The sequence below is a fragment of the Corvus hawaiiensis genome, chromosome 6 (assembly GCF_020740725.1).
Source record: "Corvus hawaiiensis isolate bCorHaw1 chromosome 6, bCorHaw1.pri.cur, whole genome shotgun sequence".
Classification (NCBI taxonomy): domain Eukaryota; kingdom Metazoa; phylum Chordata; class Aves; order Passeriformes; family Corvidae; genus Corvus; species Corvus hawaiiensis.
Window position 1 is genome coordinate 32,279,333 of NC_063218.1, and position 576,716 is coordinate 32,856,048.

Below are 576,716 nucleotides of genomic sequence, written 5' to 3' on the forward strand. Positions count from 1 at the left end.
TGGCTAAAAACTTTAATCTTCTATAAAAATAAGTTTGAAATTCTCATGCAATATAAATCTAGAAACAGGGATATTAATTTAGAAATGGGGAAATGAAAGAAAAATTAATCTTAGGCCCTCGACTAAAGAAACATGATCATGCTAAGACTGAAATAGGTATAAATCTAGCATGAGGGTAATAAAAAAACCCAGCAAATACTAAAATTTTGATGTATTAGAAAAAGACATAGAGATCTTCATGCCCAAATTCACAGGGTCAGGTATACGTGAGCTCACATATTTAACTATGAGAATGTGCCAAAAAATCCTAGATGTTTGTAAATGTAAAGATATATGCATATTCAGGTCAAGAAGCAATTAGTGTCCACATTTTTGTGACTACAACTCTTTTGAACATATATTTTTGTAAAAGGAAAAATTAAAAACATTAGGACCAATACTGTGTGGCACTTTCTTTGAGTGCAAGTTGAAGTAAATCCAACATGACAGTTCACAGTATTTAGCCATTACTTTCATTAACTCAAGAACAATTACTGTGTAACATCTATGTGAAGCATTATCCTTATTTATTATTTGTTTTATTTTTGCTCATGAAGAAAACTGCTGATTCTCCTTTCTCAACTCTTACTGCTCTTTCACAGCACGTTTTTAAACACTGACCATACTTTAAATAGTAACCCAAAATAATTCATTTAATTTCATTTTTTTAAGAGTTTGCTAGGACAGTTGGACACAATAGGGTTTTTTTTGAAAAGGCATTAATAACATTAATCAAAGGTTTCTTGAATTTCATTGTAACTCCCTTCCTTTGTGAAGCCATATTTAGTTTACACTTGGGATACATTATTTTTTTGTATTTCTATTAGAAGTATTTGTTGGAAACACTCTCTAGGGAAGAAAAGATATTCTGCCCACACTATACAGCATAATGACTCACACATAATTAATGAAAACCACAAAATTAACTCCATAGTGGTTTTCAGAACTACATGAAGCTTCAGTACCTGCTAGTTTAAGTACTGAGGAGCTATAAAGGTAAACACAAAGCTATAAAATTAATTCCTCAATCCAAGTCACTCAGTTACTCAAATACTACATGAAAATATGGTAAGGCTTGTTATAATTTAAATTGAGGGGCGAGAAGATTCTAAATTTTGATTGAACATTCTTTGCATTTTTTAAAGCTGTTTGGACAGATCTTCAGAAGTAATAACTTTCCATTGCTATACACTGTATGCTGACAGAAAAAAATACATACAATTAATTGCTATAGGGAGATAAAGGCAAGTCCTGCATCCCTAGTAGGTGATCAGCTTTATCTTTTCAGCCTCTTACAGTTGTTACAGATTGCAGCAGCTGCCTTCATTTCATCTGCCAAAGCCATAAACTTTCTTTGGCTGCAGAGCTGATTCATTTGAGTTTAGGTAAAAGTTTGTGGCATTTCAAAGATTAAATATTATTTGCCATCAATTTCTCATTTCAGCCTGCAGTGTTTTTGAACTTGTCAATGCAGGGCTCAGGAGACTGAAGCAAGTTTGAGAGAAGGGAGGCAGCACTCACTGCCACTGAGGGCAATACAGTATCCGCTACTCCAGATTTGCTTCCTCTGTTCCCTTAGGCAACTCAGTGGGGCAGGTGGCATTTAACTATGCTTACAAAAGTTAAGTAACAAAGAATTCATTGGTTTTTTGGGGTTGTTTTATTTATTAAGCATTTGTAGATGGCAGGTCAAGCTACCTCCTGTGCAGTCACAGTGCCCCAGAGCAGCCTGGCCCTCAGCAGCTGCAGGGCTGCCTGACTCCTCATCCCGGGACCGCCCGCAGAACGGCACCGCCGGCACTGCTGCTGGACCTCTGACCGCCCAGGACAGCGGCATTGTGAACAGCAGGATTTCTCTGTGCAGTCAGGACTAAGTCGCCAAGACCAACGCTGTAACAACACAGAGACGTGGCAAACCTAAGCAAATCTGTTCGAGCACGTGCTTCTCGAGCATTCCTTGGCGGACCCGTTCGGACCCGCCCGTGGCCAGGGCAGTCCCCACTCGCAGCCTTGGCTCCGCTGGGTAGATCGAGGCGCTCTGTGCCTCCCAAGTCCTCCCGGGCCGACGCCTCCCGGTGGCGGGGGAGCCAGGAGCGAGCGAGACTCGGGGCTCCCCCGGCTTCCCCGCCGCCTGGCCCGGGAAAGGGCTGCGCTCTCGCTCCGAGCCCGGCCATGGTGGCGTAGAGGTGACCGCTGCATGCTCGATCCGGGAACTGGGATGATTCCGCTTTCCTGGAAGGAAGGGGAAGACAGGATGTCCCCAAATCTCGTTGCCCTTCAGTTAACAGGAGTACCAGGGTCCCCTCTGCACGACCACTGCAAAACCAGTTTAGGTTTGCTCGTAACTCAGCACACGATCTGCTGGTGGTGAGAGGGGTCTTAAAAAAGCAGAACAAGGTTCAGCCATTGAAGCTTAAAAACGAGCAAAAGCTTGCATATATAAACTTCTTAAAACTGGCTTCCTCGAGGGTTATGTAAGAGCACTATGTGGTATAATGAAGAGAAATAGAAATGAACAGGAAAAGGTAGCAGAGGGAAGGTGCATGCCGTCCTGAAACAAAAGCTGCAGTCGAGCAGAGCTCGGGGTCTCCAGAAATGCAACGATTAGAAGGTGGGGTGGAAAGCAAAGTTTGTCTGTACTATGTAGAAAACAGCTTCTTGGTTGTTTTGGGGTTTTATTCTTTCATTCGCCAGATTTAGCTACTAGTATTGTAAAGTTAGGTAAGAATATTTCATTCCTAAGTAATTATTAAATTATTTTAAAATAGTTTTTTGGTATATCCACTTACACTAAGAATTAAGAAATAGGAATAAACTTTGGAGATATTTTAAATATTTTGAATGATTGAATTAATCACTGACTGCGGAATTTTGTGGAACCTTATATGAAACTGGATAGTATTGGGAGCATGATCCAAAACAACATTAAGGTGTTTCAACATTCTGGTTTAAAATTAAATGGGGATCAGACTGTGAATTTTGCTAGGGATGACATAATGATAGATGTCACTCTGAGAAAATAGACTGATTTCATTCTAGCTATTGAGCAATAAAAGGATTTGGAGATCTCTTTCTTTCCTTTGCCTAAATCTTTAGATTGTTTAATCTAGAAAATCCAGTTCTGGCATTGGTTTTGACCTCTTTGTTTGACCTTTTTTTTTAAAATGCAATCCAGTATAGTGGATCTGAAAACATTCTGTGGTCAAGTTGAGAACAGCACACTAATTGAACCAGCACTGAAAAACATATCCTTGCCCTATTTTTTAATTTTACGTCTTTATAAAATGACTTGCCATAATTTTGGAACAGTTTTCTTTGTTAAAACTAGTTAGACCATCTAAGTGATCACAATTTTCTCTATCTCTGTCTGGGCCAATACCTGTTCTTACTTAAGCTTGGGGGCTTCTAGGACTGCTTTATCTAGAGAGCAATAGCTCTTTGATCAAAGTAAATATATTCCTTTTCTCACATCCAGTAGATGAAAACAAATAATTAAATGACACATTTCTAGAAGAGCTCTTGAGCCTAAATTAATCCAAAGTAGAATCTGAAAGCAGATTTTTAAAATTGCATTTTTATTGGGTTTTTTTCAGATTTAGGCTCCTTTATCTTGGGAATATTTGGAAGAGTTAGTCCCATAATTGGTTTCTACCTTTTCCTAAGAGATCATACCTAATTCTTTCAGAATCTTGTTACAAAAGTTAATTAAAGCATCTCCAGCACATTTTCATTGGCTGCAACACAGGTAAGATTAATACATTCATGATGTCTATGCTACAGTTGAGAAAAAACGTTTGATTAACAAGTGTGACAAAAGTCTTATATTTGGATATTAAATTGCCTATTTAAAGCTGTATAAAATTGACAAAAAAACTTGAAAGTAAAACTGAGTAAACAAAGAGGTAAATAAATAAGAATATGCATAAAGAAGAAGTGAGAATGGCTACTTCTAAAGCAAAGAGCAATACGTATCAGTAAGTTTGTACTACACCAAGGGGCACTCAGTACAGCACAAGTCATTTTATGGGAGAAACTTTTTAGGCTTCTTGGTTTTTAGTCATTGAGAAGTTAGGAAAAATATGTCGGTTTTTTAAAATTTAATGTCTTAAAAAGTAGAAGTTGGAATTCTTTATTGAATGAAATATAAATTCGGTTCAATTTTTACTTTTTTTACATCTTTATCTTATAAGTTATGCCAAATTAATTTTTTAAAAGGCTGTTTTCTACAACTGATTTGCAGTTACTACATTCAACTGTTCAAATACAATGGGATTTTGAAATCCCATATTTGTAGTTTTGCAGAAAGTAGAAGATTTTTTTACACTATTACAGCAGATTTGCTCTATTACTTACATGTTGCTGAACTATTCACAAATGGACAATGCCAGAAAAGGGCTGGAATGCCTCTTTACATAGACTTGGCAGTCCTTATGTAACTTTCTAATTTTATTTGCAAGTCTAATATAAATGTTTATATAAATTTTGAATTAACTTGGCTGTCCAATTTAACTTAGGTCTAACTAGAACTGATAAGATGAAGGTCATTATGGTTTGAATAGGTATGGTTGTGTACTTGGTATCCCTAGAAATGATACCTGTTTATGTGATACACAGTCTAATTACTGCATGTGTAATAAGCTAGAGTAAGTTTATGGACATTTATACTCCGTAAAACTGTAATATCAGCATGATATATAAGGCAATTTTGATTGTGTAGTAATATTCAGAATGGAGTTTAATATACAGTGTAGTCAAAATTGGTTTTGACTGTTAATCCCTTTCTGTGACACTCCTAAAGAACCATTTAGCCAAGTTTGTAAAGTGTCATTTGCAGACATTTTTTACTTTAAAATTACATATGAGTGATTCTAATTCACTTTGGGACCTGATTATAGAAAAGTGAATTGATCAGACTCTGTAATAATGGAATTTGGTATGTCACTGTGGCCTGCCTTTCAATATTGATTTTAGTATCTGCTGTATGTGAATTAACACTGGGAAGGCACTCTTGCAAGTTGTTTCTTTCTCAAATATGCTAATTATTAATTTTTTTAGTTGCTGACAATTTTTTCATATAATCTCCTTTAATATTTTATCCATCAGTTGCCATGGTCAGTAGTCATGATCCGTCAGTACTAGTTTATTATCACCCAAATCCATAAATTCACAGAATATAAATATAATCTAAACAGTAAGAATTCTATTATCACATTTATTGAATTTTAAATTTTACTAATGATATCAAGGTTGTCATTTGTTACAGGAGATGCTGTGCTTACTGAGTGTATCTGTATATCTATATGTATATATAGAGAGAGATGTTATTTTGGGCTTGTGTATCTGTTGCATGATTGTTTGCAATTATGGTGGACTTAGAAACATAAGAGGTCACCTCTCTAAATTTAAAACAATTTATCGAGTATGGCTTGTGTTAATGTAACTGTAGTGGGTTGACCGTGGCTGCATGCCAGACACCCACCAAAGCATCTCTATCCATACCTTGCTCAGGGGAGAGAAAGTATAGCAAAAGTTTTCTGAGTTGAGACACAGACAGAGAGAGATCACTCATCAAATACTGTCATGGGCAAAAGATGCTACAATTAGAGATATTAATTGAATTTATTACTAAAAAATCAGAGCAGGATAATAAGAAGTAAAAAAAGACCTTATAAACACCTTCCCCTCAGCCCTCCCTCCTTCCCGGCTCTACCTCCTCCACCAGTGATGCAGGGAGAGAGGGAATGGAGGTTCTGGTGAGTTCATCACCTGTTGTTTCTGCCACTGCCCAGGGAGAGGAGTCCTTCCCCTGCTGCAGCGTGGGGTGCCCCCACAGGAGACAGTCCTCCATGAACTCCTCCAACATTGCTCCCACAGGAAGCAGTTCTTCACAAATTGCTTCAATGGGGCTCACTTTTCCATGGGGTGCAGTCCCTCAGGCACAGCCTGCCCCAGCCTGGGTCCCTCACAGGGTCACAAGTCCTACCAGGGAACCTGCTCCCTGTGGAGGAGTGTGGACTCCTCCCTCCATGGGTCTGCAGGTCCCTGCCAGGAACCTGTTCCAGCACTCCAGGCCTCCCATGGGATCACAGCCTCCTCTCAGGCATCCACCTGCTCCAATGTGGGTCTCCTCCAGTGTAAGTGTTAATGTTGGGAAGTAGGATGCTATCAACTTACACTGCAAGTTTCTCTGATTCCAGTCACAATTGTCCTTTCTTCTGAGCACTTTTTCTGGAACTGTATTTGACTGGGATTAATTTGTGATATACTAAAAATTACTTGCAATAGAAAGTACACTTTTCTTAGGCTCTATTTCTTTCTATGCTACTATAAGATCTCAAACTGAACTGGCTTTATGTAGAGTCATATCAGTAGAAAATATGAAACGATTAAAGAAGTTAAATATTTTCAATAAATTACCATAAGTAATTTTCTCTAAGGCAGAGTGTGTATTGACATGCTTTTAATTCTATTTAGAAGAGGAATGAATATAGGAATAGTCCATGGAGTTTAAAAACGTGGATTAATTTTATATAACAATTTTATATAAAGTAATTAAATATTTATGCATAAAAGTTCTGAGAAAAGAAAGGTAAATCATAAACTAAAGTAAATCTAATGAAAAGTGCTTGAACAATTTTCTCAGAGACAATCCAAAACCAGTGTAGGGAGATGTATTTTACCAATCACAATGGAACAACCTACCTGAATACAAAACACTGCATATATGCAATCTGTTAATATTCAGCTGTTCGGATTAGAAAAGCTATAGTAATTTTATTGACAGCTATTACAATGGTCTTGAAGGAAGTTAACATTTAGAAAGCCTTTAGATTTGTACAGAAATTAATACTATTTTTATAGTTGCAGCTCTATAATTAGCTGAAACAATCATGGCATTTTCTGGTGATAATTCTTGAATTACATAGTAGATGCAAGAGAAACACTAACTCCATGGTAAGTTTTAATTCTGTCGTATTATTGTTTGAGAATTTATCACTTGGCTTATGTCAGTACTCTATATCACTCTATATTAGGGGAGGCAGCTACTCAGCACTTCTAGTACAGAATTTTTTCCATCTCAGTTCTTTGGAAATGGCTGGTCACGCTTTTATCAAATACAAACTGAATTAATGCAGTTCTCTGTTGGCAGATGGGCTGAAATTTTCTTTGTACAAACTCCAGCTTCTTCATAGTATGTTGCCTTAGGCACTTCTGTGAAATTATAATTTAGTTTCAGTGAACTTTGTTCAAAACCTTGAAAATCACTCATTAAAATTTCCTAACTGGTCATCAAAACAATCTATGCTCATGTGCTTATAGAAAATTATGCTGAAACGGTTATGCTTCATCTGTGACAGATGGATAAGATTTGGGAATATATGACAGATATTTCAAGAATAAAGCAAGCTTAAAAATACAAGTGTGTCCATATCATATGTAATAATATGAAGCAGAAACATGAAATTTGGTATTGGTGTCATTTTAAAACCAGGAATGGTTTTGGTTTCCCAGAGATAATCTCCCTATATCATGCAACTGTTATAAGACACAAAGCCAGCATTTCTTATTACTCTAATCAGTTAAATTCTTACTCTGCTTAACCAAAATGCCTAACCTCAGTTAGAAGGAGGAAGTGGATGACACATTCTACAGGGAGCCAGAAGCAGCCTCAAAGTCACAGGCATTGATTCTTGTGGGGGTCTTTGCCTACTCTTACATCTGCTGGAGAAGCAACACAGTGAGGCACAGTCCAGGAGGTTCATGAAAAGTACTGGTGACAACTTCCTGTCTCAGGTAGTGGAGGATCCCACAAGGAATGGTGTGCTTATGCTAACAACCAGAGAAGGCCTCTTTGGAGATGGGAAGGTTGAGGACAGTCTTGGCTGAAGCGGCCATGAGTCTGTGGAGTTCGGTGTTGGGTGAGGAGGCAGCAGGGCAACAAGTAAGGTTGCAACCACAGATTTCAGGAGAGCTAACTTTAACTTTAGTGCCTCTTCAGGGATCTTGTTGGTAGAATCCCATAGGAACAGGCTCTGCAGGGAAGAGGGGTCCAAGAGACCTGGTTGATATTTGAGGATCACTTCTGCCAGGCTCAAGAGTGATGCATCCCAATGGGCAAAAAATGGGGCAAAGGGAGCAAAAGACCTGTGTGGAAGAATAAAGAATGAAGTCCTGTCATTACTCAAGTGTAAGCAGGAAATACATAGGAGATGGAAGCAGGGTCAGGCCGCTTGGAATGCGTGCAGAAAGGTTGTCAGAGTAAGCTAAAATGACAAAGGAAAGACAAAGGCCCATCTGGAATTAAGTCTGGCCAAGGATGTCAATGACAACAAGAAGAAATATATCAGTAACAAAAGGAAAACTAAGGATAATGTGGAGGATGCTGGTAACAGGGCACAGAAAAGGCATAGTTACTGAATGCCTTCTTTGCATTGGTCTTTACTAACAAGGCCAACCCTCAGGAATCTCTGGCCCAGGAGAGCAGGGTAAAGGAATGCTGGAAGGAAGACTCCCATGGCCAAGAAAGACACCTAGACAAAATTGACATCCACAAGTCCTGATGGGATGTATCCACAAGTGCTGAGAGAGCTGGCAGATACAATAGCTAGCTGCTCATGATCATCTTTGAAAGGCTGTATTGATTAGTAGAGGTTCCTGAGGATTGTAAGACAGCAAATTTCACCCCAGTCTTCAGAAAGGCAAGAAAGATGACCCAGAGAATTATCGGAAAGTCCACCTCACCTCAGTCCCTGGAAACATGACGGAGCACCTCATTCTGGAGGCCATCTCTATCCATGTGGATGACAAATAGGTGATCAGAAATACTCAGCATGGTTTCACTAAAGATTCACGCTTGACCAATCTGATTGCCTTCTATGATGAAACAACTGCCTGGATGGATGAGGGAAGAGCAGTGAATGTTGTCTACTTCGACTTCAGCAAGGCTTTCGACACTGTCCCTCACAGGCAAGCTCAGAAAATGTGTACTGGATGAGTGGACAGTGAGGTGGATTGAGAACTGGATGAACAGCAGATCCCAGAGGGTTATAATGAGTGGCAGAGGCTCTTTTTGTGAACTTGTCACTAGTGGTGTTCCCCAAGGTTCACTATTAGGTCCAGAATTCTTTACCTTAATTCATTGATTTCTTGGATGAAGGGGAGATGCCTCCTCAGCAAGTTCACTGATGACACAAAGCTAGGAGGAGTGGCTGGTACCCCAGAGTGCTGTGCAGCCCTGCAGAAGGGCCTCAGCAGGCTGGAGAGATGGGCAGAGAAGAACTGCCTGAAATCCAACAAAGCCAAGTGCAGGGTCCTGCACCTGGGGAGGAATAACCCCATGGACCACCACAGACTGGGGGCTGACCTGCTGGGAAGCAGCTCTGTGGAGAAGGGCCTGGGGCTGCTGGTGGACAACAAACTGTCCATGAGCCAGCAGTGCCCTTGTGGCCAAGAAGGGCAATGGGATCCTGAGCTGCATTAGGAAGGGCATGGCCAGCAGGTTAAGGCAGGCGATCCTGTCCCTCTACTCAGCCCTGGTGAGGCCTGACCTGGAGTGCTGTGTCCAGTTCTGGGCTCCAAGAGAGGCATGGAGTTCCTGGAACAGGTCCAGTGAAGGACTGTGAAGATGATGAGGGGACTGGAACATCTCTCTTACAAGGAAAGGCTGAGGGAGCTGGGCCTGTTCAGCCTCAAGAAGAGGCAACAGAGAGGGGCTCTTCTTGGTGGTGCCAAGCAGTAGGACAAGAGGCAGTGGGCAGAAACTGATGCACAGGAAGTTACACCTGAACACGAGGAAGAACTTCTTTACTGTTCAGGTGACTGAGCACTGGACAGATTGCCCAGAGAGGCTGTGGAGTCTCCCTCACTGAAGATATTCAAGAACTGTCTGGACACAATCTCGTGCCATGTGCTCTAGGATGGCCCTGCTTGAGAAGGGAAGTTGGTCCACTGTGGACAAATGTATTGCGTAATCTATAGTAAAATTGGAAATAAGACTCCCAATATCTTAGGCTAAAATAATATGAACTGTTACGCTTACCTAGTCCCAGACGTTTTTAAGCTTTTACCACCAGATGGCAATCTAACATAAAGGTTTGATCATTGGTGAATGAGGTTTTGAGCCTCTGTTCTGAGGTACTGTTCTTTCCTCACTAGTGTTAAGTAGTGCTGAATTTGCTTAGAAAGCCACTGAATAAAGCGTTATAAGCAGTACTGACACTATGCTATGATTTCTGAAACATTATTTAATGTAATGTATTTAGTACACTTTATGCTTTCATGTAGAAATGGCATCAAAGATTTCCTCAACTTTTAAAAACAAAATACAACTTTATGAAATATAACAAAGCAGTGACATAGGATGAGCATAAAACACAGAAAAACAAATTTTTAAAATACAGGAAGAAAAAAATATGGAAATATGTGTAAATAAAATCACTGTCTTTCTAAATTCTCAAAGTGGTAATCTTCTGATGAGGGTTTTCCTCAACTTGACCAAGATCCTACATTTTTAACATGAAAATTAAATGCAATTCCTCTAGACTAAATTAAAAAGAAAACCCAAACAGCCACAACAAAAAAATCCCAGAAAAACCCAAATAACAAAACAAAATGACAACAAATACGCCCAGAAACAAACAAAGAACTTTTTCACTGGATATTCACAGAAGTAGTTTCTCTTCACTGAATGAAATGTTCACCTGTTTAAGTGCCTAACATTCATGAACTGATCAAGGAGCTGGCTGCTGAAGGTAGCCAACATAATGAATTTGAATACTTTTGTGAAGTTTTTGTAAAGAAAACAATTTGTTTCTTTTAATGGCATTTTAAAACCTGTATTTGTGCATGCTCTTAGTACTTAAGAGGCACATAAAGAATGCAGAGATAGGACAGTCTTTTAAGCAGCACCTAACTATTAGCACTAAGGCCTTTAATTTTCAGTGGAGAATAAAATTTTGATTCCTCATCTAACAGACTCTTTGGTAACTGGTATTACCTGTGCTTTTTAAAACGTCAGCATGCATGTATTACCACTGCAGGTTTTGTAAATACCTTCTACTTGGTATTTGATTGATCTTTGATTGGAGGTGTTAAGCCAATCTTCATAAAGGTAAAATACACACAACAAAATTTGTTTACAGATTGTTCAGATACTCATTTTTTACAGCATGATGATTGTTTATTCTATTTCGTGATATCCATCTTATTATTTTATTGCCAGGCTACTGCTACTATAAAAATTCTATCCTACAATCAAGGACTCATGTGAAGAGCCAATCAGTCTTTATCGCTTATTGAGAGGGGAGAGTTTATGTTGAAAACTAACCAGGCTGTATGCTTGTAATGAAAACTGAAAGGAAGTTTTCCTTCAATTGTATTTGTAGACAAGCTCTTGTGATAGCTTTAAAATACCATGAGCTCTGTCCAGAGTGTGTTTAGCAGCAAAAGCACTAAATTACAGATTGAGGATTGATTGGGATGAATAGAATATCATAAAACACAAGAGTGGTCCCAGTTCAGATTATTTGACCTGTGTGACTTTCACAGTGGAATGCTGCACTTTACAATCATATCCAGTAAAGATGAGTGACTGTAATACATGTATACACCTCTATATACATCTACACTTAGATCTATATACATATATACACTGTGTGTGAAATGTGATCATTACAGCCAAATCTCAAACTTGGAGCAATGGGGAAGTCCTAGACAGAAAACATGTCTTTAGGAGATGTGGATCTCATTATGGTGTAGTAGGTGAATAATTTTCTCCTTAAACATACAGCAGAAAAAATCTCTAGGGAACTAAAGTGCTATGCAATGGTTTTGCTTTACACTTGACAATTTTAAAAAGAGGCAGTCTAATGAAAATATTTTGCTTATCATGGCAGGATATTGTTTTCCAAAACAATGCATGGTATACTTTGTAAAGCTGAGTATTAAACAATAGAGGAACTTACAAACAAAAGCCCAAACCTACTGGTTTGACATGAATCAGAATTTTATTTAATCTCTGTTATAATGTTCAAGGTATTCCCAATATTCCTTTTTTTCATATGCTTTGTCAGTTTTTTAAAAAATGTAAAGAAATATCCTAGCATGTTGATGTCTGCTTAAAGGAAGAAAAACTACTAACCTCTCCATCTGCCTTAATAGGAGTTGCAGACATAGATATTTATAGCTATCTATATTAACTGATATATTATTTTACTCTAGATTTTCTCCATTTCATAGGAAGCATTTTAATGGAATACTCCAATATATGAGGAAAACACTTGAAAAGGTATATTTTTTTCCCCTTTTCATTTGATTCAGATGGATTAACCTCAGCTTTGCATGTTCAGAACTTATTTTCTGGAAATCTTATTGCATAACTGAAATAAAATTTGGCCAGCATATATACTAAATGACATTTCTATTTGTGAAGGAAATACAGCACTTGTGCTTATTTTCTCAGTTTTTTAGGCATTTCTTGCTTATAATCTTTCAAAGTAAAGTAGTATGCTTGAAAGGTTGTTTCATTTAAGATGCTACAGAAGAGCTGTCCTTAGATGTGTAAGTTTTGGCATGCAGTATCTGTATCAAATCCATTGTGAGTGTAATGGAATCATAGAATGGTTTGGGTTGAAAGGGTCCTTAAAAATCATCTAGTTCCAACACCCCTGTCTTCCCCTACTCCAGCCAAGGAAACCTTCCACTAGAATGCAAAACAAGAAAAGAGTATAAATGTATGGATAGGCATGTGTGATAGTAGGCCTCACTGCCTACTCTTTTTAGTAAAATCACTGAGTGGCATGCTTTGTCTTTGGGGAAATTTTCCCCACTTCTCAGGTTTTATTTTTTTTCTGGAATAACAATATTCCATAAGGAAGATCTGTTATGGTATGTTCTTTTTATTGATGAGGAAAGAGATAAAACGTCTGTCCAAAAATGACTGGAGTTAAAATAAACACCCACAAAAACACCCAAACACAAAAATGGATGTTCAAATGCCAACCATTATCAGTTTTCTGGCACTTCAGAGAAGTATTTTTCTGCCACATTGCCTTTGCCTTGCACACAGCTCTTTTGCTTCCTCACAGCAACCAACAAAAACTGCGAGGTGGGGAAAAGGGAGTGGATGGACTGGCAAGGAGAGGCTGTATGACTATATCAGCTAAGGCTTCTGAGTTGCTTTTGACCTGAAATTGCCTGTTGCTGAGTAATGTGATTGGCGTTATTTTTTGGAAGGATTTTCTCAGAGTAATAAGAGAGAGTGTAATAAAACATTTTTCAAAGAGTTCTGCATATCGAGGAGAGAAAATCTTGGGCATCTCATTGTCTGGCTTGTCACTATGCTTATTTTAATTAGTGCAAAATCAGAATATTATTAATTTGGGGGGTGGAAGGGCAGTGTGCATTGGGTTCCATGTCCAGAGGACAATTGTTTAGAAATTATTAACTTGTGGGCACAGAGTATCTAGTTTCAGTTTTCAGTGTGCTACACTTGTCCTTGTGACCCCAGGAAAGATATTCTTCCCTTATTATGCCTATGTAAATAGTATGTGTTCTTATTGAGAAAAAGACTGTATGCATGTGGTAGTCTGTGAGGGAATGTATCAAGTTAAATAGGGACTGCGCAAAGTTTGGGTAATTCTTCTCAGGGGTTGAATGTAGGGGTAAGCTGTGGTTGCAATCTTATCACAAGATTCACGATCATGCAGTGAATTGGCTGGCTAGAGTCTCCTTGGTGCTTTCATCTGTTTCCTTGTGCCCTTTTTGTTTTTCTCCCTTCACTTAATTAAATTTTATTCTAGTGTTGATCTATTTTTTCCCTTGCTTGTTTGCTCATATTGGAGTAATAAATAGCAATTTTCATTAATTACAAATTTCTTCAATAGTGAACTAGAATTTAAAGTTATTTTAGGTTTTATTTTAACATAACTGTGTTTTATGGATTCTGAAGTAAATATGTACCATCTTCTATAAATATTCAGGTGCAGTTCTGAAAAGGTACATATAAAGCCCTTGAAGTCCTTGGGATATAGGTATAAATACCATGTAAAGGGATAGCACAAATAACTACACATAGTTGGTTCAGATCATGAAGTCATCTTGGAAATCAGATTTGCAGCTGCTTATGCAGAGAAGCAAGAAATGGAAATTATTGTAAGCAAGCTGAAAATACCTGCTGTCAAAATCACCTTGTCCTGTGATCATCAGATTTACATCTTTCTGCTGCATAATCAGTAGGTTCGGAATTGCTGAATTTGATACATTTCAGTGCAAAATTGGCTATCCTGATCTGTGAAAATGGAAGCACAGGCTCTGCTTTTATTAACACTTCACCATTATTGCTGTTCTGCCCAGACAGTATCTGGAGGGAAAAAAATCAACACCTAGTGATGCATATAATGCTTCCTGCAATACCTTAACAGTAGGGGGTTTTGCCTCCAGGGTAGAGAGAAAAGGGAGAGAATTGCTTGCTATGAGCTGGAAAAGCAGCGCAGTTGGCTCTGGCAGTGAGGGGGTTGACTGACAGTCTGCAGTGCAGTGGAGTTAGCTGAGCTCCCTATATGGCTGTGGATTAGCTATATGCTAATACTGATAGGAGAGGAGCAGTACAGAGCGCAGTGAGCTGACGGTGGAGGCGATCAGCCTCAGCAGAGCTGACTCCTCAAGAGCCATGGCTGAAGGGGGTGAAGGAGGGGAAGATGAAATACAGTTCCTACGAACTGTAAGTATCTGCTTTTTATAGGTCATGTAGTACATGATTTTGTGTCTCACATCTATTTCTTATCTGTTGTATTAAAAATAAAGTGTTATTTCTGTGCTGGGCTTTGCCAAATGGCAGAATTGATTTAGTCAGTGGATAAAATAAAGCAAGAATAAGAGCTTTAATAGCATCATGCAGTCTCAGTGTGTTCTTCCCTGAATCTGCTCAATAGCCAGTTTTGTATAAGGAGACCTATTTCCGCTGTAATCCCCTGTGTTTGAAGCGTCCTCATCAACTTTGTACTTGGGTTTCTAAATGTAGCATGCCAAATATGTGACCTCTGAAACTTCTGTCTGGGTTAGATTTCACTGACATTAACAGAAGCTTTGCAAATAGGAGTGCCTTAAAATGATGAATAAACCAAGCAAGCCCCTGATGACCTCTTCTGATAAACATGCACACAGAAGCACACTTGTGTGTGGGAAATACCAACAGATGTTGAAGTCAGGGCTCTGCAAACGTTTGGGGTCTTTTCTCTACTTAAAAGAAGCTTATCTTTAAAGGAGATAAGCATTTCTTTGGGAAGGGGTGTTAATTAGTGAAATATCCTCCACTTGGTGTAATTTTCTATAAAAAGCCTTCACACCATTCTTTCCTAAAGGTTTACACAAATCTAGTATGACAACTAATTTGGACTTTTAAGCAAGTAGTGTACATGCATTAATTTTTGGGAAGAGGATAACATCCTTTTCATGTCTCATCTTGTGTCTCCTTATTTTTACCCTGCATGACTAAGAGTGTGTTGTTGTGTAACTAGCATGGAAAAACTGCTATTAAATGTGTGTATTCCCTCCTCTTTCCGTGCTGTCTTTACTTTGCATTTATCACAAATAATGTTCCATAAACATACTCCTCTAGAATTGATTCAACTTTAAAAGGAAAAGTCACTAAAATAAAACATGCTAAGTTCCCAAAGTAAGAAATTACAAGATTGATTTGTGAGAGGCTGGGGTAATTTATTGATGGGAAATAAAGGTTGGAGTAAGGTGATGGCTGCTGCTGTAAATTGTTCAGGTGTGATGAAGTGTCATTAGTACTTTTAAGCCTCAGAGAATTTAATGGAGGGGGGGATGGATAATGACAAGGAAAAATCTTTTCCAACATTCCTTCCCTCCACTACACTTTTTAGAGGTACATAATTTAGCAGATTACCCGGCCTTTAGGGAAAGGTGCTTTAATCCAAGACTGGAGCTTTCAATGAGTATCCTTCATCCTTTCACTTTTTAGGATGTTGCCTTGACTGAACAGTCACCCCCAGTGATGGAGTAAGAAGCTTTGCCCTTTCATAGGTAGCCTGTGTGTGCTACATGAGATGGCAATTTCTGCTGCTGTGATACATTCTCGTGCTAGAGTACCTCTATTGCACTTCTTTCCAATGATTACAATGAAGTGCTCAATAGAGGTGTGGGCCAAAAATGGAAATAGCAAAAGGGAGGCTATGCAGAAGCGTTCCTTCCATGTAGTGCTAGGAAATCTTTTACAGGGGAAAGAATGGACGGGATTTGTGTCTTGGAAGTTCTAGCTACTTCTGCTCTAAACAATCATATCTGTTACTGCTGTCTCCTCTCCATCATAAAACTTCCTTCACCTTCGTGGGGAAGGGATGAATTGTGGTTTCTTAATATACTGAGAAAGGAAATATTTATTAGATACTGAGCGCTACAGTAAGACACACCTTCAGCACTGATTTCTTACAGCTTTTATTGCTGCCTAAACACTGTTTATGCTTACAAACATAAAGTACAGTAGTCCTTAACAACTCTTACAGTGAAATTGTTAATCAATTAGGATCTTCTCCAAACCAAAATATTTTCTGGGAATTTGGATTGTTACTTAATATTTCCAAGGCTTGTGCAGCTGAATCTTCCTTTGAAAATGTTGATATCCGTACTTTTATTTTTGAGTCTTTAGAGAGAAGTTGTCTGGGATATTTTAGGGTCTTGGGGATAACTCTTGGTTAGGTATAAAATAAGATCAGGTGTCTTTTGATTCAAAGATATCATACAGTATTTTTTGAAAGAGCAAGAGAATAAATTCTTAGAAGTCTGCTTAAATTATTGTTTGCTACCTTAAAGACAAATGTCTGTCTGTCTTCGATATTTTGTTGGTTATGATTTTTTTGTCTTATAGATCTAAGTCATTGTTCAGTTTTGTGCCTCACTTCTAGGTTCTCTCCTGACATAACAGGTCAAGAAGCTTCTTAATGCATGATGATGAAATCTGTATTTGTTTCTCTGGAGCAGCAACTTATGGGCACAATTACAAGATTTGATGGAAAACTTTTTACTATCACCTTCTTCCAAAACATTCCTTATATTTGATTAGTTTGGCAGCAATGGGAATGACAAAGACCTAAAGAAAGATTCCAGAGAGGATAACAACACTATCATTGTTCTTGTAGTATTATGTCTTCAGTACTCATTTCAAGTATGTCCTAATGCTTGTGTGAAGCCTTTACATGCAATGACAGCATTTCAAGGAAGGTGTTATTTATACAGCGTAATTTCTGTTCTGAATTTTTCCCTGACTTGTAAGTTCAGTATGAACAAAAATAAATATATAAACACACTTTTTTTTTTTTCTTACACTGCTACCCTGTTGTTAGTCTTTGTTATGAAGTCTTTGGTGTTTTCTTTCTTGTAACAATGCTTGGAATTGTTTATCTGTTTTTCTAGTTGGTGGCTTCCTTCTGGATTTGGCTCTGGATATTCAGCGTGTTAGGTATGGAAGGGAGAAGCAAAGCACTTGTTGCATATGTGTAACATTCAATACTGCTGTGTCTTAGTTTCCTGTTTGTTTAGATGGTTTTCCCCTATTGGTTATTTGTTACCCCTTCCTAAAGTATGAATATGCGAGAAATCAATGTAGCTGACATTATACAGCATTAGGTGAGAATACATACGCTAACCTGTCCTGTTTTGAGATAACATACTGTGGGATATAGAAAGAACCCTCTGGCCCTTAATGAGTGAGTGTAAAGCATTCTCATTTGAGCCTTTCCTAGCTACTGGGAATTTACTGCTATGATAAATTGATGAAGTCCTCTCCTCTCTGGAAATTATTCACAAGTTCCCACTGCTGCTGAATTAGTCAAATACGAGGTGGTCTCGGTCTTGGAGCAGAGAGCTTTTGCCTTCTTCCATTAGAAATATTTAAATAGTCACTTGCTAACAGAAACTGAGAACGTGGTTGAGGATGGGGGGGGGGGAAGTCCCACACCTGCCCAAAGCAGTTCAAATGTAATGAAGCATATCAAAGTTGTTTGCCATATTAGAGCCCAGGTAATGGCGGTAACATTAGTTAATAGGTCTATTGCTTCGCTATTTTTCCTGAAAGTAATAATATTAATGAAAGAGTTTCCCCTTATTTTAATAGAAATACCTTTTTTTTATTTTTGAGGTTGTTCATTAGTCAAGAAAGTTCTGCCTTGTATTCTGTACATCTAAATAGTGTTTGTGCTGGTGTGTCTGGGCATAAGTGTATATGTGCCTTTGTGTACATGTACATATGTCTGTGTATGTGTGGTTCTTTCTCCAGATAGTTGCAAGTCCTTCATTTCTGTGAGTGACAAAGGCCTTACCTACTGAGTCTTCCTTAACTTTTGTTCTGATAAACCTCTCCAATCATTATCTAAAAATTTCCACATAGGACTGGGAAACTGTTTTCTTCCATAGATTGGGTGTAGTTCTCCCTGTTATACTTAAATAGCAAAATACTGTTACAAAGACCCAGAAGAGAGTATTTGCTTTTTTTTTTTTTCAAGATCTAGTACATGTATGTAAATTTACACAATGAGTTTACAGATATTTTTGGGTTTATTTTTGTATTGAGTTGCTGCTCAAAATCAAGATAATTGAGTGGCTCATACACATATTTATTTGTGGATACGCATTCTTGTCTATATTTCTTGAAAATGAGGTCTTCTACTGTTCAGATGTTAAAAATGAGATGGGAAGTAATCTCAGTTTTACAGTATGAACTGTCAGGTATAGCGTGAATTAGATTTTTTTTTTTTCCCCAATTAATTACACTGTTGCCAAATATAAATATAAAAAGTGCTTTTTAAAAACTATTTTAAGAGTTGTATTAATCATTTCAGTTTATCAGGGATTAATGTGGCATAAAACCAGTTCTCCTTTAGATGCTTCTAATACATGTTGTTTTATCGAATCTCTGTTCCTGGTTATCCTGTGTTTCTAGTGACATAACAAAGAGCATATGAAGTGGAGATATAAAAATAATTTTTCCTTAATAGTCCAACTTTATATATGATAGTTATGCTGCTAACTGCATGCTGGTATTCTGTATCACAGATCTCTGTCTCTTGATTCAGTACAGTACAGATATATCCTATAAAATACTCACCAGACCAATACTTGTAAACAAACATATTGGACAAATGTCCAAATACGAGACAGTAATGGAAGATATTTCTAGGGAGAAGTCTTTAGCAGTGGTTAATTAAAAACTGAGTAAATGTAGAAATTGATCTCAGTGAGTTGTGCATTAATTTGTAGAAAAGTATAGAAAGGATAAGAAATGCCTTAAGATCACGTCAGTGGAATTCCTTAAGAATGCCTTAAGATCAAATAAGTGAAAGCCTTTTTTAAGGGAGCTGGCACAGATTCTGTGTGCTTTTTGAACAGCTGTGTGTATTCCATTGCATTGTTTTCAAATTAATTAGAACATTTTGTCTATTGTCACTGAAATGTACTGCAATTCATGATACAGCAGTTCTTTAGTCAGTCAAGTCCTTTCAAAAAAAAGCGTAAAAATAAAGAATAATGTTATATAAAACTTGAATTGCTTCCGCGAGTTGGTGTGTATTAGGAGTTCAGGTATTTCTGAGTTAAATATTTCTGTATCTGTTAATCTATTTATCTCTGTGCTTTAAATCTCCCCCTTCTGATCCTATTGCTACAGTTGTACAGTTGTATAGCAGTCCATACTTCTAAGTCTTTTAAGTTGTACAGCAAAAATTGTGCAACAAAAAAAACAAAAACGACATCATGTTTCTTTCTCTCCCTCTAAAAAGGGTCTTTTAAATAGATTTGGTTTTGCTTCTTAAACTTCAGGCTGTCGCCAGTACAACTACTTGCAACCACTCTTCTTGTCTTATTTTCCTTCATTTTCTACTATGGAAATCTTACTTAATGTTGTAAATTTATCCTGAGTTATGTTTCTAAGAATTTGTAGTGTTTTTCTTTGTAAATAATGTTGCTCCATTTATTTTCACTCATTTAACTCCTTCTTTTACTACCTGCATGTGTTCTCAGCTTTATGAATATTTTTGCCCAGTTTGTCACTATAGGCAAAACTGTTCATGCTCATTCTTTGCTTAGGACTATTTTCCTGCTGAAAGTAGGATCATATTATAGGACAGATTTAGAATATGACAAAGTTTCCAGTGCTGTGTTTATTTTTCATTAAATTAATAGTAAATCTTGTGCAATTAGTTGCAATCTCTTTTCAAGGCAGAATTTAAAGCAAATGCTCTACCGTAGTATAAAGACAACATTCATGGCTTCAGACTGTAGTGTGTGTCTTTTTTTTAACCCCCAAACATGTTGGAATAGTTGCTTGATATCTATATCATCCTTTCAGTTAATTTGTAATAATTTCTCTTTTGGAGTGAAATAAATTTAAATGTGTGTTTTAGGCTCCTGGCATGAAATAGTTCTTTGCACCATGTTTAGATGGAAAGGGAAACACTTCAGTAATTTGGTATGTTTAATTTAATGAAAGTGGTTTGAAGTTTATAAAAAACCCAACTCTAATAAATACTCTGGGGAAAATGCATTTTCTGTGTGATGGTGTATTAGAAGACTACATCAGGTAAAGGAGAGCAGAAAGATGAAAAGGCAAGTAGAGCTTTTACAGATAAAACAGTGAACAATGAAGACTTGCGTCATGATTAATCAAAGGTGAAGGCTGACTTCTTTCTATCAAATTGAAGGTAGTTGAGGTAGGAGCACGCTTCCAAAAGGTCCTGACATTGCTCTTGAAATGGTACATGGTTTGGTTGGTTTCCTTGAGACATTTCTTATGTTTTGTTTAGCATGGATCTATAGACTAGACTGTTTTTCTCCACAAGGATGTAGATCAGTAAAGTTCAGATGAACAGTAAAGTTCATCATAGTACATGTATATATGATATATGTATGTATATATCGTATCGTATCATATAATATCATATAATATCATATCATCATATCCTATCAGATCTATGTGATATATGTAATTATATGTAATGAGTTGTACTTTAACAAGCTGCTTCATATTGGACCAGTGTACATCAGTAAAAATCAAAACAACATTATACTACATGAACTCAGCATCGTGGTTTTCTACTGTTTCATTCTACAGAAAAAATTTTTAAAATGCCATTTCAAAAATAAATCAGTGCATATACTACAATATTACAAATCCAGTGTATTGTTAGAAAATACTTGGGAGATTGAACATAGTCATGATAGATTTAGTTTTAAGGATAGAGCTAACTAACTCCTTGTTAGTTTCTTTTCCTTTTTCTTTTTTTCCTTTTTTCCGGTTACATTTCTGGGGGTATTTGGTGTTGATGCAGTTCTGCTGAAATAACATCAAATTTGTTACAGTCAAGAAAAACTCTTCAATCTTGCCTTAGAATTTTAGTGAGTGTAAAGCCTTTTGATAGGACTTGTGACCATGCAATAATCCTAAATTAATAGCCAAACATATATTTCCCTATTTCCTCCTAGCCACACTGGTGGTTGTTGTAGGGATTTGTCTTCTGCTCATGCTCTGCTTTTCGATGTCTAAATGGGAATTAATATCTTCAGTAATAAAGAGTGAATTTTTTAGTGATGTTATGCATTTTTATAGAATGCAGCAAGTCGGTTTTCTGATCTCTAGTCCCATGCCATACTAACTGGGTATCGAAATCCAGCAGTGAATATTGCCTCTTCTCAGTTCCCATGGCAGTGCTGTGACCACATAGCCAAATGCTGCCAGGTGCATTAGCTACACATTCCAAAAATTAAAACAGATTTGCACGCATGGAGGAGATGAAAAATAAAATTGGCATGCAGTTATTTTGAAGATATGGAATTCAATAACAGGACACTAGCTAAAAGTTGTGTGTTTCTTGGCTTCATACACAATGCAGTAATCTTCTGAAGTGGAATTGGCAAATATGTGACACCTCAGGGTGCACCTAAAGTAGTTCAAAATTGGGATATGCATTGGAATTATAACAGCCTACAGGGAAGTTGATTTCATTCCCCACCCCCCCGATCTGCTTTTGGTAGTGTCTCGGTATGATGCACACAGAGCTGCTGATTGCCAGTCATTGCACACCTGCTGTCAGTCGACTCTCAGTCTCCACAGACGTGGTTCAGCTGTAAATAGGAGCTGATGACCAGTCTGTAACCACCCTTTTCCAGTTCCCTCTTCTGGCACATTGCATCCATGGGGATGAGTGTCAGCTACTGTCAGCAGAAGTAACAGCAGAGACATCAGCAACATAAAGTGAAAGATTCAGTAGTAAAATCAGGTTTGTTCCTTCTACTGGGCTTTTATCCAAATAAGCAAGTGCTAGTTCCTCAGTGAGCTGAGTAGTCAGCACACGCCTGAGCTGTTTTTAGTCCACAGCAAACATCTCTGTCAATCCTGAATATTTCAGCTACTTCAGCACTCAATCATGTTCGCTAATACCTTATACTAGAAAACCAACTTCCCTTGACAAAATTGCAACAATCTGAAATCTCTTCAATAACTAATACAGAAGAACTGCAACTTAAATAAAATCTTATAAAATTACTTGTACAAAAAATAGAATTTCAACTTGCAAATTGAAGCACCTTTTTAAAAGAGGATGCAGAATTAATTTACAGCACTGGAAGTTTAACATGCTTTCAAACTACATCAGCAGTACCATGTACAAATAGGAGTACAAGGATCATCAAGCTTAGAATATATACTAGTACTAAAGCCACAGGTGATTCACTAGAATGCTCAAGGCCAAATGACTCCCATTTCCCAAGACTCTGATGTTCATTGTCATCACTGCCTCATCTTTTCTGTATATGGAAAATTCTCAGAAGACCTATACACCTGATACATATTAAAGATACTTAATGTCATCAGTTTGTATAATTCAGAAGCTGTTAAAGAATGTATGGAAATGTCAATACAATTGGTTAACATTTTGACTAAAAAAAAAAAAAATTACCTCCCCAGCTGTCAGTATTAAACTCCAATTTAACATCATAACTGTCTTCTCAAGTGCATATCCATTTCTGTTGCGCTTTTCAAGAGACCAAAATCAATAGACCTTATAGTTTCCTTGTGGCCAAAGCTGGGAAAGGTAGAGTTTAGAATTTGGAATATCTCAGTCTGATCATATAGATCATGATTGCATTTGTAGTTACAAGGTAACCTCTTTGTGAAGAACATTCATGGGACAAAAGATTTTTTGCTGCATTCATATTGACCATTACAGGACTAAATGCTAATAGGGATTAATAAGATCTGATTTTCTGATTTGTCTGTGGAAAGTTAATACTGATTGTGTGCCAAACCTTCGCTTAAATTTTTTGCATTTTTCTTTTATTTTATGAGCTACTTTGTTATATTAGAGTTAATAGAGTGAGTTTTTTTAAATCCGTAGGAAAACATTAACATTCTAATTTGCAGACACTAAAGCTTTTCTTTAAGAGTTGTGAGTTGCTCCTTCCTTGCTTTCCTAGTAAAGTTTTGCAGATCTCTTGGAAATCTTTGTTTATTTTAATTACTTTGTTACCATTTCCTAAGTTTTTAGACAGTAACAAATTTCCTCAAAGAAGAAAAAAAGAAGGATATCACCTGCATATAAAATATATTGATATGAATATATACTGATAATGTTAAAAAAATTCTTTATTAAGGAAAAGAACTTTATCAGAAGGGAAAATGATTTTCTTACTAAGGTCTTTGTTCATTTTTTGATTTGAAAAGCTGCAATTTGATGACTCATTGTGAATGGCCTAGCTAGCCAAACTGCAGATAAGTTACAGAAGCTGTTGTTAATGACCTTTTACTGCAAACCAGAGTATAGTTGCTATTTCTTGTCATAGATGAGATTTGCTTGTCACAAGCAATAAGCTGTAATGTTGTATCCACTAGTGCCTTGCTATTGGAAAACACCAACTTTGAGAGAAGCTGAACAAGGCAGTATGACATTTCTGTGATTTATTTGAAATTCAGGAAGCTTGGTGGTATGTGGAAGACTCTAGATTCATTCACAGCATGTAAATTGAATTTCATGACAGAAGTTTGTTTTTGTTAGAAAGACCCACTTTGTTCTACCAGGGATCTTCCTAAGCCAGCTTCTCTCAAGGTTGACCTTAGGCTTAAATAACATCACTGACGAAATAAGGGCCTGTTTATAAAGCTTAACTTGCCAATTAGAGCAGTAATATGAACTTTCTTGCCCTTGCCAATATGAAGACCATTTAGAATCATAAATCACAACATTCTAAAGGGTGAAATGTGTTCACCACAATGCAAAAAATGGAGGGGGAGGAGAAATCTGCAAGGGAAAAAAAAAGATGAAAGAGGTGATATTCTGTTAAAGATAATCCATGGCATCTGCAGAATATTTCTAGTGCTATTTAGAAAATTAATCACATTATTACAAGGTTCTATAATGTGTTCATGCAATTTAACTATATCCTGATTAATTTACTACTTTTACATCTGTGTCTCTTTTTTTGTTTTTCTAAAACAAACTAGACAGAGAGCCAATGATAACATGGGAGTTGATGGAAGATTATCCTGACCTTAGGCTACTTCCAGGCAACATCAGTTAACAATATCCAGTCTCTTTACTTCTGTGCATCCCTTAAATCTCCAGCACTACTGCTGTAGGTAAACACCCTATCAGCTAGCTGTGTAATGTAGGTATACTGGAACACCAGAAACAGATACCAGCTTCTGTGTACTCTGGTTTCTCTTTCTATCATTTCTTAAGCCAGCAAAATGATGCTTGCAGTTGTTACAATAGAAGTCACAGAGCTATTCCTCTTAAGTGCAGCTGCAGAGGACAGAGGCAAAGGCACAGTTACTATTTTCTGGAAACCAGGAATAGGACATTAGGAAGAAGTTCTTCACAGAAGGGGTGATGAGGCATTGGAATGGGCTGCCCAGGGATGTGGTAGAGTCACCACCCCTGGAGGTGTTTAAGGAAAGACTGGATGTGGCACTTGTTACCGGGATCTAGTTGACAAGGTGGTGTTTGGTCATAGTTGGGCTCAATGATCTCAAAGGTCTCTTTCAACCTAGTTGATTCTGTGATTCTGTAATATCGTATAAGCATTACAAAAAATAGTGAGCTTTTAGCAGTGCTGAGTTAGCTCCCATCTGACCATGTCACCAGGGAGGTGTAGTCTTCCTGGATTGAGGTGGCATCTCAAAAATAACTTATACCTCCTTTTGTTCAAGCAGAGATTTATGTAGTCAGGATTCTTGGTACACATGACCATTGTCTGGGATTTTTAAGGTTGTTGGTTTGATTATAGGATAATTGCATATTGATTTGTAAGCATTTGGGGGTGGGGGATGTGCAAGGTGAAGAGTTACAGTATTTGCAGAAATGCACAAATGATGCAGACAATGTTGGGCAATGTGCTTGTGTCCTAAAATAGAGGTCTGAAGCAATGGCAGCACCTGCTTCTTCCCAAGTACTTCTTCTCCTGTTACAATATTCTATATGCATATTCAGTCTGGTTACTTTCTGTCTAGTACATACATAGTTTGCATAGCTCTTGTGACTATTAGTTGTGCTTGAATCATTGGCCACAGGTCTTGTCTTCAGCTATTTACAAGTAAGTGTAATGTCCATATGTAGAACTTGATAAAATGTTATAGCTATACGTCAGTCATTGGTAGCCATATGTGGTGAGAGCGTACTGTTGCTAAATCATAATTGGGAGGTAAATGTTCTAAATGTGAGAGCCTGTAGATGCACAAAGGGAGATTTACTGCATCTGTGGTTCAATTTAAAAAAAACAATTAGACATTTAATTTCTATGCCTTTTATATTATGACTTGACTCAGCATTATAGAAGTAGAACAATCACTCCTTATGTTGCAATGAGAAGTAGTAGTTTCAGTCCAGTGATCTAATGATGGCCAAATTTGAAAGACTTATCTTAAACCACCTCAAGTGATCCATGATTAAAACCCATATTTTAGCGTAATTAATGTGCTCTGAAGGAGTCTCTTAATGTTTGCAGCTGTAATTCAAACTGTGGTGTTAATCTAAGTAAGCAAAATAGTACCTGTGAGTTAACACAAATATATAGACTATCTGGGCAAGAAACTTTTTGTTTTGGTTTTTTTTTTAATATTTGACTTGTTTTGATTTTGATTCTGTTGCACCTAGAAAAAGGCTAGAATCTACTTGTGTACAAACACGAGAAAACAGGGCATTCTCTGACAAAAAGAGCTTGCCTTAATGTGTGGATGGACAGGCTGCAGATGAGTACACAAGGAAAGTATGGTCAGTATGAATAGGAGTCATAACACATTTGAAATGTTACTCTACAAAATGAAGGATTAAATAAAAGTTAAATTAAACAGGTGAAACCACAAGAATAAACAAACAAATAAAAACCCAAACAAATCAGAAAATCCTAGTGGGTTACCTCTGCAGGGAATTACCCTCTGGGAGATGATTGATGATTGCCCAACCAAAATCAAAACCCAACCCTAACTTGAATGTTTTGTAGATGGGCATTTGTGATTGGTACCACAAACTTAACAGAAATGGAATTGGCTTGATTGAAGGGATGGCAACTAAAGGAAGCATTGCAAAATGTAGAATATTCCCTTAAGAAAGGATGTTCTCTGATGTTTGATCTTTGTATACTTTCAAGCCTAATCAACAAGAAGGGAGATTTAATCCATGAAACAGAGAGCAGCTAACAACCAAGTTCTAAGTGATGCCCATGAGTTAGAAACACAAATTACTTGTTGGTAGAATTGCCTTGTTAAGGTATAGAGCTGGACATGCTTCAGCAATCTCAGACCTAGTGGGAGGTTAACAAGGCTTGGGAAGTAGGATGCCCACTGAAAGTCGACACAAAGAATGCAGAATTTATAGACCGTCTGGCAGAGCTCCCAAGATAAGGAAGAAACCAATAAACACAACTCAGCAACTGTGCTGAAATCAGCTCCAACTGCCTAAAAGGTAATTCTGGCAGGGGGAGACTGTGACCACTGGAACAAGAAACCCACCAACTCAAAAGAAGAGAAAGCTTGAGCATGTGGAGCAATCAGCATGGGAAATGAGAGAATCATTAACCAATAGAAGATAGAATACTAATTAATAAGAGAACTATGCAACTTGCAGCAAACTAATTCCTTAGTTTGCTAATATGTACAAATAGTAAAAATTTTTGATGGTTGCTGTGCTTGATTTGTGGAATACCACCAGACACCCAGGCTTGCACAGCTCTGAAATAAATAATCAATGTCTCTCTCAAGTGTGTCATTATTGGCTTGCTGTGTATTGGGAAATGAATTTGATTTTTGTGGACAACAGAAAGATGAGTTGTAAAAGATATAATTATTTAATGGGATAGGAAGGAAAAGACTAAGATAAAATTATCCCACAGAGATAGATTTTTTTTTGTTTTTTATCACAAAATAAAAAAAAGGAAGTATGTGGATAGAGTTCACTAGGGAGAAAGAGAACCTTTATATTCAGTCACTGTGAGTACTCATTAGTAGTGAATATTCTCAAGGAGAGACTGACACACCAGTTCATATCCATTTCCCCTTTAGCTCTGCCTGAGGGTATAAAAAACAGAGTGAGAACAACTGCCCTTCTGTCTCTTGTTGTTTGAGGTCATAAAAAAAAATTAAGGAATTATAAGAAATGGCAGGCTTTTCATTAATTTTGATATGTATGACGTGTCAGAATTGTGGGACTTACCAGGAATTTGCTTGGTCTTAATGGAAAATTGCAAATAGGTATTTTTCTTCTTCAGCTTCAAAGGAGAATCTACATTCAGTAATAAGCAAGGCTGCATTTTCTTAAATATAGAAGGAATACAACAAACAGATAAAGATACTTTGCTGATAACACCGAAATTCCTCTGTCATTACTCCTCAAAGGCCATCTTCATATGTTCTTCTTCAGATTTGTTAAGTGACTGAGACTTTCCAGTCTTTTTGTTCGCCTTATTTTTACTACATAGCATCCATCTGAACTATCTTTTCTCAGATAAGTCTTGCATTTGCTTTCAGTTAATGTGGAGACATTTTTTTATGCATCACAAGAACAGAGGACTGGGAAGAACTTTTTGAGTCATGGAATCCATTTTGAACTGAAGTTCAATTTTAGAGCTAATTATAGCTTTTCTCCAGCTGCTTTTATCAAGGTACCAATTCACTGATCTAGTAATTTTCCTTCAGTTTTTCAGCTTAAATATTTTTATATATTTACAGATATTTTTCACGTGTCCAAACTGTAATTTATCAATATATTTATAAAGAAGAATTCTACTCCCTCTCCAGTTTGTCTTTTCTGGAATAAGTAGACAGAGTTTGTTTAGCTTACTGTCATATGATATGACTGAATGTTTGGTTTCCTTACAATTTTGTTTTCTCTTGTTTCTACTCTTGCTGTCTCACTCTCACTCTCCTTTAAACATTGGTGACAACCACTTCTTGGACACTGACATAGTAAATTCCTCTTTTTTGGCCAGGACTTGCTCACCTGCATAGCAAGGCCATATTGACATATATTAAAGAATATAAATTCAACGTAGACAGCAACCTAAAAAAAAAGACAAGCTATGTATCTAAACCTCTTCTGAAGGCTGCAAGTTCTGTGATTATATTAGTAAATCAAATAGCCAGAGTCAATTCTCTAGCCTTGAGACTAAGTGGAAGTATATAGCCTACATGCATGCAGCTAAACCAATTCTCCAGGATATTAGCTGGAACTGGCTTATTGGAAACAGTCCCTGACCTGCCAAGGTATTTTCTGGCAAGATTCTGGTCAGTACAGGGCAGTATATTTCCTAGGTTCATGCTGAGTATGGTCTTCTGTCAGTGCAATCTCTCTGCACTAAGAGAAACTGATGAAATGTCAGGTGCTTGGGTAGTCACTAGCTCTTATTTACATTGGCATCAGTTAAAGAGGACTGTAATACTGCTTTTGATGCCCTTAAGAGCATTTTTTTTCAGTATTGCATTTTAGTTTTGAGGGAAATTTAATTTTAATTCAGAAAGAAGTAGTTCCAGAAATATGCTTTCTCCTTATAGCACCATAGGAAAGAATATAGAATCATCAAGGTTGGAAAAGACCCTTAAGATTGAGTCTAGATGTTAAGCTAGAACAGATGTGTTCATCACTAAACCATGTTCCATCTATGAATCTTTTAAATACATCCAGGGATGGTGTCACAACCACTTCCACGGGCAGTGTATCTCAATGCTTGACAAACCTTTCAGTGAAGAAATTCTTCCTAATATACAATCTAAACCTGTATTGGTGCATTTGAGGCCACTTCCTCTTGCCCTATTGCTTGCTGCTTGGGAGAAGAGACTGATTCCCCCCCCAACCTCCTTTCAAGGAGCTGCAGAGGGTAATAAGGTCTCCCCTGAACCTCCTTTTCTACAGGCTAAACAACCCCAGCTCCCTCAGCCACACCTGTAGTCCTTTCACCACCTTTTTGCCCTTCTCTGGACATGCTCCAGCACTTCAGTATCTTTCTTGTAGTGAGAGGCTCAAAACTGAGCACAGTATTCAAGGTGCAGCCTCACCAGTGCCAAGTACAGGGGGATGATCCTGCTGGCCACACTATTTCTGATACAAGTCAGGATGCCATTGACTGTCTTGGCTGTCTGCGCACACTGTCAGATCATGTTCAGACAGCTGCTGCCCAACTCCCCCAGGTTCTTTTCCACAGGCAGCTTTCCAGCCACTCTTTCCCAAGCAGTTTGTTAACAGATTATGTGTTACCATTGACTGACTTAGCTGTTCTAATAGTATTTACTCACCCAGCTTAATATTGTATGAGGCACAGGACTTTATCAGAAGTGCGCCCTCTGAGACATAATCAGCCAGAGAAAGAGTCCTTAGTGCTGAGTCAGAAGGAAAAATTTAGGAATAGCACTGTAGTTGTCTATAAGCCAAAATTCTCTAAATCAGGCTTACAGTCATAACTGGATTTCTCTTCACTGAGAGAACTATCCTTGAGTAGCAGGAATGGCATTCCTGATCATTGAGTTTATGAAGAATAAAGTGTGATAGCCCTAATGTGAATTGACTTGTGCTCAAGAAACCCATGGTGAAAACTTGTATCCAAGCTAGAACATGCAATCAGTGTGCACTAGAGTAGAACTAGAGCTAACTGTTATTCTTCAACAGATAATAGAATAGTTTATTTTAAAAATTCCGTTAAAAACTTGACTATGTCTTCATTACCATGGCTTTAGAGCTGGAAAATCCTCTTTTCTTGGAGTATGCATTAATTAGGTTTGAGAAAAAATACTAGCATATTCACAAAAGTCAGTGTCATGCCTAGCTACTGAGAGGTAATTTTTATAGCAGTAATACTCTCAGGCATGGGATCCCTTTTAGATTTTCAAGTTCAAGAGTAGAAATGCAGTTCCTATAAAGAAGGGGAAAGATTGAAGTCAGCATTCTTTTGTATTTTTTATTGTTTGGTTGCTGTTGGGGTTTTTTTACATTCACAGTTAAACCAAGCCCCTCAATTCATTTGGAACCATTGTTGATAATAAGGAAGTGCATTAATATGGTGAAGTCTCCCATTGTCCAAGAAACTTATCTGCAGTTCTCAGTCAAACATTTCTATATTAGAAAGGCTGTGGCTGAAATATTCAGTAAAAGCCTATAAAAATCCCTCCCTTGAGCTTACATTTGCAGGTAGAATTTAAGTGACCTAATAAAGCCTGAAAGTGGTGCAGTGTCATTTATTTGTCTGCCTGTGTGCTTCCAACAAATGTTTCAAAATGCTGTAATTTTTTTCTGTGGGAGTCTTAGCTCCATGGTAACCATATCCAGTTTAACTCTTTAGGAATCTTGTCACTGTAGAGAAATCTTCTTATCTAATGATTAAATCTACTCCAGTCTCCTTTTGACGGTCTTCTTTTCCTTCCTAACTTCCCCAAACAAGGCTTTGTTAAGTGTGGATGCAACTGATCCTCTGGTGTAGGATGACGTCACTTCAGAGTAATTGTTCATGTTTTCTTCACGAACAAGAGTAATACAAGGTTAGGACAAAGTAAGACTAAGATGATGAGTCAGACTGTAGTCTCACAATTTGCAGGTACAGTACCATTGCCACATTTGAAGTTCAGGACGTGGGAAACAAAGTATTATGAGTATGGAAATATTCTTGCATGAATTGATGATGAAAAAACTGTGACCTTTAGAAAAGAAACAGTGCTGTGACAGAGATGCTCTGTAAGTTACATAGGAGTGCCCGTTCTCTTTATTAGCATAAGATAAATCTTGAAGGGAAAAGGTGACAAACTCTTATGAATCGTTTTGAAGTAAAAGTCTCACATTCAGAAAGAATAAAACACACTCGGGAATACGGGTTTTCTAATAAGAAATGTACAACGGTTTTGCCAGGAATTCTGCACTCCACCCTAGTAAAAGAGTTATAAAGTAACCTCTGTACGTTTGAAGATTTAGGAGGAAGTTTCCAGAACAGTTTTAAGATAACTGACTTATTCAGATTTGCATGGTAATTTGTGGAGTGTACAAGGAGGGGGAAATTTGTAAATATTTACCGCTTTCTTCAGAGCAATACTGTTCATTTTAAACCACAGTGACATATCAGAAGCTAGACCACTGATTTGACTGCTTTTGAAATAATTTGATCCAAAACCCAATGATATATATTTTTGTGGATATCAGTTATTTGCAGTCAGCTGTCTGTGTATAACCAGGGAAACACATCTCATGATGAAGTCTAATGTCTGGTGCATGCTGAATGTAGATTTTATTGCTTTTCTTTCTATATATCTGTTCTCTCTTAAGCAGAAATCAAGTGTTGGCAGTCTAAGAGGACATTAAATTAATGTCATATTAGTCCTTCTGGTTACACTTCCATTTGACTTTCACTGTATTATTACTTAGTCATTATAATGAAGCCACACTGAAATCCTGGCGACTTGCCTGAGACCTTAACATCCCTCTGTGTTGAAATGAACCATATGCTACTATTCTATAAGAGTCACAATAGATGGTATATTTTTTTGTTGTACTTGTTATTCAGAATTAGTTTTTTCTTCTTAGTCAAAGACGTAGCTATAAAAATGGGCACAGCTTGAAAACTGCACACATTTTATTATAGCTGAAATTTTTTTGTTTTTTGCTTGCATCACCAGTCTTTAATGGTACTACGTGTAGTACTCTCGATACTGCATCCTTAAAATATGTCCCACTTCTGTTTACCTGGGTCTTACTATTTACACAGAAAACTATTTCTCTGAATTATTGGTTGCCTTTGCCTCATGTTGCTTAGAAAATACTCAGAGAGTATGAATCTCCCTCCTAGTTAAAACTCTAAGATAGGAAAACATAAGATTCAATGCCCCCTAGAACTGTGGCACCAACCATTTGCTAGTGAAGTCAATTACAAGTCTGACCAGACCAGCTGCATGGACTGGTGGGCAGAATAGAGTCTCCACTCCTGTTTTTCAGGAACAGCACATTTGAGGGAAGTTGTGGTGCAGTCCCAGGATCAGGGATATATATATTTAACACTTAAAATGTAAATACTATGTATATTATACTCTCTGTTGCCATCACTGGCCAAAAAAGTGCAGGTTAATTTCACAGAATCAAGCCATACTTCTATTTAGTTCAGGATCTTGCACTTCAGAGTTATACTTTGTTAAATTAACTAAAATATCTTTGTGCTAAATACTAAAAGTAGGCTTTCCTTTCTAAAATGAAGATATACATATTTGAATTTGATTTTTTAATTTCTTTTATATTTTTAGTAAAAGATTTCACTAAGCAGATCTCATTGGTTAAAAAATGAACATAATCAGAAATTGCTTCTCTGCCACTGTGATTAGTCTTTATCCAGGCTTATAACACTGTGAGAAGTTCATGTCTTAACGTGTGTGACAACAGATAACTGCTACTCTTCAGTGGGACAAAATATCTTTTGTAAATATTTTCAGGCATACAGGGAGAAAATTGGGACCAGCTGTTTTATTACCTCCCTTTTTTGTGGTACTAACAAACTGACTTGTTCTTTGTATCCCCCAAATTTGGTATCTCTTACATTGACATACTAGAATTAATGATAATTGAACATGTGATTTATTGCAGTATTTTTTATGTTTGGTGTTTATGTTAAATAAAGAATTTTATTTAAAGTTGAGATTATTAGAACCTCAAGGAAGAGGAGGGAAGAAAAGTAGAATATGAAATGTTCTGAATATTAATTTTGGAATTCCCTTTAAAAAACCCCCAAACATCTTTAAGATATTTTAGAGATTCTGCCTAAATAAGAGAGTTTTGGTCTTTTTTTTTTTTCTTTAATGATTGAAGCACAAAATTTATATTCAATTTAGATACATGTCTATTTCTATAGAAAGGAGTAGAACTGGATGATCCTTCTCCTATCTCAGATAACACATAATCCACAATAGATTTGCAAGTCATATCACTTCCTCTCTCCAATTCACCAACTTCCTAATTTAGAACAGAAAATTCCGTTCACTTATCCATATGTATTTTGTTAGCTGGTTTTTTTTTGTTGGCAGTGGTGATGGTGTTTGGGTTTTGTTTTTCTTTGTGATGCTATCAAGTAGTTATAACCTCAGAACAACATTTGATTATGTTTGGTGTGCTTGAATCCCAGACTACAGGTGGTCTTTATTCTAAAATTCAGTCTTTCACATCTGGCTGGTAAATAGCTCTTGTGACATTAATCAAACTTTATATGATAAAATTTAATATAATGCAAATATCATAATCATCTTGTTTATTAAATTCACTGTCTTGAATATTTATTATCCATTTATTTATTTATTTGACTGTGTCTTTTTCAAAATTGTCTGTGAAAGCCAAGAGAAGACTGAAGTCTGAAATATATTACATGGAAGATAGGAAGCAGAAAAGAGAACATTAGCATGCTTGACCAATTTCAATATAGAAAAGAGATATAGTAATAAAAAACATTGACTAAAATAATATGCTTACTCAGGCAAAAGCACTGGCATTAAAATATGAGATTAGCTCTTTATCTGCAGAGACACATAAAATTATGTACATTTGATACAAAAAGCAGAAAAGTGCCAATCAAGCCACTGAATTTGTGCTCTTAGGCAAATAAAAGAAATCTAAGTAAGATGTATTGTGAAATCTCTGCAAGGGAGACAAAGAGAAACAGGTGGTTGTAGGAACAAGAGAGGAAGGAATCTCTTCAAATGCAAAGCAGTACAGACCTCTATCATTGCCAAGTTGTTTCATCATATTCAGAACAGCCAGTTCAGTTCTCTGGTGCTGAGGTTGAAATGTTTAATAAAAACTCTAAGGGGAAGCACTTATTTCAGTAGATGGCCTTTATTTTAAGTTCTCAGTGTATGTTATCCAGTGCAGAGTGAAATCTATCTTGGGACAAAGTGTTTTGTACTTTTATTTTTAAATGAAGAAAGATTAACAAGAAGGCTATCCCATGAAGGCTGCTGAAGTCACGAATGACTGGTTGCTCTGAATGTGTTAAAGTTTGTGGAATATAAGTTTTTTCCAGATGTGAGGTTTAGAATAAGCCTGTGTGAAAAATTTATCTGTGAATGTTTATCTTAAAAATCATATAATGTTCACACATGTAGAATAATGGAATTGTAGATTGTACTTTTACTAATGGTGTAGTCTCCCTGAAGAATGATACACTAAAAATATAGTGAAGTATTTTAAGTACCTTCAGGCTTAGGAACTTGGATGCCAGCTTTTCATTATGTCTTAAATGATTTCCAGTTAATGCAATACATTTAAAAGTAAGTGCTATTTTAGAAATTTGAGTCAGTTATTTCTATAAATGACATATAATCACCATGAGATTTTAGTGCTAGCTATAGTGGATGATTCTGTAGTTACTTAAATATTTTGTCTTTTGTCAATGAAGAGTGTTATGCCTTTAATATAAAATTAGTTTTGCTTGGAGTCATTAAACAATTCTCAAACTATTATATCCAGAAAACTTTTTCTCAGAACTCTTCTAGCATGCACTAGAACCATCAGAGACTTTTTTACATTTGATTTTAAACCAGTGACAAAACAGTCATGCGACAAAAAGTCTGTCGTCCCAAATACCGTGATACAGAGTTGGAAAGTTAGGGAGTCTCTGTTAGGGGGTCTCTGTTAAGGAGTTATATCAGGCTTGCATTACAAGCTTAGTGCATGTCTTTCCAATATTCACAGCTGCACTTTATTTATATTGATTTTACATATAAATCCATGTCCACACTTCATAGAACTTTACAGGAGCATTTATTGTCTATAAAGGTTATGTAAGCCTTTTTGAAGTTTTCTGTATATAAAACACAGCTTTTCTAATTCAGTCAGTAAAAGCTGCAAAACTTTGGCAACAATTTTATGATAACGCTTATTTTCTGCAGAAAAAAAACGTTTTTCATGTTTTACTATATAAATTACTATATAATTTGGAGTTTCATGCACAAAACTACTGCTTTCTCAGCTTTGTTCTGATTTCTCTTATAAAAAATATTGATAATAAGATTAGTTTTATATGCAAATAATGTAGCAATGTATTGGCTAGTGGATACACCAGCTATTCTTGAAGTATAACCAGAAATGCTTAGAGGTTTTGCACAGATATGCTGCACAGGAGTTCCTCTAAGGGCAGGGAAAAGGCTCAGTTTTGCACCACATGATAATCACCAAACCTGTGACTGGTTTCACTATGAGTCAGCAAAACCTGTCCTTCATCACATGATGAAGATATTTGATGTCATGTCATCACACACCATAGTGTCTCATAGTGTCCCAACTCAGTTGTCGTGAAAATATTAAGAACTAGGAAGTTATAATATAACAACCTCTTAAAAGTATTCCTAATTTCTTTTGGTGTCTACAAATCAACTCTGATTTTTTTGACAGATGGATTTTTAATTTATTTTATTTATTATTTATTACTATGCCAGTGCAGGCTATTTGTATGCTTTTGTATAATCTAAAGTGTATTATAATACTATGTATAGCAACCTCCTGCAGTTATTATTTAAATTAATTTCAAATGAGCCTACCCATAAAAAGCAGAAAACACTGATACCATATCAGAGAATCAGAGAATCACAGAATATTCTGAGTTGGAAGGCACCCACAAGGATCACCAAAGTCCAACTCCTGGCCCTGCACAGGACACTCCAAGAATCACACCATGTGCCTAAGAGTGTTGATGAAATGTTTCTTGAACTCTGTCAGGCTGGTGCTGTGACCACTTCCCTGGGGAGCCTGTTCCAGTGCCCAACACCCCCTCTGGGTGAAGAACCTTTTCCTAATATCCAACCTAAACCTCCCCTGACACAGCTTCAGGCCATTCCCTTGGATCCTGTCACTGGTTACCCCAGACAAGAGATCAGTGCCTGCCCCTCCTCTTCCCCTCACGAGGCAGCTGTAGACTGCAATGAGGTCTCCCCTCAGTCTCCTTTTCTCCAGGCTGAACAGACCAACAGACCTCAGCTGCTCCTCATACAGTTGCGCCTCAAGGCCCATCACCATCCTTGTTGCTCTCCTCTGGATGCTCTCTAATGCTTTTTATCTTTTTCCCACTGTGGCTCTCAGAACTGCCCCCAGCACTCAAGGTGAGGCTGCCCCAGTGCAGAGCAGAGAGGGGCAATCCCCTCCCTTGCCCGGCTGGCAATGCTGGGCTTGACACCCCCAAGGACACACTTGGCCCTCCTGGCTGCCAGGGCACTGCTGACTGCCATTCAACTTGCCATCGACCAGGGCCCCCAGGTTCCTTTCTGTAGCACTACACTCCAGCCTCTCATACCCCAGTCTACATACAGAACCAGGGTTACCCTGTTCCAGCTCAGAATCCAGCACTTCCTATTGTTAAACTTCATACACTTGCCAGTTGTCCAGCCCTATATGTAAGCTCTACTCTTCATTATTCAATGGGATTTGAGGAAATAAGTAAACGATATTTTAGGGTTTTAATTCAGATTATTCAATAAGTTGATCTGATGCTTTTGAGGTAGAATTTTGATACTGCCCCTATAATAGTTTTCTTTCATATATCAGTAGTTATTTCAGTTAGCAAAATACTGCACGTGGTACTCTGTAAGAATTTTATACTCAGTGGGCAAGATATTAGGAAAGGATAGTACTTACTTCTGTAATTAATATGCAGTATCTCACAAATATGTTAGAAGCTTTCTCAGGCTTAAGATTTCACATATTGAGAAAATAAAGTAACCTATCTGGCTTGTTGTATAGGTGCTGTGAGTGCTCACTTTTTTCTGAAGTACTTCTTAAACTCAATTATTTGTGTGCTGGAAATGCATAGAGCGAAACAGCTTGGCAATACAAGCCCTTCAAATTTAATTGAATCCATGGCTTGTGCTATATATTTCTGAAATAACTGCTAACGAATATTTTTTTTTTAATCTCACTGTGCTTTGCTGCCGTCAGGTTCTCTTACCTACTTTTCTGTTTCTATTTTATTTCTGATAAATTGAGATGGAATTTCATATTTTTCTTCAATTCTCTTTAGATGGAAAAAAATTAGTATCACGGAATTGATGCAGAATCCTCAATCTGAAGATCTTGGTAAAGAAGGAGAAGGAAAGCTAGGGTAGAAAGTTCCAGTATGGAAAATGACTTGATGACGAAGGAGATAGATATGTAGCTTTTGAGATTAAAAATAAAATGGTGCTGCTCTTTTGCAAATAGATCATATTTAACCGTTTGTGCTTCCCATGCAAAATAAGAGATAAAAGAGATGAGACAGGTGGAAATAAAGATCCTGCTAAATATTAAGGGGCTATATAATAAGGTAGAAGGAAGCACAGTGGAAGAGAAGTAGAGAAAACGGAACATTTTGTCCCTTTTGACATTTGGGCTGGAGAAGGAGGCAGAGAAGAGGTGGTAAAAGTCATCATTCCTGACCTTCTTTGTCACTGGTGACCATGACAGGCTGTTTTGGTTTGGATATGTTTGTATGCCATGGAGGTCTTTTATTGGTGTCTGCCTCTTAAACAGGTGCTCCTAGACTCTTGTAGACAAGCTGAGATAAGCTTGTGGGAGACAAGTCTCTAACCTGCTGCATTTCCAGACAACCTGTGATCAAACAAGTATCTTTCACATATGTGAAGTGAGTTCTGAACAGAATATATGTGATAGTACACCTTGAAAAACAGACCTAATGTATAGGTAAAGGGATCTTTGTCTTACATTTTGATCACAAATAAGGAACAGATTAATTAAATTGATCAAGCCCTGTTAGCACCTACCTGGTATGGAACACAGTTATATGTTTTTCAGTAGAGACTCAGGTTAGTAACAGACAGATCAACATTTTGTCATGCTTAAGAGAAGTGTTTATAGATCTATTGTATATTAAATCTTGCACATTTGTTTGTAAGCGGCACTGGGTCTTGGCTGGGAGATTCGACAACTATCAAACCACAAAACTGACACTGATTTAAACTTTACATTGGCTTCTTTCATTATATTCTTAAAAAAAAAAAATGTTTACATTAGTGTTTTTTAAGCTGGGTATGAAATTTTCATGCAAGATGTGTCTGCATCAAGAAAGAGAGTTTACATCTTAAAAACAGTATCTGGGAATTTGGTATGCCCACACATATCAGAAGTAGCCAGAACTCTCCTTCAGCTGAATTAGACACATTGGGTATGGGGTGGAGAAGGCAGATAGAGTACACAAACAGAGAGAAGTGGTTCTAAGATTGATGTGCTAAATGAAGAGTGAAGAAAATCAATATATGACAAAGACTGTCGTGGGAAATGATGCAAGGAATGGACATGAGAAATGTGCAAAATTGAAAAAGGTGAACTGATAGCTGGGCTAGGGAGGTTCAACTTAGTGAAAGTGTTCTTTTAGGATTTTCATGTTGAAATACAATGATGAGAAACATTTTATTCACTAAGATTTTGCTGATTCTGTATAGGAATTCTGTCAGGTAGGTTGCAGTGAATCTTCAGAGACACCTTTTGACTTCCCATTAAAACAAAGACCATTAAAAAATTATTGGTATAGGCTTAAAGTTGATGTTCTCTGAACTTCGCTACTAGTGATGCAATGTTTTGAAAGAGATAAAAATGACTGAAGTTAGTAGTGATGCAGAAAACTTTATCTAGAAATAGAAGGATACTTCAGGAGTGTTATTCTTCACATAAAGATATTTTCCTTTAATGGACATGGATCAAAATACAACAAGAAAATGATTATGTCCGAGCTTCAGATGTCTTTGAGTCCTGTACTAATGAATACAGATTGGATACAGAAAACACAGAAGCAAGATTGTAGAACTGAAGCTTTTGCTAACTTTGAGGGTAGTAGATTGTAGGTTTCCTATTATTCTAGCCAGTTTTAGTTTGAACTAAGATAGCTACTCTGTTAAAGATGAAGGAGAGAGTGCGAGACACTTGAATGTGGCAGAGAGCCCTTTTAAAGTCTGATGACAGTATACAACACTTGATAGTTAACGTCATTATTTTCATACCTGCCTTTCTCCAAGTATATAACTCTTCTCAAAGTTTAGCATATAACCTTTCTAGGAGACTAAAACAATTGATCTGCAAAGAGGTCTGAAATATTTGTATGTGGAAAAATATCATTTGAAATAGCTTTTTCTCTCTTGTCAGCATTCTCATTTGAACATTTTAAAAAAAGAATAGTGAGTGGTGCCTTTGAAGTGCAGCTGCCTTTTCTGCAGTGTAAGAGTATATAATTTGTTTACTGTATATATAAAAATAATATGTTATCTGAATGCATTAGTAACCTATAGATGCCTGAAAAGTATGTCATCTGCCTCACTGTAAAATGTGATTCTATAGGTAACAATATTTGGAAAGTATTTAGTAATAATTATCAGATAAAGATTTAAGTCTCTTTTTTTGAGTTCTCTTACAGAACTACAGAAAGGTAAACATTAAATATGATCAGGATTTTCCAATCTTTTTTGAACAAAAGCGCAGAAATATGTTTCTAATATGTTTCATTCACCTAATTATCAAAAGTGTCTGTATTCTAATTAGGGGTTTCATGATTTTAACATTCAGCCTGATATATTTGTTTAGCATTTGTCTGCTGTGTTTCTGTTTCAATTATTTGGCTCTTATCTCTGTGAAGGAAATGTTACTCCGAGCAATTAACTTGGGTTTATCCTTAAGGTTTTATTGTAACAACCACCACACTCGAGAGATGTCGGCTGCTGAAGGTGACTAAAGATACTATGTAGCCTAGGTTCAATTTCATTGGTAGCTTTTTCTCCTTTGAAATGTACCAGCTGCTAGCATGAACAGTCAGCATTTAGTAGAAAACTGGAAAGTGAAAAGGCTCTTTGTTATTGTAGGCTCAGTCAAAACACGGTTAAGCACTGTATACTTGCATTGTATACTTAGACAACTTGATGAAAGCTGTGTATGTGGGGGCTAAACTGCCCAAAGCATGCCTGTAATTTTCTTGGTGCATTTAATTATCTTGGTGGAATCATTTAAAGAGAATGTATCTTTACATGCTCATTTAGTTACTAAGTGGTCAAGTAAGAGTGGAAGTTTTTCTGTGCTAGGTACCCTACTGTTCCCTATTTTGGCCTAAAAATCTGGTCTGAGGAGAAAGAGATGTTCCAAAAGATCTCCAATAGACATCCAGTTTTTACCACCATGTATACAGGTATACGTGTAAAATTTAATTAGAATTTGCATCATGGCAAATAGGTTCAATTTTATCCTTTTATTGTGGCTCTGCAATAGTCTCTTGTGGATGTTGAAAAATAATTTACAAGGCAGAGTGCATTATTGACTACAGAGAAGAAAGGATAATGTAAAGGTAATGGGGCTTGCTGAATCAAATAATTTCTATCTGATTAATATCACAGTAATAACTCCTGTGACTGTAGACAGATTATGCTGTTAGAATTTTGGAGCGTGTATGGGGTTTGGGTTTTTTTGTGTTTTTGGTTTTTTTCTTTTTTTAGTATTTTAATATACATTCATTGTTGTGTCACAGGTTAATTTTGGCTGCCAAGAATGAATACTTTGTATTCGTGTTAGATTGAATGCCAATGTTAACCAACTAACATGGCATTCTGAATCTGGTTCAAGATCAAATCAGAGCCCCCTGGGTCCCAAAATAATTTGAAGTAAAATATTCAACCAACCTTATTCTCTGATTAAAAAGCACTTTAGAGATTTCACTACGTCAACAGAACTTTATAAAAAACTTTAAGTGTTTTCTGTCCAGAATATTTCCACCAATTCCCCAAATAACAGGAATAAAAAGTATCATGGCTCCCATTTTTCTCACAAATAGTCTAGAGGCAGGAAATTTAGATCCAGGTTCAGATTTTCAGGAACTTTTTCTAAGGGATCCAAGTTAAGTGGACCTAAACAAGAGTGTTCAGGAAAAAAATCTGTCTTTTCTGTATCTGACACACATAGTGTGTACCATCAAGCCTTCATTTTTGAAACTTGAATGAATGAAATCAAGTCCAGTAAAGAGTTTTTTATGTAATATCTTAGTTTTCAAAAGACAAACGTGACTGCTCAATGAGTGATAATTTTCTGAAAGTTTCTTGTGACTTCCAGGTCAAACCACTTGTATTTTTTAGACAAAAGCTACCAAGATGACAGTGTCAGAGACCATGTCAGGAGTAACTGCTGGAACCTCTCTTTATTATCTTATTTAAGAATTCAAATTTCTGTGCCCTAGCACCAAAGAAAAAATTAGTATACTCATTTGAGTTTGAGATAGTGTGGGACTTGAAATTAACAAATACATTGGCCTATATTGTTTATTTAATCTCAAATGAGCCTCTAAAAACCAAAAAATTCCATGAGTGCAAAAATTTGGTGGTGGCAAAGTGTAGGTCAGGATGGAAACAGTAGAACTGATAACAGAATGTGGATGTAGACAGCTTATTTAAAAAAAAAAAAAAAAAAAAGGAACAAATCTGATAAACTAACTTTAAAGATCTATGCTTTGGACTTCATCCTAATGGTTACTGAACTTCTACAGAAATTACAGGTATTCTTTTCTGCTGCATTCTGTGATACAGTTTATAGTAATATTCAGTATCCTGAATTTTTTATGGATCCAAGGTGATAATTTGAGATTATGTTTATATGGAGACAATAAGAAGTTTGTAGCAGAGGGAATATTTATTAACCCAGGATAAGCTATGAAGGAAGCAAGTACCAGATTTTACAGAAGGTTTTGCCAGGTGCATTAGTTTGAAGAGATTTTTCTCTGTGCTAATGTTTTGTAACTCCGTCTTCATTGTTTAGGACCTGCACTAATTGCTCTAGTCATTTATTACCAAGTTTTTGGTCTTGTCTGGGCACAGCTATTCAAAATTTCATCCACTCTCTAACTTCAGACACCTGATTTGTCGCTGAATTAATTTTCAATCTGATCTAATAAAATTAGTCTATTAAAATCTGAACATTTATTTATCTTTCTGTATTTTGTTTTAAAGCCTCTCTGTTTTTCTTATGTAACTCATTATGAAGAGAAGATCTAGCAGATGCACTCAAATCTCTGCCTATCTCACTGATACTTCTGTTTGAATTATGAGTGGAATTGATGTAATTTAGATCACTGATCTACCCAGTGGTAATAAAAATAGAATGAGAGGTTTACTGGTTATACTTTGCAGGTTTAGATTAACAGAAAGTTGTACGTTCTGTGTGAAGAAAAATGTTGTTCTAGATTTGGAAAGCAAAAAAAAAAACCAAGAAAAAAACCCCCCAATCATGGAATACTTGAATATTCATATCTGTAGTAATTTTCTTTCCCCAGATGAGTTTTGTAGACAGGAACATTTTGAAATCATGGATGTCAGGCAGTAATTTCTATGGCAGAAACTCACAGTGGGAATATAACAGTTTCCCTGTAAGACAGGTTGAAGTGGTGATAGATTTTGTAACTTTGTAATTTCCTTTTTCTTCATGTGTCAAGAGAGAGTTGAATCCAACTTAGCATCTGTGCAAGCGTAAAATTGGCCTAGTATTCATGATTAGAAAATCTAATTTAACTCTTGGTAATAACTAAGATTTCATGGAAGCAGGCAGTATGATCATGAATTTTGAAAGTTCAGACTCACAGTAACTTGTAAAGTTAAGGAAGAAATTTTTTTACTCTGCAAGAGAAGAGTGTCTGCTTTTGAAATAGGATACCAGAAATAAGAATTTCTTGTTTCCTTTTTTACACCTATGGCTGTATTTGCATCAGCAATCAGTTGAACCAATGGTGTTTATGGTGGTGTAGCATTAAAAAATCCCATGAGTGTTCTATACATCTAGAGACATATGCCAACCTAACATACTGTGAAGCCTTTACCTTTTTCTGCTGTGTAAAGTGTTCAGAAAGCAGTGCTCTTTTTGTTGCTGGTTTTGAAGTTACAAACTTCAAGCATTCCTTGGGGCTTTTTCCCCAATACTTTCCTTCCCCAAGCAGCACTAAATCTTTGCTGAATGTTTTTCCTTAAAACAAGGACTAAGTGGAGAAGGAAGGATGAAGTGGGGGGGATTGCTAGATTAACAAAACCACACAGAGATACAAACTGTAGTAGACATGGGAAAATGGAGACAATGGCAAAGACCAGAGCTCTTCAGCTGTTAATTGAAGGCCCATTAAGAACATACAGGCAGCATTTGGAGAGGACCCATCTGGACTTTGTAACTGATAAGGCAGCAAATATGAAGATTTTGAATATTTGAAGGTGATCTCTAAGACTGCAAAATTTAGGAAGAGCTGTTTAGTGGAAGGGGAGTGGGGAATACTAAGATGATGCTAGGAGATAGGTGAAGTTATAAAAGGGCTGGTTTTGCATAAACAGTGCCCAGTCAGTATTCTTGTCTGGCAGCCCTATGCCTGATCACAGCAGTTTATCTTCCTATTTATTACTCACTATTTTCCCTGTGCATGAGTGCTGTAAGGAATGATGCTAACAACTGGGGAAACCAGAAGTGAACTTGGAGCCAGCAACTGGAATCAGACCTCAGATGAAGTCCCTGTGTATGTGACGCCAGCAACCAGAGCAAGTAAGAGCATCTTCATCAGTGTAGCTCTGTGCTCCATGGATCTTAGAAGGATTGACAGCTACTGAGTGATCTGGGGTGAGTGAATTTGAGGCAGGAACTGGAACCAGACTTTGGGTGAAGTGACACACGGTTTCTGTGCCAGCACCTGGAGCAACCAAGTGTAGGAACCCAGAGTGCAGAGAATATTTCTCTGCCTGTTTTGAAGGCTTTTACCCCCTTGAACAACACTGTTTTTGACCTCCGTCCTTGGAAAATACTGCCTACGCTTATAGAACTAGAAACTACACTGGTGTAAACTAGGTGATAGAATACTACATAAGATTGTCGCAGGGTGAAAAATTTAGAGGTTTTGGGTTTGTTACTGTAGTAAATAGATAAAAGCAAAAAACATCAAAATGGAGGATTGTTGTTGTTCACTAAACCTTCTTCTTCTTCTTCTACTACTCCATATTCTGCAGTAAAAGTAGTTTGGGATGATTGGACAAAGAATTCCGCAGTTCCTGGCTGTGTTACTAAATAATTGGCAGAAAAGTAAAAATAATATACGTTTTTAGTAACCATTGGTTAATTTACCTTTAAAAAGGCTGTGTAATCTTGGTAATTCAGCTTTCTCCTGCATTACCTGCTTTGTGCTATGTCTGGATCATGCTAGTGACTCTGTTTCTCTGATAAGACTTAATAAACAGCTACCGAGAAGCAGCGAAGGCTGAGAGTCCTGTTTGTCTCTTAAACTCCTGGCAAGGACTTTCCAAGATCTCTCCCATCAGGAGAGGCTTAATTATGGCATGGTCAGTGTCAGCAAGAGTTTCAGCGCCAACTGCTGGTGAAGGACCGTGGGTCATTGGTCCTAGGTGCAAGCTGTAGGGATCTGGGTGAAATGAAGTGAGGGTCTTAGTGTGAGTAGCTGGAGTGGGAACTAGCGTTCATAGGGCCCATGTGCTGGGGGGGACACTGGAGTTTAAATTTTCCTATAACCTGGAGTGTGAGGGCAATGTGTGTCTAATTTGCAGAGCAAACTTCAAACTGGCAAGTAAAAGGCCCAAGTATGAGGCAGAGGGCCTGGGCTGATAATTGAGGGAACTGCAAATTTTTGTGTGCCTGTGAGTCTAGAGAGTTTCACTAACAAACTTCAGTCATGGTCCTGAAAATAAATTAGTTTTCCCTATTGTGGGGACAGTCAAACACTGGAACAGGTAGTCCAGAAAGGCTGTGGAGTCTCTGTCTCAGGACATATTTAAACATAATTGGATATGGTCCTGAGCACCTCCTTGACGTTGACTCTACTTTAGGCATAGAGGTAGAACTAGGCAGTCTCTAAAGGTCACTTCCAACTCAAGATAGAGTTTGCAAGGTTAGAAAAAAATCTAAAATCACTGAGTTCAACTGTTAACCTAGCACCACTGTGTTCACCACTAAACCCCAAGTCTCCAAGTGCCACACTCAATCCAGAGATGGTGATTCCACCACTTCTCTGGGCAGCATGTTCCAATGCCTGATCACCCTTTTAGTGAAGATTTTCCTAAAATCCAATCTAAACCTCCTCTGTTGCAACTTCAGACCATTTCCTTTCATCCTGTCACTTGTTATCTGTGAGAAGACACTGACACCCACCAGCCTGTAATCTCCTTTCAGGTAGTTGTAGAAAGTGAAAAGGTCCCTGATATGCTACCCTCAGGCTTATCTCTAGCAAGCCTGGTTTTATCCCTTTCCCCCTTCAAATCTAATTTAAAGCTCTTTCAGTGCTTCAGAGCCCTGCTAAACTCTGTGTGAAGATCCTTTTTCTGCTTTGGGACAGGTGTGCCCCATCTGTTGTCAGCAGGCTTGGTGTTTTGTAAACCGATCTGTGATGAAAAACCACAAAATCCTGCTGGTAACACCAGGCTCAGAGCAGTTATTCATCTGTGTGATCTTCCTACTCCCACCTTTCCCTGCAACTGCCAGGACAGAGAACATTACTTATGCTCCAGATCCCTCAACGAGTTATCCCAAAGCTGTGAGGTCCCTCTTAATATTCCTCATGCTTCTTCTTGGGACTTCATTGCTGCCCACCTGAAAACCCAGTAATGGATAATAATCAGAGGGCTGTACCAGGCTGCAGAATTTCTTGGTTACATCCCTAACCTGGACCCCAAAGAGACAGCAGACTTCCCTGTGGTTTGGGTCTGGTATCATCATATTGATCCCTCTGTTTCTCTCAGAAGGGAGTCATGGATGACTTCTTTTTCATGACTGAGGCAGTCATGGTGTGTCAGGTAGACTAATTTGCCCTGGACAATTCCCTGACCTGTGAACCTTTGTCCATGTTGCCGTGTGCCTGACCCTCACTTCCAGAGCCTCACACCTATTGTATGAGGGCACCTGGGAAGGTGAGGTAGGCCAGGAGGGGATTCACCTCTTGTCTTGGGCAGAGACCTGGTTCCATTCCCCTCATCTCTTAGGTCTCCTCCTGCTGCCTGGTGACAAGATGGTTGGGTATCCTTTGCTTCTTGTGATGTGGCTGGCTGGTGAGTATAATTTGATGTAAATTTGTAAAGTGCAAAGTATGTAAGTGATTACTAAACATTTAAATTTCACTAACTTCTCTGCTGAAAACGTATCGCTGTTTGGCTCTCTAATTTTCTAGTGAATGTTTTGGCTGATTTTTGGTAGAACAGGTGTTACGGACTTCTTGAGTGAACCTTATGAAGTGATTTGCAAGTAAGCAAGCACTGCTAACATCTTATCTGTGACAGGAGCAGTGGGGAATACAGTGATACTGACTTTTCTATAGAAGTTAGCTTGATTGCAGCATGAAGTGCATTTTGACACCATCTATTTTATGAAAAAAACCCACAAAGCAAACTAAAGTGTCTTTGTTATGCTTTGTAACATCAATTAGTAGGCACCGAGAAGTATTTTCCCTAATTTTATAGAAATCATTCTATTTCCAGTAATTGTGCTTGCCCTCAATTATAGATCCAATGTAATGACAACAGTGACTGAACATGTAGTTAGCTCACATATTCCCACTCAGTTTGCTAGAGGATAGTGACTGATCTGTCACTTTTAAAAGACATTGCTGTACTTGCAGATTTGTAGGTATCTCCTGCTGCAGTAGCGATAATTGTACGACATAAACCACTGTGCAGGGAAAACTGCCATGCAGCTGCTTGTTGGTGGTTTGAATATTTTATTTTGGAGGGTATAGTTGATGGATATGATCCATTTATGCTCTTTCTATATCCTGTCCCTGTTAGTTCTTGTCTAAACCTAGAGTATTTCACTTTCTATAGCCCAGCTTTTTTAATATGTGTAAATGCTTGACATAGAATGGACGGCAGTTGAATGTACTTAAATTTTCACATTTTACTTCTGTGCTAGCTCTTCTATGTTATTCAGTCCTTTTTATTTCATGTATTTTGTATGAAGGTTGTTAAAGTATCTGCTGTGTTTTTCAAACTGTGTTTGAAACATTTCTGTTGTAATTTTCCCTGCATCTGATGCCTTTTCTCTTTTCAACTGTAGCAGATGTGGATAATTACTGAATATTAGTGAGGTTTTTGTTTAAAAGAATTTCCAAAAATATCAGAGAGCACACTTCTGAAATAAATTTCAGAAGTCATAATTCAGGATTGTAACGGATAGTTAAGTCCAAATATACATGACAGTAATTTACGGTTTTCAGAACTTGCTGTTGAAATAGGAGTGCAATTCATCTTAGCAGACTTCTTTAAAAAGTTTTACTGGGAGAAAAAACACAACAAACTAGCAGGTATGTGCATATACCTAGTGCAGTATCAGCATAATGGAGTATGGATTAAGAAATGGAAGATGCACTGGATTTCAAAGGCATTATATTTGCATATTAAGCATATTTTAAAATAATTTGTAGGCACCACAGCCCTATAAACTATAAAGTTTCTTTAATTTTGTGGTTTAACATTGGAGAAGCAATTGTGGCTGATGCTGATTCATGTATATATGTGTCTATCTATCTATCTATCTATCTATTCTATATATATATATCTAGGTCTACAGAATGGAATTTATCATTGAAATGTATCAATTTTCTAATAAATTTTAAAAGCTATGCCCAGAATTTTTTTTATCTAGGTAATCTATACCACCACATATGTGATGGCACACCGTTCTGACATTCTCTCAATAAGAATATTATCAGAGAAGTTTAGTTAATTGTTTGAGGAAGAGCACTGCATGTAAAAGCTCCTCAATGTCCTCTACACCCTCTTAATATATCTGTATATTGACCGAATGCTCAAATATACATTAATATATCTGTATTTGCTAGTACACAGTAACTACAGGTGTTGTAGTTCCTTTAGAATTCCTCCTCTGTCTAATTTGTGATCCCCCATGTATACACGTAAATTTGAACCTGTTTCATAGCTCTCCCATTCTTACCAATCCACGTTTGCCTGGCAGCTCATGAGCTGCACGTTCACAGCTGTGTTTATGTCTTGTCTGTAGAAGGTTTGGGAAAGAAGCCCCAGATTTAATCTAAAACTCTGCTTTCTTGATTGAAATCTCTTTAAAACCTATTGTTGTTTCCCCCAAGATATAAAACAGTTACAAAGAGACATTAAACAATTCTAGACCTTCTGGTACCTTGCATTTATGCTTCAGACCTCTTTTATCTCATAGCTGATGTCATCTTTGAGTCATCGTCAAAAAAAAAAAAATTATACAGTAACATTCCAGCTCTCACGTCTTTTATTTTTTTCCTTCCTCCTAAAATCTGGGTAAGTAGCATGTAAATATTTATTGGCTGTTCACAGGCTCACTCTGGTTCTGAGATCTGGTGCAAAGTCCTGGGTCTTGCAAACTCTCTGTATGTGTTTAAATGCTACTGCCTGTTTATCTGTGGTTCTGCTGCCTACACTTGACAAGAATAAGACTTAAATTCAGGTTGCTGTGACATTGTGAAATCTTCTCTGAGATTTACTATTTTAAAAAAACCAAAGTGTCTGCAGAGGTTTCTTCTATCTTCATGTAGAAAGCAGCTAGCCTACAACTTCTTATACTGACTGAGCAAATTCTGCTTTATTTTTTTTGTAGGACCTTTTCCAATTTGTTTCGAGTTCCTAAAATTTAAGGTAGATAATTGTTTGTCTCCTTGTATGTCCCTCATTTTCAAAGCTGTACACTAAGTATCCCTTTTGTCAACAATTGATATAGACAATGTGTAAAATCCTGAATGGTATTGGGTTCTTTTAAAAAATCCATAGGATTTTTGCCTTAAAGTCAGCATTTAAGTTTCCTAGCAAAAACTGTTAGTCCAAAAGGGAAATCTTACATTTTTAACAAATGTGGTTTTGAATGCATATCTGAAATATTTACAGTTGATAGTTTAGAGAGAACAGTCATAGATAGAATAGATTTAAATAGAATAATAGGTTTAAAGAATATGCTAAATACAGTGCACACCCATTCTCATTTTGAAATAGACATGATCTAAATGTTTATTGCTGTTGGTATCTTTACTAATCTGGTAGTGGTCATGCACTAAGATTCCAAAAGGCTGACAGCTTCTATTTGGATTCCTTCTGCTGTCAGGTGTCAAGTTTTTTAAATTGGTTCATCTGTAATTGAGACAAGACACTGGCTATTCCATTAGTATTTATGATACCTTTTCGAACAGTTAAAATTTCTAAGCTAAACCCTACAGGCTGGGTTATTATGCCAAAATATCTTACATTTGTGAACTTCAGTAACCAGTTAATTTCTGAAATGAAAATAAATTTGTTATAAATTTGTCTTTATGGATGTTCTATGTTATATCTTCCTGTTGCTAACTGGTTAGCCTGCTTTACTTGCACCAGATGTAAAATAAATGGGTAAAACAAACAAAATATGTGCAAGTCTGTACATACACAATAATGTATCTTACATTCATTTCTCTCTCCAAAAGGATGTTCCATTAAAATGAACTATAATACCTTCCTTTCCTAATATATCTAGTATATTTCTTCATTTGCTTATATAACCTTTGTCAGGGGTTATGAATGTGAGAGTTGCAAAGCATGCCAGTACTGACACCACAACTCATAGAATCATAGAATGGTTTGGGTCAGAAGGGAACTTTAAAGATCATCTAGTCCAGCCCACTGCTGTGGGCAGGGACGTTTTTCACTGGATCAGGTTGCTCAGAGACCTGTTCCAGTGATGGGACAACCACAGCTTTTCTGGACAACATGTTGTGGTGTCCTATCACCTTCCTTCTAAAATAGTTCTTTCTTGAGTCCAATCTGAATCAACCCTCCTTTAGTTTAAAACTGTTGTCCCTTACCCTGTCCTTACAAGCCCCGGTAAAAAGTCTCTCTTCATCTTTCTTATAAGTCCCTTTAAGTATTGAAATGCTTCATTGAGATCTCCCTGAAGCCTTCTCTTCTCCGGGACAAACAACTCCAGCTCTCTCAGCCTTCTCGATGAGAGAATTGTTCCCACTCTCTCAGCCTTTCTTGACAAGAGAGCTGCTCCAAACCTCTGACTGTTTCCGCAGCCCTCCTTGGGACCTGCTCTAACATGTCCATTTAGTAAGCAATGATAGGGTACTTAGGCAGGGTACACCTTTCTTGGGTAATTCCACTTCTTGATCAGCATGGCGTATATCTTGATGCTTTTAGTCAATCTGCCATTCTGTTAATTAACATGTATACTTAATGTCACTTCCTTTCTGTTGTGCTTTAACCCCAGCCGGCAGCCAAGCCCCACGCGGCCGCTCACTCAGTCCCCCACCAGGATCAGGGAGAGAATCAGAAGGGTAAAAGTTGGAAAACTCATGGGCTGAGATAAAGGGAAAACAAAAGCCATGCACACCAGCAAAGCAAAACAAGGAATGAACGCAGGGCTTCCCACAGGTGTTCATTATCTCCAGGAGAGCAGGGCCCCATCGCCTGTAATGGTGACTTGGGAAGACAAAGACCATCACTCCAAATGTCCCCCCTTCTTCCTTCTTCCACCCTCTGTATATACTGAGCATGATGCCATATGGTCTGGAATATCTCTTTGGCCAGTTGGGGTCACCTGCTCTGGCTGTGTCACCTCCCAACCTCCCATGCACCCCCAGCTTCCTCACCAGTGTGGCCATAGGAAAAGCAGAAAAGGCCTTGGCTCTGTGTAAGCCCTGCTCAGCAATAACAAAAACATCTCTATGTTATTAACTCTGTTCAGCACAAATCCAAAACATAGTCCTGTACCAGCCACTGTGAAGAAACCCTTTCAGTACCCCTGCTGAAACCAGAACACTTTTGTAAAGAAAGACAGGGCTCTGCCTGATAGGAGAGGACATATTTAATTTGCCTGAGGTGCACCAACCTGGTCTGCATAACTAGTTTACACCAGCTCTATTAATAAGTCTTTTTCTCATGCATTACAGTTTGAAGTCAAAGGGGTGATTTTTAAAGAATATTTGGTACAGCTTTAATGACAGATGATAGATAAATATTTTGGATATTACACTTGGTCTTGGTATTTGGGGTGGATATCCGTTTCTGGTCACAATCTCATGCTATCTCATTCCCATGAAGAACTGTGTAAAGGGAGAGGTAGAGAAAGCTGTGATACGAAGGGCAGCAAACTATCTGAGTGCTTCAATATCAAGTATACAACCTGGAATTTGAATTGAAAAAAAAAAGCAGCAAAATGGTCAATATTACACTGCTTGACTTTCTGAAGCAATATTTTATTCAAAGGTTTTTCTGGTTTTGTTTTTGTTTGGGTTTGTTGGTTTTTTTTGTGAAAAGGACTGACTATGTTTTATTGCTGTATATTTGCTTATTCTGCCTTGCTGATGGCTTGATATAAGATACGAGAGTATGTTCCAGAGTTATGATTAGGCTTTGGTCCAACCACTGTTGAAGGAATAGACTGACAACGGAAACCCCAACTCTATTTTTAAAGTCTTCTGAGAATGGTCAGAGGGTGCTATTTCCATCAAAGAACTCTGCTGTCATCATAAGGATCCATTTGCAGTCAACAGGCTGTGGTTACTGGGAGAAATTTGTATGCTTACTGGGGGAAGACAGGCCTTGGTATGTTACTATGAAGAAATAAAGGCTTTCAATTTATAAAAAGATGTTAAAAACAACCAATAGCAAGTACTGGAAGTAAAGCTAAATCTCCTGAGAATCCACCTCCCCATGACCACCACTAATTTAAGATCTGCTCTGGGTATTGGTTTCCTTCATTTGTTTATGGGTTTTGTGGTGATTTACAATATGAAGTCTCTCAGCACACCTTTGTTTTAGATGTTAACACATACTGCTTACCAGAAGATTTATTTATAGACGTTGAAAGCAAAGGAAAGCCTAAGATGATATATTCATGTGACCTCTTCCTGATTCAATTACATGACTGTGATGTCTGTATTTTGGGACCAAAATATTCATGCAGTATGCACTTCTGTGTGGACGTACTAATAAATTCTATCATATTGCAGTAGACCTGTATAAGCTTTTCTAATTACAGAAATGAAAAATAGAACTTGAATCTTTTATGAACCTTTTTTGGTTCATAAGCTGACTCTGATATTGAACCTTGCCTTAGTCCTTGAATACATACTTTAGTTAACAATATTTCTAGTATTAATTTATGGAACAAGTATATTAGTATTTATTGAAAAATTTTGTCTTCACTATTATGAGTGGATAGTGTGGGGAAAAGAAGTGCTCTCAAGAGATATACGGAAGATTCACTTCTCTTTGGCAGAATGGCAGAATGTAACGGCTGTGAGACAAAATTGGTAGTTCTGTAAACAGGAAACATCTGCTTTGCTGGCATGTATGTAAGAGAAAAAACAATACAAATGGTTTAATGACTGGAAATACGGTTTGGGTGTTTTTTTAAAGAAAGGTAATAATTAAATTTGTCCTGTTAACTTATCTGTCTTAGCAGTTTACAGTTTAATTTTATTCCCATTATTATAATTTCAGATTTATGTCTTTTTAGATGAGCAGGCACAGGTTTTTTTCTTGTGCTGCCTGACAATATGACTGAAATGCTTAAACATGGAAATACTGAATAGAATATGGCAATGTGAGTACCTTTCAAGTTGAATAGAAGTATAAAGTTACCTATAAGAACATTTGAATTAGGACAAATAAGTATGTCCAAACTTAAGTTTGAAAATAAGTATTTAAATTCCACAACTTTTTATATGTTCACACAGCTTCAGCATGGATCATATGCATTGCATATTGCCTCTTTGCTCTTTGTTCTGTTCATTTCTAATTTGATAAGGAAGCATATGATTAAAGTGCATATTACTCAACTTAAAGAGAGGGATTTGAGTTGTTGAAGAACTGGGTGACTTGTCATTGTTTTGATCTGAAGAAGAAAAGAGAATAAAAGAATACACAACAAAACTCTCCTGGAAGAAACAGTACACTTTCTTTCTCTATGTACATTCTTAATTTATCTCCAAAGAGGAGGTTCACACACTGTCCTCCCTTTCCAAGTTTACAGACCAAGGGTAATTGCTCCTGCTCCTTCACATGACAACTTCTGTCGTGTACCTTTCCCCATGTGCTTGGTAAGGCAAAGCTGCTTCTAGTAGCTAGTCACTATTCCCTTAATCTCAGGACTCCACAGACATCTGTAGTAGTTTTTGGAGACTGCTGATCAATGTTGAGCCATTAGTAAAGACCTGCTAGGATGCATTGATAGAAACTACAGGTAAGAGTGTAAGCCTAGTAGGGTCTAGTTAATTTTTGTCTGTTTCTTTGTTTCTATGTGTTTTGGATTTGGGGTTTTTTGAGGCTTATAAACATTTTTTGAGATTTTACTTTGTTTCCTGTTTCATTTTCTCAGGACTAGTCAAAAAAAGAAAGAAGTTGCTTTTTGTCTTGACAAAGAGTAGGCAAAATGAAAAATCCATGTCATCCACTAGCTTTGTAACTGTAATAAAAATTTCTTTTCAAGTGAGAAATCTGTTCTGTCTTCCAACAAAAAAAAAAATCCAAAATATTCAAAACTTCAATTAGTCAAATGTGTACTGCATATTATACACAAGTGTCAGTCATTGTGTAACAATGAACAATGATTTTGTTTATTAAGAATTGAATTGCCTTAGCAAATAAAGATTAATATAGAGGAGCTTTTGGAAATTTCCCCTAAGGAATTTTGTTGTTGAGGGTTATACCTCAGTTATTTGTCAGAGAAAAAGTGATATGATCATGAAGCAAGACTTCTGATGTAGTTATGTACTTTTGCTCTGAATCTGACTTCTGCATGGACATGTGATACAGAATTACCAAACTTCTGTTCTTAATTGCAGGAAAATGACTCTATTTTTGCAGTACAGGAACCTAAACCAGCTGAATTGTTCTAGCTAGATGGCAAATGAATACATTAAGTTATTTTTCTGGATCATAGCCTCAAACCCAAAACAACCCAAGCATGATTTAATCAAAGAACCTTTTAATTTTTATGAACTTAATTAGGAAGTCTAAATAGTTAAGACTGTGTTGCCTTGGTAAATAATAAATTCAACAGCCAGAATTTTTCCACATCCTTTATCATAAGGAGAAAAGCAGTAGCAGAAATAATAAGCCATACTAAAACTGTTTTCTGTATCAGTTTTACGAAATTAATTTTTCACAATATAAGAGAAAGAAAAAATTCAAATTTTCCAAGTGTTGCAGTAACAATAACTGAAGCAATTAATCCCAATAATAGAGTATGAGTTCATAGGTTTGAAAAGTTCTGTTCTTTTCAGATGTGGAAGTAGTGGAATCCTTTAAAGTGGTGTTCTATGAAGCTTCTGTTTTAGAATTAGTGGAATAATTGACTATATCTACTAAGAAGTTGGAAGCTAGGTAAATTGTGGACTCTTTTTTAATGGATCCTTTAAATGGATTTATACAACAGAAACATATAGTTAACACACTTTATTTTTATACAGATATTTAGGAAGTCTTGGTACGCTTCATCAGCTTGCTAACTTGAGTCACCTTTCTTCAATTATCTTCTTTAATGCAGCAAACCAAGGAATGGGTGTGACAAGTGTTTCATATACATCATTAGCCTATAGCAGCTGTGAAATTTGACTACAGAAAAGTGATTTATCACTCTACCAAAAAAAAAAAAATAGATCAAGTGAAAAAGCACTTTGACTACTCACTTAATTCTGTATTTTCACTGTTGTCTGGTGATTTAGACTCACTTCCCACAAAACACTGTCTAGAAATTCAAAGACCAAACCTACAGCTTTTATTAAAGCTGCTGTATTATCCATGATGTAGGTGGATATTGACTATATGATTTTCCACTTTTGTAAAAACTGACTATGATGCACTGAGTATTTTTTTGAGAATAAGATTAAACTATTTACATAATTATAATGGACATAAATAACACAATTTAAAAACAATTATTTCCTCTATCTAAGTGAATTTTATCAAGCTTTCTGAAAGAATAGTTCTGTATCCTCACTTGATTTTTAGCATTTGTTATTCTACAGATTAAAGAGTGCTACATAGTTTGCAGTACTAAATTTTGGGGAATCCATTCAGTGAAAGTATCTCAGAGAGCAGCTGCAGTGAGAGCTGCAGGTTGGGCTCTGGGAGACCCTTTGCATAAAGAAGGACACAGGACCTGTGGCCCAGCCAGGGGACCAGACACTCGGAGGCCCAGCAGGAGCTCACAGCCCCCAGAGTCTCCTGTGCTCAGACTGTGGTGGTACAAAAGCCATGGGGTTCCTGTGTTCAGGGTCCCTCATGGGGGGCACCAGCTCGAGCTTTATTTTGTTACTTCGTTATTGCACCATGATTAAATTATTTGAAGGATCTGGACATCTGAGACTGCAATGGGAACCCTGTGGTCAAGCAGGTGAGGGAACCTGGTGTGAGTGTGGGGGTGTAGCTGCTAAAAGGTCTCAGTCCCAGCTCAGGTGGTGCAAGAGTGACTGTGCCAGAGGGCCCCTGGGTGGTTGGACAGGGAAGTTTCATTAATGGAAAAACGAGAATAGAATTAGATGCAATTTCTGTTTTCCCAAATTCTGGGGGTCATACTAAACCCATTTGGAATAAATTTTTTTTTTAAATCACAGTTTTAACTTGTTATATAGCCCTTTGGTATAGGTGAAAAGCACTGGACAAAAAGTATATGTTTTTCCCTATATATCTTGGCATAGAATCAGGAACAGAATTGCAAAAGTGCAAGTACAAAATATTTGCACGTGGGAGCATCAGAATTCAGTTATCAGCAAATGTTTTAACAGAGAATATGTCTATGAATATCCAGTGTTTTTAAAAGTATATTGGGTTTACTTTAATTGTGGTGTTGCATTTCATTCCCTTGTTTAGAAAAATATTTGTCCTGGTTTATTTTGCCAGCCTGTCTTGTTTTTTTCCTCATCAAAGAAAAGTCACTGTCAAATTAGAATGACATTTTGCTGGGAGAACTACCCTATGACTAAAAAACAAGAATAAAAAAAGAGAGGAGTTTTATTATCAAGATATTCAAACAGTAGTGTGCACAAAGTTTAAAAGTCAAAACTTTATATGCACATTTTGTAATGGAATATATAAAGCTGGAATTTTACAGTATGAAATTAGTGGAATTTCTGTTTGCTATCATTCTGACTGATGGCACATTTGGTAGAGAAGCTAATTGTAAGATATAGTAATCTTTAGTAATCTTTTTGAGAATATTTATTGCAATTTGTCAAGTGAGAGACTGTGAATACCCATGAAGAAATAAAGCAGGTTGTGTCTTGTTTCTTGTGCGCTCAAGAATTGTGCAGAAAAAAAACTGTATAACTAAAACATAGTTGGAATAAGATAAAGAGAAGACAGCAGAATAATGTCTATTTCTAATTCTAAAGCCTCACTTCAGGTTGTTCATTGCTTTTCACGAGAAGAGATGAAAACATAAATATGTAGAAAACAGAGGGAAAATATATATTTTTGCATTGGGATCAACCCAACTGATGGTCCGTAGTGGATTATAAATCATGTTCTAGCGTTCAGTAACCATGAAGGATTATTTGTCAGTTAGGGGATCTTGAAAAACAAGGATTTTAAGAGACCTCAGGGTATGTATATTTCCTTGTCTCAGAAAAGACTGACTATACCCCTGCAACAGCATACTCACAGATGTTAACATAAATTGCTTTTAAATACCTGTGGTGATAACATGTTCTATAACCAACCCAGTTTTAGAGCCTTACTAGTCTTATCATTAGGAAAGGAAAAGGAAATATTTTTTCCAATACCCAGCCTGAATCTTGCTGCAGTTAAAGATTTATATTACTAGTTCTATGTGTTACACATGGGAAATATAATATTCCTTTCCATTTTGGAGCAGACTCTTATACATATTTTAAAACTATTACTCATGGCCCTAATTAGTTTGTTGGATTTATTTATTTATTTCACTAAACATCAGAGTTTCTGAGATTGTAAGTGCTCTCTGGAGCAGGTTGCTTATGATATTATTCAGCTTGAGGTGTTAAAGATGGATGCTGATCAGTTCGTTTGACTGCCTTCGCCAGGGAAGGGGAGGAGTTGGAGGATCTGGGAAGGGGGATAAGTAGGTACAGCACTCATGGTAGGAAGTTATTTAGAGTAGTGGGAATGTGATCAAACCATGAACCATTCTAGAAAGACCTTCAGAAATTAAGTAACAGTTGAAATTCAGGCTAAATGTTAATTTGTAAATATGAGGGGAAACAAAATCAATCCAGCTTCATGTTTAAAATAATTGGCTCAGAAATTAAAAGTAAGATCTTGGTGTTATAGTATTTCAGCTAATGAACCAGCTTAATACTCATTAATGGCCAAAAAGGGCAATTAAATATTAGAAATTACTTAGAACAGACTAAAGAACACAATAGAGAACATCTTTTTGCTATTCCAGAAACATGGGATTTTTTCCATACCTTTAATAATAAATGGAATTGTGATTATCTTATTTTAAAAAGAAAACATTAGAACTGGAAAATGTTGAGGGAAAGGTCAAATGAGGAACAGGATGACAATCAGATGAGGAACCAATTATTTGAGGTTAGGACATTTTAGACTGGAAAAGACAGGCTGGAAGTGACATGGACAACAAACTTCACTGAAACGTGTGATGTGGGAACTTGGTAATATGAAATGCAACTTGTGGACCCCAGACTGAAAACCAACACAAGAATTTGATTTTCCTGTAGCTGAACTGCATTACTTCAGTGCACAGGAGGTTGCAAATTAGAATTTCACATGAATTCAAGAGCAGGCTGAAGGCTGGACAGGCAGAGGATGGAAGGGAGGCATGTCCCTTTCATGCTCAAGTACAAAAACTGCTTGCCTGGATCTGAAAATATCTTGACCTGAAAACAATGGTGAATCCTGGGTAACTGAGAAGAAATCATAAGCAGCATAAGAAGTTCACTTCTGTACTCTGTCATCAAGATCTTTGCAAAACTAAGTTGCCAAACTCTAGAAAATGGAGAATTCTATAAAGGATTCGTGTATTCATTGATTGTGACTGCTGCCATACCTCCTCCCCCTTTCTTCCCTCCACTTCAAATGCTTATAATGGGGTTAGATTTAGGAGAGATTTTTTGCTGTAGGAAGAGGAAAATCCAGTTCCATATCCTAGGGTAACACTGCTAAAGCTTAAACTTGCAAGTAGAAATACTTTTCTATTTCTTAATTAAGACTGTAAGATTGTTTTTTAAATGGGACAAAGATAATGTTTCCTGTACTTGTTTTAAGAAATGTCTGAACTTATTTTGTGATGTTAGCCATGCACTGATGCTGTGCATTTTGGACAAAGTTCTGCAAAAAATAGAACCTCATGGAGGTAGCTTTTCATTGAGACCATTCCCCTTGGGAAAGGAAGTGGTGGGCTCAAACAAATTTTGGTGGGCACAAACAAATCCATCTTGGGTTAGAGCATTGTCAACTCTGCATGTAGTTACTTATTTTGTGAAAAAAAATGCAGCCACTGTAGACTGCAATTTCGGGTGAACTTTACTTGTTTTCCAAGATTATTCCAGAAAACTCTAAAGAAATGCAGTCCTGTAGAAGAATCAGTTTAGAGCTAGTGTTCAAATGCTAGCAAGATATTTATTTACATCCTGTGCTTAGTGATAGAGTAAGAGATGTGAGTAGAATGTTGTCTATCAAAGAGTGAAGGCAGCTGTGGATTTTTACTTAGTTCATTTTTTCACAGCACTGATCCATAATCAGCAAGTGTCTCACATTAATCAGGCCTGTATAGAGCATCAACTTGATATGCCTGCTTGTTTTACCATAATAACCCAGGAATTCTGGGTTTCCTTGTTTAATAGACATTTATTGGCTTTTTAAAAAATAATATGTATTTCTTGATGGAAAGGATGTATTATCAAATAAAATTTTTCCATGGTTTTACAGAAGAATGTACTTTCAAACAATTCTGTATCACTTTGCATTTAAGTTAGTAATTCCTGTGCAAGTTTGAAGGTTTATTGCAGCTGTGAGTAAATGATAGGCAAAATATGCTTTTCTGAGAAAACTTTCTTCTTGAACTATTATAACAAAGCTGATTCATTATCTAGAACTGATTAATTTTCAGTGTCATGTCAATTTTATTTTATCAGTTCATTTTCAGCTCTGAATAGAATAGAGATTAGCTGGATGTTGACTCAGAAGGTAATAAACTAAATCTAGGGTATAATTTTCCCGCAAAATTTGTATGTATATATTTAGTGTATTCATGGTTCTGTGTTTGATAATATAAAATATATTGAATTGTGTCTATTTCTGGATACAATTTATGTGCATTGTATAAGTCACTACAACTCTTAATTAGGGAATATATATGCAACATAAATGAAAAAGTTTAATTAACTTTTCAAATTTCTTTATTATCCAATTCTGTGTTGATAAACTAGTGAATTGTGAAGGAGCAAGGTCATGTCAACAATATATTAATTTACCTCGACCATTGAATCCCTTTGCAGCAAGTCAAGTAATTGAGTAATAAAAGATCAATTTTGTTTATGTTTTGACTTATTATTTTGTCACAGGAAGCTCAGTTTAAGTTCACCATCACTTTATATTGAAACCTGAGGAAGAAGACAGCCTGAACATCAAGACAAAATAGTGTTTGGTAATGAACTACTGGACTGTGGTTCTTTAAAAATTAATTTTTAAAGCTATATAGTATACTGTTTGATTCTGTATTGCTGAAGGCTAGGAATAAAAGTTTTCAGTTAAAAAAAATTTAAATATTTAATGTATTCACAAAAGACATACTTTTGTGTAGAGTCAAGTTCTATTTTGGTAACTTGTTCATTCTTAAAATTAGAACATATTGAATTTGTAACTGTTTTAGAAATACCTTTGTTTATCAGTGTACATTGACATTACTACATAGTCAAATTCGGAATACAGCTTCAGCTCTAGCCAAAGCAAATAGAAATTTACTTTTGCAGTACACGAAGTTATGTGGTTACCTACTTTCAAAAAACCCCCAAATGTTCAAAACTGTCCTTTTCCTTTTTGCGAAAGTTATGCATTTGTGTGAATACATGAATGGACAATGGACAGTATTGTGACACATTAGCTACATGACACTAGGTAAATTCTGCAGGATTTCAGACCATCTGAAATACATTTTAGCAATTTCAATGTTTCTATATATAAACCTTCTTAGAATTGGGATGGAGTTACTCTGTCTGTGTCCTTTTGCTAAAGGGATGAGAGATTAATCCTAATCAGGTATGAGATTTCTGGACAGAAGGGGAGAACTTTCACTTCCTCTTCATTAAGGAAAAAAACCAGTTAAAAGTTGCTATGCATCTGTATTTGTGCATAGATAGAATTATGGTAGTACAAAATGTATCTCATGGTTAACTTTACATAATTCTTGATGATGCCACTGGTGGAAAGCAGTTATTAGTAACTGATGCTTAGAATGTGTGTACTTTTTGAGGAGCAATAGCAAAAGCAGTTTCTTGAGCAAATGACCACCGTTTATGGATATCCTTTCCTGCCTGTGATTCCACGCACTCTAAGCCTGTTTTATTAAAAACCAACCGACCAACCAACCAACCAGCCAACCAAAACAAACAAACCAACCAACCAACCAAACAACAACAACCCCCCCAACCCCCTCCAAATAACAACAACAACAAAAAACCCAACAAAAAACAAAACCAAGACCCCACCCCCAAAAGTAAATGGACTAGAACATGGAAATGTCAGAGCAGCTAGATGAGAAAAATTGCATTTTAAACACTTACTGAATCAAAACCACTTAAATATGTTGAATTCATGGTTCACAAACTAGGTACCGCAAACAGGGTACTGCTTTTTCATGATAGCATAGCAACTCCATAAAACTCATTTCTATTAGCATCTTCAGGCCAGAAAAGCAATTACAGACCTCAGCCAGAACGATGTTTCTTCAGTGAGAACACTTTAACGCTAAATCATCTTAACAGGGCATAATTGTCTCATTTGCAGATTGTATAGGTTCTGCTAATCCATTATGCTCAGTCCTGAATGAATACTTTTAAAAACTTTACTGCAAAACATTCTGAAATACCGTATAATATCATATTCTTGCCACTTTAAAAAAATAGTTAAAAAAAAAAGTTTAAAAACTACTGAAGTTTTTTTACCCTACATAGCAAATGTCCAGCTTGTTAAGTGTTGTAGCACAAAGGAAAGGGCACACTGGCCATTTAGGTGAATAACAAAAAACCTCGGTGTTGAATGCTGCATACATTTCTTAAAACATTCTGTGCTTGTATTTTGGGATTACTGAACTTAATGATCGATAAGGTTTTTGTGATGCCAGTGTAAATGCTAAGTGCTTATTTTTCTGAATTCTAGAATATTAAAATACTAATTTCATTATGTTAGAAACTCTTGCCCTTTTATGCATGTGGATTTAAAAAGAAAGTAGTAATTTATTTGATTAATTCTCATTTTAAGTAAGTTTTATGTATGTTCATAGAATCATAGAGCAGTCTGGGTTGGAAGAGATGTTTAAACTCATCCAGTTCCAACCCCCCTGCCATGGGCAGGGACACCTTCCACTAGACCAGGTTTCTCAGGGTCCCATCCAACCTGGCCTTGAACAGTTCCAGTGCTGGGGTATCCGCAGTTTCTCTGGGCAACCTGTTCCAGTGTATGCCTAATCTAATCCTACATTCTTTCAGCTTGAAGCTGTGACCCCTTGCCCTATAAAAGATAGGATGTGCCCTTGTAAAATGACCGAAGGCATAACTTTATTTTTTAGGGAAATACGAATTACAATAGAGACTATGCATATACCTCTGTGGAATGAAGAATACTTTAATATAGTAGGGAGAATAAATACAATTTGAGTTATATGGAAGTAATGTAATGTAATGATAAGTGCAAGCTAAGTTGCAAATCTCAATTTTATTCTAAATCTTGGTATTTATAAATTCATGTTTTAGTATTGTACTATTTTTAGCTCTAAAATATGTATGTTCAAATATTGATATGGGAACCAGATGATGAAAAATGTTTTAAACATCTTTATTTTTATCTTACATATGTTCTAATTTTTCCCCACCAAATAGATAATTTTTTAATATTCATTAAGGGAGGCATGTAGTAATGAGTGTTTAATTGTATTGTTAATATTTTGCAACCTATTTCACTGAAGATTAAAAAGCAGAAAATTATTTTATTAATGAACTTGGAAGCTAAAAATTTCAGAGAGCATTTTATAGAAATGGAAGCAGAAGCAAAAGGAAGAAAGATAGATTTTTTGAATTAATTAATTCTTTCTGACTCCTACATCTTAGAATTGTTTGCAAAAATATCTTTAAATCCTTTTCTGTACTGTTGAAACCACTATTGATTGTCATGCAAAGCTAGATAAGAAAAACACTGTCTGTAACTGCTGATTAGTCTGAAATGTAATAGTTGCCCATTTCAGTAGTAGTAGTAATAAGTAGGCAGTGAAGGATCTCTTAAAAGAAAGCCCTGTAACTTGCACACGTGTAAAATCACACAAGTGGAAAACACGCTTTTGATTTCCTTATTTAAAGGGTGTGTCACTTAGCTCCTTTGGTGAAAATGACTTTGTCTCTCCCAGCTTTTATTTCAAGTGGCCAAAGCCATGGTAGTGTCATAGCATTGCAGTTGCATAAGGGGACTGTAAATAGCAGTTCTGCTTTTAGAACATAATTGTTCAAGTGATCTCAGAGTTCAGTACAGGCGGCTGTTGTGTATCTGCTTTGATAATAATAATTAACACCAGTATAAATTTGTAGCTGGAGGGGACAGTGACATATCATATCACTCTTGTTTTATCAGCTTCCGCCCCCTTAAAAACTTGTAAGGCAGTGTCTTTTGGTAAACAGTTACATGCCTGTATAAAAATAAGTGCTTCTACTGCTGCTCTCTCAGAGGTGATTTTCTTAGTAAGTGGACAAGTTTTGGAAAATAAAATTATTTTTAGTTCTATGACACAGTGAAACACTAAATATAATCTGTTTTGGCTTGCTTATATCAGCTTTAGTGTCACATATTAAGAGGTGAAAAAGAGCTTGGCACTTTATGCGTCTGGCATTATATTATGCAATAACTTATAAAAGCGCTTTTCCAGAGTGCTCTTACTCTTGGGGTATGTCTTTTGAGGATCAAGTTCTTATGACTTACTTGAGCTTTCACTTGAAAAATGCCTCCTGGATCTTTGGTTGTGCACAGAGATTTCTATACTACATGAAAATTTAAAAGTTAAAATTCGGCATTCTGAGGAATAGTGTTGATAGTTTACTGTGCTGACAAAGAGCACTGTTGTTTGCAAAATTGCACTAAAGGTTTTTTACTGTAAACGTTAAAAATATTTTGCTAAGTAAAACTTAGTAACAGTGTGCTTACAGTTTGTTTTATATTGCTAAAGAAACAAAAGGACACAACGCTTGTAAAAGTCGTGAAGATAGTGTGCAGTCTGTGTCACTTTGATAAAGTCTTGAATATAAATCTATATGGAAATCTTTACATTTATAGTTGATATAGATATACATCAAAAGAATCTCTGCATATGTACATTATATCAGTCATAGAAGTATAATGTCTTAATTTGCAACAGATGTTGCAGGATTTCTTAACATTATAGTGTGTATATAACTTCTAAATAATTACTTTTTTTTCTTGTACTTCATATTGTGACAGGATGATGAAGTAGTACTTCAGTGTGTTGCCAGTATTCATAAAGAACAAAAGAAGTTTTGCTTGGCAGCTGAGGGACTTGGGAATCGCCTGTGCTTTTTGGAGCCAACATCAGAAGCTAAAGTAAGAAGCTGATACTCTCAACTGGTGTAACTGATCAGTGAATGTTAACCTACTTATTCACAAGCACATTTAATTATGGTTTCTTAAATGTGATGCTAGAGGGACCTTATGTATGTTTTTCTTCCTGACTTCATCTTAGAATTGTTTGCAAAAATTTCCTAGAGATTCCAAATAAATTTTGAGGCACACTTGTGAACAGTTGAAAGCTGCTATTCTTTAACTAAGAAAATTGCTGTAACTGAAATACTTCCTATTTTCAAGATAAGTCTCCAGACTGTTACTAAGATTTAAGTTCACTAAACACATGTATTTCTATTACTGCTGCAGGTTGAAATCTATTGATACACTGGATTGATAATTTTAGAAGCATAGTCACCTGTTAGTTACTGGTGTTAAGCATTGCTCCTGACTTCATTATCAATCAGGACCTTAAATGTACAGGGACAAAAATGATTAAGTAAAAGAAAATTTTAAAAGATTAAAAATGACAAATTGAAAATAGAAGCTAGAGAAATGGGAAAAAAAAAAAAGCAAAAAATCCCCAAGTAATAAGCAGAGCTTGAGAGGAGAAAGGAGAGAAAAGATGAAACTGTAAACCTCTACTAGAACAGAATGTTAAGAATAAATCAAATGGAGGAGGACCTCCTCTCTCTTTTGTTCTCTCTGCATCTTTTTCTTAAATTGTTTTTATTTCTTCACTTTTCACGACCTTAAAATGCAATGTTATCAAGAATTTTGTTCTCTCTTGTGACTCCTATGTAAACAAGAAGTCCATATCCACTTTAAGGCTCATCCACAGCCATGATATTTATCATGAATCACGGAATATGGAATTGTTACTGTTGGAAAGAGTCTGTGGAGGTCATCAAGTCCAAACTCTCTACTTAGAATAGGTTCAGACAGAACAGATTGCTTAGGACACCCGGGTCAGAGTTTGAGTATCTCCAAGGGTGGAGACTCTACAACCCCTCTGGGCAACCTGTTCTACTGTTTACCATGCTCACAGTAAAAATAGGGGGTTTTGTCTTGTTTAAAAAGTATTTGCTGTATTTCACTTTGTGTCAATTGCCTCTTGTCCTTTCCCTGGGTACTACTGTGTAGTCTCTGGATCTGTCTTCTTTGTACTTTTCTGCCATGTATTTGTATACATTGATGGTTCCTCTTGAGACTTTTTTCCCTTGGACATATCTTTCTTTGGATATATCAGTGCCAAGAAATTGGAAAAAAAAAAGTCTTCTTTGAATGTAAGTTTCATGTTTCAAAACCAGCAGACATTGATTCAAAAATTGAGATTTCCTAAAAGAGTTCATATTATTATGTCATAAGATTCTGAATCTTATCTATCTAGTTACTGCTGTAAATATCTTCTATAAACCTCATACATCAAATAAGATCACGTACCTTCTCTTCTGTTCGTCAGTGAGATTAGAGAACTACAATATTTGTGGTGTCATTCTAAAAGACAGGAAAGCAGTAATATGTAGGGGAAATGTTTTTTCTTTTGAACCTGAAGAATTTTCATTTTACTGTGAGGAATACAGCTCAAGGAATGTAAAATTGCTGTGTTGTCAAGTTATGAAGAATGGATTTATATTGTTTTCATACAGGAAAATAGTATGTACCTCAAAACCACACAAGTAGACATTAAGTATAGATCAAAAAATTAAAATAAACGTGTTCAACCCCACTTTTCATCCTACTTCACCTGTTCTGCTGATCTGTTCTTGTACTGTTTAATTACTTTTACAGTATGTCCCCCCAGACCTTTGCATCTGTAATTTCGTCCTTGAGCAGTCACTATCTGTCAGAGCCCTTCAAGAAATGCTGGCCAGCACAGGGGATAATGCTAGTGAAGGGGTAAGTAAATTTACCTCAAAGAAAATGAAATCTGAATATAGATTTTCCTCATTTTTTTCCTTGTCCAGGATTTTCTAGAAGAGGGTCCTGATGCCAGAGTTTTCTTGCGACATTATAGCGCCACTACTGTATTCATATTAATTTCTCTTTGACAGTGAGGAGCTGGTGCAACTGTCTTTTGAATATTTGCAATCCACAAATCCAGAAACATCATCAATTTGATTGCTTTGACCCCAGTTCTCCAATTTCAGCTGAATCGAGCTGAATTGAACTTTTATTCTCTTACAAAGTGAGCGTGATAAAACTCTATGGCTTTACTTATTCTACACCCTAATGGTTTTTCCTGCACTTCAGCTCTTTAACTGGCACATATTATTGCACAGATGAGAAAGATGGAGATCTGTCACCTCTGATCTTGCACTGTCAACCTTTGCATACATGGTTTTCAGACTTATTAATACTGATCTTTTGTTTTCCACTACATAAAAAATGATGATTTTTTATTTTTGCAATTACATTGCATTCTATAAAACACAGGCTTAGGAAATCAAAAGATTGATTTAAACATTTCTAGTATTCCTAAGAAATTACATAATTTTTAATATTTCCAAAATATTCACCCCAAACCTCAGCTGAAAGATTTAATCTGAGGTTAATAAAGATATATGAATATTTTATTTGGGATTGGAAGTAGAGGAAATGTCTGGTGAAAATGATCACACTCTTGCTTAAGGAGCAATAGACAATAAAAAAGACAATGTAATCTGTTGTGCTGTATTTATTTTGAAAGTATCTCTTCCTGCATTTATTTTGAAGTTAGGTACAATCCGTTGGGGAAACTGCAGTAGGAATACAGCAGTTCATTCTAATAGCAAGGCTGAAATAAAAAGTGGTTTGTTTTTCATATTAAATTTAGATTGGAACAGAGTTCTGCTGTTAGTTTTAGATTTTTCTACAGGAAGAATGTAGCTTATTCAATTTGGAGGTTTTGTTTTTTTGGTTTGGTTGTGTTGTTTTCTTCTTTTGTTTTTTTTTAGTAAGTCAGCCTTAAAGTTACAAGCCATTCACTTAAAAAACTCTCAGTAATAAAATAGCACGAATTGTTTCATTGCTTGTTGTCAGTATTCATATATTTGTTGCAAACTGAATACTGAAGACATGTAATTTTCTTCTGATGACCTGTTTGTAATTACAGTTGACTTTGCTGTTAAGACTTTCCTTTTTCATTAAAATAAAGAAAGTTTTAATGTATAAAAAACGTATTATATTCACTGCTACATGTTTTTCCAGTTTTCTTCACCAAACAGTGAAGTTCCTGCAGGATTAAAACCTTCTTTTTACGAATGACATATTTTGAAGAAGCTTGGTGGTAGTTTAACTTATGTGTGGTTCACAGCGTGTAAAACCATTTGCCTACAGGTGTATAACCATTATTTGAGTTCTTAGAGTATCCTTTAATTATCTTTGTCCCTTCCAAATGAATCCAAGGATGAGAACTGACCTTAAATACCATCCAAAAGGAGTTCAAAAGACGAGTGTTAAATCCTCTAAAGGAAGCATATGGTTGCCACTCCCTGATCTTGTCACAGTTTTACATATTCAAAATTAACAACTGTACTTGGTTGAAACTATGGATGCAGTTCCTTTAATGAATCTGAAACATGTTTAAGATTAACATTAGCAAGTAGATATTCCTAGTATACCCTTAAACTGTTCTGGGCAGTAGGTATGCTATTTTCTCTTTCAGATTTCAGTTTCTGTATGTATATATACATATTTATGTTGTCATTTTTTTTAATGCCTGCGTGAAGTTTATAAGAAAGGTAAGTAGTATCTTATTTAACTTAAAATATGTTCTTGCAAATGCTGTGTTTTACTAAATCATAATGAAAATTAGGTAACAATAAAAGCCTTTGACGAAAAAACCCCATTTGCTCCTTTGGCAGATATTTGGCTATTGCTGTAGCAACTTCATTATTATGATTTTTTCCTCACTGTGTACATTTCATAATCTGTTGCAATATTTGCACTTATTCTTTGAACTGTCATAGCTCTTCATGTTGTTGCATAGTTCTGATCATGGTCCATGATCAGTGGAGTTCTGACTTTGTCCATCCTGTTCTGCAGGCAGCCCAAGGGGGTGGCCACAGAACCCTGCTGTATGGCCACGCTATACTACTTCGACATTCGTTCAGTGAAATGGTAAGTGAGGGAGCACTTGCACTGAATGAATAGCATGAATAATAAATGTATTTTTACCAAAATAAATACCACGTAAATTTGGAATTTTTTCCAAGCTATTGTCTGCACTAGATGAAAAAGAAGTTAATAACTTATGGTGTCTAAACACAACAGGATTGTTCAGATTCTTTATCTAACTCAGAATCATAGTGGAAAAGCTCCTTTGGCCATGGATTATTGCTGTGTCCTTAAGGAATTCATTTTAATGATACTTCCACTAGCAAGTACTTCTACAGCTAGAATTTGTTGTGATATATGTTATTTTTTTCCCCATATTTTATGAGATAAGGTGTTCCATTTGACATCCCATAGTTCCCAGGGATTATGCCCACAAAGGTGCTGTCTTCAGGCTGCCTTGTATAGATTTCATCGTACTATATTCTACAACTGGAAAATTTCAGCTGTTTTGAATCTTTGACCTACTAGGGCCCATGTAAATACACCTAATAGAAGGCTGAAGAAATGAGAAGTTAGGAAAATATTTCCCTTCCTTTTTCCTGTACTAGAAAATGCTACATTAATCTTCAAACTTCATTGCTTATGTTTATAAACCATAAAAATTGTAGTTGCCTTGATATACCTTAGTTGCAAGTATGATTACTGCCTTTTGGTATGTTTTTTAATGTTTTCATGAATCAAATTTGTTATGATAGGGCTGTAATTGGATGTTTTCCTGTTCCTATCTGATGAGCTATATGAAACTTCAGAAGGTAGAAGCTAAATTGCACAGCTGAAGTAGAAATGTGCTGCAGTGGAAAATAATTTAGATGTTTTAAGTTCAGGAAGAGCTTCTGTACAAATATCTTCATGTTTAACTAATTAAAAATATGATAGTAAGATGATGTAATGTGAATGTATTCATTTGGCATGTGTGTTAATGGATACTGTCGGGTTTTTGTTTTCAATAACTTCACTGTTTTGCAGTATTTGACATGTTTAACATCATCGAGATCCCAGACAGATAAACTTGCCTTTGATGTGGGACTACGAGAAAATGCAGCAGGTATGGCAAGTTATTTTTGAAGGAAAATGAGTCACTCATTTCTGGTTTTAGAAGAGGCATTGAGTTTAATGTAACTGTAAGCTTATGAATGGGGTCCTTATGTTTTCATCAGGAATAAGATGACTGAAAGAAATGACTGTCAGTACTAATGACTTTCAGCAAATTAAATGACTTTGTGTAAGAATGTGAGAGAGTCTTGCAATTAAACTGACTTAACACAACTGCAATAAAATGAGGGATAATGGTCAAAGTAAAAAATTTCTGTCAAATAAAATAAATATGATGCATTTGTTTTGGTTTTGTGTTCTGACACTATGGAAAAGCCATATATTGGTGCATTCACAATATACATTGTAACCAAGAATCAAAAGAAGTTTGCAACTTGTAGTGCAGGAAACCAGAAAATGTGTAATGAGCACACTGCTAAAAGAGCTGGATAGAAATACACACATAAAATGGACAAAACAATAATGGGACGAAGTGGAAGAGATACAACACAAATGTGACATTACTAGAAAGATTTAAAATCTAATTAGTGTATTTCTGGGAGTACTGCCATTAACATTATTGCTGACAGAAATACAGTAAAAAAAATTCTGTGCTTCCATGAAAACACATATAAATTATGAGTTGCAACTGGGAGCTATATTACATGAGTGCAAAGGTAACTTAGCCATAAAGAGCCACAAATAGATTTACATGCTGCTGTGTGCATAGTGGTCATGGTTACTGAAAGTGATGAGTACTCCTCAGAATATAACAGGTGACTGTAGTACTCAGGCCCAGATGTATATCTCAAAGGGAAAATCTAAGTATCTGTATACACAACTCATTAATATAGAGCTTCAAATAAAGAAATACCAGTTGTGATAACATAAACCTGTGCTTTCTATTGCTTTTTCATTATTTTGAAAATAAAATCAAATAGACTAATTGATGATGGAGAGGCACTGGCAGTGTAGGTGTTAAAATTTTTGTAAATCATAATCTTTGAATCTTTCTTTTCAGGGGACTCTCTACAAAAGTTTCTCTTTTTAATGAGTGAAGTTTGTCTTTCAGTTGTTTATAACCATACAGAAGATGTCTTTAGACAGATATTAGCAGCCTGTTATTTGGCTATCTTTGATGGCTGCCTTAGTTGGAGAACATTTTCTATAGGCATGTTGAGAAAAGGAATGTATGTCATAAAAGGAATATGTATGTTTAATCTCTAAGAAAATAGTGTCAGTGGAATCTGTTTTTATAATTTTATAGCTTTTTTCAGAATTATTGTACATTTTTCTGCGTCTATCAATGAGGTTTTATAACAAGTATCTGTAGTTGTTTCATTGGTATTTCCTTAACTGTACATACTCAAGAAAACCCTTGTACACATAGGTAAGATTCAAAAAAGCAACACATAAAAAGAATGCTTTGTTGCATTTCTGCACAGAGGGTTTTGGTAACTACTGCATGCCTGGAAAGCTCATAAACTGACTACCATAGAATCACTTCCCCTTGCCCTACTTCCTCACCTATGAAACTATCCTAATGAATCAGTTTGAGCTGCAGGATGTATTCTTCATGTAGCAGAGGGAAAAGCCATTGGCTATTAAAAACTATTCCCTTTGAAGATTTAGCATTTTACATTTGTATGGATGTAACTAGTAATTTTGTTTTAAGGAGGTTTTACATGAAATATCTTAATCAATCAAACGCATATCTGTGCTTTGTCTGATTCTACCAAATTTGCCATTGCATTTTTTTTCCCCTTCGCATTGTCTGGTGAGAAATTTGAATTCAACTTGTTTTCTTCAAGGTCCTATCTTTCACACTCTGAAGAGTGTGAAATTGTGAAATGAATTAGGTAATCTTCCCAGAATCAGTGTGTGTGTGTGCAGAGTAACTTGGAACATTTAACATGTAGTGTTTAATGTGTAGGAAACGTTCTATGGTTGTCACCCTTAAGTTTGGCTATTTTGTAATCGTATGGTTTGTAGTGCTAGTCGAACTGCTTCCAGATCTGATATGCTACATGGTACAGAAGGTTGTGAATTAAATATGACCATTAAACAAAAGAAGACACAAAAGATGATATATAAGATGAAGGTAGCTGTCAGCAAGTTACTGGCAAGGAGAACCTCCAAGGGAGAGCAGTATTGAGCAGTATTTTGTAAACAGTGTCTTTGAAAGTACTTGAAAAGGGAAATATCAGATATGACAAAGATTGGTTGACAAAAAGTTTCAAGGAAAAACAAAAGGACTGAAAATCATTGAAAAGAGTAATGATGTGGTCTTATAAGGTGAATGTCCTGTAAGACCATTTTTATAATGATATTTCAATGTTGAATAAAGATATCCTTAGATCTCTTGGGAGTTGTCTGTTTTGTAGAACCTTGATTAGTGCCTCTGTCCTATAGGTGAGGCATGCTGGTGGACAATACACCCTGCTTCTAAGCAAAGGTCAGAAGGAGAAAAAGTTCGAATAGGTGATGACCTTATCCTGGTCAGTGTGTCCTCTGAAAGATACCTGGTAAGTTTGTTTCTTTAGACAGCGGTCAAATGATGGGAAAATACAAAGTTCTGTGAGGATATGGCGAGATTGGTTGGGATTCTTATGAATTATTTTTTTCTGATCTAGGGAATAATGTCTGGTTGTAATGCATTTTTATTTTTCCTCACAGAACGGGGTGCATGTGTGTGAGTCCCTCCTCCAAAACAAGACCGCTTCCATGCCTTTTTCCCAAATTTGAGAGTACTAATTCTAGAAGAATATTTATATGTTTACTTTATAATGCATTCTGGTTTGTTGATAAATTGATATACTAAATATTTTAGGTGTATAATTTTCACTCTTTCCTGTTACCATCGTCTTATTTCAGCATCTCTCCGTGTCAAATGGAAATATTCAGGTGGATGCCTCCTTTATGCAGACATTATGGAATGTACATCCTATATGCTCAGGAAGCAATATTACAGAAGGTTTGCGATTTTATTTATTTAGAATTGTATATAAATTAGATTAATTTGTATGCTTTTGATAAAGAGTGAAAATTAAAAAAACAATTCACCTTCAGAACATCAACCAAAAAGTTTAATGAAAATAAAGAAAAGGAGCTTAGGAGAGAAGAATACTTGAAGAGAAAGCAGGGAAACACAGATACATCAGTATCTGGATTAACTGAAGGAAAGCTAAATGAGTGCTGTAACTTCAGAATAACAAAAAAACTGCATGAGAAATGAAGACTCGGTTTAATTTGGGGGAGTAGGAGCTGCAGTATAAAGCCAGAAAACTTAGGTTTTTGCATACAATTTTCCTAAATTCTGTTCTCCAACTACAGATAAAGCAGAAGAGAGATAAAGGTACAGGCAAATGGAAAGCAGTTTTCTCAAAGTTCCTATTTCAGTCTCTTAGTTCTGTTTTTTAAGGGCATTTCCTCAATATCCTTTCTGGATGTTACAGCCATGCATCCTTATTGTCTTCTCTTATTCAGCCTAAATCAAAGGATTTCTTTCTAGAAATTTTACAGCACTTTATGGTCATGTTTGAAAAGCATCACCTTCTTCTGTGAAATGTCTTGTTCTGTACTGAAAATCTGATCCACGCAGTATCTCTGCTTATTTCAGTGCCATACTTTGTCATTAACATAGCAAACACTGTAGTTCACCTCTCCTGTTCTCTGTTCAAAGTATCAGCACTTGACATTCACAAATGACCTAAATGTCTTTAAGTCAGGATCATTTTGTATCCTTTGTTTGTAAAATTAATCATTTATTATATAATAATATACAATATCATAGGACAAAATGGAGCTCTAAGGGAACTGAGAGAAATACAGCACTTCCCTGGGATCAGCCATAGTAAGTCTTGATAGAAGATGACTACCCTGGAGTTAGACTTAATTTAGTAGTCTTACTTGAGCTATGGTTGGGCTCTTCTAGCCCCAAGTGGTTTAAATCAGCATCCCACAGTGTTTCTGCGCACTAGCCCATAAGGAACTTGTCTCAGAGTCTTAGGTTTTCATTTTAAGAGCATATGGGATATGGATCTTGCTTGTAATACTGTCTGATTGCTTTGACATGCTAGAGCTGGATATTTAAAAATGGCTTTCTGGGAACCTGCCCTTAAAGGTCATAAATAGAATAGGGGTCAACCCTGGAAAAGGCTGTGTTTTCTCAGGTTTCACAGGTAAAACAAAAACAAGCAAATGGAAAAACCATCCTACAGCAAAGTTTAAAACTTTTAACAGATGAAAAACATAATGAGCTATGCAGAGAGATCATGGAAGACCGGTGGTATATTTTAGATTTCTGTATCTGAAGGGATTTGGCAGCTAAACTTCCTGAGCTTACAGAATTACAGAGTCATTGAGGTGGAAAGGATCTGGTCCAATCTACTGTCCAAGATGATCCACCTGGAACAGTTTGCCTAGGAATATATCAAGACAGGTTTAGACTGTCTCCAGGGATGGAAACTCCACAATATGCCTGGGCAACCTGTGCCAGTGCTCAGGCACCTTCACAATGAAAAAGTGTTTCCTGATGTTCAAACAGACCCTGTCATGTTTCAGGGTGGGCTCATTGCCTCTGGTTCTGTCACTGGGCACAACTGAAGAGACCTTGATCCTATACTCTTTACATTGATAAGTTCCCCCCAGAGCCTCACCTCGCCTCTCCTCGCCTCTCCTCGCCTCTCCTCTCCTCTCCTCTCCTCTCCTCTCCTCTCCTCTCCTCTCCTCTCCTCTCCTCTCCTCTCCTCTCCTCTCCTCTCCTCTCCTCTCCTCTCCTCTCCTCTCCTCTCCTCTCCTCTCCTCTCCTCTCCTCTCCTCTCCTCTCCTCTCCTCTCCTCTCCTCTCCTCTCCTCTCCTCTCCTCTCCTCTCCTCTCCTCTCCTCTCCTCTCCGACAACAGTCCCAGTTGTCTCAGCCTTTCCTCATGTGTCACATATACTGATTTCTTAATCATCTCAGTGGCCTTCTGCTGTACTTGGAGCCCTTATACTGTGTAGCCCAGAATGGGTTGCATAATTCAAAATACTGTAATCAAAAAAAATTAGGTGTTGGGTAAGCAGAGAAGTAGGTTTTCTGTGTGTCAATCATTTTTTTTCTCAACTATTTAGGCTTTGGTTCAATTTTATATAGGTTCTCAGAATGGTTTATGTGAGAGGTGATCATATGTCAAAATATAGCAGTCTAGCTCAAGTGGAATGAACAGAGAGAGAGAGTGGGATTTCCTGAGTCTAAAACTGGATTGGGAATTAGACAATGCCCTTTTTGCAGTATTTGTAAAACTCCTGAGAAAACATAAATAACAGAAAAGTATATTTTTTCCACATTATGTCTTTGCTTTTACTTTTACATTAGTTGGCAGCAGGATTATTGTCAGTTACAATTTTCCTAAATTACAAATTTATATTGAATCAGCTGGATAGTATGACAGTTTCCTTCTATACTTCCTCCTTCATGTGTGTTCTTTTAAAAGGCAATAATTTCACTTACAAGGTCAGAACAGTTTGGACTAGGGTGTGATGAATCATTCTTCTCCTACACCATCTTTATCTTTTCTTTTTAATGTGAGGCAGAGTGCCTGGTTTTGACCTGTACTCTTTGTGTTAAATGGGTTGGAAAGCTAACTTCCATTAAACTTAATCTTCAGAGCTGCAAAGTGTTCTTCTGCCCTCAGTCTCCTGCTGCTGCTGTGCACTTTTGATTTTGACACAAATTATAAATGTCAGAACAAACTGATGAACTCATGAAACTATTTTATTTTGAGAACAATTAAACTGTATTAAGGGGGAGGAAACTATAGTATTACCTATTTGATTTGGCTTTTACCTAAAGCACTCAATTTTCAAAACAATAATTGTTTTTGTTGTTTTAAAGAAGTTTTTAATCTGCTTTTCTGTCTCAGAATCCTAATTTGAGTTTTAAATGTTGAAAGTTTGCCTTTTTTGTTTTGTTTTTTTCTTTTTTTTTTTATTTTCAGAAGAAATAATTTTAAGTAAAAAAGATATTATAAAATAGTATGTTGTCACATTAAATTTGTTCTTGTTTAGTTTCAGTTATGAGTGAAAATTTGGAAAATATATCTTATCTAGGTATTTTTTATTTTTTAAACTTTTATGAGGGTGTTATTTTCATAGTCAGTGTTTTAGCTAACGAGTAAATGAACTTCTTCAGGATATCTTCTTGGTGGGCATGTAGTACGTTTTTTCCATGGCCATGATGAGTGCTTGACAATTCCATCTACAGATCAGAATGATTCACAGCACAAGTAAGTGATGGTGCATTTTTGTATATTTCCTTCTTTCAAAAATGAAACAGATTGCAATTGAATTTGAGGTTAGGTAGAATAAACACTCTTTACAGCAGTTTTTAATTAGGCAGTGACATTGTACAAGAAATTGAGACAACTAAGCAGAAAATCAGTCATGAGTTCTTTCATAGTTGAATTTCAAGTAGTTGATTTCACTGAGATTTCATCCTGTTATGTTGCTTGTCCCTAGTGCATACTGCTGTAAGTAGAGGTAAGAAAGTGTTAGCAGGAGGATGGTAATGTGAAAAAAAAAAAAATCCCTAAAAAATCTCTGTAAGTTTGGCCTCTAACAATGACTTTCATATTTTATATATTTTGCACTTTTTTTTGCAGGTTTTTAGCTTTCTCAAATTTGAGTAATATATTAGGAAAATCATATCATATTAGACTAAACCACTTTTGTATTAAACCTATATCTACAGTTTTAATCTATTATATTGATTTATTATTAGAATTTTTCTGTATTTTTTGATGTTTTTGTTAATCAGAAGCAAAGCTAATAATTTTGCTATTTTAAAGCTGCTAGCTTTAAAAATCATATTTAAAAATTAAGTCCTTTATATCCATTGTGGCAAATAAGTTGTTCTTTAGGTAATTTGATACCACAAGTAACATTCAATTATGTCAGTAAACTTGTCAGCTCTAAATTTTCCATGTTTATGTTTCTGTGGAGTAAAAATGTCTCCAAATCTTAAAAAGAACCCAAAACCCAGAAAAATTCACTTGGTGATTTTTTTATTGCTGTTTTCTTCATATATGTAAAGAAAAAAAGTTTTGACTGTGTATGAGAAGGTACACACCTAGTATAAAAATACTGGCAATAGTATAAGGATCTAGATACTTTGTGTTGAACAAATGTTGTATTCAGGCTTCTTTTGTAAGGGACCTGTTTTTGCAAGGTTAAAATAGACGCTGAGCTGTTTCAGTGTGTTCAGAAATGCTGGTTTTTGCTACTTCCGTTACTTATTTAGAAGTCAGATATAGCTAATAGCAAAACTAATTGTAGAGTCCTATTCACCAGTATGATGTTATTTTTTATACAGGGTTGATGTTTACTGTTATTGCCTTAAGATTTGTTTCCATGTTTTCTTATGTTAAGTAAATAAAAGGGTAAAATTAAAATGTATATTCATCTGAATGAAATATATATATTTATAATCCTAAAATTGGAAAAAAAGTGAATGCTATATTGAACATTTTCAAATGTGTAATAGTGAGAGATGATTTGAAGTTGTCCTGTCTTTTGGATTTATGAACTGAATAACAGACATAAGGCCAAGTTTGTCTGGTGTCATAGTTGTAGGAGTCACATTTACATTGTCAAACAAAATGAAAATACAAAAAAACCCCAATTAGTAATAAGAACAGGACAAAGAGATGTAGAAAATGTTTGTATTTATTTCCATTGTGTTTATTTCTCTTTATTTAATCAGTTCTATGCATTTCATCAGGAATGATGAAGAGAAATCTTATTTTTGAACATTTCTGCAGACGATGCTCTTTAACAATTCACACAGAGTCCATTCTCTAACAAGAATTCGAAGGTCTTTTGTAATAGGCCAAATGGAAATACTTGGGGTGGAGATATTGAGCATCAAAAAGGCTAGCTTGGCAAGAGAAAAAAGAGATGGATAGATGGAATCAAGTAGATGAAAAAAAAGTTATGTGGATGCTGTTGTGAAAAAGCAGCAATTCTTTTTTATGTGCAGCTTTGTTACTGAAGGAGAAGGTCACTAATGCTAGTCTGGTGTTGTATGTACAAAAAGCTGGAAAAATATTTTAAATTTTAAGATGTATTGGAATTAGAAGTATAAGACGTGAACAGAGACTATATCTATGACTATATCAGTTGAACTGAACTGTATTTATGATACTGAAATATACCTACGATAGTCCTTTAGAGATAGAATGGCTGTGTTGGGCCAAGGAGAAATTAAGGAGGTCAGAGAGAGTGGGAATGAATACTTAGGTTTGAGCTTAGCTAGGATTTAGAGTCTGCCAAAAGTAAAATCAGTAAGGTCAGTGGGACCAAAGACATAGAATGAAAATGAAGAACTCCAGATAGTTATTTTGCATTCAGTATATTCATAGAATTATGTAACAACTCAGGTTGGAAGTGACCTTGAAAGATCAAATTCATGGAGTCTGGAAATGAAGATGAATTGACAGCTACGGGTTTTTTGGCTTATTTTTATTCTAGAGTACCAAAATATTTTCATGCAAGATAAGATGTGTAGAGAATAATACTACCTTTACTATGAGGAATATGTATTCTTACTCTTCTGGTGGACTAACATTTCAAAATATTTGATATCCCATGTGTGCCATTAAATGTGACTCCTAAAGTAGAGGTGTAAATATAAGTCCAACATCTTATAAAGCAGCTGGGTGCTGCCATGCCTCAGTATATTTCATGATTCTTCCAGGATTGTATTGGTGTTGCTCAAGAAAGACTCTTAAGTGTTCTCAGTAGAAGAAAAGGTTTAGAAATACTTGCTCAGATATGAAACCCACAACTTTCATTTTACAAGTTAATTTTCAGGTCTCATAGTTGCATAAGAACAATACAAAACAGCTTTTTAATTTTTTGCCTGCTAACTGTTGAAAATAGGAAAAGAATTTGACAATTTGAAAACCAGTTAAAATTCTGCATTTCAAAATGCTACTTTAGTTCAGCTATATAACAGCTAGATTGTGACATCTTTATGCATGCATTTGCAGTATTCAGTCAAGTTTGCCAGAGCAGGAAGGCAGATTTTAAATTCCCTTGCTGCACATTTTTTCAGACACTTAAGTACAATAGAAGGTCCAGCTTCTGTTCATGCTAGCATGAATTAGTCCTTCTCAGAGGAGTAACATGTAAAAAAGTTTTTCATCTTTTGGTAGGCATTCAGACCTTTCCTTTTATCCATTGTATTTCCTATACTCATTATAAATGAGAAAGTTTATACAAATTCTGGTGATTAGATGACAAGACATGAATGATTATTAAAACATTAAAAACTTCCTGTGAACAGGGCTAATCCATCCTAGATTGTTTTTATTTGATTATTGAGTAGAATATTAGTTTCTGCACTAGAACATATTACTAACCCTCAGCCAATAGTTCAAGAAAACTAAATTATAGTAAAGCCTTAATCTTTTCACTTCCTGTTTTTTATTTCTCTGAATGTATTATCTGTTTTGTGAGGATTACAATTCAGAATTTTTTTTATCACCACCATTTTTGCCTTTTAATAAGAATCATAGAAGTAATTTTAGGAATGAAGTCTCTGACGTTGTGTTCATGTTGTTTTCATCTGAAAATGTTTACCTTTATTTTAAATAATGGTATGTATTTAAAACCATTAGTAATGTAGATTAATATCTTGGGAACTGTAGGAATTACATATATTTATGGCAGGTTAAATGACAGGAAAAGCTTCCCAGCCACTTTCAAGGCTAAGCTTTTTATCAGCTCCTGAGAGAGACTACCTTAATGGAAATAATCTAATTTACCTGGGACAATGGGATTGTTTATCATAGACTCACTGATGAGTAGGAATCTTCTGTCCATTCAATGACATTTGTTTACTGGGAGAAAAGTAGTGAATCATGTACAGTCTACAGAAAAGTAAGTTATAAATACTGTGTAAGCACAAATAAACACAAGAGGATGGTCGTCTTAATCTTTTCTGTAGGAAAGTGTTTTATGAAACTGGAGGAGCTGGCATTCGAGCAAGGTCGCTGTGGAGAGTAGAACCTCTCCGAATAAGGTACCAGTATTTTTAATTTTTTTCTTTTGTTAGCAGCTTTTATTATATTAATAGAAATTTGATTGTTACAGACTCTTAAGGCAGAATACATATTTGCCACGCATTATGGTATGTGTTAGTAGGCTCTCTGTTGATGACAAAAAGCAATGTACTGTGATAGAATAGATTTTTTTCTGTCTCCCATATCAAAAGCAGCATTGCCTATGAGATACGTCTACTAAAGCACTGCTTCTTTCCAAAAGTAAAATGCATTCCTAGTTTTACTTGGAGTTTTATAAGCGTGAGTGGAAATAAAAGCAGTAATATCCCTTCTGTGTTTCTTGTTTTTTGGGGTTTTTTTTAAGATTATCTCCTTCCGATGTGATTATCTGCCTGTTATTTCCCTGCAAGTGACATTTCAATGCATATCATAAGAGCATGTATGGCCTTTGATGGCCTTCTGGACCCTATGTTTGTTTCACCCTTGGTGTGTTTGTGATTGTAAGGGAAATACCCTCATAACTAAGACAGATGTAGGATAAGTCTGTGGAATGTTGAGTCCCCACTTAGGTTTAATTTGTTTATTTAGTCAGTCAACTAAAATACAGTAGTTAATTTACACATGTAGGATTTTTTTATGGACACCATATGTAACACCCTGATAAGATGGAAAGAGGGTGTAGAAACAAGAAGATGGAAGCCATACTCCTTACCAGGATTCCCTTTGCAAATGAATTAACAGTTTTGCATCTGTTTTATGCAAGTATTGAAATCAGAACCAAAAAGGAATATAGCACATTCTATCTTCTGAACATCCTTTAAAACCCAAAGTAGAAATACTAGTTTTACTTACTGAAACTATTTTTGGATGTCTTTTATGTTTAGCTGGAGTGGAAGTAACATCAGATGGGGGCAGCCTTTCCGTCTTCGACATATTACGACAGGAAAGTACTTGGCTCTGAATGAAGATGAAGGAGTAGTAATATTAGACAGAGAAAAGTCGGACACAACATCTACTGCCTTTTGTTTTAGAGCATCAAAGGTAAATAAAAACAATGCAAATTTTTTCTGAATGTGGAGCACTCAAATACCAAGTCTGAATTATTTCAACAACTGTATACTTGTAATTTCTAAATTGAAGCAAATGCCAGGGATTGTGCGTTTAAATACAAATGTAAACAACCTGAGTCAAGAATAACAAAGGTCTCATGGAGGAAAAATAAGGCTGATTAATAAACTTTAGAATAAACTAAACTGCTACCAGTTTCAAAAAGCAAGATTGAAACTAAATACAGTGCAAGATACAGTGGTTTAATATGAATAGTTTAATAATTATAGACTTATTTTAGTTGGACAGAATCTCATTAGAGTGTTACACATTCCAGCTCTATCTGTCATAATTGAATTAAATTGCATTCAGTTCAGTTGCTATTCTTTATGCAGTGTGCTGATAAGAACTGAACTTAATCAAATTTTTCCTAAATGTAAGGCAAATGTAGTCAGTGATTTCTAAACCATATGTTTTCAAATTGTGCTCTTTAGTGAGCTGCTAATTGCATGTTATTAGCTTTTGCATTGTTCCAGCTGGGAAAAACATTACAAGAGAGAGACAATGAAGAATGATTATGGAGGTACACAAAATTAATCACTTTTTTTTCCAGAAAGTGAAAGGTTTTATAATCAAAGATGACTAAAAGTTTTTATGTTCTTTCATTATTTCACTTATAAATAATTGCCATAGCTGTTACAATAGAATTTTTATTAACTACAAAAAGCTAAATTTTCCACAAAATTCTGAGTGCTATATGATCATTAAGAAAAAAGAAATCTGAAAGTGAAAAAGAATCGTTAAAATTAATTATACACTAGATGAAATCTAAGAGTCTTGACAAATGCTAGACTTTTTTTAGTATAATAAACCAAATACTTCTTTTTAGCATGTTTAAAATAATATTAGTGTGAATGCATTTGAAATTTCAAGAATTTTTATTTTAGCCTATCAAAATAATTGAAAATGTTAAAAAAAAAAAAAAAAAATTGTTGTGTCAGGGCATTTATTACAGCTGTAATTTTTTTCCATTATTGGCAAATCATGGCACCCTGGAAAGAATGATGAGTATCCCAGGAGTGCCACAGTTACTGGTTAAACATTGAGTTAAAATTCCTTTGATGTACTCACTGCCTGTGGCGATCTGTGGCTGAAAACTCCTCCAGAGATCTGTTCACCCACTGCTTTTCCTATTCCGCGTACCTAGCGACTACAACAACTGCCTAATTGGACACCAGCTGTCCTGCTGTTTTTCAAGATTTTAACCCATGCATATATATGTATGAATTTTGAGTATTTAAATTTAGTGTTTATGTATGCACATTCATAAAATAATTTCTGTACATTGAGTAAACAAGCCCAATTTTCTTACTCTTTTTGTTGAGGTGTGCCTCAAAGGCACACTAGTGAAATTTATTGCAGTGCACAAAATGACTAAGCTGAAGTACCGTAGTAATTAATTATGCAGAAGTCATTCATGCCTACTGTGTTAATACATAATATGGTTGTTAATGTACATTTTTATATTAAATTCAAGCTCAGTGTCTCATCATCCTGTCCCATTAGTGCTGTCCTAGATAGAAAAGAATATTTTTACCTCATGATAGGTTATGAATTTGGTGCCAAGGAAAAGAATTGTTATTTATTTGCTGGACAGGTAAGAGCTGCACTGTCCCATAGGCAGAGACATTAGTGTTTCCAAAGGTGAGGGGTACAATCAATGATAACTCTTCCTGAAGAAAGAAAGGCAATGTTTGGGAAGAGAATAAGCCCTAAAGATTGACCTAGACTGTAAGAAGAAAAGGGCTCTTAAAGCCAAGTGCTGCTTTCACACAAATTGAGAGAAAAAAGGACTGTAGAAGTTAATAGTTAGACTAGATATACACAGGTGGTTTTATCCAAATTTCTGCATATATGTATTTGCAAACCTTTTATTGGTTCATTTTCCTGATGAAGAAACCTTTTCAATTGCATGTACCTTTACAAGGCATAAATTCAGGGAAATTTCAAGATATCTGTCTAATGTCTTCATGTCCAGCTGTGTACAGATTCTCAAAATAGGGTGCTGGATACCTGTCTGTTTATAGCACTCCCACCCCTTGGACTAATAGAATAATTCTGATTGAAAAGGACTCTGGGAAGCCATCTAGTCCAGCCTTTTGCTCCAGGTAGGGTCAACACCAGTTCAGACCAGGTTGCTTACAATAAGCATTGCTGCAGAGTATCCAAAAGGAAATTAAACTTTTCTCCATTGCGGTGTTCTTTCTGGCTTGGAAGCCAGCAAAAGGGTTTTGTAGAAAAAACATATTAGCTTTGCCAGAAAGAAGAGCTATGTGAATATGCAAATCCCCAAGGCTTCCCAGTAGCCTGTAACACATGACTTAAATAAAGTCTTACTTTTCCAGCAGTTGTTACACAGACCTTCTTGTTGAAAATGCACCTTCTTCCTCAATATTGTTATATTCCACTTTAGCAATATTTTTCTTGCTTTTCAATACCTGTGGTTGCATTCAAAGTGTATTTACTTTCACTCTTTTTTCTCTTTTGATGGATAACACTGGAAATTGAAACTAATTTAAAATTATAAAATTCAAATCAGAGTTTTCCTTAACATGTTCTTACATAAATAAGAACAGAAGGAAACTTTAAAAAAAGTTAAGCTATATGCTAAAGAACACTATGGTGCTGATTTCAATGAAAATAACATATGCAATACATGCCTGCTTACTGCTAATTGCTGCAAACTAATTTTACAAGCTTCAGAAATTGATGGACCACTTCCCACTCCAAATTACATCTTTTGTTGGTTTTAATATAGAGCTTACTTTTGACCAAGTTTTAAAATGTCAACAGTTCTGTAATGCCTTGTGACAACAGAGACAGCAGTTCCTCTACACCAGATGGAATCCTGTTTTGAAATGGGATGTTCTCATTCCAGCACAGTACTTGGCTCAGTATACACTGCTGAGTAGAATCTTGGGTCTGCTTACAAATTTCCTTGAGACTAAACACAGTGGAAACAGGAGCATATTTAAAAATAATTGTTTATATTAATTTGTGTAGGCCAGAATTAATATTTGAGATTTCATGTTTAATTTTTGTGGTGGTATGTACAAGTGACAATGAAGACGTTATTGGTATAGTCTTGGTAAGTAACATTCTGATACATTCAAAAGTCACAGATGACTCATGCAGAAGGATTTGATATCATTTTAATATTACTGCCAGCATGTAGCTGTCTGAGGGACTCAAAATGGCATTAGGATGTCGTAATAGTATGGTAGTAATCATAAAGTTTAATTTGGTTTTGGAATAAGATCATAGGTATTGCAGAGCCTTTATCTACATTTGTCTCTGAAAGTTCAAATACTTATTTTTAAGTTAGTATTTTATAATTTCCCAGTAAGCACTGCATTTCAAATACAGTATTAAGCTATTTTTTCTACTTATTTTCTATGAGAACAGAAAATAGAAGGTGAAATGAAAGTAACTTTCTTTTCCCTTGTCTACTGGGATGTACAAATATATAAAGCAAAATATGCAGAGTACAATAAGACCAGTAGCAAGATAGCTCTTAAATCTGTAGACCTTTTCTCTTTTTCTTTTGCTGAATTAGAGTATCTATGGCAATACTTTTAAAGCAATAACAGTGTGCAGTACTAAAAGATAAAATTTTAATTGGCTCATGCAAGTTAGATTTAGAAAGAGTTCAGCAGACAGGTTGTTTTGCCATTCTTAGCACTGTCTTAACAAGCACTTAAGCTGGCAAAAATGTAACCCCTACTGTGTTTTTACTATTGTAAAGTCTTTGTAAAGAAAGTTGAGTTTATTTGTCCTGTTCACTTTACCATTCCTTATATTCCTTTTGACAGGTAGAAATCTATGATTCTTTCTCACTTTCTAATTCTTGTGCTTCCTCTTGTATATTAAATATCTTCTGAAAATATCATATTTGACAGCTTTGCCCTCAAATTCTTTTTTTCATTCCATCTTTTTTGTTTGTTTGGGGTATTTTTTTTTTGTTGTTGTTATTATTTTTCCTTTGCCACCTTCCAGGCCCATGATGTGATTTTCTTTCTCTGATTTGATTAATTCAGAGCCTCAGGGAGTTAAACTGAGACTAGGTTGTGAAGAGAGGGTTTTAAAACCAGAAGTGTTTGGATACTTCACTGTTAAGATATGTACAAATATCTAAATAAGAGAAGTTTTTTATTCCCCTTCTCCCCCAGTAATCTTTATCTGCCTAGACTTTTCAGCTGTTATAAAATACACCGTGTCTTTGCACACTGCGATCAAATTTCTTGGCTGAAATCCTAGAGAAGCTGGACAGAGTGCAAAGAGCAAAACATGATGAAGAGGAAGTTATGCTGTATTTCTCAAAGTGAAAACAGCTTTCAGGCCCCTGAAATAATTCTAAAGATTTATTTCTGAAATTTTAAAAAATTGGGGTTTTTCACTATGTCTAGTGTTGTCAACAGGCATCAGTATCACTCCATGTTTTAAAAAAAAAAATTTAATTAGGATTGTTTCTTACCACATTATGATTTCTCTCTGAAATTTTCATTGATACTTGAATATAGATGTGGACACAATATTTGAGAAAAAAAGTTTTAATCTTCAGGATACTTCGTAAAGACAAATAATAAATTGCTGAAAGTCAGTGAATTTGTTCTATTTTATTGTATTTTTCACTTAATCTCCCCACTGCAAAAGTGTATTGAAATAGTTAATCTTTTTCTGTACGTGATAGCTCAGTCCACACAAATATGATGTGACATGTTTTCCCCATAGCCTTGAAATTGCAATGGTATCTCCAAGGAATATCTTGTAATTTCATTCAACTTCATCTTGGCATTATAATGCTACCTGTTTCAACTGAAATTATTGTTCAAATTTGACAGTTAAATTACAAATAAATGAAAGCAGATTAGCATGGATAAAATAAAACTCCTGTTTACTCCACAGATGTTGAACACTATGTAATCTGAAATGAAATAAAAAAACCTTGTTACACATATAGAAATTTAGACTGCACATTAATTTCTAACATTTTATTTACTTAGCAAAAAATTAACAACTATCTACACTTAAATCCATCAGCCATTGCAATCATAGAAAAATGATGTTATTTAATTACTCTATTTACTTTTTTTGTTGTTGAGTCACGTGTATCCATAACTTGCCATTACAAAGTTTGCAGCATAATTCTGTTCTTATTCCTGAATTAATGTTTTAAAGGACAAATACTTTATTTTAAAGTGCTGAAGTCTTAAAAGCCCCCAGTTTTAAATGAAAAATAATGGCATTAATAAATAAATTTGGCTTAAAAAATGGGTGTTCCAGCAAAGCATTGAGCAATGTCTATAAAAGAGGTTTGAAAGAATCCAAGTCTTCTTACAAAGTGGATATAGAAAAACATCATTTATTTATTTACTGATATAAATATATGTAAAAAATTGAGAAATGCAAAAGTAAATATAAAAGACAAATTGTACTTTTAAAATAATGAATATTTTTTTTGCTCGTTGTTCAATACAGAGGCATTATTTTAAGCAAAGTGTGTATCTGTATATACAAATTATAAACAAAAAATATTTGGCATAAAAATATTTTAACTACATTACAAAATTTTTATTGTCTAGGCTAAAATTCAAAAATGTTGGCTACATAGACTTTACTTACATCAGTAACTCCATTATTGAATAGGTTATGATAAAAATCTGAAGGTTTTTTTTGTATGAATCCACTGTAATGGATTTTACTTGACTTTTCTTGCTTCAGTGAAAATGATGCTTCAGATTTGAAATTATTTTTAATCACAGTCTGAAAGAGTAATTGGATAGAAGCAGAAATTATGTGAATTGAAATCTAGATGCATCTTAACAGCATAAGTAGCATAAATATTGTTCAGTATTGGAATATATATCAGTGTAGAATTCAATGCTTTACCCTATTCCAATACAGAGATTAAATACCAACTTTATTTTATCTCCTTAGGAGCTGAAAGAAAAGCAGGAATCTAGTCTCAAACGTGACATTGATGGAATGGGAATCCCAGAAATAAAGTACGGAGATTCAATCTGTTTTGTCCAACATGTGGCCACTGCCTTATGGTTGACTTACAAAGCACAGGATGCTAAATCAGCACGTTTAGGTCCCTTGAAAAGAAAGGTAATGTTTGATTTTTTTTTTTTTTTTTAAACTTGTGAAATCAGTCTTTGTGGGTTTAATTGTTTGTGCTCTTCTACTGAACATGTGAATATTTCACTCTGAAAATGAAAAGAGTGACAGATATTAATGTAAATATGTAATTGAAAAAACCCCTTGTTACTAAGAAATGACATTTTTTTCTCAGAAGAAATTATTATTATGCTCAATTTTTATTTTTTTGCACCAGTAAAAAAAGGAAATTCCTGATTTGCATAATTATTTAAAATCTAATTTTAACTGTTGTAACTGGTGAAAACTAATAAGTCATCTTACAATCAATGGTGTTTTAGATTTTTTTAATTAAGTATGTTATGTGAAATGGCAATTAAATTTGTCACTTCAGAAAAGGCCTTAGAAAATAATCAAGTTTCTTAAGGGACATTAGAGAATTATTTCCTCCCAAAATGTTAGATGTATTTGTGATTGTACTAGTTTGAAAACAAACCAGTGGGAGGCACCAAGTCAGAATAACAATTTAATGGAAATTAAAGAAAAGGGGAAAAAAAAAAAAGGTAAAAGAAAACACTGTCAAACTGACAGAGTCAAGGTACAACCTGACACCCTGTTAGGCAGGGTGGTGGTAGCAGTCTGGTAGAATGGTGGCTGCAGTCCTCTGAAGCAGTGATCCTGTAGTAAAACAGTCTGCTCTTCCTCAGGAAGTCCAATGGTGGCTGTGTAGCTCCTGTCCTCTGGAAATCCAGTGGGAAGCCAGTGTCTCTGGTGTTCAGCCTCAGATTATATCCACGATGGGATGCTTGGTTCCTCCCTCTGGGTGGAGCATCTCACAATGGGGTAATGAGTGGAGTCATGAGGCAAAGTGTTGATTAGGCTCATTAACAGAAGATGGTCCGGAGGGAGTTCTCTCTGAGTCAGGCAGCAGGACAATGATGGGCAATTAACAGAAAGATAGTCTGGGCGGAGGAGGCAAGGAAACACTGCCCCACCTGATTTCAACAGCTGATGGGGATGGTAATAGAATACACTGCAACCCAGGACAGTGATGTGACATCAAGGTCCTTCTCTCAGTCTTTTGATTTTAAGGTACAATTATATTCTTAATTACAGGCAAATGACCTGTTATTTCTTCAAATTTTATGCTCATATTTCATTCAGTGTCAAGGGGTTTAGTACTAGCTTCACATAACTGCATCATTACCAAAGGATTCCTTGATTCTCTATTTGTAGGTTTTTACAACTTGAACCCATCATTAGAACATGAAAAAAGAAAAAATAAAAAAGTTCAATACTGAAAAGAAGTTGGAATTCTTCTTTAGTTACTTGTACACATGTACATTCATAAGAGAATACCCATACACAAGCACCATAGTATAAAACAAGAAGGTTGTCATCACACTCCCTTGGTATAATCACATTTATTCATATGCAGCACACATGGTCATCATCAATGGGCAGTGAGTGCCCAATGCCTTCACTTCTCAGCAACCTGGCTGATCAGAGAAATTCTTTAAATGCCAGTGATTCAGTATTTTCTTGATAAAAAATTAAACCACACAATGATGGCCTCTTCCTTTCCTATGCCAGAACTGGCTATGTCATTCTGTTTCCTCAGAGAGTCCAATTTTACTTCTTGAAAAGGTAATGTGTAGATTCTTCCTCTGTATTCAAGAAAGAATTTTACAATAGATTCCCGTGGCGTTTAGTATTTTGTTTCTCCAGTTTTCTGCTCAGCAGCAAGGGACTAAAAGAACCTCCATAATTGCCTGTCAGTTTTATTCTCCTTTGAAACTGTTTCATTCATGTTCAAAGACTTCAAATCTTTTGTTGCCCTCTCACCTGGAGAATTCTGTCTTGTTAAGTGCCTTCAAACAGAAGAAAATCCAAAACCTCTAGCTTCAAGCAATTGATATTCATGTGGAGGCGAGAAACAGTTTTTCATACCCTGCAATATTGGATTTTAGGCTATAATCTTATAAGCAACTTTAGATGTATATATCCCTTTAATTTTCATATAAAATTAGTTTTTCTGCATTAGAACTGAAGTAATTGCTTTGTATTCATCCTCTCCCACCATTGCGTTAGGCAATTTTCACTTTCAGTCACTGTATTCCTTCAGAAGCTGGCCTGCACTTTCTGTAACATGACTCATTAGCCCAGGAGGATTGAGAAATACCTTGTTTTTGCAAGAGGCAAAGGATGCTTTTCTGACACAACCTGACTGTTATCACTGTCAGCTTCTGTAAGGATATAGAGAGGAGAAAACAACTATGAGATTAGTTCTGTTATAAAATACTAAAAATTCCAAGTGAAAATTTATGTTATTTGGGTTTGGTGTAGTTTCATGTACTGAATTTTTAAACTAACAAATATAAAGGAAATTCTGGCATCATTTATGAGGATTTTTTTTCATTATTTCTGCCAGAATTTTAATGTTTTCTCACTCTGCGATTGTGGTAACCAATGATTCAAGATTTTGCCAGGTAATGTTAATGTTTACGTCAATATTCTAGTCAATATCCTGCCACCATCCAGTGAGTGATGGATGTCTGTCTTTTCAGTTTGAGAGCTTGCTTTTGTGCAAGCAATGAACTCCTGCAGAGCTCTGAATTGCCAGAGCTCAGGGAACAGAAAAACATATGCTACATGATTTGGATTCATGTTCTAGAGGCCATTACTCACAGTGCTGGTCAATGCCTTGCTGTATTTCAACAAGCAAGGCAGTGCCAAATGCCCCTTTTTATAAGCAGAGAAGTGTTTTATCTGAGGAATTGATGTAGTGCTGGATGCTTCTGCCTGTGATGTACTTACTGGAATTCTAAATAGCACTTTTCTGTCATTGCCATGTTTCTGAATGATTTAGTTGAGGTTTGGGCAGTTTGTTGATTTTCTGGTTTGGTTTATTTTTTTTGGTCAGAGAAATAGGAAAGATGAGGTCCTTCTAAAAGACTTTTCCCTCATCCACTGCATACTTAGGGAGAAGAGTCCTTATCTGCTCTACAGTAATGAAAATGCAATCATTTTACAAGGCATGACAGCTCTAATACCCCATCTGTCAAATGTTTTCATTCCTGTAGCTCCAAAATCTGGAGCTACATGCAATGGCCTGAGGAAATATTATTTGATTGTCAAATGTTTTCTTACTAGTTTTGTGATGGGAAGAGCAGATCTTCACTTACTCCTCAGTTTAGAGACCTCAGGACCTTCTCTATGGAAACAGTGATATTTAAGCTAGCAAAATCAACCACAATGTGATTCTATATAAAGAAATATCTGAAAAAATAGGAAAGATGACTAAATTTTAAACTAGTCTCCCTTAAGAAAATATTATTAATAATAATTCAAAAATATCTTCCCAATCTTCTCCATCGTATTTCCCTGGATTCTGCTGTCCAGATAAACACAGCAGGTGATGTTTGTCTCTTTTAAAAGCTCTTCCTCAGCATGAAGGAAGAGAGCACATGTGTAGAGTAGTTTCTGCCAAGCATAGAAAAACATCACTTCCCAGTGCTTTGATGTACCTATATACTAGTATGTACAAAAGCTGTTGGTAAATAACTTTCCCATTTGTATAACATTTGTATAACATTCCTAGTTTCTTTGTTAACTATTCATGCCCTCAGAATTACTCTGCTAATTGGGAAGGTGGGTTGCAAATTTTTACTAATTCAGAGGTAAAAAGATACATTTTTGGTGGAGAATTCAGTAGACAAAGAAGCAGGATAACTCACATTTACTTCTTACAAAATTGCTGTAGGATTTTAAGGACTCAAAATGGCCAAGACTTGTTTTTGTGATACCTAAAAGTGATGCTGGCGTTCTGTGACATGTGTTTATTCAACGTGAAAGATTAAAACCCCACCAAAGGATCTCTGTTATTGCTTGAAATTCATATGATGTTCATATCTGGTTCTGATAAGAATCCAAAATATTGTGTAGAAATAGTTAAACGAATCAGAAGTTGCTCATAAACACTGTTGCTCCTTTAGCTGCATTGTAATTTTTGTCACTCCAGCTTGATTTTTCTTGTCAATAGTCTTAACACAAGAATCCTTTCATAAATGATGCTTAAGAAAACGAAGTTCCTCTTTCCCTGAGAGCTAGAATATAGAAAGAATGAAATTTTTTGTTAAAATTTTGAAGTATTTTTTAGGAGTATCTTTTTAAGGAATTGTGGAAGAATAAAAATAAATTACATTGTCTTCTCTGAATAACTTATGTGAGACTGAAAAACTTGTAGCTATTGAATAGATGTCCAGATAAAGTGCTTAACACATTTGTATTTATATAAATGACTTTTTTCAGCGCAGTATTGGAATGAGTTGAAAAAGATTTAAAAGCAAAAATGTTTTTAAGTAATTATCATGATAATTTCTGACTTTCAATAGGTTATATTACACCAAGAAGGTCATATGGATGATGGTCTCACATTACAAAGATGCCAGCGTGAGGAATCCCAGGCTGCTCGAATCATTCGCAATACTACAAGCTTATTCAGCCACTTTTTAAGGTAGTTGTTATCCCGTTTTTAAAGTATTCTGAAATATAAGTATTTCTCTAAAAGAATCCTTATGTCCTGCTTTCAAGTGTTTGAATTTAGAAGCTATTAGAAATACACTTTTATGGATTTAAATTTGCAATTTTGATTAGTAATGCCATTAAATAGATAGAACAATTTATTTGAGATTATTTGAGATTATTAAATCAAATACCTTGAAGCCAGAAACAAGCTGAATCATAATCCAGGTTGAAGAAAACATGCTAACTGATCTTAGTCCAACTCTGTTAGTGAGTATTCAATGGTATCTAGAACTTTGTGTAATTAAATCTGTAAGAATGTATTTTGTACTGAAGAAATTATTTTTTTGTACTGCTTTGCAGAAGTTTTAATTATTATGATGAAGTGTTGACCCTTGTAATACCTGATGCAATATTTGATAAAAAAATAAAGAAAAAGGAGTTTGTAATTAATTATTTGCCCACCATATGAGCCTGTGTTTAAAACATTACCTCAGTATCTCAAGAACCTGCACCACTCCTTTGTATTTCTTAGGCTGAGGATATAAAAAAGAGCCACCTTTGCCAGCAGTCAGTGCTTGCTAGATGATACTATTTATAGCAGTCAGGCTGTGGAAAACTGGGTTATCACACAAGATTGAGAAAATACTTGAACAGAAAAAGACATTATTTTACTGGCAACAGAGATTCCTTGAAAAGCTTTATATTTTTAAATCACGCCCTTCTTTGTTTCCTATACGGAATAGATACAGAAGATGTTATTCATGGTTAGGATTACCTACTACTTTTGTGCTCTTTTTCCAGAGTGGGTGTTATTGAACATTACACCTATAACTTTAATGGGATTTAAATTATCTAAACAAAATCAATTACCATAGAAAAGGACTTTGGTACAGCTTTCATCTTGTTTTCTTTTTGCTAAATTATGTTTCTTCTATTTTTTTCATTTTTTTTAAACATTCTCTCTGTTTATATCAGTGCAGAAAGGGAAACATGATTCCACTTCAGGAAGCTCTAAGTGCTAGACACCCAAATAATAGATGTTTGAATGATGTGCAATTCAGATCATCTGTTGCTCATGTTCATATGTGTAACAAGAGTTGATTTAGATACCAAAAGAGAATAGGCTACTACATAATGCTGTAAATTACAGTGGGAAAATGATGAATGCTGCCAGTCTTGTTTTCCATAGTGGAAACAACAGAGCACTATCACCCACTGCCCTGCATGTTGAGGAGATGGCTCAGACTCTGCAAGACCTGATCACTTACTTCCAGCTTCCCGAAGAATACCTGCAACATGAAGATAAGCAAAACAAACTTCGCTCACTCAAAAACAGACAAAATCTATTCAAAGAAGAGGTATATGGAGAGGGATTTTGACATTATTTTAATTTTAAGTGTATTTTCTCACGAACATTGAGAAGAATTTAGATGTATGCTTGTTGTCATCTAGATATATGCATATGATCTATAATGCAATGTTCCCAGCTGAGACAGATATACATATATATAAAAGTATATTAAACTTGTCACAAACCACACACTCTGTCACAAAATTTGACCTTAATTCTTCTGAGCACCTTTAAAAAGTTCTCACTTTACAAGAAACAATTTTTACAAGAAATTTCTTTTTCTCTCAGTGAAGTAATACAACCTGGACACTCCAATCAAATAATAAAACCTGGGTCAATAATGGATGTTGTTTCTGATGTCTCTTCTGCCCTGTGAATCTGCCTGTAACTGTTTATCTCTAGAAACTCTAAGAATGCCAGTTTTAGAGAAGGATATGTATTACACAATTATTGGAGTGCTCCTCTCTGAAAATGAAATAACTACATTTTTGTAGAAATACTAAACATATTTTATGATGCTTTTAGACATGTTTGAATTGCTTCAATTCAATTTCAATACCATTTGATTCTGCAATCAAACTGAAGTTACAAATCTCTTCTAGTATTTAAAATTCTTTGGTTTACAGGTATTTTATTGGATAGTAAAAGTTCCACCTTTTTTAATCAATGAAAATTCATTTTTATCTAAATTTAAAGCATTTTTTCCTTTTGCAAGGAAGATTTTATGTAAAAAAGAGTGTTAAAAATTGTAAAAGCCTTTATTTTCAGATTTTTATTCCTTATTTTTTGTAATACCTAGTTGTATAAGGAACAGTATAGAATCTTTCTCTAAAATTAATTCTTTTTATACAGGAAAATACATATTCAGATCTTCTAAGCACAGTTGGTTTGTTGCTTGGGATTTTCTTTATTTAAGATAATGTAACATTCCAATTCATACAGGAAAAAGTCTTTAAAAAACCAACAACCAATGCTTTTTCATGTACAGTTCACTTTCCTCTCTGTCATATATGTTTAGGGAATGCTGGCACTAGTTCTAAATTGCATTGATCGCTTAAACGACTACAACAGCGCAGCTCATTTTGCAGGAATTACAAGAGAAGAACATGGTACATCATGGAAAGAAATTTTGAATCTTCTTTACAAATTGTTAGGTAAGTTCTTCAAAAACCTACTAATGTAAAAAAACCCCAGAATATGTACTCTTGGTATCCTTCTTACTGCTTCACTGCCAAAGAATACTCTGTGTATTATGCAGTTTATTATGCAAATTACAGAATTTCTTCCATATAGTTACTGCTATTTATTACAGAGAACAGAGTTTATTGAGCAATGATACATCGGAAAATTAGATCTCAGCTAGGAAAAAGTTCTGTGAAGCATACCAAAACATTTTTTTAAAAAAATTAAAATGTACCTGTGATGTGCAAATAGATGTGAATTGTTATTTTAAAAATTAGAAAAATTGGAAACCAACCTTTTTATATGAAGCTGAAGAAAAGTCTAAAAGTAGTAGTCAGGTCTGCTCAATCCATGTTTGTCACTTAAGGCTTAGATTTAAATGTTAATAAAAATAATTACATAAAACAAAAGTAGAAATATTTTTTCAATATCAATGCCAGAGTTTCTAGACCACTGATAGTCAAGAGCAAGCTGCTTCTGTGTTGTAGAATGGTCAAAATCATAGAGCAGGAAAAGTATGTATGTGTGTATTTCTTTAAATTTCGTACTTGATACCTGATTTATTTCTCATTTAAAAGACTCTTGTCTTCTGATGGAGACTAAATACGTTCTAATCTCATTACAAAGGAAGATAGTTCTGATCCATAGTGAAATAAGGATGTTTAAGAGTCAGGACAAGAATAAAAGAAACCAGGGGAAGTGCTTTGAAGCATGAGGCTATTCACACAGAACACACATGCAGGTGCTTCTGATGAAATCTCATTGCCTTAGAAAGTAAATGTTACCATCGCCTGCATTTTACTACAGTCTTAGGAGTTTAAAGAAAAGTAGGATGAAAAGAAAATCGCTCTAGTGTTATTTGGACTTTTTTCAGATTTTATCTTGATTTTCATCTGCAGGTACATTTTGAACACAGTTGTTCTGATGTAATATTTATTATGCTTCATAATAAAAATCACTGACAATTGTATACAAAAGGTAGTTTTTTGTTGCTTTTTTCCCCTATGATCTATGACTTCTAGAAGGGAAAAAACCAACAGTATTGGTTGAAAGACTTGAATGTTGATGAACTTTCAAAGTGCAGTCTGCACTACTGAAAGACTAAATGCTATGCATTCTACAACATTGTAATCAGAAAGTAGAACTAAACACCAGTATGCCCAATTTGCACTTGATCTTAAACTTCTGCATATGATCTTCCCACACTTGGTAGGAAGAAATAGAAAAAGAAATATTTCATCCCCACGATCATGAGAGTGCTTGACATCAAGGAAGGGTGCTGGATAACTTCTATTTAAATTTAGCAACACAATGAGACATTAACAAAACATATTTTTGACTGAGATTCTTGTTTATCCAGTAGAACCCCACCAGCTTCAAAAACTATGTGGTCCTTAGAAATTACATCATTGTTGATATTCAAAGTAATGAAAATCTCAATTCTTTATTATGGTAACATATATGGACTTGTCTGTTCATTGTTTTATGGAGCTACCCAAAAAATTGTTTAAAAATACATATGATAAACATTGGTGATTTAAAATTGAAATCTCCTGTTATAAAATTATACCCTGTGGTTTTTTTCCAGCTGCTCTCATTCGTGGCAACAGAAACAACTGTGCTCAATTTTCCAGTAACCTTGATTGGCTGATCAGTAAATTGGACAGATTAGAATCTTCCTCAGGTGAGACTCACTTTTACAACGTAAATTAACTATCAGTTAGAAAACAAATACACTGGTGGGGTTTGGGGTTTTTTGTTTTGGGGGGTTTTTTTTGGTGGTTGGGGTTTTTTGTTTTGTTTTTTTGTGGGGTTTTTTTTGGTAGTTTGGTGTTTTGGTGGGTTTTTTTGTTTGTTTTTTGTTTTTTTTGTTTTAATTGAGAAAATAATACATTTAAAGAGACATTTTTGTGGCTTTTTTTTTGGTTCAATACATTTGTTATGTGCAATACTACATCCAGTCAATGTTGAACATGACTCTGATGAATTAAGGGATTGGGTCAAACAGTATCAACAGTAGTGTACCGTGAAATAACACCGATTTGTGAGCATGCATACAAACCCCATATAGATATAGATTATAGGTGGTTTTTTACAGTGGAATATTCAACAAAATATGTATATACTATACGGTGCTCCCTATTAAAACCTTTACCTCTTCCATTGAAAAGAAGGAACTAAACTTGCAGATTTCCCAAGTGGTTTTAAAATTGTGACTATTTTCAAAAGAAAATAGAAATTAACGTTTTCATTATGCATTTATTCGTAATGTACCATATTCTTATAAATATTCCTTAGAAGTGTTTTCATTCTCTTTTTACACCAGAGACAACACAGCATCTTGTAAGATACTCATTTACTGAGCTTTTAGATTGTGTTCAGTGGTGCAGGTGATTTAATGGCAGCATTATTTCTCTGGCCTTCATACAGGTATTTTGGAAGTGTTGCACTGCATCTTGATTGAAAGCCCAGAAGCTTTAAATCTAATATCTGAGGAACACATAAAATCCATTATTTCACTGTTGGATAAACATGGGCGCAATTACAAGGTATGTTTGGAAAAACTAAGGATGTAATGTTATTCTTACAATAATTTGTGGGGGAAAAAAAGTGAGAAATGTCTACATGAAAAAATGTGATTGTAGTACCTTTAAAAGAATAAAATAACCTTAAAGTACATATGCAAAATTTCTTTGTTGAGATTAAAAGAATGTTTAATATATAATTGCTTTTCAGCAATTTTCAAATACCAAAAATACGTATGAGAAGTAAACAGTTAAGAAATATTGGTAACCAGTCAGAACATTGGATTTGACGAGAAATGAAGTATTCTGATGGCTGTAAGAAAGTGGGCAGAGTAGCTTGCTTTGTGGTTCAGGGCTCTGCAGAAGCAGTGGACTACCATTGTATCCACAGGTATAGAGAACTATATCCTGCAAAGTCATTCCTAATTTGAGTAATAATAATAGTAGCAGAAAAGAAAAAAATAAATTGAGAAATCAGAAAAATAATCCAAATATCTGAAAACACAGGTGTTCTGAAGAAAGAAAAAACCCCTGAGTTTCCAGAAGAAATACTGGATGAAATTAATTTAGACATCAATATGCAAATTATTATGATAGAAGAAGGTGAACAGAGTTACTGGCTGCAACCAGGATGACATCACAACACAGACGAAGATATAGGTTTTTGTGTGATTTTCTGATGTGAGTTTCCTTCCTCAATTAAAATTTTATTTGAAAGACTGATAACCTCGAGGAAGAACAGAAAAAGTTTTAGTGAGCTGAAATTACCTTCTCTTGTAAATCACTAGTACAGAGAACCTAAACAACTATAGATACATTAAAGGAGAAAAGTATTTTTAAGCATGGTTAAGGAGTATGAACTGATACAAGCAAGCATAAGAAAAAAGTTGAAATTTCAGAAGTAAGTTCAGCTTACTATTTATAGCTCTTAGCAAGATTACTGAGTTATGCCAGTCACCTACAAAGAACCTTTTGTCTGAAACATCTTAATATACATCTTAGAGTGAGTGCTTAGAGCAGAAAAAGAAAATGTACACAGGAGAAGAATTATATGGATTTGTGCATTTCCACTTTTAGTGTCTTTGAAAGTAATGAAGAGTGGGAAGAAATTAATTTATCTGTTATTCCACAGTGTATCTTGTTCTCCTCCTAGATTAGAAAGTCTGTTGAGATTTAGAAAATAAGAAACACTAATATTAATAAGCAATATAGTCCTAGAAATTATTGATTTGAAGGACTTTTTAAATTAAAAGCCTTCTGTCAGAAATAGATAATTTAAACAGTTTACATGTAAGGTCTGAGTTGCTGGTAGTCATTAATGTTACTAAGATGCTTTACAGCTGAGTGCTGGTCAGAGTTTATGTGTTTTTTTAAATAATTACCTCTATCCTTCTTCTAGATGGTTTCTGCCCAATAGCAGAGATGGTAGAAAAGAAACTGCATGGGCTGGGACATAGAACAGTGTTTAAGCTAATATATTAGCTTAAACAGCGTAAGCTGTTGATGGTGGATTTGTGCTAAATTCACTAGTCAGATGACAGGAGTAGCTAAAATGAAAGTTATATTCTGCTGTTTCTGGTGTTGTACAATAGTAATAACACAGTCAATGATGTCTTTGTCTTGGAGATGATGTGTAGAAGTTTAGATCATTTGGGCTCATTGCTCAAAGACTGTCAGAGGTCAAGTACATATTTAAGCTTCTCTGGTTTTTTGCGAAAGTGTGCAGCTTTGTTACTCAGCATTAACCAACACTGTGTTACTGTTCTCTCTTCCAAAATCTCCTGCTCCAGTACTCTGGAAGAATGATACCAGTCTCTTTCAATTGTCAGACTCAAGCGCAAAATAAAAAGGAAATCTGAAGTTTTAGAATAACATCTTTCTGAAATTCTGTTTCACTTTATAGTGAAATTTTAAAGCATTTTTCATTTTATAATTAATAAATTTATAATAATTTATTTATAATGGATAAATAAATGGATTATTTATCAAATTGAAAACATTCTTTCCAGAAGAGATTCATAAGCAATCAGATAATTGCCATTGAGAATTTTCCAGTAATTTTGCACATGAAGTTTTTTGGGTGGCAGAAAATCTATCAAAGAATTACATTTTCTATTTCTAATTTTTAACGAGATTTAATTTAAAGTTGTAAGGAGCTGACATACAGCTGTTTCAGCTTTTTATTTTTGATCAAAATGAGAATAAGGAATCTTAAAGGAAATTTTTTTAGGCATTCTCAAACCGTGTGTTCTGAATTTATGTTCCACAAATGTTTGATATCCTCTATCAGTAGTACGGACTACACTCAGTCCATATATATGGAAAGTATGCAGAAAACGATAATGTATATTATATTCCTTGCTCTAGGCCTATTCTTAATGTAAATTAAGCTGACAACTGGATAATAGTGTATGCTGCTAGCTGCCTTTATCTGACTTCCTTCTGATTTTTCTTTTAAGGTTCTCGATGTACTTTGCTCTCTGTGTGTCTGTAATGGAGTTGCAGTCCGTGCCAATCAAAATTTGATCTGTGACAATTTACTGCCTAGAAGAGACTTACTTTTGCAAACACGTTTGATTAATGATGTGACAAGGTATAGTGATATGTTTTACTATTATATCAGAAAAAATTGAACTTCCATATCTTGGATAATTAATTGAATAAAATACTGTAACCTAAGAAATATCCCAAAGCTTTCAATATTGAGAAACACACTTTAGGAAGTGATAATGTCTTATGTAATAACTTCTGAAAAAAACCCATTTTTACTAACTATATGGCATTTGTATGGAACCTGTGCTCAACTAGAAATTGCTAATTTATAATCAGGTCTGTTCTAAAATGGGAACATGAAAGCTGCTTGTTTCTGAGTCAAAACAGGGCACAGACTATGTGAACATACTGTGAAGTACTTGTGTGTTTTAAGAGGGTCTTGATTTCCTGGCAACCTCACTCCTGGCTTTTTGACTTTAGGAAATGATCTTGTCATTTCTCTTTTGACTGTAAGTTTTTCAAAGCATGGAACCTCAACCTTAGAAGATGATTCTACAGCAGCTTTATTAAGTTATACAAAATGGGTCACTTTTTAAAGTATTATAAGCAAAATGTGGGTATCTACACTTGTACTTGAAAAGTGAATTTGACAATTATACAGCAATATAATTCATATGTCACACTTTATGTTTACACTAACTGGCTTACATTTTCTTTCTTAGCATAAGACCAAACATATTTTTGGGTGTTGCTGAGGGCTCTGCACAGTACAAGAAGTGGTACTTTGAGTTAATAATTGATCAGGTTGATCCATTCTTGACGGCAGAACCCACCCACTTACGAGTTGGATGGGCCTCTACTTCAGGTTATGCCCCCTATCCTGGAGGTGGAGAAGGATGGGGAGGCAATGGTGTTGGTGATGACCTCTACTCTTTTGGGTTTGATGGCCTTCATCTGTGGTCTGGTAAGTGCTTTGTGAGCTATCACTTATTCTTACATTTAGCATTTACCTACTTTTACCTTCCATTCCTTTGTATACATCACATGCTATTTTATAGTGAGCTACATTCAGAATTCCAGGTTCTCATGAAGTTATTTAGGAGTTCAGATCAGACTCCTTGTCTGAGATGCTAGCCAATATTGAATTATACCAATTAGACTTTTTAGCAGATTACTTCTATTTTCATGATTTTGATCACAGAATGGCGTTTTCCAGATCTAGATCAATACTGACTTAATTCTGTCTGTTCAAATTCAATGGATGTATTGATCTCAGATAAATTAATTCTGTATGAATCTACATTTGCATTATTCTTTTACTTTTAATCTACAGTTGAAGGAAAATGACAGTTATTCTTAAATCTGTTGATAGAGCTGATAAATTGAATTAGAATTTTGATAAATAGTTTCATAAAAGACAGTTTTGCCAATTAAAAATTATAATTGCTACACTACTGCCAACTTCCTCATTTTAGTCCTTGTGTATAGAGCCTTTAATTACGAACCAGCACATTATTTTTTCTTCCAGATTTCTCTTGCATGCAAAGTAAACAATGGTTATTTTTTAGCTTGTTCAATTTATGGCTTATGTTTAATGTGCAATTTTCAAGGCACGTAGGCAAAATCCTTAGTTTCCACACATTTCTCAGTGCCTTTAAATGCCATATGTGTCTAGGCATTCTTCAACGGCTCTGAAAATAATAGAGTGGGGCCATGCAAATAAAAGGTGTCTTTTAAGGAGAGCATACATGAATACACTGAAGTAAATTTTATGACATTAATTCTAACAATTCATAATCTGAGAGTTTCATTTATCAATTATATTAGCATTGTTCTAGCATAGGGTTTTGTGTATAAAATACGTGTGTGCAGACACATGTAATTCAATATTTTATTTCAACACTATTGAACAATTATCCAATGTCAGAAATTATCTGTTTCTGGAGATGACTGGGAGGCATCTGTAACATACTCCATTAGAAATGGCCAAAAAAAAATTTAAAAAAATTAAGCCTGCTTAAATCTTATGATTACTAAATGCCTTTATCCTAGGTCGGGTACCCAGAGCGGTAGCATCTGTCAATCAGCATTTATTAGCATCTGATGATGTGGTTAGCTGCTGCTTGGATTTAGGTGTCCCCAGCATTTCATTCCGCATTAATGGACAGCCTGTACAGGGAATGTTTGAGAACTTCAGTACAGAAGGGTTTTTCTTCCCTGTTGTAAGCTTATCAGCAGGCGTAAAGTAAGTACAACTTAATTTTAATTGTTTTCTTTGCTGTCTTATCACACAAAATATTGTCTAAATTCTAGTATGATTTATTCTGCTTTGTTGCTTCAGTTCTGTCCAAATAGCAGCTGGAAGAAGGCAGAAAACTACTGATTTGTTCAGCGATGATTTCGCTTAAAAGTGAAATGTGAGCCTGTAAACAATTTGACTAAGTGGCAGTGTCTGGAAAGTATTATTTTATGGGCAGTTGGTGACCTAGGGGAAATTAATTCTGTTTCATTCCAATTATCAGTGGAAAAAACATGTTAGAAACACAGCACCATATTTGGCCCTAATTAAAATTCTCACTGGCTTTCTCAGAAGGGAGTAAAAAAATCCAAATCATCATGAAAACTGATACTGTGTTCACAGTAGAAAACAGAACTGATGAGAAGCAGCTTTGGAATCTCTTTACTAATATTGCCCATTTCTTACCTCTTCTATAGCTAAAATACTGAGATTCAAACTTACTGCATTCAATTTATATTGTTGTCTATGTTCAGTGAATTCAGAAAATCTCCTGTAGAATCAAACAGAATAAAGGAGGGTTGGGAAAGGTTTAGTAAATCAATTTCATTTATTCCCCTGGAGTGGCCATACTATATGTAGCTGCATTAATACTTTTTACTGTAAGAAATCTGCCAAAACTGGTGTGATTATTTTCTTTTTTTTTCATTCTTATTTGATGTTGCTTTTATATTTTGTGAGAGCATTTTCCTCTGTAGTTTGCAGTAGCTGATGTTAATAGCAAGTATATGTTGTCATCTGTGTCTGTTACTACCACAGAAAATGTTTTTCCATGAGAATCCTGAGTTCATGAGTTAAGGAGGGTGTTCTGGGGGCTTAATTTTTCTCCTCTTTTTAAAAACATAAACAAGATATGTTGATCTGGTAGTTCTAATATTCATATAGGTTTCTGGTCACACCATCACAAGACATGTAGGGACTAATTCCTAGAGATAACAGGCTCTGTTATGCATTTCTGTGTTTATTTACCTCTAGAGTTTGCCCTCTTGAGGACCAAAGTATGCAGCTTTTGTCTTTGTTGTTTTTCCTGGTATACTCTTAAATTTATATGAAAAATCTATATCTGCGGAGAAAAAGAACAATTTAATGGTTTACAAGGAATCTTAGTTATGTTCTGGAACTCATTCCCAATTGTAATATTCAGTATAATACAGTTTGCTTTCTTAAAGTATTATAATTTTAGTGTTTTGTTGGTATTTCTCACATGTGCCAACTGTCTGCATGTGTGGACTGAGAAGTAACTTTAAAATTTTCAAGTTAGGTTTCAATAGTATTTTTAGAGTAATAGTCCAATTTAAATTAGATTTGTGTTTTCAAATCCCTTAAATCCATTAAAAAATTCACAACTTACAACCGTTTGATTTTAAGTGAGAAATATTTAAATATGCTACCACATTAAATAATTATTTTTGCTTTGTTCAAAACAAATTTTCAAAGAATAGTGGGTAGGTGATGGTTTTACTGATAGTATTGCTAGTATGAATGCTTGGTAACCCTTTGGTGTTTACCAAAACATGAAGCGCACCTGCATTTTTGTAAATGGCAATATAATAAATGTTTACATTTCTAAAATATTTATACATAATGATAGTATATACTGACTATTAAAGAGTCTAATTGCTTCATTGAAAATTGTACAGAGTTCGTTTCTTGTTGGGTGGACGTCATGGAGAGTTTAAATTTCTGCCTCCTGCTGGCTATGCTCCCTGTTATGAAGCATTGCTTCCAAAAGAGAAGATGAAACTGGAACCAGTCAAAGAATATAAAAGAGATTTTGAAGGTGTGAGGGATTTGTTGGGTACAACACAATTTCTCTCACAAGCTTCTTTTATCCCTTGTCCAATAGACACCAGTCAGGTATGTGAAGTTTGCAATAATGGGACCCATAATATATATCTGTTCAGAATTTAAATTCACAATATAAAAACTAAGGCAGCTTCCCTCTTTCTTAGTAGTTCTTCAATTGTGTGTTGTGATGTACTAACTGATCTAGATGATCTTGGACATACAAATGTGGTGACTGGAACCTCTTCTTAGTTCTGAAATTGTTATGCTCTTTTCTCAGATTGCCCTTCCTTTTCATCTTGAAAAGATCAGGGACAAACTAGCTGAAAATATCCATGAACTGTGGGGAATGAATAAAATAGAACTGGGCTGGACATATGGCAAGGTATGTTTTGAATGACCTGTCTGGGTACAGTCACCTGTATTAGGTTAAGTCTCCCACCAGCCCAAGCCTGGACTTGGAAATTGAACAGGGTATGTAAGGTGGTCTATACATTACCAACAACAGGTGACCATGTAAATTGGAAGGAGACAGTGGTATTAACTTTTGGGTGGCTTTTGTAAACATTCAAATTCCTCAAATTCCTTGGTTTTGTTATTTCATTAGTTATGGAGGAGTACTTATAGTGTGCATTATAAATGAATCATGGGAAAAGTAGCTTTATATAGTTATGAGTAGCTGTCATTGAACAAAGATAAATGGTATTGCTTATATTGTCTTTACTACTGCAAAGAATTTACTGGGTTTTTACTGTAATTCTTGATTCTGTCAGGAAAGTACCCTTTTCTGTTACTTTGTTGCAGATACGGGATGACAATAAAAGGCATCATCCTTGTCTCGTGGAATTCTCAAAATTGCCTGAGACAGAGAAGAATTATAATCTACAAATGTCAACTGAAACCCTCAAGTGAGATTTAAATATCAAAGAAAATAAACTTTTTAAATTTTATTTTTATTCAAGCACATCATATTATTTGTAAGATTGAAAAACCATTCAAATATCTCATTCTGCTAGCTTTGCTAGAAGTCCCAGGAACCCAATCATACTGATTTCGAAAAACTTTGTCTCTAGAAATACAAAGAAAAAAACACCACCAGATCCTGTTGGTTTTAATAAAGTGGTAGGAATCTCAAGTCATAGATTCATGCCTTTTTAGTGTTTACATGACTTATTTATGATTTCTGATAAATCAAATATTTGGGTTTTAAAATACCATTATTTTGGGTTACTTCCATGTTTTTAAAATGTAATTTTTTCTGTGTATTTATACAATGCGTGACAACTATAATGTGTTTCAATAATGCCATTTTTATGCCAGAACCCTTTTGGCCCTTGGATGTCACATTGTTCATGCTCATCCAGCAGCTGAGGAAGATCTTAAAAAAGTCAAACTTCCTAAAAAGTATGTACCTTATGATAACAGTTGCATATTATAATATTTATTATAACTATAAAATGTTTTAATTTCATTTAAAGAATACTTGATGTGAACCCCATACCTGATAAGGTCTTACAGATCTCTGGTTAGGCCACTGCCTTGCCTGTGGTGATTGTGGAATGTGAAAACTGCTGTGAACCCCCTCCTGAAATTATTCAGAGACACAAACAGTCACATACTTAAACCAGGCAATTGTAGCAGTGTTACATCACCCTAGAACATAGATTCCAAAGTTAAACACAACTTTGCAGTGCTTTTCTGCCTCATGGTACAGGACAGTCTATTCATACGATGGTAAATGTATCTACTTCAAAGAGGGTTGACCATTTTACTGTAGAAGACAGAAACAGCAAGTTGGATACTCACCATTTCACATCAGTTTGTTAACCCACCAGATGTCTTTTTTTCCTGAATGAAATTTATCCATGAGAAACAAAGGTAGTTGTTTTAAGTGAGCAATAAAATATATGGTTTTATGACATGAAGATGGTATTCTTGATCCAGGTGATGGCATTAATTAAAAAAAGGAAAAAAGATCTTTTCTCAAGGTTCCTACTGCAAACAGTCTGTGTAAATGTAAAATACCTATTGCCTATATGAAACATCCTAATGAATTGAAATTATTTGATTTGAGCAAAAGAGAGTCTGCATATGTCTAAAAGGGCAGGTAGTCCTTATGTAATATGGAAGGGTTGGAGAAGATAATAGCTACTGCTGAAAAATTACTAAACTTTATTCAGTGAAAAAGTGGTAAGAACAATAGTTAAAATGTTTTCTTCTGTTGGAAAAAAATGGTAATGCAGTCCTTACAGAACAGTGAACTAAAATACCATGCTTAATAATGCATAAAAGAGTTTCATAAGAATTCGTCATACAGATCTCTAAAATAGAAATTACTTGAAATGTTTAAATGAAAAATATAAAAAAGATATTACAAGTACTCATTCAATAACAATTTTGTTGCTTTGTAACAACCATTTAGGCATGCATATATGGACCTGAGTCACATTTAATTAGCTATTGTGCAAGTAGGTGGAAAATGAGACTGTCTGCTAGAATGCAATTTATATCCTAGTGAATGACCAAATACAATGCAAGGTTTTTGCAAAGGAATGGGAGACTAGGAGATTGAAAAGTGGAGAAAGTGACTTCTACCCTATGTCTGCCTCATAGAAAGATTTAAATACCATACCTGGGATATCCTGACTCTCTATTTTGCTTTGTTGACTTACAGTTATATGATGTCAAATGGATATAAACCTGCCCCTCTTGATCTTTCTGAAGTGAAATTGTTACCTTCTCAAGAATTTCTAGTTGACAAACTAGCAGAAAATGCACATAATGTCTGGGCAAAAGACAGAATAAAGCAAGGATGGACCTATGGCATTCAGCAGGTAGGAACTTTTTTACATGCATTTGGAATAAGTAAAGAATGTAATATTTTGTATTCTAGAACATCATTTGGGAGGGAGTGTTAGTTAAGATGATAAATACTGAATGTCTTGAAATATCTGGAAAAGCCAGAGGGGGTGGGGAGCAGGAAAAGAAGCCCTGCCAACTTTGAGAGGATTATCAGACTTGGACGGTTCATAGAACTCTTCTTCATCAATGCTGTTTCTCTTCTGTAATGTTTACAGGATTCCAAAGTACACTCTGTCTCATTAGGCAAAGTCTTTGTGGTGTCTAAACAGACTTTGCTTCTCATTGTCTTTTATAATCTCTTTCAGGATCTTAAGAACAAACGTAATCCTCGGCTAGTGCCATATGCATTATTAGATGAACGTACTAAAAAATCAAACAGAGATAGCCTCCGTGAAGCTATTAGAACATTTGCAGGCTATGGTTATAGTATTGAGCCATCTGACCAAGAGATAGGTATGTATTTTCAGTAAGAATCATGGCCTTTTTTAGTGACATTTATAGTCTCATTCTATTATTAAAAGTGGTATTTTTCTCTGTTTATTTTTACAGCTGACCAGACAGTGGAAAAAGTCAGCATCGACAAGATACGATTTTTCAGAGTAGAACAATCCTATGCAGTGAAGTCTGGAAAGTGGTACTTTGAGTTTGAAGCTGTGACAGGTGGAGATATGCGTGTTGGCTGGGCCAGACCAGGCTGTCGACCTGACGTAGAGCTGGGAGCTGATGACCAAGCATTTGTATTTGAAGGAAGCAAAGTCAGTACACCTTTACCTCTTTTGATCTATGAACAGGATAGACAGGGAACTACAAGATAGGTTTCCTCTGTGTACTCCACATCAACTACTGGAATATTTTTGATTCATATAAAGATATCTCTGAGCTCTGTTTAATGCTGTATAGTACCTCCATTTTGGTTCTGGTAATGAGATTATGATAAAAAAGAAGTGTTGATGTATATGTATCTTCCTAGGCTATACCCAACTAAGTACAGAAGTCTGTCGTAACTATAGAGATACAGCATTCACTTCCATTTTTTTATAAGTTGTGTTTTACAAAAATCAAAGAAAGGTTCTTCATTAACTGAGAGAACCACAGTTGTGTTTTTCTTTTTCTGTCTTTTCTGCTTTTTGCACATCCTTTCCTCCCAAGCTTGACTCCTAAAGGACCAGAAGGATAATAATGACCCTGCATGTAAGAAGTTCAATCCGGTGAACAGTAGTTACCAGGTTGCAAATAGCTGAAGTTAGGGTGCATTATTTGCTCTATGTCTCTGTTATCGCTAAGGCAAAAGTCATAATAAGAACTGCTTGCAAATTACTTTGAGATCCTAGAAAATAAAATATTTGGGTTTCTTTATTTATTTTGTATTTAACTTTTAATTTTAGCACTGTGTTTATTTACTTGGTTTTCTATTTAGGGCCAGTGTTGGCATCAAGGCAGTGGATTCTTTGGACGAAGCTGGCAACCAGGAGACGTGGTTGGTTGTATGATAAACCTGGATGACAAGTCAATCATCTTTACTCTGAATGGAGAGTTGCTTATAACCAGTAAAGGTTCAGAACTTGCATTTGCTGACTTTGGAATAGAAAATGGTAATTTCCCTTTTAAAGTCACATGGTTATTAGAAGACAAAACAATACAACAAGCAGAAAAACTAGACTGTCATAATGACTCAGAGAGCTGAGAAATCATATTTCACTGATGTGAGCCTTCAGACTGTGCTGTACACTAACTTCATAAAAATTTATTTTGAGAGTGCTTATGTGGCACAAATTTAATTTCTTTTTTCCTTTAACCACATTAATGGGGTTTCAGCAGTCCGAGTGGATAAATTTTCTCACTGTTGCTAGGCTTTCTCTCTGGACTTCAGTGCAAAGAAGAAGTGGTAATAATAAGCACCCTGAAAAATTTCCAAAACCTGAAAATGTAGGCTCTGATAATCTCACTGGAGCATAAATGTACTATGTTCATGTCTGTGAAGGACAAATTGAGTACTGTATGGTGAGAGTCTGCATCAAAAGAACAGATCTTTGCAGCATAACTTGAATCTAATTTGTTGTTTTTTCCTCTGTCCCATTCATAACCTAGCCAAATTTCTCATTTTTTTCTGGGATATTTTTCCTCTTCTGTTTTTTGCCTTTGCTTTTTCAAAACGTAGTATCTACATGACTGTAGTAAAGGAGATTTGGAATATTTTAAAACTGTTTTGCTTTATGTTTTCATTGGTATTTTCTTTGTAAGTGTATCTCCTCCAACCAGTAATGGCTTCACACCTGTTAGTAATTGCCGGAAAACTTAGCAGTTGCTCACTGCCCTTCTTTGATCTTATCATTAATAGAGTTTTTCTGAAGGTAGAGAATGCAGGACAGCCTTAACAAAGCTGTTCTGAAGTCTTGAAGTTTAGGAGAAAAAATTTCTCCTTTAGAGGTTGTACTGTTGGCTTTTCCCTAATCTTGCTCCAAATTCTGTTTCTTGGGAAATGGTGAAATAAGTCAACAGCCTTTCACCCCTGTCTAAAGGTATCTGGAGATCAAAAAGTTGAGTCATAAAGAATGCTAGTGTTAAAAGAGTATGTATTTGTCCATTGTGAATGATGGAGAAATGAAGGCTGGCAAAAAAAATTGTAGCTACCGATGATAAAGTAAATTTTAAGCAAGTGTACCTGAACCTCATCTCAAAGTCCTTATGGAAACTTGGTGCTCTCAGAGACCATACTTACCTTTTGTTAATAACTTTGATGTAGACAAGGTTGGCTTCCAGTGTCCAGCTCATTGCATAAAGCCATGTTTATTAGTCTAAAATGAGAAAGATAACAAATGGGATAGTGCCTAAGTCCTCAGGGGTTTCGGTAGCAATTACATTGAACTTGGACACTAGTATTTAAGGCAGCTTTAAATCCTTGCTACTGTCATCACTTCATGTGCATTACTTGTAGGAGCTAAAGTTTAGCTCACAATAGATGGATTGAAAATAAACAATGCCTGGTTTTAAACGAAATGGTTTTAAACTAAGTTACTGTTGAGTTGAGTTTGGTTTTTTGTTTTTTTAGGTTTTGTTCCAGTTTGTGCACTGGGCCTATCTCAGATTGGTCGCATGAACCTTGGAATGGATGCCAGTACATTCAAGTATTACACAATGTGTGGCCTTCAAGAAGGTTTTGAACCTTTTGCTGTTAACATGAACCGAGATGTTGCTATGTGGTTTAGTAAACGGTTACCAACATTTGTCAATGTGCCAAAAAATCATCCTCACATTAAGGTAACATTACATATTAGGGAGACACCTGCTCAATGACTGTTTGTTTAGCAAGCTGAGACATTAAACCCTTACTAATACTTACTGTCATCAGATAGTTTGTCATATAACTCTATTAAGTCACTCTTAGATAATTCCAGATGATCTTGTCTATCTTCAGTTTCATTTATGGCAGTATGGATTCCTATGGATATACCTATGTAGTTTATTATATGGCTTACTAATTTATGTTGTGGTCAGCTACTGGAAACATGTTAGTTATGTTGGGGTTTTTTTTATTGTATCTTGCATGTACTTTCACTTTTTAAACCTTCTCTACTATACATTTTTCTGTATTGTTCAGCTGAAGCCTGAGGATATCTAAGAGTACCTGTGGTGTCGCAGATTGTTCCTTTCATTATGACGCACCAGTGATAGGAATTCAAAAACTCCCTAACTTATGTATCCTAGAGCAGAATAATACAGCCTTTTTTAAATATAAAATGTTCCATATTCATATAGTCCAAAATGATATGTTTGAATTCCTGAGATTTTTTACTATAATCTCTCTAGGCCATTTACTTTAATTTAGGTGTAGTCAATTATTCTCTAGTACTTGTCTCTGAATATTTCCTTCTTAAGCAAAATAAATTTCACTGAATTCCAGCTAAATGATCTCAGCATTTTTTTCATTTTATCAGAATTTTTTCATCACTATTCCTGTCTTTTTGAAGTTTTTGAAATGTTCTTATCTCTGACTTTGAAAGCTTACTCACTTTTTCAGCACAAGGGAAAGTAATATCAGACTCAGAGTGCATAATGATCATATGAACAAACTGAATTGATATTTCTTATCATCAGTGGTAGAAAACTACTGATTCTTGTGACGCAGTTTTTCAGTGACTTGTGTAATCAAAGTGAATTAGTTTAATAAAATATAAACTTTTATTTTTTACTCCTGTATGGAACATCTTGAAAATACTTACTGTGGTCAGGATATATTGAATCTGTTGCTTCCCTTGCTCTTCAGGTTAAATTCAATGTCAGAGAACAAAGTGTATAGTTTTGAAGATAATTAATCATGAAAAATTTAAGTTGGCTCTTTCAATCTTCTCATCCTCTAGTCGCTTAATGGAAGTTTTTGGCATTTTTTGGATAGTATTATTTTAAAATATTTCTGTTATTTCTAGATATGGAGAATTGATGGAACCATTGAGAGTCCACCTCGGTTAAAAGTTACTCACAAAACATTTGGCACACAGAACAGCAATTCAGACATGATATATTGTCGTTTGAGTATGCCCGTTGAGTTCCACTCATCATTCAACTTCGGCATGGGTGTGGAAAATGCCTCATCTGATGTTTTCCAAAAACGGTTGGACTTGGGTTTAGTTATCCTATTTCATAATTTCAGTGTAAATGTATTATGTTCCATTACTCTTTATTATAGTACACTAAAATTTTCATACTTTTTCTTGGTCTAAGCACAGATTACCATAAAAGGCATGTTACTGTGATTTTTTTTTTTTTTTTGATGGTTTTAGAGTCTTTTCTAAAGACGTGCATCAGGATTTATGGATCTTCATTGCTAAGCAGCTCCGTTCTTTCTGAATTGTTGGGCTTTGCAAAAGCTAGGCTAGAAAACCAGCTCAGAGTCTTTTGCCCACTGGGCTATTGCTCATCAACATTATTGTTCCAATAGTTCATTGTTGGAAAAGTCCCTAATTCATTAAAAGAAAAAAGATTGTGGGACAGGTTTTTAAAGACACCAGGTATTACTGAGTCTAGCACCTTTCAGAGTTATCGCCATCTTTATTTGACAGCTGTAAATCTGCCTCTTCTCCCACTCTACCTTTACTGCAATCAACTATTTTACTTGTATATTTGTATCCTGTACAGTCTTTGCTAATGCATACTCAGTACCAAGCAAACATTATTTAGCTTGTATGTATACTTAGCCTAATAATGACTAAATTTTTTACTACTCTTTTTTTTTTTTTAACTTATTTACTGATTTTCCTTTATCTCTAGAAAGCATAGCCAAGAAGTTGCTCCTCTTTCTACTACGGTAAGTAAATATGTTGAGATGCTTAGTTCTTTGACCGCTGTGAAGTAGATTTAGTTGTGGCAGCATGTTCATTAGAAATTGATCCATTGAAAGAAACCTTTTAAATAACTTTCTATGATATAACATTGTTTATAAATAATGATGTCCAGAGTTGCATGACTTGCAACTTGTGTAAACACAAACCTCACCATCTTAAAACACTAGTCTGTTTTTTTAATTTTAGAGTATTTTAAATGACCTATTAAAAGAATATGAACTACTATTATTAAAGTTTGACATATAGGAGAGGGTTTTTTCAATCACTATTTGAGTATTCCTTGATAAAATACTTTAGAATTTTATTACTAATATGCTCTTTTCCTCCTTTCAGTATTTTTACTCACTACGGATATTTGCTGGCCAAGACCCATCCTGTGTTTGGGTTGGCTGGGTAACACCCGACTATCATTTTTACAGTGAGAATTTTGACCTAAATAAAAATTGTACAGTGACAGTTACTCTAGGTGATGAGAGAGGCAGAGTTCATGAAAGGTATGGAATTATTTATCACTTATGAAAGTTTTTATTTTAATACTGTTTTTTAAAAGTCAGATATTTGCAAGCTTGATGATATTTTAAATATTAATTTAAACTAATAAGAAAATTGATTAGGGAGTATGAGTTTTCTGTGCACATTTTTATATGAAAGTGTTTTACGTAGACACGTTAAAGTGAATTTATCATTAATGTTCTGTTGGAAAGAATGTTTACTTTGGAAAGAATTTTAAGTGAAAGAAGCTTCTTTCATTTAGAATCTATATTTACTCCTGGTTGACGAACTTGTTTGTTTTACTGTAACTTTTAAGTGCACACAGAAACCTGTGAAATTCTTTAGTAACTATAAAAAAGGAAAAAAAAAGTCTGATTTAGTCTGATCCCTTACCCGAGATGATAATGAAAGATTACAAAAAAAAAGATTTGTTAATGAGCAAACAAACTAATAGCATAACAAGTACCTTTGAGGATCTCTAAGTATTCTTCCATTGAAAAGTGTATCTCTACCAAGTTCAATGTGACCTGTACTTTGCTCTTGCTGTCCTTTCAGTGTGAAGCGCAGCAACTGCTACATGGTTTGGGGAGGAGACATAATTGCTAATTCCCAGAGATCAGGTCGCAGTAATGTTGATATAGAAATTGGATGCTTTGTTGACCTGGCTACTGGAATGGTGTCATTCACAGCCAATGGAAGAGAGCTTGGCACTTGTTATCAGGTATTATCAGATTTTCAGGAAGCTGTCTAGTAAGCTGCTTGTTTTGATGTTATTTCTCTTTTTCAGAAATCTAACCAAACGCCATTTGGGGGATGATAACATGCTTTCCTATATCATTCTGGTTTATCCCTCTTTTTCTCACGCTTTTGTAAGGGTGTGTTTTTTGAGTTGTTTCAAATGTTTAGGAAGGACAGCTGGCAGATATGTTTAGATAAATATTTTTTTACATCTCCGTTTGTGTGGTTAGGACTCTTGATTTATGATGTTAATGCTTTAATTTTTTTTCAACTGAATCTGTTATGCAATACAGGGGAAATAAATATTCAAACTAGCAGAAGGTCAAAAGTAGACTTTAGATATAGTAATTTTTGATACGAACTGAGAAGAAAAATTTAGTTCGTTATTATCAGGGTTTGTGTCTTCTGCAGATAGCTCTGATTTGGAGAACTTGTGATTTGATAAGTTTAAAAACCTAAAATTCAAATATGCATTAATACACAAAGCCGAAGTAAGTAGGGTGGGCTCTAATCACTATTAATATCCTCAAAACATGGGGTTGTTATGCAAATGGATCGGTAGTTGACAGAAGTTTTCATCACCAGATTGTTGAGATTTCCTCTTAGTAAGATCAGTTGAACATACTAAAGCACCCACTGTGGAAGAGGCTGTCCAGAGTTAGCAACAATTCATTGCTTTCTTCTATGTCAACCCTCCCAAAATCTGTAGTACAGACAAAACTGAAATGTTATTTAACTGAATTTAATGAAACTTTTATATTGACTCCATTGAAAATGGATTTTGCAGGGTTGCACACAGCCTGTGAATGGGGGTGGTAGGTTATTTAGTAATTGCAAATTTGGAATATTTTGTAATAGTGGTTAATAACTTCAGTGCCATGCTGGGCCAATGCTGATTGTCAACACCCTGGGAAAAGAGAACAGGCGATTAAAGTGCTTAGGCCCTGCTTTGTTGTTTTCGTAACTAGATACAAATCAATATGAAAGCTCCTGAGCAAGCCCATGAAACTTTGGTGTGTTTCTTTGTGCTGGATTTTTGTGGTTTTTTTCATGGACAGCTATGGAAGGAGGGCTCTGGTGGGTCGGTGCCGCGTTTGTCCCCGCTGGGTCCCTCATGCACCGCTCAGGCGGCGCTCTGCCAGCGCCCACGCGTGCCCCCGGTCTCACCTTCGCAGTGGCTGCGAACAGCCGCTCACACCCACGGTCTGTGCATCAGCTGGAGACAGCGAGGCGAGAGGGGTTCTCTGCCTGCAGTTCCGAGATGCTTAATGGCAACACCCCTAAGGGAACAGAGGCAAGAAGAACCCAAAACTGAACGCCCACGCCGTTTTATCGAAAACTCCCAAAGGCGGGCAGAGCATCCAAAACCGATAGTCTGAGGACTAGGGGGCAGAGGCAAGCTTGAGTGACATAACAGGGGCCAATGGGAAAAGGGATGGGAGAGGGGAGAGGGCCAGTGACCAGCAGACTCTAGACAAAGGGAGAACTTTCTAGCGCAGTGTTGTAGGGAGAGACCACTTTTGAGGCAACTTGGGGGGTGGAAAGTGGACTTAGCCACTGCAACAGACAGCCTTTAGCTGTTCTTACCTTGCAAGGAGATATATGAAAAGATAGATGTAAAAGATGGATGTTACTGAATTTGGTGTAAAAAACACTTTCAGGTTTTTCTTGTATGACTTGCAATTAATATAACCATTTTCCTGGTACTAAATTTAAAATTATCTCAGAATATACCATATTTTCTTCTCTCTTTCTTCTCTTTTTCATGGAAAAATACCTGAAGTTGTTTTAGGAAATACTTTTCCAATAAACCTGTTAGCACCTGCTCTGCTGAAAAATGGGAATACCCAGCACTTTCTATAGATATAAAACAGCATATTCCAACAAGATTGTTATAATTAAGGGTGAAATATTTTTCAATTTTTGCTTATTTTGAGTAATTTAAATATTCTCTCCTTTTTTGACAGTAATGAAAATTGTATTATGTAGTTTTCATTTCCATGTCTTGAATATTTTTACAATAAAATAAGACCTTTAAAATATTATAATAAATCAAATCTTTCACTCAAATTGCCACAAATGATTGATATTTTTCTTATCTAGGTAATTATTCTAGTCTTATGACAGTTTGCATGCACTTTTCAATTTACTTAACTGAAATAGAAGGACAATATTTGTATGCTGTTTTCATTTTAAAAGGCCTACAGTTCAACATATTTAAGAGAGGAAATGAATTTTTCTGTAGTTCTTGATCTAACTATTGAATGCCATGGTGATATTCAGAAGAAAACCTAATACATCAAGAGGAACAGAATGACTTTTTTTCTGGATTTGGGATTGTGGTTTTTTTACTTATCAAAAAGTTTGGAATGTACATACCCAGCCCTATATTATTTTGTCTATGCCCATAGTCATAGTTCTGAGAAAACTGTTTTTGATAGATTGTTGTCCTCAAAATTAGGAGTTGTATTCCTTCACAGGACAAGCACTGTAGTTGTGCTTAGGTTGTACAATGTATGTACATGATACACAAAATGCACAATGGTGTGATTGATATATTTAACTGAACTTCTGAAACTTTGACTTAATTGACTTGATGTACTTTTTTTTCAGCCACCCTGGAGCAATGAATTTTTGAAACAGTTATACTATTCTATAATTATGTTTTTAATTCTTTATTTCATGGCAGTGGTGGTGGGTAATCTTGTAGAGTGTTATTCAGAATAAACTGTCTTCTTACACTGACATGCACTTTGAGTCCTATATGGGTATTGAGCTATAATGGGTAAAAAAGATAACGTAGCTGTCATAAAAATCCCAAACACAACCAGAAACTTTAAAACTGCAGCACTGTGATTCACTATGATTTTATAAGACTGAAGACAAATGGTAAGCCTGAAAATAAAGAGTTCTTTAAAAAAATTATATTATTCTACTTTTAGAGTATGGGTTAGAAAATCACTGATCTTAACAGGAAATAGGATTTGCACTATTCTTGTCACATATTGTGTTCTCACCCTCTAGAACAAGTTGTTGAATTTGGATGTTTTTGAGAAGACACTATTCTGTGTTACCAAAGTTCTTGCTATAGGTGTTGAGAGCACATAGGACTACAGACACACCTGTCTGAAAACCTATAATATAATAATATTATAGGTAGACACTATTCAACACTTTATTTAGTAAAGTATCTAAAGTTATTTGATAATGAAGTGTAAGGTATACAGTGTTTATTTTATATCATATTCAGGTAGGAGATTATTTTTCCATTTTTAATTTTTTAAAAATTTTAATCTCATTTCACTACTAGGTTGAACCAAACACGAAGCTTTTTCCAGCAACTTTTTTACAGCCCACGAGCACTAACTTGATTCAGTTTGAACTTGGTAAATTAAAGGTAGGAAGTATTTCTATATTTTATAGAAAGAAAATCTTTATGTAAATGTGCTCTTTTAAATCTGTTTATTTCCATGCAAATTCCTGAACAGTTAAATTTGTTTAGGAAGGTTGAATCAATGGTATGACTTGTAATTTGACTTCTATGTTTACTTCTGTAAATGTTGTTATTATATGCAGTTAATTGATTATCTGCATTTGTCAAAATAAACAAATATTATTTGAGGATAACACCATGAATGTTGGGGGGTTTTAATGGAATTTTTTGTTGCAATAACTTCTACCTTTCTATGGTTTCCACTACTTACAAATTATGCTTCCTTCTGGTTTTATGGGTTTATTCATAATTACATGTTACAAAAATAATTAATACACTTATTTGTTTCAGAATACCATGCCTTTATCAGCAGCAATTTTTAAAAGTGAAGAAAGAAATCCTGTTCCTCAATGTCCCCCTCGCCTTGATGTGCAAACAATTACACCTGTTTTATGGAGCCGGATGCCAAACAGCTTTCTAAGAGTAGAAACTGAGCGTGTCAGTGAACGTCATGGCTGGGTTGTGCAGTGTTTGGAACCTCTGCAGATGATGGCACTTCATATCCCAGAAGAAAACAGGTACATTTATAATGAAATAAAATGACTTCATGTGGACAAAATATACTGACAACAGATGTCTGAGTATGGATCGAACCTGCCTTATTGAATATTTAACCTATAGTTGTTGAGAATTTCTGATCTTATCTGGTATCATATCAGATACTATCCTATTTGTGAAATTTAAGTAAATACAAGAGACTGAACTTTAATGCCGTGTACCAACTTTTGCATACATAAAAGAAAGCATGACTATTTGATTTTATTTAAATTTAAATTATGAAATAGCATCTCTTAAATCTGTAGGTCTTTAAACACAGAGGTTTTTCTCAGCTTGAGGTAAACAAGTACAAAGAACATGCAAGTACTATTTTGCTAATTGTTTTTCTATAATAAAAACCTGTAATCTCTTCCTGCTTCATATGGACTGAATTTACACGAATTAAGTTCTTATGTTCTTATTGACAAGATCGTGCCTTTCTTTGATTTTCATTATGTTTTATCTTCAGAGTGAGGATAATAAAGATATATCCAAATATCAGATGTCATAACTAGCGAAAAACCAAACTATCAGCAAAAGTATAGAAGAAAGATCATTTAACAGTTGTACTTTTATTAGAAATTTTAAAATTTCTTTTAATGATTCAAAACTTAATTGTATTTATTGTTAATAAAACTGAATTCAAGAAAAGAGTGAAAAACAAAGGGTCTTGTGGAAAAAATGAAACAGTGATCCTGAGTAAACCAGGCACTATTGAGTGACCGTAGTAATGCAAACTTTCAGCGTGCTCAATATACCTATTTTAAAAACAAGTTCCAATTTATGATAGATTCCAAAGAAGCATCTCCATCTCACATTTTGGCTTTTTTTTTTCCTATGGAGTACTAATTTTAAACAGTCTCAACAAATTATTTCTGCCATTTACTGTGTTTTAATGATGCAGATACTAAGATCAGTTAGTATCAACTTTTATATTTTATATGGTTTAAAGAGGAACTGACTGAAACGTTCAGAGATTACAAAACTTTCCTTTTCAAAGTCTTTTTTCATGGAATTGACTGGTGTTCTCTTTCTTTATTTCATAACAGATGTGTTGATATCTTGGAACTATGTGAGCAAGAAGATTTGATGATGTTTCACTACCACACTTTAAAACTCTATAGCTCAGTTAGTGCTCTAGGTAACACTAGAGTTGCTTATGCACTTTGTAGCCACGTGGATGTATCTCAGCTATTTTATACAATAGATAATCAATACTTACCTGGGCTTCTACGTTCTGGATTCTACGACTTGCTCATTAGTATTCACTTGGAGCACGCCAAGCAAGCCAAGCTCATGATGAGCAATGAATTTATCATTCCAGTTACAGATGAAACTCGAAATATTAAATTATACCCCAATGAAACAAAGAAGCATGGTTTACCTGGAGTAGGGCTTAGCACTTGTCTTAAGCCAGCCTTTAATTTTTCTACTCCATGCTTTATTGCAACCAGTGAAGATCATCAGACATCCACCCCAGAGATACCCCTGGAGATACTTAAATCCAAGGCCATAAGTATGTTAACGGAGGCAGTACAGTGTAGTGGTAGTCATATACGAGACCCTGTTGGAGGACAGGTTGCATTCCAGTTTGTTCCTGTTCTTAAACTGATAGCAACATTGCTCATAATGGGTGTTTTTGATGATGACGATGTGAAGCAGGTGTTACTCCTCATCGATCCCACTGTGTTTGGAGATCACAAGGAAGAAACAGAAGAGAGGACAGAGAAGGAAGAAGTGACACAAGTTGAAGAAAAAGCTGTAGAAGCTGGGGAGAAAGCAATCAAACAAGCAAAAGTTCCTGCAAAGGGCTTGTTGCAGACAAGATTACCAGAATCTGTTAAGCTTCAGGTGAACATTTATTATAAGTGTGTTATTTACATTCTACTCTTGATGAAAAAAAAAAAGTGTTTTTTGTCTATTCTCTACTAAAAAAGATTTGAAATTCTGAAGGTCTTTAATTCCACTTTGCCTTAAAACCTCAAAATTCATTAAAAAAATTGATGATGATGCCATTCTTTCTACATGTATCTACACTCAAAATAGATATGTGAATACATACTTATTTCATAAAAACTGAAGGGTTAGACCATGTGATCTTTAAAGGACCCTTCCAGCCAAACTAATGTCATTTCTAGATATTTTGAGTGCATGGAGTAAAAGATTGTGAGTGCAATATAGTATTATCAATCAGATAATGAAACTGTACAATTTTGTCACCTTTACAGTGTTAAAAATATGGGACAAATGTCTCTCATTTTTACAGTCTGATGCAGTGTATATTATGTACTCAAGTTCTTCCCCAAAATTTCTAAAACTGTTGAGATTAAGTCTATTTTCTCTATCCTAGATGTGTCATTTACTCAATTATTTTTGTGACTGTGAACTGCAACATAGAGTGGAAGCAATTGTATCATTTGCAGACCGTTATGTATCAAAATTGCAGTATAACCAGAAATACAGGTACAATGAACTCATGCAAGCCTTAAACATGTCTGCTGCATTGACTGCCAAGAAGACTAAAGAATTTCGGTCTCCTCCACAAGAACAGGTAATATTAAAAAAAGAGAGATTGAATTAAACGTTAAAAAACTCTTTATGATGACAAAATAAAGTCCTGACTTCTAAACTACCATTGGCATTGCTGGAGAACCAAAATGAATTTGAAATTAAATTTATTCCATACCGCAAAATACTGAATGTCAGAATGACTGAAACTTATGTTCTAGAACTTAACCTGTGAACCAAAGTTATAAACAGGTAAAGTATGGCTATATACTAGAATATGTCTTAGGCTATTTCAGTGTTTTAACTATATTTTAAATCCCCTAAAGATTAATATGTTGCTGAATTTTCAACTGGGAGAGGATTGTCCCTGTCCAGAGGAGATTCGGGAGGAATTATATGAATTTCATGATGATCTTCTAATTCACTGTGGTGAGTGGGAAGGTTGTGATACGAGTTTTGTTTGTCTTTTTTTGGCACTTGACAGATCAGTTGAAAAATATACTAGCATGAGGGGGTTTTTTTGTTAGATGTATTACTGCCTACAAGGTGACATTACTGACAGACTTTGGTATATATTACAAAAATATGGGAAACCTGTGAGTGGAGTGGTTTTAAGTTTCACTGTTAAATCTCTATTAAATATTATCCAATAGTATTCTGTTTATATACCAGTTTTATAATTATTGGGGGGGAAAAAAAATCCAAAGAAGGTTGGCTTACCTTAAAAGATTTATATAAGCACATGTATGAGTACAAGCAGATAAAATGTATTGAGGGAACACCGTTGCTGTGAAGCTGAGCCGCAGAAATTTAATAAAAACTACCAGATGTGGGGTTCTCTGCCTGCTTTAGCTTAGTTTCCTGGTGTACTGTGAGAATCAGTCATTACAAAACTCTGTTGTACTGCAAATTACAGCTTGAATTGCCCCCACTCATTGAATTTAGATTTCCTGTGCAATTTTATGTGGGTTTTTTGATGTCTATTTTTCATTAGTTTATTGACTTTATTGAGATCTTAGTCTAATTCAGACAAACATGGAATTATTAACATTAATAATCTGAGTCATCTAATTATTACCGTTCATTCCCACTAATTATGCAGTTTAAAACAGAAATAAAAAAACTTTTCCCATCTACCTACTTGGTAGCTATATTCATAGTTACTCTTCCAGGATATTGCTTAGTCCTATGGTTGTTGACATCCATCTTATCCAAGAAGAAGGGGCCAACATCATTACAGTGAGTTGACAACATCTGTCTCTTCCCCAGGAAGAGCAAAATATTCCTAATGGTTAGTTCTTTCTTGTCCGCCTTTTTGCTTGAGGTCATTATCAAATGTTTACCAATACAGTCTGATAAATCTTTCTTTGCTGGTAATCCGTAAATCCAGTGTTACCTGGTTCATGGAATTGTACTGTTTTAATGACCTGTAATTAAGTTACTGTTTTCTGTTTGTAGGCATGGTGCCTCATAAACCATTCTGTGCTTGTATTGTTAAGGCTTCTGCTGTTGTTTTGCACTGCTATATCTGAGTACCCTCTTAGAATCTCCAGCAAGCTGTGATTTCATGATAAGCCAGTTATAATTTTTCAACTACCTTGGTCTTAGCTTCAGCTAAAGATGCGTAGGTATGCAGGTATCTAAGTTGGGCTCCATCAATTTACTTCTGAGGTTGTTGTATAAGACAGTATTAGAAGTTCTTAAAATCAAAACTTGTATCTGTAAGGCAGAAATTTAGTTGGTTTAACATTATTTAGTTTTCACAATCCTCTGTTAATTGTTATCATCCTTGCTTTTAAGTGCTTACCAAAAACTCTTTTCTTTCATTCATCAATTTTCTTCCAAGTGTTTAAGTGAATGGTTAGTATCCTCCTATTTACTCCTCTTTATTACATCTATTATAATAAGTGATTGCAGCCATCTTGATTGTTCAGTCGCTTAGCCCTTGATCTGACCTCTGGTTTTCAAAGATAATGCCCATTTGTCAGCACAGAGTACTCTGAGACTCCAGAATAGAGATTATGAAAGACCTAAAACTTACTTGGAAATGTCTTAACTCCACAATCAATTAAGTTTAGCTTGAAATCTTGTGGCTGGTATGATCATTGAGTTAGTTTAGCTCCTGATCACTCTTCATATTTCATGAGGTGAAACACTAGTTATTGTATGCGTTGAGATTTTTCTTTTCAGGGATGTACTTTTATTATTTGTTTACTACATTACAAATGTGTATTTTGAACGAGAGTTCAAGATAGAGAAAGTGCTGTCTCATGATTAAAATAGTTGAAAGATCCTCTGGATTCTAAGCAAAACCATGTTCATTACTTTGTACAGATTTATCAGAGGTGGTCGCTGTGGATAAATGCTCCTCATTATGTGTGTCCTGACTTGGTCCTGAAAATCAGTACTAAGCAATCACAGCTGCAGATTAAATGAATAGGAGTTCTCCTTGGAATGTTTAATCAGCTTTTTAGTACTAAGTATACTTTGCCTTCTAAGTGGAAAACTATGTATGCAATCAAGTAATTAAAGGCTTCTTCATAATGAATATAAGCAAATAGTTACTCAGGCAGTCTTAATCCTAGCACATCCTAACTGTGAGCAGTTAATTTTGCTGGCATAATAATGGTCCTCTATCATATTTTTTTATGTACAATTTATTAGTTATAAAAAAACCAAACAAATTTACAACACATTTTGTAGTGTATTATCAAATTGACACTTATCTGGGTTGAAACCATCTGTACCTGTGCACAGACCTCTGCCACTTGAAGGAAGCAATTAGCCAGTAGCAACATGAGGTGGTCAGCTTCTAGATGGATTGCAACTGTAAGAGGATGCAGAATGAACAATTAATGATATGGAGCAGTGAATGAGACCCCATCTTCAGGAGTCACAGACCTCATGTACGCCAGTCCAACACTGTCTTAACTCATCATTCCAGGGCATTTCTTCTTGTCTGTCCATTTCAGCTTCTCAAGAGTTCTCCTCCTAGTCTGTCTCCCATGTGTCCAGGGCCTAGCTTTTATTTCTGTGCCAGATAGTTTCTTCCTTTAATCTCCTTATCTGCTTTCTCTTTCATTACTAGTGATATGTTCTTACTTTTTTCCTTTCTTATTTCTTAGCTTTACATTTTGCCAAGCCAGTCTCACTTACCCAATTTCTTAAATTCCATATTTACTCTCCAATTTCAATTTTTACTTCGTTCATTCCCTCCCACTGCCTTTGAATTTTATCCCTTAGTCACTCCTAGTCATAATTTCCACTCACCCTTTGTAGCTGCCAGCAGCAAAGTTTCTCCAACTTGATACCATGACTGTTCTATTTTCTTTCTTAGTTAATTTTTTAATACCAGTTTTAGCCACCGCAGTTTATTCTTTTCCCCTCTGCTTCAGGTTGTGGCTCTAGTATCCTGTCTGAAAAACTTTTCCTTTTCTCAATTTCTCTTTGACAAGCAAAGTGCAAAAGCTTACATTTCAGCTTGGCAGAATTAGCTCTGATCTGAAGGAAGTCTGCTTAGCTGTTCTTTGCTTCTGCACGTAACACGTGTTGTCTGATGATCACTAAGAGGTGGGAGAGACTTTGAATGGTTGTGAAGCAGCGTAGTGAACTGAACTATATTAAACTACCTGGTAAAACAACACCCCATCTTATTGTATACATTTTCATGAAAAGCATGTATTATCCACATAATCTCTGAACGAGATCTCTTACAGCTTTAAATTCAGTTAATATATTTGTTTAGGGTGGCTAAATATCTCAACTGAAAAATTGTACTGTATTGTAAGATACAACCATACACTTCTTTCTTTAGCTTATATTCTGCAATATGAAACAAAGGATCACATATTTAATCAAATATGACTGTGAGTCATATTTAATTGCCATAGTAGACTCTTAGAAAAGTACCACCTCTTTGGTCGTAATAGTGAAAAATGAATACTACAAATCTGGATATAAGAAGTATGTGTACTGAAATGAACATCATTTGAGGGGTGCTACTGGTCCTACATGTTAAAGCTGCTGGCCTTACTACTTCTTTTTTCCTATATGAAATTTGCTGGTTAAAAAAAATATTTCTACAGATATTTTAATATTTAAATATTGAGGGACTTCACAGATAGAGTTTTGTTTATAATCAGTTTTATTTTCCGCTAAGGTATTCCACTAGAAGAAGAGGAAGAGGAAGAGGAAGATTCTTCCTTGACTGGCAAACTCCGTTCATTAATGTACAAAATCAAAGGTCCACCAAAAGCAGAAAAATTGGAACCTAAGGAAGAAGAAGAGAAAGCTCCTAGTAAGTTTTCTTTCCAGATAAATACTTTAATGATGCAAGCGTTAAAGTTTTACAGTCAACAGGAATGTATTTTCTCAAAAAATTTTATAAGGGACTAAAGAAGGAGACTACCAGTTTGATATTCTTCTGCCTCTTAGAACTATTATTCTGCATACTGAACACCTCAGATGCACTTTTAAACAAGAAGCTAAAATGAGTGGAAGATTTTGGATCCAAATCATTAACTCTGGGGTTGAAAATTTACATATGCTTTATAAAGAACTTTAAAAGGCTGATTATGGTACAATAACCTAGACTCAAGCATTCTAAACTTGGGAAGATTTCATTTTTGTGGTCTGTTTTTTTGATGTAAAATTATTCTTTAGAGCTTATGTCCACTTCCATCTATTAACTGTTCTTAGGCTACATATACACACAAATATAGACATGCACATAACCCCCCCAAAACACTTGTAATCACAGACTTCTTATTCTGAGCGGTATTCCTGTACATATACCTTCCCATACTCTCTTCCATAGCACGCAAGGGGTGTTCATGGTCTATACAGGTGAGATTGGTTCTGCCCTTGCAATTCCTCAACCATCTGCATAAGCTTTTTGTTGAGCTCCTTTGAACAACTCACCTGACTTTCACTGCTGCTGTGCTCACATGCCACGTGAGAACTCACCCCAGTGGGGCTGATATGGGGTATGAATCTCACAAACTTTGTCTTTGCTATTTTAGGGTTAACCCATGTTTATGGGTTTTCAAACCTTAGAAGTGACTAGGGATAAGGGTGAGGAATAAGCAAGGTGCAAAGCTGAATTCCTCCAGGTCTTCCTTTAGAATATGTTTTGTCTGAGGTTTCTTACCGCCTTACTGAAACAAGATTGGGATTATAGCTCTAAATTTCTGTGACACCATCCAGATATCATGTGCAGGATTCTCCAAGGGACTTGAGGTTGGTCTTCCAACCAATGATGGAGTCTCCTCTTTTTTTCCCTAGTTGCTCAGTTTGGCAATAGGCCCATGTACAGACGTGGAATGCTTAATTTATTTCAGGCTTAACAATTTCATCAGCAGTTGTGTTGAGATTAGACAGTGAAGTTATTTTATAACTCATGACACCTCTTACATGATCTGCTTGCTCTGGAAAGCACCTTAGAGTGTTTGTCCTGGTCTGAAAGCATCTTTCGGTCTGTTAAGCTCAGTACTGTGTTGTAAGTACATTAAATCTTACAACAATCTGATATGCTGCATGATACAGGGCTTCATTCTTCAGTGACTCATCTGTTAGCATCTGCTCTCTCTTTAATGGTAGCAGGACCTACTCAGCATCTGGAAGTATCATTTCTTCTCCAGGTATCATGTGGATTCTATTGTCATGAATCAGGAAATATTCACTCCTAAAGCCTCAGGGCACATGGTGTTAGGTCCTTGGAAGAGAGCAGTTCATTTATTTCATGTACCAGAGCTTAGAGTCATGAGAAATGTTGATTGGACAAACAATCCTTCAGTGTCTATTTTTCTAGAAATTTCAGATGACTCCTCCTTGGAGTGATGCATATTACAAATATGCACATGGATTAAGTCACTCAAAGCATGATGAAAAATTATATAAATATATACTTGACTGTAGCCGGAGACTGTGAGATTTTTAGTCAATATGTGCACTTCCCCTTTACACATCAAGAAATTTGGAATTTGGAGATTAAAGGAAATGAGTGTCTGAGGTACCCCCAATCCTCTTATGTCCATGAAGAGGCGTGGTGGTGGGCATGATGTGTACCTCCTTCCAAGGTTAAAATCTCTGGCCTTGAGTGTCTTGGCCTTGGTCGTACATACTCAGAGTGTGAATATTCGTAAGAAGGAACTACTTACTACAGATAAATCTTCCTTTCCTCTAAGTATATGTTCATTTCTAATCACAAACAAACTTTTACCCAAGGGAGGAATGCCACCAATTTCAACCTAGTATTAATGATTAATCAGTAAATTTTGAATTTAAAACCAAATTAAAACTCTGAAAATAAACACATAGAAGCAATGAATTATTGTTAATAATGATTGTAGGACTTTTGTTACTATCAAGTCAAAATTGAAATGAGGCATGACATGCTACTAAGAGTAGGGCTATCTCTGTGACGTACAGAATTTGTTACCACAGATTGAAAGCCTAATTATTGAACAGAACCTCAGAATTAGTGATGGGTTTGCATAAATACAACATTAAGTAAACTAAGAAAGTGTTAGCAAGGGAAGGAATAGTGTAGACACAAACCCCAATGCATCTACATTTAGTGGATAAACACTTCAGTGATCAAAAGTCGGAGGGAGCTGGTTTTGCCATTGGAAGAACTTTGGGGAAGTCAGGGGGTATGTTTACTGGTAATAGAAGAAAGAAACTTGTCTAGTTTTAAGAGGGAAGATGATTTTTCCTGTTTTACCTGTTATCAAGCATGAACATTTGTTGGAACAAGGAGTGGAACATGTGTCTAATTTTCAGGTAAATTTCCTAAACTTTGGGCTCAGCAAAATTGTTTTCAGCATCACTGAATGTGCAATGTCTACAATAGAAGTGCTTCAATCAATATTTATTGTGTAGTTCCAAACAATACAATGTTTTTAGAAAGAGCATTCCCAAGTGACAGTGACTTGATATAGAAATGGGGGATAAATTAAAAGTCTAATGCAAGATTTAATTTACAAGGGTGCTTCTCAGAGTCATGGTCAACTAAAAGATGTTCATTGTCAACAGTGCTGATATGGACTTGAACCCTAAGTAGATGTTTATTGTTTTCTATCTCTCAAGAACATTGCACTTATCTTGAAAGATCTGAAAGTTGCTTTTCCAATTTAAAAATCCTATTCAGTCTGCTTGTGGTTTTTTGCAACTGCCTTGTTGTCTACTCTTACGTATTTTATTATATTACATGTTTTTGACATTTTCTGTTGGAAGAGCTAGTAACATTTAATGTATTTTGTTTTTAGCTACACTGAAAGAGCTCATATCACAGACAATGGTGCGCTGGTCCCAGGAAGATCAGATCCAAGATCCTGAATTAGTTCGGATTATGTACAGCCTCCTTCGTAGGCAATATGACAGCATTGGTGAGCTACTGCAAGCCCTGAGGAAAGCATACACTATTAGTGCTACCTCTGTGAAGGATACCATTAATCTGCTTGCAGCACTGGGCCAGATTCGCTCACTTCTCAGTGTGAGGATGGGAAAAGAGGAGGAATTGCTAATGATTAATGGATTAGGGTATGGAATTAACAGAATTTTATTTTTAAGTTGGTGTGAAGCTTTTGGTTTATATTAGTAAATCCTATAATTTTTGATCCTAAATTAAAATTAATGCTGTACTGAAGTGTAAGTATGTACCAGAGATTTACACTTTCACATATATTTCCAAGGCGGCTCCAAATGATCTCTGTAACAGTATCAAAAGGGTCAAAGTTTCTGTGCGCTAAGGTATTATCTACAGAAAATAGACTTATTTTACTGCAGTTAAGCCTGATGCTTAAACCCTCATCAAAGTACATGTTTTAGCAGCTCTGGAGAAAAAGATCACTAAAATTTTTGCTGGTGTCTATCTATACTGCATTTTTCCCAAAATTAAAGCCCATCTTATATTTCACACATGAGTGAATAAACTTTCTGGTGTCTTTTCAATTGGGAATTCGGAAGAAATTTCCTTTATATAGCACATGATGATGTGAGAATATTTTCTGCATCTTTGCTATAAAATTACCTCTGTAAGCAGCAGTATTATGGTGCATGCCTGAATGTCTTTTACTCCTCTCATGTGACTGAATGCTGGTCAGACCATTTAATGTTAGAAGGAAAAAAAATGACAGAAAATTAATTACTTCAGTTAAAATGGTGCATTTAGAAAGAGAGAAAACTATAGTATTGTTACCTGAGAACTGTATTTATTTTTATTTCTTCAGTAATATTAAGCAATTTCTCTCCTTTTCAACAATTGTAAGAAAGTTCCATTATTCTTACTATTTCAATGTAAAAATTGTACTGCTTTTTGTAAAAATTGCGAAGACTAATCTGTTCATTTGAATTGATCAAGTCATAGCAAAGACTCATTAGGCAGTGTGTGACAGTATTACCCAATTTGTCCCTGATGCTGAGTTTGTAAATTGGCTGAGAATTATATGAGGGATAAAGGATAAATTTTGCCTAAACATGGTATGTATATAAGCACCTTCCAAGAAGTGCTGTATTGAGAGTCATCCATTCTCAGTTTTCTGTGTTTCTTTAGAGCAGGCATGATGCCTGTTACTTGCCATGTTTTTTTAAACAGGTTGTCCTAAAATGTTAGAAATCCCTGGCTTCTACTGACATCTGATGCCTGGATTATTTTGAAACCCACAAATTGTGTTCTGGATTATGAAACCAATACAGCAGATTCTAGAAAATGTTGAAAGAATGGTGGGGAGAATGAAAAAGTTAAAATAGTCCTTCATAATGGACCCGTATGCCACTTCTGACAGAATTTGGAGATATTGATGAAATGCATGTAACAGATAGCCTTAAATATTAAGTCTATTTATTGTCTTTACTTTGTGAACTGAGGAAATTAAGGGGTTACTGCAGAAATATAATTGATTATATATCAAGCAGATTCTTGATCCCTGTTCTCAATTTAAAAGCTAACAAAACATATTCTTTTCCACTTAGATCACCACAGAATAATTTTTTTTATTTAAACAGAACAGATGGTAGGAGCAATTTTGAGATGAAGAATTGCCATCTCTAAATAATTTGGAGGTTAATATTCTTATTATGAAGAATCAATTAGAGAAATGACTGCATATTGAAATGTGACGCATATTGTTTTCAGGTGTTTTTGTATTATGCTGAATTCTAAGAATTTAAAATTATGTTAATACAATGAATGCATACTTCTGAAATCTCAGTGCATTGACTTAAGTGAATTTGAGGTTTCTTAAAAACAAATTGTTGTCTTTTCTTCCATTTTAGGGATATAATGAACAATAAGGTGTTTTATCAGCATCCTAACTTAATGAGAGTCTTAGGCATGCATGAGACTGTTATGGATGTGATGGTAAATGTGCTTGGAGGAGATCAATCTCAGGTAATTTCATCACAACTTGTTATATGTTTTGCATTTTGAACCTCTCCAAAAATATATTAGGATGTTTAAGAAGTGAACAAAAATATATCCCATGTAAGCTAGATTTTGCTCGTCCAAATTAAAATATTCATTAATGAAAAAAGTAGAATTTTTTTTATAGTACTAGGGGGGAAAGCCCAGTAGTCTAGGACATGATTTTTAAAACTTGAGATGTTATAGGCGTTTTATTTCTCTTTTAATAGCATTGTAAAATGTTTTGTTCTTAAATTAAATACATCCTTTAACTGCCTTTATTGGAGGTGTAGCTCTGCTAGGAAAATTTACCTCTTCATTTTAGATGAAGTGTTACTACCAATAAATTATAACAAGAGACTAACAACAGTTTAAATTTTAATGCTCAAATTCATGTACTTGAATTGAGCAAAAAATTTTCTTGCAGTGTTGTGTTCTCCCTTTTCTTAGTGTTATGCTTGAATATATATGTGTTATTTTAAAGGCAGAGTGGTATAAATTTTGAGAAGCCTAACTGAAAATTTTCGCTCCTGAAGAAAGTGAGAAGTGAAGCGCACGTATTTTCTTTCTTCCCTTTGCTTGTGCCTGATATTTTTATCCTATTGCCTCCATCCCAAAAAGAGGCATCTCTTCTGATCCCAGTAGTGCTTATCTAAATTCCTTTTGCCTGGCAACTCATTCTTCTTATGTATTTGGAAGAATTTTTAGCCCAACATACTACCTTTTGCTTATCTTTTCTCTGTCCTTCAATTTTTCATAACTTGATTGTCTTCTATGTGAAGCTGCACCACTCTTTCTTTGCCTCTATGGTCATTTAACTCATATAATTCTCTTAAATCCTTATACATTGAATCTGCCTATACCATTGCAGTTTTACCAAGTATTCACATACCAGTTTTAGTTTTTCTGTTGCATTTCAGGGCAAGTTACAATCAATTATAAAATGATTATTACTTTGATAATTTATAGGTGTTACAACACCCTGGTTTTGCTACAGCTTTTACATAGAGCCAAAAGTGATAGAAAACCCATGAAACCCAAAACCACAACAGCCCAGCAATGTCTTCTAATTCTATTAAAATTTTTTTCATATAAAATTTTAATAACACAGATCTACAAAATGCTTTACAGAAATTACCATTATATCCTTCAAAAGAAATGCAGACTTAGAAAACTGCTTAGTAACCTGGTGTTGTGCCATTAAATGTGTCTGGCCACCCAAAATAACCTATTTTACGTCTCTGTCTTTATGAATTTCATGTAGTCAGTAGGTACCTAGTGAACATTTCTTTCTGTTCAGTGTTTCAGCTTCAAGAGATAGGATGAGCAGTCATGAAGTGTAGTCTCTGGTTTAGGGATTGGGCATTTTTCTAGGTTGTGGCAGCAGATTGTTTAAGCTAGATCTCCAGCTTCTTGGAATAAATGGTTTAATCATGAGGCTGTATTGAGGCATGTATTGTCTCTGAAGGAATGGTGGGAAGGTAAAAACTTGTCAGTTCAAACTGATATGTCTCCTATAGTCCTCTGCAAAATGATTTTTCAACACTTTAATGGCCTAATGAATGTGAAAGTTAAAAGGAAATGTGGGTCCTTTCTCAAGTTAGAACCAAAGCAACTGTCAGTTGCTTATCACCTTGGTAACTTCACTATACTTCCCTTGTTAGGAGTGCAGGAAGAAGAACTGGAACAGATTGGTAATTAACATATTTCACTGCTTTGTCAACTTTTTTCTTCAGCAGATCGTTTTTCCTAAGATGGTGGCAAGCTGTTGTCGATTCCTGTGCTACTTCTGTCGCATTAGTCGTCAGAACCAAAAGGCCATGTTTGAGCATCTCAGCTACTTACTGGAAAACAGCAGTGTTGGACTGGGTATGCCACATAGCTGCAACACCTAAAAGCAAGAGTAGGAGCAACTGTGATATCACAAGACTAGTGTCTAATTTGTATCGCAAGCTGAAACATGCTTAAACCACCTTGTGATTTCACCTTTAACTCTTTTTTTTTCCCACTTTTGTTTCATGCTTATGTGTCTATGAATTGTATTAGAAACAGAATAGTCTGAATCTGTGTTTTTAAACACCTTTAAAAAATTAATGTTCAACATACAGTTTGACATTTTTTCCATTCAAAATAGCTGTGGTTTGAAATCTAAGGTTAAATTGACCCTTTACGGTGCTTGCCTGTTTCATCTGGTTTAATTTTTCTTGCCTCTACAGTTTAGGCTACTGGAGTAAATTTCATATTTTTTTCTTTTGAACACTGAATGTATGTTTTTTAATGCATGTGCATTAGATTTTGTAACACAAGGGAAATTTGATTGGCTGATAGATGGCTATAATAATAAAATATGTCAAGGCGAGATAGCGTGTGATTTCACAGTGATTTAGCTATTCATGCCTGCATTTGGCCATAAAAAACACAGAAAATTGGAAAATATTAAAGAAAGAAAACAGGTAACTGAAGCTTGAATGTCTCTTTTTGCTAAACATAGGCATATTTTAAAATAATGAATTGATAAGGCTGTGCAGAATTACATAGTTAACATGTTGCTCTCTTAAGGAAATAGTATTCCTCTGATTTGCTGTATTGTTAATACTGATTTTTTAAATTTGTATTTAAAACCACTGTGGTTGAGTTGAGTATGCTTACACACATGGATGTGAAGTCCGAAAAAATTTCAGCATTTTCACATAATTGAAAACAGTTGACCGTGTTCTTGAAAAAACTGCCCTAAAATGTACTATGAATATATTTGCGTTCTAGATTCCAGCGTGATTGCTGCCCTCTGCTGCACGAATGTGATTACTGCAAACTCCATTTAATTACTGTGTATTAACTTTCTTCTTCAGCGTTTCCTTCAATGAGAGGTTCGACACCACTCGATGTGGCCGCAGCCTCTGTAATGGACAACAATGAGCTTGCACTCGCATTGGAGGAGCCAGATCTTGATAAGGTAGGTGACCACTCTGACCTATTTACCCATTTAATAAATTGTGTACTTGTGCTAGAAGGGTTTAAAAGGGCAAGTTTGGTCATAGTAGTTTTTGGATACGATGTCCTCAGAAATAACCAATTTATGTATCTGTTTCAAGGTAAGGTTGACTAAGCAGTAGTCCTTGATTTTGCTTTATGCTTATTCAGAATCACAGCAAAAGAGATTTGTTTCTGTCTTTTGCATGCTTTCACTATTGTTATCAGGTAGAAAGGATGACAACAAGAAAGACATGCAGCAGGAATATCAAGAAGTGTTGTTTGGGGAGGAAAAAACTGAGAATTAAGAGGAGAATAGTAAAAAAGGACACAGGTCTTTTGGCTTAAATCATAGAGGTTTGTGGGGATGGAAGTTAGAGTTAAGAGAATAGAAAGGCAGGTTATTTGAAGATGAAAGATGGAACAGGATTTTAAGGGTAGTTGCAATGGGAAACTGAATCCAGAATTCAAGTCATTGGCAAAGGTTAGGAATAAAGGGGAATCTGAGGAGAGGCAGGATGAACTGGAAATGTGGTAAAATATTGTTAAAAATGGCATGAAAGTTATTTGTATATCACAGGAGGAAAGCAGATTAAGAGATCGAAGTGCATGGTCAGAAGAGGAGGAAAGCAGGGAAAGGAAGTCATATATGTTAGCAGAGCACTGGGGTACAGAAAACAGAAGGCAGGGTTTAATATAAATGGAGGGAAGAATTAAACACCTAAATGATAGCTTAGCACAAGGGAAAATCTCTGTGCAGAGAATCCTGGGATAAGAGTGGAACTGGTTGTGGGACTGTTTGTGATCAGCATATGGTGTGGGAGAGGAAAAGCTATGAAATTGAAATAAATGGGCATATTACAGTGATAGCTTGGGGAAGACAGGAATATGAGCAGAAAGGGTGTGAGACATCGCAACAATATACTTACTAGGCAATATACTGTTGAGCAGAATTTGCAATTCTGTATCACCTGCAAAATTGCTGAGTGCACTCTGTCCTGTCATTAATAAAACATTGAGTGGTATTGGTATCAATCCTTGGGATACAACATTAGTGACTGGAACACTACCAGTGACTGTCTTGTATTTTCGTGGAAACTACTGTAGAGCAAGTCACTTAAACTAAATTTCACTGTTGACCATGTTTCTCATTTACTGATTGCTTACCTTGAAATACTTAGCACTTTGCTTACTGAAATACTTGGCACTGTACATGTGCTGAATGTTCAAACAGTAACAGATATCAGCTGTAACATAAGCACTTCATAAGCACTATTTTATGCTGAAAATATCAGGCTGTATGTGGCTCAGACTTGGGCTTCTCAAATTCATTAGTCATTTTAGCTGTAAGAATCATGCTGTATTGGCTTTGGTGAGTCAATAACTTTATCTAGTGCAGTATGTGGAGGTTATTCAGTAAATAAATCTATATACTAAATAACTAGAAAAAACTGATAATGTCTGGATATTAGTTGATGGATGTGACAGACACCATGTTCACAGAATGATACAGCATTTCTTTGTGACTAAAGTTTATACTGTAAAAACTGTGTGCAACATAAATAAATTACATGTAGACAACTTTTGAATTTTTGCCATTGCAAATTTAAACTCTTTATTCTGTATGTTTTTGAAATTCAGTTTACTATAATTAAAGAAATTTGTTGTAATTTCTCAAAGATTTCCCTTAGTTAAAGGTACTCCTCTTGATAAGAAACGTTATGTTAGGAATTCTTGTATTACCAAAATTTTTAATCTTTCTGGGTTCATACTTAAAACTGCTCATTGATATGTATCAGTCTTCTGAAAAATGTAATGGTTTTCATATCTATTAAAATTAGAATTACAATATATAAAATTTTGATGCAATGTTTATTTTGCTGTTGTAGCAAATAAACCACACATGGTTGTTGATGTGATTTTTAAAGTTGTTCAATAGTATTTTAGTTGTTGTATATGTATTGTCAAAAAGATTTGGATTCCAGAAGATTTATTCTACTTTTCACATTCCACATTTTTTCACGTTGTTGTATTTTTATGTCATCATATAATTGGGTAGCTTCAGAAATAAAGAGTGCTAGCCTTTTTTCATTAAAAAAACACCCCTATGACTGATAAAATAATGAGCTATGTTGTTAAATTCTTAGGTAAAGTGTCCAGTATATAAAAAACCTTGTGACTGAAAAAAAAATACTACACTCATTCTGGGTTATAGCTATTTTTAGAAATTTATTTCTAAGCATATGAATAAATGATTGCTTCTGTATTGCAGGTTGTTACCTACCTGGCAGGTTGTGGCCTGCAGAGTTGTCCAGTACTGCTGGCTAAAGGATATCCAGACATTGGATGGAACCCAATAGAGGGGGAGCGTTACCTGTCATTCTTACGATTTGCAGTTTTTGCTAACAGTAAGTCTAATTTCTTGGCATCCAAATTTCATCGACAGGTTTTCTTTAAATTGATTTCCTAACCATAAAAATATGTTAAATCTGAAGAGAGGTTAATGCATACTCTTCTCATTGCAAACATGAGACTATTGGTGTATGCTTATTATTATAATTTTTTTTGAACCTTCGTCGTTATTTTTTTTTCTTAATTTTTTTTGCAAATCACATAATTGAGTAGATTAACCTGTAGCCATGGTAGCAAATCATGTTAGGAATTCCTTGGCACAGGAAGACCAGGAATGGGGGTTGCATCAATATGTCCCTGCCACTGCTCAGGGAGAAGAGTCTTTTCTGTGCATTAGCATGGGGTCCCTCCCATGTGAGACAGTCCTCCACAAACTTCTCCAATGTGAGTCCATTCCACAGGCAAAAAATTCTCCACAAACTGCTGCAATGTGGGGCACTTTTCCATGGGCTGCAGTCCTTCCAGGCTGCTCCAGTGTGAGTTCCCCACAAGTCCTTCCAGAAAACCTGCCCCAGTGTGGGCTCTACTCTCCATGGGTCTTCAGGTCCCTGCCAGGAGCCTGTTGCAGCACAGGCCTCCCACAGGTTCAGAGCCTCCTCTCAGGCATCCCCCTGCTCCAGTGTGGGTCTCCTCCACGGGCCGCAGGTGGATCTCTGCTGCACCACAGACCTCCATGGGCTGCCGATGGATCTTTGCATTCCTCTGGACCTCCATGGGCTGCAGGGGCACAGCTGCCTCATCATGGTCTTCACCATGGGCTGCAGGGGAGTCTCAGCTCCAGTGCCTTAGGATGAGGATTTGTTTTATATTTTGTAACAATTAGGAGAAAATGAAGTTTTCTTCTGACTTAAGAATACCTTTCAGGAGAAAATACATGTAGTGCTTTTTGGTCCTTAGGTGAAAGTGTTGAGGAAAATGCAAGTGTTGTTGTCAAGCTCCTTATCCGACGGCCAGAGTGCTTTGGGCCAGACCTTAGGGGAGAAGGAGGAAATGGTTTGCTGGCTGCTATGCAGGAAGCTATCAGGATCTCAGAGAATCCTAGTCGTGACCTTCCTTCCCAGGCATATAAAAGGGAAGGGTAAGTAAATGTGAATGCTTGTTTGGCAAATGAGGATTTAATAGCTGGTTCAATCATGCTTGCACTATGTGGATAATAGACCCTGTTGTGTAAGGCATTATACAAACAGAGAGAATTAGAGATTCACATCCACGAGCAGTTGTCATATGGTATTCAGAAAGCATTAGCTAGATAAAAGTGGAATAAGAGTTACAGAGAGAAAAAGCCTGAAGGACAAAACAAATGAGAACACTGCTGTGGAATGAAGCTAAAGTTAAGATAAAGTAAAAGAGGGAGGTAGAAAGCTCATGCGAAGTCAGCGATTACAGTTCAACTGCAAGCTTACCCTAGGGACAAAATCCCTTTAGTCCGGAGCCAAAGGGATGAGTATGTCTGATGAATAGTCTCTGGATCATGTCTCTAGCTCCAGAGTAGAGCTGTAAACCTAGATTAGCAAAAATGTTCACTGTTATTGTTTACTTTTTAGTGATGAGGAGGAGGAGGAAGAGGAGACTGTGCACATGGGAAATGCAATCATGTCATTTTACTCAGCTCTCATAGATTTACTTGGACGCTGTGCACCAGAAATGCATGTAAGTTCATTTTACCACTCACTCAGAAAATGTAGGAGATTTGTAAACATAACTGTACATGTTTAACGAAACCTTTCTCTACTCAAAGGCTTCACTTCAGAAGGTAGACTTTATGGCTTCTTGCTATATCTAGGTAGGTGTATTCCCTGCAAGCTGTTTATAAAGAACCATGGTCTTTTGATTCCTTTATGCTTTTTTACTTATCTAAAATTTTGATAATTTTTACATGACTATGGAATCAAAGCAAATATGAACTAGAAGTGTTGCACAATTAAGAGACCAGTATAATAACTTCTGAAACTGACCCTTTACTATTCTCTAGAAAGCCATAAAAATCAATTTTATAAGAATGTGATACAGGGCTGCTTTTAGTGTTCATTGATGAAATACAGTGCCCACATCATATGAATACACTGAAAAATATGTAAAATAGCTGTTTCAGCTGTAATGCCTGTAACAGCCACATGCAAGATTGGTTTTAATTAGACTGACTGTTGCTTGGTGCTTAAAATTCTTTAGTAGCTTAAACTCAGCTGAAAATGCTCTATGTATCTCAATCCAATAAGAAAAATAAGTTTGGCTTTCAGCCTCCCTACTTACTATTACAAAAGCTGTTAAGTTTATTAGCTATATGTAGCACTCTATTGCCAGAGACAGTAGTTTCGTGTTATGAAAGTTACTAGTAGAGATTTCCAGACATAGGTTATGAGTATCTGATTTCTGCTAGAAGTTGAAAGGAATTGCTCACCTCATTGTTGTAAATGCTTCTCAAAGTTTTTACAGCATAGAAATAGTAGAAAAATGCATAGATACATCACACAGATCTGCCTCCATTTGTAGTGTAAAAAACCAAGCTCAAAACCTGTCACCATGGGTTCTCTAGGTAGCATGAACATTTCATAAGTTTTGAGTTCATCACCATATCCGGTTGGTTTAGGAATCTTATCAACGTGGAGTTTTTTGAGTTATTGGGAATTTATAATATTGTGAAATAATAATTGTTGTAAAAATAAGAACAGATACAGAAGTAGTAACAGCTGAACTTGGCAACTTCATTCACTCTCAGATAAATTGAATTTCAGTGCATTTTCTTTCAGTGTTTAAAAAATTAATATTGATAGAAATATTTTGAGGAAAATTTTCTTAATTTCTTAATTGATATATTTCTTAATTGAAAAATTTTTCTAACAGCTTATTCAAAGTGGAAAAGGGGAAGCTATTCGAATCAGGTCAATTCTTCGATCCCTAGTGCCAACTGAAGATTTGGTGGGTATTATAAGTATACCACTAAAGTTGTCAACAGTTAACAAAGGTAATTCAATACTTTCATTCTGCTATTTATCATTTACAAAAGTCTTTTGCCACATCAGCCTTCAGGTGTAAATTAGAGCGGTTTTGTTAGATTTCAAGGCAAGCAGAGAACTGTTCTTCAAATTTTACTTAGATCTGTATTGATTAGAGCTGCTCCAGTAACACAGATATTTGTTCCTGTGGAGAAGAGAATGTAAGAGCATAAGAAATACTTTAAAGGGTCACACTAATGGGCCAGTACTTTGTCTCCAGCAGTGGCTCTAGAGAGACCACCTCTTTAGTTAAAATATGTAAACTTGCGCTCAGTCCCTTTGTATTTCCACATTATCCAGTCATTTGTGGAATATTTTACCATTCATTTCTAAGCTTTCATTTAAGAGTGAAAGACAATTAAATTGCAAAATAATAGGGGTTTTGAAATAATAAAAACTTAATATTCTAAACTATTCTTTTTCAGCATAGGACAAAACTGAACAAGAATATAATTTTCTTTGAGTATGTGATTTTACACATTAAATGTAATTATAATGTCTTTCATTGTTTTGGTGTTTCTCGTTTTATCACTTATCTACTCTTAAAAATTATATTGTATATTTGTGTAGATGGCACTGTAAATGAGCCCGACATGTCTGCCAGTTTCTGTCCTGATCACAAAGCACCCATGGTACTCTTCTTGGACCGTGTCTATGGTATTAAGGACCAAAGCTTCCTCCTTCACCTATTGGAAGTTGGATTTCTACCAGATTTAAGAGCCTCTGCCTCTCTGGATACAGTACGTATTTCACTATTGAGTTTAGGTGCAGTGGCTGGATGTAGTGGCTCTGTAAATGTAAAAAAATGGAATTTCAAGTCAAAACAGCTTTTTAAAAAGAGGTATTATAGGCTCACTGTAAAAAAATCAATATTAATTCACTTACTATTAATTTATAGTGCATAATTCTGATTATAAGCATTCAGTAACCTTCTGAAGTGTAAAAGTAGTTTAAAATCATTTGATACAGGCTGTAAAATAATACAGTAAGTACATTGAGTATACTGCAATAGGCCTAATGATTGCTTTTATTTAATGTTTGTTTCCAATAATTATACTAAAATCCAGGTGTATGAAGAAATTGAGATGAAAAGTGTTATTTAATGCTTAGTGGAGTTTTCTAACCTGTTTAAAGACAGAAGCTGCATTTTCTTTTCTGCGGCTATTGGTTCAGAGTGCAATGGCGCAAGAGACAGGATGTACATGGATGGCTTGGATTTTCTCCAGTTGAAAAAGAAATTAGTTTAGTCCTCATGTGTACACTGGGAATATCATGTTAGCACCCAGCCACTTAGGGAACGTAAGGACTATTACATTACTATGTTTATAGCATTCATATTCATTAACCTTTACCCAGTGTGAAACTAACAATCATTTATTACTTCATACAGGTTTCTCTAAGTACCACAGAGGCTGCTCTCGCACTAAATAGATATATTTGCTCAGCTGTGTTTCCATTACTCAAAAGATGTGCTCCCCTCTTTTCTGGAACAGAGCATCATGCTTCTCTGGTTGACTCCATGCTTCACACAATATATAGGTTATCCAAGGGACGGTCCCTTACGAAAGCCCAAAGAGATGCTATTGAGGAATGCCTGCTTGCTATTTGCCAGTATGTATGACACCTGTTTAGAAGTTAATTTATTTTGTGTTGAATACGTATTTCAACCACTTCTTTCTTGGCTTATAGTGTAGACCTAAGGCTGTTTTATTCTTGCACAAAATAAATGACTAGTGTTATCTCAAGAACTGAAAAGTAGATTTGTCTGTTCGCTTAAGAGGGTCCAGAAGTAGCACAACTTTCTGTGCTATATTCTTCTATAGGTAGCTGAGGCATAGTGAGATTCCTTAAGTCCCTAGCAATGTTTTTTTCAAAATACTTCTGAGTGTTTTGTATTCCATTATGTAAATTGACTTCAATTTTTTATTTCATTTACACTGAACTGTATGAATGTTGCTAATAGCATCTGCTTTTTAAAATTACAGCCATTTGCGTCCCTCTATGCTACAACAGCTGCTGAGAAGGCTAGTTTTTGATGTGCCCTTGCTCAACGAATACTGTAAAATGCCTCTCAAGGTAAATACTTTACTTTCTGTACACTCATCTGGCATAAAACTTTAAAATAAACTGCCGTTGTCTTTTTATTAAAAACTGAATGGGAAGGGTAAAGCAGCGTAAAATTACTTCTGAGCTGATAATAATGTTACTGTTTTGTAAAGTCTTTCAAATTAAATGTAATATTTGAAAAATTTTTGAAATTATGCCTAATGCAAACAGTAAACTGATTATGCGAATTTTTATAATGAACTGTTGACTTTCCCTTTGCTCCAGCAGAAGAGTATTTGAATGTATCAGTTTAAATGTCAGTGTTATCTTGATATTTATTCTTCTGCTATATGAACTATAATAACTCTTGGTGGGATGCACAGTTCAGGAATGAATTTTGAGTGAAATCTAAGAGACAGGTTACAGGGAAGAAAATTCACCTTTTATTTTTGAGTATTATATAACTGAACTCTTATCTATCCTCTTGTTCTGTAAATGAAGATTTACAATTTTTAGATGACAAATAAATCTTATTTAGAACTATTCTGTCCGGTTTGTTTCACTTTTCTGTTGGGATAAAAGAGCCTGATCTTAGGTCTGTGTCTTCTTGTGAAAGAATTGAAACTCTATCATACTTTAAAGCAGAGTTGCCATATTCACAAACATACTCTGGAACATCACTAATTTTTGACTACAAGTGTGGTGTAGAGGGAGTGTTTGTTCCAGTTTTTTAATTTTTATTTTTCCTTCTTATAGAGAATTTCAGTAAAAACTAAAACATCAAGATTCTAGTCTGATACTACAAGAAATTTTGAAGTTTTCCTTGAAATAGGAATTTTTAGTTCTACAGAAGAAACTGGTAGAAATTTGAAATTATGTGGAAAATGTACCAATAATCATATATACTAGCTCTTTAACTTTACAGATTTCCTGTATGATAGTCCTTTCCATCAGTTTTTCCAGAGCTGCGCAATCACAGCCGAGAGGGTGAACTGCAGGTCTCTTTTGCAGTGTTTTGAATAATACTAAAACCATCAGCTGCAAAGGACAGTAAAAGGGAGTAAAATCAATTTGAATCTGTAAAACTTTTCATCAGAATCTATCATGTCCTGCCTTACACCCATTTCATTGTCTCTACTTTTATCCTGTGAGCTAGTCTGTACTCAAATGGTGACAATCCTGAAATTTTTCTACTCCTTGTAATCATTGAGAATCCCACAGCAGGAGCTGGAGATAATACAGGCTTTATACTGTCACAATATGGGCTCTGCTGCTCTTCCAAAAAAGAAAAAGAAGAAAAAGACACCATTATTATGAGCCACAGAATATGAAGAGACAGATACAAATAATACTACTCCTGTAACTGTTTAATATAACAGTTTTTTATTTTGTTAAATACCAATGTTTCACATGCATTTTTATTTCTTGAAAATCTAGCTTCTGACAAATCACTATGAGCAGTGCTGGAAATACTACTGTCTGCCTTCAGGAATGGGAAGCTATGGAATTGCAGCAGAAGAGGAGTTACATTTAACTGAAAAACTTTTCTGGGGAATATTTGATTCCTTGTCTCATAAGGTAATGGCTGCAATTCACATTACATTATGGGGAGGATATAAAAGCATTACAGTGATACTTTGCTGTGCCAAGATCAGAAAGTTCCTGTTTTAACAGTTGTTTCATCTAATATGGGAGATACAGCAATGAATGCTTTTAATGAACTGAAAAATTGAATACTGAATCTTGAAAGATTCTCTCCAAATGGATGAAATGTCAAATCTTTGCCTGATATACCCATAAGCTTTACACTAGTAATGAAGATGTATATACACACACGTAATGTTTAGTTCTCACTGCACTAACATGTCAGTGTTGTCTGCTCTCCTACCTTGGCTCTACTAAACATTTTAAATTACTTTTTACTGACATAAAATTAATTTTAATAAATATATGCATGTGCTTATCAAATTGTTGGTATAGGCAGAATAAATTGTCTGTCTTCAAATATATATTTGTATTTTTTTAGTTTTCTGGCTATTGCCCAGCTGAAGAGATATGATGCAACATACTATGAAATAAACACTTTTCCATTTTTCTCTTACAAAGTGTGATATTGGGACTTTTACTCAGTTTTTCTCTCAGTAAGAATAAGTTGCATTTCTGATAGGAGAAATGTCTTACTGAGTAAACACTTTTTTGGGCTTGCTTGGGATCAAAATTTAGCCCAATCAAAAAATCAGTTTTTACTTTAGGATAATAAAGAATCATATTCATTGTGTCTCACTGAATTTATGTACTCTTTCTAAACAACAGATTTAGATGATTGCTACTCTAGGCATTCTGATTTATAACACGGAAATAAAAATGGTCTCTGTATTATTCTGAAATGACTTTTTAAGGTTTATTTGTATTTGATTTTAGTAACATTTATCCCTCTCTTACTTCTTTCACAAGTGTGAAGAGTATCAGGAGTGCCTGATGCAATCAAATGTTTCCAATTAGTGCATCTTAGATTTTAAGAGATAAATTAACATGGTACATTTGTGCCGATACTGGTGGCTCTCTATAATAGCATTTTCAATTTTCTGTAAATGATTGTTAGCGCAGTGAAAGAAGAGTTGTGTAAATCTGATCTGCTGACCTACAGTATTCTCCACCACTCTTTTTCATTCTAATTTATATTTACAGGTTTGGTGTTATTAAAAATAATGAAATGACTTTGCTACAGTAAATCTCAATTTCCTATAATGAGCATATTTTTTAAATGAAATAGTGCTGAGTGAAAGAAAGGCAAAATGACAATGGCTTCTGCAGTTAAGAAGCTAATTCTGCAGGAACTAGTAATTTTAGAACTAAGGCAGTATTTTAGAGGTGATTATACTCTGTAACTAGGCAAATAAGCCTTGATCCTTACTTTATAGGCCTTCATGGCCCAAAGAAAGCTCAAGTTGAACTCATATTGCATGTACCTACACAGTGTCAGCATACTCTTATGTCAATCTGAGTAGTGTTAAGAATATATCATGTTGATATAATGGAAAATAGATGTCACACAGCAATAATTTTGCTCTATGTTTGAACTTTAAATGTGCCTTACTGTTTGTTTGCATCTTCTCATATTTGTACATGGCTATGGCTGCTTGGATTTCACTAACATTTTGCATGTTTTTCTGTTGGATTTTCCAACCAGTTCCTATCTCTCCTGCAGAAGTATGATCCAGAGCTCTTTCGAATGGCTTTGCCTTGTCTAAGTGCTATAGCTGGAGCCTTGCCCCCTGATTATTTAGACACACGAATTATGTCAACCTTGGAAAAGCAGACTTCAGTGGATCCAGAAGGAAATTTCGATCCCAAACCTGTCAGCACATCAAAGTAAGTAATATAATTCATAGTGATTTCCTTCCCTTAAATATTTTTATACTATTCCTTATTAACATTTTTTCATCTTCTGTAGGGAGGGTTGGCTGGTGACTGACTTGTTAGTGGTATTAGGACTTTCAGAAGTAGTACAGGGATTTTTGCTTCCTTCTGCCAAATACTTCACTGCAGTGTGTCCTGTTTACCAGAGATAAACCATATTCTTCTCAAACCTGAACAGATGTTAAATATTTCCATCTTATGTCTGCAGAGAAAATAGTAAATTCTATATTTATTATGTACCCTATTGCCTAATAGTTCAAATGTTTGGGATATATGAATTAGAAACAATCATTATTTAGATTGTGCTTTTGACAATTTGTACAAGATCACAAAAATCTGGTGATTCAATTGGCCTGTAGTCCAATTTTTGTAAAATCTTCACTTAATTTTGAGCATTGATCTGTAGAAACATGATATGGTAAATTAAGCAGATCATGTAGGATTATTAGAGATTTGGCCTTCCTAGTAATCTTGTGCTTTTAAAATACAGACTTTATATTCAAGAACTTGAATATTCAAGAACTGAGGATCACTAGCTCAGTCTTGCTATTAAAGTCTTGTCCTTCCATCATTGTGCATTGTGAAACACCCATGTTAATGTTATTCTGTATTAAGAACTAGCAACAAAATTTTCTGTAGTTTATGGTGAAGCAAGTTTTTGTTTCTTCACGACTTTCAGTTGTAAAAAGTGTGACTTTTATGTTCTTATAGGTTCTCTGCAAATGCCGTTGTAGGTATGCCTTTTTTGTGGCATTTCTTTTAAAGAATAGGGAATTGCCAAGCCAAATTCCTTGCCTTCATTTGGAGGTGAAGCATTTTGATTAGTGCCATATTATGCTGACATTTTTTTCATAAATCAGACTGCAGTAACTTATGATTGAATGACCATAACCCTCTTTGCTTACAGCCTTGTACTTCCTGAGAAACTGGAGTATATTGTAAGCAAGTATGCTGAGCATTCCCACGATAAATGGGCCTTTGAAAAGGTAGGAGTTATTTTAAGACTGGCAACTGTCCAGGGCTAGTAAATAATTCCTAGGGTGAATATTGAAATTGAAATTGGATGGTTTGACTGTTAGACCCTTGTTCAGAGTGTATGGATGTCCACATGTTTATTTAGGGATATGTGGAAGAAATCTTTTGCTTAAGAAAATGCATTGCAATTTGTCACTTTTTCAAAGAATTTATTAGGACAGAGACTTGAGGGGACTGAACAAGGGGTGTTTGGTTTGGGAGGCGGGTTTTGTTGGTTTGGTATTTTGGTGTTTTGTTTTCAGGTCTTTTTGTTTGTTTTGATTTTTTGGGGGTTTTTTTGGTTGTTTTTTTTTTAATTTTGTTTGTTTGTACAAATAAAACAATTCTCTTGTTTGGAGGGCCTATAAATGCAAATTTGTAGAGAAAGGTACACATACATATAAATATGTAAATATACACAGTTTAATTTGAAACCATAAATTTCAGTTACTATTATTTAAGGTAAAAGATTCATTACAGTTATGTTCTTCAGCTCTTGATCTGTTAATGTTACATACTCTTCTCTGTGTTTCTGACTTCAGCCCCCCCAGAGAATTGAGGCAATCTTTTTTGCCTCAGTCTGTCCTGTTTCAATGCATGAGTCCACTTGAAAGGGGCCAATGTAAGTTAGGCACAGAATTGGTATTGTGAGACCTCCTACTCATAGGTGGCATCCGTTCTGTCTCAGACATGTTTTGTTCCAGTGTGTCCACAGATGGATGCACTTCTCCTGTGGCACTGAGCAGCTCTTGCAGTGGGTTAGCAGTTTGGTATGACGAAAGAAACAGGCTAATTTGCTCTCACTTGTCTATGTTGTTCTTATTTCATTGGGTTTTTTGGTTATGTTTTTTTCTTTTTCAGACTAATAGTGGATGGAAATATGGTGTTTCACTGGATGAAAATATGAAGACTCACCCATTAATAAGGCCCTTCAAAACTTTAGCTGAAAAGGTAATAGAGGAAATTTCAACTGCAGCAATATGAAGTAGATTGATTCGTGTGCTTCTAAAAATAAATTCCAAATATATTCTGTTAAATGTCAGGCAGAGGCACAAACTAGAATTTTTACAGTTAAGAATAGGTACATCTTTATGCTGAAGTGGTTTTTCAGTTAATCTTACACTGAGTCTTGTATAATTTGCTTCCATTAGGCATAATGTTCAGTGTTTCTTCATAGGCATGGGCAAATCTGTATTCAAAAGTATCAGTAGCACAGTTTTTTAATGCTTCCACAGATGAGAAATGACTGGCAGAAACTCCTGGGGCTTAATGAAAGTGTAATTTAACATATCTGAAGGCAATTTTGTCTTCCAGAAAGATGGTAGAAAAATGTAAAAAAATGCGTAGGAGATGATTCAGTTGAAAATGCGGAAAAGCATTTAAAGCATTTGAATTTCTTGACTAGGCACAAATGTCTTCTAATTGTCAGAACAGTGAAGTGAATTTGAATTCTGTTACTTATTTTTGTAATGATTCACTGGGAGACACAAAATTACATTTGTCCCTCTTTGCCATATTTTCCCTGTTCAGAAAATAGACATGACAAGAATCAAGAGTGATTAAAGATGTTGAGTTTCCTAAGATTTGTAAATTGCTTTGGAATCTTTGGAGAGGAGCCAAAGCATTGTTGGTTGTTATTTAAGCAATTCAAAGAGAGTTTTCTGAATTGTCTGAAATTAGAACTTTTGAACATAAAAATCAGGTTCTATCCCTAAAAGCTGTCATTTTGAGCAACTGTCAGAAAAATTCTGGTTTATGCTACAACCTGAAATACTTTTATTAAATTGATTTGAAAAGTCTTAATATGGCATACTCAGAATTTTGCCACAAATTTTCAGAATTTCTCTAACACTTTCACTTTCCAAAGGAGTCTTGGAATACAGGCTGTTGCTTATTCTTTTATTGGTAGCTGTGTTTATATGAAGAGGTGTATAGTTCAGTAACCTTCTGTATCTGTGAGTGGATATAAGTATAGGAAGACTAAAAAAAGGCCTTGAGTGATGCATTTGAAGGCACATACTTGCTTAACTACTTCATAGTACTCATAGTACCATCATTTTTTTATTTTTTTATGCTGGTGGAATTAATGAGTAAGTTTCCACATCCAATTACATTATTGCTCCAGAGTTCATTGCAGTGCCATTCATTTCTAGCATGAATCCTAGCAATAAATGCCACTAAGAATAAATTTTTAAAAAAAACTTTAAGTATTTCAAAGCTTTTCTCTTGTGTAAAAAGAACTTTATTTTGTCTTCTCATATAATATACAAATATTCTGTAGTTTTGTGGTACGTGGGACTTAACAGAGAAGGACAGAATATTTCTATTGTACTTTTGCTACTTAATAAATACAGAGAAATTTTGCATTCTTTTCTTCAAAGGAAAAGGAAATTTATCGTTGGCCTGCCAGAGAATCACTGAAAACCATGTTGGCCTTGGGATGGAGCCTAGAAAGGACCAAGGAGGGAGGAGAAGCAATAATACATCAGCGTGAAAATGAAAAGCTCCGTAGCATATCTCAGTCTAGTCAGGTAAGGTATAATGCCTTAAGTTTAGAAAACAAAAGGCCTGTTCATTAATTTATTAATAAGTTAGAAACAATTATGTCAATTTTATGTTCTTTTAGTGAACAGAAACTTTTTATGGTAGAGTTCTGAGATTGGAAGTCATGTCACTTTAATAAACACTAAGCAACACTAAAGAGGGGATTCCAAAAGGCTTTTAAGACCTTGAGGCTATAAGAGACCATAGATATTAATTTTTTAGAAGAACTGAAGAGCTTTTTAATATAGTCATTCAAAGAAAACAGACAAAGAATTTAAAGTCTTTTATTTTATAATAAATAAAACTAGCAGTTCTCTTTTTTTTTTTTTTTTGGTCAAACAGAAGAGCCTAACATGGGCTTTTGTTAAGATTATAATTATGACTGACAAATGAGATTGTACATTTGATGCATTTTTTTTTTTTAAATCTATAGGCAAAATTTTCCATAATTATATATTACCTAGCATTTTGATGTGAGGATAGATTTTTCTCCATTTGTAGATTTCTATAATCCCATGTTGAGATTGGTGTTCCATTTGTCTTGGAGGAGGAAAGCTGTTTGAAATTATAACAGTTGTTGAAGAATTGTTATTGTACCCCTTGAGGTGAATTACACACATTTGTACATAAATATAGTGAGAGTTAATAAGCAGTGCATTGGGCACAAGTCCTGGAAGGAGTGTGCAAAGGTGTGTCACAAACTAACTCCTTATGTACACTTGCACCAGCACTGATCCTGCGAGCATCAGTACCTGGCACCATAAGTCTGTGTTGGGTTCCTTCCCCAGGACCAGTTTTTGCTTACGAAAAGCAGCCCCTGAGCACTCCATTACAAGACAGTACTTCACCATTTCTTACCTCTTCAGCAGTCCTCACTCCCTTACAGGAAATTCTTCTGTCTCTGGACTCTCTGCTTCCAGCCAGTTGAATTGCAGTTGTTCTGCAGTTGGGCCTTCTTTCCCAAGAACATGCATGATAAAGACATGATTGAGTAGAAGTTTTCAGCACATATCTAACTTGAGTACAAGTTTGAAACCACTGATTTACATGTAACCATTCATATTTAACATGCACCTCTAACAGGTTTTTTGAACTGGAGCTTTCTCACTTAAACCAGTTGAAGATTGTGTTAGTATATTATACTCCTGCTTTTTCTTAGTCTGTAAATTCCCCAAGAAAATAATTTATCTTTTTGATGAATTGTCTCATCTTTAGCGCAGGGTTCCTTCAGGCTGTTCCCACATGGTTCTGCCATGTTTTGAAGGCACATCTTTTGTGTCTCATGACTGGTCTCCTCTCTTAGGCTAAAAGCTTAGATCTTAGCAGCCTGCCACTTGTTGTTTATAGAGAGATCTAAGTATCTGCAACGACCTGCATGCTTCCACACCAGCAAACATACTCTCAATCATCCTGAGCCTTCAGTACATTGCCAAAACAATAGGCAAACACAGTTTCTACAAGAAAGTATTAAATTGGGAGTGGTGTTACTCTAATCAGATCAATGACAGAGATGTTGTAGTTGAATATTTGGTTCTTTTATCTGAAATTATTTTATCTGAAAATATTTTTTTCCTGCTGCAGGGAAACGGGTATAGCCCAACACCACTTGATCTCTCAAATGTGGCACTTTCTAGGGAGCTTCAGGTTCGTATTTTGCCTATATTATGCTGAAATGAATGAATGTATTTGGTTTTATTATTACCAACAAGTTGAATTTTGTTAGATTTTATGAGTGTATTTGTGACTGTAGTTATGATATGCTGTTAAAGAAAGGTGCATGCTATTTACATACTGAAAGACAAAATTTCTACTGTTCATGCCATTGGTGCTTCCTGAGTTCCCAGAAAAAATTAAACATGAATCTAGGGAAGGGGCAACAGCATGTTATAATGTGTGTTATAATACGTGCTTGTGCTGACTTCAAAGAACAGCTGAATACAGAAATCCCACTTAACTATGATGTTTCTTTATCACAAGAGAGTAGACTTTACTCAAGACTGTAAATGATGTAGAATTACAGAATTTTTAGTTGTCCCCTAATCTTGCATCTTGTTTTTTCTGATGGTAATGTAGGGAATGGTTGAGGTAATGGCAGAAAACTACCATAATATATGGGCCAAAAAGAAGAAAATGGAGTTGGAAAGCAAAGGTAAGCCACAATCCTGTAAACTACACAAAAAAAAGACAAAGAGAATGAGGGAGAAGAAGCAATCTGAAAGATGACAGTGTAAGACAATCAAAAATTAATAGTTCCTTTTGTACGTGAAGCAGAATAAATCTTACAGTAGAAAAACTTACAGTTCTTTCAACTTACTAAAGGTGGAGGTAGTCATCCTTTATTGGTACCTTATGACACATTGACAGCCAAGGAGAAATCACGGGACCGTGAAAAGGCACAAGAGCTGTTTAAGTTCCTTCAAGTCAATGGTATAATCATATCTCGGTAAGTTGCACTTTTTTTCAGATGCTTGCTTGCATTCAGTGCACAAACCAGCACGTTAATCTTATCTCACTGCAGACTGGCAGTTATTAACATAATTACCATTTGGCATATCTTCTATGAATCAGAGTTATTTTTATGTTCAGAAAGACTCTTCTAAAACAGCATATTCAGGGAACATTTTTAATAAGTGTGTGATCATAGTAAATACAAAATGCAACAGTAGTGTAATTAAAAAGAAAATAATTTAAAATGTCTAAATTAGCAGCCAGCTGTGTCAGTAAGGATCATGGAAAAATTAATTCGAGGTCTGATACTGAAACATATCTATGTAAAACTGCTTTTTAATCCAGTTTTTGAAAAAAATACTGCTTTGAGTTATGTAAAGTAATAAGACAAAGTGGCTATTTTCTATTTCGTGGGCATTAACTTCTACTCAAGCAAAAGCACAGACTTCCTTAGTTTTTCTGTAACTTGAATGCTGTGTCTCAAAGTGAGGACTACTTACTGTAGTATGTGGATTTATATGACAGAACTGTGAATTACTATACTATAACTCTCCTGTTTTCCTGTATGTGAAACACCTGAGCACATAGGAAACCTCAATTTGCTGGCATTAAGCATTTTTGTAAACTACATTTTATTAATGAACAAATTTTTCTGTACATGCATAGAATCAGATCTTACCTGTTTTCATTTATTTCTACTTTTCAAGTCTCTGTCCCTACTGAAAGCATACTCAGAAATTTATAAAAATAAATTTTTAGGATCTGCAAAAGGTAACTTTGTTGGCTTCAACAATTAATAACATTTCTAAGAGATGAGAAAACAGTTCTAAGTATACATTTCTGTATTACTACAGAGTAAAATTCTCTCCTGCCATATATGTAGGCTCTCAGCCTGAACCCAAAATGTAGGTATGCCACCAAATATATTTATAATCTCCATAGTTGCTTTAGAGCCATTGAATAAGAAAACCTGGTTTACTTAGTGCAAATGAATGATCTTCTGAAACACCAATAGAATTTGTCAAATTTTGCAGCTGTGTGTGTTTGGGTTAGGAAGTCAGTATTTCAGTGTTTACACACGGGACAAGTCAACTTGAAAAAGCATGTTCAAACTCTCTATTGAGATGGGCAGAGAGTCAGCAGGGATTGTCTGTATAAGGATGAATCAAGATTATCCTCTTTTCAGTGTTTTCTTCAGATGAATATATGCATATATATATATAAACCTTTTGAAGTACTCATTGCAATTATCACATTTCAAGATGTCATTCTTGAAAATATTGGACTATTCGTTAAAACATAGGAATTGTTTATAATTGGAAACATATAGGCAGAACAGCATGTGTACATTACATATACCATCTGCCTCTGTTTTTGGGTTTTGCTCTTTGTTGAGAACATTTTTGAAACACTTTGTGTGTTTATGACATACAGATGAATCTCAGACCTTACTTAACTACATATTAGAAACAGTATGGTATTTCGTTAAGCACCTTTAAATCTCTGCAAGATCTTTGGATGTTGTCTTTTTAACTTCACAGACCTACCAACATCTTTCAATATTTAGGAAAGTGCGTGTAATCTCTTAGGAACCATGACTTCTTATAAACTCAAGAAGAAAATATTTAGTGACTTCACTGAGTATGCAGATAAATTCTTAGTCTCCTTTGTGAGAGTGGGGCAGCAGAAGATGCCTCTCAAGTGTACATAGCTGTTAATTCATACTAAATATTTTGATTGTACAGGTGATAAATTAATAGGGGGTCATCAAAGTATATAAACTAGAACTCTTGAAATAGAATTTTTTTTTTTCTCCAAATTAAACTATAAGATGGGAGGTTCGAATCCTACCAAATTTGTGTTTTAAAATGGAATTGGAACACCTTCCTCGGTTCTCTGATGGTGTTCCCCCAGACTATAATGGTTCCTTTCCTCTTAACTGTGTCCTGACATGGTCAAGAACATATATTTTATTATTAGATTTTTTTATTGTTAAAATTTCTGCTGCATCAACCTTCTCCCAGAATTACTTTTTTTTTTGCTTGGATTTCTCTCATAGCTGTTTTTAAACTGTTAGTCTAATCTTCCATTTTTTCTCCCTGATTTACTCCCACACTAGTGGTAAGGGCTCTCAGTACAAATGATCATTTTCTTATACCACAGCAGTGAGTTCAACAACTTCCCCTTTTTGTTGTTCCTTTCTTGCTTTTGCCTCAGTGCCACAAACAACCAGTTCCTTCCTTCTTCCCTACTTCTGACACACTGTTCAGCTCCTCTGTAGTCTCTGCATGTCCTTTGGCCAGGTTATTTTCTCTAACTGATAAGGGCTACTATTTGAAGAGTCTGTATAGAAGCAGATGAAGTAGCCATTATGGTTAAGCAGAGGTTTTCCTTAATGTCACTCTGTTACTTCCTCACTTGATAAAGCAGTTAGATGTCCCGGGTAACTGACCATCTATCAATGGAAAATCTCAAGCAGAGTTTAGTCTTTTTAATATTGTAATAAAGAGACTATGAAGAAGTTGCAAACTAAACAAATGTATAAGAGAATTTCAAGGAAATGAAGATGAAAGAATTAATGACTTGTGAAAGCAAGTATGTTTGAAAACAAAATAAATTTAAAAACGCATAAAATTAAGTGACTTCAAATGGATAATTAAAAAAAAATCCCTGTTCTTGTCCTGGATGCCAAGACAGAAGGCATCATTTGCAGTTTTGTGGAATGAACCCTTCCTTAGCAATGAATTGGAGAGTTTGGCTACCCTTCAGAGAAGCTTTGATGGTCTGGAGAAATGGGCTGACAGAAGTCTTATAAGGTTGAGCAAAGGTAAATGTGAAGTCCTATACCTGGGATGGAATAATCCCAGGAACAGGGAAGCTGAGCTTGAGAGCACATGTGCAGAAAAGCTCTTTGAATTGTGCAAGCTGAACACGAATCAGGAATGCATCCCTGTGGTGATAAGAGCTGTGTACTAGGCTTAATCAGCGAGTGTGTTCTGCAGGTTGATGGATCAAGAGATTCTATCAGGAGTATGTTGTCCCATTTTTGATTCTGCAGTGCTAAGGAAGACATTGAGAACAAAGTTGCTCAAGTGGGAGGCCACTGAGGTGCTCTGTGGATGGATGCCAATGTCATGCCAGGAGAGGCTCTGAGGCGTGCTTGGAATTTTTTCAGTTTAAAAACAGAAGGCTACAATAGGATTTGCAACTGTCTTCAACTGCTTCCTGCTAGGTTATAGAGAAAATGAGGTCAAACACTAACCCCTCAAAAGTAATAAGTTGTAAAAGGAAATTTCAGTTAGATATATGAAAATATTTCACCATTACTTTTTCATGGTAAGGGTGTTCAAATATTATAGGGTCACCAGAGTAATTTTGAAATTTTGATGTTTGAACCTACTCAATACATTATCATACAAGGTTCTGAGCGACCTGATCTTTAATATCTTGTATGTACCAGCCATGATTTAGGTCATGAATTTATCTTAAAGAATGAATAATACATGCCTCCTTAGAAATTATTGTATACTGTTGAAATCTTTCAGATACTTCAGTAATATAATAGTTTGTAACTTAACATTTAAGTTTTCATTTAGTAGTTGAAGTCATTTTGGCTTCTTTCCTTCATAAAATTAAAGGACAAATGAAGTTTAACAGTGATTAATAAAATGAAGGGTAGTACTTGGGGTGATTTTATAAAGATGCAACTGCTGACTTCCCAAACACTTGGCACTTAAATGTGCCAGCAGCAGAAATTGAGTGACCAGTGCATTACTTTGTTGGATTCAGATGCACCCTAGCTTTTTTGTGCGATAAGATAGTACTCTAAAGTTCTTATCCTCAAATACATATATTTTGGATACTTTAATCATAAGCTATTATACCTCTTATTAAAGTCAGTTAGTGTTTCTCTATTTCTTCTTAGGTAGTTGATAACTAAGAGTTACCATGGTAATTTTCTCCTTCTTATGACAATTTACAATAATAAAAAGATAAGGCATGAAATGCTTCAGAGCACTGCCATCATTTGTACTGCTGCCATCATCAATGCTACTTCTCTTAATCCTTTCTAAAACAGGGGCATGAATGACACAGAGTTGGATGCTTCATCCATGGAAAAGAGGTTTGCCTTTAAGTTTCTGAAGAAAATTTTAAAATATGTTGATTCTGCTCAAGAGTTTATTGCGCATTTGGGTAGGTTGCAGATTTTATTTTAAAAATATAATTATTGATATTTGGATTAATAGGTTTACATTTGTAGTGATCACTGGTTTTATTGCATTTAAGAAACTTAAATCATATCCTTTAATTTGCAGATTAAATTATTGTTTGTAACTAGCTAAACTAGTTTGTAACTATTATTATTTGTAACTAGTTAAACAGCTTCTGGTCTTTTATTTTTATTTGCGCAAAACAAATTTTGCGAGTCTATCTGAAAGATCTATTGTGTTATTTATTATTAGACAGCTTCTTATTTGTGTCTGCCTTTATTGTATCCTTGCAGAAGCTATTGTAACCAGTGGAAAAACTGAAAAATCTCCACATGACCAAGAAATAAAATTCTTTGCTAAAGTGAGTGATTATTTCAAGTAATGTTCATATACATTCCACTACACAGAATATGTAAATTTGTAATGTTAGACTTCTTTTCATATAATAGAAATAGATCTTTTCTGTTTTTTAATGATAACTAATCAAACTGTTACCAAATATTTTGAAATATCTTCAAAAATATGTCAGTATATTTGTTGGATTCAGATATTTCAAAACACTTCAATGTATCTGTTTCTGTATGAGAAGGAACATAAAAATTAAAAGGCGCCTTATTCATTACGTGATATTAAATGTTCTCACTGAATATATAAATTTTATCTGATTTTTTTTTACTACAAGATAGCACTGAAGTGCATATCATCTAATTAGCAGAAAGAAATATTCCTATGCAGTATTAGATCCAAAGCAGATATCTGTGTAACTCTGTTTATTATTTATGCAATTTTGAATAAAATTGTAAGAATTTAGGTTTTAATTTGCATGAGTTTGTGTCTGAAAAAAAAAATACAATTTTTACAGAACTAAAATTCTTTTAATGAGCGTTGAGCAATCAGAGCATTACTGCTACATTTACCATTGTTCTCTGTAAAAAATGCATTTTGTATCTGTATTTCTTAGGTTCTTTTACCATTAGTTGATCAGTACTTTACAAATCACTGCCTCTACTTCCTGTCTTCTCCATCAAAAACCCTCAGTAGCAGTGGATATGCATCAAATAAGGAAAAGGAAATGGTAGCAAGGTAAGTAAAAAATTAAGATGTCCACAGCAGGGTTTTATACAGATAACTAAAGGTCTCTTAGGTTAAAGAGAAAGAGATAGTTCAAAAGCACACTTTCCTCAGCTGGAAAATGAATATTTTATTCTGTATGAGAATGGTAGTGAGTGAATAGAATTCCTCATTTTATTATTCCTTATTACATATATATATATATATACACATACACATAATTAGAGTTAAGTATATATCATAACTATTTATTTTAAAATATATAATTATAGATGATAACATTGAAATACCAATCAACTATTCTGTGAGCAATGGAATTACTTAGTGTCTGATGGGGTTCTGTTTCATTGTTGGTGGCAGTTTCTGGTTGAAGCTTTTTTCACAGTTGGTTCATTTAAATGGTCTCACATTTATTTAAATTTTCAGCTATAAAAAAATGTTAAAAATACCACGAGGCAGATTTTTAGGTGGAATTGTGGACTCTATACAAAATCACTTCTGCCCCTGCACAAGTATTACTGGAATTTAATAATTATTGCATGTCTGTTCTGTTGGGATGGAATCAGCCATTTGACACAAAGTTATTCTAGAAAACTCCATTAAAAATAATTGCCTTTTAAGTTATAACGTGCTACCTATATGAAAATATTAATTTCTCTTTTCTGCAATTAAAATGTAAAAATAATATTAAATTATATTTAATTGTGTTTTAACTATGACTGTAATTTATTAATTTGCCAGGATTTTTTCTTGCCCTTGAGGTGTGCTGCTGGTTATTTTCTTTTGGAAATTTTGTACTGTAGTATTTCAAACTGGTTTACTCTCCTGCTTTCTTAGCTTAGCTGTCAGTTTCTCAGATTTCTTTTACTTTCCTTCACTGCATTGACCAGAGTTAACTGCTTTTTCCAGTGGAAAGTAGATATAAAAATTGAAAGTAAAGGTTACTTACGTGTTATTACATAAGATCCTATTACATAAGGCCTAGGACTCAACTTCCTAGATTCCATTCTTCAGTTTATCTCTCAACACATTTTTGCACTTCTCTAAATTATTATCACCCTTTGCTTCCATCTTTGTGGGTGGTAGTCCTTGTGTAGCAGTTGTGTGTAAGAGTGGTAAATCCCCAAGATTCTGCTTTACTCAGCTCTCAGATATAGACAAATGGGCAAGATAGTCCTCCAGGAGCTGGGAAAGTCAGCTCAGCTTCAGGAGGATGGAAGTGTTCAGTTTCATGCTTCCTCTCTGAATACTCCTGTTGCTTCCCTAAAGTCAGTCAGGTTAGCTTAATGAAGGTATAAGGATGCGTTCTAGGGCTGTACAAAGTGGCTTTACAAAGGCACATGAAGAAGTTAGATGTCTAGCACACATATCTGCTAGTATAACTGCAGAAATATCTTATAATTCTTTGTGCATCCTTCATTGAGAGATGTGGCTATCTGCCATTTTCATCTTATAGGAAGTATAGTATCTCCTTACCATTGTGAAGGTAACAATAAAAATCTGTGGTTAGTATGAGACCATACCAAGTCGTAAGGTATATGCTTCATTTTCTTAAGTCCTAATTCCATTTGCAAAGTATGGCCCAAATTATATGCAAGCCTGTCTAGCTGTCTTTGTTAAAATAGCCCCTTTAATCTATTCTATGCTATATTCTCTTAATTATCCTACTGTTTAGACAGGTAGGTTAGATATGCAAGTTTCTGAAATACTTGCCAGAAGCTCTTCTAATCTATATTATATTTAGGATTCGTATTATCATCATCAGAGGGTAAACACAGATTTATTTATTTACAAAGGATGTCCTTGAACATTATTTTAAATAGTATGAAGATTTTTTAACATTCATTTCCTGCAGAATGCCAAGTAAAACACTAAAATATTTCTCATTTTTTCTTGTTCTTACCAAAAAATTTTCTTATTCAGAAATAATAGCCATAAGGAATGACTCAGCCCTATAGTATGCAATTGTTGAAAACCACTGTCAAAAGAAAGCTTTAGATTTCAAGACACCTCTGAAGTGGTGAAGTATAGAAGATGAGAGATCTCAGCACCTTCAAAATGTCACTCTGCTTAATGCAGTTGACTGTTATCATCATGTATCACTCAAAGTATGCTTTCCAGGAACTTTGTTGTGTTTTCTTTTCATATTCCTACTATTCTTTACCTCACATTCCAAATAAATCTTTCATCTTTGTCTTATCTCTTATCTTGTTTTGCTCTCTCTGTTCTTCTCTACTTTAGCCTGTTCTGCAAACTAGCTGCTCTTGTTAGACATAGGATCTCACTTTTTGGTAAGTTGTTAAGAAAGAGCTTGGTAAAAAATTAAAGAATGCATAACCATTGTTTCTATCTTACCTAAAGATTTTCACAAGTATAGACAGAATTCTATTAAATGCTCCATAAGCTCCTAGTGAAATTAGTGAGGGCACTGAACATGGCTCTGAAGCCAACACCTAATAGAATGTGTAAAGTTTTGAAGCAGGAAGAAATAGCACATTCTAGTATCTCCAGACACCTTGAAAAAAATCAATGCTCTGCAGTTACTTTTAGTTTTTCAAAGGTAATCTTATGGTAATTATTTTGATTTCTGTCATCCAACTGTTGAATACAATAGACTAATTTCTCAATAGATAAAGGGGATGTAGGGAAAAATAATATACCTCCTACAAAGGTATTGGTAAAAAAAATGTAAAAGAAGTATAAGTACTGCAAGATACAGAGTTCAGAATGTTGCTAGATTAGGTGGTGAAAATGTGCCCTAAGTAGGCATTAGTTATTCTGTTATTTCTTATATGGAAATTGACTTAAGAAATTGCAAGTTAGTCCCAGAACCAGACTTAACTCTTTCTCCAGTGACCCAAGGTGGGAGACTTTTGTAATGTTTTGTTTAAACTGTGCCTCTCCAATAATGACATTTTGGATCATTAGATGATGCTATGTTTTCTGTGGTATTGTGCTCTCATAGTATCTCTTTCTAACCAGGCAGTGATTCTGCTACAATGGTGAACTGCCTGCACATCTTAGCTCAGTCTCTTGACACACGGTAAGTTTGCAACTTTTGTACTAACTGCAAACTACGAATGTTTCACAGAGCTTTTCAGAAGCAATTGGATTGTTTCTGTATTTTTTTATTCTTTATTTGTAATCAATGATCTTAACAGCATCAACAATTCTGATATTGCCTTCTGTATTAGCAAATTTTGTCTAAAGTTTTTCATCTACATTTGTCTGCTCAATGTCTGTCATTCAAACACTGAAAACACTTGTCATCCTTTCCAAGCATATTTGAAGACTTTATGGGGAGATGTAAATGACACAACCATGGGAACTAAAAGTAGTGATACCTGCAGATATAAAGAAATTTTAGTGCATAGTGGAAAATTTGTAATTAGAATTATGCAGAGTATATTAATATGTGGGCATAGTTATATTTGCTAACTTTTAGAGCTTATCATTGAAATTATTATGTAGATTAAAACAGAGGCCAGAATTGTTTTCTAATTTGAGCTGTTTTCTGGCCTGGCTAAGTTACACAGCAGCCTGACAATGAATTTACTGTGAACTGGTGAACAACCCTGGAACCTTCATTAAGGTGTTGGAGAAATGTGCAAAAAATCTGTGATTCCAGTATTGCAGTTGTATTTTCTAGATTTATGGTGCTCTGAAGTATCCTGACTTACACACCTAGTAACTGTGGCTCCTGTAAGACTACAGGGATTATGAGTTGGGGGTTTTTGAGCATATTTTATGGAGGAGCTTTCTCACGACTTACGACATTTACTGAGAAGGCGTTATCTTATTTGAAAGCAGATCACAAAATTCTGAAAAGGCAAGACTATGGATCAAGATCTTTATTTTTGTTATTTTGTATTAAATGCTCAAAGATAATTGTTGCTTATACTGCTAGGCAGATGTAAGTGGCCTTTTCTCTTCTTAATGTGATATTCCCTGATAGGTGTGGGTATCTTCAAAGACTGACAGAATGTAACTAACATGTACATGTATCTCTATACAACTACTAAATATCAATACAAAGTTGATATATTTTACCTTATTATTTTTCAGAACTGTTATGAAATCAGGATCTGAGCTTGTTAAAGCGGGATTGCGTGCCTTTTTTGAAAATGCAGCTGAAGACTTGGAAAAAACTTCAGAAAATCTTAAACTGGGAAAATTTACTCATTCACGAACACAAATCAAGGGTGTTTCACAGAATATAAATTATACTACAGTAGCATTGTTACCAATCTTAACATCAATTTTTGAACATATTTCACAATATCACTTTGGAATAGATTTACTTTGTAAGTATTTTATTTTATTTTTAAATTTTATTGTGTTTTACTGCTGCAAGTGCTTTTTAGTAATGACTGCATGGATTCAAAGGATGAAATTCTGTTTTCAGTAACATTCACATTTCCAGCATTAGTTCTGAAATTAGCAGCATAGTACCTTTTTCTAGTACATGTTTAAAAATAATATTCAATAAGCTTAAAGTTAATTATGTACAATATTTCTCCAAACATTGAGAGAGAAATTAAAATAGCCCTTTAAGTGGTCTCTTAACAAATGTGTGGATGAGACTAGTTTTCTGTGCAAAATTTGTATTTCATTATATTAATGGAGACAACTTGCTATAAGTTCCCTGTGGATATTCCTTTACATGGGAAAACCACTGTAGGTCTCTGAATTTAAACTTTCCCTATTTTTAGCATCAGTTAGTTTAAAAATACTGAAATGACTCCTTAAGATTCAGCAATATGCTGAATGGTCTTTTGATGTTCTAATGTTTCTAATGGGTGTAATTGTGTTCCAAATTTTTGTATATATTTGGGTCATAATTAAAAAATGGATAACCATGAAAATACTTTCTTTAAAAATACTTTCTTTAAAAAGATCATGTACCTAAAGGTTAGACACACAGAGTGATGTCATTTAGCTTAAAATTGTACTCTGTGAGTGTGATAACCTGGAATATTTTATTAGCAAGTATCTGCTGTCCTCTTGGAATGTCTAATGATTTGGTAGGCTTTGGAATGAATGTAGATGATAGACCAGGTATTAGAGACACTGAAGGTAAACACCATGTGGAGTACAGACAGTCAGAATGTTCAGTGATACACGTGCTAAAAGTTTTAGACACCATTTAACAGATTGCATAAAAAAGATGTTTGATATTTGAAAAGTAATCCTTAGCTGAAGAAATACTGATAATGTATTTTTATTTTCCTCTAGTGGGTGATGTACAAGTTTCATGTTACAGAATTCTTTGTAGCCTCTATTCTCTTGGAACTGGAAAGAACATCTATGTTGAAAGGTATTAAGTGTAAAACTCAGCATGCAAAATTTTCTCTTCTTTAGGAGTCTGTTGCTTAGGTAATAAAGCAGTTTGGATGAAAAGTGAATTTGAAAGAGTGAGAGATGTTTAAAATACATGTTCCCTTAAAAGTAGTTGCCGATACTTTAGCATTCAATTCCACAGGGGAAAAAAGCCCTCAATAAAAGTAAATAACTCATCCTGCATATGGCATTGTATCTGCAGGGAGTTTATTTTTCCCATAGAAAAAGCTAAATTTTTCTTTGGGTTGCTATTAGGTTTTCAAAGCTTTTCTACCACATATTGCTGTGGTAAGTAGACTAAGTACTAAGTAGGAAGCATGTGTTTCACACCTAAGTCTGCACAGAGTTCTCAAAAGAGTTACCCTGAGCATAAAATCCTGAGGATATGTAGAGTATTCTGACAACCCTTAACTCTACTAAGAAACCACTAGTTACTTTTATTTTAAAAAGGATAAGGTCTGTAATTCCTTTAAGCATCTAGTTGCTATGCTATGTTTCAAGCCCTTTCTTCCAATAAAAGGGGATCAAATCTGTATCTGTTAGCTCAGAAAAGAGAACACTAATTGCTGGTCTGTCTATCACAAGACAGGAAACAAGATAAGGATAACCCATCCTTATACTTCTGAAAGTTTTAGGTTAGGCAATTTTCCTTGCCTTTCTTATGATAAAAAGTTTAAGATCCATAGGGAGAGAGACTAAACTGGAGGAAATGCAAGTCTTAGTAGATGCTTTGCCTAGTGTGAGGAATGCTGGTCTCCAATTCCTTCCTTCCTTCCAGAGTTTTTTCAGAACTCTTTCATACAAAATGCAGGAGCTGTCTGGTGAACAGCTCTTTCGTCCCACTCTGCATGCATGCACGTGTGTGCACAAGTTGTATGCTCTCATTCAGGCATTTATGCATCCATCGCTAATCACAAAGCTATACTCTCCTTCTTCTCTTTCTGGGCTTCAAAATCTTAAATGCTACTTTACATAGATATGATAGGAAAAATAGAAAGTGCCTTAACCCTTATCTAACTAGCAATCAGGTCTCCTCACAGGAAATGAAACATGATTGTGTTTGAGCTGCCTTTGAATAAGAAGAGCTCACAGCACAGGCCTCCACTTGATTGGCAAAACATGTAAGCACTGGACAATGTCCTTAAACATTGATGCTAGCAGCATCACCTTTGCCTACTGCAATCGTCTCCTTAGAATGAAGGAAGAGGGATCAGATTAGATATATCCAAGGAAACTAATTCGTCTCCTAAGGCTGTGTGAGAGGTTCTCAACTGTGGATTTAATTTTGTTTGTTTTTAACTGGGCTCAGGCTCCTAAATTACAGTTGTAGGCAGACATCAGTGTCTAGGTGGGAAGTAGGATTTCAAACACAGTGCTCAATGTTTCAGCAAAACTTAGAAGTGAGTGATTGAGCTGACTTGAACAGTTATTCAAGTTAAGCAATGTTCAGTTTCAGGATCAAATTGCAGGTTTTTCTCCTGGTGAACTTTGGCAGGGACATTAAGAAATTTTAACTTTCATTGCAGAATGAGTCATAGTTCACTTTTCATAGATAAATATCTCTTTTTGTGGCTAAAATAGCTCTGCTGATTCTACAACACTGCTGGCTGCAGGGGCTCAGGATTACTTAGGTGGATTGCTGCTGCTGCCCTTTTCAGACAAACTTCCATTGTCAAGTGTTTTATCCTTTTCCCAATCCCTTTTGCAATGCCCACATCCCAGGACAGGGATCCCAGTTGCTTGGCTTCACTACCATCTAATTTCATATCATGGGACATGGTATCCCAGCACTGGAGCAGTCAGGTCATGAGGGGCTCACCTGCCTGGTGGATGAAATCTATTCACGCATCTCACAGCTCACCCAGGGATAGGGATCAGGTGATTATCTCTCACCCTGAGTGTTCCTCCTGTTGTGAGGGCCCTACTTCCTCTTCGTCCCTCATTAAGCAAACTGATTTTATCTTGGATTTTTTCTTCTGTATAGGGGTTACTGCTACTGGCACAGATTGTTCCTCTGGTTCAAATACAGTTTGAATGGCCAAAACTTGTTGATCTGCTTTCCTTCTCCTCCCCCCAAGGGTGCTGTCTAGTATCAACCAGTGCCCAAAAATAGTAGCTGGAGCCTAGCAGGTTGCATAACTTTGCACCTCCCTGAAACTGCCACAGCAGTTTTCTTTCAAGTATTCTGCCACTTTATCCAATACTGTAGTTGCTTGGGGGTGAATTTAAAAACCATTGGAGCAGAATCATCCTCCAAAAGCTGGCCCATTTTCTTCCACCTTCCATGCCTATCCACCCTTGGGGCTGATCTCTGAAATACTCTCCTAAAAATCTCTTTTGTAACTCCATGGTGCAGACTGAAGTGAGGGAACCCAGCAGACCAAGCAACAAGAGCATGCTTTCTTTAGCATCCAAGGGAAGTTCAAAATCCTCAAAAGCTGTTGTAACAGGCCTGAAGGAGGAAAAGGGGGTGAAAAGCTGAGGAAAATTATCCACCATCTTCTTCCTACAGGCTGGGGATTAATAATGGGCTCCCTGAGGTAGTCCCCAAGGTGAGGGCAGGAGAGCAGCACTGAATACACATCCCAAATGATCCTCATTGTCCTTGTTGTTGTCATGTCATAGGCTGATATGACACAGTGCAGCAACAAAGCAATCCTGATCCCTTTCCCTACTCTGAAATATATCATCATGAGGAGCACATATTGCATTATACAGGAATATATACAGGGTTAGGTACCACAACCATGTGAACAGACCGAGCAACATTGTGACCAGTAGCTCTCGACCTAATACAACAAGTGCTTAGATCACATTTTTTTCCTACCCACTCTGGTCAGATCTGTTGTTACCTCAACCCTTCCTGCCCTATGCTGGGTGCCAAATAAGGATGTTGCTTTTAAAATGGTATTCCCTCAGTGCTCCCACTGAAACACTCCAAACCTTGTGCCGCTTGCTCAGTCCCTCCTCCCCCCGTCCCTTCGGTGGATGGAGAGAAGAATTGGAGGCAGTAAAGGTAAATATCATGGGTTGAGATAAGAGCAATTTACTGGAAACAGCAACAAAATAAGGCAATCAACAGTAACACAGTACTAATGACAGTGTACAAGAAAGAGGCAAACAATTCACATGTGCTTGCTCACCATCACACAGGACCTCAGACATTGTTCCTGGCAATGACAAGAGGTGGTGTAGAATAACCTTTGGGTCCTGGCCATGCCAAAAATTAACCATGTCCTGATCAGAACCAGAACATTGGTGGAGGTGGGGTTTTTTTAACTGTCTTTCTTACACCACTGTGATCTCCAGTAGTTCTTTTCATGTGAGAAATTAATTTTTTCTAAGTTGTCAGATAGTTCCTAATGTTTAAAAAAGATAAAATAAATCAGCAATAAATGTTAATACTTCTTTTTATTGTGTATGCTAGAGACTGAAATCCTGGTGAAATGCTTTTCCTCTCCCATGACTTTTAGTGTCTCTCATATACAGGCAGCGTCCTGCGCTTGGTGAGTGTTTAGCATCTCTTGCGGCAGCCATTCCAGTGGCATTCCTTGAACCTTCTCTCAACCATTACAATCCGCTGTCAGTTTTCAACACAAAAAGTGCAAGAGAAAGAGCAAGTAAGTACTCCAACTAAGTAATAGAAGTTGTATCATGAAATATACGTATAGCTCAGCAGAGATCTTCTGCTACTGATGTCTCATTACTTGCCATTTTAGCCTTGCTTTACTTCATTGAGACTGTGGCAACCCTGTTCTCTTTCTCCTGATATTTTTGGGTTTTTTTCTGAACATGATGTTTGAACATTTTTCTAAAGGTGCATACTGTAATACTTAAAGTTTAGTTGAAGATCATATCTACATTACAAATATTTATGGCAAAATACAGTTGTTTACATGTAGCAAAATGCAAGAGGTATAATATCTGATTTAAGTGAACAGGAAAGTAATTTCTATGTTTTTGTTGTCCAACCAGTGATCCAAAGCAGTTTGGTATAGGGAACTCCTGGCAGAATATGATTAATTCCATGAAACCTTGATCAAAGAGAGGGTTGGAAAAACGGGCAGAGAAGAGCTGCCTGAAATTCAACAAAGGCAAATACAGGGTCCTGCCTCTGGGGAAGAAAAACCCCATGGATCAGTCCAGGCTGGGAGCTGACCTGCTGGGAAGCAGCTCTGTAGAGAAGGACCTGGGGGTGCTGGTGGGCAACAAACTGTCCATGAGCCAGGATTGCCCTTGTGGCCAAGAAGGGCAATGGGATCCTGAGCTGCATTAGGAAGGGCATGGCCAGCAGGTTAAGGGAGGCGATCCTGTCCCTCTACTCAGCCCTGGTGAGGCCTGACCTGGAGTGCTGTGTCCAGTTCTGGGCTCCTCAGGACAAGAGAGACAGGGAGATCCTGGAGCAGGTCCAGTGAAGGGCAACAAAGCGGACTGGAGCTTCTCTCTTACAAGGAAAGACTGTGGGAGCTGGGCCTGTTCAGTCTCAGGAAGAGACATCTGAGATGGGACCTCATCAATGTATACAAAATATCTAAAGGGAGGACATGAAGAGGATGGAGCCAGGTTCTCCTTAGTGGTGCCTAGCAATAAGAAAACAGGCGACAGGGAATTGATGCACAGGAAGTTTCACCTAAAATGAGGAAGAGCTTCTTTCCTATGTGGGTGATTGTGCATTGGACCAGATTGTCCAAAGAGGTTGTAGAGTCTCCCTCACAGGAGACATTCAAGAACCATCTGGACACAAACCTGTGCAAAGTGCTCTAGGATGACCCTGCTTGAGCAGGGAGGTTGGACCAGGTCATAGAATCACAGAATAACCTGAGCTGGAAAGGACTCACAAGGATCATTGAGGCAAACTCCTGTCCCTGCACAGGACACCCCAAGAGTCACACCATGTGCCTGAGAGCATTGTCCAAATGCTTCTTGAACTCTGTCAGGCTCAGTGCTGGGACCACTTCCCAAGTGACTAGACCAAGCTCCTCATAAATCTTTCCCTTCAGAGCCTTTCCCATCCTTGTGGCTCTCCTTTGGATGCTCTCTAAAAGCTTAATGTCTTTTTTATATTCCATGCCCAAAACTGCACACAGGAGGTAAGGCCTCACCTCAAGGTGAGGCTGCCCCAGTGCAGAGCAGGACAATCCCCTCCCTTGCCCGGCTGGCGATGCTGTGCCTCATGCCTGCCAGGACACGATTGGCCCTCCTGCCAGGGCACTGCTGGCTCACTATAAACTTTCTTCCAGCCAGGGTCCTCAGGTTCCTTTCCACAACACTTTTCCAGCAGCTCATTCCCTAGACTATACACACAACCCCAAAATGTGCCTTACCCATTCTGTGATTCTGTTGAAAGGAACATGAGTCCTTCTACACTGAATTTCTTTGCTTGCTTCTCTCCCAACTTACTTTTGATGGACTCATATCTTAAAGTATGTCAGTATTTTCCTCACTGATCCATGCAAGAGTCACTACCTGCCAAAATCATTGTACCTTTAAACAAACAAGCAAAACAAAATGCAGGTTAATGCAGGTGGATTACACATGCTCCATATAAAAGCAGTTATGGAAAAACTTCCTCTAGCCCTTCCCCCTGTCAACTCTGCTTTATAAAAACAGCACTAGTGGAAGAATTTTGATTGAGTGACCGGCACTAGATTGCAATAGGTTGTTAATTGCCGAATAAGCATCCTTCAGTTTCTGATACAAGCATATGATAACTGGAATTCTTTCCTGGCATTTTTGTTGGGGAATAGATGTGCAGGATTCACGAATTAAGTACAGTTTCATTTTAACCCCACCCATAATTTTAAGCTGTTTGTTTCCTTTTCCCCAAGATAGATTTAATCTTTGGCAAATCAGTGTAAAAATTGTGAATGATTATGGATACAATGTCCAGAGTATATCCAATTTTAATATAAGCTTTCTGTTCTGCACTTTTACATAGCTGCACTGCTCACCAGACAATTGCAGGACACTTTATGATAAAGCCATAGCTTTATGGCAGCTACTGTTTACATCATTGCTATATGCATATCATCTGAAAGACATAACTTATGAAAGGAGATACCCATGCATACCCCAAAGTGTGACTATAGTTCTGTCTGTCCAAGATGCTGAAGGAAAAAAATCGGAGTAATTTGTATTTAGGGTTTAAACATAGATGTTCTCTTTCATTTTGCTAATTAATCTTTTGGTTTTCTACTATTACTTGCAGTTTTAGGCATGCCTGATACAGTAGAAGAAATGTGTCCAGAGATCCCTCAGCTGGATAGACTGATAAAGGAAATAAATGATTTAGCAGAGTCTGGAGCAAGGTATACTGAAATGCCTCATGTAATTGAGGTGATCTTACCCATGCTATGCAACTATTTATCCTACTGGTGGGAAAAAGGGTCCGAGAGTGTTCCTCAAAGTGCTGGGCCTTGCTGTACAATGATAACATCTGAGCATCTGAGCTTCGTTCTTGGAAACATTCTGAAAATCATTAACAACAATTTGGGAATAGATGAAGCATCTTGGATGAAAAGAATTGCAGGTATTGTAAATATTTTTGAACACTAATTGTACTAATAATATTTAATTGCTTTGCTATATTTTACCTTATTGCCCAGTGATATAAGAGCAAAAAATTATAACTAGAACCATCATGAAAGAAAGATAAGTAATAGATAAGTAACAATAAGAGAAATATGGGATTTTTTTATTATTAGTTCTATGCATGCATTGTAGCATCACTGTAAGTAGAGAGCTTTCTATTCAATATAAGGGATTTTGAAAATCACCTTCTCTATGCACTGCATAAGAGCCTTAGCACTTAATTTGGAGTTGTGAATTCCATTGATTTTTCAAGACACCTGAGTTTTACAGTAGAGGGTATAATTGCTGTGAACTCTGTTTATGAAATATTGGGACAAAACGGAAAGAAAATGTAAATGGTGAAATAATCTCAGGAGTTACCCAAATTCAAAATGAGTTGGTTTGTCTGAGTAAATGTGTGAGCTATTAAATAAGCTGAAAGGTTTTTTTAAATATCCCATAAGATATAGTACCTATCCTGCTAAAGAAGTTTACCATATCCAAATTTTATCATTCTTGTTATACAGTGTATGAATGTAATGTGCATAACATGGTTCAAGAAAATCTCTGTAAAGGTAATAATTTCCTGCTAAATTTGAATAATCAGTACCCATTAGTACTGTGGTTTTGATATTATTTTAAATGCTGGAAATTCTTTAATAATAACAAGGATTCCGTTAAAATTTAGTAAGAAATTTGCTGCTTATTTGTAAACAGCATTTCTTGCAGTTTTGTAGCGATTGTTCATCTACATAAGGTGCTAATATACTCATGTTGTTCTTGCAAGGATTTTTGACTCAGGTAGTTTACATTTCATTGCTAGCACTTGTACAAAATTGATCTATGACCTTTAATTACTCATTCATTCCATGCATTTTGCCCGAGGCAAAATAGGTAAAGGAATTCTTCCAGAACACTATCTTCTGGAGGTTTTCTGACATTGGATACCAAAAAACCCATCCCAGGCACAAAAAAACCCAAACAAAACAAAAAGTAATTTTGTGAGAACTTTGTGTCTCAGTCCTTACTTTGCTTAGGTTCTTAGTTAGACACATGGGACTTGCCAAAACCATGATAGTTTAATTTACATAAGACTGAAATACTTATAATCCAAATCCATAGTCTTTTAATCTCTCAATATGCAGTTTTTATAAAGCTACATTCACAGTTTTTAAAATAATTTTATGATGCAGAAATATATGAAACCCAATAACCTTTACTATTTCTAGAATATTAGCATTAATATTAATTCACCAGTTATGCATTAATCATAGAATTATCTATATTTTCATGTATAGTTTATGCTCAACCCATCATCAGCAAAGCCAGACCTGATCTCCTCAGATCTCACTTTATTCCAACACTGGATAAATTGAAGAAAAAAGCTATGAAGATAGTAATGGAAGAGGAACAACTGAAAGCAGACAGTAAAAATGACACCCAAGAAGCTGAGCTACTCATTCTTGATGAGTTTGCTGTACTTTGTAGAGACCTTTATGCCTTCTATCCAATGTTGATACGTTATGTAGACAACAACAGGTAAAAAAACCTAATAATTAAACTCGTATTTATTGCTTATAAATATACTAGAATCTATGATCAGACAAAATTCACTTAATATTATTGTGAGAATCAGATCTTTAGTATTTTACGATTCTTAAATCTTAATCCTGAGTAATTTAAGATTCTTAAAGAATGCTGTACCTTGAATTCACACGTTTTGCTCAGGTGCAAATTCCTAGATTAACTACACTAATGTTACCTGATCTATTAAATAGAGATTATTATGTTAAACTGTCTTTTTTAAAATATCTTATTTTAAATTTCTCTTATTTTTGTAATTAGAGCTAATTGGCTAAAGAAACCAGATGCGGATTCTGATGAACTCTTTCGAATGGTAGCTGAAGTTTTTATCCTGTGGTGTAAATCACATGTAAGATAAAATGTACACTTTTTCTTCAATTTCATTCTATCTTTAAATAGAAATGTGGTACATGCAGATGAGTTAAACTTCTGGTGATTTATTTTTTTTCTTTAGAATTTTAAAAGAGAAGAACAAAATTTTGTGATTCAGAATGAAATCAACAATTTGGCATTTTTAACAGGAGACACCAAGAGCAAGATGTCTAAAGTAAGTTAATAAAAATTTGTGGATTAGGTAACTCTACACTGTGTGTTTAGTATGCTGAAAGAAGGCTCTGAAAATCTACCCAGATTGCAGCTGCTCTGCTATTAGAAGAAAAGAAAAATAGTTTTGCTTTTTGATGACAGATGTGACAACATGCAAAATATAGTCTATGTACCTTAGAGTTACATTCTAAATGTCTGCTAATACTCAAAGACACAAGATTAAAATAAAAGTATTGATTTGAAAAAGTTGCACATATAAGAGAATATGGGCTGTATTATAAAACATGGGTTATTGAACATTCAAGAAAGAAAAAAGTAGACTATTTTATAAAAGCAAGTGAAGAAACGTTGATTGCCTCATCATTTTTATGTGAATGTCAGTCTGTATTGTTCTGTCAACTCTGATGGAGCACTGCTGTCTTTGCATATACCTCTTTATTTATACATATAATGTGCCACAGGTACACCATTTTTCTTGTTTCTTGTTAATTAACACATTCATTTCTTTTTTGCTAATTTTAAATATGACAAGATGCTGATATATGATGGCTTCAAAGTACATTTGTTACCTGTATAATAGAGAAATTGTCAAGGTAAAAATGCTGCTTTGACATTAGCTGAGGACATTGCCTTACTCAGCTAAAGCCAGATGAAGTCTAACTCCAAATTAGTATTCACAAATATAGTGAAGAAACCCTTTCTTTTATTCATATTTATAATGTGTTTGAAATAATCCTATTTTGAAGGTGTAGCAGAGAAGTAGCATTTAAAGTTTTGTATTTCACTGTATTTTGGTTACCCATAACCTAGCTGCTGTAAGTCCAGTTTCAAACAATAGAGGGGTAGATAAAATGTGCAGTTGCATTTCTTAATTATCTATAAAATGTTTGGGGTTTTTGTCTTTTTTTCCTGTGATTTTTTTTAAGTTTTGAAACCTGACTAAGCCAAACCCTGATATTGGAATTTTTACAAGCAAAAATAGTGTAATATCTGCTCATCATTACTGTTCATGACTGGCACTGAAAAACAAGTCCAACTTTATAAAAAGCTCTGCATTCAGAGATAAGGAAATTTTTAACCTGTTTTCTTGTTGTCAAGATGCAGCTTATCAAAATTGTTTGATAGAACTGGAATGTTTGTATAATCCCTATTAACAAGATCAGCAGTGGGCACAGTCCAGGCTATTTGAGGAGCAATTGCACAATATAACAGAGTCTAATATGTGGCTCTGTACTTTTATCATATGGCAATCATTGAACACACATTTATTATGTGTATTTTAACATTTATACATTAGAAATGGTCTGAGGAGACAAAAAATAGACGTCATAGATTAGAAATGGGTGATTAATGAATATTTAATCTAAATTGTGTCCCATTACAGTACTGATAACAGGATAATATGAAGTAAAGCATTAGTGTCATATTTTTGTCAGTCTGGCATGACAGGAATGAAAGACAAATCTTTACAAAATAAGAAATAGGTAGGTCTCATACTGCTCTGATTTTGATAAAATCACAGGAATTTAACATCAAGAATCTGTAGTACCCAAATATGATTTTGAGATTATAATTTCAAATTCCTTTTGTATATATTTAAGTATACAGATATACTATGTGTGAATAATTGTATGAATATATTTGTAACAGAGATGTAGATGTATATGTAAATACATTTTCATTCTGATGGGTATGCAGTACAGACAGATTCTGGAGTTTTTTGTATGCATATTAATGTCAACTTATGGCATTCCAGGAAACTGTGCATGGTTATTGCTAATAAAGGAAGAAATAAAATACTGTTCATGACTGAGTATTTTATTAATATGGTACTATAACTACAGGCACGATTGCAGAACAGCTGATAATTTAGACATTTTTTTCATGATGACTTAAATACCATGATGAAATATGAGTTGAGTTTTAGAAGATTTGTATTGGTTTTCTACATATGGTTTCTAAGCAGGAAATTGCTAGTATTTCATAATATAAAATGTAAGTGGTCTAAACATTCAACAAATGATAGAATTAAATCTGATTTTTTTTTTTTTTAAGACTGCATAGGTTAAAATAAACAAGAAATTATCTAAGTAACTGAATTTCAGGTATTCTTACAAGTTTGATGTTTATTTCTATCTGCAGACATTAATCAGTAGAGGACATTACATTAGGGAACATAATTTTTATTATCTCTTGCTTTAATATTAATATTTAGCTCAAAAAGTAGCATGTTAACAGACTAATTAGCCTTTTCCTCTCTATCACTTATTCCTCTTTATTCACATTACTTCTAGTGGAAGAAATTTTATTCAATGTTTATAGAGCATGAGAAAGTGTAGAAAACTGAATATGGACATTGGTTATTGAAAGTGAGCCCAGGGCAGAACAGTTTGGGGTCTCTTAAAGGAGTAAGGCCCCAGGCTGATCTCAGACTGCCTTAGGTGGCAGAGACAGAGGCTCAGTATTTTTCCTGACACAAAATACTGGAATGCTGTCAGAGTAAGGTGTAGTGTATCATGTACAGAAGGTTGTATAACCTTACATACTGTATGGAAGAAAAAAAAGAAAGCAGAGGATGAAGGAGTAGCATTACGTTACTTATTGGTAGCTAATTGCAGTGGTAACAAGAGATTCATCATTACAAGCAATAAATTGATTAAGTACCCATTGTACTTTTATTATACCATATTAAATTTGTTAATAGTTTTTCAAATAAATGTGTTAACAGCTGAGAATTTAATTTTTCTTTTCTAAAAATATGGCAGCAGAATGCTCGGAGGGGAATGGTAAGTTAGAGAACTTCCAGTCTGAGACAGACTGGTAACTTAGATTATGTGGAAATAACAGATTTGTGATAAAACTGTTGAAATGGAGAATTTAAACACATTCAACTCCAGTAATCTGTAATTTTTGACCCCTTCATGGATTTCTTGATAAAATAGCCTTTTGGTTAAGAGGAAACAATGTCCTATTGTGTTATTCAGTTAAATGGAATGGAAGACTAAATGTATATATTCACATGTACATAATAATTGCCTAATATATATGTGGGAAATTTTTCTGTGTAAGTTTTGAAATCTAAATGAATGTGTGGCTGGATATACACCCTCAGTTGCTAAACACTTGCATATCCTACTGAAATTTTATTTGACTTGTTCTCATTAATTTTTTTAATCTATTTTTAAGAAGGTTTGAATAGACCTATTATAGAGGCAGTCATAAAACCCAAGTTCATATTATGAAACAATATTTTTTTGTTTGTGCCCATCTGTAATATGTAGTACATATTGTTTGCAGATTTACAACAATTAGAGGATTTCATGTTCGTATTTTCTGCAGGAATTTTAGATCTTTTAGATGTTTTAGAATTTTAGAATTTTAGATACTTTCAGAGTATTTCAATTGCATAGAATACATTTTCTTTGGATATACTGAGTTAAATCATGAGTGGATTATTTTTATGGTCAGCCAAAATAAATTAAATACAATTAACATCTTGTCTTTAGTTACCTTTAGTGTGTATATACACCTGTATATACCTGATGAGCCTTGTCTATGCAGCATCTACATAGTTCACACAATTGAAATTTTAAATTAAAATTTGGTATTTGTCTAAGGTATTGAAGGTTCTAAGATGCTAAGATTCTAACACTTAGTTTGAAGATTAGTCTTTTGCTTTTCTTGACTTCTACCTGTTTTTCTTACTGTGTGATATAAATAGAGCAGACCATAAAAAGATTTTAATAATAGCTTGGCATCAACATTTTGAAGCTTATTCAAGTATCTCAAGGAAACAAAGTTACTATTAGCACTAAGACAGAAGTGGGGGCTTGTGGGTTTTTTCTGCTTTCCATAGTTTTCTATAGTATCTTCCTATGCCTGGTCAAGCATTCTCTTGAGTAACAGTTTATTTTATCTTACCATAAATAAATGGTTCTGTTGTTATTTTCTTAAGATTTCGTGACACAATGATAATCTAATACTGACTATGGAATACATATTTATTTAAGTGTATTTATGGTATTGATGTAATAAATGGGAATAAATCCTCTGTATGTATGAGAGTTACAGCTGAGTTTATAATATTGTTTTCAAAATGGGTACTGCTGAGAGATGCAAGCTCAAGTTTTCTCTCAGGCTGTCTTCAAAAGAGTAATAAGATATGCAATGGGAAAATAGATATGTAAATTTAGTGCTACACCTTGCCAGTGATACTTTAATTTCTACACATATTTCTTTTCTCAAACATATTTTGATGGGGAAAAGAGAGAGAAAGAGTTATTTTGGTGAAAATGTGAATATTTTTCATTATTGGACTATCCAGAGTTCCAGACACCTTTCTTCTTTTAACAGAATTGGGAAAAGATGCAGTAATCAGTGTATTGATAGGTTTACTTACTGGATGTGCTTATATGCACAAGCAACAAATGGAAGTGTGTGGTAGAACAGCAACAGAAATTCAGAAGTTCAATCATTTAATAAAATTAAGCTGATTTCACTAAGATCTCATTTGGTTATGCATTTAGAGTCTATTATTTTAGCTACAAGTTTATTACATTTTTACTGTCCTCATAAAACTGAGTAAGTTTATAAATAACTTGTAAAATTATCAACTTTTCATCTCTTTTACTTATTTTTTTTCCCCTTTATTTTTCTTTCATACAGGCCATGCAAGTAAAGGTACAGGTCAAAGTGCATGATGTGTCTTTGTTTTAGATTTAGAGATGATCAGGCTCCAAGCACTCTTTCCATTGATCATAGCAGTGGCGTCACAAAGTAAATGACCAGCTTCCACCTACTACAAATTTTGTCCCAGCTAAAGTGGCAGTCTTTCACCAGAACAGATGAAATTCCCTTTGGCACTCCTAAATATTGCTTAAAGCAAAAATGTACTAAAGCTACCTTTTTAAACTATTTTAGATGTACGTTCTGCCTCTGCTGTCTTTCTGCATTTTATTTTTTTGCTAAAATTTTGAAGTAGACATTGTAAAAAAAATGTCTAAGTAGCGTCATTAGAAAGATGTATTTGGCTTAGGCTATTCAAGAATATTTGGGAGAAATGTGCTATAACCTATACCCCATCTGTAGAGGAATAGAAGATTTTATTAAATCAAGTAAGTTTAAATAAGATATATAGTTCAAATCCTACCTTTCTCCAAAAGTAAAATGATCTTTACTAAAGTTTTGAGATGTGACAAAGGTTTTGAATAATCCTTGTTTCTTTTATGTATTCAATGTATTTGAAGATTTCTTTTCCTCCAGTGAACTATAGGTCACTTTCCTTTTGCATCATTCATATCCTCTTTTTTTTTTTTTTTTTTTATGAATTTCTAATATAGATGAGTACTTTCTGACCTATGGTGCTTTCTTCATTGGTGAAGCAGAATGAACAGATGGAGCCATAAACCCTTTCATCCTTCCCTTCACCCTGTGTGCTGAGAAGCACACATGATGCTGTGAAGAGCTTTTAATCAATTAAACCGGAGACATGAGTTAAAAATGGGAGAAGCTCTGTTAAACTAATAAGCTGATTTCATGCTTTGCTATTGTCAAACTTCTCCAGGTATACAGAGTAGGATTTAATGACTGCCCTCATAGTAACCTCAAAGAATTAAAGCTTAAAGAGGGATGGAAATACAAAAAATGTTATTAATAATTAATATTTAGCAATGATTATATGATTATTATGAATATTAATAATTAATATTTTAATAATTACTATTCCATAATCTTAACCAGATTTAGCTGTTTTTTTTAGTGTAAATAAATTATTTCTTCATTTTCATTGTGTATTTAGTTATTATTAATCTACTGAAGAATCTGCAATTGGATTTTAGTATTTTTTTTTTCGGAAATATCAATTTTTGTGTTTAAATCCTCAGACAAGTAAGATCATTATATGCTGTTAGGCAAACAAATTATATCATTCATCCTTTTAGCACAGGTAATTATTTAGGAAAAATATATCCTATTTAATGCTCTTTATGTATGTAATGCAGGTATTGTGTGTACTCATATAGGTGCATATTAGAGCTGAAAGAGACATAATTCCATTGTCATTTAGGTTTCAGTCTGGGACTCTACTTATACATTTACCAGCTGGAGAAGTGAATGCACAGACAGCAGAATTTATGGCAAAGGCAGAATGGATCTTCTTTTCACATTTTAAAAATTCTCAAGTTTTAAGGTTCACCTATCTTATAAACCTCATATGAACATAAATAAAATTGGATGTACAAAATGTCCACAGGCATAAAAGATGCAGAAACCAGTATCCCTCATTTTCCTTTTCTCCTTTTTAAAATATACCTGTTACATATTTTGTTATTCCTTATTTAAGATGCATAGTGACGCCACTGGAATACAGTGATTCATTGTGGGATTTGTTTGTCTGCTCTCAATGTAGAGTACAAATGATGTCATTATTATAGCCATTGCATCACTAGTTCTAAGGCATTTTGAAAAGCAAAGCTTTGAGGCAAAGAACTCTCTTGCAATTGTTAGTTCCTTAAGAAAGGAAGCCACATCCATTGCGTGTTCCCTCAAACCTGCAAAATATTTAATGCAAGCTGCCTACACAGAGATTCACCATCTTGAAGACAGAATTTGCCAAAATTTATCACCAAGTAGAATGTGTATTGCTGCCTTTTTTCTTCAAGTTATTACTGTGATAATAGTGAGGCATTAATTGGGAAATAGTGAATTGCAATGGATTCTGCTGTATTCTTATGTGGAACTACACAATATATTATAAGAACAGTAGTTAGTAAATCTTAATTGAAGGAAAAGGATGTGGAGAGTTAAATGCAAGCATTTGTTATTTTGTAGTGTTGTATAAGCCTGGAGGCCTAGTCCTGAAATCTTATCTTAAGCAAAACTCCCCTTGAGTATAGTAGGAGTTTAATCTGGGTACAGAATTCAGAACTGGGCTCTTTGATGTTGTTGCTGTTTACTATGTGTTCATTAAATATATGGGTCTGTTTGAAAGATTTTGGTTCTCTGTCTCATAAAGGAAAAGTTGGGTATGAAATATATTGTACAGTGTCTGTCATAAGAAGATAGGGCAGATGTTATTTTCTTGTGCTGTTTACTTCTGTCTCTTTTGTTTTCCTTTTCCTATTACTGATGATCTCCAGAGATGCAAAATTTTTAAGTTTTTGTCCTAAATTTACTAATAGCCAAAGCTGAAGGGCAGTACTTTCCCAGAGGCACTAATTCATTGGCATTTTATTACATAGAATCAAAGCTTTTTAAATAATACTGTTTTTCAGATGAGACAAGTCAGGCAATATTCATTCATTCAGACCCTGGATAACTATATTTATATAAATCTCTTACAAAAGCGTAAACATCCTGAATTTGTCTCTGTAACATTCGACAAATAATAGTGTCCCCTGAGAATGATTCAGCTTTTAATTTTAGGGTTGTTTCTGATTTGAAAGGTAAGATCCAGAAAGTATTGTCAGAGTCATATTTATGAATGCACACAAAAGTGTGTGACTCCTATTACAACATTACAGCTCTTACTGCATTTTCTGCATTGGTGCACACCAAAGGTATTCCTTTACATTTCTTGCCCAAGATTGTACACTCTTCCTCTAGTGTAGCATTTTTAATTGTTTGTACTACATCAGGAACATATTTCCCTTGGACCATTAGGGGAAGAGCATGTTGGAGAAGCGTGTGGTCAGAGAATTACAGTAATTCTTTTTCTCTTTTCTTTTTTTCTTTTTCCTTTTTTTTTTTTTTTTTTTTTTAATGATAGTCTGGAGGACAAGATCAAGAGAGGAAGAAATCAAAACGTAGAGGGGATTTGTACTCCATACAAACATCCTTGATTGTGGCTGCACTTAAAAAGATGCTTCCTATTGGTTTGAATATGTGTACTCCTGGAGACCAAGAACTCATCTCTTTGGCTAAGACTAGATACAGCCATGTAAGTGTGTGCTTTGTAATAGTTTTTAATGCAAAATAAGCAGAACTTTCTAAACTGAGTTTTGAAGTATAGACTAAGCAGTCAATGTTATTAAATATCTGTATGTACTGTAAGCAATTATAGCTGCTAATTATTGTCCTTTTTTTAAAAAAAGTGTATATAGAGCTGCCATAATTTCCTTGTTATTTTCCATTTGTATACAACGTCCATTATATATACATGTTCTTTTGGACCAAATATTGAACTACAATTAGTTAGCTTTAATTCCCTTCAAAGTTCAACCCTTGTTTTATGGTTAAAGAAAGCCTTTCTTCCTTCTGGTATCTAACATACTTTGAAAGCAAAAGAGGTTAAATCTCAAAATTGAAATATATGTTGTTCTGTGTTGTAAAAGCTCTTATTAAATGAACCATAATCTGAATTGAAAAAGACTTCTACCTTTCTACAGAGGGACACAGATGAGGAAGTCAAAGAACACTTACGCAACAACTTACACTTGCAGGAAAAGGTAATATAAAAAAATCTGTCTTATAGATGCTGATGTGCACTTTAAAAACACAGAAGATGAATTGTTTTGTATGACACATTAAAAGAGATAATCCAAGAAGTAATTAGAAAGGTTTCCATTTTAACGTTATTCTTTATGATTTTTTCATTGCAATAAATGTCTTATTTGTAGTTTTGTCTGGTATATTCAAGTTTCTGGAAGATCTATAGAATGGAACAAGTGTGAAGAATAGAGATACTGGTCATCTTAAAGCTATAATTACTTATAATCAGCCTGATCCAAGAAGAAAATAAAATTGACACTCTACTACTTCAGCTTTTCTTCTTGAATTTAACTTTCGCTAAAGATTAAATTAGGTATTTCTAAGAATATACACATTTTAAAGTGAGTATAGTAAAATAAGAAAAGCTTGTGTCATCATAGCACTTGTGAGTTTTACAAGTACCTTTATTTTCCTACAATTCATGTGCTGAATACACTGTCAAAGGTAATACGAATATTGAGTTCCCAACATTCTGTAAATTAAAAATAATTTAGGTAACTGCCTACAGTGTTTGAACACAATAGGAGTAACTTATCTGTCATGGTAGATGACTGCCTGTTTGCTATAAATTTATGCATTTAAAATGAACACAATAAGTAATTTAATGTGGTTTTCCTATTTCTGTCTTGTAAGAAAAAAACCCCAAAAACTTTGGCTGTAACTCTTCACCTACTGAAATTCCAGCTGTCTTTTCCAGACTCCAAAAAACAGCTTTACACGCTCAGTACAGAGGTCCTGCAATTTAAACTCAATCTCAGTACTAAGTGTGCTTCCTTATTTTAATGCAGTTAAGTGGAACAAATAAGTTCCAGGGTGCTTACTTGGTTTCATTAAATAAAAATTACTTGGTTTCATTAAATAAAAGAACTTTGCTAAAGAATTGAGTTATATTGCCCAATAGTACATAGAATCAATGCCAATTTTTTTGAGCAGCTAGCAGATGTTAATCTGATCTGAAAGGGGACAGGAATTGTGAGTATTTATAACCTTCTTTATTATATTATGGGAGTAGAAGTGGTGTTGGTCAAATTCAGTGCCTTCATTCAGCAGCTTACAAATGAAATATGTTGGGTTTCAGTCTGATGATCCAGCTGTGAAATGGCAGCTAAATCTGTACAAAGACATTTTAAAGAGTGATGGACCTACTGACCCTGAGAAAAATGTGGAACGTGTGCAGAGGATATCAGCTGCTCTGTATCATCTGGAGCAGGTAAAAAGCCAAATGTCTATATCGCGTTTGTTTTAAAATAACCTGAGATTTTTCCTTGCAGAGATTATTTCAGCTACAGTTGCTGTCATCATTAAAGTGTCCAGATAAAACTTAGGCTTTTGTACATGCATGCATGCAAGCACACATGCATATACAGACGTATGTATGCAAAGTTTTCAATGTAGTCCGTTTGAAGTGCCTCCATTTAGCTGCAAGGAAAACTCAGGATGTATTTCTGCAAAACTGCATGAACAGTCACAAGAAGTATCATATACAAATTATCTCCACGCAGTAGCTGAAAACCCTGTGATTTTAGGAAGAGATGTTTGCTTGGGCACTTCTTTTTAATATACTGGGTTTAGCCCGTCTCCTATTTCTGCACCACAGGATGCTGTAGCAACTTTTGAATTGCCATTTAAATACAGAAAGGCATTTGTACTCTTCCTACATAAAGTTAATCCATTTCATTCACAAATGATACAGCACAGAAATACATTCACATGAACAACTGAATATGCATTGTTAGAAACAGACAAAATAACAATTTTTGGAATTTACCATATAGTCCCACATGTGAAGTATTCTAGCATCTTGAGCTTGTCTGAATAAACTGAGAGATTACTATATAGAAGGTCCCCAGTATTTTTACTTATTAATTAAAAATAAAGCCCCAAAAGAACATTTTTTTCAGATGATGCAGAGAATTGGTAATACTTTCTTCTTTGCTAACGAGCTAACCACTAGCTAAAAAGAAAATTTTGGATGAAAGTTGAAAAGTTTCCATTGTATATACTAGAAGATATTTTCCCATAGGTTGAACAACCACTGAGATCAAAAAAAGCTGTTTGGCACAAACTCTTGTCAAAACAACGCAAAAGGGCAGTTGTTGCATGTTTCAGAATGGCACCGTTATATAACCTGCCAAGGTAAGTGGCTGAAAGGTTTATTTCTTCATAAATTTTGTTTGCATTGTTTACTGAGTGCAAATACTGCTTGTGTGTTTGACTTCGTTTGTTGGTTGTTAGGTGTATGTAATTTTAAGAGACAAGAATTGATTAGTCATCAGCCAATTCCTCACAGCAGCAAAATACTCATCTCATGACAAATAACCAGAGTGGGAAAACACCATAAGAATTACATGCTTCATTTTTGTCAGTTATTTGGTATAGTTCCTCAACTTACCTGTGAAAATCGTTACGATGTTGCTGTTTCTGTCCATTTTTTGTCTCTGATTGGTTGCTCTTTTTATTCTTCTGTGTTTTTATTCTTTTCTTTTCTTTTTTTTTTTTTTTTTTAAATTTTGTATGGCTCTTCCTCTCCTCTTGCATGAACACTTCATGCTCTGTAGCTTGTCTGGGCCAATCTTAAGCAGCTACATCAGAATGTTATATGAATTAAAGTGACTATTGGGGCAGAGCAGTGCAGAATGATATTTTAGACTTGTATGTTGCTCTGCTTCTTATTCCAGTTGAATGTAGATACCACAAAGTCCAAGATAAAATGCATCCCGTGCCTGGATCCATCTACTGCTTTAAGCATAATATTAAGATCATATGGCACTGGAGTAACCTCCTTTACTCCGTTTCTTCTCAAAAAAATCTGAGTTTTATTCAGGTAAAGGTTAAGCACATCTTTAATTAGGTTTGCTTCTCACTTTCTGCAATTTTTCACTTTTTGTGTTTAATATTTTTATTCAAAGATTTTTGGCAAAGTATTTTACTGAAGAGTTGTGTTGGATTTTTAAATGCCTTTATTAAAGCCAATTTACACACTTGGTGTAAAGATCTTTAGCTAAAGGTCTGTAGCTGTGCCACTAACATACTGGCAGAATATTACATTTGCACAGGACAAATAAAAAGCCAGTTATACTGTAAAAAGCACACAACCATCCTTTACAAAAATGAGTAGTTCTAGACTATAGTAACTTCTCCAAATTGTCATGCTACCACCAGGCCATCTTTAAAGAACCAGAGAGATGGAGAGGATTAAATACAACATAACAAACCAGGCAGTATTAACCCTTCCATCTTCAAGAGCTGTGTTTGGCAGAACAAGAAGTGGTATGAAGAGATACCACTTCAGTACAACCTTTTCATGAGCAAGTATTTTTTACAACCATACTCTGGCTTTATAAATTCTTAAAATGTTTAGAATAAATACATGAGCACCCAAATGTTAAAATGGCTCATCCTTTTTTTGCCTTACAAAGCGCCCCCTTTTCTTTTTTTTCATTTGAGGTTGATGGAACACTTGCCAAGAGGCAAAGTGGGTTATGAATCTTTAAATTTTTGAATTTTTTATTTCCAATAAAATATGGAATAATACTCATTTAAATGGAAAGTTTAAATTATCTGTAATTTTTTAGAAAAAAATTTTGTTTTAAAAACTTTTCTCAAACTTTTTCTTCTAAACTTTATGGTAGATTTTGTGGTGCATTCCTAATTTGAATATGAATATGAGGAAAATCTATCAAGCTATTTCATTTTGTAATTGCTAAAAATGAACTCTCATAAAACTATTTTTGCTAATTGATTGTGCTCTCTTCACTTCAAAATAGACAAGAGTGAAAACACAGTTTGAACTTAAAATCCTAAAATTGTGGAACAGTTTGGGTTGGAATGGTCCTTTAAACATCATCTAGTCCGACCCTGCTGCCATGAGCAAACTTCTAGGTGTATTGCTCAATTGATAGGTGCAAATCACAGTTTTAATATTCAGTAGCTTATAGACACTTATTTTTTTCTAGATAAATCATAGGATTCTGGCAGGAAAATAAGGCTATCACACTATTATAACAACCTCCATCATCTAAATTGACAATGTTGTTAAGACATGTCTGAACCCTAGGGAGATCATTTGAAGTGGGGTATGATTAATTCTAGGAGCTATTTAAATCTCTTTGATCCAGAGTTTAAAATGCAGCTCTCTATCTTGTCTATTTATTCATTTTAGTTGCAGCTTTGTATTGGGAGTGTTAGTTCTAACTTTGATGCTAGAATCAAGTGATTTAAAGGGCAGTAAACAAACATTATGGTAGTACCTTTTCATTTCTCCTAGAAAATATTAATATCTTCAGTAAATAATAACCTTGCTCGTTTGAAAATTTTCTGGATATTTAGGTGGCTTTCAGTATAGTTTAATTTTAATCTCAGATTGTAAGGTAATTTTTTGCTACACTCACTCTTATGTCTATCAGGTTTTAGGAATTTCAGTAATATATTTCCAAAATGGACATGTCTATTGATATGAAGATGTTTGTTAAATCACAGAAAAATTACTTTAACTTCTACTGTAAATATTCTAAGAACTCCTTTTGATGAAAAGTGCCTGTAGATGCAAAACAAATAGCTATATTTAAAAAATATTTTTATTTTTCAAAGAATTAAACATCAGTTAAGTTAGGAAGTACTAATTCTTCATGTTCTGTGTTAATTGAATATATATGGCTTTGAAAAAGTGTCTTATGTGATAAGTGTTTTCTCTGAGATGTGTCTATTTATGTTTGATGTTTTAAGGAAATTAATTTGAAAAAAGTTGTCATGTTGTCTGTCATCTATGTATGCACATAGATACAGCAAAGTTGTACGTGGCAATTTTGCAAACACGGTTTACGAATACATTCTTTCTGACTACTTTATTGAATTTAACTTGTGCCTTTCTTCAATGAAAACCTATATGCTTTTCTTCAGACACAAAATTAGCAATTTCTTCCTGAGCACCTTTCAACGTGTTTGGCTGGAAAAAGTACATGAAAAAACTCAGTATGACAGGCTTATACTCAAGTTAACGGTAATGTAACTTGTGGAGAGCCTCTTGCTTATGCGCCCACTTCTTCCTTCCCAGCCATGATTTGATATTGTCATAAAAACATGAATTTGTACAATTTTCAGAGGGGATTCTGATTGGTCAGTTTTTGAAATTTGATAATAAAATGGCACTAGTGTCAGCAAGTGAGCCTAAAGGATTGACTCGATAGCTATTCCATTATAAGATACTGATTCATGTGCACAGTGTATTTAAAAGGTATTAAATGGTGTATATGCAGCCCATTTTTATAGCTTTTTTTGATGGCACAGGATAAAAGTAAACAAAAAGGCTGCATGGAACAGCCTTTCTAACCTCATGTAGTGCAGCTCAAAACAAAATTTTCCCCCAAAATAATGTAAAGATGGAATTTTTTCACCATTATTATGTAGTCGTATTGCTATGAGCTGTATTTTCTGTGGAAAGTTAAATTAATGAATGGTATACACTAGCAATTAGTATGCCGTAGAATTTTCTAAAACTGGTCATTTTATAGAGCAGGTTTTGTATATTTCTAATGCAACTTCTTTGAGGACATGCTAATACTGCCCTGATTTGGAACTGAAATGCTGCAAGCTGAGGTTAGGCTTTCTGTGAAAGAGGCAACGATTGTCTGCAGATAATATGCTGGAAAGTACTTGATAATTATTTTGGTGTTGATGGCCAGTGCTGTTTTGATGTCCTAAATCTAGTAATTTAGATTTACACCTTGCAATGTAAATCCCACTCACTCAGTCTGTCCAAGTGTGTGTTTTTCTCATGCTTGCATTATCAGTCCTGCAGTCTCATGTATAATGCATTTTAGGCCTCTCTTAGCCTTCAAAATAAAAGTAATGTATCCATATGTTTATAAAAACGGTAAGAATGTTCAAAAGTACCTGCAGATTTGTCACTGAATGTTAGTTATGTTTTGCATTTTGTTTCACTGACCAATCAGAGGATCAGAATTGTACAAATATGTATCCTTACTAACCATTAACCATCTGAGCTGTTATACTCTGTTCCGTTACCCCTCTTGATCTCACTTTCACAACCCCCCCAGGCACCGTTCTATTAACCTCTTCCTCAATGGCTATCAGAACTTTTGGATAGAAACAGAGGAATATTCCTTTGAGGAGAAACTAGTTCAGGATTTGGCTGTAAGTACTGACATAATTGGGCATATATTTCAGTGCCCACTTCAGTGTGTATTCTATGTATCTATTATAAACTATATTTAATTTTTGTGTACTGTATGCATATCCATAAACTTATAAAATATTAATCATTATGCTTCAGAGCATAAGGTCATTTTCTGCTGTCGTCAAAAAGACATTTGTCCTGTGATGCACACTGAAGTGCATTAAGGTGATTTATGCCCCAGACGAGCTATGTGGTACTCATTCTTGGGAAGAGAAATGGATTAGATGAACAGTCGATAGAATGACTATTTTTGTTATTATGGTAATTCCTGTGTTCGTATATATTACTTACTGGGGTTTTTTAAAGCTTGACGCTATTGATCCTTTTCCCTTTTAAATTTTTTTTTTTGATGCATAATATTTAATTTTAACATTTTCAGCTTTGATACAAATTAATTTTGCTGTTTTCCTTTTTGGTGCACCATAAGGAGAAGTAAATATATGCAACCATATTCAGCAAAAATGTAGTTTACCTGTGTACTTGATAAAAGTGATGGGTAAACTTCAGGATTTTGGTAATGAATGAATTCAGAATGCCTACTGCTCTTTCTCTTCCCTCTGTGTAATTAGCTTGTCTAAAATACCTCCAAGGAGCTTATCTCCACAGTATCTAAACACCATGAAAGTTAATATATAGCTTCAGGGATCACATGCAGATATATCAGGAAGCGCTTCAGTGTTAACAAAAACAATCCCGTTGTGCCTTTTTAAAGGCCCCTTATGCCTGATATTGTAGAGACATAGGATGGTTCGGGTTGGAAGGGACCATAGAGATCATCTAGTTCCAACCCCCTGCCATGGGTAGGGACATTCTTCACATGCTCTGGACAGTTATATGGTCAGTCTTTCTTTGACTTTGTTGCTTCTTGCTAAAGGAAAGAATGACACCATTAATTAAAGCAGTGACCATAATTCTTTCATATTTCCTAGAGAAGTAAATTGAACTTCTGTAATTACAATTATTACTGTAATTACAATAACTCTACAATAACTACAAACACTACAAAGGTGTGATAACACAAGTAAGATAGAGGCAATACCCTGATCTTTGGCAAGTTCTGACTATGTTATATTTTTAACTGCCAAAAAATGTTTGACGTTTAGAATAACGAGCATTCATTGAATCAAGGTTACTTAGAAATGATGGATGAAAATATTGTAGCAGACACTCAGTCTGAATAGGATGTATCTGATTATGTTATTAAAAATTACTCCAGTAATTCCAATACTAAATAATTGAGCTAGAATTTCCTTTCAATTCTGGTCAAGTGGAGACGCATAAGTTCAGTTGAATAAGGCTTCCCCAAGATTTTCCCTGTCTCATTCTCAATACCTTGCAAATGAGAAACTTGGAAAGTTAGATAAAATATGAATAAAAATTATATATTCTAACCTCTTCTGAGTCATATATGCACTTAATATTGCAGGTTATGCTGTAAACTGCTGAATAAGATTAATACAGGCAGTCAATACAAACTGGACAGAAAAAAATTACTGACTCCCTTCGTAAGCTTAATTACTCAATTTTTTTCTTACTTATGAAGCTTAACTTTTATATTCTAAATCTTGAGACAGACATCTCCAAAAAAAGATGAAGAGGAAGAAGAAGAGACTGAGAAAAAACATCCTGATCCACTTCATCAGATTATCCTCTATTTTAGTCGCAGTGCTCTTATAGAAAGAAGGTAAAAGAGCTGTGTGGAAAAGCCCATTGAGTAAAAGCACACAGTAACTGAATTTTTAGTAACATTACTGAAGTGATTTAACACAAGTGTAGTTCATTACTGTAAATGGTGAATACCTTTTTCCCTCTCAGTTTAATTAGAGTTTTCTTGTATTTAAACTCAGTATAACCTTTACATTGAGATAAATATTGACTATTTTTGACATTTTAAAAGCTTGGTAAATACCCAATGCAGAAATAATTGAGCATGACTTCTCATAGAATCACAAAGTCTACAGGAACTGCAGGTTTAACCAGGGTACCCTGCCCTGGTCTCTCCTGGTAATAGATCTATGTTCTTGGTTTTAGTATTCATTACATTTCACTCTGTACGTCAGAAAAGGTTTTGTTGATGTTTATCATGAATCTTGGTGCCAGTTTCTGTTTTGACTTTAGACTATTGATTAGAATGATTAGATTTTTATGAGTACTCCAGTGCTTCATATACTTTTTCTGTATGACTAATAAAATCTTGCCATCTGACAGTTATAATTATTCCAACTTATAGCTCCATATTAATTTTATGCACCTTCAACAGCCACAAATATACCTCTAAATTGTTTGAGTAAAAACTTTGAGACTTGGATTTAGATAAGAGAACTCATTTATGACACAATTTTCAAGTTTAATTGGTTTTCAAGTAGACTAATTTAATAAACTACCCTTTACTAAACAAGGTAGGCATATGACATCTTTATATTACTATATCATAAAATAATTTAAAATATTTTTTACTCTTCACAGCAAACTAGAACATGATCCTCTATATATTGCCTATTCTGCTATGATGGCAAAAGTAAGTATATAACTTCAAGCTCCATCCCTCACTGCACTTAGGTACTTCCCATTAATTTTAGATGCTTCTTAAATATTGTCTTTCTGTTTCTTACATGGACTGCCTGATACTAGTAATTTCTGTATTTTTAGTGAAGCAAATGCTGTTCAGAGTTACATGTACGTATAATGAGAAATTTCCTACATTAAAGGAATGCTATAAAATTCCAGTAGGTGCAGTCCTGTTGCTTTCACTTGGCACTTTTTTTTTGTACATGATTAACTCATGGGCAGTTTTAACACATTAGTTATCTTTGTTCTTTGGGTAATTATTTTTGAGTTAATATTTGAAGTCTGTCAAAGATAAGTCAGTTTTTGCAACATATTGATTACAGCTGACTCATGAGGAGAGATTGACTGTGAAGAGAAATATTATGGATGTAGAGATATGGCAGAAGACTATATAGCCTGCAATTCAGGGTGTGTATGTAGTTGGATGAATACCCTGAAATACTCATGCATTAGGGAATATCAGTTTCTTCGTGTGGATGAGCACAAATATTTAAAATTACAGGGTTTTAAAATCTTTGTAATACCTTCAGTAATTGCTTGAAAAAAATTATTTGTCCATTTTTGTAGTATTATGTTTCTTAATAAGCAAGATCTTGTGATTTCTGTTTTTAACATAAAAAGAGCTGTCAGGAAGAAGAAGAGGGAGACGAAGAAAAAGAAAAGACATTTGAGGTGAGAGTTTAAATAACATTTCTTTCTCATCATCTAATGTGGAAGCATTTCAAATGTGTCCACTAGAATAAATGCAAGAATAACACAACTCTGTGTGTATGGGTATGTGTGTGTGTGTGTGTGGAGCTGGTTTACTAGGTTATTTGTATAAAAGATGAGGTGTTCTGAAGTTTTGGAGTCAAACAACCCATGGATTATGGAGGCAGATGGTCTTCAACAATTTCAGATTTCTCATCTTCCTATTTTTCCTGGATCCATTCCAATCGGTAGTTTGTTCTCATTTGTGTTCCCAAACCCAGGAGAAAGAAATGGAAAAACAGAGAACTCTCTATCAGCAAGCTCGCTTACATGATCGTGGAGCTGCTGAGATGGTCCTTCAGATGATTAGTGCAAGTAAAGGTAATGTTCTGAGGCATCTTTAAAGTATACATGATATGCATGTCACAGGTGTGCTATATTGTTATACCCATGATGTAGATACTATGCACAACTTCTCTATGACAGATAACCAGGTAAAATAAATGTCAGTTACAACTGCACTAAGTAAAAGTTCCAGACTGCATTTCTGATTGAATAGTTCATAACTGCAAGTTCTAATGAGTGTATCCTTGTTTTACAGGTCATACAGGACCCATGGTTGTTGAAACACTAAAACTTGGTATTGCTATTCTAAATGGTGGAAATACCATAGTTCAACAGGTAATGCTTTTCTAACTACTGTGAGCCTTGCTTGCATAAATGAGGCAAGTAATTTTGAGAATTTCAGTGTCCTGTTGTATATGTTAGTGTACTTAATTTTAAGCTAAACACTGAAGAAATATCAGTGTATTTTTGGTGCAATAGTAACTATATTATTGCTTGCCAGTGATTTGCATTACAAGGAATTAATTCAGGAAGTTTTGAATTAATATAATTTCAGTATTATTAATTATAAGTGTAATTATTATTTTTACTATTTTAATTTGTTTTATAAATATCAATAATAAATTTTTAATTGTTATTTATTGTATATAACATCAATATTATATTTTTCCCTTCAAAAATATACAACGTTTAGAAAATGCTAGACTACCTGAAGGAGAAAAAGGATGCTGGATTTTTTCAGAGCCTCTCTGGCTTGATGCAGTCCTGCAGGTAAAACCATAAATTGCATTATTACAGGTTCAGTTTTATTCGTGTTGGTAGCTTATTGCTCAGTGCAGGTGGATGTGTTAGATTTAAATTACAGGAGTCACAAGTTGTAGAACTCTTGTGGGAAAGTTTTGTGAATCGCAGGAATAGTCTGTTAATATTTTTGAGTATTCTTCCAGAGGAGAAAATAAAGCAAAAGACTGCAAAAGGCTAAGAAGGCTTAGTTTGAAGAAGCAGAAAAGTAAAATGTAACCGCTCCTTTAGTGATCCTATATCCCTCAAGGTTTTTTTCTGGTTGGTTCCAAGGATGCAGAAAAACCATCACTAAGGGAGAGACAGGCCAGTGGAGCTTTACTAAGCTTTCGCTTTCTGCACATTTGTGGTGAGGTGCATAATCTCTGTCTCTTTTGATCCTCTGCATGTGTATCAGGTTTGTTAGAGATAACATGAGACCAGTGAGACTTGGGTCCATTCCCTTTGATAAAACAGCTCAAATTAGTTAAGGTAAAGGACTCCTGCACAGAAGAAGGAAAATTGCTGGTATTTCTGATTACTCTTATGATAGACAACCTGCTTTTCTCAGCCTTTTAAAGAACCAGGTTCTGAAGGGTTCTGAAGGAGTAGACTGGGAATTAGAAGTGGAGCGGCTGTTGAATAGAGGATAAAATGTGGAAGGAATGGTGACCTGCATTGCAGATATGACTACTGAATAATTGCAGCCTAATTAAATAACATCTGCCTTGTAACTTTTTCATTTATGTAGAACAATTTAGCAGGCACTTGCTCAAACAGGCTGTACTGGGATATTATTACCAGTTGTGTATATGTATCATTCAGGACTTTGTTAAAAGAGGTATTGATAAAATTACTTGAACATGATAAGAGAATGAAAATGATGCTTTAATAAATGCTTTCGGTTTTAACGATGTCACTAGATTTAATATGTGACTGCACTGCTTTTTAACTGAACTAAAATTAGATAATGAATGATAGAATTATATTTGAATGGTTTGAATGAAAGTATTCTGAGTGGTGAGAAGAATCATGATTTGCTATTCCATGTGCTGAGGTATGTCAAGTTAGCACAATAAAATTCAGATATCAGTGTCTTTTGACCTTGGAAGGTATGGAACCTCTGATTACGTTTCTGTCTTCTGCATATCGAATCAGAAATTCCATAAATCTTCTGAATAACATAACTATGCATAATAGATACAGTAACAATACAATAGAAGTAATAGTGAAGACCTGGTGGAAAGCAGTGTGATTGGGAAAAAATTGCAGTAATGTCCTTTTGGAGGTAATTTTAAATCAACATAAAGAGTAATATTTCAGGCTCCTTTTCCACTCCTCATTTGTACATGAAGCCATGAATGACATTATCAGGAGTGAAATTAGGTATATAAAGCCATATAAAGTAAGTTAGGTTACATACTCATTTCTTTTCAGAATTGGACACTGGACCCTTAGTTTCATCCAAAGCTCATTTATTTAATATGAGTATTAAATAAAATATGAGGCAATGCATGTCATACTGGGTCAAGAGTAGCTGTTGAAAGCCTCCAGAAATTTTGTAGAAGGAAATGATTTTCCATTGTGTATTATAGTCCTTTTACCTGTTTCTGTTTGTTTTTTCTTCAAATATAAGTGTTCTTGACCTGAATGCGTTTGAGAGACAGAATAAAGCGGAAGGCCTGGGGATGGTTACTGAAGAAGGAACTCGTAAGTAGAATGAAATTGATTCCAGTAGTGCTTCAAACATTATTTGTGCTTCCTTCTTTAACAAGAACTGTTATTTACTGTGGCTCGAGGTTTCTGTTGTTAAACTTATAAGTAATTCTAGGCTTTGAGATCTGATTATGCTTTTTTTTACAATATCTTTAGCAATAATTTTTAAGAAAAATATTGTAACTTGCAATATTCTTATCTTGTATTCTTGTTATTTTTCTTTGATCCACAGTCATCGTTCGTGAGCGTGGTATGTTTGGGTTTACAGTTTTTGATACTATTGTTGCAAAAGTGTGTTGCAAATGCAGAGAGAAATCTCTCATTGCATCTTCTCAGATATCTTTAGGTTTAGCTTTATGGTCTGCAGCAGGTTGTGTGTTTAGCTTGAATAAAGAGTTTGATGCTTATTAAAGAAGTGTCACTCATATTTAAGGCATGATTTTAGTTATGACTAACAATTTACTTACTAGATATATATCCTGTTGCCTTTTTTTTTTTTTTCAAATTAGTGTTGTTTTTTTAACCATGGATGCATTGGAGTGCTAAATACTTTGGCTCTGCTTTTTCTGTCTCAGTTTTTCTTTTTATTATTATCAGTCTCTTTCTTTTAAATTGCTTTAATGCTTTTAAATACTGTTTTTTTAATTAAAATTCCAGTTTAAAAGGTTACTGTAAGATTATGTGTTCTGCATAATTAATCATACCAATTGTCACATAATCATTGTATTTATATGTTTTAAAGGTGAAAAAGTCTTGCAGCATGATGAATTTACTCGAGATCTATTTAGATTTTTGCAACTGCTCTGTGAAGGGCATAACAATGGTAAGAGAACAGAATTAATTTTGTAGAAAACGTGTGGTGAGTCTGTTCCTAAACAGAGTGCAATAGAATCAATTCTGATTTTTTCCTCTAATGTATTTAGTTTTCTGAGGGAAAACTAGAATGATAACAATTTGAATTGCAGAGTTCGATTTGATTTTTTAAGTCTTAATTTAGTTTTGGTGTTTAGCACATTACTACTAAAGCCTGTTCCAAGTCACCTGGATAACAATTCTTCAGTTATATTTACAGCGAGGTCTAAAGTAGTTCAATTTCCATCACATAAGCATCTGTATCCAAGAAGATACTTAAAAAGAAGGTATTCTCCATGAAAATAGAAAAATAATGTTGGGGCTTTTTTGGCTCTATATACTAACCAAGCACAAATCACTTCTTATTTCAGACTTTCAAAATTACTTACGTACTCAGATGGGAAACACCACAACAGTGAATATTATCATTAGTACTGTGGACTATCTCTTGCGTCTTCAGGTGAGGAAAAAACAGATGAAAATGGAGTATAACATATTTGCGTTTCCTTCACTTCTGTAGATTCACATTTTATTGGAATCAAATGTGAAAATTCTCTCTAAAGGAATATCTAAAATAAAGAATCTTGGTTTATTAAGTATCTTTTTTCCTTTGAAAACAGATGACATATCAGAATTCTGTGTGAAACCAGATGTTTGATAATTAATTTCTTTGTTCACTTCTGAAGAGAGTGAAAAATATTATTGTAATGAGGAATAGATTGACACAGATATGCTAAATTTCATCTGAATTACTGATTCGACTTCTGGTGATACAAATGCAGGCAGTAAATACTGCATAGAGAATTCAAAACTAGAAAATGTAACATTGTTTTTTTTTCTTAGGAATCCATCAGTGACTTCTATTGGTACTATTCAGGAAAGGATGTCATTGATGAATCAGGACAACGTAACTTTTCTAAAGCTTTGGCTGTCACCAAACAAATATTCAATTCCCTTACAGAATATATCCAGGTAAACAGAATGTTTTTCTTGAGGTACTAACAGAGAAGTTCCATGCTCACACAGCATGATCATGTTATTTCGTGAATTTGTAAATACTTTGCACTTATTTTTTTTTATTTTACTAAAGTTACATGAAATCACTGGACTAGTGTAAAGTGAAAACTAAAACATGTGAACATCTATGTATTTAACAAGATACAATTTGGTATTTATGCACTAGATACTCAGAGGTCTTGGAAAACCTTCTCATGTATCTTCATGGCAGCCTGAAACTTCTTTCTGATTTGTTTTGGTTTATTTGACATAAATAAAAAATGTATTTTTCTTAATTTTTTAGGGCCCTTGCATAGGTAATCAACAGAGTCTGGCTCATAGCAGGCTGTGGGATGCAGTTGTTGGCTTTCTCCATGTGTTCGCCAATATGCAAATGAAACTTTCACAGGTATTTTCAACATTAATTGTCATGGTGCACTCACCTTTACTAAAATCAAACTTGACATTTACAGCTCAGTTATACCTTTCTGATAACGAACGTGGCAGTTTGGTCCCTTCCTCCCTGTTGCCAAAACTGGAGGATCTGTCAGAGCAGAAGCACCATTGAAAGCATGCATCCCATGCTAAAAATAAGCAGGCCAAGAGAAAAGAGGAGGAAGATCCAAAGAGGGAGGGAGTGTGACATTTGGTCCACTTATCCAGTTAATTAATCAAAGACACTGAGCGGGGGGGCACAGGCAGTGTTCATTTCACTGTACAGAGCACAATGGAGTCCCCCTCCCCAGTGTCAGGGTTCTGCGTTCTTCTGTGACTTCTGCTTAATGTATCCACACACTCAAACTCTGCACTGAATGCAACAGTGCAGAGGGCAATTTCCTTTCTTACTCAGTGCCTCTGCTATCCTCTGATTTATAAGATTTCTTCCCACCCTGTAGAATTATACCAGAATTTTGAGAATACTATTTAGGGCCTTAATGTCAAACACAAATCCATATTAGACTTACCATGTTCTGTAATTAAATTACGAGTTCTAGTCCTCTTTGAGTGGTAATGCATTATGCCATTAAATATTGCTGGTGTAGTGAAAAGGGATGGATTCTTTCTGAGACAGATACTTTCAGAACTGTGTAGCAACCATTTTTTTGTTGTTTCTGCTGTCTGTTACCTGCACTTTGGTACTCCTTAATGTTTTATTAAAGCTTATCTTTATGGTATTAATACCTCTGCTGTAGGAAGTTACATATTGTATTAAACTTCTGATAGTAATCATAATAAAATGACAATTAAATGTTGCTGAATAATGTGAACAAAATTCAGCTGATCATCTTTAATACCATTTTTCTCTAAATTTATTTAGTTTTCCAGATAAATACAAATGAAAAACAATATTACAGTCTTTTTTTTTTTTTTTACAGGACTCTGCTCAGATTGAATTGCTTAAGGAGCTGCTAGATCTACTAAAGGATATGGTAGTGATGCTCTTGTCACTGCTTGAAGGTTGGACCCATTTTTCTTTATGGTCAAATATAATTATCTCACCTTCCCATTGTAAAGCACAGTTACGTTAATCTTTCTAAACTGCTTTTTAATTGCTTTTATGTAATTTTGGGGGAAAAAGACGTACTTCATATTTATTTAAGAATTATTCTGGAATATACGTAGTTGTGAAATAGAGGGCTTCTAGAGAAAAGCATGTTGGAAGAAAAAATACTAAGATTTAAGAACATTTTTGTTCTGTTTTCAGCACAAATATGAAATCTCTTTATTTAAAATGTAGCTGTCAAATAACTTCCTGTTATAACACACTACTTAGGTAACGTTGTAAATGGAACTATTGGAAAACAAATGGTGGACACGCTTGTAGAATCATCTAGCAATGTAGAAATGATTTTGAAGTTCTTTGACATGTTCCTGAAGTTAAAAGATCTGACTAATTCAGATGCTTTCAAAGAGTATGATCCAGATGGTAAAGGAATCATTTCCAAGAAAGAATTTCAGAAATCAATGGAGGCTCAAAAACAATACATACAGTCAGAGATTGAATTCCTGCTGTCCTGTACAGAAGCTGATGAAAACGATATGTTCAATTACGTTGACTTTGTGGAAAGATTCCATGAACCAGCCAAGGACATTGGATTTAATGTAGTAGTATTGTTAACAAACCTTTCAGAGCACATGCCTAATGATCCACGCCTTCAGAGCTTACTTGAGCCTGCAGAAAGTGTTCTTAATTACTTTGAACCCTACCTTGGCCGTATTGAAATAATGGGTGGGGCCAAGAAAATAGAAAGAGTTTACTTTGAAATCAGTGAATCCAGTAGAATGCAGTGGGAGAAGCCACAGGTGAAGGAATCTAAAAGACAGTTCATATTTGATGTTGTAAACGAAGGTGGAGAGCAAGAAAAAATGGAGCTCTTTGTGAATTTCTGTGAAGACACAATTTTTGAAATGCAGTTAGCATCCCAGATTTCTGAAACAGATTCATCTGAGAGGCCTGAGGAGGAGGAAGAGGCAGAGCCTGCTTATGTAGTGGATATTGGGGATGATGAGGAAGAAGAAAAGTCCCTGGAACCTGCTTCAGCTTTTGCAGTGGCCTGTGTTGCAGTAAAGAAGAACGTTGCCAACTTTTTTAAAATGGTCACTGTGAAGAACCTTAGGAAACAATACAGGAAAGTTAAAAAGATGACCATAAAAGAGATGGTGAAAGTATTTTTCTCCTTTTTCTGGATACTATTTGTAGGGACATTCCAGTTGTTCTTTTCCATAGTGTGGGGGATATTCCAGATTCTTTGGAGCACTGTATTTGGGGGTGGCCTGGTTGAAGGAGCCAAAAACATAAAAGTTACTAAAATATTAGGGGATATGCCTGATCCAACACAGTTTGGAATCCATGATGATGTTATGGAAGCAGAAAAAGCTGAAGGTGCTGAGCATGGCATAAGAGCTGAACTTGGGGAGTTTGTGAAGAGTGAAAAGGGAGAAACTGACATAATTGCAGACATTTTTGGCATTCCTACAAAGAAAGAAGGATCAAAACATGGTCATGATGCTGGACTTGGAGATATTGCAGAAATCCTTGGTACTGAGATCCAGACACCTTTGGAAAACACAGTTCATAAGAAAAAAAGACTACAGGTAAATTAAAGAGATTTTGTATTTCTTTTAAGATATTATTCATAACAATTATTATAATAATAAGAAACTAATGAAAGTTAATAACAGGTTTATTTGATATTTAACTGATTAATATGTATTATCAGTAAGTACTTTATAATCTCTATTCATTTAAAAACCAACAGAAAAGTTTTTCACAGAAAAATTCAGCCCAGTGTTTAGATTTCAGTGCAGTAAATTGTTCTTACTGTTTATTTGGACTTTATTCAAAACATAAACTGCTAACAAATTTCTAGTCACAGTTTCTGCTTTAAATGATTTATGGTCTTGTTTATTTTGCATATTCCATTTTTTCACAGTACACTTCAAGTACTTTTGCAACTTATTTTCTCCATAATAATGCCTTATCATTAATATCTCTCTTCTACTTGGTTTACATGAAATACAGTATCCTTTTTTCCTATTATTTGAAATAAATTTGCCTGAATTTATTGTTAGTTTAATGTTTATCATATAATTATTCTTCACTTTTATTCTGGTTTATGAACAATATATTTTGTTCCACTCAGCTGGAGTAGAGAGTATTTTTCTGTGTAAAAATGGATTGAACTAAATATCAAACCCAAAATTTATTTATCATATTTGGAAGGCATTATGTTTCACTTTACACCTCAGGTGGGTTTCTACTTGTTATTCAAAAATATCTTTTCTCTCATTATTAATCCACCTCTTTATGATACACTTTCCAGATATTTTCAAGATAAATCTAAACTGCAACTTCTTGGTACATTATTTTCTATTAATTTGTATGTTTTTCTCCAGATTTTGGTTCTTGCCTAGACTGAAGTAAATTTTTGCATTTATTTTTCTTGTTCGTGTATTTATTAAATCATTTTTATTTGTGTACTTAAAAATTACAGTCTATTAAAATCTTGTCTCATTTAGCATAAACGTAATGTGGTAGATATTTAAAAATAATATTTTAATTCAAGAATCTTGGCAGGTATAAGTAAACACTTTAGAATTTTACTAAACAATAGTTGAAGTAAATATTTTAATTCAGTTCTGAATAAACACTTTAGAATATTCTTTGCTTTACTTTGATTTCTCACAGATGTGTTTGATACTACTGATAAAAATGCTCAGTAATTTTTGCAGATAGTTTGAGTCATTAATGGGAAGTCAGTTATGCAATTTATCCAGCTTTTACCTTTAATATGTAATCTAGTGAAACTTACCAAAGCAATGCTTGCACTAATTCTATATCATGGGAATTGCAGTTCATTTCACAGTGTATATAAATGGCTCAAGTAATCTAGTTAGAGGACTGAATATAATGATTATGTGGAGTTCAAAGCAGAAACAGCAATGTAAGAATCAAAAATTCCCTTCCGGAAGTCACAATGTCTTTCTTAGGCACCTGCAATGGTAAAACACAAATGGATAGAAATAAAAATTTAGGTCTATATACTGAAAAGTATACTGGTAAGGTCAATGACATTTACCATATAGCCAGAGAAACTGCAAAATAACCTATGGAAATGTATAAGATGCAGCCTGTTAGGACTTTGTTTTAACTGAGGTTCTACAGGAATTTGTGCTGAGAGTTTTGTGGGTTCACAGATTAGAAAAAAAAATAGTAGTAGTGAGATAAAAGTTTGCTGTTAAATCTAATTATTGGTAGCAGTAAAATCAAGAGATAACTGCAAAGTTGCCTTAAAATAGCAGATAAAAATCAGTGAAGCGATGAATACAGGAGGAAAAGTTATAATTTCACCTGTAAAATGCTGCATTTTTATCTCATTGTTACTGTTTGAGTATGAAATCTTGGGAATACAATTGAGGTGTACAACAATATCAGTTCAATGATAATGTCAGTCAAGCAAACTGAAATTTTGAATTGTTGAGAAAGGAAGAGAGAGAGGAAACCCCCATATTAATTCGCTCCATAAACCTTAATTTATCTGTGTCTTGAAGACCAGGTTCCCTCATTTCAAAAAGAATGTGATAAAACTGGTAAAGGTTTGGTGAAGATCAATGAGCTGTTAAAACTTTGATATGGAACAAATCTTGTGTATGGAATTAAGTAGGTTAAGGCTCTTCAGCCTGGAAAAGAGAAAACTGAGATAGCATACACCAGAGGGATGGATAAAATGGATCAGGATTTATTCATTCTTCTACCAGCCTACCACTTAGAAGAACCAGATCATCAAATGATCTCTCGATTACCCTCCACCAGCCTGAGATCTTAGGCGAGACTCTTTGTGAAAGAGTTACACATGCATCGTTTACTGGGTGAGGTTCCACAAATAAGAGGTGAGATATGCAAGGCAAGATCAACTCAATAAATTCTTTCCTACATCCTTTTCCCACGTACTTGCAAGAGAGAGTGATCCAGATGAGTAGAGGTGGGAACTTTAGATAACTATATACATGTATTAACCAGAAGTGTAGGACCAATAGACAATTGCTGTCTAAGCACGTCACGAGAATACAGAAGAGGATTAAGAGTTAAGACAGGTTTTTGCAAAAGGGAATGGAAACAAATTTCAGCCCTTTGGATTTCTTCGTGAGTCTAGGACATCAGGGCTTGCACCTCTTGGATTTCCATTGAGGCTTAGATACTCAAAAGGCATTTGAAATGAGTTTACTTTGATCTTGTAACACCAAGCCTAAAGGTGTTTGACATGCAGGCCCCAGCTTCTTTGCTGCAGTTAGCCATCTGTAAAATTGTATATTGGTTTTTCCTGATCTCAAGGGAAAGTTGTAAACACACATTTAAGAGGGTTGTGTGGTGCGCCAGTAAAGGTTTAATGAACCATCAGCCCAGCTAAGATAAACACCTGAAAGAAAACATTGTGTAAGTAGAAGTTGTTTAAGTATTTCTCTGTTTTCAGTTGCATTACTTGATCATGGCCAAGTAATTGGGTTTTGTAATATCTGATAGTTACATAGAAATTTTTCAGATTTTTTATGATAACATTAATATATTGTTTCTTGTTTCATATTTGCAAAGAGGCAAACCGATGCTCATTTTGCACATAGTCAGCAACTCCACTGAATCTTTGTGGATGAATTTAGTATCAGGATATGATCTGGATGTAGTTACCTTCATCCTCAGCTGGTCACATAATTTTCCTGATGACCAGGTATAATTAAGTTGTTCAGTCAACTGGACTAGTTAGAGTATTAATAATAGTATACAGAAAAAGCTATCAGAATAATTTCTGCCATTTTCATTGTTAAAATATAGCCTGAGCTCTCTCTTTTTAAAAATCTAACACTTTAAAACTGCAAATTGCTCTAAAAATATTATTAATTATTTTGTTTGTTTCTTAGAAGACTGTAACTAAAGTTACCAGAATTTTATTTGAATGGATCCATTTGACAGTTAAAATACTTTTTGCAGATATCTGAAATTGCAAAAGAAGCTGGAACACAAAGAAAAACAGAAGCTGAGAAGGCTGAGTAAGTTAGTTTTACGAAATTCCTGCTCCACTCCTTGGTACTTCCTAATGCTAAATAATTTGGCCACAAAGAATGCAAGCAATGTTCAGTATTCAAAGAACTTTGTGTACAATTTGTCTCATCAGTGTTTTTAAAATATACTAAGTATTTTGCAAATATACTAAAAGATGGCAGACCATCTCAGTAGGCAACACAATGGCAAGCTGATTTTTGTGGCCTTTGACAATTATGCATATACAGATCTGTGGCCATTGCCTCTTTAAGAAATCGCGTAAAAATTCCCGTAACGTCCTTTAAAAATGAGCGCCAGTCTTAAAAACCTTTGCAACTTATCATTACTGCTTTCTGCTTTCCCTACTACCCACCACAATTTTCATGCAACAATATTGGATCATTAAAACACAAGATTTAACTAAACCAATCATTTTTATTTATTGCTGTTTTATCAGTTCTTGAGTTGTGAACTTGACAGCAGATACATTCCTTTGTCCAGTCACCCTGTATATGACTGCCTAAAGAATATTTAAAATACTTGCCTTGCTTTAGCAGCATCCTACTAAGGAGCATCCCGTCTGCCTGGACCTGCAGTCACATTGTAGTAACAGATTACAATATTTGTAGAGACACACACAAGGCGTCCTAGAGATTCTTACAGCTTCAAAAGCTATACATAATTTTCTTTTTTTTTCAATTTTGCTTCATGTTTAAAATATTTACTTCAGAGTCATTTATCTTTCTCCTCTTATCTGCCAAAGTTAATTTTTTTTAAGTGTGCCATTGGGGTCAGTACTTTAGGACTGGATACACTTTGTATAGCTGGTCTGAAAACGATCCTTTTTTCCCCCTCTGTATATATGTTTATATGTGTGTGTAGGAGTGCATATACATAGATATATGTGTAAACACATATATCTGTATCTAGGGATGTCTTACATGGACATGAATATGCACATATATATGTACTCACATGAATGAAGTTAAATTGATTCTTGGTTTCTGTTTTGAATTATCTCATTACAGTATGCCTTCAACACCACCTATGATGGTTCAACACATTTTCATTTACTATCTCTTACCTTTCAGGCCATTTATATCATATTTCTTCAATTAAAAAGTCCCCTTCTTACATTTTATTGTCACAAAATTGTTCTGATATGATTTGTCTCTAATTTTCTTGTTTTAGGCTTTTCCACCACTTATTTTTCATAAGAATGACCACTTTCTACCTCTTTTATTTTATTGGGCTTAATTTCCCAATTCCTTGTTGTCTTCTCTTGTCTGACAGGCTTAATTCTTTTCTCAAATACTTTCATAACATATTCAAATTGCCTTCAGCTTAAAAATTTGAGTTTAAATGGCTTATATTTCTGAGACTGCAATAGGGACTCTGTTAGAAGATAAGACTCATTCATAGACACTCATTATATGATTCCTACTGCAGAAGTAGTGATAAAGTGAACCACAAACTGTATTCCTTTATCTTCATTCCTAAAACTTTCAATCATACTGATGCCTCAACATTATTTCACACATATGACAATCCAGCTTGTTGTTGTTGTTGTTGTTGTTGTTAGTAACTAAATTCCTCTATTGCTACATAGAGAATAAAAACTAAATTTCAAAACCAAAGTTTATGAATTGAAATTAATTTAAAATGAATGCATTTACAATACAGAAGTTTGGTGCCGTATTTTTGTTTAGTTAACCTTTCTTCTAGCATGGAAGATGGTGAGAAACAAGATAAAGCAAAGGAAGTACAATCTGAGCAGCTAGAAGAGGGAAAAATGAAGAAAAAAAAGAGGAGGCATGGACAAAAAATTGAGAAACCAGAGGCTGTTATGGCTAACTTCTTCAAGGCTTTGGAAATTTATCAAACAAAGATACTTGTAAGTTTTTCTTAAATTCTTTAGTCATTGAATTTTTATTTACAGAACCCTTTTTTGATATTTAAAGGAAAAATGTCATCATAAGCGGAACGTTGGCATGAGTTTTCAGATGATTGTCTGTAGTCAGTCTCTTGTGATTTTATAATACTTTGTAGAGTTATGTAATTAAGTGTTTCTGTGTGTAATTTCTAACAGGACAGATTAGCCTCCTGAGCTCCTTTTTAGGAGCTCCTTATTTTCTATAATCTAACTTTTAGAATCTTTAACTCTACTTTCTATTTTTCTTAAAACCATGAAATGTTGAATTCTCTGAAAACTCTCAAGTAGTTTTTTTCCAGTATTCTAACATTTCTTTCCACACTTCTTTCTACTTCAGTCTTCTCTGACTTATAATTTTAAGGCTATTATTTTTAATTCCATTTATCATAAAATGGGAGAATAGGCTGCCAAGAAATGCCCTTGCTTATTATAACTGGTGTATGAAGGAAACACAATTATGTATTTACTGTTTTAAAAATCTTGCTACCTATTTTTCTTATTTTGATATTGCTCACAGGCTACCTTTAATTCCTTTTTTTTTTTTTTTTTTACTTTCAGCACTGCTTGGCAAGAAATTTTTATAACTTAAGGTTTCTTGCTCTATTTGTTGCATTTGCCATCAATTTTATTCTTCTATTTTACAAGGTAAGGTTATGCATTGTTCTTTAAATATTTTTGTTAGTACCAGAGGTTACAGTAATTTAATGTTCGTAACTATTCTGTTTTTATTTTATTCAGGCTGAATGAAAAGAGATTCATTTAATTTCTCCTTGATAGTTGAGTTTCTAGGCACTTTTTCATTTAGTCACCTAAGTGTGTTATTGTTCGGATTGTTAATCTTCTTCTGGGAAAATTGAAATCGACTACAACAATTCAAGTGTCAAAACTGTTGAATTATTTTTTTTGCATTTGTTCTCAAGATATTAAGAGACTTCATCTGGCTATTCTCAGTTACTTCTCTTTTTTCATAGTAGGCTACAGTTGTTTTTGTTTAGCTCACTGATAAAGAAGGCTATACATTCATACTTTAAACCTAATCTTGAAGGTTCACCTGAACCTAGAGTTGTTTCAGGTTCTGGTGTATAACACGAGATGATACAAAGTAGAACGTCTTCAGCAGCCTCCACCATTTTTTTTCATGAATTTTCACAACCTCTATCCATGAAACAGATCAGAATTCAGTAACGAGAACTCCCATCCATAAAAGACTTATTTTTTTTTTCCTTTCCATACAAATCTGAAGTCTGGGAGAAGAGTTCTGATTTATCTATATCCTAAAATCTGGTCCTTTTGATTTTCCCTTCCTAGATAAAGAATGAAAGTTTTAATAAACTGATGAATCTTGTGTTTTTCAATATTACATATTCTAGTTCTGTTGCTTACAACCAAAAACTTCAACAAAAACAGCTGGATGAACATTCAGTCTAGAAATAATTGAGTCCTGATCTCAAATACCTTGAAATGCAACTCCTATAACACAGTTGCTGTCCCAGAGGCAGGGCAGGTAAAGATGCAAAAAACTCTTGGAAACTGGGCAGAATGTACTGCACATTCCAGGAGAAAGATGTCATGGCTATTTAGAGCTTCCTTCTTGTTTCTTTCTTTCCTTCCCTTCCCATAGGGTTAGAGAAGATGGACTTCAAATATACGTGTAGAATTCTGCTTTTGTCTATGACAGTCTCCTTTTCTCCCCATTCTCTTCTGCTTCTCTTTGAGTGTGGTGGGTGACAACCGTTCTGTTGCAGAGCAAGGACAAAAGTTCGTGTCTATCAGTACAAGTCCATCTGTCATGCATAGCAAAGAGTCAGTGGGAGTCAAACAGGACTGAGCAGGACTTTAGCTTTGAGATAAAGTTGTCAAAAAAGGGCCCCTAGGGCTTTTATTTTAAAGGCCGGGTTTTTAAAGTCACTGGAAGAATTTAGGGCAGTGTGTCAGCTGATGAAATACTGTATATAATTTGTAAGCTCTAAAGGGAGTAATGAAATAAAAAGTTATGAACAGTGTACAAGTTGATTATATGAAAACTTTGCTTCTTTTTAGACTTGAGTAATCAGGAACAATGTAGATTATAAAAAACTCCTGAATTCAGTCATAATAGATAATCCTGTGATTCCTTGGTTCTTCCAAGAAATCATTTTTGCAGAGCTTGTTCATTTGTTTTAGTTTCGCTACAGCACTTTTAGAAAGATTTGTAAGCTGCGTGTATTTGCTTTTTCCAGATTTTCTTTTCAGTGACATGACATGATGTGGAGACTTCTGCTGTGCAAATGAAGGACTTTTAAAGCTACTGACTATCATCCTCCTCTGAGCAGGCTTTGCAAACACTATGCATCATTAAAGGGAAAGCTTGCACGTTTATTTTGTTTTCAATGTGCTTGAATTTTTCTCAGGTGACAGAAGAGCCCCTTGATGAAGTAGAGGAAGACTCTAATCTCTGGAACTCCTTTGCTGAAGAGGAAGAGGAGGAGGGCATGGTGTTTTTTGTTTTAGAAGAAAGTACCGGCTACATGGCACCTGCTCTAAGAGCACTGGCGGTTATTCATACTATCATCTCCTTTGTCTGTGTGATTGGATACTACTGCTTAAAGGCAAGTTCTTAATCTTACTACTAATCTATTATTTGTTAAACATTTGCTATGTCCCAAGGTGGCTGTTGGTGCTAATACTGGAATACCTATTTGTACCTAGCTGTTTAAAAATTCTCACTGTTCAATATGTAGATGTTTTGCTCCTGTATTCTGTCCAGCAGAAATTAGTTAACTTTGTCCATAGTGGTGTGTGTGTGCTTTGGATTTGTGGTTAAAACAGTGCAGGTGACACAGCCACATTTGGTTATTGCTGGACAGTGTTTGCGTAGTGTGAGGGCTCTCTCTTTGCTTTACCCACTCTGTGCATCCCTCAGCAGGCATGTTGGGAGGGGTCACAGCCAGGACAGCTGGCCTGAACAAGCCAGAATGATATTCCATCATGCTCAGCAATAAAAAGAGGTGTGTGTGGGAGGGTTGGGGCTTGACTGTCTAGGTGGCCATTGCTCAGAGGCTGCCTAGGCATTGATCTGCCTGTGGGAGAGTCTAGTGTGATGTTGGGTCTTACATTTTTAGTGTTATAAAGAGTACTATAGGTACCAAAAATACGTAAACCGTGACAAAGATGTCCACTGTCATTTCCACAGGTCCCTCTGGTTGTATTTAAGAGGGAAAAGGAGGTAGCTAGAAAGCTGGAATTTGATGGACTATACATAACTGAACAGCCAACTGAAGATGATATTAAAGGACAATGGGATCGCCTCGTTATAAATACTCCGTAAGTAAAATTAAGTGACTCTATGTAAACTGCTTATAATATTATAGCTCATTAAGCCACTGATCTAGAACCTTTCCTGTCCACCTTCCTTTGTTCATCTAAAGGAAAGGCATTTAACACCTTATATTAGATGCTACAGTCGCATCAGATTCTAATGTGAAATCCTGTATTATCTATTTAATAAACACTACTATAACACATACATTCCACCTCCTTCTCATTTTCTAGAGTTTGCAAGGATTATGTGTTTTACCTCATAATGTCTCTCCAACACATTTCACATATTAGTCTCTAGAAAGTTCTAAAAAGACAACTTCCATCCTTTCCAATGACTCCGTTTCACTTGTATAGTAATATTCTCCTCCCTTTCTTTCCCATTCCTTGTTAAAGAAATTTGTATATGACATGAGAAGTAAATCTAGAGAAAAATGGCAGTCCTAGAATTTGAACAGGTCTGATAGGAATTTCTGTCAAGTTGTAGGCATTAGCAAATACTGTAGTAGTCACACACGGATTCTAAGTCTCATCTGCTGTTCTGCATCAGTAAGCTGCAGCAGTTTGTAGGAGTCACATGGACAAATACAGCAAGTCAGCTCTCTTCCCTGGGAAGAATGCCCTGACTACAGGCTGTTTTTCAGAATTTACTGGTAGGTTTAGATTAGCTATAAGGAAGAAGTTCTTTACTGTAACAGTGGTGAGGTACTGGAACAGGTTGCCCAGAGAAGTTGTGGGTGCTCCAGCCCTGGAAGTGTTCCAGGCCAGGCTGGATGGGGCTTGGAGAAACCTGGTCTAGTGGAAGATGGCCCTGTCCAAAACAGGGGGGTTAGAACTAGGTGATCTTTATGGTCCCTTCCATCTATGCTTCTATGATTAGAATCTCTAAAATACTGGAAATTCTTGAATGCTTTGTTTTCCTAAACCTAAGTTTCAAGAATTTTTCTTAATTTCATTCAGCAGTATGGACTAGGACATGCTATTAAAGTTACAACAGAAGGTAATTGGGAAACTGGGGTGCTTGCTTATTTTCCAACCATTTTTTTTCACTACTGATAGCAACCCATCTAGATATCCAGTAATTTTATCTTCAGCAAAAAGAAGCACGAATTAATTAAATATATTGTCAACTTTTCCCTAATGACATGCTGTAAAGTTTGTTCTCAGCATGTTGCACTGTCTACTGAAGTTAAATGAAAGACTAAGGCTAATTTAAGCAGGCTAATCCTTCCCTCTGATGTTAACTGAGTCTTGAAGTTTAGTGCAGGTACTGTATGATCAGAATAACCACTGGTGGAGGGTACCCAGTGTTCTATATAAACTGAAATTTGCTTTCTATAAGTGAAAAAAATTAATTAAAAATGCAAAAGAGGTACTCTGATGAATTATTAGATGTTTGTGGTAAAAGACATAGACACAAGCTGGCTACACTATGACATATTTTGCTTACAAGCCTGAGAAATCAAGAGAAGAAATACTACAGAGCATTGGACTAGAATATACCATCCATCTGAGTCATGAGAAGCATTTGCCTTTATCTGGAATAATTTCATTCAGAATTCCAATTCAGGAAGGTAAAAATTTTAGCATAGTAGTTGGGAAGTTCTAGCATAGTAGTTGGGAAGTTTGCCCCACATCCCAGCAGAATGGTGTTCTGGAATCTCATTTTTCTGTTGCTAGCACTTACTTTCTTTTACCAATACTGTCTTTTAGTTTAAGCAGTTATTTTTCTCTTTTACATTCCTGCATATTTTCTCAACTCAGTGTTATTTCCAGGAAATAAATTTTGTAGTGTTTCCTGCTAATTGGCATTCCTCAAAACTGACATAATATACAGTAAGATCATTAGAAGGGGGAGATCCTGGATACTGCTATATATATATTTGCTATATATTGGCAAATTATCCTCTTGAATTTCCTTGGCAGGTTTAATATTTCTAGATTTCTGTTGGCAAACTGTTGACTGGTTCTCAAGTGCTCAGCCTCTATTTGAAATGTAATCCAATGAACACAATAATTATTTATGCTTCAAAATTCTCTTATTTTCCTCTGAAAATCATTGTCTGGTTTGATTTTTATGGCTACGAGTGATAAAGTATTTATTTAGGAGATGAATGATATTACAGTGACTAACCTGCTATTATGGAATTGTTGGGCTTATTAGGTGATAATATTTAGCATGCTGTCCTTTTGTAGCCAGTCATATTTGTGGATGGGAAAAAGAAAGGGGGTGTGGAGGGGGCAGATGATATTGCAGCAAAATATGATTTAATAACAGCTGTTGTTCACATGAAAAGAAATCATTCTCATAATTTGAAGTGCAGTGAGTGAACAAAATTATACCAAACTTTGCAATGATCAGGAACATGGTATTTTCTCCCTCTTTTTTTGTTTTTTCTTTCCTTTAACAAGTTAAATAACTTGAAATATCTTTGCCTTATCTATGTAGGTCCTTCCCTAACAATTATTGGGACAAATTTGTGAAACGGAAGGTAGGCTTTTTATATTTCTATTATGTTTTTCAGAGCAATAATCCACTATTTGGTTAATTTGGATATCCGTATAATACCTTCTGTACACATAAATACAGAAATAACTGAGAACTGAAATTTGTTTCATGGAAGTTATTGTTGTGTCAAATGTCTCGGTGAACAGGCAGCTGTGGCGTAGGTGGGAGGAGGGAGGAAGACAGAAGGCTGTGGTTTCCTTCCTAGACTCAGACATTTGAAATCACTTTGTGCTGTCAATCTGCCAGCAGGTCTAATTTACAATCATTTTCATCTTTAGTATACAAAGCCCCCTCATTGCCCTAAAAAAAGAAAAACATGCCAGCTTAAATGACAGAAAATTATACATAAGTTTTCAGATAATAGCCTTTAATGCTTCTATTTTTCTTTTTTATGCTCCCCTCTTTTCCTGGGAGTTCTTACTGTTCTAGTAGTGTTAATTGTGAAGGACTTTTTTTTTAATTCCTGACAACTACTGGTCTAAAGTAGGTGAATGTCACTGAGGACTTCCACTGAGCAAAAGCTTCTCTTCTTCCATTTTCAGGTTATCAACAAGTATGGAGACTTATATGGAGCAGAGCGCATTGCAGAACTTCTGGGTTTGGACAAAAGTGCCCTTGATTTTAGTCCAGTGGAAGAGAGCGAACCAGAAGAGGCATCTCTTGTGTCATGGTACGACTTCTGAACTTCATAGACAAATTATGTGTTGGTGTATCTTCACCACCAAAGATAAAAATGGATTTAATATTGAAACTGTCGTGATGTTTTCCTCAGCATGGAAAATTCAAATGGATAAGTCTTCCTAGTGTGGAAGTAAAACAAAATAGCTTTTTGTTTGTTCTAAAACACAGTTGTGTTATAAAAGTAAGAAAAAAAAAACCAGGGAATTTGTGCTGACTGATATAGTTGGCCACTCTTCTAAACAATTATTAATGCAGCATTTAAAAGGTCTTACAACAGAGTTTATAAACCAAAGGGCAGAAAATATTGATAATAACTACCTAGATAACAGGTGTCTAGTACAGATTCAGAGATGTTTTCCTGACTTAATCAGTCAGTCAGGATGAGAGTTTGAAAGTGTCCCAGTCCCAAGTGATTTATGCTCCTACAAGAGTTGGTTTTCTCAACCAACGTAAGATGTACAAGAAAGATTTCCCTTTGCACACCATCCAATGGCTAATAAAATATTTAGAATATTGCAGAAGGCATTACCTTTTCTCTTGGTTATTCTGGCAATATATTACACTAGACAGAACACTTATCTCTTGAATTCAAGCAACCTGCGGTCCACATTTCACTACTTTTGGCAAACATTTTAATTTTTTAAGTCTGGAATATGGCAGTATCACTTTTCCTGAAATTGTTGCATCAGTTTTGTTGGTTTAGAAACTCTTTATGGGTGCTCAGAATTAATGAATAGTTTCTGAAAAATGAAGAATCCAGATCACTCAAAAAATGAACAATTTATATCACCACCTTCAGCAAAAAAATGTGAAGTGCCAAAACTAGTTTGCTGTTTATAAATACAGTATTCAATACTTATTTTTGACATTTATGTATTTCAAAAATTTTGTGTTTCTTAGGCTAAGCTCCATTGATACAAAATACCACATTTGGAAGCTCGGAGTCGTTTTCACTGATAACGTGAGTATGTTAGCCTAGGAGAATATGCTTTGATTTACTCTAAACATGGTTATATGTCTTCCATCATCTGCTTTTATTTTAAACAAACATACACAAATAATATTGCATTACAGAGCCATTTTAAAATATTATTTTTTTCTGTCTTGTGTTGTAGCAAATTGCTTTAATTTATGTCAGAATTTTATTTTTGGTTCTAAAGGGCAATATGCACCTCCTCACCACTGATACAATGTCAGCATTTCAGAAGTTAATGGGGCATTCATTTAATTTTGTAGAAATCAATCTAGCAACCAAAGGTGTCTTTTCTCAAAATCAAGCACAGTGTACAAAAAGATATCCTTTTTTATACTTTAATAATGTGTTTGACATGACTGGTTAATTCTTACCTTTCAAACCTTCTCCTTTGGAAGAACTATGTTTAGTTAAATTTTTTTTTTTGGTGAGCATTCCCAAACAAACAAGAAGGTCAAGGTGAATCAATCAAATGACAATGTCCTAAATTCCTTGTGCACTGAAAGCATACTGAGCCATTTTTCCTCAGTATAAGTTTTGACATCAAAGTGGGTTCAGGTTCACTGCTTGTTAGAAGAATAAGCTGTGTTATGTGCCTTAGGTTTTGTGGGCGTCCTGGGTGATGTCCACAACACTTCAACAAAGTGACGTCCACAAGACTTCAACAAAGTGTCTCGAGAGTAACACATTACCACATTTTTCCATCCAGAATCAGTATTAAAATTTAAAGTACTGTGTCACAAACTCCTCAACCAAAATAGTTTCACAGTAGAGATTATTGATGTTAATAATATCATTATTATTTAATTTTAAATTTATATTTTAAATGTTTATTTAAATATTTTATATGCATCTAAATTATGTATTTAAATATGTAAAAATAGAGATCTCAGCGTAACTAAGCAATAAATGCTCCTTAAATGAACAGTGGAGAGGATGAGAGACAGAATAAGTCTTTTTGAATATGTAAAATGGAATTATTACATTCAGACTGTGATTCAAATCAGATCATGAGAATATTATTTCGTAACTGTTGTGGACAGAATTAAATCTTTGGACACAGTTTCTCAGGGAGGTGCTGCTGTTGAGTCACGAGGTACAGGAAGGACCCCCTTCTTTCTAAACTCCTCAGAGAGGAGTCTGGGTGTGGCTGCATCCAATCTTAGTCTCAGACTTGGACAATGGTTTATGTCTAAAGGTGTAATTGATCCTTTATACAACTTTGTCCTGCAGAGTTAAGGATGGCAAACCAAATATACTTGTATAGGTAAAATAAGTGGTTTATTTCAATTGATTATGATACTGATTAGACTAAAGGACGTTTTAATCAGAATTATATACTGCACAGTAAAGATGGTTATAACTGCTATTAAAGTAAATTATTTATTAAATTAATGGTTTAAAAGGTAGCTTAATAATTATTTGTTGCTGCCCTTCCACAATTATTGTTATGTTACTTGCCCATATCAGTGACAGTGGGCAAACCTCTTTGGTTCAGCCTCAAGGAGTAACCCTGGGGAGCGTTCCCACTCAAGTAAAGAATCTACACACACACCCCTGGGAGTGCAAGAAATCCCTGCCATTAAAAAAGTAGGACTGAGCTTTTACAACATAAAGTGATTGACTGGAATTCATATATTCCCAGGCTAGTCATGCTAGCAGAGCACCATTCATCTTAAAATAAGTTATTAGTACTATCACTCCTTGGGTGCTCTATCAGGAAACACCTGCCTTCCACAGCCCTGCCAGTGCCAGTAGCTGTCAGGACACACACGGTTTTCACATCCTTGTGATGTCTATTTTTGGGGTTGTTGAATGAGGCTGGTCTCAGCGTTTTTCAACAGCAAAAGCAGTGTGACATCCCCCTCCATCACTGGTAATTTTCAAAAGCTGGATGAAGTTTAAGCTGTTTCTTCCCCACACAGGCAAAGTGTCCTGCTACAACAACTTGAGTGACTTAAAAAAGCTGTGTTCTGGGTCCAATAATCCATATCAGTGCCTGCTAACCCTCTGTCACTTTTCACTTTCTCTGCAGTCATTTTTATACTTAGCTTGGTACACAACTATGTCTATCCTTGGGCACTACAACAACTTCTTCTTTGCTGCTCATCTTCTGGATATTGCTATGGGTTTTAAGACATTGCGAACTATTTTGTCTTCAGTTACTCACAATGGCAAACAGGTTAGTGCTACATGCAAAGGTCTGAAAAGAAATACACTTTGTAAAAGTACTGGAAAAAATTTGTTGTACCAGAAATATAGGAATGGAATTCATTTTTATCATTATAGGATTGATCATCTCTTCTGCAACACAATACATGTTAAACTCCATGAAATCATAACAATCTATACCCACCAAGTGCTGATAGATAAAGAAGTTTCATACACAATAGAAAACACATCATTTTAGAAAAAATACAGGAGTATGAATTACTACCTAACCAGCTCCTTCTATATTCTCAATGACGAGCTGATTGGTGACAAATACTAAGAATACACAAGTCCTCCTTAGCTACAACAGTAATAATGATCTAGGCATTGAGATTTCAATACTTGGCTAATAAGAATGTGCTTAAAGGTGTGGGCATTCTGCACTGTGAAACACAGTTCTGTATCACTTTGTCATGCAAAAATCAGGTTAATAAAGTGTATTTCTAAAACTAATTGTTAAAATTTCTGCAGGGAATCATTCTCTGATCTCCGAAGACTCCATGTTCCTAGCTAGCATAACAACAAAAAACAAGCTTTACAGTTTTTAACTTACATTTAAGAAATCTAATTTCCCCAAAATATAATTTAAAACACACACATTCCATTCCTTCCCAAATGCAGTAACATATATTCTAAGCCCACTCCTATGCCCTGCTAGATTTGTCAAAACATTTTAAGCCACATGATGTTTTGGAAGAGGCATAAAAATATACCCACACAAGGTGATGATGTGTATCATTACACAAACAATTGAAATCTCTGGCTTTATCCTGTTTATTTTACTTTAGGATGACCAAATTCATAATAATGATTGTTATGATTTATATATTTTTTTATGAATTCTTTTTTAAATGTAATTGTCAAAACTGAGCATAGTTGACAAAACTCTTTCAACCCAAGACCATGGTTTTTTGTTACATTCTTAACAAGCAAAGATTAGTTTTTGTAATCCTGTTGCTTTTCTGGCTAGTAGATATGAACACTGAAAGACAGCTGCAGATCTCTGAAATGAAATGTTCACTTTGGGAATATGCTGACAGATCTGCAGACAGTGATAATTGACCAGCTTGTCCTTCAATGCTCTTATGTTCCTTTTAAAAGAGTAAATACTGGTTGTTGCATTTTTTAAAATACGTATCTTTCAGAAACTGCTCTCCAGAGCTGTATCTTCTAGCAGCAACTTCAACAGAGAATATAATCTAGTCTCATTAACTGCTAAACCTTTTCACCTAATGGTTTAATTTCCTTAAAAGCAGGACCTGGAAATGACTTACTCTTATCTAAAAACTTTTCTATCCATTTTACTAATAGCTTTGCTGAACAGCTTTAGAACAGAAAGTAGACTATGATGTCATTATAAGTCCTAATAAATCCCAGTTGAAATTATTTGTCAAATTATCCAAAGGGTTTTATTTTTAATTCTTAATTTTTATTGTATATCCAGTGTTTCAAGTTACTATAATTTAACTTTTAAACTAGAGAGTGTAAAAATTGCTTTGGTGGTACACACATAACTGCTATCTTTAGTTTCCTTATTGGGATAGGTACAATATGACCCATTTCAATATTTAAGGCAATGCACCAAGCTGGTATGTCTCTTCTATTCTCTATTTTCATGTCATGTCTCCACACACAGCTTGTGCTTACTGTGGGACTCCTTGCTGTAGTAGTGTACCTTTACACTGTGGTCGCCTTCAACTTCTTCCGCAAATTCTACAACAAAAGTGAAGATGAAGATGAACCAGACATGAAGTGTGATGACATGATGACGGTAACTAAAACACTACCTGCATGCCTCAAATGTCATCCTGAATTTTCAAATGGATACTTTAGACAGAATGATACGTAAGGAGCGATGTGTCTGTTGTTAAATCCATTGGGTTCTTCTTCTTGATAAACGTCATTTTGGAAATATGAACAGTCTTGAAGTTCCTTCTGCATTCTCCAATAGTCTAAACTCGACAGCAAATAGATGACACATAGGAAGATATTCTGAATTTTTCTCCTACATACTGTGGTATATGATTTGCTGCAATGCTTTTGCAGCTGAGGATGGCAAAGCCTCAAAGTAAAAAAGTAAAAAGTAACCCTCAAAGTAAAAAAGGAATTTCTTGACAAACTGGTCAGAGCTGCTCTTTCTTCCGAAAAGAAGCTGTGTGGTCGCAACACAAATAAACCCCATTTGTTTCCAATGTTTGCAAATGTCCTGTCCTTACTTGGCTTATATGAATTATATGATGTTATTAGCAGCAGTTATAAAAGCCTGCTCCAAAATTACAATTAGTAATTTAGTCATGAAGAAGGAAGTCAAGGGTGAGAAAGCAGAAATTACAACTTATTATGGGTGATAATCTTATGACACCAATTTATGATCTGATTTCTACCTATTGCCACTGAATGTTATTTCTGTCAAAATAGCACATACAGATACATATTAATATATGAAGACGATTTGATTTTCTTACTGTATACAGAAAACACAAATTCAGGTATTAAAAACATAATATTCTGAGTTTGTGGCCAGTTACTATCTCCCATGGAACAGAAACGCTCTCTGCCCTGCATTACACACCAAAGACAGAATAAAATACCTCAGAACAGAGTTGTACCATAGACTTCACAGAATGATCTTCCCTATTCTTGGACTTTCTCTTAAACAGTGCAGGTTAGACATGCAAATTACAGAAATTATGAAACCTGCCCAAACTTTGTGAGCTGGATACTATGGTCAGGTCATAAAATTGGTGTAGGAATAATTAGAGTAATAAAACTATACTACATTTTAAACCACTCTATCAAGTGAAGTAAATAAATTCTAAGTTATATTTTTAAATTAAACACATACTAGCATCTTAAGTCATCAGTAAAATCGCACTATAAAAATGGATGTATAGTTCTGTTTAGTGTTTGCTAATGCTAGGTTTTATACTCATTATTTAACATCCACTGCTGTCTAATGTGACTCCAGAAAACTGGCTGTGCTTAGAGATTGATATTGTTTTGAACCCACACTGTATGGCTGAAGGCGGTTTTCAAGGTTCTGTAGCCAGTCATACAGGAATATCAGTAGTTTATCACTCCTGCAGAAGATTCCATTCCCATGTACTTACATAGACTAAATATACAGATTATCAAAGATTTTTCTATTAAGATTTGTATCTTCAAAAAATATGACAACAATACTTTTGTAAAGTGATTTCATCTGCATTGAACTGAACACAGGTAGTTTCACAGATCACAACTAATTTACAGTATAATAAACCAGAAATCTAGTATTGCAAAATTAAATTATCCAGAAACTACCTACACACAGGTAGATCTACTTGCTGTGAATATCCCACTGTTTATTTCATGGCAATATTTTCCACATTTCTAAACTTCACTGCGAGACTTTAAAAGATGTTATCTGCTAAGTCAGAGCAAGGTGGAACCTTAGCAATAAATATAAGGAGTTGAATACAGTAACAAATACAAGAAAAATACCCTCAAAATGGTCTGGAAGTTAGACCCAGGGAGTGAGGAGTGGGTAACAGCTGATGTTGACTCCCCCTCTTAGTAAGTGTACCTGAAGGTGGAATCACATCAGTTAAGAAAGTTACAGATTTTGGGTGCAGTGTGTTTGATACATGAGAAATTATATTATGTGTTCTTGTTAATATAAATTGTCAAGAGAATTAGCAGAGCAGAATAATTTAAAAAAAAGAAAAACCCCAACAGAATAATTCATAGTAAATATATCTGTAATTTTTCTCTCTCTTTTTTAGTGTTACCTGTTCCACATGTATGTTGGCGTAAGAGCTGGTGGTGGCATTGGAGATGAAATTGAGGATCCTGCTGGAGACCCTTATGAAATGTATCGAATTGTCTTTGACATCACATTTTTCTTCTTTGTCATTGTTATCCTATTGGCCATTATTCAAGGTACCATCACTTACCTTAATAGACATTCTTCAAAATTAGTTCATCATTGTAAAACATATTTATGTCTGAGGTAAATTTAGCAGTATTGCTATAAAGACTTATTTCTGAGTTTATAAAATCATTAATTCTGCAAGTAAGAATTTTATATTAATTCATACATTATATGCCTTTTCCCAAGTACTACACAAAGTGTAAGGAATGTAACTTACCTGGGTTGCAGTGTTTATGAACACTTTTACTGCTATCCAGCAGTGATGAAGCTTGTGCAGGATCACTGTTCTCCTATACTAAGAATTTAAACCTGGGAGAGCCTTGCTGAAGACACTCTTCCCACTTTTAGCCTGGAATCACCACAGCTGGGGAATGGAGACTTTCCTGTTGGAAAGGGTAAATGACATGGAGAAAGTCACCATGGCCGCATAGCCATTTCCTCATTTCTTTAGAGGTTGATTTACAGTTGTAATTGGTTTGCAGTTGTGGTTTACAGCAAGCAAGACCCCTCTTCAGTGATGGGCAGCATTCAACACTCATTGCACAAAATCTCTAAGGCTGTTAGGAAAAAACCCCACTGTTTTATGGCAACCTGGTGGCAAAGAAAAAATGTAACACATCTATACAGAGGAAAAGTTACAAATGTCACAGTCCCCAGAATGATCCAGTTCTTTTCTTAAAATGTTGAAAGCGGAGGAGTAATGCTTCAAATGTGACACAGACTCACAAACTGGCCAAGGTAGGCTGGGGGAGCAGAGCTGTCTTTGTTGAACAAGACTTGGGATACAAGAGTTTCATGAGAAGAAGAGTGAAAATTAATTTCATTCATGGGAACAAAAAAAGACGAGTTTATGTAAGGTTAAATGGACTATAATAAAGCCCCAAAACGTCTTTCTACTCTCAAGAGTATGTACAAACACATTAAATCCTAGACAGTGGAGGATGCCTGACTGACATTACTTGCAATATGAATATTGCTAAGTACTGAAGTGTTGCTACTTTTCTATTTTAAATAGGTCTGATTATTGATGCTTTTGGTGAATTAAGAGACCAGCAAGAACAAGTGAGGGAAGACATGGAGGTAGGAAGCACATTACATTTTTCATTGCTCTTCTTCATCTAGATTGTCACCAATTAGAGCCTTTGAGTTAAAATTCATCTCTAACCACAACTTTTGCTTTCAGACCAAATGCTTTATTTGTGGAATCGGCAATGACTACTTTGACACAACCCCACATGGTTTTGAAACACATACTTTGCAAGAACATAACTTGGCAAACTATTTGTAAGTACATTTTACAATTGGAACTGTGATAAAGAGACCTGTCAGATGTAGTGCAATTTAGGTGCACACATTGCTGAAAATCCCAAGACAGAATGCTATAAAACTGAGGAATATCTCCTCTCCTTTCTGGTCTCTGCTCCACTATTCCACACTGCTGGTTATCTTTGAAGTGCTCACCTTACACATAGGTACCTTAGTAGAATGAGACCAGAAGGCATATCAACTCCTTATTCTGCTGGAAGGAAAGCTAGATATGGGGAAGGATAGCAGACAGTTCAATATGTTGCTTTAGTTTGGGAGTTTTGATTGTGACTTGGAAATGCTGACGAGATCACAGTTTGACAAAAAAGAAAACCTAAACCCAAGCAAAGCAAATAAAGGCGCTTGTAGAAAGTTCTTGAAAGATAAGCACCAAAAAATAATTAACAACTCTGGTCCTATAGTTTTTAGTGACACCTTGAAGCACTCAGCAGCTATACATGTTTAGACTATACCTGACTCCCAAAAGAGTGCTTTTCCACTTTCATTAGTAAATATAGAGGAGACCTAAGAGGATATTTAAGTTACTCTTGTTGCTTTAGTTACAACTACAAAGATAACTAATTATATGAGCATTGCGCCAGCAGAATGAAAGGAGAGGCAGGTGAAACCTTATAGCATTCTGGCTTTCCAGTACTGCATCTGAACTTCTTTAAAAAAAAAAAAAAAAAATCAATTGCCTAATGTGATGCAAATTTCCATTGATAGCCATAGTTTTACCAGTCTACAACATCCAAGCTTTTCTTACTATATTGAATTGCTTAGTTGGTACATGAGAACCTCTAATTTACTGTAAGTTAAAAATGGCCATTTCCTTCATAATAGAATACATAGTGGACAAGGTTACCCTTTAATTAGACAACTGCTAAAATCAGTGTACTTTCCTTCCTTCACAATGAAAGCACATACTAAGCCTAATTCCAAATGCACTGCATCGAAAGTGTCCGTGTGTAGTATTACCTCTAAGCAGACCACACTTCGTTTTCCACAATCTTCCTAATTAGTTCAAGCTCTCAACATTTGACTGAGCACAGGTGTTGGGGAAGGATAGGCTCAGCCTGCAAGCTGTATACCAGGAGTGCTCAGAATTCCTGGTGCAGCTCAGTATTTACCACACTTCTACTTCCCATGCAGTAGCCATAGTAACTTCTTCCAAGGTGAGATATTGGAGCATATGTGCACAGAATTTGGCATATGCCTAATTCAGGTATTGCTCCTCACACTGAAATGCAGGAAATGCTAAACTGCATTTTTCTACAGATTTTTTATCTGTTAGCACTTCCACAGGAAACATGCTTCAGGACAGAATTTTTTCCTTTAAAATAAGCATTTTAGATGTCTAGCAGTGTCATTGCTTTGCTAGTTGGCATAATCTTCCTCATATACCCCAGACTAGAAAAGATCAGGTAGAGATGTTATGTTTCCTGCATTAATACCCACTTCATGGGCTTGTTTCAGGTTCTTCTTAATGTATCTAATTAACAAGGATGAAACTGAGCATACTGGCCAGGTGAGTAGAAAATAAAACTTAATGGTTTTTCTTATCTTTCAACATTTTTATCTTCTCAAGCCTCGTAGCTGTGTACCAGCAGGTGGAACTGATGTAGCACTGAGAAGTGGGGATGATGCCACTCTCTCCAAGAGTCTACTGCCAGTGAAAGAAAAGAAGGGTTAAAACAAAAGGGAGGGGGGGCATGCTGCCCCCTGCTATTTCACCCAGCAGTCAACTCTGTCAGAAGTCAGTTACTACTAATCTTACTGTCATCTTATCTCTGAGAAGAAAACCCCAAATGCACCAGGTGTAGTTTATTCCCAAAAGGCTTAAGTGGTTAGGCTACTATATTTATAGTCAAAATCTATATATACGTGTAAATAGGTATTTGGGTGTCCATATGTTTAGCATTGTTAAGCCCTAAAGGTAAATAAATAAGACAATAACTAGAATTTAATTATATCTTATCTCTAATAAGAAGCTCTTAGGAAAACACTACAAAAGTACCTTTGTTTTCCATTCAAAGCAAAACACATTTGCTTATATACAGATTTATGAACAGGTTTGCTCTGATATAAATAGATTGATTAATTTATACTTAAGATATTTTACTAATAGACCTTGTATTTCAGTAGTACTGAATCAAAAGGAGTATAAAACTTTTAAAATTATTGAGTTACAATCTTTTGAGTTCCAGTGTCTTTACAGTTCTACTCCATGGTAGCAAGCACAGTATGTGGTTATTGTTAGAAGTTTATCTACAGCACTAACTGCACTGTTAAAATAAATACTCTTTCTCCTTTTCAGGAATCATTTGTGTGGAAGATGTATCAAGAAAGATGTTGGGACTTTTTCCCAGCAGGCGACTGCTTCCGTAAACAGTATGAGGATCAACTTGGCTAGTATCACAAAAGAAATTATTTATTCATGAACTGCTAAGATCCAGTATACAAAAAAAAATGAATTCTGTTCTTTTCATGGTGTAATTTCACAGCTTGTATTTGCTTTAAATGTCTTTAAAGTTCAAGACACACATAAAATTTGACACTATTTCAGAAGCTTTTTGTACCTACCACACATGAAACAGGTCTTTTGTTGGCATTCTAATTGGAAAAAACTATGCCAGATTAACTTAAGCCTTCCAGTTCAAACATGGCCTAAAATTATAACAACTTTTTAACCACATCATTACCTGGTGTTTGGCAGTACAGTTGAAAGGGCTAAAAGGCATCTTAATTGCACATTTGACATTGAAGAACTTGAACATCAGAGGCCATACCTCAGAAAAAACAATTCAACTAACTGCTGTCCAGTTTTTCCCCACGGTATTTGCTAGTCAATGTATTAAGATACAGTTTGAAAAGCTTTAAGCAGTTAAAAGGAAATCATTTTCAAACACTTTGTCAACCTTGAAACATTAAAGTGCCTTAAAACCTCTGTAGACATAGCTATGCAAACTTTTTGTGTTCTAGACGAACAGACCCATTAACTGTATTGCTTTTCTGTCCTTCTGTATCAAATTGCACTTGAAGTTTGTTTATATCCTACCTTCAATAACAGCTTATTAGATGCTACTGTTAAAAGACTTACACTGTATAAAAATGAACACAATCTAAATCTTAGGCCAAAATAAAACAATGCTCTATGGTCACCTGCAAGTAGAAGTTGCTAGGATTATGCATTTTTTTTCTTTTAATAAAAAGTGCCCACTGCAATAAAGTATTATAAACCAAATATTATCATTGCTGTCATCTTTCCCATTTTTCTACAATATGGAGTTTTGTGACAATAGTGACTAAAAACACATGTATTCATTGTTCATCCACAGCTTTATTTTAATGATTACATTGAGCAAGTACAAGCTGAAATAACTGTTCTCTTTGTGCAATGTAGCCTGCTTCTTTAGCAAAGAAAACTATAATTTCATCACAAATTTTAGACCTTTCTAATAATATCATTAGTCTTCAACAGTTTTCAATCTCATCTAAATTAATTCTGGTTGCACAAAATTCTAAGTGCTGGCAAAGATAAACAGGCATTTGGCATACAGAGGAAAGGGAACAACAAGGAGACAAAGAAAGATTCAACTTTCTATGTAATGTTTGCTATATTCAGTTGTTCATATGAGGAAATCTGAGCTTCAGGAGATCATGCTGTCCAGCCAATCTTCAAGCTCTTCTTCAGTAACATCTTTAGATGTACATTGCTGTTGCTGTGATGTGTTCTTGTCTTCAGGCATATCTACTTTCGAAGGCTCTAGAAAAGTGAAAACAACAAGATTGAAAATCTGGAAACAATTCCATACTACCTCTCTCTCCTGCATTGTTTTGTTTTTAATGCACAAGTGACTGTATTTAAACACAATCTCTCCTTCTTGAAGAACAGAGAGTCACATTCCAAAAATAGTTTCTATGCTAAACTTAATTTTGTAAGATCAATGCTAGTAAAATTTGAAAGTAGCATTTAGGAGAAGCCATCAGAAATAGCTGTCAATTCTTCTGTACACTATCAGCACAGTGAACTAAGGGCTGATGAAGTTACATGAATACTTTATCTTCTCTGCAATAAAATTCCCCAGCAGTACACTTTTTAAAAAAAATTTAAATATTTGCTAAATCATAAGTCCAATGCTGTTTTGCAGAAGAATTTCACTTAATGTTTAAAGTGAAACTGACAATTGTTTAGTAAGAAGTTAAAACTGACAATGAACAAATGGGTCAGAACACAGCCCCAGAAAAATGAAATGCAGTGTGACAGAGATGATGATAGCAGTACTGTTAACTGGCTAATCAAAAACTAAAAAAATCACCAAACCAGAAAATAACGGAAATGAAATAAGGGCACGCTCGGGAGAAAACTTACCATTTTCCTTACAATCCATTTTCAAATCTTTCTCAGTTGATACACTGCAGGATAATGTACCTGATGCAGGTCTATTTTCTGTATTAATGGGGGCCTCTAGATTCAGGAGAAGATCTAGTTCTTCATCCAAATGGTCAGTGTCTTGATTTGATAGTGGATGGACTCTCTGAAACGATTCTCTTGCATTTGTCGTAGAGCCATTTTTACTTCCAGGTTCTGATGGAGCAACAGAATTACCAACAGGATGGGAGACCAACATGGTTTCACTTTGAGCCAGAGACTGTCGAAACAGCTGCTCTCTCTTCTTCCCATCTTCAAAAATTTTAGATTTCATCTGTGGGATCTCTAGAGGTGTTGATGCCTAAGAATACAAAAAAGGACTTGAGTCCTTATAATGATTATCTATTATTACTATTCTGTCCAATTTGGATTAAAATTAAAACTTGCTATATTTGATCACTTAAGAAGGTACAGAAAATTTGAGCAGAATTGAATTCAGAAGTAAAAGGAAACTAAAGTTATCTTGATACTTTTACAAAATCAAATGCAAAATACAAGCTCCTTTTATCACTTATTACAGAATATGAGATTGTACGCTAACACTGATACTGACAGAATCATAGAACGGTTTGGAAGGGATCCTAAAAATCACCTAGTTCCAGGCTGCCTGCCACGGGCAGGGAACCTTCCACTAGACCAGATTGCTCAAAGCCTCATCCAACTTGGCCTTGAACACTTCCAGGGATGGGGAGTCCATAGTTTCCCTAGGAAAGCTGTTCCAGTGCCTTACCACGCTTGCAGTAACAAACTTCTTCCTGAAATCTAATCTAAACCAAGCCTCCTTCAGCTCCAAGTCATTTCCTTTGTCCTATCCATACATGCCCTTTTGAAAAGTCCTTCTCTAGCTCTGGTCTGTAGGCCTGCTTAAGGTACTGGAAGGTGCTGTAAGGTCTCCCTTGGTGCCTCCTGCTCTGCAGGCTGAAGAGCCCCAACTCTCAGCCTGTCTTCACTGGAGATATGCTTCAGCTCTCTGATCAACTTTGTGGCCCTCCTCTGCACTCATTCCAACAGATCCATGTCTTTCTTGTGCTGGGACCCCAGAGCTGGATGCAGCACTCTAGGTGGGATCTCACAAGGGCAGAGCAGACAGTGAGAATCACCCACCCCAACCTGCTGCTCAGGTTTCCTTTGAAACATGGCATGCATTGCTGAGTCACGTTGAGCTTTTCATTCATAAACACCCCCAAGTCCTTTTCCCCAGGGCTAGTCTTAATCCTTCTGTAAGGGTCACACTGCTTGGACAGCTGGATCCTTTCAAGAATTTTGGTTTTATATTTAAGTCTCACTGGCTCTTTCACCCTTACATTAGTATTTGCTTTTTCACAGTCTGAAGGAACACATTACTAATATTGTTGCTACCTCCCCCCTCCTGACACTGGAGAATAAATGACATTTTCTTCACCTGTACAATTGACAGTTCTACCTATTAAGACTGATTCATGGAAAAAGCATGTATGTTGATATTAGTTATGTAGAAGATTAAGTCACAATTAAAATAATTAGCAGGAAGAATGTGAAAGCACTTAGAAAATTTTGGTGCAAGCTTTTAGCAGCTGCTAGCAAGAGAAGCAAACACAAAAATAGTGGAATCATTCCATGTCAAACACTCTGATACTTAGTTTCAAATCTAATATGCTGCATATCCAGAATTTTGTTTAAGGCCAAATAAGCACATAAAATATGCTAATAGAGGGGTATCCTGCATTACATGCCACTCGACATGCCAGTCTAAATGAATCCATGTACTTACATAATACGTTCTACTTATGTTTGAAGACTAATCATTCTTGCATACATTGTTTCTCTTAAAATATTTGCATTTTCCTGTGAAATTTCACAGCATTACCTGCACAAGGTCGGCAGCTACATTCAACCTCAGATGTAGAGGCAATTCCTGAAGGGCCTGGACCAAAGACTGGCAGTCAACACAAAGTGCAGAGAACTGAAATGCAATTCAACACATAGTACACTTGTGAAAAAACACAAAACAACCAACCAAACACAAAAACATCCACCAACAAAAACCCTAGTAATTTTAATGTATTATATTCCCCCGTCACACACATTCAAGAAATCTAATGAAATACGCAAATTAATAGTTTAAAATACACTTTCATGAAGCAGTTTGGCTAAATAATAACATATAAGCACCTAAAATGCAAATGATCATTTAAGGTTAAAAAACAAGGTATAAATTGAATGCTCCTTAGAAAATACCTTGCAATTCCAAAGTAGGAAATAGTTCAGGAACTTGACAATGGCATAAGAAGCTTTTCCAACTGAAACATCTTTTGAACTGTGAAGCTTTCATGCAGTGTAAAATGCCATACTTTAATGAGTTGCTACTATTTCTGAAGCAATCATCCTGTGTAGCTCCTGTGTAGCCAAATTTAATGCCTAAACAGGGACCTTTGTATTATTTCCCTATCTTTTCAAATGTTTTGATACTTACAAAAGCTACAAAGTATATAGTTACAAACATTTCTAAAATTACACTCAAGAAAGATATGCTACTCCTGCTAAATGAGAACTTGTTAGTGTGACAGGTATTGAAGTTTCCTTTTCTCTTGACCCTTTTTTAAAAACAAACTTACACAAAATGGACCAGCAATATTTGCAGTTTCTACAGAACAACCCAGATTTCAGTAGTTTTAAAACAGATTTCAAGCTCAGAGTACAGCAGAACATTCTGAGCACGTTCACCATAGATAATCTGACAAAGATAAATCTGATATCCATCACATATTTTAAAATCTGACAACAAAATGCTTAAGTTCAGTCTACACTCTCATTTTCATGGAAGTAGAGAAGTTGCTTCCAAATCTCACTTAGAGGGACAAAAGTTTGTCCCTGTCTCAGTATGATATAGACTGGCACAGACATTTAGAAGTCCAAATACTCATAAATTAGGAGAGTTTTGTGACATATCGTAAGAGATTTGTCAAAGAAATTCATACTGCTTCCAAAAGCCAGTCAACACCTTTTAACAGGCTTTTAGCAACTGCACATGTAGTAAGAATGAACATCAAAGACATAGTGAGTTCTGACATTATATTTACAAAATTAAATGTTAAAAATAAACAATGCAGTTGATTTAACAGTTTCTTGTATCCAAATTCAGGTTCTGGCATCCAGTAATGAGAATAAAAGGACCAAACAAATATCTGATGTAAGAATTTTTCTTCTGCATTAGGAAATTTATTTTACAATGGATTAGTGATCACCATCAGAGATGATTCACTGGTGCAAAGTCTTCAGCAAATAATTCTTGTTGCCAGCAATAAACTAGATCTTCAGAAAATCCAGTTATTTTGACAAATATTAAGGATCAAATATAACTTCTGCATGGTTGCAAAAGAGAAGGAAACTGTATGAATCTGGTAACACAAAAAATTCTAAAAAGTATAATTAAACAACATTTAAGTGCATTTTGGAAGAGCTATGTATACTTGCAAAAATATTAACGTGAATGAACATTGCAAATGAAGGTAAAAAAGAGGAGATAGGGAAGAGGAGGAAAGGTTGAGGATAAAGGAAGTAAAGGAAGAGAGGAATTCTGAAAAATAATAGAAGAAGGAATTTGCTATCTAAGTAGAGATTTCTATAACAGTAGTGTTGTAATAAAAAGTGAAGGGATCAAAGCAGTATTTAATAAATTATGAACACGTCATGGCAGATAGCATTATTTGGTCAAAAAAACCCTAGAAGCATACTTTGTTGCTGGAATTCCCGTTTTTTTCACTGAAAAATCCACACGACTAACATCTGTTTGCTTTTTCAACTGCAGACCATGTTATGAAACATTTTTATTGCATTTTATCAATATGCAATGGTGCAAATACAAATATACTTTTTGTAAAAACGAAAGACGGTATTCTTAATAAACAGAAATTTTGTTAGTGTTGATGTCACTGTGACATTTCCATTCCACATTTGAAACTGATGCTTTGGCATTGCTTTCTACAAAAGATAGTGAGAAATGTCTAATCTTTTTTTGTCTTTTTTTAATGTCTTTTCTGCTTTATTCTGTTTCCTCATAATCAATTTACTTCAGTTTAAAATTCTCTAATCCTGTACATAATGTGTAGACAGTCAAAGAACTAGAAACAGGTGAGCTAAGAGGCAAAGGCCAGGAATTTGGCAAATGGTATCTAGCATGAAAATTAAACTTGGATCTGGCTTTCAGGGAAAAGAAAGATGGGTCAGAAACAAAAAGAAGATACCAGGTTGAAGACCAGAGACAATGTGAAAAATTAGATAATGCTATGAAATGATCTGGGACAGCATTCTGGATTAAAATAAGAAATCAAAGTAAGGGTAACGGTGAAAACATGCAGTTTCAGTCTGCTCACAATGGCTTTAGGCATTCAGGAATTAATTATTGTGTTCTAATCACCTAAATACTATAATGAAAAGCCTCTGAGGAAGTTACAAAGAAATTAATATTTGGGATACTGACATCATCCTGCACAGTACGAGCAGAAGAACTGGTAAGAAAAAAATAGTCACTGAAAGACTGTGTTCCACTAAGAAACAGGTGGTGGTTTAAACAAGTGCTGCATTGGGGTTTATTTCCTCATTTTAATTTGCCTTTGCAACTCTAAAATACCTTTAAGTATCACTTCCCAGGGAATAATTATTGTAATATTTTAGAAAATAAATAGCAAATCTTTAAAATTTGAATATATGTGGATGTTACAAGAAATACTCAATCAGAGCTTCATAGAAATTTTAAGAAAAACCTGGAAGACAAAAGCATATATTTTGCAAAAATTTAGGTGACTTGCACGAGGAAGACAGCTGCAGAGATTGAGACACTTTAAGGTATCCTGATAGACAAAACAGGAGACTTCTATTGCCATGCTCCTTTATATTCAGCATAAAGAATTCATATACAAATAATCTAGTTGGTGCACTAAGTTTCAACCAGAGGATATGAACTGTTAATTTGAAGGAACTAGAATGCTTCATAGTCCATTATATGAACATACTCCTACAGGTTTTGTTATAGTGATTCTACTAAACACTTTTCTCTTGAATACAGCTCAAAAAGGAAGGCTAAATTTCTGTGTCAGTAAAGTAAAGAGACAATCCCTTATTTTCTCTTCACTGGAGGGCTTTCTTGTTATTTCCTCCCAACATGACTTAAAAAACCTAGCCTGCTGCTTTGATTAGTATTCAGTAGAAAAAAAGGACAAGGCCCAAGGACAAGAGCCTCCAGCATTAGAGAGAAGTTGATAAAAATATACATAATAAAGAGTGTTATTATTGTATCAACAATTTGTTGCTGAAGGCACAACTACCTAGATATTCTGTCCCAGGTGATTATCTATATAAAATCACTTGACTGATAAATCTGTTACCTGCTTATGGCATATACTTTCTTTATCCCATTCCTTCTCGTCAGCAAATCGAAACTGTGTAAAGGAATCTCCTAAAGAAAAGAAATAAAAAATATATTTATTTTAAAAAGGAATAGCAAGTTTTCTCTGAAGTTCCCAACTCTAAAGAAGTAAATTCAATAAATAAATCTCACCTCTTCAACAAATTTTCATTTGATATTTAATATTAATGCTGCTTGTATTCACAATATTAAACTTATTTATGCCAAACTTCTATAGGCCTTTTGCAAAACAGTACTAAAAAAGGGCAACAAATACAAAACTGAATGATGAGGTGTTAGGTGCCATGGCAACATGTAAGGTTTGCATTCAAAAGTCCAATTTGGACAATTTTGGACAGCATACTAGGAATACACACAGTATTCAGTGAGTGAATTTCTTATTAACAGCTTTGAAAGTTCTGTATATAGACTTTCTCTTACTGACATGCAAATATTTCTAAAAATGGATTGTAAATATTTTTAAAAATCACTTTGTACAAGCCAAAGAAAGACTTCCTGTTGTCTGGTAGCTATATTCTCTCTCTTCCTTGAACTAGTCCCTCCTCCAGCACATCATCAAAAAAAGGCACTGAACCCCAAATTCCAATTCACATGCAAAAAGGACTGAATTAAAAGAAAGCCTTAAATAGGACTAATTAAGTTAAATACATAACCTTAATTACAGGATCTTCTAACCTTCTAACATTCCTGTAAGCCAACAGAAACTTTCTCTTACTATAAGGGATATTGGATTATCATTTTGCTTGAAATGCCTTTTTTTTTTTTTTAAATTTTGCTTTTATTGCAGCACAATGCTGTGTTACAAAAGACAGACCTACTAATTTATTTACTGAAAAAAAACATACAAGAACTCCAATAACTCAAAAAAATCAGTAAGGTCTATGACAGAGGAAACATGAAAGATTAGGGTTGAAAGATGATGGCCAAAGGTATAGAGTAAGAGAAAGCTAAGATGTGCCTTCTTAAACTGCAATTAAAAGATAAATAACTGTTTCGGGAGTTCTATTAGTAAAAAAATAAACATGCTGAATTATTATATGAAGGAGATGAAATTTGATCCTGAGAATTAAAGAGCTACTAAGTTGGTCAAGGGTCTGGAGAGTCCCTCTTTTGACAAAAGGCTGAGGGAGCTGGGCCTGTTCAGCCTTGAGAAGACTGAGAGGGAACCTCATCACTGTCTGTAAGTATCTGAGGGGAGCGTGCCAAGAGGCTCTTCTCAGTGGCACCAAGCAATAGGACAAGAGGCAATGGGCAGAAACTGATGCACAGGAAGTTACACCAAAACATGAGGAAGAACTCCTTTACTGTGAGCACTGGAACAGGTTGTCCAGAGAGATTCTGGAGTCTCGCTCACTGGAGATATTCAAGAACCATCTGGATGCAGTCCTGCGCCATGTGCTCTGGTATGGCCCTGCTTGAGCAGGGAGGTTGGAAGAGATGACCCACTGCAGTCCCTTCCAGCCTGATCCATTCTGTGATCACCAGTAAGTCACTGAGATTTCTTCCAACAGCTCTCTCTGAAAGAGAATGAATGCTCTAGAGTTTACAATGGCTTTACCAGCAATTGATCATCTAGCTTTCATTTGGCTCTCAACATCCCAACTGCCATACATACCTTTGACAATTCCTGAATCATGCCCTTAATCCTGCAGTCAAAATCCGAACATATAATTTGCCTTCCCCCACATGGCTTTTTTATATTGTCTGCCTGTCCCAAAATGTAGGAGAGTGCAACCTTTCAGCAATTTTGGTCGATAGTGCAAGCATCAGCTGGCTTCTGTTTTGCAAGAAAAATGAATAAGCAGCAAAATGGCATAGTAATTGGCATATTTCTTTACCAAATAATGAGAAATGAGATACCTAATCATCCTTCAGGTGGAATTTAAAATTTATTGGCCGTGAATTTTTCAAATTTTTTTAGTATCTAAAGTGCATTTCTAGTTCATTACATTTCATGTATGGTCTTTGGGTATGCAAATGTAGTTGTATACTAGTAACACTGAGTACCTGGCACATCCATCATCATAATTTTCAGAACCATTACAGGAAGAAAGTAACCTTCTCAGCTGAATATTTGTATAGATATTTAAGGCCATTACCATGTCCAGCTCGAATATGCATTTCCCTCTTTTCATTAGTTTTATCCTCTTTTCATTAGTTTTATCCAACACAGCTCAGCAGTATTGTGCTGATATACAGCCTTGACTGATCAGCTATGTTTTGGTTTACATTCAGTGTCTCCCGAGATTTCTGTTTTGAAAACAGCCATTGTCAAATAGTACAAGTACCAATAATTAAAATTAAGCACTGAAATTAACAATTAGATATCTAATAAAGTAGCTAATTCTACAAATGTTCAGTTCATACAGCACAAACACCAGGTTCCATGGTGTTTCTAGGAATGCTCAGCAGTGTGGAAAAATAAGACCCTCTATCTTTATGCATCTATCTGCAGATGCAAACACTTAACTTGAGCACTCACAGTTGTCTCACTACTGAAAAAGGCACCTCCCTCTTCATTGCACACAGCACAAGAGGAAATAAATGCCTCTGTTTCAAAATATCTAGAGTACTGCTAATACATAATAACTAATTCTGAAAACCAAAGAGATACAGATATAGTCCCCTGATTTTAAAGTGGGTAGGAAAACGCGCAAATTAATGTTTTAACACCTCATATTTTAAAGGCTCTATTTAGTCACAGATGCAAAGAAGATCTACGGAAAACAAAATGGTCCTCAAAGTCTTCCTTTGAGGCATAGGTATAGGTATAGGTACTTTTCCAACACCCCAACACTGCTCTAGTTATTGCTCACGCTGCATCACAGAGTAGTTTTCTCTACTCTTATAAAAGAGTAAAATGAAACAAAATGATTACTTAAATGCTCTCAGTATCTGAGAATGATCAGATGTAAACTAGCTAAATCAACCTACTTCATCCGGAAAACCCACTGGGATCAAGGCCTAGTTTATGATGGTCCACACTCACAAAGTTGGTAATCACAGACTCTCAGTTTGATATTGTATTGCTGAACTAAGGGGTATGACTTAAACTGTAGTTTAATTAGGCTCTTTAAGTAAGTTAACAAAGCATGTTTTTCAAATGGAAAAGCATAACTACAATCCACAGTAGCATATTTAATGCAAATTAGGGCAATGAGAATGTTAATCTAACCAATTATCTTTTCACAAATCCCTTTACCCTCAAAATAATCTCCTTTTATGCCATGAATAGTAATCAAACCACTTGCAATAACTCTGAGTTCCTTTCAACATAAAAAAATACTTTTCTTCATGTGAATATTTTTTATGTTACCTACAAGTACCATCTGGCCTTCAAATACAGAGTAGATTAAAATAATGCACTCAAGTAAACCTTACACATGGTCTTTGGTAACAGTCATGATAAGCCTTATATTGTTTATTGTTTAAAATGTGAAATTATTATGAAAATGGCAGAACTAAACCACCTTCCTTTCCTACCACTCAAACATATCATAAAGCTAAATAAATTTATTTAAAGAAAATGTATCTTTCATTTTTTCATTAGCTCAATTACCTTTTCATACAATTATTCATTGAATAGCAGAATCCAGCACATCCTACCTGCAATCTATAATAAATATTTTCTAATTTGTGAAATTTAAAGTCTAAAAAATAGAAAAAATTGAAGAAAACCAGTTTCCAGTATGAAAAATTCCATCAGTGGAATGATTTTGTTAATTTAAAACTCTCTCAATCACATAAAACCTTACTGAAGACGGAGGAAAAAGATTCTGTAGTCTTAGAGATGAAATTTCACATTGGAGTGGAGAATAAGAAGGAATTTAACATGATCCTTCTAAGATTGCCATGGCTGTAAAGAAGTGCTGCAAGTGCAAATATAATACTCTAAACCCATTTTTTAAATCATATTTCTCTTTTAGCCCCCTTTAGGTACTGGAAGGTGCTACAAGGTTTCCCCAGAGCATTCTCTTCCCCAGGCTGAAATTCCCCAATTCTTTCAGCTTATCTCCATAGGATACTGATACCAAGGATATTTGTAATCTGCATAAACTGTCAAACTGTAAAGGATATTTGTAACCAGATTAAAAAAGAATAATATTCTAAATTATTTCCTTGGCACAACCATGCAGCACTGCTAGTCACATTTTAAAATAAAAACATTTGACCAAACAGCAGGATTATCTGACCAAGGCTAAATGATGTCTTCAAAATTTTACAATGTGTCACAGATAAAGGAGTGAGAAGGAAGGATCTTTGGAAACCAGTGCTGGTTCTGGAACAAAGAGTGTCTGTTCAGGAAGAACAGAACTAATTTAACACATAAAGGAACTGCATCCTATTGAAATCAAGGAGAGATACCAATTTTTCAAATGAGAAGCAGGGTGAAGCCAACAAATGCCAAAATACAGAATGGTTCAAAAAGAAAAAAAAACCCTACACATACAAAAAAATCCCCCACAAACCAAATCTCTTTATTAAAAGCTAAAGCAGAGGCTAACAAGAGCCAGGAAAACCAAAGAAATAAAATTATACTGAAGAGGTTCAGAAAAACAAACAGTAGTACACTTGCTTCTTTATGAATACCAGGTGACTAAGAAATAAGACAGAAGAAACTGGAATGCCTTTAAGCCTTTAAAGCTTTAAAGACCTAAATGACTGCACAAGAATACTGGGAATAGTGAAAGGGAAACTGGGGAAGACAATGCAATATCAGCTGAATGTGTCTGATGGACAAATTAAGTAGAAATTAAATGGCTATGCAAGTAAACATAGTATTTTGGGGAAGAGTCAACATGGCATGTGAAGTTCTGCTGCATGACCTAAGACAACTTCTTGTAAGAAGCAAAATATCATGCATATAAGCAGGATCTAGTTCATAAAATTTACATACATTTCCAAAAGCTCTCACTGACATCCCACTCCCTTTCCCACCCAAGAACTTCAGAGCAGCAAAAAGAAGAGGAGGCTTTGAATAAATAACACCTTGAATTAGGAAGAAAAGAGTAAACTGCCAATTTTCACATTAAAAGAAACAACCCGTGCAATACTCTGGGGTCATAGCTGTTTAATCTCTTCCTTCAATTAAAACAGAAGAGAAAAAAAGAGGAGAAAATGAAGTAACAAAATTTGCTGATGATACCAAGCTTTTTGTGTTAGTGCAGACGAAGGTAGGCTGTGAAGAATGACATAAGAACTCCGTAAGATTGAGAAAGTGGATTTTAAAATGGCAAATGAAGCTCAATACCGAAAATGTAAAATGCAGCAATTCTCCAAGGAAGTTTAGAGCTGACCAACACCATTCTGAATCAGAATCTCAGTGTTACACAGTGTGCAAAGGAGCAAACTCTTTGTAATTCTTAAAAAGGCAGGAATGAACAACACAGAGAACATGACTACATCACTATCCTGTATTACCTTGAATACTGTGCAGAGTCTTGGTTTCCCAAACCTCAAAAAATGTAACAACACTAGAAAAGGCATAAAAGAGATTTTGGATTGGAAGCAATTTAGTACCTTAAGCCAAAGGAGGGGAACCAAGGGAACATAACAGAGATCTAAAAACAGGAAAGGCATAAAAAGGGCAGATGGGTACTAAATGCTCATTGTCTCTTCTCACCTAGAGGCAGCAAAAGAACCCAGGAGGTAACAGACTCAAAACAAACAAAAAGCGGCAAATCTTTATAACTTGAAGCTGGGTTGTGGGACTCCGTGCCACCAGATGGTGCAGACAGCACAACATGCAAGGAGGGATATAGGATAACTATTTCTAAACACAAAGATTGCACATCTGGCTCAGCAAGTCCCTTAGACATAAACTGTTGCAGGTCAAGAAAGTATGTGGGAAAGTAGCATACAATACAGTACATTCAGGGGCCTTAGCTCAGGGGTCTCCAGATGGACCTTGGGTCTGCTTCAGTAGAACCAATCCTAAACTAAAGAAAATGGCTATTTTATATATACCTTTAGAGCTCTACCCTTCTCTTAATTGGCTATCTTTCTGCAAGAAAAATAAGGAGGAAAAGAAGGTAATGCACAAATTTATTTTTAATCTGTAGCTAAGTGTTCTTTCAAGTCAATGCACATTTGTGTTTTCTGGTTTTTCCACATTTCCTTAAGTTTATCACTATTTTTCATATGTAATTTTTAGTAATTAATTATTATAGCTTTTGGAATGTTGCAAAAATGCAAAATATTAAACTAAAATGCATCGAACAAAAACGTATATTCAAAATTTCTCTCAGCTACAGTAGCCTGGTTATTCGTAAGTACCAATCCCATCTCCTCTATTATTCACTTTTTTTACTGAATAAACAATAAAATTATATTTAAGGTTAAAGTTACTGATTTCCCCATAGGTAAGCTTAAACTTTTCATTAAGTTTAAGCTAGTCACCTTAAATATTTACATTTTTTCCTGATGCTTTATGACATTTTCTAGTGTCATTTTTTTCAGGCCACTAATTTATAACATACTTAGTGATTTTTAAATGTCACTGTAGCCAGCTTGCAATGTTAGAGAAAGTATATAAATCCACAGAGCATACTGTTTTTTGAGCAGTATCATTCAAGAAGGCTGAAAAAAAAGGAAAAGATTGCTGCATAACTTAATAATAAAAATGAAGCTTAATTACTGCATAAATACACAAGACCAACTACATTTGTGATTCTTCCTAGAGGTAGGGACAGAATCTTGTTTGGGTAAAAAGGAGAGAACTCATATATTTTGATAAGCCTGGATCCAACAGAGGAAAAATTAGCTTAACAGAAGAGTTTGTGACCTGCACGGACTGACAGTTTAAGGGAACTAATGATCTTTGTGAAGACCCTGTGTTCTCCAACACCATATAAGCAACTAATGTCAGTACAGCTCATGTCCATAGCGGGAAGCAAAGCTGAAATTCAACACTGGAAGAAAATAAGAAATGGCAAGGTTCCCACCCACAAAGAAAGATTTGCATAACGTCAAACTGCAGAACTGAAAAGAGGAATCCATTTGCATTTGCTGGAACAAGGTGCTCTTATATTCTGCTTGTGGGGAGAGACTCTTATATGTCTGCTTGTGGGGAGAGACATCATGAAAAGAAAAGAATCCAAGAGGAACAACACTCAATCAGAATGAAAGACAAGTCATCCCAAAAGATCCCTGGTTTGCCCTGCCTATTGACAGGAACCGCTGTGTGGCAGCCACAGAGAATGGGCATTGAAGGGTGAGGAAGAGGGGAGAGGCATGCACTCCTATGCATTCTAGCAAGCAAAATTACTGCCTTGAGGCCTTGGGGCAGACGGTACCACTAAGCTCACACAAGCACTTTAAAAGCAAAATGAGAGCTTGGATGAACAGTTTAGTTTTTTACAGAAGTGACGTTAAAGCTGAAACAGCACCCTTTGTTGATACTTTAGACTGTATAGCTTGCAAATAATTCATCATCCTGCTAAGATTTGATTATTTTGAGTAGTTAAAAAATATATCCCATAACGGATGACAAAACTTCTGCTGTTTATTAGGGAGGTTTTGATTTTTTCTAAAGTACACATAAGACCAATTTTTACAGTGTTTCCAAATATAACAATAAAAATCCAAATAGAAGAATTTTCCTACCATATAAAACCAAATGAGCTTTCAAACTTTGCCAAAAACTACCTAGATTACTGGTTATTAGAAAGCTCAGATTCAAAACTCAGTTGCTAGCCCAAACTTGCTCTACCCTACTAAGCTCCCAATTTTTTGGTAGAAGACTCTTTCTCAATTCTGTTAGGAACCTGAAAACTCTTCCTAATTAAAGTTTAAGTAAAATACGTGCTTCAAAAGCACAATAAAACTACTACTGTTGTTTAGATATCTCATGTCATGCTAGCTACAAGAAAGAACAACAGAAACTGCATGTTAATAGCTTTTGCTAAGTTGCAGAATGGCACTCTGTGGCCTAGGTTCTTTGTCCGACTTAAGAAAAGTTCCTCACAATTATTCTTTATTAGGATTATTGTTCATTGTACCTCCTGTGTAAACAGTGCACACAAACATATTGGTGCATTGTATCTGGGAGGTGAGAACATCATTGGACCAGAGTTATTTTTCCACTTTTCCATCTAAGAGAACTTCATACCTAACTGTCATGCAGTTAGATATAAACAGCTCTTAGATAGCTAAGACTGGTTGTATTGCATAAATTTATACTAGGATTACTACTGTTTTCTGTAAGTCGGTTGTCAGAATATTTGGTCTGCAAACTTCAAAATTCATTACATAGCTTACTTGTCCAGAAAATGCAGGAATATATAAAATAAGACCCCTTTATTCCACATTGTACCTCTACCAACAAAAAACCTATTTTTAGAAAAAGAATCCCCAAACTTCCATGACAGTAATCTTGGAGCAAACAAATGAACAAACTTAATACATACTTTATTTCAACCTGCTTGCTAGTTTTTAATTGCAATAATAATAATCACTAATTGACACAATTAGAGAAAAAAATCTCGTATCTGTAGTCCTTACATGCCACACAAACACTGGAAAAATTCCTTTTCTTTATTTCTCCTCCCTCCAATTTTTAGAGTAGATAAATCATAGAAGTTAACAATAGATTTGACAGCTGAATGTTCAAGCTCCCATTTTAAGCATTTGAAGCCAGTCTTAATTTTGAATGGTAAGTATAAATGTTATTTGATACCCCTTACATTATTAGAATTTGATAACAAAAAATATTCCAGATTTTTCTTAGTGCTACAGTTTGATTCCTTACTCTTTGACAGAACAGAATATAACTGTATGATTAATAAATATGCTTTATGATGCTGTTCTGACTATTTTTAATACCATCACATCCAAATTAGTACTATCCTTCCCTAAAGCATAATTCACTATTCATGTAGGTGGTACATCATGCTCTATGGGACTATCTTTCAAAAGTATTCATAAATTATACACAAATGTGCAGGCCTAAAAATATTCAAGGACTTTGATACAGTGAGTATGAAGCTTGGCTGTCTTGCATTTATGAGGGGTTGTGCAAGATATATGAAGTCATAGTACTAACATGAGCTTGCAAGATTTTTTTTAATGAAACAAGAAAAGTAGCTTCAGAAAACAAGACCAGAGGATTTTCTTCTGAAATTTTAAAATTACAAGGATTACAATTAGCAAATAGTAAATCTAGTAAAGCTCCAGTTGTATAAGCATGCAAGAGCCTGGAAAGCATTTCTTTGTGTGTGCAGGTTACTCATACCTCTCCAAAGACAGTAGTAGATTAACTTACCAGAGAGTTCTGAACATCAAATTAAAATTAACAGCAGAGTGGTAAATATTCACTTGTGGTGAAAAATACAAGCAAACAGCATACTGGACTTGCCTTATCAAAGGCTCAGAAAGCCATTACATTCTTGGTCCAAATCTACAAAAGCGTGCTTTTTAAAGTTATGATTATCTACAGTGGAGTTTTCTCATTGCTACAGAGCAATGGGAAATTGCTCAATGGTCAATGCAAAGTTTCAAAACCCATATTAGAAGAAAGTAAGAGTTCTTCTGTAAAGTGAAAAAAAGAAAAATAATTACTTACTATCTACAATTCTTTGTGCCATGTTAAAAGGAAATTGTAGCCACATACAAGCTTCTGCTCATCTTTTGTATTAGGTATGTTGAGGGTTTCTCTAACAAATTTATCATAAGTAAATAAACATTGGGTTAGCTCAACTGAAAACACCAGTACTCCTCATGCTAACCTCTGCTCTTGTGCCTTCGTGTTGAACATTCTATATTCTATAGCTTACAATGCCCCTTAGCAACAAATCCTGTAGCCTTCTTATGTAAGCTCTCCTTGTATGGTAGTGACAAGACCTTCAGCTTTCTCACAAATTAAGAAATGAGAATTGTTGGTACAGAATGGAGAATTACAGTTTTCTGGATGACAAATACCATCTGGGCTATGTATTTACCACTGACACACAGTGTTTTGCAGGTCTGAAAAATGCAGAAGTATTGATTTTTATTTAATGATTTTCTGTATTCAAAGAGCAGAAAATTAAAATGTGCATTTTAATGTTGATTTTGAAATATTCATTTGAAGATTCTATTTTCCATCACACTATTGACATACTATTAAACAGCATCATAGCAATATCAAAGTTCAAGTTTTAAGATATTGAGGACCGTGACATATCTGATAATGGCTAAATTGAAAAATCATCTGTATCCCAGCTATTCACTAGACATATTTGCTTTCTGTTGTTGTTTATCTGTAGTGTTTTTTCTATGATCTAGTTATATGGAGTTAAAAAAAAAATGGCTTGCCCAACTTTGGCCCCCAAGGACATTACATCATGATTTATTTTAATGTCATGCTAAGGCCTCCCCCACCTAGTCGTTCATCCACCATTCTGCTTGTTCTAGCACTGTTTATAGGGTTTCTTTTATATTTTAACCTTGTTTAAATCTATTCTTCCAGATTTCTGATCATGATTGTGGTACTTTAAGTCCCTCTAGTTTACTTGAAACATAATAAGCAGGTGCTAATCAATGAATTTTTTACTTTAGCAGGAATTGGTCTGTGAATCATGCAGAAAAGTACTCCTTACTCTCAGCTCTGCCTTTTCAAATTGCATTGCTATTTCACTGTGCACAGAAATATACATGACATTCTCAGTGTTTGATTTAATTCTGAACATGCATTTCAAAACAAAAGGTTACAACATTTTTCTTTTGTTCACAGGAGTTTCAAAATACTTTTTTTTCCCTTTTTTTTTCCTTTTCCTCCCCTTTCTTTTAATGTTTTCAGTCAGCCTCGCCTTATTGGGCACATTAATTTTGCTCAGTTAGCAATCTGACAGCAAGGATTAGCTGACAATGAAAAGTGCTTAGAATAGGTTGAAAGATGTTTAACAACTAGAAATCTTAATGATATATATGTAAAAAGGAAAAATAAGAGTGTTCATAGAATAAGAGAAACAGGGTTCACCAAGATACTGCTCTTGTCCATGTGTTTTCCCACAGATGAAAAATGAATGACCTTTTCTCTAAGCATATGTTCAGGATTTTAATACCTCTTCTGCTTTTGGTCAGCATTTTTAAAATTAACATTTGTAAAACACCTTTGTTCATTTTGCTTTTAAGCTTCAGAGCCTAGAAAACAATCAGAATCAATCAAATTTTTAGGATGACAACATGGTCACTTAGGCCTCTACTGGTAGCCTAACACATACAGCCTTCAACTCTCTTTATAGTCCAGAAGTTTTTCCACAGGCTTCAGTTAGCATTTCTGAAGGTCAACCCAAAAATGGTAACAATCTTCTTAACTGTGAAGGAATGTACTGGGACAGGATGGAAGGGAAAAAACCTCTCTCCACTGTAACCAAGAAAACTATATATGGTACTACAGTGCCAGTTCTCATATTTGTAAAATACAGCCTGTTTACAGGCTTAAACAGTTCTTTCTAAAGCACTTTAAAATCTAAGATCATACAAGTGTAAGATCTAACACCAGTATTTGTTGCCAGTCCTGCTACCATCAAAAACACATGTTCCTGCTGAAGCTTGATACTTCAGCTGCCATTTCAAAATCACTTAAAGATCTTGGCCACTGCAGAAGAAAAGAAAGATAAATGAATGAATGACAATCTAGTTAATTAACCACTCAGATTCTATAAAATCAACCAGTGGAGCTCAGCTTCAAAACAGCTCTGCTTTACAACAATCCACAACTCTCAAAGGGAGGAACTAATTTTTGCTGCATTTTTCACATCACACATCTTGCCTTTGCTAAGTACAAAAAAATGTAGGTGTCCTACTAATGGTTCTAAATTTTTCAAAATTGAGTTTAAACAACAAAGCTAGGCTTTTAATTCTTTCAGAAGTGAATAAAGAAATTTATCACCATATCTTCAAATAAATGTCAAACCACAAAGTCTTCTGGAGTATTGCATTCCCATTGAATACCTTTCAATTTTCAAGGGACAGGATCCAAATTATTCAGAGGTACAAAATAACTGTCCAGCAATACCATGATGAGATTTATAGGAGAACCAGTTCCCTGATGTCTATTTTCCTTCCACAATATATTTTTGCATGTGTTTTCAAAGATATAGAAATTACAGTGAAATGAGTATTTCCTACACAAACCTCTACAGGTTCTTCAGTTCGAGAATAAACAGGAAACTGCATTAAGGTATCTGAGCCCTCTAGGGGAGGGTACCTTGTCACACTGACTAGAAAATACTCAGAATAGAGCAGAAGTTCAATTCATTAGCAAAAAGTGACAGTACGAAGACTAGAATACTATATCAATCAAAGTATTTACATAAAAAGTGAGACTTAAGTTTAAGAAGACAAAAATGAAATTTCAAGGCTGAGTTTCAATTCAGCTAAACACAGTTTTATCCATTTCTAATTTCTTTACTCAGAGAACTCTGTATTCATGGTTTTCAGCCATGGGTCTTACGGACTACGTCTCTGGGACCCTGAAAAAGGTGACGAAAGCAACATGAGACTGTGATAGTGTCACCACTGGATTCCACACCACACTGGGAAAAAAAAATCAACTGAAGATTTGCAATTACAAAAAAAAATAAAGTCCATTCAGGTCAGTTTAGCTACTGCAGTAATTAAATTTTATATTACATATGGGGGCATTGAGGGTTCTCTGAAAATCCAATTAAAAAGATACTTGAAAAGCTCATTTGCATTTTACTCATATTTGGTTTTGAGAGGCTTCCTTACCTGACATCAAATCCATGATGAGTCACTGAAGAAACTAGACATACTGCAAGGCTGGTTTTGATGGATGACTCAGAACTAAGAATTAGCAACCATTGGAGGGATAAGGGAAACAACAGAATTTGGAAAGGTCACATATTTCTAGACACATTTGAAACTAAAACTTAACTATTCCTATGCCCTCAAAGGGAGTGGTGGGGAAATAGTCTGGACTAATGTCAGGAGGAAGTAAGGTACAATGGGTTGTCATACTACTGTACTTAGTGATCAATAGATTGTTTTGCTTTTAGAATGTTTTTTATTACACTGCATAGTAGCACAACATCCACAATTAGTAATTTATCTGTACTGCACCTAAAAAAAGAGGTAAAGAAAAGCAAACATACACACCCTTAACTGGTGAAAGGCCATGCATCTCTCTGGTTCTATAAGAATGAAGATATACAGGCTGAAAATTACTTACATATAAAATATTCTTTTGAAAAATATTATCATCCTCACTCGAACTTATTAAGTTCAGAAGAATAAAATACTTTGGCAATTGATCATCTTAGAAACAAGATCTCTTTCTATGACTGTCAAAATGCACACTAGGAAACTTTGGAAAATGCCACCTACTGAATTCATAAGCAATCTTTGTGTTTATCATACGCATTTCACTGTGAGACTTTCTAAGCAGGATAATAAAAAGGAGGTAGAAATCATCAGACCAGTGTAAAGCCAGACGTATCCTCACTGTTGGTTGAACCTGCAAATGGGAAAGCAACAGCTGCATCCATCAGCCTGAGCTGGAGAGACCCCAGGGTCTCTGGGCTGAGCAGAAGGAATCCCCAGGAGCTGCTGGACGTGGTGGTTGCTTAGAAAACCTTTTAACGAAAACAAACAAGCAAGGAACTTGCTCTAAATTTTTTGTTCTGAATAAAAATGGCAAGCCTATTTTTAATTATCACAGAATGCATGGAAGAAAACAATAGTATAGTTCAATAGGTCAATTAACACCAGTAACTGAATTCAGTAACACCAATTTCAGTAACTGAGTGTTTAAGAAAAACTTTTTTGCTTCAGTGATATAAGGGATGTACCTTGGATGAAAAGATGTAGAAGTGAATATGGTTACCAGATGAATGAGGTGTCTTTAGGGAAGAGCCAGATTCATGAGTTGACTCTCACCACTTTGGTATAATGAAAAATGTTATATCCTCTGTACAATACTGCTGTAAATGAACATGAAAATGTGAATGACTGCCAGATGGAGAGAACTATACATACATGCTAGATACATTTATGCTAGTTCACTGACTACAGAGAGAAAGCATAATCCAGTGTATTTGATAATGTTAAGTACAAAGAGAAATGTGACACCAATTACATTATCATTTAAATCTTTTAATCTAAATGTCTTCTTGTATGTTTTTTCCACAATTAGAGAAGATGAATTAAATAGGTGTAATAAAATGTTTCTCATTCAGACTGAGTAGAATTTTACTGCTTATAGTAAATCAAATTGCTTCCTCCAGCTTCTGTCATCAGGTATGTCCTGAGAATCAAGTATATAGATTGTACATATTTCAAATAACTAAGAAGACAAAATTGCTAGGCCAACTTTAAGTTATAAGAAATTTTAGTTTATTTAACAGTAATAGCTCAAAGTAGAAAAGCATGTATCACCTGATTTGACCATAAAAACATGACTCCATACTAAGCTTATCTTCCAAAATTCCAGAAAGTGTTTCTCTCTCAAAAAAGCCCTCCATGCAGTTTCTCTACAATGCACTTATCTGGACTGTAGATTCATTTTGCTTCTTCCATGTCTAGAAATAAATAATGAAAAAAGCTATTGCATGAGGTGCTCCATGACTGTAAGAGGTCACACAATCTTAAAGGTGGCCAAGTTAATACTGGAAACTGCAAACTTGATTTCACAGTGCAGTCTGGCATCGATTAATAGTGCATTTATTCATGCTTCTGTGAGCCCATAACCGTGGCCATAAATTTTACAGGGCAGACACAGTCAAAAGGTCTTTTCAGGCTTCCTTTGCTACCTTTGAGATTTTTGTACTAGACTAATGACTGCATTCATCTGTCTTTGAATTTTCACACAGGAAATGTCTTTCATAAGCCAGACATCTTCATATATTAACAACTGCACAGCCTGGCAGAACACACATGGGCCACTACAGTGTTTTCCTAAATGTTCTCACTGCTACTGACAGGTCAAAGCAACACCCTGTACAGCTGCTGAACGTATTGTAACATAGTCAAGGTGAGAATCTCAGAAGCTTTTTGTTAGCTGGATGAGTACTTACAAAAGTAGGTACCTCTGCTATTGCTTTTAATCTGATAATGGAAATAAAACAGTGACCAGTGTGAATACAACACAGCAGATGAAATAATTCAATTCCCTCAACTGAATTCACCTCCTTTCTTTGAAAGCGAGGAGTAGCAGTCTCCTCATCTGAGATCAAAAGATACAAATCCCATGCCTGCTGCAGTAAAGGCTTATTCTCTCTCTGAATAACTTTTCAGTGAGACACATTCATGAGATTAGAGAAAGAACAGCTGGAAATAGTATGTGCATTTCGTGGTTTGTTTACTCCTTTGATCTTCATTGGGGTTCTCTATGAGTAATAGAGGCCACTTTTCTTATGAGTAAAGGATTATGAAGAGCAGCTAGAGTCAAGATCAAACTTCCAGTGCAAAAGTGTGCTACTTGGGGAACACTGTGTCAACTGATCTTCCTGGGATTCTTTGTGGGTTTTAAACACTTAGAGAATGTAGCCCCAAAAATCTGATAATGAATATCCCTGTAGTAAAGGTTCATCACATAATTGTACACTGGTACATTTTTAATTTGTTTCTCTGGAGGTATTTTACACTTTGTAGTTACAGGAGAGCAAGATATACCACTGTTTTGTGCAAATTCAATGATTAAGACTTTAATAAAAGTAGCTAATGCTTTGTTCTATTACCAGCCCAAATAAGACTGCTACATGTACAGATGTTTTGCATTCCCAGAAATAGAAAGAACAATGGGTTATGTAAAAACTCTCAATGTATTTTTCATTCTATCAGTCAGTGAATGTAGTATTACTGCCTTGTGTTTTACTGAAAAAAGCAATAGTAGTGACTTTGTTTTACTGAAAAACAAAACTTCTCATTGTTAAATAGAACCCATTGAAATCTAAAGTTTTAACAACATCTATTGCTATTCCTGAAGCATATGACATCTAAGTATAAGCCATAATTTTCATTTAAAATCTAGGCATAACATAGAGAACTAGTGTATCTGTTAAAGTGGGAGTTTTGATCTCAGGGTACTATGTCCTCGGAGAGGAACATGAAAAATGGATGAGGGATCAGAGAATTTAGTTCACATACTTTTGTCACTGACATGACAGTCAAAGAGAAATTAATTTTTAGAACAGAAATCTGAACTTCAGAGTCTGAGACTATGACAACCAACCTTGCTGATGACTTTGATTTCTTCTCCCTGTGGGCCATTAGTCCTTAGTTCCTAAGGTCAGACCCTCTAAGCAGCTATAAAGGTCTTTTTAATGTATGGAAAACTTTACAGGATATTCTAGTTATTTCTTATAAGATATTGAAAATCATCTAAGACAAAAAGTAAATACAATTCTTTTTTTCAAGCCTGAAGAAAAAAAATTGCTGTATCACTGCTTTTTAGTTTTTAAATACTTTGTACATAAAACTACCATCAATAAGAGCTCATTACTTGGAAACATGTTTCTTCTGTGCATTTTTCTGCTGTAACCTACAAGACTCATTGGCAGACATTATTAAAAACCAAAAATTAATATATAACTAATATGAAAGATCTATGAAATACTGACAAAGTAAAAGGTAACAGATTCAGGACAGGAGTAAAACTACCAATTATGTATTAGAACTCTTTGTTATTTGTTCCATCTATTTTTGCAAGTGCATATTTTGTAATACTTGATTCAAGTTAATAAAAAAATGAAAACTGTCATTAATAATTTTTTGGTCTCTTTTGAAACACCTGCTTAGCTGCAGTAATACAATGAAAGTTTCAATAAAGGTTAAAAACCAACTAGTACCTGACAGCCAAACATACATAAAACAGAAACACAGAAGAAAATCTGGAATTAAAAGAATAACATTCCAAATAAACACACTAGTTGAAAATGCAAACAGAAAAGTTTAAGAAATTGCAATTGAGGAACAGTATCAGAACAGTTTTTAAAAATCTTATTTTAAAATGAATAAGGTGTTTATCCAAGACAGCTGCATTTAGAAGTGCACAAAAATGTACAAGGAACTCCTTCAACTAAAACATTGTTCAGTGAGTCCAGAAGCTTCATTTCCACAACTAAACAAATTCCCAGACATCTTTTCGCTGACAAATCCCTCAGCTCCATTATCTTTAGATAGCATTCTTAGGCAGATAAAAACGAAAAAACATTTTGGCTAGCAAAATATGAAGGAAGCAATCAGACAGTACAAAATACTAAGGCAATTTTTACTTCTGGCTACCAGCAAAAAATTAGACCACTTCATTTTAGGAAGTACATGGTTATATCTATGATCCTACATTTCTAGTCTAAAAAATACTAGTTTAACTTCCCATACCATAAATATTTACTGTGTGAAGTTTATGGAAAAGGCTTTTTACACTAATCTGTGCTCTCATCCTTAGTACCCAGCATAAGTGTACAAATGGCATTGTTCAGCATAGCAGTGGCTACCATACAGGTAGTACTGGTAAGCAGAAAGCTTCTGGCACACTGCTTCTGGCGGCTGCTCAGGCATGTCAGAACGATGTGTGTTCCACTCATTCCTCCTTCCCTCCACACCACAGCTCTGTAACCATCCACCTTCTCCCTTTGGCTGCCTCTGGGGGCTCTCCCACTCACGCCTCCTCTTGCTCAGGTCCTAGATGAGTAGCTGCAAATCCTCCTTCATGCTGAATCTTGACTGAGCTGACTCACTTTGTTAAACCATCAGAAAAGCATTGCTTTTTTGTTTGTCGATTAAACTTTCTGTCATTTTAGCAAGCAGATTCCAAGAAGCATGAGAGCTGGCACAGCAGAAAAAAAATGGATAAATGCTGTCAAAAGCAGTGAAGAGAAATTATAAACTAGGATAAAGCAGAACACTAGCTCCATTCAAGAGCAGAGCCTTACATGAGGTCCTACAGTTGAGTGTCTAAAACTGAAGAAACAAAATTGCAACAAGCTCAATTACTTAGAAATGAATGTCTGAAAAGAGTATTAATTGCTAATATTTAAGAACCCATTTGCTTTGAAAATAAGCATATTATTCAGACTGCAATTTCTTCCTAAGAAAGCATATAGAATATTTACAAAGCTGAAGTTGTAACATCAAAGCACAAGTGAAAAATCGGCTTGCATGTCTCCTGCATGTGATGAGGTCAGCACAACTGAACAGCAGAACTACTGGCAATCAATTCTCTCTTTCTAAAACTTTTTCTCAGCCTGAGAGAAAAGCATTAACTCATGAATTGTCAGAGAGAGAGATATAAATATTTCAGAATATATTTTTCTGTCAAAATTGGGTCAGAGTAGCCATGGACTGGAATCTGAAAATGTTAAGCTATGTTCCAGGATAAATGGGAGGAAAAAAGGAATTAAAAAACATTGCAAGGAGAGCACTGTTACAAAAAGCTTTAACGACAGTAGCTACTAACCTTAAAGGAAATGTACCATTTCCACTAGCAAAGCATTATGCAAACCATTTTTACTATATTCAAACTATAAATAATGATATTTTTTTCTTATGTAATTGGAACAAAAGTATCAGATGGGTGACCACATTAATTTTAAACATATTAAATACAATTAAAAGAAAAATCCAGCCCAGTAATTTTAACCAAAACAACTCACATGGCTCTAGTTTACAGAAATGTCATTACGTGAACTTTGCAGATGACGTATGTTTTGTTTAAAGGACACTCATGCCTTTTAGAATGAAAATGTAGCACGTCTTTATCAACAGAACTCTCAGGAAATGTCCTCCTGGGTAGAGCCATTGAATTTCTTTGCAAATTGGGATTGCATAGTCATGGTTCTTAAAAAGAAATAGGTACATAGCTGTGGTAGCAGTCTGGTACTAGAGACATCTATTCTGCAGAAGGACTAAACATCCAAACCTCTCTCTTGGTCTCAACTAATGCTAATCTTCAATTTAAAGAAAAAACCTTTTTAGTTCATGAAAAAATTACTTTGCATGTAAGTGCTTTTCTAGAAAATTTCAGATAAATGCACATAAAACTTTCATTATCAGCATATACACACGTGATACAGAAATGAAGAGAATGTCTGGAAGCTAATATCTGTAATTTGTTTTGCTTGTTAATTCTCCATTCTGCAAAAACTGTTTTTCCCTTTTCAATTAAACTTGTTTCTCAACAGCTTTCTTGCCCCACAGCTAACTTGAGAAGCTCCATGGACCAACCAAAACAATGAATTAAAAAACATCTCATTCTCTTTCTAAAATATCCCAGAATACACTGACATTAATACTACCCTCCTATTAAAAATCAACATTGTTGCAGCATTCCCTAGCTTTCCACTTCAAATTATGGTAAAGATCATATCAAAATGACTGGAATTTGCACAGAAATTATTTTTAAAATGATGCATCTGAAGAAGCTAAGCTTCCTGTCTCTGTATAAGAGAACAACTGAATAACTAACAGAAGTTGCATACCTACAGATATGTCTCATACAAAATTAAAACACAGCACAAATTTCCTGAGATATGTAAACAAATACAGCAAACGTTGAAAATCAGTACATCCTGAAACCAAAAAGCAAGTGCATCAATTTTAGAAACAGCATGCCTACACCACCTTTTCTCACAAATAGTTTCTATCTGTTAAGCTAAACACACTGGAAAGAAAAGCTTAGTAACTTTTAAATCAATTTACTAAGTTTCCATCAAAAGTTTACTGTGAAGAGCTCTCTATGAATAGAGAAATATTTCTAAAACAAAGTCTGTATTAGCTAAACGACCATAGTATGAACTGAATCACAGTAATTTGGAATGACTGTAAGATTCTCTTCAATACTTCATTTCTTTACCCAAACTAAAACACCAGGAAAGATGCATCCAGAGCATGAAAATCAGACAGCTCAGAGACTTTTTTCTGTACATATCTGCCATAAACATTGTGTGATCATATGAACCCTGTCCACAGAATGAAAAAGCAGGTTTATTTTATAAACTGAAACCACATAAGTAAAACTCATCACCAAACACTCATTTAATTTGGCTTCTGTTAAATAATTTTATTACCTCTGATTTAAACCTCAGATTAAAATAAACAACCAAGATTCAATATCTATAGCCAAAATTAAGGTGAAGCAGTGCACTGACAAAAAGGTAACAAGAAAGCAATAACAACACTTAGACTGAACATGGGGCTCCACATATTTTATTTGCTCACATGGCTTCTGGAGTGCAACAGGCTCATACCTGGACCTCTTGGAATATGTCCATGTGCAACAACACAGGCCCAGCTGTAACTATCTCTAACACCTGCCTTTTGTTCATTTTGCTTTATTGAGATCTCTACAGTTTATGTTTCCTACTTTTTATAAATAAGGAAATACAGTGCACTAGTACTTCACAAGAAGAATTGCTCATGAAGTTGCAAGACTTAGACTCATGAAAGTACTCACCATTATTTTTATGAACACTTTACAGAAAAAGTATCTTTATTTTCCAATCTTATGGGTTAAGTTTGAGATTTAAATTGATATCCAGAAATAAGACAAAAGCTTAGATACTTTGAGAAATATGAGGTGAATAACTTTTGTATCAAGAAAAACCAAGGCATTTCATGTCATTTAGCAAAGTGCAGTGTCTTCCTAGTCCATTAGATTACAGCAGCCTTTCAATAATTGAACATTTTTCTAAATAGCATGAAGCTGAATGATTAAAAAAAGGTCTTTCATTTTAATAAGAAATTAATCTATTTGTTTTAATGAGGGTTAACCACACTGGTTTTTATTTCAGTGCCAAGGAGGCTCATGGGAGAAGGCAATTATTAAACAGCTCTAACTATCTATGTGTAGGCTGGCACAGACACTTATTCTAAAAGGATAACATAGTCTCAAAACACTTTACCCTGAAGTATTCCACTTCCATAGTACAAATACTCCACATCTGGAAAATCCTTATTAAAATACTATGGTTTTTTAGTAGCTAAGTTAAATTGCATAATTGCATCTATGCTGCTGCATAAGTAATGTGGCTATGCACGGAAAAAGCTATTTATAACTCAAAAGTCCTGCAAAGTGTCTTGCCCTAATACTTGTAAAGCCTCCCTACTGAAGTCTATATTACAAGGCCTACTAACTCTTTAAATACCAGAAGATTTATAAAATATTTGCTAAGGACAGCAATCTTTCTGTATTGCATCCCTTTTTTGGCATTTTTCATGTCTAAGGTCCACTGGCCTCACTGACCACAGTCAGGACTTCAAGGACCTAATTTCATTAACTGAACAGGTATTCACTGACTGACATCCAAAACAAAACCACCAGAGAGAGACTGAGACTCTCTCTTCAAAGGAATCAGTCATAACTGGCTACACAGCACTAGTTTAATTTTAAATGCTAATCTATACAAAACAAGGGGTAGAGGTGAGCAATCATCTCTGAGGCTGAATTTGTAAAAAGAAAAAGCAAAACAAGGATGTAAAGCTCATTTCCTCCAATTAGGCAGACATATTACAAACAATCCTGTTTCATTACTAAGAAAGAGTGAAAATGTGCTGCCCACCTCTAAGTAAACTTTGTATTTCAGCTTTTTAGATTTCCCTCTCTTCAAAAATCCTAGATAGCACATTTCACTTTTGCTACAGTAACACGAATTTCTTGAGTGATTCCCTTGATGCTCCCTGTTCTACTAACTGCATTCTCAAATACAAATTATCAAGACTGTACTCCTCCTGGAATAACTCTTTTCAGTTCCAACCGCAGGAATAATTCTGTCGTTTCCTCTGCACTGATATTGGTGCATTCCTTTGTCTCCCAAAGAAATGTAGCTTACACTCACCAAGAATCCATGCATCCGTATATGTATAAATACATCAACATTAAAAGAAAAAAAAATCCACAGTTTCCTATATCTGAATTGAAAAGCCTTGATATTTCTTGAAATTATAACCAGAAATTGAGCTGGACAACCATTAGCAAAAGGAACTGAGTGCTTCTGTTTTCCTAAATGATGTAATGGCTAAATCAGATGGATAGTGAACCATCAAATTATAACTGATCACACAAAAATGTAACAATAAGCCCACCAGAAAATGCATCTAAAAAACCATCTTGAGACACATTTATTTATTTACTTACAAGACTAATTCTTAAGGAAATATGGTTTATGAGATATACCATCTGTCTATCTAGCCATAATTTTTGATCTATGTAACAAATTCTAATTTAATATAAGAGCAGGTGAAGCTTTTGAATATACAAAATACAAAAAATATACATTTTGTGACCAAACCTCACCAGGTAAAAATGAGCCCTTGAATGTTTTTATCAAAGGAATGACAATTAAAACTCATCCTCTTATTCATTCAAGAAAATGCAGCAACCAGCAGAGCAACCAGCAAATCTGTAAGTATAAACCAATAATAGCATAAAGCAACAACTGTCCAGATCAAAAAAGCTAGGAATGGAGAAAAGTGTATGTATAAAAAACTGTAAAGAAAATAAACTTAGCAGTTTTCCTGCCCATGGGAAAACCTATTTTTAAGAAAAACTTTCAGAAAAGTTTTGTTTGTTTTCAGGGTATTATCTCAGAGAATTATTACAAAATTTCGTTGTCATTATCAAATCTAGGACTGACTACACAGTCTTTCACTTATTCTGATTCATGTTAATAACTTTCCAAATTGAAATCATTAAGATATGAAAGACAGAAGGCTATATAGCCTTCACAAAATTGTCATTTAAATCACAGGGAAACAGCTGATTTTCCCCAATGCCTTAGTTCCCATTTACTTTCTACTTTAGTTTTTATACACTGTGTTTCCTAGTTACAAGCTGAGTTTGGTAGGAAATCCAGCATATTACACCTAGTTTTTAAGGTCTTCAGAGAAAGGAATTAACCTTCCAGTGAATCCTATTGTGAAGCATACAGATGTTTTTATAAAACAAATTGTGAATAAAATATGGTGAGGAGAGCTAGAAAATGTGCTATTATTGCCCTACCTGATTTACTGTTCATACCTGACTGTCTAATAACCCTCGTTTACCTGTTTCAGATACTTTTACTGTCAAGGCTTTTTGACATACATAATCTATTCCTCTACATCTAAATGAAGAAACAGAGTATCTATTAGGGAAAAAGAGAGTGGAAACAAGCTGAAAGGCAACTGCAGAAAAACTCACACTTCCATTTATTATATACAAGTTATGCTCTTAAATGAGAGAACATAAAACAGTACAATGAATTTAAAACTATACAAGTAAATCAAGGGAAGCAAACAGGTTCTACTTCAGTGGAATTTTACCCTTACAGTGGCCCTACAAAACCCAAAAGAAATGCTTGCAAAATAGGACATAACTTAATATGAATGAAGGTGGCGGAATCTGTCCTTTAATCTATAATGATGTTTAAAGGATTATTTGGATTACTGCATCTAGTAAACTAGTTTGCAAAAGGCATTATATAAACAAATTAGTGACATAGATTTTTCTTCAGCTTGTAAAAGGGATAGAGGAAATAGCACTGATTATTCCCGCTATTGTCATTATTAACATTGAAGCTAATAGCTTCAATGAGAAGGGAGTGTTTAATCTTAAATCTCTCTACCTTAGTCTTTAAAAGGAGCCTCTGATATATAGACCATGTTAGAAGTTAAAACCTAAATCTGTTATCAGGGAATTTCACTGGTGTGCAGTAGACACATACAAAATACCAAGTTCGGGTAATACAAATTCACTGGGAAACATTTTAAAAGTAACAGAGTAGCACAGACAAGGCTTGTTCTATCTGTGTCTTTAGGATGCAGTCACTCATAAACATGATCAGCCATGTAAATGTGTTCAAAAACCTCCAGATAAGCTAGCATTAAAAATTAATATCAAAACTACCACATGAACTTCCTATTTCTCCAATTCCATTAAGAGCAATATTTCAGTGAAGTGTTTATCTGAACACAAATGAGAATACTGAAACTAAACTGAGGAACTGGAGGAAAGAAAGACACCTCTGTGTTCACGTCAGCCTCTCCCCTGCCTTCAAGCAAACTGCTCTTCACTCTGCTGACTTGGCATTTTTTTAAAGCCATATTATGCTTTTCACTGTTGAAAACCACCAGAGAGAGCATTTTGAGACCTCTAAGAACTGCACAGTAAGGAACCCTAAATAAAAGCGTAATGCGCCTCAAGCTACTTTTCTGAGGGGTTTTTATGTTATTGCTTTTATTAAATAGGGTTAACTTAATTATTTTAGAAAATCTGCACCATTTTATGCAAAACCCCCTCAAAATTTAATACGATAACAATAGTATATTGATATAGGATTAGTAGTAAGCAATCATTTTGTTTGTAATTGAATGAACAACAGCAATTAAAGAACAGCAGATGTCAATACTTGCATAGATAGCCATAAGGCTCCAAATCGATACCTGCTTCCAGTTCCATTAATGAAGACATACTCTTATTCCCTAATGGCTACTTAAAGTGATATAAGGGGAAATACTTGCAATTTTTGTAGAAATTTTACACTATTTGACTTTTTAGTGCCAAACTACTTTATGAATGAAAAGGATTAAAAAAGAATAATGAAAGATTATTCAAGTTTTGAGATTAAAAGTTACATAGGATTTTATGCACATTTTTTAAGTAGTCCATGCTCCTGGGGAAGGAGATGCTTCCCTGCTGCTTCTTCTCCCATTGGGGTGACAAGCAATGGAAGCTTCTCTTCACTCCCACACAGAACTGGGAATGAGGCACGTACTACCTGAACTGCTTCAAATCCCCTCATGAAAAACATGCAACTTAGATAATTTTTATTTTTTAAACATCATCTTGAAGCAGTTTCCTTGTTATCGGACATGCAAAGAAATGCACACCATGATTGGAAACTCCTTATTTAGACTCCTGGAGAAACCATGAGAAGCCAGTAATAATGCTGGAATTGCTGGTATGGAGAGACTGGGCAGATGGAAGGATTAAAACCTGAAAGTTAAGGTTTTACTTCCTGATTTCTTCTGACTCCATTTGCAAGACTGGGCTTCCCACAACTGTCACTACCTGAATTGTACAAGAACACAGATAAACCAGAAGGTCTTGGTCCAATTCACAAAAAGACAACTCCAGCATACGAACCATTAAGCAGTAGGCGTCATAGTCTTAACTGACACAGATCCTGAGCAAAGAAGCTTACTCAAACCGAACAGTGATAGGAAGGAGCCAAATAACCTAACAAATACTACTACTATACACCCTTCAAATTTTCAATACACTCATTTCTATTTCATTTTATTGCAAATTACTTTCTTCCACAGGACAGTCATCTGTCTTTGTTTTGAGATACGACATAAAGAAAGCAACAGATTTTTTTCCTGTGCCCTTCATTTTTCACATTTCACACTATTTGACACTATGGACAGGTTCTTAAGGAACAGTAAATAGATGTATCTATATACAGCTTAGCATGATAGATAAGAAGTCTACTATGTAAATTAAATACTTTTTTACTACTGGTTTTACTACTGCTGTCACCTTAAGACTGTAGAGTTTAAACCAGATTTACTGAAGCAGAGAGATAACTGGATTTCATTTAAAAAGTAAAGATTGATATTTGTGTAGTTCAGTGTAAGAGGTTTTTTCTTTCTTGAGTAAGGCAGTTAATTGGGATACTCCAAAAATCAGAATGATGGTAGGTAGCTCTTAAAGAAGTTATCAGATTCAGGCACAGTTCATGTATTATACACATAATCTTCCACAAAGAAAGAGAAAGAACTTTAATAAAGCAACTACCTTGCAAAGAAGGATTTTAAACTTTAATGTATACAGTAATCTACATTAGAGTTTTCAGTGCTAACATCATGCTGACATTGTCTTTTTTAAATGGCTAAGAAGTTTGTACTCTTAAAAGTTGAATTTGCAATCTTATCTGAAAACATTTTTCATTAATGAACATATTGGAGAAAATGCCACTATGGCATTACTCTTCCAACACCCGATATCCTACGACATACTTGCTTCAGAAATTACTGTAAAATAGCACATTTGTAACATGTATCAGTTAACATTATTGAAATTATAAAATGGCTACCAATATTAACATGTACAGAACAAAATATTTTAAGAAAACCCAATGCAATGCATTGAAGACTCATTCAAAAACTCTGGATTGCTCAAGTTATAATCATTCTATTAACATAACTTCAACTGACATTAAAGAATTTTCTCAACTTGTTTCCACTTTTGCATGTTTGACTCAGGTACACAATTTACAAATCAAGTATTAATCCTTTCTTTTTGAGGGGAAAAGACAAGATAGAGGGAATATGACTACTCTTGTGTTCATCTATTCTACGACAATCCCGTAATTCAGTTTCCTACTCCCATGACTATTCATGAAAATACAGGGAAAAATTAAAATCAGGCAGTTAAATAAATATAATAAAGTATATTAACCTGCATTCTTTACCCCCTTGCTCCACTTCATTGAAAGCTGCTAGGCACCATGGTGACAGACACAATAGAAATACTTAAAATACTGTATGTTATTCTGTAGTGATCCTCACACTAACAGCATACTGTGGATAAGTTAGAGGGGAAATGGCAAAGACCACCATCACTGGGAAAGGTCACAATGACAGTTTATGCTAAATCATTCGGCTGTTTCATTGCAACTAGTAAAGAACTTAATTTTCTAAAAGAAGGAAAAAAACCCTAAAACAAAAGAAAAAACCAAAACTACCCTGAAAGACACATATATATAGTGGAACAGCCTATTCTTCCATATGAAATAAATTAATTATGCATAACCACTTCTAAATCTCCTAGGATGGTAAGTCATTTAACCCTTAATAGCTAAAGGCAGAGAAATAAAATTATGAATTTTGATCATGTATCTCCTCACTAAAGCTCAAAGAGTGAAGACAGAAGAATGAGCTAATACCTTGCACGTATGTGTGGCAAAGTACTGGTAACCAAGCAACAGGCAGGAAACATGTCAGAGAGGAAAAGCATATTTACAGTCCTAACAGTCTCTCACTTATACACAATTATAGATACCAGTTACAAGAGGAAAGGATCAGACAGCAGCACAAAGCAGTCACTGCACCTTTTCTTTTTTATTTTTCCATTTTGCCCTACTACAGATATTGCCGGGGTTTCAATTGGATTAATCTCACATGACAATTAGCTGCCTTAATTCTCTTAATTCGGAACAGAATAAGCAACTTGCCTAAATTCTGCATGAATAAATGCACAGAGAATACATCCTGAACTTACTTCCTACTTGTTTGGGTTTATATTTTAACAGGATTCTGTGTTAATACTTCGTGTGAATTATTCACTTTTTCTGTATGATCAACAGAACACTCAGGAAAAAGAAAATATATACCATTAGACAAACAAATATATAGTGTATATATATATGTTCAGCATGATTATTCATGCATTTTTCACATACACATACCTGCTTAGAGAGTTATATCTTTAACCTTGAAGTTCTTAAGACTTTGTCCAAAGTACACAAGTTTATTAAATCCCCAAATGCAGAAATTCTAATTTTTTGTTAATTCATTTGTCCCTTTTAAACATACAAAAGCCAAATAAGAAGGTCGTCATACATAGTCATACTTAAGTGTTTCTGGGAACACAAGTATAGCAGAAACAATGTCTATCAATGTTTCTTCGAACTAAAGCATTTAAAAACTCAAGGGAGTAGAGGAAGTAATGAAGCAAATACATTTTTTTCTTATGTTCCGCTTTTAGTTAGCATTTATTGAAACACAATCACTAATGCATGTATTTTGAGCAAACTGTGGAAGCAGTGGTGACCCTGGTCCTCACTACACCTAAAAGATACTTGCCAAATGCACCAGAACATATACACTCATAAAGACACAAGACTTTTGATTTGAGTTTGGTTGGAGCCATGAGGAAGAAAAGAAATCTTTCCAGGGTAGATTTCTCCTTCTTCAGAGGCAAACTCCATGAATTTTCACTCTTACATAGAACACATTCTATTTTTGAAAAAAATATTGGTGCTAAATCTGAAGTCAATCACTTAAATGGACACAAATGACAAGAGGTATCGCTCCTAATTTCTAATAAAAATTTCAGTAATTTTTATTTATTGCTTACTAACAAAAATTTTAAAATATGGTAATCACACAGTCATCTGGAAGCCCAGTAAATAATTTGATTTTATTTGATCACCATGATACTTGTACTCTTTATTACAATCATGAGTACAATTTAAATCACGCTCACTGCATTACAGGTTATTAACTCAAAGAAGATTTAATAAAATGACAGTATAACCAATCTGAGTCTGAAATAAGTCTTTAAAAAGTAGACCAGCAAAGAAATACAAGTGGTTGTTTCTTGGACTGCCATTTGCCTCAGATATTTCTTCTTTCAATTTTCAGTGATACAGTAACACTTTATATGCCACAAGAAAAGAACACTATTTTGAGAAGAATGTAACAATAATCAAAGAAAAGATGGAAGCAGTATCATTAACAGTGAGAAATATAAAAGGGTAACACTGAGCAGCCATGCATGAGTGCTGAACTTTAATACTTCAAATTGAAATGGAATATGGAAGAGAAATGGTGACACATACACTCAAATATTTTCCTCTGTTTTCATTTCTACAGCTTATGGTATGTAGGGCTATGTTTATTCATATAAACATAATTATTTCATGCAACGTTAACTCAAACAGCTAATAATATTTGGAAAGAAAATATTGGGATCTTTTGTTCCTGTCCAGACTATTGTGAAATCACAGAACTTGAACAGGCCTCACATGAACATCTAGACTTTTTACTTCCCAAGCAGGCTCACCTACTCCTACCTCATTCCTGGAAGATGTTTTTCTAGCTCATTGTAGAAGACCTTCCACTTCCTTCGAGTGTCTTTAGCGAGTTTACTCAAAATGTTTGGCTGCTCTTACATGAGAAGTATTTTTTCCATGTTTAATCTAAACCCTATCTCACTGCAATGTACATGCTATGCCACTTTTCATCTACACCGTGAAGATGTATCCAGGCTGCAGCAGAGGCCTTGCCAGGCAGCAAGCTGCTTGGGAGCCAGCAGTGCTTCCTCAGAGTTGCTCAGCTCACATCTGGAATACTGCACTGGTTTGGGCCCCCACAAGAGACACCAGTAAACGGCAGCAAGTTCAGCAGAGCCACTAGGATGGCTGGGGGCTGGAGCACTCACCTGTGAGGAAATGCTGAGGAAATGAGGCTTTTTCAGCCTGAGCAGGAGATCGCTTTGGGGAAGACCCAACAGCAGCCTGCCAGTATGGGGAGGTTATCAAAGTGATTGAGCCAGGGTACTCAATGTGCATGGAGGGAAGGACAAGAAACAACTGGAATAAATTGAAATGAGAGGTTCAGACTGGACATAAGGAAAAACATTTTCACCGTGAGTCAGGCAGTAGGGCAGGTTATGCCAATGCCAACCTTTGAGATTCCTATTGGATAAAGCCCTGCACAACTTTGTCTGACCGCAGCTGACCTTGCTTTGCTCGAGAGGCTGAACTAGAGACCTTCTGAAGACTCTGACAATCCACATTATCCTGTGAACCTGTGACATCCATACAGCTTCACAGAATCACAGAATCATTTAGGTTGGAAAAGATCTCCAAGATCATCAAGTCCAAATTTTGACTCATCACCACATTGTCAACTAAATCACAGCACTAAGTGCCATGTCCAGTCGTTTCTTGAACACCACCTCCCCGGGCAGTCTGTTCCAATGCTTAACAACCCTTTTCATGGAGAAATTCTTCCTGATGTCTAAACATCAAACATATAAAGATAGTCAAGCATTCCAAGGCTAGACCCCCCTAAATAAGAATGGTTGTACTTATTCAGACTGATGGTCGATCACACAGTATCTCAAATCCATGACTTGTGACAAGTAGTTGCCTAAGGCAAAGTGAAGCAACAGAGGAAGGATACTCTCTCCTCCCTAATATTACTTCAACTAAGTGGAAATTTGAAACTGATAACATTTCCAGAATTCTCTAACAGAATCCACTTCCAATTGCTGTTAAAAATATGTTAATTATCCAGCCAGAGAGAATCTAGTTAGTGTGGATTTATGCAAAAAAGAAGATATTTAAAACTTCCATTTTCCTGCTTTGACCTGTTAGTAACTTTCTTCCCTGTTCAGCAGCAGGGCAATTCCTTCCTCTCTTTGCTCATTTTTATTCAAAAACCTACAACTCAACTAGTAGCAGAGATAATTAGAAAAGACCATCATCTTCAATTACTCTTATGCTAGATCTTTGCATGCTTCCAGTCTGCTTTTTTTTTACCACCACAGACTCTTCTGTTCTTTCATGACACCAGGACCATCTAATTTCTTCTACCCTTATCAGAAGCATCAAACACACATATACAGTGTTAACAAACTGCTGGGTAATCTCCTTACCAGGCCAAATTCAGAGTCTCTGTAGTTTGTTTTTGGCTTTTTTTTTTTTTTAAGTGTCCATTTTCTTTTTCTATTCTTCTCCAGTCTTTACTCTCTCAGATTATTTTCCTGTGTTTTCCACAAAAATGACAGTTATACATCAGTAAAGTTAAAAATGGGAAGATCAGAATAATTAGAGCAAAAACTCTCCATCATCTGATTTTTCATCAGGATAAATAGAATTACAATAAGTGCCTACCTGGATAATAAATTAATCTGTCCAATTTTTAATGACACAACACCAATTAAACAATATTTTACAATTTAATACATGCACTGTACAACAGCTCACTTTTCTGTGTCGAGTGCCAGAGCTTCTAAGAGATTTATTTAATCATAAATGTTGAAAAAATTCCACGCCAAAATCACCAAAAAAGTACAAATACATATTATATCTAGTCACACTTTGTTAGAACAGTGTGTTCCAATAAGGACTTCAGTAAAACAAAATTATACAACTTGAAGTATCATTTAAAGCATTTATAATTTTTAGTGCACTGAAGTTGCCAAGAAACCCTGAGAAGCAGATGGGCACTACTGCTGTTAAAATGCAATCAGTTACACCAGAAAACAATTGTGCCTTTCATACTTACAGAAGAAATGTTTAATATTAGTTTCCTAGAATTTAATTTCTTATTTTTATTAACAAATATTATAAATGAACTGATTTTTTTAAAATCTGGCTTCCTTAGTAGATTCCACTAGTAGCATCAGTTCTTCTGTTTAAGAACATAATCAAAAAATAAATAAAACCCTATCTAGGCAATATCTCATTCAAAGAATTCCCAGCAGCAAGCCACCTGAACCTCTGCTGCTGAAGCTTTTTACTGAATGCCATAAAACAAAGCTTCATTAAAATCTTAATTTGTTTAAAAAATAGAAAAATCCAGCAGCTTCAACACAAGGACTAAATTCTACATTTAATTTCAACTTTCAATACATTTCTTCTTTACATTCCATTATTTCATAAAATACCATACATTATCATAATATCCATTACAGTAATATCCATTACTATAAATAAATATAACCATTCACTAATAATATAATCATTCACTAGACTGATGCCTTAGGTTTTAACTTTCATATTTTTCAAATTTTATCCTACTTGGTGTGTGACTCTGAAGTTTCTTGTAGCCTTTTAACTTCTGCTCTCTCATGCTAGGTAGACATAACAAAGCTTCTCTGGATCTGCTTTTCAAGGAAGACTGTCCTAGGCAAAAAAGTGTAAACCAAAGAGCCTCTAAAACGGGGGGGGGAGGGCGGGGGGGGGGGGTGTGGGTGGGGTTAGCTGAGGGGAAAACTGAAGTTTTAATTGAAGAATTAACCCTGCTATGCAAATGAACCAAACCTATAAAAGAGGGAAGAACTCGTGACCTGTGGTCCATCTTGGGGTCCGTTTTGAGAATAGCTTCAGGCTCCCCAGGGTGTACCTTTGAAGGCCTTTCAAGTAAATGCCTCTTTTAATCCTTTACTCCTGTATAGTCTCTGTTTTATAGGAGGCCTCTTAAGGCATCAAGAGAAGCAGCCCTCACATCCACTACAAGGTTATAATATTATACAAGTATAAACAATAAAATTTACATGAAATATGATTTCAAAGTCACTATAAGTGATATAAAACTAAGGCTCACCTGAGACAAACCTTCTATATTTGATTACTCCAATGCAATTTTTCTGAACATTGGTCTCACCAAAGAAGGTGCTTGCTTACTTCAAGAACATCAAATAAAGGACTTCCAAATGGGCATATATAGTTTATACTCTTTAATTGAGATACAATTCAACATTTTTGAATGTATATCCTGTGGATTATCTCAAAATGCTCAATAAATTTTGAAGTTGTCCTACCAGCGTGGTGTGCATAGAAGATTACAGTGATTTGGAACACCCACAGAGGAAATCAAATGTCTAAATCAACATGCTAAACATATTTTTTAATGAGCCTCATTGCAATTACACAGCTATTTTCTGTTATACCAACAGAACGTTCATCACCTCTTTTACTTTCAGAAGTAGATCACCTGATCAAAAAAACCCATGTTTTATAATAGAGGGTACATTTTGTACTCAACCATTTGGACCAGTTTCAAGCTGAGATTGCTCACCAAGGTGTTTCTACAGATAGCAGCCTCTCTTCGGCTGTTGGAGGCAAATGTCATCTTTAATTCATTAAACAAACAGCACTTCTTTTCTCCTAGGCAGAAAATGCTGTCAGCCATAATATTTTCAAGATATCTTTTAGTATATTTAAGACTTTTTTGTGGGAGTTGTTACTGAGATAACAGGAAAGGGGATGATGAAGAAGGAGGTCTCTGAAGCATGAATATCTATCCACACAACCAACGAACGATATTTTTAAAAAATTTAAAAAGCAAAAAAAAGGGCACTGAACTGTCTTTTAACTGTCTCAGCTAATACACAAAATAGTCTCAAATATTCCTAGAATCCCACTGATTGATAAAGTGCATGAAATTGCTCTCATTGCTCATTGTTCCTAAAGCTACTGAAAGGCATGCAGCTGCTTCACAGATCTCAGCTGCTTATAAAAGGTGATTTTTTACATATCCTGGACCAGTCAAATAAGAGCTGAAGCACACAGATTTAATTTCCTATTTTTATGTGTCTCTGTTAAACGTGATACTGTAACACTGTTGAAAAATGTGGACCACGTAAATATGTTTTTAAGAAAGGATGTTCTCTGATGTTTGATCTTTGTATACTTTCAAGCCTAATCAACAAGAAGGGAGATTTAATCCATGAAACAGAGAGCAGCTAATAACCAAGTTCTAAGTGATGCCCATGAGTTAGAAACACAAATTACTTGTTGGTAGAATTGCCTTGTTAAGGTATAGAGCTGGACATGCTTCAGCAATCTCAGACCTAGTGGGAGGTTAACAAGGCTTGGGAAGTAGGATGCCCACTGAAAGTGGACACAAAGAATGCAGAATTTATAGACCGTCTGGCAGAGCTCCCAAGATAAGGAAGAAACCAATAAACACAACTCAGCAACTGTGCTGAAATCAGCTCCAACTGCCTAAAAGGTAATTCTGGCAGGGGGAGACTGTGACCACTGGAACAAGAAACCCACCAACCCCAAAGAAGAGAAAGCTTGAGCATGTGGAGCAATCAGCATGGGAAATGAGAGAATCATTAACCAATAGAAGATAGAATACTAATTAATAAGAGAACTATGCAACTTGCAGCAAACTAATTCCTTAGTTTGCTAATATGTACAAATAGTAAAAATTTTTGATGGTTGCTGTGCTTGATTGTGGAATACCACCAGACACCCAGGCTTGCACAGCTCTGAAATAAATAATCAATGTCTCTCTCAAGTGTGTCATTATTGGCTTGCTGCACACAGGTAACAAATATGATTTTTGCAGACAATACCCTTCCCACTCCCCACTCCCTGCAGCATAAAGGAAAAAAATGATCTTTGACTTGTTACCCCAAAAAACTGAATTCAAATTGTGGAAAACAGGCAACTGGGAAGATACAGTATCCTCAAAAGGCAGGTCAAAGAAATCTCCCAGAAAGATAAAGGACAGAACAACAAAACTTCCCTCTGCATACACAGCCTATTCCATCTGAGGGTAGATTTCATGGAACACTGCTCCATTCAAATACCCAGCAGGAAGCAAAGCCTGACATTTCTGAAGATACTCACAGTCTCTGGATGAACAGAATCACAGCTTAACTTCCTGTTTCTTCTCATCACACAATTGGTCATGCCTCTGTAAGAGATATTTTAACTGCATACGTGCATTCTTTTGCAAGCATTGAATTTCAATGTTCATCTCTATTTTAAAGTGGCAATCAACAAGACAGGCTTTTCCAAAAAGCAGTTCTCTGAAGTATACTAGAATCAAATGTAGAAGTTGTATGCATTAAGCACAACGATAGCAATGGCAATCCTGTTCACTGATGATGCATACATGTATCTGTATCTGCTCATATGAGACACATGTCCCTGTCCTGCAGGTACCACAAGATAGGGCCTGAGGCTTTCTCTGTGCTTCTGCACAGCCCTGTTGCCTCTCACCCAGCTCTTGATGGCCAGGCCTCTTTGGTCTAAAAATCTTTCCTCTTCTACCCAACTACACTTTACACATGGGCTGACAGAAGGGTATTGAGATAGGAGTCTTTTGCTGCCATTATGCAGGATGCCTGCAATGTGGCAGAAGACCATGTGATGAATCACAGAAGCATGAGTCTTGTGCTCCCCTGTGAGACTTAACGTCTGTGTGATTGAAAGAAAAGACAGAGATTCCTTAAAAATAAGGCTGAGATAAGGCATAAAGCACGATACTCTCAATCCAGCTGACAAATGCATTCATACATTGAGTCACTCAAAAAAGCTCATAATGAAAAAACAAAGTATATATTTTCATAATCCCCAGATAAATGGGAATGGAAAATAATTACATTAAAGCACTATTTAAATAAATAGATAATTATTAAAAATTATTGAGTCTTTCCTATTGTACATTCCTACTCCAGATTTAGAAAGAAGCATTGGACACTAAGGTATAAGGGTACACTTTTTGACCTGTAGTTTCAGTGACAAAACCAGAATTGCATGCCCAAAGGGGTGTTTGAAGATGCTATCTGCATTACCCTAGCACTACTCAGCAAGAGGCTAATTCTCTCCCAGGACATCTTTACTTGACAAACTTTTAAAAATGCAATTTAAGAAATTGTAACTGAGCATAATTAAAACACTCAGCATGCAAACAGATAAGTATTGCATTACATTTATATTAGTTTATCCTGCAAATATAGCATCCTTAACATCATAAAAGAAACATGAGGTATCAAAATACAGTCTTTCTCAAAATTCTAAAATAATTTTAAAATGAAAGAGAGTTATGTGGAATCAGTCACAAATAACTATAAAGGTGTTCTACTGAGGTTTTTTCCCAGTTCCCAGTGCTGCAGCAGTAAATCCTCAGGAGGAAAAAAAACCTCAACCAAACACCAAAACAAAATAGAACATCCTCTTCTCAGACAGAATCCCAGTCCCTGCTCCAAAAACCAAAACAAAAAAGAACATCCTCTTCTCAGACAGAATCCCAGTCCCTGCTCCACAAGTGGGCAGAGATAAACTTCAGCTCCCAAGACTCTTTAATTGTATACTGAAGAGTTGACTAAAATGCAAAAGAGCTAATCTCAACAAAGAATGGCCCTGCATCTATATAAAACAGCAAGATCATGTATCCCATGATGGTGAGGCATTTGTAAGTTTCTCATCTTTCCTGATTTTTTGGCCTTCCAGTGTGCACTCTCAGTGGTTTCTCAGTGCACTCATTGATATTCCCCTTCCAAATGAGAGCTGGATTCCTTTCTCCTTTCGACTTTCTTATCTATTGTTAGAACTGGCTTTTAAACAGCCTGTGAAAGTAAATTCATTACTTCATTAATTCTTATTTCTGGCAAAGGCTCCAGTAGATGTTTTTAAACTGTTAAATTATAGGATTAAAATGCATAAACCATAAAAGGTTACTTAATATACTGGACAGCAACATACATAATTAGAAAGAGCAAACTAAAATTCCAATATCTTTAATTTTATGAATTCATTACTTAATGGGCTAGATTTTAAACTGTACCACTGCAGTAGTCCTTAATTGTGTCCTAATTATTAGGCAAGTTCAAATTATATTCTTTGTGTACTGATTTCTTCAAAATCGCCAAGCTTATAAAATGAGTCTTTAGAAAAACCTGCATACAATCTGAATGCAGGAAGAAACTACTTCTTTTCCCACATCACACATCTATGAAAGCAGATATACAGCAGGAAGATTATTGAGGTTTTTGAACAAGACCTGTTTTTCTACCTCTCCTGGAGGACTTCAGAAGTCATTCCTCACTTACTGGAAAACTGGCAAGTTTTGTGTCTTTTGCAGGATAGCTCTGCCCTTCTGCAGAATATAAACATCAAGCTCATTTATCACATCACAAGGCAGAGAACGAACCACACAACATCACTATGAAACCACCTGAATTATGGGCATGTGTTTTTCAGACATATGACTATTTGCTGGGTGACAACTACACACGTGGCTCACGAACATTAGTTAACCTAGAAAAAAAACCTACAGGAAACTAACAACATTTCAGATAAGTCTGAAACTTGAAATTTGAACCTTAGCTCAATTGAAGGCTGAACAATAGAATTTCAGTGAAATTAATGTTTATCTATTAGAAAGAAAGGATACAAAATTTTACATTAGTGAATGTCCAAAAAGCTCTTTCAATTTCAGTAATTTTGCAACCATCTAATATTTTTGAAGGGAATTGTTTTCAAAATTATATAAGACATGAAGTAAGAAGAAAGGGGATCTTTTGCTGATTGCTTTTTGGAAACAACCTGTACCTAGGTATTTATAGATAATAGCTTATACAATTTGCAAACCATGGGCTTTAAAAAAAATGCAAACCCTGATATCTGTACTTCTATTTAAATCTTCCCTCCATAAATATATACTTCCCCTACCTAATCTCTAATACATTGAAGATCAACATAACACATATCTTGGAAAAAAGAAAAGCTTTTGGAACAACTTATCCCAGCAACCCAGACTTAGTACTATTAGTCTAATACTGCTGTTCTGAAATGCAATTGACATCAAAACTTACCTTTTATCCCAATCGCCATTGATAAAGAGGGAGATCTTTCAGAGAATTTCTAGCAAAACCTTTTACAAAGGTATGTTTAACAGCTCCAGAGCAGTGCCTTACAGATTTCAAAGTAAATGTAGACAGATTACAGTTTACCCAAAGCCCTCAACATTAAACGACTCCTTTCTAGAATCCCTCTCTCATCTGAAGTGTACTATGAAAAACAGCACCAAGCTAATATCAAGTTAGGATTCTGTTCAGCTATTTACTCCAATGAAGACAGTTGCAGAGATGAGACAGAGTAACTTCTCACAGCTATGAAGTCTGCAAAGGATGCAAAATTTTCCATTAATTCTTACTTGTCAGAGAAAGGACAAAATCTTTCACAATCAAAATCACAACAGAACAAGAACCTAGAAAACAACTAAGGTGAATAAACTCTTCATGCTTAAACTTAAAATTAATCCTCCAGGTCTAAGAACCCCCTGAAAATCAAAGCTCCATGAATTTAGGGAATGGGGAAGAAGTAAAAGGAGAAGCTCAAAAGATGATAGAAGAACAAATGCAGATTTCTGTAACACCTAGAAAAAGAGATGCAGTTTGCAAATATCATAATGATGTAGTACTTTAAAAATAATTTTTTTTATTGAGGGGTTAAGTGGGTTTTCTTGCAACATTTATAGGGTTTTGACTGTTAAGTCTTACACTCAGTCGGGAGAAAACTCTCAAAAGCAATTTTCTGAATACAATTTCAAAGCCATGCAATAAAAAATGGGAAACAATTAAACCAATTCTGGCAGGGAAGTGGAAAACACATTAAAAAGTGAAGCAATAAAAGGACAATGAAGTGTTTGGATGTAGGATATCCAGGCTGAATATTTCCCCCATCTAGAACCAAACAGGAAGTCTGTGCCAAAGGCATCAATGAGCTTTTAAAAAACTATAATATTTTATAATATAAATATATATCTTTATATATATATTTTAATATACTTATATGTAAATATATAATATTATATTTTTCAGTTGAGCAGTACTCACAATTTTTCTTCAGAATAAGATATACTTAGACAAATACTTTCTGACTAGGAGGATTAAATTAGATACATTTTCCTTTAAAAGTAAAAATCAAAGAAATTTGCCTTTGAAATTAACAGCTATGATTACTACAGACCATTTTAAAAGAAAGACTGATTTGATTTAAGTTACACATTGTTGCTGAAGTTTTACAAACATCAACCAAGGTGATACAAATGTCTAAATAGGTGCCAGTATATTTTATTACAGTGAAGTAGAATCAAAGATTAACTAAAGAAAAAAAGAACATGCTTCAAATTTAAGTAATTTTATGTAAGTGAAGACTTCAATTCAAAGTAAAACAAAAACAATAGAGGATTAAAGAGAATATGAAAGTTTGGGGGCTTTTTTTATAACATACTGTTAAAATTATGTAGTTTTGCTGTAGGAGACAACAGTATGTTTTAGGGGCAAGTGTCTTGCAGTACATTTGGCAAGAAGATAGGTAAAAAAAAAAGCAAACAAAAATCCCATGAATCCTTGCAAGTATATAATTCATAATTATTCAGGGCAAGAAGTTTGTGCTGTGCCTTGTAAATTTGCCTAAAATAAAGGTGTTTAAATAAAATCCCCAAAAGCTATTTGGGTGAAATAAAGTCTTTAAACAATCCCTTTATCACAGGCTTAGTGGAATCACTCAGGGAGTTACAGAACACCTTCAGCAAATTACATAACTGCTTTGACATGTTTCCCAGGTTAAACGATTTCCAGATTTCAGAAAGTTGTATTGTAGTTATGCACAATTCCTTGTTAAAACTCTATAACAGGAACTTCATCTACAATGAATAACTGACTTTTTTCAATATCAGAAACAGACTCACCCTCTACTTCTTGCCTTTCAAAAATCATCCACCATTTAAACATTGCTAGTCTTTATTTAACATAAAAATAATTATAAATGTATTGAAGATGTCAAACACTTATTTCTTAATGAGATATGAAACTCTGTTATTAAAAAGGTTATATTTTTCCTACTTCCCAGAAAAGCGCCGTGTTCACACTAACCTTTTAACTAACAGGAACAGATGGGTCTAACTGGATACAGGCGTGATGGGGCATTGTGGTAGAGCAAAAGAACATGTTGGTTCTCATACCTCTGGCAGATGGGAACCAGTCAAAATTAATTTTAGACTAAAAATGTTTTGCTGCTTCTCAGTAAAAAAAGAAAAGAAAAAAACCCACTTGGAACGATACTCTATTTTATACATGCCATCAGAGCTCAGACAACAGCAGCTTTCAAAAAGTTGGTACCATACATTAAAACCAATTACATAGGCTTACTGTATGTCATTTTTAAGCCTGTGAATAAATTAGAAATTCCTGAAAACAGTAGCTTATAATGGAAGTGCTGACACAACCTTAACTACAGCAGTAAATGCGCTGCTATTATGAAGTTGTTATGGCAACTAGGAAGATCAAATTGAGAGAGAAAGGAAGAATATGCATAAGCAAAACTTAAAAATCTTTGACACCACCCCCCACAAACTCTTCCAGAATTTGTGGTCAGTGTTATTGCTCCTTATCTTCACAACAAAAAACATAAACTGCAAAACCTGCCTTTAACACAGGTGAGGGGGAAGGGCTGCCAAAATAGTGTAAAATTCAAAACAATTCCAAGGTCATAAACCATTTGTTTCATGCATAGTCTAAAAAATAGTAAATTGGAAGATATCTGGCCAGCATCTGGTGAGAACATATTCATCAGATATCACAAGTTAACAAATAACAATCATGCAAAACTGCTCAGTCTTCAAAACAGTTCCAAAATTTGCTACCAATCTGAATAGTTTAGTAACAGCAACCTGCTGTAATTTGGCTGAATTGAACAGACAGCACGTTCACAAATACTGATCCATTAATTAAAATGTGATTAAAAATATAATTGAAGCTCATATATTTGTGAAACAGTTATTACTTACCCTTCCTAACGCAGTGTTAAACAAAAGCAGAAATCTTTGGCTGTTTACAAGATTAAAATAATGGGGAAAAATACATACCAAGGTAGTCAAATTTTAATACACAAAAATGCTCAAAGTATGATTTCTAAAACATATTCATTAAAATCTGTGTCAGCACACTAGTTACCTTTCTCAAAAAAAGAATTAATAGTTTAATTGAAAGTATCACTCTTGCAAAATTTCACTGAATAAAATTTCCAACCAAGTGTTAGTAGCAACCAACAGTCCTAGAAATAACGTTAAATTATCATTATTAGTAGTGGAAGTGGTATACATTCTTATTACAGCATTCTGTCCAAATTCATCTACTAGCAACACTTTGACTAGAAAAGTAGAAAACAAACTATTTGTCTGTCTTTTCAAAGAATTTCATATGAAAGCCACTTTGTCTCAAGTCTAACTTTACTGCCATAATCAAAATCTAGGAAACTAAAAAGCCCTCAGGTGTCTGACTTAAGAGTTGTGCTAAGTACTTTTACTCACTCATTTCCTAGGTAACAAAAACTCCTTTTCTTATAAGCTATCTCAATCCATTTCTTTTTTGAAGATGTTGATCTATACCATTTTCCAGACTATGGGAAATACTCATTTAATGAGAATAGTATCAATTTTAAGAAATGCCAAAGTATCTACTTTCAGTGAGAGCTAGCAGATATTGCTGTAAAATTCAAAATAATTTTAAGATTCAGGTTGTCATGTTTTTAAGTAAAAAATTATTCAGTGTTAATTATCTGATTGATTTCAAAATTTTAAAACTCTGAAGACTGTTATTTTCAGACATTGATTTTTTAAAATCATTTTGGTTTTAAGAAATAGATCATGTATTCTATATTAAACACTGAAAAATACAGTTTTGCAGATGAACTTCATTAAGCTGGAAGATAATCAAATATTCCATTGAAAAAACAGAATTATTTTATCTGCAAAAATAATTATTGATATGAGATCACAACAAATACACACAAACATCCCTCAAAAAAAAAAAAGTAATAAAAGAAGGCAAAAGAGTATTATGTTCACAAAGGCAAGAACTACTTGTAGACAACAAAAGAAGCAGAAATAATGATGACATTTTCTTCAGAACATTAGTTCTTCAGCAATTTAAAAATTCTGATAAATGCACCGCTTTTCTCCGAAAAGCAAGCACTAGTTATCAACTTACCTGAAACAGGTAATCTTACAGCTCTCTAAAAGCTGAATGACAGTATACAGAAAAAGGGTAAAAATAGGATTTCCATGTGCACAGCTGTTTGTTAGATAAATGGTAAATACTTGATAGAATTCTCAAAAAGGAAAATGCTTAGAAGTGTTCACTAACACTATGTCTTCTTTTAGGGTTTTTTTCAAATTCATTTGCAATGCTAATGTGATTATCATGCATTTTATAATTTGTAGAAATGGTTCATTGAGATACAGCTTTACTGATCACTCAGTCTTATTAGAAAAATGTTTTTTCCAATATATTTGACAAATTACTTTCATACAGAGGGGGTATTATTTGGCCTTTAGGACTTGAAGAACCCATAATTATTAATCATGAATGGACTAACACAGACAATACATGGATTAATACTATTTGCAAAGCTACCAGCTTTGATACTGTAAATATTAAATATCACTGTGAGACTGCAATGAAATTTCAGTGAGCTTTCACCTCAAATGCTCACACACTTAAAATGCAAAATGTTTTTAAAGAAAGCATTGTGCTCACTTATACAACTTTTAAAAAGCACTCTTCTTAAAGCAGGTAAGTACATTATTCACCCTGCATCCAATTTTCAGGTGCAGATTTTCAACCCATTGTTAACCAAAGCTACGTAGTAGCTTTTTGTGCATCACCACTCAAAAAAGTAGGAACTGAAATAGAAGTCTGTCCAAGTACAGGACTTTTGCCTCACTACAAAGTTAACCCTTCTGCTGTCACAAAGTTATGCAGAAGACAACATGCCTGTGATCCAAATGAAATGGAGGGATGTAGCCAGTCCCCTGTGATTCCTTATTGCTGGCTCAGAGGTATGAGAACTTCATGTCAACTGATGCTATTTACAGACATGGAATCCCTCATCATACCATATTGTGAGTCCAAGATAACCAAACTCTGCAAGGAAGTAATCCCCTAATGCACATAGTAGATACCCAGTCACAAGATGGACTATAGGCCCTTTGGAGAGCTCACTGGTGCATGCTCAAAGCTTATGCTACTTCAGTCATACTGACAACATTCTCCACCAGATGTTATACATCCACGTCAGTCATGCACCTTATATATAACTTACTCCTGCTGCAGATTGACCAAACAGAAAAGATTTTCAGAACACTATGCTAAAAATACAATTCTTTGTGCTGTATTTAAGGCTGAAAATTTTAACCACCTTCATCTTCAGCGTTTGAATTCTGAACACCAACCATCTCTTATTCCCAGACTCAGGCTGCACATCAAGATGTCAGAATTACTGTCATCCCCTAAACTGTAACATGCTGCTTTATCCAAGTTATCTTCATCTCCAGGTTTGAGACAGCAGAATACTTTTGATACTAACATACAAATAGTTCAGTTTACCTTGTCCTGAAGAAAGAAAAAAAGTGAGTTTTATACATATATGTGTACGTGTATATATATATATATATACTTACACATATATATACATGTATGTATATATGTGTACGTATATTTATACATATGTGCTCGCACGCATGTGTGTGCAAGAAAACTGCTCAATTATTTTGTGCTTCAGGACTTCTTCTGGGAATTATCACAGAGTAGATATTTGAGTCCTCTGTTTGGAGATTTGCAAAGGTGGAAGCAGACCAGGCTAGTGTTTGTCTCCCAAAAGATTATCTTGGAATACAAAGGTTGTGCCTTGGAAGGTTTTCATAAGAATCAACACTTCTTAAAAATATGCTAATAAATTTAGGTCACTTTCAGTTCAGCTTGGGCACCAGCTCCAGGCATGGATTGTATATGTGAAGACAGAAATCATAAGAGAGAAAGTGTTAATATTATTTCAGAAAGTATGCCTCATTCCAGTAATTTCAGCATGGACTTTATATCATGTACCCATTGTATCCTTGGCAACTCGACTTGTTATCTAAAGAGACAAAATTGACAACTTAGATTTAAAGTTACAGCCATCATATACTTCTAAGCTTGGATTTGGTCTGGAGCTAGATAGAATGCAAGCTAGACACCCAAAATATCCCAAAAGTTATTTGATGTGATATAAGGGCATAACAGTGCTCATCATTTTTGACTGGATAAACTAGAAAAAGCTTTATCCAGATGTTCTCCATCATTTCATAACAAGGAAGATGAAGATAAGTTTTCTTCTTCAATGATGAGAGAGGTTCTTCATCAGAAGTTTACTTAGAGTAAATAAGTACAAACCAGCAGAAGTAGCCCTTTCTCCCATCACCTTTTTGATGGGCTTTATATTTCACTGTGGTTTTAAAGTAGCCATCGTCTTATCTCTTCTTCACCTTCAAGGTACAGAAGGCAAAATAAAGAAATTGATTTATTGTAAACATTTTCTTGTCAATAAATTTAAAAAGAAAAGTTACATTAAAAAAAGATTCTGAGAGGAAAAAAAACCCCTCTATTTTAAGGAAAAGTTCCAAACATCGCATTATTTTCCCCACAATCATCGTACGTTGCCCTTAACAACATTGATAGTGCAAATGAAGATTTTATCCATCATATTTTACATTTATGAAGGCTTATGCCACATTGAAGTGAGTTCTTCAAAATATATTATTTTTTCCATATTAACCTCTAGAGAGCAGCTCCTTAACATTAAATCAGACAATTTAAATTTCTAAATTAATTAGAAATGGATTTGCAAGTGTCTTTGATACAAAGTGTGTAAGGAGTTTGAAGATCATCTTCATACAGAGAGTTCTTTGAAAAACATTTTTTTTTAATGTTACGGTTTCCTTTTGCAAGGGAAAAAATAAGAAATGTGTGGGTTTAATCTATAAATTAAGTTAGGAATGAAAACCTACAAGACAACAGCCAGGTTCCCCAAATGAAAGGCTACCTGAAGCAAAACACAAACCATGATTTTACAAAGCAGATTTCTTAGAATATCTTTTTTATAAAAAGCAGCTGTGAATAGACCTTAACCTGAATGGAGTTTTAACCCTATGAATGACATCCACCCTGTCAAAACAACTCTGGTCTGTTTTACCTGATCATATCCCAAAACAGCATTTTTTTTCTGGTTTGTTTCTTAATGACAAGCTGTTAAAACACAGAGAACCTATCAAACCTAGTATTATCATCTGCTGCTTTTTTCTTCTAGTACACACTGCTGTCCATCAGAAGAAATAATTAATGGTTCTATTATGTATGAAAGCATCATCCCATCAGTTCAGCAACTGGTTTGAATAGCTCATATCTGCCACTCATTGATGCCATGCGTGCTCACTGTCCTGAGAGATGACAAAACACTACACCCTTTAGGATTTTTTTTTCCCGTCTCTCTAAAGCAGCATTTCACATCTGTGTCTGATAGAAGCATGAGGAGCTGAGAGAGGCAGACCTTCATCATCCTTCACAGAATAATGTTGCATGGATTAAAAGTTAAGCCCTGATGTCTACTGATCCTGTATATTTCCTACAAAAACCTAAAATGTGGAGGCTACCAAAATGTGTAGGGAAATAACTTTTCACTGTTGGAATAGCACCAGAAAACAGACGGAATTTACTGGCTATCAAATATTTAAATAATTTTTTAAATGGGTGCTGAATACTTGAGTTAACTGAGGTCAGTGCATTTGCCTTTTTTACATTTTTTTTTGGTGGGGAGGGAAAGATGCAAAGTTCACAGGTTCTTTCTGTTACCTGATCAGGGCAGAATAAACAAAAATCCTGAATGTGACAGAAACCGTATATTGGAGATACCTGGAAATAAACTGGAAACAACCAATACCATAAGAGCGAAAGCAGCAGTGAACAAGAAGACGCTGTGGAAAAGAAATCACAAGACGAGAGTGCACAATGCATTTCAAATAGAAAAAAGCTTCCTATCTGCTGAGTGAGTCTCAGTATATTCTGACAGAGCACAGACAAAGCTTCAATCAAGTATCTCCTAGGTAAGTTTTTATTTCATATACTGTTTTGATTTTTTATCACATCAACATATATTTCAATGTATGAAAAATAACTCAATATAAAATTCTTTATACTGATACTGAAGTTTAAATTCTTCAATGACAGATACTTGATGTTCTTAGATTTCCTATACTGTAAAAATAACAGCTCTCTTTTGATATTAAGGTTATTCAAAGGAAAAACTCTTATATGATCTCTTGACTAATACCAGAGTGAAATATTTCCTAAGACTTAAATCCTTCAAAATATTTTAATACGTATTTCCATGCATGGCTGTGTAAGAAAGAAATTAATAAAAAGCCATGTTTCTGTTAATAGTACCAAAAAACATTTACTGCACTTCATTATCTATTTAATCTGGCAAAGCAAACAACGTTTTGCACCACAGCAGCAGATGTAAGAGGATATCTTTTATTACAGAATAATAAATCTTTGTTTATATAAAAGAATATTAAATAAAGCTGGAAGTGTTGACCAGTTATTTATGAAAGGTAAACTACAGCACAGTAAGGGAACAGCACCATGCTAATGTACCCCAAGACACTGTGTACCGAGTGTCAGTAAGAAGACTGGGCATCTGTCCCTCAGTTAAACTATAAAAAAAGAAGGTGCAGGTTATCTCATTTTTTTTCACTCATTTAGAGCATTCATAACATGAGTCACATAGACATGAACTCTACAAGAAGATAGCATGCAAAGCATTTCAGAATGAGATTCTACCATCTAACAGGGCTTGAAATCTAAACACTATACCTTTTAATCAAAAAATTACACTTAGAAGTCATAGAGAAAGATACATTTGCTCAGATACAAAAACCTCCCACAACCCTCGAAATTAAAAAAGCATTAAGAATTTTATATCATTTAACATACCATTTTATAGTACACTGGTCAATTTTGTACTCAATAGCAACTTTGAAAAACTACACCTTTGCTTCCTCTATTATTGTTTTTTGCACAGTTTTTTTCTACTTGCTAACATGCAATATTTCTTCTTCTAGCACTGTTTTAAGTATCTCCTCTACTTCTCTCTGTATCACTTCCCTTGTTTCTATTTAGCACATCTGATTATATGATAGTCTTATTTAATATAGCCATCAGTTCTTTCTGTTTTTTTTCTTTTTATGTTTTGCTAATTTACTAAAATAATATCTCTCTTGCCTGATGCTTGCTAAAGACAGACTAATTTGCTATTCACAAACAACCCTTATGAACCCTTCACTTATGCACAAAGCATTTATGCATTCTAGCAAGTGTTAGAAAACTAAACTTACTTGCCAAAGACTGGTAGAATACTATGAGACTAAAAAACCCAAGTTGATATGAGACAAGGCTCATCGTAGTGTCAGGAGTCAACAACATACTCCCAAAATAATGGCAGGATATGTGAAACAACTTCTGCAAGACAGGGGTCATCTCATGCATATTACTGTTGCATACTTTATATATCTGAAATTTGTTCTACACTTTTCACTGCCATGGCAGGGGGGAAAAACTCTTTTCTCTAAACATTCCCACTTAAGTCTTCTGCTTAATACAGGCAAAGACACTTCTATTATTCTAAACCTTTTCCATTTTCCCATGTGCTGTATTTAATGAGAACTTGATGGAATTTTTGCTAGTGCACCCATAACTCAACCATTTTGTTGTTGGCAGGTTCCAGCACTCCCTACATTTCCCCCGTTTCTGTCCTTTTCTCTCTCAATCATTTTTTCCCATGTCCACTTCACATATCACCCTGATCCAGTAAGAACTCTTCCTGCCTACTCACAGCTTCTATACAACATGCACTGATACTTTGTCTCACATGTAACACACCAGGGATAAATCCTAAGTGAGGAAGTAAGTTCTGTAGAATATAAACTAAAATATTATGTAAGTTTCAATAGCACCAGTTCACAATTTCTGTAACTTGAACCATCAAATTACTGCATACAGAACTACAACCCAATAATATTTACAACAAGCAGCAAATGCAATACAGCTTTTGTCAGCTGATTTCAGAAGACAGCTTTGTATCTGCCAGATGTGGTTCAGAGTTGGAAATTAAAAAAGAGAGAAAAATAAGAATTGGAGTTCAACCTTTGTTTCTCTGAGTACTGTTCTCACACTAGAAGTTTTGTTAACTTGAATGTTTCCTGAGTTTTTTGCCTTCTCTTTTGTAAAAGATATTGCTTATCATGGCTTAAAAACAAAACAAACAAACAAAGAACACCACTCTAAACTCTAAACATGCCAGCTAACCAACATCCTTATTCAAAGGTGATTATTCAAAGAAGCTCTCAAAAGGCTTACTCAAAACCTTGTGTTTTAGAAACTTCTGAACTGAGAATTGCAGTTAAGGCTTTTTAAGCTCTGTTGAAAATATGAGAGGGCTAAAAACAAGCGGAAAGCTTGCTTGTAGGAAGAAGAACTGGATACAAATAATCTTTTTTCAATATATATGATTTTTTAAAGGTGGATTTTTTCAGATGTATTCATTAATAATTTCAAGTCATCAAGATAAATCCTATTTTTATTTTAAATGCATTATTTCTCTCACTTATCCTCAAAGAATTCAGATATATTAACTAAGCAAACAGGTTTTTTTTAGTTCCAAAACCTAACCTTCCATGCACCCAGAAATAAATATCAAAGAATCACAGAATATGCTGAGTTGGATGGAACCCACAAGGATTATTGAGTCTAACTACTTGTCCTGTACAGGACTATCCGCAAGAATCACACCATGTGCCCAAGAGTCATGATGTGCTTTCCAAAATGTGTAATTATGTAAAATCATATCACCTGAAAGCAGTAAGTCAATATTTATTTTTCCACCTTTATCACAATCAGTTGTTCAAGGATCACTAAGCATCTGACAAGGATATCTTTTCATTTCCTCTCTGTATTGAGTTGTTTGTATATGTGAAATGAATAAACCACATCACAAAATAACAACAGGCAATTGCCCAAAGAGAGCACATCTGCTTCACAAAACAGCACATGTGGCCCATACATATGGGACCCCCTTCCCAGCTAATCCAGCAGGTAACAAATATTAAAGTGGTAAGATATGGTTTAATACGCCTTTTAAAAATTATACAAATTAGACACAAACCAACAGTGCCAACTGCCCCTTCTGGGCAGTTATCAGCAAAAAGAAATCCACAAGTAGGAGCACAGACTTGGAGGTACGCATATTCCTGAGCTATTGGCCGATCTTCTGCATTCACTTTCACATCTAGCAAGACTACTATGTTACAGGTAAAACATGAGATACTTTTACACTTCCATCCTTTTATTGAAAGAATTTATATAAGCTAATAGAAAGAAAGGAGCAAAATCCAGAACTTATGCTTCTCTAGTTAAATCACTGATGCAGTAAGTCTATTTCATCTTGAGTTGCAAATGAACACAAAATTCACCATGGCCATTTACATCTCTCTCAAGCCCTTCATTAAATAATCCCCTGCCTCCAAAATTACTGTAATGAGAAAAAAGGCACTAAAACACTTCAAACCATTTGCACTGTAAATACATGAAGGTAATATTATGCAGTACTTCCAACCAGGTGGAAAGAGATATCATCCAAAAAGCCAAACTGTCTGATATATATATATATACTTTTTTTTTTTTTTTTTTTTTTTTTTTTTTTTTTTTTTTTGTGTGGAACAAGCAAGCAGAGTCAGTTCAAAACAGTTTATGGCTGCAGGTGACAATGCACAGGGCAGACATTCAGGCTGCTATCAGTACAAACTCTGACTTAAAACTAGAGCACAAGGGCTTACATACATTTATGACAGATACAAACTGCTTTGGGAAGGGTCTGACGTGGCAAAGCAGCATCTGCGTAGAAGGAAGCTTTATTACAGCAGATGCAACTGTGTGTTAACTCAAAACCTGAAGCCCAACAGCTTCAACATACATCTGTTCAGCTCATTACTCTCTTTCTTTGTGGTCCTTGACCACCTTTTAGGTCCTGCAAGGCCTGCTTCCACACTTGAAATCTCAATTAACCAAAGCCTGTATCAGCTTTTCTATTCTTTTTTTCACAGAACTGATATCAAATTAATGGATCTACAGTTACCTAAATAGTTCCATTTGATAGCATTTTTTCACTACTCTAGAAAGACATTCCATAGTGGTCTTCAATATTCCTGAAACGATGAGACATTAAAAATACCCATTTGTATAGCCTGCCTCAATGAGCAGATGCTTTACATGGAATTCATGTTGCTATTCCTCTGCTATTTACTTATATATCAACCAGTGATGAAGCCAGCAAGCGTGCTAAAAATATTAGAATTACAGAAAAGTGAATTCTTTACGGGACCTTAATACCTTCCAACACTTTTGAAAAGACACCATCTCAAACTTTAAAGATTAATTTAGTGATCCTGCAGCTTACAAACAGGGAAGAAAGAAGCACTTGAGAAAGGTCACACCATATCCATCAGAAGCTCCATACAGCCCCAAATTCTGCACAACAGCGACCAACAGCATGAGTCTAGGAACGACTGAAAACAGAGCACACACACAGGGATACTTCCTCAGAATTATTCTGCCAGCCTCTAGCTATTTGCAGTTCAGGGATTTTTTGAGCCTGACATAATGTCTTATTTATAAGATAACCTTCAAAGTATTTTTCCAGTTGTTTTTGAACCTGCAAAAAATTTCATTTTCCACAAGATCCTGTGAAAAAGTTCCATATTTAATTATAAGTTACATTAAAAAAATACCTTTGCTTTGAATTCACTGCCAGATAGTTTCATTCAATACTCCCTATTTCTTGCACTAGCAGAGACAATAATAATTTCTTATTTCTTGTATTAATCCTTACATGATTTCACAGAGAGCTATGGCATACTGTTCTCATCTGTCTGCTGTTGGAGACCTCCATTTTACTCTATTCATACCATCCTTAGCCATGTAAATTCTTCCATACTGATGGCTGGCCTGCTGGCCTTTGCTGTATCTTTTCAATACTACTGTTTCCTTGTGGAGCTTCTGGGATCTGAAGTGCAAAAAGTTACACAATGTGCCTGTGTCACTGATTTATATGGTGACACCATGATGTCTTTTCTGTTTTGTTCTCTATTCTCCCAATTTCTGTAGTTCACTTGCTTTCAACTAGAGAGGAATAACAATCATCTCAGATGATTTTAAATGTATAGGGACTGTTTACACACACACACACTCTCACACACACTATATTTCACTTAATCTTCATCTGCAGAGAATTTAACCTGTCATTTTTGTGGGTTTTTTTCTGCAACTCTCTGCAGTCCTCAGGCTACACGGAATTAGGGGGGAAATAAGATACACAGTTTTAAAAGTGAAGGTAAAAACACATCAAATCAATCCAAGAGCTCTAGGTGATTCTCCAGCACTGAAATTCACAGAATCACAGAATGGTTGGGGTTGGAAAGGATCTCTGGAGGTCTAGTGTAACTCCCTGATAAGTAAGATTCACCTAAAATGGGTTGCACAGGAACTGGTCCAGGCACATCTTGAATCTCTCTAGGCAACAGTTCCAGTGTTCTGGCACTCTCAAAATAGTTTTTTCTCATATTCAGATGAAACTTCCTGTGTTTCAGTTTTTGCCTGTTGCCCCTTGTCTTGTCACTGGACACCACTTGAAAAGAGTCTGGCCCCATCCTCTTTTCATGTGCCCTTCAGATGATCATATGCACTGATGAGGTCCCCTCTCAGTTATCTCTTTTGCAGGCTAAACAGGCTCAACTCCCTCAGCCTTTCCTCATAAGACCTGGACCTGCTTCCTGTCTCTCTGTTACTGAGGAGCCCAGAACTGGACACAGCACTCCAGGTCAGGCACCACCAGGGCTGAGTAGAAGGACAGGATCACCTCCCTTAACCTGCTGGCCATGCCCTCCCTAACGCAGCTCAGGATCCCATTGCCCTTCTTGGCCACAAGGGCACTGCTGGCTCACGGACAGTTTGTTTTCCACCAGCAGCCCCAGGCCCTTCTCCACAGAGCTGCTTCCCAGCAGGTCAGCCCCCAACCTGTACTGGTTCAGGGGTTATTCTTCCCCTGGTGCAGGTTCTTACCTTTATGGAATTTCATTAGGTTCCTCTCTGCCCGACTCTCAAGCTTGTCTACGTCATGCTGGATGGCAGCACAGCAGTCTGGGGTACTGGCCACTCCTCCCAGTTTGGTACTCTGTCCCTCCATCCAAGCCATTGATCAGCAAGTTCAAAAAGACCCAGTACTGAGCCCTGGGACACAATGCCAGTTACAGGCCCCTAACTAGATCCTGTGCCAACAATCACAACCCTCTAAGCTCTGCCATCCTGCCAGTTCTCAATCCACCTCTCCATTTGCTCATCCAGCCTGCATTTCCTGAGCTTAACTCTGAGGATGTTATGGGACACATGTCAAAAGCCATGCTGAAGTCAAGGCAGACATGTTTAAATCAAGACTGACAAGAGCTTTTGACAGCAGTTGTACTAAGAAATGCGCCTTAAATCAAACACTAACTAGCTCAAAACTTGCTTTGATGACTGCTCATGTTATTCAGAAAAGTTCACCCAATCACAAAGGGTTTCCCTGGTTTTGTAATCTATGAATTTTACTGGCTATGCTGGGCTTAGCCTTTCATATGCAATTACAAACTAGAAAGAGCCTAGCCCTCTATCTTTCAAGTTAGTAAGGAATTTGAGTTAGGGAAAGAAACAACAGCAAGTTTCCCTTCCTCAAATTTGTCCCAAACTTTACTGAAACTGTTTTTTTTTTTTTATTATGCTTGCTATTTCACATGTTTTAGAAGTTAAAAAATGAAGGAACTGTACTTGATGTTTCTTGGTAGTATTTTATCTCTACCATCTAAAAGCAAATAATGGCAAATATTATTTCATCTAGCAATTAAAATTATATATCTTTTAAAAACATGTTACAAGGAGAGGAGGAAATTGAATAATTTCAAAGTTTAGCTGTGCCCAGCTGTCAGAACTCAGACACAGAAAAACAGACTCAAGAAAAACACCAAAGGTGTCTTAAACACCAATACATACTCTCCTTGATAGGCTGTTCAAGAACTCTTTTACCTATTGTAATGTAAATTAGATAAGTTATTTCTAATGCCTTTATGTGGACGTCATCTCTTCCTGACTTGTATCATAGGTGGACTATCACTTGTCACTAAAATATTATCTTGTCCATGTTATACTCTCCTTCGATTATGTACTGTGCTTTCCTTTCACGATTAAATGAATTCTAGTCACATGAAGTTACATTGCCAGTGTGGTTGTTCAATGCTTCAGTTTTCAAAAATGCATTACAGCAGCTTTTTATCACATAATACAACTTGCTCAGTGAGTTATTTCTGTAACAAAACAAACTATTTCAATAGTCCTTTTGACTGAAATAATTTCAATTTACAACCAGTCTGGGAGAGTGACAGACTTCACAAATAGTGCTTATGTTATTTTATTCTAGATACTTAGAAAAAGACATTGCCTATAGCCTCTGCCACCACCATAAATCATATACAATTGTGAGGTAAAATTATTACATCCCTCTGTAGCTTTTCTTTTAATTAAAAAGATGTCTTCCTAGGTTTTTTTTAATTCATGCTAAAATTTAGACCATAAATACTCTTTTCCCCTACCAAGCAAGTTTGTAAAAACAGGTCTTTAATTCATACTCCCAATTTTGCTTCCTGAAGGGGTTCTACTGTTCACTTCCTCAGGTTCCTACAGTCACTGCAGCAGTAGAAAATAATAATATGTTAAAATACTTTAAAGTAGAAAAATTTGCAAATAGAAATCCCCAAAAGAACAAAAAACTCTTCTATTAATAAATGAACAGACAAAAGAAAATTATTAAGGTTCACATGAACTGACACATATAAACTATTCTGAAGTACAGGCACTAAACACAAATAATCACTAGGGTTTTTTTGTTGTTTTTTTTTAAACACAAAGATAACATGACCAAATCAAACACTTTAGAAACTTTAAAATGCTCTGTCTCTAGTTAAATGTTACTTTACCCAGAGATATTTATAAAGACCAATTTTCTTTGACAAGCTAAACTGTGCTTGTAAGGTAAAGGTATGAGAGCTGATGGTTTCAGATCACATTCCTACAAGTTAATTTAGTCATCTCATACTTGTAGGCAATTTTCCTCTAAGAGACTAGATTATTCTTCGTGAAGATTTCTACTCCTCCTTCTTACTCTTCCTCCTCCTCCTTTTTTCATAATCAAATACAACTCAGAGAAATAAATTTGTCTGTGGGACAGAAAGAGGATATATAAAACCAAGAGTAAGGGAACACTTAATAAGGCATTATGAAATGAATAACAGAAGAAACGTAAAAGAAGGGGTAGACAGAACCATGTGGAGTTACACAAAAGAAATTTAAAGCAAGAGAGGCTGTAGACTCTTATTTGCATTAGAAAATTTACTTGTTGTGAATATTCTACCTGCAAATGTACATTAAGATGAATCAGAAGTAGGCATCTGGATTTAATCCAGTTTAACCCAGTACACATGCATGTTACCATCCTTACTATTATCAATAGCAATTCTAGTATTTTACTGATTCTGCAAGATCTTTCCCTTCTCACCAGCTGTTACATTTCACGTTCCTGCCAACTCTTTTGCACCACTCATGTATTCAAACCAGGCAAGTAGATCCATATCTGGTGATGGGCCAAATTCATAATATCACCGAAGTGTCTTTCAAACTCTTTTCTTCAGAAGAGGGGAGGTGATCTTTATTTATTATCAAGGTCAGAAGCAAAATATAAAGCAATTTTAAATTCTGTCATGCCAAATTCTATCTTCTACTGACTTTTGAAACATTAAGCACACCTAGAAGAAAAAAAAACAACCAACACTAACAAGGCTCCATTGTAAAGAAGTCAAGGGAAAAGTTCACTTTGGTATATTTCCTTGGGCATTGGAAAGGTGACAGTCCACACTGCAAAGAGAGTATCTTTTCCTGAATAGTACAAATCATATAGAATTGCTTGCTGGAACTATTGCACCCGTACCACTTCATTTATTCAGAAAAATCTAACTCAGATTACCTTCTACTACCAGTGAACTGTCAATACATAACATTTGACTTTCCAAAACCTCCATTCTGCCAGCATTTTCCCAGCAGAAGGTTAACCAAGTGTCTTAAATAAAAATTTAATTGCTATAAATATCTGCAATTATGGCCTCTAGCCTTTACGACACAAAAATCAACAGAATTATATCATGGTATTAAATCATTCCCATTTTGAAATAGTTCTTCCACCTTGCCCCTTTTTAGTTTGTAGCAAGCTGATACACAATTCTCAGTGACAAATTTTCTGTATATTGAAGCACATGCATAAATTCAATCTAAGAACCCCATATTATCACAGGCTGTTTCCAGTCAACAGTACAAAAAGAAGTAAAGATAGTACGATCACTTTCACAATCCAAATCATCTGCAGCATATTCAGATATACTATGCTTTATAAACTCAGACAAGGAGTGTGTACTGTCAAAGGAAGGTCATCTGATTGACATTCCAGTAAAGGTTGAAAATTAGAATCAAAGAAAATAAAATTCTTCCTCACTTGCACCCTATTCTGACCCTCAAACATGATTTTTATTTAAAGAATTTTTAGTTCACAATTTTACACACTCAAGGGCTTGGTGTGCAAGAAAGGACAACAATGGGATACAAAGAATTCCCTTGAGGCTGGAATAGACCTTTAATACAACTCTTGTTTTGAAACAAGCTTTGGCAAGGCTCAATATGCCTTTGACATTCTTCAAGAAAATTACTCAAATTAGACAAAAATTAAGCTGTTTCAGAAAAAAAAATCTTCTAAGTGCTCAGAAGAGCCATCTTCCTATACAACACCCAGAAATGCCAAAGATGCCACTTCTCTGATGAGCTGAGAGTAAACAATAGGCAAGAGAACATAGAACAGATGAGGAACCAACAAGCGATTTGGACAGGTACAAAAATATGAGGCAGGGGAAGGGTCAAGAGAAAGCCTAGACTAAAAGTTGGCTGTAGGAACTAGGAATTCTTGAGCGATAGGATGAGACCAAGGAAAGAAGCTCAATATTAATAGGTGTGACTAAAGCACACTAAAACCAAAAGCATTAAAAGAAGAGCAGGACAAGGAGAGCCCAAGCCATCAATACCAGATTTGAGGAGACATTTCAGGATCACAGATGGAATAAGAAGAAAGGAATAGTTGTAAATGAGATTAAGGAACAAACAGGCACTCCACACCCTTCTACTGTCTACTGTCTACTTCACAGCCCTTCTTTCACTCCAAAATTGATGCTTAGAAACAGCACTGCTTGCAAATGAATTTCTGAGACTATTGCTAGAATAGATCTCTCTGTCCCTTCTGATGGTGGTTCACATGCAAGCTGATCACAACATTTTTTTGGAACGTATCAATGACAAAGGAAACATTCCTATCACAGTTATTTTGTTTCTTAACAGATATTAGGAATAAATGCATACTTACAAGAAACAGAACAGCAAATGCAGTCTAGTTTCTACAATTAAACCAATCTGCTACATCTGATAGTCTTATCTTTACCATAAACAAAAAATTCTAGTTTTACAGAACTTCGTAGAATTTCTGTTTCTATTTTATTTCTTTCTCTAATGTAAGCTGCTGAGAGATGCAACAAAAATATTACAATTAAAACTAACACAGCTCATCTAAATCAATCAACATCTTTTAGTATTACCATAGAAGTGATACCTAATAATGTCATTATTGGAAAAGAACCAGTATTTTATCAGCAAGCAAAAGAATGTCTCTGCTCTAAAAAGTTTACAGTCTAATTCATGTGATTTAACAGTGGTCAGAATTTAACAAGTGTAAAAAGGAAACCAAAAGAAAAAAAATAAAATCAATCAAAAGCAATATGCAACAATAAGGAAAATAAAAAAGTTTAAAAAAATTCAAAGTAGGGAATGGCACAAAATAAATAAAAAGCAGTAAAAGTAGGAGAAAGTGAACAAGAATGTAGTGGCAATAACACACTGAACTTTGGAAATGAATACTGGAATAAGAAATGCACAATCTGAGTACAAGAGTCAGAGTAATTCAGTTTTGGTTAGGGGACTTCAGCAGCAGAAATGTCAGAGATGATGTGGCAGAAACACAGATGACCGAGATGAGGCCTCATCAGACAGAACAGTTTTAGGGGCATTATAAAAACAAAGAACATTATTAAACAAGAGAAACAGTGAGTCAGGTGTGTAGACATTTTTACCTAGGTCTCAAGCCTACAAATTCAAGTAGCAGACATGACAACAGCAATACAGAAATAAGGACAAATTGCTCCACATTTAAACTTACTGATTTGTGATTTCATAACCAAAACATACTTCAACACAAACCATCAAATATAAAGTAGCAGCAAAAGATTAAGACCCAGTTTTACAGAAGGATATGGGTCAGAAAACTTTTTAAATCCAGAAATCTGGAGCTTCACAAATAAATGACTGCACTCAAGATGTGAAAAATTAAAAGAATGGAGAAAAGCTTATGACTTTGATTTTAATAGGAACAAAATTTAACCCCTTTAGTCTGTGAATCTTACTCTATTCAATTCTAGATCATATAGCATACAAATTTCTCTGAAATACTGAAACCTTTCAGATTTTTTTTATTACTTACCAGTAGTTATACAGTACTACCACTGACACATAGTTCAAAGATATCAGAATGTTAAAATGAAGACATGTTATCCTTCATTTATATGCATTCAAATCATGGAGTCACATTATACTTCCACACTTCATAGTTTTGTTTATATTTTAGATAAAACTTAGGAGGGAAAAAGGCACAGATATGAAAGCATATATAAGGAGCAAAGACTACCTATTACAGGAAAACACATTTATCAAGAAAATGTAATTAATACTTAAAATCTGGCACTTCTTATTTTTAGTTCAGACAAAAAAAAAAAAAAAGACAGCTTGGCTTGTCTGATTAGAAAAAAAAAAAAAGATGAATTTCTGCAATGTTAGGAACAGTTCAGGAAGAAGCACTGAGCAGATGGAGAACCAACTTTCACTGATGCCAAGTCCTGTGATTTCAATGCAAATCTTTATTGTGGAAGGTTTTTTTTCTGTTTGTTTGGGAGAAGAAAAAGAGTATGGGAGAGACTACATTTTTGTTGATTTCAGATACCTACAGGTACATAAGCCAGAAGTATCTCTTAGGTCTGTTAACAAGTCCAAAGTTCCAGACTGCCCTGTTGCAAATAAAACATGTGCAAGTGGAAACGAGACCACTTGGATACAAAGACTACACAGATGGGAGATGTTATCTACCAGAGGACCATCAAAAAGGAAATGAAAGTTCTGATGTGCTGAAATGGGGCTAAAAGGGGAAGCAGGATAGGAAAGCATGTCATGGAAACTCAGAGAATGTTTAGGGAATGAGGTACTGAAAAACAGAGAACGTGAAGATGCAAGTAAAGCACATGCCCATACCTATTTATCTCAGGAGCACATAAACTAGCAATATTTAAGTGACCTGTTACCAATCCTCAGTACAACAATGCAATCACCTTTCAAGACCAACAACCTGGCACCTGTGTCTTAAAGCTGATGATAGTGGTAAGAAGTAACCAATAACGCTATGTTCTACACAGAGCTCATGTCACTTGGGGTACAGCAAGAACATGGAAGTTTTGCATCAGTTGAATTTCTGGCCAAATAAGAAGTAGATGAGTTGTCAAGCAACTACCACTGAAAAGTGGGGCTCTGATATATACAGTAATCCAAATAACCAATGAGTTAGGCATTTCTGTAAAGAAAACTGATTGTCAGCTATTCTCTATAATTTTAAAACTCAAAGGATTCTTTTTCAGCACTTGAACCATGCCCTATTACTGCCATTCTTTTTGCTTGAGCAGAATTATCATTAAAAACAGAAAACTGATTTACTCTTCCCTCAACTTTTTTTTTTTTTTGAAAAAACTTGGAAAAGTCTCTACTTAAGATAGAAAAGTTGAAGGAAAACCCATTTTTAATGCAAGCCTTGCTCCACAAATTTATCTGTTCAGGTTTTCCAAGACGGTCAAAGGCCTTCTGTGTACTTCTAATTCTCAAGCATGTATTGATCATGCAAATGACAAAAATGCAGCAATGTCTTGCAATAGACACATCAAAATTAAACAGAGACCCAAAATAAAGAGGTTAAAAAACCAGAACACATTTTTAGGGAAGGGAATGTAACTGTTACCTCATAATTCTTATATCTGTTGTTCATTACTATTATGCTCCAGTGACTGTTCTTTTGAGTTTTATTCCACATTTTTTATTGTATTCAACTGCTAGGTACCTACAGAATTATACGTATTATTATTAGAAATTATGTGTATTCCTACAATGTCAAAACCATTCTGCCAGTTTTGTTTGAACTGCACAGCATTTCTCCATCTTAACCTTTAAGGCACCAGAATTATTCATCCATGGCCTAAAAAACCAAATGGGAAAAAATTCATGTCCAAAAAGATATTTTTTCATCTTGATAATCATCATATCTTGCAGTCTGCATATTGTTATTGAGGCATGTATATTGGCAATTTTTGGCTGCTGTACTGCTAACGCCTACCACATTTAGAGAAAAGTGATCAAGTGCCCAGATACCTTTTGATCAGCTCTATAACAATATCTTTAAAATATATTTTTAAATATAAAGAATCCATTCACAGACAAAAATCTGATGAACAGCTTAAGTCTACTGTAGGTCACTTAACCCTCATCTGTCAAAAAATGAGGGCAGCTCTTCAAACATGGCAAGATTCTGCTAGCAAAGTAAGGCTATCCTATCACTTCCACTTCTCTTGCTCTTTATGCTTCAACAGCATTTTTACTAAATTGATTCGCGACACATTCCCTGAGGGCTTCACAATGGACTTGTATTTTATACCAGCTAGACAAAAGCGAGTTTGCTATATTCAAGACAATTAAAAATAAATAAATTATAAAATGCTAAAAAAAAGAAACATACTTAAAAACTTAAGCTGAACCAAGGACACCTATTTTACACAGAAATATAATAAGCCCTAACAAAGAAGCTCCATCAGGCCAGTGACATCAGCTATTATCAAAGCCACCTGGCAGTTCTTACTCAAGACTATTTTCAGCTGCTTTTCTAACTATTCAGTATGAAATTTTCCAGGGCTGTTGTCTGCTTTAGGTAGCTTTTCCTTATCCTCCTCTTACCGCCACCTTGAAAAGGAACCCAGAGAATGACTTGAACATTTTTCTACGTGAAAGCACTTGAGAAACTGTAACTACTTTCCTGCCCTGAATCAGTAACTTGAAGTCAGACTGCACAATGATGTTGTATGAAGGAGGTACACTCTGCTCATTTTGCAAAAAATCTAACCTGACTTAGCCAAGCTACATAAGCTTCTAGAAATCAGAGTTTGTACCTCATTTTTGCAAGATCTGCTGAAGCTTAACAACCAATCATCACATCTATGTCCTCAGTGGTCTTCTGCATGTCGTCTCAATGTGCAAGGCACCTGAACTAAGCTTCCTCTTACTTCCTGTTTTGAGTGAAGAGTCAGATTTTCCACAGTAGGAGAAGTCTGCATTTAATAAGCTTTAGGTAAAACACTGAACACAAAGTGTCGTCTTGCATATTTCTGCAACGTCACCTATGGAGATATCCCTAACACAGTTGAAAACAATGGCCTGTCACTTTATATTGTTGGGTAACTTGAGTAGGATTTAGGGTATACTGGCAGAGAATGTGGAGAGAAGATGGAAAAAACAGTTTATAATGGAGACCAGAACTGGAAGCTTGAAAAAATGAACTGGGATTGACTAGACAAGGAAAGAAACAAAGAGGAACATAAGAAGATGTGGCAGTGAATTAAACCAAATCAGCAATGCTGAGCAGAACAAGTAAGACTTGGGGGTCACTAGGACTGGAAAGAATGAGGGACAGATATTCTGTCTCTGACAGAATCTGAAAGAGTTGGATTTTAATAAATATATGTGGAAGGGAGTTGGCTCACAACAGAAGACTGAAAAAAGACCCACCAACAGGGTTCAGAAACACAGACAAGAATCAGAAACAGAAGGAAGGAAGAGTGAGAAGAATTAGTAGGCAGGCAAAGGCTGACAGCAGAGAAACAACATGTAGTCAAGAGATGGTCAGGGACTAGTCAGGCCTAACTATTTGATTGAAAAGACAGAATCAGTGCTGCACTAGAGATTGTCTTAAGGCAGGGAAAGCTGGAACTGTAAGTGAAAACCTAAAAACCCAGTGTTTGTCTTCAGAAGCTATTGAAAGATGTAAAATAAAATACCCTAAAGTTTTCACATTCTCTTCAAGTATCTGCAAACTCCTTTCTCCTCCTCAGACTTCCATTTTCCACCTTCCTCTGCTAATGATAAAAATGTAGTGTAACAATGCATAACTTTGTTCCCTTCTTACCTCAAGCAACAGTAATGTTTATGTATTACATTTAAAAGCTCTAATCCTCCTAATTAACAACATGACATCCATATCACAGAATATCTCATTTTGCTGTTTTAGGTTGATTTTAAGTAAAGAATTACACACAGAAGCACGTTTACATGATATTAAACAAATAAGTACCAAGGACTTTTAATTCCTTGGACATCAGGAATTCCTCCATTTAATTTTGTCTACTAGTATTAATTCTGTCTTTATTACATTATCCCAAATGATTTTTTCTATGCTATCTCATTCAATTAACAGCATATTTTCTGGGATAAACCAAGTTTTCTCTTTAAGGATGACACTTTAAGACCCTGCATTCAATATTAGGGAACCTAACCATTACATAGGAGATCAGGTTTTTAATCTGAGCTTTCGCCAAAGAATTCTTAACTGGTTGTATTAATTGCATAGTTGTGTATTAATAGTAAACTACAAGACTTTTAAGACTTTTTTAAGCTTTTGTATTAATGAAAAATGGAGATTTACCTCCATTCCCTCTCCTGTACTCCCTAACTCCTTGTTGCAATTAAATTGGATTAATTTTGCAACTTCAGAATGCTAAACGGCAATATACTAACAACAGCAATTATCAAATAAAGCAGATGTGCAAGCTTCTTCTCAGACCACTACAAATAAATACGACTGTATTCTCAGTTTTCACACATCAGCCAAAGAAACTAAAGAACAAAGAATACTGCTGACATATACTGCTTTTTTACGTGACTCCAAGAAATCTGCATTATTGTTTAGAAGGTACTTTTTTCTTCCTCCAGAAGAAAGTACTTTATTCCCTTTTTGTTTCTTATTGATTTATATCACTGTAGAGAACAGTAATAAAATATATGCTAAAATAAAGCACTCTCTAAATCAAAGATTTAGAATTAATAAATAGTATGAATATATGAATACTACCTTCCAATATTATCATTTGAGGCATTAAGAGAATCTAAAGAGTAAAATAAATGGGGAGATAATAACTGTGTTGAAGTATAACTCATGAAAAATACAAATTAGCAAAGGTAAATACTACTTTGTTATATCCTCATTTCCACAGTACTATTCTTCAGAACATTTTAAAGACATTCTGAAGGCTAACTGCAGAGTTACTGAAGTCATTAAAAAGCTGAACCATGGAGACATGGTACCTCAGGACAGGTCTCTTGATTTCAAGTTTTGAATTACTATATCTACTTTGCTCCCCAGACTCTGTTACATACACAGTTCTGAGGTCCATACTATGTGCCTTGACTCCAGCATTGTTTGCCACGCAACACACCACTCAGAGAGGTCAATACACATTTCACGATCCTGGGATTAAAACCTGACAGCTTAGGCCCAACTTTGCAATGTTCATGTGAAACAGAACTTCAGAAATTGGTTCTTGGACCAAGAAAAGAATCTCTGGTCTTTATTTCTTTATTGTAGCTAACTTCTACCTTACCCCCCCAAGCTGTGACTGAAAAACCCAATTATTTAGATTTGGGAAACTGCAGAATTTCCAAGGTACTAAAAAAACTGCTGTAATACATTGTTTACAGCTTTTTACTGAATAATATTCCAAGACAATGGCACATCAAGAGTTTCTAAAATAATTTTAGGTAACTGTTTTTAGCGCAACCACCCTATACTATAAATGTATGGCTGAAAAACCCCAGGATCTAGTATAGACTGTCCCTCCTCTTCCTCCTTTATCATCTTCTCTAAACAGAGGAAAACAACTGATTGTTATTTTCAAGGAGCGTAACACTTGCTACTCATGCACACATCTCTACAGTGCTGATCACAAACCTGTTGAAACAACCAAGAGCAAGCAGCTGTCCGAGTATTTGCTGTGTTTAGTCATACCAGCAACCTTTTTTTGTTTCCTGGAAAGCAACCCAATAACCAAGATCAGCAAGAACAAGCTCAATGTTACTGGATGATGCACACACTCAGACCCCTCTTTTCACAAAAAGGATATAAATGCACTAGCCAGCAGCTCTCTTATACTCCCCATCTGTCACAGCTCAGTGCAGCCTGTATGCTAGGAGGCTGCAGCTGTGGAGAGTTTCAACACTCTTAAATGCATAAATGGCAGACTTACTGAAGCAGATAGGAACGGTATTCTAGGGTGGCGGTTCATCATCAGAGACAACAGCCAGAAAAGTAGTCATGTCTCAAAATGCAAAATTAAAAAAACCCTACAGATTGGAAAATGCTTACCTGCTGAGCTAAGCAAAACACTGAAGTCTGTTCCTCTCTGTGACTCCCCACATTCACTCTGTCCCTCTTTTTCTGTATCCTCATAGCGGCTCCAGTTAGAAAACACCTTTCTTCTTGAATAGCATTTCACTTCTTCCTTCTCTTCTTCATGTCGTGATTCGGTATCATCATCCTCCTCTACCTGTGACATTTAAATGGACAGCTAAGCCATTGCAACTTAATAGCATTTTGTTCTGTATTTAAACAATCATTCATACAAACAACTCCAACCACAGAAATAAAACCCATCATAAAACCCACAGAAAGACAAATCCATCTGGATCCCCACCAACATTTTAGGTGGTACTATCTTTGTGTCTGAATGTAATTCATCAAGAGTGTAATTAAAATGCACCGAGGGAAGCTGCAGCTCTTACAAGGGGTCAAGCATTGACACTGATACAAGTTCCACTACTTTCCCTCCTATTCTGAAAATTTATAATGAATAGCTTCCTTCCTAAAACTGAAAGCAATGGATACAGAGTGGAACTAAGAACTGAAACCAAGTATCTCTGTCCAAATGTTGCAGTGATACATATGATAAGTGAATAAAACTATATTTGTAGAGTGGAACAGGATAAGATAAATTCTGCAGAAAAACATTTTGAAAATGGTGATTTATGTAAGAATTTCTATAAGCAACTATAGAGTCTTAAATCAAGTAATATGGAATAATTAATCAAATTTAATCTCCTTCATGAAAGCCATTTTATGGAAATAGACATGAAAAAATTAAATAGACTGCTAGCAGTTGATCTACTAATTTTAACCTCTTAAAAAGTCCTAGGGTCAAAAGGAGAATTCATTGCAGAGTCAACTTAAGATACAAGCAAAATAGGCATCTGCCACAAGTAGCCAACAGCTGTGGAAAACTCTCCTGTTTTGAATTCTCTACAAATGCAGCTCTCCCAGAGCTTGGGGTTTAGCTGGAATGACTGTTGCTACACAAACAAAAAGACTTGCTTCCTGGAGGAAAGAGCACTCAAGGCAAGAAATTAAATGTCACAATTATACAAATGCACTCCCACGTGTCAAACAGCTGACAAAAAGGAAAATATTCTGTGCATTCTCACTGGTTCTGTGCAATTTTTTAGGTAAATTCTCTTTTCTTTGTATTCATCAGATAAATAAACTAAAATGGTTGTTGTAGGTAAACGGTTATATGAGCAAGTGGATGAAGTGACAACTACATTACTGGAAACTGAGGCAGAGCTATAGCTTCCACACAACAAAGGCCAAATCCACTTCCATCAAGATAAAAATAAACTTATTTCTTCTCTATTCTTCTCCTAAAAAATGAATGATTTGCTATAATCCAGCAAACCTAGTGAAATTCAGTGCCCAAATTAACTTGGACCTGAAACAATTCACAAGTCAAAGCAGGAGCAGTGCTACAGAGATAGATCAGTTTTGTACTTTATTTTTAAGAAAAGATCAGAATAATCTTAAGAAACTATGACATTATAGATAATTACTTATTATAGACCTGTTTGAAGAATTCACTCCTTTCAACCGTAAAAATAAAAACCCCAGAGTAGCACTTTCTTAGTTCAACGTGCTTCCAGTAAACTAATATGGATACAAATGTTTTCTCTTAAACGAGACTAAATTCTTTTTCACGTTCTGTTATTAGCTATGCTATACAGTGCACCTCAAGGAAATTTCACTTCTTAGAAGTAAAATAGCTAACTTCAAGAAACAAACCACAAATTCTCAGGAGCAGAAGTTGTGCAGCCTGGTCCCCCAGGTACTGTCCTGAGGCTTACTGTTAAAACAAGTAAACTTCAAATACAAACCTGCTCCCATTTCCAATAAATATTTAATGGAAAATCTTATGTGATGCACCACCAAGCTACAAAATAGAACTGCAAATAATCACAATTGAATAATCAATTCAAATTCAATCAACTTAAAGATGTGTTAAAATTTTCAAATACATTAAAAAACTGATCAGTGAAACTTCTGAAAATAGTTTGCTTCTACCATCTCACATGAGACAGTTACCAAGTAACAAACCCAGACACTCAGAAACATATACCTTAACCACCTTTCTCTTAGCTGCCTATTCAGCTACACCATACACTACTACCACTGTCACCCCACCGTGCTGAAAATGAGTCTTAAGCAAACATCTGTCCTATGTGTAATGAAATAAAGAAACTTCCCTCTTGCCACATCATCAAATAACAAAAGATACAAGCTGAAACAAATTCTAGAATCCAACTCAGACATAACCTTTAAAAAAGTATTACTCACATAAGTAGAAAACCTTAGGCCTTTAAATAGTATTGAACTACATCTACATATTATTGCTCAGTGTTCTTAAACACCAGGATACCACAGGAGGTATAGCATCTATCTGCTGTGCCTCAGTTCCAGATAGTAATAAATGCATCACCATTTGCACATTTCACTGAAATTTTCGAAGTGGGGAAAGTATGCAAAAACCCAGTTGAACAAAACCAGGAAACCTTCAGACTATTTTGCATATCAGAAGAACAAAAAAAAAAAAAAAAAAAAAAGAAAAAAAAAAAAAAAAAGTGTGCAATATTCTGCCTAAACACTGAAGAACTCAAACAACAGGGGCCAAGCTCCCCTGCAGAGGAACTTGCACAATTTGTGGTCTTCTGCCAAGCAATGCATTTTTATCCTTTATGAGAGCCTGTGACTGCACTTTTCTTCTAAAGGAAAGCAAAGTGCATAGCACAAATGACCACAATTTACAATCTAACAGAGCAAAAGAATACTTTAATACACTAATTTTACATACAGGGTTGGGGACAGTATGGTATTGAGAAAATACGGGAAAATGGGCTTTTTGTTTGACTTTTCTTACAGATGAGAACACGTTGATGCACGTGGTTCAGGAATGAAGGTGTTTAAATGTAGTAAACATTGTTCTGAACTAGTAGTTTCCCCTGGGGTCATCCTTCTGCACTTCCTTGGAACTCAGAGTGGTTTGGATCAAACCAAGGCTGAAGTACACAATGGAGAAAGTGCAACAGTGACCTCTTGCATCCCGCTTCAATTACTCAACCACTCTTCACTGTAAGTGCAATCAGTCCTAGCACGTTAAGCACATGTGTCCAAGCACTTAATAAGAACTGTTGAGCTCACAGCCCTTTAACAAAACTCAAAGTGCATTAAAAGTCAGAGCTTCCATTAAGACTTTCTAAAAATGTCCTTATTACCCTTAGGAAGCCACAGGAGCTAGAGCTTATAGCCTTCTTCCTGTTCAATTCTGGTAACGCATCTGGTAAGAAAAATTTAAAGCTCTTCATCTTTGTCAGTACTTAGAATATCCTACCGTAACAGAAACATCAGATGTTCAGCTTACCTTTCTTCAGGCCAGCTGCTGTTCCCTAATATGTAGGTGTCATGCATTATTAGATTTCCGTTCTTGTTTATTTTGTTTCTCTTCCCAAGAATGCCACTTTACAGTATGTATGTAAACATAATTTGAGCTTTTCTGTTAATCTCTTAGAAAGAGCATAGATATTTGTTTCCTTCATTTCTGTCCCAAATTATTTTTAGAAACTCTTCAAAGTTATATTGATCGAGTGCTACTTTTCCCCTTTGTTACTTAATCTCTGTATTACTGCTTTGAATGTTACATCTACAATGTATTCACATTTCCTCAATCTTTTCCATTCTTTATTAGGGACACTCACCTACAATACCCCAGACATCATATATATCCACTCAGAGTCACAATTAACAGTTAGTCACTGCCATATGGGGACACCTACATGTTCATGGACAGTCATAACCACTGTCTGCTCCCTACATTTGCTGCTCTCACAACAAACAACAGCATACACCAATTCCTTGAATAAACTTCTGTCTTGATTCCCTCTTCCCTTCCTGGAAACTGCTGTACAGCTGTGGTCAAGTGCAAGGACACTCAAGCTTACCTAGATGTCTCAATCCCATTTTCTCTTCTCATCAGGCAAAAAGGCTAGCAAGACAAAATGAAAACATTCTCTGGGTTGAATCTGATCCGGACTATCAGCTGCATCATGAATGAGCACATATCTTTTTTCTCATTCATATTTAAAATACTAAGGTGTATGTGCAGAGACTTATTTATCTTTTGTTCTTCATCCTAACTTTGGCAGCATCTGTTAAGGTCAAATTTTCACAGATGGAACTTCTAAGTCAAAGGGTCAAAAAAATGTACATAATTAAGCAACAAAGCTGTTCACGACCTCTACACTTGAAATTGTTTCACAGAATAGAAGTCTGTATATGGAGGCTTGTATGCATGTAAATTAGTATGGCAGCTTGGCTGGTATTGACTTCTTAGTGGTTCCTCTGGGCAGACAAAGTGGAAATGTTAAAGACTGTTACTCTTTAATGTTAGAGACACTCTTTAATGACTTAAATTTCTCTTGGAAAGACACACTTGCTTTTAATTTAATGGTTCAAGTTATTGGTGGTGTAACCAAACAGGAGCAATAGGATTACACCAGGAATTATCTTAGCACATTACAGATACAACACAATCTCGAAAAGATTTCCTTTTTTAGCAACAGTGCTCATTAAATGCTCATTAAATTTATTTACATTTAAATCCAAAAAGGTACAGGAGAATCCCCTGACAGCTTAATGCATTACTATGATTGATAGGCTAATACCTCATGATAGTTAATAGCATAAAAATCTCCAAAAGTTTTCTTATTTTACACATTTAACTAATTACAACCCTGATATATATGTCCCTCTTCTTGTAAGTAATTACTCAACAAAGGAATACATCATCTGGTTTATTGTGGTGGAAATTTAATGGATTCTAGAAATAATGAACTGTATTATTAAAAAAAACCAGACTATATTCAGAACTATGGCAAATGGAAGCAGAATTGCATTTTTAAATGGATTTCATAGATTAATGTTATTCTGTTACAAAAGACAAAATACTAGTGCAATTTTATCAATATTGATGCAAGTTTGTAGATGTTTAGAATCAAGATGTCCTTACTCACAAGAAACAATATAGAACACTATCTTCATGGTGCTACCTAGAGAAACAGATGAAATTCAATGAAAGATTTTGAAATGCAACTCACAATAGCAACAAACAGGAATTCAGGTTTAAAAACAAAAATAATTTAAAAATACTAATAGTAAATTAACAAGTTAAACGTATCTGGCAGTATACTGTATACAACTCCTCTATCTGGGAAAATCCCACAAAGCATGCCAACACATTGTTCTGTCTACCTAGGAATATCAATGATAAATTTCTGTACTGAGAAAAATTAGCAAATTAGAACAATATAAAGGGGAGAGTATGAAGTAAGACCAGAATAGAATATCTCAAATTATTCTTATTTAGTTCTCTTAATCTAGATTTTTGAAAAAAATCAATGAAAGATAAAATTTCAAAATTTCCCTGAAAAATAAGATTTTCCCAAAGCAGTGATACCATAAGATACTGCTTCACTTCTTTTAGAGACAGAAAGGAACATTTTGTAATAACACTCAGAATCACCTGCCAAAAACTGAGCTGTTAGCTTATCTGTAGTGAATTGTTTTCAAGAGACACCATATTCATGAGTCTAACCATAATGATGACGAAAAAGTAAATATAATAATCTTGTCCACCAATTATTTTGCTTCAAAGTTCTTGCTCACTAGAACTGAGTAAAAACTTCAAATGAAAAAGGCTGTTGTCTCTTTGCTGTTCAACTGGACCAAAACACCACCTCCTAAAATATTCTTTGCACTCTTTAAAGTTTTAACATGATCAAGCACCAGTGCTACAAGGTGTACTTCATCTTTCTCACAAATCATTATTAACATTTCCATAAGCTATAGCCATGTTCTGTACGAATTGTATACCTCACTGAATTGGAATGAAAATTTCTATTAGGAGCTAAATCTCTCCCTTAGATTTGCTGAGAGAGGGGGGGGAAAAAAAAAGCCCCACAGGCAAACAGCTTGGTTATATTGTTTGCAACTACTGACTTAAATGGCAGACCACCTTCTCTTTCACAGACCTAGAAAAGAATCCATAAATCCAGATGCTCACTCTTCACTGCCCTCTCAGAAATACCTCTGTGACCTGCTAGTACATTATGAGCTGCACAGTCCTTCAAATGAGAGCCTTACAGGGGCAAAATGAACCAATGTAATACACACTGCTCAAGTTTTGTACTGTGGCTTTCAGAGACTCAGTTTGAAAACTGTTGACTTGTAGATAAATTAAACTTAATAACCATGCACTGTAGGTTACCAAGATTTTGTTCTTGGTAAAGCCTGCCAAGCAATTATTTATTTCAGAAATTGCGTATTTCAGGGTGCTGCTCATTAGATACAGGATTTTACAAACTACAAAGCCACTAGCTAAAATTTCACTTTACTGATTTAGATGAAAACTCCAAACTGAAGGATACTTGATGGGGTATGTTGTGAGAACAGTATAATTAGAAATTCAGCACTCATTCTGCAGTAATTGGAAAATTTGGTAGAGTATCAAGAAGTTGCATTAACTGCAGAAGTAGCCCTTTGCCTCCCTTCCCCATGGCTGTCCCGTGCTGCGAACAAAGAGTCTGTACGAAGTTTTTCCAGCTGCTGTCTATAGATAACGAGACTTTTGATTTTCTAAACTTGCCAAGCTAATACATTTCCACCAACAGAAAATCGACTGTATTTTTTTCTTTAATTCAGTGGAAATGATTTCATGAAAGTTACTGGCAAACTACGTAAACTCATCAAGCAATTTATACAAAATTGTTACATGGACTTGCACAAAACCTGGCAGCTCTTCTACCTTCAAATTGTCTGTAACTATGAAAAGCTGATTTTTTGTCTTAAAAACATCAGTCAAAAATATAAGAGCAAACACAAAATAGGAGCCTCTGTCTTGACAGAAATAACAGGTTTCATGAAAACCTTCAAAGTAAGTATATTGCCATAAAGGTTATAGCATTTTCAGTAAGATTACTGATTGTTCCTATGTATAGGCTGTACTTGGCAAAAACCAGAAGGTTTATATATTGCATACATATGGATCCACATATGCGAATGTTGCATGTCTTATTCTAAAAGCAAGTTACATTTAGTATTCTGGATCAGTTAAGGAAATCTTCTGGAGAAAGAGAATTGTTTTTACCAAATCTGCTGTTCCTAAAAAGAAGTTTCCTAAGATACATTAGAGACTCGACTATATTCTGAAACTGGTTCAATTCTTATGTGTTAATGCACCAGTATTACAGAGTAATACAAACTGAAAGGGATTGCAAGAGGTCATCTTGTCCAACTGCCTCCTCAAAAGAAGGTCATAACTGAAATTAGATAGCTTGGGGCTTTGTTCACTCAGGGCTTGAAAAACTCCAATAGTCTATTTAATCCTTAGTAATTAATTTTGCTGTTTTATTCTAGCACTTCTAAAATTGCAAAAGTAGTTGTATTAACAGCTTTAACAATAACTTGTAAAGAACACACATGAAGAGTTCTGTAACATCAAGAAGGCAAAATTTATTGAGGGGAAACATTCACCTCAATAGCAAAATAAGAGATGTTTTAAAAGATACTGCTATTTTACTAGTCTTCATAAGTCAGTGGGTAAGACAGCCTCTCTCAATAAACATATCTGTTATAAACTTATACATATTGAGAAGCTTTGTACTTCTGCAACCATATCAATGATGAAGTAAAAGCGTGACAAATTATGTAAAAAGCTCAGTAAAAGCATCCATCTGCAGAAAAGAGAAAAATTTGATCCTAACTCTCAGAGGTTATCTCATAAACTTGGAATGAAGTCTGCTCAAAAGAACAAGGTTTAGAGAAGACATCAGTTATATTGACAAGTCTAATGTTTATTTAACAACCCCTACATGCACACAACTTTAGAACAAAGTCAACAAAAATCCAGCAACTGTACCAAGATCAAAAACAACATGTTGAAGAAGCTTCAGGGTTTCCCATGCAAGGAGAAGTATGTGATGAAGTTTTTCAACAGATCCATTTTTTGTCACAATGAAAATAGAAAAAAATAAACAAACAAACCTCCCAAAACAACCTCTCAAAAGATTTCTGCTATGCTATGTTACACGTGAAAGGAAACCTCCAAAGTTTACATTTTAATAACAATAAAACTATCCCCTAACTTTAAATTAAAAAATATTTGAAAATAGACAGTAACAAGTTAAAAGTTTAGGGCTTTTAAAAATGCATCTATTTTGTAAAAAAGAAAGCACATAGGAGCACAACATTCTTCTTCTATGGATTTCAAAACATGGAAATAGTGATATTCACCCACACTGTTCTATTTTCAACTGTCACAGCATTAAAGAAGAAAAAATCTCAAAGACAATAAACAGAACAGGATTGTTTGAAACTGTATCCCTAAACTAAGAGAAACTTAATCAGTAGTTTTCTTTTCTTTTCTACTGTTACCCTTCTGCCAGCTTCAGTTCCTTTGTCAGCTCACAGCAGAATCAGACAAGCACAAGTAACGGTTAGATAGGCTGGAAGCATGCCATGAAACATGGGGACTGGGAAGCAGGTCCTTCCTTTATATCTGGCAGCAATTATCTGCTAGATTGGCTAAGTGTACTCATAAGCCATATCCTTGGTTTGATTTCCTGCAATGTTAAACTCATTTTTCCAAAGTAAGTTCTGTTCTCTCTTTCCATTAAAGACTTAGAGACACTCCATTACTATTCCTTTTCACATAATACATGTGGACACAGAGGTGACATCTGTCAAAGTCATATAGTTTTAAAAAAACCCTTTGCTACAAATATTTATGTTGATCGATAAAATTTTTAACATAAACCTCAGAACATTTGCCTTTTGTGACTGCTTTTAGATCCCTTTTTCAGTTAAGGTTTTAAAGTAGCCATTCAGATGTGTAAGACATCATTTTAGAGGTTCTATATACAAGTACTGGCGTTTGGTTCACAGTGGGAAATTCTATCTTGAATTTAAATTAAAACCACCAACATCTGCCACTTTTTCAGATCAACCACCACAAAATAATAGCATATTGCAAACATTCAAATATTCACATAATGAAAATAAAAGCTGCAAAAGGAGACACTCTACCAATGTGAAACCCTATAAAGGTCCTGTATAAGAAATTCCAGCCTACAGCATTTTGTTTTCCTCACCCCTTTCACTATAGCCACAACATTGTCAGTAGCATAGCTGCTACATTTTTCATCTTTCAATACTAATATATTGCCATTTCATAAATATAATTTCACATGCTACCAAAAAACCTCACATCTCTATTACCCCTCTATCAACAAACTAGGAGACGCAGACATTATGCATTTTTTAAATTGAATTGCATTATTACATTTATAGCAGGACATGTTGAAGCACTAAAACCTGAGTTACAAATAGCCTAATTTGACAAGGGGAGTAAAAAAGGGGTACTTTTTAGGACCAACAGACAGTCACATAGTAAATCAATGAACAGTAAGTTATTAAAAAGACACTAAGGATAAAAAGCAGTTAGTCTGATGTGCAATCAAAACACATAACTATAACACAGAATGCAAAATCCCATATCAAGAAAAAAACCAAGCAGGATATAGATATATTGAATTACATTGATTATAAAAAAAATCTAGTCATGCTAAACAAAATACTCATGTATTACAGCAATGCTACTTCAAAAAGATGCTATGCTTGACTCACAGGGCTTTAAACAGCATTTCTGAGACCAATACTACATTGAATTTATTTCTTTATACAATGGAAAATCAGAAAAGATGCAGAGAGTACCAACTCCCCAACTGACAGACAACAAAACCTTTCTTCTTCCTTGTCTTTTAAATTACATGAGAAATGTATAGGCTGATCCATTTTCTTAGATATCTGCAAACCAGCCAACACAGTGATGCAAGGAAAGGGCAAATGAGTGAAACAGTAATTCAAAGATACGAATTTAAGAGATTCCAATCCCTGCCTCACAGTCAAGGCAGGATCTCCCTGACAGAATACCCAAGTGGTGAAAAAAAAGCAGCTACTTACACCCTCCACTATCAACTTGCACAAGTCAGTAGTCCTGTTCCTACAACAAACACAGCTGAAAAATAATTAATCATCTGGAGTTTTCTCAGGCACTGTGCAAGGCGTTGTCCCATAATGCAGCGAATTGCAGCCAAATGTCTGATTTGTGGGGCGTTTGCCTTTGAAAGTGATAGACTTGTGTTGAATCCACATGCACTGTAATTTAAAATACAGCTGTATTATGCACAATGTGTCTTTATGATTCTCCCCCAAAACAAAAGGCAGCCACACACCACACACCCCATTTTCAAGCTCTTTCAGTAGTTATTGCTCAAGGATGGTAAAGGCAATAGTATCCCAGAGCATGTTCTCCAACTCCTATACTACAGTCTGAGAATTAATGATGAATGTGTTTGGGGACTCTGTCTATATATCACAATATCAATATAACACAGATAAAAGGTGTAGAGATCACACTGTCTTGACTCAGGTAAGTCAGAAGAAGAATTTTCTATCACCAGTGTGTGGCATGCACTTGGCCACACATTGGTGATAGCAGCACATTTTGGACAGAAACAAAATTTTCTCCAGCAAAAATAGTTCTGCTTGTCATAAAATGAACTGAGAATAGATGGGGACTGCAGCAAAAGAGAGGAGAGTGCCAAAACAAAGCACCTCAAAGAGATGTGTAAATAAATACAATCCATGTTTCTTCAGCTATTGAAGAACTACAGCATTTTATCCAGAAAATGGAAATAAATTCAATTCCCGTTTCTGCACAAATGCTTTCCTAGTTGCATCTCTCTCTTCCCATGAGAATACCATGGCTTTACACACTCTGGAGTGGGAGATCTAGCCTCTTTTCTCAGCTGGACCTATTCTACTTTGTACAGCACCTGGACACTCCCGATAGGAGAACTCAAGAAGCTGCTGGTCTATGTGCCCTGCAGATGCACAATCACCACACACACAGATAAAAAAGAACAAGAATGTAACACTTAATGTCAGTCTTTCTTCCATTCCTACTCTCTTCATGACAATATCATGTTTTTACATAAAGTACAAAGGGACTGAAAAAACAGAATTGAGGGAAATTTAGATAAAAAATTATTTCAAGTTCATTGGAAGGTCACTTATCTAAGAAGTGAAAAAAAGCTTCACTGCACTTTGTATCTGAAACTGGGAAGAAAACAGATCACAGCTTGAACTTTTTTCCACATTCCCAAATCTTTCGCCTCAGTAGTCATTGCAGACTGAAACTTTTTCATTGTGTACTCTCTGTATCCAACACAGTCTCTGTATCTCCTGCCTGCCATTTTACCACAGAGCATCAGTGATAATGGCTCTGTAACATTACCCACAAGCTGTTTCTAATGTAAACTGGCAGACACAAGGACGATTTTGCTATATATTTCAAGAGAGCTGAAAATAATACATTACCTTATTAAGAGAGTTTTTTTTCTGCATCATAACCAGTATTTTCTGGGGCTAACAAAGAATACAATAAAGCAAGAAAATAAACAAATACTGATAAGGTCATCAGTCTGTTTTGCTGTCTCACTGAAAATAATTAAACCACTTTTCATTATACTTCCTCCTTCAGGGTTTCATATAATTTAAATAAGATTTTTTCCCCTTTCAATTATTCAACAGAAAACAAGCATTTGTAAAAGTCACTTAATTGCAATTCTTGGCAGCCAGCTTAAACAAGTCAGTATAGATATTTGCAAATCCTTTTGTTTTTATGCTCTATGTTTTCCAGACTACACCTAAAGAGAAAAGACAAAAGTCTTGACATTTAATATTTTGTGTATTGCACTTTCTGATTTGTCAACAGTATTAATAAGATCAATTCGTATTGTTAAACATTCAGTTTATTCCCTCATTACAGTGACACACATCAGAGCAAACTAAAAATTATTTCTACAAAAATATTAATGGAGATGAAGTGACACATGTTTGTATGTTCACAGTCTTCATATTGGCATAGTGAGCTATTGATGAATTTGTAGTGAGCCTTCAATGATTTTTCAGTGTTGCCTCAGAAACAGAAAACAATTTACTTCCCTATTGCTCACCTAGGTATCAGAGCTCTTCCAGTACAGGTTCAAGTTTCTATTATAAACTGTTTCTTCAACTTGAGGGAAAAAGGAAAAAGCTAAAGTTTCGTTGGTTTTTTTTTTCCCTTTAGACTAAGGAAGGAAGAGCCTTGACTCAAAGGTTCTTTCATGAAAAGAAAAAAAAAAATATCCCTACAAAGCATAATCCTCTTCACTAGTTTGCTCTATTGGTGACCTTTAGAGAGATCTACCAAAGCTGAAGAGAAACTTAATTAGCAGAAAGGGCAGCTGAGAGAACAGGTAGCATGAAAAAAAAAGCTTCTAGTCTTTATCGTACGGGATGAGAATTTTTGAAAGAGGGATGAAATACTAAGACTGGTTCATAAATGTTGGATACTGGAACTCAGCACTCTGAGTTAGCTAAAGATAGAATTAGCTGAGAGAGACAAGAATTAGCCTAGAGAGACATCCTATTCTGAAACCAATGTTTTGCCTAAGAGGAATGATGTTCCAGTTAAAGGAAAAAAACATCTCATCAAGTACACAAGAAAGAGACTTGTTCTTGAAGTTTCTACATAAAATCGTTACTGCTTCAACAGTCACAAAGTATGGTTCTAGAAGCTGTCTTAGTAACTTCAATAGCAAAAAATATTTCTCTCTCCTTGATTTTTAAAATGTTATGGGTAATTCAGACAGATTAGTCATGTGACTGTGACCTGCTATGAACTATCACCCTCTACAATATATAACGTGTAGTAAAGAGTATAACCAAAGAGTCCTCTCTGAAAAGCATCACTGCAGTTGCAGAATACCAATATGAAATACCAGAAGAAAAAAAGTCTAAATCCTGAAAATTTCTTGCGTTCAAACCTATTTACAGCTGAAGAAAAGACCATGACTCATATCTAGACGTAACATCTGTAAAAAGCCTAACATTAAATAAGGCTCAAACAATTCTACGCAAACAGAAAAAAACTTATCAAGTGCTCATGGAAAACTCCACTTCTGTGTATTCCATCTCCATGTCTATTCTGTCACAATAAGCCTCTTGAGAGGCTCAGTGTTGCAATGTTGTTTCATATTTGAACCACCATTATGAAACTTTTTCACTATACCAGAGTGGTATAATACCATGGATGTCTTTAAATCTCTGTCTTTACCTTCACTCAAAAAAACCACCCTTTGTTACTTTTATATCAAATTTGAATGCAACTTACTGCAGACATTTTAGAAACCACCACTCAAACCTCAGACAACCCTTCCCCATTCACCTCCTACCTTTTTTTGGAAGAGGGTGGAAGGAGAAAGATATTTTTCTAAATAGCCTTAAAGAATGTGCTTCCCTAAATCCAACATGCAGCTTGAGGTAAAGTAGTGAAGAATCATTGCCCAAGGTCCTCAACACAGCAATACCACACTTAAAACCCCAAGATGTTAAAATCTAATTTTATTTTCCCATTGGTCTGGAGTATAATTCTGAAAAATAAGAGTTACCACACAAAAAGGCTCTGACCCTGAAGTTAACACTGCTGTGAAGAAGCTTTAAAAGTCGTTTAGAACTCTGAGAGTGCAAACACATCCAAATTACCAAAAAGGTACAGGAGGACTGGGCTGCACCTGCTGGGATGCACTACAATCCCATAATTTTATGTGCCCATCATATACTTACATGCTACAGTTTGCACAGGTGAGCCAACTTAGGCACACACAGAACAGTAACCACAGGAGAACTTCGTATCCAGCTTGCCATGGTGAGCTACAGACAGTGCTCAGCTGTCTGGACAACGGATGGACGGCTTCAACTGTGATTCCATCAGGAGTGAAACCACATTGAATCCACTAATATTAAACCCAAGTGTAACCCACAAGGCAAATTTGCATCAAAACCCCATCCTTGACAGTAATTCAAACTAAAAGCCACACCAAAAACACTGAAGGAACTACTTTTTCTCATTAGTACAGTTATTTTTTTTAATTTTGTCTCTACAAAAAACATTTTACTCTGAGACAATAATCCTTTAACATCCTTGCTAACAATTTAGGTGAAGTGGAAGAAAAAGAAATACAGAGGATGGGACCATTTGCACTTCTGTTGCTTCCATGGGCATGCCACCTGTTGTTACAAATTAACAGGAACATAATACACCAGTGAAGTCAGCAAAGCAGCATAATGTGAATAACGCAGTCTAATATAGGACACTGAAGAAAAAAAAGTAGAAAGAAAAATTAACAACCAAACAAATAAAACCCCCAAAAACAAAACCAAACCAAACAACCAAGCCACCAAAACCCCATAGTTTTTCAGGCAATCAGAAAAAACTCAAAGCCTCACAACATGTCAGTGAAAGAGCCTAGGAAGAACTGTAGCCGAGCATCATCACTCTGTTCCTACAAGACAAAGACCCTGGACATTTCAGGGTTAAGGAGAGAGACTGCACAGCCTCATGCAGAATTATCCTCTGGGAAAAGAGAAACAGGAATAGAAACACGACCTTAAGGCGAGGTTCTTACACACTCCAGCAGATTTATGGTTTTACAGTAGTGTATTACAGTGTCTACCTGCAGAAGAGTTAAAGTCTTATTTACAAAAATAAATCAAATAAACAAACAGAAAAACCCAACCTTCCTCCCTAGACCCCCTACACACACATAATACAGAGGAATTGCATACATGAAAAAGAACAGTGGGAAATAAATGGACCCCCCTCTATGCCTTACCATAGAACACTGAGTCACACAGGCTTGAAATCCTAATATTGTGAAAACCTGTAAGAAATACTCTTCTGTATTTTTTATAAGCCTCTAAATCACCACTGAATCAATCATCAGCATTTGTTTGCTTATTTAAAATACAGTGAAACCTTCTGACAGCTACAAAAGACTGTGCAGCACTATTAGACCAGCTGGAAACTCATAACAGGGCTCCTGAAACTACCCAGTTACTTTTGTGAGGAAAACAGCATGGCATAATTTTTTAAACGAATTCATCACTTCTACAAATTTATTGATTTTTCAGCAGAAATTCTTACTGTCCCTCACTTGATGTACCCAAACAAACTCCTGTATTGCGCTGTCTGGGACCAAACACTCATCCCAGTAGAACAAGATTTTTAGCTCAGCATTACAAAGTGTACCCTCCCTACAAATAAATTTTCTTCAGAGCTGCGTTTCGAAGAACCAGGGGCAAGTTCTAATAACTCACATGTGTTTGTGACTTTCACACGTTGCGCTGCATGTTCAGAAAACATCACCCTGAGATGAGAAGAACATTCCCACTCCATGATGTGCACACATCCTTACTCCTCACCATGTAGTTCCCACCCAGCACGCCAAGGGCCGGGCCGCCTGCACCACCTACTGGTCCCTTACAGCATTGGTTCATCGCCCTGGATGGATGCATGCATGGATGCATGCACTCTTAACTGTGTACTTCTTCCCCAAATTCTGAAATCTTCAGTTAAATATGAAGGGAAGTTCTTCTCCAATATTCAAATTACTACCATTTTATATTTCCTCTGAATAAAATCCACACACTTTATTGGATAATTAAATCTAAATAAGATTATGATTGAAAGCTGTGTTTCACACAATTAGCCACATATAGAGCCAGTAAAGTTATTTCTTTAAGCTCGAAAATATTTGGAACAACCTGTTACCAAAAAGCTACCAAATTACTACCCCAGACACTTGAGAGGAAATTACAGGAACAAAAGCATTTAAGTAGGTGAGGAGAGAAATGCACAGCCAGGTAAAATATAAAAAACCCTCGAGCTCTTTCCAAGGAAGTTACAGAAAAACAGACATGAAGTTGCTATGCAGCAATGATGTTCACCTGTGTAATGGGATGCTTTCAATACAAATCTCTCAAGTTATACCAGCAGGAAAGTTGGTAAAATATGCTGCAGGAATAACAATAAATATCACTAAACCATTCCACACTGAACAATTAGGGACTACTATGAAACTCTGGAGTTCCCAGAACTGTGAAAAATAGGTTCTGCTGTTGTCTAGAAACCAAAAAAGAATAAATTAACTTTGGTTGTATAAAAAGCATTTATGTTTTTCCATTGCACAGACAGCCTTGAAAAAATAAAAGAAAAATAAATAGGGCTGTGACAAGTGGTTACACAGCAGCTCAACTGAGTAGGCTCAGTAACCTTCATCATACATATTTTTCTGTCCTGATTTCCATGTACTTCCTACACAATGCATTACACAAGCTATCTAATCATTCAGTCACAAGTTTTATTCTCAAGGCCCCAATTAAACCTCTTCCTTCTTAATAATGTTTTTCTTCTTGTCCTGCCTAAAATGGATCTCCTTGCAGCAACCTTTCTATTTTATGGAACATTGCTAACCAGGCCTGTCCAAACTGTCCTCTTTGCCAGATCAAAAAAAAAAAATTAAAATAAATATATAAATAAAATAAGAAGAGAAAGAACCAGGTTCTTCAGACTTTCCTCCTTGGCCGTATCTTCTTTATATCTTTCTTCATTCCCTTCCTCTGAACTTTCCCCCAGCTAGTCCCAGTCTTGCAAAAATAGAACTAGTTCTTCAGTGTAATGGCATCACTAATTGATACCTTCTCATCCATTAAGCTGACAGTTCTATAAAATTGCACCTTAATCAATCACATACCACTACAGGTTTTTCCTACATAGATGCTGTTTTATTATATTTGACCTTGAATCACACCCAAATGCATGCTGTTTCTTCCATTTGTTGAGACTGTGTTCTGTGCTCCACTCTCCTGCCAGTTTAGCACTGTCTGCAAATTTTAACACTGTATATTTTAATCCTTCATTGGAATTACTAATAGAAAACTGAACATGAGATACAGAATGAAGCCTTGCAGAATCCCATTTAACAACACCAGTTTGACACTGAACCATCACAGTAGAGAAACTCCTGAGAAGGGAAGCTCTTCACACCTCATTAGTAATTAAGTACAGCTCATAAACTGATGTACATTAAATAAGTTTTCTCTAGTTGCTTTTGAGAACATTCACATAAAATGTCAAAAGATTTATTGTCTCCAAGATCTAGTCTTCTATTTGCACAAGTTCTGTTACAGTGTTCTAAAGGAAATCAAATACATCTGCATTTGTTACTTTTGTTACTGTGCCTGTGAACTGCTTTTTGCAGTTGCTTAGATTGTAAAGAGTTAGCTCATACTAATTAAGAAAAATTTATTTGATGCTGACAGCATTAGATGTTCTCTTAGATCAATTTTATATGTGCATGGACCACAAGAATGAAGATATAATAAATACTAAATAAATGTGATGCCGTCTTGAAACTAACCACTCATGAGAAAGACTGCACTAAAATCCATCTGTTAACCTCCATTTTTTAACAATAAAATGTTTACTGCAACACTGCCCAAGCCAGGAAATGAACATTGAAACAGACCTGCCAATTTCAACTGCACTGAAGCAGCAGCATGCATCACATGCACACTCAGTGTATCATTGTATCAGTGTATCAAGTTAAAAGAATACTTTGTAAATTGCAAATTTAATAAACAAAAAGGACAAAAGAAAATCTCCTTAAACCATTTCCCCTCACTCCCCCCAAAAATGTGGTCAAGGACCATCAAAATAAAACCCAGCACCATATACACAATTTCAGAAAGTTGTTTCTATTTTAATATACTGTATCTCATAGAGAGAACAATTTTAAAATTCTGACAGTACATAAAATATGAATTCTGAGTAGACTAAAATGGGAGATAATATTGGACCAATGTCAATTGGACCTTTCACTTTAAGCATGATAATGCCACATTTTACTAAAAATGAGTAATTTCAAATGTGTTTTATTTATTTAACATAGCATAGATGAGCTAAAGCAGACTGAAACAATGGAAAATTATTCAATATGACAGATCTACAAAGAAATCTGCCATTTGGTAAACCAGCTGGTCTTAATTAGAGATTCATTTCTGAAGGGAGGACACAAAATCTTCAGTAATCCATCCAGTTAAATCAACATGCTCACTAGTTACAAAAAGACATAACAAGTGGAAGATCCTTTTCCCTCTTCACAAGGAATAAGAACACATTTTCTTACCGTTTCTAAATCAATTTCACGTTTGAGAGAGGCAGCACCTTGTTTCAAGAGTGGAGCTGGGAAGTTACTCAGAAAGCCACCTTCTCAAGAGCTGACAGAAATCACGAAGTTTTCCTCTCTAAGATTCTGATCCACATCTGGACCTACCTTGCAGGGCCTTCCCAGGCTTTGCAAGTAACACAGCTGATCACCCATGACTAAAACCAGAGAATTACAGGATCCCTGCAGCAGCGTAAGGCACGTAGTGTCCAGTCTTCTTGTGCCCCAAAGAACTGAGAACTTATTGTGCCACCACAACACTTACTTCTCCCACTTGCACAGGTCAGAAATAATATCCTCCTGTAGCTTCAAATAGAAGCTTAGGAACCATTAGATTAAAACATCCAAAACACAACATTTTAAGGTTAAGAGTGCTTTTATGTGAATGCAACTGACTAAGAAATATTGCTGCCAAAATATTATGCAATTTAATGCCAATTTCTACTTTACTGTAAAAAAAAAAAAAAAGAAAAAAAAAATATTTTTCTGAAAAGACTCCAGCATCTCAGCACACAGTAAGGAAAAGGAATGTGGTAAAACCATCACACTCCCTGCCTTATTACCTGACTTTCCAGCTTAGCAACTCAGACATCACAACTTCAGAAGATTTGCCCCCTGTTGCTGAAAGGCAGTAGGGTCTTGTCTCACACAAAATGCTTACTCTGGGCCAAGCATCCTATCACTGAGGTGGTGCACTCTTGTAATACAAGTCACTTTGCTGAACACAGAGAACACTAAGGAGTTGGGATTAAAAGGGGGCAACTCCCTGTCAGATAAGAGCTGGCCACACTGATAGAAGGAGGAGGCCCTCCCTGCTCCAGAAGTGGTGAATTATGAGATTGGCTCAGAGGTAACACTAAAATTCAGTTGCTGCAGGCTGGCACAGCTGCTGATGCTATGGCTGGATTGCTGGAAGTCAGTCCCATCCTAGCTGCTAAACATGAAACTTGTGGCAGGTGCACTAAGAGACCATACAGTGCTTAACATCAAAGCCCTCCAGTGCAGGAAGAGCACTACATTTGAACAATCTTTAGCAGAGTTCTGGGAAAAGCTTAGCTATTGTTTTACTTTAGAAGTCCTAGCCCATATTAGTGGACAAAAATAAAGTCACTGTGCTAGGCTAAGATGAAGAGCATATCCAAGTCAATAACACAGTGATCAGTGGCAAGACATATTGTAATGTCTCCCAAAAGAAAAAATTTTAATTGCAGGGTCGAATGACTTTGGAAAAAATCAGTCCAGGACAGAAATTTCCTCAGCTAATACACAGAGGTGCTGAATTTCCCCTGCATGCCTCTGCAGCTTATGAGGGAACACTGCTGTTTCACATCCAGGATCCAAACCTGTCCACAAACATCAGTGGAAAGCACTGACCAGCATTCTAGGTAACTGTACTAATCGACCTGCAACCTTTATCTCCTGAAACATGAGTGGTATGTATCTAAACACATTAACAAAATTACTATTTTCTATTTTTTAAATCCACCAGCAACCATGGGAGTTCTAATACAGATAAAACACTGGCTGGGTTCAATTGAAGCCATGCCATCATAAAAGTCAAAGTGAATCTAATCAACATGATGCTGGAATTGGGGAAGCAGCTGGTTCATCTACATTAGGACTCCCAGTGCTGCCAACACCAATCACTATTAGGTCATCATGGTAATCTCTTTGCCAATCCAGGGAGAACCATGATTTCGATGTTGCAACATTGCTAACAGAAGCAAGACAATCTGAATGAAGTAGTCAAAGCCTTTTTTTTAATGAAAATTCTTTTTAAAGGCACAGTGTTGATCTCATACAATGGTGAGTTAGAGAATGCATTTTAATATCTCCATAGGAAATTGCCTATGTAGTTGTGGTACACAATGGTATGTCTGTGCTACTTTTAACCTGCTAAAGCATTTTATAATGGGTCGAAGCGCAACTATCAACTTCTCTTAATGACAAATACATATCCAGTGAAGCACAGATATCCATAATGTAAGATGTGCTCTGTTATCATGTCTTCACTGCGAGTACCACAGGCTGGACAGGACACATGCTCATTTCAACTTCTGATCATAGAATCTTTAAGGCTGGAAAAGATCTCTAAGATCGTCCGAGTCCAACCATTAAAACAACTGTGCCAAAAACGCTCAACAATTCTTCATCTCTATTTGCAAACATAATTTTTTCAGATGCATTTTTCAAACAAGACTTTTATCTTTTCAGCGTAAAATTATACACGTGCTTCGGCAAGAAAAGCCCTGTGTATGCTGCAGCAGAGTGCATGGGCAGAGCTGTCCCAGAACAGGAACACGGCACAGGGAGCCGGCAGCTGCGGAGCCGTCCCTGGCGGCAACGCCGGCAGCCCCAGCCCACCCCGCAGGCAGGGGCACAGCTGCCAGCTTGGCTCCACCTCGGGAAGGGGAGGAGCAGGGCAGGGCAGGGGAGGGGAGGGGAGGGTTGTGCCCCCTGCCCAAGGGCCGCCCTGGGGCCCCGCTACGCTCAGCTCCGCCTCCCCCGGCTACCGCGAGGGGCGGGCTCTCCTCCTGCTTACCCGCCGGTGCTGCTGGGCGCTGGGCGGCGGCGCTGCCCCGCGACCTCGAGGGTCTCGCCTGCCCCGTCCCCCGCCTCCTCGGTGCCCGTAGGCGCCGCCTCTTCCCCGGCCCCCGCCTCCTCCGCGGCCGTGGCCGTCCCCGCCGCTCCCTTCCGTCGCAGCATCGGGCACGCCGCCGGGCCGCCGCCGGCCGTGCCGGGCCCCTTCCCTGCGGGGCCGGCTGCCGCCCCGCTCCGCCTGCATGGCCGGGCTCCCCTCCCGCGGGCCGCCGGGGCCGCGCCGGTCCCGCCCACTGCCGGAAAGGGCCGCTCGCCGGGGCCGCGGGAAATGGCGGCGGCGCGGCCTCGGCAGCGCCCCCTGGCGGCGGCTGGTGCGCGGGCGCGAGTGGCGGCGGGGCCCGCGGGCAGCCCCGAGCCGGGCCCGGCCCGGCCTCCTGCGGGTGCCGGCGAGCGAGGAGGGAACATCGCTCTACACCTGTACGAATAAACACAGAAACGCCATGTAGTTAGTGTTTAGAAAATAGAACTCTTAGCTAAAGCCAGATGAATTATGGAATTGTTTGGTTTGGAAAAGACCTTGGATATCACTGAGTCCAGCTGTTAACCCAGCACTGCCACTTCCACCACTAAACCATGTTCATAAGCCCCACATCTACACATGTTTTAAATACCTCCGGGGAAGGTGATTCCGTCGCTTCCCTGGGCAGCCTGTTCCAATGCCTGACCACCCACTTGGTGAAGAAATTGACTAATACCCAATGTAAACTTCCTCTGGTGCAGTTTGAGGCCATTTACTCTTGTCACTTGCTACCAGGGAGAAGAGAATAATCCCCATCTCACTACAGCTTCCTTTCAGGCTGTTGTAGAGAGTGATAAGGTGTTCCCTGAGCCTCCTTTTCTCCAGACTAACCAAATGCATCTCCCTCAGCTGCTCCTCACAGGACTTGTGCTGCAGACCCTTCCCCAGCTCTGTTGCCCTTCTCTGGACCTGCTCCAGCAGCTCAATGTCCTTGCAGCAAGGGGCCCAGAGCTGCACACAGGACTCGAGGTGTGGCCTCGCCAGTGCCGAGTACAGGGCAGGGGATGATCACTGCCACACTATTGCTGATACAGGCCAGGATGCTGTTGGCCTTTTTGTACACCTGGGCATACACTGGATTATGTTCAGATGCTGTCAACCAGCACCTCCAGCACCTTTTTCACTAGGCAGCTTTCCAGCCACTCTTGCCTCTACCTGTAGAGCTGCATGGGATTGTTGTGACCCAAGTGCAGGACCTTTGCTTTCTGTAGCAAATGAGGGAAAAAGCAACTGACAGGGTGTTACACAGATGCCTGCGCTACATGAACCTTGTGAGTTGACTCCACAGCCTCTTGAGAAGCGTCCCTCTCTCAGGACACAGAGCAGAGACACAGGAACAGCTTCGTGCCATAGTGCTAGGCTGGTTTGTCCTACTCTTCTTAAACTAAGCAGCCACTCATTCTATTCTGTTCTTGAGAAAGGTCCCCAGTTTCCTAACACTAGCTAGCCCTATCCCTCTTGAGCACACAGGCTGTCATTTGACAACATATTAAAACATTGATCTGGTTTTGAGGGGGTTTTAAACCCAGTAGTGCTTCCAGCAAAATGTGACCAAAACTCCCATTTTGTGAAATCATGGGCTGTACTGTAGCTGCACAACTACCTGTGTTGTGGGCTGCTGAGCTCCGGGGCAGAGTGTGCAGCAAACCAGTAAATTAGTTAGCACACAACCAAATAAATAAAGTGACAGGGACTGCCATTGGCAAGCATGTTGCAAAGATATACAGGCAATTCTCATGCAGCCACCACAGGTCTGACAGACCCAGAATGAGGTAGAGCTAATAAAACCTGGTGAACCCAAGCTGTGCCTGCATCTGTGGTGCAATTAATCTGTGACACAAGCAATCTGCCTGCAGATAACTGTAAGCTGACTTTATGTACAAATTTAACAACTCACATAATTAATACTTAGGGATAGATTGAAAAAAATATCATTACTACTTGGCAACACATAAAAAACACCGTTACAGCTCACAAGCGTGAACATTGTGCATTAATAATTATGAGACATAGCAAAGTCATGATACTGTACATATGCATTTTGATTTTCTAATTCAATTTTGATCTCCCTATTATTATCGTCTCTTATGATAGACAATTAACATAAATTATGTTACCATAGCACACAGAAGTCCCACTCACATGCTCTATTGCCTTGAGTGATACACAAACAGATGACAAAAGGTAACACCACAAACTGTTAACACAGACCTATGAAACAAAAGATGTTAGAGTATGAAGAGATGATGAGAATGGTCAACATGCCAAGAAGAGATCTTTGCATACTAGTAGGTCAGCTATTGTCAGCTTTATAGGCATCACAGTTAAACAGCCCATTAGGGAGGGAAAGCTTTGCATTATGATAAAAACAGTGCTTTTTATTAAGAAATTATTAAGAAATTTATTAAGGAATTATGTAGTTTCCATAACATATTATCAGTATTTCTCCAACCCATGTCAGTTTAAACCAAGAACAACTGTGTCACAACAACAATTTCTGCTTCTCCTGTTGCTCTGAAGTCTGCAATCCACATGGAGTAGTTTGAGCAGTCTTTCTTCCCAATTCCTAATGTTAAGGGGTATCAGTGACCTAAGAGGGGGACACACTTGCTATCTATGGCAAAGACAAAGCATTATGGGCCACAGCATCTATACAATTTCTTCTGAGATGAGTGCCATCTTCTGGCAAAAAAAAAGGCAGAAAGTTGAAACAATCTATAATTGTTCTACATGGCTGCTCAAACCCAGGTGTTAGGCAAAGGTGGTTTGTAAAGATTCATTCATGTGCCTGATATTCATAGCTGGTGCCTCTTTAAGACCATCTGTAGCCTTAGCTGATATCTTGCAAAAGTCCAAGGTCAGCTGCTCTGCTGGTAAGACCTACTGAAGAAAGCTAGAAATGAGGGCCTCCCTCATCTTTTCCTTGGGAACTGCTTTTAAGCTGAGATTGTACCGCTGGCCCTTGCCTGTGCTACATCGCAGCCAGGCAGCAGCTACATCTACACCTGGCCTTCTATCTCCTCAATCCTGACTCAGATCCTGACTCAGACGTGCTGGCTGGGCTTCCTGGCTTGGTCTCAGACCTGCCTCATCACTACAGACTTGCTGTTCAATCACTGGACTATCACTGTCTCTGGCCTTCTCATGAACCAAACGTGCTTCTCCACATCCTGCTGCTTCTTGGTCAGGTCTCAGCTCCCGCCTGCCTTGGCACTGTTCTCACCTTCCCTTGCAGAGCAAACAGCCCTAACTGTCTCCTGACACCGCCACACGAAACCTGCCACCACACCCTGTGCTTGAAAATTTAGTCACATGGAGCTTTTAATGTGCAGAACAACTTTGCTGACTGTCCATGGAAAAAAAAAGCATAAGCCACATGAGGTAGCAGAACCACAGATTCCTCTCTCACGGCTCAGCTGCCTGCCACAGCCATGCAGCTGCTCCACACACCTTTGTTTCACATGAAATGAATTCCTACCCTTCAAGTTTTTGTAAAGATTTGTGAAGCCAGTGTGCCAGCCATCAAGACAGCTATGACTTGGGGGAGGTCTTTGCAGAATGCAGAACCAGGATGAAATGTCATTCTTTGCATAGGACTAACTAGAACTGCTATGGCACTTCAGCTGTTCCTCGCTGCTAGTCTGGCTCTGGAGGTTGGAGAGAGAGCCAAGCGTACCGATAGTCAGCATGCGTGTACTATGATTATTGCTAGTCTGCAAGATCTATACATGAACTAGAATCCTGTTGAATTAGGCTCAGTATCTGCTGTGTATAAGCAGAGTACAGATGCACAAATATTTAAATATAAAATGGGAGATGACAGACACACACAGATGGAGGAGAACCATATTGAGAAGTATGATAGGCAGAAGTCTCAGTACGTCAGGAAACTTACCATTATCCAGTTTCATCACATCAAGAGATCACCATAAATCAGGGTTTGAAGTAGAAACATGATACACTTCTGTAGATATTTAGGAGACCTGGGAAAAAAGTGAAGGAAACAATAAAAACAACTAAGAATCATAGAATTGTAGAATCATCAAGCTTGGAACCTGTAAAATCATCAAGTCCAACCATCAACACAGAACTACCACTGTAACCCCTAAACCAGACACCTCTTAAACACCTCCAGTGCTGGTGACCTCCCTGGACAAAGAGGACAATGAAAGGAAGTTACATACTTTTCTGAAAGTTCAACTAGTGGCTATAAAAAATTGTATTCAGCTGGTGAGAGACAGGACACAAGTACTTGGTACAAAAGACAGATGTGGGAAAGAGATAGGCTGTAAAAGCTTGCAGTTAATGAAAGACACTTGCCAAGACCAAAGAAAACAATGTTCTGAGAGTTAGGATGAAAGATGAAAACAGAGAAGTGGTGTGGATGGATAGAGAGGACCATATAATAGAGATCTGATGCAGAGAGAATCTTAAAGACTTAGAAATGGACTTTAATAGGTAATTCATGTGATAATTTTAGCTGAACCTATGTCTGCTTTGAAAAAAGAGATCCTACCAGTTTTACACTGGCTATATGCCCAATAGAAAAATCTGTTAATAATTTCTTTCATTTCTGACTTTAAAAACTGAGTACTATTTGGCTATTTCAAAATTACACAGTTTTGCAAGACTAAGCATTGAATAACTGATTAGCGTCACCTAATGTGATGGAATTACTCAAAACCCAGCAGGTGTCTTTGAAAGAAAGTTTGCCTAATACAGGTACAATTCGCTGGCACAAGAAACAGCAGTGAGGAATGTAGAAAGCAATGGATGTCAGCAGCATGTATGCATTAATAGAGTGGTCCTGTTTTCACCTTTTGCTGTTTATGCAAGTATTAAATTGGTATTTAAAATTGGTTATTAAATTTGCATTTTTTACCACTGTGGTTATCTTCTGCTTCTTTCTCTTCAGTTTACTCCTCTGTATCCTCAATCCTACCATCCATTCATCCAAACTACCCAGACTGTACTTCCACACCTGACCCCATCAGTCTCCTCTGTTCCTAAGATCTCTGAATAGAGAAGAGTCTTTCCTGCCTAACTTATTTTTCCATGAACATCTTCTTGGCCTCGCCTGCTTCATTTGCTCAAAGATTCCCCCTCCGTTGCCTCAAACACTTCTAACACCTAATTGTTTCTTGTCACCATGCCAGTGTGGTTCCTGACTCTCCATGCATCCCCAGTTTTCTCTTACTCTCTTTCTGGTTTTGGTGACTTTTACAAATTTTTCGAAGATAATTGCTGAAACCTTGACATGCCTTTTAAATACTACTGTAGGAAACAGCACAGTGACTCACTGTCTTATTGCACTGCAAAACTTTAAATGTCTGTCTTTGAGAATATGTCGAGTGTTCCTAAGGTATTCAAAATGTAAGAGCTGCTGTGGTTGATTGTCTTATGAAATAATAGTTAGATTGCATTTTGAAATGTCCTAGGATGTACATTTGTATGTTTTAGTTATGTTCACAATGGTAGAAATAACAATCAAAATGCAAAAAGAGAACACAAATAATGTGATAGGTTGTTTTACAGGTGTTTTCATGGTAACTAATGGAAGTCTGTGCTATTTAATGAGCTACTTAAATTTTCTGATTTTTTTCCTTATAGCTATCTCCAAAAGGATGCTTCTGAGCACAGAAAGCAGTATGCAACAGTGCTAAAGTCCCAATGACAATACACCGAGGACAAGAATGGAAGTCAATTTATTGAGCAATTCTACTGTTGTAAACAGTTCATCCATCAACCATAAGCAGTTAGAAGGGCATAGCCTCTGGGAAGTCATTACTATTGCCACTGTAACTGCAATTGTAAGCTTAATAACCATAGTGGGAAATATTCTTGTAATGATATCCTTTAAGGTCAACAGTCAGCTCAAAACTGTCAACAATTATTACTTGCTCAGCCTTGCCTGTGCAGATCTCATCATTGGGATATTTTCTATGAACCTTTATACATCCTATATACTCATAGGCCATTGGACTCTTGGAAGCCTTGCCTGTGACCTGTGGCTAGCACTGGACTATGTAGCTAGCAATGCCTCAGTAATGAACCTCCTAGTCATCAGTTTTGACAGATATTTTTCCATCACAAGGCCTTTAACTTACAGGGCCAAACGCACACCCAAAAGAGCTGGCATCATGATTGGTATGGCTTGGCTAATTTCCTTCATGTTGTGGGCACCCGTAATCTTGTGCTGGCAGTATTTTGTGGGTGAACGAACAGTACCACCTGAAGAGTGCCAGATACAGTTTCTATATGAACCCATTATCACCTTTGGTACTGCAATTGCTGCTTTTTACATTCCAGTGTCTGTGATGACCATTCTGTACTGCCGCATTTATAAAGAGACAGAAAAACGCACCAAGGACCTCGCTGAACTGCAGGGCTCAGAGTCTGTGGCAGAGTTTGAGACAATAAAGCCTCAGAAAACTCTCCTGAAGTCTTGCTTCAGTTGCAAGCAACAAAACTTAGTCAAAAGAGAGAGGTGTCAGGCTTCTTGGTCTTCATCTAGTCGAAGTACATCAGCTACAGTGAAGGCCTCTCAGGCAGCAAGTACTTGTATGGACTGGGCTAAGGCTGACCAGTTAACCACCTGCAGCAGCTACGCATCGTCAGAAGACGAGGATAAACTTGCCACTGACTCGGTTTTCCAAGTAACTTACAAAAGCCCATCTAAAAGTAAGGCAGAAGAGTATAATGAGACTACAGATGTCGTTGTCAAAGACCAACCTGAAGAAAATGATTTTGAGAACCAGAAATACTTTTTGTCACCTGCCAAAGAACACGTACAGAAAAATAAAAAATGTGTGGCCTACAAATTCCGTTTGGTGGTTAAGGCTGATGGCACCCAGGAAGCCAACAATGGTTGCCGAAAAGTAAAAATAAGTCCTTGTTCTGCTGCTCTGTCAAAGGACCCTTCCATCAAAAGCATGGATCCAAATATAAATAACCAAATCACCAAAAGGAAACGGATGGTTCTTATAAAGGAGCGCAAAGCGGCACAGACTTTAAGTGCCATTCTTTTGGCTTTTATCATCACATGGACTCCCTATAATATCATGGTCTTGATCTCCACATTTTGCTCTGACTGCATTCCCGTGACACTATGGCACCTTGGATATTGGCTATGCTATGTGAACAGCACTGTTAACCCCATTTGTTACGCCCTCTGTAATAAAACTTTCAGGAAGACTTTTAAGATGCTGCTTTTCTGCCAGTGGAAAAAGAAAAAAGTGGAAGAGAAACTATACTGGCAGGGCAATACAAGACTGCCATAATTGTTCTTGTATAAGGAATAAGGGGAAATATAGATATTGATGTAACCTAGCAAATTCTGTCTTTTCAAAGCTGTTGCTGTTGTGTCTAGTGGTTAAAAAAAGATACTGAAAAGTTAAATTTTGCATGAAAGTAGTGTGCTTGGGATAAAAAGTCAGTGGCTGCTATGAGCAACACAGGTTGTTTTTGACTATGCAGTAGAATTGCATTACAGTTACTGTGTTTGGTGTCTTATGTCCTTTCTTTCAGCCTGAGAATAGGTAGAATAAATTATAAACTACGAGAAATTAGACTGGGATGGTCATCCAGTCATCAGGTTAGGTCATCCAGTCTGTCTCCCTGTAGAGCAGAACTGTTTCTTCCTATAGTTCTTTGCTAGTGTATTGTTTATTTAGTTTTCAATGTACCAAGCAATGCAGCCTGTGCTACTTCTGTTTTGAGACTTTACCATTGGCTGTTGAGATGAAACAAGGACTATCCAAAGGGTAAATGCTGTCGTTCCCAATACTAAAAGGTTAGGGAGATTCATAATACTCCAAATGAATGCACATATTATGGCAGATTATAATACTGAGAAAATTTCCACTTTAAGGATGACTCTTGTAGAGGCATAGGAAGGGCTGGTAGTGGAAGAAATAGATAATGTATTTTGTACATGAAGAAGCAAGTCCCAATCTCAGTTCCATCATGCAAGTCACGGTCATTTGTAAAAATGGTGATGGATAGAAGATGGGTCTGAATTTCTCCAGTTCCCAGTACCTCTGAAGGAAATTTAAAAATTTTATTCAGCAGTGACAATTGTACAAATCAGAACTGACTGCAAAGCATAATGGACAGTCTATCTACAACACAAGGAAAGTATTTTTTGAGATCTCTTCTGTTGTGCTACACCTTGCTCCAAAAGTTTCCATTTCATTTACCTATATATAAACAGTGAGAGAACTGGCATCCTTTAAAGAGGAAAGATTTTTTAAGCAACTTTTTCAAGTTTCTATAAAGCTATTAAGAACATTTTGTATTCTTTGTCTTTAAATAGCTTTACAAATACTAGTCAACATCAGGTGCTTGGAAACATGAGTTATCTTCAGGCACTCTCTTTCGGTCCAGCAAAACCACATCTGCTACAGATGGGGCTGGAGTCAACCCCTCTGGTGGCTGTGGCTTCTGGGACTGGGTTGTAGTGGCCTAGTTACAAGCTGAGACTGACCTCTAGCTGAGATTTGAGGGGGCTTTTGGTGCCAGAGCTGAACTGCCTGTGCCGGCCTGGTGTCTGTGTTAGGTTGGCAGGAGTCCTGCAGCACTGACCGAGTGGGTGGGTAAGCAAGGGGCTGCCTTCAGCAGAAGGCCTTTGGAACGGACCTGGTGACCTGGCTCCTTGTGCTGGGAACAAACAAGAAGCCTCAGAAAAGGTCATGAGAAAAAGTTAATGGCAATGGGAGTCATGAGGCATGGAAATCCTAAAGAAATCAAATTGTTATGAAGAAAGGAGAAAGATCTTCATGTACACAAAGTTCAAATTCAGTTCTAGCCTTTCTATCAAAATTCTGAGTGAGATACTCTGAAATATTATTTTGGGACAATCTTCATATTATATCTACTATACACTTTAGTGGGACATTGCAGTGGTGACATTACCCAGTTGCACATTTCAGGGATTGAATAAGTCATCATGAATGTACCATTGCTCTCAGTGAAATTGTATAATTTATTAAATTATCATGCCATCAGAATGTTTCCCTACAGATAGATAAATCCTCCACGTCAACAATCACAGTACAACTAATTAACATTTTTTTAGCCCCAGTGTCCACAGGGGAAAGTTTTGTCAGTGAAAGGTTAGCAGTGTACTAATGTAAAAATATGTTCTCTAACTTCACATGACTGATTTTGTAATGCACTATACTGTGCCTATTATTTTTTTTGTGCATTAGCATATGATTACTTATGAAAGGAAAGCAGAGGTCTTTACAAAAACTCTTTCATCAGTTTTGCTCTGTCACTATCCAGAGCTTTTCCTGCATACAGTAATATGTACAAATTGGTTATTAGAGTGAGTTTATTTTATATTACATTAGATCAGACATTCAATAAACTATGTTTGATTTTTAGTAAATGAATATGTCTCTCTGGGGGCACAAGCTGTACTTAAAGGCAAAATTTATGAGGTAGTAACAGTTCCTGCTAGCTACACTGTTATTGCTGAAGTGAAGCATTGGCTCCTATTGAAATTAAATGGGGTATTTTTTGTTGGTTTTGGTGTCTGTTGATCAAGAATGTTCTGTAAATGTTTATGGACTCTCTGCTCAGTAAATGTACTAGAATACACAGTGATGGATGCAATAATGTTGGTTCAATGTAATAGTGAAATATGTGCTCAAATTATGCTGCTAGCACCTACCATGTGAGAGATTACATGGCCACAGATAAGTACATTGTAAATACCAAGAATTATATAAAGAGGTGTGTGTTGCTTTATTGTTATGTAGGATGTTTATTCTTAAAAATAATCAAAACCACAAAAAGACAAATGTGGTCCTCATCAGAGTATCAGTTAGTACTTGATTATATTTTGTACCTTTAAAAGGTGTTGTGGGACTTCTGCAGTGTAGGAAAATCTTGTTACCTGTATTTCTGTCCTTTTAATGAAATTTTTACTGACCTGTAATTAATTATCATAATGGACTAATGAAATGTTTTTTGTAAAATTACATTTTAGTTATACATCATTTTGTACACATACATATATACGTATGTATGTATTATCAATATAGATGCATAAATACACATCCCTAACTAAGCTTTCCAGAGACCCAGCACCTTTTATATTTTCAAGTATTGAATTTTCCCATAAACTGGGGTATGATTTTTGTCTCTCCCTTTTCTTAAATGCCAGCCTCCCTACATATTCCAGATTCCCATAATTGATCAACTAACATCAATTTTTTGCAAATATAATTTATGTTTGTAGATAAATACTTGGAAGAGTTCCCAGAATTTTTAAGCAGATGTAGAACACCTGGATACAGTTGTGCGCTTTCTGTGACTACTCAGAGTGAAGAGCTTTGCAAAGGACAGCTCCTGTAATGCTCCTGCAGCTGCTGGGCAGTCAGTGGCTTCTCTGTTTTGAGACACAGGTTAACCTTGACTCTAAAAAGGGATACTGTGTCTTTTCACTTGAGTACTTGGGTTTACCCCTAGCAAGCCAGTAAGAGGCCACTCTGTTTCTTATGTGGTCGCCCCAAATCTCCACTGCTGCCTTTTGAACCCTGTCAGAAATGTTCTGCCACATATATTTGACAGTTGAGAGTCAGAAAACCCTAAACTTTAACCATTTAAATAAGCTTCTGGTTTATGATTTTATTAATAGTGATCCTATAAGTAGTTAAAACAATTAAAAATGGATAACATCACGTTGTAAAACAGGATAATCTATGACTATTAGTGATTTCAGAAAGGGATGATGTTACAATTGTTTTTCCATTTTGGTAAACTTATTTTTTCAGGGTTAAGGAACTTCGGTCTTTGTTACACTCAGTAAAAGTGCTGCCTTTTACTCAGTATTTTTGCCATTAGTCAATAAATGTCACTAATTTCTTCATGTATCTGCTGATATACCAAAGTCAGTCCTCTTCAAATAAACCAAACATTTCAAATCCTTCAGAAGTTTTCTTCTCAACAGGTACTTCTCCAGACCCTGCTTGCTGATGGCTTCTGTTTCATAGACCTCTTAAATTTGGATGTTTTTACTGAATTCCTGGATTACAATGCCAAAATAGAAGCTGAAGTATCTTTTAATCCTTACATGGAGCAGCAACCTAGACATAGTGGAGGTCAGATAGTTGTTTTTTAGTGTGTGCTGTCCATAAGGACTCATTTAGTGTACAATGCAGGGGGTAGCTATAGGAGGAAGAGTGGAGAGAGGGTACAATGGAGGATTCCAGCTGTGGAACATGACTGGATTCAGCTTTGTAGCCCCCCACTCAGCCTGTGGCCTGATGCCTTCTGAAATGCAAAAGACATGAGAGTGACTAAAGGGCTGTTTGCTAGTTCTAGTAGGAAAAAATGAGGCCATGCACCTAACGTTGTTAATTTTTTGATGCACAGTATTGCATCAATAAACTAACAACATTAGTCAGCTAGCCCCTAAAACCACTTTATCATACTTTTAAATCTATGGTTAGTACATGAAAAATAAGGTTACCTGGGAGTCTGGGATATCAGAAACAAAAGCAAGCACTTTCTCATATCAAAATTGAATTATTTTTAAAGATAAAAAATAAATTCCAAGTTGATTAATGTGGCATTGTATGTGAGAGTGTGCTTAAGTTTTCTGCAGTTGAGAAAACAGTATAAGGAGAAATGCAAAGTAGCAGAGGTAAAGAAAACTATTTTACTGGTGGTGTTAGGAGATTGCGTCATTGAAGTGGAACATGCCTCCCATTCACAGGTGCTTAGAGCTGAAACCTCTTGCTCTAGACTTCGTCATACTTACTCATTTTGAAAGGGTATTTATTTGACCAAATAAATTTGTTTCACAGCTACTCATGGGAAGACCCTTCTTTCCTATACTGCAGGAGGCAGTAAAATCAGGAAAGGCTAAGAGAGAGAGCATAGGAGAAATGTGATTGGCAAAAGAAAATAGGAGTGGGTAGAATAGAAACCCCCTATGTTTCAGTCTGTGATTTCACTGATTCAGTGTTGAAAGCCAGATGCCTTCAACATTTTTCTGGGTATCTGGTGATCAGGGTTCAGCAGTGGAAGAAAAAAATCTGTTCAGTTAAGATAGTCTTTTGCCAAGGAATTATGAAGTAAAATTTAGCCTGCTTGCAAAGGTTCCATGCTGGTGGATGTTTTAGAAAATTCTTACTTATTTTCATCCAGTACTTAGTACCAAATCCAGTCCCAATACTCATTTCCATCCATACTTTGTTTAGAAGTGTGGAATGTAGCTCAGTCCCTGAGTTTGATTAAATGTCTCAGGTTTTTTGCTAGTAGGCTTCTTGTTACGAGTTTTTATTACATTTTAATCTAATTTTTATTCTGGAATTCAGTGCATAGGTTTGTAGGGCTCCAGTTAGTACTAGAGTCCCTCTAACACTGGGCAGCTGGATTTGCACTGCTGGTGCCCAAGTTATTCATACAGCTTATTTGCAGAGTCCTTTCCTCCAAAACCCTCTAAAAAAGGTTAAGGGTGTGCTGCAGGGCAGGTTACCTGCCTTTGATCAGCAGTTGCAGCCTGTGGACTTTCCCTTTTTCACTTCTATGTCAAGGTTATTAAACTCACATTTTTGGAAGGTGTGTGAGAATCTGGCTATATGGCCACGAATTCTTATAGAGCTGTGTGAGACTGGCAGCACTCAGGTGATTTTCTTGTATTCTCATTACAAATTTGGAGGCATCCTGATAGAATTATGCAGAACACACATTAAATTGGCTCAGTGATATAAACTCAATTCAGGTACTTACCATTTCTTCCCTATGACACTTCTGTCTTTGAACACAAATTCAGGCAGAAAAAAATCAGATGCTGCAAAATTGGCATGTGTGCTATGTTGGCCTCACCCATGTCACATAGCTGCATCTCTTTCTGAAAATGCTGCAGTGCATCATGAAAAATAAAAATTGCTTCCCTGGCTTTTCTGCTTCCAAAATAGTTTCTCATCTTAAGCAATCATGACGGTTTTGGTCCTCTCAAAACACAATAGAATTTATTTTCGAAATAATTTTCATTAAAATTATAAATATTTTAAATTAAAAAGCAGGAATTTGACAGTATCTGTTGGTTGAGTTTCTTTAACTGAAATATCTAAGAAAACATACATGACAATCTAATCATTATCCTGACATTTTGTAAAATGCAACAATACAAACTCTTCATTCAGCTGATAAACTCTTCATTCTGTCATTCAGCTATTCCAATGATATAGAAATGTGTGAAGCAACTCAAACAGTGGTAAAAGAAAACAAGGTCTTCAACGTTATAAAAATTGAAATTCTTTTATTTATTTTTTTAAAACAGAATAATTTATAATTGAATTTTATTTTATTTTATAATTAGAAAAAAGGCACTGTTCAAATGATGTCAAGGTTGAGTACTAAAACTATTGAAACTAGTAAATGTGAAATAAAGACAACATTCTCTTCTTTTCTCACAGTGGTATTAAAAAAAGAAAAAACTGAAGCACAGCATGGAAACAGGGAGAAGTAACAGTCAAATAATAGTAAATAGAGTGGAGTAATCTTCAGGGGGAAAATGGAGGAATAAATAAACAATTGCAATATCAATTTGATTTTTTAGAAAATGTATTCGCTGAGTTTCTTGAGGGAAAAATTCAGAGGGGTTGTAAGCTTTGGATTAGTGGCTTTAAATGGGACACCTGACAATCCCATTAGTGCTGAGTGCTCTAAAATGAAGGAAGACAAGAAAAGCCTGTGCTGAATACTTCATTGTATAAGGGATCATTAAAAAGTAGAGAGAAAAGAAGAGTCACTGGAGGGGGAAAGAAGCCATGGGAGATGAGGTTAATTCCAATTTTTCATATTAAAATACCATTCACTAAAGTTAGAAAGAAAAGGCCTGTTGGAGCCCTGTGGTACAAAATACTCTCCAGTATGTATTTTGTAAATGTAGGTATTTAACTGGAAATTTCTTCGCTGCATGACATATGAAGATGTGCAATTACAGGTGTGCAATCAATCATTAATATTGATACCAGAGCAAAACCTTCTGAAATGCATTTTTATTTATGTATATATTGTACAAGACATCATATCCTGGATCTCATAACGGACTTGTTTTATGGCTAAAATACTATAAAATTAATTATTTTAATTTTCTGGTTAATTAAATCTTGTGGTTGAGGCCTCAATTTCTGACAGTTTCTCACTTGTGTGGTTGGCATATTTCTGTGACATGTTCCAGTCCTGGACAATATGCCATCCTAAAGCCCTTGCAGAGGCCCAACTTAAATTTTCAGTCATGGTTACTTAGGATGATTACTCAGTCAGTGAGTTCACTTCAGTCACTGGAGAAAGAGTCCATGTTCCTATCAAATACACCTGGCTTGTCTACAGTTCAACTTTCTGACAGGGGCAGGCCTTTGTGGGGTATGACTGGTGGTGCTCAATGGGTTTGATCATCATCCATGCAAACTTGCATGGGCGTTGCTTGTTGCAGTCTTTTTGCCAGTATATCATGTTCCTGCGGTTTAGATTTGCTCCAGCACAGGCGTCGTACCACCAGCCTCCCCCAGGAATGCCACTGAGTTCCAGTTTAGCACAATTCATAAAGTAATTGTCGTTGTCTCTGTCCTTGGTGGTGAACTTCTGGTTGTCATGGAGATAAGCTTCTGTGTCCAGGGTCAGCGCATCGGTGGCGTTGCCTTTGTAAAGACCGACCCGGATTCGGTATTGAGATTCTTCACCCTCAATCAGGAATGGCTCATACTGTCCCCATTTCACTTCAGCATTTAGGTTTACAAGTTTAACTCCAAGTATATATTGCACTGAGCTGCCGGTTAACTGATGCATGTATTCATTTCCTAACCAGTGGTTCTCATGAACAGAGCCAAATCCATATTTGTAGTCCTGCCAGGTCCTATCAAAGTCGACAGTACTGTTGGCTGTAATGTGCTGGATTACTGTCCAGCCACCATCCTGCATGTTACAAAAGACAACAATTGGTTCCTCTTTTGGTTGGATGATGTAAAGGCCATCTCTGGAATTTCCTTTGGAGCGCAGTAAAATCTCAAAACAATCCCTTGGATAGTCTGAGTGAAAAAAAACACCAAAAAAAAATTAAAGTAAATTCTGTTCAAATAATAAATTTCAGAAATTGAACTCTGTCCTTTAGAGTGACTGAATGACTCCATTCTGACTGGAAGCTGACTGACTTCATTGCAGCTGATGGGCACTTACTCAGCTGAAGGGGGAAGATTTCTGGGAGGAACATGCAGGAAATATTCAGAAATTTAAAAAATTGTTTGTTAACCCTGTCATACAACTGAAGTATGATTTTGCATTTATGACAGAAATATGGTTGAAAAGCCAAAAGCTATGTACAGATCGTCCCTTTTCCACCAGTGTTCTTCCAGTTTGAGAGCCCAGCAAGTTTGCGAGTCCCTGTGCCATCTGTAGGACAATTGAGTTCAACAGCTAGACCTAGTCTTTTCCTCAATGAACAAATTAACTTCTCATGAACCAATTTATACTTCAGGCACCTCTAACAACCTTGTATTAAATTCTGAAATGTATGCCTTGTGTTCATTGATAAAAGGGAGATATTAAAGCATATTTCTTGTTCATATAAAGCTTATAAACATGAGGATTTTCTTAGAAGGAGTTCTTTTCACTCTAACTCCAGGCTAAATTTTATCATGGATTTGCAGGTAGATTACAGTTCTGTTCAGTGCTGGACACCAATATCAGGAAAATAGGTGACAGTGCTTTTCCATTTTATTGCTCATCCAGTAGACTCAGAGAGTAACAAAAATGGCATATAAATCTTGGGTTGACCCTCTCTATTGGGCTAAAATATTTGCTGGCTTTTTTAAAATGTAACATGCTTATAAGGTAACTTCTTGCTATAGTATAGTATCAAGCATCTCTGAGACTAGTGCACAATGCTTTGAATTTTACAATTGATTCTGAGGTTTCTTAAGAGCCAGACTTTAATTCATTTATATATACATTTACGTATGTATGAACTTACAGAGAGAGAATTCCTTTTGTAGAGAAGGATGGTATTCATTGTTCTGTTACTCAGAAATATGTTTATGAATTGAAATCATTCGCTTCTCCATAGAGTTGAAAGGCATGTCCTTATGTCATTAAACTGTGGAATATTTGTAATTTCTATTTAATAAAAACTTGAAAATTTTATTATCTCTGTGAGAAAAATTCAGTGAAAACTACATTTTATTGGTAGACATAGCCTACCGGACTCCAAACCTGATGCCAGGATTTTATGGGAGGATTATTTAAGAAATTTCTATGGTGATATCCATAGACCCTTGCAGTTGCCCTTCTCAGTGAACGTTGTAGAACAACTTCTACAGAAAGGTTCAGGACTTTGTGGCAGGACATGTTCATATTCCAAATTATTCTTCCAGGGCTAGCTTTCATATATGTTGGTTGAAAATGTTACAGCAAAGCAATAAAACAAAACACAGAATGCTTCCAAATCCCTTGCAGTCTTCACAAGTACCTTTTTCATTGGCGTTACCCAGTCTCTCATAGTCTCTTTGCGGGAGAAGGTGGGCATTAGCCAGGACCATTTCCTCTTTGGTGCCCAGGGACACAGTGCATTGAGAGAGCAAGAACAGCATGAATCCTGCTGAGCTCCTCAATAGCATCTTCCTTCTGAGTCAGTCCTCCTGCAGCAATACAGAACTGTAACACAGACTGGAGATGAAAATCACAATATTTATGGCTTTTAGTATGAAAGTCCTGAAGGAGAAAGGTTTTGAAATACTAAGCTTCAACACAGTAAGCCTCTGTCACAATTGGCTTCTCCCATCTTTGAAGGAGATCTCCCATCTCATTTCCCAATGTCTCACACCCCATTTCTGACAAGTCGTTTCTCAGATGCAGAGCACTGTGCTGAGACACTTAGCGCTTAGAACATCTCTGGCCCGTCCCCTTGTGCCATGCTGGGCAATGAAACATAATGTTACTTGGAGTGTGGCAAAAAGCCATCAAGAGTAATGTAATGACAAAAGAAAAAGCACAACTCCTAGTTATCAGAGTAGAATTTTTCTTATTCCCTGAATCCAAACTGCAGTGAAATAGAGATACCAATGGTCGAAGGGACAGAAACAGTAACATTAGCTCTGCTGACTGTAACTCAAACAGTACTCAAAGATATGGCTTTCCTAGTGCTGGGAATGTTTCCATGCACTGGAGAACTCAATCTGAAGTATGCTTTTTTTGTGAATTTCTATCTACAGATTTAAATAACAGGTCACAGGTTTAAATCAGATTTTAAAAAAAAGTTCAGTAAACAAAGCAAAAGAACTTTTCTGTAGCATCTTCAAAACCCACAAGGGTTCAATATATTGAATTGAAACAGCTTTGAGTCACATTTTATCCGCCTTTTGGGGTACATGTCTAGTAATCCTTCATTCAATACAGAAGAAGGCTCTTACTGGACTCAATCCTGGGGTCCTCATTTAGGCAAATCCCAGATTCTTTGAAGAGGAGTTTCTGTCAACAACAGCTTAGACTGAATCAGGTAAACAAATGTTTTCCATACTCTCAAAGGATATATTTACTTAGACTCTAACCGAACTCTTTTAATGCTTTTTTTTTTTAAGGGCTGGGCTCCCCACAGTGGCTTTGCTGAAGGCAGAAAATAGATCTAGCAAAAAAGCTCTCCAGTCAGAGCTTATTTCCTGCCAGCGTCAGCACAGAGTCTGCAGAGGCCAGTACCCTTCTCCACAGTGGCTTATGTTGCAACAAAGCCACATTCCTTATGTATCTAGTGACTTAGCAACAGATTCAGCAAACAGTTTTCCAGACTGAAAAAATATTCAGCAGATTTTTAAAAAAATGTCCAAGATAAATCATTGTAATAAAGTTCAGGTTTGAGAGTTAATTTTTCTACCTACCATACACAAAGCCAGCAAACCAGAATTTTCTATTCTACCTAAAACTATTCAGTAATAACTATGATTTACTATTGAAATATAATTTGCCATTTTATGCAAAGTTGGTCGTTTGACATTGGGATCATATTAAATTGGAAAATTACCTTCCATGAAATTTGGCACAGTGCTTCCCTTAAAGCATTTAAATTCTGCTGTACTTGTACTTTCTACTGTCATGTATCCTTTTCCTGAAAGCTTTGATTATTGTTGCTATTATGAAGTATTAAATTATAAATGACTTTAAATCAAACCCTAACCTACAAGCTTACTGATTTTCATGAAATTTGAACTTGGATCTGGAGTTATTTTTTGAACTGTTTTATTTCTCTTTTAGTATTTTTGAATGAGTCAACCTTTTTTCTTCACTTATATTTATGCATAAACATTGAAATGATTTACAGATCAATTTAATTCCAGAATAGAAATTGGTCTTAAAAATTATTAAGAAAGCCCCCAAGGAAAACAGCACTGGGCAGGCACCTTACCTCTTTCAAGTGAAGACTGGAAAAGAATACAAATGATCTCACTCTCTACAGTTGTACTTTGCCTGCTACCTAAGTCCAGGTGAATAAATCAGATCCAGTGTGCTATCTCAAATGCAGCAAAACTGCATATTCCTTATTTCACACTGTGCTTAATCTGCTGGACTTTGCTCTGACATATTATACTTGCAAGTAAGTATGTATGAATTATAAAGTACAAAGTTCTTCCATCATGATTAAAATGACATAGTAATTAAATTATATTTCTTTTATTATCAATAGTCATGGAGAACCATGAAGAAATTTTAGTTCAGTAAATTATTTATGTTGCTTAAATAGACACAGGCAGATGCTAAAATTTACTATGCCGTTTTGCATAGATGAATTAACTCGAAGCTGTACTGCTAGTCACATTTAAATTGCACGGAGACTTGACTTGATTTTTAAGTACTAGGAACAATCCAACTATAAACCGTGGTGTTACTTCATGTTTTAATGTGAATGAATCAGAAACAGTGTCTGTGAGCTCTTAAAATAGAGCAAACAAAAGCAGAACAGGCTGGTCAACAGGTTTCTATTTTAGTTTATGTGGATTAACAAGAGTTAGTTAACATTAACTTAGATCAAAATTGTCATGAATTAAATAAATTAATTGTTGCTATGTATCTGCAAGTTCTACTGTCTGCCTGCACGGCCCTTAGGTGATGTCTAATTTAGCATTTACCCTGTGAATGATAAGACAACGCTTAAGTTTTTGAGCTCCTTGATCCACCCTGCAACCCACTTTGATCAGATTTGTCCTTGAAACAAATCACAATTAAAGTTGATTGAACATTTGAGTCCTGTGCAAGATCTACTTCAGGATTCATATAAAATCATAATTTCTGTCTTTCAATAATTCATCTTCAGCAAGGATTTTTATTTCATGCACTATTAAATCAATACCCATAGAAAATGTTTTAGGAAATATTTGCTTGTAACATTTAAAGCTCAGTGATCTTTCTCTTCCTTTTTAAGGTACAAGCCATCTATTATACTGGAGGATGTCTACAGGGAGTCAGAACAGTGTATTCTCCATTACACTGGTCAGTAGTAAAGCTACAGTGAAAATTTAAGAATACATATTCTCTGTTTTTAGCATTATGAAGCTCAGGGAATTTCTGATCTCTGTGTGTTTGACTATCTAATTTATGGCTAGTACCAAGAATTACAAGCCTTGGCTAAGGCATGAAAATACTGTATGGTAGCGTATGAACTATAAAATTGCTTTGAACAGATACAGATCTTGCTGAAATAGTATGCTAAGAAAAGGTAGGGGAAGGTACCTTTCCACTCTGTCCATATAGATACACCCTGAAAAACACCATTGACTCTAGTGGTATTTATTGGTGGGCCTCTCATCACCCTGATATAAACTGGGGTGCATCTTCGGTGCCTTTGATTCCCGTATATTTCATCACCGTTTATCTCCTCTCATGTCTTTCCATTTTTCTTTACTTTCTCACTGTTTGCTTCTTTGTTGATTTCCAAACTTTCATCTGAGCTGGCAGAGCAGAAGTGAAGTGGGAAGTGTTTAATTAGAAAAGAGAAGAAAGGGCATCAGCATTCATTCACTCATGCTCAGAAAGACATCTATTTTTGTAGATGAAAACTTTGAAAATAATTAAAATCTTTACATCTCCCTCTCTGCTCTTGATCCTGAGACTAATTTTTCAGAAATTATATAATGATCTTAAGATCAGATTACTTTACATAGGTATGGTTTGGTCATATACAGATTTCAAAATAAAATGTTGCTATAATGACTTGTTGATAGTCACATTAATTGAGATACTTAGTTTCCTAACCCAATGACCACCTATTTATTCTCTGCAATATGCTGAAGTTTTAATTATCCTTCTGATTCTGCTAAGCTTTAACTGACAAGCATTCATTTGATTTTTTCCAATTCAGGCTCTCCTGTGTGGAAATACTCTTTACACATTCTTTATATCCATATGGCCCATTGATCCAGCCTGTCCAGATCCCTCTGCAGAGCCTTCCTGCCCTCCAGCAGATCAACACTCCCACCCAACTTGTTGTCTGCAAACTGACTGAGGGTGCATTTGATCTCCTTATCAAACCAAAGATGTTAAACAGGACTAGCTCCAAAACTGAGCCCTGGGGAATACCACAGGTGACCAGTCACCAACTGGGTGTAGCACCACTCACCTCCACTCTCTGGGCCAGGTATTGAGCTGCTTTCTTACCCAGTAATGAGTGCACCCATCCAAGCCATAGGAATCCAGTCTCTCCAGAAGAATGCTGTGGGAAATGACATCAAAGGCTTGACTAAGGTCTGGGTAGACAACATCCACAGCCTTTCCTTCATCCACTTGAGAGGGTCACCTTGTCATAGGAGACTCAGTTGGTCAGGCAGGACCTGCTTTTCACAAACCCATGCTGCCTGGGCCCGATCCCCTGGTTGTCCCGCATGTGCCTGTGATGACACTCAGGGTGGTCTGCTCCATGACCTTCCCCAGCACCAAGGTCAGGATGACAGGCCTGTAGTTCCCAGATCCTCCTTCCAGTCTTGTAGATGGGTGTTGCATTTGATCTTCCTGTCTGCCAGGACTGTTGATAAATGATGGAAAGTGGCTCAGTGGGCAGCTCCCACCTGGCCCCATAGACCTGAGCGTGTCTACGTGGTATAGCAAGTCACTGAGCATTTCCCCTTGGATTAAGGTGACTTCATTCTGCTCCCCATTCCTGTCTTCCAGCTCACAGGGCTGAGTGGCTTGAGAACAACTGGTCTTGCTGTTAAGCACTTTAAGCTTTAAGCACCTCAGCCTTTTCCTCATCCTTTGTCACTGTTTACCCTTGCATCCAACAAAGAATGGAGATTATCCTTAGCCCTCTCTTTACTGGTAATGCGTTTATAGAAACATTTTTTATTGTCTTTTAGGGTAGTAGTTAGATTAAATTCTGGTCGTGCTTCGACCCTTCTAATTTTATCCCCCCATAAGCTCACATTGTCCTTGTAGTTCTTCCAAGTTTCCTGACCCTTCTTCCAAAGGTCATAAAACCTTCTTTCTCCCTAAGTTCCAGTCCATAGTCTCTGTTCAGCCAGGCTACTCTTCCTTGCCACCTTTTGGCACATGGAGACAGCCTGCTCTTGCATCTTTAAGATTTCCCCCTTGAAGAACGTTCAGCCTTTCTGGACTCCTTTGCACTTCAAGAGGTGGGGCAAGCTCTCTGAAAGTCCAAGGCAGTTCTGCTGGCCCCCCTCCTTACTTCTCCAAGAACTTAAAAATCCATCATTTCATGATCACTGTGCCCAAGACGCACTCTGGCATTATGGGAAAGGCTTTGACACAGGCTGGCAACTTGCATACCCAGGACCTTCGGAAGGCTTGACATGGGTGATTTAGGGATTTTTATGGTTGCCAGAAACATGCAAAATCCTGACTTAATGCAAGAATGTTGCTCAGTATACTGAGTAACACAAGAGACAAAGTTCTAACATGACAAAACACATAAAACATATAACAAAGGGCTCACTGAGTATCTTTCCTGAAAGAAGTTTCATGGGCACACAGCACAAGTGATTGCTTTGGGAAAACAAACTAACAAACCAACAAACCTCCACCAAACAACAAAATCAGGCCATAGAAATACTTCTGCAGCTTTCAGTGATTTTGCATTGTTTTGCAGCCTTGGCTAAATGCACTTTGGTATCTTTGTATACGATCAGTAACAAAGAGAAATGTTCCTAACAGGTTTCACTTGTTCTTGAACTTATGAGCTGGCATTGGCATATGAAGTGTGTGTTTTGTCTGACATTGCAGAAACTGCTGAAACACATTGCACATAAGGCTATTTTCAATACAAATTTTAAATCTCTTTTTACACATTCAGTGTTTGTGAGATGAACCATTATTTGAGGAATGAACCAAAGTATATTTTTGACTGAATGTAAAACAGAACAAATGCTACACTCTTAGAAATATTTGACTTTTCAAATGTTCAGCAAATTTGTTGAGATTTCTTACAAAAATATTTTAAGAACTGAAGTAAATACTAAAAACATATTCTTCATATCTTCCTGCTGAACCCTAAATTCTAAGGGTGTAGAAACTTAACAGAATTAAAAAGGGTTTGCTTTCAACAAAAACACTGACCTAACTTGAAAAATACAATCAAAACCATAATCATGGAAGACACTGGAAAATAACTATTTGGTTAGCTGAGAGTTAAGACTGTTAGTAATGAAAAACTTAAGTTACTCAGGTAGCTTCAAAAAACAGTATGATATGAAGCATCTGTTAATTGACTTTTTTATTCTGAAGGTGGCAGAAATTGCCAGATACAAACATTGCAGGTGAAAACTGTTGGAGAATACTTCTGTGGAATGCCAGTTAGGTGACACCTATCTTAAGAGGGTAGAATTTATGATTCTGAGGAAAAGTATATGCAGCATTGTAAGGACAATATATTTAAAAAAATAAAAGGCAGACCAATAAACTTAGGCAACCATCTTCTATCCTCTTTTGCTAAGAGTCTGAGAGAGACAGGCTCTTTGAGCAGGCTGGCAGTTAATAAGAGATACTATAGTGAAGGTTAAATGACAAACTATTTCTCATGAATAAAGACAGGAACCACAGGAAGAGCTCAAAAGGTCTGGCTAAAGGGTTCTTTAAGAATTTAGAAGTCAGAATGAAGTTATGTAAGCAAGAGGTATCAAAGGACAAATCCTAAGAGTGACTATATAGGGATAACACAATAACCGATCTTGATAAAATGAGAGGTTAAGATTAAATAGGTTACCGCTATCAAGGGACATAAAAATCCAACAAATATTCTGTAAATGGATTGGACATAAAAAGAAGTTAAACCCAAATCCCCATTATTTTACGAGGGAGAAAGGCAAATGGCACAGATTTTTTTGTTGCTCACTTCATAAACAGTGATCAGATACTTAATGAAATTAATTTTAATGAAGGAGTAGGACCAGAGGCCCGATTAAGTGAAAAATATGTCAAAAAACCTGAAGTAGTTAAGTATTTTCAAAGTAGCAAGGACAGATAAAATTCTGTATGTACCTTATGAAATAGCAAAAGTCCTCTCTGAACCATTTACAATTACCTTTTAGAAGTAATGGAGGTTCCAGAGGATTGCATTGGGCTTATCTTTAAAAAAGGGGGAAAGCTAAGCGAGATAAAGAAGAGTGAGCTACCTTTCAAAACACAGAAAATTAGAGAACAAAAAACCCAGGGGATGCTAAGGTGATGAAAAGTAACCAGCAAAGACTGGTCAAGAAAGAAATCAAACTAGGCTTGTTCCTCTTTGCTACATGGATCCCTCCTTTTCTGACCTTTGGGCCTTTCACTAAACATTTAATAGAAAGTTCTACAGGCTCCCTGAGCCCCATTAAAAGTATCCCATAATAACCTTTAAACAATTGCAAAGTGCCCTTTCCCCTGCATCCCATAGCAAATCCCCTGTAGGAAATACTACACTGTGCCAGGAGCTCTGGGAGTTTTTCTGTGTGTTTCACACCAGGGACAATGGTCTAATCATTTTCCTTTGATAACCTTAGGAGCAGAGAAGTTTGTGCCTTCCAGTTTTCACTGATTATGTTAACTAAAGCTCCTCTGCATGTCACTATTCACCTGAACCTCACCAGGCTTTTAGCATGATTAATCCCATAATCTAACAACAACATAGTCCAACGACCACAACCTGTGACTTGGAGATTCAAACTGGACATTTGGAAAAGCTTTCTCACCTGGAGTAGTGGAATAGGGGAAAAGGTTTCCCAGATGGGTTGTGGAACCTCCATACTTGGAAATTTTTAATACTAGCTAGACACAACATGACTGAACTGCTGTTGGTGATAATCTTGTTCAAAGTGAGGTTGACTAGAGACCACCAAAACAACCAACACTTCATCAAATGTCTGGACTTCAGAGAAAATAAACTTTAAAAGTATCTAGCATTTCCGGTCTGACCCAGATTTGGCATATTGCAAAATATGAGTCAAACTCAGAGTCATATTTTAAACACTACCTATGTAGGTATCAGTCAGCTTTCAGGATAATTTCTACTACAAAAACACATCTAGTAAAATCAGTTGAAAATCTTTTCCATCTGAACAAAAACGAATAGAAACAAATATTTTATAAATACCTGCACAAATATTTGAGTCAAGAATTTCAGGTGATTATCAGCCCAAAGATATTTAACAAGGAATGTGTTGATCTTAATTTTAAATCAATTAGCTATGTGATTTAGTTTTTAAACATTGTAGCTTAACCTTGTAATATAGGAGTCTAAAAATTATTTTCTTAACTGGGACAAGAAGCAGCTGGAAGCATTTCCATGGCAACCATCTCATTTCCAAAGAGAAATGCTGTGACTTCTGCTGCTCTTTATCAACCTCACAGCTCAGTAGCATTGCAAATAAAAACCATAAAGGGAGGGGGGCTTGGAAGGATCATGAAAAGAATGCTTCAAAACATGAGGCAGGCTTTAAGTAAACAAAGTAAATTCTCAGTCTGATGATGAGCCCAAGGAAAAGAACCAAACCAAAAAACCAAACCAAAACACATATATCCCACCACTCTAACATGGGGTCTTTGCAAATGACTGGAATCAATCTCTCCTGGAAATTACGTTTATCACAGATTTCACTGTCTCACACTAACTACGTGACTTAGTTTCTTGATCCTACTGTTTAAGGAAAATTGATAGCAACATGAATAATACACAGGGGGTGGATAGGGCGGGAGAAAAAAAAAATTCTGTCAAAACAACACATTTTACTGCCCACAGATCTCCCCAGGAGAGAGGTTGAGATCATATCATAAGAATTAGTCAGATTGCTCAATGACTACTGAAAGATTTTAAGGAACTATGGTGTTAAGAACCTATAGTTTAAGAACTTGTACAAACTAGAAAACCTGCAATACCTCTTTAACACATTGGTTCTGAAAAAAATGATAGAATTTAGAAATTAAGGAAAGTTCATGCACAGATCTCAGGGTTATGGTTTAAATTCTTATTTACCCCTGCTTCAGTCTGGTTGGCTAAATGCCCTTTCCTGGCTACTGGAGTATTGCATGGTTATGGCATACTTGGGCCACAGATGATGGTCACTCAAACAATACTGTCTGAAAGTGCTGCAGCATACAAGGCCATACACAGGCTAAAAGTACATTCCTACAGTGTAGGCTGGGAGTTTTCATCATTTATACCTGCAGTCATGCTGTCTGCGCTCCACTGCTGAGACCAATACCCCTTGCATTGGCTGGAGAAGGAACACTAAAATTCCCTTCAAAAGGAACACTGTATGGCAGAGCAAGATCTTCAGGTGCATTCATGGATTTTTCCACAGGCATGAATGTAACCTGGCTGCACTGGTAACTTCAGTCTGTATTTTGTTCATAAAGGAGCTAACTGAAGCAAGTAAGCACTGCTAAACATAGCAAACAGAGTAGAGCCCAGTTCCTGATTCAGATTTCTGTTGATAAGCCACATCACATTGTTATTGCAGAAATACCTGCTTATTCAAATTCCTAACTTGGAATGTAAAGGAATTATTAGGATGTAAAAGTATGTAAACATAAACTATATATATCAAGTATTAAAAACACATAAGGAAAAAATAGACAATAAAACACCGTAATAGAAAAACCCCCAACAAACAGTGCTTAAGTTAGAAATTTAAATCTTTTCAGATGTAACCACGTTTTGCAAAGAAGCAAATTTAGAAAGTGGAAGTTTATTTACTTTAAAAAAAAAAGCTATCAAATTTCAACAATGTTCAAGAAGATTGAAAAAGTCTAACGAGGGACTGCAAAGCTGTAAAGGACTTAACGAGCTTCAGAGGCCAAGTGTATTCTATCATATACAAAAGATGCATAAAGAGCTACAGTGTATGAAGAAGATCATGCAGAATTTTTGTAATCAACAGATTTGATTGAGAAGCAGAATTCTACAAATGTGTTTCTTTACTATGCGATACTAATGAAGGGGGTTGAAAGCAGGAGGTGACTTTTGGTGTTAGTTACTGGGATTTAAGATGACTTTTTTCACGAAGAGCTATCCAGACTCTTTGGACATTTTGTTCAATTCTATTTTTTCCCAATGAAAAAACTGTTAACAGTGCATTACATTAAACTCTTGTATTTGCAGTGAACTGTGTCTGATTCTACAAAATCGTTCTAATATTCTCCTCAGTGTACACTTAAACTTTTTTGAAAAAAAACCCAAAACCCTGACAATAAAATAAGTCTTAAACATATTACAAGGAAAGCACAGCAGTTTGATCAGATCTTTCCAGGACAAATGACCTCTCCACCATTAGTCAGCTACCTGGTGATAGAAATAATTGGTTGCTACTAGAGAAGCACTTGAAAGAACAAGTGATGTATACAATTATTTCTGCCAGCACCAGTTCAATAGAGCTTGTGACTGCAATTTCAACAAGACTCTTGTAGTCTTCATAAAAATGAAGGACAAATAGAAGTGAAAAAATTCTGTGCAAATACCATGCGAATAGAAGTAGTAAAGAACAAACCAAAAGAAAAGAGGGATTATCAACACTACAATTGAAAACCAAAAATGGGAGGATTTGTCTACTCGTTGTCTGTAGATGCTCATGTCTAATGTGGGGGACCCTTACAAAGCTATGCATAGAGGTATTATTTTTATGAAACAAGCATTGGATCCTTTAATCACAAACCTGTTAATAACACCATAGTTCAATACTGATCCCTTTTGGTAAATATGATGATGGATGCTGTACTTATTCCAGTATAAGCCTGTCTTTCAGTAACTTTTAGTAACTGCTCTACCTCTCATCTGAGCTCCTCCTCTTTCTGAGAGAGAATGTTTAGCACGGCAAAAATGCAAGCTCATTAGGAAGTTTGACCTCCAATTTCTTTGGATACTCTTTACTAACACAGCTTATGCATTTCTCACCTGCCAAACTGAAGCATTCTGAACCACATTTGAGAACACAACTGATAAGAAAAGAAACACTCCTCCCTACTGCCAGAAATTTGTTTCAAGTCTTACTCTGTTCTGATCCCAGGAATGGAAAGTATTACTCCCAAATATTTAACTGGATTCTCCATGCATCTGCATGGTAAATAGCAGTCCTGTGCCCTGCACACCAGACTATGAGCTGGGGTGTCCTAGTCTCCATTCTGAAACACAATGAAAAACTCCTGCCCATGTGTACCAGACAGCAGGAAGACCCTTAAAGAATCCAGAGAGCTTCTGAGGAGAGCGTTCTAATATTTCATACACAAAAAATGCTTCTTTAAAAAACCTTCTTCCTTTTTTACTTGCTCTGTTTGCAAATGAGTTTCACCACCTGTTTATTGTATATTTACCTATATTAATTTTTTATGTTTGTATTCAAATTTAAAGAATCAGTCAAAAATTCAGTTTTGTTTGAAAAATGTCACAAAAGGTTTTCTTTCTGTTGTATATATTCTCTACCATTTGCTCTTGACTGAATGAGTGTCTTTAATTTTTATTCCTACCAGCCATGCAGAACCAAAAACATAATACAAATGTTCCTAACTGTGATGTTTTGTGCATCATCAATAAATAAGCTAACTAGCTAAACTTCCACTTGTTTTTCCACAGAAAATTATTCTGTCATAAAATCTTTATAGCCTTATTAGAAACAAGGTATTACATAAAGGTTACTGACAGCATAATTGAAGGAATAACCTTGTAATTTCAAAAGTGAAACCATTTTCCTGAAAAATCAATATTTATTATGGAGGACAACGAATAATCCTTTATGGCTTTTGAAACATAGAAATAAAATAAATTAAGGTGCCTCTGCCTATTTATGACCTCAAGAAGCTTTCACTAGCTCAATCTGAAAATAGACTAAAACTCAATACTATTCCTACAGAATAATAGAATACAATTTCCTGACTATAAGCTCCCTGAATGTTGTACTAATGCATGGCCTGAATCACCTGATTATACACAGAGTATAATGTTCAAAATAGTCATTAAGATCTAAGGTCCTGTCTTTAAAGCCAGTGAAACGGTGAAAGAAGTAAGATTCTTTTTAATTCTATTTTTTTTTTTTCCGCTATTGATACTGATTGCTTTTTGGAACTGAAAGTGTAATAATGTATTTAGTAGAAGACTATTAGACAGAATGAACCCTGCACTGAGTGGGGCAAAACTGGCTAGATTGTACCATTTAGGGAAGAGACTTAAAGGGGTGCCCAGTTTATACGTAGTGACGGAGGGAAAGACTGATGAACTTGATCTCTTGAATGGTATAGCAATCTTTCCCAGATGGAAAGAAACATAGGATAACTGCTTTTTCTTCACTTGCATGGGTAATGGACAAATATCATTTGGCAAATACCAAATAGGCAAAGAAGTCGGTGCTCTCCGAAAGGCTGGGACTACAGCTCATTTGCTCACTTGTCTACCGCCAACACTATATTCACCAAAGTGTGTGGAACATCATGGAAACATCTTCCAGCTACAGTTTTTTGCAAACCTTAATATTTGAGTTAAATATGCCATGACAGCAATACTTAAATTTTTTTCTACCTTTGGGGGCTTTCTCCAAATTCTTCTCCTCACAATTAATTATAGCTTCAAGTATCTTACGAAATGAAACACTGCCAGAGAACTTCCCTGCATATGGGAATCGGCTTATTCACAGTATTAAGCTTGTGCAATAACTATCTATACATTTTTGAAATATGCCTAATAACAACACTATCTTTCCCCTCCCAGTAATTCCTGGATATGGTAGCAAAGCTAGGACAGGCAATAAACAACTCCTGAGCCGCAGTGTCTCTGCTCTGTTTTGGACAGCACAGCACGCACAGGGGTTGTTCCTGCCAAGCTGGCCTCTGTGCCAGCTCCTGGTTGGGAAACAAGCCTTTGGAGATATAGACCATGGTTAAGCCTACTAAGTGGGACCTTCCCAGTGCCCTGCACACCACAGGTGCATCTTGTGCTTTTCATGCCTAAGAATGTGCAAAATGTGCATATATAATATTTTTAACTTTTTAACATTGTTCAGTAAATCTGCTTTTCCACTGATTTGAAGTTTAACATATTAAGCTCTTTCTGTATTCGTTAGCCCATCAACAGTACATGTAAACACTTCCATTTTCCTTCAGTTTGTTAAATTAGCATAATATATAGCCACACATATCCATATTTTATTCTGACACAGAATGAAAATCACAAAGGGTTTGTTATTATTTATTTTAAATTGGTTATCTTCCTAAAAGAAATGTCTCAAATGAAACACAAAATTGTAGGAACAAAAATTCACTATCTACTAACTACCAGTAGCAGCAGAATTAAGGTCAGACATGCTTAAACATCCAAATTAAACATGCAAATTAATCCTTTTAGTACTTTAAGGTACTGCTGTCACTGTTAGCCTGTAAAAATAGGGTCCTTTTAACAAACTGTAAAAGAAACTTTGCCCTCTTAGAGCTACTGATCACACATGACCTTTATGCAATTAAGGGTACATTAACACCCAAGTGGAGATGTTTAAATGGTTCTTAGTGATTTAATACACTTTTCACTAAGTTGGAAAATAATATGTACTTAAATTGCCTAAATTGTTTTGGAAATCTTAACATGCAGTTACTTAAATAGGTTGCTTTAACAGATACATATAATGACCTACATAATAATGCTTAACAAAGGTGCTCTTTAAGATGATTACATTCTGGATTTTCTTCAGTAAGCTCATAGCCATACTATCTGAGTACCCAATATTCATTAATAAATTTATCTTCACAATTACTTTTATGAGACAAGCTTCTCATAACTCATAAACAAGAAATTGAAACAGAAATAATAGATGTTTTGTTCAGTCTGACAGTTGCATCAGAACCCAAAGCACTTGATACTAATGTCCTCTTCACAAATACAAGTCTTAATCACAAGCCAGCCTGTCTCTCTGAAGCAATACGAACCCTATTTACAGAGCCATTATCATCCCCACTGCATCAAAAAGATAAAGAGCACCAACAAGTATTTTTTCATTTAAAACAGTGAGGGGAGGTAGCTGACATTAGATTTCTTCCTTGCATGTGAAGAATGTGAGCATCTTTAATGATGCAATTGATAAAATTGTTTCAAACTGTTCTAAACACCTTCCAGACCATCTTAAATGACTAATAGCTAAAACAGGATTCAGCAAGGTATGTCTCCTCTCCCTTCTACATGGTCTTGTCATAAACTCAGTTGCCCACTCATTCAGAACGTGGCTAAATGAGCTCTTCAGCTACAAACCCTCAAGATGCAGTGAACTTACTGTATTACTCACTCTCACTGCCAGAAACAGAGAATTCCTGCCTCTTGACTGAACATTTCTGGTGCTTACGTTCTGCTGGCTCTGGGATTTCTTTGATCCTTCTGTGAGCTGATTTAACTTTCTAAAACATAAGAGAATTCCGGCAGACTGATGAACCAATTTCTCTTGTTAAATCGATGCATGACAAAGGCTGAGAAGTACCAGAACTTGTAATCAGAAGGCAACAGGGTTACCCAGTCCAAGCTGAGGGAGCGTCTCTTCCTCCTTTTGGCAATACGGAAATCAGCTTGTCTGTAGTCCAAGTAGATTCTGTAAATCTTTAATTTCCATTTAAGTTGCTTCCATTTACAGTCTGCCTTATGTTATCTCAAGAAGTCTCACTAAAAGGCAGCTATAGTTTTTTTTGAAAATAGAGATGTCAGACCTAACACAGAAGACTGACTCCTAAAAATCTGTAAGAAAATAAAACTGAACAGCAAATACTATTTTCTGTAGAAAGTCAACCTTGTATTATAATAGTAAGTGCTACAGGATCAACTAAGTTTTGCCTAGTGGCATTTTGATAGCCCAAGGCCACATTACAACTTTAACTGACAGTGCTGGTTTTAACTCTGGTAGAGTTATAACCTTCACAGTAGCTGGCATGGGGCCATGTTTAGGACTTTTCCTGGAAACAGAGTTGATAACCAGAGACCTTTTCATTACTGCTGCACAGTGCTCCCACAGAGCAAGGTGTTTCTGCTCCTCACTCACCGCACCAGCAAGGGGCCTGGGGGTGCACAAGGAGTTGGGAGATGACACAGCCAGGACAGCTGACCCCAACTGACCAAAGGGTATTCCAGACCATATGGCATCATGCTCTGCATACAGAGTGGGGGGAAGAAGAGTGGGACGTTTGGAGGGATGACTTTGTCTTCCCAAGTATGCATTGCTGGAGCCCTGTTGTCCTGGGGATGACTGAACACCTGCTTGCCCATGGGAAGTTGTGAATTCCTTGTTTTGCTTTGTTTGTGTGTGCAGATTTTGCTTTCCCTATTAAATTCTCTTTATCTCAACCCACAAGTGTTCTTTGACCTTCTGAGTCTCCTCCCCATCCCACCAGGTAGAAGTGAGTGAGCAGCTGCGTGGGGTTGGGCTATCAGCTGAGGTTAAACTACAACAATGACCAACTGACCATAAGTGACCAACACACTCTGGCTAGAACCTCTTTGCTCACTTGACACACAGATTCCAGCTCTAAAATTAAAAAAAAATGTAACTTGCAGTAGTTCAGCAGTAGACAAACACTTCTACAAATCACTTTATCACAAACGTGTCTGAAAAGGAGGTGAAAAATGTACAAGATTTTTGGGCTTGGATTTTTCTGGTAACAGGTTTCTGAGAGAGGGACACTGCATCTGATCCTGATGCAAAAAGAAAACTGCCTCAACCTTCATATACAAAGTCCTAAGAAAAAGAAAAGTGTTGAATATTCCATATGCTCCTTCCAAAGTTTTACTAGGATCCTCACAATTCCTGTGAACTTTTTCACTCTGAACTCTTAACAAAGATTTTCATCTTTTCATGGCCTGAATTCTCCATTCCCCCTTGAAGACAAATCAAGAACGTGAACAGACACCATGAAAGAAGGCAGTTCTTACCTTTGTAACATGGAAAAATGCAAGAGTATGATTAAATACAATCTAATGCAATCCAGTTGTTATTTCAATTACTGTTAAACAAAAGTAACTCATGGCTTGTACTTTCCAGGACAGCACAGTAACAATGCTAATTGCTCCATCTTCAAAGAACTGCTTCCTGTTTCTCATCTAAATTTTTCAGTAAGATACTGCTGAAAGAGGAGTAGGTTTTTTTGGGTTTTTTTTTTATGGTTTGGTTTTTTTTCTTCACCAGTGCAACTTGACACTTATTTCAGTAGATCCTTCCAGCAAGAATATCCAAATATCCTATTGTCCCCACTAAAAATACTTTACTTAATATGTGAAGCAAAAAGACCATTCAAGCAAAACAAAAAGAGAGCAAAAATGTGCAGCTTACTTTGCAGACTGAAATCTTTCATTGTCCACAGAAAACATTGGGTTATTTCTTCTCCAACATCTTAAAAATTGACTTAATCTTATGAATGAGTATTTATTCTTTTGCAACTTTTATGTTTCCCAGCATAACTACTAAATATGTATTCTAAGAAAATTTATAGCCCTCTTGTGTGTATGGCAGAACAAGTAAATGCATTAGAATTGATTTTACTTCAGATGTACTGTGAGTGAATGTTAAAGACCATTTTTGGAAGCAGATATACATTACCTACACTGCATGGACACTGTTACCTAAGAAGCTACAAATTGTAAACATGAAGAACAGCATTTATGCTGAAAAAAAATAATTTATTGACTGTTGCTAATAGGGTTTGGCAAGTATTGCTGTCATTTTAATTTGCAAATGTTTAACTAGTGAAAAACAATCAGTTTTTTCAGCTTTTCTCTGGGTAGCTTGAAAAGATACTGCATAAGAGATATACAGGCATGCTTGAAGAACAAAGTTCTGCCAGTGACTTAGAATTCCTCGACAGCCATATACTTTGGACCATATTTTATAAGGTGAGCAGAATTTGCCTTCCTACTACACCTTAAGCTCTTTCCTTTCATTTTAAAATGAGTTAATTTTAACTTCATTTAAAATTCTGTATTTGGCCTCAAATCATACCACTGGTAAGTTGAAAGCACAGCATGCAGAAAAACAGTAAGAAGCCTAAGCGTTGCAGAAATGATACATGTAATCTAGAAAAGAAAGATCCAAGATCTTGACAGCTTAAATGACTTTCTCACGCAAGATACTTTGCTTTTTTTCCTCCCAAAGTTTTTAGCAGAAAGTAGATCAGAATAAAACTGGGCAATACATAGTGGAAAATCTTTGAACTAAAGATTGCCCAGAGAGGTTGTAGAGTCTCCCTCACTGGAGATATCCAAGAACCATCTGGATGCAATCCCCTGCCATGTGCTCTAGAATGAACATGACTGGGAGACTGAACCAGAGGATCCACTGTGGTCCCTTCCAACCTTACCCACTCTGCGATTCTGTACACTGTACAGGCAGCAAACAGCATAAAATAAAATGATTTTATATGTTAACATGTGACAAGCTGATACAGCAAATTACTTAGTAAACTCACAACTCAATTTTGAAAGGATGATTAGTTCATTTCAGAACTCAACAGCAAGTGTAAAACATTAAAGACATCTTAAAACTGAATTCCACTTCTATTACCTTTGAAATTTTTTATACATTGTCTTAAGACATCACTGTGAAGCACATTGTATAATTTATTTTAATTCTCTACAGAACAATATAGTTAATTCAGTATCGTCAATAACTTTATACAGGTACAGTATTGAAGCCATGTCCTCTTTTGCTTACTGTCAAGTACAAAACAGCTTATACAGTCTAAAAAAAAGCTACAAACCACACTTGTAGCATAATGTATGTTGTGCCTGGTTAAAGTTTACAGTAGTGGCTTTTTGATCTTTCAAGACAAATAAACATGACACCACATGATAACAAACAGCTGTGCAAACTCAGACTTAGGAGGAAGACTTAACTACCTCCTTTTTCCAGAACTACTTTTCCCTGCTTTACTGCTGCTACCACCAGACTTGCTGGAAGATTTTGAAGAGAAAAGTCTTGTCATGAATTCAGACACATCTGGCAGCTCATGGTTGGAATTCAGCATGTTCATTGACTGCTCCATTTCCTGCACGCAAAGATCAGATAATCTTAATAGCTTGTAACAATTCTGGCTGTATCTACGGCATCAGTTGAAAGATTGTATGAGAAGGATACCCAATTTTCCCAGTACTGTTTTACTTTTTGTAGTGCTCCAGGATACATATTGCTACACAGTTTTATGCAACCACAGCTAAACACCCAGCTACACAAAGAAACATAAAACCCCAAAACTAAAAACAGTGGTGTATGGAAAATGGTAACCATGCCTTAAGCAGTCTGACAGGGCAAGCATCTGATTAAAAAAAATCCAAAAGATAAAAATTATTTATTTTCAGCACTTTTTTCCTCCATATTAAAATCTAGGCTATTGTTTAGATATTCGGATCTGTGTTCTCATAGATGTCACACTTTTTTTTTTCAAATTAGTATTATTCGTAGCAAATTAACAAATTTTTGATGCTGTTTAAAGGGATTAGATATATTTCTTGCCCTACTTTCTGACACCAAGCTACTAGAGTAGTGCAGCTGAGTTTTCATTCCTTCAAGAAAGAAATGATTTTAATGTAAGACCGTATATCCAGATAAGCTTAATGTAACTTTGGGGTTTAGCATAGTGGTTCTCTGAGATGAATTAGCATGTTTTAAAATAAACCAGTCTTGAAGTACTTTTAATGCATATAACAGCTGAACTGCACATCCACAATGGGATAATGCTTATAGCAATTGTGACTTTCATGTGGGATTGTCACCTTGTTCTTCTCCCATTCAGAATGATGGATCTTTAAGTGCTTTCAAGGCATTTTAGTAGCCTTTGTTACTATTGCCTCTACACTATACCTGTAGTTAACACCCCTACAACAAGCACAGTTACTAAATCATTAAACTTGCTATACAAACTAGTACTGTGTTGATTCCATAAAGGAAAACAAGTTAATTTGAAAAACCTTATACAAGCTCCATATACTCCACAGGTTAACACTTAACAATTTAATACATGGTCATCTAGAGAATGCCATTGCAATTTAGTTCTTAAAAACAACTTTTTTCTACTCTTTAAAGGTAAATTTCTCCTTAAGAAGTCCTATCAGTTTTATCATAAGGACTAAATCATCAGAAGTTTTGATGGTTTTACCATCATAACAGCCTGTCCATAAGCAGTGTCAGATCACTGAAAAAAGTAAGAAATATGTGACTATTTTTTTTTAAAATTCAACTTCCAGAGTTTAGTTTAGTTTGAAGAACATGCCATGAATACCTAGCATATCTTTGTATCTGTTTTTTAATCAAACTATAGCCAAAAGAGCATTACACAGCTCCGATATGCTTTCTAAAGCTATTACTTATTTAAAAAAACCCCAAAAAAACCTCAGACACCTATAAAGTACTACTGAAGACAGTGGTCATTTACACAAAAAGGAGTTTTTAGTTAACCAAGCCTTCAAAAAGCAGCCACCCATGACAGACAAATAATACTTGTAAAAAGAAAAGATTTAGCAAACACCTTGAATCTCCACTTTGTCCTAGCCTTCTGCTATTTGGCATTTTGCATGACGAAAGGACAATAAATCAGATAATTTAATGACTTCATTAAGACTCCATATCATACACACTAGTGTGACATCTGGATTTAACAGTGTACTAAACTGTGGTTTAGGCTGAAGGGAAAGAAAATCCCACATCACACTCTCCGCAACACTCTTGACACTTACTAAATGACGCGTTGTTAAAACAGCAGCAATGTATCAGCTGAGTAAATGATGCCCATTAAGCCTTCTATTAAAGCACAGTTTTGTTTTTATTACTTTCTGTGCCCTGAATTCTCATTATCTTTGGTCTCTACAGATGCACCAATTAAACATACTTACCCGCCTCATATCAGGATCACTGGTGTTGACAACTTTAGGCAAAAGCACAAATATGAGTAATGGAAGAACCATCATCATCACCTACAGAGAAAACAGGAAAATACCTCTTCAGCTTAGGTGTTGCTCTAAACACTTTTAGACCTACTAAAATAAAATTAAGCTCTACGGAACAGCCAGACTCTAGAACTACTGCATTCTGAATCAGTACGCCAGTAACATTAATCCACTTGTCAGGAAAGAAACCTGATAAGGGACTATTGTGCTTTAAATAATAGATTTCAATGTTGGACCAATAAAGCAAATGGTTGTTCTCTCTTACACCTGTTGCAATTACAATTTTGCAACATGTTGATCTCTGCACTACTAGAACAGCATCACATGGTCAAAGGAGGAGACGACGGGCTATTTTCAGAGGACGTACGTTAACAGTGGTATATAGGGGAGGAGATGTCACAGAAAAACTTTCCATTTGTAAGCAAGCGAAAATAAAGAATACAATCCTCTCAGAAGAGCAAAGGAAAAATGCACATTTTTCCTCAACTGTTTTATTCTTAGTATTCTCACAAGTAGCTGTATTTGGATCCTTAGTATACTTTTAATATTTGCATGTTTCCTGTACATACCATAGGGTTCATGAGGAAATCTGTCCATCCCCAAGATTCTCTCTTTATAAAGTATGAAGGTGGTCCAGAAGATTTCATCTGGAGTGGGTAAGGCAGCCTGACAACTTCAGAGGGTTTGATGTAATTCACATATCTTGCTCTATTAAGCAAAATGAAAGTAATTGAAAATATAAACATAGAATCTTCAGTAAATAATAAAGATTTTAAAAAATTCGAACAAGTTTTAATAAAATACTACAAACAAAATCATCTGCTAAGCAGTGTCAGCTAGGCTTCACTTTTCAAAAGCTGATTTCTCTCAGCAGCATGTTTTATGAAATCAAAAGCAAAACATTTGTTGTCACCTTGGTAACGAGCAAGAAAAACTATGCTGTTTAGGGTCCAGATTTGAACAGTGCAGTGTACTTTAATCAGTTTGCTCAAGACATCAATTACTTGGATGTGAAGTTAGTACCTTTTCCATAAGTGCATTATTTTGCATTTATCAATACTGAATCTCGGTCTTTATTACTTTGTAAGGTTTTTCCATAGTTCTTCACTAGTATTCTTCATTGGGGCCTCATATTTAGGTAATTACTCAGTACTAACACCTTTGCCACTCTTGACCCATTTCTCATGATTTATGAATATTTACCTACTTTGTGCAACTCCAGGGATGACTTCTGCCCATAAATAATTTATTCCTTCTGAACTTTTCACCAAATACTCATCTATAGAATGTCTTTCCCTCCTACCTTATACTACGTATTTTCTTCAAAAACTTGAGATTTTCAAGTAGATCATACCAAATACATGTTATCCACATGCTGTTTCCTCTTTCTAGGAACTTTTAAAGGCATATTTTTCTAAGGCAGCACATTCCTTAAAAAAGCCCTGTTGACATTTTTCCCAAGTATCGTTTTTCATGCATCTCTGACTCCTCAACTGCATTCCTCATTATAGAGTTTTTATCTGTTGGACTGGTAGAGATGCCAAGCCTCCTGCTACTTTCCTCTGCAGATGTATCCTAGCAACTTACTCAACATCAAATCTGTCATCTCACTAGTCCTTAGACACACTAACAGTGCTAAGGCTGAGGTTATACCCAATATTTCGTCTATATCTTTGTATTTATTACATATTAATTACTGCCAGTAAGATACTAACAAAGTATGAAAAAAAATTACATAAAGTTTGGAAAAAAACTAAGTTCAGACAAATTGTTCGAGATTATTATAAGCTTAAACATTATTATAATATTTTAATTATATACTATAATCATATTATAAATTATTATATTAATTAGCATTATAAACAGACTTCACTGTTTTCAGTGAGATTTCAATTTTTAACTCCCCCCAAAATACACTGCTGGAGTATTTACACTGATGATTGTATTCCTAGAAGTTAAGATGCTATGTGCATGCTTGGACAAAGAAAAAGTAACTACAAGCATATTCATTTAAACGAAAACCACCTTAAGACAGATTTTTCTGTACTACTGAATAGTCTGCACTTACAGGTATACAGTCAGGAGTGGTTTGGCCACAGCATAAAAACAAGCTAACAATCCTACAGAAAACATGCAAACTGTCAACTGCTAGTATTAACCAGTAACTGTAACAAGTCTCCTACAGGGGTGCAACAGAAATATTTAAAACTTCATTGTGCCAAGTCCTGATAGAACATTTATTAAAGAAATGGAAAAGGGAAGAAGAAAAAAAAAGGTGCTAACAAATAATAAAGCAGTTAACTGATTTATGCCTAGATTTTATTTCAGGGTAGCTGCATAAAAAAATAAGAAAAGCAAACAAACAGATGGACTTTCAAAGTCTACTTTTTCTTATTTCAGGCCATAAATACGAAAGGAAGAAAGATATCAGACTTCGAAATTTGAGAAACGTGCTTGTAGAAGTGATGTTAAAAGAAACTGACACATACAGTCTGAGATGGAGCATCTGACCTACAGCACTGTTTCCATGAGTTCTTGTACTGTGCTGTCAGGCACATGAAATTCATCAGTACAGAGGCAAATCAGGAAATGCTCACCTCATTTTGCCTTTTGAAGTTATGTCAACTCGCACGGGCTCAAATTTATGAGCAGGGGATATAACTTCCACTACGTAAGATCCTGAAGGCACATCATGAACCACAAAACTTCCATCAGTCCTGAAAAAAACAGTGAGTTCTGCAATATTTCAGTATGCTCCAGAATATGACAGGATTCTCTGTTGGATTTTTTCTTAAAGAAGCTGTATCATTTTATATTATAATTCTTAATATAACCACAGTGACCAAATAGAAAATTTAAATCTGTCACCACTCACAATATCGAGCCCCTTAAGTTCATCAATGCATGCCGCAACAGTAGCAGAAATTCCCTGTTAGGCTAAAGATTTTGTTGTGCCCTCAAGGTGTTGTCTTGCTGGCAGAATAATTTAGCAGCCCAAATAAGACCTGAAATAAGTTATATTTCATGTATTCAAGTGATGGCAGAAGTAATTTACACCTTCCTTCCGCCTTCTGAAATACATACAATGAAGTTTACTTTACTTCAGTACTTCTGCTGAAAGCAAAAACCCTCCCAGACTGACATCCTGCATAGTGTGGGTTGGTATTAGGGACGATTTGCAATGCACAAAAATAGCAATTTGTGCCTTTGTTGCGAAATAGCAGTTTTTAATTCTAATTGCTCCCTTTACGACCAGCCCACGCCGGAAAGCTCAATAAGCAATAAGGAAACAAAGAGCTCTGAACATATTCACAGAAGGGATTTTTATACAGGTAGCTTTTATTTTAAAATGTAAAACTTGAATATTCAATGAAAATATTAGTAAAAGGTTACTTGAAAGCTTCAGCACTAGTTGCCTTAACGGTACAGAATTTTTCCTCCTGTGTGTTTCCAGAAGTTTTGAGTAAGAAAACCCTTGTGCCCTCTACCTTGTTAAGAGCAACATCAAAGATCTCTTTCCTGAAAATAAGATTCAAAATTAAGACAAAAATTTGTTCAAAGGGCAAAAACTGTAATAAACCCTAACACATCAGAAACAGGGAGAAGAAAAACAAATGAATGAGCCCTCTTAAAAGTGAATTCTCAAAGAATTTGTCATTATGTCCTTCATACCAGACCTCTCTCTAACATGCAAGGACCTACCCACCTTTATGTGATGATTTGAATCCCTAAGAATGCTTACACTATCTTATACTGCAAGTGGTATAAGGATGTTTCCCTAGGAATTTCCTTTCAATTTTTCATTCTTTACAGTATTTGAGAAATTTAGAGTTTCAATTAAACATTTAGAAATTTGCCTGATAGCAGCTATTAAATCAGCTCCCAAATATGTCAGGCTCTCATAACTTGTTTGTAGTGGCTTAGCAGGTGTTACACGGTCAAGATTCTACAAGATCTGCAGAGCAGAATCTGTTGTGCTAATTTATTGACAGAACTCAAAGTTAAATTTAACTCTTATTGCAGAGGGATTAATTAAAAATTATGAATATTTATGAGGGTACATCTTAATTCCATGTAATCTCATTTTTATATATCTTTTAAAAGCAATGTATTATACTGTATTGAAAATCATGAAGAGATTTTAGAATTTACTTCTACTCTTGAAATTATGACATTAGTTCAGTTCCTAATTCTCAGGATAATTTCTGTGCCTTAGATTCTCTCTAGATCTTTTGCTTATCTGAATATATTCAGTACCACCGGAGACTGAATCTTTACAGCTTCCAGCGGCATTTGCATGATGATGTGTGAAGGAATAAAGCCACATCTCTTAAAGCGGCTTTCCCCAGTACAGTTAAGGTTTTTCACGAGTACTCTTAACACAGAACTACAACTGTAACTTCTGCCATGAACAAACATGTCTCCATATCGGGTAAATTCTTAGCCAAGGTGAGGTTCTTAAATAAGAAGTGGCAGAATTTACAACAGAAGCTGAGAATAAACACATCGTCCTCCAGACAGTGCAAACTCCTTTGGGGTTTTTGTTTGTTTTAGTTGTTGTTTATTTTTTTAAATTAAAATTACGTTCCAAAGTTTTTGGCCAGTAACCTGAGTCATCAGTTTGGATACGTCTGCTGGAGGCTGAGGCCAAAACCTACGGCACTGCGCGGCTGGCCGTGCTCGGCCCCTTACAAGGCGGGGGTGGGGGGGGGGGGTGAGGGCAGTGTTCCCAGTACCGCCAGCAGCTCAACTCGGGATTCTGTGATTCCACGATCCCACAGCTGTGCGCGGCTGACCGGGACACGGCCGAGCCCTGCAGGAGCCGCCCCCGCCGCCCGCCATCGAAGGGCCGGACCGGGCCAGGCCTGCGAGCGGGCCATGGGGCCCCGGGAGACGCCGGCTCCCGCCCGGGCAGGGCCGCCCGCCGCCCCGCGGGACCCGAGCCCCCGCCCCGCCCCGCCCCGCCCGCCGCTCACTTCAGGAAGCCGACGTGCTCCTCCCCGTCCACCAGCACCCGGGCCCCCGCGATCCAGTCCTGCGGCTTCACCCCCGGCACCACGGCCCGGCCCTCGATCTTAAACCGCTCCCCTGGGCCCGCGCCGCCCGGCGGCTCCGCCGGCCCGACGGGCTCCGATCCGCGGGCGCCGCGGGGCAGCGGCGCCGCCGAGAGCCAGAGCAGCGCCAGCCACAAGCTCCCGCCCCGCGCCGCCATCGCCGCGCGCCGCCCGCCCTGCGCCTGCGCCCGCCGCCGGCGGGGATGGGCGGGCCCGGCGCGGCCCCGCCCCCGGCGCTGCCGCCGCGTCAGCGGGGAGCGCGGTCGGGTCCCTGCTCGCGCAGCTCACGGCACGAGCAGGTGTTGGAAGAACAGGGACGGCTCCCTTGTGCTTCGGTTTGTGAGTAAAAGCAAAGGATAAGATACGTTGCCACTTAAAATGTGGAATGAAACAAATGTGAACCTGAAGAAAATAAATGCGTAAGAAGTTGATGTACCTTTCTTGGTAATGGATATATTTAAGGCATTTTGGTTAGAAATCTTAATTGTTGTCGTCAATAGACTAATAAACGTTTTCTAGGGGGGGAAAAAGTAACAAAAAGCTTACAAAAGATTAAACGTGGCCTAAAGTGTCATCTTTTAAAATTATTTGTAGCACTGCAGTTTGTTTCTGATTAGTTAAAATAGTATGAAAATGTGTTACTTAGCAGGCGGGCACAGATTTATGGGAGAAACCAGGAGGACTGTAATACCCTGCCCCCTCATTTCCCTTTACAAAGCACATCCTGTTATGTCATATGTATTCGTTGTCACGTTGTGGCTACACTTGCTTCCTTTTACCTCTCTTATTTATGTAAGAGTTAATCACTGAACCTGTGGAAAACACCATCATTAGACAAGATGAACCTGGTCATCAGCTGATAATAAAAACATTACATTATACTAGGCATGATTTAAAAAGCATATGTCATCCTATGTCAGTGGGATGTTGTGAATTATTTGTCTGGTAGTATCTCTGAGCTGTCTACTTTGGAGAAAATCAGGAAGACATGATCTGTGAGGTTCTTCTGTCACATAAGTTCACAAATGCCTAAAACTCCAGTAGTTTTGGGGGTGGAAACCTAAGAATGCCAGAACTGAATAGTGCTAGAAGTACTTACCAATAGAACCACTAAGCAGTAGCATTTATACTAAAGCTACTGACACAACACTCTTTCCAGTACAACACCACTGACAGACATCATCTTCATAGTGACAGATCATGGTACTAGTTTTTACATGCAGTTGGTGTAAAAATGCTCCTATTTTTAAAATGCCCTCAAGGAACTGTATTAGGATAGTGTCAGACCACAGTATGAATGATAATGCCCTCCACTTTTAAGGATTTCCTCATCCTAATAATTTATTTTTATAACCTACATAATACAGTTTCTTGGTTTAAATCCTTGGAGAACCCAAAGGAAAAGAACCCTTATTTGTTCTCTCTCTATATATCATCCTGTTAACAAACTGAAAGGTTAATTGAACAGCATCTTGCCTTATCCAATAGCTGCATTGGCATGCACATTTTCAGTGTTAGGTTAGTAGTCTCTTGTCCTCTCACCATGTAACTTCTTTACATATTAAAAGTTCTCTTTCATACAGACATATTAGTTACCATATCTCTAAGTGCACACAACTGAGAAAAAAATTGACTTGGTTGATTACTGCCTTTTTATTTGGCTAAGACTAGCTAGAATGGCAGCTTGAGTGGATTTCACAATGCTATTTTGTGAGTTTTCATATTGTGCTGTGGATGTTTGTCTTCTAGGTAAAAAGAACAAATCCCAGAAGAACAGTAGTACAAATGGAAAAAAAGACATAAAAAGATCCAGGTATGTATTTATCAAAACAATTAGTACATCAGCTGGGAGATGCTACCTGGTTTTTTTCTGGAAGGAACTTTACTATTAGCAAAGTCGTTTCTGCAGCTTGATTTCAAGTGAATCTCTCATCAAAAGACAGATAAAACAGCCAAGTAACAGTTTCAGTTCAATTGAAACAACCAAACAATTCTATGAACTTGAAAGTGCAGTCAAGAATGATTTCCACATAGTTATGGATTCATTGACGGATTCCCTCCTTGACTAGCAGCTACGTAGAAAATTACAAGTTTCTTAAAAGGTCTATCCTGCTCACAAGCAAATTTTCAGTTTTGTCTGAGTTGTCAGCCAGCTGCCACTAACGCTACAGAGTTGTCAGCCAGACGGATGAGAGCTGACAGCCCCTAATGGGTTGAACAAAGAGAAGGTCAAGATTAATGTAATGCCATCACACTGGTAACACTGAAATCTGTGTCTCCAGATTCTTGTCACCTTTGGTTTCACATACAAACTGAAAAAGCAGAGGAGACCCATTAAATGCCTCTGAACACCACATCAGAATCTAAGATCATCATAGCTGTTTACAAAGAACTAAGCAGTTTATATACTGTTGGATACTCTTAAGTAGTAAGAGTTTTTTAATCTCCCAAGGATAGAAGCAGTTTGCAAAAAATGCAGCAGAATTTTTTTTTTTGATGAATCCATTTCACAGTCGGAATGCTAGCAAAACTTGCTACATGTTTTTTGCTTACAGGTCACCATTAGTAAGGCATATAATTCATCTTTGAACATTTCAGTGTAATTGCTCTGAAAACTTCTCTTCCATAAAGCTAATAGTACCTTGGCTAGTATTTAAATGTTTGCTTTTGAAAATGATTTGTCATTGATACTGGTTTACTGTAATACACCAGACAGACACTGGACCACAAACAGCAGCAGCCCAAAATCTGTTTTGTGCGTGACTCAGGCTGAATATGCAGAGGTGTTGACTTTGACCAGACAAGCAGGGAGCACCTTCAGCCATCTGCCTCTAATCTGACCATAATCTTTGAGTCAGTTCCCCGATATAGATACACAGATAACAACACAGCACACCAGATGAATAATGCTGGTTCACAAATGTTCAGTGGAAGCAAAGATACAGTCCTTACTGACATGAAGAATAAATAAGAACTACATGTGCATCAGAATACTCATAGCTACAGCCTATTTGGTTTTTGATAAACTACTTAGAGGTGAGAAGAAATCAAAATGCCCAGCCAAGAGAACAGGTTTATGAGAATACACAAACTGAAGATAGATGGAACAATTCAGCATAAAGGTACTGTGAAAGGCCACAGCCAGGTAACTCATTTACTGAGCTCTCTCCTACCCAAGGAGCTTTACTATGATTAAACACCAAATTAGCAAAAATTGTGCTGCATATTTCTTTCAGCACCATTTAAAAAAAATAAATTATTGTAATGTGGAGTCATAATGCCATCTACTGGCAATTTACTGTGCTACACTAGAAATGGTAATTCGGACAGAAAAGTCAGGATTGCAGCCTGAATTCACAACAGCCTTTTTGTTCTTCTGAATATAAGATGCCCTGAGAGGGTGTCTGACTTGGGGCAGAAATGTATGCAGGTCATCTTCAGTTGCTCCAAAATCCCAGTCTGCTTGTAACAGATTGCCTGTTCAAACAATGGCAATGAAATTGATGAAGGGTCTGGAGCACAAGTCTCATAAGAAGCAGCTGAGGGAGCTGGGGTTGCTTAGCCTGGAGGAGAGGAGGCTCAGGGGAGATCTTACTGTTCTCTAAAACTACCTGAAAAGGAGTTGCAGCAATGTGGGGATCAGCCTCTTCAACCAAGTAACAAGTGACAGGAGGAAATGGCCTCAAATTGCACCAGGGGAGGTTTAGATAAGACATTAGGGAAAAAAATTCTTAACCAAAAGGGTTGTCAAACATGGGAACAGGCTGCTCAGGGAAGTGGTGAAGTCCCCATTCCTGGAAGTATTTAAATGACACAGAGATGTGAGATGTGAAGCTTATGGAATACAGTTTAGTGGTGGACTTGGCAATGTCAGGTTACTGGCTGGACTCAATAACCTAAGGCTTTTGGCAATCTAAATGACTCTATGGTAGGGCAGAAAAATCTCTTAATTCCCTGCAAACTCTTCTGTTGTCAGAATAATTCCTGCATCTCCAACACGTCCACCCCCACAGCATGGACTCAGCATGTATGATTGAGGACTTTCCTGTCTCAGAAAGATAACATTCCCCTACTCCCTTGTTTGCTTTCACCTCAAGCTGACCAGGCAAACTTCTTCAGGACTTTTTTTTTTCAGGAATGAATTGTTTTCATCTTCTTGTAATATATGTACAAAACCATGAACAGGATACTCTACTTTGGCACACTTATCCTAGGAGATAGCAAATGCTGACATTGAGATTGCAAGATGATAGCCAGTTTTGTCCGGTTGCAACTGAACTGATCTTTACTAAATTCAAATTTCATTCTTTGGTGGAGGAATTTAATTAATAGTTTAAGTACAGGGAAAAGGAGCATAATTTTCCTGCTGTAAAAGTTTCCAGACTCCCTCATGCAAGCAGAACAAATACGTACCATGATGGTAACCTGGAAGTCAGTTTTAGAGTACTTTGACGGCACTCCTCATCTGCTCCTGTTCTCCATAAAAATTTGTCCCTACATGTCTGTTAAGCAGCAATTGTGCATTAACCATGCAAGCAGTGGGTTTAAGAATTGCAGCATTCATTAAGCTGACTAGGTAAGAAGCTATGACCCACAGAATGATGCTACACACGTCCTCAGATTCCTGTGTTGTTACTTGTATGGAAAGCACCTGTAATCATTCACATGAGGCTAGAATGACACATCACTGTGATGTTTGGGTTCTAAAAATATAAGCAGTTTAGCATCCTTATATCTTGGTATGCAGTCTAAATGCTGTTGTTTTTTTACATCTGGATTTTACTTCCATAATGCCACAAGGTGGCCTCCACGTAATACAGCATTATCTTCACATCCTTTACAGAATGACATATGAAAGCATGCTTTTGCTTTACTGCAGTGTTAGTAATAGACAACCACAAGATGACATTCCTTTCTTTGTATTTCAGGCTCAAGAAGCTCACATGCTGTGTAGAATTGGTTCACATCTGACAAGGAGCTCAGAGCAACACAAAGTAGCTGCAAGCACTTTCGTAGAATGTTCTACCAGAGAGAAGCCTGTTCAGGAACCAAGCGTGTGACACGCTCAGAAAGCAGGTCTACAAGTTGTCTGCCCTGCAGAGAGTCTGGGAAATCCTGCATCCGACATGTGAAGGGCTGCAGTAATTCAGACAGCCTTAAGCAGTTGCTTAAATTATGCTACAGTTACCTCTGTGCTAGGAGAACCTGAAGAAAGAAAGGCCAAAAGCAACAGAGATCCTCCTTCTGGCTGGAAGTTAAACCATTTCTGGCCTATCAGGAAAGTTGATGCTGGTTTTCAAGAGGGTGAATGTCCAAAGACAACTAAAGATTGATTTGCCCTATTTCAAACCTTACCGTTCCTTAATTTACTTTCTTGGGGGGCTGGGGGAGCTTTATTTTACACAATTTATAGTGGGACTTAAAAGTATAACAATGCAAGTGGGAGTGGAGTAGCAATTTCTAGATGATAAGCATTTTCTTTGGTGTATTAAAAATGTTGTTACAAAAGCTATTACAGTGTGTACTATTAGCAAATCTAGATTCAAACTAAATATGAAAGTAGTAAAACCTGTGAGCTTGCACTGTTTGACAAAGCAAAAGAAACAAAGCTGGGTCTTAAACTCCTTTTCTCATTCTGAATTGAAGTGAATCTTCAGCAGTAGCTGTAGAAACCTTTTTCTTTTAAACACAGTATGTCCATTTTTGAGAAGCTGAGAACTGTAGCTCTCCTTGGTTTTGTCTCTACACACCTTTCTTGTACAAGGCTGACATTTGAGATACATAACCTACACATGCACAGATGATACCTAAACAAGTTCACCAACTGCCAATTCTTGGAAATTCAACACTTAGAAGAATAACTGTTGATAACTTTTTCCTACTGTCTTCTTTCAATGTATTGACCTGTAATTCTCCTGTGACTCTTTTCAAGCTGTTGTTGAAATAAACAACTTTTGTTCTTCTATCTTTCAGTATTTACCTTGTTTATCTGAATGAAATAATTTGGAGGTGCATTACACCTCCATTGCACTGTAAGTAAGCTAAATATGAATCTTGTTTTTATCTTTAAAGTGTATTCTTGTTTTTATCTTTAAAGTGCTATTTGTGTGCGCTTTTATGCTGAATGAGACTGTGCAAGTAAAGACATAACTTAATGAGCCTGAGTTTGTACATGACAGAGAACTGCTCAAATGTCCCACTGTGGGGAACTGCACACACTATCTATCATTAATCAATGGCAAACAAGCTAATTTTCTATGCGTTGTTACATTGCTATTCAGTGTGTTAAACAGTTTCATTAAAGCAATGTGATTAACAGCGTTGCAATTAGTAGTACTAGTAGTTCCTGTTTGACTCAAATATATCTATGTCAGCCTTAGACTAGAGGTAAATAAGAGTCCTATGGGAGTACAGTGATTCCATCTATATTGTATTAATACCTATTTTTTTTACTTTAATAGTTTAGCCTGAAGCAGGATTTGCCAATTCTCAAATAAGCACTGTGGGGGTTAAATGAAATAATTTTTAGATTTATAATACTAGCATTATCATATAAAGTATTTCCAATTGCAGCATGAAGTTTTGTATTTGCCATATGATTCATGGGTTTGGAAGTCTGTGTTTCCTTCCTCAATTTTTAAAGTTAAATAAAAATGGTTCATTTTTCTATTTCTCATACATTTTTGGAAAAAAATAATAGCATAAGTGACCTTGCAATGCCTTTTCTTCCCCTCTAGCTACTTGCTTTCATTATTTTTAAGTGTACTGTAAATATATTTGACAGCAGGCTTCTCTGGGAAGCTCCTTATAATGGCTGGCAAAATCCAGGGCTCACAGGAAGTAGTAGCTTTGCCACAGATAGCAAAAGTCCTGAATTTAACTTCGTGCTTTGCTTTTAGAGTCTTATTTTAGGCAAATAGAGTAACTATGATCTACTGAAAGAGTGTTGCAGGATTTAATTTACAACTTTTAGTGTCTCCTGCAAGCCTGAAGAATTCAGCAATGCATCTTAAAACTGTTGTTCATTTCAGGTGACAGAGACTCTGGTGTCTAGTTTAGAATTACTTCCTGCAAGTGTAAAGATATGTTTTTAGATATTGACATGTCAAAATATTAGGAGGAGAAAACAAAATCAAATAATTTCCAGGGCTGCTTTGTATTCTTGCAAAAGTGTTGGGGATGGGTGGGTGGAATGGAGAGGGGAAGAAACAGTGCATAAACTCTTAACAAAAATATACATTGCACTGAGGTCCCAGGTAATACCTGTCTAGAAAAGGTACAACCTAAATCAAACCCACCCCTCTGTCATCTCTGAAAGTGACAATCTTGTGTGCTATCCCTTTCTCCATAGCATAGCGCAATGCTCAATGAAAAAGCAACTGGACCTTTTAAAGGCTGCAGTGTAGCTACCTGGAAGAGGAGCATTCTTCAGCAAGGCCACAGAGAGCTTGAGCTCAGGTGAACCCCCAGCAAGTCCCACTGCAGGCTTTTACATAGCCCAGTATCTGGCTGAACAGTCTCTGTGGCAGACAAAACATAGGGAGATTAGAAAGTCTGAACTTGTGCATTTAAAATTAGAACATTCTCCTGGTGTACAAAGCACAGAGTCACATCTTAACCTAGAAAAAGCACATACAGGAAAGACAGACATGTTCTTTTATAACTGAATTCTCGACATAACATTAGATGAGAGTTTGGAACATCTTCTAAGGGTAGTTCAGCTGGGAAAGAATCCTACTAAGGGTTCACCAAAAGGGTCTCTTAGCAGAGGTGATGCTGTGTCTGAAGCTCACAAAGCAGATTGGGGAGCAGTGCTGCAGCTGCTCCACACATGCCACAGCTCCGCATGGCTGACTGCTGGCAGCGCCGTGAGGAGAAGCAGCCGTATATATGAGACAGTAGCTGTGACTAAGGCTGGGTTCAAACCATCCTTGAATCAGTAATTGCTGCTTATCTTCCTTTTATTTCACCACTAGATGTGGGAACAAAAGGTAGGGTTTGCTGGAGCCATCTGACTCAAATTAGTTCTTCCTCTCACTTGAGTCTCCCATTGTTGAGACAGTAAAATTCAATTATATTGCTGCAAAGCCAACACAAATGATATTTTCATCAAAAACCTTACTTCTCCTAAACACCAGTGAAGATACTATTTTGGACTATTAAAATCAGTTGAAGTTCTCAATACATTTCCTGGCCAAAAGACAACCTCATATAAATGCCTGAAAAATGAGACAATTATGCTAAAACAGAAACACATGGACAGCAGTATCTTGGAGACATACCTTAGGGCTAATGGATAGAAACTGCTCTATAACGTAGGAAAAATACCATAAGTTGAGTAAATATCACAAAGGAACCACAGACAAATCAATTTTGTCAGGAAAAAAGTATTAATGAGGATACTAAGATGTGTAGATTAATGATTTCTCAATACAGAAGCCTATTACAATCAAGATTTAGATTTGGTGAGCTTACAAAGGAAGAGAGGTCTTACAGTTCCTTACACATAAGCAGAATCTTTGACATCAGAACTGTTTCAACCAAACTAAACTTAAAGGAATCACTAGAGGCTAAATGCTCATTTTCCAGAGCTCAGAGAGAACTATCAAATAAGAAAGCAGCATCAGAAGCATGTATGCCAAATCCTGCAAACAGAAATGCTGAAATATGCCTCGCTAGTCCCTAAGGTAAAAGCTGAAGTTAGCAAGCTGCCAGTTGTGAAGAAAAGCTCCAAGGGCGTTCTCCTCTTATTTACAGCCCTTCAGAGTAAGGTGGCTGAGGTCACGAACCAAATATTCACTTAGAAAGTAAACTAAATCACAGTGCACTAACCCTAAAAAAACCCCAAACAATTTGTAATGTCAGAGACTCCCCGCTCAGAAACGAATTCTTATGTCTCCTTTTTAATGAAAAATGGAGAGCAGCATTTGTTGTCATTTGGCTACAGCACTACTTTATGCTAGAGACAAGTGAATTCTAGTTTTTTCGGTTTGGGTTGAGTTTTAAATTGCTGTTTGTGGTTTGGTGGTTTTTCTTGGGTCCCCCCCCCCTTCTGGTTTTCAGCTTTAGTAGCAACCTTCTCTGTTCATCTGGAAAGCAACTAATCTGCTTTTTGAATCACGAATTGTGAGGTGGAAAGAACCCCTTTAGAGATGTTAAGGGACATGCCACCAATAGAAACATAAATGTATAGGAATGAAGAGGAAAGGGCAAAAAGGATACTTCTGCACAGAAATGAGTGCAAACATGCTTACACAGCATTTTGTGAACATAACACATCCTCACTCTACCCAACATCCTGATTATTTTGTGTGGTCAGAAAACCATGAAAGACAAACTTGTAAAACTGAAAATTCAAATTGCCACCAACAAATTTAAAGAACTGTACTTAGAGGAGGAGGCAAGATGGGTGAATAGGAAAAAAACACCAGCCCAAACCAACAAACCACTCACTCACCACTAAGCAGCAGGATTTCTCCCTAACTAGTCACCAGCCAACCATTCGTAAAGGTTCGGAACTGTAGGCATTTTTAATTAATACCCAGTAGAATATTGGTAGGGCATTCATGTTTAAAAAACATTTACACACACAAACCCTCTTAATACAACAGCTTAATCTTAAATACCATGGTGGCCTCCACAGTTGCCCTGTGTAGGGCACACAAGCCTCTGAGTTTTCACAGTTCAATGGCACAAAGTTGTTTTGTAGTGAGAACCTGGAAGACCTGAGGGACAAGACATCACTTGGGAAACAAGGTGTGCCAAATATGAAGGCATTTTATGCTCACTTGGATAAGTGACAAGGATGTGGAGCTGGAAATTCAGCCAAGCAGATGTGCCCCAACACGTCAAAGGGGTAGAAAAGCAGCAACTGTCAAGAAAGATGACTGCTCTGTGAGCATCAGGTCTCCAGCCTTCCCTTGTGAAGTGCCTCTCTGCTGTGGAGAAGGCACACAGGACTGGAAACACTATTATCATATCCCAATCTCCCAACAATCACAGGCACCCTTTTCAGGTAATGTGAATTTTTGTACTGTACCTTAAATACTCCTCCCCCAGTTTTATGCAATTCCCTACATTTACATCCAGGACAGCACACATTGGCCACTGTCCTGATCATAATGTGCCTGTGTTCAAGCCCTCAACCCCCTTTAGTGATTATTGATGCCACCACTCAGAGGGCAGTGTTTTTAGAGGTACCTCTTGCAGCACTACGCCATCATCCAATTAACAGATTTAGAAAACTCCCTCTCTGCTCTCTTTATCCAAAAACACCTCAATTGTAACATCTTAAAAAAAAAAAAAAGGCAAAAGGCTCTAAGAAAATTTATGTGAAAAGACAGTTGCTCTGGTGGGCAGGGTTCACTTCACAACCAGCTACTCTGCTTATTCTTATGCTAATGCTGGCTGTTGGCACAGAATCACTCCAGAATTAACACTCCCATCGATCACCACTCATTTTGGCTGATTAAAAAGTCAAGCTTTTTAGACTTACCAAAACACAAGTTTGAGAACAAAACTTGGCAGCTATTTCTTTAGTCTTGCTTTGTTTTACTGCTTCACTAGTAATTACCTAAACCTTACAATGTTGAAAATCAAGTTTTATCACTATGTGTACAATGATAGTTAATTATATTTTTATAATTTACTGTTTCCTGCAGCTGGAACATGAGGTGGCAGTCATCCAAAAATTAACTAATGCAGCAAGGTTGGGTTTTTTTTCCCCTATTCAGTCAGAAACTTATTTTAATAACTAAAATTTTAAGTAAACATACATAAATGCATATACCTTTAAGCTTCAAGACAAAGTACAATTAGTAGACATAAAAAGTATTAAGAGATTTCTGCTCTCCAAACTAAACATACAACAAATAGTTCTTTTCTGAATTCATTGTAGCAATTCTGTCAGAATAGAAAGAGCAGTTTTGGTTTCTTACAGCCAAGAGCTGTTAAGACTTCAACTCCCCAATAATCCATCATTCCACTTTTATCTAGACTGAGTAGATAATAGGACAGCTGATTCACACGAGAAAAGACAATTCAATAGTAATGAAATGTGCACAGTCCTAACAGCTGCCTGTATTTGTGCAATTTCCCCATTTGGAACCAAACACGTTTCTTGTATGTGGCAACCCTTCTCTGAAAGTCTATAAAAATTACTTAACTCTTGCAGAAAAGAAGTTTGTCTCATGCAGAAGAGAAGTAATGAAAGCCTGTTATCACAAAAGACAAAAAGACCAGCTATTTTTCTGAAGGTGGAATACCTACTCCACTAAGTCTTTAAATCCATAGTATATCTGAAATGAGTAGAAGTGGCAACTGCAAGATCTAAACATAATTTGGGCTTTTTGAAAGTGAAGTTCAATAGACTAAATTCAATTTGATAGAGACATCATAAATTACAAAAGCTATTTTAAACTGTCTACAAGTCACTTTAAAGTATGATACTAGGGTGCGTACGTATTTCAACATTTACACCTGAAAGAGCAGATAGTTTTGGAATGTAACTTTATCTTGGTATTTAGATTTGGTTTAATTGTTTCACAATACATATAGTGCTTATGTAAAAAAGAAAGTATCAAGAATACGATTACAGTAACAGTAAAGTCCACTAGTTCTGTTTATTTCAAGCCTATACATACAGAAAACAGCCTCCTTCCCAAATCCACAGAAAACTATTATTCACAGAATTGTATTAAAAGAAGTCAGAAGCATATTTGTAAAAGGATTTTATCAACTTTTGGCATCTATCACTTTCCAAAGGGGATTCGAATGGTTCTAAGCACTTAAATGAAAGAATAAGGGAAAAATAAAAAGGCGGAAAAGATAAAAGCAGCATCCTTGTGTTTTGTTATAGCGAAGAACAGATGTTTGACACCCCAACACTTAGTTGCTAATCTACACTACAGCACTCAAAGTAATGACTGCCTGAATTGAAGCAGCGATCCGTATGAATCAGGAACACTGTGGAATACATTCAAGCTGAAAGTAGATCTCATTTTACAGCAATGTGATCAGCAGCCACAATCTACACAAAGAGATATACTACAAAACTACAGTCAGAGCAGAAACAAAAATAGTCTAGGTCTGCAATAGTTGTGAATATTTCCATTTTATCCCTTTAAGGGACAATGCTACACCTCATGCCTCCCTTATGGCAGGTTAGTATGAGAGTCCAGCTTAGTACTCAATGCAGAAAACAAGAACAGAAACAAATACTGCAGCTCTGGTTATTTAGAACGAAAGCATTTTATTTTTTTCCAACCAAGTTCAAAGTCAAACTTAGAGCTGTGAGTGCACACTTCAATTCATAGATATTAACAAAATTTGCGGGAAAAGTTTTAAAGATGGAAATTTTTCAAAACTGCTTCAAATTGAATCACGTTAAATAGCTAGCCCTGTGTTTTGTCTAGAATTCTCATCTTCCCCCTCTCACTTCTAACAAGACAATCTCTTAGTATATTTAAAGTAGATGAGCAATAAATAACATCATTAAGTGCTAAAGAATATATGCAGAAAGGGGGAGAAAAATAGTTCAATTTAGTCTCATTCTGAGACATAAAACAAGCCATTTAACTCATGGAATAAACATAAATTGTTTAAAGAAGGTTAACAAAAGCACTAATAACACAAGCATGCTCAATCTATTTTCTCTGTGAATCTTTATCTGGAGCCTACAATGACTACTGTGTGTAGGATGGTAGACTGAAGGCAAAAATTAGACTACACTGTCTGGCTTTTACCAAGGCTATTAAAAGCTGGATTTTTTTTCCTTACCTAATACAGCATCAGCTCAATATAAAGTTAATCTCAAAAGAATCAGCTGCTTTCATAAACTTTAGCATTTGCATTGTGCAAAGCTGGAATAACTTCACACCAGTACCATAATTTGCATGGTTTTGTATTCTGAAATAGTTAACTATGAACCACCAGTCTCACTTTGCACCAGAGAACTAGGCACAAAAAATAGCTGCAAATCTCCACACTAAGACATCCAGTCTTCTGTAGAACTGGAAGATCTGGCAAGATGAACTGGTAAAAGCAACCACTTGCTAGTCTGAAATGTAAGCTTCACATATACTTTCAAGTTTCCACTCACAAGAATGTCCACTCTTTCAAGAAAAAAATCCCAACAAATTAACACTGGAGCATCCATCTTCAAAACCTTTATCTCTTTAATGCAAAATGCATAAAGACCTCCAACTCCAAACTTGCCTACTTCATGTACCAGAAAATGAAAATACAGCCTGCTTTCAGATACGTTCGGTATAATGCAGTGGGGCTGATGTCACTCAGCCTAGGGCATGCATACTTTGTCCTTTCCTACTCTCCCATCCCTCCTGCACCTCAAGTGTTAAAACTGCAGCCTCTGATAAAGCAGCCTACAGGAGGGAAGAAATCATTTTATTTATATCTCACTGCAGACAACAGTAAGCTCCTAGAAGGCTAAAGCTAATTTTTTTAATACCAGCAACAATCTGCAAGCACTATTAGGTAGTCTGGAACTGCAGCACCTGTGTGATACAAGAGTAGAGGACTCTTTCCTGAGAAATAGGCATAGCTCCTTCAAAACAGAGACATACATAATCATTAAGACATGCTAACTTCTTCATACCCAGCTACTTAATGGGACAGCTTTTTTCATCTCCACTCTTCAGCAAGCTATCAGCAATACCTCAGCTGGGCCGCTTAACATTTACAAAATATTGGACTTTTTTGTTCAGCCCTGCAGAAAGAGACAGTTTGCCAGAAGGATTCCTTAATTTCAGTTTAGGGGATGGGCAAATCTTGGGTCACACTTAAAAGAAGTACTCCCTCAGCAAAACAGCCTCAAGTACTTTCAGAGAACACTGAGGCAAAAGACATACTGTTTTTCAAAGACATCAGTTTCACATCAAGTGGTATAACACGAAGAACAGCTTTGTGGAGGCATCCTTCATCCTCAAGTACATATGTGCTTCTGCATCACAAGAACATACAGGAAAAGGATTAATTCTGCCTGGATCTTTTGATACATCCTAGAAAAAGCATTTTTAGAAAGTATCACAAAGATTAGCATTTATGCACGTTGATAGCTCATAAACTTATTCTTAGATTCACCGAGACAACTATATGAATTTAGTGGAGTTACACAGCTGCTAAGACATTTAACTCATGTCAACTTTGACCAGATATTATACATGTACATTCTGTAACAGCAAAACTGATTCCTAGCCATTTGAGAACTAAAGAGAATACAAGAAGCTGAACCTGAATATCAGTGTGAATAGTTTAAATGAATTATGAACATGATGGAAAAAATAATTTGATAATACAGACACCTGAATCCTGTTCTTACAGTCTAGTAGCTGCCTGAAAACAGTAAAAAATTCATTTAAAATAAGGCACAGATACTAATGACAATGTTTAATACTGTATTATTGATGCTGTCAAAATACAACTTTCGGCAGTTAAAAAGAATGCATTTCTTTATTAGATAGTCCTCAGTAATGATCCTCAAGTCAATCTTACCTCGCCTCTAAAACAAAAGCACTTAAAAGAAGTTAGGATTTGGTACCTCTATGGCCACATACAGAATTTATTATAAGCCCCATGTATCTAAATCTATATTCAAGCTGGATTTTTAAATACTAGAGTATCCCTTTAATCAATTACAACTACGCTTTCTTCTCTAATCAGAAATAAATGGCCATTATTTTGTCTATTAAAAAAAAAAAAAAAATTGATTTTCCATAAACAGTATTCTCCTTGAGGAATAATCTAAGAGTTTCAGCAATTATTACCCAAATGATGAAACTAGACTTTGATACTTTTACATTTAAGTGCTCAACAGAACAGTAAAGTAATACAAGAATGTTGTCATACTATAATTCCTTTAAATTTTTAATTGATAGTAAGAACATTTGAAAAGTCCTATCTCAAAACTTTTTGAGCATGAAATATCTCTACTGATACACAACAATTCTAGCAAAAATATTGGCTATGTGCATGTCTCCAGATTGTCCCACAAAGTTCTCAGTTTTGGGATGTCACAGAAACTCTTTGTTACTGACTGCCCTAGGAAACGCAAAACCTTTGGTGGTTTACAGAACAGTCAAATAACCAAAAGCACCAAGTTCTGATGACAGATTTCTAGTTGGCCTTCATAAGTCAGCAACAATGATACATAAACTAAATACAAAATGAAGCAACAGGAGGCCTAAAGTTATTGACCACTAGAGGAGTTTAAAATTCATTTATTTAATCTGTAAAGAAAAAACTACTTGGGGCTATCAAAAGACTCATCTCCTGCATGTCAATAAAAGTGCACATGCTTAATGCTAGGTATGAAAACAACCTTTGTAAGTACTTATTTTTAAGAAAGTAGTCTATTTGGTCATACATGCTGTGCATGTATACTTTTAAGTGAAGAGCTGGCACTTCACAAGTTTTAATTGAAAAAGCATGCTTCCTAATCACAAAGTTAAAAAAGGAAACAGGAAGCCTAAAATTAAGACTCCCTCAGAGCTATTAAGATATAGCTTTTAAATTTAAATAGAACAGCATATCAATATGACAGTAGAACAGTTTATAGCTGTATTCTCAATGCTATTTGTTGGTATGAATTTGCCATCACTGATCAGGCTCAAACTTGATCAATTTTGCAAAAGCTCTTTGTCAGTTTCTTAAAGGAGGTAGTATAAAAAGGGTGTTATTTGAATAACATGGCCTCACCTGGCTGTAAACATTTCAAACAACAGACATAAATATCTATGATAAAAAGTATTGTGGAAGAGATTATTCTAAAAATTGGTGGTTTTGAACTTGAAAAGAAAAAACAGTAGATACATTTAATATATTTACTTATTTGCATGTAGTTTGAATGATACAGAACAAGATTACTGTGTTAGAAATCCACATACAATATAAAAACATTTGTTAGACATAAATTCACCATTCTGCTGACATTTGCAGTAACTGTTCATCCAAGCTTAACTTCAGGTATTTATAATATTTTTCATACATGAATCTTTGTATATGTGCAATTAACTACACAATGTGAAACCCTGATTTTTGTAGTTTTTCATCACAATCTGAACATAATAGCTATTTGCATCTTAACACATTGGCTTTTCGAAACACTAGTAATTAAGGCATCTTTGCTGTATAGTTTCTCAATAGTGCAAACAAAAACTGTCTTTAATAATTTGATTAAAACATAGAAGTAAATGAATATCCCAAAGTTGTTTGTATTTTTTTAATGTAATTGGAAGATAGTTGTGCATTTTGTAGTTCTCTTGTGAAAGAGACATATAAAAGCTCTTAATGCTGATTGTTTTTGTTGGTTCCTTATAACTGGTTCTGCTGTCTTGTCTTCATGACAATATAATTCATCTTCTTTTATGCGATGATGCTGCAAAATACAGTGGCATTTAAAGGAATACCTAGTAACTGAGCGAATCCCAAATGCAGCAAAGGCATACAGTTTTCATAGTGCACTTTCACCTCACTGAAGTAAAAGTTGCTCCTACTAGACATTTTCCACTTCAATGTGAAGTAGATTTGTTAGGGTTTTGTTAGTGGTTTCATTAAACAGCTTGACAGTTCAGTTCTCTTCTGCCAGTATTTCTCAAAAGGCTTTCAGTACACATTTCAGGGATACTTCAGGGGATTGTTTCACCACATAAGCACACATAGCTTCCCCATCATGTCAGTGTAGCTGCAATAAATAAGCATTTACATCCTAGAAGGAAAAAAAGGAGAAAGTGTTTGTCACATTCCTTATAGCTCCAACATCAACTCCATGTCTGAAGCAGGGCAACCAATAAGGACCATAACACAAGAATAATTGTATTTGCCCAAATTTCAGAACAAGTTATCTTCACAATTACTTTCAATTAATGCTTTCAATGACATTTCTTTATGTACTAAAAAGCCTGCAAGAAGAGTAGGGTTAGTTTTCAAAGCCATCAATTTAGTTTGTTATTGCTCTGCTCCCTGCATGAACAGGAAAGATCATCATCATAATATGATCACGTAGTTAAAACATATTCCTTCAGCCAAACCCTCCAACATTCTTGTACTACTTTTGCTCCTCTTGCTCAGGTGATCTTGTTCACAATCTATCCTGATATACATTAAGAAGCCAGCAAATGAACCTAAAGGGAACCTGAACCCTAGGGAAACAAACTGACACCACCTATAGCTGCTATGCTGATCTAGCAAAAGAACTAGGCAGTCCACAGTACATACTCTCATGGCTCTACCAAGTTGGGAGTTAGAACTCAGTTCTTCTGCATCTCTGCTGACTGAAACTCTGGAAGACATTTGTAATTATCCTTGTAGGGACATCAAAATTGAAGTTTCAGGTGCACAGCAGTCCCAGAAAAAAAGGAAATAACTTGTTTGATACATCAATGCAATCAGTTCTTTAGGCATAGAATTATAGATTCCACAAAATTCCTTATCATGTAATTAAAAGATGCAATTTTGAAGTTCTTTTCAAGTTCACTCAAATCCTGCACACAACCAAGTGTCTGCTGTAATTCCCTTCTCACTACCTTCGTCAGGACCCTCCACCTGGAGGGGTTTCTTACCTAGTGTAACTTTTAGCCATGTTTATAGAAATGAGCATGAACAGCAAAACATGCATCTACCAGACACCCTTATTATGCTACTGATACCACAACCTACTGAGAAATGTAAGCAGGGATTCATCTCAGACAGGCTCCTGCTCTCCACAAACTCATCATTTTCTAAGCATTAGGCCAGCAATAAGCTTTAGAATTTAGTATGTTGTCACTTGCCCCAGTCACCTTATGTGCAAATGCCAATGACATTCCTGGGCTAAGACTCTCCATTCTGCATTACACTTACAACAATGGGTACAACAGATCTAAGAGAAAACATCTGTCCCTTTCACAGTCTACCTAATCAACTAAGCCCTTTTTAACGTCAATTTTAAGGCTCATTACTATTAGCTACTTTGTTATTAAGGAGATGCTTCCTCTGTGAAGTAAGAAGCAAAGATTAAAAAATTATTACCATTCTAAATCACACAACTATCATAGGGAATCAACTCCAGATTTCTGTAAAAACCATGCAATACACTTGTGCATTAGCAGAAACTAAAGTAAAAGTGTTTCTGTCCAACCACAGTTTAGCATACGTAAAACAAGAGGAATACTGCAGGTGATACAACCACATTTATTACTGAATACAACCAGAACTGGATTACCTTAGCTATATTACCAGTATATCCTGGAACCAGAGTAAGATGATTCTCCTGTTCCCACAAAACACTTAGTTGTTGTTTTAAAATATTAATATTTCTGAAAGAGAATGAACATCACTTTATAACATACATAAGTACATTTCAGTAGTCTCTTTTACTAAAAAGAATTATTAGTACTGCATATAGACTCAGCCTATACAACAGATATTGCCATAAGATCTCAAAAATTTTCATTTAACTTCTACAGCATTTGTATAATCCCTGATATGACTATGTCCTACATGTATTACAGCAGCAGCAAAAAAAAAAGAAAAAAAACCCCAGTTACTTGACTACCCTTAAAGTAAGCTTCCAAACACCACCTACCTGTGTCTTAAGAACAACAGAACTACTTTTAATCTTTAAAATTGTAACTTCGCCTTTTGTAGGCAAGTTATGCTCTTACTTATCAAAATTGAAACAGATTGAGATGAACTAGGCTACAGGAACATATTTAAGTATTTCCCAACACTATACTCACCCATCTTCTGCCTTTTCTGTATGTGCAGATAGCTCTGACCACCATCTTTTAATGACAGCCTGAAGCCAGTTTAAACCAACTATCACATATCTGTAACAACACATTTTACACATTATGCATTTCCTCCTCCCTGTACATTATCCACAGGCCAGATAAAGTGTTGAGATAAACTGGTAAGCAATTTAGAAAGCAACACATTTTCTATTCTGGAAGAACAAAAACCTAGGCAAATTGGTAAGTTTAAATACTTGCTACCTTTGCAATTTCTAAGTGGTAACTGAAGTTCTTGTTGAAAAAGTAGAAGAAAACTCTGCCTTGATTTCATGTTATAAAGCATACTAAAACCTCAGTGCTATTCTTTTTTACTGTTTAGGATAAATAAATCGCCATAAGGGCAAACCCAGTCCTCTCCCCTAACATTGCATACAACAATCTCTGCACCCCTGCTTTGTCAAAGGATAAAGGTTCAGAGGAAAGCTTCTATTCCAGAGCTTTCTCATTTCCTGAGAAAGGCAGAGTTGGGAGAAGGGGCAGAGGGAACAAGAGTCAGAGGAATAAAAACCATTAATTTCCAGGGCTCTGCATAGCCCGGAAGTAATAGTGTTTTAAAAACATCCCAAGCTGATACTTACTCTTCGTATTTGCTTTTAAGCAGAGATTTCACTAAAGGCAAAAGATCTACACAGCAGCCAACTGAAACATATGGTTTTTCTTCCTGTAAACTTAAAAAACAAGATGTTTCAGAAGTGCTTGAACTTCTGTGTGGTTATAAGCAGATTCTAATCCCCCTCTTTTTTTTGTTTGTACCTGTTTGTAAGCACAGGAAGGCAGTCTACTACTACTCCAAGATCCTGTATCCTAGAAACATTAAGAATAAAATCAGAAGTGTTACTAGTAGATCCTAGTACTAGTAGTAGTAGTTGAAGTATATGCTTCCACTATGATTTAAAAAGCGTAACAAAGTCACAACATTTACAGAACTGCTAGAAATACTGTGGCATATTTGGGATTGCTATCATTTTAAGGATATAAAAGAAGAGACTTATTTTACCTCACTAAGTAGGCTACCAGTTCACTTATACTTCTCCTTCTCCAAAAGGTTAAAGCTACATTCAGTCTCAGGTTCCTGCTGAAAAGAACTTGAGCCATAGTTTCATGGTCCTGAGAAACCTGCATGTTTTTAGAAATATAAAAGAAGTTGCCACAAGTTAGGTAGCCAGCAATAAAACAATAAGCTACTCTAATATAATAATCTGGTATAAGATAATAGACTTTTCTACCTGTATGTTGATGAGTCTGTTTTAGAAATGTATCTAACGATAGCCTTAAAATCATAAATTTCCCTTAGAAGGGGCACAAAAAGATTAGACCTACTTTACACAAAAGCTACAAGAATAAGGTTTGTACCTATTTACCACCTAAGAGAGGTATCTAATAATCAAAATGAGCATTCATGAGCATCAGCCTATAATTCTCACCAACTCTGAGAACATTTTACTTAGATGATTATTAATTTTGACACAATTTAGACACAAGTAATTACATGTATTATTCCAAACTCTGACAGATAAGGTTCATTTCTGAAAAAGCTTGCTCTCTGAATGAAGTTCAGGCATTTTAATTAATTAGACCTTGGATTGGAATGAACACTGCAGAGCCACACACACCTCTCAAACCAGTTAAATAGTAATCTGTGGCCAGAGGCCAATGATCTGGGTCCTTAGCTTCTCAGAAAATGAATCTTCCCTGTCTTCATTTCTTTACCCTTCTTTCTGCAACCTCTTTAGTGCAGCTACTCTGCTCTTTTCTTGAATCCATCAAATTAAACAGTGCAGAAGTGCTGCAGACTTGTGCCTTCAGCCCACTGAGGTCTCAGGGCTGTCTCCTCACGGCAGCCCACATGTACTGTGACAAGACAGCATGGTGATAGTCTCTGATCTTACCTTCCCTGCGATGCCTCACTTTAAACACATGCAAGCCTCGATGAATAATAAAAATCTATTGTGACAGAAATGCAAGCTTCAACATTAAGAGCCTTAAATGGCCTTCACTGTCACAAAATCCATTTCATTTAAATATCTGACCTTTTATCCAGTTTCAGAAGCCCTACAAGCATCCACTAAGTTTCCTCAACCAATCCTAACAAGAAATAAAGTCTTACACAAACACTTAGTTTTGCACACAAAGTTGATACTGCTATTGAAAATTGTCCTAACCTACCTCACCAGTTTATCCCCACTGATACACTAACATTTTTACACTTCTATGAACACACATATGGACACATGTCCTGCTGGTTCATGAAACCTAAGCAGGTCAAAACAACGTTCTCCATTGGTGCTGGTACAAGTTTAATCCAGTCAAGTCAGGCAGATCCGAGCTTCTGACCTGACACAAAGATGGAGAAAAGTGGCAGGACTATTACTGTTGACAACAGTATCACCACTAACTGACAGAGACAGTAAATCACAAGACCTGGTATTTAAAGAATTGAAGGAAATTAATCTAAAGAAAGCAAGCTTTCACAGCTAAGTACTAGGAACACTTCTTTTTTAAACTGAAGTTTCTTCAAACTCTACCCACCTCCGAAAAAAATGCGCTGTATTTGGATGAGGGGCCTTCTGTTTGAGATGAGCCAGAATCACTAGAATTCAGCAAGTGTGTACGACTGTTGTGAAGTTTTGCTGGCAGATTCCCTGCACAAGCCAGTTCATTTTCTTTATTTGCCATGTCACGGCCCCTAGATTTAGGGCACAGTTTCTTTCTGTAACAAGGCTTTGGAGTATAACAATGAACTTTCCTTTTACAATATACCACTTTGAAAAGAGAGAGGGGACTGGTCACCGTTTTTCCAACCGTTACTCTGCAATAATAAAGCACTATTTTAGTGAAGGTTGCTCCAAACCAAATCAATCGCATTACTACGTTTATTTATATACATATAATTATGAATTCAGCAGTCAGCTTTTGGGTTATTGAAAACATTTTTCCCCCAATATATGCCTTAATGACACTTGGGTTATCAAAAGTTATGCCACCAATATTCTCTGTTTTTATTAATGCAGAGACTCATAATTATGAAAGAAAACACAAGAACCAAGAATTGTCATTAAAATCAAGACTTATCATCCGTTTGTGTCTGCTTTGGTGTTGTAATCAATTTCAACTGTGTCTTCCTACCTCTGTCACACTTTAAACTCAAATATTACACAGCACAGCCCTCCTACCTGTTTGTGTATGAAGCCAGCTGTTTTGGAGATTTCTTACCCTGGGAGAAAAGAAACAGAGAAGAAAAAAGCTGTTTTACTAGAAAGGGTCAAACACTCCCATCTATACTACTTAGCATTAATGGTAACATTTACATTGTGCACATCAGCAAGGCAATGTTATGATCTTTTTTGTTAAAACTGACTCATAAAATCATGTGAATTTTAATAATTTCAATAAACAAACAGAGAATATTGGCATCTTCGCCACTTACTGAAGAAGTCTTACAGTAAGTTTGCCTCTCTAGTGCTTTTTCTGTACTCCACTGTCTTACTCTTTAGCCAGTAACACAGGTAAGAGGTTATAAAAACTGCTTCTGAGTAGCAAGAATCCAGTGAAAATCATGTTACCAATGTAGTAGAAGAAGCTGTATGACTATACAACAGATCCATTTCAATGAATGTTTCACCTACACTTCTCACTTGTGCCATGTAGCTCTCTTGGCAAGAAAGAACTTTTTCACGATAGAATTCCCGTACTGAAACATTCTCAGCAAGATTGCAGAAAAGCAGGCATGAGTAAGACTGCACCAGTACCTACTGCTCACATGGACGATACAATGCACTGATCCGTGCAGCTGCTGCCTGCATCTATTATAACACATAGTTTTCATAATATAATTGCTGTTCAAGTTCTATTGCACATCTAAATATCAAATGCTTACTAGTGCTGTGCTTCTAGTTTTAGACCGCTCAGAACTATGAACTTGATAAATGTTTACTTCAGTTTTGTCAAGGGACATTAAAAAACCCACCAAACAACACAAACAGCTTACCTCCTTCATGATCTTTTTAGTGGAAGAAGAGATTCTTTTTCTGGGGAGATCAATGGGATGACCTTCAATATGCAATACTTTCTGGTTTTTAACATTGTGAGCTTCAGATGCCATAATCTCTCAAATCCCTGTTCTCAAGGGAAAGATATTTAGTTGTATTTTCTAAAACATTCCATCAACTTTCTTCAAATGCAGCTAGCAACACCAGTTAAAAGAATTCAATTATTTGCAAGATCTTCCATCTTATAAATAACCCAAGACATCATCCTTTAGTGAATGTTAGCTAAAGGCCTTATCATTATTAACATGTTGATGAGGATTTCAAAATCCCTATTTAGCTTTCAAAAAAAAGGAAAGAAAACCAAAATCACTCCAAGAAAGAGAGGAAGAGATTTTGTTTTCAGACCAGCTTGCTACACCTGCACTGAGGGGTGCCATACAAACAAGAATTCAAGTAAAGAAGAGGGCAATTTATGAGACTCTTTCCTCATGCTATGAATTTCATCTGCTGCCTAGAGAAAAATGATTGGTTCCACAACTGGTTCCAAGGGCAAAAGGCAGCTAACAAACTGATGCCTGTTTTTGAGGAAGAAGGCAAACTTCATCAAAATAACAAGAGTTAAAAAAAAAAAATGGAGTGAAATATATTCCCCTTAGTTTACTGGCCAATGCACACTCCACCCCATTTTTGTTAAAACAGAACTTCAGCTATTTTTAATACTAAACCCCACAACTTTATTCTATGTCTGAAGTCCCTTGTCTTGAAGTATGCAAATATTTCTACAAGCATCAACACCAAGATTGAGACAGTTGTACATATGATTTTGCATGTTTTCTAACTCATCAGAAGATCCACTGCTTGAGACTAGCTTCAACAACTACATCATCCTAGAGGCACTATTCTTTAAGTGTTTTAGCAAGACATCCTATGCTACTTCTAAAAGACAACCACTTGCTCTGATATTACTGGTTTTTCCCCTAAAAGGTGAAACTCTGGTCCCAACATGAGTGCTCCAATCTCCTCTGTCCATCTTCAGCAGCAGTCCTACCCCATTTACTCTGTGTAGCAGATTTATCTCCCATTAAGAACTTCAGCATTTAAAAGACTAAGACACTGAGCACTGAATAAGCCAGATGGGAAACAGCTTATTAGCCATGAAGATCCATGCAGCAGCTAAAGGCCATCAAATAAAACAAGCAGGTGGCAGTCTCAAAACAAGATAGATGCTGTATTCTAAACATCAGGCACATTAAAATCCACATTGTAGGGTACAGTGGAAAAAAAAATTTCTTCAAATGTTTCAATTTTCTTTAGAACTGGGATCAGTACTAAAGAACTTCACTTGAGATACCTCTCTCAAAAAATGGAATATTTACCGACAGAATCCCTTACCTTTAAAGATGGGAACACGAAGCCCTCAGACTACAGCAAGAATTGCAAATAGCAGCATTATTTAGGGCAAGACCTTTAACAGCTGGTGGTCAATATTTTTCCAGATATAAGTTGGGCTTAAGACCGGTTCATTAACTTAATTTTTCCACACTATGGGATGGTGACAGAAGAGTTATCACTTTGTCAGCTCTCCACACTTCCTAGTTCTTCCACACAGGCTTGTAAATAAACTTTTCCCTGAAGTTTAGAAAAAACCTCACAAAACCAAACACCTTTTCCTCTGCTTATCAGGCTGGTTAAAACCATTATTTGGACTTAAAATGGGCTGTATAAGGCATATGCTGAACAACTGGACTTCTGAAGAAGAACCCAACCCAATAACCCTAAAATCCAAATGAATCCATCCTTTTATTCAGGCCAGAGATGAAGAGGACTTGGAAAAGTCTTGATTTTTTCTTTTCTTCTATCCACTGTTTGAGAATAATACCAAGAGGAAAGCAACTCTAAAATAACAGGGGGGACAACCTCTACCCACCAAAGCTAAACCCCACAGTCATCTCATCAGATGCTAAAAAAATTCCTAATCTCTGTTCCTGAAGAATAATTTTTGTGATTACTCCCATAACATACTACCAGCTTACAATTCTTCATGCCTAACAGTGACTGCTCCTTATTTTTCCTTGTTTAATAAATGATCTCTATCTATCCTCATCTTTCACACTAAGCAGTACAAAAGAATCTGATCACCAAAATAAATGACAGCATTATATAACTACAATGCTTTTTGCTTAAAAGAAGTGTAAAATATCAGAAGGCTAGAAAGCAATGTCCTACCAAGGAAATTCAATTAGCATATCAGTTTTTAATATTGGGCTCTAAAGAGCCTAAGGTAACATCTCAAAATACCTGAACTGGAGCTACCTGAAAGCTGGAGAGAGATGACCCTGGAAGAAAGGAAGTTCCTTAAAAAGGTTGCATGTGTCTAGGAGAAAAATTAAGAGAATTTTACACTCTGACAAATCTGACATAAGAATATATTGTCCCCCAGCCTCCCAGTTGAAACAGAATGAGACAACAGAACTATCAATTCTTTCCTTAAAGACTGGTAAAAGAAATTTAAAAGGTCAAAAGATGATCAGATATAAAGGGCCAGAGAATGAAGCGAAGTCATACATAAGGATTTTACTGTCCAACAGTTTAGAGAGGTTTCCATAGTTTCCTGTTGAGGGTCTCAAATTATGCAGAAGTATCAGTGAACATTTAAACAGTAATGAAATAGCTGTGTTTTTAGCCAAGGTGCAGAACCTCTCCCTTGGACCTGACAAAGTATACATGGAAAACACGGTCAATATTTAAAGACAACCTCAAGGAAGATCCAGACTCACATCTCTGTTGCGCTAATTAGTAAACAATGTAACCAAGAATAGACTTAGTGGACACAAACAAATAATATAATGGGAAAGATTCAGCCTGGCTGTCACTAAGGCAACACAGGCTAGAGAAGAGAAGGCTCAGGGGTGACCTCACTGTGGCCTTCCAGTACCTGAAGGGGCTACAAGAGAGCTGGAGAGGGACTTTTTACCAGAGCATTTGTGATAGGCCAAAGGGTAACTTTCAGACTGAAAGAGGGTAGATTTAGATTGGATATTAGCATGAAATTCTTTACTGTGAGGGTGGTAAGGCACTGGAACACATTTCCTAGAGAACTGGTTGATGCCCTGTCCCTGGAAGTGTTCAAGGCCAGGTTAGATGGGGCTTTGAGCAGTCTGGTCTAGTGGAAGGTGTCCCTTCCTTCCCACAGTGGGAAATTGGAACTAGAAGACCTTTAGGGTCCATTATGACCCAAACTATTCCATGACTCTATGAAGTCCTGCTCTGCAAAATTATTGGAATTTATAAAGAGTATGGGGTAGTACAACATGGATAAAGGGCAACTGATAGATTCTGAGTTTCCAAGTCCTGCACTTAAATCTTGAGTAAACTAGGAAACCAAGTGAAAAAAGGGAAAGATTTTGCATGTACAGGTATCTAAGGAACAGCCATAAACTGTCTAAGCAGTTTCCACACTGCAGAAAATCACCTCCAGATCCCTGGGGAAAACCTGCATTGGTTTATGCTGTTCAATATGTTCACAAATTACCTCACAAAAGGGGATGAAGACTGTTGACAATACGAAGCCATACCAGACTGTGAAGATGAGGGCTAACTGAAGAACTGGAGGACGACTGTGAGGTACAATAAGCAGAAGCAATGATTATAGATTAGTATAAAGCAAAGTCTATGTATCTGCAGGTATGAGAAAATTCTGGGTTCCTATTGGAATCACAGTCTCTAAGCTAGTAACTGCCACCCACAAAAATATCTGGATATAGGACAGTTTACTTTAGATCATCTGGACTGCTCAGTGCTCCATATGAATCAATAAAAAGAAAAATAAACAGAACACTATTGTGACAGTGTACAGAACTAATTTGTACCTGTATTTCAAATACTGAGTGCAGGGTTAGTGAACTTTCTTTAAAAAAACCAAACCAACCCTAAAAAGTCAAAAAAACTTCTGATAAAGTAAAAAAGAGCTCAGACAAAGGCAAGTTAAAAATACATGGAATACCTTTCATATAACCAACAGCTGAGTAGATCAGCCTTTTCAGTCTGGAGAGGTGGCTACTTATAGCTGGCAGGGGAAATACAAAGGCCTACAAAATGAATGGCTTGGAGAAGGTGCACAGAGATCGTGCTCTCTCTCGCCCAATATAAAAATAAAGGGTCAAAAGACAATAGATGAAGATCAGATCAAAACTAACAAGGGTAAGCTGCGGGCAAATATAATCAACCTGAACTTGCCATAGGATGTTGTGGACCCAAATGTTTTATATGGGTTCTAGGACAGACTGTGCAAATACATTAAAAAAAAAAATAGACTGGAAGTGATTAAACTCAGATACACAACCCACGTAGTCCAGACAGAGCAGAACACAAGCAGAAGAATCTGGTACACACAAACCTAACAGTTCAATAGTAAACTTAGCACCTCAAGAAACCAGCTTCAAAAGGCTTAGTAACACCCAAGAAAATGCTGGCTGGCCAGCAATTAAAAAGATGAATGCTACAGGATGTAAGGCACTTTACAGGGCTCTTCACAACTTTGATTTCCTATTTAAAATTGGGTATCATCTAGAGATAGCTAATTAGACACTACAGCCCCTTGTAATTTTGGGATATATACAGAAGGTTTTTAAACTGGCATTAGACACTAACTCATCCAGAGTCAAACAATCTATACCTCAATGTCTTTAATTTCTGACTTTTCCCATGTGATGAGCACAGCTAGTTGTATTTGATCAGGACAATCTGCTATACCATCTCTTTGAGGCCAATGCATCTCGCTTGCTTAACAAAGTTTTTTAAAATAAACTAAGGATAGAATGCATGTCCCTTCAGCTCTGCCTTGGTCCATCATACAATCCTAAACTGTTTTACAACTGTAACAAGGTAGACTGCAAATCTGAAGAGAGATGTATGATTTCATTAGGATGATAGAATCAAATTCCACCAACTTCCCCTATCCTGTGGGTGATTTCTCAAAGCAGACAATCTTCCCTTCTCCTTCTTTTCTTCTCTTCAATCTTCGGTAAGCAGAAGGACTAAAGTAACAGCAGCCATATATCCTGAGAAGAAGCTGGTTTGTCCCCACAGTCAAAAGACAGTACCTGTGCAAAGTTTTCTTGATGGTTCTACTGGTATTTTCTATCTCTGATCTCTCCCAGATGCAATAAAACTCTTCCGGTCATACCAGAATTAGGCAAAGGAAGTCAGCACTAACAGGCTTTCAAGTGCATATCTATCAAAGGCAAGTATTAACAACTCTGCCACTCCCTCCCATCGTCCTATGTTCTGGGCACGGCCCCCAGAGAGGGACAAACTCTTCTTGGCACATTATGTAATCTACACATGTATTAACATAATATTATTTTCTTACAGAACACAGGCTGGACTACTTTGTACGGCAGCAAGGAAAACGTAAAATAGCTAGGTATCTTAAGTCATCAGCAATACTTTTTAAAAGACACATTATTCTATCCTGTGCCTTGTCCAAATTCTAATAGCTACCTTTTCCTGTAGCATTCCATGTGCACTAGCCATTGCAAATGTTCCTGTGATTCTCACCCATCCCACAGTAACCAAATGCAAGTTCAAGGATGACAATATTAAACTTAGATGAAAGAGCTAATTGATCATTACTCCCAAGGAGGGGAGCTCATGCTTTGAAAGCATTCCAAATAGGTATGGATCAGGGAATCAGTAATGGTCAACTAATTTCACTGGCCATTATCAGATCTACAGTGTTCACAAGAAACTTCCAAGAATGGTTATGTCAAATTTACTTCCAAAAGGGTGATTTGCTTACAAAAATAAACTAGCACTGTCTTCTGATGTAGAAGTGATTTTGTAAGCTTGACATAACTTCCTTTCATTTTAGTTCTGATAAATGTTACAAAATCCATCTGTTTTTGTTTTAGAAGGCTTCCACATCCTTTGAATAGGAAACAGGGGTTTTTTCCCAAATTCCTTTTTTAGCAATTAATGTACTGACAGTTCACCAGCTGTTAAATATTGAATTTTCTTGAAAAAAGGAAGTGGAGTTCAAGATTCTAAGGAGTATGTTAATGCAAAATTTTTCTGTAACATTATAGTGTCTTATATGCTAGCAGAACACAGTTTTTTAATGTGCTATACCTGTCAGGCCATTTTTTCCAGTTTAAAGTTTTATTATGTTGATAAAAACAACAGAAATATCACTAAATTTGCAGTAAATATGAAGACAATTTGAACAACTAACTATAGTAGATTAGCTTGTACCTAAGATTTAAGCTCATTTTCTTCTTACATATAGAATTTGTATGTGGCCCACTATCAGTCACAATGAACCTCCAAAAATTACAAGTGACACTTCATTCAAGTTTCGTGAGGATGAACCCACATGAGCATTAGCTCTCCTTGTGGAAATAACCCAGGAGTCTAATAACTAAACCCTATTCACATTTTCTACAAAAAAGAAGTCAAAAACTCAAGTCTTCTGCATCTGGAGGTACCATTTACAAAGATGTTAAGCTGCCATGAAGTAACAGCTTCTGAAGTCATCTTTCACTAATGATGAAGTGTCTAAAGATACTTCTACCTGTTGACTTTCACTTATGAACACTCTGGGGATAGTAAGTTTGGACTGAGAGTAAGTTTATAACTGAGAGGTGTTATAAAGCAAATAAACTCCCACACCACCAAAGTGCCCACATTAATATTATACACAACTCTTTAAGAAACTACTCATGAAATTAAATACAGCAATTTCTTTTACCATTTATGGCTCAACCCAAAGAGTTTAAAAAAACTGCAACAAGAATTTTGAATTCAAATCCAGAGACAGACATACTGGTAAACTCCTCAAGCTCCAAACTTAGTGGAGGCTAAGGAAGTACTCACTACTTAGCTGAACAGTCTCTGATTACATTTCACACAGCTTTCACATGGTTTTTTATGCTACCCTCAAATACACTCCTATTATTGATTTTAGTCTGTTTATAGTATTTAAAAAAACCTTCCTTATTTATAGTCAAGCTTCTTACCCTGGGACCAACATACACTTAATTCTTTTTAAAAAAATAACTAATTTAAATTATTACTAAATAATATAAATGAAATATATAGTAGACATTATATATAACACTATAATTAAATAAAATGAAAATAAATTTAAAAGAGAAGTTTCAAAAGTAAGTGAATATATATACACACAGCTATAAGAATACATGCGTATCAAAATACTCACATATGCTTTCTAATATACATATAAAAATACCTTAAAAATATTATTTTTAATATATTATGATTAAATCCTGAGTTATAAAGTTTAGGAATTCAAAAGTTCAATGAAATAACATTAGAGAAATTTAAATCAAAATTACATGGACTGTTAATACAAAATTAAAGTGACATTTTTAGACAAGAACATATCCTTTCCAATCAGCAAGGCCAAAGAGGCACAAACCTACCTTCTGTTATGCTTTAATTCTACTAAACATGGGCAACTATATTTTTTAAATTATTTTCCTGATTACAGTCAGAGAATGAGAGGAAGAAAAAACCAGGGGAACAGGGAAAGCAAAAATGACGTTCCAAGAAGAGATGGACGAAAACTGCTTTTAAGCAAGCGGACTTAACCTTCCTCCAAAGCAGAGCGTATTACAAAAACAGAAACAAAAGATTTCCAAGATCACCACCTAATCGCTCTCCTTAAAAAGGATCTCCCTATTCAGAACGTCTTTATTTTAAATCTGCATGCCAAATCATCCAGCACGGAAAAAATAATTTGAAAGCTTTTGAACAAAGTAATTAATGCAGGATCTGATCTTCAAGCACTTAGGTTTTTTCCCCCCCCTTCCTTCCCCCTGGAATCTGTCACACCCAAGAAATTAAATCCGTCAGCAGGCCTCACACCCAGCTTGTCGTCCTTCCTTTCGGCAGCACCAGAGCCTTCCCTGCTCTCCTGGCACATATCTGCCATTGCACACGCTTGCTTCGAGCTGAGCCTGATGGCACCATTTTAGAAAGGGACCGAAGTGCCAGAACTCGCTCTCTGGAGACGGCAGGCACTGCACACAGCCGTGCCGGGGGGCCGGGCAAGGCGGCCGGGGAGCGGGACGGAGCGATCCGCGTCCCCGCACCGCCCGCGGCCCCCGCCACCGCCCCGCACGCCCGGCGCGACGCCTCGGAGCCGCGCCCGGTCCCGGCGGCGCAGAGCGCGGCCCCGCTGCGTTCCCCCCGGCCGGCGGCCCCGGGCACTCCCGCCCCACTCACCCGCTGCTCATGTTCGGGGCCGGGCCGAGGCGGGCGGAGCGGCGGGAGCGCTACTGCCGAGGCCCGGCGCCCGGAGCCTGCGCCATTCAAACGCCGCCGCGGTGCATGCCGGGCCGCGCGCGCCGCACCACGCCCCGCTGCACGCGCCGCGCGGCATCGCGGCGCCCTCTGCCGGCCACCGTCTCTCGCCCCGCCCCGCCCCGCCCCGCCCCGCCCCGCCCCGCCCCGCCCCGCCCCGCCCCGCCCCGCCCCGCCCCGCCCCGCCCCGCCCCGCCCCGCCCCGCGCCGCCCCGCGCCGCCCCGCCCCGCCCCGCCCCGCCCCGCCCCGCCCCGCCCCGCCCCGCCCCGCCCCGCCCCGCGCCGCTCGCGTCACTGCGCGCCCGCGCGGTCTCCGGGGGCGGAGCTGCGGAGGAGGAACTTGGGAATGCCGAATGATACCGAATCACGGACCTCGCAGTCTGCGTTGCCCGCCGTCTCTGCAGGCCGCCAATGACGAGCCGTGGTTATGAGTATGCAACGCTGAAACTGGCTGAGAAATCTGTGGCAGCTCCACGCTCTGCTGCATTATCACAGAAGCACAGAATAAGCTGAGTTGGAAGGGCCCCACAGAGATTACCAAGTCCAACTCCTGCATAGCACCATCCCCAGGTGTCACAGCGTGTGCCCGAGAGCACTGAACTCTGTCAGGCTGGTGCTGTTCCAGTGCCTAAACACCCTTTGGATGAAAAACCGTCTCCTAATACTCAACCTAAATCTCCCCTGACACAACTTCAGGACGTCGTCCCAGTTTCTGTCAGTGTTCACCACAGAGAGGACCCTCCGGTTCCCCTCACAAGGAAGTTGTAGACTGCAAGGAAGTCTTCCCTCAGTCTTCTCCAGGCTGCACAAAGTGACCTCAGCCACTCCTCATATGGCTTCCCCTCAAGGCCCTTCACCATCTTCATTACCCTACTTTGGATGCTCTGTAATAGCTTAATGACATCTTATCTTGTGGTGCTGAAAACTGCCCCCAGCACTCGAGGTGAGGCCGCCGCAGTGCAGAGCAGAGCGGGACAATCCCCTCCCTTGCCCGGCTGGCGATGCTGGGCCTGATGCCCGCCAGGACACAGCTGGCCCTCCTGGCTGCCAGGGCACTGCTGACTCATGTTCAACTTGCCATCGACCAGAACCCCGAGGGCCCTTTCTGTGGCAGTGCTTCCCAGCCTTTCATTCCCCAGTCTGTCCATACATCAGGGTTGCCCCATCCCAGCTGCAGAATTCAGCAGTTTCCCTTGATGAGGTTCATATAGTTGGTGATTAAGTCCTCTAATCTGTGGTGCTGTCTCTGCAGGGTCCCCCTGCCTTTCAGGGAGTCACTAGCTCCTCCCAGTTTTGTATTGTCTGCAAATTTGTTTAGTAGTCCTTTCAGTCCTGTGTCCAGCTCATTAATGAAGATGTTGACGAGCACAGGGACGAGGATGGAGACACAATAGTGACAGGAGGCACACTCGGGACAGGTTGCCAGTCTGATGTCACTCCATTCACTACAACTCTGTGTGCCTGACCTGCGAGCCAGTTGCTCACCCACCATATGATGTGTTTATCCAGCTGTGTGCTGGACATTTTATCCAAAAAGGTTCTATGAGGAAAAGTATTGAAAGCTTTACTGATTATAATCAGTAAGACCTTTCTGTCCTGGCTCCTTTTGTGTGGAAGCAAACATAGGATGTATTCTTTGCTGGAGGTGGTATCCTTATTGCATTGATGGGCTCCTGAAAGACAATGACACTACTTTTCCATAGGAAGGAAAGCACGTAGCCCAGTTTCAGGTGCAGATGAAAGGCTGCCAAGGAGAGGTAATAAACAGTATTTCACTATCATCATTCCCCTTTTCATCCAAAACACCCTGGTGATTAGAAATGCATTCTTATTTCCAGTCTAAATTTATTCACGTCCTGCTTATTCTTCCAGTACCAATATTACCCTGTAGTTTAAACAACTCGCACCTACTATTATGGCTATTTGCTGCAAGAGAATAACGTAAGAGAGTAATTTTATCCTCTCAACAATTTCATTTCACTGATGTTACAGTCTTGGTGTCCCATTGCAGGAGAGCCTTCCTGTTTGCTCAATCATCCTAATGTCACTTTTACCTACATTTTTGCAGATGTTACAGTTTCCATCCTGTGTGAAGAGTGTTTAATATATACATGGTTTTACTCATCTGAGCAGCTGTGGATATCCAGGTACATATGGCCACTAAGGGTTTTTAAAAGAATATGTTCTTTGAGTTGTGAGTACCGATGGTAACTTTTTAGAGAAAACAGATGATGCTTTTTTAGAGAACAGGACAGCTGGCAGATGGTGTACACTAAAGAAATGTTTGGGCTTTTCAAAACAGACCTTCCCAATGAAGTCTGTCAGGAGTACATAGTTACATACCAAATGGTTTTTAGATTATTGCCACCTCAATGCAGTTAACTCCATGTGGATGCTAGACAGTGATAGAAATGGCAAAAGTGCTCCTTGTGTGATGTGATCTTAAGTTTAGCTGTAAAGGGCACCACAACTGGTTTGTTCAGGCAAGGTACCAAACATAATATTGTTTTTATTACTGGGCCCCGCTACTAAAGACCTCTTCTGAAAAGAAGCTGTTCTGCAAGTCCACAGAAATTTTGTAATGAAAATGTAATTTCTGTCAAGGGCCCAATTCTGTTCTCAGAAGCACACAAACTTACTCTGGCTACTCAGCAATGACCGTTGACCATCTAGCTACTAATACTAACAGGTTCATAACGGTTATCCTAGGGATCAGCTGTAGTCATTTCCATTAAAAATTCCCACTTCTTTTATGTATTTTCCTTTGGTTCTGTTTTTGATATGCATACTTTCAGTTGTTTTAAATTACTATCTGGGCCTTGAAAAACAGTTCCCTTAGCTAAACTTTCTTACACCCTTTCTGAATAATTCCTTAGCCTATTTTCCGTTAATTTACTTTTTTCTCCCGTCTTCAACAAATTAAAGAAAAAAAAATCTGAATTTCTTGTATTAACTGCAAGATACTGAAAATACTCTTTTTTTGAAACTTTCTTTTCCACTTCCATGTTCATATTAATGTTTTTTGTTTGGTTTGTTTTTGTTTTTGTTTTTGTTTTTGTTTTTGTTTTTTTAATTAAACACTTGAGGAATTTTTGAATATTTTAAATTTTTTGGCAAGGTCTAATTATATATCTTTGCAAGGAAAAGAATTACACATGAGAGATTCCACTGTGTAATCTACTTTAGAACAATGCTTTTTACTACTTACTATGACACTAAGTGTGATGTGGTAGGAGTGCTATGGACAAAAGATGGAGGAGTATTTTTAGTCATTAGAAACATCATGATTCTAAATGGATTAAGCAGGTTATCATAAATAAAGCTGAAAAAGGACTTTTATATACACACTGCATGCGTTTCTGTAGCTGCCCTAAGTGAAACTGTATGAAACATGAAGGGAGGAGTGAACACTAGGACATCTAAGATAGCAGCAAGAAGCTCTGCTTACCCTTTCTCCTCTCTCAAGGGCAGCTTTTTTACAGTTACTTACATGACTCCCCTGTAAATGAGTTCTTCGTGCGTGGCTTGACACATTTGAACAGTCCAATCTTCCAGATGGGTGAAGGACTCTAACTAGGTGTCCTGGTAATTATGGTAATTGTAGTGGGACAGGATTTTATAAGATCATGATACATAATCTGAATCATGTTTTTCTGCAGCAGTGAAAGAATATAGATCCAAATATATCCAGGTCTAGCACAGAAGTGCACACATATTTGCATTTTAAAATAACCTACTAGCTCCTTCCTCTTGTGTTCTCATATTTTCAAAATTTATACTGGTATTAAACTCATTTGCATTTTTAAAGAATTCCAGTGATCAAGTCTGGATATAGAGAAGCTCAGAAATTCTGAGTTGTTTCCCTTGCAATTATCTTGAGCTCCATATTTTATGTTTTATGTCATCTTTGCAAATGTAAAAGTAGCTTTTCTTGCCATTTATAGTGTAAACCAGAAATTTTGATAGTGATTGTGGATGCAATACAGAAATCTGATGTGTACAAATTAAAAGCTTGAATGTGCAGCAGAGCAAAGTACTTGTGCAGAGGGCAAAGATAATGGGGATGATAGGATGAATAAATTCACTAAAACTGGTTCTTGTGTTCTGAGCTGATTAAGGTGTTCTGACTGTTATACCAATAATGTGGTTATTTTCCTGAAACCTGCAAAAGGGAATTGCATCATGATATTTTCTTCTTATGATGCCTACTTTACTTATTTCCAGATTGCATTTCTCACAAACAGCCTACTTGGATTTTCTGCTTTTCCTGATATGTTTTCTGCAATAAACTTTTCCTTCCAGACGTTGAATAAGTAGTACTATCTGAATTGATGCTGTAATTTTACCAGCCTGACTTCTTTTTCATTCCTCCTTAGGTGGAATTTGAAGTCAGTAAAATGTACTGTCATTTATGGATCTTCTCCCAGATCTGCCCAGTAGATGCCTGGGATGTGCAGTGGATGGGACATTTGAGGGGGCGGTAGTTACTCCAAGACTACTGTTTAATCTTCAGCCCACAGGCTGGAGACAGGACAGCTGAGGCAGTTGGTAATGAGATAAAGCTTTTCACCTCTGAATTGCCAGCTCTGAGCCAGATTAGTAGGACAGAATATTTCCACCATCTGGTGTCTGGTCAGTGACCCATATGAGAGAAATCAGTAGCCATCCCTGCTACTGGTGAACAGCTTTACAATTAACCCCCTCTCCACCCCCACCTCCCAACACATACTGTGTGAGAATGATTGCACCACACACAGCTCCAAATGAGCACGAGGACTAAAAATTGTGTAGAAACTTGATGATCAGGACTCATCCTGAAGGGAGTGTGGGAAAATTTGCCAGCATGAGCTGTCAGGGGATGCTGTTTCACTGAGAATACTCAACTTAGAGAAAGCTAGTTTTTTAGACAGCAAACAACTGATGATTCTTGGCTGAAAATAACAGCTTGTAAGAAAAGTAACTTGATTTTTCTATGATGCAGAAAAGCTGAACTTCAAAAGGCAAATATCCACCAATAATATTTCTTGTTGTCATATGATGTCAATACTCATATAGGATGAAAAGGATGCTCTTTTCAAATGTGTAAAGTTTCTGTAATCTGAGATAGGTTAGATGATTTAATGAATAAAGAATTATGAGTCAGTGTGCCAAATTGGGATTATTTGTACCACAGTACTTCTGGACACTGCATCCAGTTCCTATTTTAGAAATAAGGCCAGGTGTAATTACAGAATCTGTGTATTGGGCTAGTATCTGAATTTCTGTAGTTTTCTGAAGCAATATTCTGTCTGAACCAGGAAATGCAAGTTAAATTGTACTTGAGAGAGAAAAAACCCCTCTCATACTGTAATATTAAAAACAGTGCTTATATTGAAAATTGTTATTCGTTACTATAATATTTTATTTTAATATGGAAAGAATAAACCAATGCTAACCAGTTTAGGGCTTTGCTTAATGTTCCTGAAGCAAAACTAGGCTTTTAGAGTGATCACTTTGAGAGAAACTGAACACCTAGGCCTTAATAAAGAGATTTAAGGAAAAGTATGAAGAATTTAGGGTCTGATTTTCTGGGTTGCTAACACTGTTTGGTGTTGTTTGAGGTCAGGCATCTCGCCGGCAGTTACGGTAGTTTCAGACGCGGCGTTCGGCACGGTGGCACCGAGCGCGCCCAGCCTGGCGCACGCGCCGCGCGCTCCCGCGGCCAGCCCGGGCCAGCAGGAATGGCGGGCTGGCTTCCAGGCGCCGCCCAGCAGGGGGCGCCCCCGCGCCGGCCGCCCCGCTCTCGGCCCGGCCCGCGCGCCGAGCGCGCGCGTTTTTCAAACCTATTTTCAAACCTATTTTCAAAGCTGTTTTCCGAACCATGTTCTCTTTGCATGGCTTTGCTGAAAGTGCCATTATCTTGCGTTTGTGAGTGACTGTTTCATAAAAGCCCCCACCCTTTTTTCATTTATGTCTACTGTTATATACCTATGGTTATCTTGTCATTTTATTAGCTATGTATCACCTGGGCATCTTAACCCTTGAATAATTTTTCTCATCCACAATATTCAAGAAACAGACCCTGAGTTAATTTCTCTATAAACAGCTTGTGAGGGCAGTAGGCTTTTAAATTAAACAATCTTGGCTTTGTAAAATGTTGTAACTCAGGGTAGCGTAAGGTAAAGATTGGAATTCTTTTTGTGTGTGTATGGCAAGAACTTTCAGATTTCAGTAACAGGCTGTAGTGGCTGTGATCTCACCTGTGGTTTGTACTGTGGGATTTCACTTTCGTAGAAGCCACGGAATACATTCTGGGATACAAAGAAGTTGGCTAAAACATCTCACCTCAAATATGTGTTTTTTCTGTTAGGTCTTCAATCTCAGAAACACAGATGTTTTGGAAAGAATCTTTGTCTCTGCAGGCTCAGTTAATGACTAGCAAACAAATACAACAAAATCATGTTGCCTTCAACTACAACTATTTTATTTAACAAATCTTGTTTCAAAACTTAATGACTGTAATATCATTTTTTGTGCTGCCGTCTATACCTTCATTCTCTTTAATTTAATTTATTTATTTCTCCCTTTAATCCCTCCATGTCCTTAAATCCTTTAGTTCAGCCTAATCCTTCAAATCCTATAATTACTCAAACAAAGCATTTTAACCTTGTGGCCTTCCTGGACTCTTGCCTATTGCTTATGACGTGTAGGTCTCGTTTGACTAATGGTGTTTACTGCTGCGTTTTCTTTCCTAGGATACACATGGAAAATTTCGTGCTACATAGCTCTCATTTATAGCAGGGCTCAGTTTCACAATATTACTATGACCATTGTAAAAATAGTGGTGGCTGCATTCCACTCTAAGAACAATTGCTTCTTTTAGTCAGAATTTATTGTTGATCTTGGTGTAATCCCAAATAATTAATCCCACTGAAGCCTAGATTTTGATTATTTTGATTTCAAGTAACTATTCCCAAATCCTTTGTGTCTCTTCAAAAGTATTTTTTTGCATACTGTGTAAGGTGTATAACCAGTTTAATTCAGGCATCTAAGAATGACAACACTTGATGATACTATATTGGTTTGCCTGAATATTTGTCTAAACACTTAATAAACACATTATATTATTTCTCTTAGAAAATTCTGAACAGTAGGATGAGGATGCTTGTTTATAGTATTTATAATTTTTCCTGGAAGGTATTTTGTAAAGAAGTAGTCATACCTTTACTTACTTTATTTATTTTAATTTTTGAAGGAGGAATGAGTGGACCAGGCTCTAAAATTAACAAGTGATTTTGTATGTATTTTAAATTATTATTAAGCATCATGATTCTAACTGAAAAAACCCACAATCCTGTTTTCAATGTTAAGCACCTGTGTCAGGGAAAAGTTCTAAACTGTTCTGAAAGTTTTATGTAGTAAGAAAGATATGTTTCTTTGGAGATAATGATCAACAGAAAAGTCACGAAATCTGCAACTTTATTCTGTGTTCAGCTGTTCCAAAGCTGTTGTGGAGGGTACACATGCTTATACAGGGATGTACATTGATAGCTTGAATCCTCTAAGCTCAACTAGAAGGAGATTCTCCTTATTACTGTTTCCATGACCAAAATTTTTTAGAGCCAAATTCTCTAACCAATGTTTGAGCCACAGCCTCTGGCCCTCACCTCTGTGCCTTTTATGTACAGTTAATACACCACATATTTATCAGATGTACGCTGAGTGATTTTTTTCTAATGTACACACATTACTTTAAAGTGCCTGAACAAACCATGGAAGCATTTATGAAAATATACTGGGATGACTTTTAGGCACCAGAGACTTGCACATCTGGGCCTGACACAGATTTATGGCATTACCTTTTCCAACATGTCTTTGAAAGAAGTTCTGCCTAAGAAAATATGAGTTCTCCTTATAAGGCACACTAAGCTCAGCTGGAAGAAACAGAATGCCCAGAACTATTTTCTCAGTATGATTTCTTGGGATAATACCTTTTTTCTGAGATTGAGTAACTAAGCTGTTGAAAATAAAATCAGTTCATAAAACAATTTTTTTTTTAAAAAAATTTAGCATAACCAGACTCCTAAACTCACCTTCCCATTCCACACCAAAAAGGACATAATTGTAGGTACAAGAAGGGAGAACAATCATGATAAGATATAAGATGTGGGAGAAAATTTATTTTTGGGGAAGAGACGTTGAAAAGACTTGTACAGTACAATTTGTGGAGGAGACATGTAAGTTCAGATTTCCCCCCAGTGGAGTCAATGAGAGCAGAGCTATCTCATGCCGAAACTTACTAATTATTGAGGAGCATTGAGAAAGACACAGTACCTAGCATGCATTTCTTGTATTCCTCAATACAATTAGGTTATTAAAGACACTATAAAGTAGCACTTAAAATGCAGATGCTGTGTCAAAATGTGTAGGTAGAGATAATACAGCATTTTTTTGACCAATCTAACACTCTTGGCAAAATAGGGATGTTTTGGGACATGCACAGTTTTTGTGCATGTGGACCAAGCAAATGTCTATATCAGCTCAGATTAACTGTGCAGTTGAGTTCACCTCTGCAGGATGTTACTGAGACAAATAGCACAATATGATATGATATAACATAAAAGAGAACAGTTAAAAATTCAAAAGAAAATGTAATAATATTACAAATACTTAAAATTTAAGGAAAAAGATTTTAATTGGTAGGAATATGACAAAAATGGCACCATCTTAATACTGCTGCCAGACCCATTGCTTTCCTCTTTCCTTTAGCATTTGTCACTACTGATAAAAGTACTGTGTATTTCCTGAAAATAGCCTGGACACTACATTGCTTGACTATTTAAGAGAATTCATGGTGACTGCAATATCTTTGAGCTTGCTGTTGCTTGCATGAAATTATTACAGCTGTGAAGAAAAGCTGTAAGTGAAATGAATCAATTTAAGGACCAGCCATACTTGTTCACGATAATCAGTACTGAATCCCTGCAGCCTTTTAGTAATAACCATAATAGTCATTATGCACAATGAGCACCAGTAGTCTGCCATTATTAGAGCAACAAAGCATCAGCCTGGTTTCTTCATTTTAGACCTGCTTCTTGATGTTAATCAGGAGTAACTCCTTAAGCAAACAACAGGTTCTGTGGTATTTTTCTCTTTTCAGTAAATACAAGCTACGGTACCTTAACATGCAGAATCCTCTGTGTCTATTCTGCAGCTTAATCTTGCATGATCATAGCCCTGTCTTCACAGCTCTTTTATGTTGGTTAAATACCATCTTCTTACTATCTTTGTTGACGCCTGGCAAGACAAAAAAACCCCAAACAGGTAATTCTTCAGGGAGCTTGGATTTGATTAGTTTTTAAACCTTAACTTTTTCCTGGAAGTGTAGGCTATGACATGAACATTTTGCCACTTTACTAAATGGTAAGGAGGTAATAGGTTCTATTTTTACAACTTAAAATATGGCTCCATTTTTATCTTTTCTGTGTCTGTTTATTCTTCTGCAGCTGCATTTTGCAATATTTTCCTTTTTAGGTTTAAAAAGGGCTACAGTTTTCCATTTTGGGTTTAGAAAAGCTGTATAGATAACTTGTAGGCTGAACTTTTTTCTTGAGTAAGAGAAATCAGTCTTTAAGAAATCTGATTTAGTACCTTCACATTGTAGGCTACATATTCTGTTCTTTATATGCTTCACTTCCATGAGATACAGATTTGGAAGATCTGTAAAAAAAGTTATTCTTCTTCCTGTCTCTTTTATTGTATTTTAAAATTTTATTAGATATATTTTTATTGTGTACCTGATCCTATGTATCTGTCATCCTCATTCTCCCTGCAAATAGGGGTGGGAGAGCTGCTAAGCTTCTAAGGGGCTGTGTGGGAACCTCCAGATGTTGTCTGAATCTTGGAGCATCCATTTATTTTGGTCTGTTGCTCTGAGATTCTTTGCAACTTTCTGCACTTAACATGAAGAGTTGCCTGCTCCTCATTCACATTTTAGTATTGTGTTTTATGGAGTCTTTAATGGCAATGGAATTAATGAATTGTCGCATTATGGGATCTCAGATGATAGCTCAGTTCTTATTTGTAATCATATTTTGCAAAGCTTTTATTCTTTTGAACATAATGCTGTGGCTATTGATTGAAGAAAAGCTTTGTGGAGACTTCTAGAACTATTTCTGGTTTTTGCTGGTTCATTTAAAATCATATTCAAAGCAGATAATTTCTGTCAATCTTCGTTAAAGAGGTGGGGCATGTTTCCCTTCAGGGTTATCTACTTGATGCTCTGGACTTCAGAGGAGACAATTTTTTGTAACTTAAGTAAAACAGCTATTCTCAAAATCAGATTCAAATAGATTACATAAACTGTTTTAAAACTGAAGTGGAATTAAAATATGAAATACAACCTAAAATCCTGTGGTTGAAAACGTCCACATCCAACAGTGAGCAAAAATAGTATGCAGCTATTAGGCTACAAATGTGTATCCAGGCATGCAAAGAAAGGACAAGGCAAGGATATGTTATTTTAACTGCAGTACTGCTGTACCATACCCTAAGAATCTCATAACTCTCTCTTCTCCTGTGCCTGTACTGTTTGGTTGTTTCTCACTTCCTTTAAAGTATAGAGAGCTTATTTCTGGGCCCAAGTGACCTCAGACATGTCAAAAAAAGGCCCTCTATAACTCTAGTTTTGATTGTACTTTTCTTCTAAGCCTGTTATTCTGCATCACTCCACATGGTGTCTTCATGGACTGTAAATCTTTAAAAATAATTCAGAAGCCAGTTCCCTTTGAATCCAGCCTTTCATTCTTCACATCTCTCCTGTGCACGTGTATTAACACACAGCTCATGTCTGACCCATTTGTGATTTCACAAGATTTAAAGCTGTTTACTTTGAAGACTCGATTTTTTGTTTTCTGCAAGGAAGGTGACCTAGTAAATGAATAATTTAAAGTTGCTTCAGGGAGTTAAGTATGTTAGAAGAACATGATTTTGTTTTTGAAGGCTTTGAAGTGATTCTTCTTTACTTTCTAAATACGTGCATTCAGAAGCAATGCTGTTCAATACATTACTGTAGGTCAGACTCCTAAGTAAGACAGTGGGATAGTGGAACATAGCATGTGAAGAAATCCCTGAGAAGAAAGTCAGAGGAATGGAGTTTGTTCATCCTGGAAAGGAGAAGGCTTGGGATGATGCAGTTGCAGTCTTCCAATACTTGATAGTGCAGCTGTTGTAGAGAGGGAGGTGCTTTCTTTTCAAGCATGCACAGGGACAGGACAAGAGGCAATAGTCAAAAGTTCTTTAGAAAAAATCTGTCTGGACATAGGAAAGATTTTTTCCACCATGAGAACAACTAAACTCTGGAATAGGTTGCTCAGAGAAATGGTGGAATGTTCCTCACAGGAATTACTAAGAACTTGGCTTGGCAGAGCCCTGGGTAACCTAATCTAGATCCCTGCTTTCAGGAGTTTAGACCAGATCATCTTAACAGCCACCTTTAACTTGGACTATTCTGTTTGCACTGTTCTTCTTGTTACCTAATTTTTAAAGTTCAATGTTGGAAATAACCTGTCTTTAAGGAGAAAATTCTGATATTACTTCTAGTGTGCTAGTGAGTTGTTGTGATGAGGACCCAAAGTGTAGTGTTATATAATATAAAGACAGAGACATACAGAAAGACATGCAGAAAGAAGTGAGACATGCAAAAAGAGTATGATGTTTAAAAGGTCATCCAACCAGGCAAAGTGTTTCACAGGTTCCTTCTTCCATTTTGTGACAGCATCAGTTGCAGTGAATGTCTTAGTTACTGAGATTGTGTTAGAATGGAAAGAAGCTTTTAAGACACTCCCCAGACTTTAGAAAGCCAGAGTAGTCACTGTTCTCAGTGTTACTGGAGAGTGTCAGAGTGCATGGGACATCTCTTCTGCTGAGAAAACTGCAGAAAATTATTCCACCTAATCATGTAATTCAAATATTTGATGCTTATAAAGCAGTGAGATTTTTCGGTTTTGCTTTATCAAGACAAAATTATTTTCATACGTAAGAACTGCCTGGAGACCTGGGTCAGCTATTACACAAGCGGACTTTTTAAAAGTAGGTAGCTAAAAGCATGACAGCTAATGTATTCAATTCTTGGTGTACACTGAAATTAGAAAACCAGGATAAGAAAGCCTGAAAGTCCTCAAAAAAAAAGGGTATAAATGCAGCATTTTAAAAGGTCAAGGTGAATGTAAATGACAGGTTTCGCTGAATTGCTAATCATTAATAGTGATAAAAAGAAATGTCTACACTGCCTTTTTTGGTGTAGAGAAGACACAATAGAGAATGAAGCATAAAGCATGAAACTGTAAGTAAAAGGGAAAGGATATATTTAAAAAAATGATACCACAGCAAATTTCCAAGGACAGTAAAAGACTTGGAAGCCTCGAAAAGCAGGTGTCAGTATGCCTTTTATGTAGCCAGTCTCTGGTGTTCCAGATCCAGAACTCTGTGTTGCATGCCTCAGCTCCCTCTCACCCTGTGAGTTTTATATTCCTTCCTGCATGGAATCACCACAGCTCCAGCAGGAAGGGAGGACACATTAGTGTCTAACAGAGGAGGCAGAGCTCTGAGTCAAAGCTTGTAAATATTCTGATTAAGGTTGTAAATAGTTTCATTGCAATAAATCATAGATTAACTTACATGCAAGACAGCAATTTTTAAAGAGGTAGAGTTTTCTCTCCAGGTCTTTGTTGGAATGCAAAACTATCTGCTGCTGCTTACAATGAAAATGTTCCAGTTTCTTTAGGGAAAGAAGCCTACAGTCATGCAAGATTCTTCCCAATGCATCCTCCTTTCCAGGTACTTGTGGGATAAACTCAGAGCAAATTAGTAAATTTGTTCATCAGAGTCCTGCTGGGAGCTGGAATAAAGCACTGTTCACCGTGAAATAAATGACAAGTCTTTCAGTGTTATTATTCAATAGTAGGTTAGGATTTCATGCTTGGCATCTTTCATATTATGTTTTTTAAGGCTGGTCATCTGCTGGTGCAAAAGTCTATATACAAACACCTCTCATTCCTCTTGTTTAATGAATTTATGTATTCTCTGTAATGTAAAGCAATTTGAAAATCTTAATTTATAATTTTTCTTTTCTTACCACTTTTTTATCATATGAGCAGACTTTTGTTCCAATTGCTTCAAGTACAGTTCTTGAGGATCTATAAGATAATTTAAATGTTACAAGTTTTGGGTCTGAGGCTCCTTCTTCTGTATTGAGAATTTCCAGGTCAACCTTGGTAATACAGAAATACGGTGTAAAGGGTATGAGCTATTAATAGGTGCCACTGGTTCATAGCCATTATGTCAAAGTTAAGTTGCAGATGCTCACAGAACCACCATTCCATGACCTCAGTCTCTGAAACAAGTTTAAAGCTTCACTTTAGCAATATCAGAAAGAGAGTGAATCCTAAATTCTGTTAAATGAATAAGTATGTAAATGAGTGGTGACTAAAGGTTTATTTACTATAGTAATTTACATTTTAGTAAATTGCAAAGTTGGTTTTTTACAGAAAACTTCTTGTGAAGCATAGTTTAAAACAGTGCCCATTTTGTTAAAGGCCTTGATAAAAAACCACAGTAATTCTCATTCATTCACAATAAAACAGTTCAGCACCACATATATTTCAAAGTATTCAAATTCTGCTTTTCAGAGAAGTGATTAATCCCCTCATCCACCTTTTCATTCCATCTTTCAATAATATCTCAGAAGTGTACAGATATTACTTGTTTTCACCACAACTCTGAAGAAGGAGTGATTATTACCTTGTTTAGCAAAGGGGAGACACAGATTTAAAGGACTGCATGTGATCTCAATTCGAGATAACAATTAGGGGTGTAATTCAGTCACTCTTCAGACCCAGGCCACCAGTTTTGCCAGCAAAAGGAAGCCGAGACAGAATTCTATGAAATACTGTGAGTCATGGTATGATTTCTTCACTGAACTTGGCATTAAACATTTCCTATGTTCAGACATGACTTCCAGTAAGTTAATAAGCTTGTCATCTAGAAGCATATTCTACTGGAAATCTGTGAAATGCTCTGGTTAATTGATTTGTCAGCATTGCACAGGAGTTCGCAGGTGTGATATAGGACGAAAATGAGCTTGAAGTAAAGGCTGTATCATAATGCAGTCAAAAACAATGAAAATTCGAGCAGTTCCTAATTGTTAAGTCTTTGATTCTACACCCAAATAATACTTTCTTAATGTGTTTTTTTTAATGGATAATTTCTTAGCTTAGAAAAGAGAGCTCAAAGGCCCCAGAAACTCCCTAGTGCAGCATCACAGTGAAGCTCAAGTCCCTTTTCTTGTATTTCTCCAAGTAACATTTAAACTCATTGATAAATTTAAAGGTTTCCAATAGGTAGAGAAGTCTTAAGAATATAAAATGTTTTTCAAGTATGGTGAAAATTTGTAGCAGAACAGGGAAATAGGACCCCACTATGCAGTACTGCCATGGAGTGATATGGTAGAGCAGAGACATTTTTTGGCTTGCCATGTGTCCTACATGTGTATCAGAATGAAGTATAGCTGCCAGAATAACAAAAATAAATCAAAAAAAGAGTGAATATAATAATTTGTTATTTTATACAATTCCTTTATCTATGCAATCACATTTGCTAATCCAGTTTGTACCTTTACTGATCAAATCTTGTATATACTAATTCCACCTTTATCTTTACTAACCCAGTCTTCTCCATTTTTATACTTACACTAGCATTTCTGCCCTTGTGACTTGAGAAAACAATTATATATTGCTATTTATATTTTCTCCATAATCATGTATCTGGTTGTCTATGAAGAACATTCTTAGAATGCCAGCATAAACCCATGACTGAAAGGAAGATGGGAATTTCTATGCTCAGTGGCACATGCAATAGCAATAGAAACATACAGAATCATAGGATACTTTGGGTTGGAAGGGACCTTTAAAGGACATTTAGTCCAACTCTCCTGCAATGGGTAATCTTCAATGGGTAATCTTGCTCATAACCCCATCCAACCTGACCTGGAATGGTTCCAGGGATGGGGCATCTACCCCCTCCCCAGGCAATCTGTTCCAGTGTGTCACTACCTGCTTTGTAAAAAATGTCTTCCTTATACCTGGTCTAAATCCACCCTCTCTTAGTTTAAAACTGCTACCCCTTGTCCTGTCTCAACAGGCCCAGATAAACTGTCTGCCCCCATCTTATAGGTGTCCTTTACGTACTGGAAGGCTGCAATAAGGTCTCCCCAGAGCCTTCTCCAGCTGAACAACTCCAATTCTCTCAGTCTGTCTCCACAGGAGAGGTGCTTAAGCCCCTCTGATCATCTTTGTGGCCGTCCTCTGGACTTGCCCTAGCGAGTCAATGTCTTTCCTGTGCTGTGGTCTCACCAGAGAGCAGCAGAACAGAAAGAATGATCTGCCTTGTCATGCTGGCCACGTGTCTTTTGATGCAGCCCATTAGTCCCCTGTGAGCCAGCTTTCTGCTAGCTTTAGGTAAGCAGAAAATCCTGGGGAAGACATCTCTTTTGAGTGATAGGAGGAATAAACACTCCTAAGAATTATTAGAGGTGAAAGATTCAGTTGTTCAAACAATGAAAAACACCACAAGGCAACAGCCTCTTAAGTCTACTGTTTTTTTCCTTTTTGTTTTGATTCACAAGCTGGAAAATTCCTGGGACTCCTGAAATGCTTGTGGTCAGTTTGATATTTCCTTATAAGTTGTGTTTTATAAGATTACCTGTCCAACCCATATAACAGGTATCTCTTTAAAAGACAGTAGATGTTCCTGTAATACCGTATGGTGGGAAGTCAACTGGGACTTAAAAATATATAAGGGTTATTATATTGATTTATAATGTGCAAGTAAACTCATGTTTTTTTCCAAATAGTTTTATATACAGCTTAACACAGAAGTGTTTGCAGGAGACCTAGCCTCGTATGCTCTGGAAAATTTAAGGATCAGAGTGGAGCTTTTCAAATAGTGGTCAAAGAAGTAACATTTATACAGCCTTCCTGCTTCCTGCTTAAGAAGTCTGCACCTTTTCTTCCCCAATGCCCAATACATATACACATGTTCTTGAGAAACAATATGGTTTGCAGAATAGAGAAATTAAGTTTTTTAACGTAAGGTTTTAATATTTTTGATGTTGTAAAATCAATAATCAACTTTCTGAGAGAAAAATTTGATATTTAATTTAAGGATTTCCAGCTCTTCCCTTTCTCTCTTCTGTCTCCTTTTCTTCTCTGTTGTTCCTTTTGTGCTGACTTGTTGTAACTTGTCTTTGAAATTAACAGCTCTTTCAAGGTGTGTTATTGGGATGTTTGGCCAAGGGATTGCATTTTATCCACACCCTTGCCCTTATAAATTGGTAAGATGCTTCTTCAAAGTAGAATGCATATCTGTGATACAATGAGGTGCACACCACATTTAAAATTTTTGTTTTAAATTCTGTATCTTTTCTCATATTTAATCTGTAAAATCCTAAGGAATTTTTCTGTGTGGAACAGAAATCAAAGCAATGATAAAGTCTTTTTTATGACATTTACTTTGGAAATGAAGTCATAAACACTTGTTAAACTTGGCTGGTTTTACACATTAATTCACATGGGATTTCATTTGCATTCCATGTAGTCAAAACAGATGTGTTTTAATAGCAATGAAAGTTGATTATTATTTGTTTTCTTAAACAAGCAGCTTTCATTGATGTTTTGTAGTTCAAATAAACTCCAGTGACTTGCCTCAGAAAGTTTGAACACCTCTTTTAAGGCTAAAATTGTAGAAAGCCCTCTGAAATAATCTTTGATGTGATTTTTCAAGCAGTGACAGGTCAAAGTGACTAAAGGGGACTTTCTATGGAGAAGTTAACGAGTCTTTTCCCATTCTGCTCTCATTTACAGTCTGCCTGAAATTCTAGGAATCTTACCTGTCCAGCTACCGCTTTTTCCGTAAGACAGCCCCCATTGCTACAATCAGCATGGGTTTTATAAATCCCTTTCATAATGAGATGTGTTGTGAAGGAGCAGAAATTTCTATTGTGAACTTAATGAACTTCACTGCCAAATCCGTGGATAAAAGACAGCAAACACAGGGAAAGAGCCAACACTTCTGACTCCATTCAATTTCTTAAAGTTGATATTCTACACAAGTTTTATGGGAATATTAGTATTTCTACTCATTAAATAAATCTTAGTGAAAATAGGAGGCTCTGATAACTGTCCATTCATACTTTCCACTAAAATTTTGATTTCCCTAATTTGTACCTGCATGTAGGTCCAGATACAGTGAGAAATAAAGGTGCAATTTTACAGCTCCTGAGTACATTGAATTTTGATTTTCACAGAGGTAAGGACTATTTTCCTTCTTTGTGTATTTTCTTCTATTATGTAAAACACAGCAAAACAAGAGCACCTTTAACATCATCAGAGGGGTTGCACACAGATCTGGGTTAGTATTTTCATTCATAACAAATGGCTTTCATGATAGGCCTGATATGGTTGTTTAGGCAATTTTTCATTTATGTGGAAATTTTTGGTTCAATAGAGAAACCACTGGCAAACTTGCTGTGAGGTCTCTGTACTCTCTAGTGAGTTTTGATATTTGATTTTGATGTGACAGGATATTGTTCTTTAAAAGTCCTTGTTGCTCTGCTCCTTTTGTGACCTTCAAAGAAAGTCAAAAGCGCTCTTCCATGCCAGTGCTTTCCTCTACCACAAAACACAAATACTTTTTCCTGGAATATTTGCTAAAGTGCACGGGATTTACCTTTCTAGTAGCTTTTTTCATGGAGAATACTTACAGGAAGGAACAAGTCTTCTTTCTGTTTGGTTTTCCATTCCTGAAGCAAATATTTTAGCCTCTTTATCTACTTCACTGAATTTTCAGACAAGTAGCATGGCTCATTCTTTGTCTAAAACCCCTTGACCTCATTTTTTTCAACTGAAGTTAGCTTATGTTTCAACACTGAAGTTGAAGAATAGATTAAATCCTTCAAGGATCTTTTGTAATATATATCGAAGTTTGTGTTTATTTATTGTATGCATTATTCTCCAAGTGATTTGATAACTTACTGAAACATATGGTAGTTTCTAAAAGGAAGAGAAAAGCAAAATTTTTTTATTAAACTGAGAAAAGATGTAGTCTTTATATAGACTATAATATCTGCCAAAATGTAACTTGAGCAGAATTACACAATTAATTTCTGAGTTATTTTCAAGCACTAAGTGCTTGTCTTGTTCTACTGCCTTTGAATTATCACTAAAACTGTCACGATCATGGTTAGTACAGGGAACTTTTAAAAATTATATCTTTGCATCTTATGTTTTCATATAGGAGCCTTTCATAAAAACTCTCCGTATTTATTATGTGTATAAGGAGAAATTAATGATGAAAAGAATTTTTAATGTTTTCTAAAATGCTACATACAATTTTTATAACCCTAGAAAATGTTCTATTTCAGAAATTCCTGAGGGACAAATATTGCAATGATCTTTGTTTCGTTTTATAGCACCTGCCCTTTGAGCAGTTGCAAATAAAAATAGATAATTGTCCTCTAGGTTACCAGCATGAAACAGACTTCCAAGAAATTGTATATATTTTCATTCTTGTTGGCACCATGACTTACAAATTTATATTCAAAGAAATTGCATTTATCATTCTGACATTGTAATTTACTGAAACTTTTCAGATAGTACCAAAACATTTTTTGCGAGCACACAGTTCTCTTTTTGTACAGAAGGATGACTCATTTTAGCCTACTGCAATTGTAAACAAGAAGAAATTGTTCTAGGAGCACGCATGCCTTCCTGCTACTGTTCACTTTAACATTTAGGACAGGGTGGAGCAGCCACAGAATTTTCACTGTCACATCTTTTCAATTGCTGGACTTCTATCTTATTTTACAAGTTTTTAATAAAAAATTCACACCTGTGAGATTAAATAACTTATACAAAACTGTTATCTAATTTTTTTTTGTCACAAATATTTTGCTCATCTTGTGTCTCCCTTTTATTCAAAGAAATCAAGACTGACCTTAGAAAGGGAAGTATGTCTTAGTCTGCTCTAGATGATTTAAGTAATAATAAATGCAGCTTTATTTCTATGCTGGAAATATCTTGATAATTTGTGTTTGTTGTTTTTATTTGGTAATAAAAAGGAGAAGAAATTAGAGGCTATATTCAATTAAGTTTGACACGATAAAATTTAGTTTTTTAAGAACTTTCCCCCTGGATTACACTGCAGAACCTAGTTTTTATTGCTACGCAACTTCAACAGTGGGTTTGAAGTGAAAGATTTATAAAGCTCTATTGCTAAGAAGGAATCGCAGCCAATATCTAGTCTGCAGTGAGGGGAAATCTTAAATCCCATTCCTCAGACTACTTCCTCCAGTCTACAGGGATACACCCTCTGCAGCACTAAATTCCCTCCTGGAGTTAGTTGCTCATGTCATTTTTCCTTAAAATACAAGTTGGACTCTTCGTTTCTTTTGTGAATAGAGAGTGGTAGCTGGAGCATATTCTGAATTTAATTCTCAATTGCTCTTGAAGGTACTCACACCAACATCCAACAGGATTTCCTCATCAGTACGTGAGAGATTTCTACCTGGGCACTACCATTCCTGAAGAAGCTGTGCAGAAAGTTGTGAGAGGTTAGTGAGGGCCACCCAGCTTCAGGCTGGGTGTTTGCTGAATTCCTGATTCAAAGCATGCTTTCACTCATAGCTTAAAAGAGAACAGAGAAGCAGACAAGACCGAGATTATCACAAATGTACTTATTGCAATTTACTCCTATTTGAATGCCCAGCACTGGTCACAAAACACTTTGAAGGAAAAAAATATCACCAGTTTCTTTTTCTATGAAAATTCAGAATAAAATTATGAGGCAGAGTTCCTTCAGAAATTTAGTGCAAAAAGAATCTTTGCTTACACTTGACTGGTGTTTTAAGATTTTCTGTGATACAGATACCATTCTGGCAGAAGAGGCAGAATAATAATAAACCAAATGAATACTGAGTGTGAAGGAATATTTTTTTTCTCCCCTCTAAAAAAATCTTCAAAAGTATATCATGATTCCAATTGACTTTGTCTTCTCAAAAAACTTCATTCTGAGAATTATTGAAGATGAATTGTCCAAGAAAAAGTCTTGCAGCAGTCAGTGCTTGCTGTCAGGAGCTACAGCTATTGAGATGATTCAGTCTCTGCTCAGATGCTGAGTAATGGAGGGGACAGTCTCCTTTGGATGATCTATGGATGTTTATTGCTAAAGCCTCCTCCGGGAAATTTCATAGGTGAGGATCTACGCCTCTTTCCTGGCTTCAGGGAAGGCTGGATTTTCACTGCTATTATTAAAAACAAATTTTGAGCTTTTGACTGTAGCTATAGTTACTTGGTGAGTAAGGTCAAGGGTTTTAGTGAGAATAACAATACAATGTTATCCAAGACTTCAGTTTGTGATAACAACTGAGGGTTTTTTCATACTTTAGGTGAATCAAGTTCAGAATTTAGTCATTCTCCACTTGAAGTCGAGAGCAGGATACCCATTGCCTTCATACATATATGAAGAGTCAAGCCTTGGGGGAAGTAACAATAGGCTCCAGGAATTCTAGCATGATATATAAGGAGCTGAGGACAGTGGCTGGCAAATAGCAAGTAATTTAATGTGTATCTTTCTTACTGCAAGCCTAGTTTTCACTGCATCTGATTTAGTCAGGACCAATCACACTAACATGCACTTCAGTATCTGCCCACCCAAAAGTTCAGACAAGTGATCAGTTATTTCAGGAGCAGCTGTTTTTTTCAGTACACTTTTTTTCATTATGTTTTCTTAATCTTGGCATATTTTTTTCCTTCTCAGTCTTTTAAGAACAAAGGACAGTTTATGTAACTGCCTTATTTTTCATAGCTTCCAATTTGCTTCTGGAATAAATCTTAGATTATTTAATTTACAGATGAAAGCACGCAAATTTATATTTAAATGACACTGTCAATCAGTGTGAGGAAGCTGTTTTAGTTCCTCAAAATGCTGTTTTTTGGCATTTCTCACTGTGATAATGAAATGCACAAACTTAGACGTGTTTTGCTGTGAGTTGTGTACTACTCAGAGAACACATTTTGAGTTTGATAAACGCCACTAATATATTAGGTACTTGATAGGTTGGGGGTTTTTTTCCTCAAGGAATATAGACTAAATATCACCACTTGGAATAGTCATAAATTTAGAAAACATTGCTTACCTGAATATGCAAGAAAACTATTTATAAGCCAAATTTTACTAAATGTGAAAGTCTAAGTAGTTGCATTTTATTTTTTTTCTGATCTATAACCAGCACTACTAAATGACATGACGTTTGGAACGTGACTCTTTACGATATCAAATGAGCTGGAAAAGATTTCAAGAGGCCGTCTAGTCCAATCTCCTGTTCAAAACCTCTTTTACTGCTTGTGGCATGAGAAATGCTGGATATTCTGGTGACCTACAGTTAAGACATCACTGGCTTGGTAATAAGAGCAGCACATTTGTTCTTTAATTAGTCTTTGCTTCCCTACTTTGCATGGTCCTTTGAAACTCTGCTGAGTAACCTGATGCATACCTGTGATCTTGACCAAAATCATGTAGCAAATAAATGGTTGAGCTACATACAAAATTCAGGAAGCTGACTCTCAATCCTTTGTTCAAAGCCTATTCTCTCTGGACTGCTTTGAAATTGTTTGAAAAAATCCTTATGAAATTTTGTCTGAGATTTGTGCTGAGGCATCAAACAGGAAAACTTCTGTCTGTCATGGAAAAAATTGCATGACAGCTCTGCACCCTATGCAGCAATGTGTTCAGCTCTGTACTTATCACTCATAAAACATGAAGAAGATACATTTTTGTCATAGGTTAGCAAGCATAGTCCCGGAAGGGACGTCCTTGCTAAGGGGTGCTTACAGTTTCCTCTGGGACCTGACAGAACCTATCAGCTGGCCAGTTTGAATATGGACAATTCTTTAAGCCACTTAGTTGTGATCACCTCTGTGATCCACATTTAAGAATAGACAAACTCCCCCTCCAAGCTCTCTCTCGTTTCCGCTGCTGGGACAGGTGGCTGCAGGCCCCGTGTGGGGGCCAGCGGGCCACGGCCATCCTGGAGCCGATGGACCTGTTCCAGCCGTGGAACCCCCCCCACTGCCTTGCCGTGGGCAGCCGGAGCGGCTCGGCTCTCCCCCCTCTCCACTGCGATAAGAAAAATGCAACATTCCAGCTGCAAAGCTGCAAGGCCGAGGTGAGATTAACCCTTTTACTGCTGTGAAGAGCTGAAAACCTGAGGGAAGAGAGAGAGGAGATGCTTAAAGCTGAAATTCTGTTGTGAAGCTATGATATATCAGAGTATCCTGTTGTAATTTCATGAAGATATGGGGGGTGGAGTGTTCAGCTCGCGAGCAAAAGCACCTGTGCTGAGATAGGCAGATGCTGACGCAGCTGTAATTTCATGAGAAGTTTGGACAGGGAGAGATGGACCAGATGAGGACTTTTGCTCCAAACGGGAAAGGAGAAAACCTCAGTCCCTAGAGATGGACCAGATGAGGACTTTTGCTCCAAATGGGAAAGGAGAAACCTCAGTCCCTAGAGATGCTCCCAGAGATAGTCCTAACGATGAAGATGAGGAAGACCCTTTGCTCCCAGGGAAGGAGAAGGGCCTCTGTTTTTGTTTCTGAATGGCTCAACCTTAAAATTGTACCCCAAAAAACTTCAAGAGTGGACCCTCGAAAGCAGTTGCGGGAAAAGCTGCAAGTCGGGGGAAGGGACTCACATGCAGGCAGAGAGACTCCTCTTCCTAAATGGACTGAACGATATTTGGAAGTGGGCGGCTGTCTCGTTGTGATAATGTTTTCATAGCACGAGCAAGAAGAGACTTCTCTTTCTAAATGGACTGAACAAAGTTGTTATGGAAGTGGTAAACAGACTGAACATCTTAAGGGTTGTCTTTTTACATTGTCAGTGGGAAAAGGGAGGAAGGTGGGGGGAGGAGGAGAGTTCTGAAGGTGGTATAATAATTTTTTTTTTTTCCTTCTTTTAGGTCTGTTAATAAACTTCTTTATATTCTTTCAAGTTTGGTGCCTGTTTTGCATTTCTCCTAATTCTTATCTCACAGCAGATAAACAGTAATGAGTATTTTGGACCAAACCACTACAATTTTCTAGTGACATCCTACCGTTGTTGGTGATCTGGAAAAAATTACGTCAAATTAAAAATAGATGATCACATTTAGATACTTTTTTAAAATTTTGTTCCCAACACAGGTCCCACAGTATTAATAATGTTAATTGGAGCAAAATTTTACATTGGCTGATGGTCAAAATGCAGGATTAATGCTGCTTGCTCAACAGGTCTTAGTGAGAATTATTTTTATCATATAATAATTGGAGAAAATATAATTTTCTGATAGACTGAGAAAAGTTTAATTTTAGCACTTTTATTATGTATAAAAAAATAATTTCCTAAATGCAGCACTTAATCATTTGCTAGTTAATGGTATATTAAGCAATTCTATTGCTGTTTGCAATATTTAGTCAAAAAACATCTCCAAACATAGACATTCAGAAGGGTTTTTTTCTACTGCCTTTGGAAAATGTGAGAGGTGAGGTGTGGGTAAAGATTAAGAGAGCAGCTGCTTTCTGCAAAGACTTTTGATGGGGTTGTGGGAACTGCAGCTTGCATGGTTCTGTTCCATCTCCTGGGTGGTACTGGAAGAGTGTGAATAATTTACTCCTCAGGAATAATGCATACCATCACACTGCAGGGTGCTATATTTCAAGTGCTGTCCTTACTGACTGGTGAGAGGGGCTATTTTATGTGAAGATACTTGGATAGCAAAAACAAAGCTAAGATTCTAATGTACAAACCCTATTTTTATGAATATACATGTATTTAAATTTTTTTTTTTAAATTTTTAACCTCAGTTGAAGAACTGAACAGAAACATTCACTATCTGGATTATTTGCAAAATAGATCTAGACATCTGATACTAAATGTGGTTTTTTAGCTATTCTGTTTCCTTTGAGGAGGTTCTCATGTGAGGTATTGCACTGAAGAAAATTGTGAGGGCTCTACTTGATTACATAGAGCGTGGTGAGTTCTTCATGTTTCCACACTTCATATTTTTAGAGTCTTTTATCTCTAGCCAAAGTCTGAAAGTTCTACTCACATCTCTCTTAAAAATCCTGGGAGAAGAGGTGGGCATAATTCCAGCATCCCTTCTAATCATACCTCAATGTAATCTCTTGTAACATCAAAGCAGTTGGAGGAGGATGACTGGGAAAAAAAAAAAAAGAGTCAGCTAAAGTTCAGTCTCTGAATAGGCTGTGTTTGCCTTTAGATTTCTGTGTGAGGAGGAAGGGGGTGGTGTTGTCAAACTAATCCCATTGAAAACTTGGCTTTTCCTGAAATAAGGTCCATATATGCCTGGATAATGAAATTTTCAATAACTATTTGCCTTCATTATTGTGAGGGGAAACAGTTAATGTAGGAATTCAAGCTAGTCATTTTTAACCTTTAAATATCAGACATCTGAGTTTCATTTCTAGAGCAATGTCCAACATGTTATGTGGCACTTTTAGACAAATTTGCAGCTGGTACAGCACTTGTATTTTATCTCTGGGAGCCAAGTATGGACTGCATATATTGAATTGACTTGCAGAACTAGAAAGAAACTAATGCCAGATGTCACTTGTTCTAACACTTTGAAAATCAATCACAAACCATTTACTCTGTCCAGTTAGGGCAGGTAGGAGAGGACATTATACCTTGCATAAAAGCAGTAAGCATTAATTAAAGTCCCTCCCAAGAAAAGTCAGTGAATGCTGAGACCATAAGAACATAGACTTCTCCCTACATCTCTTCTGTGCACTCTGGTGAATTATTTACACAAATTCTGCTTTTTTTTTTTTTTTTTTCAGAAGGCTTGTAACGAAGTCATCACTTCTAACACTTCAACTCCTGCACAGTATTTTCTGCTGATCGTGCCTTGGGTTTCTTGAAAGGAACATACCCATTAGAACATCATAAATTAAATTTTCTTATTGATCACAGCCCAAGAAAGTGCATTCTAGCTTGGACTCCTGTCTATATGATTCTTTGTCAGACAGTCTTGCACTGAGGTATCCTGATCGGTACCAAGCTAGTGTTCCTGGATATCTGGTTACTTGTATGTTATTTATCCAGGGTAAGGGCTTGGGTTCAAAAGAAAGATATGTGAGCTGTCTTACTGTTGTATTTTCTTCCCACTGTGATACTTCCCAAATTCTGATCCTCCTGATGATAGCTATTCTTATGAAAACTTTTTACCATTTTCTATGTACAAATCTCAGACAGTGGAAAATATCAGGAATATTGGAGTAAGAATCAGTTTGGATGCACTAAGAATAACATCTTTTACTCTATATATTACCTAACAATTCACAGAAAGACTTTTCCATAACAGCAATTTAACTGAAATTTATTAAAAAATTTGGGTATGAACATCTTCACCAACTTTTGTTTCTCTCTTAGAATGTAGAATCTGTGACTGAAAAAAAAGCTATAAATTTCCTATTTATCAACTGCAGAGTTATTTGCATGTACCTGAAAGAAGATCCATATATGCATAATGAAATTTTCAATAACTATTTGCCTTCATTAATGTGAGGGGAAACAGTTCATGTAGGAACTTGAGCAACCTGGTGTAGTTGAAGATATTGCAGGAGGGTTAGACTAGATGGCCTTTAAATATCCCTTCCAGTCCAAACTATTCTGTGATTCTATGGTTTTCTACAGAAGTTCTTCACATGAAGCAATAATAAAGTACAAAACATCATTTCTGGGTGAAGTGTTGACAAGAAAATTCTTTTCTTTATTCAGTTTGTATGGCTATAAAAGCCTTCATAGGTAATATGAAACAGAGTAATGGCAATTTATACTTCAGCAAAAGGAATGGATAAAATTTTTTAATTCTAACTTAGCTAGATAGCCACAGAATCAAGGGTCTGGTTTAATCGAAAAAAAAGAAGTCTTTTGATCCCATATAATCTGGGTCTTATTCCATAAGAAATTGAATACATCAATTTTGAAATTAAACCCAGCAAGAGGACTGAAACTAAGAATGTACATAACAAAATGTGTATATGTAGTAGATTTTCACATCCTTCACTCAGTTAAAAGAGGAAGAAATAGGAAAAGATTTTTGAGGAAAAAATCAGTAAGTCTTGTTCACTCTGAGTAGGCATAAAAATTTGAGATCCTTTTGAAGATTTGACACCATTTTTGAATGTGAACTCAGCTACATGTCCCAAAATTGGTTTTTTTAGATGGAAATTGTTACTAAGTAATCCTTTCACAACTTCTGTATACTTTTAAAGTTCACCTGGGCTCAAAAGACTTAGGTGTATGCCATTGCTGGCCTTCCCACTTCAGCAAAATAAAGTGAAAAAATAGGTTAAGTTGATGCTTTAGGCAGTAGTGATGATAAGTAGAAAAGCACTCTTTGAAGTATCAGAGTTGTGAGCTCACAATCCAAGTTTCTGGATTTTCAGGTTGTAAACTGACTAGAAGATTGAGGATTAGAACAAACATTTTACTACTCTATATTTGTCATTGTGGGAATATGATTCTTACACCGTGAGTTTATTTCCTATAATAATTAAAAGCTATAACATAAGCCTGATATACCAGCACTGTTAGACTTCAAAACTAAATAGTGTCCTTTTTTGTTTTTAAAACTCTAAATGGTCCTTTCCCAAACAAAGCAGCACTTGCTAATATCTATTTCAGTACTTTTTAGCAATGATTCACTGAATCCAAAAATCCTTTTCTGACACAAGGGGATGGTGTGAAAGTTTGGAAATTCCTTAATAGAATTCACAGACCTAGTTCAAAAGTGTAAAATATCTTTTTCCTACTAGTTCTATTTAAATCAATGAGGAAAAAAGCTTAACTCCTGAGCAGATGAACTTATGCCTCATCAGATATAATAAATTCAGTACAATTTCATTGCTTCTTTCCTTCTTCATATACGACCAGATGATCATACCAACTTGTTCCAATGTTTATATGAACTTGTTGATCTGGACTTTCTAGGAAATAGAACAGTGTTATTCTTCCTCATGGGAAACACGTAATGCTTGATAAGGAAGCATGCTTGCAGATAGGGATTTATGAAAGAAATTTATTTTTTATGTAAGACAGTTGAAGCAAAACAAACTCAGAGCCAATCTGAACAGTTTTCAAGCCCAACCAACACAGCTGCACATTATCCCTGTAATCAGTACCAAGAAAAGTGGCTCTGTGGCTTGGACAACATCAAATTTTAGTTCTGTGAGGGTGCTTTGAGTGTGAAAGCGAGTTTATATGCTTTGCTGGGCATGTGTCCAGGCATTTAATTCATGAAGTGGCCTTCTCTCTACTTCAGGTGAGGTGGTCTAATGACTTGGTTGGCACAGGATGTGTGCAGTCACAACCAAAAGTTCCAGTTGTCTGACACTTGAATTTTTGCCTTTGAATAGCAATTGAAACATATCTCCTATTAAATAACCTTCTGTACATTCCTCTCACTGCAGTGCTTGGTTATTGAACAAACTAAACCAATGACATCACTTGATGAGTTAAAGGTACTCAGCACCAAACCATTCAGGAAATACTCAGACTATTGCAGAATCAGGCCCCTAATTACAAACTTATGTGTAGTGTTATGGTTCATTTGTGTTACTGATCTCCCATTACAGTGGCAAACACTTTTTTTTCTCAGTAATCCACCTCTGTGATTCTAAATATTCTCCAAGGACAAATATGGCTACTGCTAAAGGCAGGCCAAGGTTCCATAGTTGAATTTCACATACAACTGATAGTATAAGGTTGTGACAGAAATAATGTCTGTCTTCTAAATGCTGTTGTTGTCTCTATCTATTAAGAAAAAGATATTAAAAACTCATTTTTATGCCAGTCTGCAGCATAATATGTTTGACAGTTTGGAGATCAACAAGCAGCCTTTTGGGCTGTTTTCTTGTACAGAAAGCAAGCTTTTTGATGGGTGGACACAATATTCTTTTTTTTACTAAAATTCTGAATGAAATAATTACCAAATTTTTGGTACTTTTCCAAGACAGTTTCTAAAGAAGCATAAGAGACTGACACAAATTGATTTGCTACTGTGTCTCTAGAATATCTACTTCTATCTAGAAGTTAAAAATGCTATATAAATAAATAATATGAGTTTTAAAATAGGTAACTAATGCATTATAATTTTGATGTAGGAAGATAGAGCTATTACTAAATTATTTTCAACTGGTCAAACAGCAGTTTTACTTTGGGACCAACCAGCAATAAGACTGTGACTTTTCTTTTGGCTTCCTTCAGAACTGTACCAGTCCTGTCTCTTGCAGACTATGATTTCTGGCATAACTCTGCTAGTCTATGCACCAAAGAGAACAACCAAAGGCTCCATACATTATTCATACAATCCTGGTTGCATTCAATGACTGCACGAGACTCTGTCTAAAAGTAGACAATATGACTAGAGATACAGAGAACTATTGGCTGTTGTTATGTCTGTAGAAATGAAGAAGAAAGAGGTTTGTCATGGAATGCCATATTTGCCTCTATAAACCTGGTATTTACATACCTTTTAAGGCCTAGTTAAGCAATTGAAATCTCGAGCGATCACTGTGGAAAACTGTGAGCATGGATAGTCCATACAACTATATGATTGTACTGTGATACCTGTTAAACTCCACCAAATTCTTTGTTATATCCTTTTTCAAAGAGTAGTCCATTACTGTGTATATGTATATTTGTTTTTCAAGAACTTGCACAGAGAGTAGGATGCATTTGATTCTGTTAATATGAATAATAGAAGCTGAGTGTTCTGTGTTTAAAGGTGGTATTTGAAAACTACATATCCTTATCCCTTTTCCACTCTGCTAGCTCTTCTGTAAACAAATATTTAGAACTGCTAATACTATAAATATATACTCCTCATACTCATTTTTTACTTACAGCAGGGAGTGCTTCAGCTAAAGACTCCAACCAAGATGGTGCAAATATTAATACTTCATTTCCCGTTGCATGCTGTTGAAGCACCAATGGCTCTGCATATATGTTGAAATACAGATGGCTCTGCCACAAATCTTACAGCAGCTGAAGTACAGCATGACTTCAGGAATGCTTTTAGCTATGTTGAGCCTTTATGTCCTCTGTCACGATTCTTGAAGGATGCTACAAAATACTGTGCAAAAAATTTATCCTGAATCCTTTCCTCGATACTGATTCTTCAATCTCCTGTTGGAAGCTGTTAGAAGATCCAGATTTTTATATTCTGTCTTCCATAATGACATGTTATTTTACTACATTCATACACACAAAAAGAAGGACACAACGCTTCCTCTGGCTCAGTCTATCCCATGCCTATTTTGGGGAATGGAACACTTGCAATGTATTATAGTGGTTTATATTCTTATGATGTTATTGATTTATTAAATAATTTTAGAGATATCTTAAGCCTAACCATGTTTCTAAATGCAAGGACTTATTGTACAAACAGGAAAATAAGTAGCAGAAACAAAAACCTCTGTTATGAAGCAGTTATTTTAATTCCAATATTCAAAGGAATGAAACTGTCAAGGAATGGTGAATATGTGATATATGAAAACTGCTACTGAGCAGAATAATTTTTAGGAGAGTTCATCTGATTTTTTAAATTATTCAGTAAGGGACAGCTGTAGACAAGGGAAACAAAAATATCTCTGAAAGTAATTAAAAACATGTTTTGGCAACATTTTCTTTAGAAAAGTAGAAAATATTTCAGATGTAGATTCTAATTCATGAAACAGATCCATCCTTTTTTGCTTTGTAGCTGTGAGTCCTGTCAGTTCCTACTGCTAAAAGTAAACAGAGTAACTCAGAAAAGCTTTCTTGTTTTTTGTTAGTTTACTAGGAAAGAAGGTCTGTCCGGCTTCTGCCCTTTTATTCTCTGCATTGTCTATCTGTCAGAGTGAAATAACTTCATTTAGCTATACCACATTTCAAATTAAATGTTGTGTCTGGTTGCTTGGCAAATATTAGGTCAATTATTTTCCATGGTGCAGTGCCTACTTGATATGTATCTGTCCATTATCCTAGAAAATCTTTCATTTTAATTTAGGAACGCTGTATCTAAAAACGTTACCCTCACTGCTCCCTGTCATTAAATCACTTATCTCCATGGATATTGAACAGCCTGCTTTCCTGCATGATAGTTGTGGTTTGCTGGTGAACCAACAGTATGTATTGCTTTGTATCTCTCACTGAAGCTTTAGAGATTTTGCAAATGAGCCATAAAAAAACCCCATAACAGAAATATGGGACAAGATCACACTTACACACATGTGAAGCTAGACTTCAAGAGCTATCTTTCTGCCCTAGCAAATATCCCACCTATCTAATATAGGACACTCCTGCTGTTACCCAGCTGCTTGCAAGTTACGTTTAAAAATTACCCCTTTTTTATTGTCATAGAAGACTTGCATTTAAATCCCAGTAAAATGCCAATCTGTTGAGGATACAGGCTTCAGGTTTATTTACCTTCATAATAAGCCCATAGGTATTCTAAATAAACTTTCAGTTAAAAACACTGAACATGTATTTTTGTCTGATAAGCCATTTTTAGATAATTATAACTACATAGTTACTACGTAGTATGACTGTAATTTAACAACATTAGACCTTGTTCTAGTTACCTCTCTCTACTTGCTGCTTTGAGCACACAAAACATCTAAATTTAAATGTTAGATTTTCCGGTGTTTCTCTGTTTTAAAGAGCTAGAGAAAAAGTAGACAAGAAATTTTTATTTAACATATCTGGATCTTTTTACACATAGATTGGTGAGTTAAAGCTTATTTTTAAGTCACATGTTAGTTCAAAACAAAGGGGGAAAAATGATATTATTGTCAAATTTAAATCTTGTGCAAGTCCTGCTAGTCTTTCTGGCTTGTTATTAAATAAGTAGGTAGGAGTTTGCATTTCTGCAGTGTCTTTCATCCCAGAGAACTTTAAAAAAATGGATTAATACACACAACAAGCCCTTGAATTTAGCAGCTGCTACGGAGATCTTTGATAGCAGAATGTGAGTGCAGTTAAAATAGAAGGATTAACTCTTGCACCAAATAGAGCATCCCTTTACAAACTGAATGCACAAAGATCCTAAGTCATAAAGTATAATTAAAAATGCTGAAAGTCATAAGGTTAAAGGACTAAATTTACTGAGTATCCTTTGATGTGACAGCCCAGGTTCTATATATTTAATCCTGGATTGTATCCAGTGTCAACGTGTGCTTATATGGAACAGTATATCTTATAACTGAGCTAAAACTCTTGGTGTCTAAAATACAAATCAACAATATATAATTTTGGGAAAAAAGGTAGTAAGACCAAGAAGGGATGTTTGACAAAAGAAAAAACTGGAACATAGGAACAAACAGATTTAGCAAAAGCAATGAAAATATCAGCATTTTCCTGAAGTGATCGTGCTGAAGGTCCAATGACCTCTCAAGCAGCTATTATGAACTTTGTGTGTGCATATGCATGGTCCAGACTCACCTAAATGCAGATCTGGAATGAAATTTTCCATTATGAATCTTGCCTGGTTTCCCCATATGTGAAAATAGGCAGATCCTAACTGTGTACAGTTCTGTCTAGGAGGCTCCTGGGACACTTTAGAGCATAAATAATACTTTTATCTGAAAACGATCCAAGTTCAGACAGCTGTGTGTAAAGGCTCTCAGCCTATTCTTAAGAGAGGAATAAAAGTAAGAGTAGTTTCTTGTGATTTCTTAGTGATACTTTTAGTAAATTCCAGGTCACAGCAATAAGAGATGGTATATATTTTAGAAATTACGGGCTGGGGCACATAAATAAGAAAACTGTTCAGAATGAAACAGTAAACAACTTTATTACAGCTATGAATCTCACTCAGTGATAGTTGATCATTGGCCACAGAAGTTGTTTTTAAGAGACAGAGTGCTGGACACAAGATAGGAATGATCCTCGGCTATTTTCAAGAAATCCATGGCTGTTTGATTTCCATGTGAACAACTCATTAAAGATGAATTGCAAGACTGTAGCTTTTACGATACCTCAAGACTGAAAAATTCAGAGCCTTTGATGTCTACAGCACAGTTCTACTGGGACTAACAATGGCAGAAAATTGAAATTGTGGTATAGAATTAGACAAGGTATTATGCCTTAGCTTTACCGCAGTATAGCTTTTCCTGTAACTCCTGCAGAGGATGCTGTCTATTTATTTTCTGCTGTTACACTTGCCCAACAGAGCAGAAACATGTAGCTTAGCACTGCAGGACAATCCAAAATGTGCAAGTCTTCATTTTTTGAGCTTTGGGAATGAGTCCATATATTTTGATTTTCAAAGAAAAATTGTGCCAATACTTCTATAACAATAAGCACTTTAGCTGAAACTCTACTAGTCCCTTTACTTTACCTTCTAAATCTGGTAGGGGTGTTGCAGACATGTGGAAGGCCCATTTCCCACATTGCCTGGCTAGCACATCTGTAAAGTTCTCTGGAAATAGCACCTTTGAATGTATTTTAGTATTTCTTGTTCTCTCTGCAGAGGCTGCCAGCCAGTCTACAAATAATGCCAGCTGAGTATGCTACATTTTTGATAGTTTTTGCTTGTCCCCACAAACAAAAGTAATTGTGCATTTGTTTGTTTATATTTTGCTCTGTCAAGCTTGTAACAAGCCATACCATTGTAATGGAGTGAAGATATCACCTTCAGTTTTCACCTGCAAGAAGTTGCTGTCTTAGATAAATGAGGCTTTCTGTTCCTTCTGTTTTGACTTAGATGGTCTTCGGCTGGAAGGTTGCAATACAAGAGGAAACCACAGAACCCTTGTTTTCAGCTGAAAAGAAAACATTTCCATGAATAGATGAGACTCATACCCTCAACGTCACTGTTTTGGCAAAGAATGTTTTGAAAGAAATATGCAAGAAACTATGCTTATTCTTAAAGAAATTACAGGAAATGTATAACTTTATTATATTTCTTAAACACTGACATTTAAAAAACATAATCTTTTAAAAAAAGAGACTTTAGGAATATCTTGGACTGGAAGAGAACTTAACCATAGTTTGGAAGAAACAAAATCAAAGAGATTTGAACCTCTAAAGTAGAAAGACACGAAAGAAGGCAAAACTAAAAATAGCTCTGGCAGCAGCCCGTGTGTGGATTTTTTGGGACATAGGGCCTTCTGAACACACCTTTTGGAAGGCAGCTGAAGCTTCTGTCAATTTCCAACATTTGTCCTTTAGCTCAGAGATACTACAGACCAGTAAAGTATTTCCTTCAAGAGAGTTGCTGAGCCAAGTTGTCCTCTTTGTCTGGTGCTGAAAATGTTCTATCTAGTCTGTACTGCCTGGTTTGGTATTACATTTTTGACTTCTAAACTAAATTTTTCAGTCTGCAGTCTGATCACTTTAGCAGAGCTTATTTTGTGAAACTGGCATTTTTATGCTTCTTTTGGGCAGCAGAATTTTTCACTTCCTAGGCTCTGAACTGACCTCAAAGCTTCCTTTAAGTGTTCCTGGAAGTGAAAGCATGAGGATCAATTTATGATTTTTTGACCAATATTAAATAATCAACTTTATAGAAAATATTTCAAGTAAGTGAGAATATTTCTCTCTGACAAACTATACGAAAAAGTATTTATATCTTTTTCCTAACCTTCGTATATTTGACAGTTGGTCACATGGTCACCTAAGGACAGGGACTAGCCATTTGTGAATTCTTTTCTATGTCTGTGCGCTTGTGTGCACGCAAAAACGTGTATTTTTGTCTTTATATCTGTATAAGTAATGGAAACATATTTACCATCTCTCCTTATAGTAAATCTCAAAGTGCATTACAAAGTTTAGGTCCTCTCCTCTTCTGCTGAATCTGAAGCCTCACTTAGACTTTTAACAATGTCTATAGAAGTGGAATAAGACAGAGCAGTTAGTTGTGAGAGCACAAGATTAATTACACTTAGAACAGTCACGTAACATATTTTATATAGCACATGAATGCATGTGCACTTTGCATCTTGCTGCAGTGCAAAACATTGGCCTCATCTGTGAAGCAGACATGTCCTTGGAAGTTTTTGGAGATTCTTCTTTCATTTGGCACAACATTACTTATGATCTGTGGTTCATCTACATTTACTTCATAGATTCTGCTTTTTAGTTCCTTCAGAGATCATTCCTGATGCTTCTGTCAGATACTGAGATCAATTCTGTGCGTGCTGGGGAAGCAAGGTATTGGAACTGCAATCTGCTGTTGTACCTGAAAGGATAATTTTATTTCAACTGAAGAGCTTGTCAGTGCCAGTGAAGAACAGGTATGTGAAATAATATCACTTGCACCTATATCTACTCTTTAGTAGTTAGAATATAATTTAAACTGAAAGCAATGTCAAAATTATCAGAAGCTTTTCTCCATCAGAGAGAAATGAGAGACTCATTCCCTACAGATAGCTTTCTCAGTTTTGTTGGCTTTGTACAGGTGTGCATGAAAGAGGTATTCTTTAACCTTTTCCAAGTTGCATCTTGAAGCCTGATTTATAAATAGGGTAATTTTTCTCCATGTAAATTCACTTGTGCAAAGGCAGTGCATCCACAAAATCAGTGGAATTATCATTGCTAGAAATGCCTCTCTACTATGTCTACCTGAAACAGAGAAAAGTCAGTTCCAAATTTTCCTTAAGATAAAGCTTAATGCTACCCGAGTTGCTTGTGTATATCTTCACTGAGTGCAAATAAGCTTTACTAGATAATTTTGGTCAAAATGCAAGAGAAATTCATTTATACTAGTTGTAACAGTTTTTTTGAAGTGACTGGCTGATAAGAATGAAGCTTTTTATTCTAACTAAAAGTATTAAAGAAATATTTTATATGTATAACATTTAAAAATTAAGATTCTTGACACTAGACAGTTTAGTTATGTCTACCAAGGTTCAGTCATAGCAGGTAAATAGATTTATCTGTGTGCATCTGTGCAAACTCAAGTACACAAACAGTTCTCATAACACTCCTTTCTGATAAGCCATGCACCACTGTCTCAAGACCATATCTTGACAACAATAGCTAGGCATTCAGCCTTTGTTCTTCCTCCAAGTTTATTGCATGCTTATTATTGGCCAGACCTGGCTCCCTAGGTGATTCTGCTCTTCCTAGGTGAGTGTCTAAGTAAAAATCTATCTTCGCTGTGACACTTGAGCTATGTAGTAAAAAACACTCACTGGGAACTTGTAACTTTTCCTAATGCATCCTTGGAAATTTAGCATTGTTGTAAAACTATCTGAGGAGTCGTGGTAATGGAAATGTTAACAGAAACCAGACAGCAGTGTTTAGAGAGCTATTATGAACTTTAGCTTCTGTTCACACAGTTCTCAGAAAAAACAAAACTTTCAGTTGCTGAAACTGCAGTCTGAAGGGGGTGAATATTTACCAGATTCTTTGTTGCCAGCCAAAGAATCCACATAAAGCATATTCCATCATATGTTTACATAGCAAATCACATCCACATACAAATGCTTTCATCAGTTGAACTCCACTGGAGACGCTCAGCTGAAAAGGCTTCTACTAAAGCATATTGGAGTCAGTGGAAATTTTCACATGGGCTGCAGCAGGCTTTCTTTCAGTCAAGGTTCTAACTCCACCTTTAGCAGTTCAGTTTAAGAAGTAACTCCTTAAGTCATAAGCTCACAGCACACTGATAAGTGCCAGACCCAGCCTCATGACATGATTATTCATTATTATGCTGCAGTAAAATAGTGGTGAATATTGCACATTTTCTGTAGATAAAATCTTACAAAATTTGCATTCCCTGTGTAATAAGCCTATGGATACCTAAACTACTTCATAGAGATGAAAATTCCTCTTTATATGCACTAATTCTCCTGCTTAGAAAGGATGGCTTGAGTTGGCTTCAAAGGACATACAGATTAGTAACCAGACAATTTCTTTTATAAAGATTTTTTTTTCAAGTCTACTGTACAAGGGAAAACAACATAAATGGTTAGTGTTGGGTATGTCCTGCAGTTCAGCTCCTATGTCTCCTCTATAATTTTGTTGAGTCTGGTATGGTATGGCAATTTGAACAAGGAAATTGCTTCATCCCATAGTGAAAAGCAGCCTCTGTACTGTCCTGTGATGTGTATTTCTTGCATTTCTCTTTAGGGAACTTGAAAGTTCAGGGAGCTTTCCAGTTTGAGCCATGAATATTTTGCTACATGAATGTGACAAAACCCAAGTTTCAAATAGTGTGTGCATTATTACTAGGTGGGATTGCTGAGGACTGACATTGTAAGTCAACAAATAGTAGAAACATAGAATGGTTTGGGATGGAAGAGACATTTAAAGATAATCTAGTTCCACCCCACTTTCCATGGCCAGGGACATTTTCCACTAGCCCATGCTGCTCAAAGCCCCATCCAACCTGGCCTTAAACACTTCCAGGGACAGGGCATCCACAGCTTCTCAGGGCAACCTGTTTGAATGTATGTAATACATATCCTTCTCTCTTATGACTGAATGGGTAAACACAGATTGCTTGAACATGAAGATCAATGCATCTATGGCAGTTCAGACAAGGAAAAGTAAACAGAAAGTGTTGAGAGCTGTTGGCTGACCCAGACAGCTAGTGGTGTTACTGGGCTACCATCTATTCTCTGATCCTGTTATTCAGTCTTTCTCACTGTGTCTGGAAATTCACATCTTCATGACCTGTCAGGGCAATGCATAAAGATATATAAGCTCATATCCAATGGATCAGGGAGGACTGAGGAGGCCAAAGAAAAATGCTTTTCTTTTCTGAACTATTTGTGAGAATTTAAAAGATTTCTTTTATCTTTAAAGATTAGCAAAAATCCATTGTAGGAACTTCTAAGAATAAAAGATTTGATGTTTTTTTGCAGCTGGCTCAAATCAAACTATGTGTTTCATTTAAACAGCTTATATTTTGAATATATGAGTAATTAAAATTCAGACAAAGTATGACATAGTCACAGAGTGTTTCAGTATATAAAGTTGTAAATTCTTCTAGGTATAAAAGACAGACATAGAACATGACTTCAGAAAAACAGTCTGCTAACGGGCTTCTTGGAGCTGAACTTTGCTCACAGCATGCTCTAGGGAACATGATGACACACAGTGACCTTAGTCACAGAGAAACATAGAATACATTTTCTCAAAACAAGAAATAGTGGTAGCTCTGCTGTCAGTTTCTATAAATCTGGGAACAGAAGCTGTGAACCAACCTTCTGTCAAAATAATCTCCTAATAATCCACCAAGTGCATGTTTTTTGTTATTCTATTTTAAATATTCTCTTAACTTTTTATGAAAATGGGCACTGAACTTGTACTTTCTGTAGGCCTCCATTTTCTGTTCCATATAATTTTTCTTCAAAGCATGAACACTAAATTATAAAACTAAACTTTTACCTCACAGCATAGGTGAAATTAAGGGTAGAATTGCATGCAAAAGCTGGGATCAAACTCCCCTGAAACTGAAATCCTAAATTAAAAACAGATCAAGTTTTATAAGATGGCTTTCTTTTTTGTTAAATTTAGTTTGTTTGAATATCTGCTGCTTTTTATTTCAGTATTTTGATTTTAAGTCAGGTTGGGTGCTGGATTTAAAAACTCTTAGTCCACATCTGAGTTTTGTCACTGACCTACCACAGGGTGGAATGTCAGTTCAGATATTTCAATCAGGTTCAGAGTTGTCTTAAAAACCTCTAATTCATGTCTTTTGCACTCAGAGAGCAGTTTAGATAGAAGATCGCTTCCTAAAAAAGTTGTTGGGGAAACAAAACACATTGTATAACAGGATTAGGATCACTTTGAAAGTTTGAGCTGCTAGTGGTTACTTAAAAATAACCTTGTGGACTTGTTGAAAATTCCAGTTGTATTTTTAACAGTAGGTGTTGCTGTAGGAAAAGAGAACAAAGCACGCAAAGCAAACTGAATCCACAGGAATGGCACATTAGTGAAGAAAAAGGGCAGCCAGACTGCTATGCTTAGAACTACTTAAAAAAACTCTATTGGCATTTTTTGTGATTTAAAATTTGACATTATCACCTTTTCTCAGTCAGTTCTGATGAATTGCTTGTTAAAACCAGTTAGATAGTTGAGCATTTTGAGTATTTTGTCTGATTATAAAATTACCACTCAAAATTAAACCTTCCTCCTCTCACTGAAATTTATACTAATATTCTGTCTGCATGAAAACTGAATCATAGACATATATACACTTCTAAATACCACTGGCTGGCTAGTATTTCAACCTGAAGATGTGGACAGATCAGAACAAAAGGTAGGAAATATATTAAGTAAATATGGTGCACAGCTTACTCTTATGTCTAGATAGCAGATACTACTGGCAAAACTCAGAAAGTCACTGTAGGTACCCATTTGGCATGTTGGGATAGCAAATTGATATGGCTGGGTGATGCTATCACTTTCCAATATGCTGATGTAAGTCAGTTGGGTTGCAGTGGCTCCAGACCCTGATCAGAGAGAACTCTGTGTGCACAGTGTACACACTTAAAAAGCCCTGTTTGCCCTGGTCTAAAGTACTTGAGGTACTGAAATTAACACTGCAGTGCCAGAGCAGCAGCAGACCATAGGAGAAAAATAAGCACATTTGTTAAATTTTTGATCTATGGATTTTGATAGAGGGTTTGCTAGGAGACTGTGTTGGGACTGTGTTTGGCTTAACAAGGAGGGGAAAAGTCACAGCCATACTTATGCCAAGTGTTACCTGATGTGAGAGCATGCTCTGCTCCAGCCAGTGGGAAGACAGGCCTTCTTTTAACCTGGGCTTTTTATTTCAAGTTTTTCCCTCCCTCATTTATATTACAGTTCAGAACTTCAGAATAAAAAACTGTTGCCTTCTGATGTTCAGCAGGTTTGGGTGAAGGATATGTTTTGTAAAACAGGTTTGTGGAGGAGCACTGTGTGAGTGAGCACAAGCCGACAACTTGCTTAGAGCCCAGGGGCTAGGCTTTCCTTGTACAATGTGCTCAGCCTATATTGTAATTAGTATTCCCGCTATCTGCTTATGGGGAAGAAAAGAGGGATTCTTCACTTCTCACTCTGGGGTGGCATATAGAAGTCAAGATCTGAGATGTTATTTCTTACCAATAACATTGTGATACTATCAGCATTGAGAGCTCTTGGTTTGATGGCAAAAATAATTCACTGAAATAGGAAAGCTTTATAGAAAAAGCAATGACTGGAAGTGAACCAAGATGCCTTATAAGGATATAGTTGTAAACACCAGAGCCTCAACCTGCTCCCGGATCTGACTACTAGATCCAGCTGACTGCCAGACTGGAGCAATGACTCAGTAAAGTTAGAGATTCCAAGGATTTCATCAAGTTAATAAAAATCAAGGAATATAGCAGAAAGATGCCTTCTTTGATATATCTAATTGGAGATTTAAGCAGTGATGTCTGCTGAGGTATAGTCAGAGATGAAGAAGTGTAAATTGCAGCATATTGAGAAGTCATTTGAAAGTCTCTTTTTATGGCATGAGAGATTTACTGTGCTGAGAAGTTACTGATGTTAGGTCATTTTGTACCAATACTGACAGAGGCAAAAAGGTTTGAGCTATGCTTTAAACTGTGCAAAGTTTATATATGTGATATTCATGGTCCAAAATAAGTGAGTCAATGAATCCGTTCATTGTATGGGAATACTTTCTGGTCTCTCTAACCCATACTATTCAAATTTAGAGAAGTGAGAGGGTTTAATGGTTTAATTACTAGTTCCTTTCTTCATGGTTTTGGTGCTATTAAGGTATGAGCTATTGTCCTTGGAAGAAATTACAAAAAATATTTTTAAAAAAGTGTTATTTATTGGAAAGTTAAAGAGAGCCAAGTCCCCACCCAGGGAGCAAACTGTAACAGCACTGGCAGATTAACAATGAAAGATCTCATCAGTTAAATTTGTAATAATATTGATAGCTGAAAGGATCAACAAGTGTTGAATACCAACAAATATTTTGCCCAAAGGTGAAAGAGATGATGAGGGTTTGTGAATGGGATTGAATTGTTATCCTAACATTCCTTGGGTCTGTTCTTTCACGGGTACCTTGGCATGGGCATGGTAGAGGGAATGAGATCTTTTCTCCTTTCTGTCTTTAGAGTATGCAGCCCTTACCTACCTCGTGCTCCTCACAGCACCACAGACTGCCACTTGTTCTGCACATGCAGCAGCATCCTTCTGTCGTGCACTCTGCTGAGGGGAGGAGCAGCTCTAACCGAGGTGCAGGGCAAAGATGCCTCTTGCTTCTCAGAGTTTTTGTTCAGGCAACACTAGGAGACATGATGAAGTAGAAACATAGAAAAGAGTAGAAGCTAGCATCACAGGTCAATTGTTAGCATTATCACCTCAAAGATTTAATTTTGCATACCTTTAGATATTACTTCTGCATTATCTGAGGTTATACTCTACAACACCAGCAAACATAAAAAACATGTAGATAGAATAAGAGGGAATCTTTGAGTTAAAACATGTAAAAATTGTTCCAAATGAAGGAATAGGATTTTGTTTTCTCTTTACTGAATACACACAGTCCTCATAAAATTCTAAATTTTGGCTAAGTGTAAAAGAATGGAGGTTAACATAAAGTCTGATGGAGCTGACTGATAATGACTGCAAGCCTATATTAAAGATTCTTGTTCCAGTTCTTTTCTCCTGGTATATTTTAAATTTTGCATACAGAAACCAATGTTTTGTACTTATTAACAGCTCTGTTACATGTCAGCCTTTGCTTGCAGCTTGGTTTTTTCAACAATGCAGTTGGCTCTATTGATAGGGTCAAACTTCGGGACATTCTCAAGCTCAGCTGAATCATTTATATCACATCTGCCTTGGAGTAAAATTAGGAATTACTACTAGATGCTTCAGTATGAGGTGCCTTCACCATCACTGGTTCTCCTAAGCCAGGTTCTTCTGCAATAAATTTGGAACACAGCCACAACATTTGATCACAGGCAATTTACCACAACAGTCATGGAATCCCTTGCTCCTAGCTCTTGATTTCCGGGCTTTGTGTATTTTTGGTTTGCTGTAGCTCTGGAAACAGACCATGCCTGGAAGGGAACATAAGACAGAAACAACTATCAGAAAGACTCAGTTTTGAATAATGTAGATAAATTAGAGTACATTCCCATGCTATGCTTGATTTTAGAAGCAGAATGTGGGCACCAGTGCTGTGGGTTGCAAGATATATTTGAAAAGATTGCTCAAGGTTTTTACTGCACTGTCTTTTTTTTTTTACTTTACTGTCTACTCTGATCTTTAGAGTAAATCCTGTAGTTAGTTTTCATGTAAAATCACACACAAGTATACACAAATCATATTTTGCTGACTGTCTTGAAAGATAGAACTTCCTCTGAGGAACAGAGAATTGGACTTGATGATCCTTATACCCTTCCAACTTGAGATATTCTATGATTCTATGATTATAATCTTCTGGAGTCCAAAGGAGCTGTGTTTGAAAACAATTTTTTTTGGGAGTCCTTATTGCTGGTGCTGTCTACATGGTGTTAAAGAAAACCTTGTCCCTTTCCAAAACTAGCAGTGGAAGTCAAAATGGAAGTGAGAGATGAGGAAGAGTAAAAAGATGTGCCGAGATTGCCACAACAGACAAAAGGCAAAGCAGAGAATGTCTTTCTTTTTCCAAGACTGTATACTGTTGACTCACAAATTCTCAAATTCTTCAAGCAGTAGTAGAACATACAAAGAAGTAAAATTAATGAGAGATTGAAAGATTAGCTTTGCAACAATGCTCAGGCCCCATTATGAAAAGTACCATATAAGAACTTAAAGAGCCTAAATCTTTTCCCCTCACTGATAATAACAATTCATAAATTTAAAAGAACTGATTTTTGTTACTTACTTGACCCTCTTCTCAGTAAGAAAATTCACAAGTATTTAAACTTCTTCCATATAAGGAGTAGATTCCTTTGAAATTAAATGATATAAAAATATGAAAACAGTCTGAAGTTGAATCATACTTATTTTTTTTAATATAGGTTTATTCAGCAAATTGGCTACCAGTTGCAGGCAATGGTTTCCATACTACGATTTGTGGTGTATTCAAAACAGATGGAAGCATCTCAAAGCCTGCTTTGTCCAAAGCCAAGAACATTTTTCGGCAAGAAGTCTGAACTTGTTGCCACATAAACAAAATGAGTGATTTAACTTAGTGTCTACATATTTTGGATTGGCCAAAACTGCTGTAAAAAAGTAAAGCCAGAGAGCAGACTCTACAAAAATAGGAAAAGACAGAGCAAGAAAGAGAGATACACACACATATGCGTGCACCACACACAAACACACCCATTCTGGCAGCTGTTAGAGCCGAAGTGTTTGTGTTGTGAGATTCTAAACAAGTAACAGGGTGTTTTAGTCCATCTGGAAAATTTCTTACACTTTTTATTCCCTGAGTTTAGGCACCCATCTAAATATTGAAGAAAGCATATTTTTATGCTTTCTATTGGCTATCCCTAAAATAAAAATTAAGCCTTACATTTTCTTCGGGTTTGTTTATGATATAGATCTTCAGTAAGATCCTGTCCAAGAAGCCAAATGTGTCTCAAAACTGTGAAATGTAGAAAGGTAAAGAGATTAGATAATAGCCTTGACAGCTGTATATGTGTATACTTGTGTGGAAGGGGTCAAAGATTTCATTTTTGGACTAAGACTCAGGCTGAGCTGTTTGGCCCTGACCAAGATGATTCTGTTGTAGAGACTATCATTGCATATTTCCAAATTTGCAGTTTCTGTAGACATTGAAGTTCTGTCTTGGAAGTGCTCATGGAAGTAAACGGAGTATGAGAGTAGACACAGAAAGCTGTGCATAAGTCTGCCTCTGTCCTTGATATCTTTTGGTTTTGCTGAGCTATATGGGTAAAACTCTCCGATTTTGTTCCTTTTTCTAGGGTAGTGTGTCTAGTTAAAGTGTACATCAGACTGTTTACTTAAATATTTTCTAACCTTGCTTAGTTGTTCCTCCAGTTGTTCCTACAGCAGAAGTGATGGCGGTGACATGAAATGAGAAATTATTATGAAAAATGTAAGACATGGCATGGGATACAAACAGATGCATTTTGTGAGATTTCAAAGCCTATAGGTGAACAATGCAAGATTCAAGAACAGACGGGCCAGGAAAGAGAGTTCCAAGTCTCATTGACAAAATTGTAATAAATTTCTGATTAAAAAAATCTAGGACAGTTCAGGAGTGCTGTTGTTTGGTTGTACTATATTCTTAACGACAGAATTATTTTTTACTATATATCTCACAATTTGAGAACTATGGGGCACACAATGAAGTTGCTGGTACATTTGTGAACAAGCAAAAATGTTTTCTTCAGAGAATGAAGAAATAGATTAAGTAGCCTATAAATAATTTGGAAGCAGAACTATACTAGATCCAGAAAAAAGGAAAGACTTACTAATTTCTGATAGCAGATATTAAACTGCAAAAATTCTAGTCAGGTCAGCAAAGGTAGAGCCTAATTTGGGCGTCTTAGTCAGACATGAAACAGCATTTGTCTGCAGTGAGAACATGGTGGAAGATTATTTATAACTGGTTCAATCATGGTGAACTTGATTCAATAGCCAAGACTACCTATTAAAGAGAAAGCTCAATGCTTGGTTTTGTTAAGAAATAGGGCCATTAGTGGCACCATGAGTGGTAATTGAATTTATATTTTTGACAAGATTTTAGGGAATTTTGGCAAATGGTATCCAGAACAGTGTCTGACAGGATCTGTCTGACCTCTGCAAGAGGCCTCTGTAAGAGACAGCAGCTACAGAGGCACTGTGAAAGAGGTCCAGGACTTCCTGCCACACATTAAGCTGGTGATGGACACATGCCGAAGCAGCATTTTGATTCTGTATTGCAGTCAGATGCAGTTGCACATCCCATTATCCACAGCCTTGGATTTCCTTCAGAATTAAGTCTAGATATGCAACAGAGAAAAGCTTCACTTTAGTATGGACAGGTACCTGATTTGGACAGATGGGGAAGTGATAAGCTGAGATGCATGGCAGAGTGCCATTGCTCTGCATTTTAGATAGCCTATGAGAGGCAGAAATTGGAAGAAATAAAGCAGCTATCTGGGCAATGAAATCTTCCAACTAAGAAAACCTCTGTCTGAGAAAAAACTGAATGGAGCATGTATCTGGTACAACACCAATTATATATTTAAATATTTTTTGTCACAGTTATCAACACTTCTTTGCAGGACCATTTTTGATGGTTATACACAGCAAATTCTGAGCCTAGCTACCTTCATGGTTTTCTTCTATGAATGAGAGGCATTTTCTGAGTGGAATGAGGGTGTTGAGATGTAGTCATGACTGTCCCGCAAGTCTTTCACTATTTCATACTTGTTGGCCAAGTGGATCAGGAAAACACTGCAGAGGACAAATTCAGACTGTAAGGTATAGTTTGAATCAGTGATTTTTTTTTACTTCATATGACTCCTTCTTTTATCTGCTAGCATTTTATTAGCAAAAAGAGGCCATTTCTTTTTTTTTTGTGTAGCTCTATTAAAGTCAGTGAGCTCAGAAATACGGATTTGTGTGACTGTGCACTTTTTGGAAATGTCCCAGATGATTAGAAAGCAACCCTTGAATGTCATGGAATGAAAAGAAGCTATCAAAATTCCTGGGATTTTCATTTGATTTGCCAAAAAACATTCATCAAACATGCATTTGTAGAAAGCATTGTGTCTTTCTCAGTAACCTGTTTTCTTCTAGAATATAACATAATGAAACATATGCCAGTAGATTATCAAGCATAATGGCAATTTCCATGTGATTTAATGACTGAGGAGGTGGTAACACTTCATGTCCATAACAAAAAGTTGAGGAAGCACCACAGGAGACCTAAACTCATATTAAAAAACTAATGTGCAGGGTTTTTTTACTTTAATTCTGGATCAGTCACAATAAAATATATAATGTATCTTTAAAAGGATGGTAATTTCATTTTATTGAGATCCATTATTTTATTAAATACATTAGCTCAAAACTTTAGTAAAATTTGCAGTTCATTTAATGGATATGAAGGTAATAAATTCTTCAGAATACACCAAACCTTTGAAGGATTACGCCAGCACTTTCTACAAAGAGCAGATGGGAAGGAATAGGGGTATATAACTTTTCTCCTCATCCTTCTATTTTTGATGTTCAAAATATACTTTTAAAGTAGCTGCATATGAAGCCTGCATATGAAGACTTGTGATTTTAAGCTGCATTCCATTTATATTAGGTGGTCTGTTTGTAGATTCCTGACATATCTAATTTTAAAAGTACTTTACTAATACTATATTTAAAATCAAAACGAAAAACAGGAGCCTTTTAAGGATTCTTTTACTTTGTGCTCCTTGTTGGATTTTTGTGGTTAGAGAACCACATTTTTGTTTCAAATCCAACAGCTCTGTTATGAGAGCAAAACCTAATGATGGGGGAAAATCTTGCCGAGAGATGATTCCTAGTGTATATCAAATGGAAGAACTATTGCTTATAGTGAAAAATGGCTTGACTGATGCTGGGCTTTAGCTTTATATGCTAAATAAAATTGAGAATTTGCAATCCAGAAGAAGCTAAGCTGTATTAACAGTAAGAATTTCAACACTGCATCATCAGAGAAGTACTTAATTTCAAAGGGTTTAACTCTGTGTAGGTGGTCTGTGCTCACAAATTTTTTGTTTAATTTGATGTAGATCTCAAAGATGTGTCAGAGATCCCTGAAGAGCAGTAAAGCTGGAGTCTAAGATTTCAGTCATAGTGAAAGGTGGAGACAGTCAGTCAAGCTGATCAGTTTGTGGTTTTCCTTACATTTGTGCCATTCCATCTCTGGGATTAAAAATATAGGCCCTTCATAATAGTAATGATTTTTAAAGTAACCACCTACTGGTCATTAAAAACTGTGATTCCCAACAAGAACTGGCCCAATGCTTCTCAGCCATGTAGAAAAACAGGAATTTTACCGTCTCAGGGGAAGGTCCTGCCACAGGAAGTGTAGGGACAGATGTCCAGGAAGTCTGTTACAGGGAAAGACCTTGGAGAGTAGGGATTGATGGTCCCACTGCCATGGGAAGGACGGTCAGACAGCTGCTCTTTGTGGGGACCACTCCACACCACAGAATGAGCTTATGCCAAACCCACACTGTTTTGGAAGCTGCCAGACTGGTTTTCCACACCTTAGGTGTGGGTAAAGGAAGCAACCAGGCCAAGGTTACTGATAAGAACCCCAAGTTTGCCGTCTTAGAAAACCTTCTGCTGTTCCTGAGCTTACAGTAAGTCTCTATTGATCTGATACAGTCAATTATCAAGCGGATGAAATCTGAATTATTTAATTGCTTCTCAGCTCTTCACTTTCTGATTACACAATACTTCCTGTAGGAAGCTTACTTTCCTATCAGATTCTCCTTGAACATACTTATGTGTCAGAACTTTACCTGCTCTCAGAAATGACTACATTTCTTAAGGCCAAAAATTATCAATGAGCAGATTACTCTCTGATAGATGACATATATTTTTATATTTGCTCCTGCAGATACAGGATTTCATCTGGATGGACTGAATTTTTACCGACATCAAAAATCCCCCTGTGAAAAATTGAAACATTATGGATGCCCACTGAATACATTATAATAACACACATTTTTACAAAGTTTACTTTTGCCTTTGTATTCTGTATGTATTATTTGAAGAGAATCTGTAGTTGATTACGCAGTTGACATCCAAGAATTTCTGCTTCTTATTTTAAACCTGAAATGCTGTCTGTCTCAGTGGTCTGGATAAGTAATTTTTAAATTTTTCTGCACCTTTTTCTGGTTTCATAATATGTCAATCACTCACAGGACTGTGGCTAGGATTTGCCAATGTCAGTAAAAGGTTTTAAAAACAAAGTCAAATATAAGGTCACAGAGTGTACCTGCTAGAGATTGGTTTTGTATTCAGTGAACAGCAACTCTTCAGAGACAGAAAGACCCTACCAGTTGAAATGGTAGCATTGTAGTGTTGCCGACAGTCTTAGGCAATGGAAAATTCTTGAAGAAGGATTTCTCCTCATCTTGTCTAAGCTTTATGTTGAGCACTTGGACCTCCAGGCCAGAAGGTACATGTTGCACAGGGAGAGGCCAGTTCTGAGAAGGGTTATAAGAAGACCTGCTAACACCAGACAGCCTGGAAGAGTAACTTTGTGTTAGAGAATGGAGTATTCTGGTTTGAACAGCCATAACTCTCTGTGTTGAAAACTAGGAGTAAGATATGAGATATACAGAACTCTTCTTTCTTCATGAATTCCTTCCTCCTGTGTGCTCATTTTTCAGATCACGTTTTCAGAACTGCAAATTGCTTGGAGAGAGAGAAGTCACAGAAGTCACAGAAGTCACAGAATATCCTGAGTTGGAAGGGACCCAGAGGGATCACTGAGTCCAACTCTTAAGCAAATAGTGCATATGCAGATCATATGCCCTACCCAGCTGACAAGTTTATTGTTCAAATGTACACTGAAATATGTGCTTCTCAAACGCTGATAAATATGTCCTTTCCTGAAAGTGTATCTACAGTACTTTATCAAACACATATTTAAAACACAGTGATTGCAAAATTTTACTTTTAATTAACTGAGATTTCCAGGTGAATAAAGAGAGCTCAGTTGAGTCTTAAAGATGTCCAGGTTCCGTAACAGCAATAAGTGCCTACTGAAAAATACCATCTTGATTTTTTTTAATCTGGTCTAGGAGGTTAATTCTGAAAAATTCCTGTTTTATTTTTAGACCTTTAGCATGAAAAAGCTAGATGACTTAACTGTGATATTTCAACTCAGCCCAAGCTTGAGAACTCTTGATTTTCTTTCCATCTCATATGTTGCCTCCACTAAAGAAATTATGAAAGGAAGTAGCATCAGATGATCTATACATATTCTTTGAATGCTAGTGGCTCTTACTGGCAATTGTAAGACAATATGTGGCAAGCACCAAATAACTTACGAAATAAAGCTTCCCAGCAGGTAAATTGAATCTATTTTATTGGGCAGAGAAGCATGCCATGCAAACTCACTATGAACTGCAGATTTTCATAACTAAGACACTTGTCTTTCAACATATTAGAGGTAAGCCTGGCTGGCTATACTATCTGTTGGCCTCGGTGGTCCGTAGTATAATTTTGTAGACACAAAGCTTTCACGGTCTCTGAAAAAGGGTCCTTTTTGTTTACCAAGTTTCTAAACACCAGGGCTCAGAAGAGAACCCCGGAATGAAAGGAGGCACCCTATGTTCTAGGAGATATGATATCATTTGGAAGTCATTTGCTCAGGGCAGAAATAAGAGGGAGAAAACGTCTGTTGACTGTTGGGAGGCTTGCCAAGCAAAACAGGAGTTGCGGTTGATAGGACATGCTAACAAAACCAAGGAAAGTAATAATTGTGTATAGAAGCATACAAGATACATACTACACATAGTTTTCAAAAGATGACCTTCAAACTAACACAGCCGGAATTTTTCTGAAGGATGGTTATCTATCCTTACTTTGCATGAAGGAAGTAAATGGAAACAAAATCAGTTTTTCTAAAATATTTTATGCAGAAAAGAAAACTCACTTTGTCAGCTGTTTCTCAGCCTTCCAGATGGTTTGAAAGACATATTTGCACTGGAACTAAGGGAGAAAAACCTGTAAGACAGAAAAAAATGTACACTTGTATTTCAGATACTACATAATCGTAGAGTAGTCAGATTTGGAAGGGACCTCTGAAGATGATCAAGTCCAATACCCCTGCCGAAGCAGGGTCACCTAGAGCAGGTGACACAGGAACGTGTCCAGGTGGGTTTTGTATTCCTCCAGACAGGGAAACTCCACAACCTCCCTGAGCAGCCTGTTTCAGTGCTCTGCCACCCTCAGTATGAAGAAGGCTAGTTTTAATATTTGGGTTCATCTTTTGGTCAAGGAAGGCTGGGTGACCCATTCCTTCCCCCTGTTCCTCCACTCTCTTATGGGCAATACACAGAAGATACATGTGGCTACAATTACTCTTAGCTGATAGTTAAATGGAATTAATTTAAAATAAAGACAGTGCCTAATGTCCAAAAGGTTAAAGAAAAAGGAATGTTGGTGAAACATATAGTGGAACAATATAGAACTTGTTTCTCAATTTTATTCTCTTTTTTTCCTTTTTTCCCTAGAATATTACTGAGAGTATTCTAATGATTCTTTTCTCTTAAAAAAATTCTCAGGTCACAGTATATTGAGGTGGGGAAAAATAATTAACATGAAATGTAAGTATTAAAATTAATTAAACAAATTGGATGAACTTCCCCTGTGCTGGGTAATATAACAATGGCACCTCATACCTAGGATATGGGTGGCTGCTCATCTCTTTAGTCATGTCTGTCTGGACATCTCGTCAGTAGAAAACTCTTTCTTGCTTTATTTCAACATTCCACCTGTGGTCTCTGATGGTCTCCGGAAATGGTGAATGCTGGGTCTCCAAAAGTTGGGGTGAGTGTCCCATAACTTTCCATGGAATCCTAAAAAAAAGATAGTGAACAAAAGGAAATTAAATATCATTTCCCCTGAGCTTTGATACTGTTAAGATTTATTATTATTTATAAATCATCAAGATCTGAGAAGTACAGCTTTAGTTCCTTGACAGTATTGCTTAATTCCTGTATTTTCTAGAGCTCTCTAGTATTGGTAATGATGAAGTCTGTATATGAATAAAACTTCCTAACTAACTGGAAAGACTTGACAAGTTAAGTCTTCCTACTTTGACTTCAGAGGTCTTCTGAAGGTCTTCACTTCTTTATATAGAAGATATAAACATGCTTTTAATGGATCCACTGCTACTTAATGTCTTGTGAAAGCTGCGGCCAAATAGAAAGTTTAGGCAAAGTCCACATTTTCTAAAACCCCAGAGACTGTGATTATTTTAATTTCAGAATTACTCTTCCATCCTGGTAAGGGGGTATGTAGATCTCCTGCATATCAGGGTCCATGGAGTACCTAATTATATCCTCAGCTTTACTCAAGGCGATTGCCAAAAGCAGGTGTTATGAAAGAATATTGTCCAAAGAAATACATGGACAGGCTGGGAACTGCCTCAAAGAGGCTTTAAGTGTGAGATCAAAGGGACAATGTGGGGATTCAGGCCAGTAAGCATTACAGGGATGAAGGTGGATCTAATTTTCCCTCTTGCAGAAGAGAAGTGAGCATCCTGAAAACAAGGAGCCAAGAACAAATGAATCCCAGGTTGGACAGAGACCTAAGACTGATTATATGATTCTCTGTATTTTGAATAATGACTGTGAACTCTTTTTTACCCCTGAGAAAGGTGGGAACTTGAATCACCCCAAGTACTTTGAGCAGCCTCTCTTTTCCATTCAGTAGCAATTAGAAGGGTTTTTTCGTTGAGGAAAAACCTCATCACTTAAATTGCATGTCTCTTTAAACATATATGATTTTATATAACTGCTAAGTTTTACTATTGTTATTTTCATTTCTTCAGGATGAAACTCTTACCAAATGGTTTGCTTGCAAAACTTGTCATTAAGCATAGCAGAATAAATAGCTATGGATAAGTGACCTTTGTGGTCTTTTGGGTTTGCAGATCCTCTAGAACTTTATTTCATAATTATTTGAACTGATGAAATATGCCAAGCCTTTCCCCCCCAATTTAATTTTCTTGCTCTGCCAGTGTATTTGTAACTGGGTGGAATCATGTGTTATTTAAATAATGATTCCTGTCTGAAAGTAATTTCTGCCCTGTTAGTGGAAGAACTGTTCACACAAAAACAAAACCTGTGGCAGCTTAGGATTTCTATTTGAAATCCTGAATGGAATAAAATGACTGGAAATAAGGCCTCAAAATATTGTGTGTTGTAATTCCTTATTCTGTTCTAAACATAGAACTCTGAGTTATTATAGGGTTCAAGTTCTGGCACAAATAGTTTTCTCCTTCCTTTTAATAATTGCCTGTGTTAAACAGACATGGTGACAACAAACTTTGATCCTTACAGTGGTATTCATAAATCTCCAAGCTGCATCCAGTCAAACAGTTTCAGGACTGGAGAAAATAATTTGGTGCTTGCTACATATATATCGATCTATTATAAGAATACAAAAATATGAATGCATTTTGTGTTGTTTCTTGTGAAGGACATTTGGAGTGCTGAACCCTGGAAGATTAACCTTGTGGTTGCCTTCTTATCAACAGTACATTAGAAAAGCACCAGTACTTTCTCAATAATGAGAACAGAATATATCAAATAGCATGCAATCCCTAGTGACAACATGCTTTATATAAATATTTGCAGTAAACTATTTCTTCATAATAGATCATATATTATATACATATATAAATATAAACATGTATATATCAGAATGCTGGAAAAACTCATGTTTATATAGACTTCTCTAATTTTCCCTGGGACTTTTTTTTCTTCCTTCCCATCCAGATTTAGAACTATCTCTGAAGTATTATCAAGGTAATAAAGGAAATGGCTAAAATTCCACTAAAGTAAGGTAAATATTGTTTTTAAACATTGGATTAGAGTAAATCTAATCAAGCCTGCACAGTTAGGGATTCCGCGCTCTCCACAGCACTACCTCAATTCCCAGAAAGAATGATTGTAAGCTAAAATATAATATTCTGCCAGGAAATCACTAGTTCCGAGTTATTAGATTCCAGCCCTGGTTGAGACTGAGGCAAGGAGACAGCACAGGAAGCACTCAGAGTTCTTTGTAAGTGTGGCTCAACATTTTTTAAATAGTGTACTTTCAAAAGTAATAGAGATGATGGACTACAGCAACTGAACTGCAGGTGCAAAGAGACCCTCCTGTAAACTGTGATTATTTCTTCTTTTCCTATTGAAAGTGTGAGCACAAGTACTCAATTTTGTTCTCTAAAGTTTGAAATTGAATTATTTATATTTCTTGAAGTTTGAAGTAACCATATCTATTTTTGCATGAATCCCTGTGTGTGGGATACATAATGTTATATTCTCTTTGAGGAGAGCCCACAAAATTTCAATCTTCACTAAACAACTTCAGCCTAAATCAGAAACATGGAGCAAAAAGCCTCTAAGGTTACTGAAGGTGCTCTTTGATGCCATATTCTTGATGCTAAGGAGATTTACAATAAGAGAACCATATAATCTACATGCGTGAAGTAGATAATTCAAACCTGAAAGCAAGTAGTCTATAGTGTATCAGTTATGATTTATTTTCTTTTAAATCAAGGGAATACTGGTATTTTTCTTTTAATTAAGGAACATCTTTTAGAGAAAGCATCTGTTTAGTGAAGGCCAAGAAAAGCATTCTGTAATGTTTCTCTTTTTTCACATGGGACCTGCAGTTCAGGTATTTCCTGTTCTTACTTTTATTCAGTTGTGATTCCCAGAAGATGACATCTACCCCATTTATTTTTCAGCATAAATCCTTATTGATTATTCTTAGGACAATTGTGCCACTTACACTGGACTCTTCTCACAGATCAAATTCTGTACTGGTCAGGCTTAACTAGAATATGACATACTACTGAAAGGCTGTTTACATGGGATTATAATAATTTTGTTTCTGTCAAGTTAGAAGTGGGAAGCTATTGTAAAGCCCCATAACATATTACCTATTGTAGAAAACATTGCATTGCTAGTTTTAGTAGGGGTAAAGGACTGCAGCCACTATGAAGAAATAATCAAGTTCCTTTCTATACTATGACTACATAGGAAAGAAAAACAAGTCTTTTTTCTCCCTGTCTGTAACAGTCAAGTTATTGATGGAACCACAGTCTGTTGTTTAGGTAACTCCAGGTAATGCTGTCAGGGAACAAGTAGGGTCCTCTTAGTGCTCACTCCTTCTTTTTTTAATAACTATCCCTGAAACTGCTCTAATGATAATTACATTTACACAAATCAGAAGAATCTTAAATAGTATTTAGTCTGGCAAGCATCCTGCATTTCAGGCTTCCCAAGAGATTTGCTATCCTTGATGACAACCTCCAGGCAAGTCTGTGACACTGTTTAGCAGATTGGTATTTTAAAAAGGGTCATTCAGAGGTTTGGACTAAATTTGCAATTCAGTCCTTCTGGTAGACTGAAATGTAAGTAAAGATACTTGGAGTGTAAAGAACAAGTGTGTGAATTGACACAGTAAATTCAGGAGGAAAATATTTTCAAAACCAAATGAACCAGAACGACATGTTCATGTAATTTCCTTTCCTTTTTGTCATCAGTATTTAGTTCATGGGGTCCAAAGACATTTCACATCACAATAACCATCAATAGGGAAAATGGTAAAATAGTGACACAGATATAGTTGAAACAGAATGTATTTCTGACTAGTGTCTACATTTTTTCACTGGAATCTTCATCAGAAGTTTTAGATTTAGTAAAGGTAAACACTTCGCAGAAATTCTAATTTCTGTGAACGCTAATTTAAAAAAAAACCACTGGGAAAAAACAAATGTATAATTTTCTTGTTGATCTACTGAGCTTTTAATAAGAACAGCTGGATAAACTTTTTTCTCAAGTTAGTATTATGCTATTAGAGGTATGAGATGCATCTCCAACATAATCTTCATTAAATAATCATGTTGTTTTCCTCAGTAATAAAATTCATGTTAAAATATTTGGGCTTGCCAGTCAAAGTAACAGAAAATAAAATAAGGAGCCTACAGAAAAACACAGGACTGTTTCATTTTTCTTGGATCTTGTGGAAGGATATTACTTTTAAAATTGCAGCTCTGCTACCTCATCTGTCAGGTTAATTTCACCAATGTTTTCCATTTCCTTCTGTTGAAAACCATTAAAATGATGGTGTTTAATATGAAGCCTCATTTTGGTACACTGTTTACTTAAGACAACTGATGCAATAAAAGAATTTTGTTCTCTTTTTCAAAAGTTCCAGGATTTTCACTACCCAGATATAGCCTTCCTAAAGTGTCCTCTTAGTTGATTTTGGTTAATGTCATAAATATTCTTTAGGTTCATAAATGTCATAGTCTCATAAATATTCTTGTTCTTAAAACTGGATTGAAGGTTGTAGGCTGTTTATTTTCATTCTATACTCATTTAGCACAGGATAATATCCACCGACTATCTCCACCTCACTGAACTGAACAGAGTTATAAACAAAAATGTACTTATCATAAGCATTCTGCTTGTCTGGTCCCTTTATCAAGATTAAGAAAGCAAGAAAACATCAAAACAACAGACTGCCCGAACTCGAGTCCTGCCAGTTGCCCCGGATGACTTGCCGGACCAAGGGCAGAGAGAAAGCCAGCGTCTCTCTGGCAGTCAGGGACGTGCAGGAGCTGCACTGCCAGCCCGGGTTTGGTTTGGCCCGGTTAAGGCGAAATGTGGTATCTTGTATTCCCTTGGGCTGCTTTCTGGTGCGCAAGAAGCAGAAGACCTGACTGCTTGAATATTGTTATCACTTGAATTTCATGTTTTGAGGCTGGTGCACTCACCTGCAAGGTAAGAGAGCAGAGACAGCAGTGCCGCTGCCTGGCAGGGCCGCGCTCGCTGCCCGCGCCCGCTGCAGCTCCGGGGCTGAGGGGCCGCCCAGGCGGTACCGCCGAGCGGGCGGAAGGATGTCCGTGCGCATCGATGCGCCCATGCATTTTTTTAGCACTTCAGTGGCATTCTCACCCCTTATTTACAACAGCTTTACCCTTTAATTTGAAGAGAAAAATATGTATTTTTTTCCGGTAGGTCCTGGTAGTCTTTGTTGGCCAACTCCCGACTCCCCCGAAGGCCCACCTCTTGGCTGGCCCGTGCCGTGCCTTCCCACCCGTGTGCCGGGTCTCGCTGCCCCCGGGCCCTGCGTGGAGCCGCAACTCCGGACCCGCCTCCGCGGGCACGGGCGGGGGGCGCTGCCGCGGCGGGACAGCAGAGGGCGCCCGCGCACCGCCCGCCGCGAGGCGTGAGGGGCCGCGCCGAGCGCCCGCGGCCCGCGGGAGTCCCGCAGCCTCCGCATCCTCGGAATCCCCGCTGCGCCCTCAGCCCCTGGAATCCCCGCTGCCCCACAGAGCCCGTCCCGGGTGCGGGAGCAGCGCCGGCCGAGGGTCCGTTCGGCCAGCGGGTTCCGCTTGCCCGGCGGCCTCAGTTTGCGTTGAGACATTCCGTCTGTGAAACCCCCCGGGGGTGGCTCTCAGCGCAGGTAACACGCAGAGGGCTGTGCAGGGCAACCTGAGCACCTTTCCTCTGGCTGCCCGGCCAAGTATCAAATGGGAAACACCTGAGGGGAAAACACCTTTTCAGGTCCTCACTCCTGACATAGTAGTTTTGAAATATTTCAAGTGTAAATTTTAAAAAGTAGGAAGAGAAAAAATGTCCTGTCTATGCACAGGAGGATCCAGGCGGAGAGATGGTTGTGCATTGATACATTAACTTGAGAGTATACCTAGACCTTTAAAAGTGGTACCCATATCAGCCTGTGTATGAAGAACATATCTACTGGTGTCGAGAGGTTTTCCTGTGTATTTACTAGTGCTAAAATACTTCTTTATTTAGAGGTTTGCTAGTTTATAGTGTAGAACAAATCACAATATGGCACCTTCAGGATCTTGGATCTGAAGTAAAAGAATCTCAAGGGCAGTAGCAAATATTCTGTCAAATGCAAGAACTTGACTTTCTGATACCATACTTTTCTTTTTAAATACAATTTTTTTCTAGCAATGGGCTAGATAACACAGCTGTGGGAGACTTTGGAGAAAAAAGCCATGGTTTTTAAGCTTTAAAAACATTTGTTTGCTTCTGGGCAGGGTTAGTTCTGACTGGGAATAATGTCTTCCGTTTTGGAATAGAGATATGAGAGGTTTGTTATTGAGACATTAGAGAGAGAGGGAGATCTTGTGGTCTGAAACAACTTCCAGGGCTCTAATTCCACATCCTCTGCAATATTTACAAGGCAAATAATTTATATGTAATCTGACTTTACTCAGTGGAGCTCCTCCTGATCTATACACTGCAGTAGAAATCATAAACAGATATTCCACATCTGTTTCTGGTTTTGCACATGGAAAAAAAAAAGGAACCAAAACCTAACATCTAAGCCTCAGTCCATACATTTTAATATTCTAAATGAGGTATCTCTCTGCTAGGACTGACTTGCCTGCTGTGGAGTGGATATGGGTTAATTAATTAACATCCTTTGCAGACACTTTTTAAAGTGCACAGCACAAGAAGTACAGAGCTATCAGTTACTTAAAAGCACCTCCAGTTAGCAGGGCTTTTCTGACTTTCCTTAGTTTTAAAACCCATGTGTTTTCTGTGGTTCTGTCTCAGATGCAGTAAAGCTGCAGCACTGGAATTGAGACATACCATAGCAGGGTTTGTGGCCTTTTCCAATGACTAGGTTGTATCAGGGTTATAGTTCTAGATGTTAGTATATAGAATAAATGATAGGTCCTGAAGTAAAGCCCTATAAACCCTGAGCACAGAGTGGATGATGACATCGTAATTAACCAGAAGGACAAGGTTCCAGAGTTTGCTGTTGTCACCAGGACCATCTGTAATTACAGCTTTGTCCATGGTATCTTCCTGTTTCACTTTTTTCTCTTTATAGTTCAGAGAAACAGTTAACATTTTTAGTAGAAAACAGATTGCTGGTAGAGGAATATAATCTGACAGCTAAAAACTGTAACTATCAGCATTGGTATTTTACAGAGCCTGAATCGTTATCTGCATCAAATGTACTTGACTGAGTATGACAGTTCTGTCAACAGGGGATTAATGCCCAGCAGAGTTTTTTTGTGTCAATGCTACTTACTCTTTCCAAGGGTGGCAGAGAAGGTAATTCAGGGCATTTTAGTTGTCTCAGAAACTGAACAATTCTCTTTGCGAAGAGGTGATGACTGTATTTGGAAGGTATTTCGGATGTAGCGTACTCCCTGCCTCAAGCACAGTAAGAACTGGGATAATTTACTGCATAAAATGGAAAACAGAGATGGGGCATTTCTAGACCATTGGATTTGCTGAGTTGAAGGAGTAATTTTGGGACTATAGGCCTCTCAGAGCAGTTTTGTTGCTGGATGTTGGCTCCCTGCATCTGGCCTTTAAGAAGGCTGTCCAAACAACTGCACTTGTGATGAAGACATTTTTGCTTTTGTTGACCTGATGCCTCTAAAATTATAGTTTGCCAGGGGTCTTACTACTTAAAGTAGTGTCTGATTTATCACAGTATCATGCCTTTCTAAATTACAGTACTGTAATTATGGCACAAAATTACATTAATCCATGAGTTATGATGAACAAATAGTAGACACTGTACCACTTTGTGATGTATGTGTAACTGCATTTCTCTGGTCAGCAAAATACCATTCCATTGTTACCAGTATTTTCTATGGTGCACAGAAAATCAACTTGTCCTTCATTCATTCATTTAATCCATTCACTGTAATTTGAATCAGCAGTCCCAACCAAAAAAAAATCCCCCCTGATGTTGCGAAAAGTTATTTTAATGTTAAGTTTCATTCCCATGTAGTTGATTGCATGTGAAAAAAAGTAGTAGTATAAATGTGCAACACATGATACTTGCTTTTTTTTCAGCACACCTACTGCTGATTTACCCCATCCTAGTTTTGTGGGTTTGGCATGATAAAGGTGGTATTGACTTTGTGCAAACTGCATTGAGAAGTAAGCCACAAGCTCTTGTGGCAATAGCTTTATTTCTTTCTGCAGACATTGAAACAGAGGGTTGGATGTGACCAGGAGAGAGAAGGATTTCAAGGAAATCTTTGACGTGCAAATGAATCATTGATACAAACTCCCGTTTCTTTTGTTCCCGTTGTGTAAATGTGAAGAACTGAGTTGCTGCTGAACAGAACTCTCAAAACACTGAATTACGTGCCACAGAGCTCCTTCCTCTGTCTGATATTTTGCAGTATCTCATTATCAGGCTGCAGATTTGGTGAAATGTGGGTACTTTCTTCGTTTATTAGTAGTGACAGCTGGAGTGGAAATGTTCCTCCCTTGTAAAGAAGGGCAGCATAATCCTCCTAATCCAAGGAGGGCGGTGTCTCCCCTGTGTTACCTCTACTTATTCATACAGGATCAAGCCTTGCAAGTGTTGTTGGGGATTTTTTAAGAAAGGACTTCATTTGAGAAACAACAGTATTTTGTTTCTTTGATGAATGAAAGAGATGTTTTAACCTACAAAAATGAGTACAGGATAACCCAATTAATGATCTCCAAAAGTGTTACAGAATAAAAGTGATTTCATTTCTTATACAATTGTCTCTGGCTATCACCATGATACCATGACTAATCTTTTTTCTTCATTTTACAGATTGATAAAGCAAAAGTTTTGTATGATTTTGGAAAAATCAAGCAATGACTTCTATGATTCATCTTTAAAATCCATACCTCGAGACCAGTCTGTTAAAACACTAGTAGTTTACACTTTGCATTTCATATTCTCTGTACTGGGTAAATGAGAGTAGATCTTTATGATAACCAGACTGATGAAATCTGTGAAGTGATTCCCCAAGTTTGCCTGGAATTTAGGTGGACAGCAGCCTTTTTCCAGTAGGGGTTATGATACTTAAAGTGCTGAGTGCTCCAAGGCTGATGTTCACTAGACCACAGAACTCCTCTCTGTTGAAGAGGTTTGCTCAGAATCCTCACATTTTTCTAGTTGAAAGAAAGACTTCTACTCCAGTCTAACTGTGTCAGTGTTAAATTAACTAAATTTGCTTGGTGGTTGAATCAGGGACTGGAATGTTTCTCTACTGATTAGGAAATACTTTTTTAACACCCCCTCCCCCCCCAAACTAAATAAATATATAAATGCATTTTTTCAGGGAGAATAGTTTCAGTGGAAGAAAAATTATGTTAAGTGGTATAGAAAAAAATCCTTCTAGTGCATTTGTTCAAGTCAGACTCCTGGGGACTAGGAAAATGGCAGGGGATATATGTTTTCTTTATTCTGAGTGAGTGCTTTCAATTGCACAGTAAGTAAAAAAAAAAAAGCCAATTTATTATTTCATAACTTTGTGCCCTCACTTTTTTTACTAGTATTTGGAAATGCAACATTTAGGAGGAACTGAGCTGGTTTGTTTTTCTAGTCCTCAATATTTTTTTCACCTTACATTTTTTTTTGCACTTTCATTTGAGATCAACCCAAATTTGGATTTTTCTGTTCAATTCTGTAGATAAATCGACCATTTATTTATCTACAGCTTCACAATTACTCCTGACATTTTTTTTCCCAGAGGTTCTTGGGCCTAAAACTGTTCCTGTGTTCAGCCTATATTTCTAGCAAGTTTTGTAGTGGCTTTGTGTGTGATATTATAGCTGTGCCCCTTGAGGTGATATTATTTAATGGTGAAATTTACTTTTTGCTTTTATACAATTAGCAAAATTACAATTTTGTTATTAATAAGCCTTCATATTAAATAACATGATGTTCTATTTGTGCCTCAAGATGCATCATAACTCAATCTCTCCAAGTGTAGGTACAGATTAGTTTCATCTCACGGAGCATTTATTAGTAAGGCCAAGTCCTAACGCCAGAAACCTCCCTGCAATTTAGAGGGGCTTGTCTTGTTTCCTGCCCAAGGGGCAGCCTTTTACTGCTGTGAGGGCCCCTTTGCCCTTTTTTAATTAGACTATGGCTTTGCACATTAGACAGTAATCTCAGTTAAGAATTCTGGCAAGTGTTTTCTGAAAATCCAGGTGCACAGTATCCACATCATTCTCCATGTTTGTATTGGCAGCCACAGGCTCAAACAATTCCAGCAAGTAAGTGAGGCATGCCCTTCCCTTCCTGAGACCATGTTGGCTATCCTTGATTCAAATGTGGTTTACTGACTGTTCTTCCATTTGCTCTTTTCCACGGCTTTCCCCACAACTGATGAAAAGCTGCAGGAATAAGTCTATAGTTTCCTGATCAATAGGTCCTAAAAATGCCCTTATTTTGGTGACTTGACACACTTTCAATTCTTTTCAGCATGTGTTCCTTTAATTTCTTTCCTTTGAGTTGCAAAAGCCAGAATTTCCTATCAAACTTTCTTTAGGCTTATCATTTGTCAGGATTTGCTACCTGTAGCTGATAAATCTTGAGAGCTTCAATGCAATCATCTGCTCCAATGGAATGGTGAAGGGAACAGAGATTAAACAAGAGGTTTTTTCATTGGATGATGAAGCAATTAAGCCTAGTAGGACAAGACAAATTCCTGGGTCTTTTAATGAAAATTGATTCTTCAGAAACCTGCATGTCCCAGATCATAAAATCTGCCAATTTCTTGCTCTGTTGAAATCTGTCTTTCATAATTGAATAACAGTTGCAGCTGAAAAGATTTTTAAATACAACGCCTTTCAGAACAGAGGCAGAAATAGCGTCTTTGACTCATCCCTTTTTCACATTTTTTCATCATAAAAAATCATAAACCTTGTAAAGTTCCTTTGACTAAAGTAAAAATTGAAATGAATATTTTGGAGAAATAAATGTGATGAAGAAGAAATTAGAGGTTTGCTCAGCAATTAATGAAGAAGGTTGTTCAACATGTCATTTTCTTCTCCAGTAATTTCTCAAGTAGTTCCCTTTTCAATCTTTTACAAACTTCTCTTTTACTAAGAAAAGCCCAAACAAAGAAGAAAAGATTGCATATTATAAATTTTGCGTTGCTCTTTGCTGGACATCAAGGTATTTCCTTAAAAATGTGCTTTTGACTTTCTGTATCAAACCTTAATAGTAACCTTTTTCCTTAACTGTTGGTTTTTTAGTGTACTTAGGGCATGATGAACTTCAAGGAAAAGAATAGAATGATGTACTCTTTCTGCAAAAAAACATAATAATGCCATGACTGTCCATATTATGGCATGAGGTTATTGATTTCTGTAAAGTCTAATTCATATGACAGAGAATGAAATGGAAAAATTCAGAGCATGCAGATAAAATATGTGGTAGTATTCTAGTACTATGTCTGCCTGCTGCTCAGAGAGAAAACACTAATTTATCCTGTCCTTGTTATTGTTATCATAGAATAACTACAATATTTTAAAATCAGAATTTGGTTCTACAACATAAAGTGTTTAGAAAACTCCTGAAAAGAGAAAAAGCAGTCACTCTTGTTTTAGGATAGAGGCAACCCACGTGCTCCAAAACCTAGTCTTTTCCTGCCTCAGGTCCACTGTTGCCTACTCTTCAAATTGTCTGTGAAGGTCTGGCCATTCTCCCTACAGCAATGGGGAGCCTACAGCATCTTCTCTTATGACAAACTTGGTTTGACGTCTTTCTTTGTTCTTGTAAGTTATTTGTAAAGCATTATAATCACAAAGAAAAAATAAGCAAACAAAGAAGTTATTTGAAGGCAACTATATCTAGGTCACTGTTGACACCTCACAACAAGCTAAGAACATTGCTAAGATCAAGGCTTGGACTAAAGTCTCGTGATAGGCAATCCTGTCAAACTGTTAACAGAATCTGTGTCATGGAATTGATCTGGTCCACCTAGAACTCTCCCCCTGAGTTTTCAGATATGGTTTGATTTACTAGGTGAATTAGGCCAGTTCCTGTTTATCTGATTCACTGCTTTAGCCAGCTGTAACTTTGCCAGTTATCTATGAAGCTGAGAATATCTTATCTGTTTGGCAGTGGCATTGAGGTGGACCAATTTTAATCCGCTGTTCTATTTCACGTTGCTTCGTGTTAGAGCTAAACCTTTGGGTACATGCAAGAAGGTCTTGTGACTGCTCAGAATCTTCAGTATTTTTTCCTCAGAAAGATGCATTCTATAGGAAAATGGATCACAGCATTAATTAATAGAAAACTGGCATAAATTAAGTATCAAAAAAATATTTCTTTCATAAGGATTATCTCCATAATTGGTTTGAGATAGCAGACTCAGCAAATTTCTTGATTGGGTAAAAAGGACATGATAACCTGAGTGGCCTGATAAATAGTTAGATCATTTGGCTGAACTTTGCCTGTGTGACAAAGCATGTGCATTTATTGATTATAATGGATGGATAGACTACTTTCTCCGAGTTGTGCTGCTCCAGGATTGTCCCACTATCAATAAGCTACCTTTTAACAAAATTGCTGAAAACTTTTGGGAACATTCTGAACATTTTGCTATTAATTCTATGTTCCTTGAATAATATTTTGAAATAGAAAAATAATTGTTAGTGTTTAATATGCAATATTCACTAAAATTAAAAAGATTTGAAAACAGTAACAAAACACCCAAGAAAACAGATGGGTAAAACAGTTTAAAATTTGGCAGAGTAGAAGATCTTTCTTTTCATAATTTTTGTGATAAGTTGAATTAAAACTCACAGTTGCTTTGCATATTATTCACACAAGGCCTTTTTTGGCCATCTGGTGTTGCCAAGTGCTAGAGATCCACATTTCATTTTTTAGCACTGCCTGCCAAGTTATATAAAGGAAATGTTTGCCCTCAATGTTGTTTTTCCTAAATTATTTGGAATGCTGTGTTTCAGTCTCCTTTGGGTCTATTCATTTTACAGAGGTTCTGTATTCTGTCCCTTCTGTTCATCTTCCAGTAACAGCAAATGTCTTACATCCAGAAATCTTTTCTTCAGTTGAAGCAGATAGATCCCTCAATTCCTTGATTCCCAGTATCCTTCACACAACCTGTGCCTGCATTTTCCTGCCAGGAAAAAAACGTATAGGAAGCTGGTTTTCCCATACTGTTTACCTTCATCCTTGATTGGTTTTCCTTCCCTGACTCACTTTTTCTCCATCCCCACTCTGTTACAGTGATATAAATCTTATGTGAACAACAAAAATGGGTATCAGAACTTACAGTGAACCAAATGACTGTTAAGAAAGGAGTCTGAACTGGAAGATTTAAAAATGCCCTTTGCCTGTCAAGATAAAGTTGGTAATTTTCCATGAAGCCTTTTAGAAGTGAGTAAAATGTTCTGATATGTTGTAGTTAGTGAAGTGGGGTCATGAAATGTTGTCTGTCTTTAAATGAAGAAGCAAAGATCAGCTGGCCTGACAAGTCTTTGTCTTCAGAAGTGAAATGCTATGTAAACCAGTTATGGAAGTGTGAGGTTTAATATACCTTGTCCAAATTAGATCTTTCCTGCACACACATAACTAAATATTTTGCTGTGTCTAAGTGGCTGCGTGTATATACTGAATGGGAGAAATCACAAGATTAAGTTACACAGCCATCACACATGGTGACACAAGGGATGTTATTAATTTCTATTTTCTGAGAAAATTGGATGATTCCAGAGTAAAGATTCCTGAGCTACAGTTAGTGACTGAGAAAATTATTTGGCTATTGTGTTTGAAGGGCATATTACACTGCATTTTTCACTTATTGATCCCAGTTTCCGGAAGAAACCCATGCAGCTCTGGGACTTCAGGGCATATGGGATCTCCATCTTCGTTGCTGATTCGCTCTTCTCTTTTAACAGGCAGCAAGATAAACAGATGTGTGACGGGGTTGACTTAATGTCATGCCACAAATGTCCCAATCTTAAGGTACAGTTATATGTGTGTTAATCTAAGTATCACAACAATGTAAACAATGGTATGTGTGACTAACAGTGGAGCTTTGTTGAGGATATTTGTACCAATTGTATTATGAATGATGGAATTTCAGGCACGTGTTTGGATTACCTATCCATTTCAGTAGTTTCCTGTTGTTGATTCTTTCTAGCAGTAATTTTTTCCAATTACAGGAATCGTCAGATTTTTTTTTTTTCTGGAGACACTAGGCCTTCAGTATAGGTAGGAAAAGAGTCTGAATGGTTTACATAGCCATATCCTCAAAGGGGCTGCTGCATAGGGTATCGTTCAAAGCTTAGCAGAGTGCATACCACAGCTAGAGGATGTAGAACATCTCAAGGGTCCCTGTGGCTGTTTAACTCTTTGAAATAAACGGTTCCCTCCTGCATGAGAGGGAAAACCCACATTGGCTTGCCAAAGCTGTGCAAACACATTCATCCAAATAACGCTGATCAATTATGTAAAAAAAATGAGACATTTTAGGAGCAACATGCAGATGAAGGGAAAGAGGCAAAATTTATTTAGTAATCATTTTTGCTTAGATGAACACTATACTAGGAAAAATCAGCTGCTAAAAGACATATTCTGCTTATGCAAATGGAGGAAACTGGCTTTTTCTTTACTGTTTGGAGAACCAGAAGGTGCAAAAAACAGAACTATTTCTAAGAGCACACACTTTTTCCTTCAGTGGGGAAAAGATAGATATACAATGTTTTCTTAGAAATGTTGATCACTGTTTGCGGAGCAAGATACCCATTTGCTAACACTGCCAAAGATGTGATATTTATCCTAAATGTGAATAAAATTTCAGGTATCAGTGGAAATTCTCAGCAGTAATACCAGTTTGTAGAAATACTATTCTATTCCCAGAATATTGTAGTCACAATGGGCTCAACTTTCATAAAGATGAGACAAAAGCAGCCTTCTCTGTGGTAGAGATGAAAGCCATCTTGCTAAATTTAGCTGTTGACAGTAAAACAATTCCATCAGCATTTCTGTGTGTGTGAAGTCTCACCTGCTAGAGGACTCTCATTTTGGTGATTCATTATTTCCCCTCCAGGTAGGTTCATAATGGAATTTGAAATCACCAAATATCTATCCTGTCTTTCTCCTGATGTAGAGGAACTGACAAACTAAGGGAAAGAACCCAATTAAAAGCAATTGTCTTGCATGTTAACTAATTTCTTCTTGGTATTCCTAAGTCTTTGTTATCCCTCATTTTCCTACTCTTTCATTTCTTGCCCATGTAGTATTGTTTTTCCAGGATCTCGTTCCAGGTTCCATTTTCTTCTCACAACACTTGGCATTTATATAGCACTCAAAAGTACTTAATTCTTTGCAGTAATTAATGTTTTTACTCCAGGATAAAGATAGGAAAATTAAAGGGAAAATGTAAACAATTTGCCAAAGACTTCTTATGAATCAGAAATAGAGTGCAAAACACGTAATTTGTGCTTCCCCTGAATTGCCCAGAAATTAAATCAGATATTTATAAGTGGAGCTTCCTGTGTGAAGCTGTGTGACTGGGAATAAACTCTCAGGGTTTAAGGAATGCTGCTATCAGGAGCTGCTTGAGGAGAAATCTCTTCCTTTATGTTCCACAAACTGGGGGTTTTTTTTTCAATCAGAGAAATCTGTGTTGAAGACCTGATGTGATAAATAGGGATGGAAACTAATTAATTAATCAATTAATTAATAATGAAGTCCTGGGCAGTATTTACATTCTTCCTTTTAAGTGTGCTTGTGGTGAAACTGCTGCTTGGTCTTGCAGTTCTGAAAGGGCAGCTTGGGTGGCACCATCATTGCATAATAGTTAACCTTCTTCTGTCTTCTACGTGTCTAGAGGAAACCCTCACCAACCAATGCAATACAACAAATACTGCATACCTAAATGTTTATACAATATTAGAATATATTAAAGCTTAGTAATACTTAAATAATCCTTACATTATGCTGTTCAGTGATCACTGAGGAATCACATCTTGGAAGATAGGGAACATAGATATAGATATAGATGAGACAGTGAACATTGATTCTTCCTGTTACCAGCTGCATGTGAAGAGTTAATATAAAGAAAAACCTTTCCTTGGTAACCCTGTAAGTTCTGTGGACCAAACTCCTACGTATTCTTTAAATTCTCTTGCAGTAGAATTTTGTAAGACATGGACTATTGCTCTTTCCTCTTCTTAAACAAAAATTAAGGTTGTAAACTTCTTTTTAAACAAGGCGCCAGTGTTTTTCCAATTTTCATAAAGGGTGAGAGGAATGATCCTGGAAACTACAGGCCTGTCAGTAATACTTCAGTGTCTGGTAAAATTATGGAGATGATTATTCTGAGAGCTATTGGGAAACACCTGAAAGACAACACAGTCATCAATCACAGCCAGCACAGTTTCATGAGGGGAGAGTCCTGCTTATCAAGTCTGATTTCCTTTCACAACAAGGTAACCCACCTAGCTGATCAAGGGAACCCAGTTAATCTAGTATTTATGGATTTCAGTGAAGCTTCCAATACTGTGTCTCACAGTACCCTTTTGGTTAAAATATCCAATACAGATCTGGATAAACACATCATGTCATGGGTGAGCAACTGGTTCAGGGGTCGGATGCAAAATGGGGTGACATCAAACTGGCGACCTGTTGTTAGTTCCTGTGGGGTTCTGGAGGGCTCCATTTTGGGGAAATGATTTGAACACAGGCTTGGAGTGTGTACTAGGTATGTTTGATGATGATAATAAATTGGGAGGAGCCATTGACTCCCTCAAAGGCAGGGAGGCCCTGCAGAAGAACTTTGACAAGTCAGAGGGCTGTACAATCACCAACCGCATGAACTTCAACAAGGGAAAGTGCCAGATTCTGCACCTGGAATGGGGCAACCCTGGATGTATGGACAAACTGGGGAATGAGGGGCTGGAAAGCAGCGCTGTGGAAAGGCACCTGGGGGCCCTGGTCAATGGCAAGTTGAATGGCAGTCAGCAGTGCCCTGGCAGCCAGGAGGGCCAAGTGTGTCCTTGGGGGCATCAAGCCCAGCATTGCCAGCCGGGCAAGGGAGGGGATTGCCCCTCTCTGCTCTGCACTGGGGCAGCCTCACCTTGAGTGCTGGGGGCAGTTTTGGTGTAAGTATAAGAAGGACATTGAGCTTTTAGAGAGAGTCCAAAGGAGGGCAATGAAGACGGTGAAGGGTCTTGAGGGGAAGACATATGTGGAGTAGCTGAGGTCACTTGGTCTGTTCATCCAGGAGGAGACTGAGGGGAGGCCTCATAGCTGTCTCCAGCTTCCTCATGAGGGGAAGAGGAGGGGCAGGCACTGATCTCTTCTCTCTGGTGACCAGTGACAGGACCCGAAGGAATGGCCTGAAGTTGTGTCAGGGGAGGTTTAGGTTGGATATTAGGAAAAGGTTCTTCACCGAGAGGGTGGTTGGGCACTGAAGCAGGCTCCCCAGGGAAGTGGTCACAGCACCAGCCTAACAGAGTTCAAGAAACATTGGGGTTCTCAGGCATGTGGTATAATTCTTGAGGCTGTTCTGTGAAGGGCCAGGAGATGGACCTCAACGTGGGACCCTTCCAGCTTAGGATGTTCTATGATTCCTTAAGTAATTAATGGTTTTGGGGTCCAAGCAATACACTCCAATGGTGTTTCTATCTGTTTTATTGTTTTCCATATACCCTTTAATTAAAAGTGTTACAGAATTGGCTTGTAGAAGGTGGTAAATAAATTAGAAGAATGTAATGCAGGGCTTTTTCTAAGTGGAATGAAGGAATTTGAACTCTAAGATTGTCTTGTCTACTAAGTGATAGCTTAGAATTGCAGTGTGGAATTCTGTTGCTTAGAATATACACAATTTCCATTTGCTCCACCCTGTTTTCAGTTATATGAGGTAGTATGATTTAAAAGCAATGAGGCTTTCAGAAGATCTGCAGGTGTACTGAAAAGTAATTTAGTATTTCTATTTGACCATGTAATGTTAAAGTTCTGAGCAAAGGCAGCTCTAAGAAAAGGATTTTGTATTTGCCTGATGAGCAAAAAAATTTTAATTGACTAGTTGTTTAATGTTATGTAAACCTATTGGTCTGTACTCTCACCTGAACTCTTAAAAATGATGGGTACTTTCTTGCTTAGCATTCCTGTCAGCAGCAGCTATCTACCTTTTCCTAGATTTAAAATTGCATCTCTAGTAGTGCTTTAACTTTTATTATCTGAAATTTTCCTCTAAAAACAAATATGAGCATTTTTGAACTTTTGAACTAACACTATTCACCCCTGTGTTTCATAGATTGAAATAAAAGCAGAAAATGGAGTGTTCAGAGCACAAGGATTAGATGAACCAAGAAAAATAGTGCAAATGTTTGCAGGTCTAATTAGTTAAAAGTTTTTTAATTGAGACTCCTCAATGTACATGAAAATAATCAGTCCATCACTCCTTATAGGACTCTGTGATCGAGTTATAATTCTGTCACTGAAATACAAAGGAAATTATTTTTTCAGATGATAAAATTAATTTGCGCTTTTTGGACAAGTGGCTTCTTTTCCCTGTTGAGTGGGAAAAATCCAATTTTTCTAGCCTGAGTTTTCCCCTAGGAAGCTTTTCTTTAATTTTCTACTGTGTGAATCTCCTCTTCAAGTACCTGTCTGTGCAGTCTTTTCAGAAGTGGCTCTTTGGACTGTTAACTGAGTACCATGGCATGTGATGCTATTGTTCTTTAGATGACTGAAAATACAAGGAATGTGCCATGCATATGGGAAACAAAATATGAGAAATTATTTACTACATAAATTCTATGAGAGTCTAGGGCTTACCAGGTCTTTATAACAAGTTTTTGAAGGGTTCTTAGCCACACAATGACTTACTGTAAGATTTCATCTGAAAGGTTATATTTCCTTTTAAAAATTGACAAAAAAATAGAGACAGGCTATTTAAAAGAAAACCATGTTATCTGAACCACTTAAAGGAGCATGGAGACCTGTCATGTGGATGCTGCTTCTATAACTGCATGGAACATGTCATTGTCTAAGACTGTGTCTGGACAGGAGACAAATAATTTGAAATGTTGGATGGATGTAATCTCCTACACGAACACTTTTATTAGAGAAGAAGCATTTGCTTACTTTAGCTTAGAGCTCTTTCCATGTGATGCAAACAAACTTTAAAATGTTTTGTGGTATTAAAAGCCAAACATCTGCATTTAAGATCATAACTGCATTATTTCAAATTTACAATAAAACCGTACCAAAACAAATCTCTTGTGATGACAAGACTGAGTTCCGCAACCTCATATGCATGGTCAGCAAAAAGGAGTGATTGAAAAAGCTTTCTGTGCTCCACCAAATGAGTAGTTGGGAATGATGGATTTGAAAGAGAGTAATCCATGGGTAAGAGAGAAAATCACTACCTAGTGGGCAGGAATAAAAAAGGTGTAAAGTATGACTGTTTTCAACAGAAGAAATCCTATAATTATATATTTACCATGGAAAAAGGAAGATCTATTTGATGGTATGTAAACATCACTTTCATAGACACAGATAGATCATGAAAAATAGAGAAAAATAAATAGCAAACTGAAATTTCAACATTGCACATTGTGAAAGAAAAATACAAAAAATATTTTTTAACTTTCTCTCTCCTGTCTCAGGATCCAGGCCTTTTCTTTTTAACAGTGTACATTTTACCTATCTGCATGTTAATGTGCATATTTAATGCAGACTGTAATTGCTTGTATAGGTTGATAAACAGGCTAAAATAGAAAACTCCAGAAATATTGCCATCAGGAGTACTTTTCACCACTCTAATACCTGATATTTTTCTAAAATTGTGGGTGGGATGCCTTCTAGCAAAGAGCCAGGAAAAGCTGTATTCTGTCTTGGTGCCAGTGTCAGCATGGAACCATGACTGATGCTTTTCTGAGCCCCTGTCAGCTATAGCCACAAAGGCAGCTCCTTTGGAACCTCGCCAAACTGGTACAAGTTAGAGCAGTCTTCAGGATGTTAAAATTTGTACAGAAAAATTGTCCAGGTACAGGTTTGGCCTCAGACAATGAAGTAGAGAGGTGGCTTGATGCTTCCCTCTGCGTCTTTTTGTTTAGGCTGGTATAAGAGGACTGATCTTCAGACTTGCACATGGCAAAAACATGAGTAAAATTATGGATAAAATAGTTTAGCTGGTTTTCAATATTTGGTCACAAAGTTCAGAAGGTTCTGTGGGATGTTTCTTTTACAGTGGGTTTATTTCCATGATGATTTCTAAATTTGTCATTTTAGTGTTATTTTTCCCAAAGATGTATAAGGAGTGATCACATATGGAAGTGGTGTTTGATAGAAATAGGTTTTACATGGCTGCATTCCTGTTATTTATGAATTAAAGGATCTATATATCTTTTTCCTATACCTTGATGTATTGTGTTATTTTACTTCTGGCAAGCATTGTATAAAATCACTAAATACGCCTGTCTGACACAAAATTGAAGTGATTACTGGAGTCCTAAAGGAGAGATGTAGTGATAATACACATCCTGAAGTTTCAATCTGACCAGCAGACAAAAGAGAGCTCCTTCATGTTCCTAAGGTGAAGAGTTTTGTATTCTTAGGATATTATCTAGCTATTTCATGGGATTTTTTTTGTTTTTGTTGTTAAATCTAAATATCAGGTTTGTGGAGAAAATTCTTAAGAAAACTAACAGAAAGTTTTAGTGAGAAATAGCAACACACATAATATACTTTAGAGAGTCCTAGAATATGAAGCCATCTCATGCAATATCTCAATTTCACATTAAATGTTATGTTTCTCTTTTAACTGAGCAGTTAAGTCATCTTGCTCCTGCATTTCTTATGGTATGGACCAGAATGTGTCTATATTCACTCCTGAGCAGCCATAGGGTTTATAGAGTTTACAGATGAGCCATTTTCTTGTACAGACATATCCTTTTTTTACTTGGAAGATGAAGCTGAATTTTATGTCTTCATTTAACATTTGTTCTTTACAGGTGGTACCTCCTTACAATGCTTCCCTTCTCAGAGGCGACCTTAGTTCAGTGCAGGGTGCCAGCCAGATGCCACTGACCAGCAGTACCACAGGATGCTATTTAAGCATTTAAATAACAGTGATCTGTCACACCGTAGCTAACTGCTGGTTTGTTTTCTCCTCAAATTTCAGAATTTTTAGTCATGCAAAGAAATGGAAATGCCTTGTTTAAAAATAGAGCTGTGTGATGTTTTCTTGTTAAGATGGACTGAAGACCCAGAGGACAGCTTGTATGCAAATTGCCTCTCAAGCTAAATCAAATACCACTGGGGATTTGCAAAATCTAGTGTCCCTCTGTATTGTCTAATTAGCCAGAGTGAGTATCAAGTGTTGAGGAGTTATTTCAAGTCAATTCTGCATGAGGGTTAGTTTATACACTTACACAAAAATGTATTACAAGGAGTTTTACTTTTTTCTTGTCTGTTGTTTTTCTATATCAAGACTGTGAGTTTTGAAGTGTTTTTTCAGTAGCCAATGTTTTGACTTCGCCTTGTATGCTCAAGCAACTGACTTCAAAGTTTCCCTGTGATGTCTCTTGTAACATCTACAACACATAAGACAAAAGAAAATTTAATAAGAGAATACAAATATCTTCAAGGCCCAAATTTAAAGGAGTGTAGAGATTCATCACTGCTGATTGTCAGCTTTTATTTATTCTCCAGGAAGAGTGTGCAAATATTTATAGTGAACTTGGAGTTACATAGACTAGGATTTTATTTAGTGTGTATGTTAACTTGAGCCTTCATATCTCTATATTTTACTAATAAAATTTTTCTAGTTTTACTTCTCAGCATGGTGAACAGCAACAATGTGCTCTAAAGAAAAAATTCTAAAAGGAAGAACCCTCCAGAAATAATCTGTTAATGAAATTTTAAGATTTTTATTTTAAACACATACTTATGGCCTTGCATAGTATTTTTTTTAAATGGAAGAGAGAAAAAAAGGCATAGCCTAGAAGAAAGTGAAAAGAAGAAAATGAGAAGTAGATGATAAAAAGAAAGTTAAAAAGAAGGAAAGAGGGAGGAAGGAGAAAAAAAGATGAAAAGGTGGGAAAGAAAAGGGAAAGTGAAAAAAAAGAAAGGAAGGGGGAAGCAAGGAGTTTACATCTCTTGAAACAGGAAATTTATTAAACATGAGAAGAGAGAATATTTTATATGGAAACACATGGAAGTAATTCCTGGTTGATATTAATAGATCTGGTTTTAGTGTATGAAAATAATGTTGGAAAGCCAGATAGTAAAGGTAAGGCTTCCAGCCAGGCCTCTACCAAATATCAGATATTCAAACTTTTCTTATTTAGATGTTTTGGGTTTTTCTATACAGATATGATATTTTTTTTTTTTAATTTATGGCCAAAATGTTCTCTAAAATTAATAGAAGGGTTTATTTTGTTTGGTTTTTTTCATGCGTATATAAGTGTCTAGAGATAAAAACAAAACTACTTTTTCTACTGAGACCAATAGGTTTCTAGAGTACATCTAGGCCTATAGCACTGAGAGCCTGTAGTAAATTATAGAATACTTTTTTAAAAGCTACTTTATAGAAAGTCACATGCTCCATTCCTGCAGAACATGACCACAGCTTGGACTGGACACTGCCACAGTGGATCTTTCCTCTGACGCAGCTCCAGCATCCTCTGGAGCTGAGGAAGGTGTATGAGAACTCACTCAAGCAGTGTTCCTTCCTTCAGAATAGTGTATTCTTTTGCTTGAAAAGTATGTATATGAAATGCTGAAGTTTTTAAGCTGAAATGCACTTGTATTTATCTGGTCAACAAAACAAGTGATTGTTGATATCTTTGCTGAGCTGGCAGGCTGGCAGTCTTATATAGTACCAGGAAAAAGAAAACACCACTTGTAATAACAGATTTAGTATGATCACCCTTACTTTTAAGTGAGAAGGAAGAATCATACTTCATCTTAAAAGAACCATCCATGTAATTATCATTCCGGCTGTAAATAAATATATCCCAACAGTGGTTAGGAGAGGGTGTCTCATTGTACAGCCTTTATGTCCTCAAATCAAAATAGACAGTGATGATACTGAACATTCTTCATGTTGGCTGTCTTGTCCCCAGAGAACCAGCTGAGTAGCAGACAGAAGTTGCCCTTAAATCTCAGTAATACTTTGTGCGTTTGCTGCATAGTTACTCTCTTAATGGCTTCCAGAACCTTAGCTCTGGTTACAGGTCAGACAGGCAACATAAAGCATTAAAGGTGTAGAATTGAAGTGATAATCAATTGGGATTTCTTTACCTCTTTGGAAGTATTTTGAAAAGTTTCCATGGGATTTAATGATAGGAAATTGCTTCACATTCCTTAGGGAAATGGTGTCCAGGTCACTGCCTGTCATTTAAGTGGGGTAAGGTAGTGTCGGGGAAGGTTTTTATCAGTATAGTGCTGCCAGTGGATGTTACAATGTAATGCTAAAGGGAGTGAACACAAGACTTTATGCAAACAAGTACTGCTTTCATTTAAAATGTAAACAAAATCAAAATAACTGGGCCCCAAAATTTTAGGGTTTTATTGTGGCGGGTTTTTTTGTTTGAGGTTTTTTTGGTGAACATGTTTAAAAACCCTCATTCAGCTCATTATGTAATGACTGACCCAAATCTTTAAAACATACCATTCCCAAAATGCTTGATTTAAAATTCTCAAATGCTGGCCTTTTAAATCCTCATCTGAATTTGGACATGGTAGCTCAGCTCTGATTCTAGAAGTGATTGAGTGATATCACAGTTCTCTAGCTTAGGTTTCAAATTAAAGTTTTGTGCTCCCTTTGCATTGAAATTTCTACTACTTGAAATATCACCAGTAATTTTGCAACTAAAGTAAATTTAAAGCAAATCTTTACTAATTTGAAGTTATGAATATTTAATACACATAATATCAATCTTGCATTAATTCAGGCAAAAAATCCAGTGATCTACACATCCTCTGGTCCTGAAGGAATGCAGATTGCATTTAATAATGATTGGCTATGATTCCCCAGGATTGGCTCCAAATCAATCCACGTTTTCATGAATATTATATAAGACATAATTTTGTGAGTGATTTGAAACTATTATTTGAAACTGTAATAATGACAATTCACTGCAGGAATAAAGCTGTCAAACATTTGCCCTAACTTTTTCTGCCCAAGAGCACTTATGCAGTGATGATTTTTCCAGATGGCCAAACTTACACCTATAACAAAGATGTTAGAAAGGTGTCATCAGAGAAGGACCAGGAGAGAATGCTCTCCCTCTCTCAGCTCCTCAGAGCAAGTCTGGAGTCTGAAGGCCAGAGACGGACTCCTTATTTTTTTTCAGTTATTTGTGTGTTGCGGTTTTGGAAAGAAATTAGTATTTGTGCTCAGTCCTCAAGCTCCCCCAGCAAACAAGTTAGAGTTGTGAGACTGATGCTACTTGACTCAGCATCCTCTGTTTTTTGGCAGATCTGACTTCCCTTCTGGGTCCACTTGTATTCATTTTGTATTGAAGAACTGATAGTGGCACTGTGGAGTAACTGATTCAATTGACCAACATTTTCTACTCACTCTGCCTTAAACTAAGTCTTTTTGAAGGCTGGTATTGTCCTCTGAAAAGACCTGCTTGGGAAATGTTCTGCATAATGGAAGCTACTGAGTTTTTCTGAATCTTTCTACTCTTTATGAGGCAAGTATTTGCAGTTGTCCTTTTATTTGGACTTATGTGTTTTAAGAGAAGGAAATTCAGTGAAGGAGTGTAAGTGCTCCAAGGAGTGACATATCTTGGAACAGTCAATAAGTCAATAGACAATACTAGGAAGTGGAAAATAGAAGTGGAGTCCTTGTTTGCTTGATTTAATGCAAGGACAGAACACTTTAGAGTCAGAGGAATGTTGCAGTCACAGAACAATTGGAGTTTCTAGTGTGAGGACTGTCTGATTTACATCCTGCATCTAAGAAACAAACATTTCCATTTGCTCAAGGACAGGCCCACATTTGGCTTGAGAATGGTTCTCACTGGTCATAATAAAATAGTTTTTAAAAAGAAAGTTGTTTTATGGACAGAAATCCCATTCACCACCTTGAAAATACACTGGTTTTCTTGATGTGGATAAATTGTAGGGAGTTCTAGACAGGAAATAACTGCCCTGAGAGTTTCTTGTAGAAAGCTATCATGGTCAGTGTCTGTCTGATGACCCATACCCCTTTTCTGAACCAGGTATAGTATTCATCACTGAAATCTGTGTCTAATGGAAAACAGTAATTCTTTCCAGAACACAAATTTTTGCTTCAAAGAGACCATCACTCTGCAAGTGCCCATGAGATAATGCACAAGGATAACTGCGTAGTACCTTGATACATGCACACAGGCTGGTATGAGGCCATATCCCCATAATAAGCACAGTTGCCACAAACCTTGAGTAGCTACACTGGTATTCCAGCTTTAGCCAAATGCCTGGTGATTATCTACATACAAGAACTTTTTTTCCTATGTTTCCCTCTGACTGATATTATAGCTCAGGTAGGAAAAGTTCCATAACCAACGTATTGCTGAGAGTGGGGCTTCCAAAGAAACACCCTGTATATGTCTTAAAAACATGCTGAAATTGTGACACTTATTTGTTAGTGAAGGACTATGTAACCTACTCTGACTACTTTGACAGTACCAAGAATGTCTGAAATCTAATATTATATATTTTGATACACCTTCTGTCTCAGGGTTGCTTCCATGAGCATTCACACTGTTAATATATTGTTTAAAAGGGCAGCTGGGTCCTCAAGCAGAGGGGCTTTGAGTTCAGCGTTCTTGCTTCTGCACTTGTCTCAGCTCTAGAAATACTTGCCCAGATTGAATCTCCTGGGAATGTGTCAGATCTATCATCTGGATGGCTGTGATTGAAAACAGGTTGATAGACTCTGCATATGAAACTTGATGAATCTTTCTTCATGAAAATATACTGCAGACACATTTACTGAATTTATAATTTAAAATGTGATTGCTCTTAGAGATCCCATGCAAGGTTATGGAAGAAACGTGTGGTGCTTTTAATAATATTTAAAAAATAATGTGAGAGTTCAAGAGTTGGACTTGATATCATTGTGGGTCCCTTCCAACTCAGAATATTCTATGATTCTGTGATTCTAAAGTGCCAAGTCTATGAAAACAAACATACTTTGTTTATTTGCTTTTTAAATTTTGGTAGCTATTTTGACTTCTATAAGTTACTTTTTCCCAATCTTTTTAAATTTAGATATTTATTTTAAATGGTATTGGCAAAGGAATGTTTTTGAATTTTGCCTGTTTACAATAGAATGTGTGTGGGCCAGACTTTTGATGCCTTCCTAAACAAGGGACGTAGGAGACACAAGAAACAGGGCAAATTATTGCCAAACAATCTGTACTGTATGATGATGAAGTCTAGCAGCCCCAATCATAAATCAGGTACTCAGCAAATGAAGAGGAAAAGTTAACACATGTTAGTGTAAGGAATGAATCAGAGGAAAGAACAACTTTGGTAAATAAACAAATATTAGAAAATGCATTTTTCTCTGGGAAGGTTGTCAAGGAATGGGAGTTTCAGTGCTTTCCTCAAATGCATCTTTAAACTGCCAGATGTCAGACACCAAGTATCAGACAAAGTAGACTATTTGCTAGAATATGGTTCTCTTCTAAAACTCACCCTTATCCCCAGTCTCTTGAGAGGGCTGTAAAGTAAAAGAAGTGTTTTAAGATCTCTTCTATATGAAATCCATATCCATACATACTCTTTTAATAGGAGAAAAGGCAATGGAAACATGAAAGCAAGTAGAATTTAAAAGCAAGCACATGAATAAAGGAAGAGCAAATTAATATAACTTTTAAATACAGAAGTAAAGAGTAAATCCATGATTTTGAATCCATCAAACAAAAAGGGCAATAGGAAGTGACAAGTCTGCCAAAGCAGCTCTTCTTTTACCTCTTCTTTCCCTTTAATAGTTTTTCTTTCTTTCAGTGGAAAGTGTTGGCTTCTTTTTCCACCTTGTTTATTTTTTCCCTTTTCTTTTGGTGAAAACATGTTTCCTTCCAGAAATCCACTCTGCCTTCATCCTGGCAGAAACGTCCCACTGTCCTTAATATCCCCTCACACTCAGAGCACAGGTCTTACCTCAAACAAGAAATTAATTCTTTGCCTCTTCTTTTTCTAAGATGCCTATATGCTTCTTGTAGGTTATCCAAATGTCTGCTGAAGACCACTCTATCCGAGTCCATAAAGATCTGATGGAATTATCTGCCCGAATGTCTAGTCTTTAAAGGAAACAGTTATTTTGGATGATTCACAGTGACTGCTTATTTTGCTACTGCTTCAGTAATAAATACACTATTTTGATGACTCTTAGAAACAAATCCTGCAGCCCTCACTGAGAAAAACTCCTATTGACTTCAATAAGTTTTCCTGAGCAAGTTTAGAAAAATGGCCCCAGTATTTGGCTGAAAATAAGTTACCTGAAATGTGTGTGTTTTTCAAAACATGAATAAAATGCATTGATTTTATTTACTTTTAAAATGACATCTTTAAATATCTTTGCCAACACCTTCCCAAACCAAGAAAAAACTTCACCATTGCTGGAACTAAATGTCCTTCAGGCATTTGATTTTTCCCAAGAATGCCAGGGCCAAAATTCCTTTCTCTAGTGTTTGTGAACTGGAAAAAATGTGTATTCTGGTTTCTGGCATATGCATAAGCATGAGTTGGCTACTATTCCTCTGCATACTTTAATGGTCATAATAGTTTTCCATTACTTGTTAACTCCTGTTAATAGTGCAGTATCAAGGGATCACAATAAAAGTAGGGTTGATAAAATTCTGACTCACATGTAGCAAATGGGAAGTTGGGCTTAGCACAATGCAGGGCTCCTCTTGATGTCTCAAGACGTTACTGTAATAAACACAGTCAGCAGAAGTGTGTGACACTTTTACTACAATGAATATGTACCCAAAGGGAAGATAAAATCTGGCACTCAGATTCTGCTTCAGTTCTGGATGCACCTGTTTCTTGTGAATGGCATAAGGAAATATGACAGCTGCTTATCTACTCACTCAGAATTAGAATGGCTTCTGGCTCAAATGGAGAAGCTGAAGTGCTGCAGAAAAGCAGAGAAAGAGATGGGCTAAATTTAGGGATAAGCTTATTTTTCCAAATCTGACACTAAAGTTATTGCCTAGTATTAAACAAAAGTGATTTTTTGGGTGACTTCTTAGCATTGCAACAGGACATAGATATGCAGTCTTTCTGTCACACCCCACATAATATGATATTTTGAAGGAATAAGATGTAGGTAGAACAGCTCATGAACTTGAAAGATTCTGGCTGTCCACATCATGGCTTTTTCACCAATGCAGATGCCTGATAAAGAGTTTTTTATCCACAACTGACATTTTTGTTCCTTTTGTATAGAAAACAAAAGATGCTAAAAACATGTGCTTTTTTGGTTAGCTTGCAGAATAACGTCAGAAGTTTAGGTTTGCACTGGCTAAACATAACACCGCAGCAACCTAGCCCAGAAAGGGGCTCTTAACACACATTGATCTCTGGGTCATACAAGATCTCTCTGGAAGGAAAGATGAATGCAGCAAACCTTTTTTTGAAACACTTTTTTTCCAGTTCTGCTCTACATACCACTGCTTCTGCTGAACTTGTCACTCTTGTTTTCCTGACTACATAGCCTGTCTCTCAGCTCAGAGGAAATTAATCCATCACCATTGCACCTTTCTCTTCCCCTCATCCTTTTAAAAATCATTGCTCTTTTCCTGAATTTTTTTCTTGTAAATGAGATACAATTTTGCACTGAAATAGCCATAGTGCTTTAAACTGACCAAGTGCCAGTTTCCATAAAGGATTGACATATGCAAATGATACCTTTATGTTTTTTCCTGAAATAGTTAGATATGAGAAGCTGTGGTAAGAGGAAACAATTATTTAGATGGTAATTGCTTGCTGATGCCGGAAATACCAAAATTAATTCCTTCACTTTAAATCTAGCATAGGCACAGATGTTCTCTGGTGGGAAGAAATAGTCTTCTATCCTCAGTGATTTCTCCCCTGGATATACAAGAGGCAAGTTACAATGCTAAGGTCAATGAATTGAGAACCCTGGGGGATTTCAAGGTACTTCAAAACTTTCTTACTAAGTCAATGTGACTGGAATAGGATAAACAGATACATTTATGTCTGTTGTTTTTCCTGTTAGATGTCTTCTGTAATACATCTAAGTTACTTATACCTATATAAACTTTTTAAAATAGCATCTAGAAACCAGATATTGTTATACAATCATGTATCAAGACACGAAAATAAATGAAACTTTGCTTTGTTTTCCAAAATAATTCTGCATTTTCAGAGAAAGTGACATACTTTACTGGAATGTTGTGTTTGTCTATTGTAGCTAGTGTCTTAAGTTTAAACCTCCATCCTTCAAATTTACAATTAAATATTCAGTTGTTTACTTTCAAGAGTATATGCAGTAATATATTTAAAAACGAATAAAATGGATAATGGAAAGACTGTATCCATAATTATGCCCATGACAGGGGTTTTGGCTGTATGATCTGTAAAGGTCCTTTCAACCCAAACCATTCTCGGATTCTGTTACTCAAAGATAAGAAAGTACTGTGCTTTCAAATTCAATTACATTTTTCACTGAAATAACTCAAAACCAGGTTGTGTCTGCTGAAACATTAAAGGCATCTAGGGAGACATTGGAGAATGAGATTCACTTTGCAATAGACAAGAGAACAAGGCAGTCTCAGTGTAGTTGGCAGTAAACAATATTCTTTGTCACAGCCATCCAAGAGCTATTCTTGATGTATACCCAACAAGACCTGATTACCAATTAATTGCATTTTTTCTTTCATGTATTGCAGCCACTATGGAAGGATTCTCTTTTGCTATATGATCAGGCAAGCCATGTCTTCTCATCATGATCAGGACCATGATTCTAGACAGAATCCAAAGAAGTCCAAAGTAGCTATTAGTTTTCTTTAGAGGTAAGAAGGCCACTGCCCATGTTTTTTTCAATAAGCAGCAAGGACCCACAGACACATTTAGAACATGTGGTAGACACCTACTAGGTGAGAGCCTGACTCCTTCTTCCTCTTAGGTTCTCCAGCTCTTTCTCAGCTTTTCACAGAAAAAGTGTTTACTCTATTAGAGTCAGCAGGAGATAGGCCTTTAATTTGAGCACGTCCAGGATTTCACAACATAAACCTGAAACTCCTTTTATAGTCTCTTCCAGACAGCATCATGGAAAGAATGAAGTATTGTTTTACTTCCACGGCGATTGATCTGAGGTTTTCCTCATACTTGATGTGATATGTGGAGCAGGATGTCTGAGAGCGTGTGCCAGAGACCAAACGTTCTTCCTCATAATGCTTCTGAGAACCTACTTGCCTTCTGTGGTTTTTGTAGAAATATATGAATGATTTTAATCAAGACTGGCCAATTGAATTGAAGTGTCTTGAACATGCAGCAAGGTTTGCAAGTGTTTGACAGTTTGTTCTTTGACTTTCATAACGAATTTTGCTGTGCTATCTCCTGTTTCTGTCCAGAAGCAGAGAGACTGATATATTACATGAAATATGGCTCCGAGGTAGTCCTCAGCCTCAGTAGAAGAAATTTCCAAAAAGGTGTCTGGAATTGAGATATTTAGAGAGTGAATTTGCAGATTACTTCAGCATCTCAGCTTTTGGATTCTGATTATCTGAAACAAATCCCTGCATCCCTGAAGACTTGCCTACCACCTATTTGGTTGAACTATGATGCTTACCAGGGGCTTTGTAGGGATCTGAATTTTAGTCTGGACTGAAAGTTCTCACTGTGTCTTCGGAACTATATCTCAGTGTAAAAACCACATAAGAAAACAATAATCTAAAAGAGCTTTCATTGAAATTGAAATATAATTAGCTATTGTGGCTCAGCATCTGCCAGATGTCCTATGCTTGAGGTCATTGACTTAGATCTTGACAACACTGATAAGATTAACTTGTCATTCCTGGTGTTGCATTGCAGATTTATGGATTTGGCTTCTAATGGGAGTAGCTCCAAGGATAGGAGGTGTGTTGGGTTGACCCTGAGTTGATGGACAGTCTTTAAGACCAATTACGCTTCTCACAATTTACATATTTAAACCGCACGGAAAGGCGGGACTTCCCCTTTTGGTCGGAGCTCGCCTGCTGGAAGGTGGGGGGGCTCCGAGCCTCCCGGCCCCGCTGGGCCGGGCCGGGGCCACTGCCCCTTTCCCCCTTTCCCCCTTTCCCATCGCTGCGGCACGGACCCTGGGTCACTGAGGGGGACTGTCCCAGAGCCGCAGGCAGCTAAAACCAGCCATGGACTGCTCACAGCTAAACCCATCCAGCGCGGCTTCTGGGGACAGGCGGGTCCCTCTCCCCTCCATGCGGAGCCGGCGGAGCCAGCGGGAGCCGGCAGAGCCTCCTGTCTGCAGCCAGCACACTCCGTGCTGAACTGAAGAGGACACCACGCAGCCAGCAGCACAGAGGGAGCGAGGCTTTCCCCACCGTAAAGCCCGAACAAGAACACTCTTCAACATGGCGGCTTCAGAGTCAGAGAGAAAGAGAAGTGAGTCACGTGGGACGGAGCTGAGCATGGCGACGGGAGAAAAGAGGGCGGTGCCGCGATTCTGGCGCGCAGCTTAAAAGAAACCTTCTTGCATGCCGTGGTAAGAAACTGTAATACCACAAACTGTTTGTCTCTTTAATCCATTTGAAGAACATGGGGGGGGGGGGGGGGGGGTGGAGAATCAACGTGTGCCTATGAAGTTTGTGAAGAGTGCCTATGCCAGGCTATATAGAAGTAGTAAGAGGCTGTTAGAGACTTGTGGCGAAGAAAAGCCTCTGTGTGCAGGCCAAAATAACTTATCCTTAAAAAGATGAATAACCCCATGTGATGGCCCATGTTCTGTAGTGTGAAAGAACTGTGAAATTCTTCATGGGAGAGATGTTCTACACATAGCAGACTGTTTGTTTCCGGGCGGGTCTGCTATTGGTGGCAGTTTGGGAACCACGTGCAACTGAAGGAAAACCCTTTTTTTCCTTAAGCATAAGAGAGAGACTTTTCAAGAACTGCAACACTGACTAACATCCCATGTTCTGTTATCCCTTGTGTGAGCTGGATAAAAGGAGAGAAGTGCTGGAAAGAAGGGGGGGGGGGGAATTTACTTTAATTTTGTTTTGTTGTTTTCTCTTTACTTTTAATTCTGTTAGTAATAAAGCTCTTTCATTGTACTGCAACTGTTTAAGGTTTGTGGCCTGCTTTGCTTTTCTCCTAATTCTTATCTCACAGAAGGAAAATAAGTAAATAATGAATATTTTGAATCAAAACCACTACATTTAATTGGTGTTTCTGCCCGGTTTCAAACTCAACCCGCTACAGGAGGAAAAACGGCATATAAATTCTTCAGATTTCTTTGGAGCCAAGAGCCACTTTTGACTGGCTTTGCAAACAATATTGTTTAAAGGGTACTTGGAGACATGAGGGTAATTGAAGAGTAAAATAAATAGTGAAAATTATTGGAAAGTTTTTTCTCTTATAGAGTAACTGATAAAAACTGCATTCATAATTATCTCCAGTAATGTTTCTCATCACTAGTAAACATTCTGTCTTTGCTGCAAGGGTAAGCATTCTTCAGGCAGATCACTCATTGACTCAGCTACATTTACTACTCTGTTTATCACTCATTTCCTTGGAACATATATGTGAAAAATAGGCAGTTGTATTTTACTAAGATTTATTGGACTTTGGCCAATAAATTCCATTAACTCATTATCTTTTAAAATGTCCAAACTGAAGCTGGCTGGGAAAGACAGACAAAGAATGAGAGGTTTTTGTTCACAAGAAAAGAAAACACATCAATCAGAAAGTCAAATCACGAAGCTTTTATTTGGGAGGGTATAGTAAGTACTTATTGTTAGTTAGGGAATTGAAACACATAAAGTTACTGAGATTTTGCAGAACCATCATGGAAGAGTCTCTCAGACCTTGTTTCACTTATATCTGATAAAGATCTAATGAAAGTAGTGGGGTTCTGAGAAGATACCCCACAAGCTATGGAGACATTCAGATTTTAATTTTATTGGTTTATCATCCATCTGAGAGAATCCAATAGAATTCCAAGTCAGGGATTCTTCTGTCTGTTACGATCAGGAAACCAAGTATGACAGAAAACTTCATGTTTTGACTTTGACAGACTTATTCATAGGTGACTAGTGCTTGCTGGTCTAGCGAATTATTTTTGTAAAATCCATTGCTGGATATTAATGGACTTGTGGGCAAATGTATTCTCTAGTTCCTAAAAAACTGTCCCACTAAAATCTTTGCCAGAAAGCAATTAAACTAAATGAATAAAGGTATCAACAGCACAAAGCAACAAAACTTGTAAATGCAAATGTTAGTAGTAGGCTTTATATACCTCATCTGCATATTCCTTTGCCAGAGTTAAATATATTTGCAAGTAAATAAATAAATAATTAAATAGATATATTTGCAATGAGATAAGCTCTAAAACCTCCTGCCTAAGAGATGTCATATACGTCAGATGATTAACAAATAATTTATGTTACATGTGAAGGAGATTGGGCTTAGTGGTCTCCAACCAGTGGTATTCACTCTGCTGATTGAAGGGACTTAGGGTCAGCTCTCTGCAAGAATCACATGGTATTTTTGTGCTCATGCAAAGAAATCTGGCAATAATTCTTTCACTGTCTTTGAAGTTAGTTTCTAATTTTTTTTAGCTGGTGGCTAACTTCCAGGCATTTAACATGCCCTAAGAAATTTGTGAAGTTTCCTCCAGTAGCTGCATATTAACACAGGTGAAATTTAAATGATGAGTGCTGCAGTTGGAAGACATTGACACCTCCACAATGAATCTCAGGAAGACTAATAGAAGGGAGCTAATTTTGCAAAATGTGATTGTAGCTAACATTCTCTAAAGGTTTAGCTTGTCAAGAAAAGGGAGCTGATGAAAAACAGGAGCCTTGAAGTTTAATTCTTTTGGTCTTCTCAATTCATGGGCCAAATTTAACTACAGGTATAAGTAAGATTCAACATGATCAGTTAAAATCACAATAGTCTAAAATAGAGAATCTCAAATCTCACAATGGTTAGCCTCAAAAAGAAAAAACAGAGTAATGTGCAAGTGTGCTTTTTTTTTCTCGTATTTTTGCATTGCTAGTGGAGGTCTAATCAGAATCTTGACTAAAAAGTTAACAGTGACTGAGCTGGAGCTGTGGGGAGCAGGTGTCAGGAGATGCAATAGTAATGAAGCCAGATCTTGGATGCAGCTGAGCAGTTCACAGCAGAGCTGAGAGCCACAGGATTTAGAAATTACTTATAGTCACTCTTTTGCATGAGCCTAGCTAGGGATAAACAACAATAATATGTTGCTATGCTTGCATTGTAGTTACAGCAGAGTTGCAATTATGTAATTGTGACAAAAAATTAGTCTCATTAATTTGATATTTATAGGTGGGAATTCTGATCCAGACCTTGGAAAATCTGTACCATGTCCTGCTGAAAAGAATGCTTGGATGTTAATTAAGACTGTTAACAAGTCTGAAACATGTTGTCATCCCTTTCTTTGAAACTTAGTATTTTTTCTGGAAGCAGCAATAAATTTAGTCCTTGAACTGGTGCAGACAAAAAGATTTATCAGTAGACCTTTCTGTAAAAAGAGCTTTTAAATATTGTAAGGTTTTTTGAATTTTTTTTTTACGGAAAGATGAGAATTATGTAAATGCATACGTTTATTGTTCTGTACATTCTTTGTTTTTCTTAATCACTTCCTTTATTTTCTGCTACAGAACTTTGAAAGAGACAGAACTAGACAGACTTTTCATCTTACATAAAATGGCTAGTTAATGCCCTTATCTTCTTAAGGTTAATGTTCTTATCTTCCTAAGTGCCTAAGTTCCTTTTGTGAGTAGTCATTAGGGAGTTGGGCTGGAATGATGACAGATGCTATTCAGGTTGTCTTCCACCTGTTTCGGAATAGTCCGGGATGACAAATTGCATTCTGACTTCCAGGCTCCTAGTTTCAACACTCAGCAGATTGCCTTTTGAATGGCAAAGTTTGGCTCTTGCCACCTAATTCCTTTCTGGCAATGTTTCAAAAAAAAAAAAAAAAAAAATTGAAAGCTTGAATATTACTATGAAAACAAAATACGTCTGTGCAGACAGTTCTGCCATCTGTGCTTCCGGTTCCTTAAATAAGTATTTCTAAAAATTTGCACAGTATTTAAGATTTGTCAGTGTAGTAGATAAAAAGGTTTTTTTAGTCCATGGGGTTATTATTTACTTTTTTTTAATCAGGGTTGTCTAGAGTCTAAGAGCAAATGTTGCTTACTTGTCTGTGGATACATATGTATACAGAATTTAAAAGAAGTGGTAAAAAATAAGCAAAGTTCTTTGTGCTGTGGAGCCAGAAGATAGAGATTTTTGGTTCAAAAGGCTTCAATTTCATCTTCCAGTGAGAATTTTTGAATTTTTCTTAAAAGCTCTAATTGGAGGATGCTGTTCTAAACAGAGGAGATAGGAACAGCCAGTGACATTGGGGTTTGCATCCCCTCTGTGAACCAGCAGTACTTGCTTCAGCCCTTAAAAACATTACATCACCACAGTCAGAATTAGAGCTATTGCAGGAGCCGAGTGGGAGTCAGTACTGAAACAGTTATGATTTTACATAAATGGAAGACTGTCTAGTGCTTTGGGTCTGCAAGAAACTGAAATGGCTATGAGAACCATTTTCTCAAAAGAATTAGGCTGGAGATGTTTAAAGGGTTTTTCGTGTTAATGACCTTTTTTCTCCATAACCAATTTATTTTTCTTGAAAACATTTAGATGCACTTACAGATAAGTAATGGATTACATTCCTCTTGGAATGTTTGTTTTTGTGATTTAAGAGATATCTTGAGGTTATTCAAGAAAAATATAGAGAGCAGAGGATAATTTATTAGCAACATGCTAATCGAGGGAAATAAGAATACAATAATAACAAAAGCAGAGTATGTCTTAGACAAAACAATTTATACATCATTTCCAGATAAAGAATACCAAATGCTTAGGCACAAAATATTGGGACATTGACTTCCCAGGTGCTTGTTCAGACCTTTGATCTTATATTAAACAGAAGTTATAGGTAATATTGCTGGTTGGCCACTATCAAATTAGTGAATGATTGCGGACTAATTTCTTTTTAAGTCTATGCTTGCAAGGTTACTATTGTATTTGAACCAATTTGGTGGTTCTGCAGCAGTGCAACAGAGGATGAATTTTTAAAGAATGTAATTAGTGCAAAACTTGACTAAAACAGAGGATTTCTGGACAAGAAGAAACAGAAAATCTGATCTCCCTAATATTTCAAATCAACCAGGTGGACGTTTTCTTATTTACATATTTTTGTTTACTTTTTATTGTTTCCCATAGTTATTTGCCCCATAGTGCCTACTTTCAGCTCCTCCAGGGTATCTAGATTTTCTCAGAAAATGGACCTAATGAAAGTGTTAATTTCCTTTTGGTGAAGGGAGGAATAGTTGGGTATGATAACAGGAGTCATGATGCATCCTGAGTTTGAGCAGATATCTCTGAAAGCCTAGAATGAGTGGTGAGGTAACTCCATGCACTAAGAAGAAGCAAAAGAAAGAAAATACATTTTATGAACTGAGAACTACGTAGACATTGGCAATATATAGAAGCCATGAATTTCCTAAGGGAATGGAAGTAGGGGTTGCTTATCTCATCTGCTGTTGTGCTCAGTAAATTTTATTGCATATACTGTTCTGGTTGTTTAACAGGTGGCTTGGTAAACGTTTGTGCTTGAGTAGAGCCTGAATTCAGAAGATTATTGAATACTGTTTCCAAAAGCCAAATTTTGAACCCCCTGAGCTCCACTATCTGCAGTTGCTTTGCCATTTGTAAGTAGTTAACCTACATTACCACACACTGGAGAAATCACTATAGAGTCTTACAGTGTAATGTACTCAGTAGTATGCCAGTAATAAAACTAGGCTTCTAGTATAAATTGACTTGGATTTGGGGTGGCCTTTTTGTGGAATATCCAATCTCACTGTGTGTGGCACACTTTTTTTTGCTTTAGCTTCATCGCGTGCAACATGAAGTGACTGTCACTGATTATCATATGGGATCCATTCTCATCATCACGAGGATCTCTTCCTCAAACTCGTTGATGTACATGTAATTTCTGTAAGACACTGTGTTTTCTGCTGCCAGAAATATATTTTATAAGTATGTTATATATGCTGCCTGTATATCCAGTTGCAACTGTTTTTTGCCTAAACATACATTAAAGGCACCTATGCCACTGATGACTTGTGGGGTTTTTCTGTACTGCATGGAAAGAAGAAACTGGCCCATGTCCTTCCTCTAGAGTGCTGTTTTCTGACCATAAATTTCATCCAAGCAAGCACACTGTTGCCAAGTTGGTTTTGAAAATGCCTAACTTCTACTGAGGCAACTTACAGGAAGTCCTGTATTAATCTTTATGATTGAGATCTTTCCATCCGTTCCCTTTCAATGACAATATCGAATGCCCTTTATTACACATGCAGGTATTCACAAACAACCACTTCTCTCCCACCCCTATAGATTGTCCTTATTTTTTTTATGCATGAACAAACCCTAGAGTATCCTACTCCAAATGGACCCTCTGTAACTTGTAGTTTCAAAGACAAAAATTCCACTTCCCTTTTTTATCTTTTAGAACACTGGAAGCTGGGGTATTGAAAACTCTCAGAAACAAACATTTTTCGCTTTTTCTAAATATTTTATTCCTCTGTTACTTCTGGATATCTGAGTGGTTGCAACTTCTTAATCTAATTATTCGTGACTAGAAAGCTAATAAAATATGGAATTTTCTTGAGTAATTCAGAATGGCTGATTTTCAAGATAAAGAAGCAAGCTTCTCCCCTTGTAAGGTCTCCAGAGAGAGCAACTATCCTCTGCTTGATGGAGCATGATCAATAAGTCTCCTCTTTAGTTTGCTTTGAGATGAAACTATTCTGATCCTTGCCTGAATGAGTATTGCAGAGAGCGAGAGGTTGTCTGATTGTGAAAATGGAGTCAGATGGGTCTACTACTGGGACTTAATTCTTTTCCTTTAAAAATTTTAGTTGCCATAAGAAAAAATAGGTACTTATTTTTGGGTGCGAAACTTGTCTGTGTCAGTCTAAGCCAGAACAGCCTCAGCCATGTGTCTGTATTTTGGTCTGACTTGCTCAAGAAGCCTCAGCACACCACACAAAGCTCCTCTGTCTCTAGGCTGAGTAACAGCTATATGATACTCCCAGACATACCTTTCCTAGCCACATGACATATTGCCATTCCAAGTACTGAAAGTCTGTATATTTCTCTTTCCTGTTATTATAAATTCCATGTAAAAACTAAACTTCAGAAATACAGTGAGGTATTTGCTAGAGACTTGAACCTGAGAGTGAGTGCTTTTCTGGGATCTCTTCTGTCAGTTTGGACCTCTCTATACACTCCGGTGGCCCTCTGGGGATGTGCGTAGACCTACACTCAAAGTGGGGGTGCAAGAAAGAGAAATGTTTTTATAGGCATAAGAGGTAGTGACCTGAGGTGGCCCCTGTAAATCAACAAAAATGTGCAAAAAGTTTTGTGCATGTGCAAAATTCACTGTGCATGAGCAGAGAGAGAGCTTGAGTCACCTAAAAAAAAAGGGGAAAAGGAACATGTCAAATGGAAGCCAGCAGGGACAACATGAGAGTGGGAGAAGAAAAGCTAATCATGGAAGCTGGGTGTGACAAGCTCCAAAAATGAGAGATGTGGGGAATGAAGGAAAAAGGGTGTGTGTACAATTCAGAATCACAGAATGACACAGTGTAACAGAATTTTTGAGGGTGGAAGGGATCTCTTGCGAACATCCAGTCCAACCTTCCTGCTAAGGCAGGTTAATCCAGAGCAGCTTGCATAGGATCACATCTGGGCAGGTGTTGCAAATCTGCAGAGAAGGAGTCTCCACAACCTCTCCAGGTAGCCTATTCCAGTGCTCTGTCACCCTTGAAGAGTAGAAGTTTTCCTCATATTCAGATGGATCTTGCTGTGTTTAAATCTGTGCCTGTTGCCCCTTGTCCAGCTGCTGGACTATTTAAAAATGTACGTCTAAAAGGAAAATTTTGTTATTGTTTATCCTCTAGGTCAGTGTTTATGCTTTGATTAAACAATATTTGTGGTGAGCAATTCTCTTCTTTGACCTGACTCCCCTTAGGGTGGAATTCTCCATTTGGTTGACTTGCAAAAAGGAAAATTAGGTTCGAGGGTGCAATGGTCACTGTCCATTCAAACCTGCTTTGTTTGTATTTATCTGTATCTGAGGGAAAGAAACCAGGAGTTTTTATATAGGAAAGCGGAGAAAAGATGAGACCATAGTATATGAAGGCCTTCATACTGTTTATGTCTACCTGCAGTACACTTGCTGTGTGAGGGACACAAGTTGGTTTGTGGAAGAACAAGACCTATTTACACCAAAAAATGTGTAATATTGAGTCATCAAAGCTTACAGTTGGATATTCAGCTATAGAAGAAATAAGGATTTACAATATCCCAAAGTCCAATGAACATTCCAGCTTAGCCTGTCTACAGGCATAGTTGGTCATACTGTGTACTGTGCATAGGTGGTGTGCATAGTTGTAACTCAACTTGAAATGTCAGAGTCCTGTACCATAATGATTGTCATGGGGATGTTCTTAGTGAGCCTCTTCCTGCACACAGCAGCCCACCAAATAATTACAGTGCTCTAATGGCATGTTCTCCTTATTGACAGACTGCTCTCCTGATTGGGAAATGGGGACGGCAAGTTACCTTTCTCCAGCTGCTTGTTCCATGCAATAACAGTCTGGTCTTTGATTAATATCCCAGAGAGAAGAAAGTTAGTTGTAAAAAGTGAAAGCTACTGCACACAGAGCTCTGTCCCATGCCCCAAGCAAGGAAACAAAAAAATATGGTTTTTATTGTCATTACTAAATTCTATCTGTATCTTTGTTAATGAAGTATATTCAATATATTCTGTAAGAATATGGCTTTTCAAGATGACAGTTTCTACTAAAGATGGCCCTGAGCCTGGACCTGACTATCCCAAGATCTATGGGAAAGGAAGTGGGTGGAGATAATACTAGATGCATGGCCACATTTTTCGAATAACCTCTTCTGAAAAAAACCTGAATGCCTCTGAACTTTGAAGTGTTGGTGCTGGAAATCTAGACCTGTCTTCTGCTTTTGTGGCTTGGGTTTTTCCTCTTACTTTTTCAGTCCTGACTCTCTGTTCTCTTTGAAATGTAAGAGTCTTTATGTTACTTAGTTTCAACATTGTTAATGATGGCTCATCCTTTGGTAAAAGCGTAGGTCATCACAGGAGCAAACGTGAACAAATGTCTTGTTCAAAAAGATAAGGTACAACACGTGCCATAACCAGTCACAATTGTCTCTAGTTCTAGGAAACAGAAGGCAGTTGCAAGAACTGAATTGCTATAACTTGGGATAGTTCCATAAATTTAAGTGGTGCTGCTTTGATTTATATCAACAGGGACCTGTTCTTCATGCATGAGAAGAATAACATAACTCCTGCACATACTGTATTTTCCTACATGTAACATTTTTGATTACCCTGTGTTCATTATTATTGAAAAGGGGTGGTAATAGAAAATCACAGCTTCTAAGGAGGCTGAGGCTATTTTGCCAAGAAAAACATCATATACCAGCTTTTACTTCAGGATGAAGTCTGTTGAGTATCTAGCAGATTTGTTTTTCATCAAAATAGAGTTAATATATTATATGTAGCCCTTTAAAGGCTACATGGTTTCTGAAAAGGGCTCTTTTGGGATCAAGTTGCATTCATTGCTGAACTTGATATGGAGATGGTGAAGCTCATTAAAAAGCTTTATGGTAGGTAGTCAGTGCCATTACTACCACAAATCTTCAAATTTTTTCCAAATTACGCATATTTTGGTTTCTTCTGAGCAAAAACCAGAGACACTGTAGAAAACTAAAGAAAAGAAGGAAATGGGATGTGTGTCTCCGTTAGATTAAGTCCTGCTAATTTGCAATAATATATTGAGTATCACTGTAAATATCACAGAAATGCCAGACTCAAACACAGAAGATAGTACTAAGCATAGGCCCTCTAGTTTCAAAAAAGGATTTAGATTCCAGTAACCTAAATCTGTAGCTGATGGACAACTAATTTTGACCAAGTTCTGCTTTAAGAATGGTCAAGTCTTACTAGTTTTGATTTTTTGTTTCCTTACAATACCTTATTGTGATTAATCTTGCATTCTTAGTGGTGTATTTAATCACAGTACATTTTAGTAAATACAAAATCTTAGGCACTGGGATTGGAGTTTAAGAAGCATTTAATAATTCAAGAAAATGATTTCCAGGTCTTCACTTTGTCACTGCTTATGTAGTTCTTCAGCTATGTATGTAATTTCCTAAATCCCCAGGTTAAAAAAAAATGCTTCTGGACATGGACAAAGCATTTCAGTTTTGGTTTGTCTGAGCATTTCAGCATCTATCAGAAACATATTAAGAGACTAGTAATCCATACTAAAGTTGCTATAATGATAATGTTAATGATATATCAGGAAATTTGAGAAAATTACTGGGAAGAGAAAAAATGGATTAAAAAAAAAAAAGGTATGTTTGTTTGCTTTGTATTATTTTACCAGTGTAGTGAAATGGTGATGGAGGGCTGCAGAGAGGTGGCTTCCTGTGGATGATGTATATTCCAGCTGCCATTATTTCAGACACGATGTCTAGAACAAGAATGTGGTATCAGGAAATGCAATATAATATTTAAAATTGTGTTTTCCTATTCATGTAAATTTGAAATTTATTTCTGAAATCCTAATCATTCAGATGTAACTTTATTTTTACCCTGGGCCTGCTGTTACAGTATGGAAGAAATGATGACTTTCATTAAGTTTCACTGCTGCAATCTGTGAAAACTGAATGCCCAGCCCAGGGGTGACAAATGTAGCTTCTACTATCTGAAAGCATAGTTTAGAGTTCAAGTAATTTTGTTTGCTTAAGAATGGCTTTCATGCTGCAGTGATAATGTTGGCACACATTGCTGAGGACTAAGATGGGGAGCACAATTTGTTTCATTTTATTGTCTATGGGAACCTGCATGTTGAGGGTGGTTTTCTGAAGCAGCCTATGGACAAAATTGGGGCAGGACTGTTATGCCCTAACCTGAGTTCTGCCACTGAGTCACTGCATGGCTGCAGTCATGGCATAGCTACTTTGGGACAGGTACTGCTTTGATGGGCTCCAGCTACTAGACATCCAGAATGCTAAAAACACACCATTGCAGCAGTCCAGACACCATCTGTCTGTGCTGGTTTCTTGTAGGGCCAAGGTTAACGAGTTTAGCTTTCAGCTAGGGTTACTGAAATGGGTGCTGTTCAGGGCCAGCCTGGCTTGAAGGCCTGGCTTGTGGTGGCTCTTATCCTGTAGGAACAGGTGTTTTGTCATTGTGATCCTCTAAATTCCAGTATTGGGCTCAGCGTTTGCTGAAGGAGCTCTGGCCTGCCTACTTCTAGCAGTGCAGAATGGCCCTTCCCACCTTTATGATCTCATTGTCCCACAGACACTGCTTTTTGAAACCTCTGGATTTAAATATTGAAATTTGTTATACATAGGTGCAGTGCCAATCTATGTAATGCATGTATAATGCTTAAACTAAACCCCAAGTCTGACCAACCTTTACAGCTTTAAATATAGCTAGGAACCTGGTTCTTAATTTTTGCATCTAGAAGCCATATCTGTTCTTTATATTATTACTATAGCATCTTATATCTATTTTACGCATACAAAGAAATAAAATTAATTTTTGAAAATGGTGATATAGTGGCCAAAAATTCAGTGTTTTTGCTTTTCCATTGGATAGTCTAGGACAGCAAGCTAAACTACTGTACAGTGAGCAAGTAAATGAAATACAAAAATGATCTCACTACACAGCTCATACTCAAGCAAAAGAAAAGGATGCCCCCCGAAGTAATTGTGTTGGGGTTTGTTCTGTTATTGGTATTGCTGTGTTAACAGTAAGAAGGTTCTAAAGTGACTTTGAGTCCACTTCTGTTAGGAGCCATGCAATCTCATGGTGACAGTCAGCTCTTCCATCAAACACTTTACAATCAACTGTCCAGAGTTTCAAGACCCGCTGGTTCACACCATATTTGAGACAGAGAAGCAGCCAGCACTGTGACTGCAAATCCAGACACAGAAATCTCTATGAATAACTTCATTGAGGGCAGTGCCTCTAAAGGTACAACATGACGTTGAAAATTTAAACAAAAAAAAAGGAAATTTTAAACTACTTATATGTGTTAAGCGAGATCTCAGTCCAAATTCAAGGAGGAAAAAAAGGTGAGAGTGAAAGGGTAAAGACATGAAACGCTTTAGAGTAGTGAGTAAGGTGATAAGAAGTGAATGAGAAAGGACATAAGTGGGATGATAGAGAAAGTGAATTAAGGGTTAGAGTGACTATGTAGTCTACTTTCAGTTGCATATTAATTTTCTGTGGCATTTAACAGACGGAATTTTTGGCATCATTTGAATTAGAAAATAATTATTTTTTCATTTAAATATAAAAATTTATTATCTCACCAGCATGTCAGTCTCAGAGTTGTTACTGTGATTACAAATACATCCTTCGGTAAAGCTGGGATGAAGGTTTCTAACTAATGCTAGGATTTTCCTCGTTTTGCAGGATAATGAATGAATGCTTGCTCCAGTTCTGTAAATGGATAAAATTAATGCAATTATATTGGGAATCAGAATTAGAGCAGAGGTTTGGGTTTTCAGTTTTGTAACACTTGTTCATTTGTACTTTATTGCCATTTTCCAGTGATTTTCTCAATGAAATAATGATTTTTTCCCATGGAAAATAATTTTCCATCCTGATTTTTTTGGAAAATATTTTTTTCAGATGGGATCTTAAATATTTGAACATAGTATCATATCAATTTACATTTGGTTCATAGTTTTAGTATTTTTCCTCCGCAGCTATATGGGAAGGAAGGATTGGTCAGAGAAAAAGAGAAAAACTGTGAGCATGCATGTAGCACTTATGTAAGAATTTGTTTTTTGGAACTGGACTTTGTGGCAAAAGGGTAGATTTTCAGACAAACATGAAATTCCTACACATGCTTGAGCTCTTCTGTGGCTGAAACTTATCCAAGAGCAAGACAACCATAACTGTTGTGTGTTCAAAAGGCAATTGGACAGATAGGCAGCATGGGTGAGAGCTGAAGAAGTTGAGGTAGTTGGCCAAGGGGAGGGCAGAAGGACAGTCTAGCACTTTCTCTGCTTCTTCCATGCTGATAATCTTTAAGTGTACTTTTCCCTTACATTAGACACTCAGATTTTCCTTTCCTTCTTCCTTTTAGCTTTAAAAGTCACCTCACCTTTCCTTTCATGCCCCATTTTCTCAGCCCTAGTATTCCTCCCAGGCAGAGCAGGGTAAATCAAAAGAGGCCAGTGGTACTGTTACATCAAGAAGGAAAGGAAAATCAGGATCCTCCAGATTTTTCAGGTTCAGCCTATTTAATACACAGCTTCTCCAATATGCTTTTTTCAACGTACCCAGATATTCAGAGTCTACATGGAGGAAAATGCATTATTCTTAACTGATATTCTTCCTTTATTTCTTGCAGTTAAAAGTTTTCCAACTCTTTCCTTTCCTCAACTTAAAAAAAAAGGAATGAATAGAAGAGTATATATTTAGAAAATCTTTAACAAAATGTTTCACTCCCAGCTGTTGGACTAGCCAACAAAATAGCATTTATAAAAACTGACTTTGTGCTAATTACTTAATTTGGAATGTTATTTTACAAGTCTATCAGTTGCTCTGATCCACCCATATTAGACCTACCCCTAACCCTGACACAGCTTCATGCCATTCATCTGTCACCAGAGAGAAGAGATCAGTGCCTGCCCCTCCTCTTCCCCTCATGAGGAAGCTGGAGACAGCTATGAGGCCTCCCCTCAGTCTCCTCCTGGATGAACAGACCAAGTGACCTCAGCTACTCCACATATGTCTTCCCCTCAAGACCCTTCACCGTCTTCATTGCCCTCCTTTGGACTCTCTCTAAAAGCTCAATGTCCTTCTTATACTTACACCAAAACTGCCCCCAGCACTCAAGGTGAGGCTGCCCCAGTGCAGAGCAGAGAGGGGCAATCCCCTCCCTTGTCCGGCTGGCAATGCTGGGCTTGATGCCCCCAAGGACACACTTGGCCCTCCTGGCTGCCAGGGCACTGCTGACTGCCATTCAACTTGCCATTGACCAGGGCCCCCAGGTGCCTTTCCACAGCGCTGCCCTCCAGCCCCTCATTCCCCAGTTTGTCCATACATCCAGGGTTGCCCCATTCCAGGTGCAGAATCTGGCACTTTCCCTTGTTGAAGTTCATGCGGTTGGTGATTGTACAGCCCTCTGACTTGTCAAGGTTCTTCTGCAGGGCCTCCCTGCCTTTGAGGGAGTCAATGGCTCCTCCCAATTTAGTATCATCCTCAAGTTGACCTAATACACCTTCAAGGTCTGCATCCAAGTAATTTATGAAGACACTGACAAGCACAGGGATGAAGATGGAGCCCTGGGAACCCCACTAGTGACCAGTCATCAGACTGATGTGACCTTATTCACTATAACCCTTTGTGCCCAACATGTGAGCCAGTTGCTCACCCATCACAGGTTGTGTTTATCCAGTTGTGGGCTGGACATTTTATCCAGAAGGATACTGTGAGACACAGTATCGAAACATAATAATCACTATAACCTGAGTTAAGAAGTTATTTTTGGTTTCACTTTATAGATCTCAGGTACAAAAGATTCCATGACACATTGAAACAGGTCATTAAATCACGTGCTTACAAATTGAAGCTGGAATGGGAAGGTGAAGACATGGGTGTTTCTTACTACTGCTTTGAATAAGTAACTCATGGAAAGATTAATCACCTTACTATATGCATTGACTTATTTTTCTAAAATCAAGGAATATATCTACATAGGTTAGACCCTGAATAAGCTGTCATGCAGAAATGAAAGAGTGTCCAGTGTGCTAAGAGACATAGCACAGTTACCATATATGAACACTGGAAAATGAAATTTTCTTTCTTTGATAATGTAAAATACTTGTGTTGAGCATCCAGGACTGGAAGAGCATTTGTCAGGGAAAAGCATATGGTTTCTCACACAGGGCTGCACAGTAGCCTATTATGACCACCAGACCACTGACTAAATGCGAATGTAAAATCTGAAAAGTGGTTGCAAGGCTACAGCTGAATAGCCAATTTGGGAATTGAAATTTGGGGTCTAAATTGTTTTTTACCTGGGCACTGTATTCTTCTGTCACTGGAAATGAATAACCAACATTGACTTTTGGAAAACTGCTTGTCTCTACAGTGGGAAAACAAGGCCTTTGGGTATACATTGCTTACCAAAATCACAGACGTGCTCTGTTCTTTATCAAGATTGCTATCTCCTTCTTTAACTATCTACAAATTCTGATTTTTGTTTTATTAATCCTGGATATTCATAGATAGAAATTGTTCTGCAAAGTCATGAATTTTGCAAGCAAAATTCTCTTTCACTGTCCAACTTTATAAGAAAACAAGCCTATAAGGATCTCCAGATGGAAGGAGAAGCCATTGATTTTTGTGCATGGTTATTAGTATATATACTTAAGCATACATAAATACCATTTACATTGCCTTTTTCACTTTATTGCTTGTTCACTTTATTGCCTTCTAAATCAATACAGTACAATGATGGGAAAAATTGATTTAAAAATCTAAGATAAACATAATACTAATCTAGGAGACAGAGATACAAAAAGGTGTTTAGATAGATGCCGAGGAGGAGAATAAAGAAGGTGGGTATTTTCAGTGTCCAAGCATATGAGACAAATTTTTCATTAGGAAAGAAAAAAATAATTGCACAAAGACTGTAAAAGTGTAAGAAGCAAAAGTTAAGTGGTAATTGAGGCATTCTGTTACAGACAGTCTGTGAAGACTCCTACTCTTAACGTATGCTGAACTAAGGATCAAATTACAGGATCTTTGGCAATTGGAATAAAAGACCCTCACATTCCACACAGACGGATTATATGAGCAAAGTAGCTAAATTAATGAACTGAGGAAAAGCAGGTTGATTAATCTGTAGCTGTTATGACTGTGGTGAGGATTTGATAATAAGCCAAGAAAAACAACCATAATAGGGAGCTACTATTGGGCTTTCTAGCTGAGAAACGATGCTGAGGTGTAATTTTAATTAGGATTGTGAGTGAAAGATAGCAGAAAGTAACTTTGACATTTAAGAACTGATGAGTATGAAACATTTTCCATATTGCTCATTAAAGTTTATCTATTTTAATTTTGTGGTTGAAATATTTTTTCGCATACTGTGAACACCTTTTTGTATATTCATTAGACTATTATTTTAAACTTTCTTACTCAAGGAAAGAGCAATGTCTGAAAAACAACTGAGCAGGAAGAACTCTTTTTTTAGTGACCAGAGAAATTGAGCTTATCCAAGTTTAAAGTCTGAAAGACTACTCCTAGAGGAGATGCTTTAATTATATAAATAGTTAGGTATAATTTTACTTAAAGCTTAGAAACCTAAAAGACTTTTTAAAAAGTGTAGATTTCTTAGGGATTGGTATGTGAGTGCCAGGCCCTCCATTTACCCCTTGGTCATATTAAACTATTGCTTCTGTGAAATATGTGTATAGTGCAGTCCTGTGTGCAGTGCATAGTATCATCCCATATATTAACCACTTAGATTTGGTTACATTAATTTAATTTCTTTGACCTAAGTATCCCTGATAAAAATCTTTTCAACAGTTTCCTCAGCTTTAGCTGCTGGGAGATTCTGCAAAGCCTTATCACTGCTGTCTTTGTACTCTTACGCTGAGGAAAGCTGCAGCAACATTGACATAAGTAGCTAGGAAACATCTGCATGTGCATTACATTTACTTCTTCAGGTTCAGCTCAGCTAATGAACTGTCTGCTTCCAAGTAAATCAAGTCAACCAAAAACAGTTAATGCTTTCATCAGGTGAACAGTGCTCAGGAGTTTCTTTGAAGGTGGGTCTATGTTCACTACAGTGGCTGAATGTTGCTCATATAAACACCCCATCTCAAAGATGTTGTTCTGTTTTTCAGACAGGCTTACAGTTGTTAAGAGGAAGCGGGCCAGTGTGCCAGGTACCAGAAGCCAGACAAATTTACTTTGAATTTGTGGAAGGGAGGGAAAAAAGAAAACACCCAACAAAAATCCCATGAGTGGTTTTCAAGACCTTAACAAAATAAAAAGCACGAAAAGCTGAGATTGCATCTGGGATTTATCACCATGTTTTGATAAACCTTTGAGTTTTGCCAACTCTCTGTCCTCGCTGAGGATTCAGTGAAATTAAGCCACACATACTCTCAGCAGAGTTTGTCAGATCAACTTTACACTTGAGTGTTTTTGACAATTCGTTACTTGCACAGAGAAGTGAAGAGTTCAGAGAAAGGTGAATATCTTATGACAAGAATAGCTGAGTGCAAAAAAAAAGTAGCCAACGTGATAATACAGCCAGTTAAACTGTAGTTTTGGTGACAAGTGTATGATACCCTCTAAATTTATCTACAATCCTGTTAGTAATGCACATGCCACTATGTGCTATTTTTCTTTAGTAAGTAAAAACCAAAATCATTTATGAATAAATCAGAAAGGTGCCAATCAACCATGTATTCATAAAGAAGTGAAAAAAAAGTGTATGTGAACATTAGCTCTTTGTAACTCCAGATACTGTAATATCAGCTGCCTGGTGTGTTTCTGGCAAGCCAAGGGCAAGTGACAGAGTACAATGAAATGTTAAATTAACCTGTAAGGGGTTCCTAAGGACAGAGGATACATTTTATTTAAAGAGAGTAATATTGTACCTCATGCCAAGCTGAATAAATTTCCTTCCGCTTTCTATACATCCTAGGTTTCCAGATTTATATTTTTTAATGGCATTTGCCAGAGCTCACCTGAAGAAAGCATTACTCAAAGTCTAAAGGAAATATTTTTGTTCAGAATCCAGACCCATAAAGAATAACTACTGTATGCTAAAAGAAAAAAATCCCTGTAATTTTACTACTAATTATGCACATAAGTCGAATAAATAGCCTACTGTTGCTGTGTTGAATAGAAAATCCACACATTGCTGCATAGAGCAGTGCACTGGGGCTGCTTTCTCTATCACTAACTTAATTAAGGGATTTCTTAGCATGTAGTTTGTCTTTCTCGGAAGCCGAAGTAGATTGTGTGAAACAAAATATACACATGATCCCATTGACTGGGAGTTTAAATGTCCAGTTCAGTCAGTTATTCAAGAACTTGGCTATTTCTTGTTAGGTTTAAAGGAGCTTTAGTTTAATTGAATTTATTTAGAATGTATAATTCACTAGTTCCAGAAGGATTGTGTTGGCAACACTGATATTAATAAATTATTTCAGGGCCAAAATTTAACCATCAGGAGCTGGAATCATAACAACATGTATGTGTGTAAATTTAGTAGTAAGGTACCTTTTTTAGTCACAAAACTATCAAGCAGCTGCTGCTTAGAATTATAGAAGCATAAATTTCCCCAACGGTTACCTTTCTACCAATACAGCATTTCTGCTGCGGAGCCCTGTAGGTTCTGGCAGTGCTGGAATACATTCTGGTTACAGGGACTTCAGTCTGACCAGACTCCCTGGTCAGGGACTTCAGTCCCTTTTCAGAGGAGAGGGACTGGTTATCTCGCAGTGATCCGTCCCAGCACAATGGCTTCCCCTGTGCCACCTGGAGGCACCCATTTCTTCCACAGCTCCATGCAGGGATTCAGCTTTGGGATATGAATTCTGCCAAGTAGTAAGACAAATGCTGATGAGTGACTTGAGTCCTTTATTTCATTTGTGATGAGGTTTTTGCAATGCAGTGCAATGAAAATTGAAGAACTCAAGAAATAAGGCTGACTTTATGAAGTCATTCATCCTTCTCCATGAATGGAGTCTGATATTCTTGGGAATGTGTGAAGATAACACAACCTCTGTATGACAATAACCACAGAATTGCTTTTTCCTAATACTAGACATTTATTTATTTATTTGTTTATTTATTTTTTAACCAAGGAAAGAACCACTACCTCTTTCCTTCTCTTTCAACTTGAATTTGCTAGCCAAAACATTCCTCAACTATGTCCTGGTTTCCTGATTCATATTTACACAGAAGTACACCTGCTCCCATCTATCATTTCTTTTCTGAGTATGTGGCATTATCCAAGAATATTTCACAGCAAATTAGAAATCTAAATGAGTCACTGATTTCAACAGGGACCCATATCTGCCTGTTTTATGTGTAAGAACATTTTGTAGATTTTGTGTTTAGTTTCATTAATTCTTATGCTGTGGTTTCCTTCTGTTCATTATGATGAGGACCAACCAGGTGGATTGCCTGCTGCCTCTGGCTGGAGCTGTGAGGAGCATGTGTCAGTGATGCTGTGGTCACAGGCAAATCAAATCAATCTGAACCAGTTAATGCTGTTTGTGCCTGACCTCCCGAGTATTTTGAGTGCTCTGTAGTAGTATATACAATCTGAATATATTCCACGGGAAATGTTTGAATTTGTGTTTTTGTTATGACATTATATAAGTACTGAGTCTTGTGGTTCCATTTTGGAAAAAGTATTGCCTTCCAATCATTGAAGATAAATTGCTGAATCTCCGAGTATGCTGAGTTGAAAGACACTCATAAGGACCACTGAGTCCAACTCCTGGCCCTGCACAGTACAGCCCAAGAGTCACACCATGTGCCTGAACATTGTCCAAACACTTCTTGAACTCTGTCAGGCTGGTGATGTGACCACTTCCCTGGGGAGCCTGTTCCAGTGCCCAACCACCCTCTGGATGAAGATCCTTTTCCTAATACCCAACCTAAACCACACTGTCAAATCCTCAGGACATTCCCTTGGGTCCTGTCAATGGTTACCACAGAGAAGAAATCAGTGCCTGCCCCTCCTCTTTCCCTCATGAGGAAGTTGTAGACTGTGATGAGGCCTCCCCTCAATCTCCTCTTCTCCAGGCTGAACAGACCAACTGACCTCAGGCACCCCTCACACAACTTCTCCTCAAGGCCCTTCACCATCTTTTTGTCCCTTCTTTGGATGTTCTGTAATAGTTTAATATCTTTCTTACACTGTTGTAACCAAAAATGAAGACAGTATTCAAGGTGAGGCCACATTCTTGAGGTATTTGAGGCTGGCATCTCCCAGTTCTGCATCTTTAATTAAGAGAGTCTGAGACAACGCAGTTTGTCCTGAGTTTCTTGGTGGCTTTTTTTTTCCTTCAAGTCAGGTGATTCATGTACAGGTGATTTGCATGAGTATTAAAATTTAGATCAGCAGAACAGAAATTATGCTTTTATTGTAGAATCCTCCTAGCAATTTACACTAATTTTTCTTCTGCATGCAAAAATGTACATTTTCAAAAAGGATAGCCTGATCACCAGACAAACTTTACAAGGTATGTTTCATGATGAAATCGAGAAATGCATTCATTTGTTTAATTAGATGATAATTTCTGTAAATAAATCCTGTATCATTGTTTTGAGACAAGTAACCAAATCATTGCTGTCACCATGAGTCTCTATTGATAAAAATGAATATAGATCTGTAGGGAGAAGTCAGTGCCTTTGTTAAACTAGCTAATATACGAAAAAGATTTACTTTGGACATTTTACCAGCCATGACAGTTTCTTTGAAAAAACATGCATCATTTTATCTTACAAATTCTAATAAGGTAGATACAGAAAGTATCAAAACCACAGATGAATGATGCAAAATAATTTAAAACATGTATTAAAATTATGATTTTATTAAATGATTTTTTTCAAATAGTGAGGGATTTTACCTATACACTGTCCTGAAGCTCCGCACCAGAAGGGGATGCTGTCTCTTCAATTTCTTTCTAGCAGAGAATGACTGTGGATTTTAGTGCTTGTCTGATTATAAGAGAGGCCATAGCAATGCTCCTAGATACTTCTAAACACCAGCTAAACATGGAGCCCAGTTTACGTGCTTGGAAATGCAGTCCTGCTGAAAAGATGTACCTGTTTCCAGCTAATAAGTTATCCCACCGTTTGCATTATTGGTACGTCTCTGCTTACTCTTGGATTATTTCATGTATCATATGTTAGCGGTAACATATATTTTGGACTTTTGTATCAGACAACTGAGGTTGATGGGCTGCACATAGTTTAAACATCTGTTATGCTTCAGTAATTCTGCTACAGCTAATAAAATGGATGCTTTTAGAAAACTGTTGAAAATTATAAAGATTATATAAAGGTATAAATTATATTAATTGCATAAATCACTAATAAGAGAATCCTGTAAAATCTTCTTGCTCTCATGAGATAGTCTCACTGAAATCAGGGGAATGTGAAGCACAGAAATGTCATCTGTGAATAGGCCTTTATCAGCCTTGCAATAAATTTGTAACCACTGGATTTCACAGGATCTCCGTGTCCTGGGTTTGCGATTTATGTAGTAGATTTACTAGGATTTTAAGGTTGCCCTATCAATTTGGAGCGGTTTAGACTGCAAAGGGTCACTGTGTGATGTTTCTTAGGAGAATGTAGAGCCTCTGCTTTCAACAGCACAGTATAAAGTTAACACAGCATGGAGACAATAAAAGTTTTTAATGACACATTAGCTAAGTCAAGTTCTCCTGTCATTTCAGATAACAATAATGTGGAAAGGATAATATCTGCTGGAACTGGTTTGCATCCCTGTTTCTTGTTTCAGGGAAGATCAGAGACTGGTGGTCAAAGACAGGCCGAATCTGAAGGTCTGGTACAGTCTAAAGATGCTGTTTGACTTCAATATTTGGGGAGGTGGGATCTGCAGACAGAAAAGATCTATATTGAGCTTGCCCATTGTTGATGTTGCTCAGACAGAAGGACAGGAAAAGAATTAAATGTTTCAGTGAACCACCTTTTATTTTCTGCACAATTCCCTTGTGAAATCTCCTCCAACACTTACCTCTGCTACATTGCTTTAGCTTCAAGGAACCCTGATAAAAGAGACTTTTATAATGCATAGAAGACATTGAGATTGTATTAAAAATATATTGACTTTGAAAATTAGTTACTTTAAATCTATAAAACAACCTTATTTTGCCATCACTGACACTATCCTTCCTAGAGGGTTGGAGCTTCCATTCCAGTGGCCACATTCCCATTGATTTTAGAGCTTTGGATTAAGACTTCTAATCCTTATCCTGTTTGCTTTGATACCAAAGTCTTCCTTTATATAGTATTTATTTCATTTCTATATTTATTTTAACAGCTTCAAGGCAATACTGGAAAAAAAGGAGACATGGAGTACCTATATGGGTCCAGAGTCCATTCCTGTATTATGAACAGGCTCAAGTTATTACAAAATGGAGGTGCAGCATGTTTTCTTATTATCCTCATTCTACATATTCAAGTTACTGGTTATGGATTATTTTTTGGGGTAAAATGCACTTAATGCTCAGATAAATCAAAATTATTAAGTTTCTTATAAATCAGAAACATTGACTGTGAGCAGTGACAATTTTAGTCTTCCATTTCACTTTGATTTTGCTGATAAAAAAAGCACTAAATAATTGTGAGGTATTGATATTAAAAACATAATAGGAAAAAAATGTGTTTCTCCACATTGTTCATGCAGCTCAAAAGTAAGATACAAAGTTGTTTCCTGCTTTGAAAAAGGTTGGGGAAAAAACATGTCTGACTATCTGTGTATTAACATGAAAGTATTGTGCGTGTGCTCAAAAATGACCATAAATTCTTAAATTATTGCAGGAACTGCAAAGAAGTTTGGACAAATGATAAACAACCAAGGAAGTGATTTATTCTGGAGACTGGTTAAAGGGAATTTCATTAAAGTGGGAGAATGGGGCTTTACTAAATACACAAGCTGTATACACAAATACATCCCCAAATGTCTGACATTGAAGAGGAAGTGATGAGATACAGAAAACGGATGGTTTTTAACCTTCTCCCTTTCCATTCCAGAAATTTTGCTTTCTAAGAGGCATGTTTGCACATCCTGTTGGAGGGGAGAGTTTAGGCTGAAAGGACACCTCTCTAACCATGACTGAGGAAGGAAAACAAGAATACATTTCAAAAACATGCTGAATAGATTAGGCTTATGTTTTCATTGCATTTCATTTGTTTTTACAGACAGAGAACAAAAAGCTTCTTTTACAAGGGAATATTCAGCTCCAGGATTTAAAGACTGTAAGTGCAGAAATATCAAGAAATGGCAAAATAGAGTATTTTAATGAATTTACTTATTCACCGTAGTCTTTCTTATCACAATGGCTGTTTTTCAAGATATCAGACACTGTCCCTGTTACATTTGACACCGTATGCAATCATAAAGAATGCTATAGTAGCACTGTGACTCCATCAACTGAATCTGTTATTGTCTTTAATATACTGCCTCTAAATAGTGTTTTGGAATGTCATTGTGCTGAAGCATAAAACAATAATTCAATTACTTTTTATTTACTCTTTCTGTCAAGCAATAACATTTAAGTAATCTATGGTCAAAATATGAATGGAATTAACAACTTTGTTTTGCACCAAATCATAGAAAAAGGGAGTGGGGCATAGAGAGTAGCAAAAATGAGCAGAATGCTATGGAAATGTGATTATTAGGATCTCAAGAGAAGCCATGCACCATTGTGAGCAGTGAAGGGATGTTTTATACTCTTGAGTATATTCTTATGCTCCACCTCACTTCTTTCCTTTATGATTCCTTGCATGTGAACTCATTGCAACTTACATACAGGTTTACTGTAAACTGTTTGGGATATGGAATTTATCTTCCTGTGTGCTCCCTCAGCTAAAATACTTAGCAAAAAGAAGTAGGTTTTCAATACAGAAAAGGCATACACCTGTATAGAAAGGGCCAAACAGTGAAGCTATCCCTATTGAAATTCTGGGCAGGTTCTGTTTCAGATCTGGATTAAAACTCCATGGTTCATGGCTTGATATGAAGGTCAGAGAGTGGTGGCCAGCAGGAGAAAATACAGTGTAACGGTAATGAGGGAATGCTCCTAGGAAAACCAGTAAAGTAGTCCTGTTACTGCGCCTTCCCACCCTGTTATTGGAAGGAGTAGGTAATGTAGATGTGGCCTTCCCTGTTGCCACAGGAGCTGAAGGCACATTATCCATCATCCTCAGGTCTGTCATGATATTTCAGGTTTACTGTTTTGGCTTAAGAATACCAAGTGATGGTGTTTGGTTTTGGAAAAGTCAGCACAGTTTTCAATGAATGTCAGAAATTCTTGCTTACCTCTTGGAAGCTAAATCTTACCCAGGATCATGTGGCCTCCTGTGAGTTAAAGGTTTTGAAAGAACCTCATAGTGGTTGGGGTGGTGCTAAAACTGCAGCTTGAATTTAGTCTTTGGTTTTCATTTGTGTCCCTGAACTATGAGGACATCGCTTTCTGTAAATGTCGAGGAAGAAAAAACCCAAGTTCATTGCTGCAGTTTTACTGTTAGCTTCAGATGTTGCATCCAAGGCATTATGAGGCTCTGCACCATTGAATGCATTGGAATTATTCCAAGAACTGTAAAAGGACTTCTAACCGTTGGAGGCAGGCATCTATCTGGGGACAAAATATTTAGCATTATGGTATTCAACTGTTTAGCAGCCCATTAAACTGCATGGTAATTATCACCTATTTCCTAATGGTCATAGATATTATTATTAATATTGGAAGCATCTATTATGTTTAATAATAACTGGCAGTCTCAGAAGATGCCTCAGATGAAATGATGGTAGATAGGTAACTGGAAGACCACCCTTGTATCATACCTCTTTGAAATCTGGAGTAATAGTGAGGTTTTTTTCAAACTTTTTATTGTTATTATTTAAATAACTTGTAGATGCACTTTAATATTAATCATTTTTATATTGTCAGTGAACAGTTTGCAATTCTCATAAAGCAAATAATCAAATATGATTTTGGAATAATAATTGACTTTAGCTTGGTTTCTAGTAGTCTATCATTTGTGTTTGATATTTAAAACTCAGACTATTTGGATTGCATATTCATGAAGTTAGGTCTATTTTAGTTCCCCCTCACAGATGCAAACAAAATCATCCTGATATGATCTCTTAACCTCCTGACTCCTGAAAAAAAATGGAGTAAGCAGTCTCTTAGAGACATTCCGCCTCCAGAAAAATAAGACTTATAGAATCCTTTTAAATTTTTTCTTTTCACAGAAATTGTATATTTCATGTGTCTTGACTGGTAACTTCTGACCTGTACCATAACTAGTTCAGATACCTTTCATTTCTCTTTGAAAAGCATATGAGCTTGTTACTGAAAAGGTTTATGTAGTTTGTAAATTTCTTCTATGAAATAAATCTGTGAAATGATCAGTGAACCACTGTATATTGCCAAAATTCTCACAAGCTAGCACTCAGCACTTCATACATACAGAATTCTTCTGTGCTCCATAGGTGACAGTGCCTGAGGAGGTACATTAAGGGAAACAGAAGGTTCCCTTCCTCATTGCTAACGTCTTTGGCTGCAGACACTGCAAGGTAAGATGCCTTAAAATGGTGTGGGGCACAGTGTGGCAGTTGTGTATTTTTATGTAAGACTGTTTATTTTTAAAACCTGAAGGAAAGGAGATATAGGTTTCCTGTATTCCATAAATACAGCTAGGTCCCTGGATAGTATAACCTTGTGGTTGTCCAAGAGGAAATTCCATGTAACTTTATGTGATTATTAGACTCTGTCTCTCAGCTTGTTTTCATCATCTCCTGAAAGACTGTTAGGAGAAAAGTGAAAGGTTAAAGAGAAGTTAGGGCTTGGTCTCAGTGTGTAGCAAATGCATATCCCCCCCTTCCCCCAGAGAAGTTAATGGAAAGTTCAGCTTTTCACAGCAGCTGCTTTGCGCCTTTGAAGGTTAGTTGTGTCTGTATCAGCAACAATTCATTCCTCTCCCTGTGGTCTTCATGAAATGGTGAAAAGAAGTTAAGAGAGGTCTAATGGAGATACATGAAGATATAGGTGAAAGACTTCCATTGAACACTATGTTGCTAAGGGAAATTTTGGGTAATTCAGCAACAAGCAGTCTTTCCTCTAAATAAATGTAAGCCAATATTCCAGCAGACCACATCAGGAAAAGAATCTACAAGCAGGTTTTCATTTATGCAGAGGTAACAGTGAATATCAGTGAAAAAAAATAAAGATCTGGTGGTTAGTTTTTGAAAATAAATTATTTTTAACCTCAATACATTGCCTAAAAGCAAATCTAGAAAAACTAATTCTGTGTTCATAAACTTCCCCTCCAGGCTTATTTGAAAAAGACACAATATTCTTCATACCTCATTCTGCCCATGGTTTGGGGCTGCAGCTAAAGCATGAGGAACTAAAGCTTGCTAGTTTTATTTTGGAGCAGTTGTCAAGACACTACCTGTATATTAGAGATAGTGAGACATTTTCATCCAACTGAAGTCAAGGGAAGTCCTGCCATAAAGTTGGTCCAGATTTTAAGTGTTATGACCATTAAGATGTATAGTCAATTACAATCATCATCTCTGTGTGGTGCATTTGCTCTATTTCCATAGAACAACTTGGATGAATATGCAACAAAATTTTATAAGTACTCTACATTCAAGTAAAAACACTGAATCTGTTATGTCTGTCAGATATTTCAATGTGTATCTATAACAAATTTTTGTAGTGTTTTTAGCATGCTGGTTTTTTTCAAAATAGTAAGTAAATTTCATTTTTCCTTCCAATGTAACATGCAAATTATAGTTTAGCTATAGATTATATCATGCAGTAATTGCTCAAACTTTTCAAAGATCAGAAAACATAGTATAGGACAATTGAACTCATTAGGATGAAAGTAACTCTCCATTTTACAAGTGAATAATTGGGCATATTCAAAATAATAATGTATCACAGAGCCTCCAAAACCCTAAACAATTAATTATACTAGCGAAACGTTATCCCAGATGTTTTAAAAAACAAGAGCATTAATTCAGGGAAAATCTGGATTCCTCTGAGGAGTTTGACTCCTATATGCTGTTTTAACACAGAAAACGTCTCTTACTCCTCTGTTAGATTTTGCAGCATTAGCCAAATAATTTACAAATCAAACAAAAAATAAGATTTTAACACAGGAAGAAAAAAATTGCCCCTGTTTGCAAGGCGAAAGTAGTATTTACTGAAAATACATTTAAATTACATACTAAAAGAGCTTATAGCTGGAATTTCACTTCAAAACTTATCTGCACAGAGCACATTTTACTTAGGCAAGTGACTTGAAATAAATATAATATGGTTACCATTAAACGTTCCCATTTGCCAGCAGTTACCACATGAAACATCTGAGATCATGACTGTTTCCCCTGCAATTAGAATGGGACATGTATCTGTGATAATTTTGTGGTAACCAATGAGAATGTTCTTCGTTTATGATTTCCACAGTACTTGGACACACTTGTTGGAAGAAACAAAACAAAACCAGAAACAATGCTCAAAATTTGATTGGAATAAAAAATCATCCCAAAATTCTAACCTGTACTTTTAGCAGATGACTAGCAAAAATACAGAGGTGAGGACATTTTTTGTCTTTAGTTATTCACTTCAGCTTCTATTTTGCAAATTAGAAATGGATATATCCAAGCAACTCAAAACTAGAAGACAAATTTTGATAAACATTGGCGGAAAAATCACACACTCTGTAATCCCAAGAGAAACTTCCAGGAGTCATCTACATTGTCATAAATCCCCTCATTGATAAAAATGTGTCAAGTAGGTCCCGCAAAGGAATGCTCAATACCTGATGAGTGTGCTACTCCTACTTCACCACCAGAGAGTGACTGTCCCATTGCACTTAACCACGCAAGTTTTAGGTGCTTTTAGCAAAGATTTGTGTCCTTAGTGTCTGCATTTATCATGAGAAGCAGCTCTTTTCTCTGAATTAATTTCTTTGACTCAAAATATTGCTTTAGGCAATGAGTTGCTCTTTCCAGGTTATGCTTTCATAAGGAAATGAAAAACAGCTCATGTTGTAATGAAACAAGGTTTCTGATTTTTTCATCTTCTGGTGTCCCAGAAATAGGTACAGATGAAAAAACAGGAAAAAAATGTTTAGTACAAGGGGTGAGTAAAGCTTTGTTCAATCTCAACCAATTCAACAGTTCCTCATTCTTCTTATCTCACATGATTTCAGATTATTCTAAATTTTATTTCCCATCAGTACCAACTTAACATCTACACTGTACCAAATTTTCAGTAGAAGTCATACCAATTACAAGAAATTGTTTTAATGCTCAATTTTACTCTGAAATGTACCTGAATATCAAGTAAAAATGTGTAAAGAACAATACGTATAATTACATGACAAAAAATTACCACGTCATGTACTGAACCTTCATAAAAAGAAAAGAAATGTTTAGATGCAGATTCCACTCTGGGTCTAAAGTACTTGATCACCACTGAATTCAGTATTACAGTACTGAATCTACTACACAGATCCTGTCTACTCAGTTGGATACTGTGCTTCTGTTGAGAGAGTGACAAAATTAAATTTATAAAGTGACGCTTGTCACACTAGATTCTCCTGTTATTACCAAGAGATGTACTCTGAAGAGCCCAAGGCATAACAAGGTGGGGAGCTGAAGCTGTACCAAGTATGTACATACACCCTCCCAGCACTGTGCTCTGCTTGGGAGTGCTGTCTTGTACTGAACTGTTCCGTCAGACATTTTTAGATCACATCCAAAGGATTTTAAAAATATGTGCCACTCCAGGAAATCTTTATGGCTGAAATAACTTTGAAAGAAGTCTGACAATTTTACTAGCTAGTGTTGTGAAGTGTTGGCTCTTGCTAAAGTTCAGTCACTTGGTAGGCATATAAGAACAGATGAACAAAGTACGCAGAAGAAAGATTAATACCCTGCTATGATTGTCTGTGATTGTCATCTCCTGAGGATGTGCACTAGAGTCTCTTTCTTGAGGTGGTTGCAGTTTATCATAGAAAAATTAAATGAAAATAGCCTGGAACCCATAGGGGTTAAGTTTCACGATTGATATTATTTGGCAGACCTTCACTGGACGTAGACCCTCCAGACAGCTTTTGTTCAAACTAATAATGAACTATAACTGCTTTAAAACATCAGATTTATTTTCACCAATAGATTTATTATTCTTGCATGGTGTGGTTTTTTATTTATCTCCCAGCAGGATAAAATACATAGGAATGAAATAACCACTCCTGTAACTCTAGTGCGAAGGAATGTAATCTGTACATTCAACAAAGTGGCACCCTGCCTATCTACAGGCTTGCTGAATTATTTTACAGTGTTCAATGCTTTTACTGGAGATTAGTCACATGGGTGTCATTAGTTTCATATAGCTTTCAAATTAAGCATGGATGTCCCACCCATGTATACCGCTATTCAGAATTTGTATTCCTTTTAGGAAACTCGACACAAAGGGGAAATCTTTTGTTTTAAAGTCTTGTTTTAACCTTGAAAATCAGCTTTGTAAAAACAACATCACATGATCTGAATCTATGTTTCACTATCTTGGATACAATGTTTTCTCAGTATAAATGTAAGGATCATCACCCCTGAGGCAAATTTGGTATGGCTAGACGTTCCTTTGGTAATTGCTTGCAGGCCATACTCCGGAGAAGATTCCTTGCACAGATTGCACTTACATCAGAGCAAATATATTTAACTGGGCCTCTGAATACATTGGAAATAGGAGGAAATTAGCTTCTTTGGTTCGGTTGCTGAAAGACATCATAACAACGTGATGTATGAAGACACATAGCAGACTTCACGTGAATCTCTCTCCATCTGTAAAACCCACAGCAAGACACCTCTGTTCCATTTGGCATGTCTTCTCAGCCTTTTCTTCAGGAAATTTTAAACCAGGTACAAGGAGGTTTTAAAAGAAGATGGCCTCACTATAATGAACATAAATAAATAAAAATATGTCTGCTCTCTGAATAACCTGTGGAACAGGTGAGATTTACTTTTCTAGTGTAGCAGCTATGAGCACTGTCAAGTCAACACAAGAAAAATATGAAAGAATAGTGGGTGTCCCATTTATTTCTCATTCTAATATTGCACTGGATTTATTCCTTTCTATGGGCTTGACTTATAAATTTAACCAAAACAAAATAAACCTCGAGAAAAACTTCCTTTGTATGATTTCAGGTGGATAGATAGATTTCTTTAATTAGATATGACTGAAAAATTCTTGCTTCCTAGTAAAATGGTCTGAAGATATCAGTAGAATATAAAAGCATATTGAATTTTAAAAAGTTTGGACAGGCTTGCTAAATAGAAATCTAGTTATGACATCTCTGCAGTGATAGAGAACAAGCTAATAATTTTTAAAAATCAAATAATCTTTAAAAGTATCCCTATTTTCTCTATTATTGAAAATAATTTCGGAGTATTTCTTGAATGTGAAAGGACAAACCTTGGTACTTAGCCCAGAAAAGTGGACTGCAGAGCAGTACTTCAAGGTCTTAATACTGGTTGTCTGCAGTAAGAGAAGATTCTCTCTCTCTGAGCAGCCCTGTGCATTGGAGATCCATACTGTGGAGAGAAACTCACATGCATGCCAGCTGTTTCTGTAAGTCCTTGCTGTAAACAGAAACTAAAGTTCTAAGTTTCCACTGCTGCAACGCTAAAGCAGAATAATGTATGTCCTTTTTTGGCTGGACATTTCAGATATCTGCTCTCCAGCAAAGTCCTGACTAGAATTGTGTTGGACCATGATAGCCGTCTGGCGTGTTGTGTTCTTTGCATTTTGTGGATGCCTAACACAGTTGTTTTGCCAGCTAATCACCTTCCCTAAAGAGTTTCAATTAATTTTTATAAAGCCTTTATAAAAAAGATAGTTTGCAGAGAATTCAGATGTACCTTCAGAAAGAAAAAACATTGCAATCAAAACTTTGAGTAAATTGTTTTATTATCTTTTTTTCCCTTTAAAACTCATTTAAAACTTTCCTACCAATGTTTGGTCAGAAAAAATAGCTAACTGTAAAACTATCTTTTCATTTTCAAGGAAGTCTGGTTTTGAATTAAAATGGTAAACATACATCTGGGCATTCACTTAGAAGTAATTTCATGTAACCAGAATGACTGCTGCCTTGAAAGGCAGTCTGAGAAAGACATTTTGTCAAAACTTGTGGTTTGTCTCATGAAGAGTACATTACCTTCTTGTTTAAATTGAAACACACATTTTGAGTCTTTTTCTATTCACATCTTCTGCCTGACTTCCTGAATATTTCTTCACACACCTTGAATCAGTATTGTTCACTTGATGTGAAGCTAAACAGCAGTCCACTGCCTGTGGACTCTGCAATACAACTGGGTATAACCTGAAAAATGTAGTTGGAGCTATGTCCCACCTTTTGTTGTTCAAAGAAAACTTCTAGATTCAGTCATCCTCTCTTTACCTTCTGGCACATAATCATGAGCCACTACAAGAGACTTCTTCTGAGTCCTTAGTGGTGAATCTGTCTCACACATTTTCTATGGGGCACAGTGCTTTCTTTTGGGTTCTCTGGGACCTTTCCTGGAGAGCCACTGGTTGTGGTGCTATCTCTTGTTTGTGTTCATGGTCAATGAATGCTGGTTGATCCAGGCTTGCAGATAAAAGTAAAATCTTTTACTAGAGTAAATGTTATATCTGGGTAAAGCAAACAGGCTTTCAAGCATATAAAATCTTCTTCAGGCTAGAGAGACACAAGTTTGTCCATATTTTCTAGCTATCTGTCAAAAGATATTATGTCTATCTGCAAATTTTGTGTGATCTGGATCTGGAACAATTATAAAGATTTCAGGGTCACCACTCTTGGAATACCTTGTTTTACCATTTACCTTAAATGACCAGATGATCTCCAGAGGTCCCTTCCTGTCCAAAGCATTCTGTGAATTTGTAGGATTTTGTGATTCTGTAATTCCTTCTAGTTTTCTAATCACTGCTGATTCACTATAGTCTATCTAATGACTCTGAATGAAAAGCCAAACCCAGCTTTTGGCTTGAAATTCCCCAAAACTTGTTAGTGTCAAACCCGAATTTTTGACAGGCTTATCTGTAATTTTATGCTCATTTAATTTAATTTTAAGCATTTTTTATCATAACTAGACATGTACATTGAGACGTACTTAACAGGCAATGCTAGAAAATGCAAACTATTGTGATCATTTGTTCTGTTCAGTGGTGTAAACCTTCAGTTAGAGACTAATAAGATATTACCTTGTATAGAACATTTTTAAATACTTGATGCTTACAACATAGTACCTCTATATATTTATGTAATAGAGTTTTATTAGGGAGCTCTATGCACCTTATGGCAGGCAGTGTCGTAGGTAGACATGGTAGAATTAAAAAGGAATTAAACAGCATGTCCTTGTTTCAAAGGATAATAACAGCTTCAGATTTCAGGAGTATGGACTACATGCTGAGAATTAAGGGTCATCCTAGCCAAAACTTTTGCTAAAATGTATGACCAATCAAGACTTAGCAGCTTGAAGCCAATTGCAAGAAGTTGAAATTATTCCTGCAGTTTTTACTTTGCTCAAGTAAAAAGTAAAGAACAACTGTAGTTTTTTGTTTGATTTTTAGCTTAGGATTTCTATTTCTCACTTCCCATCCCTTACAGTACGGTAAGGCAAAAAGACTCAAAGTAGGTTGCACAGGCCACTATGGCACTCCCAGATATCCATAGATGTTCTTTGCTCTGTATCTTAGTCAAAAAAAGAAGGATGTGATTTCATTGTAGCTGGACAGGAACTGTCTATGCTAAAACTCTTTTATTTAATCCAGCCACAAAAGGACTCAGAGGAAGTAAGTTCTTTAGAACTCACAGTGGTTTAACAGTGTGGACTGTAAATGGATACAAACCACTCCCAAGTATGTATTTTCCTTTCTTGTTCTTACTAATTGCATCTAAAATTATAGTGGTGGGATTCAGTAAGGTACTTCTTAATCCTTGTGATTCCATGGCCCTTTGAGTGGCTGAGATTCTTATAAATAATTGTCATTCAAAAATCACTTGAAACATTAGGTTACTGCAAAATACTTCATTTAAAAAGTGTTTTAAAGCAAGAAAAATAATACCACCTCATAGCAATAACTCATCTTTTAAAATGCAAGATATTTCAAGTCATTGAGCACACAAAATTATAATCTTTTAACTATTTTAACTAGTCATTCCTTCCTGCCTTCTTTCCTTCCTTTCTCATATTTTGGAAACCAACTAACATTCTTCCTAAAAAAGTTACCTAAAAACTGTTCTTGGCTAGCCATTATGTGTGCCGAGGTTTTGATACTGAGAGCATGTTAATGGCCAAATTATAATCCCTTGAGAATTAGGATTCAGAAAACAAACATTAACAGACCCTTAACTGCAGTAGTACAAACCAAGATGCTATAAATTACAGGGTGGTAGTGTTAAAAGCACTGGCTTCCTGGTGTCTGGCACCCAAAACCTTTTCATTTGCGTGTATATCAGGCTGTGGAGAGGTTACCACTTGCCATTTGGCCAGTATTCAGCTGGCAGAGGTATTTGTTTAAAATTCAGGCCAATCAATGGCTCTGGCCTGCAACTAAATATTTTGTTGTTATGCCATGAGAAATATTTACCCTTCTCTGTTTTTTTCTCTTTCCTCCACTCATTCACTCTTCTACCTAGGCTTTCTATGTGACATAGTACTTGCCAGTTTTTGCAGCTATATGTATTAACAGTTCTGGCCCAGCATCTTAATGAGCTAATTTCCGTCTTTACAAGTGAACATACGGCCAGGATAGCTTCACAGATTTCTCACGGATCATGGACAGTACTTGTGGTATGCCTTCTTTGCATGGGCACATGCTGTGTTTGATGCCAGTCAAAGAGAAATTTGAACACAGGTATCTCAGAAACTTTTTAGTTATTGCCTTCATTAAGGTGAAATAGGCAGGAATTTACATTTCCTCTGTCGACCAATAGCTACAATGTGACACTATTCTCAGCCTATGCCTTGTACAACTGTGACATTGTGCAGGAAGTTTAGCATCTCTGTTCCCACATGCTGCTGCTGACTATGGGAGCAGCAAAGCTTTTGTATACAGTCAGCCAATCCAAGTACAAGGCCTTTAGCATGTTCGTTCCAAGGGATCTTCCCTCTGTGCTTAGCTCTGCCTTAGCTGAACTTTCATATATGAGAAATTATTTTCTGCATACTGAATTGAAATTTATCACACTTAGTATGGTTGTTTCCTGGTCTGATATAATTTTCTTGCATATAACTAAGGGACACACTTCAAATTCATTGAACTGAACCAGACAAAAAGTATTAAAGGAAATGCTTGAATGAGTCATAAACAACTTCTTCAGCTTTGCTCTTGTACCTGTTTATTCCTTCAATTGTATTTGAAGCGTAAGAAAAAGAGTTGTGATATGTATTAACTCTTTCTGGTGAGAAACAACTGTCCAACTCTTATCATTTCTAGAGTGCTGAAGCCTTTTCCCCCGAGAGACATCTCCTGTCCACTGAGCTGACATTGACAGGTGCCATTCAGCCTTCTGAGAGCTGTGTGAAAACATTCCACCAGACAGAGGACTTGTCTAAGGTATGATTCTTCTTCACAAAGGGTTTAGGAGTGATGCCTTAATAGTTTCATCAAATCCCCAGGATCAAAAGTTCAACAAATGATGCTGCAATGTGTCAGCAGCTCCTTCCTTGCCCCCATTTCATTGCTTCATTATTATCCTCCAGTTATGTGTCTGACTCTGAAACCATTTATTGAAAATAACTGAGTATGGCCACTGCAAAATGAAGTGTCCCTTGGAAACTTCCAAAGAGTTAAAGAGACAATCACCTTTTCACACTGCATAGAATCATAGACCTGCACCCACTCCTTTTTGTTTGCAAGCATTCTGGGCAAAATAAATTGGGCTAGGGGAGAAAAATACCTTTTTTTAAAAAAGATATTTGTATTTCTGTTCTCACTGCAATAATAAGATACTTATTACATGTACTTATTAAGGTACTTACTCATTGCTTGGGGCCAGACTAACTCTCAGTGAAGACTGTTTCATTAGACTAGACTTCACTATGCATCTTAGGCTTTAAATGTGATGATACAGCTACACCTTTGCATTGACCTACACCTTCCATTGTGGAAGGACAAAAATGTTTCCACAGAAGTAACACAGACCGAGGTTAGACAAAGCCAATGAATATACTGCAATATTTCTCAGCAGAATTCTCTGTTAATTTGAGAGGGGTGTGTAAATACTAATAGAATATAGTTAACAAACCTGAACAGTCAAGAATTCTAGCCCCTGAGTCCTATATTTAATTCTAGGATGCATCTCTGACAAGACATATTACTTGCTCCCAAATGTTGAGAGAGTATTTGTTTGGAGTCTGCTGTTTGCATGCGTAAAATTTTCCTTTAGCCAAAGTCTTACGTATTTATAAACCATTTGTTGACCTGACTGGAACCAGCTGTGATGTCAGATAGCAGTGCTTTAAATACGGATGCACTGAAATTTGTTAGAAAGTCAGTTGCTGTAAGGGGAATAGGTTGCACAGGAGAGTAACACTGAAAAACTGAGGAAAGTAACTTCTTAAAATGATCTAATGTCATATTCTGGAGCACCCTTGGACTCCATCCATATAAACAGCAGTCTAATGAAAAGCCCTGTTCCAGAAGTACCTTTAATTTAAGGGCTGGTATAGGCCACAGAGAATTAAGTTTGATAAGTGGTTGCACTCTACACAGTCCAGTGGGAAGCTGTAAAAGTAGTAGGTCAGGTCTAATTCCTCACTCCAACACATGACAGATTGCTTCTTATTGTTTTGTTTTGGTTTTGTTAGCTTGTTTTGGTCTGTTTTGTTTTCAAAATTACTGAGGTGCAACTAAATCCCTTGTCTGTCATTAGTAAAAACTTAAAGCTAAGGCTTTCTATGAGAATAATGTGGGAACACGTAACACAGCTTTATATGTAGGGAATGTCAGCTATTGTTCCAGTCATTATTTGTAGTATGTGGCATTCTTGGCATGTGGACATACAGTGTGGTAAACCGGCAGGAGGAATGGTAACATTTAATAATGATCCTTGTAGCTGATATATTCATATGTGCATTCACAGGGCAAGTAACCAGTGTTACTTGATGAAGTAAAGCAAACAAATTTAGACTGCTTATAAGGAAAACATCACTTAATTGCAGCAATATATTAGACTGTGGGACAGCTTCCCAAGGAGAAAACAGGAAGCATATTGTCTGAGTAATTTAAAAAGAACTTCCATAAAGCTCTGGAAAATATAATGTTGAAATAATACATTTTCGCAGAAGATGGAGCACATAACACATCCTTCTCTTCTTGACTATGTTTTTGTAATTTTGAGCCAGATCATAAACCTGAAAGTTAGTATTCTCAGTCACTAAGACCTGTAAATTTGATCTCAGTGTGATTCTAGTTTAGAACTGGACTCTGAAACTGGAAAGATGTAAGGCAGGATTTTTTAACAGAAAAGCCCAAAGTCAAGGTTATTACTTAATTTGAAAAAGTGGAACAGGTTCTCCTATGGTTTAGGCATATTTTGCAAACTTCTAAGAACCTGACCTTAGTCAAAAGTGGTTTGGTGGTAAAGTTGGAATTTTCTGAATTTAGGTTAAAATTTTGCATACTCAAATAAAACCTGATTTTACAGTACAGTTTGATTTTGTTAAAAGTCAGCCCAAGGGGGTAAAAATATATGTGGTCCAAAACTAGAACATACACAAAAAATGTTGAAAAGCAAGCATATTGAATTTGTTCAGATTTATCCAATATTGGTATATAAATAGTCCTATGGTTCCTTTTAAACAGTAATTACAAATACAGTGGTAAGAAAAAAATTTAGACAGCTGAAAAAATGCAAAACTCAAGCAGAGTTCATAAAAAACCCTGACATCTTGGTTACTTTGGCTCTCTACAGAATTTTCATTCATCTGGGGTTTTTGGTTTTTTTTTATGATAGCAGCAACAAAAAAAAAATTAAAACAGAAAATAACTGTCACTGGTTAAAACTTAGAATTCCAGAAATGCCAGAAAGGATTCTTTCCATCAAATTTCCACACTTTCCACACAACATTTTAGGAAACAAAAATTATCCCCACACTTCATTGTTGCTGCAGAATTACAAATCATTCTGGAAACTTCAGCAGTGAACTAAATTATGACTTCTAAAGGTTTAATTTAGCTATTAATTGAAGACAATTCAACATAAAAATAAGGCTAGGGGTAGGCACAGAGGAAACGTAAGAAAGACCTGGTTGTCTTGTTTCTTGTGACAGATTTGGTATATGTTTTTTTTTTAACTCCACAGGCATTACATAGCCATAATTATAGAGGTGGACTTTTTTTTCATTATTGCTTAGTTAAAACTGTAGAAAAGACCAGATAAAATCTGTAGAATTTTTTTACTTTTCTGTTAAAAATGCAGAGGATATTTGCTCCCTAAATTTGCAAATAATCCCTATGTTGTAGTTCAAGTTGATTTTTTTCAGATTTTTCCGAAGGGCTACCTTTTTCTAGGAACAAAATATTTTGAAAATTATTGACTACTCTCCAAAATTCTTTTGAACCTTTCTGCTTTAATACTGAACCTCTTATCTGTGTATCATTAAGTACTGATGATAACATCTGCAATAAAGCATAGGTTTATTTAAAGTTACTAAAGACTTTGTGTTTGCTTTTCTTCTTCCTTTTTATCAAGGTACATAAAATTTCAGTAAGCCAATTAGATGAATACACTTTACTATAAAGATGGAGCATTGTGCTATGAATGAGAAAACCATTTTAGTATAATGACATAGACATGAAAGCAGTGACAGTATCTAGGGGAAAAAAGAAAAAAAATTGTAATAAGAATTCTATTGTGGTCCTTATTTTAAATTTACTTGGAAATATTGAGCACGATCTCAAAATAGAAGTGTTAACATGCATTTCATGTTGTTTACAATTCCTGACTAACAGAGAGACTAAAATGTCAGGAAATCTCGAGTTATAACACTGATTCCTTTCTGATCCATTCTATTTCTGCCACTCACAATGTAATCACATAAGAGTAACATCTATTAAAAATAAAGATGACTGAAACAAATTGCAAAAATAATTTTAGCTCTGAAAAGAAGGCAGGGACATACACAACTATGGAGAAAACACTTAAAAAGCTAAACAGAGCACTGCTGGTATAAGATTGAAAACAAATGCTTTCAGCAACTTGTCCTGGGCAGGGCCAAATATTCTGCACAGATTTCTTTAATTTCCCCTTTGCTATTGGGCTTCTTTTTGCTGTCCAACATCTTACCTAATAATAAGAAAACAAATAGCAGCCCTTAAGAAAATATGATCACATGCACACTCATGGCTGTATATGAATTTAAAAAACCAAACTCAGTCTTTCTCATGCATGCAAATAAATAATTGATTTCCTGACATCAGTTAGCCTAGGAAACTGTGGTTAGCCCTGCCTCTTTTACTGCAGGCAGGGTAGAGTCCTAGTTATGCCAGCTGGTCTCTCTGTAAAAGTAACAGTTACTGAAGTAGAAATTAGCTTGACTTTCAATCTGTTATCCTAATATTAATAATATGAAGAATGCTACTACTACTAGAAGTACTACTACTAGTAATTTTAAAAGTCACTGCTCCTGATATGGAAGAGAATAATAAAAGACTGAGACCAGTACATAACTTTTCTAGTTAAATATTACAAATTGTCTGTTGATGTGTGTGGCCAACACCAGTGGTGCGCAAGTCTCCTTTTGTTTTGTGTTGTGCAGTTTCTGTTATGGGATTACAGGAGACCAAGAAAATGTGCATTAAACAGCATGGCAGTAAAACTGTACTTCCAACAGCACAAGAATAATTTTTGTTGCATGTGGTTTGTCATCTCCCTTTCAGATCTCAGCAGGAATATATCAAGAAAAGCATTGTTAATGTTAATTGTATTCTTTCAATTTCAATCAGGATCCGGTCTAATGGGAGCCTAAGATGTCCCAGAAACGAAAAATGTCTGAACCACGGAGAAAAATAATCAGTGTTCAGAATATATGAGGGTAAGTGCTGTTGGGGAAATTTTCAGAGACTATTTATCGAAACTTAAAGCACATACATGCTCAGTTGTGATGTCTACTGAACATGTTCTGATAACATATTTATAAAACTTGGCACTGTGATTGTTCATGACAGTCCCTCTCTTTAGAGAACTAATAATGTTTTAATTACTTGATAGATTTATATAGGAAAAAGATACTCTGTCACAAACAATTTACAATTCCAACAGGAACCAACACAATTCAGTTTATTTTATACCAGCTGGATTGACCATTCTGAGATGTTGGTCAAAAAGCAAAGCATTTTTCTTTAATAATGGGGTGTAAGCACCTGGCTAACTCTAAAGGTCACAGTTAGTCATGTATTTAAGTATCCTGCTGAATACTAGCACTTGAATGAAGTAGATCTTCAGATTCAACTGTATCTGAATTATTTGTGTTGATATCTCATGCATAAATAAAAGTTAAAGAATCTGATTTTGGAGAAAATGATGGCTTAGACACTGGATTTTGAAATGAAGATTAAAGTACTTTGACAGCTTTGTGGAGTTCTCTGAAATTTAGATTTTAAAGCAAGATATTTGCACTTTAAAATATGCTTTATTTAGATATTTAAAATAAATCCCCCAAGAGCTTAGTCTGCATATAGAAATTCTGTTTGAAATACATACATATTTATATGTATGATTGCCATTTGAAAGAAGAGCAGGTATTAGGAATAATATTCTCTTACTGCCAAAAGCTAAATCTGTTAGAGCCATCATTTGGTCCACCAGAAATGCCCTACTGCAAACAGGGCTACTTTGTGTCTGTGAAATAGGAAGTGGCCATACTGAAAAAATCAGCAACTACTCAACAGCCTCTTCTCTGTATACTGCTGCCTAAACAAGGAAAATACCCACCAACATTTACAACAAAGAGGCTTTGGAGGAATGTAACTCAGGACTAGTCCAAACCCAGCAAAAAAAGGGACATATGAAAGACAATTTCTAATATGTTATTTATAAATGATCAGGTAGAGTGACAGATAAAATAATTACTTTACGATTTCAAGTATCTTACATGAACTTTTGTCAGTTAAATATTAATGAAAATAGCAAGTAGATTAAGTATTTGTTCAATGAGTGGACAATATATGGAGAATGGCAACTATTCATGTGTTGTAGCCAGACAGTCCCCGCCCAGTTCCTGTTCTGCCTAACTACAAAACAAAAAGAATATTTTACACTCAAGCAGAAGGTACAAGAAGAATAAGTTGTCACTAAGTATGGTAGTCAGCATTGTGGAACCATCTCTGAAATTTCTTTTAGGATATGTCATTATAATTATTCTGTGAAACATAGGATGGAAAAATATTGCTATTCCAAGGGTTGTCTCTAGAGGACTGTGTGTCTGAAGACATGACTTTGCTACCTGATCAAATCCTGGTCGAGACATTCTTGAATGTATTTTTGGCTGAATGCAGCTGCAACAGTTTCTGAACCATAACTAATTAGAGGGACATCCATTTGTTGAACGAAAGGAGCAAAAATGGAGGGCATTAAGTGTTTCTATCCCTTCTGAGGTGGTCTGTGCATCCTTCAAACAGTAAACTGGTACTAGGAAAGGACTTTTCAAACCTTGCCTTTTCAGACATATTTATCATGCCAATGTTAAACACAGCGTAGAATTTGGAAAGATGTGAAAGAAAGCCCTATGATATAGTTGCTGTATTACAACACTGAGTTTCTAAAACATAGCAGTATGTTTTTTCTGTGGTGCAGCTAGCCAAGCCTCTCACTGCCAGGTTTCCATGATCTCCTAGGGTAAAATGGCAATCATTTAAGAGAGAGTCCTCAATTCTGTAGCTAATAAGGACCCACAGAACGCAGAGGGAGGGTAGATCTACAAAATTCACCTGTGGAGGAAAATGGGGAAACTTCTGTACACTCCAGCTTATAGAGCAAACTTGCTAAACTGGCTCTTTGTTTGGTTTTGACACAGTGCCTACTAGCATAGCAGTACAGCCTGAAGGAATGTTTTTGCTATCATATGCATAAAAAATCCAACCAAAAATATAATGAATGCATGCAATTTATACATAATACACACGTTTGTATATATATGAGGGTATATCCTATTTTTGTGACATGAATGCATACATGTGTGCAAGCATATGTGCAATTTTGATTTTCTGTTTCTGAAAAAGCCACTGTGGGAGAATTTTATTAACAGATATTAACATGTGGACCTCTCAGATGCTTCTTACAAGTGTTTCACTTCATTTGTAGTCAATGTGACATTCAGAATATAGGAATCATAGCTCTTCACCACATATACATGTAGATATATTGAGCTTTCTAGGACAATATTCCTTTTTTTTTTTAATTTGAAAATTTCATTCTGCCTACTTATTTTGTTCAGTTTAGTGTCACAAAATTGTGTGATAATGATCAGGAGGTCTGAGTGTTAGGATCTTATTTGTTCTAACATCCATGAAATACTTACTTCGTTCCTTCCATTTTCCCTAACTGAAAATTTTAGTTGTTCAGATGTGAAAGTGGAAGGAGAAATGGTAGCACTGAGATGAAAAATGAGTTCTGAACAATTTGTTTCATGAATCAGATGAATGGTATGAGGAATAATCAGGAGCCAGTACCAGCAGAAGCAATAGGAACCTCTGTTGGACATTAAGACGCACAATATGTCTGGGAAAAGCCTGATATCGTTGCACTCTTTCTGTTAATCATACTTGAATTCCCACATTTTGCCTTGATACTTTTCCTGTTCATTGATTTTGTAGAAGGAGTAAAACCTTTAAGTGGCATCAAAAACTAATTAAGAACTACATGGACAGTTTGGGTATAACCAAGCTACACAGACAATAAACATATTAATTCATCTGTGAATCACTGCAACTGGTGAGCTACTTTGAACATTACAGATCAAAAATCCTGGGAAAAAGGAGTGAGAGCTGCTATGAAAAACATCATTTAACAGTCAGGTAATGCAAGAAAGAAGAAAGTATCACACTTTGCAGTACAGCTTAATGGAAGAACACATTTGACCATACCAGTTGATGGGTAACTCCTCCTTCTTACCAGTTTTCCATTTCTACACAATCCATAAAACTGGACCATTGTCTTATGATGCAAATTTTTGCATGTTTATATTTTTCAGTTACAAAATATGGAATTCTATCTATTATTATGTTTCTGTAATAGTTAAAAATTTTAATATTCTGACCTAAGAACGTTTGACTTTACTTAAACTTAAAACTTTGTGAAATATAAGTGAGAGGTTTTAGTCCAGATGCATTGCCCAAAATCAGGAAACATTTTTCCAATTTGAATGAGTGAAGTCAAAAGTAATCTTTCTTCTCTAGTAAATCAGTCTAACTCTGTTTATGAGATCTGAAGGGCTGATTCACTATGAGAAATCCTCGTATTTCAAACAGAGTGAATAAATGGCAGGAAACTGATGAAAAGTCTGAAAGTGTGAGGCATACTCTCAGAGTGGATCATTGAGAAGGATGGAGAAGAGACATCCAAAAAATCATAGGCCAAAGGAAGAAATGCTGGCAAAAACTGAGAACCAAACTACTGTCATCTATAGCTAAAAAAGTGGTTAAGCTTTTGGGTCCTTCCTGTCATGGAGGCAACAAGTCCGCTTGTAGACACGACCCAGTAAAATAGAGGAGATGGAAAACTGACGATCTGTCCCCTGTGGCTTCAAAAGAATCCAGGGAATGTTTGGTAGCAGCACAGTGTTTAATTTTTGTTTGCCTTAAAAATTCCAGTTCTGGTCATTGCATTTAGCCCAAGTAAATTACTTACATGTTTTCAATTGGCAAAATTTATTCTTCACTTCCTTTTTAACTTAATTACAGAATTTCTCTGTTGTGGAAAACCTATTTGGGAGGGTCTTTTGCTCCAGAAGTGGCAGTATTTCAGGTGAAACTGAATTTCATCACTTCAAAATACTTCTGAATCTTTGTGAATTACAGCCCCACATAGACATAGAAATAAAAGAAAAATAAAACAATTTAAAATTAATGTTGACTGCATTTTGAGTGCTCAAAAAAGGCCCAAATACAGCTGTCTTTTTATTATCTAGCAATTTCTGAGGAACCTATTACATATTTTATTCCAATATTCAGTTGTTTTTTTCATTAAGTTCATTGCTGTTAATGACTTTGGATCATATACCTAAGAATTTTGTTGTGGCTTTATCTCCTTTCATTGGCCATTCATTTTCAGAGCCACATTTCCAGCTATTACTATGGTGGCTACACCTCAGGTATTAATACTAAACTTCTCAGTATGACTTCGACAGAATGGCGTTTTTAAATGTTTGATGTGAGTAATCTGCAAAATGTATAATGTATAATCTGCTGAAGTCTATTAGCAGCACAGTCAAAAGCTTTGTTTGAATCCCAAGGTGGGCTTCTTGTACTCAGGATGAGCAGAGGGCTTTGAAGGAATCTAGGACCACACAAACAGAGCATCTCCTACCCTGCTACACTAAAACCAGGCATTTGAAAGGGGACACTGAAACAGCCAGAAGCTTTTCGTGTGCTATCATCCTGAGACCTCCTGATTGCTGTCAGGATGGAGGATTTAGATTCACTATGTAGAACTCCACCACTCAAATAATGAGTGCTTGATTGAAGTACTAAAATATCATGGCAGTTGTACAGTAGCAGTTGAGGTGTGAATTCTACAGGCGTTTATTGGGACTCAAAACATCTTTAGGTTCAGCAATTTTTTATTTATTTCCATTTTCTTGCAAAGAAACATGAGCTGGCTGAGCTCTCTTATGTCCTGCCTGTCCAGCAGGTTGTGTCACAGATCCATCTCAGTCTCCAGATTATTGTCCCACTTCCCCATTTTCCTTTGTCTGACTCAGCTATTTTCCTCACGCTTATCCTTCTCACCTTCATCCTTGACAGTTTCATGTGTCTTTTCCACATAAAGTCTCCCCTTTCTGATCAGCTCACACCTACTCCAGCTGTAGCCTGGGTGTACAGGTGAGGCTGCCCTTCCTTGTCACTGTGTTTGCCAGCTCTGAGGGCACCAGCAGGCCCTGCTGTCCCTGCCCACGGCCCAGGGCCCCGTGTCAGCCCATCCATCACTCATGAGACCCTGCCACAACAATGCCACAGCAGGGCTGGTCTCCAGCTCCCCATGGTGTTGTTCTGCCTGGCCATGGTCCCCGAGCTGTGCCCATGCACAGCCCCACGTCCTGGCATGGCCCTAGAGAGGTGCCCTGTGCTAGGGCTGAGACCACCCTGGACCCAGCCCTGCCTTGGGCCATGCCTTGGGGAGCCCCAGCAACCCCAGCTCCTGCCCCCATGGAGCTGCTGGACCCTACTGCATCCCAGCAGCACTGATTTTCCTATAGGAGTGTCATGGGAGCCCCATTTAAAAGGCTAACATTTTTTCAGCACACAGCTGCTGCACATTCAGTGTAGGCAGAGCTTTTAGGAAACATTTTCCAACCAGAAAATATCTGCTTCAGTTTCGTGTACTAATTGTGCCTTCTGAAATTTTTGTCATTTGGTCACAGTATGTATTTTGAACAGTTAGGAATGGGACATCCTGGATCAAAGAAAGGCAATCCTTCAGCATCTTAAATAGCAAACGAATTTATCACTTTGGACATGAAAAGCTTTTTTGATTTTCTCCCCTCACTTGCCCTCAGAAATTGCTGAGCTGTTTTGACTGAAAATTCCCCAAATAGCTCAAATAGCAGATAACTGCATGGAAGGCTTGTAACTATAATTAGAAAAAAACTGAACTGGAAGTTAGAATTTGGCAAAGTTATAACAAGTTACAACCAATTGGAAAGGGTCAAAGCAACTGGAAGAATATAGGTGGTGCTCCTTGCCACACCTATAATACATGCAGCTTATTTTTCTTAAGCTAAATTCATCCATTGACAAATTTATGAGCTGCTGACTGTTGTGTCTGGGCTTCAGAATGCTTTGAATTAATACAGGAAAGCCTCTTTTACACTGAGCATGAGACTTGTTTGAAATGCTGGCTATAACGCATTTTCCAAAAATTGTTTAAAACAATATAGCCCTATAAACACTGGCTGACTATACTTGGACTTGCCTCTCTCCCTTTTATAAAGAGTGTCTCAAATAGTTTGCTAGTATAACCTTACAGTATGTATGATGTTCAGAAAAATTAAATTAAATTATATTTGTTGAAAATTAGATCATAATTCTTTTCTCCATTGGAAAAAACTCTGGGAGTTGAAGCCTGAAACTTCAGATTTTCTGAGAGTTACTTTTGCTCTGATGATTCATTGCAGTCACAGAACCAGAAGTGTGGAAATTAATGCTTCCAGTCTCTCTCATTTTCCTCTTATCCCTGAGTAGCATGACTCTGTACTTCCCTTTCTTTTCAAACTCATGGATCCTTCTTTCCTGAATTGAATCTTGTACAGCTCGCTTTTCTATGAATTAAGATAGCTTGAATGTTGGTAGACTGATCATTCATATCTTCCAAGAAGAAGGGAGAAAATTCTTGGTGTTCAACCAATTAGTCCAAATGAATAGTGCCCACTGTTGCTGGAGGGAAGTATGTGTGTACAGGTTGGTCACAGCTATGTTTCATATGTTTCATAACTCTTTATTCAGAAGGGCACATATGTGTTTAAAACTGACACAGACTCATCTTATTCTACCTCTACCTGCCTCACACTCCTTCAAAACCTGAATATAGCCCAAACAGATTGTTGCTTGTTGCAGTCTGGTACAGGGCCACAAATGCAAAGAGACATTCTGTTGTGCTATGAACTCATTTAGCCAGAAAAATGTCCATATACTGGTGGTTTTAGGCATAGGTGGTAGACCAGCACTTTTGTAGTTCTGATTTCTTTGGGAAATCTTGTCTCCAAACAATGTACCCAAGCTGTGCATTTTTCCAGTTGACTATGTTCACTCTGTTTTCAAAAGCATTCTTACTCCACTAATGGTGTCCAGAATCTGACTGGTTTGTCTAAAGAACTGAGAGCTGTAAATAGAGAAAGGAAAAGGTAAGAGACTGCTAAAGCTAAAGGCTAATGAAAGCAATGTGAGAGGGTGTTATGGCCTTCCACAAACACTGAGCAACTGAAGAGGCAATGGAAGGGATTAGTTGTGCAGCAGAGCAGTTTCGCCTGAGGTATGCCAGATGTCTGAACTGCAGTGGAGGACAAAGAACAACATTCAGAACTCACTGGGTTATTGAGAGTATCCTTCAGACTTTGCTGCCTCCCACGCTACTTTGTGGAGAGAGGAGTAAATAGGATAGCTTATTCACTTAATGTCATCCTCAGTATAATCCCAAACCAAAGTGTATTATTATTGTTATTATTATCCAAGATTAAAATCCTTCCTCTAGGAAATACTGAAATGCTTCTTTTTTCTTACAAGGAATGATGTTAATTACTGTAGAAGCATGCTGCTTTGGTGCATTGATTTAGGTACAAAAATGTTATTCTCCAAAGTCTTGACTTTGGTGGTCTCAGTCTTCTTTCTGTCTTCATCAAATGTGGCAAATTATATTTTGATAGCATTTGTTAGGAATGTGTTACACAGGAATAATACTGTACCAGAGATTCAAGAAAGATCTTCAGAAAACTTGCTTGAATGGCATAGCTGACGTAAGGGAGCAAAAAACTGGGACTACTGACTAGTGGAAACAGCAGTACTTTTACAGATTGAATGGATTTAGCTGAAAATCACTGCTCTAGACAATTTCCCTTTTTTTTGGTTAACGGACATAAACTTGCTACTGTATTTTGTTAGTAGTAGGTTATTTTATAAAACAAATGCCAAAAAAGCAAATCCAGAAACAGAAGACAGGCTTGGCCTTTTAGTTGTCATTCAAGCCCTTAAAAATGGGCTGTTCCTGTTTCACTGCAGGAAAAAAGTTTTAATGTGCTTTTATGACATAAAGCAGAATAACACAGGTGCAGCTTTTATCTGTCCATAAAAGGCCAAAACTATCTCTGCCTTCAACGGGAAACATTCGTAATGAATTGAGTGATGTGCAGAACAATTTTTATTTGTATCTTAGGAATGCATAACTAGAAATATTATGAGAAATTCCTTGACAGTTCCTATTCTACTTAGAAAATATGCTAACAATTTGTACAGTCACTTTGTAAAATCTTCCTGGATGCTTTGAACAGAAATACATGCAGGACCCAATATTTGCTCTTTTGTATTGCTCATGCAGACTGGCTTACTATCACAATTTTATTCATGAGTTTTATGACACTGGTTTCTATTTATAATTTTAGCACAAAATTTTTGAAACATTTGCTCAGAGATTTAAAAAAGATTAAGAGTTTGTAAGTGAATATCAGTATAAATTCCCAGCATGGAAATGGCTTCCTTTTAGAAATTTTTTCTTTAATACCTCTAGCCATTATGGATTTGTTAAGAATAAAATTAAAATCAACAAATTAACCTGCTCTGCATTTTCATTAACAAGGAACATGCAGATATTAATGTATGTAAATTTTGTAGGATTCCAAAATTTCTCTTAAAAATCTCTTTCCCTTACTTACAGAAGAACTCACCCGAAAGCTTGTATCCTTCTCCCATCAGAAGAACAGAGACTGAGTGAGCATTCTGATTTAATTGGGAACAAGTCCATCAACATCAGTAAAAATTAGCAGTCAGAGGTAATCCTGAAGACGATTTCTTGGTAGTGCTATAGCTGCTCTGATTTTTGTTCCATTTCAGTAATCAATAGAGAAAGACATTTTGTTCTATGTGTTCAAATAAATCATATTCAGAGAAAGCATTCTGCAGCGGTGAACACTGTTCGCAGTCCTGTCCTTAAAAGTACAAATTGTGCTGCACCATGGTGTGACCTTCCTTGATTCTTTAAGTATTGATTAGAAAAGAACTATGGTCTCTTTCCTTTGTGGGAAGGTAATTTCTACCTTTTCGCCCTTCTTTTCTTGGGAAGTCTGCTGCTATCGTTCCTACTGTATTGAAACTATTTTTTCTGAGTGATTACTGAAGATATTTTTTTATTTCTTGCCCAAGAGCTTGTTAGTTAAAGAAACGTTTTTGTTTGGTTGGGTTTTTTTTAAATTTCTCCTTCGTAAATCATAGACTCTAGAATATAATAGAAATCATGCTATGTTTATTTTCCCTCTGAAATCCATTTCTGACTTCTTTAAGCTAGTTAACTGTCCCTTCATGTCAGTAAAAAAGAAAAAAGAGAATGTGACAGTTTGACCCTAGCTAGATGCCAGGTGCCAACCAAAGTCTATCCCTTCCCTCATCAGGTGCACAGGGGAGAAAAATACAGCAAAAACCTTCTGGGTTGAGATAAGGATATTGAGAGATCACTCACCAGTTATTGTCACAGGCAAAACTGGCTCAAGTAGGGGAAGATTAATTTAATTTATTGCCAATCAAACAAGTGTAGAGTAATGAGATAATAAAAGCCAACATTTCAAACACTTTCCTTCCATACCTTCCCTCCACTCCTCCCTTCTTCCCAGGCTCAACTTCAATCATAATTTCTATACCACCTCCCCTGCAGTGGCACAGAGCAACAGACTATGGGGGTTGAGGTCAGTTCATCACTCATTGTCTTCTCACACTCTTCCCCTGCTCCAATGTGGGGTCCCTCCTACAGGAGACAATTTTCCATGAACTTCTAAACAGGAGTCCTCCCATGGGGCTTAACAGGAGGCTGTAGTTCCTCAAGAACTGCTCCAGTGTGGGTCCCCCACAGCGGCCATGAGTCCTGCCAGAAATTCTGCTGCAACTTGAGCTCCTCTCCCAACAGATTCACAGTTTCTTCCAGACACCTGTTCCAGCAGGCTCCCCTTCTTAAATATGTTATCCCAGAGGCACAAGCACCATTTCTGTTGGTCTCAGCAGCAGGTCCGTCTTGGAGATGATTGGCATTGGCTCTATGTGTCATAGGGGAAGTTTCTAGCAGCTTGTCAAAGAAGCCACCACTGCAGCCCTCCCACTACCAAAACCTTGCCATGCAAACCTGATACAGGCAATTACAGTAACCATGAAATGCACCCATCTCTCTCCTCCTCACAATAGCCCACACTGAAAGGAAGTGAGATCACTCCACAGAAATCTGCCTAGAAAGAAGCAGTTGGTATGACTGTCATAGTAGTTCCACCAATCATTCTTTTTTGACATAGTCTAGTTCAAGGATATGAAAATTTAGGGTCAGTCATTTGTTAACTTTGGCTGCTGCACACCTCTACTGGATGAAGAAAAGGATCATGGGCAGAATCTTAATAGGGAACTGCTTTGACAGAATTACGTTGGGACGATGTAATGACTAAAGATGTGAGGAAGAGAACCTTAATTTCTTTTCAGGTGGAAAAGTCTGAAACAGCATAAGAGCAATATGTTGATCCATGTCTTTAAAACTCTAGGAGGATATGTGTGTGCATATGTCTTGGAACATAAGGTAGCTTGGACATGGGAATATTAATTATAATGGCAGGAGGAAGGAAAGTTTAGCTATAAAATCAAGGAAGGTAAATGAAAGCATGTAAACTCTGAATAGAAGAGTTATAACTAAAAGTACAAGAAAGGGGCAGAGGAATCCTAGGCATCTTTGCCCTGATTAGAGCCTATCTGGATTAGTGGGGAAACTAATGCAGAGAAAAGGACATGTCTATGTACACCTATTTATTTAGTCTTCTGTCTCCATTTCTTTTCAGATTGCTGTGAAGAGTCTGCCTATTTCTGTCTATGTTTTTATATCTTTGAAGAGTTAAAATCCCAAGGTGAAGTGTTGTGTGTCTGGAGCTCTAAGAGAAAGTGCATTTCCTCTTTGTTACACAACCTATGAGCAGGATGGAACCTTGGCCCTCACAAATAGGGAATCCATATTTCAGTCTGGAACTACCCAGAAACCCTCCAGTTGAATGAGAAATAGATGGTTTTTTGGGATTGTGAGACAGTCTGAAGTCATGGATGCCATTTCCCATTGAAAACCCAGGATATTTCTGGGAAACGGCATGTATCCAGTAAACTTTCTCTGAAAGGCTTGAAAACCGGAGCTGTTCTCCAAGTGTATGTTCAGAGGCCCCTGCCAAAATCCTGTATCTGGATGTTATTCAAACTTTTCAGGCCCTAATGATCCTCTGAGTCAGTAAAGTAGATTCCAACAAAGGAGACCGAGTAATGTCTCTTTCTGTCATGAACTTTCTGCCATGGATGTCTGTGTAGATCTGTAACTGACCCAGTCATGAAGTGACATATTTGCACCTGAACAGAATAATTGCTTGCTGTTTGTTACTGATACTGCCTCATGTCCGCTTTCTTATATGTTGTCTTTTTTCTAGAGTTAAGTAATTTCCTCATTTTTTGCCTAACCACATCATGCATGGTGAGTTTTATTCATGTAGCAGGGAAAGTTTCCCTGCTCATTTATTAGGGAAAGCTCTCTCTTTGCTTTCCTTTATCATTGGGAGTTTCTCTCTGAGTGCATTGAACAGAAAAGTGTTAATACTTAGAAACAAGCTTTTTTGAAAAACACAGGATGGTTTAAGCTTGTGTTAGCATAAGTCATTCTTATCTTTTTTGGAAACTTCTTAGCTTACTTTCACCCATCACACTGTTAAACATTGCCAAAACCCCATTGATTGGAAATGCAAGATGATTAACAGGGAGAGCTTTATGACACAAGCACTTTGTACAGTCCCGTAGCAGCCACAGCAATGTCCAAATTTATTTACTTGCTTTATTTCAGGATTCAGTCATGAACATCTCAAATATGTTTGATTTGTGTCAGTCCTGCCAGAAAATGGACAGAGTGTCATCACAATATGTCATGCAGGCTTAGAGTTGTATTTTTCTGTTAAGCTGTTGTGACTGGGCTGGTACAAGTCCGTACACCTGATATTATCCCCTTACTAGGTTGCCTATTAGTTGTCTTTCTGATAAAATTAGAACATATTAAGGGAAACACAGATACACTAATAAAGTTGCTTAGAATAGGGGAGTTTTGATATGAAATCACTACCAGTTATTCATAATGATTGTCATTGTTAATGAATAGCCTTGATTCTGAAATCCTCTTATGTTTTAAGTCACTTTTCATTTGGTGGGATTATGATATGCACCAAGAAAGATGATGACCAGACCCACAATCACATCATTCTCTTTTTTTTTCCCACTCAGACTTTGTAAAACTTCCCTTTAGTAAGGATGTAAGAGGAAGCCTTTATTATTTGCATTTCAGAAATGTAAAAATTAAATTAATATGATACAGACAGCTTCAAAGTTTACAAGTTAAGGCTTGCATTGTCTCTTTTGCCCAAGTGCCAGTAAAACCAAGGTTTTCCTGAACTGTGTAGTTTCGTCTGCTGTGCTCCTTGGCCAGAGAGAGTTTGAGTGGCCTGTTCAAATAATTTACAAGAGTTCTTGTACTGTATTTGCTTTGAGCTAGAAGGCAATACTTTTGTGGTATTCCAGAACTAAACTCACAAGTAACTCAGTCAAGTTTACAATAATTAACATTTGTCTCTATGAATTAAAAGAACTTGGCCAAATTCACTACTGGCTTACAATGAACCAAGGCAACCTGGGGCTGGCTACATGCTGTTAAGGCATGCACATATACAAATGAAGGGAGAATTTGGGTTATGTTCAATAACAGTACTGCATGAACAGTGAAACAAAATGGAAATGAAAGATAGCCTTAACCAAAAATATTTTTTTCCAAACAAAATTGTATACAACCTTTCCCCTTAGACAAATGAAGAGAAACCTAGCAGTCCCATCCCTTCAAAATTCTGGTTTTCCAGATCCAGCCTAGATCTGACTCAGTTGGCTGAGCCAGGTAGTAGCTGGAATTCATGCACTCCAGCATATAGTGCATGAGAGGTCAGCTTTAGGCCTCTATACCTCTAAGAATATCTAACATGTATAAGACTACTTCTACTGTTTAATGCGCTAGAACATAAAATGGCCCTCACACAGAGTCAGACAGAAAACCAGCTGTCATTGCCACTTTCCATGCAGTCAGGCACAGTAGTGGGCTTTGTATAATACCATGAATGATTTGGCAGGAGTTGCAGATATGACTCCAACTGTAATGCATCTTGGTCTGTTGAGCTGAGCCAGACTGAACTTCATCTCTCTCAACCTCCAGTAACATTTCAGTAAATGGTAATTTTCAATAATTACTGAGATTTTGCCAACTATTCTGATGCAGACTGCCTCACATCCCATGTAAAAGGCATGTTGGTTGAACTCTGGATTTCTATGGCATGGAATAATTCAACTCATTGATGCATCTGACTGTAACTATTTGTCTGGCCCTACAGAGGAATGTGAAACCCTCTCATGCAAACAAGAATTAAATTTTTGGGGGTTTGTCTCTAGAGTAGGAGGCTTTCTTGGGAACAGATTTAAAGGATGGAGAACTTGACTAAAAGAAAGGAAAAAAATAGAGGGATTTAAAACCAAATTTTAAGTTTTTGGAACTTCTCAGGTTTTCCATTACAAGGGCATCTATTTGTAGATAACAAATATAATTTTAAAATTGAATTGTGGGGCTTGATTCATTTGGGTTAAATAATAATGAATGGTAAATCAAGCACCATAGTATTTTATTAGTCATATCTGTCACATCCAAAACACAGGGTAGGGTAGAAATTTGAGCAGTCTCTGCTTTTGAGCAGAGGCCCTATCTGTCTATATGTTAGCCAGCACATACCAATAATACTGATTGTAGTATCTTGGAGGTTTTCCAGTACAACTGACAGAGAAGACAGAAGGCCCATCTGTGTTTGTAATGAAGTCCTGCTTTTCCTAAACTCTGTGCTTTACCTGTAATCAGGTGAAGAACTGTTCAAGTATCTGAAAAAGTAAATTTGCTTTTTTATCTAGGTGTTGCACTATGCTTTTATCATCCAAAGGGTTTTTTTCTCTTCCTCTTCTGTTGATATATAATTGTTGTTCTACTTTAGGATCAACTGAACAAAACATGGTCTTGACTTTGGAAGGTACTGGGAAATCCTAGACATTTCTCAGATAGGGTTGGAAGTGACCAAAAGATGGTTGGTTTTGCCAGGAAATGTATGTTTTTTGTGTGTTCAATCTGATACATAATAATCTAAAGAAGGATTAACTGATCTTGTTCTAAGTGTATAATATGGCAGTGTTTCTTTTGTCTTAGGGAGGTGTTTATAGATCAGTTACTATTAAGCAGAAATAATTTTTTTCCAAAGTTATTTTGAAAAGCTGTGCCATACTAGCTACCACTAATTCAGAAGTATCTGAAATCTAAGTATTGCAGGATATTTTTGTCACTAGAATATGCAGAACATGCAGGAAAAGTAAGGTTCCCAGATTAACTTTAGCATTTTTATTAAAAAATCACATTTGTGTAATCGGATTTTGAAATGTCATTCATAATGCTAAACATAGATCACTCTTCAGTCTACATCCTGCTTTGGAAAGTCTTCTGCTACTGGCAGCTTATATAAATGTAGGAACTTCATAAGGATAGACGTAAAGTTTCTGCTTCTTTGTCTGAAGATTTGCTGTAGGCTATTACAAGAAGAGACTGCACTTTTTTCCTGTTGAAGACTTTGCCTTTTTGTTGTTGCTTTCCATAGCTGAATGTTATACAGCCACTAAAGTCTCATAGGTTGTGGTTAAGTCTTCATTTTTGTAGACACGTATTTATAGAACAAGTAGGGTAACATACCACATCAGGAGAACAAACAATATCCTTTTCTTGCTGCTGTCACAAATGCCACAATATGGTGTAACACCTCGTTTGAAAACAAATCTCTTGATGACAGGAAGGATAACTTGATGCAGGATCTAGCATAGAAGCTACATGATCTTTGGACTTTTAGTGGTATGTCACAATTATAGAATATGTTGCCAAGGAAGCTCCATTGTGGCTTGCAAGCTTCCAAATTATTTGTTGTGTTTCTGACCTTAAAGCATAATTCTGCTCATGCTTCAAATATAGACAGTCCTATTTAGGACATTAAAAATACATGGAGTTCAGCTAGAACTTTGCATCTGCATTGTTTCATGTAAACTTATCAAGCTTTAATCTATATCATATATAGGTGAAATAAGGAAATAGATTGCACTGTAGTCCAATCTAAATAATCCATGTAGATGAGGAAGAAGAGAATGAGGCCTATTAAGTAATCTTAATATTAATACTGTTGGATAGAGCTCTGTCTGACACAGCTGGGAAATGTTCACAAAGTGTTATTATTGCCAAGGGCTGAGTATTCCTTTAGTGATAAATTGAACATGAATTCTTGTTTTTTCAGTTCTTTGTTAAGTCTATTAGGCTGTTCTGCTTCTAAATGTTTGATCATACAAGGAAAATATTGTGAAGACATTCAAGTAACAATAGAAATAAGATACTTGCATTCTGTTTCTCAGGAGGGACAAGAGACGGTGTAATGTGCAGAAAGCCACACAGGCACTAAGGTGCCATCCTGGTAGGTGTCATAGCAAACCCATCTAAATAGGATACATCAATATAATAAAAGTCACTCACGTAAATCTAATCCTCAATCAGTAGCAATTCTAGAAGTCCCTTCTGTGTGAGTGACACAGTCATACACTGAGTGAGGTGAACTGTAGTTTATATTCCATGTCTTGCTTTCATACATAAGCCTGCTGAAAAACTGGAGAGAACCTGGGGGTCTAATGGCATCTTTATCACGTTTCTTAACTGATGGAGGTAAAGCAGTGTAAAACCAAACTGCCCTTATACTGTTAGCTAATTCTTTCTCTTGCCATGTCAATATGTGGGAGAAAGGCAATTGAGCTTCTTCAGGCAAAAGGTTAGAATTTGACACTCCTTGCTGTTCAAAAATAAAAAGTAAAAATAAAAGAGAGAAAATAAGATTTATTATGTTTTGAATCTGCTACTGGGTGTATTATTGCCATGTTGTTTTTCCTTTCCAATCAAAGTCCAACAGATTTTTATTTTTGTGTGGCTTACCACAAAAAGTAATACTTTTTAATTTTCTTTACTGAAAGGGAACACAAAAATGAATCATTTTTAGAAACTTTTTGGTTAAAAATAGATATGTCCCAACCCTTTTTCTCTTCACGGTATGTGAAATCTGGTCAAAGTGTAATATTTTTGCCTACTGTTACCTAGATTAAATTTCTCAGGGCAGACAGAATGTTGCAAGCCAGAAAATGAGTATCCTCCTGCTGCTTCATAAACAATATCACACCTAGCTGGGAAAGACAGAGCTTTATAGGAACCCTGCTTTTAATGGTGTGTCCTTATTTCCCCTGTTTTTTGCTTTCAGTACAGTTACTGGAAAGTTACATGGGCTATTATAGTGACCGTGGTATAAAGCACGTCTGTTTGAAGTGTGTATGCATAAGAATATGATTAAACAAAACACCATGAGGAGGGAGGAAAAATTAAGACGAGGAAAAAAAGAAAAGGCTATCTTTGGAAAAAACCAAGCAGCTATCCCTAAAAACAACATTGCCTGGATTCAGGAAAAAACCAATGTAGGTTTATGTCTCTAACCCCTCTCTTTCAAAGTACTAACTAAAGCTGCAGTTTCTGATTTTTAGATCAGTTCCATGACTGTTTTGACTAGATCAGAAGGTAGCTTGAAAAGAGGAGTTGGGATTGATTCCATCATTTGTGTTGGTGCCCAAAAAATTTGTCTAACCCCAAAAATATCTTACAGGGAAACACCCTGCCACCCAAAATGGACATTTCTTTTGTGCACAGTAACACTAGAGATGTGGTAGGAAACTATCTTCACGTCTCTCCCATGTTGACTTGTTCTTGAATGAAAACATCTAGTGCACATTGCTAACACCACTGTATTAACAACTGGCATTTCCTTGTGTCTAAGAAGAAATTTCTTGGGATTCTCTGAATAACAGCCACCATATTCAATGCTTAATGTAGTCAAACTGTCAACTACACAAAGGTGTGATAAAATTGAGGACTGTGATTGATTTCTGAAATGCTTTACAAATTTACTGAGCATGAGTTATTAATACCCTTGCCATATCTAACTGACGAGCAGAGTACAAAACTAGGGGGACTCTTGTGAATATAATTTTCCAGTGAAAAAAATAAACAAAGCACTATCCTAACTAATCCTCATTTGAGTTGCAGCCTTTAGTTTAGAAAAAAGAAAATAAACAGACTTATACAGTAAAAGTAAATCTGCTAGAACCTCAGGTAATTTACTAGGTATTTATCCTCATTGGTTAATAAGAATCTGAGTTCTAATATAATTTTTTTAGCACTTTTTCAAGTAACTGGATAGATTTTGCATCTTTATTGAGCATATTTATACATAAAGGACCTCCAGTCACAATTTTATTCGAATACAGATAATCACACTCTGTGTCCAAGTACCCCTTTGATAGGATATCAGACTGCTCTCAGTCTCTCTCCACATTTCTCTGGTATTTTTTTATATTGTCCCTATCTGTTAATTCTCTTAAAATCTTCTTCTTTTTTTGAAGGGGGGGGGGGGGGGGGAGAAGAAAGGGGGGAACAAAATGTAGTAATTTATCTAGGTTCGTGCCCATACATATACCAGAAATTAGTAGAGCCCAGTTTTAGGTATTATTTGAATTTTTAAATACACAAATGTAAACCTGAAGACTCTGCAGATCCCCCTCAAACAGCCAGCATAACAAACTGTATAAAATCCAGGAACAGGAGACTTTTAAGACCATAATGTCATGTTTTCAGAGCCTTCCTCTCCCTTTAAGGCTTATGAAAGAATCCAGGACTTGCAAGGCACTATGCAATCATTCTCAGTTCTTCATTCTCTGCTTCAGACAAGTTCATCATAAAATGCAATGGCTGTAACCAAAGTGGTCACCTGTTTATCCTGGTTAAAATGTGCACATGGACCAAGGAGAAATAGGCTCAAGGAGTTAATTCAGTTCATGCAAAGAAAGGATCAAATGTGCATTTCTAAATTCCAGATGAAAGCGTAAACTCTGAGCTGTTTACCTGGGTGAGAGGGATGAGAGTAGTGCTGCATTAAATAAAACCGGATTAGGTTTTAATATCTGAGACTGGGGGTTTAGCCATTGTGCTTAACTGTTAATTTCTTGCATGCAGACTATAAATTAAAACGTAAAACATCTGTCTGGTCTGTAAAACTTTGATACCAATGATAAACATAATAAGGAGAAATTTTATAATTTCATATAAACTTTGTTCATGTTGTTTGGATGCTGATAGAACCTGGCAGAGTAGCAGAATAAATGATATTGATCATGTCACCTTTTCCAACAGATTGCTAAAAGCAAAATGCTTAATTTAAAGCAGTTTTGAACTGATTCAGACCTTGACTTCACAAGAGCTGCTCTAATGACAAATTAATCACCTGCTGGTATAACCACTTAACAGAACAGAAGTTGATTTGTGAAATTCAAGTAATGGAAGTCTCCTTGTGCTCTAGCAGAATTCTTGTTTCCCCAGTAAGGACAGAAGTTCTTTCATTTTCTGGGAAGGACTACATTAGGTAGCTCCACATCTTATCATTCAAACAATCCTGGGATATGTTCTATTAAGCCTAATGTTGCATGTGGCTGGGATTCAGTCCAAAGCTTCTGCTAGTGTTTCATTTAACCATGCCTGTTCTATTCCTCTATACTTTGCACTGTGCAAGCAGGAGCCATCTTCATGGCTTAAGAAAACTCACACAGGCTTATTTCTCAGTTACTACAGCTGGGCAGCCTCATCCTGACTGCAGTAGGGTCTTTTGAATACATGGGGGGAATGAGATACAAGTTTCTTCTTGACTCGCTAACAATATGCCAAAATGGCATCATTTTAAGATACATTCTGCAGGTTCCCACTATCCCCAGAACTGCATTCAACTGAATAAACTCTTTTTGCTAGTACTCTGTAACAGATGTTGTTTAATGCAACTGCAGGAGAGCACAGCTGTTCTACATTTGACTAAAAACTTTTTCCAGAAAGTCACAGAAAGTTTTGTACTGAGCTAAATTCCAGTCTTAATAAACAAGTTAAATAAAACCCCCTAGAAGCTCCTTCGTATCTTGATGCACTCTCACTTGTCTCCAAATATTTCCCTCGTCATGCTCTTCTCAATGCAAAACAATAACAAAATTATGTTCTTGTTTATTACGGCTGCCAGCACTTGGAAGTGTTCAACTGTCATTGAATGCACATTAGCTGTGAACTTTGAGGAAGCAGCACCTGAAAAAAAAAAAAAAGAGGTTTTTGTGTAATTATTGCTTATTGAGAAATTTGACATATGAAAATTCACTGCTGGGAAACATTACTGTGGCTCAGCTGTTCTGCTTGTTTGCACAGTCTTATTCGGCAGTAAACATGAAAGATTTTAGTAGAAGATAAGTAAATAACTGCATGTTTATGATTCAGTGTCATGTGGAGAAATGGTGTGGGGATTGCTGCCATGCTTTATCTGCTCAAGGGTGGCTTATTTGTGTTTCAAAACACTGAGATAGCAAGCCTTCCAATATTCTAGCCAATAATCTTTTATTTTTGCACAGAAGAATAATTGCACAACAAAGTTTTTGGCATTTGCACTTCATTGATTATGTAAACTCACTTACAGTATTCCCTTCTTTAAAAAACGAAGTTGCCTCTAAGTATCTCTGTGTCAGAGATGATAGCCTCAATAACCTTTGCTTAGCTGAATGAGATATTTCCTTGAAGAAGAAACACTTGTCTTCTAGACTCAATACAAATTTGAATGTCCACTCAGTAGGAAATATCAACATTTCATTGCTTGATTTAAATTCCTATCAGAGCAAGTAAGTGAAATACAATTTTTCTTTTTGTTTACAATGAAATATTTCAAAATAGATATGCAAAAACGACCAAAGCTTGTCATATTTTTTATTATTAAATTGAAATGGCATATCCTAATACTGACAAAGAAAAATGTTTTGATTTGGTTTGTTGAACTGACTAGAAATATTTTTCATTTTCACACTGTGCTTTTCTGGAGTTGTAAATTATCTCCTGGGTATACAAATTACTTCTCAAGAATGGAAGCATTGCCATTCTACACTCTGAGGTGGCTTCCTACACCTAAAAATTTTCCATGAAGCATTAAAGCACTTAGTTGAATAACTGCATTGTATTTTGTGGGACCTGGTCAGAGCCATATTTCATGTGTGTGAATTAGATATGTGAGCCTGGAGTCTCAGGAAACATTGTGTGCTGCAGTTAGCCTTATATTTTTAAGCTTTTCTTCTTATTTTGATCCCTTTTCTGTGCTTGTTTAGTATTTTCTTTTCTGTAATTCAAAACTACTTCCAAAGCGTCTCACTCCCTCTCTCCCTCTCTCTTCCTCTCCCCCTCACTTTTTCCTTTCTTTCTTCCCTCCTTCATTCTTTCTCTCATTCTCTTTCCTCTTTCTCTCTTTCTTCTGTCCTTCCTTTACCACGTGTAACTTCAGTATTGATGGTGAATATAACTGTTTGGCTGCCTTTGTTGCTAAATGCTTGAACAGTTAAAGCACTCACTGACTCTGGTGTTGTGTAATAATTTATCATGACAATTGTTTCAACATTCACTGGTAACATGGCATTGTCTGCTATGACCTCTTGTTGGGGTTTAACAGCAACCAAGTACCACACAACCACTCCCCCACCAGTGGGATCAGGGAGACAATCAGAAAGGTAAAAGGTGGAAAACCCATGGGCTGAGATAAAGACAGTTTAACGTGGAAAGCAAAAGCCTTGCACACCAGCAAAGCAAAACAAGGAATTCCTTCACCACTTCCCATGGGCAGGCAGGTGTTCAGCCATCTCCAGGAGAGCAGGGCCCCATCATCTGTAATGGTGACTTGGGAAGACAAACACCATCAACTCCAAATGTCCCTGCTTCTTCCTTCTTCCTTCTTCCCTCCACTTTGTACACTGAGCATGTTGTCATATGGTCTGGAATATCTCTTTGGTCAGTTGGGGTCACCTGCTCTGGCTGTGTCACCTCCCAACCTCCCATGCATCCCCAGCTTCCTCACCAGTGTGGCCATAGGAAAAGCAGAAAAGGCCTTGGCTCTGTGTAAGCCCTGCTCAGCAATAACCATTCTATTATCAACTCTGTGTGCATCAGAAATCCAAAACCTAACCCTGTACCAGCCACTGTCTACCCCAGCCAAAACCAGCACAGCTGTCCAGATATCCACTTCGCTCAATACCACAGCATACTTCAGTACAACTGCTCTCAGTAGTGCTGCCTGTTAACATGGGGGGAAGATGGAAAAAATAGCACCGAGTCTTTCCCCAGATCTCAGGACACACTTCTGCCAGTCTATAGCTCTCTGGCTCAGTTACCCGTAGCCTTGGGCCCAGATTTCACAGCACCCTCCTGTTAATTTACTGATCTGCTGCACTCCATTTCTTCCTGCAATCATGATGGTTGTGTATAATGTGACACTCAGAATTAGTAAAATATTGCCTGTTGCCTAGACTTACAGTCACAATATTAATGGGCAAAAATGCAATAACCATTAGATTTATTAGATTCTGCCATGCACATTTGTAATATGGAAACAAAAATTTAGAATATAAAAACCACACAGATGCAGAACATTTTACAACATGTATTTGAGGCAGTTTAGAATTACTGCTAAAATATTCCAACGTGGAGAAAGACAGATTGTCTAATTTCAAACAACACTTACAAATAAAGTCATAAAAACTTGGTTATATGGACTGAAGAAAATCTTAGCCGTGGTCTCCCAAGGGCTAGTCACTACAGAAATGTGATTAAATCTGACCAGCAGGAGCTTCTGTGTGACACTGTATTAGAGAACTGAGCAACCAAGGTCTATCATATTAAGAATTAGTTCTGTGACAAAATTATGTTTTTTAAAGACTGTCAGCTGTGTGGCATGTCAAAGAAGCCTTATTATTTTGCAGTAAAGCAATCCAATGAATAGATTGCTATGCAGAAGCACACAGCTATTGACATGAAGTTCCAAGGACTAAGCCTTTTTTTACTATTAATTCTTGGGTAAGTAATGCCACATTAGGCTATTACTAGTATTTCTTTGGTTAAAAAGAGACAGTGGGTATTTTTCTTGTTGATGTCAGATATTCTGATTAGTTAGTAAATCTGCCATCTCAAGTGTATACCACTGAAAGAAAGAGTATAGTGATGAGTGTTTGTAGAAGCTGCCTTGTAAACAAGCTTTAAAACACAAAGCATTATCCAAATACTGAAGCCAAAGGAGAACTTAAGCAAAAGTCAGAACTCAATTCAGCTCTCACTGAAGAAGGAAATGCTCATTCAGACGGCTGGTTTAAAAATCAAAAGGAGAATTTATCTGAGCTTTGTTTTTCTTATTATTAAGTCAAGATCCTAAAAATATCAGAGCACTGTCACAAGTAGAGCTGGGCAGTCTATTCTTAAGGAAAATTTATTTAACAAAACCTTTGTACGTTGTGACTGACCCTTTAAGTTCAGTGATCACTCTGCTGCCTTTGGCAGGATCTCAGGAAGGGAGGGAAGGCTTAGCAGATGATAGAAAATGTCTGGAGCTCCCAGAAGTACTCTTTCAGATCTAGCAGTTGGTAAAAGAGAAAGAAATGAGCAGGGCTATTTTAAGACTCTACCTGGGGCAATCTGAGAGCAAAAACTGAAAAACTGATGGAAAAAGCAGTGGAAAGACAACTCTGAGATGGAGAAATCTGTTACACAAGGAAGACACTGGAGAAAACTTGCTAAAAGTTTGACAAGTAGGTGGAATCTGAGGAATAGAAACTGTGATAGCCAATGTTTTCAAAGGGTGACATGTAAAATGGGAAACTGGAATAAAAGCACAAAGGGTGGTAGGCTGCAAGAGCCTAAAAAGCATTTCCCTAGGAAGGGCTCCACAGGTCCTTAGTGTGGCTTTGTGTACTTGTAACTGTGCACTGACAACAAGGGCAGTGTTCATACAGGACTGTCACGTCACGCTTTTCCAGGTGGTCTGTGCCTCCTAGCCAGCCTTCTGTCAGGAGGTGCCCTCAGCTTGTAGCAGCTAAGCAGGACAAGGATCCTGTTTGAGGGCTGCCTTTGGGATCGTGGCTGCTGCCTGACCAGACAGCAGGACACACACTCTGCTTTGTCCAAGGCAGAGCACGACGTTCACTCTTAGCAGCCATCCTCACACAGCCTTTGCAGCACATCTTCTGCTGGGGCTGGGGGTCTCAGCTGTGCTGGAGCTGCCCTGAAGGAGCAGGGCAGCTCTGGATGAGGACCCCTGTTGTCATCCATGGTCTTTGTATGACGTCTCTGCAGGCTGAATGCAAACTGGGCTTTTATGTCTGTTATGTGATATTAAAAATATATTTGGATGGCCCAGGAGGGGCTTGCTGAGGGTTTGCCGTCACCTCAGAGACTGCTATTTGTTACTGTGTGTGTTGGAACTGGATTGGCACAGGCTCTGTATCTGCTCCTTGGCTTGGGAATGTCAGGTTGGCCACGCTTAGATGTTGAGCAGTTCTTGTAAATATATGTTAAAAACACCTCCTTTCTGTGAACTGCCTTCTGGACAAACCATTTGACTAGCTCACCTGCTCTTGTACATAATATATGCCATGGCATTTCACATAGGTATTTTCAGAGAAGAAAAACAAAAGGCTTATGTGCTTTGTAAATATATATGGAGAAATATTTTTCTTAATAACTGTGAGTAGGTGATTTTCTTGAAACATACATATTGGCAATTTATGTCAAATTTTGTACTTCACCTTCAGAGCAGATTAAAAAAAAGTCCAGGCTCTCTGTGAGAATTTGGGCATCAAGCTTGATTAATGAATCCTTTAAACTCTGAGAGCATATTTTCATGCAAAAAAAAAAACCAAACCAAAAAACCCAAACAAACAAAAAAAAGGGCACCAAAGAGGAAACAAAGAAAAACAACTCTAGAAGCCTGCCAGTGGGAAGTGTGGGTATTTAATTTCTGTAGTGCTTGTTTTCATGTACTCAGAAAACTGTATTTCTTTTACCTAAAAGAGAGAGGGAAGGAAAAACCAAGGTCATCATGAAACCTAAAAGGAAAGGCTGCTCCAGAAAAAATATTATTTCTGAAGAATATTAGAGTTGTCATATGGTTTGAATGCTGACACATTCTTAATAAATTTTAATGTGATGATGTTTTAGACTATAGACAGATTGGTCTGCAAGTTGTTGGGCCCTGCACTTGAATGTCCTCTGGAATGAAGGGCAGAAGAGGTAGAAGAGCAGCATAGGCCTCTGCCTACTGTCTATGTTCTATGAGCTATTTACATTTACAGAGAGGCAGATAGGGAATGCTTGCCAGTCCTGCTCTGCTGAGAGTTTATAACCTCTGTCAGGAGAACATAATAGGCAGCTGGGGAAACAACTACATTTGTCAGGCATAGTCTGATATCCAGCTGTGTCTGATCAAGCCTTTAGAATGCTGTGAACCGTTTTCACATCTGAAAATATTTTCACATGCCTAAATTCTCTGAATTTGTGCCTTTTTCTAATGGAGACAGACTATGGCTTGTGAGAGGTTCCCACAGATCCCTCAAAATCTGAAATCATGGTAGATTCCAAAACCTATTTTTTTGGGAACTTCTGTTCATAAAATGAACAATATAATTTGTTATTTGTATTGTTAGGATGGCCCATTGTTAAAAAAAAAATAAAAAAAAACATACTCCAGGAAGTCCCATAGAACAAGGAGGAAAACATTTGTAATTTAAAATTTGGAGTTTTCTATCACATCGCATCACATCACATCACACCACATCACATTTCTTCAGCATTTTCACCTTGGAAATACCTGGGGCGTATATGTCAGTTACACAGCCGGGGCCCCATGGCCGAACATCACGAACCTGATGCTGAGCTTTTCCCCTTCTCTCAGTGAGGGGTTGACCTTTTATCACAGAATTCTCTACTGGGTAACCTTATATTACTCTAGCATCATGGCCCCATGACGCTGCAAGCCTGGGAGTAATGTTCTAGTCATGGTTTTAGAAATCCCAATGCTTTTTTATTACCACCTTTGCCATCTTCCAGTGTCTTCACTGTCAATCTGAACATAACTGGCCTTGCAATTCAGCGCTAGCCTCTAGGACCTCCAAACTCCTTGTCTTTTGCAGTGTATAAATGCAAAACATACCAAACATGTACTTTCTGTGTAAGAACATTATTTCAGATGACTGTCTGGCAAAGAAAAGGTTTCTGGATTGGAAAAAACAGACTAGCTTGCAAATGTTGCCAAAAGCACTGAATCTTTCTTGAGGGCAGACTTTGGATACTTCAGCTGGAAGAAAATCATTGAGGGATATTTTTCAAAATATAAATTCTGTCCCTTTGAAAAATGCTCAGCTCTTTAGAAAAATGTAAAGTGTATTCACACAATATTGGAACCCTGCCACCTGACACTGCTAAAGTAGGAATAATTATTTCAAATCAAAATTGTCCTTTGTATTTTAATGCTGGTAATAAAATGGACTGAAGGAAGCCCTTGCATTTGACTAAGAGTTTATTTTTAGGTAACCTATTGGCTGAAAATAGAATTTCCTATACATAGGAACCACATTTTGCTCTGGCGTGTGTGTTTATGTCTGGGCAGGCTTGGATGTGGCTGTTGGTGATGGATGAATTATCAGCTCTGCACTCATGGCAAGCCACACTCATATTGTGCTGGAAGCATTATGATGAGCTGTTGAAATGCTGAACCCAGAGTCTTAGACATAAACGCAGAAAAAAATGGATATCTGTCTGTGTTGTGGGCACCAACTCTGTAGGCATTCTCTGAATTGCTTTTGGAATGTGGCATCCTTGCTGGCTGCAAGCTCTTTAGGCTTTAGAAATGTTTTTGGATGAATTATATAAAAGTCTGCCCTTTCTTCCCTTTGTTCCATATTTTTGTTCATGTATTTTTCATTACACACCTCTGTGATGAAACTTCAAATGGTTTGGGGGAGAAGTAATATAGGCTGCTGTATCTGTGGACAGGAACAGTAAGGATCATGTTGAGTATTGTCTGCCTGGTTCTGTCCAGCTGACCTATAAATTATCATTACACAACTTCGTAACATGAGCTATAAAAATAAGTATTGAGAAAGGAGTAAGTCAGAGAATGAGAGTGAGTTCATTCTGTTGTGATTTCAAAACCACAATAGTTTCCCCCTTTCCTCTTCTCCCCACAGAAGGAGAAATGAAATTATGTCATTTTACCTAGGTTTGTCTGTCAGATTTTCCATAATTCATTGGTAGATTCAAGAGTTCAAGCAGTTCAAGAGTAGCTTACCCTCTTTATTCTTAACCGGTTCTGGTTTTTTCTTTTTCTAATTTATTGAAAAACAAATATTTTTCTTAATTGGATTTTTCAAAATGGATTCTTTTTTGTAGATGCCTTTGAAAGAGCCTACACTGAGAACTTTCCAGACAGTAGTCTAACTGCACAGAAGATACAGTATATACATATCAATATCAGTGCTGCTGTATTGGTGTGAATGCAGTTCTGCACAGTCTGGATGTGTTCACTACTCAGAAAGCGTTTTTTTTTGTGTAACTCACCCGTAGCTTTTTAGCAGCAAAAGGTGATAATTAATGAAAAAAATCTCTTGTATGGGTCTTAAAATATGAAAAAAAGAAAAGATTACTGATTTAATAAATGGAAATCCAAAGATTCCTAAATGCTTAAATCCATAGGACTGTGAAATGGTGTCTTCTAAAAACCCAAACAAGTGAATTAAGTCCCTCAGACACATTCAAAGCACTGAAAATATATTATATGCAAGTCACTGTAGCTTTTGAAGATGAATAATGTGGCAACATAAAACATTCTTCTGTGATATCCAGATGCAGAGAAAGCAAGACAGTGCAGTAACAGAGGCTGTTAAGCTGCCATCCACATGGAATGGTGCGGCTCAGGCAGCACAGCTCATGGAGCAGCACAGCTGGGTAATACTTGGCCCCTGTGCATGCAGCTGTAGTGATTCTGCTTTTCAAGCCCCTTCATATAGCAATAGTTGAGAAATTGAAGTGCATAGTTTAGACAAGAGATGGGAGGTTGAAATCCATGTTTTGGAATATTTAGAACTGCAGGAGGCAAGCTAAGAGGAGAGGAAGAAGTATCACTGCTTAGAGAAATTATTCTGAATCAGAAGGAATCTAGACTATTAAAATCACAGTTTAAAAGCAGTCTAATAACTCTGATACTTAAGTGTTCTTTCATATTAGGTCCTGCTGTTTATTCAATGATTTTTTTAAAAAAACTGGTGACTACCTGGTAATATAAATGTCAGTACCAAAGAAAGGCCCATCCCACTTTATCTCCAGGTAACTCCTAGGACAGTTTTGTTATACCAAGTCACCATCTAATTTTGAAATGCTTGATTCTGTTTTTGTGAACAGTTTTAAAAAAACCATATTCATGTCAGAAACTTGCTCCAGCAGAAACTCAGTATTTTCCTGTTACCACTGCGTGCCATAAAACCTGAGATAGAGAATTTTCTCTGGTTTAGTCTCTATGTCCCCACGATTCCAGCCTGCACAGTGTGGTCACCAGGCTTGAATAGGACTTCCTGGGCCAAATGGTCCAGGTCAGGCACACTCCTGTCAATCATGGAGATGTAACTGAGGTCCAGGCTGGTATTATGAGGTGGTTCTGTGTGCAGAGACAGCTGGTTCTTTCCAAGCCTTCATCAGCCTCAGCCAGCAGAGAGGCCACCTGAGTGATCAGGGCAGCTGGGGCTCAAATGGAAGGCCACATGCTGTGGCTGATGCGACAATGTCCTCAGCCGGCTGCGCTTTCATATGAAACATGGAGGGATTGGTTACCCTGGGACTGAGCTCATGCCAAGAAACTCAGTGATACTTCTTAGACACTTTTTCTGTAGTGGACAGTGAGAGATGGGCTCTTTCAGAGTGCAATTACAGGAATAACTCTCTGATGCTTTTGCTCTGACTCATTCTTAGAAGCAGCCTATCAGTCGCCATTGACTGTTTTGGGATCCTGGCAATACACATACCCCAAAAAAATCTCTTTGTTAAATGACTAAGGAGAAAGGTGCCTAACTGGCACTGTGAATTCTCTTGCTGTGGCCAAGCATCTTCTAGCTGTTGAAACACCTAAGGTGGATATGTCTTAAGCCAGTTTCTGATAAAATCAGGAATAAACCCAAAAAATCCTTCACAGTTCACAGATTTTTTTTTTTCCCTGTAACCATTGTAAAACACATTGTACTTTTCTACCTCTAGGTATTTTCGATGATTTCAACTTCCTTCTGAAACTCAGACACAAAGCTGCTTGCAGTATATGACTTTCAGATACACAAGGATGTTCTGATATAAATATGAAACCAAAGAGGGTTTGTAATTTTTTTAATATTTATTTAACTGTAAGAAGCGCATTTGCAATAATTGAAGATTTGGGTTCAGTGAAAAACTGTTTTCCATAAATGACACTCAGACACCTTAAATCATATCAGAGGGAGCACATGTGCTATTCTGGGAGATGTGCTAGAGACTCTGTCTTCAGCTTGTCCTTTGAAGAGTCCTAGTGCAAATGGAGGACACTTGAATGTTTAGAATTATTTTACATGATACAGCATCCTCTAATTTCCTCTGTCACTTTTAATGGTTTATCTCTTTGTATTCAGACTTTCTAGGGTGACTAGTGTATGCAGTCCCTTCCTGGTCTTCACATTCCATTGAGGAATGGCAGTTTGATCAGGAAATATTAGCTCTCCAGAGAAGAAATACAGGAACAGTTCTTCAGAATGCTTATATTTTTAATCTGCTTCCCTTTCCCAGGCTTTATCTTCTTTGACAAGGTTTGTGATTCCAGCCTAGAGAGCTTCTGGATTGTTGCCTATCATTTTCTTATGGGAGTAGCTGTTGTGAACCTCCTGCTTTATCTCTCAGTGCCTGGATGTCTCCTCAGCTTTTTCCAGGGAAACACATCAGTTCTTAACCTTAGTGAAAAGCCACATGAAATGATCCAAGTGCCACACATAGTAAATTGCAGCCCATTTTTTCCTTGTGGAATACCACACTCATTGTTTCTGGCAGATAATGCTCAAGTTTTCTCTACCAGGCTTCCCACCCCTGGCAGGGTGTATGCATGCCCTTTATATCTCCAGATATTTTTCATTTTAACAACCACCTTCTGGTGAACGAAACTTGTGATAATTCACTGATGGTAACTGAAGAGGTGAAGTATTGATGGGTGTAAAAGGGAAACCTTACCTAGGACATGAGATGTCTTCGAGCAGTTTTCCCACCTGAGTTGGGCAGATGCTCTCTTCCCCTTGTGCGTTCCACCACTTCTATCTGGCTAATTTGCTTCCCTGACTAATAAAATTGTGTATCTATTCTAAAATCCGTTTTTGACTTTGCATTGGTAAAGTTCATGCATTCCAATGTCATGTGACAAATATTTCAATAATTTATTTTCATAATTTGAATGTGCAATATATATTGGACTTGGAAAATTGCTATTCTTTTGAAGTGTTAAGGCACTCTGAGGAGTGTTGGTAGATACTATCTGTCTGTGCACGGTGCATTCCAGAAGGTTGGAGCAGTATAGAGGAACAGCAGCTCACAATGGCTGCAAAGTGCACAGGACCTATGAAAAGGGGGTGAAAACTTGAATTGCTCTGGTACTTTGAATGGGTAAATCAGCTTTTCAGCTCTGTTTCAGCAAAGTTTTAAAACTAGTTCTTGTCTTAAAGCATGTGAATGCTTTACAGAAATTGGGAAGATCATGGCTGACAGAGAAATTCAGAACAGGTTTAAGTGCTTTGTCAGACTGGTGCTTTGAGGTAGGCTATTCTAATGGAGCTCCAGAATGTGCAAATTGAATGCTTTTCACTTTCAATTTTCTAAGATTTCTACCATAAATGCAGAACTTTAGCTGATGAAAACCACCTAAATAGCATAAGCACTTTTGCAAATGTACCCAAAATATCCAAGGGGAAAAAAAGTCCTAATTGTGAGAAAAAAATTAATCTCAGAAATCTTGAGCTTACAGCCAAATAAAAAAGCTTGACTGCTTCAGTGGCTGTAAATTATCTAAAACTGATTTCAAATACGTGTTTTCTCTTGATTGGATTTGTAAAAATGCTTGTATTTTGTATTTGCAATATGCCCTTTGTTCTTGATTTTTGTCACTTAAAGTTTTTTAAAAAGTGTTGCTGGAAAAGGTTTATAAGCTTGAAGAATTATCTGGGTAATCAATTGATACTCATTTACATTTAATAACATCCTGTTGTTCCTGGAAGCACACTTCCTATAATAAAAGGGCATCTCTCTTTAGGTTTATATGCACCAATTTGATACAACCTTCCTTTGGTGTGAATAGACATTACAGAAAATGCATGCTCTCAGGTCTGTTTGTGTCCACTTCCATTTGGAACAGTCATCGCCATTAATTTTGGCTTGGGTTTTTTTAGTCATTACAGTAGGCAGAATAATTTCTAAATCAAGATCCTGTATATCACTTTTCACCATAAAAGCTTTCTTTTGAAGCTTGCTCTCATAGCTTCTCCTATTAACATGGCTATTCTTGGACTCAAATTGCAATTGCATGTCTGATCTTTTCTTTGTGTACTGATTACCTCTTGCTTCATCACTCCCATCTCTTTTATAAATAAGACCAAATAACAGCTTGAAAGTCAGCTTCCATCTCTCTCATCATTGAATTCATCAGCTAAAATGTAAAAGATGCCTGGGAAAAAAACAAGTCTTTCTTCAGTTAATTAAGGATGCACTTTCTATAATTAATACAAATTATCATTTAAACAACTTGGAGAAAAGGAAACAAGGAAAATTTCTTGGCCATGAATATCAGAGTTCTGCCAATGCACTTAAGGAGGTCAAATGACCTGACAACCTGCCTAAACCCTCATATGGTAAAATAATAAAAAGGAGAAAGAATTCCTGTATAGTGTTCCAATTTAACTGTGCTGAGAGATTTCTTAAAGAGAAATATGGTATAAAGGAGGAAGTAAAAATGTAAGAAGACAACAATTAAATTATTATTTGCTTCTTCCAAAATGAACAGCTGTAATATGTTACTGCATATTTTCCTCTGTTATATTCTTTCTTGACATAGATAAGTTTCTGGCTAATTGAAGGCTAATTAAAAAGATTTTTCCATCTTCTGCTTTTCCTTGCTATAATTTCTTATGGACAGACATATTCTGTAAAGCAATGCCATATTATAAAACCCACTGATAAAAAAAAAAGGCCTTCCCATTCTGTTTTGAAAATATCCTGCATAAAGATATCGTTAGCATTTTTTAGAACCTTCACAACAGGCCTCAGCTGGTGAAGTCAGTGCAAGTCTTTCCACTGACATCAATGGGCAGTGGATCAGGGCTCATTTATGTCCTACTTCTAGCTGTGTTTTGTCCATTCTTTTATTCTACAGTGTTTTCATGCTGAGATTTGTTGAAGTTGATAGAGGTAATTCTTTTATTTCTTTGTAATTCTACACAAGTGGCAAATATAGTGTTTAGAAGCATCTTTTAATCCAGTGAGTTTTTCCAGTTATTTAACAATTCTATAGAAAAAACAAAGAGAAGGAACTATTTGTAATGAGAGGATATAGATCAACAGGATAACTGTGTAGGAACAGTTTTGGCTAAAGACCACCAAACCCCAGAAACTTCTAATATGAAAACTGCCATGGGACTTCAAGGTTTCAGTTTCAACTTCTGTATGCAGAAAGCTGCTGCTGTGCTTTCAGAGTACACCCCATCCACCACCTTGGACTTAACCCTAATAGGCAATGTTTTATTTGACTTCTGCAAAACTTTAAAAAAAAAAGAGGTTTTCCTAGAGATTTTTGATACATAGAAATGATGCACTTACCTCAGTGTGAGTATTCTGCCCTTTTAATAAAAAATATGGTCTATAGCTGGCCAAAGCTACTCATACTAATTGTCTATTCTGGAGTAATTTTGGATTTAAGGACGGAAGAGCCTGCTGACTGCCAGGTTTTGCAGTGGAGGATGGTCAGGTTTTGCCTTGGGAGGCTAGCTCTGGAGGAGAGAGAAAGAAGCATGAAGAGCTAGAGCAAGATACAAGAGAGCTGTGGCATCTGGGGTGGATTAGCCTAATGCCTCTCTCAATTTTGCTAAAATCTTGATAATTCAGTGATCAGATTATCCTCAGGAATGATGGAAGGAGGAACCAAGACAGGCTTGCTGCTTGTCTCACAACAGTGACGGTAGAGTGGTAAACAAAGGTCAATATGGGTCTTCCAGTCTTCCTGTAAAAAACAGTATCTTTTTTCACACTGAAGTGTTGCTGTGCATCACATTTTGGTTGCCTCTAAAAAAAGAACGAAATACCTCCCCCCATCAATTCCCCATCAGAATACAGTAATGAAATGCCCAGCTGCAGAAACAGCAAAATTCATTCCAGTTTTGCTCAATTATTGTCTGTCTCATCTTTAGCAGATGGCTGGACGATGATGTCTGTGGTAATAAAAATATTAAAAACAAAAATTGCCAGCTGAATTGGAAAACTGACTAATTTCTATTTTTATAATGTGGTACATGAAGCTATTATTTCTCAAGCCAGTAATGGCCATATTCAGCAACAGCCATGTGAGAACATTTACTGGAGAGAAACAATACTGGATTCCTCCATCCCTTGACTTCTGGGAAGAAATGGCACCTCACATTACATACAAAGTAAATACATACATACATACATACATACATATATATATATACTGCTTCCATATGTTATTAAGAAGAAATGTTAGCTTTAACATACTGGTAGCTGTGAGACAGAGTGTCCCCTGGTGAGACAGAAGGGTTTGCTTCGGCACTGCTTGCACAAAGACACATATGTTGTGTGGCCAGCACCGCATGTCACCTCCATGCTTACAGTGAGAGAGATGTCTTTGGAGCAGTCAGTAACATGGAGATGCTTTTGAAAGAATATGGCCTTCATTTGCATTCCAGGTTCTCCCCTTGCTCCCTAGTATATACTGGATTTTTAGCTGTGGGAATAGAGTAGAATAGAATAGAATAGAATAGAATGCAAAACTGCTCAGGTAGACTTTTTCTCCTAGAGGTTTTATGTTCTGAATTATGCAAAATAGAGGCTGAACTAGTCATGTACTGAGAGGTGACAGAAAGTGATGAGCAAATGATGCTGTCAGAATATTTGCTGGATAATGGTCTTAATTCTCTTTATACTGGATAGATCTCTAAATGACAGAAGATCATATGGCACTAGTTCATTCACTCATGGGAGCAATATTTCACTCCTGGAGAGTGAGATTCTATCACTCTGTCATTGAGGTGCATTTTTGTATTGGGAACTTCTGTGAATTTTTAACCTACTCAAAACATAGATTAAGGCTTTTGAAAGGAGAGGTGATTTTCAGAGCTGTGGCTTAATAGCCCATTGTTTGAAATACAGTAGAGGATTCTGATTTTCAGGAATTGCTAAACATCCTTCTTGAACTCAGACTCCACAGTGATATCTTGATTATCTCAGATAATCCTGTTATCAATATCCTGACACTTAGAACATGCAAACAGTTTAGCAGTTGTTACATATGTTCTAGCAGTAATATTTTCAGTTAAATGTCTGTCCTAAGATTATATTGAGATTTGGGTGTTAGTTTTTTTAATTAGAGAAATTCACTGGCCTACAAAAACAGCAGTTTTGTTTTCTTTATGGAAAGTGCGTGAAGAATCCTACATCTGGCATCTCAGATCTTATGTTTAATTAGCATAAGACACAGTATTAAACAGAACAGCCTCTTCAGTTTTTTGTCTCTCAATTTCAAATTCTGTTCAACAAGGGGGAATGAAGAAATGTGAAATATTGTCCTGGTGTTTTGTGTTTGGCTCTTAAAATTTGTAGTGCACTAATTAATATTAGGTTATTCCAGCTTCTATGGCTAGAAAATTAATCAGTGTATTGTTCAGATGACAGAAGATGCACAAATCAGTTTTTGCACATCTTATCACTTACATTTGGGAAAAAAACCCCTTTCCTGAGTGTTGGGAAATTTTTATTTGTTGTTCTTTTTTTAGCTAGGACTGTTCACACCTTCTTTATTGGTTTATGTTCAGACATACCTACTGAATAAGACTTTTGCTCTCCCCTTGCCGTCCACTGTAACCTGACAATTTATCATGGTTTAGGAAGGGTATTCTCCAATTTAGTGTTCCCACTGAAACTATGTGCCTCTCACTCACTTCCCTCTCCCCCTCCCCCTGCCAGTGGCTGGAGAGGAGAATTGGAGGCACAAAAGATAAAGAGCACGGGCTGAGATAAGAACAATTTACTGGAAATGACAATGAGATAAGAAAATGAACAGTAACAATACCAATGACAGCAGACCTCAACTCAGAATCGAGCCCTTTCCTATTCCTGGAGAATGACGTGCGGTGGTATAGAATAACCTGGCCATACCTTTCCTGGCTACTGCAAAAATTAACCCTGTCCTGCCCAGAACCAGGACACAACTATAGGGACAGGTTTACCTTTCAGTGGCAGATAGGGATGAACCAAAGCTTTGAAAACCAGAGTGTTGCAGTCATTCTTTTTCTTATTAATCCATTTTAAAAACAAATGCAGGATGCTACTGGACAACTTTATAACAGGGTGAGAAAAATGCATGTGTGCAAAAGTGTTTCAGAATTACCAATGCAAAGACTGACAGAAGAGAAATTATTTAGTCTTGGTTTTCTGTTTTCTAGGTGATGCTTGCCACTTCATTATCTCTAAGAGAATATAAAATACCTTTCTGTGTGGCTTTTTTCATTAAGGACTATATTTAAATATGGAATTCCTTTAGAGACCAAAAATTGACTTGACTTGTCCTTTATCTACAGAATATGAACTTTTTAAAATAAGATACTCCCTGCCTTCTGCACTTTGTCACTAAAGGTTTTGCTGAGCTAGACATGGAATCTGCATATTTAACAGCCACTAATTTCTCCAGTCTCCTGTGTATCTCACTTAAGCATCACACAGTAGGTGAGCAGTTCCACACCTTAGTGATGCCTTCACAAAAGACACATCTGCCACTGCTTGGTTTGGACTTGCCATCCATTAGGTTTCATTCATGGTCTATACTTCCTATATTTGAGAGTTGATGACCGTTCAGTCCCCATCCACTTTTATTTTTTTTTTGCTACTCATGGTTTTATAAAGCTTTGTCATATTTTTTGCCCAGCTGAGTCCTTTCCAGGCATGAGAGCCCCAGGTACACAACTGCTCCATGTATGCCACCTGCTGCACATCCTGTTGGTACTGCTGCCCCTCTCTGTACCTCTCCCAGCTGCACTGTACCTATTTTGGAGGCAAGGGACTCACCTGGACATAGGATTCACAATGCAGCATGGGTTTACACTGGGGAAAAGCTCTGTTCTTTTCTTTCTCTGTCATTTTTCCTTACCTAATAATTTCTATCATTTTATTTGCTACTTCAATTGCTACTGAGCAGTGAGATGATGTTTTTCTAGTTCTTACATCAGTTATAGCTTCCACACTTTTCCTGTCTGTCACTTTTCCTCTGATGGTGGTCATCCCAGAAAATCCCGATTTTATATACTTGGAGATTTTCCCCTCATTTTTGAAGAACCACTCACCCATGGCTATTTTTGAATCTGCCACATGCTAGTTTCATTTGATATTCTCTATTTCTTGTATTGGAGAAATCTGAAAAATGAGTAGACCTCAAAAAAAATATGTTCATGCATTAAATTATCCTTTTATTCTATCATCTTGTTTAATAAACAAGTCAAGCTAATGCATTCCACAGTGATCTGATGGTCAAACTGTAAGTAATTTTTTAGAAATATTTTAGGATTTAGAACTTTTTAAAAAGTCAGTTTAATAACATTTTTATGCAACTCATAAAAGTGGCAGGAAATAATATTGGACGGAGTCATCTTCATGTTTCTTAAAAGATTCCCTCAAAGAAGTACAGGACAGAGGACGTGGTGATGTGTTATCCTAAATTAACAGCTTTGAGGCAAGAAAATTTCCTTGTAAGATTTAAAGGACACTATGGGACACTATGAGAGACACTAGTGAGAAAGAGCATTCTCACAAACACAACTGAGCCTGGCACAGGGTCACTCTAAACAACTGTTTGGACAAACATTCACCGTTCTAGCTTGCAAAATCAATAGAAATATTTTATTCATTATTTTGCCTTCATTTTAGTTTTGCGAAGCTGAAATTTTAGGAAATATACAGGAAAGCTTCCCTTTTGCATGGTTCTAATACAACCTAAAAGCCCACTATATTTTGTAAAATGAATCTCAATCCTTGATACCACATTTTCATTTTTAATTTCTTATATATACTTCCATCAGTAATTGTAACATATTGTATTCATTAGCTATAGTCATTTCCCACAAAAGAAAATAACTGAACTGGTAAACTCTGTTGCATTGTAGGATGGAGTTTGCAATACACGTTTGCAAACACTCACATAAAATGCACAATCTCTTTCCTCCTGACATGGAGTAGCAAGACCTACTGGACTGGCGCATGCTTCCTATACTACCTCTGAGGGGAGCCATTATCCAACAGTTGTGATCAATGCCAAGAAACCATATCTCTGCAATCCTTGCAGAGGCCTGATTCATATGATTACATAGGCCTGATTCTTCTCCTGTTTAACTGATGTGAATCAAAAATAGGCTTCAGCCACAAAGCCTTCATGGCATGTTGCAATAGAACAGACATAGAATACGACCAAAACCTTTGCAGCCCAATCTGTTGTTTTCAGTACAGTACAAAAATGAGAAAAAGTCAAATGAAACTGCGTAGAAAAAATAACTTTCAGTTTTTCTTCATTTCAGAATCTGGTTGTGTGCGATTTGCTAAAGCTCATTCAGGATAGAAGACATTCTTAGCTACTCCAAAGTTTGAGCAAATATAACAAAACCGTTATAGAATATTACTCTTGATTTCAACACTTGTTTTTATGGTACTCTACACATTTATCTGAAATTGAAGATGCATTCTGAAGTTTGAAATTTCATTTTCAATTGAAACCCTGAGTGACAAGCATAATTTTTTAGCCCACAACTTCATTTGGAAAGGTGGAGGAGAGATGTAGAAGAAGGCGGAGGAAGAGAGATGAAACAATGCAGCTAACAGATGGGGAGCTGGTATATAATCATTATTGCTGTGTTATGACTGATGCTCACAAAGAAAATATCCCGTGTCTTTGTGCGCTTTGCATTACTTTTTAGACTAGTGGAGATTGGTTTGCAAATGTTTTTAAGTACTGAATTGTCATGATATACTCTTAGAAATATAATTGGTTTACTGAGGAGGCCAACAACAATAGTACTGAGAAAATTACCTTTTTACTTACAATCCTCTAAGAAACATCTTCTCAAAAACTCTACAAGGAATGGGCAAAGTTAAAGGCTGCATTGTATGTGAGAGGTTAGTGAAAACTTTTCCTCTACATTGAACTATTTCCTTTACTATTGAAACTGTTTCATGGGATATTTACTTTAAATGCAGACTAAATGTGTTTTATTGGTTGCAGTGAAGCCTAAGTGATAGACATAAGAAAACTTTCCTTAAAAGTGGAAGACTTCATATGTTTGAAATACGCCAGTGGCTTTCATTATATTTTCTTCTTAACGTCTGTATTTGTTAATATATTTTATTTTATACTTCCTAGAAGGCAAATGACTGAAAAGTCAACTTTGAATAAATTTTAGGGTACATGCTTTTCAAATTACTCTAAAAGAACTCATAGTAAATTGTTTCATCTTCACTGTGTAGATCCTGCTGACTCTTAGTCAGGCTCAACAACAGCGTGACTATGCCAAGAAGTGCTTGCTGAGATCTATAGGACAAGGACAAAAACCTTAACAGAGTAGCTGGTGTGGTTAGTAATTATTTTCTTTTTTTTCTCGGTGATTTTTTTTCCTAATGAGGGATTGTCAAGAGATCAAAGGTAATGATGTCATTTCATGTCCCCAGTCTCTTTATTTTGGATGTGCACAGCAGACCTGGAGCAGACTAGGGGTTGTGTCTCTTTCCTTCTATTTAGAGACTCTTAACAATGTTGCAAATTGTGGGGTTTTGCGAGGAAGGGAGGCACTTATGTTTTGGAATTTGGACTCAGACCACTACTAGATCATTTCACACAGACTTCCAAAAAACTAGAAACCCCAAAACCCAGTCATATGATAACTTCTGGCTGAACTCCTGCCCAACTTGAACTAATGTCAAATACTGCTTTAGCTAAACTAAACCTCTCTTGGTCCTGGCTTTCAAATAAAACAGTTGTTATTTTTGTTTTGTTTTTTCCCTGTTAAATGAACAAATCTGCTTGGGATGTCCTTAAACGTCCGTGCACTGATTCACTCCAAAGTAATAGTAGATGACTAAGACAAATTATCTGAGTTACTGATTTCATGGCTGGAGAGAGTGAGTAAGAAGTGCACTCTGTCCTTTGGCTGTCATACACTGCTTTACCATATCTCCATTAACACCCCAGTGAATGTGTTGATTACTGCTCTGGATTCCCTATTTAATAAACTGTCTGAAACTCTCACTGGAAAAACAAATTAGTAGTTTGATTTATCTGTTTTTATCTTGGCACAATGATGTATTTTTCCTAATCAGCTGGTTTGAAGCAAAATGAGGGAACAGGTTTCATTTGAAGTGCACTGGAGTACCTCCTGCCTACATCTTTGCTGACAGCTCGTGCACTCAAAATTTGGGCAAGGTTTGCATGGCCCAGTACCAAAATAACATATTACAGTAGTTTTTTTGAGTGCTTGAAAGGCATGGCGATGACCTAAGACTAGAATTTTGTCCAAACCTAAAGATCTGTTCCAGCATATTCCAGTCAATCCTTACCTTGGGATTTAGGACTAAAGGCAGGGATTCAAAGTTTGCTTTTATTTATGAACATTGTGTGGGACACCTGCAGAGTTTAGAGCTGAATAACTTTCAAGTCTATAGGGATAAACATGCCATGTGCTTCTGGAAGAATTTTGATGTTTTTCGCATATAACTGTTCCTATACTCACAAATCTGTAAGTTTCTTCAAAGCCACCTTGCCAGGAGACCTAACAGGGAGAGAGGCTAAATACCAGAAGACCTAAAATTGTAACTTGTAGTAAAATGGATATAGGTCAGCATTAAATTCAAGCTATAACATATCAGCATTTACCAAGTTTGGAGAGGAAGACACTGCACTTCAGATTGCAAAGAATTTTTGGAGCAATGATGAAGATTTTACTGTAATTCCAAGTCACATGCCTGTAAATTGCCTAACAAAGGTCTTATTATTCCCCTTCTGGTTTGTTTTCTTCGTGGCATGAAAATTGAGGTTGAGATGCTTTATTACTTCTTAAATGTTGAGGTAGAATAACAGAATGATTTGGCCTCCAATTCAGACAGACAGGTGGTATGGATTTATTTGGTTCCTATTGAAGAGTGCTTCCAGCAGCTGCTGAAATGGAAAGCAAACACATGAATCTTGAGATGGAGGAACAGCTTAAGCCCAGATTTGTAAACATAAAATTTTTAAGTCTTTTCCTTGCTAACTCAAAGATTATTCTTGCCAACTTTTCAAAAGTGTTATACATATGCACGAAACATATGTATCTGCTGATTCAGGTCATAAATTGCAAACACCCAAACCATGAAACAAAAGGAGGCAGTAACTTTTTACAGTGTTGTCTAACAAGGCACTATTCCATTTTTAAATGAGAAAACGGATAGGGTCAAAATCTACAACCACTGAAACAAGCTGAGCAAGCCAAATAATTTTCTATCAAATTGAGCTTCACCTACTGGCACATTTATTACCTTAGGACAGGTAAACAAAGACATCTCTATTAAACTAACTTACTAAGAGTGTTACAGTTTCATAGGTAGTTTTTCCTCCTCCATCTCATTCATTTTGTTCCTTTATCTTTATTCTCTTCTACTTAGTCATTAAAAATGAAGGGCAGGAAATTAAAATAGTAGAAAAAAAAATCAAAGGAAAAAAGGTAAGAAGAAGAAAACCCAATAATTGTAATATCAAAACCTGAAAAGTAGTTGATTAAACAGTGTACAGTAAACATTAAGTTTTTTGAATATTTCTTGAAACATACTTGCCATTTTTCATCCAGTCCTGCTGCCAACTTTCTGACTGTGTAGTACAAACAGCTTTTCAGCTACTCCTACAATGGTGCATTCAGAAAAAGATGCATGTGCTAATGGCACCTGCACAGCCACTCATTTATGGCAGTCAAGGAGCAAGTGAACATGCCAATCAGATAATATATGTAGGTTGGATAACTATATATCTAACTATCTGCCTGTGTGTGGCACTATAGCTGAAGTCAAGGCAGTGGGGTGACATAGAGGCTGATATGTTCTCCAGGGTACACCTATTTTCTCCATAGTAGGAAATTGGTTTTGCAATAGTAATGTGTAATTGACATTGCCAGTATCATATAAAATAAATTGCTAACCTTCTTAGCTTTAGTTTCAGATCCAAAAAAAGAAAAATTAATCTGAAGCAGTAGGCTTCTCAACATAAAATCTATTTAATTCTTTTTCCTGTAATATAAATATATGCAAATATTTTAATATATAGCTATCTGCTTGCATTAAAGGGATAATATTTGTGTGTATATATATATATATCTATATGTGTGTATGGTGAGCATATTTCTTCAATGCAAGCAGATGACTACAGCAAGAATATTAATCTCTGAAACTGAAAATATTAAGGCCTAGGGGATATTGACCAGACATTCTATTAGAGCTGTGAAATAATTCTTGCCACCAGTATTTCTAATGAAGACCATCTGCAAATAGCTTTATTTTTGGTTCCAAAAAAGCATTCAAATTGTTTTTAATACAGCTGAACTTTTCAGGGATTAGCTATTATGTTCTCATTACTCCTTTTACTGACAAATAACTTTCAGGAGCAATTCCATCATCAAACCAGTTCACCAAGCAGAATATTTTGTTTCATAAATGGGAAAAACGAAACCAATGAAAAAACCCAAACACCAAAACCTCAGAAGAAATCACAAAAACAAAAAATCAAAGGCAATCTTCTACCTCTCTATAAAGTAAGTTTAAAATTCTCTGGTTTTATGTAGTGTGCAGTTCTAGGTAATAATAGTAACTTTCACAAGATAGGATACCCAGAATATTCTGGATATAATATTTTACCACTTTTTTAACATGAGGCTGAAAAAACAACTGGGAGAATCGAAAACATATTTGTGGCTTCTCTGGTTGATTCATTATTGTCTTTTAGGAATTTACCTAATTCCTTTAATTTTCTTTAGAGGAAATGCAAGCAAAATTAGCAAATGCGTGTATGATGCATATGGAAAAAAGAACAGAAAATCTGTAGGCGTTTCCATTCTGACCTTAAGGAAACTTAGCTTACTCTTTGAGTAAAGGGTTTTTTGGATTCTCCGGAACTGTATTCTTTACAGAAGATTATATCCTTTTATTGATTCACAGTAAGCAGATGAAAGGTGGCATTGCAGTAGACTGCATATGAAAGGCAAGAGTATCAACTGATGGCACAATTCTTTGTTTGCCATGCAACTAACCTTCCATGTTCTCAGTTCGGTGTCACTGTTAGAGGAAATATCGAAATACATACCCAGAGGTACAATGATCCTTCATTCCGGTCTGTGCCGATTTTCAGGCAAGGAGGTCTGATCAAATGGTTCTTATAGTCCCTTTTGGATTAAGATCCAGAAATTTTAACTGCTAGACCTAATGTATTATTTATAGTCTCACAGTGGGTTTCTAATTCATTCAACATTAAAAAAAAAGCCCCAAAACAACAAAGCAAAACAAAAAAAGAAAACCAAATAAAAACATCCCCCTGTCCCCAGCCTTAATATTTCTATGCGTAGGGCAAAGTTGTCATCTAATAGAAAATAGAATACTTCACTGAAGTCAAAATGAAGTTACAATGATGTACTTGAAATGATGCTCTTCTACCAGATTGAACATCGAAATCAATGTTTCTGGTATGCATTACTGCAATTCACTGGTAGAGTGTTTCTAATAACTATCCCAGTAAGATCCACAGATAATTGAGAAACATCCTGTTTTAATTTACTTTGCAGATCCATAAGCCACCTCTGAAGTTATCCAGGATTGTCTGTGCTGCATTCTGCCTGGTGTGCCTTTGGACAGGATCTGCTCTGCACTTCTCTCCTGTCCTTTCCCGCCCATTCATCCAGCAAGAGATTTCTAGCAACAGTCCTGCCTGACTTGACTCTGTTATTTATGCCTTGCCACTCAGCATGCTCTCTCCCTGGGTGCAGTCAGGAACTTGCTCCAGAATCCTGGAGATCTGCAGTGGTGTGGCACAGTTCAGCCTGGAAATCTGGGAGGAGAGAGCCCTGTAGTGTGCATGCATGTGTGAGAAGGTGGGAGCTGAGATCCTCCCCAGAGAACTGTGCTGGGAGGCAGAACACAAGTCAAAACCAGACAACTACTTCTTGCAAGAATCACACAAAAAATGCTGTGACAGGTGAAGTAAGTGCTTTGCTCTCCTCATTTGTGTGCAAAAAGCAAAACCCTTAGTGTCAGTCCCTGCAGACCAACATTTGCAGGTCCATGGCTGCCGAGAAGCCTCCCACCACATCAGATCAAAGAAATGCTCAACAGTCCTGGGATATTTGTCAACAGAAACCAAACCATGCTTTTCTACAATAGCTGAGCTATGTGCATCTGATCTGCTTCCCCTGGTTTTGTTAGCCATTTCCTGGTGTGGGAAAGAGACGTGTCTGTGGGTTTGGGGAGGGTTATTTGCCATGGGGCTCCCCTACCACATCGCAGCATTGTGGATGGGTGGCACTGGGAGAGAGAGAAGCCATGGGGCAGCATTGGGAACCTAGTAGGGCCTGGCTCTACCCCAGCAGTAACTGGTAGCGGCTGGTCCAGGCCCACCTCTGTATTTCACTGTGCTGTGCACAGGCTGGCACATGGTGGCTGTGTAGAATAACTACTGACAAAATAGTATTGGGTGAAGGTGTGTGGTGCCAGCCAGCAGCGCAACAGGGTGGTTGGTGCCTGCTGTTCTGGGTTTTGTATGTGACTCTTCGCTAGGCAGATTAGGTCATCTGACAACCTAGAAGCTGGTATTTCATTGGCAATGGTGGAGCAGAGTCTTCATGTAAGGCAGCGAATTCAGAGAAAAGCAGGAAATGAGGAGGAATGTATCACTTTTTCAACACAAAGAGCAGGCCTGCCTCCTGGTCTGGAGCTTTCCACTCTTTTTATAGATTACAGGAAGCTCCAGTTCTTTCAGGGCTCTACCAGATGCAGGACTAGTGTGGAAGCTCATGCCTAGCAGGAAGGATACAGGTTGTGCCCATCGTAGGCATTTTTGAACATTTTTGAGAGCGTGGAAAATTATTGCACATAGTGGTGCAGGGTCTGTCTCCTGTCTTATTGGATATACACTGGCAGACCAGGAAAATTCCTGGGGATCATCCACACTAGTGAGCATACAGAAAAAGAGGTTTCCTCCCTGGGATTTCATCTAGGGCATGGTACTGTGTGCAGAAAGAACCGGACACTATGTGCATTGTCAGAGAATTTGGCCTCAGGGGAGCTAACAGGGATGCTGTGACAGGATACTGCAGACACAATGACTTATATTTCCAATCAGGATTAATAATTGTTCAGGCCATCAAACATAAATAGGTGGTGTTTAGACAAATGAATTTTATATCAAGCTTTTGGTCATATGTATTCACGCACTGCCACATCAATTGAAAGCAGGATGAGAGCCATCAAAGCAGCAATAGGTTATGGGCAATCTGACCTGATGAGTCCTGGGAAAAGTGTAGGTTTCAGTGCTGAGTACACAAATCAGCCATGCTAAGCCTGCATGGGAAAAGAACAGCCAGAATATATTGCTCATCAGTATGGCATGAGATGAGTCAGTCTGAAGTTTATGCACACACACAGTGGGCACATGCATACTCTTCTGGGTTTTGGGGTTGGTTTGTTTACTGATGTTCTTACGGCTGTGTTAGCATCACCATTCCTCAAAGTGTCTGAATCTGTTGCTGTCACTGAAACGATGGCCAGATACAGAACTCTGTTTCTTTGGACAAGAAGGATGCCATAGGGACAGAAATCACAGATCTACAATCCATCGAATAAGGCAGAGGAGAATTCTGACAGCTCTCCTCCCTGGCAAGCTGACTGCTCGGTCCAGAGGTCTGATGCTTATTTTCCTTTTCCTGCTTCTGAGTCATACAGATTCTTTCCCACCATGATTAGGTGGGAAGCACACTGCCCGGGCTGACATGACATTTGTATAGGTGGCACCTCTTCATGTTGTTCATACTCATATTGGCTTTGGAATAACATTTGGCAAAAGCCATCAATTATGTGCTTTAATAGAGAGAATTTTCTGTGAAGTGCAGTTATGAGATAAGCTAAAATATATACAGTTAATGAAAGAAGTCTCTATTACAGCAGCATAACTCACAGCTACAAAGCTACCTATGCTTGTGAAGTCATTGGAGTAGCAGTACAACTCAAACTGAATGTGAAAATTTGTCTCAGACATGTATATCTCATTTCCAACTTTTAGAATTCCATGGAATTAAACTCCAAAACATTTCAGTACTTCTGCTAATGAACAAAGTTTAGAAGTTTTGCTAGTCACAGTTCTAAACATTACAGATTACACTGATGAGATTTTTCAAACTCCTGATTTTTAGAGTAAAAAAAGGGTAAGCAGCGTGAAAAGCGGATTTTCCCCTCTATTTGCTCTCTCATTCAGTAAAAAAGCTTGCCAGAGCTCAGACAGGCTGCCAAGATTGCAAAGGCTAAGCAATTCACAAATGTGGGCACACCACCTGTGCCTCTGCAGTCCAGGCAGGGCATTGGTATCCCATTTGGAGGGAAAACAAGAGGAAACCATTTCTGACTCACTGAGACAGGTGGAGGAACAAAGCAGTGGCTTTGGCTTAGTCATGGAATTGACTAGAGGAAAATTTTTATTGCCAAAGGATACACTCTATTTGTGATCAGCTCCACTGTTCTTGGCTAAAAAAATGAATATTTCTCTTTGATGTTCCATTGACTTATCAGCACATGAGTGAAGCCTTCTTCTGGTGTTGGCCTAGTTAAGAGAGCCATCTTTCTAGGCCTGATACAAATACTGCTGCAGTCAACCAGATAGGAAAAAGATTTAGTCACCAAAGAACCATCACACCAAAATATGGAGCGTCTGTTACAGCCTTGAGTTATGACTCAGACTGATGGCTAAGAAAAGGATCCCTACATTTCCCTTTGCTCTTTAATTATTAATTCTTATGAGAAACATTAGAAATAGCCCTGTTTCAACTTCTTGAATTAAAAAGATTTCATTTTCTTCAAGACGGAATTTTTTACAAAACTAAAATATTTGAAATATTAGCAAATTTAGATACAAAATTATTAAAGAAAGATCAGCACAGTAATAAGATATTACAAAATTATTGAAATTAAGTGCTCCATTTGCACTCAGCTCACACATTTTTTTGATTTTCAATTTGTGGAAATTATTGAGATTTTTGACTTTCATCCTTACCCAAGAGGAAAAAATGCAAAAAACTCAGAACTATCTGCAGTAGGAGAAGGGAGTTTCCTATCCTGCTTCAGTCCCATTTGGTTGCTCTCCATTGTGAAGTTATTTGCAATGGGTGACTTATTCCTGTAATTTATAAAGGCCTTCTAATAGAAGAGATGAGATGAGGCAATGGAAGTTGGTAGGTACTTCCTGAGTACGAAGACCAAAGCAGCTCATAACTTGTGTCCCCCCCCACCCCGCTTCCCTTCTGCTCTATTCATTCCACAAACTGGCATTATTCCTTGTATTTTTACCGGGCAGAGACAAGCTAAGTACCTCCTAGTACATAAGTCTCAGCCACGCTCAGAGACCTTAATGAAGGTTAAACTTCCTTCAGACTAGGTTTCAAAACATAAGTATATTTTTGAATGCAATTAAAAATCTTAATAGGTTTCCCAAAGTCAATCCAGAATAAAGAACATTCCTCTTTGGCAACTTGCAAATAATGGAGAAAATTCTAACCACAATGTCTCTGAAGCTATCCCTAGAGTGAAACTGGAATTTTTATTGCCGCATTGCCTTTTTAGTCATGCCACTTTTTAGCACTGTTAGTTTTAGAAGTGAAGGATAAATCTATGAGCAAAAGTTTCTGATGCTTTTAGAAGCAGCTTATTTAGCCTGTGTTGTTTATGAACTACAGGTTATTCCATTTCTTTCAAACCTCTGCATTGCTAAGGTTTCCAGGAAGTTGTCAGTACTATGGTATTATGGCATATATTGACAAGTAATGTTATACACTTCACTAAGGATGGCTATCATTCTAGGCTGGTGGAACTTATCCACGTTCATGTGTGGTGGGTTGACCTTGGCTTGACACCAGTTGCCTACCAAGCCACTCTATCACTCCCCTCCTCAACAGGATGGGGAGGGGGAGAAAATAAGATGGAAAAAACCTCATGGGTCAAGAAAAAGGCAGTTTAATAAAGCAAAAGCAAAAGTTGCCCATGAGCAAGCAAAGATAAAAACCAAAATATTTTATTCTCTACTTTCCATCAGCAAGCAATATCCAGTCACTTCCCAGGAAATAATGGTTACAATGGAAGACAAATATAGATAATGAATGGCCATGCTTCCTCCTTTTTTTATACTGAGCAGATAGCATAGAGTATCCTTTTGGTCAGTTTGGGTCAGTTGTCCTGGTTATCCTCTCCCAGCCTACTGATGTGGGTGCAGAATGTTGGAGAGAGGGTGCTGATGCTGTGCCAGTTGCAGGTGTCCTTGCAACCAGCTCAGCACCTTATTTTTTCTATCCCATATAACTGCTGAGACCAGTTATTAACCCCTTCTATAGCAGCATTTCAACTGCTAGACCTTAAATTTGGACTTTTCTGCATTATTGAGTACACAAAACTGTGATTAGGCATTTGTAAGACTTTCTGGACTCAGAAAGTTGTAGTGTGATAAGTCTCCTTAAAGTCTATGTGTTTATGAGCTGAAAATGATTTAAAATGTAGCTATCTTTTTTTGAGCACAGATATAGAAATATTAGGGAAAAAAAATATTCTTCGGTTGGTTTAGCACCATTAAATCAGCAAGCACCCGCATTTCCGGCTAGGAATAGAACAACTACAACCCTCTCCTTCCTGGTCCTCATAATTCTGAATCCTATGTCCTGCAAGCGAACAGTTTATAAATCAAAGGGACATAAATTTCATGAGTTCTCTACACAGAATGTTTTGCTCCCATATGAGAGTCAGTAATAGCCATCAAATCACAAATAACTTGATTTCACCCTTATGCTAAGCAATGCCCTTTCAGGTTATCAGACTCTGAACATGGTATTTAAGATCTATCAGAGTAAAGGAAGTCAAAGGGAAAAAAACAGTGAGTTCTGCTTTAGGACCTGCTGATCAGTAAAAACATTTTTAGTTATACCTAGAAGAGATTGGTTCCATGTGCAAGCTCACATGTATGTGATTCCTAGAAGTTTATATGGACATTTACTACCCAATAGATACCAAGAGTCAAAGTACTTGTAAGAAAGTCTTAGATAACTAAACTGAAATTATATATGCTTGCTATTATCCCGAGTTCAGATGGTAAAATATTAAAAGGCAAAACCAGTCTAGTACCTCTCTGAACAAGACTATCAGTTTGGTGTGGTTCTGCAGGATTTTTGCCTGTGTGTATGCACATTTTAAATGCCATGTCTTCATGTGTACATGTATATTTTCATACGGGACATATATGCATGTACCTATGTAAAATAGGTATGTGTTATATATATTTGAAGTATCTATTTTGCATACAGTTTGTGGTTAGGCTTTTTGTTTGTTTGTTTAAACCCCTTATCATGTTTTGACATTCTAGATTTTTGTTTTCAGGAGTTCAAGGACAAGGACTGAAAGATGCATGCAGAGTACAAAATGCATCTCTGGGAAAAAAGAAAAGAAGCAAAACAACATTACAAAAGCAAACTGCTGCCATGACTTGTCCCTCTGTCTCCCACAAAGAGTTCCTGGCAAACACAATGCACACATTCGTTGTAGGGCTATGTCAGGCATATCACAGTCTTCAGAATTTTCCCTCAGGACCTGTGCATACACACAGCCATGGACACAGTCAGAGTGTCAGTAGATACCATGATTACAGTCATGACAGGAGCTGACTTGGATGCATGCCGTGTCAGAAGTTTGATGTGGCTTGGAGAGATGTGTTTCAGTAAGCAGAGCGTGTTGTTGCAGGGCTTTCAGATGTGAAGAGGTGACTTTGCTTTGTGACTGGCTCAGGGGAGCAGTTAGGGAAGAGGGAGTCACAGCTCTTCCCTCCTTTTCCCTCTTTGCAGATACAGAAGGAAGTTATTCCACATACCCTGCCATATAAATGACTGCAGATGAGGACAGTATGAAAAAGCAAGATAGAAACCAAGGCATTCCCTTTGGATTTTTAAAGTATGGTTATATACCTTGCATTCCAATTTGTTTCCTCAATCAGATTTCTATTACACACTTATGTCCAATTTGTTTTTGTTCTGAAACGATTAATCTGAACCTTAAAATTTTCATTAATTTCCTTCGACCTTACAACTATCCAGTATATTGATTTTGTTGTATTCTTTCTTTGAGGCTTGCTTATTAACAAATTGTCCCCTGGCTTATTTCACTTGGAACACCCCCCACCTCTCTTACGAAGCATTAATATGTGTAGGGCTTTGTTTGTATTGCTGACCTCCATGAAGCAAACCCATGGCCACCTTGCAGAAACAGTCACCATGTTGCCTAGTGGATTGTTGCTAATAAGGGGATACATTTGGTGTCCTGGCAGTAAGTTAAAGTATGGTTTGGCAAATATATTTGGGCTTTGATGCTCTGAGTTGTCCTTTCCAAACAAGAGTTTCTGGGTGGTATTTTGAAGCTATGCAGCCTGCTGCTGTTTTCCTGGATGTGATAACACTGCAACATGCCTGTTGTGTTAGAGGCCATGCTGTATGAATACTGCACATTTAATGATCACTTCTTATGACCTTTTTTTCCCAGAAGTGGAAATGACAACAAATGAGCTCATGCTGCAAGGACTTGTGTACCTCAAGGTACCTCGGAGCACAGCCAGGGCCTAGAGAGGAGCAAACAGAGCCCACAATGGGAGCTGCCAGAGGGGAATGTCTCACCCTCAGCCTCTTTCACAGATGAGCCTTGGCCTTCCAGCCGGTTGGCTGGTGAGAGCCTGAAAATGCCACTTCCACCCTTTTGGCTCAGGGCTTAGGTGTGAAACCGCATAACTGCCTGCTTGCTACGAGATCTTTCCTGCATTTCTGGCAGGGGCCATGGAGGGGACACTGGGTCCCTCGGCCCAGAGCCCCCCAGCACATGCCACCCACAGTCCCGTGGCTGATCACTGCCACCCAAGGGTTTTGGTCCAGCTCAGCTCATCATGGGCAGCCACCTACTGGAAGAGGGTGGAGGAGGAATGCCAGGAGCCCCAGGGCTGTCCCTTCCCCTGGGGCACCCCCACAGCAGTGAAGCAGGGCCTTCCCCAGAGCTCCTGCTACCTCTGGGCCTCCTGGACATTTGGCCTCCCTGTCAATACCCCTCACAGGCATGACATGGCCCCTCATGTGGTCAGCGAGGAGCAGGATCTGGGAGCCCAAAATGCAAATGGAAAGACTGATTCCAGTTGACATGTGCTGAAATGGAGAGATAGTGTAAATGACACCTTCTTGGCGGTGCTTCACTCAGACTCCCTGTGCTTGCCGTTGCAGCTTTGGGAAACCCTTCTCCTCACCTTCCCAAAAAACTTCCACTTGCAGCACATAAAACTTGCTCACCTAGTCCTCAGGTACTGAAACAACTTAGCCGGTTTTCTTTAAGTCCTCCCTGATTCAATTTTGTATTCTGTCTTCCAGACAGAAGTGAGGCAACATCACTCTCTAAAGTAGGTCCTCGCATATTTTGGTCTATCTAATGTCTGCCAGCAAAGGATTACACATGGTCTTCACTGAGGCGAGGCAGCACCGTCTCATGTAGAGGAGGCTGAGGTTGCAATAAGGTATGCTGGCTTGATACAGGGTCTCAAACTTCAGCAGTTAAGAATAGCAGAAATTTTTCTTCAGACATGGACATTCAAAGGAAACTGCTTTGCACAGCAGCTGCAGCCATAGCCCTCAAAGGCAGAGAGAGGGGAGATAAGGTATTATATAAAAATCCCAGGTCTCAAGATAATGGCATTTCCAAATGTTTTTTAAAAAAAGAGAGAAAAAAAAATAAAAAGAAAAAAAATCTGTCTTCTTCAAACCAAATCTTCAGGTTTAGTTCTAAAAGCACTCCATCAGAGAAATTCAGCATTTTACTGCAAGACAAGATTTTGCATAGAAATCTATGATGAAAAAAAATCCATTTAGAAATATGGATGTAAAGACACCTCCATCCTCTAGTCAGTTCAAGTATCCAAAATAATCAGTTCAGGGATGAAATAATGCAGGACATTTTTATGGTTTTAGCCTATGAATTGTGAGATGCATCTTCACTTTAGTAGCATATTAATGATATGTATTTTCAAAGCCTAGATGCTCTCTGTCTTTCAGGACAAAGTTTGAGCTCACATCTTAGACAATGGTGTCTTGTGAGTTTCATTTTCATGCGCTATTTTTAAATGTACATACATTTCTATCTGTAGAAGTGGGCAAAACAATACATTTTAAGGCAAAATTTAGCACAGTTCCAGCAGGAACCAATTATGCCAAGATCCAGAAACTTATATCTTCAAGAAACTCTGGAGAAGTAATTTTCCCCATTTCTGCTGCCGGTGCTCATGAGCAGATCTACAAAATTCATACCTTACTATGCCAAAATACTGCTGGCAATCATTTTTTTACATGAAACAGTCAGTCTGTAATTAAACACTTGTACATGGCTGAACTCAGTGAGTTATGAATGTTCTGGGACATATAAAGAATCCCTACAACAAGAATTCATTCCATAACTTGAGTCAACAAAGCAAATGAGTTCTAAGCACAATTTAATGAAGTCTGCAAGACAACACAGTTATACTTCTCTCTCATTTAAATGGTCTTATGAGAACATTACACTTACACAATGTCTTTTAAAAGGTGGGGAAAGGAGCAAGAAAGGAACATTCTTCATTTTTTAGTCAAAACGTAACAGTTAATGTTCCTAAAAGCACATCTCAGACTAAAGGACAAGTGTGAAACTTGTAGAAAATACCATAAATTCTTCTGGAGACAAGATCTAAATGTTTCTGCTTTCACCCCCTCTGAATAATACCATCCCTCATTTCCACAGATCCTGAGAGACCATTTCATTCCTACTCTTTAGTACTGTAAGTGCTGGTGCAACTTATATTAGTAGGTCTATGCTAAAGTTGTTCAGCTGCTCTTTTGATTGTGACTTTGTCTTGTGAACCACAGATGCTCTACATCAACAGATGAAAGTCACAGGGAATTTTTGCACTGTTTGGTTGAGAAGAAGAATCAAGCATTTTTGGGTTCTGTGCCATGATAATACAGCTAGGTTACTTTGGGATCTTCACATTGTGAGGAGCTATCTGTGCTGGTCCAGGATACACATTCTGGCCAGTTCTTTGCATATTTAGCACAGGTGCAAGTCTCCCATCCTGATTCTAGTTTCTGAGCAGCTTTCCATTAGCTCAAAATCTGATGAGATATTTACTGTGTAGTTATAAATGTACGTATAATGCCCTTGCCACCCCCTAGGAAGGCAACATGACTCCAGTTCGTGTGTGAACAAACTTAAAACAGTTTGGGAAACATTGAATACTTGGGTTAGATTTAAAAAAAAATATTTTGACATTTCTGAACTGATTTTTTTCCTAAACATATTGGTCTCTGAAAATGCCAATTTGGGATGAAAATAGTTTGGAAAATATCAGCCTTTTTCCCTAGGAAGGAAATTTCATCTGTCAACTCACTGTATCATCCAAAACAAGTCAAGGGCAGAAATAAGCAGAAAACACATGTCCTAAATAGGTACCTTTCTGTCTATTGCTGAGCCCAAGGAGTTTAGCTCAAATGGGAACCATTTGGCATGGGCTGCTTGCCTTTTTTTTAATGGCCTAATTTTGCAGCAGTAGCCATGACTATCATAACAATGAAAACAAAGAAAAACATGGAATTGGACTCAGACTTAGCACATTCTGTCTGCCCGTTAGGGGAAAGTCCAACCAAAACCTTCACTCCCAAACACACGCTTAATTTTCAGGAGGTTTGCCTAGGGATTCATAGCTTCTAGCTCAATTTCCTCTTTGCTACCAGTAATTGTATCAGATCTGTTTATGAAAAACAACCTTCAGGCTTCCATATTTTTCTAGCAGGTTTATGTTCTACACCACCTTGGAGTTATTCAGTTACAAAGGAAGAGAAAGAAAGTGTCTTTAAGCCAAATTCTTTGTCCTCATAATTTTGGCAGCAGCAGGGGCTTCTGAATTAGCTTTTGTAGTTAATCCCAACAGGTCATGCTGCTCTGGTTTCTGACTTCCTTTCACTTTGTGTGATCACTGACAGTTGTTCAGTCAGGAGGAAACCTGCTTTGTCCTTTCAACCTACTGGAAGCAGGCTCTGCTGAGTGCTTCCCTCCTATTCCTAATGCCAGGGCCTGTGCAGTGCCCTGCATTGGTTTCCCTGTCAGCAGCTCTCATCAGTAGTTGCAGCAGAGGACTTCTTCCTCAGACATACATAGATGTTTACAGTTCTTGTTTATTAATGCACTAAATAGCAGCCAGAGGAATAAAAGTGTATGATTCACCATCCTGCTTGATCTTTCCTTAAGGAAACATGTTTTCTGCCTATCAGTTAAAAAGAAAGACTATGAAAGAATACACAAAACAGGGTAGGCATGATACAACCATTTATGGGTCTCTAAGAGTATGTATGTTAATATTATATTGCCTGCTTAATAAAGGCTCAGGCTTTGCTCTTGGACACACAGCTTTGAAATTTCCCACTATTGCAGCTGAATATTAAAGGCAACAGACCCTTTCCTTGGGAAGATGTCTGCCCTCTCTCCTTCCCTCCGCTTCTCCAAGGTCTTTTGCAAGATAGTTGTGTTGTTACCTCTACAGCTATTAGATTAATCTTTTCAATTCCACATATTGGACCTCTTTGCCTTCTTCTCCCACTCAAAATAATAAGTATTTTTGAATAAGTCTTTCTTGTTTTAGAGTAGTGTCAGCATTTGAATGGAGAAATACTTTAGGCAGAAGATTCTTGCTAGCAATCCGTATTTCCTTTAAAAAAAAAAAAAAAAGAGGCTCTTTCTTGGCAGTAATATCTGTGAGAAATGGGATCCTTGCAAACATTGGGGAAAAAATCTCTACTGCCAGCTCCACACATCACATTATTCCCTCTGCAGTGTGTTGCCTTTAAAACTAATAACTAAATGTGAAGATGTAGAAACCAAAAGATTGAACCGCAAACCTTACTCATGTACTTACCATACTGGAAGTGAGGGCCACAGCACTGCCAAAGTACAGGAAAGCTGGAGGCACGTGTGCCTTACTGAGGTCCCCAGCACAGAACCCTACAGCTGGCCAGGCATCATAGATGTATGTAATAGCCTGGCACTGCTAGACTATTCCTATCTGCAGAAAGCTGAAGGAAGCAGGTTTATTACACTGGGGGCGAGTGATGCTTTAGATGATACATCTCAGTCAGATTTGAGACTGTGCATAAATTCGGAGTAAGATGCAAGATGATATACAACATAGAGCTGAATGTACTGAGTCTTTTAAAGAAAGTTTCTGGACACACTAATTGATATTCGTTTCTTGCACTCTGGGCATGAAGTATTTATTTTTTGAAGCTTGAAACTAGTGAACTGTGCATGAGGGACAGAGGTGATGGACACAACAGCAGCATATCCTTTTCCCTCTCAGTTTTCTTCCTGCCAGTATAAAAAGCATACAAAAAACCCTAAAAGGAACTGCAAGTGCTTGAGGTGCCAGGAATGAAAAGACTTTTCATTTAGTAAATTTCCGTGCAGAATTTGAAGAAAAAAGTAGAAACAATCTTTTTGGAGGAAGGGCAAGCTCTTTTCATCTCCTCTGAGAACTAAAGAAAAATTGAGCTTTAACTTCTAGCTTGGAAATACCTCTCCTGTGAGCAATCTGATAAAATTTTAAGGGACAAATTTGAGCTGTGATGGATGACTTGTGGTTGTGACTTTTCAGCAGAGAGGAAGAAAGGACATTTATCATTTCAGACTCATGGAAAAATCTCATAAAATAAGGAATAGAGTGGTAAACATGAACATGAAATGACTCAGGTTATTTAAAATGCAATGCAAAGCCTGAAAATGTGACCAGTGACAACGAAGAAGAAAAACTATAAATATAAGTAGTCATGAGAAGCTGGCCTGTTATAAATGGCTCTAGGAATCCATGGGGGAAAAGCACATTAGAATTTTGAACCCAAGTCCTAAATAAATGCTTGATACACTAACTGGGTTACATATTTTTGTTATTTTTATAAATTTCCTTCTCAGAAGAGTCTGTTCTGGACAGGATGTCTGACCTCCTGCATAGCTCAGGCCACACAGTTTCACCCAGCCATTTCTGCATTAAGCCCCAAAACCTGCAGTTGAATCAGAGCCTATCTTTCACAAGGGGAGGACCTCTTACACAGAAGACTCCACCCGATGGTTAGAACTGTGGCAAGTTGTGTTTGCTGTTAAGAACTTCTGTCCTGTTTCCAAGCTGAACCTTGCTTCAGTTGACAGCCATTTGGCCTTTACATTCTTTGGAATACTAAATTTAAGAGCTCTTGAGTCTCAATTAGTTGTTAGGGATAACTGGTTCTCCACATTCCATTTACTGAATGTAAATGCCAGTGAGAAAAGGTTATGGAATGAGAAACATCCCCTCTTCACACAGTTGTCCACCGTTTGGCACTCTGCAATATCTGGTCCAACAGACAAAGTAATCTGCAGAAGATGAAGGCTTGAGGAATGAAACTGTGGTGTAAAGGAACCTTTTCTCTACTTATATGTGATCTCATGATAATCAGAGATGTTCCTGGAAGAAAGTAATTTCTATATACTTTGTATGAAACATAGGTGATCATGTTTATTTAGAATCAATTATTGTAATTATTTAGACTCAATGAGGGAATTTTTTTTTTTTCACAGACTTTACTATGCGCCTATTTACACACATATAATTTTAAAAACTACTTTTAAGGATGCGTGAGAAAAGGAAAGATATGTCAATGTCTAAACATCTTGTGTTCAGACTTGTTTAAAAATTTAGTGGCTACTCTGCATATTGCACAGATTTGGAGCCAAACTTATTTTACACAACTGCTAAGTTACCCTGTGACCTGCCAAACTGAGGAACAAACTGATTTAGGATTACAGTCAGATCCATTTAATTTTTTTTTTCACACAAGCTTCTTTTTATTACCTTTCCAAAACTGAAAATAAATAATTTCATATGATCTAAGATTTTTTTAAAATGAGAATCATATCAATCTTGGGAATAAGTGTACTTAAAAAATACAAATCTAGTTTTGGCTACACGTCTTGAAGTTTTGCTATTACATCTTTTTGCCTTCAAGAAGCACTATAGTTCTCCTGTCTGTATTGCAATTCTTGCAAAAGAAGTGTGCCTATTTATGTTCTCCAAAATCCTATTAGAAAGACAGTGCATATCTAACAGTAGTATTTTCATCTTTCTCTGTAAAAATGTCTGGTATAAGTATAAAATAATATATCATGAGCTTGTTAGTGTCCCTGCCTCAGGCACTGCAGACACTGCAGCCTGGAAAGATGCCTTATGACATGCAGCCACGTTTCCTGACAAGTTTGTACACAGCCACGAAAGATTCCGAAAGAAAAGTATAGGAATAAATTTCTGCAGATGGATAGAGGTAAAGATAAAAGACAGTATCTTAAGAAGAACAGGCACTCTCAGGTGTGTATGAGGTTTTTTTGGTCATTGATAGTAAGCCTTATGTGGATCCAAGAATTAGGTTCTGTGAAATCATTCCCACTGTTTCAAAAACTTTGAAGTTTCTTCTTATCACGCAAGAGGATTTCCGCTCTATGGATTTCATTATTGAGAGGTACCTCCTGCAGGAACTTTTCATTGTTCACCCTTCAGTACCCCCTGCAAGACCTTCCCATCAGCATGTTACCTATTGTCAGCTTTCCCATAGAATGCAATGGGGGATGGGAGAAAGCCATTTGCTGCCAAAGGTAATTTGCCCTAGTTTTGCACCAGTAACACCTTACTGAACTGTGGGCAAATTGTTTATGTGGACGATATAGGATAACAGAATTAGATCAGATTGATATGGTGATAGAACATTTCACATCAGTTTTTTAGTTGTTTAAAGTCTCATGTGTCATCATCTTCCAGGACTGTTTAAGTTTTCAAATGGCTGGAGACCCTTGACCTGTAAGCTCATTGATTTTTCTTCCTTAACGTTGTGATAGAGTTGCTACAGAAAAAAAACATACAGGAAAAGCACAATAACCACTTTTGCATGCCAAGTTTATTGATCCTTTATTGATTATGGCCACAAAGAGAGGTGAAGTATTACCATGTTTGTTTATTGTGTTAGCTCTGCTTGCCCAACAGTCACTTATTCTCTCTGCTACCTATGCCATCTCTCTGATGCTGTGAAATTCTCTGAAGCATTCTGTGGAATATTCACAGGAATGGCCATCAAGTAAACATGCCGGGAGTGTACAGACAAATCAAAATGTGTTAAAGATTCAAAGAAACTCCTCCGGCTGAACCAGAAAATATACACAGGAAATATATATGTTAGCTAAACAGCAGTTTAGAAACATCCGTGACAATAGTAACAGATTACAAACAGCAGAGCAGTTATACTGGATAATGGAATGAGAGACAGCACTGATGGTTTTTTCCTCAGGCCAAAGTTGTCACAAAAAATAATTGGTGTTGAAAGTTGGATCTGATGAAATAGGACATTTTGATGAAATTTTATTTAATTAAGAGTACTTTGAAATGCTTAAATAACAAGTTATAGCTTCTGGCTTCAGAAAACACTCTTAGTTTTAATGTCACCTGAGGTATCTTAATGAAAAATACAGTTACCAGGACATTAGCTGATATTGAACAATTCCTAACGTTTTCCAATAAGGAAGCTTCAAGTTTTTAGAGCTGTATGTAGTTCAAAAGCAATTCTTGGATATTCTGCTGGGTTTCACTTAATCTGTGGTTGGACTTGTTCATCTCCATTTAGCAGAAATACACAGAGACCAAAAGTAAGCAAGGGATGTTCTATAATTACCATGTTAATCCAAGGGGTTTATTTTTATCCTTTTTTCACTCTTTTTCTTAGATATCCACATTATCCTACCTTATACAAGTGAACACTTCAATGAAAAGGCATTTCCCTTTTCAGTAGCTTGGTATATGTTTTGTTATACACATTTGTGCTGGACATTATAGTGACTCATGCATAGATATCCTTGATAAAAGAAAATCAAATATAACAAAAGAAAGAATTATTTCATTTGCCTCTCCCTATTTAGTTAAAATACTAATTTTTTGTACTGTTGGTCTTCCTAGGGACTCCTGATCTTAGCCATTGGCTGGCTATGCTAAGTACTAATAAAAATATAGCAAGAAGAAAATCTCTGCCTCAGAATTTAGAGCTGTGTCAAGTTCAGAAAAAGCCAAAAAATTAGGATTTATTGCATAAGAATAATAAGAAAAATTAATCTGTTTTTACACCATTTTGTATGTTGATTTTTCAGATTTTTAATTTAAATTATAGTTCCTAAATACTTCGTGATGTAACAAAAAGCTCAGTGTTTTAAAGCCATATTTCATAGACATTGGACTTTTTCTGGGTATTTGTGAAACTTGTATCTATGTCTCATACATCTTTTATATATACCTTATTGATATGTTTCTGTTTTACTTCTTATCAAAACTAATAAACTCTCTTTATGAGCCATTCATAAAGAACACAGAGAAAGAAATAGGTCATGTTAATGGTACTTTTTTCATGGGTAATTTACAAATTTTTGTATACTATGTAAACCCCCTGATTCTCCTTTAGCTAGCATGTATATGCAGCTGGATGCTTCTTCCTATAAAGTGATGGCCTGAGGCAAATAGTGCCAGGACATGCCTTTGAGAAAAATTAGTATTTGTAGCATGTCTTCCAATTTGACAAGGCTGGGTCCATGCTGGAATATTTCATTTTCTTTACTTGATGTTTTGACTGGGATCACCTACAGCAGCAAACAATTCTAGTAACATTCAGTATTATTCCATACTTAGAGTCCACCCTATTGGTCGTGCCTGTTCCACATATGCAACATAATTCAAGAGGTCCCAAGGACCTCATGACAGTGTAAAAAAGGAGTGGCAATTCATATGTATACTCGAGCTTGAATGCAAATACTAGTTGCTGTTGGAAAGAACTAAGAAACGGTTAAATCCCTGGAAGAACACCAAGGAAATGGCAGTGACCTTCAGCACAAATACTGTCAGTGCAGAGTAGGGAAAGAGCATAAATAACAAGGTGAGTCTTATACACAAACAAAACATGACTGGAAACAACAGTGGGTCTGAGATGGCAAAAGGTGAAAGTGGGGCAGGAGGGACATATTTTGTTATTTGAGTCCTTCCTTATTCAAAGTAACATGAATGCACTTTCAGAGAAGGTAGAACTTTGGGAAGGAATGAAAGAAATGGGTAGTCAGTACTTGTTGAAGAAGAGGGTGTCAACACCTTTATAACTGGCTGCCAAATATGCTCTGTTGATAAGAGCTTTTCAGGCACATTTGATATTTCTGCCCTCCGAAGAAAATTTACCAGTGACTCTGAATAGCAATGTTCACTTTTCTGAGCTGGAAGAAGTCATAAATACACCTTTATGATTACTCAGGAATTTAGTGAGAACTATAGCATTCCACAGACACGTGAGATGAAGGTGTACAATCAATGCTTATTTTATTTTTTTGATTCCATTTAAGTAAGACTTGTAAAGGTAAAGCATTTTGAAGAAGATATAATTTGTTAAATGAGTGATAATTTTAGACAATTTCCTGAGAAAAAATAAACTTTATTGCAAACCCAGAATATTTCTATCAAAAGCTTAGAAAAAAAATAAAATGCTGAAATTTTTTGAATAAGTTCCACCTTACTGAAAGAAGTGCCACTCTATTTAATTTTTTAAAATGCACCCAAAAACTAAACAAAACAAACAAAAAAGCCAGACAGAGGAAAATGGCATCTACCCTGCCTTGGTGATGTAGGTACCAAATTAAAGCACTGGATTCATGTGATTGCCTCATTGGGAATCTATAACATGAGACCTCAGCACGCTCCTGTCCCGGTTTGTGCATGGGGGTGAAGAACGCCCTGTTCACACGAGTGTTGTCCATATATGTCTGGAAATTCCAGCGTGTGCTGACACCAGCCGGCTTCTGCGTGGGTGCAGCTCAGCACTCAGTACAAAACTGGGATGGACACAGCCGCCAGAGCTTGGCCAGGAACCTCCCTCGAGGAATGTCAGGAATGCCCTCAGCATTTATTCAGCAGGAAGCTATTGGCTAAAGTCACACGTCAGCAATTGCATAAGTTTCTTAACAAAGCAATTTGGGTCTCTTCAGAACAGAGGTGGGCTTCTTAGTTACATGGGTAGATGATGATTTGTTTCAATTATATTAAATCCTCTAAATAAGAGATCAGCTTTTGCATATCTATTTCTGTTTGCTTTTTGCATATAAGGTAGTGTTGTCTTTTGGCACCACTGTAGCTGATATGTATTTCTGAAATAATTTTGATATATTTGAGTCTAGCAATAGTCACAATTTCATCTTACAGTCATCTAGGTGGAATGGCAGATCAGAATGATAAGCAGTCATGGGTTTAAAGACCAAAATTTTACTGGCTTGCTGTTAAAAACAAGCAAGGTAATAAATGAGGCAGGTAAATGCAAAGTGACAGACAGTCAATAGTGAAGAAGGACTACGAATTTGCTTCTGATTCCCAGTAACAGTCCATTCAGAATGTGAATCTGATTTGACAGTGAGAAAAGAAACATAAACCTTTAACTTTGGGGTTTGTTTGGGGTTTTTTTAAATAAATGTCTGTATTGATAAATGGATAGATTAAGTTACTGAAAGAAGTAAAATTTCGAGGCTGCATTAGAAAGGTGGTCAAAGAAATACGAAAAAATTTTCAGTGTCTAACAAAAGTGCCTTCCTCTGGCTTGCTCAGGGCTTGCTATTGTAAATGCTGTGCACTTGAGCACAGCACTAGTCTAATAACTTCAGTGGTATTAATCCTGTGTAAATATGAACTATCTGCAAAATTATCCAAAGATTTGGCACCTTGCAAGTTCAAGCATTTGCAGCAGCTAGTGTACAGCCTAGGACACAGAGAGAACTATTGGCAAAAACAAGCTTTTCTGTCCTTTTCAGAGATGGCATGATCCACGAGAGATTTTGTGAATTAAGACCGTACACAAAGGCAGTGGTTAGTGAGGTGCACACACATTGCTCCTTTCTCATCTCATGGGGCATGGACTTCTAGCATATTGTTTCTTACCAAGATAGGAAGTTTGTATTCAGTCTTCATGGTTTTTGGTGTCTAGCAAGTATATTCCTAAGCCTAAAAAGACAAGATTCTCCTTAAAAAACATAGTACTCCATCATCATCTCTGCATGAATGCATACGTAATTATGAAGTTGACAACTGGTATATATGCATAGTATACCAGAGCAGAGGCATACTCACTGAAGTGGGTTCCCACCACAGCTGTCTGTTGAAGAGTAGCATGTTTTTGTTTCTTTACTCTGCAACTTCTAAGTTTGTGTCAAATTCAGGTGTTTCCTCCCTTGCTTTTGAATCACACACACACACAAGAAAAAAGCCAAACATGAAAAAGAGCCCACATTTGCCTAGTGAAGGTTCAAACATAGCAAATCTTGTTATAGTTGAGCACTAACAATTTTATTGGGATAGAAGTTTTCTTCAAATCCTAAAAGAAAGTTTTACCTAGGGAAGAAACGGGACATACAGATGTACTCGTGGAAATCTTACACACCTTTACATAAGTTTATTTCCTACATTTATACATAGATGTGTGGTTGTGACTGTGCACATGTGGGTTTTGTTTTTCTGTGCATAGAGTATAGCTGAAAGGCGATATATGACATTTTAGATGCTTTTACTTTGCCATAGAAGCATTACATAGTATTCTCTGCTTATACAAACTATGACCAAATACCTGACCTAGGGTTAAAACTTCAATGAATGTTCAGATACCTAGAATTAGCTTTATTTTACTTGGTCTGGTATGCTGTCAGTTCCTCATAATTTGACCGGAAACCAGACATTTTCCCCATTAGACAAAAGGTGTCTATGTGTCCGAATACAAATGAAAAAAAATCTTTTTGGCTTTTGGTCAGCAGCATCATATTAAAATACAATATAAATAAACACATGTGTATGTATATATTGACTGTAGAGATTATAGCTCCAATTTCTGCATGGTCTATATGTTGAGGAAAACGATTCTTACTCCTGGGATGAAAGTATGTATTTCACACTCATCTTCACCAGGCTGGATTTTTATGCACAATTTCTGATTACACTGGGCTTCCTCTAAGAAAGTAGGACAGTAGGCCATGAATGGCCTAAGTTTCACTAACCAGACAACTGAAGTAATCAAATACTCCTTTATTGTTAAATTCTGTTTAGATTGACAGACCAAAAAGAGGCATTATGGAGATGATATTTTTTATTTACTGAATTGTGAGAATAGAAGCCAGGTTACATCATCTTTGCTGTTTCTCTTTTCATTGGTAGAAATTAATGCAGTTTATAATTTCTTAATAGAATGGTGAATAGTTAACACACACTCCTTTATAGCAGAATAGTCTCACGTGTTTTTAATTTTCTGGTTTAGAAACTCACTGAAATATTACCACTAGCATGTAATTAAAAAGACTGACATGTCTTTGAAATGGAGGGCAGCCTCTGCCATCATCCTTTGCCAAATAACAGTACAAATCCCGATTAAACACTGTTCATTAATTTCCTTTTAATAGTCTCCACTTTCGAGTAGGAGAAAAGAATGCAAGGTAATGATTTGAAAAGATAAAATACCACATGCTATTTTGCAGAAACTCTAATGGAACATGGTAACTCTGCAGGAAACCAAAATAACTGAGTAATAAATTGTGTCATCACTATCTCTGTTACCTCTTGATAAATTTCAAAGGTCTCACCAGATATTATTTTTATTGCATAAAGTGAAATGAGAATGAGAAGTGCTGCTTCATTTTCCATTTTCTTGTGAGAGGAAGTTGTGACTTTCATATGTACAATAGTTGGCTGTTGAAAATCTAACCATCTTCCTATAATTTGGAAAGAGAAAGAGTTGTCTGTTCATCTTCTTCAGGTCTCCACTGACATGCACATGTATCAAGCACCTTATTCTTGTATTCTCTTTCTCAATCAGCTGCTCCTGACTACTGATCAATATAGGTGAGATACTGATTCTGTATATTGGCAAGATACGTTGTCTTCTTTGTTCTATACACATAGGCATTGATGAGTAGGCCAAAGGAAAAGAGATTATGCTTTTGCTTTCACCCATATGCTAACTGTATGACTGCACAGGGTGCCAGTGTTTTTGTTGGGCTGCTTTTGCTACACGTTCATCCAGCTCGCACCCTCCCAACGTGTTGGGTCAGTTGTGCTGACAATACAACAAAGAGAAGGTAACAGATTCCAGCTGCTCCAGAGGTGCCGTAGGATTGTTAAATATTCTTAGTGTAATTGAGACAGCAAACAAGTGGCATGACAGGAACAGTAACACTGGAAATGGTTCTAGGTCTGAAAGTCATTCCAAAGGGTTTCTTAAAGATAGGACTACACACACCATAAGTACTCATGCATGTAACTGTAAGATGAACATAGAGACACAGAACTATATAGCCTGGAAAGGATGTCTGGAATCTATATAGTCCATTGTACTCAGAGCAGGCTCATTGTACAGGAGTTTTTGGCAGCATCAGTAAGGCATCCTTAAATCTAAAGAGCGCTTACAAGTCGGACCAGTTCTGTAAATAGTATTAAACAGTAAATTATCTTCCCATAGTCAGCTGATCCAGAGAACACAGGATCATTACTGAAGTGTTGCAATACTAATGAGGAGTAAAACAGGTAAGAAATTGCTACTGCTGTCATGTTGCTTCTGAGCTACAATATAGAAAATAGGTAAAAAAAGGCCGAAAAATTTAGTTTGTCCCCGGGAGTAGTATCCAAGCCAACAGTAAAAAATATAGAAAATTATTTATATTTATATATATATATATATTGTTTGTTAAAAAACAAAACATCAGACAAACCACGTAACATCAGCATCCCCTGGTACCAGATGAAGCATGTTTTGCCTTGTTCAACAGAACATGCATTAAAATAGCTATCCATTCTACAGTATAGAAACTGAGGGCTTCTGAAATACTTCTATCCATTCTCCAGCTGAGAGAACTAAAATAATCTATTCTGATTTGAGGTAGAATAATAAACTTTTTCATTGTTTTGGAATGTTTGAGATAACTAATAATGGGAGAAATCCAGATGATCTTAGACAGTGGCATGGAATAGTAGTTTGTTATAGGCCTTTTATAGATTTGGCTGCTTCTCTTCATGTCATAAAAGACAAAAACAAAAATGTCTGGAACACAGATTAGTAAAATGGCTATAGCCCTTAACTGGTGGTTGGGTACAAAACTACTAGAAGATAACAAAAAACTATAAAACATCTGCTCTTATATGCGATTGTACTCCAGAAATTGCCAGAATTACCCAGAGTTGAAGGTTAGTCAGAATTTTTCTTCTATCTGCTCAAAAGCAAAAATGAATAGAATTCCAAGAACAAAGGTAACCTTTGTTATGTGTTGAGTTTTCCATACATTTATCCTTTATTTCTAGGAAATATAAGTGATCTTGCCATAAATATATAGTAGCCAACATCTAATAAAAACATCTATATACATATATCTGGTTTCAATATTAAAGTGACATTTATATAACGTCCAGCATATTACTCAGTGAAGGATAACAATGATATAGAAATAAGGAGTATAAAAATGGTATTTTTGAGATATAATAAACAAATGCATATTTTTAGAAATTAGCTCCACTATTCTGTGTAGATTTCAAATAGCTGCTGATCCCATTCATTACTAAAATTTGCTTCATACTGAAGAACTGAAGTACATATACTCATAGAAAGGTTTGGTTCAGAAGGGACGTTAAAGATCATCTAATTCCCGGCTCCCCTTCCACTAGACCATGTTGCTCCAAGCACCGTCCAACCTGGCCTCAAACACTTCTATGAATGGGGCAGCCATGTTTCTGGGCAACCTGTGCCTGTATCTCACCACCCTTAGATACTAGACAGAAATTAGTAAGGAATTTCTGTCTAGTATCTAATCTAAACCTACCATCCTCCAGTTTAAAACCATTCCCATATGTCCTATCCATACATGCCAATGTAAAAAGTCCCACTCCAGATTTCTTGTACAATTTTTCAAGTACTGGAAGAACCAGTAAGGTGTCCCCTCAACCTTCTCCAGACTGGATTAACCCAACTCTCCCAGCCTGTTTTTGTATGAGAGTTGTTTCAGTATTCGTCATCTTCATGGCCCTTCTCCGGACATGCTCCAGTAAATCCGTGTTGCCCTTCTGTTGAGAGCTCCAGAGTGGGACATGCTACTCCACGTGGGGTCTCATGAGAGCAGGTGAATGGGAAGATCATCTCCCTCAACCTGCTGGCTATGCTTCTTTTGCTGTAGCCAGAATGTATTTGGCTCTCTGGGCTGCAAATGGGCACTGCCAGGTCATGTTGAGCTTCTCATCACTCAATGCCCCCAAGTCCTTCTCCTCAGGGCTGCTTTGAATCCTTTCTCCACCCAGCCTGTACCATGTTTGGGCTTGCCCTGACCCAGGTGCAGGACCTTGCACTTGGCCTTGTTGAACTTCATGAGGTTTTCACAGTCCCTCCTCTTGAACCTGTCCAGCTCCTTCTGGATGGTAGCCCTTCCCTCCAGTGTGTCAGCTGCACCACACAGCTCAGTGTCACCAGCAAACTTGCTGAGGGTGCTCTCAGTCCTTTTGCCCATGTCATCGACAAAGAGGTTAAACAGCCCCAGTCCCAGTACCAACCCCTGGGGAGCATCCACTCCTCACTGGTCTACATTTGGATTTAGAGCCATTGACCACAACTCTTTGAGTGTGACCATCCAGACTTTTTATCCACTGATTGGTCCATCCATCAAAGGTATGTCTGTGCAGTTTGGAGACAAGGATGTCATGTGGGGCAGTTTAAAATGCTTTGAACATGTCCAAGCAGATGAAATCAGTTACCTTCTATATCCACCAACACTGTCACACCTGTAAAAAGCCACTAAATTTGTCAGGCACAATTTTCTCTTAGTTAAACCATTTTGTCTGTCACCAATCACCTCCTTATTTTCCATGTCCCTTAGCATAGCTTCTAGGAGGATGTAGGTTCTGTACTCCTTTGTTCACCTGAGGTAAGAAGCAATGCTTCCCAAATTTGACATTATATGGAAATACAAAAACGCTCAAGGCTTTTGGTTTAGTCTGTCTTAATTAGTATTATTTTAATTATGAGAAAATATACACAGCAAAAACATCTGTTATTCTAGTGACTGCAGGTTACATTGATGTAGCATGTTGTCTCCTTCCAAGCTTGTCTCTCTTTCTTCTCCTGTGTTTTGTCAGGAAATTGTGTACTGTTTTAATGCTGCTTATCTAACTTATTTTTGCAGTATGTTTGTCCTACCAGAAGCTTAAAGAAGGAGAAGGAAATACTTGCTCCCAAAAAGCAGAAGCTGATCTCTTCCAGAGGTTTGTAATGTAAGAAATTATCTCCCTTTTACTGTGGTTTGTTGAAGCTTTTTTTCTTTTTATATCACATGTTTTTTATATCACATCTTTTTCTTTTTTATATCACATGTTTTATGGTAAACTGTGGCATTTAACAATGCCTTCAATAAACTAACTAAATTTTTTCTTCTTTAGATGACAATGACTAATTCTTTTTTTGTGTGTTCAAAGAATTTGTTTTATTCCACTACCACAACTACAGCTTCACACAAAAGCAATTCCTAGTTAAACCCTCCTTTTACTCAATTTATTCAATGAGCAGTTGTCTATTGTCTTGAAAGCAAGAAAGTGAGCATGTTCATCAATTAATGGATATGTTTAGATATCTTTCTTAAAAACTTCATCCTCTTTGTTTGACTATTAAGAAGAAAAAAGTCTCTTAAATACAAAACCAGTTTCTTCAGATGATGTGTTGCTTATTTTTAAAAATAGGTTGGCAAAATGAGACAGACATGTCAGGATACTGTAGTTACACCAGTCAAGGCCATTCTATGCCCTTATTTTCCCTGTAGAGAGCAGTGTTCCTCTGGGTTCATTCAAGACAGGAATAGCTCTTGTGGACATTTCCATGCCACATATATCAGATGTTGGTGCCTAAATGATCAAGCATTGCCACTTGCACATGTCTGATATTGAAGCTTGATGTAATTTTTCATGCTAAGCAAATGGTATGTTCTGGGAAAACAAAATGTCATGCTTCTTCAGTGCATCCTGACCTTTTCAGCCACCCTATCTTTGGAGGGTCTGATACAGACTAATAGCATCTTCCCCATCTGACATGACACCATCATTGCCTCTTTCAGAAAGAGTTTCTTCACAGTAAATGTATTTCTGTTTGTTCCAGTAAATCCGGTAATGCCAGAAATTAATCTTTTCCAATCTGGTTTCCTAGATGCATGACTGTGGAGGGAGGAATTTAAACAGAAACCAGAGCTGGTGACTATTCATCAAGGAAATATTTTATATACACAGTTAGGATTCCTTTACCAAGCTTGTACATTAGTATATTCAATTTACATTATGCAGAGCTTGCTTCCCAAATATTGTTCAGTCCAGCGTCTGGACAAGGACTTCCCCTGGCTTTGTTTTTCATTTAGCAATAGAGTAAAAACTTCTCACCTCTCATATTAACTGATTGCTTCCTATATGGTAGGGCTGCAGAACTTACAGATCACCACCCTTTATTTCCTACAAGTTACAAGAAGTTTTCTTTATATTAAAATTAGATGACTTGAAGAAATAGGAAAACATATATCCTACTAACAGTGTTTGAAAGGTTTCTTCAATCCTTAAGAAAGAGCAGGATCCTCATACATGCTCTGCGGCAACTTATAAAAAGAATGTGCAAAATGCACAAAGAGGAAAGCCAGAATGAGGTCCTGACATGTTGAATACTATGTCCTTAGCCAGAGAAAACTTTAACTGGTTTTCAGGCACTAGAGAGAACATGTATGGTGCCAGTTTATAATTTCAGCTGCACCAGTTCACAGTCCTGAAACTACACTTCTTTCAGCTGCTGCTAGAATTAGAAATGATTTCAAGTAACAAGGACACAATAAGTATTACAGGCTTGTGATTTCAAAATGTTTCAGTAACACTAATTTAAAGCAATAAGATTTTGATCCAAAAGAAGTAGAAAACAAAAGAGTTAATATATTTTACACTTATTTTCATCAAGTTCACTGACAAGTAAAATCTGAGCTCGAGCTCAGCTGTCAAGCAGACAGCCCAGCTCTGTGATGATGGAAGATGGAACCTGTTCATTTCCTTGCCTTCCTCGTTATGGCCAACAGTTCATTCTCTAAAAATATGACTGTGGAAAAAGTTAGAAATGTTTCAATTGAATCAGTTCTCCTTTATAAGTCAGGAATTTACTCCACAGATATAAACAAAGTCTCAGCATTATGCAATCGCATAAATCAGACTATAACTGGTACTCTACATTTATGTTGTCCTGAATAGTCTTGGATTACTTTAAATATATAAATTCATCACTATTCAGATTATGCATTGCTTTGCAGAACTTTATACCTAAAAACTGCAGCAAGGAATTTATCAGGGGAGCAGAATTTAATATTGAAATTCAAATTACTAAAACTGAAAGGATCTTCTGCAGCTTCATTTAGTTTCTGTGACTTATATCCTAAAAATAAAAAAAATAGTAGCAGCAAATAAAATGTTACAACAAAGCCCAGTAACTTTTCCTCTCATATAATCTCAGTTTTGTTGTTTTGCTTGGAGTCTCAGTACATGAAATTTTATCTATAAATCAAACTCTTGGAAATAAACTTGCTGAAATCACAATCAGAGTCAAATATTTATGTGATGATTTTTGTGAGAAGTTCAGTAAATATGTTGTCATCAGTTAGAGTCTCAAGAAAACATCTCAGGTTTTTTTCTCTTCAACTTGGAAAAATATGATTCAGTCATGGACAGGAAAATTATGCTTGAAAAACAGCTTCCTAGCAGGTCTGCACAGGAGTGTCTTTACTGTGCGGTCCAGTTTCTAAAACTTTCATAGTGTGCTCATATTCCTTTGACACTTCCCACAGCTGCTACTTGGACAGTCTTTTAAAGACTCCCTCTGTCTTCCTCCCCATACCGATCCCATTTGTTCCTCTTCATTACTCTCTCCTCCCTGTCTCCCTATATTTTGTGGAATTTAAGCCTGATGGTTTCTTGCTTTTTTATCTGAATCATCCTGTCTTCTCCCAGCTGCAAACATTCAGATCCCATTTCCATACCCTTCTTTTATTATCTTCTTCTCACATTATTTGACTTCACACTTTTCCTTCCACATCCTCCCTTGTTCGCTGTTCCTGTTCCTATTTCCATACTGTCTTACCACCTTTCCTAACTTGCAGCTACCTTGCCTGGCCTAAGAGTGTTTCTTCACTCATGGCAACTCATTTGCCATGGAACACATCTTGCTTGTTTAGGTAGTGTTACTTTGTGCTATTGTCCTGATACTGGCTGATAGATCCCCTTCAGTTCTCCAGTAATCTCTCTTCAACAGCCTCTCTTTTCCCACCTCTTGACTTCTGAGTTGTTTGGGTCCTTGTTTTCTACTTACATACATTGGCTAGCATCTGACCAGTGTTCCCAGGGACTACTGAAGCATAGGTAAGCCCATGGCTAAACAAATAAATAGTGTACATATATTTCATTGTGAGTCAAAAAGAAGCTGCCATTTTTTAAAGTTTTTCTTAAAAGCCTCAAATGCTTATGAGTTAGATCTAAATCAGAATTTAGAACACACTGGAAATCTGAGACATTAAGGCGCTTTGTATCGAGTATTATAGATAGATAGGGAACCTTGGTCCATGTTGGAATCCTTCCTGGTTTTGTGGCTTAACTGAATACCAAGACAAACAAGAATTGATTTGGTATCATTTACAAACAAGGAGTGAAAAGGAAAGGGAAAACAGAAAAATTGCAATGAAAACCATAAGTCTCTGCAGTCACATTCAGAGCTTTAACTGCATGGTCAAGTCTATGGTCTAAAGTAATGGCACAACTTCACCTTACACATTTTGATTAAATATTCATATTCCATCTCAAAAAAAGTGGATTACAGGATTGTAGGAAGTCTAATAAAGAAGAAAAGAGTACACAAACTGGTTTTTAAAGTTTATAGACTGCACACTCGGAATGGTTTTGTCTTCATGGGTACAGAAACCATAGTTAGGTTTTCACACAAGCTGACCTTAGTTTGGTAAGGTCTAAAGAGATTTTAAAAATCCTTTGAAATAAAGGGTGCTGTATAAATGTCGATTAATACATTTTTCCTGCAGGTAATATTTATGGTAATTTCACAGTTTTTCAGGTTTCCAGTGAAGAAACAGCCACTGGCTTAGTGTTTAACTCTGCATATTTACATAAAGCTTTTCCATGTTACTCCTCATTCCTAAGAAATAAAGCATGCTTGTTTAAAAAAATTCTGAGGTACATTCCCGTAAATTTTCATTTTTAACCTTTTCCTTGCTTTCTATTTATATTCCGCAAATACAAAGTTAAAAAGCTCAGCAAATCTATGTAACTGCAGTAAAGGCAACTGCATCATATTTATTCTCCTTGTGTTCTCATTGGTTGTTTCAGAAACTCACTTCTTTGAGAGTGAGAAACTTTTTAAATTCCAGTCTAAATTCATGCTTTATTCTTCATGTTGTATGTCTCTTTCCTCTTCACAGATGCTTATTCTGGCTGTGTTTCAAGAAAAGAACTGTCCATCTTCTCTACTTATGTTTATCTAGATTTGATAAACTGTGTAATTTTGTTACAGTTACCTAAGTTTCCACAAACATGGGAGAGCAGAACTGTACACATTTTTCATTTTGGATATGTAATTCAGGCTGTGTGGAAAAAATAATAATACATTCCCTTGAAAGTGCCTCTCCTAATACATCCTACATTTGCCTAGATGATTGACTTTTTTCCTGGAGATTTAGCTGTTGTGTTTAACTAAGCTGATTAACTCCTACAATGGGACAACTGGATAGATGAGAGCAGTGGACATTGTCTACGTGGACTTGAGCAAGACTTTTGACACTCTCCTGTGATATCCCCACAGGCAAGCTCAGGAACTGTGGGTTGGATGAGTGGACAGTGAGGTGGATTGAGAACTGGATGAACGGCAGGACTCAGAGGGTTGTGATCAGTGGCACAGAGTCTAGTTAGAGGCTTGCCACTAGTGGTGTCTCCCAAGGTTCAATACTGGGCTCAGTATTGTTTAATTTATTCATTGATATCTTGGATGAAGGGGAGATGCCTCCTCAGCAAGTTCACTGATGACACAAAGCTAGGAGGAGTGGCTGGTACCCCAGAGTGCTGTGCAGCCCTGCAGAAGGGCCTCAGCAGGCTGGAGAGATGGGCAGAGAAGAACTGTCTGAAATCCAACAAAGCCAAGTGCAGGGTCCTGCACCTGGGGAGGAATAACCCCATGGACCACCACAGACTGGGGGCTGACCTGCTGGGAAGCAGCTCTGTGGAGAAGGACCTGGGGCTGCTGGTGGACAACAAACTGTCCATGAGCCAGCAGTGCCCTTGTGGCCAAGAAGGGCAATGGGATCCTGAGCTGCATTAGGAAGGGCATGGCCAGCAGGTTAAGGGAGGTGATCCTGTCCCTCTACTCAGCCCTGGTGAGGCCTGACCTGGAGTGCTGTGTCCAGTTCTGGACTCAGTACAAGAGAGACAAGGAACTACTGGAGACAGTCCAATGGAGGGCTACAGAGATGATGTGGGGACTGGAGCATCTCTGTCATGAGGAAAGTGTGAGAGAGCTGGGCCTGTTTAGCCAGAAGAGGTGACTGAGAGGGGACCTCATCAATGTCTATCAGTATCTGAAGGGAAGGTGTTAAGATGATGGATCCAGGGTCTTCTGAGTCATGCACAGCAACAGTAGAAGAGGGAAAAGGCAGAAACTGATGCACAGGAAGTTCCACCTGAACAGGAAGGTGAACTTCTTTATCATGAGGGTGACAAAGCACTGAAATAGTTGCCCAGAAAAGCTGTGGAGTCTCCCTCACTGGAGATACTCAAAAACCATCTGGACAGCATCTTCGGTAACATGCTGGGGGGGACCCTGCTTGAACAGGGAGATTGGACCAGATGACCTCCCGTGTGCCTTCCAACTTTACCCATTCTGTAATTCTGTAATTGATTAAGACAAATTAACTTTTTTCTTTTATTTGCTTGAACTTTACCCCAGCCCACCTGATTAGGCATTTCAATGCAGGCCACAGCCATTCAGGTCACATATATATATAGAAACTAGTAAACTTTGTATGGGAAAGTTGAGGGATGATTACTTTCTGTTAGCCATGAGCCCCCTGAAAGTTTTTATTAAGTGTTTGTTGTTGCTATTAATTCTGCCTGTTAGTAGGTGAACACTGGTTTTGTAGCTACTTCTGTATTTTACTGATAGCAAAGTCACTAATACGGTCCTGATAATATGAAGATTTCCTTCAACAGTTCCTATTACTTCAGCCTAACCAAAATATCATAGAAAAATAGAATATGCTCTACCTGCCCCTCTGCTTCCCCTCATCAGGACGTTGAAGACCACAATGAAATCTCCCCTCAGTCTCCTCTTCTCCCGGCTGAACAAACCAAGTGACCTCATCTGCTTCTCATAAGGCTTCCCCTCTAGACCCTTCACCATCCTCTTTGCTGCCCTCCTTTGGACTCTAATAGCCTAATGTCTTTCTCATATTTGGCACCTAAAACTGCACACAGGACTCAAGGTGAGGCCAGTGCAGGGTAGAGCGGGATAATCCTCTCCCTTGCCTGGCTGGCAATGCTGCCCCCCGCCCCCCCCCCCCCCCCCCCCAGGGCACAGCTGGCCATCTTGGCTGTCAGGGCGTTGCTGACCCATACTGCCAATTGATCAAGACCCCCAGATCACTTTCCAGAGGGCTGCTCTCCAGCCTCTCATTCCCCAGTCTGTCTGTACATCCTGGGTTGCCCCATCCAGAATCTATCACTTGCTAAACTTCATATGGTTGGTGATTGCCCATCCCTCTAATTTGTCAAAGTCTCTCTGCAGGGCCTCTCTGCCCTTGAGGGAGTTGACAGCACCTCCCAATTTAGTGTCATTGGCAAACTTACTTAATAGTCCTTCAAGTCCTGCTTCCAACTGGTCAGGAAGATGTTGAAGATGTTGAAGAGCACAGGGCAGAGGATGGAGCTCTGTGGAATCCCACTAGTGACAGGTCACTAGATCTGGTTGCTCACCCATCAAATGATGTGTTTGCCTAGCTGTGTGCTGGATATCTTGTCCAGAAGGATACTGTGAGAGATAGCACCGAAAATAATAGAAGCTTTGCTGAAGTCCAAAAATATTACATCTGCTGGCTTTCCTAGATCAAGTAGGTGGGTTACTCTGTTGTAGGAGGAAACCAGATTTGATAAGCAGGAATTTCCTCTCATGAAGCCATGCTGGCTGTGACTGAAGACTGAATTGTCCTCCAGGTGTTTTTCAATACTTTCAAGATTAATCTTTTCCATGATTAAACTAAGCACTGAAATGAGACTGACCGGCCTGTAGTTTCCAGGGTCCTCCTTCTTTGCCCCTCTTGAAAATTGGGACAACGCTCGAAAATCATTGAGAGAGGCTTTGCAATGGTATCAGCCAGCTCCTTGAGGATTCTCAGATCAGGCCACATAGATTTGTAGGGATCCACTTGGAGCAGCAGATCCTGCACAAGTTCAGGGTCAGCTCTCTAAAACGCTCTTAAAAAATTGTAAGAACTAATGTGTCAATAATGCCTAGAATTTTATGGATTCTTAACATATAAAAGAGAAACCAACTGCACCTGTCTGAAAGCCTAAAGGAACCAATTAAGATTTGGAATAGACAAAATAGCCTTAGTCTTGTGTTCTTTTCCATTAAAAATGAAAAGTAGTTTGCAACTCTTCAGATAAGTCTCCAGTCTTCTGTGATTTAGATTGTTATTCCATTCAGTGTCTTCGTAGACAAATGATATATTAATAATAACAATAATAATAATAATAATAACAATAATATAAAAAAGCACAAGAGGAATTCCAGTACACATCTGTTGTGTTTCAGACTTGAGGTCAGAACAACAAAGACATCAGCACAGCTGTAAAAGGTCACTTACGTAGCAGGCCCGTGGATTTCTTTCTGGCTGAGTCAATAAACAAGCGTATTTAATCATGGGTTGGAAGTTATGAGTGACAAACAGGACAAGTTGTATAAGGGAAAAATTCCTACATTACAGGAGGTGGTACAAAAGTGCATTCTGAGAATTTTCTGATTCCCCTGTGAAAGAGTCACTAAATTTTCTATCAGGAAGGTTGAGTCATCCTGTTCTAAGTGAACTAAAATTTGTTTTGGAGAAATTTGTGCCTGGTATTGTTTGTCTTTTCATATTTCACATAATGATTTTCCATTTGGATTGGCACTAGAGCTGACAACATGGAGATTGTTAGGGAATAAACTTATAGCACTTGCAATTTGAGCAAAGGAAATAAAAATAATCCGTTCCTTTATGCCAGGTTTGTGATCTTACTACTACAACAGGAAAGTTCAAAAGCTGATTAGGTAATATCCATATGACACAGCCAGAGTACTACTGGAAGGTAAGCCTTATTAGGTCCATGCCTAAAAGTAAAAATTCAATGAAACAGTATATTTTGTTTGAAGAATTCATCAGATTTAGAATTTGTTTACATTTCATAGTTCATGAAACTAAAAAAAACATATGCAAGATACTAAGGTACTAAGAACAAATGAAGACAGTGGTACCATAGCAATTGAGAAAAAGGTCTAATGCAATCTTCTAGCAGTTGTGAAGAACTTGAACTTCAGTTTCCAGCTTCAGAAGCTCACATATATTCCAGTAATTGCCATTAAAAACATTTACTGCACACTAATATTGTCTAAGAAAACCCCTAGAACAACTGTTTAAATCAGTACCAATAAAAAAATCCTTGCACAATAAAAATTGGTCTTTTCCTAAAATGTTAACTTGAGTTTGGCCTTTAAAAAACTCCGTTACTATGTGAGTAGAACACAGGACATGGATGAAACCCATGGCAGAGAAACAGACAACTGAAACAAGGAAAAAAGAGGCAGATATGGATTCCCTCCCATCATTTAGGCATATCCTCATAGTTACTGTAGTATAATATAGTGCATTGAGGGATGTCGCTCAGTTAGGGCCAAATATAATCTCTCAACCCAATACTGGTAGGGGCAGGATTTCAGTGTTATTACCTTGTGCTCTTCTTGCTAGAGGCAGAAAAGATTTCTGAGGTCTTTCTGGTGTCTCTTTTCACTTGGACAACATTAAAACAAATAAAAATAAACAAACAAACCAGAAAATTTGTTTTGTACTAAAAAAAGCAGAATCTATCATAAATTTCGTAATTATACTATGTTGAAAATTCTCTAAGCATTATTGCCACTTTTTTACAGGGCATTTTTTACTTGTAGGGGAAGAATCCCTAGTGTTATGGTTCCAAATGCTCCAGCCTTAGAGGATGTTAAAAATTACAAAGAATAGATGTTGGAAATGCCCAAGACCTCCAACCCCTAGCACAGCTTTTTCAAAGATAATTTCCAATCTAATTTGGTTTGTTGGTTTTGTTTCTTTTTAAATGCCTTATAAGAACCTGCATCAAACTTCTTGGCCTTCACCAGAATGGGAAGTTTATAAGTTTAAGTGTTCAAGGCCAGCTTGGATAGGGCTTCGAGCAAGGTGTCCCTGCCATGACAGAAGGACGGGTTTGGATGATTTTCAAAGGTCCCTTCCAACTCAAACCATTCTATGCAGTCCAGAGGAGGACAAAAAGAAATACACACCTTTCTGCTTTCACTGGTTGGAATCAAATACTTTGGGACCAGACACATAGAATCACCACAGTGGAATTCAATATGGGAGGAAAAGAAACCTCTTTCAGGTAAGGTTTATTATTCTGTTTCTTTACATCATTGATAGTTGAAGGAAGCACTTTGAAGACTTAAAAAGAGAAGGCTCTCTGAAGTAGATAACTCCCTGTGGAAAAAGCAACCATGCAGCTAAACAAATGTAATGAACCTTGTTTATCACCAACCCAGACTTTAAAGCTTATGCTACCTAGCAGCCTACTTTTGGAATACAAGATATCATAAGACTTCCCCTCCAGACCCTTCACCATCCTCTTTGCTGCCCTCCTTTGGACTCTAATAGCCTAATGTCTTTCTTATATTTGGCACCTAAAACTGTGCACAGGACTCGAGGTGAGGCCAGTGCAGGGCAGAGCGGGATAATCCCCTCCCTTGCCTGGCTGACTGTTAGTCAGCTAACACAGTAGGCTGGGGAAGTAAATCCTGTGATGTCAAAGATACAGCACATTTTATAACTGAAGTAAATAAAATTAATTCTAAGGCCAAAAAATATTTAGCAGTTGTACAAAAGTCATAATATTAACTATTGTTTCAGCAGAGTGGTTGGGGGGTCCAAGCAACATTTTGGCAAAGCCTTTGCATGGAGGGCTGACTGCCAAGAGCAGCTGTGCAGTGACAAGTCTGGAATGTCCTCTGAGTAAGGCTGGCTGCAAATCTCTAAGGACTCTGAGAGTGGGAGGTTCTTAAATATCTTGAGAAATATGAAAGCCCCATTCAATAATTTAAAAAAAAAATCATTAGTCATGTAAGAAGGAAGCATGAAAATAACCTTGTAACAATGTTGCTGTTTATTCACCCTAGAAAAACATATTTTGTGTGTGTTCAGTACACTTCCTCTAAGGTTCACTTTTTCTGATGGGTAGCTTTATGAGGTTAGGGCTCAAATAGCAGATCAAAATTTAGTAGGTGTCACGATCCGCTAATGCAAGCGGGGGTCGTGATGGTTCGTTTATCGATCTCAGAGTGTAAAAGGACACAAGAGATTTCAGTTTTAATCAAAACAGTGCACCTTTATTAAGTGCCCACAACACAGTAATGCAATAGAAGAGAGTAAGAGAGAGAGAGAGAGAAAAACAAAGTAGAGAGGGGGAAAAAGAGGGGCAATAGCTACCAACGGATGAGACGAAGTCCTCGTGGTCTTCCGCCAATAGACTCGTCTTCTTTCCGTGGGGAGATCTCCTACTTGGTTATTTTAGAAGGTCCCTTTATAGTCCTTTTCAGAAGCGAGGGGCAACTGGCCAAGAGGTTGGGAAATCTACAGCTGTTGTTATGGGGCCCGTTGCTTTGGGAAACAGGTACAGGACAGGCGTACAGGACAGGTGTACAGGACAGGTCATTCCTTTCCACTTCAGCGCAGTCCTTCCCGCCTGGGCAGCAAGAACGGCGCAGTCCATTGCGACCTGCACTAATTTTCCTCAGGAATGCGTACCAGTTCCCAGTGGGCACACCCGTAGGCAACACTTGGCAGACATCCCACCTCAGCCAGGCCAGGACTGCTGTGTTCAGTCTCTGTCTTCGGCAATGATCGTGAGGCAGATGAGGGATTTTCAGACCGTCTCTTACAGTAGGTTAAGCTGCATTCAGGATTCTGAGATTTCTATAATGAAATATAGCTTCATATTCCTACACACTATAATACAGTATTTCAGCTTCCTTATTGGCCAGAATTAGTTTTCCATATATTTCAGGTGTGTTACTGTGCTTTGAGAACACCTAATTCTGCTCTCTAGGCTCAATACAGGGGGTCACTGATTGAGTAATGAGGTTAATCACTGTAACATCTGTATCAGTCTACTTCTCAGATATATAAAAACAACTTTTGTACTAATGTTCTGCTTTGCTGTTTTGAAATCTAGTAAGAGAACATTGCTAAAGTTATCTTCATACAAAAATTAAAATCTATACCACAAAAGCCTTTAGGAGAAAAATGACACAGAATAAAGGAGAATATATTTACCTGGATCTTCCATCAACTCTTATTTTTAACTGTATCATTTAAGCAACAAAACATAATTCCTGTTAATGAACTGGAACTACTTTAAGATGCAGTAGTGTTCACACACAGACCAGATAAATTCAGGAACAAAGGCCCCATTTAGAAACTGAAGTTCAGCTGTCTAAGTTAGAAACTGCAAGTATTTAGTGCAGAGTGATCTTCCTTCTATAGGTTTCAATGAACTGTTCCAGAAAAAACAATGAAATTGTGAGGCATTTTTCCTACTTTTGATAGA

The 576,716-nt window shown here is 36.6% G+C and overlaps 6 protein-coding genes and 3 long non-coding RNA genes across 27 annotated transcripts; 4 read left to right on the forward strand and 5 right to left on the reverse strand.

Annotated features, from left to right (window-relative positions):
• The first annotated feature begins 14,622 nt into the window (after positions 1-14,622).
• On the forward strand, positions 14,623-216,590 carry RYR3 (ryanodine receptor 3). 17 transcript variants are annotated; one of them, XM_048306945.1, is made up of 106 exons: positions 14,623-14,758; positions 64,205-64,324; positions 66,074-66,181; positions 67,993-68,004; positions 68,309-68,383; positions 69,347-69,425; positions 71,825-71,937; positions 72,287-72,386; positions 75,583-75,676; positions 79,399-79,473; positions 80,338-80,494; positions 86,498-86,671; positions 91,054-91,175; positions 92,337-92,544; positions 93,556-93,691; positions 95,308-95,403; positions 96,150-96,268; positions 98,704-98,837; positions 99,460-99,701; positions 100,790-100,982; positions 102,674-102,890; positions 103,099-103,203; positions 103,623-103,726; positions 104,139-104,222; positions 105,493-105,652; positions 105,986-106,133; positions 106,230-106,435; positions 107,098-107,272; positions 108,730-108,938; positions 110,105-110,289; positions 110,946-110,982; positions 111,353-111,513; positions 112,067-112,232; positions 115,560-115,646; positions 116,034-116,260; positions 117,329-118,130; positions 118,630-118,830; positions 119,114-119,216; positions 122,947-123,084; positions 126,056-126,329; positions 128,064-128,178; positions 129,927-130,059; positions 131,040-131,143; positions 133,433-133,568; positions 134,470-134,650; positions 135,117-135,222; positions 136,414-136,534; positions 137,136-137,305; positions 137,956-138,176; positions 138,551-138,641; positions 140,049-140,189; positions 141,802-141,983; positions 142,939-143,017; positions 143,907-143,996; positions 145,427-145,576; positions 147,171-147,233; positions 147,663-147,738; positions 147,909-148,032; positions 152,116-152,231; positions 152,542-152,609; positions 153,210-153,331; positions 155,561-155,610; positions 156,302-156,362; positions 157,385-157,623; positions 158,555-158,636; positions 162,149-162,279; positions 164,868-165,188; positions 166,528-166,768; positions 167,075-167,162; positions 167,268-167,360; positions 170,125-170,145; positions 172,025-172,039; positions 175,125-175,295; positions 175,744-175,803; positions 176,925-177,056; positions 177,870-177,982; positions 180,746-180,845; positions 183,617-183,726; positions 184,509-184,560; positions 185,232-185,282; positions 185,582-185,681; positions 185,902-185,981; positions 186,340-186,416; positions 188,062-188,135; positions 188,374-188,391; positions 188,884-188,964; positions 189,365-189,453; positions 189,837-189,965; positions 190,294-190,398; positions 191,366-191,447; positions 191,764-193,085; positions 196,474-196,532; positions 198,250-198,418; positions 199,016-199,102; positions 200,848-201,045; positions 201,630-201,760; positions 204,204-204,246; positions 204,806-204,933; positions 205,845-205,905; positions 207,953-208,099; positions 209,765-209,899; positions 211,893-212,049; positions 213,057-213,121; positions 213,225-213,325; positions 214,823-214,874; positions 215,664-216,590. In XM_048306945.1, exons 1-106 carry the CDS (start codon positions 14,708-14,710, stop codon positions 215,757-215,759), a joined length of 14,703 nt encoding a protein of 4,900 aa, XP_048162902.1. In that variant the 5' UTR covers positions 14,623-14,707; the 3' UTR covers positions 215,760-216,590. The 17 variants fall into 17 exon arrangements, with proteins under 17 accessions (XP_048162902.1, XP_048162904.1, XP_048162907.1 ...); XM_048306947.1 differs by having other exon boundaries at positions 170,128-170,145; XM_048306950.1 differs by having other exon boundaries at positions 141,820-141,983.
• A 76-nt stretch (positions 216,591-216,666) lies between these two features.
• On the reverse strand, positions 216,667-307,008 carry AVEN (apoptosis and caspase activation inhibitor). The gene is made up of 6 exons (XM_048306967.1): positions 306,741-307,008; positions 286,020-286,200; positions 223,142-223,212; positions 219,625-219,720; positions 217,719-218,079; positions 216,667-217,112 (listed from the first exon to the last, which is right to left on the reverse strand). Exons 1-6 carry the CDS (start codon positions 306,981-306,983, stop codon positions 216,997-216,999), a joined length of 1,068 nt encoding a protein of 355 aa, XP_048162924.1. The 5' UTR covers positions 306,984-307,008; the 3' UTR covers positions 216,667-216,996.
• On the forward strand, positions 267,631-317,389 carry CHRM5 (cholinergic receptor muscarinic 5). 2 transcript variants are annotated; one of them, XM_048306963.1, is made up of 3 exons: positions 267,631-268,013; positions 268,099-268,341; positions 312,429-317,389. In XM_048306963.1, exon 3 carries the CDS (start codon positions 312,512-312,514, stop codon positions 314,096-314,098), a length of 1,587 nt encoding a protein of 528 aa, XP_048162920.1. In that variant the 5' UTR covers positions 267,631-268,013; positions 268,099-268,341; positions 312,429-312,511; the 3' UTR covers positions 314,099-317,389. The 2 variants fall into 2 exon arrangements, with proteins under 2 accessions (XP_048162920.1, XP_048162923.1); XM_048306966.1 differs by having other exon boundaries at positions 268,104-268,341.
• A 3,100-nt stretch (positions 317,390-320,489) lies between these two features.
• On the reverse strand, positions 320,490-340,545 carry LOC125327480 (fibrinogen-like protein 1-like protein). The gene is made up of 3 exons (XM_048306968.1): positions 327,474-340,545; positions 323,302-323,486; positions 320,490-321,865 (listed from the first exon to the last, which is right to left on the reverse strand). The coding sequence occupies exons 2-3, from the start codon at positions 323,447-323,449 to the stop codon at positions 321,165-321,167; spliced, it is 849 nt and encodes a 282-aa protein (XP_048162925.1). The 5' UTR covers positions 323,450-323,486; positions 327,474-340,545; the 3' UTR covers positions 320,490-321,164.
• A 295-nt stretch (positions 340,546-340,840) lies between these two features.
• Positions 340,841-348,405, reverse strand: EMC7 (ER membrane protein complex subunit 7). Its single transcript, XM_048306969.1, has 5 exons — positions 348,159-348,405; positions 345,780-345,899; positions 343,752-343,890; positions 343,129-343,209; positions 340,841-341,288 (listed from the first exon to the last, which is right to left on the reverse strand). The coding sequence occupies exons 1-5, from the start codon at positions 348,392-348,394 to the stop codon at positions 341,136-341,138; spliced, it is 729 nt and encodes a 242-aa protein (XP_048162926.1). The 5' UTR covers positions 348,395-348,405; the 3' UTR covers positions 340,841-341,135.
• Positions 348,406-348,459: 54 nt separating this feature from the next.
• On the forward strand, positions 348,460-354,552 carry LOC125327236. The gene is made up of 3 exons (XR_007204170.1): positions 348,460-348,680; positions 349,986-350,049; positions 353,165-354,552. It is a non-coding gene; the product is annotated as an uncharacterized LOC125327236 (long non-coding RNA).
• Positions 354,553-359,840: 5,288 nt separating this feature from the next.
• KATNBL1 (katanin regulatory subunit B1 like 1) lies at positions 359,841-379,366 on the reverse strand. The gene is made up of 10 exons (XM_048306541.1): positions 379,261-379,366; positions 371,013-371,140; positions 370,198-370,238; positions 369,554-369,833; positions 368,022-368,140; positions 367,778-367,828; positions 367,603-367,692; positions 366,971-367,060; positions 366,454-366,547; positions 359,841-364,959 (listed from the first exon to the last, which is right to left on the reverse strand). The coding sequence occupies exons 2-10, from the start codon at positions 371,124-371,126 to the stop codon at positions 364,927-364,929; spliced, it is 912 nt and encodes a 303-aa protein (XP_048162498.1). The 5' UTR covers positions 371,127-371,140; positions 379,261-379,366; the 3' UTR covers positions 359,841-364,926.
• Positions 379,367-410,555: 31,189 nt separating this feature from the next.
• On the reverse strand, positions 410,556-434,206 carry LOC125326901. Of its 2 annotated transcripts, XR_007204064.1 has the most exons (7): positions 433,868-434,206; positions 428,754-428,930; positions 428,006-428,076; positions 420,384-420,473; positions 419,543-419,693; positions 413,207-413,302; positions 410,556-412,238 (listed from the first exon to the last, which is right to left on the reverse strand). It is a non-coding gene; the product is annotated as an uncharacterized LOC125326901 (long non-coding RNA). The 2 variants fall into 2 exon arrangements; XR_007204063.1 differs by having other exon boundaries at positions 419,543-420,473.
• Positions 434,207-485,486: 51,280 nt separating this feature from the next.
• On the forward strand, positions 485,487-510,163 carry LOC125326995. The gene is made up of 4 exons (XR_007204102.1): positions 485,487-485,567; positions 494,506-494,625; positions 499,018-499,106; positions 509,799-510,163. It is a non-coding gene; the product is annotated as an uncharacterized LOC125326995 (long non-coding RNA).
• The last annotated feature ends 66,553 nt before the right edge of the window (positions 510,164-576,716 follow it).

Bases quoted from the DNA above. Each gene is read 5' to 3' on its own strand.
- EMC7 (XM_048306969.1), bottom strand. From the start codon at position 348,394: ATGGCGGCGCGGGGCGGGAGCTTGTGGCTGGCGCTGCTCTGGCTCTCG. The intron at 343,891-345,779 runs GTGAGCATTTCC...TTTGCTTAATAG, and splicing joins ACTTCAAAAGGCAAAATGAG to AGCAAGATATGTGAATTACA. The intron at 343,210-343,751 runs GTATGTACAGGA...TTTTCTCTGTAG, and splicing joins ATTTCCTCATGAACCCTATG to GTGATGATGATGGTTCTTCC.
- AVEN (XM_048306967.1), bottom strand. From the start codon at position 306,983: ATGCAGGCGGAGCGGGGCGGCAGCCGGCCCCGCAGGGAAGGGGCCCGG. The intron at 223,213-286,019 runs GTAAGCATTTTC...TCTTTTCTTTAG, and splicing joins TGTTTTGCTTAGCTCAGCAG to GAGATTCCTTTACACAGTTT. The intron at 217,113-217,718 runs GTAAGTTTTCTC...TCACTTTTCTAG, and splicing joins AATGGATTGTAAGGAAAATG to AGCCTTCGAAAGTAGATATG.
- CHRM5 (XM_048306963.1), top strand. From the start codon at position 312,512: ATGGAAGTCAATTTATTGAGCAATTCTACTGTTGTAAACAGTTCATCC.
- LOC125327480 (XM_048306968.1), bottom strand. From the start codon at position 323,449: ATGCTATTGAGGAGCTCAGCAGGATTCATGCTGTTCTTGCTCTCTCAA. The intron at 321,866-323,301 runs GTACTTGTGAAG...TTTTTCACTCAG, and splicing joins GGGTAACGCCAATGAAAAAG to ACTATCCAAGGGATTGTTTT.
- RYR3 (XM_048306945.1), top strand. From the start codon at position 14,708: ATGGCTGAAGGGGGTGAAGGAGGGGAAGATGAAATACAGTTCCTACGA. The intron at 148,033-152,115 runs GTAAGTTGCACT...TTTCTAAAACAG, and splicing joins AATGGTATAATCATATCTCG to GGGCATGAATGACACAGAGT. The intron at 158,637-162,148 runs GTATTAAGTGTA...TCTCATATACAG, and splicing joins AAGAACATCTATGTTGAAAG to GCAGCGTCCTGCGCTTGGTG.
- KATNBL1 (XM_048306541.1), bottom strand. From the start codon at position 371,126: ATGGCATCTGAAGCTCACAATGTTAAAAACCAGAAAGTATTGCATATT. The intron at 368,141-369,553 runs GTGGGTAGAGTT...AAAAACATGCAG, and splicing joins ACAGCGCATTTTTTTCGGAG to GTTTCTCAGGACCATGAAAC. The intron at 366,548-366,970 runs GTGAGTATAGTG...ATTCTCTTTCAG, and splicing joins ACAGAAAAGGCAGAAGATGG to AAATATTAATATTTTAAAAC.